The following is a 535,023-nucleotide window of genomic DNA, read 5'->3' on the forward strand; positions in this document are numbered from 1 at the left end:
GGCAATTTAGTAGAAGGATGTTCTGCAGCTTTTGCTGTTTAAAAGATCAGTCTGATGTGAAAACATGTCGATTGGTGTGTTGAAAGGCATATCATTTATTTTCTGAAAATTCATTCCTATAGATTTTTTTGATGTCATTTCTAATATACTAGATACTACTAGCGCTCTGAGAGAGAAGAAGCGGCGCCATAAACTCTCATAGCACTCTTTTTTTGCGCTCTTTTTAATGAAATATTGTACTGTCATTGCTATTGCTATCAAATAATAATAATCTAGTCCCAGGCTCACCGGTCACTTAGATATTCAGCTGTGGTGTAGTAGGATTTACGACAGTGAAATTTTTAAATAAAATATTTAAAATTGATAGATAATGCCTGAACAGTGGCTAGGACTTTATAATAAAAGTGTATACATTTACCCTTAAAGCTATTTTGTATCTTATGAAGCCTACTAGTTTTGCGTACTTCCATAGCATTATGTCATATTATGTTTGTTATTGTGTGGAAATGTTGTTTATTGAAGGCGCAAAACTTTTTAATAGTCTACCTTCATCTGTTAAAAGATTAAACTCGTTTGAAACATAAATGTATGTTATCACACTACATTATTTCAAAGATTTTATAAAAACATGTTTTAAATAGGTAGTTTCTGATACGACAGAAAATGTGTATACTTAATTATAAATTTTCTGAAGAAGAATATTCTAAGTACCTAGATAAGTGTGAACTTGAGTTATGTAAAGAACAGAGAACAAATTATTACATCATATTAAGTTCCCATGTAAGTGACGATATGTTTTTGAAGAGAAAGTAGATATATTAAAACCTAAATGTTGCAGATGTTCATAGTATTTTTGTGCTCAAAAAGAGGGCTATTAAATCAATTTATAATTTGGGTTTTAAATTTTGCGCTTCGGAAAAAAATTAAGTTGATGATTAACATCCTAACTCTTCACTGTCCTATTATATTATGTTAGAAAAAACATAACTATATTCAAGAAAAAATCTAATTGATTTTTTCTATTATATATATTTTTTATATTCAAGAAGAAATAATAAACTACGTGCCATGTACCAGGTGAGCTAGGGTTAGGGGTCTTTCATAGGTGTTGGTATTCATTCAACTTTTCAATAAAATACGAAATAAGATTAGGAAATATATTATTTAAGGTACTTTGCTTAATAAGGCCGACTATAACATAGGAGATATTATATAGAAGGCACTACCTCTTGTTTTAACTATTCAGGATTGACGTGAGCCATACAATGAGAAAGCAAACGGAAACATCTATTGTAAAGCGCCATCTAGTAAAAATTGCAGTAACTCTTAATTTGAAAGTAGAGTACTGCTCTTACATTCTAAAAGATGGCGCTGTAATTAAGTATTTTTTAAGCTTCCGTTTTTGAAATTACAAAATAATATTATGGTAATATTTCTGCCGTTAAAACATAGTTTTTGGATATAGGTAGGAATAGTACCTACAGGTACCTATTAAAAAAACCCTTATTACTATTACATATTATGGTAGGTACTTGAAATTAATACATACATAAAATCACGCCTCTTTCCCGTAGGGGTAGGCAGAGACCACTTCTTTCCACTTGCTACGATCCTTACATAGTTCTTTCGCTTCGTCCACTCTCATTATTCCTTTCATACATGCTCTCCGGTTTAGGGTACTCTTGACCTGGCCTTTTTTCAAGACGTCTCTGATTTAATCTTGAAACGTCCGCCTAGGTCTACCCCTTCCAACACTTTCATTCACACTGGCCTTATACACTTTCTTCGTCAATCGTTCTTCATTCATTCTCTCGACATGTCCAAACCATCTCAGCATACCTATCTCAATTTTTGTTACAACATCTTCTTTCAGACCACAACGTTGCCTTATCTCACTATTTTTTATCCTGTCACTTGGTTTAACTCCTATCATACTTCTCAACGCTCTCATCTCAACTGCATTTATTCTGCTTTCATGTTTCTTCTGCCATACCCAACTTTCACTTCCGTACATGAGTGTTGGTACCAACACCCCCTCATGCACAGCCAAGCGAGCCTTATTAGTCACCTTCTGACTGTTCATAAAGAAGTGCAAAGCTCCATTCACCATGTTTCCTGCATTCACTCTTCTTTCAATATCACTCTCATACTTTCCATCTCTTGTAAATTTAGAACCCAGATACACAAACTCATTCACCTGTTCAATTTTTTCATCTCCAATCACGATATTGCAGTCTGTCACTACCTCATCTCTTTCAAGCACCATCACTTTCGTCTTCTTTACATTCATCTTCATTCCCTTTCTACCAAAAGCTCCATTCATAGCAGTTATCATCTCTTGCAACTCCTCGGCTGAAGATGCAAGTAATACTTGGTCATCAGCATAGAGAAAACATTTGACGAGTAACTCATTCATTCTCAACCCACTGTCATTCTCTTTTAAACCTGTCAAGCAATTGTTCATGAACAGATTAAACAGCCACGGTGACGCTACACATCCCTGTCTAACACCTTTTTCGATATTAAACCAATCAGTGTATGCCCCGTTTATCCTTACACAAGCACTAGAATCTCTATAAAGAGATTGCAATGCTCGTATGAGGTCACTGCTCACACCGCTTGCGGACAATGCTGACCACAATTCATTCCTCACCACTCTATCATAGGCCTTTTCTAGATCCACGAACGTGCAATTGACCTTTAATAGTGCCTTTTTGTTTTTAGCCAAAAACTTTTCGGCTATGCAAGGAAAAGACCTGATCCGTACATCCCATTCCCTTTCTAAATCCCGCTTGTGCATCCCATACCTTTTCGTCTGTTTCATTCACAATTCTTTCAATCAACACTTTTGCATACAATTTATCGACGACGCTGAGAAGGCTTATACCGCGGTAATTTCTGCAGTCTTGTCGTGACCCATTTCCTTTATACAATGGCACGATTACAGCTTTGCACCAGTCTCCTGGTACTTGCCCATTTCGCCAGCACAAAAGCATACTTCAAGCAGGCTTTTCCCATTTTCATTCACTCTCTCGTCCCCAAACGTACCCAGAACTCCTTCATACCCATCACGCTTTACTCCAACCCACCCATTAAAATCCACTAACATCACGATCCGTTCATTTTCTCCGCATTTATTCAAGACCTCTCTCATGCTGTCCCAAAATTCCTCTCTCTCTTTTTTGGCTTTTAATGACCCACCTCCGAACAGATCCTTCGGTGCATAGACCCCAAGGATAAACAAGCGAGTGAGTCCGACTTTTAACCTAATCCAGAGGAGTCTTGGGCTAACACATTCATGCTCTATCACACATTCTACTATTCGATCGGAAAGAATCACACCAACTCCCTGACAGCCTCGGCTGGTTTGGGGGACTCCGGACCAGTATGCCGTGTAGGGACCATGAACCGTGGTGTCACATCCTTTCCTCTTCGTTTCATTCACGCACAGAATATCTATGGATCATTCATCCATCATCTGACATACTTCATCTACCTTATCATCCACTCCTACTATTACATTCAACGTAGCAAAGCGGCTCTCCATGGGCCGCTTTTCGCCCCCGCGAGAAACGAGACGTGATGGGTGGCGAACCACATCGCCGCCATTTTGGTGAATTAACCTATTTTATTAGTCTCCATTGCGTTCCCACGAAAAGCAAGGGAAAGGTTTGTCCACCCCAGTAGAGCCCCGCATGCCAGGGTAAGGCTAGCCTGATTCTGGGTCGCCCGGTCCCAGGGCAGTGTGGCACGCAAACGACTAGGCTTGCCCCTAGCCATGCATCCATCCGCGCGGCAGATGTTGGATTGGCGGAGAGGGTAGGAATAGAGAATGGGAAAGATAGGTGGTGTGAAAGGAAGATTGGTAAGTTAAAGTGGGATATAGGAAATGTAGGATATTACCGCCCAGGAGGGCAAGAATTAGGACAGTAATAGCTAGGGGAGCCGGGGTCGCATACCCGTATACTATACCACAACTTCCAGACAGGTAAGTTGGGATGAGTATCCCATGACTCATGACTTGAAATTAACTATAGTCTATATATTTGATACCTATGGTCGTTAAATTAAAATACTTACATCGAAATAGCAATGAAAACACTCAATTAATTATCTAGGTATCTACTTATTTTCTTGGATTAATTTAAATGTAGTGGAGATTAGAAATTAAATGAAAAGTCAAGAAGGCACTACTTATTATACTTATCATCAAGGGCAATCCAGAACAGTGCAGCAGTTATGAAACAGATAAGTACAACTCCGAGATAATATTTTATTTGTAGCCTGATATAAACACGGAAATATCTAATATTTTTTAATTACAGTAATTACGAATGCACGACTGCCGTTTGAACGCAGTCCATAAGGTGACCCATTTCTGGGCTACCGTTACTGAGGTCCCTACTCTCAGAATTCCCGACACGGTCGGCGACAGCACATATCCTCCCTAACAATTACAGATACCCCGGAATGAGGCCAAAATGATGCTCAAAAGAGATTGACCAAATTTGTACGGCCATTGGACCAAGTTTTGTCCAACATTGAATCATAGTGCTTAATGTTCCTTACACAAATACTAGATGTAACCCAAAGCGATTTAGAATCTATCCGAGAAGAATTGAGAAAAAAATATATTCTGCATAGGTTTTACATTAAACGTAAAATCGTAATGAATGTAGAGGAAGCGCGTGAGGTTTGTAAGGATAGAAGCAAATGGCATTCTATTGTCTCTGCCTACCCCGACGGGAACAAGGCGTGAGTATGTGTGTGTGTGTGTAAAATCGTAACCATTAGCTTAATTATAATAAAAGACGGTATATCGTGAACAATAGTTTATATTATTATAGCAACACTTAGTTACGGATAATCATTTATTTGTTACATAGGTTTACAACATAATCAATGTTCCTGTATGTTAGACCTCATGTAAACATTATAATAATCGTCATCCTTATCCCATGATGGTTCTCGTCAATTAAAATATAGCAATGATACACTTTTGCCGATGTATGTCTGTTCTTAAGGCGACACTTAATGCCAGCGGCAGCTGCCGGCCCGCCATCTATGTAACAAAGTCAATATTTTCAAAATTCTTGGTTGGAAAACAGTTTATATGCTTACAATCCTCGTTATTCACTACTAATCTGAATAAATGAACCTACACAAAAAAGTACAAGCTATAAGAATAACTTTTCTGAGAGAGGTACCAAAAAAATGCGTCATGCCAAAAAACTTGTTTAACTTCAAAGAAAAGTGGTAGTTCAAAAAGGCTCGGCAGTGTTAACTGTAACCAACAGCAAGCATTAGAAACCTACAAATAAGACTTAAGGATACGTGTAACAGGATTAAGTAGTTTTCATAGCTCCAAATGCTATACTTTCACCACAAAACTTGTCTAAAAACACCATGTTTGCGTGTTTTCTGCTTACTCTTCGCCTTAATGTGTGCTCAAATTAATTGCACATTGTTGGTTGGCATCGAAAAATCGCAAGAGTCGATAAGGCAACCGTTTTAGTCTTGAAATATAAATGTGTCCTTGCGTATATGCTCGCTGTAATATCTAGGCGCAAGTTTTATTTGGTTTCTACTGCAAAACTCCTCAGGTGTCAACATGGGAAATGAAGTAACATTATTATTATTATTAGTATTATGGATGTTTATATATATTTATGTATGTTTAAGTAAGTATGTTGTATTAAATATATCGTTGTCTTGCAACCCATAACACAGGCTATATATGCCTAATTTGGGGCAAGATAATTTGTGTAAAAATACGTTTTTTTTTATGGAATAGGAGGACAAACGAGCGTACGGGTCACCTGGTGTTAAGTGATCACCTATGCAATTTTTTTTTCTTTTTCTTCTTGGTCCATTACCTCTGCGCGCTGATTTTTTTGTCAAATAAGCATAGTAATTGACATAAAATAAATAAAAAAGTGACAAATTTTGGTCGTATTCTGAGGAGGCCACCGAATCGTACGAGTACATTTCCGAAGATAAACGAGGCATTAACACTACAGCACCCGCCTTCACGATTAATGTGGACTTTTGCGGTAGTAGTATCTAGTATATTAGAAATGACATCAAAAAGAATTCTAAAGAAATCAATTTTAAGAAAATAAATGCCTTTTATGCAACAATAGGGGAATCCATTCCAATTTAAACGCGTGTTGTTTTTCCCTACAGAGACGCAAATATCTCACCTAGCGACTCAGCATATTTAACATACCGCGGGTACAAAAGACATTGACCGATCTGGACCAAATGCTGCCCAGGCATAGGAATAATTTTATTTTACTTACACGAAGAGATGTTTAAAAAAAACATGCGCGGGTTTATTTAGTACCTACCTTATTATCTTACTATTCTTCCTCCCTAGTCCGAAGCTGAACCGACTAGTCTCGCTCGAAGCAATTTTATTCTAAAAATGACAGCTTATTGCTGCCTCTATTTTCAATTCGAATATAAAGATTCCTGTTGCTGTGGTAAAGAGATGACTGAATAGTGATAAACCCTCTTTTAATACTATAATATCATTGAATTAAACGAGATTTAAAGATTTTCGTCAGGAATACTGTATGTAATCTTGCCATGAGCCATATACAGACTTTCGGATCGCTGCAGCGATAACTAATGCCTTCCATGTTGATATTATAGACAATGCCAATGCACTTGAAGCGAATGTGCAATATTGTCAGAGAGCGGCTGATTGTTGCCAATCACTTAGCTGAGTATATTGATGAAATAAAGCTAAACCGAACAGAGCTAACTTCGAAAATATTTCAGTCGGTGGCAATAAGACACACGTTTTTATGGCATTGTGTGTCTTTTACCGCATTTATCACGGGGAGTGTTCTAAAGAGCTGTTTAACCTGATTCCTGCCGCCGAATCCCACCTTCGCACGACACGCCACAAGTTAGGATATCATCCCCACCATCTGGATGTGTGGCGGTCCTCCACAGTGCGGTTTTCAAGGAGCTTTCTTCCGCGTACTACAACGCTGTGGAATGACCTTCCTTGTGCGGTGTTTCCGGGACGATACGACATTGGTACATTCAAAAAAAGCGCGTACACCTACTTTAAAGGCCGGCAACGCTCTTGTGATTCCTCTGGTGTTGCAAGAGAATGTGGGCGGCGGTGATCACTTAACAACAGGTGACCCGTACGCTCGTTTGTCCTCCTATTCCATAAAAAAAAAACGTATTTCTCCACTTCAAACACATCTTGTACTTTTTGCTTTATATCAAATCTTTGTGGTATTTCCTTGTTATATTATTTACAGTCATTATATATAGAACGAATCACCCTAAAAAAATTGTCGCGATTTTTCGGTGACATGTCCTTAAATTTCTGCCACAGCAACGGGATCATGATACCTGACTGTCACGATGACAAAAAGTTATGAAACAAATTGGCACAGATATCTTGTTAGTAAATTGAATAAAATTAAAAAAAAAAGTCCTTATTTCATATAAGATGCGTAAAACTTTTTTTCCAATCGAACCTTTTACCACTTATAGATAATATTTTAAATTCAGTTGCATAACAAAGAATGAAATATTCTTAAGTGCTTAATAATATGCAGTGATTCAACAAAAAATGTTGGTAGGCCCCCCACAAGATGGACCGACGATCTGGTCAAGATCGCCAGAATACGTTGGACGAGGGTAGCGCAGGACCGATCGTCGTGGAATTTTTTGGGGGAGGCCTTTGTCCAGCAGTGGACGTTTTCCTCATCTGATGATTATGATGATTCAACAAAAAATTTTGAGTGTGAATTTGATTATACTAGAACAGAACATATTCACATTTCCTGGGGGCCGAATCCGTAGTTCCTGCTATTCTTCTTTCCTTTCTCATTCTATTCGACCATTAAACTCATCAGAATTATTAGTATTTACATCCTCGTTGATCAGAATTACTGTAATCCTCCGTCATCCTTAGGTACTAAATTGAATATAATACAAAAAGTACCTCAGTTTATTCTCAAGTTCTTGATTGTTATTCTTTAAGAAATTCGCACAATTATTCAATAAGCAGGTACCTACGTAATACGATAACAAGATTTATCGTTTCGTAATCACAATTAATTCCCTCAAGATGTCTGTATAAGACTTGTATTATAATTCCAGCTGTGCCCACGTGCTATTTCTCGTCATAAAATAAATACCTATAGAGGCTTTTGTATATGAAAATACACTTAAGGCGAAGAGTAAGCAGAAAACACGCAAACATGGAGTTTTTAGATAAGTTTTGTGGTGAAAGTATAGCATTTCGAGCTATGAACACTACTTAATCCTGTTACACATATCCTTAAGTCTTATTTGTAGGTTGCTAATGCTTACTGTTTGGTTATAGTTAACACTGCCGAGCCTTTTTGAACGACCACTTCTCTTTGAAGTTAAACAAGTTTTTTGGCATGGCGTGACGCATTTTTTTGGTACTTCTCTCAGAAAAGTTATTCTTATAGCTTGTACTTTTTTGTGTAGGTTCGTTTATTCAGATTAGTAGTGAATAATGAGGATTGTAAGCATATAAACTGTTTTCCACACAAGAATTTTGAAAATATTGGCTTTGTTACATAGATGGAGGGCCGGCAGCCGTGAACTCATATCGCTCAAGGTCGCTGGCATTTAGTGTCGTCTTAAGGCTAATAATATTACTGTATGCATGCAATGTTACTGTATGTCATGTTATATTGTAAAATTCACTTAGCCTTTTAGATTTTGAAGTTTTTAATCAAAGTAAAACTGAACGTAAGTTGCTAAAGAGTCCTAACACCAACCACAGATCACAGAAACTAAATCTCTATGATGACCAGCACACGTCGTTAAAATAGTTCGAGTCTTTTTTTCTGAATTACTTTACAAATGCCCATATTTAAGTATATCCATTAGCATGAGGAATATTTTAAGCTTCTAATGCTAGAATGCTCATGAATTTCGCTTGGCTTTTTTTACTATGGAGTTAAAAATAATTATTCGAGTATGACTTGATAATCCAGAGATAAACGCATTAAAAAAAATCTTGTGCTTCAATTAAACTTATTGAGAAAGGGAATGTAGAAGAAGGATATGTAGGTTCAATAATTAAAATACTTATTCAGATTTTTGTTTTTATTTGGCAACATTGATTTCTGTCCTATTATAAGTTTTAAGGAAAGTTTCCCTTGAAGATATCCTCCTATATACCTTCATTTTGATATATATGTAACATCGACAAGAAATTCAGTCCATAGTGTTATTGTGTATTGAACAATATTTCGTAGGACCATACTAACTAAACTAAGTAAAACCACTAGAAGAAAGAATGTGGAATTATTATTATTTTTACTATTACAATTATTGCAGGAGAATGTGGGCGGCGGTGATCACTTATGATCAAGTGACCCGTACGCTCGTTTTTCCTCCTCTTCTAAAAAAAACAATTAGCGGGATTTAAGTTAGCCGGGGCTGCTATAGATAGTAAAAATATTACCTCTTTGATCGCATACGTACAATGTAGTACAATAGACACAGAACAGTTTAAAGATTTTTTTTATCATAATACGGGACCAGACGAGCTGATGGTAATTGATACGCCCTGCCCATTACAATGCAGTGCCGCTTAGAATTCTCGAAAAACCCAAAAAGTCTGAGCGGCACTACAATTGCGCTCGTCACCTTGAGACATGTTAAGTCTCATTTGTCCAGTAATTTCACTAGCTACGGCGCCCTTGAGACCGATACACAGTAATGCTTACTCATTACTGCTTCATGGTAGAAATAGGCGCCGTTGTGGTACCCATAATCTAGCCGGCATCCTGTGCAGAGGAGCCTCCCACTGGTATCTGCGTTAATAGGCTTGTAGTGAATTTTGTTTTATGGTTCTCTCATGTTATCACTCCTCATTTGGCATTGTAACTAGAAATGTAAACAATCATTGTTGAATTATTTAATTCGTAATACATGCAGCATGTTACAATAATGTTTAAGCTTGCTGCACTTCTTTCACTATGCCAAATAACACGTCTTCTCCGTGCGAGTCGTGTAGGTAAGTACCTACTTACAAAGCGTAGCGTTTCCGTTAGATCCTAATAAAGTAGCAATCTAAATAAGTACCTACTCGTAAGTACACAAACGTTCAAAGCAGTCTTAGATTGGTCCCGCGGCGCAAGGGGAAACATTGATGGGTACAGTTGGGGAATGGAAATTGGAATGAAATAACATTTTTTTTAACCGATAAAAATTAAAGATATTTCATGTTTAATATTTTCTATTATCATATTTGATGCTTGACTGCGTCTCAGAAAGTGTCTTACAATTTACTATCATTTATTTTCAAATGATTTTTTTTTCAAATTTCGCTAAGATTTGTCTTTAACCACGAGTCTTAATCTTCTTAACCACTTTCAACACGAGTTTCGCCTCTACTCGAAGCTTCCTCAGGAGATGTCGACTCGCCGAACTCTGGAACGAGAGATAGCCATTGAACTTATCTAGTAATGACTTTGGAGATCTGTATCCATACTTCATTATACATAATAGAACTTTGCAACCGCAGTCTTAAGATTTTCTTGCGCACTCGTTTACTGCGCTATTACATTTGGACTACTAAAGAAGACCTCAGGGAACGAATAGAAGCTCTAGAATTGTGGGCATATAGATATATGTTGGTCATTAGTTGGACTCACAAGTTCACTAATGTGGAAGCTCTTCGCCGCGTCAATCAAAAACGCGAACTCATGCCTCAACCATCAAGATGAGTAGTGTCGCATATTTGGGGCACGTGCTTAGGCACGAGAGGTACGAATTCCTTCAACTCATTATGGGAAAAGTTGCCGGAAGAAGAGACGTAGGTTGCAGAAAAAAGTCTTGGCTGCGCAACATCCAACAGTGAACAGGAATCGCGAGTGAGGCAGAACTATTTCGCCTTGCGAAGACCAAAAAGTTGAATTTCCAAAGCTGACCGCAAACCTTTGGAGAAGCACGTCAAGAAAAAAAAGACTCTATAATAGAAGCATGTATTCTTGTAGAGTTCAGGCTTATTACAATTGCCACGAGACCGTACTCTAGGTACTAATAATAATAGTTGGTACTCTGATAGGCTAATCTGCAATAATAGCCACTTACTGTCCTATGTTTGTTTGGTTAGCGGATTTGCTCTCTTCAGTCATAATTGCAAGAGAGAATGATGTAGTGCGTTGGGATGAGCTGACAGCCTGGACTTGTAATTTGTTTAGTAGATCTTTAAAGAGCAGTAGTTCTATAAATTAATTCCCTTTCTTTACATTAATAGTATTGTCCCCTATTACAATGTCAGCTTGTTCGTGTTACTAGAAGGCTGTAGCAAAACTCGTAGATGATGTTAATTTGTGTGGATTTGATTTTAGTTTATCATTTGCCATATAAGTTAACTTAAAATTACAAAAATAAACTTTCTGTACAATACTTTAAGGTTGGTGGTAAATATTGCCTGAGACCAACATTCTATTGATAATAACATTACGTAATTAATATAAGTATATTGTCATAATTTTGAAATTTAGCTTGGCACCCACTTGAAATTACTGTATAGAAAATAAAAGGAAAACATCACATTTCCAATGGGAGGTTTCATTGCACAAGATGCCGGCTAGATTATGGGTACCAAAACGTGCTTTTTCTAATTGAAGGAGTAATTTTTAAGTATTATTGTGTTTCGGTCTGAAGGGCGCCGTAGTTAGTGAAATTATTGGGCAAGGAAAAGACTAAACAATAACATCTTATGTCTCAAAGTGACGAGCGCAATTGCAGTACCACTCAGAATTTTTGGGTTTTTCAAGAAACGTAATATATGCTATAGCTTTGTATTGAGCGATCGAGATGCCATTGGTTTGCTAAAGTAAGGGTAAGAATTCGCTTAAAGAAATTCGCAATATCTCTTACTTATTCTCTGAAGTTTCTTTAGTCTATAAAAATTTTTTGAACTTTAAGACTTCTAGTCTTAATACTTCAGAGTAGGTAGTGTTTATTTATTTACTTACCTAACGGTTAACACCAATTACACTAATTACAGACAATTCATTATTAATTCAGACTTTCGTTTCGCTCACAGCACTTCAGGCATCCTGACATTATTCCCGTCCATTCATCCGCGAACAAGTCACACTCAGGGTTTGCGTTCAGAAGAGCGTTGAGTGCGGTGAGGGTGCGGGTAGGTGACTGTGCATGCGCTACTTTGCTCCGCACCTCTGCGGAACCGCAAACAGTGTTGTGGTAAGGTTGTCAATACCTGAGGTGCTAATTGAGACAATTGGTTTGTATTTTTAAGAGAAAAAGAGATCAAACATCATCTCCGATTCTGATCAGATTTAGAGTTGTTCTAACCTCTATAGGTAATGCTGGCTGGTTGGAGTATTTTAACAAAAATAAATGACTAAGTGAAGAAACATCAATTTCTTCGTATTGAAATGGGTCTGATACTGTTTGATAATAATATATACTTCACTCAAATAAACCCACTTAAATACCCACTTAAATCAAATAATTCATTCACATTTGTTATAAGGGGGCGTCTATAAATTACGTGAGGTGTTTTTTTGAATTGTCTGTCCGTCACCCCGCCATGGTGAGATGTCGTGAGATTTTATTCAACCCCCTCCCCTATCCCCCAATCTCACGTGAGATTATTCAAAATGTGGGTTTCTTAAATAAACGCGTTGGATTGTTATTGTAAAGATGTATAACGTCGAAGTATGAACGAAATTTTCTTTCGAACGAATTAGTGAATGATCTTAATCGTATTACGATTACGCTTAAGCATGTACAATCTGGATTAAATGGACAAAAATAGTATAATTTTTTTTTGTTTCATTCAGAAAAATAATTGCGTGATAATTGCCGAGACCCCCCCTCTCTCCAACATAAGATTAGACGAGATTTGACTCGACCCCTCCCCCCCTAAACATCTCACATAATTTATGGACGCCCCCTAAGTAGCTAGTTGGAAACATAATGTCTAAGAATCTATGATAATTAATATGTAAACTACATAATTATATTTATAGCTGATAATTCGACTAATTTTAAATTTATTATTGTAATAATTAATAATGAACAGAATCAAACATTATTGATTATATTTTAATATAACAAGGGTTTTATGCAAAGCTTATAAATATTTCTTTTAAAAAAAACCGTTAAAAGACTGGGAGTGATTCCAGTGGCGTTCCTAGTTTTACCTTCTTGACAAAGCGCCATTTTGATATCGTTTTCTCTGGGGTTGCAATAGAATGTGGGCGTTGAAGATAACCGTACGCTCGTTCTTTTTCTTTTAAAATCACTTTAAGGGAATAAATAATTCTAATATCTTATATTAAAAGAATAAGTAACGGTTAATAAAGACTATCTAACAGTTTCAATATCTTAAGAGATACCTGCTTTCTGAATCGATCGTTATGAAAATACCTAAAACCTGAATCTCTGAAACTCTACTTACACCTCCCGATTTAATACATACCATATATACAGGATGTAATCGTTAAGACCAGGCAATTATTATTCCGTAACTATTACAGATATCAAAAAACTTATATAAAAAGTACGTTACCTAATCAGTAAAATGACGTATCATGTATGTGCATGAGTGTGAGCATGTGTTTATGTCCGTACACAGAAAAAATCTTTTAGAGAAAGATATTTCCAGTGGAAGTGGTTCAATTTCTCCGCAGCAAGTTGCTTTTTTAGTAGAGCAAAACGGTATTTTTTTAAAGGACTCGATACTCATTTGTTTCTTTAGAGGAGGAGGTAAGTCATTCCATATTTTTGCTGCAGATAATCTGAAAGATCCCCTAAACCGAGCTGTTTTGTGCTTAGGGATTATAAGCCCGAGTTGTCTGTTAGCACGCAAGTTGTGTTGTACGTTGAAATCTTTAACCCAACGGAGCTTTTCAAATAAATATTCAGGCTTCTTGTTCCAAATAACCTTTTGAGTTAAACAAGCATAGTGAAGTTGTCTTCTTGCACTCATGTTCAGGATGCCCTTGCTATTCAAGTAGGGAAAGGGTTTTGCCCTGTACTTTCTCCGGGGCGTAAAAAGAATAGGGGAGTCCCAGGCCCGTGGGTGTCGTAAGAGGCGACTAAGGGCTTTTTAGAAGTGGGAGAGTCACGCTGCCGTCTTATGACGTCAGCACAATCGGGCCAGACTCGTCCGGGTTAATTACCACACTCGCACAGAATACCGGCGTGAAGTAGCGGCCTAGTGCCGCTATGTTTCGCATAGGTTAGTGTCGAGGACCGGAGGCCATCCCTTCCCCCCCCCCCCACACAAATTATGAGAGCGGTCCGTAAAAAGATATTACCCCAGGAGGGTACCAGCTCTACCAGAGCCGGAGAATCCCTCCCCGAGCACTCTCGCTCGGGCCGCCCTTCGTATTCTGGGGTGGGCACAGAACCGCGCATGACCGAGGACAAACGAGGCAGTAACACCACGGCACCCCGCTCCACGCTCAACGTGGACTTTTGCAATATCAGGGGAATTCACTCCAATTTAATCGCCGTCCACCACCACCTTGAGACGGCGCAGCCGGCCTTGTGTTTCCTTACGGAGACGCAGATATCTCGACCTAGCGATACGTCATATTTAACGTACCCCGGGTACAAAATTGAGCACAACTTTTTGCCTCATGCCGGGGTATGTGTGTACGTTAGGGAGGATATCTGCTGTCGCCGTCTCGGCAATTTTGAGGGTAGGGACCTGTCTACTCTCTGGCTCCGCGTAGATTTAGACGACCGCGTCCGTATCTATGCGTGTGTCTACAGGTCCCATAGTGGTAACGCAGAAACCGATCATCTCATGGGCTGCGTTCAAGCTGCAATTGACGTCGTGCTTGCACAGATCCCCTCCGCTGAAATCGTGGTCTTGGGTGATTTCAACGGGCACAATGCCGAATGGCTTGGATCACGTACCACAGACTACGCAGGGCGATCTGTGCATAATTTTGCATTGGCGTATGGTCTGTCCCAATTGGTTGAGTCGCCAACGCGGCTCCCGGATGTGGATAGCCACATGCCGTCCTTATTAGATCTTCTGCTGACTACACATCCCGATGGTTACCAGGTCTTTGTCGACGCCCCTCTTGGAACGTCCGACCATTGCCTGGTCAGGAGTGTAGTGCCTATCCGACGCCAACGTCGCAGACCACCAGCGACCCGCCGCGTTTGGCACTACAAGTCAGCAGATTGGGATAGGATGCGTTACTTTTTTGCATCCTACCCTTGGGGCAAGGTTTGTTTCTCTTCGGGTGATCCTAGTGCCTGCGCCATTGCAGTAGGCGATGTGATACTGCAGGGCATGGATATTTTTATACCAAGCTCTGTAGTACCGATCGGTGGCAGATCACAGCCCTGGTTCGATGCGTCAGTTAAAGCAGCATCTGACTGCAAAAAACAGGCGTATCGAACTTGGGTTGCGGCGCTGGGCACAAAGGATCCAAACTGCAAAGTTCTTAAGAGGAAATATAACCGTGCCTCCAGATTTTTTAAGCGGCAAATCGCCCGTGCGAAGTCTAAGCACGTCGTCAAAATCGGCGAGCAGCTTTCCAGTTACCCGACCGGAACACGCAAGTTCTGGTCGTTGTCGAAAGCTGCTCTTGGTAACTTCAACCAGCCGTCCATGCCGCCGTTGCACATGAGGAATGACACCCTGGCCCATACGGCAAAAGAGAAAGCCGAGCTCCTGTGCGCTCTTTTCGCCTCCAACTCGACTCTTGACGACAACGGAAAAACACCGCCGACCATCCCGCGGTGTCAGAGCTCTATGCCTGAAGTACAGTTCAGACAGAAAACTGTTAGGCGAGCTCTGTTTTCGTTGGACGTCAGGAAGTCGAGCGGGCCGGATGGCATTTCTCCAATCGTGCTTAGAACGTGTGCCCCTGAGTTGACGCCGGTGCTAACGCGCTTATTCCGTCACTCTTATTCCAAAGGCGTAGTCCCTGACTCATGGAAGTCAGCCCTTGTCCATCCGATCCAAAAAAAAGGAGACAGTTCGGATCCGGCGAACTACAGGCCTATTGCTATCACCTCCCTGCTCTCCAAAATCATGGAGAGCATAATTAGCCACCAGCTTTTAGTATACCTAGAGGGTCACCAGTTGATTAACGACCGACAGTACGGGTTTCGCCATGGACGGTCGGCAGGTGATCTTCTGGTATACCTAACACATAGATGGGCGGCGGCTATTGAAAGCAAGGGGGAAGGCCTGGCAGTTAGCCTGGATATAGCGAAGGCCTTTGATCGTGTATGGCACAAGGCGCTCCTCTCAAAACTTCCATCATTTGGGCTTCCCGAGAGCTTGTGCAAGTGGACCTCCAGCTTCCTCACTGGGCGTAGCATACAGGTCGTTGTCGACGGATATTGCTCGAACCCGAAGCCCGTGAATGCTGGAGTGCCCCAAGGCTGTGTGCTATCTCCTACGTTGTTTCTTCTGCATATCAATGATATGTTGGACACCTCCAACATGCATTGCTATGCAGATGACAGCACTGGTGATGCCGTATACACGGGCCATGCAGGTCTCTCTCGGGAAATCGTCGACCAGTGCCGGGAGAAACTTGTGTCTTCTATCGAGTCCTCTCTCGAGAAGGTCGCGGAATGGGGTAAATTGAACCTTGTCCAATTTAACCCCCAGAAGACTCAAGTTTGCGCGTTTACCACTAAAAAAACCCCATTTGTCGTATCACCGCTCTTCGAGAACACTTCTCTTAAAGCCGCGCCTAGTATCGGAATACTGGGTCTCGAAATCTCGAGCGATTGCCAATTCCGTGGCCATCTGGAGGGCAAAGCCAAATTGGCTTCGAAGAAGCTGGGCGTCATCAATAGAGCACGGCAATACTTCAAGCCGGCCCACATTCTAGCGCTCTACAAAGCGCAGGTCCGGCCACACATGGAGTATTGCTGTCATCTCTGGTCTGGTGCACCCCAGTATCTGCTCGATCCATTTGACCGCGTGCAACGTAGAGCAGCTCGAATTGTCGGGGACTCAGTGCTCTGTGAACGGCTGGATCACTTGGCGTTGCGTAGAGACGTCGCTTCATTGTGTGTCTTCTACCGCATTTATCACGGGGAGTGTTCCGAAGAGCTGTTTAACCTGATTCCTGCCGCCGAATTTCACCATCGCACGACACGCCACAAGTTAGGATATCATCCCCACCATCTGGATGTGTGGCGGTCCTCCACAGTGCGGTTTTCAAGAAGCTTTCTCCCTCGTACTACAAAGCTGTGGAATGAGCTTCCTTGTGCGGTGTTTCGGGGACGATACGACATGGGTACCTTCAAAAAAAGCGCGTACACCTTCCTTAAAGGCCGGCAACGCTCTTGTGATTCCTCTGGTGTTGCAAGAGAATGTGGGCGGCGGTGATCACTTAACACCAGGTGACCCGTACGCTCGTTTGTCCTCCTATTCCATAAAAAAAAAAAAAAAAAAAAGGGAGTTATATATGCTTTCCTGGGTATATTGAAACAAAAGCGTACACATGAGTTTTGCACTCTCTGTATTGCCCTCTCTGCGCTAGCGGTCAACCTCGGCCCATAGACGGAGCTACAGTAAATGAACTGCGACAGTACCACAGTCTCGCACAGAAGTAAACGCAAATCTTCTTTAAGATAGTTTCTAATTTGATACAAGGTCTTTAATTTAAAAAAAAGCTGTTCTAATTTTAGTATTCACGTGTTCCACAAACTTTTGTTCACCATCCAGTAGAACTCCAAGGTTACGTGCGGACGTTACCCGTTCTAAGACCACGTTGTCAATTTTTATGTCCAGACTACTTTCCAACACTGCATTAATTTGGGTTTTCGTTCCTAGGACTATCATTTGCAATTTTGTTGGATTTAGGACCAGGCTGTTATTCTCGACCACGTGTAGATATTTCTAAGATCGTCGTTAATTTTATTAATAGACTCTATTGTATCTTTTTTATCAAAAGAGTAGTACAATTGTGTATCGTCTGCATAAAGATGGTATTTGCAATGTTTAATATTATTGTGTAAGTCAGCTGTAAATATGGTAAATAAAATAGGGCTTAGTAGGGAGCCCTGCGGCACGCCTCTTTCCAGCGGTTTTAAGGTTGAGAAACTCTTATCACCATTTTTTCCTTCAATTACCACCATTTGCTGTCTATCTGTAAGAAATGTTCTAAACCACTTACACGTGTTCCTTGAAAAACCGTATCGATGCAGTTTAGCTAAAAGTAACTCCGGGTGCAAACAGTCAAATGCACGAGAATAATCTAACAGCACCATGATACTACTCATCCCCATGTCCGAAGCTTCCGTCAGGTCGTCCGTGAAATTTAGGAGGGCAGATTCAGTGCTGTGACCTCTCCTGAAGCCGGATTGATATTTGGGGATTATATTATGCCTCTCGACAAACTGCAAAACTTGATTTAGTACTTTTTCCAGGACTTTAGACAGCACGGGCAGAATTGAAATTGGGCGGAGATCTATCCGTTCAGTAACACAGTTCTTCTTCGGACATGGTCTTACGATCGCTTTCTTCCAGCAAGATGGAAATGTGCTGGTTTCGATGGACTTATTAATTATTCTTGTTATAATAGGAAGGGTCACATCAAGAGTTAGTTTTAGCATTTCTATATTTAGGCAATCAATACCTGACGCGTTTGACTTTATATTCATAATAATTTTCTTGATCTCTATTTCTGTCGTTGGTTTCAAATTGAGGGTGTCATTGATGGGTGTGCCATTACTAATTCTGATATCTGCGTATGTTTTAATATTGGCTGGTAGGATCAGAAAATGCTCATTTATTTTGTTTGGATCGTTAAGATGATCAGGAACTATATTTTCTTGTGCGCTACTAAGCTGAATAGTATTTTTTATATTTTTCCACAATAGGGCAGGCTTGGTTAGGTTATTGTTAATACAGTGATTAAAATACGCCATTTTTTCTCGTTCTATTCTTGCAGTTACCAAGTTTAGGTATATTAGAACTTTAGGTATATTGGGACAGCTTCAGATTATTGACAGCTAATTACTGACAGTAGAAGGTAGTAATTTATCTCTATCTAGATAGTATAGATAGTATATTGGGAACGGCCGTTAGACTACTACAGGCCGATAGGCGGCCATTATGAGAATTGTCATCGTCTGTGACAGATCAGTTTGCGTCTCTATAAAATATTTTAAAAATGCCGTCGTGCGTTGTGTAAAAGTGTAAAAACGATACTGTTTAAGTATTTGTGACCATATATGATTATTTAAGGGAGAAAAAATTGTGTAACTAGTATCACCGCACACACACTAGCATAACGGTGCTTCACTTGCTAATATCACAGCGCGGGGTCCTTCTTTTTTTAACTAGTCTGCGCGTGAAGTATTAAAAGTTTTCGTACATTTAGTATGAGATTAGTAGAAAAGGCGTTGTATCGCACAACAAGGTCGTCACTTCGAATTCAAAATTTTGTACTTACTATGAAATAAATATTATTCAATTAAAAAGTCGTCGACACTCTGGCTCCTTCTCATGTCCAAGTTACGTCAGTTGGTGCTGGGGCTGCTGCTTCGACTGCCGAAGACGGCAAGCGTCGCAAATATGTTGGTCTCAGTGAGTCATACATCTTTGTGCCGTTTGGTGACACTTGGCCCGTGGGGCCCAGAGGCGCGGAGAATGTTCAAAATACTATCTTCGCGCCTCAATAAGGCTACTGGAAACCAAAGCGCTGGCAGCTATTTCGGTCAACGGATCAGCCTAGCTATCCAACGCGGTAATGCTGCCAGTATTCTTGGTACGCTTCCACGTAATGATAGTTTTAATTTTATGTAGTCATAGTATTGGAAATATAGTTATAAGATTTGTTTTATTCGAAATCTAATTAATACTTATTATGTAAGCCTAACTCGTTGCATATTTCTGGTATTGTTAAAGACTAGTCAAAGGGATTTAAATATTACAGTTGTCTCATATCAATTTGGTCGCAGGACCTACAAAAATTCATTTTTATATTATATTAAAAAGTAGTTTTATTACTTAGGTTAATAAACAGTTTCATTTAATATGAGTACCTACCTACTAAGCTAAAATAATGTTTAAAAAAAGGAAAATAAAACAGTTCTCCTAATCTCATGGCAATGTATGGCAGTGTTTAACATCAAAATTTTGAATATAAAAAATTGTTTGATTTTTAAAAAGTCAAATAAACTTAATTCAATTAGGCTTAAATTAAGCGCTTTTGAATCATCACTACAAATATTTTTTTAAATTACCGACTCTACCATATATGATTTGAAAAAAGTAGAGCTAGTGAGAAGAACATACAAGAAACTCAACGGCCACTCATTTCAATCAATAGAATACTTCACTCATTTAGATATTTTTCATGACAAGCAGTCCACATTTAAATCCCAGGTTATAAGTATATTAAGAAAAAAGCAAGAAGACGAATACAAAATTCACAGGCTCCTAAAATGTGTATATATGTATATATATATAGGTAAATGTGTATAATATAGATAGTAGGTATAATATATATTTTAGTGTATTATTATAATATGTACCTATAGGTATATATTATTATTATATATCTTTGATTATATTATTTTTATTTTATTTTTAAAATATTTTATATGTATATATGTCACTATTACTTATAAATATTATTTTTAATCTTAATTTTAAAGCATTAGTAGTATTAAGCGTAGATAACGCAATATTGTTAAAAATCAGCGGAACACGTGGTTTAGAATACATGTATTATAATTCTTATACTTTTGCGCCCATTCTTCTCAGGTCTGAGGCAGTCTCTTTTGAATGGGTGGTAGATTTTGACGTTCAATAAGTGATTATAAATCCTATTTTGAATAAAAATATTTGAATTTGAATTTGAATATAACTTATTTTCTGCACATGTATTTGTATATCTGTTTGTGTTTTTCTAATAAAATAAATAAATAAATAGAGTATTTTACAAAGGCTGTATTAAATCAAATTAGTTTGTAAGGTGCTGCATCCAATATATGAATTGTGTTAGTTAAAAGCGTTTTGAATACCAAATATCAAAAAAAAAAGTAGTAAAGAATAAACTGTATAAATATAAATTACCCTATATTGGATACATCAACCTCTAGAGTTTGAATTCAATGTTTGTGTGAGGATGCTTCGTGAACATGATGGTCGTGATTACTGTTATAATTACATCTAACAAATACACTGATTTTTCATGTATAACAGTCGGTCGACCGGGCACCACAAGCAGCATCCATTCACGAGTAGACGCATGGACCAGCCACCGTTCCCTTCGCACGTATTTGAGGCGGAAACGACCCGGCACACGACGACGCCGCAAGGAACGCCATCTTAGTGAGCATGTAGCATACACATGATAACAACAAGCCAACTAAGCGAATCTATATAATGCAAATTACAGTACATTTTGCATATTATTTCCGTACTACTTTATCCTCTGAATATTATTAATTAATCGTATAGTTGGCTTTTTGAGTAAGGCAAGTCTGAAAGTTATTGACGTCATTTCACTGAATAGGTGACAAGCACAATTGTAGTGCCGCTAAGATTTTTTGGGATTTTCAAGAATTCTGAACGGCACTCCAGACACTGTCACTCGTCTCGTCCCTTATTGTCATAAAAAAAAAACGTAACGTACTTTCTATATATAGGTACCTAGTGAATTTTTTTTGTTATTTGACATAGTTACGGAATAATCGCCTGATCACACTTAATGATTACAATCTGTATATCCAACACACCAATTTACATTTAAGCATATGCTATGTAGGTGCAAACGACCCACCCATTGTTACAATATTACACAATATTATGACTGATTAGGTAATTTGTGCTGACATAGTATTGATTGTGTGCACCAAATGTTTTAAGACTTAAGACGACGCGCGCCTCTCCAAATACTTGCGAGTATTTCTGTCCGACCCTCACAATTATAGAATAAACCCATTCCTCTGTTGTATCCAGAGTTGTGTTGTAATGAACGTTATGGCAATTAATCCTGTTCTACAATACACTTAAAGTTGCTTTTTCAGGTAAGCGAGTGGTAGATAGTGAGAGTGAATGTAATAAATTGAAATGCGTGACGCGAAATAGAGCTTCATCGACCATTCGGGCGAACGACCGAGCAATGCAGGGAAGGCCCACATGAATGAAATTAGCTGCGAGTCGCCCGGAACACGCTACGTCGTGAAGCAAGCACCAAGCTGCTCTCAGTTTACGAATAACTCATCGACGAGACGCATGTCGAATTTCGCGTTGTTGTGACCGTGAATTAAGTGTTGTGGTATAACATAACAGCAAATTGTTTTGTGCCGTGTTAGTGTAGTGCAACTGTGGCCGAGGCTTTCAAATCTGTTGTGATGCATTTAAGAATATACATATGGCTCTTTTGTGTGGCCCTCGCTGGAAATGTACGAGCTACAGAGGTAAGGGGACCGTCTTTAAACACGGCATTCCGGCTTTTTGTCGGCTTGTTACATGGTGAAGGACCGGTATTGTCATTAGTCTAGGAAGTAGGAACGTGCGATGGAAACACTCGAAAAATCTTGCGTAACTTTCCAATTTCAATGTCACACATGCACGAAGTTCATCAGTATGTAGATGTTATGTTTTTTGTACTTCCCTACCAAACAACCTTATGAAATTTTAATGCCATGTTACGCGCCAAACAACAATGAAACAGTATTATCGTACATGCAGTAATCGACAGGTAAACAAACCTTATCTGAGCCAGCGATTCCATCAGTATATTTTGTAATGTTTGTTATTTTTGCGGGCCCATCGTTCGCTCGATAGGTAATCGACTTTATGTAAATCGTGTTGCTATCACAATATTATACAATAAAATCTTCAAAAACTCAATTATTTACCAAGTTCGTCCGTTTTACGAGTGGTGCTAACAACCATAATAATATTACCTATGTGTCTATATACACATCTATATACAGGTATAAATAGTATAATAATAAACAGCTGTTGAAGTATATACACACTCCATATTAACGAAAACTAAGACAATGACTCTACTCAAATACAATAAACAGTAATATATTTATTTTTGTTATTAATTGTGTTTGAATATTTTGTGTAGTTTTTTGTTCTCTGTTACTTTTAGACATAATCTTAGAATGTAACAAAACAAATTATAGCCATCTGTTTGAATTATTTTATTCTTACAAATTCGAAAGGGCACATACCTTACTACCAAACACAGCATATATCGCAAATTCTGTAGTTAAATCTCAAATTTCCAAGTATTCGAACCCTACTTGACGGTATATTGGTAGTGGCATACGTAGCCGTCAATAATAAACTGGCAACATTATCGCGTACTTTTACATCGATAGAGCAACTGCTCAAGTTGTGAATGAGAACATGATGTGGGTCGCCCACGGGCCATAGTATAATCCGGTTGCGAGAAAGCGTTAAGTTCTGGATTTTGATTATAATTTAAAATACAAAAGTAAAGACACAGTATAAACACGCAAGTTTGTGGGTTCACCGCTAGTAGCCTTATCACATGATCGGATTTGGTACGGCGGAACCATTGGATGCGGTACGCTAGCGGACCATATTCGATGATATATCGCATTGTCTATTGCACAAAATTATTATTAGTATCATACGGACCATACTGAGAACTATGCCGGACCAATTGGTGCAAGGCACCTACCGGACCGTGTGAATCATGTGTTGGGCTTTAAAAAGTCCCCTTTTTCGTATATCCCTCCCGTTAGCGCGTATAGTCTCCCGATTTGAATCACATCTCTAACTGCCACCAGCTTGTATCGGCATACTCGGCGTCGATATATCGAGCGACGTTCAGTTTCGGGGTGACTTGGAAGAGAAGGCAGTACAACTTCAAGCCACCGCCTGCATCTATATAAGGCGAAAATTCGGCCTAACATGGAGTATTGTTGTCACCTCTAGGGGGGCGCTCCCCAGTACCAGCTTCTTCCATTTGACCGAATTCAACGAAGAGCGGCTTTAATCATCGACGATCAAGTCATTTGCCTTTATGCCTATTAAGCAAATTTAGATCATCGCGCGGCCAACCGTTCACAAATCACCTTTCAATAAGTGTTATCCCTATTTTGAATATAAATATTTGAATTCATATTGTACACCAAAATCGGTAAAAAATGTTTTAGAGAGTTCTTGCGTGATAATTTTGACAGTTCGTAGTAGCGCGGACTGTACCGTTCGATATAAATAATTATATGGAAATAAATCTGCTAATAACCGCTCTACCTTGGCCAATAATGGAAGTGCGTAGTGCACGTTTCGGGATCGTAATTCGGATGCTTGTGAATCTCCCCAGTACAATAAGTTTAAACTGAAACAGCGATGAATCGTATAAATGTTGTAATCACAGCTATGCATGTTCCATGCTGGCCGTTTACTTACAAAAAAAATATATCATGGATTTACGCACGGACGAAGTAAAAAAATAAGGACTCCGTATCACCTTACATAACAGTGAGGCACCAAAACAAGCCGGTAAACGTGTAAATACATAGCGCCGCGCATACACTTACACTAATATAAGCCGATCGGCCGCCATAATAAAATTTGCCATCGTCTGTGACAGATCAGTTTGCGTCGCAACAAAATATTTTAAAAATGCCGTCATGCGTTGTTAATGTGTAAAAACAATAATATAAAAGTATTTGTGGATATATGATTATTTACGGGAGAAAAAATTGTGTAACTGGTATACCTCGTAACCGCACACACACTAGCATAACGGTGCTTCACTTGCTAATATCATGGCGCGGAGTCCTTCTTTTTTTACTAGTCCATGGAATTTACGATGAAATTTTTTTTATAGAGAGAGATTTTTTTAGAGATATACCAGTGCGAGAAAGTATAATTTGGGGATATTAGAACTATACCTATGGCGTTACTCAAATCGTTTGCGAACTTGGTGGCATATACACATTCAAATAATCTGGTTTTACCCTTCACAATCGCACCTATTTAAGACTCTACCAGGTCGTAGAGTCTGGATAAATTGCGATCTGTACCAAATTAATGGAGTCTTCCGATCAATCTACGAGCATACCCTGAAGTATTACGGAATACGGCCTTAGTGCGCCCGATCCCAAAGTAAGGTGTACGCTCGGTAGCGTCCGAATACCGCCCTATTCAACAATTTTATTCAAAATAGGATTCAAAATCACTTATTGAACGCCAAAAAACCCATTCAAAATAGGCTGCCTCAGACCTGAGACGAACGGGCGCAAGAAACTCATCGGGCTATTTCATTCCATTTAGCTGTCTTATCTCCAAAGCTATGGAGTCGATATTGATCTATTTATTGTCTCCTTTTTTATAAAAATTCAAAGCAGAAGCATTATGTGGAATTTCATAAATTCTACGTTTGGTTTTCCAAATAATCACACAATTTATCCCCTTAGTTTTGAAATTACCAAATATCCCAACTTATTGCTCACTTACGTCATATAGAACCTTTATTCAAGAATAGTAGTTTGAAGCACCAATGTGGCTTTGCGTTAAAGAATCAGTTAGGAAAAGTAACAGCGTACTTTTATAAATTGTGAAAACATATTTATAATAATAATATAATTAAGGCTCATTTATTCCATCAAAAAAAGAGTTGTGGAATAAATGAGGCTTTTTATTAATGGACGAGGCCTTTACTGTAACGAGATCCACAACTCAAAGAAATAGAAGAAACACCAAACAATTAGAAATTTATCTTACCTACTAATACTACTAATAATTCACTTTGTGTAAAAAGAGAAAAATTATTTACGATAAAAAAATTATAATCGACATGTTGGTACATATCTGTAATGAACTATCATTTTGTGTATCTACAAAACAATTTTTCACAAAAAGTAATTTTAATATATTTAAATGTGTTGAAAACTCCAAATACTATCGTTCATCATTATGTAAATAGAGATTCTAAAACTGACCTAGTTACAGAACTACAAAGCAAGAGTGTAACGAAATTTGTCTAGTCGTGTTGGAAAAAATATGTTGAGAATGAATAAAAGTTGGTTGGAGTGTGCTGGACGCGGTATAGTAAGTAGTCGGTACTTATTTATTTATTTCGATGGTGAATTTTTGTCAGTCCGTTGGAGGCAGGTAGATAGATAGGTTGACGCTAGGGCCGAAACGTGCAATTTGTATATATTTTCGCTTTAAGAGCAATTGAGTATTAAACTCCAAGTCTTTGACTTTGCCATAAACATTCTAAGGTGTGTGATAATGATGCCGCATCCATATGCGGATCCAGTGTTGGATTTCTCCCTAGATTAATGGACTACCTAGGGAGAAATCGTTGTTGGTATCTTTACTAAAAGAGTTGCTGGCAGTAAACTGTAACCCTTTCGCAAACCAAAAAATGACCAGCATAACTAGTTTTAATATAAACAGACATTTGGATGCTATAGGATATTGCAGTCAACGCTTACTACAGAGCACATACTCTGTCATAGAAAGAAACCATCGTTCATACATCAGTGGAATGAACCCTTGATGCGAATCCGTAGAATATAGACTTCGTTCAGAGGAGGTGCCTTCTCTTTTTCTGCTTCTGGTCGGAGTTATTTTGGCTGTAGTAAGCCAAGATATTAAGTAAAATGTCCCCCCGTCCGTATTCGATAAATTTGTTTTCGACCGATATCAGAAACCATACAAAACCAATGGTTTGCGAAATTCAAAAGAATTGTAAGAAACGTTTATGTGGTAACAGTTACCTAATATAAAATAAATGACTTTCTAAATACACCTTGGGAATGGAAGGACAGTACCTAGGCTATATAGGCTAAATTTATTAAAAAAAGAGTCCTGCCGAGTTTCTTTTGTGGTTTCTTGCGTCTGTTCTTCCCAGTTCTTTTGGAATAAGTGGTATATACATATATAATTTGACGTTCAATCAGTGAATTTAAAATCCTGTTTTGAATTTATTTCAATGCACACAGACAGGCTGTGCCTTTGCTTAGCTTTTGGAGTGGTGGACTCATAGGTTTCCCTGGACAAGGTGAACCAAGCTGCTAAAGATCGCAAAAAGTAGTCCAAAATACCGGTCCTTGTGGCAAACTTAGGAGGAAGCCGGTGTCAATGGAGGACATTTTTCGGCCAATTAGGACATGATAAGATAGCGAATTTGCAGGAACTTTCTTCCACGTACAACGAAGCTGTGGAACGAGCATCCTTGTACGGTGTTTCCAGGATGATACGACATGGGTACTTTCAAAAAAATCGCGTACAATTTCTTTAAAGGCCGGCCACGATCCTGAGATTCCACTTGTGTTGCAGGAGAATGTGGGCGGCGGTGATCACTTAACATCAGGTGACCCGTACGCTCGTTTGTTTTCTTCTCTCTTAAATTATCTCTTCTATTCTTGATTTATTGAAAAAAAATTGCAGTAACTTTAAATTAATTATAAATAATAATCCCGTGTAGTTACTCTAGCGCGCCGCAGCCGCGCGGGCTCGGCCATAACGTATGAAGAGAGGAAGTAGCATTGTAGCCTCCGTTGTTTACTCTCTTGACCGAAACAAACAGCTCCAACCCACTCCTGAATGCTGTACAGTTTTTCTTATGCTCGTCATTTACAACTGGAACCATGTTCGGATTTCAAATAGAATTCGAGGACAAAATGTTATTTGCAATACCTATACCTATTTACAATAGTATTTTATTATTTACATCTACTGCACTGGTTACTCTTTTGAGTTTTTTTAAATTACTTAATCACTTATTTTTTTTACCTACACAAGTAAGTCAAATTACCTATTTGAGTTATTTTGTAGTATCACTTTAAATTCATGCATAAGATATAATGTAAAATACTGAAACTAAATATCTGGTAAATGTAGATTAAAAATAGTGGCAATGAGTTTCTTACCACTTCTTCTCATTAAAGCTTAACTTTTGTGAAGTGTCATTTTGATTTATTTATATATATATATATAACAAACGGTTCCCGTATAATTTCGTTAATGAACATAATACTGTATTGTGGTGAATGTTGTTATTTTTAAGTTACTATTTTTGGAATGTAATTAGTTAATTGAATTCCATTTAGTACTCGCTACTGATAAAAGATTCAAATTTAATCAAATTAATAGAGAAAATTGGTATTGCTCCACCATTTTGGGTAGAATATGACCGTTTTGTTACTACTTCGAGTATTCATTAGCTGAGGCCGAAACATGCAATGCGCTCTTCCTTCACGATCCATATGTTTGTGTTTTTTGTCCGGTGAGTCGTTGATTTGTCGGAATTTATTAATGGCACATTCCACCCGAAATACACAAACATTTCTTTTAAGTTTTTAATTTAATCGAGCGTCTAAAAAGTTATTGAAAAAAGTTTAATCACCTGTCACCTGGTGTTAAGTGATCACCGTCGCCCACATTCTCTTGCAACACCAGAGGAATCACAGGAACGTTGCCGGCCTTGTAATTGTAAATTGTAATAGTTACGAGTTAAAAATAAATGTTAATTTCTAAGAAATCATCATAATATCTAACTGAGAACGAATGTTATTGTACATACAAATGTTTTTCAATAAAAACTAAATTTAAAACGTTTTAAGTAAAAGTGATGTTACTTAGAAGTTGTTTAATGTAAGTTCTTCTTAAGTTGAGGGTGTAAGATACATAAGTGGTAACCGCGATGAAACCGGCTAACACTAATATCCTTCCGAGAACAAACCTAAATCATTTTAGTACACCATAATTTTGTCTTAGGCATTTATGTGAACATTTAGCTAAAACCGGTTTGACAATTTGGAAGTTTTCTTTAAGATTCTGTGAGAAATATCATTATAAACATCATCTACCAGTGGGAGGCTTCTTTGCACAGGATGCCGGCTAGCTAATGGGTACCACAACGGCGCCTATTTCTGTCGTGAAGTAGTAATGTGTAAGCATTAATGTGTTTCGGCCTGAAGGGCGCCGTAGCTAGTGATATTACTGGGCAAATGAGACTTAACGCATTTATCATGGGGAGTGTTCCGAAGAGCTGTTTAACCTGATTCCTGCCACCGAATTCCACCTTCGCACGACACGCCCCAAGTTAGGATATCATCCCCACCATTTGGATGTGTGGCGGTCCTCCACAATGCGGTTTTCAAGGAGCTTTCTTTCACGTACTACAAAGCTGTGGAATGACCTTCCTTGTGCGGTGTTTTCGGGACGATACGACATTGGTTCCTTCAAAAAAAGCGCGTACACCTTCCTTAAAGGCCGGCAACGCTCCGGAGATTCCTCTGGTGTTGCTAGAGAATGTGGGCGGCGGTGATCACTTAACACCAGGTGACCTTTCGCTTGTTTGTCTTTCTAATCCATAAAAAAAATACTAGACTGTCGCTATCACCGCCGGTCATCTTATTTTGTTAATACTGCACACTACCGCGCCATCACACCTTAAGCCGTAGTTACGTAGGTACTATGTTTTTAGGGTTCCGTATCCAAATGGCAAAAAACCCTTATGGATTCGTTATGTCTGTGTATATGTCCGTCCGTATGTCACAGCCACTTTTTTCCGAAACTATAAGAACTTGTTAAGTAGATGTATTCTGTGAACCGCTTTAAGAAGAATTTTCACACAAAAGTGGAAAAAAAATTGGAGGTTCCCCAGGAATTTCCCCAGGAGGAACACCATAGGTACTTAGAACTGAAACTCAAAATTTTTTTTTCATCAAACCTATACGTGTATCTATGGTTATATGAAAAATGATATAGAGGTTTCTAAATATATTTTTTTCTAAACTTAATAGTTTGCGCGAGACACACTTCCAAAGTTGTAAAATGTCCCCTCCCTGTTACTTCTAAAGAAGAAATAAGAGAATAATAACCCCCTTATTCATAATGGTCCGCTAACTTTAAACAGCCGCTAAGGAGTGTTTTTTCTCATTCTGATTTAGGTCAATAGAAGAAGACAGAGTGCGAATTAACAATGCTTTAAGTTAGCAGACTATTATGAATAAGGGGGTAAAACTAAAAAAAATATGAGATATATAACCATGCAAACTTCCACCGAAAATTAGCTTGAACGAGATCTAGTAAGTACTTTTTTTAGTATGTCATAAATCGTAAACCACAATTTTGCTGCTACTAAACCCTTCATGGGCGAGTCCGACTCAGAAGCCCGAAGAACGGCCCAGAGCGGCCGTTATTTTTTATCTTAGATTATGCCTTCTAAGAAAATGCATCACATTACAGTACCAACAAATTTCTAACTTATTAATATTTTTATTTCATGCTTAATATTCCCAGTTTGTTTTCATATCAAAATTAATTGCCAACGTTAAACCAATAACAATAACGATCTCAACACCAGCTATAAATAGGAAGTGAATTGAAAACACCGCCAAAGGGAACGCTTGCAAACATTTGAGCGTTTTGATGGAAAATAAATACACTGCCTTTGATGATGTTTAACTTTTAATTAATATAGGTACTAAATAGAAGTTAGAGAAATTTAAAAAGGGTGCTTTATTTATTGCCGAATCTTAATAATACGTAAAATTCGTGTTCCGACCTCATTTAGCTTATTGATAATGTTATTTAATTCCAGTCACAAATTAAATTTGTATATTTAGTCCCAGAACTGAGGGATATCGCTGAACTATTTAAATTTTTAAACGCGACATTCAATTTCTTAATATGCAATTATTGGGGTTGAGCAGGCTATCAACTGTAAAGTAGATCCTGTAGCCACAACACAAGAGTTGAACAAACATACTAAGTATGACTGAACATGCGGCATGCGGAAGGTTGGCTTAGTTGGAAGAGCGCTGGGACGTAACCCCGAGAGGCGCCGGTTGCGATGTACTTTAATCCATCCCTATATGACCAAACCACTCCAAAAATTTTTCATTTTTACATCGTCTTTTTTTTCTTTTTGCGCCCAGACAAAGGGAAAGGGCTACCCTCCGGGATAACGACGGGAGGGAGGTGGTGAATGCTCATGCATACCAACGCAGCCGAAGTCTGCGTTGGTTATGTGAGACTCACGTAAAGCCTATATGCCTACCCACTAAACACCACCTGACCTGACCTGTTGGCTTTGGGCAAGTGCCCTCTTAGCTTTCATCGAAGGCGACCTTCTCTTGTGGAGAGAGAGGCGTAAGCTCTCCCTATGGAGTATCAGCTTCCCGTCTTCGGCTACTGAATTTATTATTTATATTCTTGCTTGACGAACCTTAAATTTCTGTAGGTACCTCTGTCAGTAGCACTTCTTTTACTCGACATAGCTCTCCTACGTCACTGTACTGTTTGTTTACAATTGAGAAAGTTACTTAAGCAATTTAAAAAAAAAACTTGTAAATTTGTAAAATGAATGCACGATGCGGGACTAGCCGTTATAAAATATTACGTATCAGCCATACAGATCGACGTAGTACTGTTGATAATGTTTTAATTATCTTTTTTATTTGATCCTTTCTTTTTGGAAGACATGATGAGCAATGGTGACCACTATACACCAACTTATTCGTACCTCCGTTTGTCCTTCTATTCTTAAAAAAATACAACATCATAACATTGATGTACAATAAAGACCTAGACTTACAATTTCGTTTTCGTTCAGATGTGTTTAGACCGCGCTTTGAATACAACGCCACGCAATGACAAAGTGGTCAGTGAAAAACTATCCAAATAACAACATATCCAAACTTAAAAAGGATAGAGTGTCGTATTTCAGGTAAGTGCCCCTTTAAATTTAAAATACTGTGTAACTAACTTGAAGTTTTTAATAATTTTGCTAAATAATTACATTTCAATTACTAAAACAAAATATTTATGCCTCGTGTTCGCGTCCGGGCGTCCTAATGAGCGTATACAATAGACTTGGAACATTACTGCCACGAAATAAGGTGTTAATTTCAATGAATGATTTAATGTTATCTGTATAAATTTATGTATAAACCCGCTCGGAGATTTTTTTGACGATCTTTTAATAGGCGATCGGGTGTCTAGGTTACGTCAATGCATCATAATGATCAATTCTAACTAATGTTAATTATGTTAAGTATAATAAATATAATATAATTGATTAAGTATCCCTAACATTGTGTTTTTGTAGTTAATTATAAATCTCCCTGTATTTAAATAAATCTCTCAGAGCAGGCATAATTAAAATGCAGTGTAGTCTTGACAAAGTTCATACTTTCCGTTAAGTCTCCGGTGAAAGCTCTCAAATTAATTTTGCACGACTCCACCTGATTTAATATTCTTTAAGTTGTAACGCGATTTAATAAAATACCTATTCAGTACTTTGTAGCATACGTTACGATAAGTACAGAAGAAAAGATTTTACGATTACTTTACTTTAATTAATACTTTTGTACCAAATGAGTAAGTACCAAAATGAGTTTCAGTTTTTGGGAGATTCCAATTATATTGTGTGCCGTTTGGTGTCGAGACACTTGGCCCGTGGGGCCCAGAGACGCGGAGAATGTTGAAACTACTATCTTCGCGCCTCAATAAGGCTACTGTGGAAACCCAAGCGCTGGCAGCTATTTCGGTCAACGGATCAGCCTAGCTATCCAACGCGGTAATGCTGCCAGTATTCTTGTTACGCTTCCACGTAATGATAGTTTTAATTTTATGTAGTCGTAGTATTGTAAATATAGTTATAAGATTTGTTTTGTTTGAATAATAAAAAAATTCCAATTATATTTCAATAATGTCGCAGCACCGAGTTCAGAGGGTACATTTTGCTTGTTGTTCGTTCCTGATTTGAGAGATGTATTATAATATATTTCATTGTTTTCTAAACTTCCTTACAGGGGTCGATGGCGACTATATTGAATGAATGACATGAAAGCTTCGGTGTGAAACATTGCCATTAGTAATTGAATAGAATACAATAATAATATTAATTTATATAGGGAGTGACAATATCAATCTGGCCACTCTTCGTGATTTTTGGTTTGCTGTTATATTAATGTAAATTTATAACGTTTTAAATAAATATATTAAAAAATAACATAACATATTGCAACAACACTTAGTAAACGTCAAGAATCTACATCAGTTCCCAAGGGGGCTTTGACATGGGGAGAAGAACTGATAAGAAACTCCCAGCCCATCTTTTAAATCATATAACAACTTTGCCTATTTAACATCTAATATATAAAATTCTCGTGTCATGGTGTTAAACTTTGAACTCCTTCGAAACGGCTTGACCGATTCTCATGAAATTTTCAGTATATGCACGCATAGGTCTGAGAATCGGACAACATCTATTTTTCATCCCCCTAAATGTTAAGGGTGGTCCACACGAATTATTTTTTTTAATTTATTTACATTTTTTTTTAATTTGTTTGTTTCAAACTAACTAAACAAAATTTTATGAGAATCGGTCAAGCCGTTTCGAAGGAGTTTAACTACAAACACCGCGACATGGGTGGTCCACGCCATTTTTTTTTATTATTTTTTTATTTGTTTGATTATGAGTCAGCATTAAAAAATGCATACAACTTCAAATTTTCACCCATCTACGATCAACAGTTACTTTTGTATCGCGATTTTAATATCGGCAAATCAACGTTTGCTGGGTCAGCTAGTAATATTATATAATTTTAGATGGCATGCGCAGAACCAGACATGAACAATGAATTAGTATCCTCCATATAATCTACTATACTATAGTAAGCCTTCTTTGTCAAAGAAGCTTTAATATATTTCTTGAATTTTTTTCCGTGAGTCCAAGACCAATGAAAGAGCCCTTAACTCTAGTTAACACTACAAGAAACTTGTAAGTAATGTACTAAAAGAATATAAAAGCTGAGTTGTTTATTCTAAACGTTAAAGTAAGATAATTTTTCCATCTCATCCACCTTTGATAAGTCAGCTTCTAATCAAGAGACTCATATAAATTCGCTCTCATAGCCCTTCGCTTCTTTATTAGAAGAATATCAATTGGCGGTGAAATTGTCGTTTAGCTTAAAGAAATGTAAGGAAATACGTGCAATATTACAGTCTTGGGGACCTTTTCGCAATAAGCATTCCTTTTTTACGGTCTACAGTAAGCGTTATTTATGTCAAGGTATGTCCGTAATGAGCGCGGAATAAAAAAAAATATATTCGAGAAAAGCGTAGGGCATGAAGATACGTGCTTTTAAAGTACAAATGTTACTACATATTTGAAAGAAACTAATTTGATTTAGATTTGCTTTGTATTTAAATATTTCTTGTTATCCTATGAATATTAATATTGTAAAAAATAAATAACCTATAGATATATTTAATACTTATCTTATTAACTTTACAAATTAACTTTTTCTTTTTCTAATTAACCACGTCTCGCCACACGCCAACTGAAATTTGTTAAGCTTTATGAAACGTTTGATTTTCTCATTTATATGTGTACAATTTGTATTGTCAAACTTACTTAGTTCAACTTAGTTGAAGCTTTAACCAGAGGCGCTGTTAGTACCATTCCTGTTACTTCAGAGTTCACATAGTATAGTTTTGACAACTAATCGTAAGGTGCCCGGAAGGAACATTATTAAGTCTCCTAAATCAATAGGTATATAATCCATTAGTTGTGATTAAAAATGCGTTTTGAATCAGTAAATATACAAATAGGTAGGTATATATAGGTAACACAATCGCTATAAAATATTTAAAAAGTTGAAAAAATAATACAAATCGCTATCAGTCGAACCGTACCTTTATAATCTTGATGCTACCGAGTTTTGCTTATTGCTTCTTTAGTCTACAACGGAACATCTATACTGTGTTATGAACATTATGTTCATACTCTTAATATCGTATTTCATTTATCCGTCGACATCGACTGACGCAGACATATTTGAAGCCTTTAAATTGCTCATTTACAATTTAAAGGCTTCAAATTCAATTCGCTATTCTTACCGCTATGCGTCGTTCTATCTTAGATAGTAAAAAAAGTTTTAAATCTCAAAAGAATATATTTTGATCAGATGTCCCACTCTCCGTCAATTCTGGTTGTGGAGCGCTTTTGCGACCTAAATGTTAAAATGTTTCTGCATTTTTGATATTCACATCTGCTTTTTACATTGTTTTACACCACTTCTCATTAAAGTTGACACTTTTATATTTTCTTAAACCACATTTTGATGTCACACAAGGTCGAAAGACAAATACAATCTTGTCGCTATCAACTATAGATTAACAATATTGCACCATACAAATGATTTAAGTTTTCTTTAGTGTATATCCGCCAATATTTGTTTTTAAAAACAATTCGACACGTGTTTCGCCTCTACACGAGGCATCCTCAGGACGTGTTGTCTCGCCAAAATCTGGCACGAGACTGGATTGGATTTCCGCAAAGTAACGCCTAATTCAATAAACATTGCAATTACACCAAACAGCAACGGTCCTTATCACTTTATTCGTGTCAAAATACTAGGTTCCATATTAGTCACAATCGGTTTAAGAAAAATGTTTCTCTTAAGTAATTGTATTGGAGAAAGATGTAGTTGTTTTCTTAGATATATATAAAGTAGCGATGTCAAATTGTATATTATATGATATATTCGTTAAATTATTTATGTTAGGTAAACGTGATTATGATATAACAACGTTTTGGTTGCGATTGTCGCGCACCCAACAATATAAGAAACCATATTTACGTTCTTTAATTAGGGAGATGTTGACATGGGCTAGCCTTCACATAAACGTGACAATACACTCACCAAATTAGTCACGTGACCAGCTGTTTAACAGATGCAGGGTTATTGTTATGATTTATTGAAACGACATTCCATTGTGCTTAGGAATCTCTTTAAATAACGTTGAAAGATCCTTTTGTCTTTTATTACAAAAGCTGTTTTGTTGTGTTGTTTCGTGACAAGGAACAATTTGCGTTGGGATGATTATTTACCATACAGTGAACCCTACGTTACTCGGTAATAACAGGCTAGCATTCTACCATCATTGGCCAGATAATGATCACAGCATCTCATTGGTCAGGTAATATTCACAAGTCATCGCTACTGGCTACTAAGGATTTATCCTGTCCTGTCTGTCGGCTATCACCTTCAAAATAATATTGGGACTCCTCTCCAACCTATTTTTGACTGAGGCGATTCTTTTACGTATGATTTGGACTATTCCTCCGTAACGTACCTTCCCAGAAATCGATGTTAAAATAGACTGAATTTGATTTGATGGTGTGTGTGTTCCTCTACCATCAAATGCTGTTGAGGTTTGAATAGTTGAAAAAGATTTTTTATAAGATACATCACTCGAAAAATCTATACCGAAATTTTGTTCGAATTTTCTATTTGAAGGTTGCTAAAGGTTATATTTTAGTATATTTTTATGACAATAAGGGACGAGACGAACACGACGTTCAGCTGATGGTAATTGATACGCCCTGCCCATTAAAATGTAGAGCCGCTCAGGATTCTTGAAATACCCAAAAAATCCGAGCGACACTACAACTGTGCTCGTTCCTTGAGACATAAGATGTTAAGTCTCATTTGCCCAGTAATTTCACTAGCTACGGCGCAGTTCAGAACGAAACACAGTAACGCTTAAACATTACTGCTTCACGGCAGAAATAGGCACCGTTGTGGTACTTATAATATAGCCGTCATCCTGTGCAAAGGAGCCTCCCACTGATTCTAAAAATAAATTTTAAATTTTACAAAATCAGAGGTTTTTATTACATTATTGAATTAATTCGTCCTAAGTAGGGTAAGTGGAACAAGAGTAAATCTTTGGAAGGTATTGTCTCATTGAAATATTTTTTCTTTTCAGCGGCTCTATCCCGCTTTTGTTCGTTCAATTCGGATAGAAAGATAAGAGCATTTTGCATTCCACTTTTTTATTTCGTTCGGCGCGCGCTTTCGAATATGTATTTGGAAAGTGAACATTGCTTTATCTGCTCGGTACCTACTGCCAGTTTGCTTTTATATTGAAAAAGCCTAATATATGTTTTATCGATAGAAATAAAAAAGTGCTTTCGTATTCACTAGAGGATAAGTAAACGTTGTCACTTATACCGGACTAGAAGATATACGAGAATTTTAATCGCTTTATATTTAAAAGGTTTTTATACGAATGTGCGGCGATAGGGAGGTAACATTTTTATCAGTCTACGTAGGTATGGTGTGTCTATTCCTTGATGGGGCTCTACACACTATCGCGTGGGCCGTTTCCGGTGATTCCTTCATAAATCGAAGTGATGTCAAGTTTAATGAGAATTGAGTTTTTGTTTTCTTCTATTTTTATGGTTCCGTAGCCAAATGGCAAAAAACATTGAACACGGAACCCTTATAGATTCGTTATGTCTGTCTGTTCGCCCGAATGTCACAGCCACTTTTTTCCGAAACTATAAGAACTATACTGTTGCAACTTGGTAAGTAGATGTATTTTGTGAACCGCATTAAGATTCTCACACAAAAACATAATAAAAAACAATAAACTCCACCACTTAGAACTGAAACTCAAATAAATTTTTTCATCAAACCCATATGTATGCGGTATTTATGGACACTTATATAAAAGTAACGCCCACATTTGCTGTATCTAAAGATGCGTCTAAACTCTCCCCGAAGTACAAGTCTCTTTATAATTCTGGGTATAATTATAGCAATTTACATGACCTTCACAGTAAAAACGGTACACAACTAGTGTTAGTAGTTGTGGTACCTACATTTAGCTTAAGTGCTAAACAAACACCAACAAACGAAGGCATGGTTCGATTGTAAAAGACTTCAACGTGAAAGGAGACAAAAAAGCGTAGTAACTTTATTGACGACGTAATAGCCAAAACGGCAAAATATTTTCAAATAAATTACGAATTTATGTAAGTTGGAATTTTAAAAAACATACGTCATGCTGAAATTTTATGTCTTGTTAAGAATGTTTTCGAGCCCTGGGTAGTGTAAGTTTTGGCATATTGAAAGTTTACATAGAGGAAAAGTACAGAGTAAATAAATTGTAACATGCATTACAACAATCCAATCATCAACATGCAAGATATGTTAAGTTATATGTTAAGCAAGAGTCTTAATGTAATATAAATGACTGATGATAAAATTCAATGTTAAATAGTATACGAATACAAAACCTCATTAACGATACATTTTATTTTTTCTGTGAATCATGGACAAATTACAACCCATGTGCGACCTCTAGTTTTCAATTAGAACATTATTTGCACGTGTGAAACACCTATTACATTAAGGGTAATATTTCACCGGGACGCCAAGCTACCAAACTAGACACCATACAGACACCAGAGTCGTGACGCGTCTGAGCTGGTCGCGCCACCAAAATGGTTGCACAATCAAACGGATACCAGGTGATTAATAATAATAATTTTGACACACTTTTACACAAATTATCTTGCCCCAAATTAGGCATATAGCCTGTGTTATGGGTTGTAAGACAACGATATATTTAATACAATGTATCCAAGACTCGGAAGCAAACATCCATATTCATCATATAAATTCTTGCACCTACCGGGATTCGAACCCGAGACCTGTAGCTTAGTAGGTAGGATCGCTAACTACTCGGCTATACAGTATTTTTTTCGCGCCAGCGTGGTGGCTCGGCGAAAAATAGTACATGGAATTCAGATTCGAGAAATTTCATATAATGGTATTTTCTTTCTACCATATTTAAAGTCTAATATCAAAGTATATCACATAAAGTTGCACATACATCCCCTTTTTCTCTCTCTCTCTCTCTCTCATACACACACACACATACACACACACACATACACACACCCTCTCATGCATTTACCTCTATCCTTTGATTGTTACAGCTTTTTAGTCGCTGTGTAAAAGTGGAATCCTGGTGACCAGTAATACAGGTATTTTATTACTTACCACAGGCACCAGCGATCCACGACCAAAACTTTTGTATATTCTTTAAGCTTTCGCTGTATTGTAATTTTGGTTTATTATTATTTATATATTACAAGTTGACCCGACACACGTTGTTCTGTAGATAATAAAAAATAAACTGTTTTATAGGAATGCGCCAATAATATTTCAAAACATCAACAATTATTTCGTAAAAAATGCTCCCTGTCGTTATAATGAAATTGTTTCACAGCGGAACTGTCAAACCGTGCGTCACTCACTACACACTCTCATAGAAAATATGTCCATACAAAACAAATATTAAAAATAAAAATAATTATGGGTCCCAAATCGAAATAAAAACTATCCTATCTCTCAAGTTGGACCAAACTGCACTCTATGAAGTAAACCCCATTAAAATCCGTTCATTAGTATAGGAGTCCATCGCGGACAAACAACGTGTCACTTAATTTATATATATTAAGATTATATCTATCAAAGTATGAAATCAGTTCTACATAACCTACCTAAAATAATGAATACATATACAATATGATACAATGCGACAAGGACAATGCGCCACCTGTATCCTTTTGTCTACAATTCCCCACACTGTTGACCTGTTTTTGTGGACAAATATGATCTCTGCTGTGTGTATTGAATGGGACTAAGCTGTTACGCTCGGATAGTTACGTGCGTTTGGTTAACGTTGGCTAAAGTCGATTAAACGAGGGTGTAAAATTTCTTTAAGCACTCTTGACTTGGGAGATATTGTTGAATGGGCGACGAGAGCGTTACGAAAGAAAGCTGGCGTTACGCGAACGGTGATTTCTTGATTTTTTCGTTATCTAAACAATATGTTATGTTTTTAAAGTGATAACCCTCACTTCTAGGATTAATACACAAATAAAATTTGAAAAACAAAAGTTTATGAGCGATGCGGGATTCGAACCCACGACCTCCGGCGTTCCGTGCCGGTGCTCTAACCAACTGAGCTAACCGTTCGAGTACCGCCTCGTTACAAAATTCTGTTTGCTTTGTTCAACTCTCAGGTTGTGGCTTCATCTACAGGATCTACTTTACAGTTGATAACTTGCTCAACCCCAATATTTGCATATTAGGAAATTGACTTGAGATGTCGCTCTTGTAAATCTAAAAAATATGTTATGTTTTTATAGTGATAGCCCTCACTTCTAGGATTAAAACACAAATAAAATTTGAAAAACAAAATTTTATGAACGATTATTTCGTTGTTTCATTTTGTTATTGAACAATTTTATAAATTAATATTTTGTTTTACTTTAATCGTGTGGTCTAAAATGGGCTCGTTTTTTAAATATATTGTTATTTATATTATAACTTTATGAATAAAAACAGGTACATTGAACAAAGAATAGTTGTATTTCGTACTGTTAACTAGCTTAGATGAAGTTTTCGATTCTGTCGTTTGGTCTAAACACATGCCTCTTTTCTATTTCTTGCCTCGCACAGCCACTTTGTGGAATCAACTACCGGCAGCGGTCTTCCCGAACAGATACGACTTAGGGACCTTCAAGAAAAAGCATACTCCCACCTTAAAGGCCGGCAACGCATTTCTTGACACACCTGTTGTTGCGGATGTCCATGGGCGGTTGCCTCATCTCTCCCCATCCCGTGAGCCTCTTGCCCGTTTGCCCCCTCTCCTATAAAAAAAAAATGCCTTTTTTTAAATCTATTTCATAACTTTCTTGAGTACTTAACTGTATCGGTAATAAATTGCTTTTTTATAATATTGACCTAAGTACTTACATCCTCCAGTACTCCATGATTCGGAAACAAACATATTCATCATAATAAATGTTTGGACTTACCGGTATTCGAACTAAGAAGAAAAGTGTACTTACAAGTGTGCTTTAAGCACACTTTTTCCGTTCCTGTAACACACTGCGAATGAGATGTCTTTAAATGTGTATAGAATGTCATTGATTGCGTTGAATGAATATACCCAATGGTTATAAAGCCCGCACACGCAGAGAGCAAACAAGTAGGTTAACAATGAATCATTTGCTGAGATTTCGCAAGATTGTACAGTTTACAAGTGGGAACGAGTGGGCTTAGTTTAATGATTACTGTATGTAATATAAATGACGTAGGTTCTTACAGATTATATACTACTAAATGAAACAAGGTATCTAATTTTACTTATATCAATACTATAGGCTAAAGGGTCTCAACGTGGGCGATAACGCCCCCTTGTGGGCGTTTGAGACTTTCGGGGCGGCAGTAGAAGACCCAGAGAAAATTAGGGGGCATGAGATGGCGCAGATGGAACGTGGTTAGATTACAAAATATAGCCTAAAAAGGCAAAAAAATACACGAAAATTCTTTAGAAAAAACATATTCTCAAAGTGGGCGGTGAGCAAAATAAGGTTGAGAAACTATGCGATAGGCTATAATTAATGTGCTTTTAGAACCAACATTATTAGTAAAAGTCTTGCCCAAGTAGTAAATACTTATTTGGAATAAACGTCGCTGTATTATATTAAATTATTGCGTTTATAGCTCATCATCATCAGCCGGAAGACGTCCACTGCTGGCCACAGGCCTCCTCAAAAGATCTCCACGACGGTCGGTCCTGCGCTGCCCTCATCCAACGTATTCCGAGGATCTTGACCAGATCATAGGTCCATCTTATCTAGTTTTACTTTCTGAGCTGCGGCCAGATTGTAGCGATAAGGTGAACATTTGCAGTGTCTCAATACAATCATCTAGACAAACAAACGTATTCTATATTTAATACTTTTCCAGTTACTTTTTGCTATGCTTATCAGAAACACACATTTTAAGCTATTGCATAGCTTCTATCGTTGGCCTTGAGCGTGGAGACCGAATCCAGAAATTCCGTAACGAAAATAACCTAACACTTACTTACTAGATGTATATAGATATTTCGCCACGGTCATTTCAGTTGCCGTGGAACAGCGGTTATCACGTATGCCTTTTGTGCAGAAGGTCCCAGGTACGAGCCTGGGGTACGTCTTGATTTTTTTTTAAATCTTTATTTTTTTATCACGTTTTTTTATTTTTTATTATTATGACAAGCATTTTTATTTAATTTCACGTGTCCCGTTGTCTGTCTGTAATCAAATCTTGCGAGTTAAATTTTACTCAGTTCCCGTTTGTTTTTTTTTTAATTAATTTTATTAAAAAAATACTGCATAAATAAAATAAATAAATAATTATAATTGCATAAGTTGATAAAAAATGCTATGCAATAGCTTTACCGCGGCAGTCCCCGAGTGCCACACGTTTTTTTTTATTACCATTTTAATTTTTACACTATATAGTTGGGGCCCACCAACACTGCGTCTTCCGGTACGTGTTCGCCTTTCCAGGACTTTTCTGCCCCAACGGCCATCTTATTCGTCAGTTTATAGCTGACATAAAACAAAAACAAATTGTACACAGCATGGCTCGACAAGAGCACTGCTTGCTTTGGCATAACACAGTTCATAAGTGTCAGTTTCAAAACTTCTCAGCACCTGTGTGTATGTATCTGTTCACAGATCAGGTGACACGTAGTATGTACAATTGTAGTGTCAATGCAAATTGCTTGCCAGTGTAGATAGGCCACCAACTAGATACATCCTGCGTCTGGCTCGCCCGCAAGGGCAGCTCACTTTCAATGTGACTTGAGACCTAATTGCATTCTTGTTCCGTATCTCTGACGATTGGTTTCAATTAGTTGAATTGAAGAAGGAGTACTGGTTTCATTTTGAAATTACTAAAAGTAGTATTCGGAATAGTGTAAAAACTAAAATGATGATAAAAAAGATGTGCATTTTTGATAAGATTTGAAAAAAATTACTGCAAAAGTATTAAATATAGAAATGATATGAGATTTTGTTTGCCTAGATTGTGTTGCGAAATCGCAAATGTTCGCCTTATCGCTACAATCTGGCCGCAGCTCGGGAAGTTAAAACTATTTTTGATACAAATCTCTGTAGTAGGTACTGTTTTTTGTTTAGTTACTTATTACAATATATGGACAGCGTCACTTCTGTTTAAAAATCTCGAATACAGATATCACTTCTCATATACTATAGGGAGATTGATCGCTTTATTTGATGGTGTCACATTTTGTCGCGCGCATCGAAAAAAAACCACCGTAATAAATTTTACTTAAATGGGCCAACAGAAGTATAAAGAACATTTTCTTGAAAGTTACTGACTTCTACAGTCTACTAGTCAAATACATCCAATGCCTATAGCTAGAGTAAGATACAACCCCACAAACAGACCGACAGAATTATTTACAATCCAAACATCAGCTTACTGTTGACATTTTTAGACAAGAATAGGTTGAAAAGTTAAACCTAGTTAATAAGTTATTTAGTGTCAATGACTTGTGGTTGCCAACGCCAAACCATTTATCAGTTGTAGAAGTACGAGTAACATGTAAGGAGTAATTGTCTTTTTTTTACATCTAGGTCGTTTCAAATACGAAAGAATATTTGAATTTGGAGTGTACTGAATTCTTTTTTAATAATATTGTAATAATAATATTATAATATTATAATAATATTGTATAATAAAGAAAATAACATTTGCATCATTAAAAAAAATTAAGTAATTAAAGGAAATTCGATAAGCATGGTAAATATGACTGTACAGTTCATACTTTTCTTATGAAAATACGGGACGAGACGAGCAGGACGTTCAGCTGATGGTAATTGATACGCCCTGCCCATTACTCCGCTCAGGATTCTTGAATAGCCAAAAAAATCTGAGCGGCACTACATTTGCGCTCGTCCCCTTGAAAAGTAAGATGTTATGTCTCATTTGCCCAGTAATTTCACTACCTACAGCGCCCTTCAGACCGAAACACGGCAGAAATAGGTGCCGTAGTGGTACCCCTAATCCAGTCGGCATCCTGTGCAAAGGAGCCTCCCACTGGTTGAATATAATACTCTTAATAAATAATTAAAAAGTCATAATAATATTCTAGTATTCATTTTAGTATGAAAGGATTATAAATAGAATCTTCATACCGGTTTTCACCGCTTCTGAATGTCATTTGGAAACAACCTCAGTTTTAATTAAAATTCTAGCATCGTTTAGTGTTATCTTATCTCTTGTCTAAAGTCTTTATCATTTTAAAAACACCTCGAATCGCCATTGAAAGTGGGACACGGCATATAAAATATAGAAACATTTTGAAATCGCAAGAAAGATCTCATTCAGCGAAATTTTCTATTCATTTCAGTTAGAGAAAATTATCGCGATCTTACCATTTTTGTTCGAAATGTAGAGATTTTCTTATATTATTACGTCACGGAGTGAATACAATATTTTTTTTTTCACGTATTATGTCATTCATTCATGTATTAGTATTATTGTCAGTATTACTGTACTTTCTTTATTTAAATCGGCTTTAATTGTGTGTCTTCTACCGCATTTATCATGGGGAGTGTTCCGAAGAGCTGTTTAAGCTGATTCCTGCCGCCGAATACCAACTTCGCACGACACGCCACAAGTAAGCATATCATCCCCACCATCTGGATGTGTGGCGGTCCTCCACAGTACGGTTTTCAAGGAGCTTTCTTCCACGTACTACAAAACTGTGGAATGAACTTCCTAGTGCGGTGTTTCCGGGACGATACGACATGGGTACCTTCGAAAAAAACGCGTACACCTTCCTTAAAGGCCGGCAACGCTCCTGTGATTCCTCTGTTGTTGCAAGAGAATGTGGGCGGCGGTGATCACTTAACACCAGGTGACCCGTACGCTCGTTTGTCCTCCTATTCCAAAAAAAAAAAAAAGTAAACATATCATCCCCACCATCTGGATGTGTGGCGGTCCTCCACAGTGCGGTTTTCAAGGAGCTTTCTTCCACGTACTACAAAGCTGTGGAATGAACTTCCTTGTGCGGTGTTTCCGGGACGATACGACATGGGTACCTTCGAAAAAAACGCGTACACCTTCCTTAAAGGCCGGCAACGCTCCTGTGATTCCTCTGTTGTTGCAAGAGAATGTGGGCGGCGGTGATCACTTAACACCAGGTGACCCGTACGCTCGTTTGTCCTCCTATTCCATAAAAAAAAACTATAGTAATAGACTCATACTAGAGATTCGGCGATCTTGACCTTATCGTCGGAAATTATAAAGAAGAATAATTACTTTTATCTCCGTCATAATTTGTTTACATTATAGATATTAATTTCGTATTGGCTTATATAACAATATGCTGCTTTTATCAGCACACTGTTGCATTTGCTGATTACGGATCGTTATTGATGATACATTAAATGATTGTTTTACATTTCCAAGCAATGATATTCAAAATCTTTTATTAAACATACCTAATTAAAAGGAGATTTTGATGTGGGTTGGAAAAACAAGCTATCATATATGAAATCGCTTAGATGCGAGCTTTAATTTTTGTCTAGGTATCTGTTTGTTCAGAATTAACTTCCAATCGGTTTGCACAATTTGGACCGCACTTAAACTTGCATAGGTCTTGTTTAACAATTAACAAACGTGTGTGTAATTAACACACTCTCACGCCTTGTTCTCGTCGGGGTAGGCAGAGACAACAGAACGCCACTTGCTTCTATCCTTAAAAACCTCACGCGCTTCCTTTCACAATTCATTACACTTTTCATACTAGCACGGCGATTCTGGATGCTTAAAATTTTTTTTTTTAAAACGTCCTCAATTTGGTCGACGAATGTCCTATGAGGGCTGCCGCAACCGACTTGCCCACACACTTATATATTTGATTAGTCATTCTTTCTTCACTCATTCGCTCCACGTGTCCAAGAATTAACGAAGGACAGAAATTCTAAATATTTTTAAAGTGAACTTTTATTACATCGCCGTTTTTTTTGTCGCCCATCTATTGCACGTCGCATTACAATAGGCCGCGTAGTACCGGCCAGTTGTATCAATAATTTCAACTTCTGCTTTCGTGTCAGTTTGCCCGCTCGGACTAAGGTGCCAGATTTATGCTCTGGTTCCCGAGAGGGAGACGAACCCCACATTCCTGACCGAGGTTTTATTTACCACATTATATTTAAATTTGTATAAAGAATATCTTTATTTCGGTTATTATGCTGATATTAATATGTTATTTTGTAAAACAAAGTTTGGCTTGCACCGTGTTTTCATAAAATCACACAATAATTGCTTTTTTATATTTTTTAATATTACAAATCTAACTAACAAACTGAAACCAATCTAAATATAGTTTATTGGCAAGGTAGTTGGCTACTTTTCAGCTTCCTTCTATATTAATATTCACGTAAAGAGCTAAATGATGTGACAGAATATAGTTTTTTGTTTGTGAAATAATAAATCTCTAGGTCGGATGACGTGATCGGTGCGACACCAAGTTAGCCGTCAGCCGAGCAGGCCTTGACCAAGAAATTTTGATGGTCATCAATCATTTATTGAGTCCCACCCAGTGGTCTCTCTACAGAACAGAAAAAAACTAGTTTAATTCTTTCAAATAAAACACTTTTAATGGATTTTTTTATGAAAATAAGGGACGACACGAGCAGGACGTTCAGCTGATGGTAATATGCCCTGCCCTTTATAATACAGTGCCGTTCAGGACTCTTGAAAAACCCCAAACTTTCTGAGTGGCACTACTGCGCTCGTCACATTAAGACATAAGATGTTAAGTCTCATTTGCCCAATAATTTCACTAGCTACGGCTCCCTTCATACCGAAACACAGTAATGTTTACACATTACTGCTTCACGGCAGAAATAGGCCCCGTTGACCACAACGGGCCTCCTGTGAAGCCAAGCCGGCATCCTGTGAAAAGGAGCCTCCCACTGGTAAAATTAAAAAAATGATTAAAACGCGTGTAATTGTAACTGTGTTTATACATTAGATTTTTGCGTAAAAGTTACATATTAATTTATATTTTAGTTAACCCGACGTTTCAAGACCTTTCCAGATTTCGTTTTCTGGGGGACTGCTGTGCTAATGTAAAAACACAGTTACAAGTTACACGCGTTTTAATTCTTTAAAAGTTTTTTATTTGAATGTGTAACACTCGCGTTAATTAAAGAAAATAGGAGTTTCTTTTTTGTGGGTCTCTCGCATCAACTTCGTGTAACTTACTAACGCTGCTCTGACAAGAACTACATTTAGTTGGAGCTTAACTGGTTAACTAAACTTAACCCCAGAGGCGCGGAGAATGTTCAAAATACTATCTTCGCGCCTCAATAAGGCTTTTGGAAACCCAAGCGCTGGCAGCTATCTCGGTCAACGGATCAGCCTAGCCCACGCGGAAATGCTGCCAGTATTCTTGGTACGCTTCCACGTAATGATAGTTTTAATTTTATGTAGTCATAGTAAGACTAGTCAAAGGGATTTGAATATTACAGTTGTCTCATATCAATTTGGTCGCAGGACCTACAAAAATTCACAAAATTTGTTCAGTCTGTCTGTCAGCAAGTCTTTTTTGATGGAAGAGGAGAGCAATCGAGCATACGTACTTTCAACCTAATCAAAAGATACGGCAGGTCGTGGTCGTTATTGGTTATGGTGTGTATTTTGTTACTGTCTTCGTAATAAAAGATAAAAGGCTAGATTTTCAACTGCTTCACGTGTATTCCTGAAGGTGCACATGATCACGGATCAGTAGATTAGATCTTTGGTAAATCAAAAGGAATAGGAAACTTCCCAAAGATCTATAACCATGAGTAAATAGGATTCACATCGTAGGTAAGAGAAAGTCGAAAAATAGTTATTAAGTAGTTACTTACAGATATTGGAGTGTGAAACCTTAGTATTAATGGCAAGTATATCTTAAGACTTAAATTATAAGAAGAATTTATGTAAAAGGTAAATGCTAATTTCGATAGTGATTTAAAGTTTTCTACCAGTGGGTGGCTCCTTTGCACAGAATGCCAACTAGATTATGGGTACCACAACGGCGCCTATTTCTGCTGTGAAGCAGTAATGTATAAACGTTACTGTTTTTCGGTCTGCGGCGCCGTAGCTAGTGAAATTACTGGGCAAATGAAACTTAACATCCTATATCTCACGGTGATAAGCGCATTGTAGTGCTGCTCAGAATTTTTCAAGAATCCTGAGCGGCACTGCATTGTAATGGGCAGAGCGCATTAATTACCATCAGCTTAACGTCCGAGTCGCCTCGTCCCTTATTTTCGTTAAAAAAAAAGGATGACACTCGAAAAAAAAACGCTACGAAATGAAAATATGATACGAAAAATAATCAATGCAGTTACTTTACTTAATGCTAGAGACACCTTGTGATATCTGCGGTATATGGTCAAAACCTACACTTTCTAAAGCAAATTTCTAAGGCGTCGGTTCGAAGTGAACAATGTAAAAAGATTTTTGTCTTAATTTTTATTATTATGTCTATTTGTTATATCATTCAAATATCAATGTTTTGCACTCTATATCATAATACAAATTTGCATAGCAAAATAGCAAAAGTATCTAGATAGAAATAAAAAATAAAACTTAATATCACTAGCACTGCGTTATACAAACTTTGCTGATATTTTCCCTGTTCATAACTAGCCTATAAATTCATTCGTGCGTTAAAAGTTGTGTTCCCTTCTGACACTTATAAAGTAGATACAAATATTTAATTTCGACCCAACTCAAACATTGGCGCGAAGGTCGGTCATGTGTAAATACGTGTTGTATACGTACATAATGGACTCGTTCTGTAAACGTCCCAAATTAAAAAGCATCAATTATTATAACACATATAAAATCCTCTGCTTCAATACTTTAATAATATATTTTAATAATTTTGCTCTTAATAGTGATTGCCATTATTATAACACTAGAAATAAAGGGATTGTTTGTAACTATTTCTAGTGGGCTTCATAAGATACATAATAGCTTTAAGGGTAAATGTATACACTCCTATAATAAAGTCCCAGCCACTGTTCAGGCATTATCTATAAATAAATTTAAATGTTTTATAAAAAAATGGCTGTCGTAAATCCACTGCTGAATATCTAAATGATCGGATAGCCTGGGACTAGATTTTGATTATTTTATAGCGATAGAAATGACTGTAAAATATTTTATATTTTTTTTTATTTTGTATATTTTATTGAAAAGAGCGCAAAAAAAGAATGTTGGGAGAGTTTCTTGCGCCGCTTCTTCTCTCTCAGAGCGCCATTTGTTTCCGAAGCGGTAGTAGTATCTAGTAGTTATCAGAAATGACATCAAAAAGAATTCTAAAGGATTAAATTTTGAGAAAATAAATGCCTTTTATACCTTTTTATACAGAGGTTCGTGAAACTTCAGGTTATCAAAAACATTAATTGTTCCCTCAAAAATTGCTGAAGACTTATGCTTCCCTAGTCTGTTCAGCGCATGTTTAAATTTTTTTTTAATATTTCAGAAATCCGTTGTTTCTACGCGGTTTTTTTAAAGTAAAACTTTACGCACGCTTGACTTGCACGGGGTGTAAGCTGCTGGATGGATAACGAAAGCATTACGAAAAGTGTAATCAGGCAAGAGTTACGTGAACGGTGATTTCTTAATTATTACATAATGGTATAAAGTACACTCTTTTTAATTTGAAACTTCTAGATTGATCACACCATAAGAAAAATCAAATATAATGGGTATGTAGAAAGTATCATTTAATGTAATGAAACTGATGAAGAAGACCACAAATCGGTTGCGAAACTATTAAAACCAGCCAAATTGAAAGGGTTCTAATGAAAATAGATCCATTGGACCGATCTGGTGATGAAGATGAAAGGTATGCAGCTAGCAGAGATAGAGAAAGGAGCTGGAACTTCTTATTGTACCTACCTTACTCGGCTTGTGCTATTTTAGGAATGAAATTAAGGCGACACTAAATGCCAGCGACCTTGAGCGATGAGTTCACGGCTGCTGGTCCGCCATCTATGTAACAAAGCCAATATTTTCAAAATTCTTGCGTGGAAAACAGTTTATATGCTTACAATCCTCGTTATTCACTACTAATCTGAATAAATGAACCTACACAAAAAAGTACAAGCTATAAAAATAACTTTTCTGAGAGTAGTACCAAAAAAATTCGTCACGCCATGCCAAAAAACTTGTTTAACTTCAAAGAGAAGTGGTCGTTCAAAAAGGCTCGGCAGTGTTAACTATAACCAAACAGTAAGCATTAGCAACCTACAAATAAGACTTAAGGATATGTGTAACAGGATTAAGTAGTGTTCATAGCTCGAAAAGCTATACTTTCACGACAAACCTTGTCTAAAAACATCATGTTTGCGTGTTTTCTGCTTACTCTTCGCCTTAAATGAAAAAAAATGCCATCAGACTTCATCATCATCGTCACATCAGACAGCACTTCCCATATTCGTGACAAAAAATGAATGATTCATACTATTTAACTTTATACAGGGTTCTGTAATTTAAGGTTTTAAATTGTTAAAAGTTTCGTGAGACATTATAAGTTTATTAATACAACACGGCTTTACTCACGGTACCCACACCGATATAACGTGGGTAAAGGCGAGTTAAAAAATATACTTTGTGTATCTTGTCTCAAAATTTAAAGTCGGTGTTTTGTTTACATTTTAAGACCTTCGACCGTGTGGTCAATTATCTCAAATAATTTTCGATTTGTCTGTCCTTTGGTTTTAACAGCCCAGTATTAAAGTCCTAAGTTTAAGGAAAATGGAGAAGACAGGAGGAGTTTTACTAAGGATACTTATTATGTCTTATTCTTGACGCTGATATATGTCACAAGAAAGCATATTAAACTCTATCCGTTATATCATATCAATGACATTCTATACACATATAATGACCTATATCATTCGCAGTCTGATAGTGGATAAGTATGCTTAAAGACAATATATGCATACTTTTCTCCTTAGACGTGTGTCAACTGTTACTGTCCGAACCGAACCTAAACTGAATAAATGTTTAACTTACATTGCTGCTTATTGACCAATAATAATTTAAACAACTGGAGTAAATGCGGTTATGTATACGGATATAGCAGTCAAAGCTTCTTTTATGTAGTTTGTGGCATGCTCCATATTTCGGCTTTGTTTTTATACGACGTTATTTGTGTATATTTATAGAAAGTCATTGTATTATATAGATGTCCTTCACATAAATTCTTGTTAAGGGAGAATCAGGGTATATATATATATATATATATATTTATATCTATATAATTTAGACATATTATATAATTGACTTAAACAAATAACAAGATTTAATAGATTCTGAACACGTCTAATTAATTATCCAGCGACACTAAACAATTAATAACCCAAGGTCTAATGATGTTAGGCATCGCTGTTTGAATACGATGATTTGTGGTAAAAGCAGTTTAACAATTCAGTGTCTTGTTTATGTCGTGGATAGGTCAAATAATATTTGGACAGATCTGCTTCTTATATCTGGAATTTTTTGCATTTTTTTCTTAATTTTAATGATATCGACATAGTCCTCGAATGGCGACCACGTTGTGTTAGTCCCACCACAAAATGGACCGACAATTTGGTCATGATCGCCTGAATACGTTGGATGAGGGCAGCGCAGGACCGATCGTCGTGGCTATCTTTGGGGGAGGCCTTTGTCAACCAGTGGACGTCTTCAGGCTGATGATGATGATGACGATACCTAATAGGTAGTGTGTCAACTTCGTTACAATGTATCGCGTCGTAAAAGTCGCAAATTTGTGTGGGAACACATAAACCTGAGGTAGCTTTTACAATTACTTACACTTAATTTAATTCGACATCAAGAGTACGGTTTATTCTATTTTTAACCGACTTCAAAGGAGGAGGTTCTCAATTCGATTGGTATTTTTTAAATGTATGTACACCGATTACGCTGAGATTTATGATTAGATTTACGTGATTATTCTTTAGTTTTATGCGGAATAGTTGTGATTTGGTCCCATAAAAGTGTAACATGGTTTGGCCGATTAGTTTTAATTTACAATAAATTGATCGATACTCAAATCTTTAACATTATTTTTACTAGAAAATGTGATAAGACGAGCTAGACGTTTGTTTAATGGTAAATGAAACGACCTGTTAATTACAAACCAGTGCCTCTCCCGATTCTTGATAGAAATTAAACTTCTGCGGGGCATCGCAAGTGCGTTTTTTTTTTGGAATAGGAGGACAAACGAGCGTACTGGTCACCTGGTGTTAAGTGATCACCGCACACAATCTCTTGCAACACCAAAGGAATCACAGCTGCTGAGTAAACTAGAAAAGCTGTACAATTTTTTAACAATATCACTGTTTGATTTGTTTTTGAAGTGAATAACGTCGTTATCTTTTTGTAACGTAACGCGTTACGGCGCTAGTCTAGTCTGGTTTCCCTTTCTCTCAGTACGGCAGAGGTCGGCAGGCTCCTCCCCTCTCACTCTAACCAATTGATAGGATTAGATAATGATACTAATAATGTACATTCACAAAATTCAAATGAACTTATTCAAGAATCGTAACTAAGAATAAAATATATTTTACTAACTGACCCGACAGACGTTATTCTGTATATATGAAAAACAAAATGATGTTTTTTTAATGAATTTGTCAATAATATATCATAACGTCAGGAATTATTTCGTAAAATATCTTTCACCTTCACTTTATTGTGACTCTCAAACTTGTTACTTATCAGTCTATATAAAAATAATCTGATAAGTAGTTAACAACTGTAGTTAATAAACCAACTATAGTTAGCTAAAATTAAGTTCAAGTTATTTTTTACCTCCTGAGAAAGTTAGAAAGAAGTGTAAAAATTCTACTTAGATATTCATTTGAAACTATTCTTTCAATTTGTTTTCTGAACGACGGGGGCACATCAAAGGAAAAACAAATTTGTTGCTTTTATTTAATTCCGATCACTTTCATTATTTATTCACCTTCCCTGGACTTCCACAAATAATTCAAGACCAAAATTAGCGAAATCGGTCCAGCCGTTCTCGAGTTTTAGCGAGACTAACGAACAGCAATTCATTTTTATATATATAGATAGATAATCAATAAAAGATTTTATTAATAAATCACCTTTCCTTACATTATCATATTATATGTAGCTTGCCAGAGTAAGCAATATAACTTTATTGACAAAATTGTTAAATCAAATCACAGAATCGACACAAGATAATGTATTCGTCGACCCTAATCTGTATTCTGTATACGACGTCTCCATATGATTAATAAGCTCTATTCAATGCATTTACATTAACAGCACACGACTTTGCTAAAAGGCTAGGAGCTGAGATGTAAATGAATTATGTTTATCTTACGTATACACATACACGTAATATCTATACGTATTTTTTACTCAACGGTTTGTTTGTCAAATAGACCAGTACTTGTGTGGGTATTTCTTTCTGTTTAATATGGATTTTTTTTAGGTTTTATCACTCTCTTATTTTAGAAATTACAGAGGGAGCGGGGGACATAGTTTACCACTTTGGAAGTGTCTCGCGTGTCATCATTTTTGAAGACCTTTCCACGTTTCCTGTGGACTGCGGTTGAAATGAGTTGTATGTTTCATAGTTGTCATTATAAACTTTAGTGCCAAGTTTTTTTTCGGCAAAATATAAAAATATTAGCAAATTTAAAAAAAATAAGTACCCATATATTGTCAATACTCGAAACACTACTTTGGCTCCGAAAAATTGCATGCTATGTATCGTAAAAAATAAATTAATATCTAAGGCCTATAAAGTAAAAGATTATTTGAATGATAAAGATAGAACTAATGTTTGTAAATTTATTGTTATTAATATATATTAAATATACTCATTTGAAAATTTTTAAGTAATGTTTGCACTTCATCCTGACTTGCACTAAATAACTTATAAAGTTTTACAGTTTTTTGGATTTGAATTTAAATAGAGGTTGCTTTAAAATTTCGAGATAAATTCTTTGCTCCAACTTGCCTAAAATTGTGTCAATAAAAATGAACATTTATCCGTTAAAGTAGTATAGACAGACAGATTTAAAGCTAAGTCACGCTTGCCCGGCGTATTATCTACCAACTGCTTCAGAATGTCAAATTCTTCAACGAATTTGGACATTAATTAACATAAATCAAATGAATCTATTAGTTAAGATGTGATAAATATGTCAACAAATTTGGGTTATTAATCATCACCAAATTCGTAATTAATCATACGACCAACCATTATGAATAATGGTTAATTAGCAATTTCAGCGTAATACGTACCTAATTGCGTTTTCCCGTCTATTGAAATAGGAAAGTTTATATCGTGCTCCCAAGGGAACTTCGAAATTTCGGGATAGCATGTTTTACCTTTACAATAACAGTAATTCAGTCGTAACAGTCAATCAAACACACTCAAATTCTCATTGATAATATTTAACAAGTCATAGTCAAATAAACTTTATTCAATTACGCTTAAACTAAGCGCTTAAGAATCTTCACTACAAATATTTCTTTTAAATGACTGAATTTACCATATTCTATTCGTAAATAGTTGAGCTCATGAGAAGAACATATCAGAAACTCATCGCCCACTCTTTTCAATCAAATAGAGTATTTTTCAATGGCTGTCATATACATAACAAATTAGTTTGTGAGGTGCTCCATCCAACATATGAGTCGTGTTTGAATAATATAAACTATCTATATATATAAAAATGAATTGCTGTTCGTTAGTCTCGCTAAAACTCGAGAACGGCTGGACCGATTTGGCTAATATTGGTCTTGAATTATTTGTGGAAGTCCAGAGAAGGTTTAAAAGGTGAATAAATAGGAAAATGCTGCTAAATTAAATAAAAACAACAAATTTGGTTTTCCTTTGATGTGTCCATACATAATTTCTATGAGAGAATTTATTGACGCACGGTTTGACAGTTCTGCTGTGAAACAATTTCATTACGACTGCAGGGTGCATATTTTACGAAGTAATTTTTGATGTTATGATATATTATTGACAAATTCATATAAAAACATTATTTTATTTATTATATACAGAACAACGTCTGTCGGGTCAGCTAGTTTATAAATAAATATAAATTATTGTATTTTAGATGCATAATCCTCTAGAGCTTGAATTCATTGTTTGTGTAAGGATACTTCGTGATCATGATATATCAATCTATCAACTTCAACTGTTTTCATGGCATGGGGTTATAAGTTTATTAAATTAATTATATTTTATATTTAATTAAGTATATTGATGATAAAGAAGTTAATCGTAATCAACTAAAAAAACATTATCTGTCCTCTATTTGATAGAATCTATCTGTATGTGTTGTATCCATCAACATAATTCAACAATTCTGAAATGTTAATTTTTGTTTCTACTATTTACTTACGTATTATTTTACTTTCTTATATATTTATCTATATTTTAGTATAGTATATATTATGTGTGTCTATATTTTTGACACTTATCTTACCCTTTTAATGTACTGCCTTCTCCTTTATTGTATTACAAATGGTTGCCTGGAAGAGATCACTATATTGTGATAAAGCCGCCATTTGCATCATATTATGTTATTATGTATGTTAGTAGTTAAGTTATATTTTGTTAATCTGAGGTCAAAAAAGTTTAATAAATAAATAAATAAAATAAATCGTACCTTTTCGTTTTCCATATCGCGAAAGTAGCATACTACTTACTTAATATACTTTTTGACGTTTTTGCTCACTTGTTTTTTCAAACATTTTATGATTATTAATAAATGAATAATTGTTATATTATAATATTAATTATAATATAACAATTTAAAAATCTATAACAAAAAATGTTTTTTTCATATGTTATGACCTATCAGATCCGATATATTTTATTACGGTTAAACCATGACCGTTTTTAATCAAGTTATAAAATTTCCGATTACATTTTCCACCAATCTGACACCTATCTAATAAGTCTCACGCTTTTCCATTAACGGGTTAGTCAAATTGCGTGTCAATATATTTTTTTTTTCACGGACAGTTTCGTGCCCTGACGCTACAAATACGTAACGTAACGCTACCGGTAAAAGTTAAAAATCTATCGCATTTTAATCGGGTTTCACTTGCGTACATCACACCAATTTAGAAAGCCAGCGGCTCATGTAAAGCAATTGATTAGACACGTTCGTTACATATTTACATGGATAAATGGAATTATTTCATATTGTAAAGATACGTATATATAGACAGAACACTGGTCATGATAACAATCATATTTTGGTTTAGTCAGTAGGGGAATGTGGGGGGGGACACCGGATAGTTAAGACAAAGACGCCATAAATTGGTATCTATATTATTTATTTATATTTTTAACATCATAAGTCTTTAAGTATATAGTTAACAATAATTTGATATACAAAAAATTAACATCAATCTTAATGGATAGGAAATACAACAGATTTATAAAAAACAAATATTTCCAATTTCACCCAATACCTATGGGTCAAACCGGATAGGTCATTTATATTAAAGGGGCGAATACAGATACCATCAATAATATAAAATATTTAAATTATTCGCAATCCTTGCCTTCGTGAGCCCATTTAAGACAAGCAGGACAAAATTTTAATAACTATCACTTTATGTTTTGCTTACACCAATAATAGTTACGGTTTTAAAGCCTATTGAGCATAAGTGCTTTAAAAAAATTGCTGCATAATGGCTACATGGCTGAACAGAATGATTATTCGTAGAAAAAATGGAAAAAATAGATTACAAACCTTTATTTTAAATTTTAAGGCATAGACGCACGCGCTGCTGTTTTACCATCGCCGCCATTTGTAACCGCACTGAGTAAGCGATCGCGAGTATTGTTCCACAAGCCAAAATGTGACAGCTTTACGTGTAGTAGAAAAATACCAACTGTCCGGATTTACCCGCTATCCGGTTTCCCCCCACATTCCCCTACATGTCTATTATTGTTAAAAAAAATATGTCAGCAATGACAAGGAAGATGTGACGTAATTATTGCATGTTTATACAAAAATTTCGCATCATGCCTCAAAAATCAAATAACCCGTACCTAATATATAATTCAAACGACATGAGGATGATTACTAAGCCGTGACGTTACTCACTCTGAGTGGCTTTCATTCAATTGATGAATTTCATAATTAATGTTAATGTTTATAACAAAGTAGTAGTACTTTATAATTAACCGTAATCGGCAGTAAAATTTAACCGGTTTTATATATATCTATACTGAGGTAAATTAATTTTCGGTATTGTTCGATGTTACGGTTTTTGGTTTATTAAATAGCCGTGTCTTTCGACAGCGCAAAGTTTTAATTCTAGACATATTTCTCTGGATGGGTATATATATACAGTCCACCATATTTTTTTATTGAATAAAAATAATACATTCATCCAGTACCAGTTTACGAGTGGGAGGCTCCTTTGCACAGGAAGCCAGCTAGATTATGGGTACCACAACGACGCCTATTTCTGCCGTGAACCAGAAATGTGTAAACATTACTTTGTTTCGGTCTGAAGGGCACCGTAACTAGTGAAATTACCTACTGGGCAAATGAGACTTAACATCTTATATCTCAAGGTGACGAGCGAAATTGTAGAGCCGCTCAGAATTTTTGGGTTTTTCAAGAATCCTGAGCGGCACTGCATTGTAATGGGTAGGGCGTACCAATTACCATCAGCTATTTAAATTTATACTAAATTTATTAAAAAACATTGCAATACAATGGTGCATATTGAATGTTCTAATCGCAAAATTTTGTGCGTGTACATGTTGATAGAGCTAGGCTTAAAGAAATTTTCTTAGTTTACACATCTGACATCTAATAATTACTGAAATGGATCTGACCGTTTTATACTCTTTCAAAAATCAGGAAAAAGTTATAATAAATCAAACTGCTTTCAGACAGTTGAACAGATGACGATTGCACTGAGAAATTTAAACAGTTGTATGTAATTGTACATTAAAGTGCGTTTAAATTGTAAACGACAATTAAGTTATTGAGTTTAAGTAACATTAACAGTAGGCGGGAGTGCGGAAGATCTATTAATATTGCAGACTGGAGCTTCCGATCGATGCCGACAGATTGCTGAGTTAAACAGATTATGTAACCCTCTTTCGAGTTCATTTCCGTGCCCTTAAATATTTAATCCGACCGGATTTAGTGCTTTGAACTTTTCATATGGAAGAAACGTGGACGTTGGTTGTTTATTTTTAATGAGTTTTGCTCTTAATTTTGCCCTTTCAATCATTCATAGTTCACTACAGGTTGAGACTTTTTTAGCTTTGAGTTACCACTAGTTTGGTACCACCTGGATCAAAGTCGCAATCGTAATGAGATAAATGCAAATAAAGAAAATGCAATGATACTTATCCTCAAATGGAAATGTAAATATAAGTCTATAAGTGGGACAAATTCGCGATAATTAGGCGACACAAGTGGCAAGAAGCGGTGCAGTGGAGGCAGATGAAGCAATTACCGGCGATCACTACGTGCGTGCCGGCAGAGCAGTCAGGGTTAGCACTTCTGATTTATTAAATGATAATCAGTAATAAAATAATTTTGTTTCAATGTGCCGACGTTTTTTTTTTCAAATAGATAAATAAATTTCAACTTTATTTTTAAATGTTATTGTTTTATTAAGTAAAAGTAAAAATTTTATCGGTAGGTTAGAAGTTTATGTTTGATGTTAGCGAAGCTACGAACAAAATCGATCCATGGAAGATTTGCTAGTAAATGCGATGGTGACATCCCTACACGCGAGTCGCGGTAAACGTGCGTGAATTAACGCTAGTAGGGAAAATGATTCTTGCCTTGGAATCCTTTCCAAACAAATATCGAGGCAACCACTAGACTTGAACTCTCAAGAAAAAACTGAAATCGGAAAGATCTGGAGGGAAATTAGCAGTATTGCTCTGACACGTTTTAGTTTAGTGATTTACTACCACCGAACTAACAATTAATTACATTAAATTGAAACTATGATTACGGAGAAATGTACCAAGAATACTGGCAGCGATGCCGCGTTGGATAGCTAGGCTGATCCGTTGACCGCTAGCTATAATAAATATAAGCTTAATAGCTGCCAGCCCTTGGGTTTCCAGTAGCCCTATTGAGGAGATAAGATAGTACTTCGTACATTCACCGCGCCTCTGCGCGCCATGGGCTAAGTGCTAAGGGCCAAGCCCCAGTAGCAAGTGACGTAACTTGGACATGAGAAGGAACTAGATTTGTTTTGTTTGAATAAATACCCTTAGATCAATTTTAATAATTCGAACAAATATTCCAGGTAGTAAGTGGGAACATTGTTCTAAGTACTTCATTGTCTGCTTGTAATTATCGTGTAGGTATCATTGGCCGAGGCCGTATAATTCAATAATTCCGTGACTGTTGTAAGTATTTGTCACCATGCGATACTATTTAATTACTTACTGGGAAACACTAGCTTTTGATCTCGACTTTGTCTACATGGACAGTTACATCAATAAGTATTAACATCAATATATTTTAAAGTTTGAATTCATTATTTGTGTAAAAAATCTTTGCCTGAATTTTATATCTTTACACGAGCAATTCTTGTATATGTTGGTAGGTACATATAATCTGAATCTCGGAAACGCCTCCAACGATTTTAATGAAATTTAGTGTACAGGTAGTTTCGGAGGCGAGATATCGATCTAGCTAGATTTAAATTTTAAAAAAATGTAGTTTAATCCGTGTTTTAATGTGGTACAGCTACAATAACATTAGAATACAAAGGTAAATTTCGCTACTATATACAAGACTATAATAGCTTAGATGGGACATTGGGTGATCTGGAAAGCAGAAGATCCCGGTTCGAATGATGTCCTATTAGTTTTTTTTTGTTCAAGTTTTGTACATTCTTAAAAATCCGAGCAAGCCTCGGTCGTCTGGATATTATATTAATAAACATTCCATTATTAGTTACATTCTTTTTGTATGAAAGAAAAGGATAAATGACCATATGTGTCAGCTCATGGTAAGTAATCACTTTTGTTTACACCTTTGTATTACGCGCCTTTTTCCTTGTCAATGTCAATTTAATCCAAATAATTAAAGCCCATTTAGATATTAGCAAATAAAGGTTACAAAAATATTAAATTATGTAAGACTAATTTAAATTTGTAAGATATATTTAGCGTTTCATTAATTTATCCTACGACTCGTATGTCATTTTAAAATTACCAAAAAATCTGACTTACCACAGTCTATCGGCCGTTTTCAATTACCTATGTATAACTAGTTTAACTTACTTGAGGTAGATAAATCTATCCTTTTATGCTTACTTACATTTCAATAACCTATTGACAGATAGCATTGGACAAGTTCATTTTTGTTCAAGTTTTGTACATTCTTAATTACCGAGCAAAGTCCGGTCGTCCAGATATTGTAAATTAAAACGAAGGTTGATAATCTTTACAAAGTTGAGGAGATGCAATATTTTTGTTACCCACGTTAAGGATTTATTAACATGTAATATCTAAAACTTATATTATATTATTCTATAAAAATGCTATTGAGTAACATGAACAAAATGCAGTTCTATATTTGAATCGCAGATATTTTATCTTAAAATAGAAAATATTCAAACGTTTGTTGGCTGGGTCCAAGCTATCGTTAGTTTAGACCAAAAAAGGTGCCTAACAGTATTGGATCCGCTCCAGTTTTTGTGGCTGCAGGGCTGTGATCAACGAGAGATCACATCTTACAAATAGTGCCATTTTACTGACTGAGTGCATATTAATTACAAGGCCAATTACTTGAGCTTTTATTTGATGGTTATATGATGATCAACTTTCTTTATCCTTTATTTTTAAATTTTAAATTTCCACACAAATCCTCGGCAACTTCTGCCACATTATCATACAAATAATAAATTCAAGCTGTGTGATACATTTTTATATTGATTTTAACCCTTTGAAATTTACGCGTGCAAATTTTCATAAATTTTTCAGCAGAAAATAGTAAGTAGGCAGCCCTATCGAGCGCGGCAAGAGTGCGTAGACATAACGTGCTCGCTTTATAGTCTAACTTGTATGATATTGGAGCACGGGTTGGCAGCGTGCACATTTTAATAAAGCGAATGTTTATGGTTCAATCCTTGTAGATAATTCTCATCCAGAAACCCGGTGTTATATGCACATTTACTACCAATATGTTATTTTATATTGGGCCTTAAAAATCCTTCAGAGATAAGGCTATGAAATATAATGACAATTATATAAGACTAGCTGTTCCGGCAAACGTTGTTTTGCCATATAAATTATTTTTTGAGTCGGACCGTTTCTTGGACATTGCAACATTACTTTATTTTTCTAAAATAAAAGAATTTTTCTAAAATAAATGTAGCCTAAGTTACTCCTTATTACATCAGCTACCTGCTAATAAAAGTCCTGTCAAAATCGGTCAACCCATTTCAGAGATTAGCCGGAACAAACAGACAAATAGACAAAAATTGTAAAAAATTTTATTTTGGTGTATATATATCATCATCATAGACATGTAGTAAAAAACGGCTTTTTCAATATTACAAACAGTCACTCCAATTTTATTTATATGTATAGATTTCTAATGATAAAGTGAATTAATGCTTAGCGCAAACGTCCTTAACCCAAGATATTTAATAAATAAGAATAGTCATTGCAGATTGTTCACATTTCAAACATCAAAGAAACTTATTGCCATACGTGATGGCAATTACAACTCATATAATGTAACTTAAAATATAACAGTTATTTGTTTTAGTTTTTCATTTTATGGGAAAGGAGGACAAACGAGCGTACGACTACGAGTCATCTTGTGTTAAGTGATCGCCGCCGCCCACATTCTCTTGCAACACCAGAGGAATCAACGCTTTGATGAAGATAGAGGAATCACGCATGGTAAACGCTTTTTTTGAAGGTACCCATGTCGTGTCGTCCCGGAAACACCGCACATAGGAAGATCATTAGACAGCTTTGTAGTACGTGGAAGAAAATTCCTTGAAAACCACACATCCAGATGGTGGGGATGATATCGTAATTTGTGGCGTGGATTTTGGAGGCAGGAATCAGGCGAAACAGCTCTACTGAACACTCCCGTGATAAATGCGGTAGAAGACACTCAATGAAGCGACGTCTCTAAGCAACGCCAAGTTATCCAGCCCTTCACAGAGTACTAGGTTTACGAAAATTCGAGTTGCGTTCAAATGGACCGAGCTATTATTTTTCCATGGATCGTAATTTATATATTGTTGACAATATTCCAAGTATAAACCTACCTACACGGTTAATTCTGTTCAATCATCAAATTATATGAATCATGACTGCAGCTTCCAGCTCGATGACATCACAATATTAATGCCATTGTTATCAATTGTAAATCGCATTAACATTCAAACAATTACGCACACATTATATTCTATTAACAGTGTGTTTAACAGATGTGTTCTTTAATATCATCCATAAAATGATTTAAACTTTTAAATTCAATGTGGTCTTAAAATCAATTTAATTATCATGTGCGAAGAAGATAAACATTTATAAGTGTTACTATTATTATCTTAATATATATAAATTACGTGACACGTTGTTTGTCCGCGATGGACTCCTAAACTAATGAACGGATTTTAATGGTGATTACTTCATAGAGTGCAGTTTAGTCCAACTTGAGAGATAGGATAGTTTTTATTTCGATTTGGGACCCATAATTATTTTAATTTCCAATATTTGTTTTGTATGGACATATTTTCCATGAGATAATTTAGTGACGCACGTTTTGACAGTTCCGCTGTGAAACAATTTCATTATAACAACAGGGAGCATTTTTTACGAAATAATTCTTGATGTTTTGAAATATTATTGGCAATTTCCTATAAAACAGTATTTTTTTTACCATCTACAGATCAACGTCTGTCGCTTCAGCTAGTATTAATATAAATTTAAGTTATTAAAGGTATTGTTATGGGATTCAGTTGCTACATTATATTGTTTTCTAATATTATATAATATTATTCCTGTATCTTACGCGAAAAACACTTTTCCCTGATTCTGGTTAATGTTTTTATAAGCTTAAACTTGCCGCAAACTGACTCACTCGAAAATAGGTCAGTTAATTTTTGTTTGTAACATTCTGAATTTAAATTTTATTCAGATAATTTGTATATATATATATATTAATTTTTGCGGAAACTCAACAATCGCAAACTACTACATAAACTGTTGATAAATTCGGGTTGCACTCCGGGAGTGCCGGCAGAAGTGAAAACATGTGAGAGAGAAGTGTCAACATTAACGTTGTGCATTTTTGAATATTTTGGAATGGTTAGGAAATAATTTATCAGTATAAAAGTACTTACTAGCATTTAAGTGGTTAAATACATTACAAATATATTCATGTATTGCGCTATCGTATACAAAAATGTCAATTTCTATCACCTACATAAAAAATTAAACACATCAGAATTTTTACAATTACTTTACATTAAAAAGTGAATCTCTCAATTGAACTTTCACCCATATTAAAAATATATCATGACTGAGATATAAATCCATAATTTCAACGATGGTCTTACGAATTTTCGGTCAGGCCACGTGTCCATCCCAAGAAATCCAATCCCAATGCTCAGCCGTTATGTTTTCACTTCAAAAAAAAAAAAAAAATTCTTTAATCTTTCTTACTATATAATATAACAAGGGTTACATTAGTTAATAATGTTCGTGAAAATGTTAATAGAACTAAAATGTAATAAATGTAAAAAAAAATGTAATTTTTTTGTAATTGTAATTTGTAATATAAAAGTATTTATATTATAACTATGATTATAATCATATTCCATTATAAATCTATTATTACATTAAACCTATATATACTTTAATACTAATTTAGCATTCATTATTTCGAGTTAGTTTAAATCGCAATGTACTGCTCTTGCAAACGATTTTGTCTCTATTTTATACTCACGTAGTACATATCACTGCTGTCTATCGTGTGGCCAATTAAAAATTGTACTCGGAATCTAACCCGCGGACTGTTATCTAGTCCAGATGAAATTCCACTTTTAACTCGATAACTATGCATAATTGTTTTGCGTTTGATATATTTTTTAGATGACTATATTTTTATAGTTTTTCTTATACTCTAGAGATATAATACAAAAGACCCATGCCTACTATGGAAAGGAGTATCTTTTAAGAGGCATTTAAATAAATTTCTTTGTTTTCAATATTCTTAGTCGCCTCTTACGACCTGGTCCTGGGACTTCTCTATTCTTTTTATGCTCCGGGGAAGCAGCACAGGGAAGATGTGGAGTCAGTTTCTCTTAGAATTTTTCGTTTTAATTCTATTCTCCGTGAGGCTTGATAGTTGACTGTGAGCGATTCTGTCATTTGAAAGAGAGATGAGCGGTGCGTGGCCTGATACCTCATAAACCAGGTACTGACGGTAGACCGCCGAAGAGAGCGAGTGATGTAGAGCGTTTTTCACAGTGCTGCACAAAAGAACTTTTCGCTCTTAATAGTGATGTTCATTATTATAACACTAGAAATGAGGGATTGTTTGTTACTAATTCTAGTAGACTTCATAAGATAAGCTACGATATAGCTCTCAGGGTAAATGTATACATTTTTATAACAAAGTCCCAGCCACAGACATTATGTATAAATAAATTTCAATGTTTTATTAAAAAATTGGCTCTGTCGTAAATCCTATTACTCCACTGCTGAATATCTAAGTGATACTATACCCTGGGTCTAGTTAATGATTATTTTATAGCAATAGCAATGACAGTACAATATTGAATATTTCATTAAAAAGAGCGCAAAAAATTAATGCTGGGAAAGTTTCTTGCGCCGCTCCTTTCTCAAAGAGCGCCATTTCGGAAGCGTTAGTAGTATCTAATATATTAGAAATGACACCAAAAAGAATTCTAAACAAATCAATTTTGAGAAAATAAATGCCTTTACTGCCTTTAAGAAAGAGTTGCTTACACTGGCGGTGTTTGGACGGTTTGGGGAAGCTTTGATTTTGTGTCTGGACTTGTAAATGTTGCACGGAAGAGAATTTGGAGCTTCGTGTTGTACTCTACCCACATTTTTTTTAAATAAAATCAGTTATAAATTGTTCTTTAAGGGCAACAACATAACAGACGAACTAAACACGATAGTAAAGTATTTTAATAATAATTAATATTCGTTTAAAGATAACTTATAATAGCCTCAATTAACTGGTGTTTTTTTAATATTATTGTATTAGCATAAAATTCATTCAAAACCAAAACTTCGGAAATGTTTAGATTTTTTATATAAAAAGTGTATTTCCTCAGCTTAATTTCTTTAAAAAAGAGTAAGTTTTGTTTGTAGTTGCTTTGTTACCTTTCATTTAATGAGTGAAAAGTAACAAATATAGTTTTGAGTGTGAATTTGCAGTTTGATGCTTAAAGACTAGTTTTAATTCCAGTATCTGGTAATAATGGTGCTCTGTGAACGGCTGGATCACTTGGCGTTGCGTAGAGACGTCGCTTCATTGTATGTCTTCTACCGCATTTATCACGGGGAGTGTTCCTAAGAGCTGTTTAACCTGATTCCTGGATATCATCCCCACCATCTGGATGTGTGGCGGTCCTTCACAGTGCGGTTTTCAAGGAGCTTCCTTCCACGTACTACAAAGCTGTGGAATGAGCTTCCTTTTGCGGTGTTTCCGGGTCGATACGACATGGGTACCTTCCAAAAAAGCGCGTACACCTTCCTTAAAAGCCGGCAACGCTGCTGTGAGTCCTCTAGTGTTGCAAGAGATTGTGGGCGGCGGTGATCACTTAACAACAGGTGACCCGTACGCTCGTTTGGCCTCCTATTCTATAAAAAAAAATTAGTGTTAGCAAAATACCACGGGTAACAAACACCCATATATATTTCCATTATTCTTGTACCAGGACATCATAAGTTCTCGACTCTAGTCTTTCATCGAACTGAATGCTTACAAGTACTTATATCCATGTGCGTGTGTATATAAAGAGACCTTGTTGTTAGTGTGTTTACAAGATTGCGAACTGCGGAGGAAGCAGTTTATGGCTTCATGTGATTTGTTATTTTAATGACAGAACTTTGAGTGGGCATGAGTTAAGTGTAGAAAACTATAAAAAAGAGGAAAGTTTGAGACACATTATGTGTTCTTTTGGCAATATAAGAATTATGTCTTTATAGAAATACTAGCTGACCCAGCAAACGTTGTGTTGCCGATATTAAAATCGCGATACAAAAGTAACTGTTGATCGTAGATGGGTGACAATTAGAAGTTGTATGTATTTTTAATGCTGCCTCACAATCAAACAAATTTAAAAGAAATTGTCAAAATTATTAAAAAAAAAATATTTGGCGTGGACCACTTTTAACATTTAGGGGGATGAAAAATAGATGTTTTCCGATTCTCAGACCCACCCAATATGCACTCAAAATTTCATGAGAATCGGTCAAGCCGTTTCGAATTTTATATATTAGATACGACTGTCCGTAAAACGTTACTTATAATGGTTTACGTACAGATTGATTAAAGAATATTGACTGCACATTTAGCACATGTATCAAAGCGGATACCGTAGTAGCAGTAAAGTGCAAGTATTATTCTGTTTCGGTTTGAATCAAATCAAATCAAATCAGGGCCGGATACCGTAGTAGCAGTAATCAAATCAGGGCAGGATTCCGTAGTAGCAGTAATCAAATCAGGGCAGGATACCGTAGTAGCAGTAAAGTGCAAGTATTATTCTGTTTCGGTTTGAATCAAATCAAATCAAATCAGGGCCGGATACCGTAGTAGCAGTAATCAAATCAGGGCAGGATACCGTAGTAGCAGTAAAGTGCAAGTATTATTCTGTTTCGGTTTGAATCAAATCAAATCAAATCAGGGCCGGATACCGTAGTAACAGTAATCAAATCAGGGCAGGATACCGTAGTAGCAGTAATCAAATCAGGGCAGGATACCGTAGTAGCAGTAAAGTGCAAGTATTATTCTGTTTCGGTTTGAATCAAATTAAATCAAATCAGGGCCGGATACCGTAGTAGCAGTAATCAAATCAGGGAGGATACCGTAGTAGCAGTAAAGTGCAAGTATTATTCTGTTTCGGTTTGAATCAAATCAAATCAAATCAGGGCCGGATACCGTAGTAGTAGTAATCAAATCAGGGCAGGATACCGTAGTAGCAGTAAAGTGCAAGTATTATTCTGTTTCGGTTTGAATCAAATCAAATGAAGGGCGTAGTAGCTATTGAAACTAATGGGATTTAGCATCGCATGACTCAAAGTGACGAGCACAATTACGTTGTAACAGAACAGTAGCGTAACGCCGCGATCTCCTTGAAATTTATACCTACATCTGATCCGAGCGCTAGGGTTGGCACTTACAAAAAGATTGATGGCGCGCACAGCGACCAGACTCGGCGGCGTACGGCGTGGTTTTTTTTTTATGGAATAGGACCTAAACGAGCGTACCTGTTGTTAAGTGATCACCGCCGCCCACAATCTCTTACAACACCAGAGGAATCACAGGAGCGTTGCCGGCTTTTAAGGAAGGTGTACGCGCTTTTTTTGAAGGTACCCATGTCGTATCGTCCCGGAAACACCGCACAAGGAAGTTCATTCCACAGCTTTGTAGTACGTAGAATAAAGCTCCTTAAAAACCGCACTGTGGAAGACCGCCACACATCGAGATGGTGGGGATGATATCCTAACTTGTGGCGTGTCGTGTAATAAACTTCATAGTTTTGTCTTCCCAAGATTGCTTAGTGGCCATTCAAATCGTGTGTATGCGTGCGTGCGTTTATTACTGTATAGTGCGATATAATCTGAACGATCTAGGCGTACATTTGATAATGATTTTGGAGATGTGTGCCTAAAAATATTTAGCTTGCATGTTATCGTTAAAACGATGTTCATTCTCTGCCTTTACCTTTGAGATACAACCCAAGAAAAATTATTGTTTTTACTTGGTGTGAAACTTTTAGGCAAAAAAAATAACCGCCATTGACCCTATTGTAAAACTATTTTTTTTTTGTTCTGCTGCTCAAGCAAAACGTCAATTAATATTAGCTTCCTATATTATGAAAACAAAGTTCGTAACAAGCAATACATCAATTTCACTTTCGTGTATTACGAGTGGGCATGTCATGCTATTATTGCATGTATCCTTTATACTAAGAGCTAGAGAATATATTTCACTCGTTCGTTGCTATTTCTTTAAGATGTTATCTAATTTACTTTGACAAAAGAATAGATATGATTGTACCTAATGTGTATTGAATTGAGAGGAGGTCAGAAATGTGGAATAAAAACCGCCTCATTTCACGATTGATATAAATCAAACGAAAAACGTAATGTGAATAAATGTTCGATAACAGTAACGATGTATCAAATATTTGAATTCAAATGTAAACTATTGTCCCTACGAAACGTATTATTAGTTAAAATTAGAAACGTTTTTTGGGAAATATCTCGATTATCATATATTATATATACCTAATATAATATTCGGTATTTTATTTTGTGTAACATACTTAATACAAATTAAATAAGAAATGTATTTCTTTTTCTATTATTTAAAGTAAACATTTATGTTGCTATTACATTTGTAAGTTCATTAAAAAGTTTACAAATATAAGAAGAGTCTCAAGTCATGCCAAATGCAAAGCCGGTGCGGGCTAATATAGTTCTACAAAATGATTCAACTTCTTTGTCACTAGCTCTTCGACTAGGTGACTGAGCATTGCATAGTCTACAAACTGCGTGAATATTTTACTGCATGTTGTATGTATCATGTCATATTGAGCACGCAATCTGTGAGCCCGCCAACGCAGCTGTCACATAAGTTACTTTTTAATTTTATGGATGGAAAGGTTGGCGCCCGTAACCATAGATTAAATATGATTTCACAATTTTGTATCTCTACAATATTTTTGACAACTTTTATGGACAACTAGCTGATCCAGCAAACGTTGTATTGTCGATATTAAAATCGCGATACAAAAGTAACTGTTGACCGTAGATGGGTGTAAATTTGAAGTTGTATGTATATTTTAATGCTGACTAATAATCAAACAAATTAAAAAAAAAATGTCAAAAAAATTAAAAAAAAAAATTGGTGAGGACCACCCTTAACATTTAGGGGGATGAAAAATAGATGTTGTCCGATTCTCGGACCTACCCAATATGCACTCAAAATTTTATGAGAATCGGTCAAGCCGTTTCGAAGGAGTTTAACTATACACACCGCGACTTGAGAATTTTATATATTAGATGTCTGTTTGCCGTGAGTAATGGCTAATGCCATATTGTAGTGTTTAATAATTACTAGTTTCTAGAAGTAATTAGATGTTATTCTAATGCTCGTCAATGCAAACTTAATTCTTCATTCGTATTCCGAAGTACTTTATAAAAATGACGGTTCAGTTAATCTTGCAAAAACACGTCTTCAACAAACGGTATATGGAAATTCAATATCTTATCAAATTTAGCTATAAACAGCATAAAGAAATACTGTTTATTTTACACGCGTTTTTTGACGATTGATAATAGCTACTGGTTAGTGACTTTGACTAGTCTATCTAGAATCTAGAATAGACTATCTAGAATCCCGGTAGGTGCAAATGTTTGTTACCAAGTCATGTTTATTTATATAATTATGTATCTTCTAATATATTAAAATCTCATGTCGCGGTGTTTTTAGTTAAACTCCTTCGAAACGGCTTGACCGATTCTCACGAAATTGTGAGTGCATATTGGGTAAGCCTGAGAATCGGACAACATCTATTTTTCATCCCCCTAAATGTTAGGGGTTTTGCGCCAAATTTTTTTTTGACATTTCTTTTTTTTAATTTGTTTGATGATGAGTCAGCATTAAAAATACATACAACTTCAAATTTTCACCCACTTTACTTTTGTATTGCGATTTTAATATCGGCAATACAACGTTTGCTGGGTCAGCTAGTCTTAATATATATATTATATTTCTTTTGTGCGTTTGTTCTAACTGAACTCTTCCTAAACGGCTGGACCGATTTTAATGAAACTTTCTGTGTGTCATCAGGTGGATTCGAGAATGGATTATATTCACAATTGAACTACCTCCCAAACGGCTGGACCGATTTCGATGATTTTTTTTGTGTGTGTGCTGTGAAAACGTTGAAAAAAATGGAATTTAGTACTAACATATATTATGAGCAATGCACGCACACTAACACAAACTTTCATACAGGTCGCGAGTGTAAGACGTAGCTTGTCACGCACACTAAACTAATATTTCTGGCCTGTTGTGTAACCGCAAGAGACTCTTCTCTTGCGGTAGATAGATAGAGATCGATAGAGATCAGTTATAGATAGAGATCTATACGTATAAATGCGTACAATAGTGTACTATTGAACGCCAAACTGATGAGATATTAATATTGTTGAGATGACAGATAATTTATTTCAACTTATATTATTTTTATGGAAAAGGAGGACAAACGAGCGTACGGGTCACCTGGTGTTAAGTGATCACGGCCGCCCACATTCTCTTGCAACACCAGATTAATCACAGGAGCGTTTCCGGCCTTTAAGGAAGGTGTACGCGCTAAACACCGCACAAGGAAGTTCATTCCACAGCTTTGTAGTACGTGGAAGAAAGCTCTTTGAAAACCGCACTGTTGAGGACCGCCACACTAGATATGTAATTCTAATTAAATTTGTTTAATAAAATACGATATATAACAATTACCAACGAGTAGAAACAAAAGTAATTCCTATTTAAGCAACTTGCACAGCGAATATCAGAAGTTTAATATAAGGATATCGCAACAGATGTTCACAACTCGCTACCACTAACATCTCCGAGCTTCTTCAGCGCGCAATATCAATTTACATTTCTGTTTTATATCTATACATGTTATGTGTACGTAGTAAGGACTGTGCTTTGTACTACGAATGTCGCTTATTAGTATAATGTCGTAATATTTTACGTAAATGACAGGGAGGGTGAAGTAAGCATTCATTACGCAATTTGTGCAGTCGGAAGTTAAACTTTTCCTGTTTTCTTGGCTTTTATTATTAACTTCCTTTGGGTTGACTTGTTTCGTTACAATATCCTTACCACTTCATCTATTTCTATAGATTATAGGTTCTCAACGTGGGCGACAACGCCCCATTGTGGACGTTTGAGTCTTTCGGGGGGGGAGGTAGAAGACCCAGAGAAAATTAGGGGGCATTGAGATGGCGCAAATGGGGCGTGGGTAGATTCAAAAATATAGTCTAAAATGGCAAAAACATACACGAAAATACTCTAGAAAAAAACATATTCTCAATGTGGGCGGTGAGCAAAATAAGGTTGAGAAACTATGCATAGAAGAACAAGATGCTGAGTCATAATTCCAGATACTTCCTTCCATGACCAGACTTTGTGTTTAGAATACAATAATTATTTTATATAGGTCTTGCAATATAAATGTAATTTCTGCAGTTACTCCTACATGGGATAAGTTGAACTTTAAAAAAATTGTGGCTGAAATCTGAACATAATAAACTACTAATTTAAATCTTATTATTTATATGGAGAAATTTCTTCAAGCTGTTTTACTCTGGTTTGCTTATCAGCCAAATGCTGATTGCTGGCTATAAGCTGCGAGTAACCAGTGTAGGCATGGTAAGCTATTATTTGTTAACATCGGCAACAGACAGCCTCGAATGTTAACATGTTTCCTCTCTGGCCCTTAAAATTTGATTGGTAGAATTTGCCGTAAGGTCATTGAAAGCAAAGAAAATCTCATATCGCTTAGCAGAAGTTGGGGCGTTAAAGTTATTAAAGCTGGTGGTACAATTTAATGCATAAGTATTTTGAGAAATTTATAAAAAATGTTTTCTTATATGTAAGTGGCACAATTTGACGTTTCAACTTTTGATATAATGTTAGAAATATTTACGCGAGTTTCAAACGAAGTAGAAATAAGTTTAATCAGGCCAAGCTATTTAGAACCAACGACTTGACGGTAGTTCGATATTTCGGCGGAAATTTCCATAAAACAAACATCAGTTCAAACGATAATTTTTACAGTAATTGTTATCGTTGCCAAATTGTTTGGGGAAAATGTAAAGGAAAACAATAAGAAATTATAAAGTAGAGTTACATGTTCGTTTGATTAAAGGCAGAAGGCAATACGAAGAATCCAATCATTGTAAATGTGTTTACATCATAAATTGTAATTAATGAACCGCGCTGAATGTCCACTTGGTGCGAAGTGTCAATAAAATGGCGATATTTGCCAACTGCCACATTCTGTTTGTCTCCATCATGGCACTGTGACGTCATTCGGGACTTGTAGAGCTATAAGCCGAGCGTAGTAAAGCATATTATTGTTTGTGGTAACACCAGCTTACTACTACATGATCTATACGAACTTAGTGCATAAGTCTACTTTGCTACAATGCGGTTTAAACCAGATCAACCAGATTTGTAGAGGAAATTTTACTCCAATAATGTTCAATTTCGGAGTAGGGTTATTCCTGTTTTGGGTATTATGACACTGGTGTACCTACTGAATATGTTTTTGTGATATATTTTGAAATCAAGTGGCTTAATAGGCGTCAACCGCTGTTAGTTAAATTATAAAATATAAACCAGGAACAGCGAATCTACTAAGTGTCTGGTTCTAACGTTGACGTTGATTTTTTTATGGAAGAGGGGGACAAACGAGCGTAGGTACTTAGCGTAGGTCACCCGATGTTCAGTGATCACCGCCATCCAAACTCTCCTGCAAGACCAGATAATTCAGAGGAGCGTTGCTGGCCTTTGAGGAATGTCGTATCGTCCCAGACACGCCCGACTATCTTGAAAACCGCACTGTTGAGGAACGCCGCACATCCCGATGTTGGGGATATTATTTTAATTTGTGGCGTGTCGTGCGAAGGTGGAATTTGGTGACCGGAGTCAGGTCAAACAGCTCTTCGGAACACTCCCCGTGATAGATGCGGCAGATGACGCAAAATAAAGCGACATTTCTATGCAACGACAAGTGATCTAGCCGTTCATAGAGCACTGGATACTCGACAATTCGAGCAGCTTCTCGTTGCACGCGGTCAAATGGTTCGAGCTGATACTGGGGTGCGCCAGACCAGAGATAACAGCAATACTCCATGTGTGGTTGGACCTGCGCTTTGTAGAGCGTAGAGAATGTTGGCTGGCTTGCTAACGGAAACTAATAATCTAAGTAACCATTGTTCACAAATTTGTGATGAATTTGTAATTCTATTTGAATTTTGAAATAAAATACGAACATTCAATCGGTTAAGCATCTCTTACTAACTGACGGAAAATTAATATTTTTATATTCTTTCGTAATCATTGTTTATCACACAGTATGGACTCGTGTAGATGTAGTTTACGGTTTGACCTTCACGGTCAAAGATTATCATGAATGAGCACAAATAGTTGGAGTATACAACTAATTTTATTCGCCTTCTGTGTTAAAAAGGCATAAAAGGCATTTATTTTCTCAAAATTGATTCCTTTAGAATTCTTTTTGATGTCATTTCTAATAACTACTAGATACTACCTACTACCGCTTCGGAAACAAATGGCGCTCTGAGAGAGAAGAAGCGGCGCAAGAAACTCTCCCAGCATTCTTTTTTTGCGCTCTTTTCAATAAAAATATACAATATTGTACAGTCATTTCTATCGCTATAAAATAATCACAATCTAGTCCCAGGCTGTCCGATCATTTAGATATTCAGCAGTGGAGTAATAGGATTTACGACAGAGCCTTTTTTTATAAAACATTTAAATTTATTTATAGATAATGCCTGAACAGTGGCTGGGACTTTATTATAGAAGTGTATACATTTACCCTTAAAGCTATTATTACTACTATTACGCTCGTTTGTCCTCCTATTCCATAAAAAAAAATATTATGTATCTTATAAAGCCTACTAGAATTAGTTACAAGCAATCCCTTATTTATATTGTTATAATAATGAAAATCACTATTAAGAGCAAAAAGGTGACGATTTTTGTGAACGTATATTAAATTTTCATAAATGTACTGAGAATGAACAGTCATAATATTTATTTCTTTAAATTTTTCTTTGAGAGACTGTCTATAACCAAGCTGATATATCGTACGAACAGTTAGATTTGTTACAATATGCTCTTCATGATAGATGTATTATCAAATCCGAGCGAATCTCAAGAAACTTGTCATCTTTGTGTCATTTGCCGGCTGCAATTTTCCCTATCTGATTCAACGACCTCTAGACCATCATCTTAAAATTATGATTCGTACTTGTGTTTCTTTGAAAAGGCATGGTGAATGTTTTGGATACCATTAATGTCCCGAATCCATACGACTTCTGGACTTGTGGGGCATACTCCCAACTTAGAAGTTAAGCAACGAATTTTTTGACCCCTGATGTTGCTAATGTCCATGGGCGGATTAATCACCACTTCCTTATACTCCACGTGAGTCTCTGGCACATTTGCCCAAAAAATAGGAAAGATTGTGTTGCTTTGAGCTCTTGCAGCTTTGAAAAATTATTTCAAAAAAACACATATGTGTTTTTGTATATATAAAAAAAATGTTTTTGTTCTTTATTATAGGATTATTTTAAATATTCCGGTCCGAATCGGTATGAATTGTTTTCAAATTCTGAGTTTGGTCAAGTCCTTTTGAATGGTGCCAACTGCAATGAAATCGGTCGAGCCGTTCAAAAGCTATAAGAGGTGTAAAAATGTATGTAAATACATTCATACACACACATACACGCACACACAAACACACATATGCATATAGACGTACGAACACCATCGCGGCAATAGTTAGGGAAGCATCCAAGGACCATTAAACGTCGAAATCTGATGAAATCTCGATTTTCGAAAATTGACAATTTTCTTAGCGGGATGTTAAAAATAAAACCTGTGCCCGTCACTATAAATATACGTACAGAATTTGTATGCGGAGTGTTCATGACCACTGCAGGTTTTAAGGAACTTTATTATAAACACGTACTGTACTATAGATGAGGGGCGTGCATTGGTGTTCTAGTAAGCACTTTAGACTAGTCGTAGTTGCGATTTAGTCCTTTAGAACTTGTATATCGAATATGCATTCTGGAGACTGCCTACCTTAGATTTAAGTATAAGATATAGATTATAGTATTTAAGATTTAGCGTTAGGAAAGATTTTATGAGTGGGTGTTCAATAGTTTGGTAATAAATTATGGAAACAAATTAAACTAAATCTGATCTGTTATTTCCCTATTAATACTTCTATACCTCTATCTACTCAAATGTATTGATTATTTTTTTTAATGTATAAAAGCAGAGTCTCAGGGTTTCTATCTCGATAGCATAATATAGGTATTATTATAATAATATCCTTTCATGACCGAACTATAAATAAATATCTTGACTTGACTTGACGTAACTAATAACTTGACGACCCAGATAGCGGAATGGTTAGTGACCCTGACTACTAAGCTAGAAGTCCCGGGTTCGAATACTGGTGGGTGCAAACAATTATATGACAAATATAGATGTTTGTTTCCGAGTCATGGATGTTTATATCTATTTATATAAGTTAAATTAAGTATATTGTATTAAATATATCGTTGTCTTGTACCTCATAGTTGAGGCTATGCCTAGTTTGGGGCAAGATAATCTGTGTAAAAATATATGTCAATATTATTATTATAGTCACACGGAGAGCGGAGAACATAATGTTATCTTTCTCAGCTGATTTTCTTCTAATAATATCGTATCTGCTATCTTATTGTGACATATTATAATAAAACTATTCATTGTTATAATAAACTCATTTTATCAAATTTATGCAAATGTTAACCAATTTTATTTCTGCAACGAAAACCAAACCTCGTTAGGTTCGCTTTACGTTGAATGATTACATTTGGCAGTTATTGTAAAAGTAAGCGATGAATTAAAAGCTATATTTGTTAAAATAGATTAAAAAGATATTCGAACTTAACTAATAGCGAAATTTTTGTTACAGGTAAGGCGCTAGATTACTCAGATGTGCGCACCAATAGTCCAGTAAAAAACTGTATGTGGGTTCATAGCTTGTCTATAGCAATTAGTAAAATAAACAACTAAATTAACTTTTTCTTTGAGAAAACGCTCACTAAACTATGTTGAAATATGTCACGTGATACAACACGGGTGTGTCGGTTATTGCAAACTCGTGACATTAAAAACCAGTTCCAGTGGGAGGTACCTTTGCACAGGGTACCGGCTAGATTTTGGGTACCACAACGGCGCCTATTTCTGCCATGAAGCAGTAATGTGTAAACATTATTGTGTTTCGGTCTGAAGGGCGCCGTAGCTAGTGAAATTACTGGGCAAATGTGGCTTAACATCATATGTCTCAAGATGACAAGGGCAATTGTAGTGCCGCTCAGAATTTTTGGGTATTTCAATAATCATGAGTGGCACTGCATTGTAATGGGGAGGGCGTACCATCAGCTGATCATCCTGCTCGTCTCGTCCCTTATTTTAATTTAAAAAAAAGTTAAAAACTCTCGACTTCGACTTGTGCTTGTTAATAGTAATTAGGTTGCAATAGCTTACTTTCCACCCTTGTATCGCAATGTTCTATTATGTAAATTTAATGTTTCGTAATATTACTTGCATGTTGGTCACTTCACTAAGTAACTCAATCACTACATATGTAGCACATATTTTATAAATATTATATAATTTTTCATACAAAAACATGTTAATTATCACGCAGCGACCACATCTAATCATTTCGGTTCACCGGTTTTTTTACTTGAATGCGTCCGAAGCTTGATTCTTGTATCGTCTTCGATAAATCTTTCACGTCGGTTTGAGTCACCTTAATAAACTCTAATACCACGATTTTCACTTGGCTACGTTTGTTTGAATTATGATTTACCATCGTATGCTTCTGTTATACAAAAATACAAATAGTTTATTTTATCTCAAAAAAACTTATTCTACAACAAAACCATGTAGATACTACATACTTATAATACCTACTACAAAACATATATCACAACCACTATATTAAAAGAAGTCTACATACTTAAGATTGGTAAGTGCATATAGGGAAGTAGTACGAAGCTAGGACTTCATGTAGAATAATAAACAAGGCACATACAGGCAGTAGTTTTATGTGAAACAGATATAAAAGTTGGTGCCATATTCCACAAATAGCTGTTTTGTTGGAAAAAACCGGACTTTACGTCAATCACCCGCATCACGTTGACGTCTGGTATTCCACAACCGCGCGTTTTGCAGGAAATTTCTTACCATGTACAGCCACTTTTTAGAATCAATTACCAGCTGCTGTTTTCCCAAACCGAAACGACTTAGGGACCTTCAAGAAAATAGCATACTCCCACCTTAAAGGCCGGCAACGCATCTCTTCACATCTGTTGTTGCGGATGTGCATGGGCAGTTGCCTCACCACTCCCCATCCCGTAAGCCTCTTGCCTGTTTGCTTCCTCTTATATAAAAAAAGAAGGTATGTAGTCTGCATTGTGAAAACAATGCTGTCTGAGCTCTAACTCCTTAGTTTCCCTGTGCTTAGGATATTGGTACTCCCCGTGCATCTTTGAACTATCGCATAGTTCTAAAAATGTGTTGCAAAAATAGGTTTTTAATAGAAAAAGTAGGTATAGCACATAAGAACTATTTATTAGGGGTTAAAGTATGAAATTGCCGATTTGTACTGAAAAATTGAAATTAGTTTTCATTTTAATTTAACATGTTCATTTCATCAAAATGATTACCATTATTATCTATACATTGCTGCCATCTAATAGGAAGATCATTACGGACAAAGCTGAATTAAAAAAGACAACTGAAAGCCTATAATGTAATGTTGCACATTTTTTTAAAAGAAGAACTACATAGGTACCACGTGAAAAGGGTTTCATTCAAAAATCTCAAACCATGAAGGTTCTATATAAATTCGAAGTACCTATTACAATAAAACGGCAATTTCATACTTTAACCCCTTTTATAAGCTTTTAGTTTCAGTATTTGTTTATATATTCAATTAAAACCAGGCAGGTTAGGCGCAGATAAAAAAAACTGTTATAGTAATAATGATTAGTAATGTGAAAAGAAAGTTGTATTCAAAGGAAGAAATCTTACCAAATTGAGCCTGTAACGAAATTATTGATGACGCATTCAAAGTTGCGAAGAACTTCATATTACAAAGTTCACCTACGAGTTCCAATTTGTGACGGCACTGGAAACTTTCCCTTTGATACCTTACGCCCGCGCATCGACGGCGTTGGTACGGACCAATAGCAGTTTTCCAATTTAAATTGCATATATTTAAATTGAGCGAGCATGTATGAAAAGAGTAATGAATGTAGAGGAAGCGCGTGAGGTTTGTAAGGATAGAAGAAAACGGCATTCTATTGTCTCTGACTATCCCGACGGGAACAAGGCGTGAGTGTGTATGTATATTTAAATTAAACAGTTCGTTCGGTTCGAGATCGTTAGGCATAAGAATGATTGTAGAATTGAGATTCAAGTTTTATGTGTTTACGAGATGGATTTCACCCTAATGCAATTGGAGCTTACCTTTAACTTCTTCCTTTAAAAGCGCGTACACCTTCCTTAAAGGCCGGCAACGCTCCTGTGATTCCTCTGGTGTTGCAAGAGATTGTGGGCGGCGGTGATCACTTAATAACAGGTGACCCGTATGCTCGTTTGTCCTCCTATTCCATAAAAAAAACTTCATTAGCATTATTGATACTATGTTAAGAAGGTATAGGTCAGTTCTTAAATGTATACAGTACTTTATTCCTACTACCACTTTTTTTTAATGGAAATAAGAGACGAGACGAGTAGGACGTTCAGCTGATGGTAATTGATACGCCCTGCCCATTACAATGCAGTGCCGCTCAGGATTCTTGAAAAACCCCAAAAAATCTGAGCGGCACTACAACTGCGCTCGTCACCTTAAAACATTAGGTGTCTAAAGTCTCATTTGCCCAGTAATTTGACTAGATACCGCGCCCTTCAGACCGAAACACAGCAATGCTTGCACATTACTGCTTCACGGCAGAAATATGCGCTATTGTGGTACCCATAATCTAGCCGGCATCCTGTGCAAAGGAGCACTGGTAAACTTACGCATTTGGTTATGTTTATGATAACGTTACGCAGTTATGCAAGCTTTCTAGTATGAATGAAAGTTAAAGATCTCTTATCACATTAACTATAAATTTCATGCCTTAAACATACTTCTTCTTCGGCGTTACACTCTTGTCAGAGTGGTCGTGGTCGTCACGTCGTGGTTAGTGGCCTGTTTCACAATGCGACGCCACTCGTCGCGAACTGCCGCTCTTCTCGTGCATTCATGCAGAGTACCGTCGACAGCTTGCCTCACTTGGTCCGTCCACCTCATCGGGGACCTGCCTCGTGGTCTAGTGCCCTCCACTTTACCCTGCACTATTAAGCGTTCTATGGAGTCGCTTCCACGTCGCGATACATGCCCGAAGAAAGTGAGAATGCCTTAAATATAATTTTCATGATATAGTTATGAATAATAAAATAAACATACTTTAAAATAATAGCTTCGTAAAAAAATAACTAAAACTATCAATAATTATAATCAATAATGTTATGGTATTCACGGATCAATTCTAAAACGAGGGCTGCACTAAAAGTATCGGGAATGGAATATTTCCATTGTTCCTGTCATATTAAAATCTTTTTAATTGAAAACTCCTCGGTTTTAAAAATCGAATACAATTTATTTATTTAAAAAGAATGAATGAATAAAAATAAATGATTTCTATACTTTCCCTAAAATAAAGAAAAAATTGCATGGTCAGAGATTTTCATCACCTGAAGAAGCTGTGGACGCCTACAAAACGGCCATTTTGGAGACTCCAACTTCCGAATGGAATGGTTCCTTCAATGATTGGTTCCATCGTATGGAAAAATTTGTCAAATTTCGCGGAGAATATTTTTAAATAGTAATGTTGTGTCACTTCCATGATTCCCGAAATTTTCAGTGCCGCCCTCGTAAATGGATCTAGAGACTTTAGTAAAATTCACAATCTTTTAATGTTGGTAATCTGCAGGTTTACATATCTGTATCTTAAATTTTTCAGATAAAATAAAAAAAATGTCTATTGATAACAGTCATATATAAACTTATCCGGTTAGTCTATTTTTTATCTTGTGGAATCGCTTTTGTTCGAGTTTATATTTATACTTTTGCAAATTCAGTCTCTTGATATACAAAAATAAAAATCTATTAAATTTTTCATCACATTCATTCACAAAATTCTCAAAATATTTCATGTCAACTATTATATGATTTGTTTTTAATTAATAATTTTTTTTTTATTTTTACGGCTGTATAGGTCAACATCTAATACCAAATTTTTTATTACAATTCCGTATTTTAGCAACTATATGTAGATACTGTTCGTATTTAGCGGTATTCTTTGTCTGTGTCGTATTAAAAATGGTTTTCTTGTAAAATAAGTAGTTGTTCATTTGATTGTTGTTTTGTGGTGAGGTTGATATATATATATTTATGAAAATAAGGGACAAGAAGAGCAGATTGTTCAGCTGATGGTAATTGATACGCTCTACCCATTACAATGCAGTGCTGCTCAGGATTATTGAAAAACCCAAACATTCTGAGCGGCACTACAATTGCGCTCGTCACCTTGAGACATAAGATGTTAAGTCTCATTTGCCCAGTAAGTTCACTAGGTACGGCGCCCTTCAGACCGAAACACAGCAAGCTTACACATAACTGCTTCACGGCAGAAATAGGCGCCGTTGTGGTACCCATAATCTAGCCGGCTTCCTGTGCAAAGGAGCCTCACACTGGTATATAAGTTTATGTCGTATGTTGATAGTCGAATTCGACAGAGATCGGATCAAACAGCTTTTCGGAACACTATCCGTGATAAATGAATATAATCTAGATTGAATGAAATAACATCGGTTTGTGGTTTGGTCGGCGTCGATACTGTAACCATTATTATTGCTTAATTGTTTAGTGGATTACACTCAACGCGTAAATTAATATGGCTTTAACTCTAAATTATTAATAGAATTATATTTAAGCTTGTAACACATTTTGATTTTAATTATGCCGCTGGAAATTATAAATACGATGTGTATGCTGAAATTGCTACTTAATACACTAGGCATAAAAAAGGCATTTATTTTCTCAAAATTGATTCCTTTAGAATTCTTTTTGATGTCATTTCTACCTAATAACAACTACTAGATACTACTACCGCTTCGGAAACAAACGGCGCTCTGAGAGAGATGAAGCGGCGCAAGAAACTCTCCCAGCATTCTTTTTTTGCGCTCTTTTCAATAAAAATATACAATATTGAACAGTCGTTTCTATCGTTATAAAATAATCACAATCTTGTCCCAGGCTGTCCGATCATTTAGATATTCAGCAGTGGAGTAATAGGATTTACGACAGAGCGATTTTTTTATAAACCTACTACTATGTTAGGTACCTTCGCAGAACCAGTCAAGAACAATGTATTGTTATCTTCGATATAATCTGGTATACTATAGTAAACCTTATTAGTCAAAGAAGCTTTAATGTATATTTTAGTTATATTTGAGCTCATTGAGTCCTGTTACACTGTGTGGTAGGTACTTTATTGTTAAATTGAATACGTCAAAGGCCGGCAACGCTCAAGTGATTCCTCTGGTGTTGCAAGAGAATGTTACGGCGGTGATCACTTAACATCAGGTGACCCGTACGCTCGTTTGTCCTCCTATTCCATAAAAAAACCCAAGACCTATGAAGGAGCCCTTAACATGTATGTATGTACAGTATGGAACAGGCATGTACAGTTCAATTTTTTCTTCTTCAATTGAATTTATTCAAATCACAATTTTCGTTTGATTCAAAATTCGAAAAAGCATCAAATGAAAATGGGCCATTTATGTCTTAATCATACTCGAGATCGAGATCATGTTTCTGAGAACCAAAAATATTTTAAAGTTATATAAAATTATCATGACGCACATGTTAATATAAATATGCGTAAAAATAGCAGTTGTAGAGACTGCCGATGTGACAACTTAGAACTTTAGTATTAAAATTTGAAATTTCATAATGTTTCAAAACAATAAAATTATTCATTTCAATTTATTTTTAAAACTTAATTTCAATAATATATTAATCAAATAAAAAGAAAAATATTTAGAACTACAGATATACTGCTATAAGCATTTCGATGACTAACGATATATCACACATCTATACTATATATTTATATATATTTTTTTATCGCGTGCGCCAGTCATAAGCATGTCGGTGATGCGACCACATAAGAATTATTCCTACCAAATAGTGCCCAACGCGGCTAATAAAGTTTTCACTTCAAAAACAACATTGCATATGATAGCCGATAAACAATAAAAAATTGCAACAAAACCAATCAAAATTCTAACCTGTACAAGTAATGTTCACTGCAGACTCGGTAAATAGAATAACTAAGGACTCAACAGTAGCAAATATTTGTCATGATACCGGAGCACAAAAGTCCAGGTATCATCATAAAAATGCTGGAATGAAAACTCCGTCATTCCACGTTTTCCATTCAGTTAATAGCGAACAAACAATACCCTGGATTTATGCTGACCTATTTAAATATATTGTTTGACGGATATTTTTCAACAAAATGGGCCCATTGCTAAAATTAACATTTAAACTTAATGTATTTAGTGTCCTTTGAAACAAAATATTTGTTATAAGAGGACATTGCTACAATAACGTGACAAGAATACTTTAAAAGTTTAATAAAAATGATTTGCTTTTTTATTTCACTTCAGCATCGATTTAGATGGCACAAGGATATTTGTGGGAGCCTTGATTTGCGAAGCTGTCATGCGATTTTGAAATTTAATCGGAACACATAAAATTCTATTGTAAATTATTTTCATATATTTTAATAACACTCGATTACTTATTGCAATGGTATTACAAGATTACATTTGCGAGTAATCTATATATATACAATGAAAATGGTCTTTGTTTAAGGCTCCTTCACGCCTAAACCACTGATTGTATCGACATGAAACTACCAGCATTCGATGCGAAATTTATCCTAGATGATTTATGGCTAGTTTATTGTTTAATTTATTTCCATTTAAAAGTCGCCCAGCGAAGCGGGTGGGAACGGCTAGCTCTATATATAACTTATTAAATTATTCCTATCCGAATGCTATTTTCTTCCATAAATCTTCATCAAATGAAATGATTGAAACACAAAGCTTATTACGTGCATAGATGAATGAGACTTACTGTGCGTCCGTTTAGGGTTTGGGTGCCAAATTCAGTTTTTGCTATCAAATCATCTAGTTTTCATTTATTATTTATAGGCATAAAAAGTTTACTGTAATATCTTATAGAAATATTACGTTTTTGTCTTTGTAATGTAAATATCTTTCTTTATGAAAATTTATTGAAGTAGGCGTTACTTTGCGGAAATCCATAATTATACAAATGATTTAAGTTTTCTTTAGTGTTAATTCCGCCAATATTTGTTTTTAAACAATTCGTATTTCGCCTCTACACGAGGCATCCTCAGGACGTGTTGTCTCGCCAAAATCTGGCACGAGACTGAGTAGTGTAGAGAAACTTAAATCATTTGTATCTTTCTTTAATCAAATTTTTGCGTACAATTACTTATATCGCCGTCGTTGGCAAGTCTTTAGAAACTATCTTATATTATATAATAAAACCCATATTATGCCACATAATATTATACCTAATCATTTATTATTTCGCACTTGACCTTAACATGAACTGTATAGCCTTAATCAGACCTCTGTGATAAATTGTTTTGCAAATTGTAATAACCACAGCTATATCTATTTTATACTCACGCAGTATATGTTATGCTCGCACGTACTTACTGAGCATCATTGAGGGGGGTAGGGGTGGTAAGATTTAAGCAAAGTTTATGGACTCGCTATTATGGGAATTGCCTCCCGCTGCGGAACAAAGCCGCGTTGAATAATGATCCACCAACAATGTTCGCTCAAATCATTGATCTACTTGATTTACAATTTCCGTACGAAAAGCAGCTAGGGTGAACAAACACGGTAGACTATCATCCTGCGATAATAGTCGGATACTTATATTAAGTTTTTTACGTAGAAAATTTCTTAGGCGGGAGGAGCTGTTTTAAGTTTATCAGTACTGAATGGTCGACTTAAGTTGCATAAAAAGGCGCGATCAGAAAGGAAAAAAATTACCAGAGTTATTTAAATACAATACATTTTATATTATATAGCTAGCTGGCACGGCAAATATTGTCTTGCCATATTTTCAGACGCAATCCTCCAAATTACTTTGCAAATTTGACTACCACGAAAAAGTCTTTTCATTTGTCGGGTTAATATTATATAGCCTATGACAGTCACAAATAGTGTGGCTTTCTATTTTTAACAAAATTTTCCAAATTAGTTCATTAGATCCAGAGATTACCTCCAACAACCTCACAAACTTTACCTCTTTATAATATTAGTAGTAGGTATAGATATTCGGGCATGTAGATAAAATTTTTGTATTTTTTATTAATAAACTCGTATTAATGGAGTCTTCACTTCTGATGTGTGGTTTAAGGCAGCCTAACGAAATTCTCTAAGAAACAAGCAATTCACTCGATGGACGGCTATAATCTTGAAAAAATCGGAGATAGCCGAAATCCACTACGTTTTATGCAACTATTCGCTTTCAAACTTAGCCGGATTATACTTTGTCAACAATCGCCTGTATTCATTACTATTTCAAACTTCTTCACATTTCATATTTAACTAAATTTCAATTTTTACTCAGGCAGTCCAGCCTTTTATTACGTAGTATTTACATCCTCTTTGATCTAAAGCACATATGGTTTTTTAGTTAAAAACTTGCTTATTGATATTAAGTTTAAGTGGTCAGTAGATGGTTTCATTAACAGGCGCTGCATACGATCAAAACTGCCAGATCATTTCAACAAAAGAAACAATTGGAACCAGAACATAATGGGCTAATTAATAACTATATAAATCACAATGACCTACTTTTGATATCATAACGAATACTGCAAAAACATGTCGCGCTTCCTTTACAAGGAATTCTTTTAAAGAAAAAAACACAGAATCAGGATAAATCTCTTGGTTTCGTGCAAAAGCCAATCTTAGTCCGTTAAAGTAAGGTAGCTAATCGAGCGCATCATAATATTTCAGCTTCGGGCTCAATGCCAAGTAAATGTTGGGGACGCACATTTTCGTCTGTTTTTCACAGAAATGCACATTTCAATGGGCTGATATTTTCCTTCTCGCAATACTTTAAGAGCCATTTGTCGGTAATTGTTCTAAATATTTAAATATGAATACTAAAGAAATATGTCGTTGACTTTCTTGAACTGCGTCTAATCGTTAAGTCAATTTACTCACGCCCTAGAAACTAATCATAATATTTATGACACGACCACAGACTTTAGTGTATATGTCGTAGGTATATTATTATCAAAGCAGTGATATTATAGTTTCGCTGGTGATATTATAATTTCACGGTAGATTCTCAATCGACTTCATTTCTTATAACTTAATGGTTTTAATGACATTGCAATCACGGGTACACAATAGGGATATTATAATAAACTAGGTACTACAAACATAAGATACATAATAGCTTTAAGGGTAAATGTATACACTTCTACAATAAAGTACCAGCCACTGTTCAGGCATTATCTATAAATAAATTTAAATGTTTTATAAAAAAATGGCTCTGTCGTAAATCCTATTACTCCACTGCTGAATATCTAAATAATCGGATAGCCTGGGACTAGATTGTGATTATTTTATAGCGATAGAAATGACTGTACAATATTGTATATTTTTATTGAAAAGAGCGCAAAAAAAAGAATGCTGGGAGAGTTTCTTGTGCCACTTCTTCTCTCTCATAGCGCTATTTGTTTCCGAAGCGGTAGTAGTATCTAGTAGTATAAGAAATGACATCAAAAAGAATTCTAAAGGAATCAATTTTGAGAAAATAAATGCCTTTTTAAACTAGCTGACCCGACAGACGTTGTTCTATTCATAATAAATAAACTCTTGCGGATCGAATTTTGGAAAATCCGTTCTTAGCTGACCTCTTCTCGGTGAAAAGAATATTCCTACCACATTTCAATGTTTTAGCTCTAATGGTTCCAGAGATATCGTGATGAGTGACTATATACGTGGAAATCTCTTATGTATATAGATGAAGTAAGCAGTGTGAGACATCAAGCGTTCTGATTGGTCAATTGTTTTTCATACGCAATTAGCAAAATAATAATAATAAACATTGAAGCGTGTATACATTTATGTTTATAGCATCACTTTACATATTATATTGTAATTTAAATGATTTGTAAAACGATGAAAATGTAAATCATGATTTAAAAGAGTGGCAATGAGTTTCTTGCTACTTTTCATTAGCTGAACCCTTTACAAAGTAGCAGTAGATTCAATAAGAAAAAAAAAAATATTTGACATTTATAAGTGTCATTTCCGTGACCTACATGAATAAAGTGATTTTGATTTGATTTAACTTGATTTATATAGACGGTGGCAGGGACGGGGTACTAAGATGTAAGCGGGTAGCGGGTGACGGCAGTCTCACGCATTGCCCTTCCCCCCACCACCAACCTTTACAGTATATGCTTAATTTTGAAGTTTAAATAATATACAATACATATAAAACATGTTACTTATGGCAACATTTTCCCTGCTTGAAATTTATATGAAGGTAAAAACCGTACCTATCGTTAAACGTTTTTATGTCCGTCGTTCCAGAGATTGTATTTTCTACCGCCCCACGTGTGTGTAATGTTTGGGCGGAATATTTTCAAGCTTAATATATTCTGCGGCTTGGCACAATAGTAGAAATATTTAATAGATTACCACAACATTTTGGCAACTAGTCAATTGGTGGTAAAGCTCATTTGTGGTAATATGATACTGGTTTGCTAGTTGGAAATATTAATATCAGATATTTTTATTTCCACTTTACGTATTAATTTACCGCGTTTCCCTAACTAAGCAAACATAAGATAAATAAATATATAAAAAAATAGTAAAAACAGAGTCGGTGGGGTAATAAAACCATTCACTTTCACCACGGAGACCCTTGTTCAATCCTAGCCCGCCACGTACCAACGGAGTTTTCGGTTTTCTAATTCATATGTACGTTTATTCGACGTTTTATAAGATTGACAGCGCTCCTGTGTTTCCTCTGGTGTTACAAGAAAGTCTGGGCTGCGGTGATCACTTACCACCAGGTGATCCGTGAGGTCAGGTGAGGTATATCGCGATTATCCCCCTGGACTCCTTATTCCTTTTTTAGGGATAAGGGCGCAATGCTTTCTATTAACGGCGCTACGGTTACTATGGCTTTGCTGGCGGTATATCTGTCTGTAAGCTGACAATATCTTATAAACCGCAATGCCATTGCCGCTATAACATCGAAATAAAAACAAAGATGTTGATTAATACATTTTTACAGGTTGGTATAGTCTTATATCTCTTGTTTCTTTCATCAAAGTAAAAGAAAGTAGGATTATTTATGTTGTACGGTGGTACGAAAGCCTTCTAGTGCCAGTCCATCTCGAGTTGATCCCCATGCAAGTAGCTTAAATAGCTTTTCGGCGCCAACAGGCTTGGCAAAGGTGGCCTAAAAGACGGTTCACAGCCGTGGAAAATCATCAGACCGGACACGGACCGGCTGTGTACTGGGCAGAATAGGAATTAGCCCCACTAACAGCTCTAACCATTTGAGCGCGTTCGTCTGAGCAGCTCGAATTATATATATAGCATTGGCGTGGCTTCATTGTGATTCTTCTACTTTTATCAGGAAGAGTGTGCCGAAGCTGTTTGATCTTATTCCTGCCACCGAATCCTTCCTTCGCACGTCTTAAATTTCTCCCACTTGTTTCCAGGCCGATTGGACATGTTTACCTTCAAAGAAAAAACGGGTACTTAGGAGAACCGCAAGTTCGTTTGTACCCGTCTTTCATAAAAACCGATTCTTAGATCTTTTGTCTTTTTTTAACATAATTTTCGTAGTAGTTCATTAAGCGGGCTTGTAGTAGTTGAAGTGTTGTATAGTGATTTATTATCATGTTGCTTGTTGCTAGTCTCCTGGTAAAACATTAGTGGTATTGATAAATGATCGTCTGTTAAATAATTCGTACATAGAGCTTTATTTCAAACTGTCTGTGCTAATCTATGAAGTTATATTATTACCACAACCTTACAAAATACTAGCGTATAGGCAACAAAGCTTGTGGGAGAGAAGAACATTATTAATGGAGATGCAGTAAGATAGAAAAGGTAATACACAAAATAAAATTTGAAAACAAAATTTTATGAACGATGCGGGGCTCGAACCCACGACCTCTCGCGTTCCGTGCGAGTGATGATTCGGCCCAGCACACAGCCGGTCTATGAAGCCGCAACCTGAGAGTTGAACAAATCATACAAGATTTTATGGTGATATGTCATTCGAACGGTTAACTCAGTTGGCAGAGCACTCGCACGGAACGCGAGAGGTCGAGGGTTCGAATACCGCATCGTTCATGAAATTTTGTTTATTTTTTTTAATACTACAAGTGAGGGTCACTTTAAAAACATAAGAAATTGTTTAGAAAAGGTAAGTGACTCAATTGTTCTGTGACCGATTTTGATTGACAAGTCGTAAACAGTCAGCCACGCTTGGCATTAACTCCTTAGTGTTTTGAATATCAAACCACTAGCTAAAATTGACGAATCAAAATTGGTCACGTATTGTCGTCTGTACGCTAGTATATTGTAAGAGAGCTTTCGCACTACGTCCGACCAGATCCGTCTGCGTGAAAACACGGTCCGGAGTTGTAGAACTATTTCTATGGTAATTTACGCACTGGATCCGGCTTCCGTCATCCGATTTATTTCCAATACTACTTAATAAGAGGCGAGACTGCCTTAGTAAAAATTTAAATTTAGTTTAGTATGAAACGAGCAGTGATTTAACATAAATTTGAAAAAGTAGTAATCACAGTATGGCGAACGGCAACGAAGGTAATCCGGTTAAGCTTGAAATCGAACAGTTGCTTAAAACGTAGTGGATTTCGGCTATCTCCGTTTTTTACAAGATTATAGCCGTCATCTGTCAATCTATCAATGACTGCACGTTTCATACAATCGAGTGAATCCCTTTTTATTTAGCGGACATCGCCTTTTACAGACGTCTTCACCCTGTCCACCTGTCACTGTAAACAATGAATACTATATAAACCAGACCGATTTTTATATTCAGACATTAGCGAGTTCAAAGTAAAACTTATCAGAATTATAACATTAGTAATGTTATAAGCTTGTAAGATAGTAAAACGGAAAATATCATAAACATACAGACATAACCCAATTATTTATATATAGATGTTATTATACGAGAAGAAACAATCTTGACCCATTTATGTAACGCTGTGATAAATTGTGATTATCACGCGCTGTTTGTGTTTTAAATAAACCAGTGTTATGTGCGTATGTAATCTGGGTTTATCAATGTTTTTAACATTTCATTACAACCATCGAATGAGTGCAAATATAATTATTTCTGTAGACGTTTTTTGGTTCTTCTTATAATAGTCATCACTTTTTCCTATGGCGATCACTTGTTCTAAACCCTATATATACATATAATGTACCTTATTTATATAGAACAGAATGTATGTTTTTTATTTATGACATTAAGGGACGACACGATCAAGACGTTCGGTTGATCGTAATTGATACGCCCTGCCCATTAAAATGCAGTGTCGCTCATGATTCTTGAAAAGCTCAAAAATTCTCAGCGGCACCATACACCTTGAGACATAAGATGTTATTTGCCCAGTAATTTCACTAGCTACGGCGCTCTTCAGACCGAAACACAACAATGCTTACACATTACTGCTTCACAGCAGAAAAGGCGGTTTCACTAAAATTTTGAGAACCGTTAGCCATTTTAAATGAAACTGCACACAAATAGCGGCCGAAATGAGCACTGCGAGGGACATAGTTAAGTTAGTACTGTGTGACTAGCACTGATGACAGTTATTTATCTTTTGAACCATAGATCAAATTGATATGAAATTTTGTATACATACATGCATATGGCAGAATTGGAATTGAGTACAACATCGTGGCCGAACAACGGGCACTCTCTAATCTCTAGTATCGCTCCCGGATGCCTGCATCAGTCTGAAAAGGCTGCTATCTTTCTAGGACGGTCTGGGCTGGTTGGAGTAAGAAGATTAACTGACGCGCACAATGGCCCATTTAAGAGGCTAAGTGTGCAAACAGCCCAGTCAAACTAACTAACTACTAACTGTGGCAGAATTGGAACACATTGGTAGGTTTTTTTATGGCAAGACAAGCGCACCGGGCACAAGATAGTTAATTATCTATTTAAATAAAATGATAGAGGTTTTCATCTGCGCAACACGGAAAATTAAGTCTTCCAAATTTTATTTCTTATACACTTGGCCCTTATCTAAAAAAATATTGCGATATTTTCACATAATATTAACCAGTTTTAAGAAACAATGATTTTACAAGCACTTCGAGCTCAGCCATGTGTGCACGCGGATGAAGTCGCGGGTATCGGGTAGTACATTCATAATTATTATTGTTATAAGTGGTCGTCAAGACACAGTAGACATACGTCAAATTATTATTATTATTTTTTTACTAGCCAATACAGAACAAATACATATATTTTTATGAAATAAGTACCACGAAAACCTCACGGGTTTATCTGGGTACCTAGAGCCATTCAATTCTTTTTTCCAAAATCTATTCTTTTTCAGGAAGTATCTTTTAAAGCGAGTTTTGATTTTCGTGGTATTTATGTACACTTCTTGCAGCTCTTTGGGCAGTTCGTTAATGTAATGTAATTCCACTCAATTTTAACATTAAATCTTAGAACATTTAGACAGGCGTTTAAAATCTAGGCAGATAGACTGTGACAGCTGTGCAAATGTCAAAAACCGTCTGTGTTTGAGGTTGACAGTGACATACAAATCGCGAGTGTTAAACGTACCTTGTTACGCACACTAAAGTAATAAACCTGGCCTGTTTTAATCGGTCGTCTAGCAGCAAGAGGCTCTATCTAAAGTATAATAATAACCTAAGCATTAAATATTATATTTTTATCATCAGGAGTTTTGAAATTATTTTGAAATAATCAGTTCGTGTCTCCTTCTTCAATGTTAACAGTCAGTACGAAAGTAAACCTTAAACGAAACTATAAAAAATATGACAACATTTGAGCTGAGAACTAATAAAGTAGGTAAACAGTGTACGTAATTAATCCCGAGGGTAGATATAGTCAAAGCCGCTTATTGGCTATAAAACTGGAGTTAACTACGAACTAGTTAAAGTAGTTAAACGGGTTACCCACTTCTGTCAACTTGGCTTCAGTTTGCGTTTCATTTAAACTCACCCCTAATGAAAGCGAAAAGGCTAATGCAATATTTGAACGCTGTGTAAGTTATGGAACATTTTTGCTATATTATGTTCTCATTAATTAGATGTAAAGAGAATACACTTCTCTTCGTTATAAGTCAGTGTCAATGACACTGACAAATGTCAGTGGGACATGGTGATCATGTTTAAATTCTCTTTGATGTTGATTAGAAATATAAACACACATCATTGTGAATATTGTGAAATAAAATTATTATAAACTAGCTGACCCGACAGACGTTGTTCTGTATATTATAAATAAAATAATGTTTTTATATGAATTTGACAATAATATATCGTAACATCAAAAATTACTTCGTAAAATATGCACCCTGCTGTCGTAATGAAATTGTTTCACAGCAGAACTGTCAAACCGTGCGTCAATAAATTCTCTCATAGAAATTATGTATGGACACATCAAAGGAAAAACTTTCTCTGAACTTCCACAAATAATTCAAGACCTAAATTTGCCAAATCGGTCCAGCCGTTCTCGAGTTTTAGCGAGACTAACGAACAGCAATTCATTTTTATATATATAGATATGGAGATAAATCTAGATAGATACATACAGAATGGACATCGGCTATACACTAACGTTAAGTGTTGTTTCTTTTAATTAAAGGTAATTTGCTATTTAACTTGAATCTAATATTTTGTGTACCTAGAATTATTTAACCTAAGTAGTAAAGTAAAACTTTTAATTACAGAGAAACACAACTTGTTCTTGTTAGACTGTTAAGAATGTTATTTACCTTTTGTTTCTCCATTGAGAGAGAATCTTGTCTTATTTCTCCTTCATTTGCCAGTTGTTTGATTGGCAGTGCTTCGTTTGAATTAAATTTTTAACTAAAATTAATAAACGATGCGCGACTCGAACCCGCGACCTCTCGGGTTCCGTCTGAGTGCTCTCTCAACTAAGCCAACCGTTCAAGTGACGTATGGTTCATAAATCTTGGTTTATCTTGCTCAAATCTCAGGTTGTGGCTCCATCTACAGTGATCTTTTCAGTTGATAACTAGCTCAACCCCAGCAATTGCATATTAGAAGCGTTCATAAACTTTGGTTAGAAATTTAATTTAATTAATCCCAGAAGTGCGAGATGACATCTCACATAAAAAATAAGAAAGTACTTTATTTGTCGTTCAGAGTTTTCGCATTATTCGATTTTAATGGAGTAAATGTTGTTTCTGAGTCAATTATGTTACAAGAATACATAAACCTTTTTGACTGAATGCAACTTCTATTCTATTATTCTTTGATTTAGAGATTAAGTAGAATGTCGGTACGATTTCTTTCAGTGGCTAATGTTAAATCATCTACTTGCATTTGTTGTTTACTTGAAATAAAGAAAGAAAAAACAAAATGTTTATTTGAATCTTATTGTACACGTAAATACAAAATACTTAAATGTAAGAAAGATAGAGATATATTATTTATATAAGTACGTTACAAAGTGGTTCCAACTCAGCATGTTTATTTGTTTGAAAACCAGCACTGGTCTGCCATTAAAGTAATTATATATAATTATATATAATTTATTACATAAAATCACGCCTCTTTCCCGTAGGGTAGTCTTGACCTGGCCTTTTTTCAAGACGTCCCTGATTTGATCTTGAAACGTCCGCCTAGGTCTACCCCTTCCAACACTTTCATTCACACTGGCCTTATACACTTTCTTCGTCAATCGTTCTTCATTCATTCTTTCGACATGTCCAAACCATCTCAGCATACCTTTCTCAATTTTTGTCACAACATCTTCTTTCAGACCACAACGTTTCCTTATCTCACTATTTTTATCCTATCACTCAGTTTAACTACTATCATACTTCTCAACGCTCTCATCTTAACTGCATTTATTCTGCTTTCATGTTTCTTCTGCCATACCCAACTTTCACTTCCGTACATGAGTGTTGGAACCAACGCCCCCTCATGCACAGCCAAACGAGCCTTATTAGACACCTTCTGCCTGTTCATAAAGGAGTGCAAAGCTCCAGTCACCATGTTTCCTGCATTCACTCTTCTTTCAATATCACTCTCATTCTTTCCATCTCTTGTAAATTTAGAACCCAGATACACAAACTCATTTAACTGTTAAATTTTTTCATCTCCTATTGCAGTCTGTCACTGCCTCATCTCTTTCAAGCACCATCACTTTCGTCTTCTTTACATTCATCTTCATTCCCTTTCTACCAAAAGCTCCATTCATAGCAGTTACCATCTCCTGCAACTCCTCGGCCGAAGATGCAAGTTTTTATATAATAATATAATTTAATTAAATAAGTTTTTTTTCAAGGAGACCGCTGAGTTATTACTTGTATTGTGCTCGAACGCTCGTTTGTAATATATAACAAATATTTACTCGTTAAACTCCGCATTTTGGAAAAAAAACACTGTACTTAGCGAAGCCATTACTCACCTACACAATTGGAATTTTTGCAATGCTTTCATGATATTTCACGTCCTTAGCAACTCACCAGTTTGAGGTTAATTTGCACAGAATGCTGGCTATATTATGGGTACCACAACGGCGCCTATTTCCGTCGTAAAGTAAGTAAAGTTAATATTATTGTGTTTCGGTCTGATGGGCGCCGTAGCTAGTGAAATTACTGGGCAAATGAGACTTAACATCTTTTTTGTCTCAAGATGACGAGCGCAACAGTAGCGCCGCTCAGGATTTTTGGGTTTTTCAAGAGCGGCACTGCATTGTAATGGGCAGGGCGTATCAGCTGAACGTCCTGCTCGTCTCGTCCTTTATTGTCATAAAAAAACATTATTAAACAATTTCACATGCTATTTATTATAGGTTTAATACATTTTAAACATCAAAATACAATGGCTTATCTACAATTCTAAACAGCAAATGGAGCATAACAATTTATTTCGATCGCTGATACAATTCAAATAACTAAAGTGTTGTTACAATCTGATTCTAATTAGTAATGTAAAGCAAGTCTGTTATCCTGGGCTCTCTCTTGCAGCGACACATCAGCAACGCTTCAGAATTAATTAGTGGCTGTGTTTAGCATTTCCTTTACTCAGCAAACTATCATTTATACTCCATGATACGGAAGGAACAGAATACATGATGCTTAGTTAACCGTTTATTTTGTCATGTTCAGGGTTTCCTTCGTATTCTATATTTAATGCAACTAAATCTGAAATTGTATTTCGTAAAGCTTATACGTACATTTCACTAACAATTAACTGCAAAAAAGATTATAGATAGTTTGACCCATTGACTTTATAGTCTTATAGTAATAGCATTCGATTTTTTGTCTTTTCATCCTTTAGGAAAAAAACCTAAGCTTTCATGATCAGTTGATCAAAGAAATAATTTCTTAGAACAACCAAGACCTAGTACTTTGTGCAGTCTCCGCACCTTTGGGCCCCACGGACACCAAACGGCACAAAAATGAAAGACTTGCAAGGACCGACACATTACACACTTCGTCCCACACCAACGCCCTTCCCCGTGGAAGTCGTTAGCGTCATTGCCATTGCGACAAGCAATAACCATTTGACTCTAAAACAGCTGACATAGGCACCCATTAAGAGCGGCAAACGCGCTACGGATCACTTCATTGACGCTGCATGACTCTTGTTTCAGGCAGCATAGACCGTGACATCCTAGAGCATCTAGCATTAGTATAACATTTTTAATTATGTATAATAAACAACTTCACTTTTCACCACCAATTTTACCACAATTCACCGAAGGAGGCTCCTTTGCACAGGATGCCGGCTAGATTATGGAGGGCGCCTATTTCTGCCGTGAAGCAGTAATGTGTAAGCATTATTGTGTTTCGGTCTGAAGGGCGCCGTAGCTAGTGATTACTGCAAAGAAGACTTAACATCTTATGTATCAAGGTGACGATCGTAATTGTAGTGCCGTTCAGAATTTTTGGGTTTTTCAATAATCCTGAGCGATACTGCATGGTAATGGGCAGGGCGAATCAATACCAATCAACGCCATGCTCGTCTCGTCCCTTATTTTTATAAAAAAAAGAACTGAAACAGTTAGTATTTCCACAGACGATCACTGTACATATTTTGTTAGTTAGATTTAAACTAATACATAATACCCAACTTTAGGTTGTAATCGTTTACCAGGCGATTATTCCATAACCGTTACAGATTTTAAAAATCTTTAATCTGATATCGATTGGTTACCTAATCATTAAAATGAGATCAATAACATTTTTTTAAATCAAACGAAAGGTATTCAATATTTTGATATTAAACACTCCCATTTGGTATGAGATTAGTTGAAAGGTCATTGTATAACACAAGAAGGACGTTACTAACGGCCGTTTTCAATAACCTGTCTATACTGAGTTTAACTTACTAGAGGTAGAAAAATCTATCCTCTTACGCTTAAATTTCAATAACTTATCGTACATTTCAATAACATAAAGTATTGGACTATAACTATATTGGCCATAACTATGGATAGATACGATCTTGTCATTAAACGGTGATAGTAATTTATCCGTAACTAGAGATACGTTATTGAAAACGGCAGTTAGACCATCTTCTCTGAATACTTAATTTTGTACTTACTAAGAAATAAATATTATTCATTCAAAAGATTCTTTTTCAGTTTCCTTTAATATCAGTAGTAAGCTAAAATTACCTTTTAAGGTAAGGATACTAAAACCTTTCTAATGATCTAGTAATTTATTTCGCTATGGTAAGAAGTTTATTATTGACACTAACTGCAGATTAAACAATTTCCTATCGCATACAGAACGTCGATCACGTTCTGTTTCGTTTGATGTATGCCAACAATCAGCACGCAAGTTTACCAGACTTGTTTGTTTAGCAGCACCTATGCTGCTATATCCATTAGTAGCAATTAAACATGACTCTTATATGTTACTGGAGCTAAAATATTTGATTTCATTTAGTGTTTGAAAACAACATTTTATGAACGATGCGTGATTCAAACCCACGACCTCTTGCGTTCCGTACGACTGCTCTCCTAACTGAGCTAACCGTTCGAGTGACGTATCGTCATAAAATCTTGAATGCTTTGTTCAACTCTCAGGTTGTTGCTTCATCTACAGGATCTACTTTACGGTTGATAACCTGCTCAACCCCAGTATTTGCATATTGGGAAATTGACTTGAGATGTCGCTCTTGCAAATCTACACAGTTTTTTATGTTTTTAAAGTATGTATAACCCTCATTTCACCTCTCGAGTTCGTCGTAGGTCGTCGGTTCGAGTCCCGCATCGTCCATAAAATTTTGTTTTCAAATTTTATTTTTCTATTATTCCTAGAAGTGTTATAACTTTAAAAACATAACAAATTGTTCATTGTTTGCTGGAAGATGTAACATAATCGTAAACAATAACAATACCAGCGAATTAGGATAATAGAAAAAACTATTTAAAATTTTTGACCATTACTGATCTACGTAGTTAAGTTATAATAAACGGCGTACTTCCTAGAGGAACACTGTGGATAAATGATATACATCCAGATGTTGAGAATGATATTACAGTGTTTGTTTTGCAATAACTTGGTCAAATCTTTTCGGAGAATTTCCCGTTTTAGAAGACAGTTCGGCAGAAGCCGCAATGGTGCAACGCAACTACAAAGAATCAAGCAGTTCATAGACAACTGGTCAAATGGCTCAACCAGATACCGGATGGACCAGACCAATAATGAAACCAATACTTCATTATGGCTGGTGTTGCCTCTGATAGAATGCTAGTCTGTGAGCCGGCCAGAAGTAGAGTCTCGCTCTATTCATATCCTCGTCTGAGAAAACAAATTTTTGCAAAATTACAACTGCTATGTCGCAAAAACAATGCAAAATCGAAGATTCCAACATATTATCATTACATAAATAAGGAGACGAATTACCTTGGAGATAACAAAAATGTTATAATTAAAATTATCTGGCTAAGGTTTAAGAATGAAAGAAAGCGTGTTTGCGGGTTTGAAAACCAGCGCTGCTCTTCCGTTGTGCCATTTTGTAACGTCGCCTCAATGATAATATAAAATAAAATAAAAACTAATATAGGTAACTACCCGAAATCTGTTCAAAAAAAAAGAAAGAAAAAAAAAGGTTTAGTCACAAAGAACTCCTTGTACTTACCTGTTGCAAGTGTAGAAAAAATAATCGAAGTGGGAACCTACAAAATAATTTTAAGTAAAATAAATTTCTAGTTGTTTATAATTTAAATTATAAAAGGGGTATTTCCACAATACCAACACACTCAAAGTGAACGTAATTTCATTCTTAACTCGGTTCGTAGAACAAGCTTCTTGGTGCAGAATTCTTAGTTAGTTCTTAATTAATTCCCTTAACTTAATTAAATGCAAATCTGGATATTTCAAGTTTTACTAGTAGTGTTGCGTGGAATTACTCTGGTTTCATATTTAATGTGGATTACAACTAATTATAGTATACACTTTACTGTACAGACAGTAGGGCTGCAACTTCAACAAATTCTACTTAATCTTATATCTTTAAACGAGTATTCCTGTATACATGTATATATAACCTGAATCTCGGAAACGGATCCAACGATTTTCATAAAATTTAGTATACAGGGGATTTCGGGGCGATAAATCGATCTAGCTAGGCTTCAATTAAAAAATCTAATTTTATCCGTGTTTTAATCAGGAACAGCTATAATGAGATTACAACGCAAAGGTAAATTTCGCAACTATATACAAGACTGTAATAGCTCAGATTGGACATTGGGTGATCCGGAAAGCAGAAGACCCCTGTTTGAATCCAGATGTCCTATAAGTTTTTTTATTCAAGTTTTGTACATTCTTAAAAATCCGAGCAAGGCTCGGTCGTCCGGATATTGGTGTGTAACTAGCGTTAAAGAAAGGTATATTGTTATATCTATTCCTTAAACTAATGTTACACAAAGTGGTCCACAGTCGCCATAATGCAGTATTGGAATAGTACATAATTTCATATTATTAGTGCCCGAATCGACGCACGCACACATACAGACGATTTACACGGTCGCTAAGCAATCTTGGGAAGACAAAACGATTAGTGCCACGCCGTACGTCCCCGAGACTGGTCGCTGTCCGAGTTAAATTAGCTACACCGCGCCGTGTGCGTCGTCAATCTTTTTGTATGTACAAACCCTAGCGCTCGGCCTAGACGTAGGTATAAATTTCAAGGAGACTGCTGAGTTACGCTACTGTTCTATTCTTGAATTGTGTCATGGGCCCTTTGTTTTGCGACGACAGGGTAACATGGCAGAAAAAAAACATTTGGAGGATAAAGTATATATTGGTATTCTATAGTATTAAATGTAATATTAATGGCATTCAGTAATAAATAGATTGTTTAAATCTGTATACCAAGCTAACTAAAGCGTGTTATTATCTTGCGTGGGAGTCGGACTCGCCCATGAATGGTTCCATAGCAGCAAGTTCTTGTAGTTTGTTGTAACTTTTTTTAGTTTTATCCTTCTCTTTTTAGAAGTTACAGAGGGGGAGACACCAAATACCAATTATAAAGTGTCTCTCGAGCAAACTATTCAGATTAGAAAAAAATTATATTAGAAACGTCAATATCATTTTTGAAGACCTATGCATAGAAAAAAAATTTGGGTTTCAGTTATAAGTATGGGGTACCCCCAAAATTTGTTGTTTTTTTTTGTGTGAAAATCTTAATGCGTTTCACAGAATACATCTACTTACCAAGTTTCAACAGTATAGTTCTTATAGTTTCGGAAAAAAGTGGCTGTGACATACGAACGTAAAGAAAGACAGACATGACGAATCCATAACCCACAAAAAGCAGAATTATTCGGATAATGTGCTATGAAAGTTGATACTACAAAAACAAGTAAATTTAATAATTAATATCCATAAAAACTTAGAACAAACGTAATATTAATAATTCTTTAGACAGAAACTGGCCTCAGCAGAAAAAAGCAACAGGCTCGAAGTTGGACTGCTAGCTTACTTTAGTTCTACGGAGACAAGAATGCGTAATAAGTCGCGAAGCTACTTCACGTTTTCCGTGAAATTATACTAGCAATTCAAGGCTTTACATAACGGTAGGTTAAAAATAAAAAATTGTTGATACATATTTTATTTATAATTATTTGCTGTACATCAGGCCATCAAATGATTTTATGAAAAAGAAGTTTTCAATCAACGAGGTAAAAATTGAATTGAGTTTATTTTCCAAATAGTAAATATTAAAATTCAATTATGATTATAAACGTGAGCTTATTTAAAAAAAATATATTGGCTTTACAGAACGAATATTTTCTGCAAACTGAATAAATACCGATTGAAATATTATAATACTTAACAGAACCTTTATAAATTATTCTTAAAAGTATAAAAAGTTGCAGAAGGTTCACTCCGCAAAGTCAATTAAAGAAATAGGGACTCTTAGTCTAATACAATTAGGTGCAATTCAGCTCGCACAGCCCTAATAAAGTAACCTTAGGCTGACCTAGGGAATCCTAGATACAAATAAAATTGACTGTTACTACCTACATTCAAATAAAATTTGTGTTTTAAGTACCTATTAAGAGACATTTATAATGACAAAAATAAAACGTACCTATTAGTAGATATAAATATCCACTTTGTCACACCTATTGAACTGCGTAGTAAGTACTGCTACCTAGTATACGGTCACATATAAAATCAGTTTTGGTTTGGTCTATAATATAAATAGTTATATTATCTTAATTTTAATCAATATTCTTTCGTTGTCAAACCTATATGTGCAGATAGTAATTAGGTATGCGTTTGAAGATCACGACATAGTCAATTGTCAAATTTTAGTCAACCCGACGTTTCAAGACCTTTCCAGATCTTTTTACAGGGGGACTGTGTCCCCCTGCTTGTTATTACTATCTAGCAAATAAAAATGTAACTTTTACGCAACAATCTAATGTAAAAACAGTTACAATTACACGCGTTTTAATTCTTTAAAGGTGTTTTATTTAAGTAGTCAATATAGATCATATTATCTTGCAAAAGGTAAGTAACTACACTGGCCTGCAAAAGTAAGTATCACACTTTTCAAATTAATTTTTTTTCTTAGCTATAGAGATTTAAGATTAAAAACGTTTTGTTGCAAATTTTATAGGCTTTAATTCTTAGAAACTAAAATTATACATTAGTTACATTTTTAACTTAAAAAAGATAAAACAATGAAAATAGACATTTTTAGTTTAGTGTAAAAACATTCAACTAAAATGTATTACATGTTATTTAATTTTTAATAACTGGTATTGCCTCCTCGAGCTCTGATTACAGCTTCGAGCCGGTTTGGCATACTGAACACTAAGTTTCGGAGCCGATGTTGGGGAATATTCTCCCATTCTTCTACCAGGGCCTGTTTTAGTGCCCTGAGGGTAGTAGGTGGTGGTCTGCGATTTCTGACTAGCCTCCCAAGCTCATCCCAGGCGTGTTCAATCGGGTTCAGATCAGGACTTCTTGATGGCCAAGCCATCACGCTGATACCGACCTCCTGAATATACTCTTGTACGATATGAGCCGTGTGTGGCCGGGCATTATCATGCATCAGCATCGATCCATCACCCATATTTGCTAAATACGGCCCTGCATACTCATTGAGAATCTCTTGAGCATATCGTTGCCCAGTGAGGGTGCCATTTTCTATGGCAACTAGCTCTGTGCGACCTTCTGAAGATATGCCAGCCCATACATGTACACTGCCTCCACCGTATTGGACTCTTTCTGAGATGCAGGCTTGAAGGTATCGCTCACCAGGTCGCCTGTAAACACTTCGCCTTCCATCAGAAGTGTAAAGGGAGAATCGAGACTCAACTGCAAAAATTCTTCTTCATCCCACTGCATGTGTTCACGGGCGTATTGCAGCCTCGCTACTCGATGCTGTTTAAAAAAAAATTTAAAACAGAAAGAAAAATGTGAATGGTAAAATTGTAATTCGGAAATGTCCACTTTGAAAAAGGAATGGTTTTGTTTTTGAAGTTTTTTTTCAGCCAATTCTTAAAAGAAGGTTACCGACTATAAAGTTTTTATGTAAAAATTAAATTCTCTTTGGAGTCCTTTTTATTTCGAAAGTATATCTTGTGAACTTAAAACGTTATCCCAATTTTAAAAGTGTGATACTTACTTTTGAAGGCCTGTGTATTTTATATTTATAATAAAGGTATTTTCAGTACCTAAATCGAAAAGCAAACGATGTTTTCTGCTACGGTAGCGATATTTTACTGTAACTACTGCAAATGAACACACACATAGATTGAAACTTGTTAAAAATGAATATAAATTGTTCACATTGTTAAATGTTAACATTTTCCGTAGTCACACTAATGAAACAATAAACTATTTTGAATAAACATTAATTGAATCGAACTGTTAATATTCATAAAGTTAACACGAATATGAATGATTGTATTTATACAATCAAGACAGGTGGAATTTCAACAGTACCAAGGTAAACATCACCCTTTGTTGCGGCTAAATTAATTTAGTTGAGTCGAGTCAACAGCATTGAAGAGCTGAATGCAAACGTTGACAGGAAACTACAAATATTCACGCGACGTGGCATTGTTACTAATGATAAATTGTGAATTGTATTCATTAACAGGAACCGTGGCATGCGGTTTGCTTTGCGAAAGTGAACGCTCACGAAGGGGCAAATTCAAGCGATGCAACTCGAATTTCATTTCAACTCATTCAATTGAGGTAATTAAAGGCAACGGGATCGACATAAGACTTAAGGTGGGAGTATGCTGTTTTCTTGAAGGTCCCTAAGTCGTATCTGTTCGGGAAGACCGCTGCCGGTAGTTGATTCCACAAAGTGGCTGTGCGATGCAAGAAATTTCGGACAAAACGCGCGGTTGTGGAATGCCAGACGTCTACGTGATGCGGATGGTACTTTCCACGTAATGTCCGGTGGTGGAATTCGGCCGCTGGAATCAACCCGAACAGCTCCTCTGAGCACTCCCCGTGATAAATGCGGTAGAAGATTCAGAGAGAACCCGAGAGACTGATTCTAAATTCTAAATATTAATCTATTTTCGGAAGTAGGAGTGTCTGCGACTGAATTCCGCCATAGCTATAACATTAACATTCCATCGTTTAATTTTATCGAAAACTATCTTAAAATATGACTGCATAATGTAGTTTTATCATTATCTAATACTGATAGAAGTACTTATTCAGCACTTCTCGGTGTGGTGAGAAGTAAATATAAGATTCCATTACTGGAGTTATGTTCCGTAGGTAGTGGACACAAAGCATTCGACACGCGTTGGTGTGCAAATAGGGTTACCATTAACTAATTTGAAAAGTCCTGACAAAAAGCCTGACATTTCAATAAAGACCCGACTTTTAAGTTGATCTCGTTTATATTTCGTTTCTCGTATAGATTAAATACTTATTTAGATATTAGTTAATATGTAGTTGTAGTATTACTATATTCCAATTAGTTAAAAATAAAATTCGGAAAAGTTAGAGTGCCGGACAAAATCCGGACTACCCTCTAATAGTCCGGACTCCGGATTAATCCGGATGGAGGGTAACCCTACGTGCAGGTGCAATACTGTGTGTATATCGATGTGTAAGTATCTCTACTCTATGTATAAATATATCGGCAAAAATTTTACTTTCTGCTCCTTTTTGCCGTATATGGAGATCAACATTCGATGATTCAATCAAATCCTAATGATAATCCATCCATCTCATTGTTGATTTGGTACTTATTTATAATAATGTTGTGGTGTGGTCCAGAATATCGTGTTTTATATGTACGATAGTTACAGCGAATTGTAGACATACCACAAATTTTATGGCATAAAAAACGAAATTGAAATAAAATTAGAATCCAAAATACTTGTGCCCTATAATCATTCATGCAAAATTCGGCACCCTAATGCGGTAAACATACCGATTTATCCATTACTAAACACAAAATAAAACAATGTCGAAAATTATCAAAAGAAATAGCAAATCATAGACAAAATTTCAATGACTGTGCTTGTGTGCGCTCGTACAATTCACAATCTTATTCAGAAATCGCTACTCGAGGCAAACTTCACATTTTTTTTTTATACACTTATTAGAGCAGATAAATATGTAATTACTCCCTTATATTCTAGTAGGATAAAACAGAGTATTTTAGGATCCCATCACTATTCAAAATCCGATTTTTTTTAGAAGTTAAAAACTACTGGTGTTATGATTTTCGGTAATGAACATGACCTATCATGTTTTGGTTTTTATGTGTACTTTTTCTGATAAGTATTAAAGACCGAGTTCTGCTCGTTGTATGTAAACTGTACCTGGGATTGCTGCTATAAAAAAGGTTTACCAAAAACAGTATAAGGGATGAAGCTTCAGTTTAAGAAAGAGAGAGAGAGATACGTGGAGAATACGGTTGTTACCTACCCATTTTCCCAGAGATCACCTGGATTTATCTTGTTTTATCTGGTTTTTGGCCCCAAAAATCCGCTTGTAAATATATAAAAAAAAATCGACCCACTTTGGTGAAACATAAAAAATATTAACAAGAATTGCTTGTTTTATTATTATACGATGGGATCATGTTATACTATAAGTTTTTTAAAGAAAAGCTTACATAGCACTTTGAAAGCACTTCGCTGAGTTTTCGTAAAGTAAAAACTAATACAAAATTCATATTTATTTTTCCACTTTGTGTCGTCGCTAAAGATGGAACTTACTAGCTTTATGAGAATTTCAAACTGGCTTGGATTCATAATTTTTACCACATGTATTTTTTAATTAATGTATTGAACGCTTAAGTTTTGGGTTTTAAATTCATACAAGCAGGAATTCTCCCATTTTACAGCAAACTCTAAAATATCACTAACGCTTCATATTATACCATGATACCAAATTCCTGCAATTAAAATAACTTACAGATGTAATATAAAAAAAGCTACATTTTATATTTATTTGCCTCGATGAAGGACAAAGTCTGCAGCTTCTAGTAAGTAACAAAACAAAAGCATTCATTCATTTTTGTTACTTTATAGAATCCAGTGTTAAATGTTAAGATTTCGTCTTCGAAAGCCGGTCAAGAGGTTCGTTTTGTGTTCGCAGGAAACTGCGTGCTCTTGCATAAATATTTTAAAAAGTATACAAAAGCACTTATACTCTTACTTACTTTTATTTTTCGGTTTTTAACGGCTATTTCATTTTTTAATTTAGAGATTTAATTCGCGCGGATTTAGCATCATAATTTCTACATTCTTAATTATTTATTTAAATCATTGTTTGCTCTCTCTTTCCACAAATAGATTAAAAAGAAATCGTTTTGTGAATCCTGAATGGTGTTATCTGCATCTAAAAAAGTTGATATTAAGGTAAGATTTGATTTTTATTTGATGTGACTTTAAGTAAAAGGGAAATATGCATTATGCATAGCAAAATAATCATTAATGCTGCCCAACATTACTCTGCGACATAAAAATCCTGCTAAAGATGACTCGATTCTCCTTGGTTTTTAATCATAGATCAAAATTATTTTAAATAAGATCAATAATATTTTGATCATTATCTGTGTCCCTCCCTCTGTTTTGCTTTTTTTGATATTTTTTAGAGTAGATACTTCAAAATTACTCAGTTCGACACTGAATATTTCCTTCCCAGTTTCCAAAATTTCGATATTTTTGGTTAATTTTGGGAAAGGAAATTAACTAGCTAAGAACGAAACTCTATTTTTTTAACTTATTATTTTAGTCGGCGCTGCAGCTGTCTTATTATCACACTGATGATGTTTCGCCCGTGTTAACGCGACGGTATGTTCTTTTAGAATTCGTAAATCTGTAACCTCAGCTAATGGTTCCCCTTAAGCGACGTACAATCAGTGGGAGGCTCCTTTGCACAAAATGCCGGTTAGCTTTTGGGTACCTATTTCTGCCGTGAAGCAGTAATGTGAAGCAGTACTGTGTTTCGGTCTAAAGGGCGCCGTAGCTAGTGAAATTACTGGGCAATTGAGACTTGACATTTTATGTCTCAAGGTGACGAGTGCAATTGTAGTGTCGCTCAGACTTTTTGGTTTTTTCAAGAATCCTGAGCGGCGCTGCATTGTAATGGGCAGGGCGTATCAATTAATACAAGCTGAACGTCCTGCTCCTCTCGGCCATTATTTTCATAAAAGAGAAAAGGTCGAAATTGGCTTGAACATAAATTATATAAAAGGGCATAAAAGGGATAACAGCCATTTATTTTCTCAAAATTGATTCCTTTAGAATTCTTTTTGATGTCATTTCTAATATACTAGGTACTACTACGGCCTCGGCAAAAAATGGCGCTCTGAGAGAGAAGAAGCAGCGCGAGAAACTCTCCAAGCATTTTTTTTGAGCTCTTTTTAATAATAAGTAACTATTATCATACATGTGAGTATAGTGAACCAATATAAAACATGAAAGCAGTCTTGTCATACTATCTACCGTTAATTATTTGCGTCAAAAATTCATACAATACAAAATACTATCACTCCATACGAGGGCGGCACTGAAAATTTCGGGAATCAAGGAAGTGACACAACATTACTATTTAAATCCATTCGGAAGTTGGGGTCTCCAAAATGGCCGTTTTGTAGGCGTCCACAGGTGACGAAAATCTCTGACCACGCAATTTATTCTTAATTTAAGGGAAAGTATAGAATTCATTAGGGCTTAAGTCGGGGCTGTACGGCGGATGGTCTAATAATTCTATGTTTTCTTGCTCTAAAAAGACTTTTGTTCTGTGCGCGGTGTGATTACTCGCATTATCGTGATGGAGGATGATGTGGCGGTTGCAGTGCTCTTTACGGAGTTCAGAAACGACCTGTGGCAAACAAATGCTAGCATACCATTCTGCATTAACCGTTCTTTGTCCCTCAAGAGGAATAGTCGCAACATGGCCGGTTTTGGAGACAAACGTGGCCACCATTTTTTTTGCAACACTCCGTGAACGAACAATTTTTATTGGCCTTAACTCATTTTGGAACACCCAAACTCGTGACTGGTTTTTTGTTTCGGTTCGTACGCGTATATCCAGGATTCGTCACCTGATGCGATGTTGTATACAGCATTTGAGGATCCTGCGTGGAATCTTTCGAGAGTTCTGACGCACCAAGTAACGCGAGCCGCTTTTTGCTCTACACAGAGCAAATGCGTTATCCATCGGGAAAACAACTTTTTTACACCTAATTGTTCATGCAAGATTATTTGTATTTGACTCATGCCAATGTCTAAAGTTGCCTGAATTTCGCGGTATGTCACATGTCGATCTTCCTCAATCAGCTTACGCACAGCATCAACGTTTTCTTTGGTGACTGCAGTTTTTGGACGACCTTGACGGGGATCATCACTGAGCTTGACACGTCCACGTTGAAATACAGCAAACCAGTGATACATTGTGGTTTTGGATGGGGCTTCATCACCAAATGCAGAAATCATCCGGTCAATACAGTGTTTTTGTGTTAAACCACTTCGAAAGTCATAATAAATCATCGCTCTAGAATTTTCTCGAGTCAATTCCATTTTCTCAACGACTAAACAAGTTTGACAAGACCTTGTGATAAGACCGAGAATCTTTTTTTAAATAAATAAATGGTATTCCATTTTTAAGACCAAGGTGTTTTCAATTAAAAAGATTTTAATATGACAGGAACAGTGAAAATATTCCATTCCCGATACTTTTAGTGCAGCCCATGTAAGAAGAGATTGTATTACGTTAATTTATTATTAATAAAATAATAGTTCTTATTAATTATGAGGTGAATAATCTATCTAGTATTTAAAAAAAACTCATTCTGGATTTTTTTACATCAAATTTAAATTTATTACCCATAATTGATATCATTTTTATTATTTTTACAGGTACGTAGAGCTTCTGCAACAGTACGGTTCGATAGTAAGGTAACATATTTATTTAAACTGTGGTCTGAACGTCCGAATCACAGTAACTTTATTATAAGATTAAATCTGTTTTATAATATTGTTACGTTTCAGAACTACGGGATTCGGAAAACACCAGTATAATTATGAAAATGATCTATTATACGTAGCTGCAGTCATCAATATCACACAAATTCAAATTCAAATATTTTTATTCAAAATAGGATGTGACATTACTTATTGAAAGTCAAAAAACTACCACCCATTCCAAAATGAATGCCTCAGACCTGAGAAGAATGGGCGCAACAAACTCAGCGGGCTTTTTTTTCATCGAATAAATATGTTAACAAAGTAATATTGTACAATTAAACTTATTATTTAATAGCCTGAGGGCGGTCACTCCATTCCCAATCGGTGGTATCATTAAGAAAGTCATTTATGTTATAGTAACCTGTACCACACAAACGTTTTTTAACAATTCTTTTGAATAACGTAATACTTTTGTTTTGAACATTTTCTGGGATCTTGTTGTAAAAGCATATATATCGCCCCACAAAAGACTTACTAACTCGACTTACCCGAGTAGTAGGCATCATCAGTTTATGTCTGTTCCTGGTGTTAACACTAGACATTAACAAGTATAGCTTTAAAATTTATCGTACAATTAAATTATTAAAACTTTCTCGAGTTATAATTAAATTATTTATTAATACCGGTTTACTCAAGTCTCGTCGGAGACGTACCGTACCTGTAAGCCGTATTAATTATCGTACAATTAATATTTCTGAATGAATCAGTGAATAATACGTGCTCCTTTATGTAACAGTAAATACCATTCTAGAATGATGTCGATCACATTGTACATGCAGAATACAAGTAATAACAGTAGCGTAACTCAGCAGTCTTTTTGAAATTTATACCTACGTCTGGTCGGAGCGTTAGGGTTGGTACTTTCAAAAATATTGATGACGCGGAAGGGGAGTCACATCCTTTTTAACTTGGACATCAACCAGTGCGGCGTGACACTCAATAGTTGTCTTCCTAAGATTACTTTGCGGCCGTGTAAATCGTGTGAATGTGTGCGTACGTCGATTTGGCCCTCTAGTATGAAGTTAAAGTACTGTTCTATTACTGTATTGTAGTATGTAGTAACAAGAAAACGACAACAAGAAACTTGTTTTTGTAAACAAATGCAAGTCGAGGTTTATTTACCTGTAAGTACCTTTTTTTATGAAACTTAAGGACGAGAAGAGCAAGACGTTCAGCTGATGGTAATTGATACGCCCTGCCCATTACAATGCAGTGCCGCTCAATATTATTGAAAAACGCAAAAATTCGGAGCGGCACTACAACTGCGCTCGTCACCTTGAGCCATAAGATGTCAAGTCTCATTTGCCCAGTAATTTCACTAGCTACGTCGACCTGTCGGCCGGTTGTGGTACACCTAATCTAGCCGGCATCCGGTGCAAAGGAGCCTCCCACTGGTATACGCCTATAGAACTCTCGAAATCTTTACCAGAATAATTATATGTGGTACTGTTTATAGTAACTTCAGAAACAATAATAATATTGCTTACATATAAATCAATCAATTTGCTATACGATCTAATATTGGACGAAATGTTATCACAGAGTTAGTGATTGGGACATTTATTTGTACGGATATGAACGAACTTTTCTAATATTACGATTATCAATATTGAAAATAGTTTTTGGTTTATTATATTTCATCAATTCCTTTTTGATTCCTAATGGAGAATAGAGAAAATGTGTATTAAAAGGTTTGATAAGGTCCATCGCTTTTTGATGTACTTGTTTGTACAGAACTATTGATTTTATTTTTTTTTTCTAAAAATCACAATTAGGTAAATACTAAAAAAATTTGTTTTGATTCGAAACCGCGCCTCTCAGGACTCTTACCAACGAAGCATTTTCATATTCGATTGGTTTGCTTAGTTGGTAACAGGTTTGGGGCGTATCCCGATAAATGCGTATTGGAACCTAACACCATCCTTAAATTTTGATACAAATCAAATTTGTTTATTTAATCACAGATGTGAGGGAATCACTGAAGTATACTAACAAATTCTAAAATTTTATTTCATTTAAAAAATAACACTGATATTTAAATTTTATGTTAACTGTTATTAATATATATATTTTTGTGAAATTAAGGGACGAGACGAGCAGGAAGTTCAGTTGATTTGATGGTATTTGATACGCGCTGCCCATTACAATGCATTGCAGCCCAGGATTCTTGAAAAACAAAAAAATTCTGAGCGGCAAACAATAACGCTCGTCACCTCGAGCCATAAGATGTTAAATCTCATTTGCCCAGTAATTTCACTAGTTACGGCGCCCTTCAGAGCGAAACACAATAATGCTTGTGCACATTGCTGCCTCACGGCAGAAATTTGTTGCCGTTTTGGTACACATAATCTAGCCGGAATCCTGTGCAAAGGAAAAGGCCTCCCACTGGCAAATTAATTAACAATGTTATTTTTAATTGAATGTTATTTCCCGTATATTTATATTTTACTAATGTTTACGTATTACGTTATTTTTGCTCTCTGGCTTACTATCTTGCTAATTAAATAAAATAAATGTTCAGTGATCCAACTAATCATAAACTCGTCTGATAATCCAGCCATTCGTTTGTCAATTCGGCACAAAATCCTTTGATATCGACGTTTTGACAACTCGCTTGAGGCGCTCACAATTTCCCCGATTTATTATCATGTCGACCCAATCATTCCGAATTTCGTTCGAGGAAAATTAATTCCTAGATACAGGAAGGTATTTTTTCGTAACGTTGGAATTGATCAGTTTACCGAAATCGTGTTTGTTTGGTTTTTAATTACTAATTTGAAGTGTTATAAATGTTATTTTATCTGAAGCAAATATATTTGACCTTAATACAATCCTAGGCTGACTAATTAACACAAATCTACATTACGTAGTGGATACTATTAACCACGTTTTTCTTTTTCATGCCAAATGCATATGGCGAAGTTTTGCCTCGTTTTTTAGAACTAAATTTATTTATATGTCAATATTTATATAAATAATGTTTTTAGTACTAGTTAGTTCTAAAACATTATTTATATAATATTAGTTATACTAAAAAAGAAGTTTAGTTTTAAATAGGTATATCAAAAAAAACCCGTACAAGTCGGTATCGACGAAAAGAGAATTTAAACACTACGTTAAGTATCGCCCACCGACGGCTCCGAAGTGAATGTTTGACACATTTGAAACAAGATGGCAAATTCCAAGATAGCTGCCAATCACATGTTTCCAGGACGATGTAACATGGTTACCCTGTCATTCCTCTGGTGTTGCAAGAGAATGTGGGCGGCGGTGATCACTTAACACCAGGTGACACGTACGCTCGTTTGTTCTCCGTTGTATATGGCATGGAACCCTTCCTGTGTCAGTTCGACATGTACTTTATATAAATGACAGGCATTTTAAAATTATATCGTAATTTATAACTCCGTGTTATTTAACTGGCTCAGTAACATTATAATATAAATTGGTTTATATTTCTTCCAAAACGCAATTAAATGCAATGTTTTTGTGTACAATTAACGATATTATGCTGTTCATTATTATGTTATATAATGCAACAGTAGTTCTCACTACCCTTATACGTCTGTTGGCGTGTTCACAAGTGAAACTGAACAAACAATATTGAAATGCCGATGTGGCGTGAAAGCCTGCAATATATACCAAGTGAAGTTAATTCATATTCGATTCAAACAAATCGTAAATGAAATATATGAATTTCGCATTGTGTTAAGTAAATAAAAAAAATGCTGCACACGACACTTGTGGAAACTTTATTAAAGCGAGGTTACTAAATAATATACAAACATTTTTGAATGATGAGGGTGAAATTTTAAGATGTGCGCGCAACACTGTAACACAAAAGTAACAGGTTGAAGTTGGTTCCTAAAATTTACTGACTTTTGCGACATTCATTACTTTTTTGGTTATTATATAGGCAATTATTAATATAGGCAAAAGGGTTCAAGCCCGTACAACCGTATTCGTTATTTAATAATTAATTGTCAACGCCATCGTTGCAAGATTTTTACAATATTGGTCTTTCTGCAAACGCAGAAGAGCATGAGGAATAAATAATTTTAAGAATTTTTGCTTCGTTAGGCCAAAGAAGTATAACTTCTTGCTTGCATACATATGTACACATACACATATACATTAATTTATTAAAGTATTTTGAATATTTGGGTATAATTTTTATAATAAATATATTATCATACTAGATTTAACAATATTAGAATTACTCAGAAGTTAAAAAAATATTGATTACAAACGTCTGTAGTACTGTCAAGTCTTCTAAACCTTCATAGAAGCGTCTTAACTAAGTATGAAGCCCTGGTACATATCGTTAGAATGACACGTGATTACCATCGCTATTATCGTAAGTATCCCTACTCTGTGCTTTTATCAAACACTTCACTACTATGGTCACCTGGTAACTATTAAGAATACGTCAGTCAAGAGCTACTATATTATACAAACAGATTTCCATCACTTCATCACCTATGATCGCCTGGTACTCAATCAAAACAGTCAAAGACTAATCTCTCATCCAACTAATTTATCCACTAAATAAATAAGATGGCAAGCGCGCATATAGAAGTTCAGGTTTATAAAAATATTGCTTGTTTCTAGCATTATTTGATATAGTTGTTCTTAATTCTCAATCTGCATTTCCGATAACACTAATTCCATTTCACGCAACACTTTGCGTTAGTGCTTATAAATAATTCTATCAAATTCATGTATTCTAACAGATTTATAATATAACATAAAAAACTATTCTATTTTCACCTCAAACATTCATCTATTTACAATTTTAATTAAGTCTATACCAAAACCCCTTCGATAGCCATAAACTTGAATCGATTACATATTTTGAATAACCAATATTGCATTCCGAGCGCTCCGGAACCGCAGACTGTACTGAGCTGACGCGTGTGGAATCCTAACCAATTTCAATAAATTCTCGGTGTATATAACGTGAGGAAAGCTAGAAATACGTAGACTTCAATAAAATTATTAATTAGACTGTCAATTCGACATTTAAAAAAAAAAGCCGGGAACGCTCTTGTCTTCACAAAAGGAATCCTTTATTGTAAACAAAAAAGCATGATCGTTAGTGATTAGTGATCACATTTCAAATGTGATCCTGCGGTATTGATATTCCTCCAGGTTTAAAATTGATATAATTTCGCAGTCATTTGATTAGAATTAGATTAAGAATGCCTTCAGATGAAATAATTAGTCATATTAATGTATCGAATCGTTTAAATATGCAACGTAACCTTCGGTACCAATATTGGAAGTATGACAATATAATTTCGACGTCCAAATTTCTATATATGAAAAAAGTCTCTACGGTGGTCGCTAATATGCGTTAAACAGGTTAAATGGTTGATTGCCCCAACAATATAATAATTGCTTTTGTTCAGACACAGTCAATTTACAATAATTTGCATTAATTATGTTCACAACTCTGGTGTGTCGAAAACATCGACAACTTGGCCTTTTTGTTCAACTTTGGCAAAGCCCTACACCATTTCTGTCCAGCGCTTTCCTAGTCCTATTATTTCCTGGTATGGCCTTTATTTCGTCCTTCCATCGTTCCTCCTTCATCTTCACACCCTCTAAAGTGTCTACTTCGTTTTCTTTTTCCATTTCTGGGGTACTAAATGGGTAATTTTTTTTATCGAATTTATTTATGTTCATCATGCTCCTTTCCATAACTGTTTGGCACAGTTTTAGTTTCAGCCACTGATTCTTCTGGGATGATTTCCCGTTAGTATTTTCAAAGAGCGCAAAATACATCTCACCCAGATTAATTAGTCAATTCTATCATAAAGCATAGTTCCCCACTCGCCACCCCACATTTGCCTGAATGTAATAAACTCAAAAAGTACCACTAGATTTTACTGCCGCATCGGTGTGATCCACGAGAACTGTTTTAATATACATTTTATTGTTTATAAATCGCTAATTTTGTATAGGAATTGGAGCGTTTTACGTTCCTGTAGACAGTTTTCCGGCAACCGGTTTCACAAAATATCTACCCGACTTTCGAATTTATTACCCACATCTTTACTTTGTTTATACATTTCCAATGGTTTCTGAAAAATTCACAAAATCACCACACATTAGTTTTTATTTGTTCAGATTAATGTCTGCAGGATTAGATAGTCAATTAATAAAGCAGAACATTCGCAAGTCGAAGGCAACCAAGCGTTAAATAACTTTCAAATTATGTGCATAATAATATGTCTAGAAAATTGGACTTTCTTGTATATAGAACTCATTTATACTTTTACATGTCTCATATGTCATATATATCATCTGGATTTCTACAGGGTTTAAGGATTTAGTTTGGCGATTGAGTGATAATGATATATTTTGCTTATACCCCCACGCCCCTTCGTGCATACCATATAGGCAATTAGGCAGTGCATACCTTGCGATGTACCAGTAACCTTTACCAGTAGGAGGCTCCTTCGCACAGGATGCCGGCTAAATTGTGGGTACCGCAACGGCGCCTATTTCTGCCGTGAAGCAGTAATGTGTAAGCATTACTGTGTTTCGGTCTGAAGGGCGCCGTAGCTAGTGAAATTACTGAGCAAATGTGACGTAGCATCTTATGTCTCAAGGTGACGAGCGAACTGGTAGTGCCGCTCAGAATTTTTGGGTTTTTCAAAAATCCTGAGCGGCACTGAACGTCCTGCTCGTCTCGTCCCTTATTTTTATAAAAAAAGAGGTAGGTACTATATAAATATAGCACTAGTGTTAAAATTGATTTAGTTAAATTTGGTTCCGTTATTCTAAAACCAAACTTCGACAAACACCCACTAATTAAATATTTCCTTACGCTAGATACTAAATACCTACGGTAGGCTGTCTCCAGAATGTATATTCGGTATGCAACTTCAATAATAAGACCTCGAAACCTAGTACTGTCGTACTAAAGCGCAATTACGGCTAGTTAGATCCACAGTTGCTAGAAAACTAATACACGTCCCTGGGCATCCTCCTGCATATCCTGGCTGGCATCATAGCATAGCCTTATTTGTTCATTAACATATTATAAAGATAAATTCTCTGTCAGCATTATACTTTTTTATGATTTCTTCCATGTGTTCCATATTAAGGTAACTAGGTACATTTCCTTTACGAAATGGCGCATCGCACCGCCTATAAAATGTAGATACATAAAATATTTACAAAGTTTCCCTTTGTGGCACATAAACCTGAACCGCTGACATAACCCGCCGAGCGCCCCGGGCAACCTCTATTACAATTATTTTGCTAATTGAATCCAACGAATTTAAATGACATTATTTTACGCGAAACAAAATGGCGCCCTGCCTGCTCATTTTGTACGAAGTCAAAAATTACACGATTATACGTAATAATTCTATTGGTCCATTATATATCTAGCTAGCTATTTGCTACAGGCCGTCTTATAATTCCTATAACAGAAGTAACCACAATAGTAAACTTAAGACTCACGTCATGATAGTTCCTTAGACAAATTTTTAGGCATTCATTTTGAACGTGTTTGACAGATCTTACAAATATCGTAGGTAACTGCCCTCGCTGTTTTTTTAGTTTGTCTCTACACAAGCAGAATTCGTACCAAAGTCTGTCTTTATGACGTTGACGAATTTCAGCACATTTAACTGTTGCGTACTTTGTGTGTGAGTACCACTATTGGCGTGAGTTACTATAGTGGTAAAGCTTACTAATCTCATCATATAATGCAAAGTTAATCAGAAAGTCATAGTTGCTGATGAAAAGTTCGTATAAGAGATACATGAAAGATCTAGAGTGTAAGAAAATATATACGATTATGACGAGATGGAAAGAGGAAGCAGGGCAGACAAGTCATGAGATGGGAAGATGATATAAAGAAAACTACTGCTGTTTAGACTAGAACAGCAAAGGACAAGAATATATGGATGAAACTGGAGAGGCACGACTGTGAAGTCCTCCAAATTTACGCTCCATCGTCGAGTCGAGACGACTTTACCAACCGAGTGTTATGTAGCCCAGCGTGTCTTATTATCGCCGCTATCAGCACACAAAATGAAATGCTTAACAAGCCTAAGAACTTTCCATTTCAAATAAATGAAAGACAGAATGATTATTTTCTAAAACAACGAGCGTAAATGTCACCTAATGTTAAGTGACCATCGCCGCCATTACAACGCCAGAGAAATCACAGGAGCGTTGCCGGTTTAGAAAGGTGTACGATTCTTGGTGATTTCCTGATATTTCTATGGGGTAGAAAGGGGTGATGCATGGTCAGACAAGCGTAAAGGTAAACATCAAATAAAGTCGTGCATACAATGTCATTCGGATCGATTAGAAACTGAACAAACATATTTGACTGCATAATATTCACGAACCTAAATAGATCGTTGACCCGTCCGCTCATATGTTGCGTGCCATTGTCAATGCCACTAACTTTTCGTACGCAAAAACGTGCGCAATGAAATGGAAAACGGATTGTTGAATCATAATGCGCGGGCGCAGCGCACGCGACACTTGTATCTGTTATGTGCTTGACTGACAGCTATAAGGGTTTGGTCACACTTTTCGCGTTCGATTCTGATCATTATTTTTTATTACATCTGATATATAAAATATAAAATAATTTGAAGAATACACTTACCAGTATACTTATATACCTTGGGTGCCTCAGGACGGGGAAAGACGTTGAGGCAGACCCTGAAACGATAGCGTGACGATATGGATGCCTATAAAGGATAAAAGGATAAATAAAATATGAATAAAGTGGGGGAGGCCTTTGTCTAGCAGTGAGATCCGATAGGCTAATAAAAAAAACAAAAGATTTTAAAATACCTAATTTATATTGCTAAACCTACTCCCATTAAAATTACTCCAGTAAGGTTTACCTCTGCACTTTGATTCACCAAGCAAACTAAAATTGCTATATATTATTTCGAAAATTGCCACATTTTGAGAGTTAACATGTATGTAATTACTTATTTAACAAGTTTAAAATAAAAATATATGTAGATGATAAAAAGAAATAACAAGAAGAGACAAATCAGGCACCCCTGCGTACATTTTCTATGGAATATATCTTTAAAATAATGAATATAGATAGAAATTTCGCATGGTTGATATAAAAGAGCGCGAAAATAAACGCGGCTATGTAGAGCGACATGTCGCAGGGTTTCTCATTTATTCATAAACGTGCGATCCTTCACGCTCGGTATAATGCGATTTATTTCAGTAGACCCCGAAGACCCCATGCATGTTTCATGTAAATTGCTCCAGTACATCCAGCCGGATTATACGCTCTGTTACGTATTAGTTATAATAATGGGTTTCTTTCAATTAAATAGAGTGGAAATGTGATGTAGAATAAACATTTTTCGGGGGCAAACATTCGTGGCTAGCTTAAATATTTTAAAATATCAAAAGTAAAAAGGTGCCGAGTGAAACGAGGGCTACACTTAGAGTTTATAAAAAATAAAAATAACGATAAGTGCTTAACGACTGAAAGTGAAAATATTATAAGCCCCTTTGCAAGAAAAACGGGCACGGGCATTCTGATTTATTCGAATACTTTTAGAATTAACTGTTATAAAAGGATTTTGAAACAAAATAAAATAAATATTACTTACTGATATATAAACACTTTAGTTTGGTAATTAAGTTTCTCTGAATTTGTCTTATTTTGATTTTTAGGAAATTAATTATTTTGATAAAAAGTAAGGTAACTTAAATTGACTGACTCCTTTATTTACTAAAAGTTACAAACAATTAAATAAATAATAAAACTGGTGCAAATCTTCGTGGCATGCTTTGGTTGTGGTCTCCCATTCGGTTGTAATAATAATTTTAAGTTCTCGGCTGTTTTGTGGGTTCTTTGCAAATGGGTTTAGTATATTAGTCCAAGACACCGATTGAGACGATTCGGACGTTATGACATCATGTTTATACAACCAAGGTGATCTTACGCTACCCGCACAAATTTTAAAATTAGTTCAAGTGTTTCTGGGAGATAACTTTGACGTGAAAAAAGTTGCCATGTTGTTATTCGATTGATTTTTTAACTCACACATAAGGGAGTCGGCTGACTGCTAGATTTTACTTCCAAGTTACGCTTATAGATATTTCACATCAAAAATTCATAAATTCATCTTAAACTCTATGTCTTGTTATTTCATCAGTATGGAACCCTCGGGGTGCGGCTAAAAATCAAAATAATCCACATTTTTACAGAGAGAGTTTATGAGTTATAAGATTGTGTGATTGATAAGCTTCTTCTTAATGCGAGTAATTTATTCAATATTTTTTATACGCAGAGATAAAATATAGGTCTGTCCACAATACACGAGCATGGGACTCTAATGTTCTGTACATTATAAGCTTGCGACGCCATCGCTGGCGACATGCCAAGTGGAAATTAAGCTGGCGCGAGCTACAAAAACAGCCAATAAGCCGGAATGGTCAGAGCGTGTTGCAATGCTGTTCACTACATAGTAAAACAATAAAAACTTGTGGAATCCTTTTTATACGGACTTGGCTAATGTTTGGGTACATTTTGTCCCACTTGCAAACCAAATATTATTTGACCGGATTTAGACCAAACATCAAATTCAAATAGTTTATTTCTCAAAATAGGATAACTGCATCAGTTTTTGAAGCCAAGAAAATATACTAATAATAGAATACGTAAATACGGACTGTATTAAAACTTAACTGTATTAAAACATTACTGCTTATAAATTAAAATAGTATGCAGGCCTTAAAATTATTTACATTGCTTTAATCCCATGCACTTTTATCTGTTAAATAATGTTTAACTGTATAATAAGCTTTTTTTAAAAGTTTCTGTTTAACAAATATTTTAAACTTTTTTAATTGTAGATTGGAAATTTCTTCAGGGATTTTATTATAAAAACGGACACATTGTCCCTTGAATGATTTGTCTATTTTCGTTAGCCTTGTGTGAATCAGAGCAAGATTATGTTATTAAAACGATCTATATCATCATCATGTTTTCACGTTCACTTTTACGATCATCTTTTGTCACGTTTTTAGTTTTAATCTTTCAATATTCGATACAAAATTTCTTTTTTTGGCGTAAAAACGGTAGTGTTCAAGTATTACTGTATTTTTGTTAGAAAGGTGCCGTAACTTGTAAAGTTACTAGACCTATGCAATGACGTTCTATACATATATATAAGAATAAAATAGCCATAGCAGCTTATCACTGAATACTTTGTCATTGCATGGCGTTGTATTCAAAGCGCGGTCGAGACACAACTGAACGAAAACTCTGCCTAATTGACGCGTAGGCACAGTTTTGCTTCAGACAATTTTTGAGCGTGATTATTTATCCGGTTGTTTATTGTACGTCAGTGAAATCATCCTGAAATTCTAAACAAACTGAAACGACAAGACATATATCTACAGAAATATTATTTATTCTAATCCGAATTTGTATTGTAGGTAGGCGAAGAAAACATGAGAAATGTATTTTATTACCTGCTTCAATAAGGATTTAAGAGCTAATCTTTACTATAGCGGTCTCTTGGTTCCCATTCACAGGCTTACGAGTCGAATACGTTATATTATTGAAATGTCAATTTTTCTATTAAGTCTCTCCTTAGGTTTCATGTATTTGCCGAAATAATTTCTGCCAAGCATTACGTAGATACTTGACATATTGTTAAGGTTTTGAAATTGAATTTAACTAGTTAGTACATAATAAACTTTTTCTATATTCGATATATGTAAGTCATTAAATAAAATACAACGCTCACATTTTTATTTTTTATTTTTAGTCCATTTCGATACACGTGCGGAAAAAAATTAATTTCTTCGTCAATCCCGGTTTACCCGCGCCTTCAGCTTGCGATAACAAAAGGTACGATTCGAAATATCAATTTCGGACGAGCATCGAACGGAAGAAACAATTTAATAAAAAAAAAATCAGTTAAATCTTTGGAAAAGTAATAATAACAATTCGAACAATTGTTGAGGTAAAAGTAAAAAAAAACACTAATTTTATCAAACAAAACGCTCTAGTGCGGAAAAGGCTAACTTTCCGCACTCTGAACATACATTTTTGAGAAATTGTATTGAAAATTAAACAGTAGATCCGAAGTGTAGCTGTAAAAATAAACCTGAAAAAATTCTGTGGAGCAACAAACGAAATGAAAACCATTTCCTGAATAATATTTATGAACTGAATGTGTATTTAAGTTAATAATCCAAACGCATTTCCCAATTTTGAATCTCTCTCTTACATCTATACCTACATATAAATAAAATTGGAGTGTCTGTTTGTAATATAAAAATAACCGTTTTTTACTACATGTATATTCGTATACCTGCATACGAATATATATAAGGTACATAAACCAAAATAACATTTTTTTACAATTTTTGTCTGTCTGTTTGTTCCGGCTAATCTCTAAAATGGCTGGACCGATTTTGACTCATGTAATAAGGAGTAACTGGCTACGTTTACTTTAGAAAAATTGTTTTATATTAGAAAAATAAATTAACATTGCAATGTCCAAGAAACGGTCTTACTCTAAAAATAATTTATATGGCAAAATACCGTTTGCCGGGTCAGCTAGTAAAAAATATATCTTGCTATATTTTTTTGCTAGTCGATATTAATAAAGTGCCGTAAACCTCTGCATCCTATAGATAAAAGTACCCTTAGTTATCAAAAGGCGCGTTATTAAAGTACCCGCATACCGCTACCCAATAAGGAAAGACGCGATATCTTCGCCAGCATGGGTCATGAATCAGGATCTGTAAATTTATGTGAACCTTCCAGATGTTTCCCATATCGGGAACGGTGCCGTTATATCAACCGTGATATTGGGTATGGAATAAGATTAGATTGCACCCGCTGATGTTATCTTCAATTATTATATGATCGGGTCGCTCAAATATTCATCGCACCGTAATGGCAGTTAAAATAAGTAAAAACAAATACAAAGAAAAAAAAATTATGAATGGAGCACAAAAAACTACCAAATTTTGTATAAATATTCAAAATATTAAGTTTTATTTAATACTAGCTGACCCAGCAAACGTCGTATTGCCATATAACATATTAAACAAAATCAATAATTAAAAATTTTGATGCAGCCGATTCTCAGACTTACCAAATATATCGTACTACAATTATTATTGTATCTTGCAACCCTATATCGGTTTGGTGGATGGAATAGAATAATATAAAAATCGTAAAAAATAGTTGTTGATCGTAGAAGGGCGAAAATTTAATATTGTATGTATTTTTCAATGTTGAATCATAATAAAATAAAAATAAAAAAAATTGTCAAAAAATTAAAATAAAAAATAATGAGGTGAACTACCCTTAAAATTTAGGGGGATGAAAAATAGATAGTAGCCGATTCTCAGACCTACTGTATATGCATATAAAATTTGGTAAAAATCAGTAAAGCTGTTTCGGAGGAGTAAGGTAACTAACATTGTGACACGAGAATTTTATATATAAGATATTAATTAATACTAATATTATAAAGAGGTAAGATTTGATTGTTTGTTTGTTTGCATTGAATAGGCTTCGAAACTACTGGACGGATTTGAACAATTCTTTCACTCTTGGGAGGTACACTATCCCCGGGCGACATAGGCTTTATTTTTATTTTCAAAAAAATTAGGGATCGTTAGTAAAATTCCAATAAGGTGACCCAAGATGTAAAAAAATTATAAGTGTATTGAAAATTTAATTGAAATATCTATCTTGCTCAGTCCTGTATGTACGCGGATGAAGTCGCGGGGTATCAGCTAGTCTAATAATGGGGAAAAAACCACGGCAACCGGCCTATTTAAATGACGTCACATCTCAGTTATTATCAGCGCGTTGCTAGAAGTATAGATTGTTGCTATGCGTGATCATTGATTTCTGAGGCGTGACGTCATAATCCGCAACCATGTACGTTTTTGAACAGTTAGAAGTATCTAGATTTACGTGTACCGACATTATTGATGAGAAATCCAAAATCTGTCATCATTACATTCCTCAATGGTGTTTTTTTGTCGGAACGCCATAACAATTCTTCTTCATTAATGAAATTAAAAATTAAAAGTTACAATAATTGAAAGAATCAACCACCATTTTGAAAGCAATTGATGTTTTAAAACTATAGATGGTCCAAAAATGTTGAATTATTGTTAGTGCAATATGATGGAAGTAGTAATATATTATTATTATGGTTATTCAATTAATTTATTGTATTGTGAATGTTCCCCAAACGTGTGATCAGGAGACATATAGACCGTTGGAGTTTGAGTATATTTTTCTGATGAAATTTGTAGTTTGGTAGAAAACTCTTTTCAACTACCAAATTTTACAAAAAATAATTTGATTGTTATGTCAACCAGATCAACAACGTAGTTTTTTCTCTGATTTTGCACATTCGCATCGATAATTCGCTATTTAATAAAGCCCCTATCCGTTTCGTAAAACTTTTGTTCTAGGACTCCCTTTAAGGTTTAGGCTAAGAGCACATTTAAAAACTAGTAGTATTCCAGATCATATCCACGGGCTTTGACCACTGTTGATTGTTCGGTCCAAATATTTTATCCACACGGAAACATAAGCGCAATCCTGTGGCTATTTGAATATAGTATTTTACGCACCTAGGGAGAAAAGTAGGTCATTCTCACCCGCGGTAAATTGAGACAAGAGACAATCGCGGGTGGCATATACGTTCCCACCTAGATGAAAAAGCTCGCTTTTAGTCCCTGATACATGGAACAAAAGTCGCCTTGCCGGAAGAGAATCGGCCACTTTTCTACCTCGTACCAGAGACTAAAAGTTTTTCATCGAGTTGGGGAAAAAAAAAGATTTTTTACCAAGAGTCAAACAATACTTTCTAGGCGCAGTGAAAGATAATCAAACTCAGTAATGAAAATTTTTATTAGCGTTTAAGGTTAATTAAATTGAGTACTACTGTGTGCCGTGGTATCGCGAAGTGTTTGTCGAACGGCAGTCGGCCGGGAGATGCACTTAGCGTGAACAGCCTCATTCACTCTCGCCTTGATCTAGATATAAAAGAGCAATTTGTGCTCTAGTGTTTCTCTTATTCCCAACTTAACGTCTAGCTTTTTAACCACTTTAGTTACTTTTGTGAATATTCAGTACTAGTCTACTAATTAGCTGGTAGGCTCTTTGTATTATCTTTACATAATTTGTGATAAGTTTTTTTATATAGATATTTACCTACCAATTAATGTAATCTAAACTTAAAATTGTAGATGCTTTTTAGTAAAGTTATATTTTTTTATGTTAGTAAGAAATGAGACAATGCAGTGCCGCTCAGGATTCTTGAAAAACCTAAAAATTCTGAGCGGCACTACAATTTCGTTCGTCACCATGAGACCTAAGATGTTAAATCTCATTTTCCCAATAATTCCAATAGCCGCGGCGCCCTTCTGATCGAAAGACAATTATGCTTACACATTACTGCACTGCCGTGGCACCCATAATCTAGCCGGCATCCAGTGCAAAGGAGCCTCCCACTGTTAACTGAGAATGTTGGATTTTGTCGAATTTTCATAGCCTAAACACATGATGGGATTTGGTACAGCCGAACCTTCGGTCTGGTAGCGGATGTAATTCGATGGTATTCTGCATTGTCCGTCGCACAAAATTATTATTATTTTCCACCGAACTGTCCGATATTGCGGCCGTACCAAATCCGACCATGTGTTTGGGCTATTAGAATAGGAAGACGAACGTAAGGGCCTTCCAAACTCTACTGCCAGTGGTGTACTGTATATTTAAAGGTCTGAGTAGAGAGAGAGTAACTCTACGTAATATCTGCGACACCGAGCTATGACTATAATATACTCCATAATATCTCTGTTCTTCACTCCGTGTTAAAGGTAGGTGATCTCCCCGCCAACAACAACAATTCTGTGCTGCTATCTATACTAATATTATAAAGCTGCAGTGTTTATTTGTTTGTTTGTTTGAACGCGCTAATCTCTGGTACTACTGGTCCGATTTGAATGATTCTTTCAGTGTTGGGTAGTCTATTTATCGAGGAAGGCTATGTTTTTTTTTCAAAATTAGGGATCCGTTATAAAATTGCTATTTTGTAACACAAGGTGTAAAATCGAAAACCTATTTTTGCGTGCGCTGCAAAAACTATTGACAATAGAACAAAATGATGTACAGGCTATAATATAGGCAATATTTTACTACTTATAAAACTATCGCGTGAATTATACTTTATATACTACTACTAGCTGACCCGGCAAAACAACGTTTGCCGGGTCAGCTAGTTTTATATAAAACCGGGGCAAACAGGTTCACGTGATGGAAAGTGGTGTAGGAACCACTTATGGCCATCCGGTATACTAGAGTTTAAGAGATGTATTGCCGGCCTTTAAGTTGGGAGTAAGCTCTATTCTTGAAGTTCTTTAACGGCCGTTCCAAGTTTACTATCTACAGATATAGGTAAATTACTACCTTCTACTGTCAGTAATTAGCTGTTAATATTCTGAAGCTTTCCCAATATACCCGATAAATCATTCTTATCGCCTTATTTTGGGACGCGTGAATTGCAATTTCCATACAAATTTCTATCGCTGGCTGGAAAGCTATACGTCGTCCCATTGACAGACAGCGTGCATGGATAAGGTGAGCTATCGTCGATAAGTGTATAGGGACAAAAAAGGCAACGATAGTTACTATTTTTATCACAAGTAAGAGATATTGGGAACGGCCGTAAATCGTATCGTTACGGAAAACTGCACCCGTAATTGATTCGACAAAGTGGCTGTGCGAGGCAAGAAATTTTTCAATGATATGATTTTATATAAATTGATCGACTTTATTTTAACATCGGGCAATGGAGATTTAAAAAATCGAGACGGTGTTGCACTTTTCACGACTTAAATTGCTATAATATTACTGGACAATAGAGCGCGCCGAAACAATACGAAAATTTCATTGTTGAATTTGCAAATTTATATTTTCATTGTACTTAATATCATTGGCTCGCAAAATGTAGTGTAAGCTCTAGATATTTCTACATTTCTATTAATAATGAGCTTAAATGTAAAAGTTACCTTTTATTTTATCACAAATACAAGTATATTGAGTTAAGATAATTATACGTCTAGAAAGAGTCTCTTGCTGTTAGAAAACCGACAAAAACAGGCCACGATTATTAGTTTAGTGTGCGTGACAAGCTACGTATTACACTCGCGATTTGTATGACACTTTGTGTTAGTGTGCGTGAATATCTCAACATAGACACAATAGACACATGTCTACTGTGACACAGAGATCAGTTCGTAAGTCAAATTTATCGACGCTTTCACAGCTGTCATAGTCTATCTAGACGTATAAATGATCTATGGCGTAAGTACGAACTCAGTGCGTGTCTGCGGTAATGGAGTAACCCCGTTACATTTGTATTTAAATTTAATGAGAAACAGTGTATTTTCTATAAGATGTCTAACAAAATATGCTTGCTCTAAATTTATTCAAAGGATAATGCTTGCATATGTGAAAACGAAGCTGGTTTGAAAACAAAGGAAATAAGAAAAGTTATTCCGCTCCTCTCGCCTGTAAACAAAATGGTTAACATACGATATACTAGTGTTACCACGCTTTATATGCTTCACGGGATAGTGTCATAAAGTCCCGTGTTGGTTGAGTACAGGAAAACACGTAAAATTTTGTGTAAAATGAGATATTTATAAGTCAGCACAATGGATACTATTTTTGAAGGTAACAAGAATTTATATTGGAAACATGTAGCGATCTGTGCGGGAAAACAATTTGAAATACTGAAATCTGTTTCATATGAAATGTGAAATTTTTGTACGTAACATGTTTTTGTAACTAAAACTAAAGCATTGTAAATTAGGTGTTTCATGTTTCGACATTCGAAGGTGGGAAGAGACCTTTTTATTGTTATATTTCACAGTATCCACACTATAAACAGCCAACGCTAAGTCGATTCTTTCTCAATTCACATTTAAATATTTTTATACAAAATTGGACAAAACTTGCTCTTACCTGCGACTTCTTGCGCGTGCCACAGTTACTTTGGGCAGCATTTTTTATTTTTTAAAATACACACTTTGCAAATAATATACTACAAACTACTGTGGTTAATACTTTTTTATAAGCTACCAACTGTAGAACTTTGACCCCCTTTTTCACCGCACACATGTCTAAATTTTGAAAACGCATATATATATTTATTTCTTATCAAGTGCCTAAATACAAATTTTCATGGTGTTACGTTATGACGAACTTTCATACAAATTTCCAGCCCCTATTTCAACCCCGTCAAGCCTTTTATTCGCGATAAAAGGTAGCCTTTCCCAAGCTCTTGTCTATCTCTGTAATAACTTTCATCAAAATCGGTTCAGTGGTTCAGGCGTGAAAGCGTAACAAACAAGCTTACATACACATTTATAATATTAATATAGATTTGATAGTATTGGGATAGCCTGTGTGGTAGGTTCCATTCCCAGTGGTATCATTAAGAAAAAAGCATTACCTAAATATTAGCTTCGTATTATTAAAAGGCAATTAGGTCCCATAAATGTGTTAAAGTATAGTCAGACTAAAGAGCCAGAGAGTGTTCCAAACACGCTGGTACCGTGGAGAGTCAGTATACACGGAGCAACATATATTCTTGTTCGTGAATATGAAATCAAAACATAATACAGGATATTATCTATGCATTCATTCGAGATGCGATAACTTTGGATCTCTTTGTATTTTCTTTGATTAACTTGAGTGTTACACAATAAAATACTTTTTATCGGATTAAAACAATTATAATTGGAACTATATTGTTGCAAAATATTTCCCACTGAAAACATCACGAAACAGGTTAAATGAAATATAAAATGTAAATTTTACGCAATTTAAATCTAATTTAAAATTAGTGCATCAAAACAAAATGATAAAATGTAACACGAATTATAAATGTGGACAAATGAATATACTAATTAAAATAATTTTGTCATCCTTATAGTACAAGCAAGAGCCAAAATCTATACGAATAAATGGAGAATCATTTTTCCTTCGGATATACTGCGAATACTGCTGAATCGATTGGAATAATACTTTACACCATAAGATGTGGCGTATTGCGCGGAGGTTTTAGTATATGATATACAAAAAAAAAATACAAAATCATTTATTTCGCACTTTTCATATACAAATTAACATTTTATACTGACCCCCACACTAGGCGTTGCCTGTCTCGTGGGGGAAATAGTAGAATTAACAGAAAATAAAGATATACAAGCGGCTAGTGACAACAAGCTGATTACTAAAATTTTACCAATCATATAAAGAAATAAAGTAACAGTAATAACTATACAAGTATTAATTGTGTGTATATGTGTTGTGTGTATGAAAGTGTGTGTATTGTGTATATGTATTGTGTGTATTTTTTAGGATTGTACCTTAAGAAGATTTTCAGTTTCCATATAGGATAGTTGTATTAAATATTTTGATAGAAGCTCTTTAGCCTTGAAGATGGAGTGTTCTTTAAATTTACATAGCTGGACCAGTTTATTATAAATCCGGGGGTACAAAAAGGTTGGAAAGCGACATGCAAGTGCAGTTTTGACATTAGTAACAGGCAATTTGTAAACTCGGTTTTTAAGCAATGTGTTGTATTCTTTTGAGTTCAGAGCTGTTTTGTGGACATGCATCGCCACTCTTATCAGGTACAGCTTTCGAACACTGAGTACCTGAGCGTCGCTGTACAAATCATTCGTTGGGTATCTAATCGGTTTCCTCAAAGCGACTTTTAACACAGCTCTTTGCGCTCTTTCCAATTTTATGAGGTTGGTGGAATTTGTACCTCCCCAGGCTAGAATGCAGTAATTTATGATTGATTGTCCGAGGGCTAAATAGATGCTTTTTAATAATGAAAGCTCAGCGGACTCTCGAAGCAATTTAATGGTGTATACCAATTTTCGTAAACGAGTTGAGACAGCAGCAACGTGATCTCTGAAACTTAATGTTTCGTCTACGACTATTCCAAGATATCTCATTGCGTTAACTCTTTTAATGTGGTCACAAGTGCACTTTTGAGCTGGACGTCTTGTACAGTTTGTACTGTGAATCGTTAAGATTTTGCTGTTGGCTTGGTGATGAAGCAGAAGTCTTATAAAAGCATTGAAATCTAGTTTTAGAAGAATTTAAAGTTAGAATATTTTGTTTCAGCCAGTATGATACCAGTGACATACCTTGCTCGACATATTCGTAAACGGTATCCCAAGAGAGTCCGTGAAAAACAATAGCTGTGTCATCAGCGTAACACAGGATCTCAGCATTTTGTAATGGATAAACATTATGTCATTAATATATAATAAAAACAGAGTAGGACCTAAAATGCTGCCCTGTGGTACCCCGAAGGATATTGGTCTCAGATCACTAAGTTTATCACCAACTTTAACACATTGGCTTCTATCCGTCAAATAGCTGGTAAACCAATCCAGTATAATTCCTCGGAACCCGTATGCTTCGAGTTTTCGCAGTAGGATGGGAATTGAAACTGTATCAAAGGCTTTCGATAAATCTAGGAAAACTCCTACACAGGCCCTTCCTTCGTCTAAATGGGCGGCAACAACTTTTGTGAGAAGAGTCACTGCATCTTCTGTTGACTTGCCCCTTCTAAATCCAAACTGCCGATTCGCTATAAGGGAGTTAGATTCAAGGTAAGCGACTACTCTTTTGTTCACAATGCGCTCCAATAGTTTTGAGACAGACCCTAATAGTGATATCGGCCTGTAATTACTGGGTTCCATCTTTGATTGACCTTTATGGATCGGTACAACTGCCGCAACTTTCCATGCCTTAGGGAATGTACCACTTTCGATGCTTTGATTAAAAATCGCCGCTAGCGGTTCAGCAATTGCAGGGCCCATTGACTTTAGGACTTTATTATTCAGGTAATCAAGACCTGGGGAGCTATAAGGGTCTAATTTCTGAATGAGACCGAGAACTTCATGTTTATCTGTAGGCGCTATAAATATTGAGCTTAGTGCTGATGAGTTAATTTTGACCTTGGCTGCAAGCGATTCTTCGGTTTCATTTTCTTGACCAAGTATTGTATTTGCAAGGTTTTGACCAGCTGAAGTAAAATACTCATTACAAATGTTTAAGGCCTCTGTCTGATTGTTTCTTATGTATTTTAAATCTTGCGCCGGAGGAGCTGTGCAATTGCGATGTGTTATTTTATTGATTGTTTGCCAGAGCTTTCTTGGATCTTTTTTGTGAGCAACTAGTTCCTTTTTTTCGTGTTCAGCTTTAATATTTCTTAAGAGTTTAATGTAGAAGTTACGATATCTTGAATAGATTAGTTTTTTAGTTTCATCATGAGGAAATTTTTTTAATATTTGGTGGAGTTTATCTCTTTGTTTGGAGCACCTAATGAGGCCAGGAGTCATCCAGGGGTGGATGCAAAATTTTGAACGACTTACCTTAATAGTTTTGGTGTTTTTAGCTATCGCAGCTGATACAGCAGTCGTGAAAATAGACACCGCATCGTCAACAGAGTTTGCTTGAATAACTGAAGACCAGTCAAGCAGTTCTAGCTCTTTATTAAGATCATCGTAGTTTACTTTCAGTTTTGATCTCACCTGAGTTGTGATTTTCTGCTGTTCTGTTTTGATACCAACCATGATTAGAGCATGATCAGTAAGATCGGTGGTACACACAATCGATTCGGCTTGAAGGTTACATGGGACGAATATGTGATCGATGCAGGTTTTACTGTGTGTAGGTTTGTTGATAGACGACAGTAGCCCATGTGAAGCAAGTACTTCCAAGTAACTTGATGTTTGCTCAGTAGTTATTTCTTCTATAATGTTAATATTCACGTCACCTGACAGTATGAGACAAGAGTGTCGGTTAACTGACTTGAGCAGCTGGTCCAAGGACTGAATAAAGTTGTCAGTGTTAGGGAACGACGGAGAACGGTAAATACCTAGAACTGTGAAAACTTTGCATACACTTATCTTCAAACAGTTTGCTTCGGCTATATCAGGTTCGGAAACTTCCGCAGACCATTTGTTATTTACGTAAGCGATGACCCCACCTGATTTGTTGATGTACTTTTTTGTGCTGTGTGCTATATAACCATTTATTTGCTTAATTGTGGTGTAATCATTTATCCAACATTCGCTGAGAATAATAACGTCAAACGGTATATCGATTCTAGCTAAAGTCAATAAGAAATTATCAAAGTTCCGCTGCATGCTTCTGATATTTACTTGAAGAATTTTAAGTGTATATTTTGTTATAATGGGATAACATACTTCCGGGCTAGAAATAATGTGGCATTTAATGTCAAAAGAATTATCAATTTCAGTCATAAGATCTAAAGCAGCCATAGAAAATGGATAATTATAAAATAAATTTGTTTTCTAAGTAATAAATACCACGATGTAAAAGCGCCCATACAAGTAAGAGGACGTGCACGTACATTGGGGTTTGTTTTAAAGGTAAGTGTTTGTTTAAGATTTTTTCTTTCAAATATTGTAGTATGTGTGACTGTTTGGGTGTGTGTTGAGTTAAGTTGAGTGAGAGTGTTAAAATTCAAAAGAAATATTTTGAACGAAGTTAAATACAAAATTTCTAAAGATAAAAAAACAAAATACATATATGTTTTACTAAAGTTTGGGTCCAGCAGTATTTAAATCCATTCTCCTTAATCCAAGCCCGGGCATCACGAAATAACCGCCGGCTAGTACTGGTCAGGCGCTCATTTACAAACAGTTTCATTTCGGGTCCAGCTGGTACTATGTCCTTGGTGGTTAGGGCCGAGCGCCGCATTTTCGCATTTTTGAAAAACTCTTCGCGCTTCGCCCTCCGAACAAAGGATACTACCAAGGGACGAGGTCGACTGTCATTTTTACCGCTGGAATGGCGTGAGCCTGCTCGGGATGCAAAGTTCACATCAGCTTCTTCTAGCTTCATCCCAATCTTTGTGGCTGTAGTTAGAACCATGTGAAATGGGTTTTCGTTGGGAGTTTCAGGGAGACCTATTATTTCTAGCTCTGAGTTAAGAGATAGCTGGGCCTGTTGGTTTAGCTGGCGTTTGAGCTCAGAAACTTCTATTTTCAGTTGAGAATTCTCCTTTTCTTGCTCTTCTAGCTTAAGAATACGTGTATTGTAGTTCTGAAGTTTTTCTGATAAAGTCTCGAAGTGGCTTGTGAATTCAGTTTGAAGCTTTGCCATACCTTCTCTCAATAAGCGGATTTCTGAAACCAGTGATTGCATTTCGTCCGGCCGGTTTCGTTGCAAATTGTTCTTTTGGAGGGTGACATTTCCTGATGTCCGTACCTGGTTGTGTATATTGTCGCCGTCCATTTTATGTTGTCGCAACGTGGTAGGGGGATGAGCGCGGTTTTGTTATATATTAGATAGGTTTATTATAGATAGATTTATTAGGTGAGATTTTAAAAGTTCAATGCACACCTAGCCTGAATTGAAGATACTTAATATTTTTAAATTTATTTCAATTTATAAATTAAAATTATAAAATATTTTATTATAATAAATTATATAAAAAAAAAAATTATAATAATTAAAGAAAGACACAAAAAAAAAAAAAAAAAGAATATGAGTTTACTGAGATCAGAACTAGTGACCTAGGAGCTGACTCAGTGTAACACACTGTTAATGATTAGGCCATTCACGATGTTTAGTTAAGATTGAAATTTTACATTCAATTGATGGCAAGCGATAAATTATTGCTGATGTTGTCACTACTTGTCACTATTGTTGTGGATTCCGTCAGCTGATTAGTATTTTGTTAGTACCCACTTTCTTTCACTTTATACACAACAGATTTTATTTATGTTGTATTTTTAGACACTAATATTCTATTGTAATCTGCTAATAATTACATTGTAAGCTGTGCGTGATAATTATGTTTATTATTGTGGAAATCTGTGGATATATTGTTAAGGATAATTTGAGCACTATCACAGAATTTAATATGTTTGCTTCACTACTAACACACAGTGTCACAGTATAAATTGGATATTTTTACGTTTTACTATAACTATTAGTGAATAATAATAATTGATGCACTACGGTGACTGTACTACCGATTAAAATGTAAGGTAAGACTTTCCAATGAGTATTTTAATTTAAATATTTATCTTTACGTTAACTAAGCAGGTACTTGTTGACACCGCGCGCGTATTCTCTAATCGAATTGTTGGTAATATTTATCTAGAATCTTTAATTTTTTACTTAAAATATATTTGCCATAGAAATAATTCAGTCAATCACATTTCATTACATATGACAATTCATACAATGGGCGCTAATTTAACATTTTTAAGACGAAATGTCTTAGAATATATTCTAAAATGATCGTATTATTATGTCGTCATATCTTCTCTCTTAATTCTTCAATTATCAATCTCTTTAATTCTTCAAATAAAAATCAGGCAATGTTCCTTTACTAAAATATTTGGGAACATATTTGACAATTTTACTATATCAAAAACAAATACCTTTTAGAATTTGTTCATGTACCTTATTTCAGTCTAAATATATGTGCAGGTGAACATGAAAAGTTTCATCCTTAAAATAATTTCCTTGCTTTCCTTTTGATCCTCAGAAGTTTTAAGCTAGTAAATGACTATCTTCTGATAAAATCTGTGCATCTTATGAAAGCTCGATTACTCTACTTTGCGCATGTTCAATTTCGGATGCCTGAATTTATAATGAGCGAGAGTTGACTCGATTCGGTTCTTGTGAGTTATTTAGTGCCCCCTCGCGTGGAGTGGCGGAGTCAACCAACAAATTTACATTTGGGAAGACATTTCAGAAGTGCTTTATTTTAAATAACGTTCCCTACATTATCATGTGGAGGTATAAAAATAAAATACTCACACGCTCTCAAACGAAATTGCTATGTTATAAGTTTGCTTAATTCAAATACAGTATAATTTCACTCTGAAATTCAGCAGGTCTACGACTACTAAAATTTAAATTTTTATTTATATTTGCCGGGACTTTTCAAATCAATTATATACTTCTTCAAATCTTGATAGCATTAACACTATCTTGCCGTTTAATTTTTAATATAACCTAATTTCTTTATGACAGTAAGGGACGAGACGAGCATGACGTGGAGCTGAAGGTTATTGATACGCCCTGCAATGCAGTTCTGGATGATTCTTGAACAACCCATAGATTCTGAGCGGCATTACAATATTGCACTCGTCACCTTGAGACATAAGATGTAATTTCTCATTTGCGCAGTAATTTCACTAGCTACGGCGCCCTTTAGACCGAACACAATAATGCTTACACATTACTGCTTGCTGTTGTGGTACCCATAATTTAGCCGCCATCCTGTGCAAAGGAGCCGCTCACTGGTAGAAACGCCAGTGGTAAAATATTTGTAGTTCACTCAAAATTCAGTCCTGTATAACTTTATGTTCAAAGACAACTCGCTCTGCTAAGGTTGTTTCATTATATGGAACACTCGCAACGATAAACTTTCTCATACGCTCAGTTTACACATTACTCATTCAAGACAGTATCTACATTAAGTTATATCTTACAGCTTAACACCTCGGAAACTGTTAAGCTCCTTTTGCTTAGCTGGCCTAAGTTTTACTGTTCATTTTCATCATATAACGAATAATTTAGTAACGTATTTATAATTATGTTTCTAATTTTATCGTTAAGTTCCATATTGTCAACCTTTCCCTTTTGTTCAAACGGTCTTTTCAATTTGCTCAGTGGACTTTTTTCTTTTATACTTTTTCTATTGAAAACTGGTTTTATTGTTTCATTTCAAACCAATAACATTACCAAAAATTCTACAAATTGTGAAGTCTTTGTAAGTTTTTTTGAAACTTTCAAGTAAGTTGTGATTTTTGAAGCAGCAAATGATAATCGTCTTATTTGTAATCTATATTCAGTTTGGAAGTAGTTTTTACCACCTTCTAATTCAATTTCATTAGTTTACACAACAACATCATTTTAACTGTTAAATTGATTAAAATTGTCTGAAGGCCGCTTTTCCAATAAATCGAAAATATCTAATAATTGAAACCATTTCATAACGGTAAACCGTTAGGTAGCTGTAGAAAGCTTTTATTTTGATACAAAAAATAATTATATGTCTACAGAGTATGAGTAGAAAATTCATTTTCATTTCTATCTATAATAGACATTGAGAAAAAAATCACCAAAGTACCTCTAACTTCTACAGTTGGAGTTGTGTTAATCATTTGAATAGACTAAAATTGACTTTTTGATCTAGACAAAAATTGTATGAAAAATTATTTTTAGTTTTTTTTATGGAATAGGAGGACAAACGATCGTACGGGTCACCTGGTGTTAAGTGATCACCGCCGCCCACATTCTCTTGCAACACCAGAGGCATCACAAGAGCGTTGCCGGCCTTTAAGGAAGGTGTACGCGCTTTTTTTTGAAGGTACCCATGTCGTATCGTCCCGGAAACACCGCACAAGGAAGCTCATTTCACAGCTTCGTAGTACGAGGAAGAAAGCTCCTTGAAAACCGCACTGTGGAGGACCGCCACACATCCAGATGGTGGGGATGATATCCTAACTTGTGGTTTGTCGTGCGAAGGTTTTAAGGTTAGATTTGTTATTTTTGTAAAGAGAATTGTATTATGTTTGTAATAAATTAAAAATGCTTCTAATTATGAATTAAAACTATCGAAATCTTGTGCGAGAGGTAGGTAACCTAGCTCCGCTTAATTTCTCAAGGTCATTGGTTCGGTGCCCAGCCTTAATACTGGTACTTGTATTTAAAAAAATATTATGAAAACTTGCCTTAAAAACCTTTTAAGTAGATAGTTTCAGTTTCTGTTAAACACCCGTGAATGTTAATGTTTGTGTGAGTCTTGTTTTTCTGGAAACAGGAATTTCCCTTGAGAATAACAGGCGAACCTTTCTTCCTTCGCGGGTATATCATCGCATAAAAGAAACTAATATCGTGTCATGCTCAGGCAAGGGTTGAACAAGTTGTTTGCAAGATAAACAGTCGATACTAAATAACCTGTCTAAGCCTACATTCATGAAGGTTTTTACTTGTTTTTCTTTTTAAATTGTCATCTATTACTGAAACACTTTCGGTGTTATAACAAAAAAAATATTTAAACATGGCTTTCACACGTATTTTGTTATACAGTGACCTAACTATAACAACGTCAGTGACTCTAACAATAACGACGTGATAAAATGTAGTTTATCATTTTCTATTACAACAACAGTGTTTAGCCTGTGTTTAACTGAAACGTTGTTAAACACAACATAAACTGAAGTGTACAGGAACAGAACGCAATTTTTGTCAGCTGTCATCTATCTGTCATGATAATATAATCTAAATCTTCGATACGAATATGATCTATTCGTTAGACACACCTTCGACTCGTGTTTAAATATAAGCAATGTCTTAATATGTTAAACGCTGAACAACAGAAAGACACAGATTTGTAATGAACTTATTTTGAAACACTTTTTTCACTTTTTTGTAATAACACAGCTTATTGTTAAAAAAAAATTGGGGTATAAAAATAGATGCAACCGATTCTCAGACCAACCAAATATATCGTACTATAATTATTGTATTCGATTGCCATCTTGCAACCCTATAGCGGATTTGTGGATGGAACAGAATAATATAAAAATCGCGATACAAAAATTGTAGATCGTAGAAGGGCAAAAATTTGAAGTTTTATGTATATTTTAATCTGAATCATAATGAATTAAAAAAAATGTCTAACAAATAAAAAGATCAAATAAAAATTTCATACAAATCGGTTCAGCCGTTTCGGAGGAGTTTAGTAACAACCACCGCGACACGAGAATTTTATATATTAGATGTACAGAATAACGTATGTTGGGTCAGCTAGAATAATATAATAACATAATTAAATAATATATACATCACGTTAGGTGTATATTAGGCGTTTACAATTTAATTACGAAAATACTTAAAAATAAAAACCCAAATTTCAATTATCACGTATTTTTCTAGAGTGCTAAGTATAACATCACTAATTTCAGACTTTACTGTCTACCCTCAAATATATAGGGAGATGTGAAACTTGTATGTGCCTGAGAAAACATTCTAGGAACACATTAAGAGAGTCAAAAATAGATTTCCCTACTTTATATTGTTCAACTGCATCTTCTGATTTTGCAAATAATAAATGTGTGCTGTATTTTCGCAGTTCACAACCTCCATCGTAAACATTGTCTGAGAGAGCTGATATCTTATGCAAAAATCCTCTTAAACATTGAGATAGGGAGATAGCTGTTAGTATAATGAATCTTCATAAAATCTTCTGTATAATGGTAGGTACGTATAATTTAAAGGGTTTTGTATGCAAATTACTAAGGAGCGATGGACCCAAACGGTTTAACTTGATCTATCTAGCTGAGTGCCCGCACGTATTAGAACTGTAGAAATATTTGTCCAATTTTATACTTTAGGCATTAAAAAGGCATTTATTTTCTCAAAATTGATTCTTTTAGATGTAATTTAACTACTAGATAATAGACTAATAACTACTAGATACTACTATCGCTTCGAAAACAAGTGGCGCTCTGAGAGAGAAGAAGCGGCGTAAGAAACTCTCCCAGCATTCTTTTTTTGCGCTCTTTTGAATGAAAATATACAATATTGTACAGTCATTTCTATCGCTATAAAATAATCACAATCTAGTCCCAGGCTGTCCGATCATTTAGATATTCAGCAGTGGAGTAATAGGATTTACGACGGAGCCATTTTTTTATAAAACATTTAAATTTATTTATAGATAATGCCTGAACAGTGACTGGGACTTTATTATACAAGTGTATACATTACCCTTAAAGCTATTATGTATCTTATGATTATGTCAGTATTTTGATAAAAATGAACACTGCGTAGGAACACACCTACTTTTAATAATGACTTCATTACTTGGCGTATTATTTAGATACTTAGATATTGATTGATGTATTTGGTATTGAAAAAAGGATGTATACAATTTCACTGTATTTTTTTGTATGTATACTAGTTCGTGTCTCGGCCGTTTAAGGACTAATTTGGAAAAGTTTATATTAATTTATTTTCATAATTTTTAATGAAAATACTTTTAATATACCATAATATACATACAAAACACACAGCAGTAAGAATAGAATACTAACTTTTAGAAAAGTTGAACTTAATGAAAAAATGTGGCAACTCACTCTTTAAAATTAATATTTACAGTTTCATAATCCTATAAATTATTTAATTTCACGACTAACACAATGAAATATAAAAAAAAACACGAGTTACACAGGTTCAGTAAGACCCCTTGACGCCGCTACCAGAACTCAAGTAATAAGTATTATATAAATACTTATGAAGCTTTTAAAGTCGAAATTTAATTTTAATTTTAATGACTTTACTAATACAAAAAATAAATCTATAAAGGATGAAAAGCAGAGGAATTGCAAAAAGCTATGTTTAAAATTCCAATTAATGTATCTGTCCAATAGAAATATGTACCGTTACTGTTAGAAATTTTCTCCTACGAATCATTAACTCGAAGCTCGACGTAAACATTTTCTATATTTCAATAACTGAGACGTCTTCTTATTACATTTTCATTTAACATCAGACTTGCTTATTTATTATAAACATTTTATACAAATGATTTAAGTTTTCTTTAGTGTTAATTCCGCCAATATTTGTTTTTACACAATTCGACACGTGTTTTGCCTCTACACGAGGCATCCTCAGGACGTGTTGTCTCGCCAAAATTCAGTCTCGTGCCAGATTTTGAGATGCCTCGTGTAGAGGCGAAACACGAGTCGAATTGTTTAAAAACAAATATTGGCGGAATTAACACTAAAGAAAACTTAAATCATTTGTATAATTATGGATTTCCTCAAAGTAACACCTGCTTTAATAAATTTTCATAAACATTTTACATTTATTAGATGTTTAATGAACACTTCAAATGGACCTAAATATTTAACTAGTTTTATTTGCATCATTACTTAAACAGATGCAAAGTATCCTACAATCTTTTCGAAAGGTTTTCTTCTTAGTATTAATAAAGGCATAAAATTGAGGCATTTGTTTTCGCAAAATTGATTCCTTTTAAATTATTTTTGATGTCAGTTCAAACACTAACACCGCTTCGGAAACAAATGGCGCTCTGAGAGAGAAGAAACGGCACAAAAAACTCTACTAACATTCTTTTTTGCGCTCTTTTTAATAAATTGAAATATACAATATTGTACTGTCATTCTTATTGTTATAGAATAATCATAATCTAGTCCTAGGCTGTCCGATCGCTTAGATTTTCAGCTTTGGAGTAGTATTTACGACAAAGCCATTTTTTATATAACATTTAAATTTATTTATTGATAATGCCTGAACAGCGACTGCGACTTTATTATAAAAGTGTATACATTTACCCTTAAAGCTATTCTGTGGTTATTATGTATCTTACTTATGAAGCCTACTAGAAATAGTTACAAGCTTTCCCTTATTTCTAGTGTTAGATATAATAACAAAATCACTATACTGAAAACAGTCATAATATTTATTTCCTTAAATTTTTATTATGCTTAATGTTGATTGCTTAATTTGGATTTTATTCTAAGGACACATTTATACGTTTTATTAACAAAATCAATATAATTACAAAAAAGGATAACTAGGAAGTCAAATAAAAACACCATATTTGAAGTGAAACCGAAAATAGGTGAAGAGGTTAATACTTTAAAAAAATGCTTACCTAAAGAAACATATTATATATAATAAGAATACTAAGTCTTAATCAGTGTCGGTATCTATGAATACAGCTCTTAAATCGTGAACTGTAAAATATATTTCTTTTTACTAACTACCTGCTCTACACTATCTATCTTTCATTCCTGTTGTACATATTGTTCTTTCTTTGCTTCTATTCATTGTTAACTCATTGTTTCTTAGACTCAGTATTAGTATTGTGTCTTAACGTGTTTGTTTTTTTTTTTATGAAAGTAAGGGTCGTGGCGAGCAGGAAGTTCAGCTGTTGGTAATTGATACGCGTTGCCCATTACAATGCAGTGCTGCTCAGGATTCTTGAAATTACCAATAATTCTGAGCGGCACTACAACTGCGCTCGTCACCTTGAGACAAAAGATGTCAAGTCTCATTTGCCCAGTAATTTCACTAGCTACGGCATCCTTCAAACACAGTAATGCTTACTCATAGGCGCCGTTGTGGTACCCATAATCTATCTGGCATCCTGTGCAAAGGAGCCTCCCATTGGTGATAATGGTTATACTTTTACATTCACAGTATATTAGCATACATTATCCAAGTTAAATTTTTCCCAAAATCCCTATTGCCTATTAGGGTGGATACCAACATTGCCTAAGGGGCCCTTTTTATTAATATAAAATAATATTACAATTTGTATTCCGTCACCTACTTCCATCTCATACAATGTCCCAAACCCATTAAAACGATAACGGTGTACTTACAGACCAGTGTGGGGGAGTTGTGATACTCGACAAAATCAATGTCATTGCGTAATTACTAATTAATGAATACATTGTTGTTGAATGAAAACAAAGGCTCATTAGCTCTCGTTCTATTTATCCGTTTTAAGTCGAGGCTTCGTATGTACTTGAGACTATGAAGTAATCCGGTAAATCAAATAAGTAGGTTATTGGTTATACCATATTTATTAGGTATATTTAATACTATATATTTTCTAAACCGCAGTAAACATTATAACCAGAAGAAACATAATCATTGATCAAATTATTTAATTTTATAATATCTTCTAAAATTCCTCAAATTGATTAATTTTATCACAGGAATAGACCTCAATAAATTCCTTTCAATTGATTGCTGCCGTCGAATTCCTCCTTCGCACGACACGCCACAAATTAGGATATCATCCCCACTATCTGGATGTGTGGCGGTCCTCCACAGTGCGGTTTTCAAGGAGCTTTCTTCCACGTACTACAAAGCTGTGGAATGAGCTTCCTTGTGCGGTGTTTCCGCGACGATACGACTTGGGTACTTTATAAAAAGTGCATACACCTTCCTAAAAGGCCGGCAATGCTCCTGTGATTCCTCTGTGTGTTGCAACAGAATGTGGGCGGCGTTGATCACTTAATACCAGCCGACCCGTTCGCTTGTTTGTCCTCCTTTTTCCAAAACAAAAAAAAGGTAGCTGTAGAGACCCCAATCGTTGAATAATTTGAGAACTGCTCCGAAACAATGTATAAAAAATATTTTCCAAATGTAATCCAAAGGGACTCTTACATAGGAGGCACGGCAAACTTTTGGGATCGGACGACAGACGTGTGCCGGATTGCGGAGGGTGTGGTGAGAAGTTGGCACCCGCAAGCTGTGGGCTACAACACTCTAGTTTTGGCAAATCATCAAAACTTATCACTATTTTATCGAGCCGTGCTTGTTTCGTACAAGCTTCATACATGTAATGCATATACCGTGCAAAATTGAATGTAATAAAATAATCAGCTCTAGATTTACACACATAAATCACAATTTGATACAAATTTAAATAAGAGAGAAGAATAACGATAATAATAATATTGACACACTTTTTACAGAAATTATCTTGCCCCAAATTAACAATTATATAGCCTGTGTTGCAAGACAACGATATATTTAATACAATATACTTACTTAAACATACATAAATACATTTAAACATCCATGACTCGGAAACAAAAACATCCATATTCATCATAATATAAATGATTGCACCTACCGGGATTCGAACCCGGGACCTCTAGCTTAGTAGGTAGGATCGCTAACCACTCGGCTATACAAGTCGTCTACTATAACGGAGATACAGCAAGGTAGAAATGGAAAGCGAATATATCGTTACTGTAACCGATTTTCATTGACGAGTCGTAAGTCCACACTTGACAATAGCTCCTTAATATTTTGAATATTAAACCACTAGTTAACGCACACATCCAAACAACTTTTATTTTTAAGTGATATCTCGATCCCCCGCCTCTCGGGTTCCGTCCGTGTGCTCTTACCAACTTAGCCAACCGTCCCAGTGATGCATCGAACGTAATTTTGTTATGTTGTATGGAATGATATGTTTACTATGTAATTGTTGTATTTAAAGTCTCCCCCACACAGGCTACTCGATAGGTCGATAATATTGCATGCGTTGTGGAGATATCTGTTTTCAGTATATTTTGTATTAGGATGGCCATAGAGTCACACACTGCTGCGATAATAACGCAGTAATTGAAGTAGGACATTGCGTTTCTCCAAGCAGATCGTCGGTCTATTTTTGTGGGGGCCAGCACTACGTCTTCCGCTACGTGTTTGCTATTTGAGGACCATACTGCCCCAACGGCCATCTGTCCGTCGAACTATGTCACCTGCCTACTGCCACTTCAGTTTCGCAATAATTTGGGCTGTGTCGGTGACTTTGGTTCTCCTACGGATCTCTTATTATTGATTCACTTATCTCATTGAAATTGTTTCAGTCACCGCGCCGGCTTTTCACATAAATTGTGTCGACATGTCAACAAGATATTCGCAGTCGTTTCGAACATCTGACAACCGCAGGCAATGGAAAGTATCAACTTTCAACTCTCAATCAAATCCATTCGGCGACATCAATATTCTCCGCAACCCCATTTTGTGCTTTTTATTACAAAAGATTTTATATTATTTTGTTACTGTATATTTTACAGTAAAGTACAGGACAGTATGAATTTTTAATGAGTTTTAAGTGACGATACAAGCATACGTTCACCTGATAAGAAATAAATACAAGATTCCGGATTTAACCCACAAATCTGAGCATCATCGCACTTTGAGACATAAGATATTGAGACTCATTAGCCTAGTTATTTCAAGCTACGGCTCGCTTTAAACCTCGAAACCAGCGGCCGAATTCCACCACCATTACATCAAAATGCTAAATACCGCCCGCATCACGTTGACGTCAGCATTCCAAAACCGTGCCTTTTGCAAGTAATTTCTTGCCTCGCACAACCGCTTTGTGAAATCAATTACCGGCTACTGTTTTCCCAAATCTATACGACTTAAGGAGCATACTCCCGTACCATACCACCTTAAAGGCCGGCAACGCATCTCTTCACAACTGTGGTTGCGGATGTCTTTGGGTGGTTCCCTCACCAATCCCCATCACGTGAGCCTCTTGCCCGTTTGCCCCCTCTAATATGAAAAGAAACCACAATAATGCTTGCGCTCTACCGCATTCATGGATCAAAATAGCATCACTGTGATAAAAGTTCTAGTTAAATTAAAATTGTTATTTCAATTCGTAATTTATTTCTTTGGTCACTTCTTTTAATATTTTTATACAAGAGATTCATATATAAAGTATTTGATACTAATTATTAATCGTGTAGGTTATCACCTCGATATTTAAGAAATATATTCCGCTTCTATAGTCTAGTTAATATGTTACTCGGAACCTTGTGAACTGTCAAGATCGTCAAATCCTATATCTTATCTATATATATAAAAATGAATTGCTGTTCGTTAGTCTCGCTAAAACTCGAGAACGGCTGGACCGATTTGGCAAATTTAGGTCTTGAATTATTTGTGGAAGTCCAGAGAAGGTTTAAAGGTGAATAAATAGGAAAATGCTGCTAAATTGCTGGTAAGCTATACGTCCTCCTAACGACAGACAGCGTGTACGGATATTATCCGTACACGCTGTCTGTCGGTACGGAACAACAAAAACTTTATTGGGACAGAAAAGTCAACGATAGTTACGATTTTTATCTCAAGTAGGCCACAACTGCAGATAGACCGAATATTGGGAACCGTTAGTAACCGAGTATCCATCCCTACACTGTGGTAAAACAAAGGTTGTCTTTAATGTTAACTCATATCTTGATTCTAGTCTAATCAAACTAATCTCTTAGTAAATATTAAATTAACCTAAGTTATTACATAATAATACAATGGTCTAGGCGGTGTTGTAATAAAGTTAACACTTTTAATTAATTTTATATTTTGCAGCTTACTTATGATTGTTCATTCCACTGTATGAAAGCTTAGCAATATTTCGAATATGTACATAATGTATGTAGTTTAATTTCAATGCGTTGGCGCTGTGTTGTCAGCTGCCTTTGCTGTCAAATTTCATGATTGATTTCATATATTATATGCCGGTTTAAAATGTCCACCGGACTGCAATTGTGCTATCCCACGTATAATTGCTATCGATTTATCTTTTCCATTGGAACATTTCCTTTTCTCTAGTTAGTATTTAGATATTTCAATGACTACTTTGTGATTGTGTTCATCTGTATTGGTGCAATATTTCAAAGCTTCTACTGTTTTAGTAATTTGTGAGTTTGTAGGGAATAATCTCTGGATCTACTGAACCTATTTTGGAATTACCAATCGAAAGCCACGATCTTTGTGCATGTCATAAACTATATGTTAACCCGACAAATGAAAAGACTTTTTACACGCTTTTTATTCTGACTTATTTGGGAGAGATTTTGACCAACTTTAAATGGCCAGATTTCGTAGACTTATTAAGGACCGATGGCAATACATTAATTTGATAAACTTATTCCATTTTTGCAAAATAAGATTTTTGTTAATTTATATATTTCTCATCTATAAGGCAGGAATTGATGTAAATTTTAAATTTCAACCATTATCTTTAACCGATTTATCTAATATTAAGAAATTTTCGAATATTAAGGAGAACTTTTAATTTAAGAATACAAATTATAGTATAAAAAACACGCTTTTATAAATAAACCAAACTAAAAAGTAGGAAATATTTTCTATTTTTTAGTACGGTTTTCTTAAAAAGCGTCTTTTTTAGTTTTTTTTTTAAACTACTATTTATTCATGATAGTAGGATTGGCAAAGTAAGTCGGAGAAGAAACGGTCGAATGAAAACGTTTCTTGCGAACGTTGCCTTAACGATGAGAGATATGTGATGATTGTTTTGTATATATGCGTGTGATTTGAACACCAACTTATAAGGTTACACTGGAAAATACGGATGAAGTCGCAGGTAACAGCTAGTTATATAATATATACCTAGGTCAAACGGGGCCGTGCTATTGTTAAAATTTGGCAGCATTGAAATGTCAACTAATATAGTCACATTGGTACGTGCGACCAAACCGTAACCCCGTAACGGGTTAAATTTCATAAATAATAATAATTTGACATTGTGTAGATCCTCTGTACACGCCTCTCGCTCATTAATATTGAATAGCACATCCATCTAGTTCAGGCAAAAAGCTGCACGACTAGCCCTATTTACCTTAACCGTTTATAGAAGGCCGGATGGCATTTCTCCAATAGTGCTACGAACTGGGGCCCTTTGAATGGTTTCCTGTGTCTGTTGCTTTGTCTTAGCACTTTGGGATACATCTGAACTCCTAGACACTTTTTTCCTATTTACTAATTAAAATTTACTATTTACCAGTGGGAGGATCCTATGCACAGGATGTCGGATAGATTATGAGTATCACAACGGCGCCTTTTACTGCCGTGAAGCATTAATGTGCAATCAAGACTATGATCAATGTTAATCTTTTTTTTTTTAAATATGTGATTGATACGTCAGAAATTAAAATTTAATATTTCTATATCTCTTGACTCTGTTTCATTTAATTTTACTTGAACTGATTTCTTTTGAAAATTTATCGTGTATTTTATATATAAGGTTCTGTCCGCGACTTTGTACCGCCCACCCTGTTTTAATATTTTGTGATAAAATGTACCCTATACCTTTTTTGTATCCCTGACAAAATGTTTGGAAATTTTTATGATTATTGATTACATAGTCAAAGCTTAGATCATTTATCCGTCTAGACTTTAGATAGACTATGACAGCTGCGAAAACGTTGTAAAAAAAAATAAGTTTAGAGTCATCCTCTATTTTAAGCAATGCACGCACACTAACACAAAGTGTCATACAAACCGCGAGTGTAAGACGCAGCTTGTCACACACACTAAAGATTTAAACCTGGCCTGTTTATATCGGTTGTCTAACAGCAAGAGACTCCATCTGCCTACGTATAAATTATCTAAACAAACTTACTTTCTTATGCTTATATTATACGTCGAAATCTACTTAATATACCTACATCATTCGAAATACTGTGTTTTCATAAGTACAAAAACCGTCTTGTAATAATACTTTTATTCTATGAAGTTATCAACAAACAAAAGGTGCAGTGAAACTTGGTCTATCATTCATAAAGTTATGCTTTTATGATGATAAAGTATATCTCTAAATCTAGTTGCGGAAGATGTGGGGGGGGGGGGGGGGGGGGGGAAATCTATCTATTATAATATTGTTTGCGGCGAGCACAAATGAATGGCGCTAACATTTAGCGTTTGTGTTTAGGGAAATTATTTGAGATATATAAAATTCTCTTCTCATGTCGCGGTGTTTGTAGTTAATCTCCTTCGAAACGTTTTGACCGATTCTCATGAAATTTTGAGTGCATATTGGGTAGGTCTGAGAATCGGACAACATCTATTTTTCATCCCCCTAAATGTTAAGGGTGGTCCATGCCAATTTTTTTTTGTTAATTTTATTGACATTTTTTTTTAAATTTGTTTGATTATGAGTCAGCATAAAAAAATACATACAACTTCAAATTTTCACCCATCTACGATCAACAGTTAGTTTTGTATCGCGATTTTAATATCGGCAATACAACGTTTGCTGGGTCAGCTAGTCTTATATATAAAATTCTCGTGTTCCGGTGTTTGTCACCAAACTCCTCCGAAACAGCCAAACCATTTTATTTGAAAATTTGTGTGTATGTCGGGTAGGTCTGAGAATTGGCCAAAACCAATATTTCATACCCCTAAATGAGAAATATATTATAGAGAAAATAAACAATATTTTTAATACATTTGATCAAAATCTATCCATGTGTTTAGCGTGTGCATACTATTTTCCGCAGATCACAAGCTTTTTGGTTTAATTGAATTTGTGTCTGTGTTTTTTAACGATTCCTCAATAATTGTTCAAATTGTAATTATTACTTTTGCAAGGATTAAACTGTTTTGCATTGATTTTCTATCGCTTGTTTTAAAATTACTTCGATGCATTTGAGGAAATACACACATTTCGCTATGACTCAATTTTCAAGTGTGATCAACAACCGTTATGTAAAACCACTAATCGAAGAGTTCCGTCTTCTCCAATGACAATTTTATTTATCCCATTTTCAGCCAGTAAATGAGTTCTTCTGAGTATACAAATGATTTAAGTTTTCTTTAGTGTTAATTCCGCCAATATTTGTTTTTAAACAATTCGACACGTGTCTCGCCAAAATCTGGCACGAGACTCGTGCGACGAGACTTAGTCTCGTGCCAGATTTTGGCGAGACAAGACGTCCTGAGGATGCCTCGTGTAGAAGCGAAACACGTGTCGAATTGTTTAAAACAAATATTAGCGGAATTAACCCTAAAGAAAACTTAAATCATTTGTATAATTATGGATTTCCGCAAAGTAACGCCTACTTCAATAAATTTTCTTCTGAGGAGTTTTTTATTTTCGGTTCGCTTTTGGCAGGGCTGACGAGTTAAAAACGAGTCTACTCAAGCCAATGGCGAGGTTCTGTAAAAAAAGGGATTTTTTTTATAAAATCGTATAATATCTTAATTTAATTCTATTAAACGTGTTTGGACATTATTTAACAGTTCACGTTCCAGTCGCTTCCAAAAAAGCGTCAGTATTGACCAACGCGAAAATAAGTGAAATATTGCAGGCCAAAATGGACGACGCATGCTATTGGATAGCGGCCAGTGAATAATATATTGTGCCTCCATAAGGCAAGCCCATCTATATTTACTACTCTGTTATATTTTCAATAGTAAAGTGCAAACTGTCCATTGCAAGCGACACTTGTATTCATTTCAAAGCCTTTACCTTTCACATGGCTTTTACAGTATTTACAAAGTTGTCGGAATGATATAATTTCTTTAAAAGGTTAAGTGGTGAATGCTGGAGTGCTCCAAGGCTGTGTGCTATCTCCTACGCTGTTTATTCTGCATATCAATGATATGTTGGACACCTCCAACATTCATTGCTAAGCAGACGACAGCACTGGTGATGCCGTATACATGGGCCATGCAGGTCTCTCTCGGGAAATCGTCGACCAGTGCCGGGAGAAACTTGTGTCTTCTATCGAGTCCTCTCTTGAGAAGGTCGCGGAATGGGGTAAATTGAACCTTGTCCAATTTAACCCCCAGAGTACTCAAGTTTGCGCGTTTACCACTAAAAAACCCCATTTGTCGTATCACCGCTCTTCGACAACACTTCCCTAAAAGCCTCGCCTAGTATCGGAATACTAGGTCTCGAAATCTCGAGCGATTGCCGATTCCGTGGCCATCTGGAGGGCAAAGCCAAATTGGCTTCAAAGAAACTGGGCGTCATTAATAGAGCACGGCAATACTTCAAGCCGGCCCACATTCTAGCGCTGTACAAAGCGCAGGTCCGGCCACAAATGGAGTATTGCTGTCATCTCTGGTCTGGCGCACCCCAGTATCAGCTCGAATTGTCGGGGACCCAGTGCTCTGTGAACAGCTGGATCACTTGGCGTTGCGTAGAGACGTCGCTTCATTGTGTGTCTTCTACCGCATTTATCACGGGGAGTGTTCTGAAGAGCTGTTTAACCTAATTCCTGCCGCCGAATTCCACCTTCGCACGACACGCCACAAGTTAGGATATCATCCCCACCATCTGGATGTGTGGCGGTCCTCCACAGTGCGGTTTACAAGGAGCTTTCTTCCACGTACCACAAAGCCGTGGAATGAACTTCCTTGTGCGGTGTTTCCGGGACGATACGACATGGGTACCTTCACACAAAGCGCGTACACCTTCCTTAAAGGCCGGCAACCCTCCTGTGATTCCTCTGGTGTTGCAAGAGATTGTGGGTAGCGGTGTTCACTTAACAACAGGTGACCCGTACGCTCGTTTGTCCTCCTATTCCATAAAAAAAAAAGTTTTGCAATTTCTTCGGAAATTAGGTCTGATCAGATTAAAATTTTAATAAAAATGTAGGGCAGGTGGCGTATATGCAGAATGATTTCGTTGAAGGCATGATTTTTATATAAAAAACATGCCTGGATGAACAAAATCTTAAGTAGGTATACCCAAGACCCGAGATTTTTTTTACCTTTACAGTTGAATTGTGGCCTGTGTGTAATCAATTCCAATATTTTGATCTTACAGAGATCCGCAGAATGACTTAATGAATTATGCATAGAGAGTCAATTGCGTATTAGGAAATAAAGATAAAAGCCTTTGTATTATTATATTGCAACATACAGAAATTTCGATCAAATTCTCGAAGTTCGCATCAAGAGAATTTATCATAACTTCTTAATGTTACGATTATATTGAGCAACCAACGTTTGCTAAATTCAATGAAATAATAATTTACAATATTATAGGCATAAAAGACATTTAGTTTCTCAAAATTGATTCCTTTAGAATTCTTTTTGATGTCATTTCTAATATACTAGACACTAATTCCGATTCGGAAAGAAATGGCGCTCTGAGAGAGAAGAAGCGGCGCAAGAAACTCTCCTAGCATTAATGTGAAATACAATTTGTATTTATTACGTTCTTACCTGTGAATTGGATAAACCTGGCATGGGAATTTGACAGACACTGAAGTGTGCTATGATACAAGCCTTGGCTTAGTCTAGACAACAGTTTCTTGCAAATTACTTGTGTATTAGAATAATACTCGTGTTGTAATGTACCATTGTGTAATTGTCTCGAGTAAATAGAATCGTCATTATTATAAGATTTTGATAATTTTTACGGGTAAGTTATCGGAGAGAAATATTATTAAACCAAAATTAAAATTATAACGCCTGATAGAAATTTACCGGCGTTATTAATTGTTCACAAAAGCACTTATAATAAGGAGGAGTCACTTTTTATATTTTTTCTACTAATCTACTTTTATCTGTCATTTATTATCCACAATCATTAATATAAGTATAAACTTTATCGAGTCTTTGAAACAGTCTATACTCTACGGCCTATAACAAGCATTATACCACATACAACTAAATCTGGGTTAGGTATGGTAGGGCCATAGATATATTAGGTAAATACGTAGTACATACTATATTACACACATAATATTTCCATGTTTAAATCATTTGACTAAAATTTTTAATGTCAACTTAAGAAAATAAACTTGACAATATAATTTGCCAAGATGCTGCAAGGTATATTCTGTAATATAACAATTCCCGCGTTGGTAGGTTGGTAGGATAGGTGGTGTTCCTTTGCCATTCAATGAAGTAAAAATAAAGCCACTTACTAGTGACATATCCTTAGTATACAATACATTTCCCGCCCATTTAAGCGGCATCTCGAAAACTTTTGGTATTTGTTTGTATATTAATAAATTAAATTACTTAGTCGTAGAAAAATTATTATATGCGTCAGTGTATGGTCAGAAAACGTTCGTGGCATCAACCCACGCCACTCACGTTTTTTGGCACTTCTTATAGAACTATTGCATAAAATACTGTTGACAGTGACAGGTGGACAGGGTGAAGATGTCTACAAAAGGCGATGTCTCCCTGGCGTTGACACATTTCCGCTGCAATCGCTGACGAGTTAGGGCGTCACTCTGCCCAAATTCTGTTCGAATATTAGTCATTGTGTTATTTTTTTTATAGAATAGGAGGACAACCGAGCGTACGGTTCACCTGGTGTTAAGTAATGACCGCCGCCCACATTATCTTGCAACACCAGAGGAATCACAAGAGCGTTGCCGGCCTTTAAGGAAGGTGTACACGCTTTTTTTGAAGGTACCCATGTCGTATCGTCCCGGAAACCGCACAAGGAAGCTCATTTTACAGCTTTGTAGTACGGGGAAGAAAGCTCCTTGAAAACCGCACTGTGCAGGACCGCCACACATCCCACGCAATACCCGTTGTTAATTGAAATTTATTCTTAGAAGCTTGACAAACAGATCTTTTTCATTTAAAAGTTAATTATGTTAGCTTGTTTGTGATTTTTTTGTAGGTGGTATTAATTTGTTAAGCGTTGTAAAAAAACCCTTTTGATTTTATTTATTAGAATACTATTATAGAAGTGTAGTTCTAAACACGCGTGGAACTTCAGGTAGGATTCGTACACTACTAAAGAGCATATCTAATGCAGAATTATGTATATAAAGCTCGGATTTTCGCTGTGAATCCTGTGTGTTTAATCCGTGTTGCTTGATGAAATGGTAAAACAGTTTGCGTTCTCCTAACACTTATGTTGATCTCTCGTTTGTTCGTTTACACTCTCAATGGGGCGGAGCGTGGTTTGATTTAATATTGTGTTAAACCAGATACTATTGAATTAAATTAAGCTCCTATGTTTGTCATTAAATACATCACATTGTAACTCTACATTTGTTGTAAATCTTACTTTTAAAGATACGAGTATAGTTTGGTTTTTAATTGAGTATAATTTTAGAAATATCTTATATATATGTACTAGCTGGTGAGTGGTACACTTGGTTTCAACTAAACAAATTTTGTTTTAAATTAATCCCAAAAGTTATGGTTCACTTTAAAATATAACAAATTGTTATGATATATCAACCAGTTCATCTTCAAGTTTCAACATTGTAAAGGAATGGGATGTGATCGTGAACTCAGAGAACATTTTGTTATGCGTTATTACTCAATTAAAATTGTTACTAGTGTTGTTATAGGGTTTGCTTCGTGTGCCACAGTGAATACCTCACCAATGCTGGCTAATGGTCGATATAATATCTAGTCACAAGTCTTCAGATCCTCTTTATCGAATAGTTTTACTAACAGATCGTCAAAATGTTTTATATAAACTTTCACTACACATTATTTTAAGACTGAAGAGTTTGCGATGCTTCAAGGAGTATTTATTACATAATACAAGCTTATTGAAGCAGCTAAGCCGAATCTCACATCCGACGGCGGGCAGAAGCTTCTCAATCTCGTAACAGCTCTACAATTTAATTTACCGTGAAATTCAACTAAATCCCCCGGCACTCTGAGCGAACTAGACTGTATCCGAACAAAATAAAGCAAATCTGACTCTAAGTTTGATTAAAAAATTGGCAGTTGTAGAGACTGTGGATAGAAGTAAAAACTTGGAACTTTTAATATCAAAATTTGAAATTTCAATACAAAATCAAAACAGGATTTTAACAATGTACAGTATCATAGCCGACTATTACTACCCACCTATTATAATAAATCACTTAACTAACGGCCGTTCCCAATATACTATCTACGGATAGAGATAAATTACTACCTTCTACTGGCAGTCATTAGCTGCCAAGAATCTGAAGCTGTCCCAATACGGGTATAAGTCATTCTTATCACCAGTTCACTGTTGCAATTTCCATACAAACTTCTATCGCTGGTAAGCTATACGTGGTCCCATTGACAGACAGCGTGTACGGATAAGATAAGTTTATTGGGACAGATAAGTCAACGATAGTTACGATTTTTTATCTCAAGTAGGCCACAACCGGAGATAGACTGAATATTGGGAATGGCCGTAAGACGTAGGTATTTTTCATTAAAATTTATTGATGCGTTTTATTTAGCAAATTTCTGGTTTACTTTGTCGAAAACATAAACAATAACACTAACAAATAATTGGAGTTCCATATTGTTTTAATTATTATAAAAATATCGCATTTCGTACATTTCTATCAAAGTATAAAGACTTGGCTCTGACAAACCAATGCCGACGTATTGCTCGGGGCAATACAACGCCGCAATCGGAAAATATGAACACATTTGTATAAACATCAACTTCAGGGCTGTTTTTACCGTAAAACAATAATATCATAACAAATGGTTACACTCCGGGATTGCCGGCAGAAGTGAAAACTTAAACATTGACGTTGTGTATTTTTAATATTAATGTTTTTAATTAAAATATTTGAAATTAAATTAAAATTATTCAATTAAATTAAAACTTCAAACATTAACTTTTTTCTTTTCATTTTAAAAATATATCACGGCTGAGATTGATTACGATCCCTCCCTCGACGTCGCGGTGTTTCGGCTTCGCAATCACAATGACCACAACCACTGGTCCGGTCCAATGACCGTATGATCAATAAGTTGAAATAGCCGAACTATAATTAGTTAGAAGTATAAATCTTTCATCCATAATTTCAACGACTGTCTTACGAATTTTCGGTCAGGCCACGTGTCCTGACGCGAGTTTAACATTTTATACCCATCCCAAGACACTGTGCTCATCGCCGCTAAAGAAGTTTTCACTTCAAAAAGGGAAACGGAAGGCTACGAAGAAATGACATGATAAGCTGAATGTTATGTGACGCGATGGTGAGAGTTGCTGATGATGAAACCCTCTTCAATAAATTGTTGATAGATTCTTTCAACCTAAACAGTCTCAGTTTTTTTTATAGAAGAGGGAGGACAGACGAGCGTACGGGTCACCTGATGCTAAGTAATCACCGCCGCCCACAGTCTCTTGCAACACCAGAGGGATCACTGGAGCATTGCCGACCTTTTATCAAACTGTACCCGCTTTATAATTGTATTGAAAGAGGTCTATCTTAATAATTTTAGGTGCAGTTCTAGCTACTTCGCTGGTAAATCAAAACCTGTGGGCTACTTCTCGCAGTACAAGCTTATGGAAAATCAGAGAATCGTTAATTTTTAAAACTACTGAAAAGATTTTTGTAACATGATGAGCAAGATTGCTTTAAAGCTTAGAACATTAATTATTGAATTAGGCGTTACTTTGCGGAAATCCATAATTATACAAATGATTTAAGTTTTTTTTAGTGTTAATTCCGCCAATATTTGTTTCGTGCCAGATTTTGGCGAGACAACACGTCCTTAGGATACCTCGTGTAGAGGCGAAACACGTGTCGAATTGTTTTAAAAACAAATATTGGCAGAATTAACACTAAAGAAAACTTAATTCATTTGTTTAGCTTAGAACATTTAAATACGTCTAGAAAGACTGCGACAGCTGTGAAAACGTAGAATTAAATTGAGGTTAACCTCTATTTTTAGCAATACGGGCACACTAACACAAAGGGACGTAGAAATCGCGTGTAAGACATAACTTGTCACGCACACTAAATTAATATGGCCTGTTTTCATCGGTTGTCCAACAGCAAGAGGCACTATCTAGACGTGTATAAATCTAAGCTTTTAAGTTTTCTTTCTTGTTATTTGAAAACTTGACGAAAACTCCATTCTTGCCTTTTTTCTTTAAACTATCATACATAGCTGCAAACGTCAAATTATGCCATGGTCGCATGTTGTGTAAACGCTGTGAGATATTGATTTCTGTTAGTATAACGTAGGTATGGCTTCTGTGTGATGGATTTAACTATTAAGGTCACACTGGTCGGTTCCAATAGCTTTAATTTGATTCGTAGCATTTTGATGTGTAGATTAAAATTTAACGTTACCGTCTATATCATCAAATAATATCTTAATATATATAAATTACGTGACACCTTGTTTGTCCGCGATGGACTAATAAAATAATGAACGGATTTTAATGGTGATCACTTCATGGAGTGCAGTTTGGTCCAACTTGAGAGATAGGATAGTTTTTATTTCGATTTGGGACCCATAATTATTTTTATTTTTAATATTTGTTTTGTATGGACATATTTTCAATGAGAGAATTTAGTGACGCACGGTTTGACAGTTCCGCTGTGAAACAATTACATTACAACAACAGGGAGCTTTGTATACGAAATAATTATTGATGTTTTGAAATATTATTGGCAAATTCCTATAAAATAGTATTTTTTTATAATCTACAGAACAACGTCTGTCGGGTCAGCTAGTAATATATAACATTCAGCGTTTAATAATGTAGAAGGGGTTGGTAATTTAAACGAACATATTAAAACTGTTACATCTGAATTTTAAGTTTCCACTTAGAATTACAATAATCATTTATTATTAAAAATTAAAAGACAATAAGGGCAATGTGTCCCCTTACTATTCACAATACGTAATGCCTACTCGTTTTTTTTTTATTGCGCCCAAACAAGGGTAAGGGCTACCCTCCGGGATAACGACGGGAGGGAGGTGGTGAATGCTCATGCATACCAACACAGCCTAAGTCTGCGTTGGTTATGTGGGACTCACGTGAAAACCTATGTGCGTACCCACTAAACACCACCTGCAGTTGGCTTTGGGCAGGTGCCCATTAAGCCTACATCGAAGGCGACCTCCTCTTGGGGAGAGAGGCGCAAGCGGCACTCTCTATGGAGTTTCCGCTGGGATGCCTACTCGAACTAAGCGCTCTGGCAGATGTTACCAACTGTTAGTTGGCACTGCTGTAGTGCCAACTATAAGTATATTTTTTTTTTATTAAATTTTGTCGTCACTCATGCGAAGCTTAAGGGTTTTGGTGATGAGATCTATTGCGTGATGAATCGGTTCAATAATAGTTTTACAAATATTTTCCATGGACTTTTTTTAGGGTTCCGTAGCCAAATGGCAAAAACGGATATTGCATTAGGGCAATTAGCTTTAATTCTCATTTGGACTTCGCTTCGAACCCAAAAACTTTTACTAGTGGGAGGATCCTTTTCACAGGATGCCGGATTGATTATGAGTACCACAACAGCGCCTATTTCTACATTGAAGCAGTAATGTTTAAGAATTACTGTGCTTCGGTCTGAAGGGTGTTCGCTCAGAATTTTTGGGTATTTCAAGTATCAATTACCACCAGCTGATCGTCCTGCTCGTCTCGTCCCTTATTTTCATAAAAAAAAAGAAATTAATTGAAACTATATTGCTAAAACCAAAAACAAAGAATAGTTAAAAAAATAACAGTCATTGAAATGTATAAAGGATCAATCAAATGATATCAACAGCGTATAAAAAAAAACATACCGACGAATTGAGAACCTCCTCCTTTTTGTGAAGTCGGTTAAAAACGCCAGAACTGAACACCACTCGATCAACAATATTGCCGAGTATTATATTATGTCTCTTTATTTTAGGCGCAAACTTATATCCGAGCTCCTTTACAAAGATACACATAAGAAAGTAATTATAAACTTGCCTCGAATATATTAAACACAAACTCATACGAAGCGCATTTCGGCGTGGAGTTCTGTTTTTCTTCACATCTTCGTTAGTTTATCAGAGTGCACTCACGGAGACTAGAAGTTTTGTTCCTTTAGTGCAGCCCCGCCTCTCGACTCACGCAAACGGTTTTATGCTATTTGTGATGTCGCGTCACGGCTATCTTATTGCGTTGTATTAAGGCTTTTAGTTACCTAGATAGAAGAAAAATGCAATTTTCTCAGTAAATTGAAATTGCGTTTATCAATTTTTTTTATGACAATAAGGGACGAGACGAACAGGACGTTCAGCTGATGTTTATTGATATGCCCTGCCCAAAACAATGCAGCTCAGAATGCTTGAAAAACTCCAAAAATTATGAGCGGCACTACAACTGCGCTGGTCACCTTGACACATAAGATATTAAGTCTCATTTGCCCAGTATTTTCACTAGCTGCGGCGCCCTTCAGGCTAATGCTTACACATTACTGCTTCACGGCAGAAATAAGCGCCGTTGTGGTACCCATAATCTACTCCCACTGGTAATCAATGTTTTCATATATTTTTATCTACTACAATTCTTATTTATCTTTTAAGTTTTTGTTGAGTATTTGTACTTTAGTGGATTAGAAATTTTAGGGGTTTATTTATGGTATATGGAGAGCAAACGATCACAAGTTATCACTAGTTACCATGTTCTTTCGCTGGACAAGAGAGATCAAAAATACTTTTTAAACGCGTGTAATTAAAACTGTATATTTTACATAAGGTATTAATATGTTGTATTTTTTATAATTTATTTATTTATCCTGATCTTTTCAAGTTCCCCTTTAAACGTATAATGTAAATTACGTAAAATACCTTCTGTTTTAAAATTACTTTTCCCTGTCATGTAATACTGTAGTGACAAGGGTAAGATAGAGACTTGAAATAACTTTACTTCGCGATAATTAATAACATACTAATGTATTACTGGTTACATAGTAAGTAAGTCTTTCGCAGGACAACAGAGAACATCAAAAACGAGCTTTGCCATTTTTGAGGTGGCTTTGCGATAATCTCTGAAGGTTCATTGGAAATCTAATTGAATGTGGAGTAAATTTCGTTGCATATTTAGATTGGAAGTAAGCTACTTGAGAAACTTAACTAGCCCATTTGTATCATACTTCAGCTACCAAGCTTCTTATAAGTCATAAGTCTATTGAACCACAATCACTGGACGAGTATTAAGTAAATTGCATTAAATTGAGGAATATTTTTTTAGGATGTTTATTTTCTTACGTCAAGGTCAAGTTAGTCAACTAACTTCTTGCTTTTATTATTCATATATGCGGCCTTTAGTGTGGTCCTGAAACTCGTCGCTAGAAATCAGATGAAGCAGCTCTTCACAATATTCTTCACACAGCTCTCCGGTGGAAGGCTCCTTTGCACAGGATGCCGTCTACATTTTGGGTACCACAACGGCGCCTATTTCTGCCGTCAAGCAGTAATGTGTAAGCATTATTGTGTGTAGGTCTGAAGGGCGCCGTAGCTAGTGAAATTACTGGGCAAATGAGACTTAGCATCATATGTCTAAAGCGATACCCCGGGCATACGGATTCATGGAGATACAGACAGTCAGACGGATATGTGTGCCAAATGTATTAGTGTTCCGTGTATTTGATTCTATGTGAATATAAACTGTGGAGTAGACACATTTAAATTGTAGAAAGTTAATTTTGCTATTCAACTTCAAAAGGCGCTTCATAAACTCGACATAACAGGTTCGGCCTTTGAACAACGATAATTACATGTGAAGCTGATAAGACAACTAGTCTAGTAAGGTTAAAATTAATAATATTTTGAATTTGATTGTTATAATTAGACTTAACATCTTATGTCTCAGGTGACGAGCGCAGTTGTTTTGCCGCTCAAATTTTTTTGGGTTTTTTAAGATTCATAAGTGGCACTTCATTGTAATGGGTAGGGCGTATCGATTACCATCAGCTGAACGTCTTGCTCGTTTCGTCCCTAATTTTCATAAAAAAAATATGCAGATTGATGCTATTAGTAACGATTTCTAGGTTCACTTAATTGGATATATTTTTTGGCAAGATTGCAAAGTTTCGAAAGGATAATTGTCTTTTGAGACAATGCAATGACTATTTTTGCAGGAAACCAATAGTAAATACTTATTATACTGTAATAAAAACTATTTAGAAAGGCACGCTGTATATATTATTATATTGCCGCAAACTTCATGTTAATTCTCAGCGATAATTTATCACATGAAATTATTAATCCATTGATTATACTAATCACGAGTTATATTATTAAATAACAGATGTTTCAAATACATTTTAATCACCTACATCCGAAACTGTTTGAATTAATTGTATAAGTGTTATTTGTTTAATTAGGCCATCAGTACTTTTTGTAATAATAATATTGACACACTTTTACACAAATTGCCCCAAACAAGGCATTGCCTGTACTATGGGTACAAGACAACGATATATTTAATACAATATACTTACTTAAACATACATAAATACATATAAACATCCATGACTCGGAAAAAAACATCCATATTCATCAAATAAATGAATGCACCTACCGGGATTCGAACCCGGGACGTCTAGCTTAGTAGTCAGGGTCACTAACCACTTATTCAGGTGATAGTATTTTCTTTAATTAACATGAGGTATTAATAAGTTGTATTTTTCATAATTTATTTATTTAAACTGACATTTTGTGACCTTTTCAGGTTCCCCTTTAAACGTTTTACGCAAATACCTTCTGTCTTTTTATTAAACGCAATCTAAAGTTAGTCCAATTTTAAAATTACTTCTCCCTGTCATGTAATTCTGTAGTAACAATGGTAAGATAAAAACGAAAAGTTTTAAGCTTGGAATAACATTACTTCGCGATAGTTAATAACACTTCTTATGTATAATATAGAAAATACAGTAACAGTTAAAAGTATTTAATTTAAATTCAGGTGATCGTTTACTGGTAGATGGTCCTTTTCGATTAGCGGCCGTTTTCTATAACGTTACCCTAGTAACATATACATTACTATCACCGTTTAATGACAAGATCTTATCTATCCATAGTTATGTCCAATATAGTTATATTATTAGTTATAAGAAAATTTATTGAAGTAGGCGTTACTTTGCGGAAATCCGTAATTATACAAATGATTTGAGTTTTCTTTAGTGTTAATTCCGCCAATATTTGTCTCAAAAACAATTCGACACGTGCTTCGCCACTACACGTGGCATCCTCAGGACGTGTTGTCTCGCCAAAATCTGGCACGAGACTCAAATATAAATACTATCTGTCGATAGGATATTGAAATGTAAGTAAGCGTAAGATGATAAATTTGTATAACTCTAGTAAGTTAAACTAAAGATCTATAGGTTCTATAAAACGGCCGTAAATCTAGAGTCAATTCCCGTCCGGCGTTGACGATTCTATAGCTCAAGAAGTTGTCTCATGTAGAGGCGACATGCGTGTATTGATTTTAAAAAAACTTATATGAACTAACACTAAATTGAATCGGCTCAAGCTGACTAGAGGAAACTCGCTCAGTGAGAATAGTTGTATAACGTAGTCTTAACCTCGCCTTGATGATAAACTTTTCACTTATGTCGTCTTTTTTTATGAAAATAAGGGATGCAGCTGATGGTAATTGATACGCCCTGCCCATTACAATGCAGTGCCGCTCAGGATTCTTGAAAAACCCAAAAAGTTCTGAGTGGCACTACAATTACGCTCGTCACCTTCAGACATAAGATGTTAAGTCTCATTTGCAAATAATTTCACTAGCTACGACGCCTTTCAGACTGAAACACAGTAATGTGTAAACAATACTGTTTCACGGCAGAAATCTAGCCGGCATCCTGTGCAAAGGAGCCTCCCACTGGTCCTCCTAAGCACCCCCGTTTTTTTTTAATGATGATTGAATATTTGCGGAGGACTTAGGCTGAATTTGGTGACATAAAAGGTAAATGAACAATGCAACGTCTCACTCTTTTTAACAGAAAAGTGTTGCAAATAAACATTCGTTATTTTTATAATTTCAATAAATATTACTTAAATAATTATTTAGTAATGATAACAACTCAATTATTATAATTAAAACAATATTAAAAAGTAGTCTAGAAATCAGAATGTGTGCGTGCTTTGCTCAAAATAGGGGTTAGCTATCGTCCTCATTCTTTATTCGACATTTTCACAGCTGTTACAGTCGATCTTAGCGTATTTAAATCATTTAAGAACTTAATGTCCATATAAAAAACATTTTGATGCCACAAAGTCGAAAGTGCCAAACGTATTGATATAAATTCTTCTAACCTCAACGATTAAATTTAGTATCTTAACGTAAGTCACAAGAGTTTGTTACGTCCATAAAGCTACTGTATATGGGTCAATAACTGCGTGATAAATTCGGTAGGGTCCATAAAACGAGTACATTAATAGTCCCGCCGTGGTGCGAAAGCCAGGAAGCCCTTCCTCTTCCGACATGTCCTTATCGTAATGCGGGTATGTGGGTTCCACTGCAGATATGACTAGACTGCGTCACTGTACTATAACTAACTCACAAGTTTTTCACAACATAAAAGTCACTTAATTTCTCAGAATTGATTCTTTTAGAATTCTTTATGATATCACTTTAAACACTAACACCGCTACGGATACTAATGGCGGGCTGAGAGAGAAGAAGCGGCGCAAGAAACTCTCCAAGCATTCTTTTTTTGCGTTCTTTTTAATAAAATACCTATACAATATTGTACTGTCATTGTTATTGCTATAAAATAATCATAATGTAGTCCCAAGCCTATCACTTAGATACGCAGCTGTAGAGTAGTAGGATTTATGACAGAGACATTTTTCAACAAAACATTTAAATTTATTTATAGATAATGTCTGAACAGTGGCTTTAGAACCTTATGATATTATTACGAGTATTCTCTCAGAGCGCTATTTCTTTCCGATGCGGTGGTAGTGTTAGAAATGACGTCAAAAATAATTCAAACGGAATCAATATTTAGAAAATAAATATTTTTTATGTCTTTATTCAGCATTATATAGCCAAGTATCTTCTCAGTCTCATTTAAAACCCACAATAAGGTGTTCGATCGAAGAAGTTTTCGCTTCAAATATAATTCTGTGTCATATGATTTTTTGGCTATCGAAACCAAGACTGATCTTCACGCCTAAGGACCACGGGCTTCATAAAATTGACTCTTATTACGGTGTGATAAAGATAATATTATGTTGTTCACACTTATTCTGTATTCAAATTAGCAATTACTCGACTTTGGTTAAGTATTTGGAGGTAATATCATTGAGGATAGGCGTAGACTAAATTTAAAATTACCCACTACGTCGGAAAGCCCATCATTAATGTATATTTATGAGTAGGGTGAAAAATCTCGACACACCGTCATTAGTAAGGCATTACTTATTGTATGCTCCAAGTTAGTAAGAAGTGCGTTTTAGATTTTATCCAGAATTAGGATACGCTTTTATAGACTGACGACTATTCAATCTTTTAAACAACTCGAACAATTAGAATAACCGAATATTTTTTTTAGTTTCTATTTTAATTCATACTTTACTACTAAATTAGCAAAGTACGCATAAGAACTTAATGTCCATACAAAAAAAAAAAAATGATGCCACAAAGTCCAAAGTATAAGTGCCAAACGTATTGATATAAATTCTTCTGCTGACTGAAATGCTGTCGTCGGAAAGGCATTCCTCTTCGTCGCTTCTACCTCTTCTTCCATTTTCAGTCGTTTCGCTATTGGCTGGTTCTTCTTAGTCTGTGCTTGCTGGAACTGTACTCGCTGTACTAGGAGTTTTAAATTAAGTTTCCCTTGTTTTACTTTATAAGTTGCAAGGCATAAAATATATTTTTATTTGCATCCCTAACTTAGATAGCTTCTATCGCATTTGAATGATGGCATCATCAGACGAGTGATTGATATTATTGATGCAACAACATTTTTACGCTCGTGCGAAAAAGTTTGGTTCCAGTCGGCTAGGTGAGAGTCTGGGTAAAGTTGACCAGAGTAATATATAAACAATTACTCTTATATATTGTAAATGTTATTACTTTCTAAAACGGCTTTCAAAATATTAGTTTGTATTTCCTCTCATTAACCTCGCCCTGCAGAAGTTTTCACTTTTGTCATGGCACATACAGATTTTCCGTTCAAAAGCAGTTCACCCAGTTTTATATTATGTAAAAAAAAATATGCATTATTTTATATTATTTGATTATTTATGAAGTCAAGCAACATGTTGATTGACAAGCATATCTACATAACTACTACTTGACCAAAGCGCTGTCGCTTATAACTTAGGGCAAGCTATATCTTAGCCGGGCGCGGGCGCGTAATGGGCGCGTGCTTTTGACGGGGGCACGCCCTACCGAGCTCACTTTGTTGTAAATGTATTGGATATTGTGCTTTCCTTGTATTAACACCGTTTTCCGAGTCATTTGCTCTGTGGCGTAAATAATCTTAATAGATCATTAGCGTTTGTTAATGTCCTTTGTTTTAAGTTTACTACAATAGTTGTGTGGCTTGATTGATGACATAAAGTTTCCTATTAAAGCTTCTTAGTATTGGTAAACGCTAAGCGAAACGGTCGGTTCGTTGCAGTACTGTAGTTGTTTGAAGTTAATCAACTAATGTAAACTTAGTCTGTGTTATTAATAAACGCGAAGTAAAGTTATGCCTGTTAATAAACCAAGCATATGCAAAATGTTGACTAACGGCCGTTCCCAATATACTATCTACAGATAGAGATAAACTTCTACTGTCAGTATTTTGCTGTCAATAATCTGAAGCTGTCCCAATATACCCGATAAGGAATTCTTATCGCCAGTTCACTATTGCAATTTCCATACAAACTTCTATCGCTGGTAAGCTATACGTCGTCCCATTGTCAGACAGCGCGTACGGATAAGATGAGTTACCGTCGATAAGTTTATTGGGACAGAAAAGTCAACGATAGGTACGATTTCTTATCTCAAGTAGGCCACAACCGGTCAAAGACTGAATATTGGGAATGGCCGTATATCGCTGACAACACTGTCAACGAAATGATAATTCTTTTGATAATTCTGAAGTATTTCGAATGACAAGCAGCCTTGCAAATAGGCACGATAAAGTTTATCAAAATGTCTTGCAAACATTTTGCATATTCTTGGTTTATTAGCAGGTATAACTTTATGCCAATTTTATTTATAACGTTACGACCTACGGGTCTTTATCCTACCTTTGTCAATACAGAATTACATGACAGTGGGAAGTAATTTTAAACTTGGAGTAACTTTTCATTGCGTTTATTAAGACAGAGTAGATATGGTACTGAAAATGACTATAATTCCTGTATGATATTTATAATATAATGCGAACGCATAATATATCTCTTGTAATCATTTGAATTAATCTCTAAAATTATCCTTTAAATGTGACCTTATTTGTTTCAGGTAAGGCTGATTACAAAAGCGAGTTTCTTTTAGATCATTATTACCGAAGAACAGGACGATACTAAGTATTTCATATTAACACAAATGGATACTTTTTGTTTCATTCTGATTATTTAGATTTTTATATATTATTAGCTATATAAACTGTGCTAATAAATTGTCAGAATTTAATCAATATGAAATTAATTATAAAGTTATAGATTTATGACATATTAATTTATTAATGCGTCAGATATAAAATATTTTATTTTTGCTTTGCTTTTCTTTTTAAGCTGCTTATCTTCGCCTGTGAGTAATTATCAAATTACAGCGAACAGTAAAAGAAGTTTCATTTAAATATGATTTTAACTTCACAAAGAAGAAGAGCTAATCTTGTGGGAGATATAAAATGCAAGCTATTAGGTGTGGAATAAATAGGAAGATACAGGTAAGGGGTGGCGTAGAGGGCGCGACTGTCGATGAGCGTTTTTATCGAGATTCCGCTCCGTCGCTCAGGTACCTAGGATTTTGTGTGCGGCTTACCCAGGGCTGTCACACGCAGCTTTGAGTAAATATCTCTCCAAAGAACTACTTATTTACACTTATATTTGAAGGAAACTATAATCAAAGTTGAGGTCCCCTATTTTTTCAAGCAATAGTGTCTTACGGATTGATGAAAGCTGTAGTGCTAGTGAAGTTTATGTCCTACTGAGTAAAAATCAACAAAGTGAGTCTGCATGATAGTTGGCAGGGCGTATTACTTACTAACGGTCTCATCACATATCCTAAAGTAATTCCACGTAATGATAGTTTTAATTTTATGTAGTCATAGTATTGTAAATAAATCGTATATTTTTTTATTTATATATTGTAAAGAGTGTGGCTAGTTTCTTGTACACACATGTTCATCTCACAGGCCTGATTTCTTCGTATCTCTTTTAGACGCGCTGAGCAAATTATTGTGTGCGTATTCAATAAGACTCACCTATCACGCTATGTAACGTTTGTTTAGGTAAATTGGGCTCGAGCTGACTAAGAGAGCGCGACCAGTCATAGCAGAATTTACTAGAGCAATTTATATACATAGAGTATTATTTATATAGTCTTGCATCTATCCTTACAAACCTCATGCGCTTCCTCTACATTCATTACTCGTTTCATACATGCTCGCCGTTTCCGGGTGCTTCAGACCTTTCCTGTTTTCATTACGTCCCCAATTTGGTCAACGAATGTTCTACGAGGTCTCCCGCGGCCGACTAGCTCACACACACTTGCCTTATATATTTGATAAGTCATTCTTTCTTCACTCATTCGCTCCACGTATCGAAACCATTCCAGCATTCCTTTCTCAATTCTTGTCACGACATCTTCTTTCAGACCACAGCATTCGAAATTATATCAATCAGTCTCATCCCACACATGCTACGCAATGATCACATCTCAACTGTGTTATTTCTTTTATGCTTCTTCTGCCATACCCAACTCTCACTTCCTTACATCGGCATAGCGACAAGCACTCTATTAGGTATGAACTGCCAGTCGCACCTCTTTTGGCACAGTCTGGCCGTTCATAAAGACATGCAGCGCTTGATTCACACTCACACGTTTTCCCGCACTCACTCCTTTCAATATCTCCTTCACATCTTCCGTCTCTTGTAAACATGTCTCTGCCTACCTTGACGGAAAAAAGGCGTGAGTGTGTGTGTGTGTGTAAATTTAATGACTTAATCAATATAGAACACTAAGTTTTTCATATTTCTTATAACAAGCCTCGCCTTTATGATGTTTTCATTTCTATAGTATAATCTTAAGCACATATGTTTTTTTGTAAGTAATTGAGTTTCATGTGATAGAAGTCACTTTAATAAGTTACTTAAACATTATATTGTGGTTTTCTGAAGCGTGCCAACCCTGGTTGCACTTTGTAGCGGCAGCGGGTCGCATTTACTTGAGATATAGTAGCGCTCAAGGTTCGTATTTAAAGGAAATTGTACTATTACTTTCCAAGTTCGATTTGTCACAGCACTGCACTGAACTCAGAGCACTGTATTAACAATACAGATACAAAGATGCCTCGTCTATTTATATTCAAGCTCGTATTCGTGAATGCATTAATAAGTCGTTTTCGATCAAATTGCATGGAATAATGTTTGATGTTGACGTCTTTTTCACCTGATTCTCACTACTACTAACGGAAGAGCAGAGCAGCCTCGCGAAACTTTTAAGAAAATAGCGATTAACTCGATTGTATGAAACGTGCAGTCATTGATAGATTGACAGATGACGGCTATTTTCAATAACATATCTCTAGTTACGTATGGATTGCTAACACCGTTTAATGACAAGATCTTATGTATCCATAGTTATGTCCAATATAGTTTGTTATTAGTTATAGTCCAATGCTATCTGTCGATAGGTTATTGAAATGTAAGTAAGCGTAAAAGGATAGATTTGTCTACCTCTAGTAAGTTAAACTAAGGATAGATAGGTTATTGAAAACGGCTGATAATCTTGTCAAAAAAGGAGATAACCGAAATCCACTATGTGTTTTAAACAACTGTTCGCTTTCAAACTTAGCCAGATTATACTTCGTGGCCAATTGCCATACAGTTATAACCACTATTTCAAACTTTACTGTACTAATAACTACTATTTCAAACTTATGTCAATTGACTGCACGTTTCATACTAAGCTAAATTTCAATTTTTACTTAGGCAGTTCCGCCTCTTATTACGTAGTATTTACATCCTCTTTGGAACTGAGGCCAATTTTTGACGTAACGCCGATACACTGCGCCCATTACAATACAGTCCCGTTCACCATTCTTGATTAAACCCAAAACTCTGGCGTTTTCCCAATTGCGCTTGTCACTATGAGACATAAGCCGCCTAATTACAAAAAAAAGTCTGCGTCTTGGGATGCCCGACAGAAGTTATAACTTAAACTAATCTGAGTTGAACTATTTAATATTGAAATTGTTAAGCTTGAGTCATAACTTAAATTTTATGTATATCAACATGATAAAACGTAAAGAAAACTTATTTCTTGATAAAATTCCTGAATATATACATTATAATTTTCTGTATATAGGTACCTTATTAGTATCATTATTTAATACTATAAAAGTAACAATTGGTTAGAATGAGAAGTTATCACTTCAAAAACAATATTAGTACGAGCTTAAACCAGTACTAAATAAACCAACTTTATTACGGTACCAAAACTGGTACCAGGTTTAAATCATGTGGTTATTACAAGACCATATATACCAGGGACCAATTAGTACCACATGTTTAATACACAGATTAAAAATAAAATAGTAATGAACAAAAATTGCAAGAGAGAAAAAGTACAGTTCACTCTTTCAATCATTTTCTCTTGCTAATTTGTATTTCAGTTTGTTTTAGTGTGCGTGCGTTGCTGGAAATAGAGGTTAACAGTTCGTTGCTATTTTTTTCGATGTGTTCACAGCTGTCACAGTCTATCTAGACATAAATTATCTAAGATAATACGTATATAATACCACTTTCGCAACTTCTTACATTATCGCAACTTTTAGAAGAAGTGCAGGCTAAAATGAGTAAAGCAATGAACTTTAATAATAATACTAACGATCGAGCAGTATTGTCTGTAGAGACGTAATATGAGCTTATTGGAGCTTATTGGGAGCCATAAATTATTCCCGATATAAACGGCGTTTAGGCACATTATGCGCGTACGAACGCCAAACGAAACCAATTTCCCGTATCGCTCGCATAAAGTATTTACTGGTATCAGATACGCGCATCACGTCTCTGATAGCCCGTGCCATCGGTATTGCGGTCTCGTGACTGCCTGTTATTGATCTCCTATCACCTCATGTCCTCCTGGTATGTTGAATATAAATTCAAAGAGGTAATTCCGTATTTCGTCGTGTTTTCCAAGACATTTTATACTTATATTGTAAAGAGGAATGTTTGTAAGTCTGTAGGCTAGATAATTGATATGTCTAGACTGACTATAACAGCTGTGAAAACGTCGAAAAAAATAGACTTTAGATCTCACCTCTGTTTTGAACAATTCACGCACACTAACATAAAATGCGATACAAAGACGTGGCTTGCGTGGGAATATATATTTCAGTTTGTTGCATCACTTTACATATATTGTTATTGAAATGATTTGTAAAACGATGAAAATGTAAATTTCGATTTAAAAGAGTGGTAATGAGTTTCTTGTCACTAGTTCTCATTAGCTCAACCCTTTACGAAGTAGTGGTAAATTCTATAAGGAAAAGAAAATATTTTTTTTTTTGACATTCATAATTGTCATTTCCGCGACCTACATGAACAAAGTTATTTTGATTTGATTTGATTTGATTTGCAAAACAGCAAGCCGAGAGGATAACTCGCCAGATTCCAAATTAAATTCGAACCCCAGACCTGACAATTTTTTTGTTACATGTTATTTTTATTTTATGAATAAGTAAAAACATATTCTTTTTTTTTTTTTCAAAAAAGTTTCACTTGCATCGTGGAGTCATAAAACCACACAATTGCTTTATTTCTTTGTTACGATTTTGTATATATATGTATTGATAAGTTCACTTCACTGTGGTATTACAAAACAATAATTTAAAGAAGGCTTAGACACGTGATATGTTAGACAGTTATCTAAATATAACAACGTCAGTGACCTAATAATAACGTCTAAAATTGAATTTATGTTTTTCTATTATTACTCATTACAAAAACAGTGTTTAGTTTGAGGAACAATTAAAGGAACGGAACGCAATTTTTTTGACAACTGTTATCTGTCATCATATAATCTAAATCTTCCTTATGACTATGATCTATACGTTAGGCACACCTTAGACAAGCTTTGATGCGTGTTTAAATATAACGAATGTCTAAAGAATGTTGATCGCTAAACATCAGAAAGACACAGATTTGTAAAAAAACTCTTTTAGAACAAGTGTTCAACACATGTTTAACTTTGTTTAGCAATAACACAGTCAGTGGTTAGATATAATACGAGCGCGGTGTGTTTTCCGCACAGGCAGCGAGTCGTTGTCATTCAAGTCACGATACGTTCGATATTGGGATCGAGACACATATAATATTGCTTCTGATATATTCTATGTCCGTAGCAGCGCTCAGTACAGAGATATCTAAAATTTTCGAGCTACTATCTACTATAAGTATGAAACTGGATATGCACTTCAGCGACAATATAAATATCTGTGCTGGTTACGTGAAATTACAATTTTATCGTTCAGTTTGTTTTAAAGCAATCGTGTGTGTTGAATGTCGGGGCACTATTTATAATGCCCGGGAAATATAAATAGGTAGTTTGTTTATTTTTAACTCTCTTTAAAATAATAAATTATTTAGATTTGAAAGAGCGACATCTCAAGTTAATTTCATAATTTGCAATTATTAGGGTTAAGTAAGTTATCAATTGTAAAGTAGATCTTGAAGATGGAGCCACAACCTGAGAGTAAAACAACATATACCAAAACTTACGACCCATGTGTACTCGAACGGTAAAAGCGCTCGGACGGAACCCAAGAGGTCGCGGGTTTCATGCACTATAACATGAATTTTGGTTTCAAATTTAATTTGTTTAATATAAATAGGTATAAAACAAGTTAATTACTAACTTCTATAAAAAATATATTTTATGTTTAAATTTTCAATTTTTTTAATTAACGTTGCTTCATGTAATTGTATGTAAACTTAATGTAATATTTCATATAAAATATTTCTATTCAATTATTAAAATAATTTTTATTATTTTGGACAATGTTCAAACTGTATGGTCAGTATAAATAACGTCCTATTAACCAACTACAACTCATAATATATAACATACCTATACTAATCGTATCTCTCCAAACATTCTATGGAGAATAAACGACCATTCATTTCATTCATAAAGAAAGATATGGCGTTACCATTCTGGTTTTATTACTTTTGATGAATTTTGAAAAAATTCAACTGATTTAAGTTATGTCTTATGGCGGCCTATATTTCAATATATATATATATGACATAAGATTTCGTAAACACTAAAACACTATCGGCCTTACAAATAAAATTGGCATAAAGTTCTAACTAAGCATAAACCAAGAATATGTAAAATGTTTACACATATACATTTTGCTTACGAATGATTTGTTCGGACATATAACGTTTCCCGCGTTTATTTGCAAGGCAGCTCGTCTTTCGGAAAACTTCAGAATTATCATTGTATTGACAGTGGTGTCAACGATATTGTAAACATTTTGCATTTTCTTTGTTTATCACCAGTTATAACTTTATACCAAGTTTATTTGTAAGGACGTGTCTGTCCACTGTTTGAGGTATTAGTGGAGACTGTTTAAATTGGTTAAAAGTACTTATATTTTATTTATATCAACATTTATGAACTTTAAGTAACTCGATCGGTTGGCTTGGAAGAGCATTCGCACGGAACGCGAGAGGTCGCGGGTTCGAGTTCCGCATTATTCATAAATTTTGTTTTTAAATTTTATTTGTGTAAAAGTATATTGTCAAACAATACTGAAATTTCCAAACAAATAGAATAAACTTATCACCATGAAGACAATATTATTACTATAAGGTACGATGTAAAACAGACATTGATATGTTAGTTCTAGGAATTTCCGCAGTGAATACGGCGATAGTTAATTATGTTTTTACAAAAAGCGTCTGCGTCGGACGATTAAAAATGATATATGACGTAGAAATAAATCTTCATAACTAATTATTTCTATAAACCCACCGCAATCCCCCATTTCGTCTCACAATAGCAATCTTCGTGTATTTCGTAAAAATCAGATCTTCGGAAGCAAGTCCATTGTGAGGCGGAACGGACGCACGTGACCGGTGTACTGAGCAGTGCCGTGTGCCGAATACATCCACTGGCTAAACTTGGACAATTTGTTAGATTAAATGAATTTGCCACTTTATTGTAAATACGGCAACTCTGCCTTGAATTATTTATTGGATTTGAATTTTGTGTGAAGTGGGTTCATTAGTTGGTTGTATTTTTATTTTTTATCTAGGATGGTTCAATATAGAGCATTGCTCAACGGTGTACTTTGATTTATTAAAATAAGTCTAGTTATGCCCTCTACTTCATCAACTTGGACTTGTAGAAATATCGTCCGCGTATAGAAATTTTTTATTATTTGTAACGTGTATGTCATTGATATAAAACAAAAATATAATAGGCCCCAGGACACTTCCTTGAGGTACACCACACTGATTAAATGTATATTCAGATTTGTATGTATCTATCTCGGCCTTATGAAAATAGCACACTGTTCGGCACAAGGCTATTCTGTCACAACTTTTTTCTTTTATATTTAGATAGAAGTAAAATTAAGGGATTGAAAGTATTTAAACCATCTTTTTGCTACTCTTACTGACACTATATTAGGGCTATAAACGTCACAAACTTTTCTCGCGGCTTGTGTTGTAACTGTTTGTATTATAATTTTAAAATGAAATGAATTTCTTCATTATATTCACTCATTTTGATTAAATAAAATACAGAATTTAACTAATTTGTTTCTTTTTTTGAAATTTCACCTATTTTAATGTCATCTATACCAGCCGGATAAGAATAGAACTGCCAGATATAAATGAATACCTTTTCCCCTACCTATTATAAAATTCAAAGAAACTTTGTCTCAAACATATTAGAAATCTGTGACTATAAACATGTATTAAAAAATACTTTTCGAAACGTTCCGAAAATACTCATATCATTAATTCAAATGACATAAAGTCGAAATCAATTGAAAGGAGCCATTGAAGGGACAGGTTACGTGGGAATAAATCACAATGACATTAATGGACCCGTGTCAAACAGAATTAATTGACGTAACATCGACGGACATCAGATCTGCCACAGAGTATATATATTTGATATAAAAGCCAGGGTTGCTAGGCTTCGATATTTATAATTGGACACAATATCTTGCGACATACTGATCGATTTTTTGTACGTCTTTCTGTTATATCAGGCTATTAATTGTATTCGAACATAATCCGGTTGGTACAAGTAAAGCATTTATTAACAGAAGTTAAAATTACTCATTTGGTTTTGAAAATTTGTATGCTTGTGAAAGAAAAATCCTCTATGCTTTTATCATGAAAACATTTGGACGCCATTTGCTGAATACATATACCTGCAAAACTACAAATACGAAAAAATACGAATTAGGTAACTACTAAAAATATTAAAACTACGTAATTGTTTTGAAATTGTAATCAAACTAGCCGTAGTTTAATATAGCAACATAGATTGCAGAACAAAGTCTCCAGCTTTGGCATACGAGACACCAGCCGCAGCGATGACATAAAAGCAATTAAGGCGAAATGGAAAACCTTGTTGGCAATTGACATTTGACGTTGCTTTAAGATGCGGAATGCTACATGCTAGCGTGAAAGAATAATCTTTAGTTATTATTGTGTCAGTTTCCTGATTAAAATAGTTCTGTTATTCAAACATTTCACATTAATTAGAAATGAAGAAAGCATGAAGTTTTGCGTATTAAATGAAAATATTCAATATCTTCACATGTTTATTTTTCTTAAAATCATCGTCTACGTAGATCATCAAGAATGTATTCAGTAACGAGATACTTAACGTAGGAAGACGCGACAAAATCAACGTGAGAGAAATCGTCCTTAGCAACTCTGCGGACTCTTGCATTAGGCATAGCATTCGCCATGGAAATTACATCTCTTTCATCAAGCAGATCATCTCCAATGGTGTAGTGCATGATGGTGTTGACGGTAACTTTGCTGAGGTCGTATTCTGGCGGGACAGATCTGCCGTACACAATTAGATTTGTGAGTGGCGAATAGTACCATCTCCTGAATTTTCTGTCGTTTATATTTTGTCCATAGTGTGCGAATTGTTTCACAGACGATCCAGCTATTAAATCTGCATCACTAACTAGTTCCTCCTGTAAAAAGTAATGTTATGATCATGGGCTATGTTTGATGCTCAGTGGGAGGCTCCATTGCACAGGATGCCGGCTAGATTATAGGAACCACAACGGCGCCTATTTCATCGTGAAGCAGTAATGTGTAAAAATTATCGTGTTTCAACCTGAAGAGCGCCGTAGCCTCAAGGTGACGAGCGGAATTGTAGAGCCGCTCAGAATTTTTGGATCTTTCAAGAATCCTGAACGGCACTGCATTGTAATGGACAAAATTTTCACGGATCTTTAGGTTATTATTACACTCGATCATTAGTAAAACATAGTAGTATTAGTAGAACTAACGATAATATATGCAGTGTTCATACGGGCTGTACTGCTATTACTGCTGCAAAATAGGAGCAAAGAGTTTGCTGTGTCGCAATTTGTCGGAGTAATTACAGGCACATGAGATATTCATGGCCATCTCTAATTCTACTACTCTTTTAGTGCTCTGTGATCATATTGTCACTCGTATTGGCTGCTGCTGTCAAGCTACTTACAATAATATCTTCCAATGATTCTCTAGCAGTCTGGCCATTGTCAGCTTTACTCATTGCAGCGCTGGAGCGGCTTTCATCCCAGTCTGGTCCATAAATCTCTACGATACCACTTGTTCTTGCAAGAGTCTGGAAATTTCGATTAGTTTATTAGTATCGGGCGACAAAATTGATCAAGAAAGTGTATTATTGTGGCGTAAAAGACATCACAAAAAATTTGGCTGTAAAACAAAGCTCATTTATATAAAGGATATATTTTGAGATTCAGAAACGAATATTGTGTACGTATATTATTAATTTAAAACCAAACAGGAAGCAATAAAAGACTGAATTACTTGTCACACTAATAACAAGAATAAATATGAACTAGAGAACTTTGAGAATCACTTTTTCGAAAAAGCATACTAAATAGAAAGCTTAATATATATTCAGTATATATAACACAAAGGGTATTTTTTTCCATAAAATGTAGCCCGGTACGTGTTTCAACAGATTTTGATCAGCTTTGTGAAGACAGGCAAGTTATCTAATAAGCTTATTTGTAGGTACTTAGGCAATTAGGAAGTCTTAGTTTATATGTAGATTAACATTTATCATGCTAGCATTACTGTTCGTTTTATCTATTTCTATTTATTTCCTCCTCAAAAAATGATCTTAAAACTAAAACTGAACATTAGCGTTACATTGTCAAAAAAATTTTTTTTTTTTAGTGAATTGTCCAAATAATCACAGATTTGCCCACTTTACAAATAATATAGCTCTAATTGAAATGTTCTTCAAAAGTTACTTACATAGATAGTGTTAGTGAAATAAGCCGCGCGTTTCAGCGATGAGTTTGGGAAGTAATTCATATATCCAATACCAGCCAGTAGATGGGCAGCGATAAACTTATCATTGTATTCTGGTTTCATGGAGTTGAGAACTAAAAATGCAGTACCACCCTGCGAGTGGCCAATGTAATGGATCTTGCTTTGTCCGGTGTGATTCAAGGCAAAGTCAATCATTGCTGGTAGATCCTTGAGACCAATATCTTCATAAGTGAATTCAAAGAAGTCGTATTTGTCGATTCTATTGTCGGGGTTCAAAGAAATGTGACGGCGGGAGTTTCCAACACCTCTTGCATTACCAATCCACACGTCATAGCCGGCATCCGCAAAGTTGAAACCTAATTAACAAATAGGTAACTAATTATTTTTAAAAATAAATATACGAGCAACCTTCCGTGATTTTATCTGCATAGTTTTAACTTTTATTTACAATTTTATTGTTTTACTTAAAACCGTATAATACTCGTTTTCTTAAATGGAAGCAACATAAGTTACTCCCATTAGGTAATAACATACGAGAAAGTGACATAGTAGGATGTGTCAGACATACAAAAATTATAGTGTACCTTTATACAATTGCTGTGATAGCTTAGAAGTATTTCGCGTTCTTTTTTTGCCGTGAAAATATAATAAATAATGTCAAAAGCAATAACTGGAAACAATTTGTCTCATATATTATTTCAGGTATTTCACCTGCTTAATAGTGAATTCCTTTTAAAGGAATTCCCAAAAATAAAGGGGAAATTTATTTTTTCATACTTAATTGTACTTTTATATTTTTGTGAAGTGATACCTGTATTCAACATATTTATTTAGCCAGTGACAATAAGTAAGTAAGAACAATAATAAGTAATAATAAGTAAAATTAGCTGACTTATGTAAAAAAAGGTCAGAGGACTACAGAGGAGTAGTTTTAAGTTATGGTGCGGCCATACATACGCTTAGCCAGAGTTTTGTCATTCAATTAATGTAGCTATATAAAGAATTTGAAGTTATGTTGGCTTTGCTATCCCAAAGAAATATAATTTCTTTCGTACTTACAACTTAATGTAATTACGAATACACATTTTTAATAACTTAATCCCTGCATTAGTCCTTCACCTAGCCAATTATAAACTTACCTAAAGCATATTTAGGGCCCAACTCTACGAATGAATTAGAACAGCCCGTCAGACCGTGCATCATGAACACGATAGGCCTGTCTCGTTGAGGACCCTGGTTTTTACCATGGGGTATCCTGTTCACTTCCAAAATATACCCGTCTGAGGTAATTGCATCATAGCGCTCGGCTGGGTATCCAAATTCTAGGATTTTCTCATGCTGGAAAATGTTTAAAAAAAACTACGTTAGTCTGCCATGAATGATGGGTAACCTAAGACCCAATTTTCGCCCAACGGGTGAATAATAATAATATATAATCAAACTAAATGAAAACTTCTAAAAAGCAGTACACAAACTATACTAACATCATCCACGTAAACAAAAATATTCAAGAAAATGTTCATAAAATAGAAACTACTGGGGCAATAGTTCCGAATCAAACTAAAGAAGAACCACGAAAAAAATCCGTTTATATTTGGTTCCGAAGTGGTTTAGTATTTAGTTTAGTTTATAAAAGGTCTTTATTTACCACAAAAAGTAGATAGTAGCAGTAGATTATTATCAGAGTGTGACCGTTTCTTGGACATTGCAACATTACTTTATGTTTCTTAAAATAAAATATTTTTTCTAAAATAAACGTAGCCTAAGTTACTCCTTATTACATCAGCTACCGGCCAATAAAATTTCCATCCAAATCGGTCCAGCCATTTCAGAGATTAACCGGAACAAACAGACAGACAGACAAAAATTCCAAAAAATTGTTATTTTGTTGTAAGTGTAAGTGTACATGTAGTAAAAAACAGTTATTTCAATATTATAAACAGACACTCCAATTTTATTTATGTGTATAGATGTATACATAAGCCCTAATACAATGGATACTGTACATAATCATTTAAAAGCAATTATTTTAATTACGTCTTGGTTAAATATTTCGACTTAAAACAATATAAGCTTATTAAACAAGAGAATGAAATAGGTAGATAGTAAAATACATATATATCTCGCTGACTTTATGGTCATACAAGTTTTAAAGTATGTAGTTAATTTATTTTTAAAAGGTTTAACAATATTATTTGACAATAAGTAATATTGTGACATTTATTATGAATTAAAAAATCTATGACTTCCGAAGATTGGTAGTGTTTTAATTGACATCAAATTCAATTTTTCGAAAAAAAAAAAGTCCTTTAACGTCTTTTACTTACAGTGCCACATCCGGCCACTCCTGATTTTCTTACTTTATCGGACCAAGCCGACGCACAAAGTACAAACAACACAGACACTCTGATCAACATTGTTTAGGAAATGATATTCAGTGTTCATTATGATTTCCTTATATTTATATTCGCTACTTTTATCTAAATCTTAATTTATGACTTTGTGTCTTTGTTTACGCCTGGTTAAGCTGTAGGCATGGCGTGGCAATGAAATTAAGCATAGTCTACAATTTTCTATCTGTAGTGTACTAATAAAAAAAAGATAAAAAAAACTAATAGACACTTTTATAGAAAACCGAATAAAAAAATATAAAAAGGAATTTAAAATTAACAACAATGCCTGCCTTAAAGGCAATAACAAAAATCTTATTTTGCAAATTGAAAAATGCAATAATTTTAACAAATTAATGTATTGTCATCGGTCCTCTATAGATCTACGAAGTTCGAACGAAATCTGGCCGTTTAAAGTGGGTTAAAATCGCGCCAAAATGGGTCGGCTACAAGCAAACATATATACAGTTGAAGCTAACGAAAAGCTTCTAAAAAAGTTTTATTTTTAACTATAAAAACCAAATTATTTGCACTTCTCTCTTTTTTTTCTCTCCCTTTCGATATAACAAAAAAATAATATAATTTAATACTTATTATAAAAACTCAATTTATTCTAATAATGTAAAATGGGTGTAACATATTTTGTTATTGCCCTATAAAAGGTTTTAGTAATGGAAATATTGTATTGTCTTCAGTGTATGTTATATGTTATTTTCAAGTAATTCAGATTTACCTGATCGATCTGATCTGATCCTTGATGTCGTTTAAACTCACGTCAAAGATTTCGATACATACGTAGATAAAAGTAAAATGACAAGCAACTGTATCGACTCAATCAAAAGATAAAACCACTTAAGCCGGTGGGAGGCTCCTTTGCACAGGATGCTGGCTAGATTATGGGTACCACAACGGCGCCTATTTCTGCCGTGAAGTAGAAATGTGTAAGCGTTACTGTGTTTCGGTCTGAAGGGCGCCGTAGCTAGTGAAATGCTGAGCAAATGAGACTTAACATCTTATCTCTCAAGGTGTCCTCACCTGAGCTCCTGCTCAGATGTAGTGCCCCTCAGAATTTTTGGGGTTTTTCAAGAATCCTAAGCGGCACTGCATTGTAATGGGCAGAACGTTCTTCTCGTCTCGTCTCTTATTTTCCAAAAAGAAAAACCATTTAAGCCTGACATATTTGCAGTCAAATCTAAACGATACTTTCCATTGTTCTGAAACGAATTTAATGTTCGTATGTTCACACACACCTTTTTGAAAATTCGTTTCGTATGATAAAATAAAACTTGAGAAGAATTAACGATAGAAGCCATCACACCACCAAAGTTTTTTTTAGGTGAACTTCCTTAATTGGACCGTCACGCTCGGCTATCTAACGCTAGTTCGGGTAAAATCGGCTTGAGTCCGCTAAGGCAGCCCGAGAAGTATCACTCCTGCCTTTATTACTTATAATCCCGCCAATCTAATTTATTGCAGTGAAAACTAGTTTATACCCGGGTTGCGTCATATAGTATAATAATAGTATATCTATGAACTATAAACAAAAGGAGTTTCCCTTGACTATGAGAAAAAAATATTTATTTATTATAATTTAATTTACAAATAAATATAAATAATAAATAAATATTGACACACTTTTACACAAATTATCTTGCCCCAAACTAGGCATAGCCTGTACTATGGGTACAAGACAATGATATATTTAATACAATATACTTACTTAAACATACATAAATACACATAAACATCCATGACTCGGAAACAAACACCTATATTCATCATATAAATGATTGCACATACCGGGATTAGAACCCGGGACCTCTAGCTTAGTAGTCAGGGTCACTAACCATTCGGCTATATGGGTCGTCAAATTAAAAAAACAAATTAGGAAGTTTTACTTTTTGGAATGTAGTTCTAATAATTAAAACATTCAAACAAATTATTGTTAACCTTCAAGTTTTCACGTACATTTTCAGTTTAAATCTTTTTGTTTTCCTGACGACAGGAAAAAACAAAAACGAAGTACTAAATATCATTAAAAAGTAAATATTAAGATAAAACATATAACATTTTTATTACGTCCTTGTTTTTTCTCTTGAAATAAATAACCTCAGTAATTTTAGTATGTTGATTCATTATATGTTTGCGACATATCAACGGCCTTAAGGCTCAGTACCTAAGCGCTTATAGTTGAATTACCAACATTAATTATTCAACTGATAAGTTTATTTGTACTATTCCTGATAATATCTCATTGATTAACAGCAGGTCACTCTTATCATACATCAATTTCAAGATATTATATTGAATGAGAAAATCGATAAACTTTCATTTCATTATTTGAATGTGTTTTACGTATGATATGATACAACAATATTACGAAATTTGAGATAATTATTAAAGAACTATAACTTTTAAAATGACTTTCTTAATGATGTACCACAGATTGGAAATAGAGCGACTGGCTCAGGCTATTAAATAATAAATTAAACATTGTAATCATATTTTAACAAAAAAAAAAAGCCCGATGAGTTTCTTGCGCCCGTTCTTCTCAGGTATGAGGCATACTCTTTCGAATGGCTGGTAGTTTTTTAATTTGTATAAATGATGCTATATCCTATTTTGTATAAAAATATTTGAATTTGAATAAAGCTGCATAGGTAAGGGAGTCTCCATTTTTTACGAAAGGGGCTACTCCGGGATCGGAAAAAATCATGATATCAGAAAGGTGAAGAAGTTTAATAGGATAATAAGTGTTTTGTTTTTTTTTTTAATTTATATCAGACGCAATATTCATGTTCGTAACAAAATAAGTTTTAAAAAAAACTTTATTTTTTAAACATAAGCATAATGTATATGTTTGTAAATGAGTACACCTTTCCTTTATTATTATTAATATGTGTTTTTATGAAAATAAGGGACGATACGAGCACGACGTTCAGTAATTGATACGCCCTACCCATTACAATGCAGTAACGCTCAGGATTTTTTGTTTGGTTGTGGTAGCCATTATTTAGCCGGTATCCTGTGCAAAGGAGCCTCCTGACTTACTGACGTTAGAATAAATCAAAATCAAATTATTTATGAACGTCAAAGATGACAGGAGATGATGACACTTATGAATGTCAAAAGTTTTCTTTTCTTTTGAAGAAGAAGAAGAAGTGGCAAGAAACTCAATGCCACTCCAAGCCAAATTGGCTTCGAAGAAGCTGGGCGTCATCAATAGAGCACGGCAATTCATGAAGTCGGCCCACATTCTAGCGCTCTACAAAGCGCAGGTCCGGACACACATGGAGTATTATTGCTGTCATCTCTGGTCTGGCGCATCCCAGTATCAGCTCGATCCATTTAAAAATCGTACTTTGAATAAAAATGTTTTGAAGTTTTGAATTTAAATATATCATGGGTTTCGATATTTCAGCCCTTCTGCAAGAGGCATGAACGCGGGATGAGCGTGAGATTAGAAATTAAGAGGCATAACCGAAGGAACCAACTTATTAATTAAGTTAATGTAATATCTTATTTAAAAGGAGCAGCAATTCATGTGAAATATTACATAAATTTAACGCTGTATCCCAACAAAATTGGATAACATTTTGTGTTGAGAAAAGGCATTGCTTTTTATGTTTAGACGAGGTAACCCGGCAACAATCTTTTTGGAATTTTTAAGGTAGAAAAAAATAACTAACATATTGTATGTGTGTGGATGTCTATATATTAATGAAAGAGGTATGGAGCGCTGTGAACGATGAAGGAATATAAAAATTACAAAACACCAAACATTTTTTCTTTATTTACTATAATTTATTCCTAAATATTTCATTTATCATTGGTGAAAATATTTGAATTTGATTTTGATGACAATAAACAAATATCAATCAACATAGATATAACATAGTTAAATCTTGGCATCCCACTTAAAGTGCTGACACAGCTCTACATGAAGGTCCCGTAATCTAACAGAGGCGCTAGGTCAGCGCTCTTAGAATAAGATCGTTTGTAATTCATTGTTAACTATCCATTAATACTACACTGTGTAACTTATTTTTTGTTAGCGTATCTTAAGCTAACACATAAACAAACTAAATGGGTTGCCCACTCCAGAGAGAGAGAGATAGCCCACTTTGTATCTTAGTATTTACACATGTGTCATGGAAAAAGATTAAATAAAAAATATGTTTGTTTGAAGAGTAGTTTTTTTTTTTGTTATTTCAATGCAACGAGAAAAAAAGTGTACCCTATCTTGAAGTTCATAATTAATCTGTACTTTATAATACATGTCATTTATCAATTTATTAAAGAAATTAATTAATTGCTCCGAAATAAATGTATAACTTTAAGTCTTCACGGTCTCTCAGATATTGAATATTTAAAAGAGATACTATTTTAATAAATTTTTATTCAATATAAATTATTAATATAAAAAAGCTCTAACCTAAATGATACGAACAGGAATAGCGTCTTAATTGCTTCTTTCTACTTATTATGATACTTAATAAAATTATTATTTGAATATAACAAGTATCTCATAAAAGTTCAAACAGACGGCATTAAGTAAAATTATCCTCAAAAGAAATTAGGACATTAAATTCACAAGAAAACGATGAGCGAGTAAAGGGAATGCGAAGGTTAAGTTATACTTTAAGGGGCTGTTACCGAGCCTTGTTTTATTTTCAAATTGCTTTATTAATTCAAATTCATAAAGTAAATAGCCTTCGTTGGAAACTTATAATTTTGACGCAGTAAACTTGAGTATTGAATTTATTTTCGTTACTTACTTTTGATAGTTTGAATATTTTATATCAATGTGAAGATATTGACTATGATTTAAAATTATTCATTCAAATTCAAATATTTTACTATATAGTTCCATTTTTAAATAGCTTCTTTAAAATAATTATATTTACTTATATAATTCTTGAGAGTAATTAATATGCTTTAGAGCTGAGATTTTTTTTAAATGAATTTGCATTACAATTAAATTCATTAACCAAATGAACTGGTATTAGTTTTCATGTTATTTTTTTATAACTCACCTTAATTGTTCTCTTGTGGCTACGTATTCGGATGCATTCTGCGACCGGGTAAAATTATCATAAATTCTAAAACTAATAGTTTAGTATAGCTCCATAATCCAAAAGGAGGATTAATATCTTCCTTGATCTTATCTCAAAATATCCTAATAAATTTACTTTTGCTTTGAGGACTGCTAATGCATTAAGTTTAACAGAAAATATAGTGCATGTTTTGCGTAGAGCTACGTAGTCTGTAGCTGGGAACATCGAGTTTATTTACGTAGCATTGGATTTTAAATGTAGCAAAAAATTTCGCTACGCAATTTCGATCTTAGCTCACTGCTACGAGTGAGCTAAGATCGAAATTGCGTAGTAATTCGTAGTATGTGCACGTACTGATCTAAATATACTATTATTTAATAAAAAAACTATTCACTATCTTCACTGCCACTGTTTTTGACAGACGTGAACATTTTCGCGTGTTTCAATACACTAACTTCGATTGCACTATAATATGTGCGACGACTGAACCGAGTTTTCTTCAACCTTTACTTATAACATTTGATATAATAAGTATTTATCGCGATGCATTATTACTTTCGTTTTCCCCCGCGCGGCTCTATTGCTATAACTCTAAGGCAGCTTATTGTTTGGCAATGTGCAAATTTGTTTATTAGTTTATGATTTCCCAATATATTTATTTATTGCACGTTGTTAAGATTTCGTCTTAGGCCATTGTATTTGCTATCGGGTATAAGGCCACGACAAGTTTTTATTATTGCGGGTATAATAATGACTGATATGACATAATTTATAAATTTTGGTTACAAATTTAATTTATACGGAAAAATAATTTATATAATTAATCTCAGAAGTAAGGGTATCACTTTAATATAAGAAATTGTTTAGATTTGAAGAGCGACATTTCAAGTCAATTTGAGCAGGTTGCAGGCAGGCAGACTGTAATGTAGATCCTGTAGAAGGAGCTGCAACCTGAGAGTTGAACAACATATACTAAACTTTACGACCCATGCGCACTCAAACGGCTTGGTTGGTTGGAAAGAGCGCTCGGACGGAATCCGACAAGTCGCGAGTCCCAGTCCCGCATCGCTCATTAATATTGGTTACAAATTAAATTTTTATAATTTTCCCAGAAGTGAGGGTTATCAGTTTGTTTTTGATATTGTCATCAGCTAATCACGTATTCCATAAATATTAGAGGTATAGTTCCTTTAGGGTTCAACAATCATTTCTCTAACGTCAGATAAAAAAATAATGTTGATGAATTAAGCTAGCATCACAATATGACTGGATTATCATCATCAGCCGGAAGACGTCCACTGCTGGACAAAGGCCTCCCCCAAAGATTTCCACGACGATCGGTCCTGCGCTGCCCTCATCCAATGTATTCTGGCGATCTTGACCATATTGTGGGCGGCCTAGCAACACTGTGTCTTCCGGTACGTGGTCGCTATTCAAAGACTTCACTCAAGTACCGGAAGACGCAGTGTTGTAAGGTATTTCAAGTTTAAAGGAAAATGAGGTACAAATACAAAGGTACAGATCCCAACTTGGTTAACTTATACATATGTGTGCGATTACCTAATAAATATTGATAAATAATAATCTGTGACTTTTATAAGTCGACAAAGCTTTTGATTTACAATACGTCGATAAATAATATGTAACTGTAGTGATAAATATTTATAACGGATTAAATTGTGAGCAGTGAAAACAATTTTGTTGATCGTATTATCAGCTTTAGAACGGAATACGAAATTTAACATTGTGTTCGAATTCAAGAACAGGTCTTATGTAATTTTCAATATTATTTTAATGATTTTGCGTATATTAATAATAAATGCCTTTGCGTTTCGAAAATTCTCTTCCTAAAGTACTTAATTCTTTTTGTTTCAATAATATTGGATTATATTTATTAAAAATTTTCATATATCCATGCGCGTTTACACTTTTTCTGTGACTCCCTAGATCAGGGTGGTGGTTAGTTGTTCTGCTGTTAGTCAGTATTTGGGCATTGCAGCACTCATTATTTAAAGGCTTTGCACTCAGTAATTATTTCTTACTTGTTTAATGAAATGTGATAAAAGTAAAAAAAAAATCTAACATACTTAGTAGTTCATTAAAATATCATTAAAAATATTTATTATAAGTATTGTTGTCAATACAGTATTTATTTGGCTTGAACATTTGAATCAAGAATGTCAACTCGTTATGACTTTTAGCTTTTCGTATTCTCCTTAGAAGATTTGAGTGTAAAAATTATATTTGGTACTATTTTGTCAAAAATACGCTTTTTATTCTGCTCTACTTTATGACATGTAGGACCAAAATCTTTAGCTTTAATCATTTTCAATGTAGTGTCGAAACCTGAACGCTTTAGTTCTTTTCAGTAACACTTTAAAGAAATTATTGACTGCTCCTCGTTTGCTACAATGCTACGGCATCTTAACAGCCACCTATATTGGCGGCATAATCTTCGTAGGTTAAGTTAACCTAAAATGTCTTTCTCATTTTCATAGCTTTCTAAAACCCAAACAGCAATGATATGCTTTTACACGTACGCGGTGTTCCGATGTGATTCTACATTTTACTATACGAAAATCACCTGCTCTTTTAACTTGCACGTAACCAATGGCATCACTGCTAATCGCTAGATTGTTATGACTTATTCAATGAGTCTCGATGTCTTCTTGAAACGCACGTACGTCACACTCTGGCGTCTCGATTGGCGATCCTTGATGGTATGGTCAAGGCAGCCATATAATAGCGAAAATTAAAGTGTAAACAGAACTGCATGCGAATATTACATACATATTTGTATATTAGCTTACAGTTGTCGCAGACGGTAACGTTCATAGCTTAACTAAGGCTGGGTTGTACCAACTAGCTTTAGCAATAATAATTAATAGCAATGCTAAAATACCGGTTGAGCAAAAAATATGTAGCACCTTTCTACAATTTTTAGATGACGTCATAACTTTAACTGTTTACCGTAACAATCCAATCTTCAGCGACATGTCAAAAGTTTCAGATAAATATTCGGTACTGACCTGATATTTAATTTTAACTATGTAAAGGAATTTGATGGTGCACGACATTCCGCAGTCTATGTTAAAGTTAGCGTTACTGTTAAATTTGAATTTGACTTAAAACTTAACTATAACAGCTAATACGATGCAACCTAGCCTTACATTACTAACAGATAGATAAGGTTATCAATAACATTAAATGCAATTAATGCTAGAGTAGCCCATTCGAAATCAAGCTACTAATTAGTCTTTACCACAGGTCGTGGATCGCTACATAATTGTCACATGCATTGTACTTTGAACTTGCACAAATAGAATAGAACATAGTATTATTATATCGGTAAGATCATATTATTGCAATATATCGTACAAATAGTAGTATCTTATGCAGACTCACTTGAAAAATACAATATTCTTAGCTTAGTTAGTCGTCGTAAATTCATCGATATTATGTTTATCAATAAAATTCTAAATAATAATTTGACTGTCCTTATCTACTTTGAAAAATATCATTAACATCACGTGCCAAACTTCCTACCCACTCCGTAATTTAAATATTTTTGTTCCACCACGTTATACAAAAAAATATACTTTGAATAGCTTTATACCACGAGCACTTAATTCCTATAACAAATAGATGTTTTTAGGTTACCTTATTAAAATAAATTAATTTCTCAATCTTATGTAATCTTGTTACGAATCGGGAATTAAATATTTAAAGTTATTGTATTGTACACGTTTGTTGTTAATGTTAACTCTATATTATACAAATGATTTAAGTTTTCTTTAGTGTTAATTCTGCCAATATTTGTTTTTAAACAATTCGACACGTGTTTCGCCTCTACACGAGGCATCCTCAGGACGTGTTGTCTCGCCAAAATTTGCCACGAGATTGAAATCAATCTCGTGCCAGGTTGCCTCGTGTAGAGGCGAAACACGTGTCGAATTGTTTAAAAACAAGTATAGGAATTAAACCATAATTAATAGTCTATACATTGTGTTAAAATAAACGATAATTTAAACACCACATTATTAATTGAATGACTTATTTAATTATAAGAAATTTTATAATTATTTTGTAATAAAACTATTAAAGAAAATAAAACCAGATTCTGTTTGTTGTTAATTTGACAAAATGGATTCCTTTAAAACATTCATTTTAATCAAAATATAAACATTGTTGTCACAAAGGGCATTAAAAAGTTCACGGAATATCAAAACCGCGGAACTTTGGTGTTCGCTAAGTCAAGTTATTATTGGACTGAATTCTGAGACTTGAACTCAAATAAATATTTTAATTTATTTCAAGCATATTATCGTCACTTCTCAACTTCATCGGACGCAAAATTCTGCATTCTGAAATATTATTTCGTAGAACTATTTTATTTACTGTAATTATTTAGGTTGTCTGGCCACGTGTGTCTATTCGCTTGCCATTTTATGAAAATAAGAGACGAGACGAGCAAGATGTCCAGCTGATGATAATTGATATTCTTGAAAATCCCAAAAATTCTGAGCGGCACTACAATTGCGCTCATTTGCCCAGTAATTTCACTTCTACGGCGCCCTTCAGGCCGAAACACAGTAATGTTTACACTTTACTGCTTCACGGCAGATATAGGCGCCGTTGTGGTACCCATAATCTAGCCCGAATCCTCCGAAGGGAGCCTCCCACTGTTAAAAATCCATGTCTAATTGTGATTTTTCTATGTATGTATGTGAAAAGGCACTTAAGCTTCGTATTACTCATCGATAGTTCCCCGTGGAAGAGTCACAATGGATCTTTGCACAAGGCCCTAGTTGCTACAAATAATATTCTGTACCAATGTCATTGCTAATAACTCCCATTGATTTCAGAATGGCCACTTGTACCGTCGCGTCTTATTATTTTTAATTAATTTGGACACAAGCCAGAACCTCGTTAGCAATATAAATCAGCCCAAATGCAAACACTTAAATGTTTACACGAAGCATAATTAATGAACTATTTGGACGTCACATCTCATTTTCAGGCGTGTAATTTGTGGTCCGCTATAGCTTGCACAAATGCTCGATAACAATTCGAAATCGATTGCACCTAACTATGCTATCGAGCTTTGAAAGTGGACTCAACCTTTATATCCCTGTTGTTAATATTATGACAGATACACTTCATTTACTTTAGGCTTATGCTTTGTCAGACAATTTGCGCAAAGTAAATATAATATTATAATCTACATGGCACAAAACAGGATAAGTTTCGCTAAGATAGATACTTCCTATAAGGTGTTATGTTATGTTAATGTAATGTTTTTCACACAACAATTATTATTTAAAAAAAATCAATGCACAGTTATTACTTTATTAAGATTTTACTAATTGTGAATATATCTTTAATGTTAGTGTATTGATGAATTATAAAATACCTATAAGGTCTCATGTTTTCCTTTTCATTAAGCAATCGAATAAAGCTCAAACTCAATGTAGGCATTTTTTTCTTTTTAAATTTAACGATACAATTACTACTTATTAAATACTGAAATAAACTTTGCAAACGCATAAAAAGCGCTTGTCAAAACAACCTTAAAAGAGCCATAACTCATGTGTACATTTTGGATGACAATTGACCCAATTGCGAGCTCCAAAACCTGAATAAAAAACAATTCTTCATATTTTTGTAGCCGAAGTCGACAACATGAATGTTGAAGGTCACTCGACAGTGAAATCGTGATTTGTGGACATGTATGTAATAATTTTAGGCCAGACGCTATACTTCTTTAAATATTTTGCTATTAAAAGATACACGACCAAAGAAATTTTGTGGATATGAAAATCGGCTCCTATCAAAACATTGCCAATCCTTACTAATATGCGAAACGCTAATGTGAGTCTGTTTGTTTTGTTTACCACACACGTTTTCAGGCGTACAGAAAAGTAGATAGGGTATTTACTCTTAGCCCGAAATTTGAGGAAGCGCGATATACATCTTACCTCGGGTTCATATGTAATAAAATGACAGTGAAAGACAGCTCGAGAAACGAAGGAGAATCATTACCAAGTTTCTCGGAATGGCCTTAGATCGAATTGGATTATTTGTGAAATCCAAGATTGTCGCCATGTATAGCTATAGTTATCAGAGTATGGAATAGATTTCGTTTCCATTGTTCTTGGGGTAGCTGAGATTGAATTAAAACATCTATATTAACGATTTTGCGCAACCTACTTTTTAAGATTTCGCATATCTCAATGAAATAATAAGTTCCCGAGGGAGCTCGCAAGTAAATGCTAGTTTATCAATAAATCTTTTAACATAATAACTGTGCCTGTATTTAATATCTTATGGAAAAACTTTTTATATTTTTTTTTTCTTGGGTTAGATATTTAGCCTTTAGATCAAACAACGCGAAAGGAAATACTGATGAAAACGAAGCGGCGACAAAGTTCACTGTTAGGATGTCTTCCCCTTATGAAACGTAAGCGATTCGCAAATAATAAAGCAACATCTACGCACATCACGCAATACTCAGTGAAATATTGGATACTTTGAGTTAAATGTTAGTTCGTTTACAGAAGCCGTATCCCTTTGGAGCACTTTCAGGGTCGAATTATACGTGACCTGAATTGTAACAGGAAAAATATTTGTGTAGACCTGCGTCAAATTGATTTATTCCACTGTCTATTTGGGGTCTTAAGTTTTACTTCTGTTGTCGTCAAGTGATGACACAGCTCTCATGGACTTACGATTCTTTTACTGGGGAAAATTATACTTCAAAAATTAGACAAAACTTAATAATAATCCTAAACTTATAACGGGTTTTTGGGCTACTAAATAACAACTTTGAGGCTTAGGGTACAGTAGGTATATGTATTTCAGAGTAACCTCTATTGAAATACAAGGATGCTGATTAATAACACATATAATTTTATTACTGTATAACACGTTACCAATTGACCTGGAAAAATCAAATGAAGCGCCTTCCATTTTGTTGGTATATTTAAATTTCTGGGGTGTGATACGAAAATGGAATGTGACGGCGGGAATCAAACAGCTATTTAGAACAATCCATGTGATAAATGTGGTCGAATACATACAATAAAATGATGTCTAAACGTAATGTCATTCGAGCTGTTCTGTGACTACTGGATCCCCGAAGGTATGACACTTTGCAATCCATATGGTCAAATAGTAAAGCAAAGAATCTCAGCCATGTTTGATTTTGATGGTAAGCCTGGTCTAGTTCTTATGTTTCTTACATAAAATCTTTAAAAATTATAAACCACACACCTTCCGGTCTCTTTATTTCTATCCAAAAAGCTAAAACCATTTTTTACAGTGCAGTGAATTTAACCTCTGATTTTAATTTAATAAAAACGATACAACCTTTCTTAATTCCTAAGATAAATGTATAATATCAGTTTTATCGAACTACGTAGTTCCTAATTTACTTTTTTATTACATTTACATTGAGATTTTTCATCAGGATGACTATAGACTTTATATTTGGATAAGTTATAGTTTTGTTGGCTAGAAAAAGAAATTAATCGTTTGACTGCATGAAAATAATGCATGATTTATTGTTTTACAAGTTATTCGATAAGAGTTGTTCAATTATAAAATCCACAACTAGCTCTTTGGAGTCATCGGCGATCACAAAATCTGCATGAGTGAATGTTTCTCGTGGAATTTTTCTTGCAACTGCTTTCGGTATATCTTTGACCATAGCAAGCACATCTTGTTCGTCCAGTAACTTATCATTCACTGTGTAGTGCATGGTCATTTCAACTGTTATTTTGGATAGATCGTATTCAGGTGGTGCAATTCGTCCGTACCTGAAAATGTTAAACACTCCGTAGTTCCATCTACGAAACTTCCTGTCTCGTATGTTTTGACCGTAGTGGACAAATTGTTTTAATGCAGCGCCCGGCAATAAGTCTTTTGAATTAAATATGGAGTCCTGGAAAAAATGTTATCTAATTGATATCTACACAGAGGTACTAGTTAATAATGACGTCGTCGTATTTACTAAAGTTTTAGCTGAATTTCAAATACACATTGAAAATAAGAAAACCGATTTTGAATTACTAACTTTAATAATTTGTGTTTTTACAGTGATGATCCTCACTTCTAGGATTAATCTCTACATATATATTAATAAAATTGGAGTGTCTGTTTGTAATATGTAAATAACCGTTTTTTACAACATGTATATGAATATATATACGGTACATACACTAAAATAACATTTCTTTCAATTTTTGTCTGTCTATCAGTCTGTTTGTTCCGGCTAATCTCTGAAATGACTGGACCGATTTAGACGGGAGTGTTACTAGCAGGTAGCTGATGTAATAAGGAGTAACTTAGGTTACGTTTATTTTAGAAAAACTCTTTGATTTTAGAAAAAATAAATTAATGTTGCAATGGCCAAGAAACGGTTTAACTCTAAAAATAATTTATATGGCAAAACAACGTTTACCGGGTCAGCTAGTACACAAATAAAATTGTAAAATAAAAAAATTGTGTATTAATCCTAGAAGTAAGGGTTATCGCTTTAAAAACATAACAAATTGTTTAGATTTACAAGAGCGACATCTCAATCAATTTCCTAATATGCAAATATTTGAGGTTGAGCAGGTTATCAACTGTAAAGTACATCCTGGACATGAAGCCACAACCTAAGAGTTGAACAAAGCATACAAGATTTTATGACGATACGTCACTCTAACGGTTAGCTCAGTTGGTATCGTTCATAAAATTTTGTTTCTCAAATTTTATTTGTGTATTTCTAACTTTGTATAGATATTGATTCAATCACTTTGTTACTTGTGTGTTTTGTGCTTAGAAGTCATAAAATAATAATAATTACGTAAAATTTTCATCTAAATACTGTTTCTGAGAATATTTTTTTAAACAAAATAAATATTCAAAATATTTTTTTATCACAATGAGTTCACATTATATTTAATATGAATTATCAATTATATCATTAATATAATTTTTTACTACATTCTCCTCTTCTATAAAAAATAACCAGACAATATAATCATTATCAAACTAAAGTGATCATTCTTCTCTAATTATATGAAGAAAATTTTTATATCGTCATTAATTTTCTTGTTCAAATCTTTATTTTCCTTCTAATAAGCCTATCCTCTGATAAAATTTAAGAATATGTTGAAATTGATACTATAATACTTACTATAATATGTCCGATGTTAGATCGCGAACAATTATTACCATTTCCATTAACTCCGTTACGTGCATTATAAGCTGCGAAATCCTCCAACTGTTTAATCCAGTTTGGACCCAATATTTCTACTTTACCAGCGGATTTAGTTACAGTCTATAAATATTAATACATAGATTATTGAAAACTAGTTTATCGCAAAAAGCATTGCGCCCTACAATATAAAATTCATAGAAATCAACTTACATAAATCAAATCAATGCATATTCCTAACGTTCTTATCGCTAGATTCGGGAAATTGTTCATGTAACCCACTCCTGCTAGAAGATGAGCTGAAATGAATTTATCGTTATATTCTGGTCTCATTGAATTAAGCACCAAAAATACTGTGCCTCCTTGTGAATGGCCGATATAGTGAAGTTTCTCTTGATTTGTTTTTTCTAGTATGAAGTCAATCATTGCAGGCATATCAACAACACCGATATCCTCCCAAGTGATGTCGAAGAATTCAAATTTTTCCTGTTCATTATCTGGATCCAATGATATATGTCGTCTAGAATTAGCAACACCGCGGGCGTTGCCGAGCCAGACATCGAAACCTTTATCTGCCAAATTGTATGCTGAAAAATAACTTTTGGTTTTATTAAGGGAAATCATATCACAGAGGGCTTATATATCATTTTCAATATTTTATTTATTACTTACTAGCTAACCCGACAGACAGTTTCACAGCAGAACTGTCAAACCGTGCGTCAATAAACTCACTCATAGAAATTGGTATGGACACGTCAAAGGAAAACAAATTTGTTGTTTTTATTTAATTTAGCAGCATTTTCCTATTTATTCACCCTTTAAACCTTCTTTGGACTTTCACAAATAATTCAAGACCAAAATTAGCCAAATCGGACCAGCCGTTCGCGAGACTAACGAACAGCAATTCATTTTTATATGGTATTAGTAGTATTATAGTATATATAGATAGAATTAATTAATTACCAAAACTTTTTTCTGGTCCAAGTTGAAAATATGCTATGGCAGAGTCTGATAATCCATGCATCAGTAGAACGGGAGATTTTGGCAAGCTGCTGTTACCGTTCTTGCCATATGGGATCCTTATTAATTCGAGAATGTATCCATCGTTTGTGACAATATCATAGGTCTCAACGGAATAACCTGCGTCTTTGATGATTTCGTCCTAAAATAAATGAGATTGTGATTCCTGTAGACAAAACAAAAATATTCAAATAATTTCACTAGCTGTGGCGGCTTTTAAACTGGAACACAATAACACAGTGTTTGCACATTACTCACACCTTCGTGGCAGAAAAATGCTCAGGTCTTATACCCACCTAGCCCGCATCCTGTACAAAAAAGACTCCCACTAGTTAAACATAAAATATAATCAACTGTTGTGGAAAGTTAAGCAAAATTTCTGAGTAAATATGATTGAGACTTAGCGATTTACTCTTAACTCTGGTCGAGTTTAGTATCAGCTCGAATCAATTGAACGCGTGCAACATATAAAAGTTCGAATCGAGAATATAAGATAAAAATGTCGAGATTCCAGTGACGTGTTCCTCCCTAGTTTTTGAAACACATACAAAGGCTTGATCGCCTGGTGTTACGGAGCGACTTCGCTTCATCGTGGGAGTGTTCTGAAGAACCACTAACTAAAATATCATCCTCATTATCTGGATGTGTTGAGTTCCTCCACAGTGCGGTTTTCAAGGAACTTTCTCTGACTTACATAGTAACTGTGGAATAAACTTGCACCGTGCTTCCAGGTCGATAGGGCGCTTGTTACTTCAAAAAAAAATATTCATATTCCTACCACACCTTAAAGGCCACTATTGTTGTTGTGGAATTCCATTTCATGACGATTATGTATGATTCTTTCTATTCCTTTTCCCTAAAAAGTGAAAATTTAACGGTTATATTGTGCTACCTTTTTGTGTCAGCTTGTAAGGTTTCTTGTTAATTACCAAGGTAAATATATGATAGCTTACATATTTATAAAGCTTCTTAGAAGCGGATCCCACTTCAACAGGGATAGCTTGCGAAAATGCCAACAAAACGATAAACAGCAACACACGAAACATTTTATCCTGACTGATGGTTAATATTCTTAGCTGCAGCACTGCTATAATTACAATCACGAGAGATGATCTGATTACTTATAGTATTATTTTTGTAATCAACGTTCTTTTAATAGAATTCTGCAAAAACAGGCCTCATAAAAAACTGAGTCGTCGGTAAAACTTCCTCGACAAATATATTGACCGGCCTCCGACAAAGGACCACTCGAGACGAAGGATCCATCATTTGTGATAAAATAACAAAACCTAGAGTTATTTATCATTTCATTGTCAAGGTGACAACGGTATCAGTGCGATTATAAGCGTCTTTTATACGTAGTCTCTTATCTTAAACGGCAATTGAAAGTAATGTTCAACCATAGTGCACGAGCACTGCACATATAATTGACTCTAATGCTACTAAATTGTCACGTTTCCTATCGATTGCAAGCCGTCATATTTTTCATACAAACGCTCGAACGTGATAATGGCGTTATGACGCATCTTTTAAAAAAAATGTTAATAGTTACAAATACAAATTTCAAGAAACAATTTTTTCCTTTGGCCGTTAATAATGAACTCATAAATTGTAAAAGTAAAAAATATTGCGCATCTAATGTACATTCTATAATAAATACTTTTATTTTACAGATTTGTAAGGATTACTCAAATACACGTATTTCCTAGAAATGGTTTATGGAATTTCTGCACACTATTTTTCGTTCCAATGTTTTGCTTGTTTGCTTTATCTTTCTTGTCGTCAACAGGCGGTATGCATTGAATGAAACAAAATGCTTTGCGACCATGTTCTCGTTAACTATTCAAAATTTAAGTAAATAATAGATATTTAAAAATGAACAGATTATACTAGTATCTTTAATAAAAATTTAATCACCTTTACGTAGGCTCTACTCACCTACGAGTTTTGAACGGCTACGGCCCGGTGTGGGACAATTAGGTGTCAGTACTAGTACGGTAGCGCCTGGCTCCTAGCATACTTACCGACATTTTCAATAACCTATCTATCCTTAGTTAACTTACGGATACATTGCTGTCACCGTTTAATGACAACATCTTATCTATCCATAGTTATGTCCAATATAGTTATAGTCCAATGCTATCTGTCAATAGATTATTGAAATGTAAGTAAGCTTAAAAGGATAGATTTGTCTACGTCTAGTAAGTTAAACTAATGATAGATAGGTTATTGAAAACGGCCGTTATATAATAATCCTATATGATATTATGTTAAGTTGATTTATGAGGTGAATTTTGTTTATTTTATTTTCTTTAGAGTTAAGTAGCTCTTCCCGTACGTTCTTTTAATATGGTATTGCTGCTCCACACTGTATATTTACAGCTGACACAAATCAGTATGGGGTATTATTTATTAGGAATGAGAAAATTTTCTTATTTTGATCACTATGATTGTAAAAACCACCACTGGTGGTAAAATTTTAGGTATACTGCATTAATTACGAAGAGATTAACAATTCTATAATAATTGTAGTAACAAAATTATCGACATGAGCTGAGAATGTCTGGCACTGACAAAGCAACTTGTTTTTTGACTGTCCATCTCGTGGTTCATGTATTTATTACCTTATGTACAAGTGTAAAATTTTCTATTTTATAACATTTCTATTTATCTAATCGTAGGCATGTTTAAGATATACGCGTTATAATTTATTGCTAGATCAATGAGAATTAGGATTAGTTGCAAAACATTAAAAACACAATGAATAAATGGCGACTTAGATTGTTTTGCCTAGGATTTCTTATCACAGAGTTTATCGTCACGTAATTATAAGTTATTACTCCCTTCTTAGATTCCCTTCTCCTGCAATCTTTTCTTATATTAAAGATAATATCATTATTTATTATTTGATATTTCTACGTTTTGTTGGATTATTGTCTTATTAATGCTACAACAAAACTATAAGTATGAAAACGAGACACAAGCTCATTGTTAAGAATATGATGGTTGATCACTGACTCAAGAATTGACGTGTTAGTGGGAGCCAAGGTCTGTTGATACTCCTGATTTTTTTTAATAAAAAATGCACTTTTCTGGTCTTTCTGCAATAACATTGTGTGTGATTAAAATTAGCTGTGCAGTTCAGGCGTGAAAATGTACCAAACAAACAAACAAGGTCAAAATATTTCCATAAAATTCGACTATTATTTTATTATACCGAACTGTATTTATACACGTATATATTATAGAGGTATATATAAACCCGAAATACTAATAGACTTTTCGTGGTAGTCGGATTCGCAAAAGTTAATCGGAGAAAAAGCGGTCGAAAGCAAACGTTTCTTACCAATGCTGCCTGAATTTTTTGGTGCTGTTTTGTATATATGCATGTGGCAACACTTGAACACCAACTAAAATGGTAACACTGAATAATGCTGAAGAAATAGCTTGTAACAGTAATAAATAACGAAATAAAACATTAAGATAACTTCTATACTTTAATACCTTTATAATTTTGAGGTTCATCGTTTATGAGGGCTTCTAAATGAAACACATTATTATTTTTAGATGCTGCATTTATTTTATGACTTTAGTTATTATTGATGTAATTAGACAATCTTTCTACAATATAGTCGACTACTAATTGTTTCGCATCAGGTGCCGCAATGAAATCAGTATGAGAAAATGTTTCACGGGCAATTTTTCTTGCGACTGCATTAGGGATTACATCAACCATATCCAGAACGTCCTGCTCATGTAGTAAGTTGTCACTGACTGTGTAGTGCATTGTCATGTTGACGGTTATTTTAGATAGGTCGTATTCAGGCGGGGTTGTTGAACCGTATTTGGCTTGATTTGAGGAGCTTCCGTGGTTATATCTGCGGAACTTTTTGTCTCTTATATTTTGTCCGTAGTGTGCGAATTGCTTCAGAGAAGCTCCTGCTGCTAACTCTTCCAATTCACTCACAGAATCCTGTCATAAAAATATTAATCTGTTATAGGTTTTCTACTATAATTATAGAATTTATTTCTCAAAAATATTTCAGTTTAGTTCGATGTGTTACTTTTTGTACTCTGGATATCTTTTTAAAATCATAAATAAGGAGAATACTTACAAAGACGTCCTCAATACTGAATCTTCCACAAATATCTCCATCAACGTCACTGCTCTCACATTGGCTAAGGGCTGCTAGTTCAATCATGCGATTATTTTGACTTGGACCGTTAACTTCAATATTACCCGAAATTCTAGCTACAGTCTAAAATAAAAACAAATAATGAGTAAATAGAAATTAAATTATAAAAGTAACACTATTAAATTGTTTGAAACTTACGTAAATCATATCTGTAGTTCTAGCTAGAAGTCTTATTGATGCATCGGGAAAATAATTTTGGTACCCAACTCCAGCCAGCAAGTGAGCTGATATGAATTTGTCGTTATATTCTGGTCTCAATGAATTAAGAACCAAGAACACTGTTCCACCTTGAGAATGGCCGACATAATGAAGCTTCTCTTCATTAGTTTTTTCAAGGATGTAGTCAACCATGGCTGCTACATCAATTATGGCGATTTCTTCCCACGTAAAGTCAAAAAATTCCAACTTGTCTCGAGAGTTATCAGGATTGAGTGAAATGTGACGCCTTGAATTAGCAACACCTCGAGCATTACCCAGCCAAACATCCAATCCTTCGTTCACAAGGTTGTATGCTGCGAAAATAAATTACTTATATTATTTTTACCGGAAGACACTGTGTTGCCGAAATAGGTTGGATAAGGGCAGCGCAGGACTGATCGTCCTGGAGATCTTTGGAGAGATGATGATTATGTTAAAGCTTTATAGTTTAATATTTAACCAAAACAAAATTAAGCTCAAAACAATATTTACATTACTTCATATGAAATTAGAAGTAGCACCACGAGGAAGTGTACCAAGAATGACATTATTTCCGCGGTGGATAGCTAGGCTGTACTTTGTACATTCTCTGTGACACTGAGCACCACGGGACCAAGTGCCTCGATACCAAACTGCCCAAAGATGTAAGACTAACTGAGACACTTATATTTAAGTTTCTGTTATAAATTGACTTGAAAATATATCATATAAATAAAAGTTTCGATGATATTAATTTATGCCAAGGAATACTTTAAAATCTATCTTACCTAGACCTTCCTCAGGCCCAAGGTGCGTATAAGCGTTTGCAGATGCTGTTAATCCATGCATCATCAACACTGGAGGTCTTCGTACATTTTCATTACCATTTCTTCCAAATGGAATTCTGATCAATTCCAGAATGTAGCCGTCTTTAGTGACGATATCGTGGCTTTCGACATGAAAGCCCGCTTTTACTATTGTTTCATGCTGAAATAGTATATTAAACTTAAATATGAACTTTACAAGTCACTTGTAGAAGGCGATATAGGCTACTCGGCCAACCTTACTTGAAACAGTCGTTGAAATTAATGATCCAACTTTACCCCTACTCCGCAGACGGCTGTTATGCGACATGCGATAGATGGACGAAAAAATGCAACGCGGTGTAACAAAGCTTTAATGGAACAACCTCATGTCGCCTATATTTTGAAGGGGTTTGGTTTTTTTCTAACCGAATAATAATTTTAATTTAAAAAGAAATCGGAAAAACCCTACCTCAGTAGTAGAAAATGGAAATTTTAATTATTTTAAATGAATGATTGCTATAAATATACAAACGAATAAATTTCTTAATGTATGACGTACCACATCGTAAACCTTGTCCCTAGCTGAACTAAACTCAGCTGGTAAAGCTTGGGAGCAAGCTACGAAGAATACCAATGGTAGCACAACAAACATATTCTTCTGACTGATGTGTATCGCTGGCTGTCCCATTCTTTTTATAACAACGACGACTTACAGAATATCAATCTTTCCAGATTGCATATCTTAACATCAATAAACTCATATACGAGGAGTTTATTTCGATAATTTCTTAATTGCGGTCTATTTGCTACTGTTTTGGTTATCATAACAAAGCAATAAAATTTTTGCGTACAGCTCAGAAATTAGATATGAAAGTATACTAATAATAATTCACAGCGAACAGAGTCAGATATTATATAATTTATTTAGGAGTTGTGTGTGTTTGTTTTTAGAAATATTGACCAGATAAGCAGAAATAAATCTAAATTCAACTAATGCTCTACCCATTAAAATGCAGTATCGCTCAGGGTTCTTGTTTGACTGACAATAATTGTAAGCTTTACATAAGATGTTACATTTCATCAGCCTATTAATTTCACAGAAAATGCTGCCGCTGTCAGCGCCTGTTCATTTCATTCGCCGCAATGAGACCAAACTACTATGTATATATTTGTTTGAATTTGTGAACTTTTCATCTAACTTCTATATATATCTAACTTTGAATTCTGTTAAACCAATTCAGTTATTCGTAAATATTTGTTATCTTTAAGTGATCGCCCTCATAGGGATCGCCTAATGGCGCCACAACCCAAGAGTTGAACATACAAATTTTTACAGATCATGCGTCATTCGGACGCGTGGTAACAAATCCCACATCATCTCTAAATTTTGGTACAAATTAAATTTCTATAGTTATTAGTTATTCATTTTCAATATTTTTTGTATATCTACTAGGATATTAATGAAAATTGGGTTTCCTTTGCCGCATTTTTTTAACCTCAATAGTGCCTATGAGTTTCAAAGCTGGCGGATGCCAAATTAAAGCAGAAAATATTTTTATCTTAAATTTTTTTTTATTCCCTTACCATTAATCAATATTTACTATATATTTTAATTTATTACGTTCAAAAGTATTATACACCATTTTTTTAATTAAATTATTACATAATATTATGTATTATTCAACCCCAAACCTTAATTAAAAAAAACATGTTCTGTCTGTCTGTCAATAATTTCCTGTAAATATTAGTTTTACTTTTATTACTTTGTATAAATATAAAACTTCCTTTACATATATAGGTAAACCTACACTTTTCACAAAAAAATGTTTATGTTATTAAACGGACAAGATCACATATAGCGCCATAAAGAATTATTGTAGGGATTACTTATACTATGCTAATTTAATTATGGATTATTTGGATAATGCACTGGATATTTACGCGTTATGATTACATGGTGACTCAGTAGCTACATTCACGGTGTTATCTTTGATAGTATGACTTATAGTGGGTACTATTTGATATGTTATACTTTCTTAAATTCTTTTATTGATCAACAAGGTAAGTGCTTTTGAAACGTTGGTGGTTATAATTTGATCAGATCATCATCGTCATCAGCCGGAAGACGACAACTGCTGGACAAAGGCCTTCCCCAAAGATTTCCACGACGATCGGTCCTGAGCTGCCCTCATCCAACGTATTCCGACGAACTTAACCAGATCATCGTTCCATCTTGTACTTGGTCTACCAACACTGCGTCTTCCGTCTTTCTTTACATATTATATGGTACATGTAAAAAAGAAACAAAACTTTTGATATTCATAAGTATCATTTCTGATCAAGAATATTTGCTTTGTGTTCTTTAAACAATAGTGAATCCAAAAAATACTTTGCAGATTTTTTGTTTGTTTGACCGTTTTTCTGAATGTATGTCCTGGTAAACGCATAAACTCCTGTAAAGATTTATTTCGAATATTAACAAGAGACGCATTTCTTGACACACCTGTTGTTGCGAATGTCCATGGGCGGTTGCCTCACCTCTCCCCATCCCGTGAGCCTCTTGCCCGTTTGCCCACTCTTATATAAAAAAAAAGTTTGGTACAACAGGTAGATTTAGGATTTATTTTTGCTGCTTTATGGCGTCTACACAGACGGGGTCGCGGGGAGCAGCTAGTACATACGTAGATGAAGAGAAAGCCACTAAAACTGTAGTTTTAAAAGTTTCAATTGAGCCATAATATCTCACTGTTATTTTAAAATGTATAAAACAGTACTTACAATATAGATACAGTCGTGGGTGTCTTTTATTACGGCCTATATAAAATTAGATACTAATTGAAATATTTATGAATGAAGATTTATTATAAAACTTACGTAGATTAAGTATTGGTTTATTCAACGGAAATGTGCGATTTAGATTTCTTTATTGGTAACAAAAAAAACCCTTATCAGGAATCAAATGCCGTTTATTATGAGTCACCGACCGTTATTTCGCACGTGTCAGGCTCTATGTCCACCAGATATATAAGACGATGCGTATCGAGAGGTGTGTTTGTTAGGAACCAATGCAATCACTAAGTTTATTACAGCGGGCGAAGTTTTTTTTATATACAAAACAAGGAATAGAATTCTCGCACTTCTCAGCTACATCGCACATCTCTATTAACAACAGTAACATCTGTCCACAGCGTCGCTACGAATCCTCGCGCCGCTGAGCTTCCTTGAAGATCTCTAGTGGATACATTCAAATCGTTCCACAGCGTCGCTACGCATCCTTGCACCGCTCAGCTACATCGCACATCTCTATTAACAACAGTAACATCGTTCCACAGCGTCGCTACGAATCCTCGCGCCGCTGAGCTACCTTGAAGATCTCTAGTGGAAACATTCAAATCGTTCCACAGCGTCGCTACGCATCCTTGCACCGCTCAGCTACATCGCACATTTCTATTAGCAACAGTAACATCGTTCCACAGCGTCGCTACGAATCCTCGCGCCGCTAAGCTTTCTTGAACATCTCTATTTGAAACATTCAAATCTTTCCACAGCGTCGCTTCGCATCCTTGCACCGCTCAGCTACATCGCACATCTCTATTAGCAACAGTAACATCGTTCCACAGCGTCGCTACGAATCCTCGCGCCGCTAAGCTTCCTTGAACATCTCTATTTGAAACATTCAAATCGTTTCACAGCGTCGCTACGCATCCTTGCACCGCTCAGCAACATCGCACATCTCTATTAGCAACAGTAACGTCGTTCCACAGCGTCGCTACGCATCCTTGCACCGCTCAGCTACATCGCACATCTCTATTACCAACAGAAACATCGTTTTACAGCGTCGCTACGAATCCTCGCGCCGCTAAGCTTCCTTGAACATCTCTATTTGAAACATTCAAATCGTTCCACAGCGTCGCTACGCATCCTTGCACCGCTCAGCTACATCGCACATCTCTATTAGGAACAGTAACATCGTTCCACAGCGTCGCTACGCATCCTTGCACCGCTCAGCTACATCGCACATCTCTATTAGCAACAGTAACATCGTTCCACAGCGTCGCTACGCATCCTTGCACCGCTCAGCTACATCGCACATCTCTATTAGAAACAGTAACATCGTACCACAGCATCGCTACGCATCCTTGCACCGCTCAGCTACATCGCACATCTCTATTAGAAACAGTAACATCGTTCCACAGCGTCGCTACGCATCCTTGCACCGCTCAGCTACATCGCTCATCTCTATTAGCAACAGTAACATCGTTCCACAGCGTCGCTTTGCATCCTTGCACCGCTCAGCTACATCGCACATCTCTATTAGCAACAGTAACATCGTTCCACAGCGTCGCTACGCATCCTTGCACCGCTCAGCTACATCGCACATCTCTATTAGCAACAGTAACATCGTTCCACAGCGTCGCTACGCATCCTTGCACCGCTCAGCTACATCGCACATCTCTATTAGCAACAGTAACATCGTTCCACAGCGTCGCTACGCATCCTTGCACCGCTCAGTTACATCGCACATCTCTATTAACAACAGTAACATCGTTCCACAGCGTCGCTACGAATCCTCGCGCCGCTAAGCTTCCTTGAACATCTCTATTTGAAACATTCAAATCGATCCACAGTCGCGCTAAGCGACAGCGCTAAGCTACTTCGCACATGTCTAGTGAAATCAAACACATCGTTCCATAACGTTACTACGCATTCTCGCAGCGCTAAGATACCTCGAACAGCTCTAGTGGTAACACTCAAATCGCTCCACAAGGTCGCTACGCACACTCGGGTTGCTCAGTTACCTCGCACATTAAGTTTAAAACTAAATTAGTTTGAATGCGTGGAAAACTGAACTTTGAAGAGCATCTTGCTCACGATTTTGTACGTAGTATTTTTTTCGCAGGACTCTTGAGCTTTCCCTTCAATATGAGCTATCTGCTAGTAACAGTCACATTACAATTTTTCCAACTGTTACTGAGATTAACCGGAACAGACAGACAGACCTTATAAACGTATTAAATTTTAAGCAAAAATCTGGTTATATCGCAGATATTGAAATTTTATTATTATGCTTTCGACTCTGTGTATATTTTATGTAGGTATTCGTCTTTCTGATGGAAGCTATGAATGTTTTTGTCACGTACTTCAATACATTTACTAACATTTAGTTTTACTTTGTTTACATTGTGGCCTACTAAAAAATTTAAATTGCAGTAAAATATGTGCATAAAAGTCTGAAGTATGAAGTCAAACAAGAATTTCCTCATCACACGATATCTACCAGATATCTACTAATTAATTTGTATTTAATCGTTCATATAAGATAACCAGGGTATAATAAATCAAACAATAAAAAAAATGTCACTATCAAAAGTCATTAGACGACATAATATAGGAGGCGTCTACATTAAGTGGACAATGGCAAGGGCACGTATCGTATTCGAAGTGAGGTCATGTACATCGGTTGTTTTGATTGTATTCCCTGTAACGTTTCTTTTTAAATGTTATCAATAAACTGACGACGAAAGTTGAGGACCCATATAGCCCAGTGGTTACCCGACCTACTAAACTACACGTCGCGGTTTTGAATCCCAGTAGGTGCAAACATTTATATTATCAATATGGATGTTTGTGTACGTGTTTAGGTTATAGGTTATCACGGGCTATTATCCGCAACTCGACGACTACAGCGCGCCTATTTTGCGTGGTGAGGTGCGCGGCTAATCCTGCCAACCCAGCTCCTCAAGGTATTGTATCAAACCTCTGATGTCACCCATGACCTCGGGGAGAGTCGTCGGTGACCCCAGGTGTTTGGCCCGGTACGTAGCCACACTCCTACGCTCTAGAATGATGTGTGCGGCTGTTTCATCTGCATCCATGCAGGCTCTGCACAGTGGACTGTCTGGTGACACCTATATAAAACAGATGCTGGTTAAAACTGGCACTCTTATTCAAAAGGCGTAGTCCCTGATTCATGGAAGTCAGCCCTTGTCCATCCGATCCCAAAAAAAGGAGACAGTTCGGATCCGGCAAACTACAGGCCTATTGCTATTACCTCCCTACTCTCCAAAATCATGGAGAGCATAATTAACCGCCAGCTCTTGGTATACCTTGAGGGTCACCAGTTGATCAACGACCGGCAGTACGGCTTTCGCCATGGTCGGTCGACTGGCGATCTTCTGGTATACCTAACACATAGATGGGGATATTGAAAGCAAGGGGGAAGGCCTGACAATTGGTCTGGATATAGCGAAGGCCTTTGATCGTGTATGGCACAAGGCGCTCCTCGCAAAACTTCCATCATTTGGGCTTCCCGAGAGCTTATGCAAGTGGACCTCCAGCTTCCTCACTGGGCACAGCATACAGGTCGTTATCGACGGTTATTGCTCGAATCCCAAGCCCGTGAACGCTGGAGTGCCCCAAGGCTGTGTGCTATCTCCCACGCTGTTTCTTCTGCATATCAATGATATGTTAAACACCGCCAACATGCATTGCTATACAGACGACAGCACTGGTGATGCCGTATACACGGGCCATGCAGGTCTCTCTCGGGAAAACGTCGACCAGTGCCGGGAGAAACTTGTGTCTTCTATCGAGTCCTCTCTCGAGAAGGTCTCGGAATGGGGTAAGTTGAACCTTGTCCAATTTAACCCCCAGAAGACTCAAGTTTGCGCGTTTACCACTAAAAAACCCCATTTGCCGTATCACCGCTCTTCGAGAACACTCTTAAAGCCGCGGACCTAGTATCGGAATACTGGGTCTCGAAATCTCGAGCAATTGCCAATTCCGTGGCCATCTGGAGGGCAAAGCCAAACTGGCTTCAAAGAAACTGGGCGTCACAAATAGAGCACGGCAATACTTCAAGCCGGCCTACATTCTAGCGCTCTACAAAGCGCAGGTCCGGCCTCACATGGAGTATTGCTGTCATCTCTGGTCTGGCGCACCCCAGTATCAGCTCGATCCATTTGACCGCGTGCAACGCAGAGCAGCTCGAATTGTCGGGGACCCAGTACTCTGTGAACGGCTGGATCACTTGGCGTTGCGTAGAGACGTCGCTTCATTGTGTGTCTTCTACCGCATTTATCACGGGGAGTGTTCCGAAGAGCTGTTCAACCTGATTCCTGCCGCCGAATTTCACCTTCGCACGACACGCCACAAGTTACGATATCATCCCCACCATCTGGATGTGTGGCGGTCCTCCACAGTGCGGTTTTCAAGGAGCTTTCTTCCTCGTACCACGAAGCTGTGGAATGAGCTTCCTTGTGCGGTGTTTCCGGGACGATACGACATGGGTACCTTCAAGAAAAGCGCGTACACCTTCCTTAAAGGCCGGCAACGCTCTTGTGATTCCTCTGGTGTTGCAGGAGAGTGTGGGCGGCGATGATCACTTAACACCAGGTGTAACGCCCGTACGCTCGTTTGTCCTCCTATTCCATAAAAAAAAAATAAAGGGCCGTGACCCGTTGGTACATGAGTTATTTTTCGTAACCTACTTGTACTATGTTTTGTCCGTGTTATGGATGTATATATATATATATATATATATTTATGTATGTTTATGTATTGTATATTGTATTAAATATAACGTTGTCTGGTTTTATTAGAAGAAATAGAGTATATCTCATTTCAAAAGAGGTAAATAAAACGTACGGACTTCAAAAAAGAGCTACATTTATTTTATATTTTTTTAAAAGGTATTTGATTCTGCATGGCATTGATATAATTTAGCATTAGTGGCTGTGTTCAAAAACGTCCGATTGTGGCTTGGGTAATCAGGGATACCAACATATTAATAGTAAGTAGTCGACTAAGTTTATATAATATTTTATGACTGGCACTAGTTTAGTAAACATTGATAGATTAAAGAGTATACCTACAAGATATCTTCGATCAATCATTCAATCGTACTATAAAATAGAGTACAAAACTCTATTTTATAGTACGATTGGCACCCCTACCCATAGTAAAAGCGTGGGTGCTCTACCCAAGCTATGCCTACTTTGGGGCAAAATAATTTGTAGAATAGTGTTCCAATGTTCATTAAAAAAAATAATCTATCTCACACCAAAATATATTATTTTTTCACTTTTTATTTTTCGGTATTTTTATAATTCGGTCATTGTTTATACTAGATTTTAGTCTTTTAAGTTACTTTAATATGGTATATCCAAATTGTCGTTTATTCTTTGAGCGTTATAGATGAATATAAGCAGAACATCTTATGTATCTGACACCTAATTTTTTACTTTTAACAGATTGCAGATTTTTTTAATTAAAATACTACCTGACATTTGCTTGAACTGTTTCATGTTAGCTTAAACTTGGCTGTAGAGCTCAGACGGGCCAAGTTGTACCAAGTAGGTACTAGCAAAAGCTCTACTGGAATGGTTACCGAAGATTTGATTGTTACCTTAGGGACTACACGACAGCTTTACCATTCCTCGATAATGTTGCCACTATTCTTGCTACATATACTAACCACTAGAGATACTTTTTTGTACATGAATTACGTTAAGGGGAGAAGCTATTGTAAACTGTAATTACAACATTATTAAAAACTTATTTACAACATTATTAAAAACTTTGCTTACTAAATGACTTTTAAAGAAAATGTCTCCGATTTCGAACATCAATTCTTCTTTCTCTTTGTCGTAAGGAATGCGGTTGCCTCTGCTTCCTCTTTCTTTGCCATTTAGGAAAATTATGTGAATTAATACACAGTCCTAACCGCTGCACCATTCTCGGCTGTCATTTTTCTAGCAGTAAGTATTGACTAGTATGATATGTAAATATATGATAATTGTATGTAGGTATAATATGTTCCTTTACAAGTTACTGGAATTGCCCCTCAGTGTATCTAAGACTCCATATCCTTTTGAGTGACATGCTCAAATTGGACGGATTCGAATAGTTTGTTTTTCAACGGCTTATTCTATTGAACAGTTACGAAGGCACTTTTGTATCTTAACAGTTGTATTTGAGGAATGAACAATTGCATGTTAATTTATTTAGGAGTTTCAGTTATTATATTCGATATAATGATTTGATGGTAGCTTTTCTTGAATAATTACTACATCCATCTTTCCAAAGTGGTCTATTAACAGCACATACAATATTTATAACTCTGCTGCATACGCGATTAAACAACATAAGAGAACTAACCGACATAGACACGCTCACTTCAAAATACTTATATTATTTTCAGCCGATGTATAAACTATTTTTATGCTACATAAATCTTATATCTTTTAACCAGTGGAGGCTCCATTGCACAGGATGCCGGGTAGACTATGGGTACCACAACGGCGCCTATTTCTGCCGTGAAGCAGTAATGTGTAAGCATTACTGTGTTTAGGTCTGAAGGGCGCCGTAGCTAGTGAAATTACTGTGCAAATGAGACCTAACAACTTATGTATTAAGGTTACGAGCTCAGTTGTAGTGCCGCTCAGAATTTTTGGGTCTTTCAAGAATCCTGAGCAGCACTGCATTGTAATGGGCAGGGCGTATCAATTACCATCAGCTGAACGTCCGGCTCGTCTCGACCCTAATTTTCATAAAAAATCTTTAAACGAGCAATTCTTGTAATATATATATATAGTATTTCAAGTTTTGTACTTTCTTAAAAATCCGAGAAAGGCTCGGTCGCCCGGATATTGGTTAGATTATTAGGTTATAAGACTTTAGAAGAGTAGATAATAACTTGTTAGGTTAGGTAAGGTTAGGTTGGACCGTTGACTCTCACCACGGAGCCCCCGGTTTGATCCTCGCCCGCCATGTACCAATGTGTTTTCAGTTTTCATAGTCCAATTCATTTGAAGTTTATTCGACGCCTTATAAGGTCAGCAACGCTCTTGTCATTCCTCTGGTGTTACAAGAGAGTCTGGGCTGAGGTGATCACCTCTGTTTTAGTCCATTGTTCTGGAAGATAGCCCCAGGCAAAGCTTACCCGGTATATCTTGACTAGTAGCGGTACTAGGATATCCGAGCCCTGTTGAAGAAGCGGTGGAAAAATGTTGTCTAGACCGCTTGACTTATAGGGTTTAAGAGTTTTGATGGCCCACCTTATGTCCCGGGGTCTGATTATCTTTGCCGCTCTACGCCAGTCCTCGACAAGAGGCCGTTGTGTAGGCTTTGCTATAGATGGTTGATGAGTAGCCCCCGGAAAGTGGTGGGCCATCAGTACTCTTACGTTTTCTATCTCGTTGGCTGTAAAAGATCCGTCTGGTCTCTTAAGCAGGCCGATTTGGCTAGCAGTTTGTGTATTCGGGCTCCTTGAGGAGTTTTTGATAAATCCTCTCAGAAGCTCTGTATGCTCGTTTGTCCTCTTCAATTTTTGACATTCATAAGTGTCATTTCCATGACCTACGTGAATAAACTGATTTTGATTTGATTGATTTTAATTTGACAAATCAAACTGCCTATTTCGAAAACTAAATCTACATTATCATACCGAACCCCACTCACACAAGGTGTTACTTGTCCCTTGGATGAAAAAGATTAACCGCTCAGGTTAGTGACACTAATGCAGATAAACTATAGATAATTCAAACTTAAGTATTTATTATTATGAGGATAACTTAAGACTTACGAAAACAAGTAAATGTTTAAAAAATTATAATAAATCAATAAAATCTTGAAGATAATAGGATCATCGTAAATGTTTGTTTATTAGAAAAATTTGGAGGATTTCTTTCTATTGCATCAATGCAATTTCGATAAAAAATTTTTGCCCCTTTTTTTGTAGATGAAGATCCTTTAAATTTACATGCACTAAATAGTTTGTTGCAAATCTGAGGGTTTAGGGAAGGTTTAGTTTTAACGTTACTTTGACATTTCTAACTATGATACTGTACTTTGACGGGTTCTATGTTTACAAGTACCGTAGTTTGTAGTTCTCACCGCTCTATACAATTTTCGGAGAATATTGGGGAAGCGATATTATTGACGTCTTGCTCTAGATTGCCATAAATTGATTGCCCTCCCAACCACCATGCCTAGATCACGAGACTTTTGTGGAGTGTGAGGTTCTGCTATTGATGGTAAAAATAATACACACTGTTCTTTTTAGACATCTACTGTGCTATTAATAGAAGCGCAGTAAAGTTATTCCATATTTAAATCTTTTTGTCCTTGTCCTTTATCAATACAGAATTACATGACAGGGAGAAGTAATTTTAAACTTGTAGTAACTTTACATTGCGTTTATAAATAAGACAGCTAGAGGCGTAGCATGTACAACATTCGTTGTTTTTAATAGGATATTTAGCGCCATCTTTTGCCACGCAGGTGGTATTATTTTGTAAATAAGGGGAGACTATGTGCAATTAATTGATATATTCCCAGAATAAGTGAGACATTATTTAAATTAGATTTAATTTTGATTAAATGACATAAACAACAACGTAAAACTATTATATTTGATCCATAGGGATCAAATATAATTTTAATATTCACAATACAGAACTTATACTAAGATTTAAATAAAAAGTCTAAATATATTGATTCGCTTCATTTATTATCTTCAAACCTTAAGCCTTAGTATTTTATTGGTTCCTTCTAGCCAAGTCATTCAGGATATATTCCGTTACTAGCTCTCTAGAATCGTTTGCTACTACAAAATCTGTGTGCGAGAAATTACGTCTGGCAACACGTCGGATTTTGCAGTTTGGAATAGACAAAGACATGCCGATGACATCAAGTTCATGCAGAAGATTATCGCCTAGGGTGTAGTGCATGGTGATATCTACGGTTATCCTTCTTAGATTGTATTGTGGTGGGTCGACCCATCCGTATTTCAAAAGGTTGCCCCATTTTCCATAATCCCAACGTCTGAACTTCTTATCCCTGATATTTTGGCCGTAGTGTGCATATTGCTTCACTGCTGCTCCACCCACCATTGCCTTGGACCGTGATAATTCTTCCTGGAAATATATAACTTGCAATTAGTTACTGAATTCTTCTAGGTTCTAGGTAACTATAAATTGATCCTGTATGTGAAGCCATATCCTGAGAGTTGAACAAAGCAGACAAGATTTTATGAAGATACGTCACTCGAACGGTTAGCTCAGTTGAAAGAGCACTCGCACGGAACGCGAGAAGCCGTGGGTTCGAGTCCCGCATCGTTCATAAAATTTTGTTCTCAAATTTAATTTGGGAATTCTTCTGTTAAATAAAATTGTATTTGTAATGTTAATCCTTACCAAGGCTTCTTTGAATAAATTGAGGATTGCATCAACCAATCCATATGATTGAATTTCCTGTTCATTTGTCAAAGCGTCAATAGTGTCGGGAGCTACTCCATCAGAAAATAATCCTGGTCCAAGTAATTCTACGAATCCTAATGCTCTCGTAACGAACTGTAAAGATAACATTCCTATTAAATACGATGAATTAATGTAACAAAAAAAGCGGATAATTGCTAGTCTGTTTGAGGTTCTGTTCTAATGAAAGAAAGAAAATAAGCACATACTTTATAAACGATACCTAATCCATAGAAACCTACAATGTACCAACATTAAACATTTTTTTTTGTTTTCCTCTTCACTGTGTTCTTATTTGTCTACTGATTTGACAAACTTACAGTTACTTACAGTTAATTCCTTGTAATAAACTATTTAACCGCGTTACGTGTAATTCTCAATTCTCAGCTAGGAAGTACTATCCTTAGACGTTTTGAGTTATCTGGGAAGGTTTATTCTAAGTATTACGTTTTCTCATTAGGTTGATTAAGAAATTTGATTTTTTTGCAGCTTCAAAGTATTATTTGATTTTAATTTCAACACGATTCAACGTGCTCCTGAGAAAAAGTGTTCTTACAGACTGAGAAAGATAGACAGCGAAGTGTTCCATTTAAGTTTTAGATGTAAGGAAACCAAACTAATTGATCTACATCTGGTCAAATGAAGTCATTTTGTGAGAACGGATCAAACTTATCAAATTGTAATACAATTATTGTATACGCCATATATGCAGAAATGTAAAATCGGCTTTATTTTAGTTTTAAGTTCAGTTCGATCAATCATTAAGATCATTTTATTATTTATTTGGATTTTATACCCAGGATCCAAAAGTACTCATATTTTATTTGCAACAAATATTAAATAATCGTTTGAGAAAAAAGCCCAGCTTCCAAATTTCACACGTGCAAATTTCTGCTTAGCAGAACATAATGTTACAAAGCAATGGTGCTGTCTTAATTTTAGTTAAGAAATATAAAAGTGCTTATATTTTAAATAAATCTACTCACCAGGATTTCATCAACCTTTTGAGCAGCTTTCGTAAGAATCCGATTAGGGAAGAATCGTTTATAGCCAACTCCTGCCAGTAAGTGTGCAGATTTGAATTTCTCGTTATATTCGGGTTTCATAGAGTTGAGTACAAGGAACACAGTGCCTCCCTGAGAGTGACCGACGTAGTGAAGTTTTTCTTGGCCTGTCTTGCTTAGAATAAAATCAATCATAGCAGGGAGATCATTAAGTGCAATTTCCTCCCATGTGAAATCCCAGAATTTGCGCTTTTGTAAAATACTGTCTGGATCCAGGGACACGTGACGTCTGGACCTCTCGACACCTCTAGCATTTCCTAGCCATACATCAAAGCCATAGTTTGCAAGTATGTAAGCTGGAAAGTGATAAATACATCGTTTTATTTTTAATTTACTCGCGGTTTGTCGGAGTTGGTACAGAATAAAATCAATGACGTCAATAAACTCAAACTTAGTTTGAGACAGGACATCACCGCGAACTCACTACACTCAACCTGATGAAGGACCTCCGAATGGTCTGAAACTAGTCGGTACCAACTCCGACAAACCATAGAAAAGCCGTTTTAGACAAATCGAAGTTTTGTATAAGTTGTAAATTAAAATAGCGTCAATGGAACGAGAATCAAGGGAATCTATAAAAATGTTAATGTCACTTTTACTATATGGCACTCGAACGGTTACCTCAGTTGGGAGAGCACTCGCACGGAACGCGAGAGGTCGTGGGTTCGAGTCCTGCATCGTTCATAAAATTTTGCTTTAAAATTTTATTATAGGTTTGTGTATAAATATTAATTTTAGGTATACGCTTTAGACGCTGTCAGCCTAAATTCTGCAGTGTACAACTTTAGTACAAAAATAATTATCAATAATAACTATCTAATAATTGGAATACGTACATTGAAAACTGAGAATAACATCTGTTCCTACTCTAAACATCACCCATATTTCGCCTTAGTAGCATTTACTGAGACTATTGATACATACCCATACTGTTTTCTGGACCAAGCTCAATGTATGCATTAGCAGAGCCTTGTAAGCCATGCATCATAAATACAACCGGCCTAGGGCGACCGTTGTTTAAATCTTTCCGTCCCCGAGGGATTCTGTTCACCTCCAGAATGTAGCCATCCTCTGTTGTCACATCGTAAGACTCTGCTGGATACCCATCGCTTAAAATACGTTGATGCTGAAATGATAATTTTACCGGTCAAAAAATTAATGTCGCAAATGCTTGGAAAACTAACAACATCAGTTATTGCAGAAATGTGCGCAATTGGTTACAAAAGGAATTTGTTTTTATTATTATACGTTTTTGTATTTATGATAGTATGGCAACGCTAATTATCATACACAATTTATTACAAACTATTATTGTTTTAGACCCAATAGCTGGTATATGTAAAAATTTTAAGTTCTTAAATACAATTGACGTTTTATCGAGTCCTATAATTGGCATTTTGGAATTCCAAATTATATTCTTTAAAAGTTTTATCACTAAGTGGAAAACTTTGACTTTTAAACGAATACGAGATTTACCTTGGCAGTAACCAGAAGCTAATCAAAAGAAAACACTGTGGTGTTTTGGCTCCAAAATTCTGTTAAATTTGACCTAAAGAACAAACGTGGGCTTTGGAGACCTGGTTGATAACTAAGAATCAACAATCATCGATCGATCCATCACAAACACGTCAGAGTTTTCGATAGGATTAGGTGTGTCTGTTAATTTAGTAGTTTAGTTAACGCACAAATAAATTGAAAAAGTAAACAATAAAAAATAATACGTACCATGTGATTTAAATGAGGCACATACAAACACACACTGATTGCTGCATAACATTACTAATTGAATACTATACTATACATTATTAATTGAATCCATATGAACCAGCTAAGGGCAGAATGCCCCAAGAAAAAAAATATATATAGAAATATGGCTCAGAAAAAGCTACTGATTGTGTTGTTGTGAAGTCAACAATTGCAAGTCAAATGTAAGTAGCTATACAACCGACTTTTTCTCTAAAGACCTTCCAATGCTGCTTCTGCTGAAGGACTTCGCTAGACCATACACCAAACGATAAACGATTCCTAATTCTCAAATTAGAAAATTAAATCCGTGTTGCGTCATTGACCTGATGTGCAGCAATCGCAAATCGCTTAGTCGGAATTTGATAAAAAAAAATATAATCACATCATTATAATAGATAAAATTGAATTCGCGTAGATAGGCTCTGTGGTCGTAATAAGTTCAATGTTAAACGGGATTAAGGCTTATGTGTCATTATTTAATTTTTACGAACTAGTTTCTCCCTGCGGTTTCGTCTGCGAAGATTTTAACTATAAAGCAGTTTAATGTACACTAGCCGTTGAATTTGATTTTGTTGTTATTTTATGGGTTTTTAATTATTTCCGAGATTATTGTTATAACCTAAAGTTAGTAATAACTATCTGCTAGTGAAATTCCTGGCAAAATGTTTATTTTTTCTATTAGCTTGTCAATTGCGTTATTTTCGAATAGTTTGAACATATCTGTATAGTTTTGATTTAGAGTTTTGTTTTTTTTTTGTAACATAAAATCAAAAATTATAAGGTGCTGTTAATATAATATTATTTTTTTGAATTAAAATTATATTTAATTAGATATCGTGTTATGTCAGGTATGATTATACCCTTAAAGAATATTTTGGATAATGTTAGAATCAAAAACGTAAACAAATATTAAGAAATGCTTATACATTATCGCGTATGTCCTTCACGGATTCGATGGCATGGAATCACCGTGCGGGTTTTTCATGGCATGGATGAAAACGCTGACTGTGCCCTGAATTTAGCAAACCCCACGACACTGGTGATTTACATCGGCGAGCCATACTTGATGAGAAAAAAAAAACTTTTGAAAGGATGAAATAGTATACTTATATATATATACTTATATATCTACCAAAGTGAGTGACAAAAACGTAACATATTGCAATAACACTTGGTAAACGTCATGGTTATCACTGTCATCAGCTACATCAGATGGTGAAGGGACTTTGACATGGGGAGAAGATAAGAAACACCCAGACCATCTTTAAATCAAACAAGAACCATGCATCATTATCCTCTACATAATCCACTTACTATAGTAAGCCTTCTTGCTCAAACAAGCTTTAATATATATTTCTTGAATTTGTCAGTTTTAGTCAGTTTTAGTTTACTGTTTGGTATTTAATTTTAAAACTTAACACAAAGACCTATGAAGGAGCCCTTATCTAACTAGTTAATTTACTAAACGGCACATACGGGTTATTCTTTCTTCTTGAATTAAATGAATTAAAATCAGAATTTTTCTTGATTTTAACTAATATACTTTCATATATATATATATATATGTATTCTGAGGAAAGGGTAAGGATGTTTATTAACTTGAATGACTCCTGAAGCAAGTCTCTTGGTCGCATATTATAAATTGCTCTATTAGCCCTCTTTTGGAGCACTAAAATACTATATGACCATCCGCAGCATTATTTCCCCACGTAACAGACTGTAGTTAATAATCACGGTCTAATTGCAAATAATGTGATTTGATGTAGAAATTCCAAAAGAATTAACGTTGACAACAAGCTCTATAATTATTTATGGAATGAGAATTCGAAAACTTAAATTCAAATTCAAATTTGGAAGTGTAGAACACAATTGTTTAGACTAAACTGTCAGCTATTTATTAGCGTTATCTTTTAATGACATCAATCCTTCTCTTACTTTAATCGCCGCCCTAAAAGTACTTTCAGTACCGATTCGACTTTATTGATGAGAAGTTTATATTTTCAGAAGAGAGGTAAAAATAAGTGTGTGCGTGTAATCTTTACGCGCGATTGAAGTAAAACTTAATTATAATTTACTTTAGGAATAATTAACAGATACATTATTATTTTTTTGCTTATCTGAAAGCTCATAGACAAAATATGTTATTTTCGTTTGCGATTGTTTGTACCATCTATTGTAGCACATCCAGTATATAATTATAATTCCTAAAAAATTTAAAAACAAGAAGATTTAATTTATACCATTAAATATATACTTACATTAATTAAGGCCGTGTTATTAATAAATTATTGAATAAAAATATTAATATTACACATATCAATATAACGTTGTTATTGAATATTACTATTACTATTAATATTACTGCCGGAAGCACTAACGTTACTTCCGTCAGAAAAATATTCTGTTACCCCCAAGTCACGCCTAAATAAGTTTTACTTCAAAAATAAACTTTTTAATTACTTACTGTTGTGAGTTGGGGTCTGGGAACTGTCCCATTGGGTATGAGTGCCTGAGCACTAACAGCAAATGTCACCAAGGACAATACAAACAGCATAGCTATATCCGTACTGCCAGATCTTCCCAAATAATTATTCTTTTATGCTTTACCTTATCTCCATCCACGATAAATCATAGTTTCTTGTCTTTTTCATTTATCATATATCAATTAGCTGATATGTTTTCTGTAATCACAGAGATTTGATTATTAGGAAACAGATTTATTCATACTGTGTGATTTCCAGGTGTTCATAATCTTATTAAATCATTTAACTTTTTTATAATATCGCTTAGAATTTCATCAATTGTTTTCAGATTGTAAGTTGGTGAAACGTTTAGATAATTTAATCTATTTGCTATAGATATTAAAAAAATAAGATAGGAAATAGGATAGCAAATAGATGGGTTAGAACTTCGGCACGGAACGCCGGAGGTCGTGGGTTCGAGTCCCGCATCGTTCATAAAATTTTGCTTTTCAAATTTTGTTTGTGTAAAATAGCAAATTCTAAGCTTAAGAGTCGCCAACCCGTCACATTATTCATAAAAACGGTCGCACGTAATAATGGCATTTTAATGGATCATTCTTAAAAAAAAATAATGATAAGTATCTTATGTATTGTATGCAGGTTTCTATCAAAGCAGAAATAAACAAATTTCAAGAAACAAATTCAGTATGACCCTCCAAATGTCTGCCGTTTTGCGTATATTTTACCTAAGCTTATTTCCTGAAAGAAGTTTTATGGAATTTCTGCACAGGAACAGGCGGTATGCTTTGGATGAAACAACAGACAGGACCGGGAAAGGTCCACTTAAGATGCACTTAATCTCTATTTATCAATTTAATTTATTAATTGATCATTTAATAACATCATTTTAACACGTCAGTAAATTATACTCCAAATAAGCAACAGGAGACACTGATAAACAATAATATTAGCAATTTGGCCTGTTAATTATATCACTACCTTATTATAATTCTCGTAGGCTAAGTCGTAATCTTGTAATCTCGTAATTTTAAGAAACGTATGAGCCTTGGGTATTATAAAAAATATAATGCGAAAACCAATTAATTCTTTTGAAAGTACAGTTAATACGATGACATTGGTAAATAATGCTCGGTAAGCAAAACTGATCCCAATACAAACTAAGTATGGCATTTAATGCGCTTTAAATTAAATTATTAAACATTAAATTAATATAGGTAAAATTTACATATATATTTACATACTATCCCTAACTAAGTATCTATCACTATCTGTTTGTCTATTGACAAAGGCCTCTTCCAACTTCTTCCACTCTTTTTGCATTGCATCTTTCTTAGTTTGTCTGACCATAAAAGGCATAAAAGGCATTTATTTTCTCAAAATTGATTCCTTATAATTCTTTTTGATGTCATTTCTAATATACTATATACTACTACCGCTTCGGAAACAAATGGCGCTCTGAGAGAGAAGAAGTGGCGCAAGAAACTCTTCTAGCATTATTTTATTGCCCTCTTTATAATAAAAGTATACAATATTGTGCTGTCATATCCTGTATTGTCCCCCCTTTATTTCCTGTTCCTTCAAAATATACCTATATGCGATTTTTTTTAACTTCCGAAGTATTTGGGATAGTATTAATCAGGACCCGAACATTGTATTAGCTTTCAATGATTGAAGGAAGCAGGAAGTGTTAATTATTTACCATTATTTCTATGTTGTCTGGTGTACGTGACACAAAAGTTCTATTCTATTCTATTATTTCTAGTGGCTTCTGTGGAAGGGGCACCACAACTCGCCAATGTCACGTTTCGGTAGACCAACAAACTTAGAGTTATTACATTTATTCATATTACTACTATTACTAAAAAGAAAATTAAACTACCCACAGTGAAATCTCTGTTGTGTTGTTAAAAATACCCTTGTTTAAAATAGCGATAGAAATGATTGTACAATATTGTATATTATTATTGAAAAGAGCGCAAAAAAAAATTCTGGGAGAAATTCTTGCGCCGCTTCTTCTCTCTCAGAGCGCCATTTGTTCCGAAGCGGTAGTAGTATCTAGTTTATTGGAAATGACATCAAAAAGAATTCTAAAGGAATCAATTTCGAGAAAATAAGTGCCTTTTCTGCCTTTATGCCTTTTTATGTCATAGCCAATATCAAAGCAGATTCTTCTACTAGATTGTTCTATTATTTTGTTGGTTTTTTCAAGGATATCTTTTATTATATTCGTTATAGATAAATTGTTGTTAATCGTTTTATCTCATTCGTACATAGATTAAACACTTGTTACGAATTAGATTAGAAGTAAATAGAATCATTCGATTTACGGAAAATTAATAAAGGAACAATTATTATGTGAGTTTGAGTGTTTGCTGATAATTATAAAACCAATACAAAACGTTAGAGTATTCCCCAATATTAGGCATAAATGGCATTTATTTTCTGAAACCTTAAGAATTCTTTTTGATGTCATTTCTAATATACTAGATACTACTACCGCTTCGGAGAGAAATGGAGCTCTGAGAGAGAAAAAGCGGCGCAAATAACTCTCCCAGCATTACTATAGTTAGATACTTTACTACCTATAAAATTAAGTTGTAACGAAAAACAATTTGTACTTTAAAATAGGCTTGACACAAAGTAAATGATAATAGCAAGGACATATTTTGTGTCGGACTCTTTTGTTTTTTTTTTTAATGTTATCGATCTAGGGTTTGCAGCCAATGAAAAAAGAGTCGAGAACGTTCTTATGGAAAATGGCAAATAATGTTTCTTTTTAATCGTGAGGTTATTCTTTAGGCTATTCGTTATTATTTTCCTCTCGTTGTTCCAGTTGAATAGTTAAGTTTAATATTTATATCATTCAAAATAGCACAAAAAAGAAAAGAATAAAATTGGAAGGGACATATCCTAAGCAGTTTCTTCTCTCCTAGAGCGCCATTTGTTTCCGAAGCGGTAGTAATTAAATTTAATTGGCATCAAAAAGAATTGGAGTCATGGAACCTTTGAAAAACTACATAGTTTTACTTTAAGTCTTTGTTGCATCAAATTAACTGTTATAGTTAAGATTTAAGTCAAATTTTACGTTAACATTAACGCTGTCTTTAAAATAGACTGCGGAATGTGTTTAACCATCGTATTCCTTAAAGCTAAAGTTAATAATTTTAATATAATTATAAAAAAGTTAGTTGATTCATCCCAGCCTTTCTGTTATTGATCCCATTATTACACATTCATCGAATAACTCATCTAAATTCAAAATTTGATTAAAATTAATGAATTTAATTCGTTTTACAATGAATATTGTACTAATCAAAACATTGTTACAAGAGGCGAGAGCTCAGCAATGAACAGGCCCGTTGTATAACGCACCTAAATGAATTAAAACTTTTAATGGCTATCCAAAAGTGTTAAGTTAAGCTTGGTACAAACAAGTGCCTGTTACAATATGCACAGAAGTTTGCTTATTGCTGCGCCCCGCAAAACTTTGTTTTACTTAAAATTGTTTATTTATTCAGCGAATCCAATTTGCCATTTTATATCTTTGCATTGCGTTTTATTTCCGAGTGAGAATGCTTTTATTTATAACTTGCGAAGATTTTTGGCAAATGCGTATAGTCAATTTCAATTTATTTATTAAGAGATTATTAAAATACAAAATAAGAATAATAATACAAGTTTTACTTAAAAGCTAGTTAGCACTGTGCTTGAACTAGGTTAACCTGTGTTTCAGGCGTAAAGAGCTTATATTAAAACTAAATAATCACAAAAAAAAGAAACTTAATAAAGTAAAAAGATATAAATTAATCTACACGTTAAGTATAAGTAAACAATGTCTTCAAAGTAATGACTATTAACTAATACAAATAAAATATAGATAATGTTTATTTGAACACTATTAGTAATTGTTTTTGCGTATAGTTAGTACAGCGAGCATCCTTAATTTTTGCGGTATCCAATTCTAATATTTTTATTCAAAATAAGATTTAAAATCACTTATTGAACGTTACAAACTAAAACCCATTCGAAGTAGTATGCCTTACACCTGAGAAGAACGGGCGTATTAAACTCTTTACATTGCGGAACAAATTACAGGTACTAGCGATATTATGTGATTTAAAATGTTTAACGGCCAATAGCTATTGGCACTGCCCAGTGAGCTAGAAGTCCCGGGTTTCAACCCTGGTAAATCAATCATTTATATGATGAGTACGGTTGTTTGTTTCTATGGATATGTATTTATCTTATATCTTTAAACGAGCATTTCTTGTGTATATGTATATATAATCGGAATCTCGGAAACAGCTCCAACGATTTTAATGAATTTAGTATACAGGTAGTTTCGGGGCCGGGAAATCTATCTAGGTTTCAATTTAAAAAAAATGTAGTTTTTATCCGTGTTTTAATGAGAAACTGCTACAGTAAAATTAGAATACAAAGGTAAATTTCGCCACTATATACAAGACTTTAATAGCTCAGATGGGACATTGGGTGATTCGCAAAGCAGAAGACCCGGGTTCGAATCCAGATGTCCTATTAGTTTTTTCAAGTTTTGTAAATTCTTAAAAATCCGAGCAACTCTCTGTCGTCCGGATATTGTATGTTTATGTAAGAATATTGTGTTAAATAATATATCGTTGTTTTGCGTATAGACGCAAACTATAGAGTTTGGGGAAGATTGTTTATACTACTGGTAGGCTTTTGTACAAGATGCCGGCTAAAAACACGTTTTCTAAAAGTTTGGCAACGCTCCTGTGGTTCCTCTGGTGATGCAGGTGACCTGTGCGCTCGGTGCGTGGTTTCCTATTATTTATAAAAAGGTGTATGATTCGCTTTCAAGTAAACGTCTCATCACTTAAAGAAATATTTTGTGTCTACAAGTGTGTCAATATTATTCCATTATTTAATCTATTAATATTTAGATCCAATTGCACGATTCATAAATATCGACTTTAAACAAATTATTATATAATGTTGTTAGTAATAATAACGTTTTAAAATTATTGTGCAATTCATGATCACAGAAGCTGCACTAATTAATACGTATTTGTTGAGTTTCAGTTAAATCTGGCTTAATTACGCAGCGCATGTTTCGTTTAAGACGGCCTTAATTACGTTGTCAATGCATTTCATAACGTAATCGAATGTATTGACTGAGATATATTGCAGTGTATTTTTGGCTTTTATTTGCTTTTATTTACTTTCATGTGAATCAAAGAGGGTTTGACTGGATTAGAAGCAAATACCTCCTGTAGTGTGGATCTGAGCTGATTAAGCCCTAAAAATACAGTCCACTACAGATATCTCAATATAGTATAACTTTATCCCTGATGATTCACACAATTATTTTTTGAAGTTCTTTAGGCGCGTTATGAAAAAATTATGAAAGTGAAACTTTAAATGCGCGCGCATCACTATAACCCAATAGTAACAGGGTGAAGTCGGTTCCGAAAATTTTCTGACGTTTGCGATATTCGTTATTTATTTTTTTATTGGTTTCTTCGTCCATTATTAGGATAGGCAAAGAGTTCAAGCCCGTTCAACCGTACCTATTCGTTATTTAATAATCAATTTTCAAAGCCATCGTTGCAAGATTTTTTTACAATATTCTTCTTTCTACAAACGTAGAATAGCACGAGGAATAAATTTTAGAGGTTTTTGCTTTGTTAGGCCAAAGAAGTATAACTTCTTGCGTGCATACATAAGTACATACACATTTTTTTTGTATTACTGTCAGTTCAGTATATATTATTACTCCCGTATCAGTATTATTGTTGCCTCTTGGTAGTTTTGCATGAATTGGCCGAACCAACATCGCCTGTTAGGAATTGTGCAGATGTTTATTTATTCAGATAATTACATAAACACGAAGTCATTATCTAATTGTAATTAGTGTACATGAGAGATTGTACGATATGACATGCCTATACAGGTGTTAACAACATTTACAAGTGTGATAATCATAACAATGAAAGATAAAGAATTATAAATAAAAGGATAAAGAAATGACTACTTGTTAAACGATGTTAAGGAGAAACATGAGACAAGACAACATGAAAAGATAATTTTTATGGAAGAGTTAAGTGATCACCGCCGTCCACATTCTCTTGAAACACCAGAGGAATCGCAGGAGCGTCCGAGTTTGTGTTACTACTATCTCATTACTGTTGTATGATCAATAATAAAAACTAAGAAAGGAAATTAAAAATGCCCGCATTTATTTTCTACCAGTGGGAGGCACACAGGATGCCGGCTAGATTATAGGTACCACAACGGCGCCTATTTCTGCCGTGAAGCAGTAATGTGTTAGCATTATTGTGTTTCGGTCTGAGGAGCGCCGTAGCTAGTGACATTACTGGGCAAATGAGACTTAACATCTTATGTCTCAAGGCGACGAGCGCAATTGTAGTGCCGCGCAGAATTTTTGGGATTTTCAAGAATCCTGAGCAGCACTGCATTCTAATGGGCAGGGCGTATCAATTGCCATCAGGTGAACGTCCTGTTCGTCTCGTCCCTTATTGTCATAAAAAAAAATAATGTGAAAAAAAACATTGAGGACTACCGATAGATTCTTAAGTTTATTATTTTTGATTTTTTTTTTTATTAAATGTACACCGATACTATATATATAATGTATACTAATAAAGCACGGAGGTACCTATATCTATGTCCATATATACACACTATACATATAATAATAATAATATAATAATAATATTGACACACTTTTTTACACAAATTATCTTTCCCCCAAATTAGGCATATATAGCCTGTGTTATGGGTTGTAAGACAACGATATATTTAATACAATATACTTACTTAAACATATATAAATACATATAAACATACACATAAACATACATAAATACATATAAACATTGATGACTCGGAAACAAACATCCATATTCATCATATAAATGCTTCGACTCGGACTCTAGCTTAGTAGGTAGGATCGCTAACCACTCGGCTATACAGGTCGCCATATAGCTCATGGAAAGCGTGCGGAGACGATAACGCGAGTTCCATGATTTTTGTTCACCCAGAAATTGCTCAACGCGTGCTCAAGTGCTCAAGTATTAACTTTAAATTTCGTTCAAAAAACGTGTATCTTGTATCATCGTATGGACCCCTTCGTATGAGACCCTTTTATTAGAGGAATGAAACACATACAACGATACAATGCAGAGTTATTGAAAATAAAAATGAATGTTTTTATCAATTAATTTTGTTTTATTATTGATTGCTGTAACAAATAAAATAAATTATTAATTTCTATTTTCTTTGCAGGTATGTCTACATTTCTCTCGTATTAAGTTGAAGCTGAGTAAGTGCATATGTTTTTTTTTATAATTTTCATTTCAATGTTTGACACTTATCATAAGATACATAATAACTTATATCATAAAGTCCTAGCCACTTTTCAGGCATTCTCTATAAATAAATTTAAATGTTTTATAAAAAAATGGCTCTGTTGTAAATCCTAAGTAAAGTACTCCACAGCTGAATATGTAAGTGATCCGACAGCTTAGGACTAGATGATTATTTTATAATATAGCAATAGCAATGACAGTACAATATTGTATATTTTTATTAAAAAGAGCGCAACAAAAAGACTGCTAGAGAAAAAGAGTTTCTTGCGCCGCTTCTTCTGTCTCAGAGCGCTATTTCTTTCTGAAGCGGTAGTAGTGTCTAGTATATTAGAAATTACATCAAAATAATTCTAAAGGAATCAATTTTGAGAAAATAAATTCCTTTTATGCCTATTACTTATTCAAAGATATGAACACGAGCGAAGCCGCAGGTTAACCCTATTACATATACATATAAGACTCTAAGCATAGAGCATTCAATACCACGTTACAGATGCTGCACGCGATGTTATTCGCGGCGCGGCGATACGAATACATCTATTAGTAGAATCAGTCCGCATATTAAAGCTTCAAATAAATTGCAATAGTTTTGTTTTTTTTTTAACGACTTCAAAAAAGGAGGACGTTCTCAATTCGTCGGTATGTCTTTGTTTGTTCATCACCTCAGAACTTTCGACTGGGTGAACCGATTTTGATAATTCTTTTTTTATTTGAAAGCTGGTGCTTCCCGTGTGCTCCCAGATCTGTGTAAATTTGAGTGCAAGTTGCTTTTTGCGCTTATAACTACTATGCGCACGTTACTGGAACTTCGACTTTTAAATATACAGAGAAGTCTCATTGGAGATTATAGAGGCATACTAGTATTCTTATCGACTTTACGCATGCTCAATTAACAACCACCAAAACAGTTGATTTTTTTTATGATCATAAGGGACGAGACGAGCAGGACGTTCAGCTGATGGTAATGAATACGCCATGCCCATTACAACGCAGTGCCGTTCAGGATTCTCAAAAAACCCAAGAATTCTGAGCGGCACTACAATTGTACTCGTCACCTTGAGACATAAGATGTTAAGCCTCATTTGCCCAGTAATTTCACTAGCTACAGCGCCCTTCAGACCGAAACACAGTAATGCTTACACATTTCTGCTTCACGGCAGAAATAGGCGCCGTTGTGGTACTCATAATCTAGTAATCTAGCCGGCTTCCTGTGCAAAGGAGCCTCCCACTGGATAAACTGTCATTCGAGTACTAACAGATAAGCAAAGGCATCGTATTATGTTATACTGACATACCAATAAATATTCATGTCCACGCTGTCATAGTAGCAGGCAGTTATTTAAATTATAATTATTGTGTATTTTGGTAGTTTTTGTAGGTCGATTCGAGCCGACTTTTTCCTATCATAACCACCATCTGCAAGTGTGGCGTTCGCCTACAGAGCGGTTTTCTAGGAACTTTCTTCTACGTACAACTAAGCTGTGGAACGGGCTTCCTTGTGCGGTGTTTCCGGGACGATACGACATGGGTACTATTAAAAAATGCACAACAACCTTTCCAAATGGCCGATAACGCTTTTATGATTCTTCTGGTGTTACAAGAGACTGTAGGCGACACTGGTTACTTAACATCGCGTTTTTCGTCCTCTCCCATAAGAATAATAATAATATTAAGCGCATACTCCCACTATAAAGGCCGGTAACGCATCTTTTGACACCTGTTGTTGTGGATGTCCATGGTCAGTTGCCTAACCACTCTCCATCATGAACAAGAGGCTCATGCTTTTTGCTCTCTCTTATATAAGCCATCCGTGACGGCTTAATCTCATTCATAACCCACTACAGCACAGTGCGCTGAATAAGTTTTTACTCCAAAAATGTAATATGTAATAAACATACTTTCAAGCGCACAGCTCGTTACGTGCACTGTATAAAATTGTCAAATTTACAATTCATGTTCGTTTTCACTTCAAAGTGATCACGCTTCAGCGCCGAGGACAACGTGAAACTCTTCCAATATTTAATTCAATTTTGATACGGCACGCGATCGCTGGTGAAAGTGTTATGTATGCTACATTATTTCCTTGCTCATATATGTAGAAGGGGTTGGTAATTTAAACACACACAATACTTAAAATTACTGTATTTGGCCAGAGTTTTACTTAGAATTCACAAAAAGTAATTAATACTCGAACTTAGCACTCTAGCTTATATTGGCACGACCGTCAACCGTGGTAATGCTACCAACTGTTAGTAGTGTGCGGTAGTGCCAACTAACTTACGCGAATCAATTTAATTTATATATGTTACTATAGTCATTTCTAATTATAGTGATAATTATATTAAATAACATACTTGAGATAAAAATCGAAACTATCGTTGACTTTTCTGCCCCAATATACTTATCGACGGTAACTCACCTTATCCGTACACGCTGTCTATCAATGGGACGACGTATAGTTTACCAGCGATAGAAGTTTGTATGGAAATTGCAATTCCCGCGTCCCAATATAAGGCGATAAGAATGACTTATCGGGTATATTGGAACAGCTTCAGATTATTGACAGCTAATTACTAACAGTAGAAAGTAGTAATTTATCTCTATCTGTAGATAGTATATTGGGAACGGCCGTAAGACAGTATTGAATAACAGTAGTAAAATAAATGTGACTATTAATTTGGATATCTTATGGCTCCATGACGTTGGTAGCGCTTGTTTACACATTCACTAATTAATAAAATAATAGTTACTTACATAGCCAAGTTTGATAAAACGTGAACTGTAAAGTCTGAGCAAAGTCTAAGTACGCTCTATCTATAGATCTCAGCCTTAGTCTAATAAAAATATGCACAACCTGTCATACTTCGCCGACAGATAAATAGTTCCATTAGCATGTCGGTGACGCAACATTGAATGTTCCGTCCCAAAAGTAACCAACGCGCTTTTAACAGTTGTTACATTTAACTCAATAGTACATAGGCTGCACTAAAAGTATCGGGAATGGAATATTTCCACTGTTCCTCTCATATTACAATCTTTTTAATTGAAAACTCCTTGGTTTTAAAAATCGAATACCATTTATTTATTTAAAAAAAGATTCTCGGTCTCGTTACAAGGTCTTGTCAAACTTGTTTAGTCGTTGAGGAAATGAAATTGACTCGAGATAATTCTAGAGCGATGATTTATTATGACTTTCGAAGTGGTTTAACACAAAAACAGTGTGTTGACCGGATAATTTCTGCAGTTGGTGATGAAGCCCCATCCAAAACCACAATTTATCGCTGGTTTGCTGAATTTCAACGTGGACGTGTCAAGCTCAGTGATGATCCCCGTCAAGGTCATCCAAAAACTGCAGTCACCAAAGAAAACGTTGATGCTGTGCGTAAGCTGATTGAGGAAAATCGACATGTACATACCGCGAAATTCAGGCAACTTTAGACATTGGCATGAGTCAAATACAAATAATCTTGCATGAACAATTAGGTGTAAAAAGTTGTTTTCCCGATGGATACCGCATTTGCTCTGAAGAGCAAAAAGCGGCTCGCGTTACGCGTCAGAACTCTCGAAAGATTCCACGCAGGATCCTCAAATGCTGTATACAACATCGTATCAGGTGACGAATCCTGTATATACGCGTACAGTCACAAGTTTGGGTGTTCGAAAATGAGTTAGAGCCAACAAAAATTGTTCGTTCACGGAGTGTTGCAATAAAAATGGTGGCCAGGTTTGTCTCCAAAACCGGCCATGTTGCGACTATTCCTCTTGAGGGACAAAGAACAGTTAATGCAGAATGGTATGCTAGCATTTGTTTGCCACAGGTCGTTTCTGAACTCCGTAAAGAGAACTGCAACCGCCGCATCATCCTCCATCACGACAATACGAGTTCTCACACCGCACACAGAACAAAAGAGTTTTTAGAGCAAGAAAACATAGAATTATTAGACCATCCGCCTTACAGTCCCGACCTAAGCCCTAATGATTTCTATACTTTTCCTAAAATATAGAATAAATTGCGTGGTCAGAGATTTTCCTCACCTGAAGAAGCTGTGGACGCCTACAAAACGGCCATTTTGGAGACCCCAACTTCCGAATGTAATGGTTGCTTCAATGATTGGTTCCATCGTATGGAAAAATGTGTCAAATTTCGCGGAGAATACTTCGAAAATCAAAATACATTTCGAAATAGTAATGTTGTGTCCCTTCCTTGAATCCCGAAATTTTCAGTGCCGCCCTCGTATGTATAATAAACGCTGTGACGCTGAAATCATTTAGATATGTTAAAATAACACGACGGCACAGTTTGAATACATCATTGTATACCTACCCGAAGCGAATCCTCTTTGGAATTGGCCGTACTCACCGCCAGATAATCTCTTAAGCCGCGCTTGTAAGCGGGCCGTGTCCTCATTACAATAATGCATGCTTTTGTCATGCCTTATATACTTGCGAAATGTTTGCACCATATCCTTCAGTGAATTGAGACGGTATTATAATTGTGGGAATATTACTGTTAAGTGAATGTTTTAATTCAGATCTCATTCCTTATTAATTACTTCTTAACAGTAAAAATGCCGAGGTATTGTAGCGCGTCGCACATGTTCGCCGACGCTTGGGTCCCGGACTACTACGCTGTTATGCGGAATAGAATAGTGGGTTTCAGGGAAACCGTCCGCAATTCTAATAATAAGATGATTAAAGTCGTCGCTCAGGCATCCCCTGACAATGTCTTTTACACATACTGGCTAAGATTACTAACGTAAAATGACTATTAATTTTTTTAAGTGACCACAATTTAATATTAATTAATTAATTATCTTTATACATATTTTGCGGACGTCTTCCAGCTGATGATGATAATGATGATACATATTTTATTTTTTTATAATTTCTAAATATTTTGACAATCTACTTATATGTAAACATGTTTTATATGACCTGCAATAAAATGATTTTATTATTACACAAACTAACCAACTGAGCTAAACGTTAGATATTCTGTACCTACCTGTTTATTTTGTTTAAAATTATAAATCTGCCGTTACGTAACTCATTTATCGCACGTATTAGATTATTAAAGTAATCTCTAGCTAGATTAAAGCAAAACTGACTAACAATAACTAATTAGGTATTGTAATTTTTACTTGCGACCTCCAACATTAAATCTCTAATATTTTTGAATACTTATACTGGGCTGCGTAGAACATTCAGACTTAACTAGCTTAGCTTAGCTACTGAGACGGTCTGCCTACAGCGCTTAGTGCGATACTTGGGCCATGTTGCACGCAGAGAAGCCGACAACCTTGAGCGTTTGATGGTGACGGGGAAAATAGAGGGAAAAAGACCTAGAGGCCGTAGTCCTGAACGATGGTCGGAGCAACTCGCCGAAAATCTGAAGATCCCCCATAAGCACCGCAAAAGGCGATGAACCGAAACCGATGGGAATAGCAGCAGTGAGGGAACGACTGCGATGGATAAACACATAAAACAGTGATATACACACATTCATTCACAATACATACACATTCGTCAGAACTATTATTTTTCTTTTAAATTTGTAATTGCTATGTGTAATGTTACGAATTCGTGATTCATAAAAAAAGTATTTTTTTTTGTTTGACATTGAAAGTAGAGTATTGTAGAGTATTTACATAATTTCAAAATGTGTTTAAGTTACTTTTCAGAATGAGGTTTTTTTAAATGGACGTAAGCGTCCATAAATTACGTGAGATGTTTAAGGGGGGAGGGGATCGAGTCAATTCTGATCTAATCTTAAGTTAGAGAGACGGGGGGTCTCGGCAAATATCACGCAATTTTTTTCTGATTAAAACAAAAAAAATATACTATTTTGATTCATTTAATCATATGAACAAGTTGGTTCCAATAGTCTCACTTGAGACCGCGCATAAATCTCCATGGACTGAATTAGAGTAGATATTCTTTTTTCAATCACAGGAGCTACGATTTAATTTAATTTACTTCACTTATAACTCTTAAGTAATCGTAAATAAAAGCACGGAGCATTTTTTTTTCTTTTCACGTAAGAAGCCCACATTTTGAAAAATCTCACGTGAGACTGGGGGATGGGGGAGGGGGTTGAATAAAATCTCACGACATCTCACCAGGGGGGAAGGGAGGGACAAAAAATTCAAAAAAACACCTCACGTAATTTATGGACGTTACCTGTTTATTAGGCACACAAGCGAGCTTACATCACATAAGTAATACAATAGGTATGTACACGTCATAGTAATGAAGTTAAGAGTTATTTCTATGTCGCTAACAATTGGGCCCAACCCTGTGAAAAAATTAAAGCTATGTATCTAATACTAAATTTAGAATTCCGAAGATAAATCCCCTTTAAGGACATCGCAGCACTTATTTTGGCACATCACTAATGCAGACATGTTTATAAGATGGGAGATTGATGGAAGCCTCGACAGGTTAATGTGTATGATATATGCGCCGTCGAGATTGCCGCTAATAGCGTTCAGATGATAGATATACTCACTATCATGTTTAACATAACTAAAGCATTTACTCACCAAATATATTACAATAAAATTATTAAAATAAGTAAAATAATAATTGAAGTAAATTATTTTATGTACGAAATAAAATATTACGGTCTTTATGTACTTGCTGTCACTACAATAACTTTTTTTTAAATATACTAAAATAATTATTGGATTAATTATGATTGGAAATAAGTTGAAGGTTGAATATTTGAAACTATGAACTTTTAGTTATTAAATTACCGGCTGTTAAAATGTCGATAATAATAGCGATGAACTGTTAACCTTAATTTTCAGCAACGCACGAACACTAAAACAAAGTGACATACTATCGCATGTGTGACGCAGCTTCAGTGTCAACCACACTAAAGTAATAAACGGTTTTCATGAGTTTGCTAACAGGCTTACCTAAAATAGATAAACTTTGTCGCGCGACCAATTTCGATTTGTCAATGTGTATGTTAGCTAACTGACATATTATGGAACACAGACGTAGTCACTAAATTATGGGAAAGCTCATGGTCGCTCAGAGGGAAATGGAAAGGGTTGCTCGGAGTTACCCTGCGAGATCAAATCAGAAATGAGATGATCCGTAGGAATACCAAAGTCACTGACATAGCCCTGATAGTTGCGAAACTGAAGTGGCAGTGGGCAGGGCACATAGCTCGAAGGCAAAATGGCCATTGGGCCGGTAAAGTCCTTTAATGGTTCACACGTATCGGTAGACCTAGTGTTGTTAGGCACAAGACTGGCCGATGATCTGATCAAGATCGCCAGAATAGATTGGATGAGGGCAGCCCAGGAATGATCGTCATGGAGATCTACCGGCTGAAATGCTGATGATGTGTTAGCTACTGGTTCAGTATTCAAAATACTAAGGAGCTAATGCACAGTGTGGCTGACTCTTTACGACTTCCCAATCAAAACAGTTAACAGCAGATAGTATATGTTAAGTTTATAGTAAAAACTACTTTAAAAACGCGTAGTTTCCTCTTTCTATTTTTTCTATACCGTAATTATATCATCTGCTCTATGCCTTTATATTATACTCTGGGGTATTCTTGATATATGTCATTTGATATAATATTGTATTAAATAAAACCATAATTAAATATTTTTATCAGCAACAAAACTGAAATATAGCATGACTATCATCATAGAAGATTCAAATGAATTTCCGTGTTCGAATTGCATCGAGGTTCGCAGGATATTCCTAATTACCGCCGCATCTGCAGTGCTACCAATACTCTTCTTCACAGCAATACTCCTTCTTTTAGCTGCTGAGAAGACTCACTTCGAACGCCAAACCACCACCATTGTGAAATTTATATTTGTCTTACTATGTGTAAATCTTTCTGGAGGAACTTTACTGATATGTTTAAACTATGTTAATCGTAAACGGCCTTTGAGAAGGTATCAAACTGTTAGCTTCATGTTTCATAGCATTTGTATTTCGTTGTTTTTTATTTCGTCGTCTATTTTAACGATAGTCAACGAGTCTTATATGCTATTGTCTCTATTGTTAGTTATATTTTGTATTTATTGTACACTTTTGTATTATGGCTTTAGATATTATAAGAATGAGGTACGCAGGCGTGTATGATTAAGTAGATAGACAATATGCTATAGTGTAGGTAACAAGCGCAGTTGTAGTGTCGCTCAGAATTTTTTCGGTTTTTCTGGAAGCCTGAGCGGCACTGCATTGTAATGGACAGGGCGTATCAATTAAATGAACGTCCTGCTCGTCTTGTCCCTTATTTTCATTTAAAAAAATATGCGTAGAAAATAAATGCTTTTAGTTGAGGCTGTGATTTTAATTCGCTTCGATGTCTGATAGTGCGATCCCGTCCAAAAACACTCATCAAAATCGTAACTATAGGGCAAACTTTTATTTTTTACAAGTAATTGCCCTTACTTTCTTATTGGGCTAATGAGACTTAAGCTCTTATGTCTAATTGCGATGCCGCTGAGAATTTTGTTAGTGTTAGGTGTATCATCTGCCATTACATTTGCCTTGTCAATATTTCTCAAAAAAAATATATATAAAACAGCAAATATATTATATATAAACAAAAATAAATATAAGTCATCGTTAAAAAAGCACTTTTTAAAAAATCCTTCATTTATATAATTTTATCTGCGGTAAGCTAAGTAGACAACTTATTTGTAATTACTAACATTTAGTTGATAATTATTTTTTATTTTGTATTTTATTGATTTCTATACTACTTTGTTTAAATTAAGATCTTGTAATAACTGTATTAATTGAAAATAATTGTTCTTTTCTTTTTAAATATTATGTAATTAAATTTTAAGTGGCTTCACACAGAGATAAGCTTCCTAAAGTTTAAGTTTGTGTTATTATATTGTAAGCTATAACTACATTGTATTTTAAATAAATATTATAAAAAAAAACCATTAAAATTATACCAAATCAGTTGTGATACACCATAATCTACCGATAACATAATTACGTACCTACATCAACAATAATATCGCGAATCTGTTTAATTGTACATAGTCTAGACAATTTTGTAAACAGATAAGCTAAGTCTCTTGAAAAAAAAAACAAAATCAAACAAAGAAAACTAACGAGATGTTTTGATTGCCATTTGCTACACTTCATATAAAATTCAAGGCATTGTGGTGGATGTATTAACAAAATGAATAATACCTTTACTTACGGCCGTTTTCAATAACGTATCTCTAGTTACGGATACATTGCTGTCACCGTTTAATGACAAGATCTTATCTATCCATAATTATATCCAGTAAAGTTATAGTCCAATACTTAAGTCGATAGGTTATTGAAATGTAAGTAGGCGTAAAAGGATAGATTTCATTTACCTCTAATAAGTTAAACAAAGGAGATAGGTTATTGAAAACGGCCGTTAATTGACTTTGACTTGTTATGTCGCCAAACTCCACCGCTTTAAAATAGCCTTATGGTTATGTGGTGTCCCAAGGAGTCTTATTAAATCAATCCTTGATACAACATGTTGACAAGAGTGTAATAAACTCTGGAGCAAGACTTTCGTGTTTAAACTTTTCCAAAACTCTAATCCAAGCCTTCAACGAAAAGACAAAAGTGTATGAGGCACTAGAGCTAAGTAGGGAAAATTTGCACATTCTAACTAGGACACGAACGGTAGACTAAACAAACACCTCCCAATCTTAGGCCTGAAATATTGCAGAGTGTGTAGTTTCTTTATAGCGCAGATGAAACCCCGTTGTAATTTAATGCGTAAATGTAGCATCTCTTTGCGAAGACCTATTCTTCAAACAGCTTACATACATCAGCTCACAGCAAAACATATAATAAGATTCAAAAGAAGAGTAAATCTTAGCAGAGAGCTATTGGCTATCAGACAAAATATCACATTGCTACCTTGAACTACAAGAACTAAAGCTTCTATACCAATCATAACCACAATAGCCTTCACTTTTCTGTTGATAAGTCTTATTAGCAGTATGACTATCTGCATGTAGTGTTCGTCCCGGGCATAACTGCCACCAAGCCTACCGCAATATAACGGCATACAGTTTTAAGTTTGAACAAAGAACATTATAAATCGATTGCTTTATTAGAAAGAAAATTTTAACCTTCTTTGAAAAAAGTACATTTAATAAAGATTGTTTACTTAAACCTTGGCTTAATAAAGTAGCCGATTCCCAAGAGACACTGCTGGACAGAAAAACTGTTCATTGTATAAAGTTCGCCGTATCTTTTATGTAATAATTATACAACACACCACAATCTAAATTAAAAGCATTGTTACAATGACGTTCTTGAAGAGAAATAATAACCTAACAAATTGAAATATGGCTGAATTTCTGTCGGTTACGATTACTAATAATTTGTGCTTCATTTTCATCAAGAGTGGAAAAAAGTATTTTTTCTCATCTGTGGTCTTTTCTTTTATCTACCTACCTACTGAGAGGCAGACGCTTCTTTCAATATGTCCGAATTAATACTACATTACTTTCGTAGTGCATGTTAATAAAGACACCGGAAAGTTTTGGTTTAACCTTTGTATGGCAAAGGTTAAACCAAAAATTTCCGTGGAGAGTGTTTAAACACGAGCCTCCATTTAGCCAAACAGCAACATTAACTAAATATGAGAGCTTACTCTAATACTAATATAATAATCTATAATTATCTAAATCACGAAATTGGTGATGAACTAAGGGAGTGTCTATTCATCCGATTTTCGGATGATTATTTTTTTAAATCATACGATTATCGTACGAATAACTTATTTATTTGTCCGATAATTTTTAAAATAAATACATTCAAAATTTATTTACGTGTTTTACCCGTTTAGATGTTAAAATTTTTTTCTTTATCTTCTTGAAAACTGCATAACCTCGTAAAAAGATTATTAGCACTTTTATTGTGGACCAAAGCCCTATCAACTACAATTTATAAAAATTGGTTAGGATAGGTTAAGTTAGAACAGTAAAACAACACACGAGCCGAGCGTAGCGTGCCGCGGTAGTGGCCGGCGAGTGCCAGAAACGAATTGTAGGCGTTTCCCTTTCCTTTCTCCCCATAAAAATGTCCCAATCTTTAGAAATGTCATAATTTGAGGTTAGATTATAATGCTTTTTTCTAATAATAATAAATAATAATATACCTAATAATGTATTACCTTGTAATAAGAGTGGTAGTACTATAATTGTGGACTAAATCAATTACAATATATTTTACTTCATATTGGTGTTAAGATTTAACCTTAAAATTTTCGGACAAATAATTATATACTATTCATACGACAATCGTATGACTAGCAACAGCGAATAACTAAATACAGACTCTGATTTATTATTATAGTGACCAAAAATATAATAATACAAGGATCATTGTTCAAGAATGGATACAAAGCAAGAATAAAGCTGATAAGTAAAATAGTCAATATCACAGGTGTAAGTTACTCTTATACTATAAATATATTCTAAAATTAAATAGACGATTTGCCCAAAACATAGTACCCGAAAGGAGGAATGCTCGTTTTCCTTCTATGTATTACCACATAATATGTAGCAATTGAAACAGACTTCTTTCTCCATTTATTAAATATCGTAATTAGAAGCCGGCACATTCGATTGGGTTCCTCGGCAATCAATACGACAAGTTAGCCAGTCCAAGCGCAATAACGAGACATATCGTTAAAGCAATTATTCCTGCATAACACTACAGCAAAAGTCGATATCCCATCTGCATGAATATTCATTGTCGTTGATTTTCAGAGCAGTAAAAATAATTTTATTGTGCCGAACTCCGAGCGGATACGGCTGTTGCTCGGATTATAATGAAACATATAGCCGTAGGACATGGATTACTTATATCGGAGATTTTAATTAAATGTGTTTTAAAACTTGTTGATTGTTGCGTTTTGTTTTCTTCTTGTCTGGCGAATTTTTTACTATGTTTTATTATGATTAATTGATACGCCCTCCCCATTATTGTAGTGGAATTCATTGCAAATTGAAAATCCCAAAAATTCTCAGCAGCACTATAATATTTGCGATCGTCACCTTGAGACATAAGATGTTATTTTATTCTCATTTGCCCAGTAAATTCACTAGCTACGGCGCCCTTCACACCGAAAAACAATAATGCTTACACAGGAATCGTTGTGGTACCCATAATCTAGTCGGCATCCTGTGCAACAGAGTCACAACCCTGTTTAAATTATGGTAGTATTTTTGATATAACATTTTCAAGTTGTTTTCAGGACACGGAGGTGTGGCATAAATTTTTTCAAAATAAATTTATTCGTATGAAAAAGAGCATTAACGCTTATGGAGAATATTTTACATAATGTTCATACTACTTTTTACTTTAACTAATTGTGCTCCCACGTACCTATACTAAGAATCAGGTTTCCATCAACTAGCATTATTACTACAATGATGATTGCCAGCTCATTTCCCAAGATATCCTCAATTAATATTACGCAGATCAATCGGCAGTGAAGGCTACATAGGCTACCTATACAAAGGCTGCGTTAACAATACATGAATCAACGAGCCGCTTCCGTTGATCGATGACGTCACGTCCGATTACAGACAGCTCGTGCGGGCCCGGCTATGCTTGATATATCATCTATCTATCGTTGCTAATTGCTAATACCTTACAATAGCCACATAATTACATTTGGGGGGAAAATTTGGGTATGATGAATACAAACGTTTTCGGAAATTTCGATAAACTTTATTTTTTTAATGAAAATAAGGGACGAGACAAGCAGGACGTTCAGCGTTTGCGTCTAGTCTGTTGAGATGACAAGTTTTTTGTGTTTTTTAATAAAAGAAAATAAAGAGCACGAATATGGAACACAAAAAATCATTCGTGAACAATAAATTCGATAACCATGCCGACGTCTATTGAGAAATTGGCCGTGTACTTTCTGACTCACTTAGCATGTGCTCTGTCGTACTACAACTTAGTTCTAACCCGATCAAGCCGTACAAATTCTCTAGAGCTTAATATGTATGTATATATAGGTAATGTGCGTAGGTCTCTATAAAGTTTCTGTTGCAAATCTTTTTTATTAGAAAACACACTCAGTTGTTTTTAGAAATAATCATTACTGGAGAAATATAGATGCAGGTAACAGGTCGTCAGTGACACAATACAGTAATAGAATAGTACTTAAACTCGTACTAGTAACTAGAGCACCCGAGTCGACGCACACACACATACACACGATTTAAACGGCCGCTAAGCAATCTTGGGAAGGAAAATGTATTGAGTGCCATGCCGTACGCTGCCGCGACTTGTCACTGTTAATCGTTAATCTTTTTAACCGACTTCAAAAAGGAGGAGGTTCTCAATCGGATCGGTATTTTTTTTGTGTGTGTACTTGCATCGTTTAGTCTGAGATTTATGATCCGATTTACGTAATTCTTCTTTAGTTCGATGCGGAATAGATGCCATTTGGTTTAACATAGTTTGGCCCATTACTTTTCATTTTAAGAACATTTTTATGAAAATTTTAGTCTACGTAGATGATATAATTATTTTTTTGTGTACGGCTTTTTTAGGAGTTTTTATTAAGTTTGATTATATATTATTATTATTTACTGACACTAAAAAATTAAAAAATAAGAATAAATCCGTGTAATAAAACGACTTCAATAACTGAAAATTATCAAATAACTAAAAATTTAATTTAATACACCTCTAACGCAAACCTTTACCTTTAATATCAATAGAATACTATTATTTATATTATGTGCTACCTATTGACAGATTTTAATTTGATGCCAAGCCAAATGTAACATTAGGAACCTACCACCACCACTTTTCAGATTTTGAAGTCGGCTTTTTTATTTTTTTTTTTTATTTTATGTATCAACCCTAGCGCCCCGCCTAGACGTATGTATAAATTTCAAGGAGACTGCTGAGTAACACTACTGTTTTTTTGGATTGTGTCAGACGCGAAACGACAATTTTAGATGGCTATCAATACTGTTGTATTATTGGATTTGCCATAATCCACATGATTGATGAATGCAATTGCTTACAGCTAATTACATCCAATACCAATAATTATCAATGTTTTAACTATTTCGATTTTATATCACGGAGCGCAAACGAAATTTAACCTTATGCTATTGAAATAATGTGCACTTTTAAATTTTTTGGATATAATTATTTATGTGTTTTCTGTAAGCCCTGCTCTATTTACACTTTCGAACGACTTTATCAGATTCTTCATCAATTTTTATCAGCATGACTCATCTAATTAGGAATACCAACATTTTCAAGAAAAAAATTAATTTTGTATCTTTGTCGATTGTTATTGCCGGAAAATGTATTATTGACAGTTCATTTATTATTTGAAAATAAAAAAAAATAATACTCAAAAATTGTTAAATTTGAAAAAATCGCCGGCCATATTCTCCTGTAGGACCAGAGGAATCACAGAAGCGTTTCCGGCCTTTTAGAAAAATGTACGCCTTTTTTTAAACTAATCTAGCTGATATGTATAGTTCAAAAATCCGTTTCTTTATCATGACTGATCCCCTCATACTTAACACGTACATCTTCCACATATCTGACAACCAGTTACCCTTGGATACTGTAATCATGTCATGCCGAGAACCAATCACGTAAATCGCGTTGGGCGCATGACAAAGCATATTCTAATATCGATCTAGATTCAACATCATTAACACTCTTTATTCTATGCAGTGATAGTTTACTGTATTGTGACTTACGGCCGTTCCCAATATACTATCTACAGATGGAGATAAATTACTACCTTCTACTGTCAGTAATTAGCTGTCAATAATCTGACGCTGTCCCAATATATCCGATACGTCATTCTTATCGCCTTGTATTGGGACGGGTGAATTGCAATTTCCATAAAAACTTCTATCGCTGGTATGCTATACGTCGTCCCATTGACAGACAGCGTGTACGGATAAGGTGAGTTACCGTCGATAAGTTTATTGGGACAGAAAAGTCAACGATTCTTACGATTTTTATATCAAGTAAGAGATAGACTGAATATTGGGAACGGCCGTTAATTGGGTGTATTTTCAGTGCTAGTAATCAACGGTAGATATTATGAAAATATCCAAGTTTTTTTATGCGTTCACTGGATAACAGTTACGTTCAAGTATACATTGTATGTTCAAGCGAATTTCGACCTAGTAGGAAAATGTCATTTAGGTGGGTCACGATTCAATTTTGTCGATAGTGCAAGAATTATTGTGTATTGGTTTGAGGGGCGCCAAAGTTACTGAAACTACTGGGCTATTGAGACTAATTGGGCTAATTTTCATTTTCAATCAAGAATCCTAAGCGACACTGCGTTAGTAATGGTCATGGTGTATGGTGTACCATCAGTTAAGATGCAGAGTTGCAGATTTTGCCTTGAGGCTGATGAAACGCATTTTCAACGCACATTCATCTACTCTGCGATTGCGGCCCACTAATGCATAAGCGTAATACAATCTTTGGTGACTACACCTTGCCATTAGATTGTGTTTGCAACACTCGCAAAATTAAATTAATGTTAAATTTTGAACGCGGTGTTACTAGGGATCTTTCGTACTAGATAATAGCCACCCTCTTCAAATAATAATAATAATAATACCATCAGTTGGATGTCTTGTTCTTCTTGTCAAGTTAGGACATAAAAAAGACGTGTGGCACTCAGGGACTGCCGCGGTAAAGCTATTGCATAGCATTTTTTATCAACTTATGCAATTATAATTATTTATTTATTTTATTTATGCAGTATTTTTTTTGATAAAATTAATTTTAAAAAAAGCAAACGGGAAGTGAGTAAAATTTAACTTGCAAGATTTGATTACAGACAGACAACGGGACAGATGAAACTAAATAAAAATGCTTATCATAATAATAAAAAATAAAAAAAAACGTGATCAAAAAATAAAGAAATTAAAAAAAATCAAGATGTACCCCAGGCTCGAACCTGGGACCTTCTGCACAAAAAGCATACCTGATAACCGCTGTTCCACGGCAACTGTAATGACTGTGCCGAAATATCTGTATACATCTAGTAAGTAAGTGTTAGGTTATTTTCGTTACGGAATTTCTGGATTCGGTCTCCACGCTCAAGGCCCGCGATAGAAGCTATGCAATAGCTTAAAAGAAACCCAAATTCTTCCATCTCCAATGAATTTAATTTACTTCACTTATCAAGTATTAACTTATCTTCATCTTATATATTTTTTAATCCATGCAAAAACATGTTCTATTACAAGGATTACATTATTAAAAGTGTTATCGTTTTTCGATTATTTTTATTTTATTAATACGATTTTATATCAAGATAATACTGATAATGTCGTAATATATTTTGTATCATACAATGATTGATCATTTCACGTTGTGTATGTTTTGTAAAGTTATTCTCTATAAACACATAATATTGTGTTTTTGCTGACGTCATTTTTTTTTTTATGAAAACAAGGGACAAGACGAGCAGGACGTTCAGCTGATACGCCCTGCCCATTACAATGCAGTGCCGCTCAGGATTCTTGAAACCCCCAAAAATTCTTGTCATAATAATTAGTGAGGCACAAATAATCATAGTTTTAAAATGATAATAAATCCTTGTTCTCGCTATTTAATTATAATTGTTTGAAATTACTGAAGTAATTTTTTCCCTAATTATATATAGTTAGTCTGGCCAACAAAATATAACATTTATAATATTGACACACTTTTACACAAATTATTTTGCCCCACACTAGACATAGCCTGTACTATGGTTGCAAGACAACAATATATTTAATACACCCGGGACCTCTAGCTTAGTAGTCAGGGTCACTAACCATTCGGCTATATGGGTCGTCAATTTCAATTTGGTATATGGAAGACTAGCCGTCGTCTAGTCCCGATATTAATCCGCTGAATTATGATTAATGGTCAGTTTTAGAGAGTACGGCTTGCTCTAAATTCATGATAATTTGGAGTCCCTAAAACAATCCGTATAATTGGCAGTGAAGAATTTTCCCATGGAAAGAGTGCGTGCTTCTATTGATAACTGGCCTCTACGTTTAAAGGACTGTATTGTATCCAATGCAGACCACTTCGAATAAGCTCTTTATATTTTAAATTGTTTTATATTTATGTATTAAACTGACACACTGTAATAGTAATAAATGTTATTTGCGATAAAAATTTTTTTCTTTGTTTCAGTATTTATGGCAAGTCTAGGTAGTGCACCAGAGCCCATTATTATTGTGTTATTACAAAATTAAATTATTTTATTTAAAAAAAAACCTCATAAAATAGTAAAACTCGGAAAACAAATGAAAATACTTGTTATAAATTCTGATTACTTAATTATTATTATTATTAGAATTACGAGGACGTAAGAACGCGTTTTACGGGAATACCCCTATAACGCGGAACCACACTACCGCGTTATAGAATGATTACCTGTACTTTTATCCATCATTGGATTTTAGAAATAACTTATTGAACCAACTATTAAAGTAACTGAAAAGTAACACCTGTTCTAAAATTTATGCCTCAGACCTGAGAAGAGCGGTCGCAAGAAACTCTCCCTTTTTTTAAATTATACTTCCTCATAATATAACTTCGTACAATAATTATTTTTATTATGATTAGCCTGAGGGTGGTCGCTCCATTCCCACTTTTCATCTGTGATCATGTGATCATTAAGAAAATTGTTAACGTTATAGTAACCTTTATCAAATTAATGTTTAAAATTCGTAACACATTTGTTTTGTACATTTTCTGACATCATGTTCTAAAAGTATATACATTGAGAGCCTTGAAACTCGCACTGTGGAGGAATTTCAAATATCCAAAAGCTGAGGTTAATATTTAAACTTAATACATACAGAATATATTCCTGAAATAGGTATCAAACTTATGCATAGGGGAGGGCTGCTGAGCGGAGACTGTAAACTAATAACAAATATTTACCAAATGTTCACAACTGATGGCTGAGTTGCAAGTTTCGAGCGGGTTCATTAATCTGCCGTGTTTACGTTATTTGCCAAATTATATCGTTTGCTTTCGGCAAATTGTCCTCTAACTGTTTATCATTATTTTCCTGTATAAGCTTCGCTTGGAAGGTAAACCTAATTACAAGCTTTATGGTAACAAATTGGATTCACTCGCGGCAAGTCTACGATTGAGGCTGATATCCGGTTTGCTAGAGAACTTTTTTGATACCTGGGAGCAGTCATATGACTCTTATGGTGTTTTCGTGACTAGGAGAAAGGCTTGGCTTTTGATTGCGTACAACATCAGACCCTACTGAAACACTACACCATATCGGAAACAGTGCTATGGCTCTGAATTTAATCACATTCTGTCTATGTGATAGAATTCAGAGAATTGATATCAAAGGTAAATTGTCACCTAGATCACTTGTAACAATGGGGATGCCTAAGGGCCCAATTTTAGGGCCATTTCTCTTACGTATGTATATTAACCTTATTTTGTGGGAAATCAACATGAAGTAGTTCTGTTAGCAGATGACACTTCTTTGAACTTTAAAGTTAAATGTAGACAAGTATTTGTTGGCGATGTCGTCCGTCCTGCTTCTTAAGTTGTCTAATGGTTTAATCCCAACATTTTATAATTTATTGTAAAAAAATGGCATCAAAAATATAACTTAATATAAAAAACCAAGTCTCGGAACTCAGTTTTTCATCCGTAAAATGTTGTGAGATTCATTTAATACCAATTCAGTCCCAACTAAACGGTCTTTCATAAGTTAATAAGCTTATCTAGCAACATCTTATAGTTACCATTATTATGGATGATGTGTGACCATATCAATTTTAAAAATCCTTTATGTTTCAAATAAATTAGATTAACTTGGCCCTCGAGTTACCGAGGCGTTTTTACCCGAACACGCATAACAAAGTCGAGTGTAACAGCTCAGTGTCACTCATCCACAAAAGAAAGTACTCAGCGCGATTAAGGATGTTTTCACTTCAAAATACTTTTTAAACGAGTAAAAAGCCGTATCAAATATTTATGACATAATTTTATTATTTTTTAACATGAAAACAGCCAATTCAAACATTTTCTATTTAAACTTTATGCATATACTGTCGTGTGTGAGAAGCTGACCTAAATCATGTACAGAGCGGCAAAGTATCCTTTTGAAACTGTCAAAGTGCTTGCCAATCGGATCTGTGCCGGTATAAGTCAAAGCGTGTTTTGTTTCTCTGAAGATTATCGACGCTGTGCACCGGAAATAAACTCCTTTTACGTCTACCACGAATTATCTTCAAACAACTTGTTGAAATAAATCAACTAAGCCCTGTTAGATAAATAGACTAGTAAACTAGTTTTTATTTTATTTCAATCGTTTTTACGAATATCTGATCATGTTTCGAAAACCGAGCAGTGTGCAATCGTTTAGAAACACAAAATTTTATGTATAAAAGTGATCATGACCTCAATGCTATTAATAATACTTTTGGTACTTATGCTATATGTTAATTGAATTTTATTCATTCATCTTTATCAGGCAACGGATGGTGGCTTCGAGTCCGCTGGAATTAAATAGACATAAAGACTAAATTACAATAATCATAAATTCATAAGAACATTGACCAAGTAAAAATTAATATTTTAATACTGCATATTTTAAAAGGAATTAAATTAAACAATCAAAAAATAAGTAGCCATAAATAATCTAGGATAAAATTCGCATCGAGTTGAGGTGTGAAAGAGCCTCAAACAAAGACCATTTATATATATATATATAGATAATAAATTAATTAAGATAAATAACATTTTTCCTTTCAAATATATCTGTCATATGCCAAAGCTATTATATCACTCTGTGGAGTGTGAATTCATGAAAAGAAAAGAAAACTTGACATTCATAAGTATCATTTCCTTGATCTACGTGAATAAAGTGATTTTGATTTGGTTTGATTTATTTCAAATGCTCCTGTGATACTTCTGGACTCCTTGCAACAGCAAGAGAATTTTTGGTTGTGGTTTCATATCAAGTGATGCGTTTGCTAGTTTACCCTCCTCATCCAAAAACATTTTGGGCTGTCACTTTTCAAGTGAGAACACAAGTGAAACATTGATGTTTATTACCTAATAGCCTATCCTCCTTATTCATAAAAAGTGGTTAAAAATATGAAATACATTTTTACCCAAGGTCCTTTTATAAAAGGCGTTTTATATTTTACGCAAATTAAAGTCAATCCAATGAGCAATTCATTTTCTTTGCAAGAGTATACGATAAGCCTCTTCGGAATTAATTAAAACAACTTGGAACATTTTTTCCGGGGTTGGATTTTAAAGCTGTTCTTAATATTCGTAATGTTATGCGAGATTGCTGCTTGAATGGATTTATTGTATGGCTACAGATATGTATCGAATTGGATGCTTGATGGAATAGCTTATACTAGTGTAGAAGGGGTTGGTAATTTAAACGTACTTAAAATGGATATATCTTTATTTTACAGTTTCCACTAATAATAATTATTGTTATAATAACTGACTCAATACAATTAGGGCAGCGTTACCCCTTAGAATTCACAATAAGTAATAGCTTACCGCTCTGGCTTATATAGGGCACGACCGTCCACCGTGACAATGCTACCAACTGTTATTTGGCACTGCTGCAGTGTCAACTAACTTCACGAATTAAGTTAACTAAAGATCTGAATATTATATGCTATAATAGTTAACAGTAAGTAGTTAAGTAAATGCAATTATTATTTGGGACATCTTATGGCAGTTCATGACGTTGGTAGCCCTTGTTAACACATCAAGCTGAAACTAGCATGTTTTACCTGCCTATCTATAAGTATAATATCATTGAAAAACAATTTCTTATTTTTAAAGTGATACCACTCACTTCTGGTGTCAATTATACAAATTCTTGTAACCAAAATTTCTAAAGCACTCGGGACTCGAACCCCCGATCTTTCGGGTTCCATCCCAGCGCTTTTACCAACTGAGCTAACTGTTCTAGTGACACATGGTTTATAATGTAGATGGAGCTAGAAGCTGTGAGTTAAACAACTAAGATTTACGTACCATGTGATTCAATTTTAATTTGTATATTCATTCAAAAAGTTTTCACCGACATAATATCACATCAAATGATCACGTCTTTTTATTATGTATCTGTTTGGAATATAAAAAGAATAGTTTGAGACCGTTATCTAATGAAAGGTTTTTCATTGCTGCCGTTGAATCTGCTGATGATTTGCGAATTTGAAGGAGTGCGAATCATGTTTCAAAGTTATCTTAAAGTTCTATTTAATTAAATTACATTCGCATTTTCATGTGAAAGAGTCCTCTGTGCCAACAAGAAACAGTTTAGCTTAAACAATATTAAAAATAAAGGATTCGTTTTCTTAAAATATCGATAGTTTCGTAAATGAAAATACAAGCTTTAAAAAGATCTTATTGATTCCGCGTTTGTAGTTAATGTCCTTAACTCTGACAATTTAATCATGTTTCTTCATGCTCTTTGACCCAAACAGTATTCGATGGGTATAAAGTATGTATCAAAAATAGAGTTGATTATTTAATCCTTTGCCTGACAAATTTCGATATAAAGCGCTTCTGTTTAGTGGGGTCTCGCAGCAATAGTCGCTCTTTATTTCAATTGGAAATTTCATTACTTTGGCCCAATCCGAGCTGCTAATCCGGCCGGGCTAAGCAGAATTATTGGATTGATTTTAAACCAAACTCAAATCTTTACCCACAATATAAAGTATTTTTTAAAGTTTGAATCGAGAGCAAAATCGTAATCGACTCTTACAGCCAATTACCCATTTGACTGATCATCGATATATTCCGCACCCCTAGAGGAATAGCTACAGCTAGGGCTGCCACATATTAGTAATTAATAAATAAATTACAATACCTGGTTAAGATGATCATTATCTACTAAAATTCATGGTAGTCTTTTTTAAATTATTCAAAATAAAAGGTAGATAATATATCATTAGTTGATCTTCTTCATTGCCACGCCCTTCTAGACTTGACATTGTCATATTATAATTATTGGACCTAGAGTAGATGCGATGCTCTCTCTCTCTTCTACAGCATCTTCTCGTGTCATGTCAATCCTATTTTTTCAAATAATATTTACTGCTATTGTAAGTGTGTTTGTTAAACTTTCACGCCTTAACTATCGCACCGACCATTGTAACACATGTTTTCAGGAGTTCGGAATATTGGATTATCCCAAATTTTTCTAATTCCTTTAAGATCGCGATACGCATTTAACGCGGTTGAACGGGCAAAAACCATGAAAGTATAAAATACCAATGTTCCAGGTATATAAAAAAGTACTAGTGACAGCCCTATTTACAACACTCGCACTTGATTGCAATTGGAAACTTAATTCGTTCGGCCGCAATTCGGGCCTCTGGTCGCAGAACTATTGTAATTTGTGGCGCGCTTAATGGAACTATCCGGTTCTAACGTTTAGGGCCACTTTATTGTTTGTCGATACTGTTGGACGCTGGATCAGGCTTATATTGATTAGATAACACTCCTAGCATTTGAGATAATTGTGGATAGGCTCACAATGATAGAAGGAAATGCGGAATTCGATATTAAACATGCATTTAAGTGTCAATAGCGTAGTAAAATTTACGTCGCGATTTTTGCAAAATAATGTTATTACATAAATATATGGAAGAGGGAATTCAATATGGCCAAAGAGTGTAGTGCAAATATGATTTATGTGATGTAACTACAATAAAATATGTATTGAGCGAGAATGAAAATGCAATACTTTGATTTTTTAAACATACTGTGAAAGGTAAATGTGAATATAGTACTGTAAAAAAAGAAGGAATGATAGGAGCATCTTCAATAATATTCTGAGTAACCTCAAGAAGCGATATTTTTTATTCATAGGAGGGGGCAAACGGGCAATAGACTCACGTGATGGGTAGTGGTGGGGCAACAGCTCATGGACATCTGCAACACCAGGGTTCAGAAGTTGAGTTGCCGGCCTTATACTTCGGAGTATGCTTTTTATATCATAATACATTTCAATATACGACCATGAACAGATGGAAAGAAAGACACACACACACACACATATACTCACGCCTTGTTCCCGTCGGGGTTGGCAGAGACAATAGAATGCCACTTGCTTCTATCCTTACAAACCTCACGCGCTTCCTCTACATTCATTTCTCTTTTCATACATGCTCGCCGGTTCCAGATCTTTCCGTTTCTTAATCGATCGACTTGCCGAAAGAAAGACACTTAACATAATTGTACATTTTGGCTTTATAATTGAGTATCTAAGTAAAACAAACCCCCGAGTTCGGTATCGCCTACAATCAAAGAGTTATGTTTCATTAATTACCATATTAATGACTTTGAAAATATTTTTCAAAGTTTACTAAAAATATAATTATAGTTCAATGATTTATCGTTTCATACTAATAGAAAACGATAGATTAGAGACTATTATTTATTTACAAAACACATATATGTGAAATAAAACGTAGACAATGAATGAAACCCATATTACTAGAGGCTTCTGTAATCAGTCAGTAATCCTAGAGATTGACCTTAATTCTTGCCAGTTCATGGAAAGCCGCAGATCTGATTAAATCTTGATTGTATTGAGATGTTAATCTGAAGGAATAATAAATCTTCTGCCGAATTCATTCTCTGCGAAACCTTTAAGCAGCAGATGTTATTATCAGTGACCAATGAACTACAACCAATCTTGTATTGCTAATAAATACTCTATTCAACGTTGGTTAGGTATACAATAAACAATAAAAAGTGATAAAAAATATATCAGCTCAAGTGGATATAGATAAATCAAATGATGCGAAGCACACAGGACAAGTGGTGGTAATTGGTGACAGAATGGCACCCCAGAGATGTTTTATTTATTTGCTTGAATCATGGTTACATACTTCTTCAAATTTGTAGATGCACAGCACAATTTGCCAATTAATCTAAAACAAAATATTTAATTGTCAATATTTTATTTAATATATTTTTGCGTTATTAACACACATCATAAAATAGTAAATACGTTTAAATATTAACATTTGTGGCAATAGAATCCTTTTAAACTATAAAAGCATTAATCTAATAGCCATAATTTTAAATTTTTACGCATTTAAGTTTAAGGCAACTCTCTTAATATCTTTTGAGAGAAGATAAAATAACTTTAGACGCAAGATAACTTATAATATGAGATTGTAAAAGAAGAAGAGGTCAGCAGCAAAAATGGTGGCATAACGAGCTGAGACTCACAGTTGGTCGAAGTGGAGATGAGTTGCGATAGGGTTCAATGGAAACTGTTGGAGGTAGTCTTTGGACGTTGAATGAGGGTAGCGCAAGACCGATCATCGAGGAGATCTTTGGAGGAGACCTTTGTCAAGTAGCGGACGTCTTCCGGCTAATATTTCAAATATATACATCATATAATATGTATAGGTACTTCAATTAGAGGCAGAAAAACGTAATATGATTTCAAACAATCCTTGTCGACGTCATTAGAGAACCAGTAAATTCCGGCCGAATTTATTTAAACCCGAATTTCACATTTCAATAGCAAATCGAGTAATCAAAAAAGTTTGTCGAATTTCTCAAACGTGAAGAACCCTCGTAGTCACTCGAAGTTTTTCGGTAGCTCCGGCTTAATCGAACTTAAATTGCGAGGGAAGTTTTGGATTGATTTTGATTAGCCGCCGACCTAGTAGAACTCGGATTAGATTGATTTTCTTATTGACGGCTCGGTGCTATAAAATACGAGTCGTAGGTCTTTTTTGTCGAAATTTGCATGGATTGTAAGACTTTATTAAAAAATACAAAACTAAAATTACTATATGTTGTGTATATTTTGATATAACTATATAACTCATTTTATAAATATTAAAATTTAATATAGTTTTAAATATTTGCAATAATTTCTGGATGTTTTAATTATTAACGATAGTTTTTATATAATGTAATCATAGTATTATAAATATGGTTATGAAAAGTTATTTAAACCAAGAATTTAAAATTTACCAACGGCAAATGAATTTTCCACGTGCAGTTTATGCAGTAGTTAAATTTAGATTGAGTGTAAAATGTTTTCAACATTTGGCATGAGATTGTGTTAAATTTTTTTGGTACGACAACTTTTATGCGAATAACTTTTTTTTACTCTATTAGTGAACTATCAGACAATGTCACGTAACGAAAAAGCGTTATGCCCCCCATGCCGGTTATCGTCGTCAAACGCCAGCCGTCATTATTTTTTTTTTTAATAATAATAATAATAAAAAATAAAAATTGGAACGAAGTTCCTTACGGCAGGCTTGGAGGGGATAGGGATTTTGCTGCGCGACCGAACTGAAAAAAATGTGATAGTAAAACCGTAAGAAAAAATCCGTGGAAAAAAGTGCGTGGAAAAGTGCGTGGAATAAAACCGTTAAATGAGACGTGCGCAGGCGCGACAGTCGCATACACAAGCGAGTAGTGTATAATACCTTTCTCTTTCTCCCTCTTTTTGTCGATTCTACATTAGCCGAAGGAATTTCGTTCCTACCTGGTGTCCCACGACACCACATCATTTTTTTAATATTTGTATTGGTTTTTTGTTTGTTGTAATTTATAATTCAAAATTAAATAACTAGATTTTAATTATTAATATTTCTCACTAAACATTATTAAAATCTTTGATATTAGTCGTGAGTTTGCTTTATTAAGAGGCCTCTCCCGGTCCTGTCTATCGTCAACGCGAACATGGTCGAAAAGTATTTTGTTTGATCCAACTCATTCCGCCTGCTGACAACAAGCAAGAAAAAGCAATAATATTGAACGCAAAAGAGTGTGCAGATATTCCATTAACTTCTTCCAGGAAATACGAGTTGTTGAGTAATCCTTACAAATTTGCGAAATATATGTCGATCGTATAGAATCTTCATTACACGCTCGAGCTTTCTATTTTAATGTTAATTATGGAAGGCCAAAGCTTAGGTAAAAGTTGGCAAAAAAGCAGATACTTGGAGGGTTATATTGAATTTGTGTCTTGAAATTTGTATTTTTTACTCCCATAGAAAGAAACCTAGATGGTAAAAATATTTGGAAGAAAGAGAAGTTAAGACGCCATAATCGTGTATGAGCGTTACGTATGAAAATATGAGGGGTTGGCCGCTCTTTAACTTAAACAGAGAAAGAACGTTTATATAGGACATAACGCTAATCGTGTTTCGGTTAGATGATGAGTTGTGTGACAGGCTTCCCGCTTATTCCTACATAGCCACATTTAAAAAAATATATATATACACAATCAAATAGAATAACCATATCAAATCATATTCCGTCCAAGTCCGTTCCTAAATGGCTCCCCATCGATATTTTTTTAAATCAAATTTTGTCAGTGCATGTAAATAGCAAAACTAAAAAAAAAGTAATAATAATCGTTTTAGAAATGCAATGAGATAAATTTTTAAATATATATCTAATCGAATACCCATATTCACCTTAACATTTAGTTCAACATTCCTGTACAAAACATGCCGAAAAATGTACCAAAACTTTGAATTTGCACTTCACTGTTAAGGCAGTACTGTAATGAATGGCTCTTGCAAATCAGACTAAAAAAACCAATTGAACGGGTATCGACCAGAATTCTTCCCATAGCATGATGCACATATCTGCATAGTGTGTGTACATCAGACATTCAGCGCACGTCCCGACGTGGACAGTCGGCCGTACTGACGGCGACAGCGAGAGCAAGTAACTGCACAAAAACGAGCACAATCTATCTATCCATGTTGGTTACAATAAAAAGGATGTGAATAGCTCTCTATGTGTTGGAGGTATTTTGTTAGGGAGCTGTCGCGAGATCTATCGAAGCAATTTGTCATATTTTTTGTATTTTTGTTTTACAATTTATGGGTGTTTAAATATGCGTCATGCGAAATCTATAATATCGTCATTACTAAAAGAAAGTTTAATAAATCGGTCATCGTCTCATCATCTTAAAGGAGGCTCCAATCATGAATATTGGTTCATGTACATACTTGATAAAGAAAATAAATATTTTGTATTTGTATCTTACCTACCAACACTGCGTCTTTCTTTATGGAATAGGAGGAAAAACGAGCGTACGGGTCACCTTGTGTTAAGTGATCACCACCGCCCACATTCTCTTGCAACACCAGATAAATCACTAGAGCGTTGCCGGCCTTTAAGGAAGGTGTACGCGCTTTTTTGAAGGTACCCATGTCGTATCGTCCCGGAAACACCGCACAAGGAAGCTCATTCCACAGTTTTGTAGTATGAGGAAGAAAGCTCCTTGGAAACCGCACTGTGGAGGACCGCCACTCATCCAGATGGTGGGGATGATATCCTAACTTGTGGCGTGTCGTGCGAAGGTGGAATTCGGCGGCAGGAATCAGGTTAAACAGCTCTTCGGAACACTCCCCGTGATAAATGCGGTAGAAGACAAGCTTTTTCTCATTATTATTAACTATTTAAGGTACAAATTATAAGCTTAGCTTCCATATATTCAATTTTTCTTTTTCATTATGATAGGGAACCCCATAATCTTTTTGTTTTTGTTAATGCAGAAACCTAGGACATTCTGAAACCAAATTGATTAGAAAGAGAAACCTTCAAAACATGTTTAAGGTTTTAAATGAAAAACTTTTCTAAAAATTGCAACTAGGGATTTCCCAAAAATAAAAGGTCTTTTTCACCTCGGACTCTCTACAACATTCCTATGCTATCAATGCGCCATATTTCATGGCGCCATCCAACATATATGCCGGCCGACGATCCATCATTCCTGTCCGTCTCCAGATTCTAAAAAATGCGCGATCGATTCCACGCGTTTTTGTCCCAGTTAATTGCTCTGGAATTATCAACTTGGCTGTTCGAAGCGTGTGCAGAATTACTAATAGAAAATATAGGATATCATTTAGCTGAGTACCTATTCAAGAAACCAACAGTGCAAGGGGGGTTTCTTCTAATAACGCGTATTAAAAGAAATATTTTAAATAGTTTTGGTATGCGGTAGGTACTGATCCCGTTGCTAATTCTTTTAAAAAATAAAAAAATAAATGAAAATCTATCGAAATAAACTTACCACACTATTTGTAATTTAATATGTTATACTTATTTATTATCTAAAACTCAAAACATTTGGATAATTATGGATTCCCGCAAAGTAACGCCTACTTCAATAAATTAAATATGTTTTTGATCAGTAGAGATATAATCATAGTATTTTATCAAACCCAAAACCGAACTTCTTTTATTTTTTGGTAAATGCACTTTCTATTCTAAATCTTTTCGAAAATTTTCCTTTATAAATATATATACGTAAAATTAGTAACGTGAAGTTAACACACTTAGAAGGATTATCCTAATAATATTTTTAAAAGTATTTTATTTCCATCAATAAAATAATTACCTTGGTTACATAGATATAGATCTATTCACTGCAATAAGGAATTTTGGAATTGAAAAAGTTTATCCTCATTTTCCGTTACAAATTCGCATCACAAACAAACCCTTATCCTTTGTTGACCACGAGTCTCCGAACATTTCTCTGTATTGTATGTACAAAACATTATTATCCTCTCTTTTGGGGACTTTTACGATGTATCACGCTGTAATCCCTAATTTTCTTTAGACTTAGGAACTCTCCTTTGGTGGCTTTACTGTATTATGAGCTGTAATCTTTATGTAATTTTGCGGATTTTTGCCTACGGGCTATATTTTCGAAACAAACATGAATTTCGCCATAACCGTGCGCCTACCATGCACTTTTATTGCGATCCAATTGACGACCTAAAATGAACTGCTTTGCTATTTCATACCACGACGTCATTAGAGCTAATCTAGGTTGACGTCAAATTAAGTCGGAAATTGAATCGCAAACTGTTTTAGTTCGTTCATTCATTCGTACTATAACGTAATATTTCAACCTTAACTGGATAGCTTATGTGTCAAAGTGAGCGATTCAAAAAAAGTTGCTACTTTCTTAGCGTGAAGTGAATCGTGTTGTTAATAACTTAAAAAATAGGGAAAACATGCAGAAAAGGAAAATTTAATTGATGAAAGATGAGATGAGAATACTTTATTGTATTTTTTTTTAAACAAAATACTGAAAATAAATACCGAAAATGAAAATACTTATAAAAATATTTATTTAAAAGTTGATGGTAGATCTTCTGGGACACAATGTAGGGGGTTTTTGTAGAAATTATTTGTAATTTAATTTGTGTTTGAATAATAGAAAAATAATCGTAATATTTCATCAAAACCAAAACCAAACTTTACCATATTAAAATCCTCGTTTTCCGTTTCAATTTTGTATTCTGATAAATGTACTTTTTATTCTAAAACTATTTCTAATAATTAAAATTTAAGAATTTCGTCGTTCGTGGGGCTCAATTTAATGGGTATTTGTAGACATTTTAGTGGGAAAACTTTATAAATTTTGTGTATTTGATTTGTATTCATATAAAGAAGGATAGAAAAGATAATTGTTGTAATTTTAAAATCGTAAGTTCCCATGTCATACTGAAGTTTCAAAATAAAATTGCCATTTGATATCAAATAACTAAGATATGCTTGATGTGAAAACTCGAAGAACGCATTTTTGAGGCGAGTTTTTATGGTGGTATTTTATCGCCCCTTAAAGCTAGCCCTATGTTTATAAATCTAACTTTAGCTAACAGTCTGTGTAATTGCTACCTTACAAAAAGATCAAATGCGACTCTGTTGGAATGGTTTAGCACTATTGTGCATTTTTTGTTATTTGCATGGCTGCCAATTTAGTATTTGACATTCTTCGTTATTATTATCTATTTGTTATTAAAACGGCAATATTTTAACATATCCATTTAAAAAACCGTCCGACTATTGCGATTACAAAATAATTTTTTGTTATTAAGTATTTTTATTTGTGGCATCAGTAACTATTAACTTTATCCTAGATTCTCAAGATAGTGCAATCCAATGTCGCAAGATTTTATACTCCCGTATGGAGAAAACATTTCTAGCGTCAAGTTATAAAAGTTTAACGTGTGTTTTACGATTTTATAGAATTATTGCAACTGGTGCGAATCAGAAACAGAATTATGTCTTGAGTATCATTTCAGTGTCTCAGATTTCCTCATTTCCTTGATTTTATTCTAATATCGCACTTTAATGATTGTTTAAACGTAATCTTCATCAACTTTGAGACATCCAAACACTTGAAGATTTGCTCACGTAGCAATGATCAACATTACAATATTTTCATAACTACTAGGATCTAATCGACACTAGTAAGTACTTTTGAGACTAAGAAGAAATTTAAATTTAATTATAGTTTAAATAACTAAAAGAACGCTTCAATATCAACCTGAAATAAATAATAGAAAGTAATTTTTAAATAAGTAGAGTTAAGACATACAACAATAATAATATTTTTTATATTTAGTTTCTGAGTATGATGATGAACGTGAATGTTTTTCAGATACATTTAATTTTTTACTTTTCAAAGAAGAAAGAAAGGCTCCTTTGCACAGGATGCCGGCTATTATTATGGGTACCTTGTGGTACCTATTTCTGCGGTGAAGCGCGGCAGCACGTATCAATAAACATTAGCTGAATGTCCTGCTCGTCTCGTCCCTTATTATCATAAAGAAGAAAACATCAAAATATTTCTAATTACAATTTTTTTATTTTCAGGTATGTTCGTTGTTTCCTGATATTAATCTTTCGGCGCAGGGTAAGATGAAGGCCCGGTATTGCCACAATAATTAAAGATATATACTATACTATATAAACATTAGGTTATTTTAATGTTGAGCGCAACAGCTTTTTTCTACTGTTATATGGGACACTTATAGTGGAAGTTGAATAATTGAAAACGGAATGAATAGACATTGACTCCAACACCTTATAAACTCTATGGCGATTTTGTCGAGAATCCATGCTTTCATGATGTAAATATGCAAGCTGTAAACAAACTAATCCAATTACTATAGTATGGAGGTATTTTTGTTTAGACACGTTTCGCAAATCAACGAATGGAGAGCAAAGTTCAGCAAATTCCATTCGATCTTAAGTAATTTCGTTAATGGGGCCTTATCAGGTTTCTATCGTCTGCTCCTGATTAGGCACGTCTACTAATATTACTCCACGAAAAAGCACTTAACGAATGGCAGTTTCGTTAAATATATTTTCCCTTGATCCTTTGAAGTGGTAAAGCTTCGGGCTTAAAATTTAAAACTAGAACCAACAAAACCTTGTTAGATTTATGATACTATCTGAAATTATTTCTGTCTAAATCAGTGTTTTTCAATTTGTGGGTCCCGTTGCAAAGCCTTAGAAGGAAAAAGGCAAGGTATACTTTAATTTTTGAAAATTTGTCAAATTCAATTATTTTTATTCAAAATAGGATGTGACATCACTTATTGGAAGTCAAAAAAAAACTACCAGCCATTCCAAAATGAAACCTTCAGGCCTGAGAAGAATGGGTGCAACAAACTCAACGGGCTTTATTTTTACATCAAAAAATATGTTTACAAAATAATATAATTTAAATATTTAATAGCCTGAGGGCGGTCGCTCCATTCCCAATCTGTGGTATCACTAAGAAAGTCATTTATGTTATAGTAAGTAACCTTTACCACACAAACGTTTTTAACAATTCTTTTGAATAACGTAATACTTGTGTTTTTTGGGATCTTGTTGTAAAAGCATATACATCGCCCCACAAAAGTCTTACTAACTCGACTTAGCCGAGTAGTAAGCATTGTCAAATCGTCAAGCTATTTTGAAATTTTAAAAATTAAATCATTCTAATTGAAGTCTTATTCTCTTTTTAGTTTTGATCACCATTGACGAGAATCTCAGATCACACAGGTATAAAGTGGCGAATGCTACTAATAAGTTTGAGCTTCTCTTGTAAGCTCTTGTAAGTTTTCTTTTCATTCAAAACACGTCGTCGACACTTGGTGCATAAAATGATTATGGTAGTCTTTTAAAATGTAACTTTAAATTATTTATTTCACTGACAAGGGGGTCGCCACAATTTTGGTCGCGAAGTAAATAACATTGAAAAAAACTGGTCAAAATCATAGACGTACAATAAACTAATGTATAGACAAACAGCAAGATAGAAAGGGAAAGCGAATCTATTATTACTGTAACTGATTTAGCCCGCTAGTTGAATATAAAACTAGCTAACGCACACATTGACAAATTAATACCAGTGGGAGGTTCCTTTGCACAGGATGCCGGCTAGATTATGGGTAGCACGGCGCCTATTTCTGCCGTGAAGCAGTAATGTGTCAGTATTACTGTGTTTCGGTCTTAAGGGCGCCGTAGCTAGTGAAATTACTGGGTAAATGAGACTTAACAACTTATGTTTCAAGGTGACGAGCACAGTTTTAGTGCCGCTCAGAATTTTTGGGTCTTTCAAGAATCCTGAGCGGCACTGCATTGTAATGGGCAGGGCGTATCAATTACCATCAGCTGAACGTCCTGCTCATCTCGTCCCTTATTTTTATAAAAAAAAAATCAATATAACACGTATTTTCAGACTTTAAGTTTATAGGTACGTTACGATACTACGATATTTAAAGTATCGCCTGAGCATGGTTATAGTTTGAAAAATCAAAAACTGCTATATAGCTACACCCAGCAAATAGCAGATATCAATGTTATATGGACATTTCTATCCGTTGGAGAGATCACACAAATAATTTAAATTGTGACTAGTTGGAATACATATTATATAAAACACACTTGTTGGTTACCAACTGGTGTCAATTTCAATTGTGCTCCCTCTACAGTTAACCTTTAAGCCAGTGGATATGTTGCGACAGGTCAATCGTAAATCGACGCGTGAACGGATCGTCGGGTACGGTTTTCGCAATAAATATTTCGGAATTCCAAATGTAGGAAATTCAGGTAGATTTTAGTTCATTATTTTATCAAACGCATCCATCGCGTCTGTGATTCTGACCAAAACATCGCTGGTGCAAACCTATAATATAATTTACCTAATTTAGTTTGCAATATGAACTGCAGATTACTATTTTGAGTTTAGAACACTGAGTAGAGTAGGAATAACTCAAAAAAAGATATAAGATTTAAAATATTAGGTTTAAAAAGGTGATTCTTCTCCAAAGTAAATTTAGCAGGATATAAGCTACAGCTTTGTACAGTTTTTCAACTCGCTTCTTGCACGTGTTCTTCTGAAGAAGTCCATATATCAACATGTTAGCGATTTCCAGTTATCTCTCTTTTTACCATTATAATTTTCTTTCTTTCACTCTTCTGGGCTAAGAATTTTATGTAACAGCAAACCAATTAAACCCTTTACATATACCGAGCAGACTTCGGTCATCCAGATTCTTCTCTTTAAATATTGTCATGGTGAATCCTTATACTTCAATATAACTTTATTTGGCTTTTCCTTATCAATACTAATATAGTAAAAAGGTAAAGTTTGTAAGATTTTAGGTGATAATCTATATATCTACTGAACCGATTTTGAAAATTCTGTTACCAATAGAAAGCCTATATATTAACCTGAAAAATTATTTGACTTTGTCGTGGTAGTCGGATAGTAAGTCAGAGAAAAAACGGTCGAACGCAAACGTTTCTTACAAAAGCTGCCATAACAATGAGAGATATATTACGATTGTTTTTGTACATATATATGTCTGTAGCAACATTGGAACAGAAACGAATATGGTAACACTAGTGAATGCGGCCGAAGTCACGGGTAACATCTAGATATTTATATTTCGTGCAGCGTATAGACATAATCCTCTATGCTTCACTGACTTCCGATTGTATTCCAAAGAGTTGTTTAGTTGTAAGCTGAATGCCTTGAAGCATAATGCCTACTTAGAGACTTCGATTCTCAAATAACAGCCACTCGTAGTTATCTTTATCTTCAGCTTGTTAAAGTAGCATTTATTGAGATCTTTAAAATACGTTATCTGTTCTTTATTATTTGTTAGATCCAGAGTATTAAACTGTGATATAGTCTGCATGTTTCAGAATACAAAAGGACCGGCAGCATCCCAATATAAATAGAGATACTTCTTTTCTTACTCCGCACTTGAGGACCCGTGGAACCATAGTTTCTTCAGGCTTCAAATCTTTTCCTGTATCTACAAAAATAACTGCGGAGTTATAGGGATCGAAAAAAAAAACTCTAAGCTCGCCAATTTCAGCTGTATTTTTTTAAGTCCTAAAATCAAACATAATTAACCTCAATAGTATTTGTTAGCTGAACATACACTCTTTTTATACTAAAGCATGTCTGTATGAAATTGGAACTGATAATGCTCAAATGATTATTGCAATTTTATAGGAGAAACTTCGAATCTGAGCAAATCGCAAACAAAGCATTGGGAGAAAATCTAATTAACGTGATACGTTTGTTCGTAATTTAATTCTAACTTGAATCGAATCGGGTCGGGATGATATAAGTTTAATTGGATTAGAAACAATTTATCATTCGGCCAACTTCAATGTGCAGTCGAGTATTTTATAATGCTTACTTACTATTGTGTGTTTCACGAGCTGTTGATTGCATTCGATTCGCGACTTTGTCCAGATATTTTATAAATAGTGAAAATATAGTTGAAATAGATTCTTTATTTCATTTTGTGTTTTATTTAAATACTAAATTTGAGTTTCTCATTTCTTAAATTATTGATCGATTGAGGAACGTAAATCGATCGATCCGCGGTTCGTAGAGACACCTTATTGTGTGTTTTCTTGCATTTATCCGAAGAGCTGATTCCAGCTCCCGATTTCCGCCATGCATTTTTTATAGAACATTCGTCTCCGTTCAACTAAACTGTAGAATGAACTTCCCTGTTCCTGTTTATCCCATGTTCCCAGACTGATGCTACATGTGTTCCTTAAAAAACAAGTACGCTGGTTTCATCCAGTTTCATAAAAAAGAAAAGAAATATAGACACATACCAATAATGACATTTAATTTTTTATTCTTCAACCGTTATTTGAAAATCCAACAACGTTGTATTTTATAGTGTCACAATCTGTTACCTACAGTCACTATTTGTCAGTCTACATTCAGACCTTTGAGGTACTATAAGAAAATACTTTTTTGTACAAGCAAAATGGAACTATAAACTTCCAATAAATGTATTCACAGCAGAACTGTGAATTATGAAGAGAACGAACGAATAAACGATCTTTGAAAAGCAAAATAAAATGACATTGAGAGAAATATGAAAATGATTGGATGCGAGCGCAGCCGTGTCATTAAGCGAATTTATATTTCAAGAGTGCAGTGTTCTCGAACGTTTGAACGGGACTAAGTGCCGTTAAGTATTGTCGACTTTGTGACAGTTCCGACTCACACTCTGTAAACGTTAGCACCAGATTTTAGTTTACATACTTTGTACAATGCAGTGTTTTCAAACGTGCGAACGTTTGTTTTTGTTGTCTTGTGATAACCGATTTATTCTCAGATTGCCCACATTCCCAATTCTTAGTATTAAATAATTTTAAGTATCGCTAAGTTTTTATCGATATTGGTGTGGTTTTTCCGGGTTTGGCTTGCATGTCAATATCATAAACCCTCGTCATAAATAATAAATGCGTTTTTTGAATGTTGGATCGAAATTGACTCGTTCTAGCATGACCTTAGTAACTCTTATGCAATTGAGTTTTTGGAGAAAATTTATTCGGACTAGCGGAGCGGTAAGATGATTCATACCAAAGAAATTATTTAAAATATTACGGATAGGCTTATGAGACACAGAAAGTTTAGCGGAATCTCTCTCAAACCTGAATAAGGATTCTCATTCACTATTTAATTCTATTTTACGAACCGTGAGGTTTTGACATTGAAATTTAATATCTTATTTACCTTTTTCCGTATTTCTTTATTGTTTGGAATAAATATAATAATTGGCTTCTTTTTAGTTGTACACTGAAGCACTATACAGAACTTGTGTAGTGCTTTCACTAATTCCAATTCGTTTTTAATATCTGCAAATATACGAGTATAATAATATCACTCACGATTTACAAAAACATGTTAAAGCGTTACCCGCGGTGAACTGATTGTCAATGACAGGAATGACAGGAATGTTTAGTACAATGCATTGACAGCTTGATAAACCAATGAGAGAATCTCCGCTCTCTGGTCGCGGGGTTTCCTATGATTGGCGCGAATTTGAAACGAAACTCAACAAATATAATTTGGAGACGAAAATGTATATATATAAGATTTATCTTTCTGTGTTAAGTAGATTTTTTTTTGATTTACTTAACGAAGTCTACTTGTAGTCAAAACTCAAAACTGAACTTCATCAGGTACATTACAGAACGTAAATATGTTAACATTTTTCGAATATACCAAAACAAATTTAATTAATTTCAGTCTGAAATGCTGATTGCACCAGTGGTTATTCAATTTTCAAGTATTCTTTCATTACGCGATCCAAATTAATCATGTATTTAGTGAAATGGGCATTGAAACGATATGTTTAATTAAAGTTATCGATCATGGCCGAGGTATTACTTCTTTTGGTGCAGGTATCATTGTATACCTGATGTATTTGAAAATCTGGATAAATTCTTATAGTAATAGTAGAGTAAATAGATGAGGATTATTCCAATTCCAAAAGTTATGTCATAAAAAATACTTTATCACGGATTCATTTTTCCTAACAAAAAGACAATGGTTATAAAATTCAAAAGGAGCCGCAGATGTTATTGTTTTCAAAGTAATTGTTCCTACTCTTGAATATAAAACGAAAATTTTTATTTAGGGTTGTATTATTGCGTGTATTCGAACTCTCACAGTAACAGCTAAATGTCACGTTACCTTTACATATAAATTCGTCCGATTACTTCCCATTTGTGCTCCGTGTATGTTCTGTGTTCGCCGTTTCTTTTATCTCTTTATTTGCTTCTGCTATATGTGTTACAGTTAAATATGTTTGCACAACCTTTTCATGCGAAATGGCTTTTTTAACATTGTTTAGATGATTCGCTCTATTTACTTTTGTATACTTTACAGTATTAGGTACATATTAGTTTTCTTCTTTTTACACTGATAGTTATCAATCTTAATTATTTTCTTCATTATTTTGAAATTCTTCTTGTAATAGTAGTAATAAGTAATACATCAATGATGCACAGTGAAATTCATGGACGATGCGGGACTTGATCATATGGAACCCGGGCGTCTCTCGGCTTCCGTATGATCGATCTTACCAACTGAGAGAAAGTTAAACTTCTCTAGCAAAACAAAAATCTTAATATATTCTATATAATCTAATCTCTTAATATAATCGATATAAAGAAGGTTTTAAATAAAACCAATGAAATTATTATTACCACATAATTAAGTTAAATAACGATTATTTAAATATCATTTAGTTATTTTTATACAATTAGAAAAAAATAATTTATATTTTATAAGTTTATACATAATGTTGAAATTTATTTAATTCTCGACCATTGGTGGTTCAGTAGACATATGAATTATAAGAGGCTTTTCGTAGCTGAAGTATGATACAAATGGTCTACTTGACCAGCTAACGTCAGGGTGTTGAATTTGCGTATTGCGCCCGCGTAACGTATAAATTCACTCTAATAGTTATTCGCTTCCCCGCGGCAAAAAAATATAACCTCAAAAATTCACTAATATGCTTATAATAACTTGAATTATATATGTCCTATACTAGCATTTTGATATTTAAAAAGGATGAAGATTTTAAGTGCGGCAATAAATAGGTAGGTAAATATTTAAGATATCTGAATGCTATCGAATAACATTACTTAAAAGGGTTTTGGGATCCACCTTCGTGTTTATCCGTCCATACGGAACGAGGGGTGACGTGAATATGATATCGATATAATATTATCCTCCGATAAATTCAAATGTTCCATTAATCGACCTTTACCATCAACAAAATTTTTGCTGCCAAAGTATCGACATTAAATTATTAAAGGTGTGCCATCACGCAAATTATTACAACGAAATTGTTTGGTGTTATCGTAGGGTTTGATTTTGTTTGAAAATGTTGTTATTTTTCGATCAGACGAAATGGATTTATTCCAATTATATCTGAAACGAAGTAGTATGAGTGATTATTGATTAGAAAATTATTTGTATGTATTTTTATCACACCAGAAATAATTTTATCTCCCTTTATTTGTTAGAACATGTGTCTTACAATTTAACAATCACGGTCTTAAATATTTATTCATTAATACTAGTGAACTGTACTGAAAAAAAAACAAATACAATTTTCTAATGCTTCTAAGATAAAGTAAAGTGTTATAATTCACACGCATAAAATAATACTGTGACAGTGTCTATCGGAGAGAACGCCGTAAGTATCTAAAACGAACGTGTTAGAATAGTACATTTCGATACAAGTGCGGAAAATATGCGAAAGTAGCAATTCCGCACTTGCATTGCAAGTTTGTGAAAAATATAAAACAACGAAAAGAAAACAATGAAATACAGTTTTTAATCCTTAGATAAAGAATTATTACAGTTTGAACAATTTTTGAGAATGATATGAAACATACTATTAAAGGTTTGATTTAGACTATTGCTTACGTCACACAGCGTTGTCTGGTATACTTTTGGTTTTTAAGTGTGAGTTATATTATTCAGATGAAGGTGGACCTAGGTTCATGCTATATAGATACGAAGATACATTCGGCGTGAAGGTAAACAAAAAGCACTAGTGCGGAAAATATTAACAATCTGCACACTTTACATACATGGAAAGGCTGCTTTTTGGGCAATTGTGTGTATAAATACCACAGTGTCTGAAGACGAAGGTTTTTAACCAATGAGTGTTGCCAGTGATGACATACGGAACACTGACGTGGTCGGTAACTATGGGCCTTATCAGGAAGCTCACTGTTGCTCAGCGGGCAATAGAGAGGGCTATGCTCGGAATATCCTTGCGAGATCGAATCAGAAATGAGGAGATCCGTAGGAGAACCAAAGTCACTGACATAGCCCAAACATAGCTCGGCGGGCAGTAAGGTCCTCGAATGGCGACCACGTACCGGAAGGCGTAGTGTTGGGAGGCCCCCCACAAGATGGACCGACGATCTGGTCAAGATCGCCAGAATAGGATGGATGAGGGCAGCGCAGGACCGATCGTCATGGCGATATTTGGTGGAGGCCTTTGTACAGCATTGGACGTCTTCCGGCTGAAATGATGATGATGATGTATGTATAAATAAATTACATTTATCAAAATAGGATAATAAACCTTCTCAAAGTAATCGAAAAAAAAATATTTGCTCTCGAGCCAAGCCGAGTAGCGTTGGCAAGGAAGTTCTTAAACATTCAAAGAAAGCAAGCGAGTAATTATTTGTGAGTTCAAAATAAAAATATACTTGTATTAATTAATTCCACTCTACGAGTTGTGTTGAGTTCATAATTATGTAGGTGCTATTTATTATCTTAGTCAAATATTAAGCCGGTTCTTTAATTGAATTCAAACGATTCTTAGTTTTAGTATTTAAGTAGGTTGTCTATATTAAATCAAGAAGACGAGAAATGTGAATTTTCAATTTAAAACTCAACCCAGAAATTGTAAAAGATTAAACAAAGTTCATAAACACTAATTTGTACTGAACAAAGAGTTTCCAATAAATTGTAAGTAAAGCCATAAATCTTAAGAACAGTAAATGAGAAACTAGAAAATAGGGTGTGTCTAGAGTGTGGGCGATCAGGTGCGAGCCGGGAAGCCTTCATTCCGGTCCAATTAATGCGGCGCGGGGCGGGCATTGCAACCGGGATAAATAGAGCTCGCTAGCTCCTGTGGCAGGTATTTTTAATTACAGCATGCCTCGTTGGTCGCTTATCACTTCTTAATATACCACAAAACGTAAGAAAGCGATTATTGTTATTGAGTCGTTTTTAATTCCGTCGACGCTACATACCTAATCCCCTACTAATCTTATTTATCAAAATTCATGTGTCCGATTGTCTGTGTATTTGTCAGTATTATATTGTTAGTATTTTTTGTCTAAATGTTAAAACAATACGAGTGTCTTCATTATAAATCCAATATAGCGGAATACAAAGAGCGTGTTTTTTCATTTTTTTTCTATTAAAAAAAATCGCTAGCAGTTATACCAACCCAGGTTAAGCTACTGCGGAAAAAGATTATTATATATATTTTTTTTCTACTCCTCTTCTTTAATCTGACATTTATACAGCACCAGTAATATAAGTATATGCTTTATTGAGTCTTTGAAAAAGTCTATACTCTATGGACGAAAAAAACATTGTTTACCGTAGTGTAATGTCACCAAAAAAGCACAGTTGTTATGGTGCCACATACAACTAAATCTAGGCTAGGTATGGTAGGTTCATAAAGATGTTAGGTATTACGTAGACTATATTAGATACATAATATTTCCGTGTTTAAATAATTAGTCTTTTAATGTGAAATTTAGAAAGAAACTTTTTTGACATAATTCGCCAAAATACTTTTTTTACATTTCGCCCCCATTTAGGTGGCAATTCGAAAACTTGTGGTATTTATTTTTTCATTAATAAATTTAAAAATGTCGTAGAAAAAATATTGTATGTCCAGTGCGATGTGAAAACTGTTGCATTAAATACTATTTTATATGTTATCTAAATAACTTGCGAATATACACAGATGTTTTAATTAGATCATAATGTAGTCTGTAGTATAACTGTTCATTGATTCGTTTGTATAATATTCATATTAAAGAAACTAAAATTTATAAAAACTTCTCCTTCCTTGATAAATCCAAAATACTATGTCTGATAGGTATGTCATATTTATGTTTATTTTGAATAATATAGAGCACAGTTGACAATCGTATTAAATGTATGTCCAATAACGTAAAAATAACAAATTTCAACGTTATTAGTAATGGTTCAATATTTATGATTTAACTGAACGTAATAGCATTTAGGCGCTTGAATTTAAACTTTATATCTGTAAAAGAACATATTCTGGGACTGTTGAAACCGTTTCAACTTCCTTAATGTCTCATATATCTGCGGTAAATCTGTGTTGCGAGGACAGGTGAGAAATAAACGCTTCGCTCGTGCAATAAAACCGCACCCCGCGAAGTACTCACAACTTGATGCGATAAACTTTTATTTCCGAAGATATTCTGATAACATTCAATAATTCCAGAAGTGTATAGTAAGCTAGGATCGTTTACCGGCAGAATTGGAATTCACTTGGAACTTTGAGTCACGGACTTTTGAAGTTTTCATTCTAGTTCAGAAATACTTTTGTGTTTAATGGATTTTGTACTTCGCATAACTCGAAGTCTCTATAAAATGAAAATAATTGTTATAAGATTTGAACAACTTGCTCACTCAAATTTATCAAGTGCATGTTTAGCATGGAAACTTTAGTTCACTTTTTCGAATTTATATGCACATATACGTACTTCGTGCACGTACATATTTTTCTGCGAGAAGAAAAGTTATCAAACTCTCCGTAGGGCATATTTTCATACAGCTGGTATATACCAACCATAAACGTAGTATACTAGTGTAATAGAAAAGGACTCTCCTCATTACGGTGAGACGAGATTGGACGTAACTACACAGTCTAACACAGAACACGACGATTTAATTAATAACTGTTAAAACACAGCACAATGACGATAAAAACACTAAAATTAAAACGCGGTCCCATTTGACAGGAGACTAAAGGACACTAAATTGTTTCAAAACGGTTTCATGGTCCTCATCTTTTCGGTCTCTTTCTCACACCTTGGTTTTTATGTATGTATAGTTATCTCCACTTTCACACAGGGTTCGTCTATTACGGTAGTAAACTTAGTTTATGATACAAACGTACTGGAAAACCTTTTGCTTTTGTCCATATCGGAAAATCTAATCGGAAAATGTTTGTGTGTGGTTGCGCTTAAAAGAATAGGTCAGCCTAGAAGAGCAAGCTATGCGTGATGTTTGCACGTTGGACTTAAATTTAGTTTACTTTAGTTATGTTGACAGTATTATATTGCTAGTAATATATGCAGTCCATATTAATACTGTATTTGTTCTGAAGAAGACCTAGGTCCTAAAAATTATACAAATAAAACTTTAAAGAAATTATCACATGCTAACTGTTGCCTTTCAATATTATCTTGATGATTAAATAAATTTACAAAAGCATTCCAACGACTGTGGTATTCATAATATTATCACCAAGAACAAACATAAACTTGTTATGCGTACTACTTGGTTCAGTCGAGTTTGTAAATCCTTTGCTGGATGTAAAAAATGCTTTTAAAACATGATCCTAGAAAATGTACCCACTGAGTTTCTTGCACCCGTTCTTCTCAAGTCTCAAGCATGTATTATCGAATGGGTGGTTGCTTTTAGAGGTTTTATAAGTGATTTAAAATCCTGATTTATAAATATGTGAATTAGATTTTGTTAAAAAATATATTTTTACTATTTATGTGATTGTTTGTGTACGCTTGTATCTAAAATAGCTAACCGATTTGAGTTTGGTTTTGACTCAGGTGTATTTAATATTTAAAGTTAGCTTAATTAACATTAACGGGGATTCATGGGTAAAGTACGGTGCCATCATCTTAAAAAATCCATAAAATTCCCACAAACTTCTAAAAAGAAAATCAACTGTTAGAATGCCAGTCACACGTTGTTCATAAGTAATATGGCTCTGACATCGACCTTTATAAACCAAGAGTGTCTTATATTTTACCGAATCAACATAAAGAACGTTAAAAACGGCCTACTGTCAAACGCAAAGTATATAAAGTCAATACACATTAGCTTGAGAGATGACTTAAGAGCCTTACATCACAAACATTTTATTATCTGACACACAATAAACTTGCGATAAATAAGAACAGGCAACGCTTTCAAAGTAATGAAACTGAAGGCAATTGAAATTCCTAACGGCTCACAACTTTGGACAGGCCATCATTAATAATAAATAACTTTAGTTAGGTTGACTACACCTTCAACTTTGTTGTTAAAGCGATTTTGTCGCTGTAGCGTCAGAGTAAATGACCAAAAATTGAGAGTGACGCATTTTGTATTGGTTCCTTTTGCATTGATTTGTTTTACGAGTGTGTTACTTATTTGTAGGTAATTGCACCATTTAATTCTTACACCTAGCATTGTAAACATTCCTTACTGAAATTTCGAAGACTATATAGTTGGGATATGAATCGCGATATTGGAGATTTTTTAAAAGCTCTTGACAGAGTGATCATTGTTGTCAAGAAGTTTTAAAGGGACAGATCTAATGCGCCACAGAGTGGTTTGGCATCTCTCACTGATAGATGTCTTTCAAGTTGATTTGACAGCAGATTTGATTTGGTCGGTCCATCCCATGTGTGATCTTCCAATTTACCCTGGACGACAAGGCGTTCTATGAACTGGCTGTCTCGCCTCGATACGTGACCAAAGAAGGCGAGTGACCGGGACTGCGTTATGTCAGATAAACACAGGTTGATGTCTATCTAGTTTCTAGAGTATGGAAACGTTTGTGAACCATTTTCAGAGAGTTTATTTTCCTCTTTTCGATCTTGTGTCCTACAAATGTCCACGCAGAAGACAAAAATATGTGTAGCCACTAATGATTATTTTTCTGTTTCTTCATATTTTGCTCAATTTCTGCAAAAGAGAAGAGATAGACATTCGCAACAAGAATATCTTATGGTTGCTAGGACGCATTAGGAAATTGTATATTGACAACAAATTGCTTATATATAGAGTGATACTGAAGCCTGTCTTTCTGGATGCCATACAAATATGGGAAGTGCCAGTAAATCCAATCTTCAATTCAGATGGTGATTAGACATGAATAAAAATAAAACCATCTAATCATATTAACCTTCCGAAATGGGCCAGTGCCCCAGGGCACTAGATTTTTTTGAATACACGATAGTCGAAAGTGCCGTACGGCACACTATTCCCTCGCCAAATTCTGACCTTTATTTTGTTTATAAGATGGTTTATTTAGCATGGTCTTATAGCTTGTTTCAATAGCTTTCAGATACATTCACTCAAATCATCCTTATTATAAGCAATATTTTTACACAAAAACAGTGTGTTGACCGGATGATTTCTGCATTTGGTGATGAAGCTCCATGCAAAACCACAATTTATCGCTGGTTTGCTGAATTTCAACGTGGACGTGTGAAGCTCAGTGATGATCCCCGTCAAGGTTGTCCAAAAACTGCAGTCACCAAAGAAAACGTTGATGCTGTGCGTAAGCTGAATTAGGAAGATCGACATGTGACATACCGCGAAATTCAGGCAACTTTAGACATTGGCATGAGTCAAATACAAATAATCTTGCATGAAATATTAGGTATAAAAAATACACGTAAAATAATACGCTTTGACAGAACGCTGCGCGCACGCCAATATCACGCCGATCTGAGGCATACCGCGGTGCGGGGGCACTTGCCTGTTTTGGAAGATTCCTTTAAGTGTGGGTATTTGGATAGATAATATGTTCAGTTGTAACCAATGATAATATTTCATGAGTTAAGCACGAAATACAAGCATTCTGCTGTATAAACGAAAGTAATCAGCCATGATTTCGAAGTGGTTGCCTTCCGCTCTCTTGAGCTGCTACATTTACGTTTCATAATGATGATAGTGTACCGCAGCAGCGAAGCTAAAGCGATAATCTATTTTTAGCCTATTTAGACGCGTAAGCGTTGTATAAGACCCGTTAAGAATCACAGAAATATAATCCGCCTTAAACCAGATTTGTTAACATTATAATTACAAATATTTTAAAAGAGCGATTGAATAAAAAGATTATTTTACACCACCACTTGTTGTATTGTAATAGCAGAGCAATAAAACCTATATAACGAGTTAGTTTTTCGCCTAACTAACTATATTATCACAATCAGCTAATAAAGCGGCTAGGAACTGAAGTAGAGATTGACTTTGAGCAATATTCCAGTAACATAGATGTCACTTTATAGTATAAATGTAAATATCGATCTTATAGTTTAATATAATATTTAGTTTTACTCATATTTCATATAAAGCTTAGCCCTTGCAGTGTTAGAACAGTATTCGTAGGCTCTCCGTTAATACCGTAGCACTACGAGTGTGTCGTAGCGTGTAGACCAATTAACAACCTCCGCAGTTTGACGGTTTCTAAAATTATACACTCTGTGTTAAATTATGTTAATTTCACATTTAATATAAAGTATTTTCTTGTTATTGTTTGCTTAGAAACTAGTTTCTATTCGTCTACTTTGTCAATAGGAAATAAACACTGACTAGAAAGAAAAATACCTGAATGTTTCCTCGCACAGCCGCTGTGTGAGACCATAATATTATGCTGGCTGCTATATTCCCCAACTGATACTGCCTAGATACCTAAAAGCCTGGAGTGTACTCCCTTCTCAAATGATGGCAGCGCCTTTTTTTCTTTCCAGCAAATGAGCCAAAAGCACGTTTGCCCACCCTAAAAAAACCAGATAGTAAACATATACTGTAAAACCGATAATGTTGTTCTTGTCTTAAAACATAAAATGTAATTAACTATATATTATGGTATTCATGATTAATCATACAAATAAATGGTTCACAAATCTTGGTATGTCTTGTGTAACTCTCTGGTTGTGGCTCCATCTACAGGATCTACTTTACAGTTGATAACCTGCTCAACCCCAATAATTGCATATTAGGATATTGACTTGAGATGTCGCTCTTTCAAATTTAAACAATAAGAGGAACAAGACCCACCAAGATTTACCCTTGGCTTAGTTGATAAGATGGATGTTTATAAATTACGATTACAATTTTTTTTTGTATAAGCAACTCAAGTGGCAGTGGGCGAGTGAGGGCAGCGCAGAACCGGTTGGCATGGAAGTCTTCGGGGGAGGCCTTTGTCCAGCAGTGGACGTCCTCCGGCTGATGATTATGATGATGATGAAACACATGATCTATCGAATGTTAAGCTTTACCTACCCAAATTTGATTAAAATATTAGTATGGATAAGCCTAAACTATATGGATAATCCTTTCAGCCCTCGTCGTTCTATAAACATAGAATATTCATTTTATCAAAGTAATATAATGATAAAATGAATAGAAAGTATTGAAACTGTCCCAATACTTCGTGTCCGTGTTAATATTTTCATTTTCATATAAACGCATAGAATAATTAATGTTTGTCGGAGTTCGCTCCAATTATCGAGATATTGACAGCGCTTGACCAAGTTTAAATAGAGTAACACGAAGTTAGGCTGTCGAGGAGTGATGTTCGGTAATTATTCGTGTATAGCAGGCCTCACTGTCGATATTCCAAGCCTAAACTATTCGCAGAAATTAAAGAGGTTACACAGTAATTTCGTGCTCAATGTATAAAATAAAAAACTAATTTGATATTACTATACTTTATTAATGCCAGACAAGCGTGTTATTTATTTCTTGAAGGTATACACAGTTTTCGATCACGAAAATTAAAAAAAATGATTTGGGAAGTGATTACCCCGAAATCGAGGGTGTGACGATCTAGACGGAGCTCCGGGATCCGATAGGCTAATAAAAAAAATTGAAAATAAATAAAAAGAAAACATATGTTTGATAGTCTGTGACAGCTGTGAATACGTTGAAAAATAGCGGCTAACTGTTAACCTCTATTTTCATATAAATTGACATATTGAAATGTATAATTTATATAATTGATTTCATACATATTGGTATATAAATTGTATAAGAATACAATAGTATTGACATTTAATATGTTAGTGTAGAAACAATTGTTTATGTGTAGTGAAATAGATAAAAAATAAAAGGACTAATAAAAAAGAATATTTCGAAAAAAAAAAAAACTAAGAAGTAATCATGTTAAACAATATATTCCCACGTAACAATTCGAATACCATTAAGTACTTAGAGGGCTCTTTTAAATTAGACTTCGCTGTGTTTTTGCTCAACGTTTTTATGTCGGAACGGGAGGTTTTGTAGCAAATACAATTCCACGTGTAAAGTTTTAATGTGAAAACTTGTGCAAATTACTGATTACTATTGATACTGTAGAGTTATGAGCTTGTTTGATTGAATGTCGGGGCATTGAAAACTTAAAATTATACGATTATTATTTATTTATTCAAAAGACCAACAATATTACAATAGGTCTTAATTATTTGCGTGGGTATTAACGGCTTATTATAGGTCTATTTAAGTAAAAAAATGAATGTGAATATTCAACTTAACTTACTTTAACATAATATATTATGTGGTTATAAAACACACATAAGAACCATAGGTATTATGCGTATCCATGCGAATGTAATGTATGTCTATGAGGACAATGAGAGGAGATTCATGGAATGTAGGATATATAGAGGTGTACCTCTCAACAAGTCTTAATGATTGTTTTCGTAAAGTAAATCAGAAGAAAACAGCTACTGAATAACAACAAATATATAATAATATTCTAGGAAATAAGTTCAAATGGGAATTTTTATAACAGATTTTAGTAAAATTTATTAACAATAAATTGTGAATTATAACACTGATGAATATTTAAACAGCAATCGGACAGAGTAACGCACTAACTCGTCAAAGGTCGAAGTAGAAATGTGTCGACGCTTTTTTTCCCGCACGCTCAGCAGCATTCCCACACGCTCTTGTCAACGTGTGAGAAAGTGGTACTTTGCGAACGCAAATGCATGCGCAAAATCGAACTTTGCGCACGATAATAGGAAAATACATTTACGTATTGAAGAACCCGGAACGGGACCCATATATCGGACTCGGGTGTCGCCCCCTACTGGCTTAAAACCTCCTCTATGCTATCAGCCCTGAAGGCTTTTACAGCGACATAGGACGTGGACCGTGGAGTTCGCAAAGACTACGCAACAACAGTTACGGGCGTCTCGTAAGAAGACTAGAACCTCGGACTGGCTGTGTGCTTGTGGGAAGGAGAGAAGATGAAGATGAAATGAATATAAAATGGTAAGAAGAAAACACTCGCCGGCGAGTGCGGTGATGTATTGTGTTTGTGTATGTAAATCAGTGTATATGCTTGTGAGCATATATTTACGTGTTTGTGTTTGTTTGTGAAGTCTGTCCGTGTGTGAGTGTGAGTGAAACGAAAACAGGACGACCACTAACGTCTTGTCGGGTATTAAAACAATGTGTGTGCTTGTTTGTATCTAATTTGCAGGCCACTGGCCATCGTCAGAGTCACGAGTGACAGCGGTTTGCTGGGATTGACCGGGCCTACGCGCGCCTGCGAAGGCGGTGTGTGTGTGTGTCGGTGTTTGTGTAGTGTGCTGACGCCAGAGAGACATAGCCTTTTATAGACATATTCACCCTCTGCTCCTGTCTATTGTACAAAATAGTAAGAGACCTGGAAAAATATGCTATGTTCACAGTGGGAATTGAACCTGCTACTCATCAGTTAGACACGTGTATCTACCAATAGACCTTCAAGTCTTTCTCGTATTTCACAACTCTCGTATTTTACCAGTGGGAGGCTCCTTTGCATAGGATGTCGGCTAGATTATGGGTACCACAACAGCGCCTTTTTCTGCCGTGAAGCAGTAGTAATGTGTAAGCATTAATGTGTTTCGGTCTGAGCTAGTGAAATTACTAGGCAAATACGACTTAACATCTTATGTTTCAAGGTGACGAGCGCAATTGTAGTGCCGCTCAGAATTTTGAATGTTTCAAGAATCCTAAGCGGCACTGCATTGTAATGGGCAGGCGGTATCAATAACCATCAGCTGAACAACCTCGTCTCGTCCCTTATTGTCATTAAAAAACAGGAGTTGTACGGTCGGTTTGATATATAAATAAGTTTATATTGTAGATGCGTTATAAATTTCGCGGCAATGCGACAAACTGACAGAGTGTGATATATTTATGTGAATATTTTATATAACCTGCCGTTATGAACTGTGTCATCCTGAATTTGAATACGTTTTTACATTCGTTGTTATAAATACAAATCAAATGTGAACGTTTTCCATTTAATATTTCATTGCAGCGGCGAAATAAAACAAATTTCGATTAAACAAACAGAATGATTTTATATAAGTCAATTTGGTGAAATTATAGAATTATGTACTCGGTTTAATTTTATTCTATCATTTTCGAAACACAGACTGTAAGTAGTGTAGTAGTGCAAGTTTTTTGATCTGACTCCAACGACTTCTAAAAATTAAGAATTTAATAAGAATCCTATTTCTTAAGTTCATTATAGTTTCATTCCAATGTTACTATAATTCTGAAAGCTTTTAAAAGGCAAGTGACAATGGTCGTTGCAAAGAGTAAAGAAGACTTTAAGGCGGCACTTAGCCCCTTAGACTTAACCGTTAATTGCTGGCAACTTCGACCATTTGCTATCTCGCGCTTTTAAGAACTTTTCTAAGTTTACCTTTTGAAATTTTTATCTTAGTTGATATTTCGTTTAGCTGCTAGTGAATAAAGAAACGTCTTTTATATATATCTTTTAGTCCATCATCATTATCATCATCTCAGCCAGGACAAAGGCCTCCCCCAATCATCGCCATGACGATCGGTCCTGCGCTGCCCTCACCTATTCCGGCAATCTTGACCAGATCATCCGTCCTTCTTGTGGGGGGCCAACCAACACTACGACTTCCGGTACGTGGTGGCCATTCGAGGACTTTACTGCCCCAACGGCCTTCTGTCCCTCCAGCTTTGTGTCCACTGCCACTTATAGTGAATATCCTGGTTGATTGATGTTTTAAATCAGATCTGAGAAATTAGTAAAGTTTTACTTATTCTTAGTCTTGATTTATTTTATACTAATTTGACGACCTGTATAGCCGAGTGGTTAGCGATCCTACTTACTAAGCTAGAGGTCCCGGGTTCGAATTCCGGTAGGTGCAAGCATTTATATGATGAATATGGATGTTTGTTTCCGAGTCATGGATTTTAAATGTATTTATGTATGTTTATATGAATTAATGTATGTTTAAGCAAGTATATTGTATTAAATATATCATTGTCTTGTAACCCATAACACAGGCTATATATGCTTAACTTGGGGCAAGATAATTTGTGTAAAAAGTGTGTCAATATTATTTTATACTAAAGTATATAAAAACAGTAACAACAACCTAAAACATATGTGGGCAAAAATATATACAAATACGACTTAGCGATTTACAGAGCAAGAAATTGTAGGATTCTCAATGGAATAAAATCTGTTCCAAGTAAATCGAAGCGAAACGGTAATCTTTCTATCATTCTTAATTATGAAATCCTATTATTCCATTTACGCTTAGATAATTTATTCTTCTAGAAAGGGCCTCTGGCTGTTCGCAACGTATTAACAGGTTTATTACTTTAGTGTGCATGACAGCGTTAAATAGATATAAATAGAGGCTAGCAGTTCGCCTTATTCGATGTATTCACAAACAGCTATCATAGTATATCGTGACATAAATTATCCAAGCATTTACGTTTCAAAGTCAAAGTCAAAACAACTTTATTCAATTAGGCTTAAACTAAGCGCTTTCGAATCATCACTATAAATATTTCTTTTAAATTACTGAATCTACCAAATGTTCGGAAAAAGTAGAGCTCGTGAGAAGAACATACAAGGAACTCAACGGCCACTGTTTTCAATCAATAAAGTATTTTAGGTCGACCTAGCACCGGAACCAATACCCGTTCACGATTTGACGCATGGACCAATCATCGTTCCCTTTGCACATATTTGAGAAAAAGAAATGACCTGGCACACGACTCCGGCGCCATTTTAGTGAACATGACGAACCGTGCTATACGTACATATATGAACATGGTTGAGTATAACATAACTGAAATATCCACTCCTGTGTCGACAGATACATAATATGCACATCGTACACACATGCTATTTGTGACATTTGAATACTGAAAAAAATATGTTTTATAAAATATGCTCCTAAATAGTACAAACTGTTAAAACATAAATCGTATTTTGAACTAATAACAATACCTAATAAAACTCCACTTCAGAGCAACAAAAATGTTGGAACAAAACAATTATGTCCCCAACTTAATGATTGATGACGTCAACTTTGGTGAATCCTCATAAATCCAAACTCTCAGTATGTTTTGAGGATTGTTTAATTATATTGAACATAATTATAATATTATAATGTTGTTTTGTGAAATTTTTGCTAGTTAAGTATTTATATAGGCACTGCAGATCTAACTAGTCGTAGTTGAGCTTTGGAATATACGATCTGGAGAAAGCTTACCGTAGATATTTAGTATCTAGCATAAGGTAAATAAGGAATTTTTATTAGTAGGTGTTCAAAAGATCTTTGGTTATAAAATAAGATGACATAATTAAACTAAATTAATTTTAACACTATATTCATTTAGGTTCATAGCGAGGTAATATATATATATATAAATGAATTGCTGTTCGTTAGTCTCGCTAAAGCTGGAGAACGGCTGGACCGATTTGGCTAATTTTGGTCTCGAATTATTTGTGGAAGTACAGAGAAGGGTTAAAAGGTAAAAACAACAATTTCATTTTTCCTTTGATGTGATGATCCCCCGTTGTTCAGCAATCAAATTGAAAGAATAGTTTAAAATGAATAACTAATTACAATTTCTATATCATTCCAACTTTCTCAGGAGGTAAAAAAGAAACATAATTTTAGCTAACTATAGTAACTAAATATAGATAAAATATGGTGATATCTTCATTTAATATAAAGGTTAAGTTTTAAGAAATAAAGATTTTTATAAGTACTACGTACGGACGAAGTCGCGGGTATCAGCTAGTAATAAAATAAATATATCACACATCTGTTAAGTTTTTTTAGTTGAGTTCTCGTGACAGGGCTTGTCAAAGGTTTGAGTAATTTTGGTGCATCCCTGTACAAATTCATGTAGATGAATATATGTCATGCAGATGAGTATCTACCCCTCCTCAAATATGTTTATTCAAAATAGGATGTGACATCACGTAATGATAGTTAAAAACTACCACTCATTCCAAAAGAATGCCTCAGACCTGTTAGAGACGGGCGCAACAAACTCAGCGGGCTTTTTTTTTTTTCAAAAAAAAATATGTTTACAAAGAAATCGGCAAAAAAAAAGGGCGATCGCTACATCCCTAATCAGTGTTATCTATCATAAAGAAAGTCTTTTATGATATAGTAACTTTAACAGCACAAACGTTTCTTAACAATTCTTTTGAATATCGTAATACATTTGCTTTGAAAATTTTCTGGGATCTTGTTGTAAAAGCATATACAAGGCCCCACAAAAAACTTAATAACTAGTCAAATTCGTTAATTTTTCACTCTGTTCGTATAGAAAAGAAATATCTTTATTTACCATAAGAAGCAACAATAACATAACATATTGCAACAACACTTGGTAAACGTCATGAAGCTACATCAGGGGCTTTGCCTTTTACGAACATGGGAAGAAGAAGTGATAAAAACCTCGCAGCTCATCTTTTAAATCATATAGCAATTTAAGGTAGCTTTAGGTTAATGTATATATGTATAATTAATACCTCTTCTATAGTTTATATAAGTTTACACATTTACGCAAACTAATGGTTAGCACTTTGCCGGAATTGTTTCAGCTAATCCTCAAAATTCGAAATATTACCGTACAAAGACTAATTAATTAAACATAATGCTTGAAAATGCAGAGCTGTTATAGAACTTTCTGGAGTATTACGTAGTTGCTCCTGTTGATTTACAGCAAGTTTACACACGGCTGCGAACCTGTAGCAGGTTGTGTGTTCTCTAGTTAAGATCAAAGCTGTTATCGCTGAGTTAAGATCAATACAAGCCAACAGCTTGCTGCAGGTTTTGATGTAATTTACATAGATGTGTTGCGAATATTCTAGATTTTTTATATAAAATAACTTTCTTTAATCGATGTCTTATGTACTATGGAAAATTCCATTTATTTCAATAAAATAATTCTCTTATATTTCTTTAGATTAAAAACTTTTTAAGGCGTGATAAGCAATTTTAGAATGAGACTAAGCTGTCACACTCGGATATATAACGCTCGTTGAGGTAAAGTCGACCCGAGCCGGGGATCGCGATTAGTCAGAGTAATTAATTTTACCAGAGTGAGAGAAAAATTAATATACTATTAATATGAATATATATATTGCCTTGATAAAGTTCTGTCTTTCTTTCTTTCTTGTATCTTCTTCTCATGAGCTCTACTTTTTGCGAACATATGGTAGATTTAGTATTTAAAAGACTTATAATAATTGAATAAGAATAATATTTGACTTTGATTTTGTCGTGTGTCTTGAGCATACCCTATGTTATTTTAAATTATGAATAAACATTAACCTAATGACACAATAATAACAATCTTAGAAGGAAGAAACATCTAGTAACGATTCCGATAGGTAAGCCAAGGCAGGTCTTAGGTACTTACACAATTTTTTCTAAAAGAGTTTTGATACTACCTGCCGGCTTCCGACCAATATATACCAACCCTTTAGAATTAATTTAAATAAAATCATATTATAAATTCTATGATAGCAAATATAAAATATGAATATGTAAAGTTTAAACAGAACTTAGTATCTAGACCAGTTTTAATTACAACACAGACAAAATAAAAAAAAAAAAAAAACAAAGAAGTCAAAAAGTATGTTTCCGCCCGGGATCGAACCGGGGGCCTTCTGCGTGTTAGGCAGATGTGATAACCGCTACACCACGGAAACGATATGTGGTGAGTTGAAAATATACTACAGAACTTAACATATTGATATCGTTTAATAATATTCATATTAATTTATTATTCAGATATGATAATTAGTAATTACATAACTACAGTGTCTATAGACAGACACCTACGCGCGACGCCTAACCAAAAACAGAAGACGATATACGTTAACTAATACATATTTATAAATCTGTGTAATACATTCTAAGGCAACAATCCCAAGCATAACAGCTTTGAGAATTGAGAGATTTAACTGCGGTTTCAATTGTTAAATTAAATTACTCTGACGTTTAAGTGGTTTCCTCTGGGATGCTTCTCATACGACCACAATCAAAACGCTATCTCTGCAATGACCCGTGTGTGCGCTTGGGTACTTTGATCACATATTATGAGCTATTTGATACAGTTATGCTTTTGAAGTGACAACTATAATAGGCGTGTTGGAAATTTTTTTGAGATGGAAAAAACCCATAGAACTCGTGACACTGCTACCGTTACCATTTCCTAAAACTCTTCAATTTAAAATATTTCTTGACCATTCAAAAAATACGCACGTAATTTTTCAAGGTTTCTCTTGTGTCGGCCTATGTTTTTTATTTCTTAATTTTCAGCACCTACCTACTGGGAAGGTTATAAAATTATGTCTCAAAACGTGCAGTATCCACTTCAAAACTATTATTTATATTTTTATAACAGTAAGAGACTAGATGAGCAGGAAGTTCAGCTGATTAGTAATTGATATGCCCTGCCCATTACAATGCAGTGCCGCTCAGTCAATTGCGCTCGTCTCCTTGAGACATAAGATGTCAAGTCTTATTTGCCCAGTAATTTCACCATTTACAGCGCTCTTCAAACCGAAACACAGTAATGCTTACACATTACTGCTTCACGTTAGAAATAGGCGCCGTTGTGGTACTCTAAAGGAGAATCCCACTGGTCACTCCCACTATTCATAAAATAATCCTGTAATAAGTTGAAAGCCTCGATTGACATTGTTACTAACAACCGTCTCCAGTATGACGTAATAAAAACAAAATTACTTGAATTAAAAAATGCAAAAAAAATCTAAAACCTCTTTTAAAATAACATTGAAACTGTATGCAAAATTTACGAGTACAATTAATATGTTGTGCAAAGATAAAACGCAAAAAATAAATTTTCATCTCGCAAAATGAACTTTCCCGCGTAGGTTTAACTACGGGTTACTTTATATAGAAATTTATAGCTTTTATAGAACCAAGTTAATTCCACTCAACGTTATATTCATAACTCAATTTAGGTTTAACTAGTTATAATTCTCTTAAGAAGCTTGAATGTTTATTTAAAGAAAATAGTATTTCAATATTTTAATGCAGTTAATGAAAGCTTATTTTGTGAGTACTGAATAAGATTAGACTTCTGAAGAGCTGTTTGACTCGATTCCTGCCGCCGAATTCCACCTTCGTACGACACGCTATAAATTACAATATCATTCCCACCGTCTCTTCCACCACAGTGCGGTTTTCAAGGAACTTTCTTCCACGTACAACCAAGTTGTGGAATGAGCTTACTTGTGCGGTGTTTCCAGGACACACGATGCCTTTCAAATAGCGCGTACACCTTTCTCTCTTGTAATTCCTCTGGTGTTGCAAGAGACTGTGTGCGGCGGTGATCACTTAACATCAGGTGACCCGTACGCTCGTTTCTCGTCCTCTTCCATAAAAAAACTGAGCTGTCAAGCTCGGCTATGTAACGGTCGTTCAGGTGAATTCGGTTCGAGTCGAAAAAGGGAGTGGGATCAGTCAGAGCAGACTTAGAATCATCATCATCAGCCAGAAGACGTCCACTGCTGTACGAAGGCCTCCACCAAAGATTTCCACGACGATCGGTCCTGCGCTGCCCTCATCCAACGTCTAGACCAGAACTTCGGTCCATGTTGTGGGGGGCCTACCAACACTGCGTCGTTTGTGGTAGCCGCTGCCGCACCCGGGGATTCTTACCAAACCCCTGCCCTGTCGCTTATGTTGCTGCTACCGCGGCCACCACGAGCGGGGGCCTTATAGTATCTTGTCATATTTTGGGGGGCTTTTGCCATAGTCGCCACGCTTGCAGGCGAGTTGGCGATCGTAGTCCCGTTGTTTGTCTCCCTTAGTCGCCACGGGAGGAGATGAGGTGGTGCTATTCTGTTCCGACAACATACGCACATTATATGCGCTATGCGATCATTCGTTACCAATTTTAATTTGTCAATGTGTGCGTTGGCTAGTGGTATAATATTCAAAATACTAAGGAGCTAATGCCAAACGTAGCTGAATGTTTACGACTTGTCCATCATATTCGATCAATCAAACGAATCAATCGATTCGCTTTCCTTTTCATATAAAATTGTTTTTTTATATAAAAGCACATTTTATTTTCATTAGTCCAAGGTATAAGTACACGAGGAAAAAATGAAAGATATTCCTGTAATAAATAAATGACTAAGTTACTTTTACTACAACCATATATAACCAAAGTGAACCGTAGAAATATCTCAAATTAAAATGATAACTGGCGTGTGCATTTTTTTAAAATATAATTAAAGTTTTTCTGGGACCATACGCTAAGTAGAGCTAAAAGCTTTGCGGGGGTTAAGATTTTTTAGTTGTATTACCGAGTTGAGTGAAGTAAATAATTATGATCTTTCTTCCCGCCCGCCGCCGCTTGAAAAATTGTTAAGTGATGTATATAATTTCAAGCCTTTGTACAAATACATTAAGAGCTGTACTCTTACTTACTCTTAAATAACATTTAAAAGTTAGTGAACAGTCGTGAAGCGAAAGTGACCGAAAAAAGACATGGCTTAAAGGTCTCGTTACCAGGCCATAAAATCCAAAAAAAAAAAGTTGTGTTACCGGTAAGTATCCACTTGAAGGGTAAAACGTAATCGGTATCGCCAAGTATGCAGTAAGCATAACTAGAAAGTACTGAGACGCTTGACAAGTTAGTTCCAACTGATAGAACCTACTGCCAACTTTACAAACACCGCTGCACAAGTTTCTCGACAAATTGTTTTAGAGTTGTTATCGACACGCTCCAAACCAATTCATTCGCGTGATTTTCAAATTTATATGCTATCTGTACCTCGTGGATCGTACCGCGTATACTAATTTTAATTCATGAAATAAGTATTGCAGCATGTTATTTAAGAATAAGTAAATACCAAATGGTATCGCGAACTTTTTTTTTATATTTTTATTAGGCTCAATATTCACTGCTACCTCTTGTCTTCAAGAGAATTCGAGCCACGGCGATCACATGCTCATATATAAAACAATGAGGTTAGCTTGTAATGGGCAGGGCGTATCAAATACCATCAGCTGAACGTCCTGCTTCTCTCGTCCCTTATTTTCACATAAATAAGCTTAGAGGGGTGGCCTTATTAATGCTAGTTAGCCTATATTGTTCTTCATGAGACTTTCTATCATATAAAAAAATATTTTTTCATATCCGACCGGTTGATAAAATAATAATATATAAGAAATCGCATTCTAAAACATCAAGTTTTTATTATGAGTACAGATTTTATTATCGGCGTGATATATTCTAATAATCCAACAGACCGCATATATATTTATATATATCTTTAATTTTTTTCTTTCTTTATTCTTTAATGTTGGTTTTTCTACGTATAAGGTATTTGGGTAGGTTTTCAGTTTTAAGTAAGTAGGTGTTATGCTGTAAGTATTTAAAAATTTTCAAACGTTTCTAAACCACAGCGCGAGTTTGTCTCGTAATGGGCTACGCTGAAAACCAGCGCTGTAGCATTTGCTACAGCATACGCTGAGCGGTGTCCATTTTCGCATCATTCTTGATTCTATTGTAAATTATATAATTATGTTCACAAATATTATTTAACTTTAAGCGATATTGTTATGTTTTACTTTAAGGTGTATAATAAAACTTTGTAAATTAAATTGTGTGATGATGATGTCAAATAAAATATGTCTATGTCTATATTAAATTGTCATAACAAAGAGGGGTTTTTGAAATTATCACCACTTTCTATTTAAAGATAGAAGAAAAGAAGAATTCATTTATTGCTGTTTTTTGTTGTTTTGTTTACTAAGATTTTGCTCAGACTACGTAACTTAGGTAAAACTTTGCCGAGTATGATAGAACGCGAACATAACTTTTACTGAGCAAAGTCTAAATCCGCTCTATCGATGTCAGCCCCGAAAAGAAAAAAGGATTGTGTGGTTTTATGAAACCACGGTAAAAGTGATAATTGTTTTTTACATTATAGACATTTAACTAAAAATTTTTGGAATAATATTCCATTAAGGGTATAAAAATCGCTTTATCAACCTTAATTTTATACTTAGAAAATTGGAATGATAATGGGAAATAATAAAAGTAGACTAAGTCTCAAACTAATATTTTTATTGAACTCTGTGTCTTAGCCCTGATTAAAAATATTGATTGAAAAGGATTAAAAATGATGAAATTTTAATACTTTTGAATACTTTCAATTATTTTTCATGTATATATAGATATACAGTTTACGTGGGGTGACTGCTTCCCAATACTTTTCAATCAATATTTTTAATCGGGGAGAGTACGACATACATAATACTTAACAATTATTTAGAATTTAGAGTATATACTCATATTAAAAAACTGAAAACAATATTTTATAAGGGTTTCATTCAATAGTCTATATACTACACGGTCAGCTGCTGCGAACTATAGGCGCCGCCCGACCGTCACGCGACATGTAACACACAGACGAAAAAGTTTGAGACGATCACTTTAAAAATGAACAAACACTGCATAAATCTAAATTGTTGCATGATTCCGATTTGTTAATGCCGCAATTATTAAAGTAGTATTTACAGTAGTGCACCATTTGAAAGAAAGATTACTGAAAATGAATTTCATCCATTGAGCGATTAACAAAAATGTTTCGATACGAACTGAACAATAAACAACGTTTTATTATTGTATTTATAATACTGTTCGTAACTCCCTAAGTTGTGTGAAATATCACTCTTACGCATTCAAACTACAATTTGCTTTTATTATAACGCTCTGCATAACTTTGTCCAGGTGTGGATCGCGCTTTTGATTAGATCCTTATTTTTTTTTATTAAAATAAGGGACGAACCGAGCAGCACGTTCATCAGATGGTAATTGATACGCCCTGCCCATTACAATGCAGTCCCGCTCAGGATTCTTGAAATACCCAAAAGTCTGAGCGGCACTACAATTGCGCTAGTCACCTCGAGACGTAAGATATTAAGTCGTATTTGCCCAGTATTTTCACTAGCTACGGCGCCCTTCGAAACACAGAAATGTTTACACTTTACTACTTCATGGTTGAAATAGGCGCCGTTTTGGTACCCATAATCTAGCCGGCATTCTGTGCAAAGGAGATAATTTTTTAATCAATTTAGTTCATCACCAGAGTTAGCTCTCATTATGAAGACACAAGGACTATTTCAAACATAAAGATGTATTTATATTTCTTTCTATATATATCTTAGTAATAATTATTATTGTGTTGAACAAGAAAGTATTTTGAAGTATATTTAAATTGGAAATGGCGACACCACGCCCCAATTCTCGACCATATTTTAACTTAATGATATTTGTTTTATAAACATTTATACATCTTTTTCTGTATATTGTCGAGAACTAATCCAAATATAGTTTTTTGAAGTAAAACTTCTTTACACACACTTGACTTGGGTTATAAGTGAGAGCGTTAGAAATGAACGCTACCGTTACGCGAACGGTGATTTCTTGATTATTTTGGAATTTAATTTCTTTCTTCAACAATTATATTATTTAATATTTTATTTTACTTCAGTCGTGGGGTCTAAAGCACACTCGTTTTTTATAGTTATAGGTACAAAGTTGTTATTGACTGCAGAAAAAAGTTGTTATTGGGCAATAATAAATAACTACCTCTTTTGAATGGGTGATAGTTTTTGACGTTCAATAAGTGATTTTAAATCCTATTTTGAATAAAAATATTTGAATTTCAATAATAATTAATTAATTGATTCGGTTACGTCAGTTGGTACTGGGGCTGCTACTTCGACTGTCGAAGACGGCAAGCGTCGTAAATATGTTGTCTCAGTGAGTCATACATCTTTGTGCCATTTGGTGTCGAGACACTTGGCCCTTGGGGCCCCGAGGTGCGGAGAATGTACAAAGCACTACCTTCGCACCTCAATAAGGCTACTGGAAACCCAAGCGCTGGCAGCTATTTCGGTCAACGTATCAGCCTACCTATCCGACGCGGAAATGCTGCCAGTATTATTGGTACGCTTCCACGTAATGATAGTTTTAATTTTATGTGGTCATAGTATTGTAAATATAGTTATAAGATTTGTTTTATTCGAATTATAATTGTTTAATCATTTGGGAACCGCCGGCCCTGTATTCAGCCTCTAGTACATAGTAGCACAACTATATAATTGAATCAACGTACTCGCTCGTTCGCGTCGCCGGGAACCACTGACGCCGCAATTTTAAAATTTGCCTGAGATTTTACAGCTTCACTTAAAACCGCTACAGCTTTATATAATTGTGTGATATTTAAAATGGTTTCTGAAACGTTAATGCCATTTATCGTTTGTAAAATATCGCAATATGTTGACGAGTGTGTGCACAGACAAACAATTAATCAATCATCACACAAGATGAGAGTTTTATTTGAGAATTTATCATGTGTATTGGAAATGCAAACGGCCAGATCACGCGATAGTATTACTACTACCTTCCTACTTTTTAGCTTCTTATTATGGATATAGATATATACCACTGGGAAACTTCTTATACCAGTAGGTAGCTTCTTATACCTGTGGGTAGCTTCTTATACCAGTGGGAAGTTTCTTATACCAATGGTAGGATTTTAATACCAGTGGGAAGCTTCTTATACCAGTGGGAAGCTTCATATACCAATGGGAGGCTTCATATACCAGTGGGTAGCTTCATATACCAGTGGGTAGCTTCATGTACCAGTGGGAGGCTTCTTATACCAGTGGAAAGCTTCTATGCACACCATGCCGGTTAGGTGGGTACTATAGTGCACAGCGCCTTTTTCTGCCATGGAGCAGTAGTTGTGTTTCAGTTTGACGGGTGTCGTAGCAAATGAACTTACTGGGCTTAATTACACAATCTTAAATCGACAAACGCAATTGCGTTGCCATTTTGTATTTTGGGTTCCATCAAGAATCTTGCAGATACTATCTTGCTTGTCTCGTCACTTTTATTCATAAAAAAGGACTTGCCACGGTCTACCAACGCCAGGCCGTTCTTACCACGAAGCCCCCGGTTCGATCCTTGCTCGCCACGTACCATAGTATTTTTATTGGTTTTAGAAGTGGTGATCACATACCTCAGGCTAGCCGTAAGCTCGTTTCTCCTCTTTTTCCATTAAAAAAAACAGTCCACTACTAAATAATACTCTACACAAATCGTCCAAAAAATATACATAATATAACAAAGATCCATTTAAGCCAACCCTTGGCTCACTAAACTTTACAAATAACACTTTATTTACAACACGACTTCGCTTTAACAAACAAGTGACATTTTCCTTAAATCGCGACTCGGTTCTTTCAAAGTTTTTATAGTTAATGAGTTTTTGATGGCAGAGTGCAAACTATGAACGTAATAATATGCCTCGCAGTTTGCCTCTACACGACAACTCCATTTTAATATTAAAACACGCTGTGGTTAAATCACATTTTAAATTTACTTTAAACTTTTAGTATAAAATATAATGATATCAGAGCGGCGTGGACTTAAAATAGAGGCAGTGATATTTATTGAGATGGAATAGTTTATTGTGATATAGCGGCGGAAAGTAGGTTCTTGCAAACGAGGTGTCATTAACAGGCCGGAGCTCAGGACGAGGGTATTTAAAGTCACACCCGTGTATTAATACAGTTGTGGGAAATAGTTCTTATTAGAACATACTTTCAGAATCCAAATGTTGTGATTATTATCTAGTGTAAATTTCGGCAAATGCTGGCGAGTCAACGTCTCCTGAGGATGTCTCGTAGGTGAAACACGTGTCGAATTAATTGAAGATAAAACTAAGCGGAATTTTCACTCATTAAAAATCATCACATTTTGGTAATTATTGATTGAAAATTTATTGAAGTAGGCGTAGTACTTTGCGGTAATCCATAATTGTACAAATGATTTTATATTGAATATATTTGAAATGACTTATATTTGAAATGAACGAGACTCGAGTCTCGTGCCAAATTTGGCGAGACAACACGTCCTGAGGATGCCTCGTGTGAAAACACGTGTCGAATTGTTTAAAAAAAAATATTGGCGGAATTAACACTAAAGAAAACTTAAATAATTTGTATAATTATTGATTGATATACATAGTAATACAAATTATAATTATCCCGATATATGTACATTTATATAACAACAATTTTGCCGTAGTTACACAACTTCTTTAAACCTCTATAAATATTGTTCACATCTGCTGAGCAATATGAACCTTTTTTACTTTTGTTCTAGAAGATGTCTTCTTCAAACATAGATTTTATGTGCGTATATTCGGGGGCACAGGACTATACCTTTTATGTTCATCTCCTCTGTGCTCAATGAGTCCATATTTCTTATTTAATTCAAGAGAATTGTTCTAAACGTCGTGGAATTAAACCCACCTAATATCTCATCCATCTTTATTACCCAAGCTTGCATTTACTGACTTTTAATGACTTCTATGCCTTTTTGTATGTACCCAATAAATACCAACGTTAAACTATCATGAGATACAAAACAAAGAGACGAGAACAAATAGAATCCGAGCGAACAAACTATTGGATTTCTCGGACTATTGGCGGAGATCTGTCGCTAATCGCTACAACAAACCAAATCTACGGGAATTTTTGCTTGTTAGGGCAAACTAAATCCACAATATAAATGGCATTACGACTGCGCAATAAATTTCTTTTCTTCTGTGTTCCTCAAATAAATCTTGAGACTGTTGTGGATTTTGTGTGGCGATCTGTTGTTCTATATATAGATAGATGCGAATTATACGTATTGTATTCCTGCGCTCTTAAAAGCGATTTTCATTATTATAACACTAGAAATAAGGGATTGCTTGTAACTAATTCTAGTAGGCTTCATAAGATACATAATAGCTTTAGAGGTAATACACTTCTATAATAAAGACCCAGTCACTGTTCAGGCATTATCTATAAATAAATTTAAATATTTTTTTTTAAAAAATGGCTGTCGTAAATCCTATTACTCCACTGCTGAATATCTAAATGATCGGACTGCCTGGGACTAGATTGTGATTATTTTATAGCGATAGAAATGACTGTACAATATTGTATATTTTTATTGAAAAGAGCGCAAAACAAAGAATGCTGGGAGAGTTTCTTGCGCCGCTTCTTCTATCTCAGAGCGCCATTTGTTTCCGAAGCGGTAGTAGTATCTAGTATATTAGAAATGACATCAAAAATAATTCTAAAGGAATCAATTTTGAGAAAATAAATGCCTTTTATGCGTATTATTTTATACTTACTTTTTCGTACACTACCTCTGTAAATTTTAACTACGCTGGCCTCGCTTTGAATCCCTCGTGTGTACATATTTACTTATTAAAATGTTTATTTTATTGTTTCAGGTATGATATGACAACTGGCATAACTTCGCGGCCTATCGTAAGGACTTACTTAACAGTGCTGAATCACGGACGAGTAAAAAAAGAAGGACTCCGCGCCGTGTGATATCAGCAAGTGAAGCACCTTTATGCTAGTGTGTGTGAGGTTACGGGGGATACTAGTTACACAATTTTTTCTCCCTTAAATAATCATATACTTGTATGGCCACAAATACTTTTATAGTATCGCTTTAACACTTTTTCACAACGCAGGACGGTATTTTAAAAATATTTTAATGCGACACAAACTGATCTGTCACAGACGATGGCAAATCTGTTAATGGCGGCCGATCGGCTTGTATTCGTGTAAGTGTGTGCGTGAGGCTATGTATTTACTCCTTTACCGGCTTGTTTTGGTGCTTCACTGTTACGGTGACACGGAGTCCTTCTTTTTTTACTCTTTCGTGTGCTGAATATTTTCATTGTTGCCACGATATTTAATATCATAGCAATCTATACAACTAGCAAGGTACTTGAAGCGCGTGGCATCGAGTAAGTAGAACATCATACTTACTACTACTAACTTCTAGCACGCGTTTAGGGATGTTGACAAAATGTATGTTCTACAATATACATTTTGTCAGCCTTAAAAGAAACTAAAAAAAATATATTTTAATGACTCCATCATGTTCAGGCCTTCAAAATGTCTAAGGGATTTTTTTTCATTGAAGAGGAGGACAAACGAGCTACCTGCAGATGGTATGTTATCACTGCAGCCCAGCCTTGTTATTATGACATGTAACACCAAAGGAATCACAAGATCGATTTTGACCTTATAAGGCATCGAATCAACATATGAATTCGAAAACCGAATACATGTTGGTACGTTTTACTAGTCGGAGGCTCCTTTGCACAGGAAGCCGGCTAGGTTATGGATACCACAACGGCGCCTAGTCCTGCCGTGAAGCAGTAATGTGTTAACATTACTGTGTTTCGTTGTGAAGGGCGTCGTAGCTAGTGAAATTACTGGGCAAATGAGAGTTAACATCTGTAGTTAGTCTCAAGGTGCGCAATTGTAGTGCTACTCAGAATTTTTGGATTTTTCAAGAATCGTGAGCGGCACTGCGTTGTAATGGGTAGGGCGTATCAATTACTATCTGATGAACTTCCTGCTCGTCTCGTCCCTTATTTTCATAATAAAAAACGTGGCGGGTGAGGATCGAACCGGGGCCGTCATAGTGTGTGTCAACTGTTCAACCTATTGCACCACCGACACTTAAGTATCTAAAACACTGAGAAAAGAAGAGGACTCCTCCATGTGTGAGATTACACTTAGGACAACAAACTCAAACAGTTTCCACACTACAATTATGCGGGTACATTGTAAACATCCTCAATGAATTTGTCGGTTCACAGGGGAGTTACTATATTTGGTTTGTATGTTAATTACAGTGATCCCTACATTTATATTGGCACTGAGTCAGTAAGATCTCTATTCTAACATAACAATATGGTATCCACAAAGGGACAGGATAGTACTATGTAGTGTACAGAAATGGCCGATACACGATTAATTACGAGGGCTTAGATTAAGGATTGGTCTCCGCTGCGCTAGCTAGATACCGCACTAAGAACAATAGCTTTTTTATTACGGCAACTATTAGATGCTTGTGTGCGTGGCATCTTGACACTCAATGGCCTCATTCAATTTTTGTAACACCACTTCGTGTTATTTAAAAGTCAATGTCACACATTGTTGTAAACTGGCTCGAGTTATTGGGTGTAGTATTAGTTACCGTACTTTGCAGCTACGTCTGCGGTATCTAGTTGGAGCTCAGCGGAGACTAATGCTTAATCTAAGTACGAGGGTCATACTGAAAGCTTTTATGAGTATATTGCTCGAGTATTATTATACTATTAAAGTCTAGATTCAAAATTCATTATCAACATCACATTATTAATTATTATTAAAATACGCTACTTATTGCCATTTCGACCGCATATGCGTGACATTTATTTGCAAATAAATAGATGTTGAACAATTTGTTATTTTTTAAAGTTATGATAACCCTCACTGCTGGGCTTGATTACGCAAATTAAATTTATATAAACAAAATTAGCACGGAACCCGCGACCTCACGTGTTCCTTGCAAGTGCTCTTCCACTGAGTCAACCGTTCGATTGACGCATGCTTCGTAAATCATGGTATACATTGTTCAACTCTCAGGTTGTGGCTCAGCCTCAATAATTGCGTATTAGGAACATGACTTGAGATGTCAATCTTTCTAGGTCTCAAATTTAATTTGTATAATTTTAAGAATGTCTTGGACGGCCTCTTTTATTCAAACAACTCTTAATTACTTCTATCAACAGCAAACATACATACAAGACACCTCAATTTATCTTAAACTGTTTGCTTCCTTCCGTTATGTCATCAACAACAAACGGATACAACACTAGAAGTTCCCAGAGTGAACTCAACTAACACGTTTGCAAAGCGCTGAACCGATCATTGTTCTAACATACAAAGGCGCAGGTATTCCATCCGCCTTTGTAAGACCTCTATCCGGCACTTATCCGGCTACCAGCTCTGTCCGGACTTTGTTGCCGGATCGAACGTTAGTGGATTAAGTTTGTTTAAGATTTTTATTTTGTTTTTTCATCCTGCAGATGGAAAATGTTTTATGTGTGCCCCCGTGAAATGTTAACATAGCAAAAAATAGGTACAGTAAGTTTTACTTTTATACGTTTGTGTGAGAGAGTTTTTTTTTTCTAAAGCTTCATCATGGAAAACTGGTGTTAAGTATTAAGAAGAATGATATAGTTAATGCACTTTTCTTGCAATTTCACAGAAAATCAATTTCTACGCTAGACACTCACGTTTAAACAGTGTGGGAAAGGTTACTATAGAATAAACGATTTTCTTAATGATACCACAGATTGGGAAGCGAACACCCTCAGGCTTTTTAATTATAAATGTTTATTGTACGATATCACATTGTAATCCAAATTTTTTTTTAAAAAATCCCGCTGAGTTTCTTGCGCCCGTTCTTCTCAGGTCCCTTCGATTCTGCCGAATGATATAATATGTAATTTCTGAAATTTTTATAGTGAGATAAACTTACGAGGCGATAAACACGATACCGGATATGCTATATGAGTCTCATAAGCCCAGTAGTTTCACTAGCGCTCTTCAAACTCAAGCAGAAAATACTGTTTCATGGCAGAAAAAGGTGTAGCTGTGGTACAGATAGTACAGTGGATAGAACAGCCCATAGTACAGTCGGTAGCAGCCGTTAGTACAGTCGTCATCGTGTGCCATGAAGTCTGCCACTGGTAAAAGTAGATTGCCGAATTATTCGCATTTTTAGGCTGTAACTGTAGAAGCGCAGTTATTTTTCCGAATTCAGTAGGAATTCACTCCTGCGACATGACTGAACCTTCAACAACTTCCTGTACAGTTGTAGTATATTTTAAAAGGGAAAAGGCATTTATTTTCTCAAAATTGATTCATTTAGAATTATTTTTGATGTCATTTCTAATATACCTACTATATACTACTATATTTTATGGTTCATCCTTGTATTGTTTTAGTGGATAACATTATTTTAAAAATATGTATAGGTTTAAACTATTGTGTAATTAACATGTATCTAGGTCGTATTTTTTGTGATTGACGTTGACGAGCAGTTTTTTGATTTTACGTATGTCAATAAAATATTTTTGTCTTTGACTTTATTAGTATAGTGAACAATCAATTTACTATGTAGAGTTTATGAAAAATATAACGGAGTAATAAGTTATGAAACAATTAGGCGAGTTCTCAAGTGATTTATTGCCAACAATAAGAAGCATCGCTTTTAATTTTCTTAGGTTTTTTAATCTGCCAGTTTCGCCCTGAATACATTTTAGATAGGGGTTGAGTTGAATGCTCCACATTTTTCTAACAAAGGCTGTCAGGAATTTTTATTGTTTCGCAATTTCCGTAATTACAATATCATGGAAATGTACATCAATTTTAAAATATTGCATTTTTGTTCGCAAAGCTCTTATATACCTAATTATTAGTTATTAGTTAGTCATTATTAGTTTAGTTAATTTCATAGTATTATGTAATATGATATATTGTTATGGGGCAGTGCGGCCGTTATTAATACCATCTTTATGCTGCAGAAGAGGGCTATTTATAACCTAGGTCCTAAAGAATCATTAAGAGAAAAATTTAAAGAAATAAACATTTTGACTGTTGCTTCTCAATACATTTTTGATAATGTTCTGTATGTTCATAAGCACATTGAGGAATTCTCTGGAAACTGTGATATTCATAATGTTAACACGAGGAACAAACATAAACTTGTTATGCCTACTACACGGTTGGGTCGAGTTAGTAAGGCTTTTGTTGGGCGATGTATATGCTTCTACAATATGATCCCAGAAAATGTACAAAACAAATGTGTTACGAAATTTAAAAGAATTGTTAAAAATCGTTTGTGTGGGAAAGGTTATTATAGCATAAACGATTTTCTTAATGACACCACGGACTGGGAATAAAGCGAACACCCTCAGGCTCTTTAATTATAAATGTTTATTGTACGATAACACATTGTAATCCATATTTTATATTAAAAAAAAAAGCCCGCTGAGTTTCTTGCGCCCATTCTTCTCAGGTCTGAGGCAGTCTCTTTTGAATGGGTGGTAGTTTTTGACGTGGTGATTTTAAATCCTATTTTGAATAAAAATATTTGAATTTGAATTTAGTGTATAAAATTCTGACTCACTTAAAGGATCTTGATACATTTATTAATAAACTAGCTAACCCGACATACGCTGTTCTGTTAATAGAAAAAAAATATGTAAGAATTATTAATTATAATGTAGTCTAAAGCCGTTATAAAAATCGCAAAGTATTAAAATGGATATAGTATGTTATCCTTAGGCAATTTATTATATATTTCAATACGAGTAGATATGAGATAACAATTTCTACTAAAAGATGCAGTGCTGCAGAAGGATATTATGAGTTTATTCGGATAACTTGTGTTCAAAACCTTTTGGCTTTTGGTGTATAGAAATCAGACATATGCTTTTGAACAAATAGGCTTATCTGATAAATGTATAGGCTTGGCAACGCGAGAATTTTCAATTTTTTAAAGAGAGGTTGACAAGAATCTGGGAAGCCGGCTCCACAAACCGCCCTGATACACTTCTTTTGCCCTATGCTCACCGAGTTGCCTCATATGACCAATCCATATCGTAAAGCATGATAAACCACGAATGCATGATATGCCATTAGCGCTGTTTTCTCACCTATTGTTTTTTATACGCGTCTGAGGACAAATACATGTTGGTTAATTTTTTTGCTAATTTTATCAACATGTGACTTGAAGGACAATTTGCTGTCTAAAGTAATACCAAGAAAATTGACAAGTTGTGCTTCTTTAATGTTTTCATTATGATAATTGACATTAAGAAAAAGGCATAAAAGGCATTTATTTTCTCAAAATTAATTCCTTTACAATTCTTTTTGATGTCATTTCTAATATACCAGATACTACTACTGCTTCGGAAACAAATGGCTTTCTGAAAGAGAAGAAGCGGTGCAACAAAATCTCCCGGCATTCTATTTTTGCGCTCTTTTTAGTAAAAATATACAATATTGTACTGTAATTGCTATTGCTATAAAATAATCATAATCTAGTCCCAGGCTTTCGGATCACTTAGATATTCAGCTGTGGTGTAAAGGCTGCCTGAACAGTGGCTGGGACTTTATTATAAAAGTGTATACATTTACCCTTAAAGCTATTATGTATCTTATGAAGCCTACTAGAATCTGTTACAAGCAAACCCTTATTTCTAGTGTTATAATAATTAAAATCACTATTAAGAGCAAAAAGGTCCGATAATATATAAGAATATCTTTCCCTTTCCCATTTGTTATGTAAAATGCAGTGAAAGTAATTTCATTCAATTCGTATTCGTTTCTTTGTTACACATTTTTTTTATTATTGCTCCTAAATCCGTTTCCCTTTAATAGACATCTTTAATATGAAACTATCCGCTAGCCCTAAATGTAAGGGCGTATCAAGAAAACTCTCTGAGCCCACAACAAATTATTGTCTTTATGGCCACTATAACACTAACAAATGTCCCTCACATTTGGTAAATTAATAAGCCGTAACGATTCTACTCTATTCTTGTAAGAAAACATCTCGAAAGTTCTCGAAGTATTAATGGACTCCATTGTCAATGTACAAAAAGTTGAAAGCATGTGTGGGAAAGATGTTATGCTCGGAAGTTGTTTTTCATCGTTTCTTAAACGTTTGGGCTTCTGTTTATTCAATTCGAGTGCCTATATTTCGTTGAATTCGCCGTGTTCAAGTACTCATTGGTCAACTATAGACTCATTTGCTCATTGTAACTACAACGATATTAGTTCTACACGTGACTTCGTCCGCTTGGGATACGTTTACGGTTCATGTTTTCACAATGTTCATTCCATTATGACTATTTCTATAAATTTTTTCATTTGTATTATTATTACACACATAAAACTGGAAACAAAATGAACGATGCGGGACTCGAACTCGAACCCTCTCGCGTTCCCTGCGAGCGCTCTTACCAAATGAGCCAACCGTTCGAGTGATTTGTCGTTTATAAAATATTGTATGCTTTATTCAACTCTCGGGTAGTGGCTTAATCTACAGGATCTACTTTACAGTTTATAACCTGTTCAACCCCAATATTTGCATATTAGGAAATTGACTTGAGATGTCGCTCTGGCAAATCTAAACAACTTTTTTTAACTATGCGGGACTCGACCCCGCGACCTCTCGAGTTCCGTGAGAGTGCTCTTACCAACTGAGCCAACCGTTCGAGTAACGCATAGATCGTAAATCTTGGTATGTCTTGTTCAACTCTCAAATTAAATTTGTTTAATTAATCCTAGAAGTGAGGATATCACTTTAAATTACATATTTATCTTATATACCTACAAACTTTAAAAAAATATATAAATTTAATACTTATAACTTTTAGGTTTTAGGTTTTACTTATTGTAACAAATTTAAGTACATAGTTAAATTGGTAAATATCTGTTTATTAAAAGAAAATTAAAGTTTAAAATTTATTTGGCCATCTCTTGTACAGAGCATGGGAATATTCTATACCTTATTCTAAAATTAAGCGTTACTGCAAAAATAATCGTACTTATAAATACCAGGGCTCTTAAGAGTGAAGACGTCTCGAGTGGCAAACAGTGACGAGGGCTCCAAGTGCTGATCTTGACAAGACAGCCTCTATACCTACTAGCTAGTGTATACTGTGTGAAAGCCAGTCTTGCAGAAGTTGCGCGGCAAGAAAAGCGAAATTTAGCTTAGATTTAGCTTCTAGCCTCATTAATTGATGTACTTTAATACGAGTTATCTTTGCAAATATTAATATTATATCTTTTTAATCAATTATAGTTAATTGCGGGAATTTTTCATCTGTACTCCCTCTGAAAACGAGATCGGGAAAGGTCTTGACACGTTGGGTTAACTAAAATAATAATAAAAATGTAACTTTTACGCAAAAAAAAATAACTAAATAAAAAATGCCAAAATTAATGTAATAACAAAATTATAATAACACCCGTTTTAATCCTTTAATAAGTGTTTTATTTAAATGTGTAAATACTTGAGTAAATTGAAGAAAAATCTTAAACTAGGCATAGTGTCCTATGGGTGTCCATACCACGATATATTAATGACGGTTTTTGTATGTTTTAAAAAGAACACATTTTCAGACACAAATAATTGTGAAAATAAAAAGAGTATACTTTAATTTTCACAACATTATAAGTCCAGAGAAGGTTTAATAGGTGAATAAATATGAAAGTGTTCGGAATTAAATAAAGTCCCCCGTCGTCCGATATTAAATGTTTTGTATGGACATATTTTCTATGAGAGAATTTATTTACGCACGGTTTGACAGTTCTGCTGTGATACAATTTCATTACAACAACAGGGAGCATATTTTACGAAATAATTCTTGATGTTATGATATATTATTGACAAATTAATAAAAAACATTATTTTTTATATACAGGGTCACGTCTGTAGGGTCAACTAGTCATCAATATTTATGGATATTGTAATCAGCCTATGTCATTTCTAAATGTTTCATTACGTCAAAATCGGGTGAGTATTATTTAATTTACTGTTTTATTACCTATTTGAACCGAACAGAATAAAACAGTAAAATTATTATCGGTTGCCTGCTTAAATTATTTTTACATTAGTTATTTTTATCTTTTTTTTATCTCTTTAAATAACTACGGCATGACACGGTAAGTAATAGATATTTAATATACAAATATCCCAAAATTTGTTTTGACTATTCAGATGATGGTGGTAAGACTTGGGATGGAAGGTGCTTTCACACTCTTTCACTTACAGAGAGGTACAAATACAAAATGTTTATTTTATTTACGAAGTATGTATTTAAATCAATATTCATTATTAGAGCCTTCTTTTAAACTCTATAGCGCCTGTGTTAGAAGACTCCGCTCTTCTATAGCTTATTAATATAACATTATTTACAGACAATTATAATAATATTCTAATTACTAAGAAGTATGTGTACTATGAGATAAGATATATGTGTGTGTTGGGTGTGTGTTAGTGATTAGTAAGGTGGAAGAGGTATAATGAGGTGAGGCATCAAATGAATGACTCTTTCATATGTGTGTTCTTTGGACGATGTAAATACATTTATGGCTTCACATCTGCTGAGCGTTCCTTAAGGACTATTTATTTTATGAACTATTGGGAACATAAAAAAATAACTAAATAAAAAATGCCACAACGTACGTCCGAATTGTTAAGAAGAATAACTCTAAAAGAGAAACGTAGGCCATTGGAAATGAGATAAAAGCATGACGTCGTACATGAAGTTTTAATTAAAAAAGGTTTGATCGAGGTCACCGTAGAAATGAGCATGGCTTCAAATAAGAATGATGTAAAAGTATTCCGTCCCGCGACGCGGATGTTCTCTTTTGTCCGAAGAATGCTTTCATCGCAAATTGCTTCAGAGCCGGAAACTTGTATTCAAACCATTTTCGAGAACTCTGATATTCGCTCGTGCACATTCCTTCCGTGGATTGCTCTCTATACGTGATTAACTCGCTTCGGAGTTGAAGTGCAAGAAATTGAAAACTACGAAAAACACATTTTCCCAGAGATGGGACAAAGTTTTTCACTTACAAATCCCTTGTGTAGTAAATAAAGAAATCCAAACAACATGCTCCGACTTCGATTAATGAAAGATATAGATGAAAAAATATACGATATATCTCCAGCTATGTAATGTGTTTTGAATAGGTCAAGAATCGAGGTGCCGCCCCTCATGGTTAGTAATCACCATTACCCACAGTCTACTGTAAAACCAGAAAAAATCAACCAGGAGGCCGTTTCAAAAGTTTAATCTGAAGAAGAGTCTTCATCAGAAAAAAGTGCGTGTTTTCTTTAAGAACGACAACGCTCCTGTAATTCCTCTGATATTGCAGGAGAATTCGGGTGGCAGTAGTTACTTAACACCTGGGGGCCCGTACGCTCGTTTGACCTCGTTTTCCATTTAACAAATATCAGCTAGGTACATAACTAAATGCAGTAGTCCCTAAGGATTTGCTGATAAAATTAGTAATATTTCATTATAAAGGTACTTTAACTTACTTAATTAAAAAAATCTGGGTAAGGGCTCTTTCAAAGTGTTATATCTGAAAAATTCCTACAATTATTTAAAACAAATTATAACAGACTTTTAATGTAATATACGCAAACAAAACTTTTAAAATATGTAACTAAAATCTACTAGAAACTTTTTCAGATCATAAATGAAGCGTACACTGTAAATTATAGAGTTAGTATGGCACGGAAAATACAGCAAATATAACTTGAAATCTGTATTGCAATCAAATGAACTAGCCAGTACTCGAGGAGTGCTCAATTTAAAGAATATTGAAAACAATTTGAACATCTGCGCTACTATGTACGGGAAATAAATGTACGCGGATTCAAATCGGCTTTTATTTGCTAGAATTATTATAACTGAAGTATTATCGCTTTGGAAGGAAGTTTATTTACATTTTCACGAAGTGTTTTTTTATGAAAATAAGGGACGAGACGAGCAGGGCGTTCATCTGATTAAAATTAATTGAATAAAAACGCCCTGCCCATTACAATGCAGTGCCGTTCAGGATTCTTGAAAAACCGCAAAAATTCTGAGCGGCACTACAGTTGCGCTCGCCACCTTGAGATGATGTTAAGTCTCATTTGCCCAGTAATTACACTAGCTACGGCGCACTTCAGACCGAAACACAGTAAAGTTTTTACATTACTGTTTCACGGCGGATATAGGCGCTGTTGTTGTACCCAAATCTAGCCGGCATCCTGTGCAAAGGAGCCTCCCACTGGTATAAGTGTCACAACTAAATAGATATATGAACTGTTTCCTTAATTTTACTTGATAATTCATCTTTTAACGTTATTAATATTTCATCTTAAGTCACAGTTTCTTCATTGGAGTTTAGTTATACCGTTATACATAATTATATGTTATTCCTTTTCAGTCTTAAAGTAATATCCATACACTCTACTATTTATTGATTTTAATAATCTAAGAACAATAAATAGTTTAGAAGGTCAGTTTCTTTATCTAATAATTATAAAAACTGTCTTATTATATTATACTTATAAGGAAATAATATTATAAACTCAATTAATATTCACATAATTTTTAACCACTTGCTTAGCTTCATTTCCTTTCGTAGATAGTTATCTACTTATTTTCTGTATTTCATTGTTTGTATTAACTATTCGAAACTTTGTAATGTCAAAATGTAAAATTAGCCCAGCATTTTGTTGACGTCTAGCCTTCTTCAACAGTGATAAACTTTTCCCTCGCTTTTCCTAGTTTTGGAATCAATCACCGATTGCAGAATTCCTGAACGATACTACACTGGCCTGCAAAATTAAGTATCACACTTTTCAAATTAATTCTTTTTCTTAACTATAGAAGGTAGAGATTTAAGATTAAAAACGTTTTGTAGCAAATTTTATAGGCTTTAATTCTTAGAAACTAAAATTATACATTAGTAACATTTTTAACTTAAAAAAGATAAAAACATGAAAATAGACATTTTTAGTTTAGAGTAAAAAAATTCAACTAGTATTACATGTTATTTAATTTTTAATAACTGGTATTGCCTCCTCGAGCTCTGATTACAGCTTCGAGCCGGTTTGGCATACTGAACACTAGGTTTCGGAGCCGATGTTGGGGAATATTCTCCCATTCTTCTACCAGGGCCTGCTTTAGTGCCCTGAGGGTAGTAGGTGGTGGTCTGCGATTTCTGACTAGCCTCCCAAGCTCATCCCAGGCTTGTTCAATCGGGTTGAGATCAGGACTTCTTGATGGCCAAGCCATCACGCTGATACCGACCTCCTGAATATACTCTTGTACGATATGAGCCGTGTGTGGCCGGACATTATCATGCATCAGCATCGATCCATCACCCATATCAGCTAAATACGGCCCTGCATACTCATTGAGAATCTCTTGAGCATATCTTTGCCCAGTGAGGGTGCCATTTTCTATGGCTACTAGCTCTGTGCGACCTTCTGAAGATATGCCAGCCCATACATGTACACTGCTTCCACCGTATTGGTCTCTTTCTGAGATGCAGGCTTGAAGGTATCGCTCAGCAGGTCGCCTGTAAACACTTCGCCTTCTATCAGAAGTGTAAAGGGAGAATCGAGACTCATCTGCAAACAAAACTCTTGACCATTCTTCTTCATCCCACTGCATGTGTTCACGGGCGTATGGCAGTCTCGCTACTCGATGCTGTCTCTCGAGTTTTGGGCCACTCGCTGGTCTTTGGGGTTTCAAATTTGCTTCAGCAAGTCTTCTTCTCACTGTACTGTCACTAATGTAGTCCCTCCGGGTCTGAAGTAGCTGTTGCTGGACTTCAACTGCATTTTGGTGGCGATTTCTTAACACAGTGGATATAATCTAACGATCTTCTAGGGCACTGATACACCTGGGTCTGCCATTACAAGGTCTCCTCAGATGGTGTCCAGTCTCTTCGTACCTTCGCTTTACCTTCTGGACCGTTCGTACCGTCACACCCACCATTCTTGCAGTGCGACGCATACTGATGCCTAGTTTCAGAAAAGCCATGATCCTAGCACATTCTTCAACTGAAAGAGGCATGATAAATAAATGTTATGTGCTTTTTAGCATAAATTTTTAAAACAAGACCCATCGATCTTGGAAAAAATTTAAAACAGAAAGAAAAATGTGAATGGTAAAATTGTAATTCGGAAACGTCCACTTTGAAAAAGGAATGGTTTTGTTTTTGAAGTTTTTTTTCAGCCAATTCTTAAAAGAAGGTTACCGACTATAAAGTTATTATGTACAAAATTAAATTCTCTTTGGAGTCCTTTTTATTTCTAAAGTATATCTTGTGAACTTAAAAAGTTATCCCAATTTTAAAAGTGTGATACTTACTTTTGAAGGCCAGTGTATTAAGAGTCTTGACTCGAATTAGAAGCTTTAAGCTCAAAACAAACGTATCTCTTCACCTACTATGTCGGATGTCCATGAGCTGGTTGCTTCATCACGTCAATCCCCACTTCCTGAACATGTTAAAGTTGAAACAGTAATAACACGTATTTTCTGTTCAGATTTCTATAGTAATTTTCAATAAAATCAAGCGAAGCCGTCGATTTATTATTATCTTCACTTATTTACGGATAGAATTAAATAAATCACAAAGAATAACGCGATCGCTCGTGATCCCGGTTTACGTAAAGTATTCTACCGCGCCACCTGAGTACAAACTGATCCTGTATTCACAAACTGGCAAACAATGTTATCGAAACATTCAGAGGCAACTTCTGTTTTCAATGATAAAATCACATAAATGTTATCCTCGTTGCATTATCGCTTTTGTTATTACATAGTATTATCATACTTAGTTGTTTGCCTATTTGAGTTCCTGTTGTGGTCTTATAAATGGTTCTTTTTACTTTTATTTCGATTATAACGAGTATTATCAACAAAGCTGCGTCGAACTTTGAATTTGTCCGTTTGTTGACGAACATAAAGTCTGGCTACGGATAATTGTTCATATTAAACTCATGCAGCTAACGGCCATTTTCAATAACGTATCTCTAGTTATGGATACATTGCTCTCACCGTTTAATGACAAGATCTTATCTTTCCATAGTTATGTCCAATATAGATAGTTATAGTCCAATGCTTTATGTCGATAGATTTTTGAAATATAAGTAAGCGTAAAAAGATAGATTTGTCTACGTCTAGTAAGTTAAACTTAGTATAGATAGTTTATTGAAAACGGCCGTAAGACGTTCCTAAAACTCATAATTACGTTATGGTTCGAATGCTAGGCGGCATCTAATAAACCTTTACAAGCATTTTTATGCAGTTAAATAGCAATCAGTGTAGGTCGAATTTTGTTTATTTTTTCTTTAAATTTCGATTTGGAATTAAATCAACCTTCAGATGGCCGTCAGTCCCAATCCTCAATGTAACAAAAAACCTAATTGCATTATACAATCGACTCCAAGTAACCCCGGTAGGGCTATTGGACGCAGCTTTTTATAAATTCGTTCGGATCTTTTTGATATGCAAATCAGTGCCTTAAAAACAGTCCTGGCTCTTTGATGTGTTAATTTCGGGACCGCGAACCTTCTGCATATATTAAAGTATTTTCCTTGTTAATAATATTATTTTGGTTACGGTGTCGTTTCCAAAATAGTGCGGGAGGTATTGAAATGGAACGTACAATAAACATCTAGACTCCAAATCGCCTCCAAATATTGAAAGGTCGACAAAAGTGTCCGAGCGGCTTTGTATAAATGTATATATTACCTTTCACGTATTAATACATTCATTCAAATTAACACCTTATTTCGTGGCAGTCATGTTGAATATCTATTGTATACGCTCATAAGAAGTAGTAATACTACGTGATTCGCGAGACGGACGCGAACACGTTGCAAGAACATTTTATTTTAGCAAAGGTAATGTATTTTTTAGCTAAATAATTAAAAACGTGAAGCTAGTTACACAATTTGGCACTTACCTGAAATACGATACTCCATCTTTTTTAAGTTTGGATATACTGTTATTTGGGCAGGTTTTCACTGAACACTTTGTCATTGCGTGGCGTTGTATTCAAAGCGCGGTCGAAACATAACTGAATGAAAACTCTTAACTTAATAAACGCGTACGCAGAGTTGTACCCCTGCCGTATCGTCCTGGTAATACCACATAAGGAAGTTCATTCCACAGCTTTGTAGTACGTGGAAGAAAGTTCTTTGAAAACCGCACTGTGGAGAACCGCCACACATCCAGATGGTGGAGATGAAATTCCAATTTGTGGCGTGTCGAGCGAAGGTGGAATTCGGCGGCAGGAATCAGGTCAAACAGCTCTTCAGAACACTCCCCGTGATAAATGCAGTAGAAGATATATCAATCCGGACATCGTCCCATTTTAACAACGTTAGCAACGTCAGAAAATAGTCATTTAAAGTTAATAGCAAAGTTCAATTGAGTCAGGTTTTCTCAACTTGAACTCTCTTTAGTTGTTTTCTATAAATATTCGCTTAGCCCCTAAGTGTATAGTCGTGTAAAGTTTGTTGGCACACTGCTCTCTGCAAACCAGCAATTGTAATGAAAGCTCGCGTCTCGCCTCTTTTATGACTCTACCGTTCAGAATAATCTTTTAATGTGTTTAGTTCGCACATTAGTTGGTAAACTCAGAACGTAGATGGCGATATAATCAACTCTTGTTTATGTGTTTCAATTATTTAATTTAGTTCATGCAGAGTATGAAGAAGAACGTTTTATCATAATTATGCTCTTGTTTTTAAAGACAGTGATTTAAGGCACGTGGATTACAACAACATTGTGTTTAATGTTGATATTATTGGTCTACGATATAACTATATTCAAAAAGTAAGTATGCTATAGTCCGACAACTATGTGCGCGCCCGTCCCACAGGGTGTCAGACGGTGGCGGGGACGGGGTACTAAGATGTAAGCGGGTAGCGGGTTACGGCAGTTTCACCCCCCGCTACCCACTGACATTTTTAATGTATCATGTATTACGACCTGTATAACCGAGTGGTTAACGATCCTACCTACTAAGCTAGAGGTCCCAGGTTCGAACCCTGGTAGGTGCAAGCATTTATATGATGAATATGGATGTTTGTTTCCGAGTCATGGATGTCTTAATGTATTTATGTATGTTTATATGAATTTATGTATGTTTAAGTAAGTATATTGTATTAAATATATTATTGTCTTGTAACCCATAACACAGGCTATATATGCTTAATTTGGGGCAAGATAATTTGTGTAAAGTGTGTCAATATTATTATCGTAGTATGTAAAAATGTGGTCCATTCATAGACTTACGATATACTAAAGTATCACATATAGGATATACTAAACATCTCGAACGGAGATACAGCAAGATAGAATCAAATCAAAAGTTACTGTAACCAATTTTGATTGATAAGTCGTAAACAGTCAGTCACGCCTGGAATGAGCTCTGGCACTAGCTAAGGCACACATTAACAAATCAACTTGTTTTACGCAGTATCAGCTGTCACTGACTGACACGCTAGTATATTCTATATCTATGGGTCCAATCGATCCTCTATAAATACCCAATACTTGTTCTTCAGAAACTTAATGAAAAGTTTGAAAGACAGACAAATCTAAATTTGTCCCGATATAATGAGTTTAAAAGATTTTGCAACAGAACATTTGTTGTTCATATATAATACAAAATAACATAAAGATGGTGGAAAATATAATATATTTAAATTCGTAATTCAGGAGCATGCTTTAATATGTGGATCAATTCGTTTCAAATACCTTACGAGGTGCATGTGATAATTTAGTACTTCAATTTTGTTTACTGACTAAGCCCCATATAACTCAATTAAAATAAATAAAGATACCTGATCATCTGACAATTTAAACCTACCTGTGAATACGTACAAAGCCTGCAGAATAGGTAGAAATTAAAGATATAAATAATGAAACTGGAAATTAAGTTTGAATGGTTAATCCTGTTTATTGTATCGTGCTCTAAATAGTAAGGGGTTAAATTGAACCCTTCTTCGAACATAGACAAAGGTAAATCATTAACTTAATTATGTTCGTAAATAATTTAAATTCTAATTTACTAAATTTGCTAATACCTAAACTTTTGTTATTTGATATGGGAGATGATCATATGAAAAATTCAAATTAACAATAATTGTTTAAATGAGTCAATTACAGCAGAACACACGAATGAAATGTCTTTTGAAATAACCTATCTATCCTTAGTTTAACTTACTAGAGTTAGACAAATATTTCCTTTAACGCTTACTTCCATTTCAATAACCTATCGACAGATAGTATTGGACTATAACTATGTTGGATATAACTATGGATAGATCTTGTCATTAAACGGTGACAGCAATATATCCGTAACTAGAGATACGTTATTGAAAACAGCCGTAAATCTATAATGCTATCTATATATTTGCTAAATATATAAATGCAAAATCATTGTATTTGTTGGATGCAATTACTAATTGTGACAGTAATCACGACCATCATGTTCTCGAAGCATCATTACTTAAACAATGATTACAACTTTATCTCTCTAGATGCATCCAATATACGATCATTTATATTTATAGAGTTCATTATTTATTACTTTTTATGAAATAGTTTATATTATTTTAACACGACTCATATATTTGATGCAGCACCTTACAAACTAATTTCTTATGTATATTACAGCCATTGTAAAATACTCCATTTGATTGAAAAGAGTGGCCGTTGAGTTTCTTGTATGTTCTTCTCGCGAGCTCAACTTTTTACGAACATAGTATGGTAAATTGAGTTATTTTAAAGAAATATTTTTAGTGACGATTCAGAAGCGCTCAATTTAAGCCTAATTGAAAAAAGTTTATTAAGAATAGAATAGAAACACTTTATTAACAATATAAACAAACAAAGTTAAATAAACTGTGCGGCGCGTGATTCCCTGCTAAAAGGAGCTGACTCAGTATATTGTTGTGTCAGTGCAGAAGGCACCAACACAACACTGGTTTTCAGCAGCCCCTCGTGACAATTGTAGTAAACAGCTGTTGTAGTCTTCCCCTTGGTATTTATATATATATATATACTAGCGGACCCAGCAAGCGTTATATTGCCGATATTAAAATCGCGATACAAAAGTAACTGTTGATCGTAGATTGGTGAAAATTTGAAGTTGTATGTATTCTTTAATGCTGACTCATAATCAAACAAATTTAAAAGTAAAATGGCAAATAAATTAAAAAAAATCGTGTGGACCACCCTTAACATTTAGGGGGATGAAAAATAGATGTTGTCCGATTCTCAGACCTATCCAATATGCACTCAAAATTTCATGAGAATCGACTTGCCGTTTCGGAGGAGTTCAAAGTTTGACACCATGACACGAGAATTTTATATATTAGATATGTATATATTTGACTTTCACTTAGACTATAATAATTAATAAAATTTCGCCATATAAGTTTTATATTAATAAGAGATATATCATAAGAGTTATATTCTACGTACAGTTTCCAAATTTTCATAATGGATGACACAGCTATTAGTGTAGTAAAAGTCAGTTATAATGTTCAGAATGTGTCGATTCTATTTAAACTTAGAAATGTTTCGATCGTAAACATTACTTGATCCGAGCTAAGCAGCTCAGCGCGCAATGTTTGCTGGGTTTTTATAGCCATAAGTCCTTCTATGTACTACAACTCCAATTAGGTTTGCAACAAACTTTATAAAGTATGTTTCCGTGTCAGATATATATTTATTGATTTCAGTATAACAGCGCCTGATAGAACTGAAAATCTAATATATAAAATTCTTGTATCGCGGTGTTTGTTACAGTCCTCCGAAACGGTTGAAGCAATTGGTAGGAAATGTTCGGAACGAAAGAACGAATCGGCCAACATAAATGTTTTTTTGCCCTAATTTTTTTTTTATATTAGTTTGCATGGCAATACAACGTTTGCTGAGTCAGCTAGTATACTATAAATAATTAAACCTAAGACATAATAAGGTAACAATTATTAGCAACGAAGCCACAGAATATAGAGTACTGGTTCAGAAGTGTCACTTACTTAAATATTTTAATGAAAATCTACTTTAGCTGCCTATTAATAAGGTGCTTTTCTCGCAGCTGCGATTGACATTTAACATATTGATAAATTATATGATTGACAATACGATATGCAAGTGTCCACCCCTACTCTGTGCTACGATCTACTCATACGTACTATTGACGCCTTAAAAAAAGCAGGCACCATTTTCACGTTCAGATTTACTAGTTATTTACCCAGTTCCTCATTACCTACCGTGTGTGTAATTCATTACTACTAAACAAGTAAGGTTACCAGTAGGAGGCTCCTTTGCACAGGAAGCTGGCTAAATTATGGGTACCACAATGGCGCCTATTTCTGCCGCGAAGCAGTAATGTGTAAATATTACTGTGTTTCGATCTGTAAGGCGCTGCAGCTAGTGAAATTACTGGGCAAATGAGACTTAACATCTTATGTCTCAAGGTGACGAGCGCAGTTGTAGTACCGCTCACAAAATTTGAGTTTTCAAGAATCCTGAGCGGCAGTGCATTGTAATGGGCAGAGCGTATCTATTACCATCCGCTGAACGTCTTGCTCGTCTCGACCCTTATTTTTATAAAAAAAGAGTAATAAGGACTAGGGATATCTATCCCTAGTCCTTATTTAATTATTATTCAAAGTATCTACTTTGGTATAAAGTAGTTATAATAATGGTACTGAAATAAAAACGACACGCACGTCGAATTGAGCAGTTGACAACCGACCAAGGATTCCACGCGCCCGAAGGTATGTGTGTATATGAGCACCAGAAGCGTGGAGTGACACACTCCTGACGAAGCCCATTGTATGTTTTCGAAGTATGTTTAAGGCAACTAACACTGCACCCTGAGAAACATGTGTTATTTTACGGCCGTTCCCAATATACTATCTACTGATGGAGATAAATTACTACCTTCCACTGTCAGTAATTAGCTGTCAATAATCTGAAGCTGTCCCAATATACCCGTCATTCTTATCGCCTTATATTGGGATGCGTGAATTGAAATTTCCATACAAACTTTCATCGCTGGTAAGCTATACTTCGTCCTATTGACAGACAGAATGTACCGATAAGGTAATTTACCGTTGATATGTTTACTGGGACAGAAAAGTCAACGATAGTTACCTTCTGTGTGTGACTTCGTTCGTATTAAGCCTTATTCACATCCATAGACCAACGGCGAAGTAAAGCTAGATAAAAATATCGCTTCTCCGGAAAAAAAGACGGACTTTTTTCCCTTGCTGCACATACTCTTCCAAGCTCAGTTCATAGCTTCCTTTTTGTCGTTCATTATATTATGTGCTCCCGACCTAAGATTCTTATTGCGTTCCCTCGAGATTTCTGTAAAAAATTGTGGATACAATTTTATTTAATTTCCATTTCTATATCCCTGGCAGCGTGTGTGAATTTTCATTAAGATCGGTTGAGCAGTTAAGAAATGAAAGCTTAACAAACATTCCCATTATAAATAATTAGGTTTGTTTGTATTGGGTGTGTTACCTATTCAATTAATAAAAAAATAAGGTTTCCAACATCTTTGTGAGTTTAGATGAGCTCTAGTTATTTCTGTTCTGTTGCGAGAACCATCATCATAAATCATTATCAGCCAGAAGGCGTCCCCCAAAGATCTTCTCAACGATCGGTCTTGCACTGCCCTCATCCAACGTATTACAGCGATCTTGACCATTCGAGAACTTTTCTGCCCCACCGGCCATCTGTCGGTGACTTTGGTTCTCCTACGGATCTCCTCATTTCTGATTCGATCTCGCAGGGAAACTCCGAGCATAGCCATCTTCATTACCCTCTGAGCCACCATGTACTTCCTCATCACAGGCAACTCACGCTATTGAAAACCTTCGTCTTCAGACACTGCGATATTTGGGACGCCGCGCTGATGTGAGAACCAACCCGCAATAAATTGTTTTGAATTATTGTGAAAGCAAAAAAAAACCCCACGAAAGGGAAGAAAGACAATTTCAATGATTCTTCTAGAAAGTGTCGCGCGATCTGGTTCTGTTTACGCTCTTTGTGCTATAATGTTTTATTTATTTTTCTAGTGGCTTCTGACTACTCACTTATTTTCATATATTTTTGTCATATTATAACTAAATAATTTTATTTTATTACTGTAAAGTAGTTGATATTATGAAATGTATGGCTAATAGGTGGGCTATTAGATACTAGTGAACACATTTGTTACTTATGCGTTTTTTACTTTGAAGATATTTTAAGTCTTCTCAGTAATTGAAATGTGAATTCTTATGAGAAATAAATATTCATAAACCATTAAATTCTTTCTATTTCAATTGGCATGCCATAACAAATATTAAATTTAATTGTTCAGCTCAGCATTGCAGAAGTGCAATAGAATCTTCAGTTAACACGTCCGTACCATAACTTGAGTCGAGTCACGGTGTTTAACTGCTAATGTGAACACGCTTAAATGACTTAAATCACCTGCATGGCCACACGTGCGCGACAAATGACGTCATAATTTCAACAAAGCTTTCATTTCAGCCCGCTTCTAGAGAATATGGCTTTTGGATAAGGTAGGAATTTAATTATGGCAAACTTTATACTGCAATAACTCATTTGTGTAAATGGAGGAGAGATTTAAAAGTTACATGGTTACATACAGAATTGACCAACAAATTAATTTATGTTATTCCTAGAACAGCCCATATCTGAGGACTGTGTAATCGTAAACTTTTTGCAACTGGTAAATTTCGTACTAATGCAGGAATAAGATCACCTCTGCATCAATTCGTTGACAATTACAACAACGAATTCGGTAGTGTTGATATTTTGCATTTATCCGAGAGCCAGTTCAAGTGCCAAATTAAAAAAAATACTGGATAATATTTGATTTATTTACATACATACTTTTAAATACCTACTGAACATCATAAGTACTTTAGGTTAATACTTTAAATATAGACATAATTTAGTGTACATTTGTAATGATTATATGTCTATTATATTATCGACACAAGTCGATAATTATTTCTTTTTGTGTTTATTGTTTGATTTTTATTAATTTAATTTACTCCAACTAGCCATAATGTTAAGAACATTGATTATTTCTCTTTAGTTTCAGTTAGTATTGCATAAACTTTTTTTTGTACCTAACATTGAATATCTACCTCAAAGTTTTACATAGTAAGATGTGGATAGCGTATCTCACTACAATTTTATTAGACTTTTATGTTATTTCTTTATGTACCTACTTTGTAGTTATTGCTTTTCCTAATAATAAAAAAAAATGTCATGGAAATTTTATCGCACCTTCAACACGGTTTTGAACGTGGTAAATGGTAAAAGGTATGACTTTTGGCATTCGTACTCGTAAGTGTCATTTATTTGACCTAAATTAATAAAGTGATTTTGATTTGATTTACGAAAGAAAAAAATTGATTAAAAGAGTAAAAGGATTTCCAATAATTTATCTACATATACATAAAAATAATTACTAATTTTATTCCATTATGTTCATATATGTAATGGAATAGAAAAGGGGTTATAAATAATATCGGTACCGTACAATCCCCGCACTAATGTATATCGATAAAAAACCTAATGTAAAAAGGGCCGTGACATAGGAAAATGGCAATCCCCTTCGACCCTTTAGAATTCACTTCACGCCCGGGTCTACGAGATTTCGAAACTATTTGTATTATTCAAATAATATACGTGGGTCCGACTTTTATATGATTTTTCTATAAAGGGTCCGAGGAAAATAGTTCACAATCTGTTGGCAGTCTTTGTGCTTGAATCACGGTTGAATGGTCTGCGAAAACAGGATTCCCAAAAAATACTTTTACTGTAGCTGCCGTTAGTACAGAAACCACAAGTACTTGTGCGAAGAAACTTTTAGTACATCTATCAAGTATACTTCGAATAGCATTTTTATTAGTATCCCTTAATAGTACAACAGTGCAACGGCCAGCAATAAAGGCTATTGATGGAAATATGGTCGAGGGAGGCGATGGCTGGTCCATGCGTCATGCTCGTGAACGGGTGCTACTCGTGGGGGCTGGATGATCTTGTTACCGGGAGGTCTGCTTGATGTGTTTTTTTTATTATTATTATTTCCTTTAAAGTTAAATTTATTATATATTTTATTTTATGAAATGCTCACATAATGCCTCTATTTATTCACGGTATGTGTGGATTGATGCATCTACTATACTCAATAACTCTTGTGTTTATAAGTATTAATTTACTTTTTTTTTCTTTTTTTGACTTACTCATGTAAGCCTTTCAGTTTTTGACTTTTGAGTATTTTTGTTGCGTCACTTTGCATATATTGTAATTGAAATGATTTGTAAAACAACTAAAATGTAAATCTTGACTTAAAAGAGTGGCAATGAGTTTCTTGCTACTTCCTCTCATTAGCTCAACCCTTTACGAAGTAGCGGTAAATTCAATAAGAAACAATATTTATATATATTTTTTGACATTCATAAGTGTCATTTTTGTGACCTACATGAATAAAGTGTTTTTGAATTTGAATTTGATGGACGAATGTGCAACACATATTATTATGTAAGTCTTTCGATGCCTAGTTGTGGCCAATTGACTTTATATTTTAACATATTGTATGTTTAAAAATTCATGAATTGAGCTTATTTGTATCACGATAACATGATAATTAAATATACAAGATTTTTTTGTGTGGGACCAGTGGCAGGCTCCTTTGCAGTGGATGCAAATGAGACCTAACATCTTATGTCTCAAGATGACGAGCGTAATTGTGGAGCCGCTCAGAATTTTTGGACTTTTCAAGAATCCTGTGTATCAATTACCATCAGCTGAACGTCCTGCTCGTCTCGTCCCTTATAAACCTAAAAAAAATGTATTTGCCGAATTTCACATAGTAAAGTAATCTCCAAGTCTTTTAGAGTTTTGTTTAGATTGTCATCAAAACAAATCCATTGTGTGCTTTTAATCCCATAAAAATACGAGGGTAGAACGAGAACCATTAACAAAAAAAAGTGAAATTTATCAACAAAGACACCCTACAGCATCATTTAAGGTCACAGAATCCGACACCATTATTATTCCACTTTTGCCCGCCGCCGGCGAAATTTGCGTAATCTCACCTCTGTTTTGTTCGCCACTTCTCCCGCCGCTGAATCTACCGGTCCGGTGTTCGTGTGCTTTTAATCATTTTTAAAGAAACCTTTGTTACTAGTAACAAAAATATTATTATGTTTACTTTCCATCACAAAATACAATTGTTGTAAAAATTGAATATTTACTTCGTTAATACGAAAGAAATTAAAAAGCATTTATCATGGATGATAGGTTAACTAGTACCTTTATTAATTATGAGATGTACAATATTTTTAAGATAATATTCAATTTAATATAATTTACCAGGATTTGGAAATAATTTAGGCGTTCATCACCTTTTAGCTAGATTTTGCATGTCCTAGAATAACTTTAATACCGCTAAATACATTAAATGATTAAACCATACTTAGATATATTTGCTGACTCTCATATGCTATGAAAAGGAGCTTATTTTGAACGAGATTGAGATGAGACTAGCAGGACGTTAGACAGGTACCTAATTGATACGCCCTGCCCATTATAATGTACAAGTATCGCTCAGGATTCTTGAAAAACCCAAAAATTCTGAGCGGCACCACAATTGCGCTCGTCATTTTGAGACATAAGATGTCAAGTTTCATTTGCCAATTTCACTAGCTATGGCGCCCTTCAGACCGAAACACAGTAATTTTCACACATTGCTGCTTCACGGCAGAAATAGGCGCCGTTGTGGTACCCGTAATCTAGCCGGCACCCTGTGCAAAGGAGCCTCCCACTGGTAAAATGCAGCCTCCTACTGGTAAAATGCAGCCTCCTACTGGTCTCCTTCGTGATTTAATTTAGTTAATAACATTGCAGTAATTCTGTATTATTATTGTTACGTTTCAGGACTACTGGGTTGGGAAAACATAAAAATGTTTACATATAGACATTTTCCATATGATTGGTTTATTCCGACGTACGTTTATTCATAAAACTTCAAAGTTATCATTGTACTAGCTGATGCCCGCGACTACGTCCGCGTAGACAAAGGATTTTACAAAATAATAAGCAAGTTTAGAATTGATGATTACCTCATGTCCTATTCCAGTTCCGGTTCCCGTTTTCGCTCCCGTTCCCAACATAATATATGAATCTTATTTCGAGTAAGATTGCTATGGCAAACTAAATCTATTATTGGTATCGTTATAGCTCATCGAGGTGAATTTCAGTTCAACTATGGATTTTTCCGGGATAAAATGTAGCCTATGTCCTTTCCCAAGCTCCGGTCTATCGCTGGACCAAATTTCATCAAATCGGTTGATTTTGATGAAATTTGTTCGCCGGAGCTACTGGGTTCAGTAGCTCCGGCGTAAAAGCGTAACAAACAAACTTACATTCACATTTATAATATTAGTAGGTATTGACACTGTTGTCAGCGATATAGTCAATATTTTGCTTAAACTTGGTTTATTCTCAGTTATACCTTTATACCAAGTTTATAACATAATTCCGTAAGTGATGTTCTATGTAATTGGCCGAAGAGAAAATCCTTAAAGTAGTGCTGGGCAAAGATAAGTCCGAGATGTCGCCTCTGGTCCGCAGAATACTCTTACTGATGGGATAAACTGTCATTACAGCTGAGCTCCTGTGATTTATACGTTACTATTGCTCGTAAATCAAATCAAGGTAATTAAGGCTTAAGCGCTTTTGTTCGTCGGATTAATTGCTACTTTTGGAAGCGGGTTTGTTTGACATTTAGTGTACTCTACGTTTTTGGGTCTTATTCAAGGTACTTATAATTCTTGTCAACAGAAACAAGCGCATTTATTTTTGATTGTTTACAAAATAAATTTTTATTATGGCTTGAATTTCATCATTCTTGAAACAGCATCAATGTAATTAATCTCGTTATTATTAAATTAATTATTCTCAATGGAGACTTATTATCTAATCTTATCTCATAATAACATTGCAAGCAATATACGGTTTTAATAACCTCTTGATTACTGCGTAATTAATAGAGATTCTTCTTCTTTTAATGTAAAACTTATGAAATAACCCGTATGGATATTGCAGTAGGCGTTTAGTACCGCTTATGTTATTTCTTTTTGTAATGTAATCATTTATCCCCTTATTCATAATGGTCTGCTAACTTATAACAGCCGCTAAGGAGTGTTCTTTCTCATTCTGACTTAGGTCAATAGAAGAAGACAGAGTGAGAATTAGCAATGCTTTATGTTAGCAGACTATTACGAATAAGGGGGTTAGTGTGTAATTTTTTTTATGTCCCAATTAAAATGAAACGTCTGTTTTGCGAAATTATTTCACTATTTTTGAACGTTGGTTCAATAATAATAACGGAACACTTTCAATCCTTCGTAGATTAAACTACAGTTTTATTAATTGCATGGCGGTATTTCAAGCCATAAGCGATCAAGAGTTAGATAATATTAAGAATTAATGAGACATCAATTCCACATACCTGTATCAAAGTACTTAGCGCGGCCCTAGTAAGTAGAACATATTCCTTATTAGCGTTGATTCACACAAGTGTAGTGCTAGACTTATTTTTTTTTTATTTATTATAAAGACGTACTAACTAGATATACAATTACAAAATATTATGGGTTCAAAAGCGTATTTTTTAAAATTGCCAAATGTATTAATATTTATATCTCCTACTATTAGTATGGAATTTATTGATATATAATTATGAAATAAGTTGGATAGGTGAATTTGAGCCATAATTGTTTCTGAAAAATCGTACATGTACTGTCAGATATGTACTAATACGACAATTATGAGGTGGTACACATAATCCAATCATGGATAGAAGTAATGGACAGTCTAATTGATTAGTTAATAATCAACTTATGTAGGGATGTCAACATCGGATCTTCTTGAAACATAAAATTTAAAAGACGCATTAAACTTCTGTAACGTTTTGGATACCTTCTCATTCTTTAAAAAGTTATTGTTATGAATCTTTTGTAAATTTATATGCAGCTTGCATCACCATCCGCCCACAAGGCATAGACATTACAGAGGGGTTAAACGCGGCCTGTACTGAAGAATCGGATCCCGCTGAATTCTCGATAGAACCAGTGGATTAGTTGTTAATGTGAAACCTTGATAAATTTTGACACATGATTCTCCTCAACGCGAGGCATCCTTAGGAGTGATATTATCGTTCCACCGAAATTTGATATTTGACTTACCTATTTGGAAATAATTAATGAACTGAAATGAAATGATTTATTTGTATGAATCGTGGTAACATAGTTGTTAACAATTAATTGGTGTACAGCACAATTCGCCAATATATCGGCATACAAATATTTATTGTCAATATTGGAATTTTTAAATTTATACGTCATTAAAACACATTACATAGCTTTAATTCAGTAATATAATATAAAATAAACATTAGTTTGTAGGTGCCTCTCAAAAAATTACATTTAAATACTATTATTTTGGCTAAAGAATTCTTTTAAACTATAAAAGCATTTATCTATTAGCCATAATTTAAATTTTTTCTGCATTAATGTTTTAGGCATCTCTCTTATATTCTTTGGAAGGTGGTTAAAGACCCTAATACACATAACATTTGCGTTATTTTGATGAAGCGCTGTTCTACAGTAAGGCATCAGAAGGCGAGTTGGATCTCTTAATCCTAATATGGAATAGTCCTTTGCTGGTTTAAAAGTTTACCATGTTTTTTAATGAACATACAAATTTATAATATATATAGACCAGTAAGCGTTAACAGACGTTGCTTTTTGAATAATGGTCTACACGATTCTAGAGGACTGACATTGCATAAAGCTCTTATACATTTTAATAATTGGCAGATTGAAAAAAAAATATTTTCCTATTAAATTTTTCTGAATCGATAACTCAGAAGTGCTAAGGACACTCCTCTCCCCCCCTCCCAGCACAGCATCTTCCCATTTCTGGCGCCTTATCGCGAAGACGTTCTACTTATAGATATTTTATTTTCTTTGCCTATATAGTATAAAAACATAAATAACAAAAAGCCTATATACTATTAAAATAAATTACTAAAAGAAAATGCAATATAAGTACATAGAATGATAGTACATTTGTTTTGTAAAACAACGGAACCTTATAAATCATAGCAGAATCAAAATATAACAAAGTTGCATGTTTAAATAAAGACCTTTTTCTTTTGTAGAAGCCAATATCGAAAGTTTAAATACTTTGCCAGTTCAGTTTATCCGGGCAAGGAGCACAAAGAGTTAGAACTTTGTAAATATATTCGCGTCATGATTGTCTTTCCAGTTTCTGACAACTCCTTTATTGTGTGCGCAAGTTTTGACAACCACGTGTCAGTGTACTGGTGGCGAAACAAAATAGAACTCTCCGTTAAGCCAATTCTAAAGCCGCGTCCGCTGCGTCGTGTTCTCGTGTTTGTTCACACAAAAACATGTTTTATAAACAGATTAGGGACGTGGCTTAACAGTTTTGTTAACATGTTTACCGCGAGAAACGAATAACTTAAAGGGAGGGAAATTAACGCATAATTTGTAAGCGTTTACTGAATGAAGACGTATTTATCATTCGTAGTTAGCGATAATTCTATTTGGTTTGTTTGTGATGGAGTGGAATTAAGAAAATACTTTGTTTTTTATACAACTGATAACAGAATGGATGGTACTTTGGGATGTTACATTGGTAGATCATAAAAATAAATACAAAAAGCTAGATGCACTTCGTCGGAACTCATTTTTGAAATGAAACAAAAACAGATGCAGCGGCCGGGCTGTTATGTTATCATATTTTTTTAACATGTTTTGTTAAAAAAATGGTGCACGCGACCCGGTTTAACGCATCCTACTGTGATCTGAATCTGTGTGACTTCTTTTATAAATGTTTCTTTACATTCTTGATTCTATGCATATTTTTTCATGAGTGAGGAACTGAGGATTACGATTAAAAATCGCCTTGTTTCCGAAACATTTAATCTCTTTTCACACCTGAAAACATTGTTCTGCAAAGACAACAAAATATCGCGTCAAATAAAAAAGGAATTATCACCAGTCAATCAATGAAGTTCATCATAATATATGCAAATTCAAATATTTTTATTCAAAATAGGATTTAAAATCACTTATTGAACACCAAAAATTACCACCCATTCAAAATAGTGTGCCTCAGACCTGAGAAGAACGTGCGCAAGAAACTCGAAGGGCTCTTATTTATAAAAATATGAATAACAATGTAAATCGTACAATAAAAATTTATTATTAAAGGGCCTGAGGGTGGTCGATTCATTCCCTAACACCCATATTCTAAGTCGTTACCTCGAAAGTCCCTCGACTCGAACTCAGTCGAGGAGGCCTCAAGGAATGACTTGAAAGGAACTCAAGTTTGGTATTCATAGTTGTCAGTTTGAGGAATTCATGAGGTTCCTCGAATGAGTGTGAGTCGAGGTAAAACTCATGAATTACGTCATCGTTTGGAGGAATGCTAACCTTATTATTGACGATTTTTTATCTGTGGCTTTCAACTTCTTGTGTCAAGTGATTAGTGAAGTGTCAAATGAAAGCGAACACATAAATAAACAAATATTAACGCAGCGTAATTCGAATTCCTTAAATGCACTTGAAAACAAAACCCATGTTTTGCGCAAAAAATACTGTGATATTTGTGAAGTGGGTGGCTTGGAGAAGAAAATATTTTGTTCGCTTCGCAGTATACAAGTGAATTCAATCGTGTGTTGTTCTTATTGAGCAATTATTTAAAATGACTGCAACTGGAAGACAGCTTTTCAATGAAGCCGAAAAGATTTGTCTGCAGGAGTTAGTGATAAAATACAAATTAAATTCAATAGCCACTATGGGGAGCGCAGTGGCTAAAAAAAATCCCTGGCTTAGCCTAACAGAGGAGTACAATGCCATAGAAACGAATTCAAAAGTAAGTACTTACTGTAGTTGAAAATATATTTTATTCTATTATATTCACTTAAGGCAAACTTTACGAAACATTTGAGCAATTATTTCTTTATCACTTTATTTTTAGAGGACTGAAGCTCAACTTAAAAAATGTTGGGACCAGGCGTAAAAATATATTGGCCTTAGAGAAAAGGGAAAGGATGAGGACCGGTGGTGGTTCCTCTAATGCTTACATACCTAGTACCTGTACTGGAGGATGCTCTCGCTGAACAGACAGATGTGGAGTTGGCAGATGTAATCGACAGTGATAACATACCTTGTAGTGCAGGTAAATAACATTAAAGTACTTCTGGTACTTACTGCTTTAAGTTTATTGCCATTTGTGATTTTTTATGACTGTTTTTCTGTTTGGCAGTAATCCAAATTGATAATGTGATGTTGTTAGACATGTCATCTCAAGTACCAGCAGTTGAACATGTGTCAGAAAGAGGTAAAATAACCAACCTTTTTAAAATTATAAAAAATAATATTATGTTATTATATATTATGTTTATTGTTAAGTATTAATGTTATACGTAATTTTACAGAAAACATTATAAACACTCCTCCACATTTGACAGAGTCCCGGTTGACTGATTATAGTGCAGCTCCATCACATGGTAGTTATAAAAATATTTTGTCAAAGTTTAAAATGAATGTACATTCAATTAAATAAAAAAAATGTTATACCTGAACACATTATGATAGGCAAAATAGTTGCCATAATCAACCACTTAATTAATGTCTGACTGTTCATCACTGGTGTCTTTTCTTATTATTTGAAGATAGGGGATATAGAGCCTCAACTCGCCATGCTGATTAAATACTGGTTGATGGGCTTAGATAACTTATTGCAACTCTTTACATTTATTATCAGTTGTTAGTGGTAGTGACTGGGTCGACAGTTTAACTTGTTCTCTATTGATGGTATGGTTAGAGAGACGGAGACCACAGGCCTATTGTTATTATTTAAAAAAAAATCAATAAATGTCTGAAATTGTTGTTTTACATTTACAATATAGGTCTTATTATATGATTTACATTTCAGAGTCAAGAAATATACGGACCAGAGTGATTCAAGAAGAATTTCATATCCGTCAACAAACATATGGAAAATCTCAGAAAAGGGAAGAGGAGATTTTTCTCAAAGCCAAAACTGAGAGAGAAGCTGCAGAGGAACTTCTCCTCTGCAATAGAGCCAAAAGAGAAGAGGCTGAATTAAGTTTAAGAATATTTAAAAATAAAAATTTTGAAAATTAATTTAGTATTAGGTTGTATGTATATGTTTATTTCAATTCTATTGTGTAATAAAAAACTTTATTGCTTAGTATTCATTCATTTATAAATCATTAAAAATTTAGTTGTGAACAGTATTTAACAAACTTATTAATAGAACAATAATAGTAAAGATTAATATTTTAATTTTCCTTAAAGTAACGTTTAAAAAAATAAACATATAAAAAAATGTATATATAAAAACATAATAAGATGTAGGTGTTAACTAAAATGTCTTGCTATAAATGCAGCCCTTATAACACTACCTCATGCTGTATCACCAGTGTGAGGTACTGGAACTACAGCAAGATTGGTTAAGGGTTCAATCATTTCTTGATTGGTCTCAATACTAATATTATGTAGCACAGCACATGCCACTATAATATTACATGTATTTGACAGATTATTTTGCAGTTTTCTATTCAAACATGCAAATTTTCTTTTCCATACACCATTAAACCTTTCTATAATATTTCTAGTACTGATATGGGCCCTATTATATTTGAATTCAGGTTGTGATTGTGGATTATGGACTGGTGTATACATGTATGGTGACTGTGCATAACCACTATCACCAATCAGTAAACCTGCAATTTCCCCTTCTTCAAATCTCATATAACACCTGCTATTATTAAATATTCTAGAGTCATGGACAGATCCAGGCCAGCGTGCTACGATATCATATATTTCCATCCGAGGGCCACATACTATTTGCACATTAATTGAAAACCAACTTTTACGATTGCGAAATACTTCGCCGTTTTGTCGGTTTGGATTTTTTATTGGAATATGGGTACAATCAATGCATCCAATAACCCCAGGAAATCCAGCAACACGATGAAATTGAATGTTCACATTAGCTCGCTCAGGGACGTCAGGAAATTTAATGAAGCGCCTTATTTTTAAAGTTAAAGCTTTCGATACATTGGCCACAATCTTTGAAACGACTGATTGACTTATTTGGTGGAAGTCGCCGCAAACAATCTGTAAAAATACCGATTAAAGTAAAAATGTATACATACAAAGCTTTGTATTGCAATTTTATGAATGTAGACAAGTTATAAGAATACTTACTTGAAAGTTTCCAGTTGCGTAAAATCGTAAGGCTGCTGCCTTGCTAAAATGCTATTTGGATCACGGGTGGAATCGGCAATCCACGATTGCTGTCTCCAGTATTTTGGAAGAGCAGGGGTAACAAAAAGCTTGCCACAATATTTTTGGTGAAGCGGAATCTTATTCGAAATTCATTTTCATCATAAATTTCCATCGGATTTTCTGCATCTCGTAAATATCGTCGCGATAAGTAGTCGTAAGGACTATCGTACATATATTCAATAAAACTTTCGAAAGACATTATAAAAAATTAATGAAATAATGTCTTTTGTAGCTAACAATTACTTATAAACTTCCTCAAGGTAGATGGCGATCAACCTTACATTTGACAGTTGGTTCCTCGACTCAAACTCACCTCGAGTGAGGAAGGTGTTTGAGGTAAGGACAAAAATTACAACTGTGAATATGAAAACCCCTCAGTGAGGTTGAGTCGAGTCGAGGAAATCATGAGTTTACGACTTAGAATATGGGTGTAAGTGTGGTATCACTAAGAAAGTCATTTATTTATGGAACCTTTACCACAAAAACGTTTTTTAACAATTCTTTTGAATTTCGTAACATTTGTTTTGTATATTTTCTGGGATAATGTTGTAAAAGCAACACACCCTAGTCCCTAGTAGTTGTCCCTATCGCCCGATAAAAGTTGCTAACTCGAATAGTAACAATAACAGTATTTTAATTCTGAAAATATTAAAAATTACCTGCATTACATAATTTTTGGATATTTTCTTTATTATATACTATATTTTTTACTTTTAGGATTGTTTTTGATGCTAGTATTAACTTTGTGATTATCACAGATTCACTTATGCACATACATAACATTATCAAGAATATATTCTAATGCTAAAGTTAAAATCTTTATTTCTTTAAATTTTTCTCGACGAAATTTAAACCTCGGTTATAAATAGCGCGAATAGCCTTCTTCTGCAGCACAAAGATGGTATTGATATCGGCTGCAATGACCCGTAACAATAATATAAACAGACAGGGGTTTCCTCTCAAGTATCGTTATGGAGGAAATGATTTGGAAAATTATTGTCAATAGAAATAAATTAATTTATCAAAATGGAGAGGCCATTATTCGTAGTCATTCCATTATGCTTAATTTTACACTTCATTGGAAATCAATTGCTGCCGTTACCGTTCAGTCGGTGGGGCGAGCGTCTTAATTAAGTTCCCGTGTCGATTCATGATAATTACCATACCTACTGTACTTTATACTTTCATTCGCATTGTAAAGGGCAAATTTTTTAGTAAAATTTTTATTTGAAACACAAGTTTATGAGAATATACAACGGATTCAAATTAAATTTGAAACGGCAAACTATAGATATTAAGAGTGGCAATTAGTTTCTCGCCACTTCTTCTCAATAAAGCTTAACCCTTTCCCAAGTCGCGGCAAATATAAAAAGAAAAGAACACTTTTGACATTGTCATTTCCTTGACCTACATGAATAAAGTGATTTTGATTTGATTCGATTTATGTCCATAGATTATACAGGATTTAACCTGACAACCTCCGAATACCCGGTTCCGTAGAATTATCTATAACTGGATCATTTCTTTATTCAATTTCTATAAGTAGGTTTTTTTTATAAATATTTTAAAAAAGCTTTTTTAAATAATATAATTTATTAGATAGCTATGGTTGACAAATGGACTACATTGTATTTTAATTCTGAAAACATTTAAAATAACCGGCAACATAATTTTTTGATATTTTCAGTGCCAATCATGGTCTAATTGCAATCCCCCACTTTTTAGATGTAGTTGTTTTATATATAGTTATTTTTTATTCATTAGAGCAAATTGTCGTATATGACAATTTGAATTCGTGCTTCAGCTAACAGAGCTCTATTTTTTAGTCAAGTAAAACGTTCAACTCTGCGGTCTTCACGTTGAACCGCAATATTTTGAACATAACTCTCCGTGTCAGTTTCCGTGATTGCCATACGGATCGAAGCCGTGCAGTGGTTGCTCGTGGTTAGGCGATCCGTTAAGTGATATCCTTTTCAGATTCCCACGTCTCTTTGACTGTCTGATGCGATTTTACAAAGCATTGTAATCCCTTCTGTCCCTTGTCATACAATGTCACATTTAGCGCTTTACTCCCTCCCACCTTCCTAACGTTATTTATACCAAGGTGTCGACGCCAGATTTCCTAATATTACTCTAATATTACTCCGTTTACCCACTCTGTCACTCATACTTCATCAACTACTTGCCTCCTTCCCTTTCCCAAGATCCCCCTCGCCACACCCCTCTTATATTTATATATTATATATATATATATGTATACATATCTATGTATTTATTTACCTTAGTTTTTAAGTTAGTTTTAAGTTCTAGTCATTAGTCTTGAGTTAGGTTAAGTGATAGGTTACGAGTAATATTACGTTATATCAATAGCAAATAGCCAGGTTTTCCTAGTTTCCTGGATCCCCCCCCCCCCCCCCCCCCCACAAACCTCATGTATTAGTTATTTTAGGCATAATAAAGTTTTTATCCCTCAATACGTAGATAGGGTTGTAGAAATAAGTTTTCTGACACCTACATATATAAGGCTTAATTGTAAATTGCTTTAATAAGTAGATTTCAGTAATTTTGTATATATACTTTAAGATCAAATATAGAAATTTGGAATTTGATTTTTTTTTTTCAACTACTTGCACACGACACCTGAAGTACACAAGAAACTATAATTGTATCTAATCTTGTTAAGACAGACGAAATATACATATATACATATCGCGAACACAGAGGCCAATTATACCAGTGAGCTATATTTTTTAAATTAAGTTGTTAGAAATTATAATATTTATTGAGATATTTCAAATCTCTCATACACAAAATGACATACCGAGGAGGCGCTATACGGGAGAAGAAGAGAAGAGTGATGCTTGTAAATAATAAATAATATTTGTTTACTGCATTGGGACCGTTTTACGCAAACGTATTGAAACGAAACGTATTACCCGAATAAGGAAAATCACTATTTATTACGTTTTTGCTCAATCACTCGGTGCCCTGTGAACGGGATTGAATGTGAACAAGGTTTAATTTAATCATGTAAATAAACAAACAAAATATGAGGAGGATGTATTGAATTAATTGTAACAAACAAAATTAATTCCAAAGGTTATATGTAATAATATTGTAAGTACTGCTTAAATATTTGTATCGTTAATAAAACTTTCTTTACTTAGCAGAAAACACGCAAACAAGGTGTTTTTATACAAGTTTTGTGGTGAAAATATAGCATTCGGAGCTATGAACACTAGTTAAACCTGTTTCACATATCCTTAAGTCTGATTTGTAGGTTGCCAATACTTGCTGTGGGTTATAGTTATTATGAACTATCATTTACAGTTTAACAAGTTTTTTCACGGCATAAAGCATTTGTTTAGTACGAAACTCCGAAAAGTTATTCTTATATCTTGTACTTTTTTTGTGTAGGTAAATTTATTCCGTATATCCGTCTATTAATTAATTTTATTAGCAAATGGCCGTGCACAAATATGTACATGTCCACCTCAACTCAAGTATTATTCAATTAGATTATAATACAATAAATTAATCTTATTAAAATTTTTTTGATTCGTCAATATTTTTAAATACTTCCGGTGTACTTAACGCTGCTTTTGTTGAGAAGAATTGGCAATGAACTCAACAATTGCCCATTACAACTAAAAATACTAAAAGATGGCGTCGCATTACCAGTTCTGGTGAGGCAGTTGCGGGTTGGTTAAGAGCTTGGTGTTTGTTCTAGTCTTCAGTTACAAACTATAACAAATATTGGATCTCCTAATGCCTCGACGCACTACACAAATTATCTTGGCCCCATACTGGCATGGTTATGGTTTGTACGATATACTTACTTAAACTTATATAAACATCAATAACTCGAATAAAACATCTATATTCATCATATAAATGTTTGCACCTACCGGGATTCGTACCTGGGACCTCAAGCTAAATTGGGAACCTGTCTCTAACTACTGGGCTATATGGATCTCATTATATGGAGATCATTTATACATCTTGATAGACTGTGACAGCTGTCGAAACGTCGAAAAAATTGAGGTTGACAGTAAACCTCTTTTTTGACCAGTGTACGTGACACTAACACAAATTAAGCTACCAATCGCGAGTGTAAGCCGTAGCTTGTCACGCACACTAAAATAATAAACCTGGCCTGTTGTCGTCGGTAATCTAGAAGTAAGAGACTCTATCTAGACGTATAAATTATCTAAGTTTATAATATTAAAATTATAAGAAATCTTACCGATCACAGTATCTTCCGGCTGCACTGATATTTAGAAGTATTATTTATTCTAGGAACTGGTCCCTATCAGATACTTCAATAACTCATTGACAACAATAGCTTCAACGCTATATTTTTCCAGAAATCTTTAAACATTTTCTTCATCCAGACGTCCTATAAAGCTCAGTGGTTAGTGACCCTACCTGTTGAGCCAGAGGTGCCGACATTTATATGATGAAAATGGATGTTTATTTCCGAGTCATGGATGGTTATATGTATTTATGTATGTTTAAGTAAGTATATTGTATTAAATATATCGTTTTCTATGCCTAGTTTGGGGTAAGATACTTTGTATAAAAGTGTGTCAATATTATTATTATCCCTCATCGGAACCTTTGTGTAAGATTCGCTCTCGCATCCCCTCTATAAATCCACAAATAGATGTAAAAATGACTTGAGAATTCCTTTGTTCATTGTTGGCCCTACATTAAGAATTCAGTGAAGAATTATAATATGAAATTGTACCTTATTATTAGGACGTTCAATTTGATTTTCATTGGGCTTGTTCTATTTGAGAATGGCGGCAGAATAGGTGATTTTAATATATAACTCGCAAAACGTAACTTTTATTGACATAAAACACAGCCTTAAAATTGTTTATTTTTTATGGTAGAGACAAAAGAACTTCGTGTCTGATGAGTAGTCAATCACAGACGTTCTCCTGTAACAGCTTTCACATCGTTTAAAGTCATTACGAGTATAAGCTCCATTATTAAATTTATTTCATGTATTAAGTAATTTGTTCAAGGTCTATAAAGTAACGCTAATTGTAAATTTGTGTCGAATAAGTTAAATTAGAGATACTTATTTATATAAAAAATATCATTTAGCGTTCGGGAAGCTTCGTAAATTCTTCTCGTCCCAAATACCACAGTGTCTGAAGACGACGGTTTTCAACGCTGATGACTTAGGGTACGCAGACGTGGTCGCTAAGTATGGGCCTTATGAGAAAGCTCATGGTCTCTCAGAGGGCAATGGAGAGGGCTATGCTCGGAGTTTCCGTGCGAGATCGAATCAGAAATGAGGAGAACCAAAGTCACCGACATAGCCCAAATGATTGCGAAACTGAAGTTGCAGTTGGCAGGGCAAATAGTTCGACGGACAGATGGCCGTTGGGGCAGCAAAGTCCTCGAATGGCGACCACGTACCGGAAGACGTAGTGTTGGTAAGCCCCACACAAGATGGACCGACGATCTGGTCAAGATCGCTGGAATACGTTGAATGAGGGCAGACCGATCGTCGTGGAAATCTTTGGGGGAGGCCTTTGTCCAGCAGTAGACGTCTACCGGCTGATGATGATGATACTAAGGTTCAATTTCACCAATGGTACGAGATAAGTATTCCAGGTATAAAATTATACGCTGCATTTACTCCCAGAATGACTCATAGTACGTTTCACCCAGTGAACGCTTATGTTTAATATCGCATCTTTCACCACTTTGTAAAGACAAAAAGTTACTCCTAGAATAACTATTAAATTAATTATTGTAAATGCATACAAATTAAATAGGTTTATCATTGTCTCGGTACAGTATAGCATAACAGGACATTTTTAATGTAGTCATCACTTTGTACCTGCGTCATTTTTTCAATCGAATCCTTTTTATCGCAGTTGTAATAATGCTCATTCTTTCTTTGGAGCACCTTGGATATGTCATCGCTTTCACTGTAGGATTACATTATTTTTGTAAATGCTGCGTTTTTAATAATATTTTATCTTAAACGCAATTCAATGTGTAGAAGTAGGAATCAATGATCGCTCAGTTATATTAAGCATCGGTCTCCACTGCGCTCCAAATAGATACCTCATTACCTAAGACTAATAGCATTTTAATTCAGGCAACTATTAGATGATTGTGTGCGTCGCATCATGACACTCGATGGCATCTTTAAAATTTCGTAACATACGCTCCGTGTTATTTTACATTGAAAATAATAAAATTCAAAATACTTACTGAGTATATGTTATCCTAATGTCTTTCTTATTTCTTGTAGTATTATTTTTACAAAGTCTTACTACGGAACTCGGCATTTTAGTTTCAATTATTAGCAAATCTTAACAGATCATGTAGCACGTCAATGTCACACATTGTTCGAGACTGGCTCGAGTGTATACACTTGGGCGTAGTATTAGTTGCCGTACTTTGCGACTACGCTTCCGGTATCTAGTTGGAGCAGCGAAGTCCAATCCATAATCTAAGGCCGGTCGCTCAGTTATAATGTACTCTGTGCACTCAGCTAACATAAAAATTTGACGCCATTTTGATTTTATCTGAAGAATAAGCCAGTTATTCCTTAAAAATTGGTGGTATAAGAGTAACTCCTGTATAACTTTGTTATTCTCAGGATAAGTAGTTTGTAAAATGAAGACATGGTTATCTAGGTGTAAATAACAGCTTTATCCTAGGAATAGAACTTATCTAACTCTTCTTCTCTCTAAGAGCGCCATTTGTTTCCGAAGCGTTAGTAGTATCTAGAAAAAAGTACTCCCACCTTAAAGGCCGGCAACTCATTTTTTGACACACCTGTTGTTGCGGATGTCCATGGGCGGTTGCCTCACCTCTCCCCATCCCGTGAGCCTCTTGCCCGTTTGCCCCCTCTTATATAAAAAAAAAATAGTATATTACAAATGACATCAAAAAGAATTGTAAAGGAATAAATTTTGTGAAAATAAGTACCTTTTATGCCTTTTTTTATTCACAGAAGCAAAACAAACAAATCGAGTATTTCCCCCTCAACGCTACATCAGTTCAATCATAGATAATTTTTTTGAGTAGAACCACGAAAGTACACGATACAAAGACATTACCGCTTCACGCAAACAACGTATTAATGATTCTAGAACTGAGATAAACACAAATAATTGTGAATTAGGTTAATGATTCTCCAAACTCAAGTAAGTTTCATTTTATTTCGTCGGAATCGCTCCTAAGTTTAAGTGGAAAGCTTTGAGGTTTAACAGAGGGATAGTCTGGAGTTTATACCTTATTTCCAATTGGGTTGGATAAAAGAAGGCATCAGAATGAGCTATTATTATATCATTAGACACGTTAGAACTCAAAAATGGTTTGATTATTATAAAATTTTGCTAATGTTGTAAATAATTAAAAGCATAACACTATTATACCAAAAGGCTACTTGGCAAAGGATGCCGCTAGATTATGAGTACCTCAACGGCGCGTATTTCTGCCGTGAAGCAGTAATGTGTAAACATTATTGTGGTTCGGTACGAAGGGTGCCGTAGCTAGTGAAATTACTGGGCAAATGAGACTTAACATCTTATGAATCAAGGTGACTGGCGAAATTGTAGTATCGCTCAGAATTAAGGAGATTTTCAAGAATCCTGAACGGCACTGCATTGTTATGGGAAGGGCGTATCAAATACCATCAGCTGAACGTCCTGCTCGTCTCGTCCCTTATTTTATTAAAAAAAATCCAACAAAATACTTACTAACTCGAGTAGTAGGCATTATAATTTTATGTCTGTTCCTGGTGTTAACATTATGGTTATCACAGTTTCTAGCAAATTTACTTATGTGCATAGGCACATATATGGTCATAGGACCACACATTACATTATTTGGTTTGTAGCAGAAAAGATGTTTATTATGATATTTATATAATAATTAAAATTGATACATACCAGGCTCTCATAATAGTTATATGACAGCATGACTTGGGATTTAATTTGAAAACAAGTAATAATTGTATTTCCAATAAAGAGAAACAAGTAAACGAGTCATTAAACGAAGAAATAATATCTCGGGAAACAGCGGAGTGTCTCGAAACCGGAAAATAATTTATTCCGCTCCCTGAAGACTTGGCGAATTAAAATCGAGAATCTCTTGTTGTCATTGCGTTGATAATGCCCAACCTACTTTCTGTTCGTTTCAATTGGTTTTATATTATTTATTCAGCTTTTGATTTGCCACTCATTCTGGGTAAATATTGTCCGCCATGGATAGTAAAATTCCTAACGTCACTCCATATACATAATATACACATAAATATCGGAAATTCGGTTAGTTGAAAAGATCATACGTTATTTAATTCTTTGTTTCGTGCTTGTGATATTATTTTTTGTTTTTTAAAGGACGAGACGAGCAGGACGTTCAGCTGATGGTAATAGTGCAGTACCGCTCAGGATTCTTGAAAAATCTATAACTTCTGAGCGACACTACAATTGCGCTCGTCATCTTGAGATGTAAGATGTTAAGTCTCATTTGCAGAGTAATTTCACTAATAAAATATTGAGAAAAGAAAAGGGAATCTTTAGGTACTCACTAATTAAGGCGGACACGTGAATCTCGTTATTCCATAAAACCAGACGGATGCGAGTCGTATTTGTACTGGAAGGATAACATACGTGATACGTATTATATCGTGAAAACTTTGCACAGAATTCCGGGTAGATTATGGGTACCACGACGTCGCCTATTTCTGCCGTGAAGCAGTAATGTATAAGCATTACTGTGTTTCGGTCTGAAGGGCGCCGTAGCTAGTGAAATTACTGGGCAAATAAGACTAACATCTTATGTCCCAAGGTAACGCGGGCAGTTGTAGTACCGCTCAGAATTTTTAGGTATTTCAATTACTATCAGCTGAACGTCCGGCTCGTCTCGTCCCTTATTTTCATAAAAAAATATAAAAAACCCTTTGGGTGCATGCTGTCGTGATGCAAATGGATACCAACAAAATACTTTAAACTATATCATCATGTTATATTTTAAAAGAACAAACACGAAACAAAAACTTAATAACTTAATTGAAATCTATCCATTTGCTTTTTTTTTGTTATATGGAATCGGAGGACAAACGAGCGCACGGGTCACCCTGTTGTTAAGTGATCACCGCCGCCCACAATCTCTTGCAACACCAGAGCAATCACAAGAGCGTTGCCGGCCTTAAAGGAAGGTGTACGCGCTTTTTTGAAGGTACCCATGTTGTATCGTCACGGAAGCACGTCACGCACAAGGAAGTTCTTTCCACAGCTTTGTAGTACGTGGAAGAAAGCTCCTTGAAAACCGCACTGTGGAGGACCGCCACACATCCAGATGGTGGTGATGATATCCTAACTTGTGGCGTGTCGCGCGAAGGTGGAATAGCTTTTCTGTGATCCGCGCGCAAGTGAAAATTGCTATCATTCATTGTATTTATAAATAATTAATGAAAATCCAAGCCATCAAAAACATAACTTGTAAAAAAATCAAGTCTCGTAATAACATCAAAAAACAATTTGATAATAAAGCCAGTGTAATTTGTACAGATATAAATATAACAAACCGCTAATTAATAAAAGCTCAAATTAATTAATAACCGGGGCGGGCTTGTAAGCTGTCCGTCAGAGAGCCTCCAATTTTTCCGCACAATTTTTCTTACTCCAGACCGGGGTTCTTGTGATTTATAGCATAATGTTTAAACAATAAATCAAGTGCTTACTTTTTATAGTCTGGCTTCGAATAGATAGCCGGCTGATTAATATTGTGGCGAAATATATTTATGAAAAAGTTTCTTAACAATTGATTATAAAGTCTCTATTTGATTGTAATTAGAGGGTTTAAGAGAGACATATTACGTTATGGTGAGATTCTTGCGCCGTTTCTTCTCTTATCGTACAATTTATTTTCGGAGCAGTGGCTTTAATCGACTTCGAAATATCCCCTTTCCAATAAGGAACCTCCAATATAAACTAGGTTTTCGCAGTAAACTTAAAGTGTTCCTTAATACTCATCAAAAAGTACAGGAAACTCTTTTACTTGACACCAGTGCTATTTAAAAATAAATTATACGACCTGTTATTGTTATGATTTCTTTTAAGTGAGATTCTTATTAATATCAGCAGAATTAGCACTCATTCAATCACATTATTTTTTGCTTTTAGTGTTCTTAATTATATCACTAATTATTGAATTAGGTCAGGTCATGAAATTTTATGTAATTTTTGTTTTGTTGGTATTACTTTTTTATTGTGATATTATTATTTTAGAATGGTAACCCTTCATATAATATGTATAACCTTTAAGTAGTTTGACAATCCGCTAGACCACCTGGGGTTCTTCGGAAGACCAGCGCTGATCATATCACCTGTGGGTATGATCAGTATTATGCTGAGGTGAACTCCAATTCTGCATGTTGATGTAAATTAATAATTAAGTTTACTTGTATACTTAAGTTTTAAGTTGCAGAATAAATGATTATTTTCTTTCTTTCTTTCAAAAGAATACTTAATTTAATAAATTTTGATAGAATCAATACATATTGTCAAAATTGACGCTGTTAATTGAGTAATTATATTAAAACAGAAAAGGTATTTAACTACTTAAAACTATAAGTGAATATAAAATTAAACAATAAATATCTTCTTATAAAATACATTATAACCACACACACATTAAAATCCCCACGATGAAGGTTATATATTTGAAGTACCTCTTTCAAATTATTAATTAAAAGCAATATATAAAGCCAGTGAATACTTCATTCAGGTGCCGAAACACGGTTCGCTTGCCTTTAATTATCAGCACTAAATCAATAAGTGGCAACTTCCAAACAAGTTACCATAAAGACCGGGGGCTTGTGTCGGCGACGTCATTATCTTCTTAATATTCCAACGGGACGAATTTCCATTAAACTTTGTACATTTTAAACAGTTGCCTCTACCGCCTGTTTCAAAATTCATCGCCATATTAAAGGTTCCGCAAAGTGTTTTGTTTAAGTTGAACAGTCGCTGCTTGGCCGGTGACTGTGTGACATTCTTATCATTTATTCTAACTAGGAATTTTCATTAAGTGGCCAATTATTTTTGTTGAGCCTTTACCTTGTAGGCTTTTGGCGAGCTTATGGTATTTCGGTCACTCCGAATAAAATAGCTTCTATGTTTTTTCACTCTTTTAAATTATGTTTTTCGGCATATGCATTTTGTTTATCCGATAAACACGAAAAATATATATATAAATTTTTCGGATTAAGAAATATGCTTTATGATACTCACTTATAATGAGGCTTTCTATTGGTAACAGAATGTTCTGAATCGATTCAGTAGATACAGATAATACAACCTCACAAACTTTACTTTTTTGTAATATTAGTATAGGTAAATGTAGATTGAGCCACGACCTTAGAATTGAACAAAACATACAATGATTTACGATCCATGCGTCACTCGGACGCGTTCGCTCAACTGAACAACCAACTAATTTTACCAAAAACCAAACCAAAAATTTACCAACCGATAAGAGCGCTCGGACGTAACCCGAGAAGCGCGAGTTCAAGTCACGCATCGTTCATAAATTTTGGTTGCAAATTTAATTTTTATAGGTAGGTAAACTCTTTATTTATATAGCAAATACATATCTGGAATCAATTTGAAAGCTATACGAAAGGTGAGGATGAAATGTATTGTTTTAATAGAACCAAACATGCTTGTGGTGCGAAAGGATGATATAATTTTGGGCAGTATGACTGGTGAGATGGTTACTATACTCGAGGTCATGATATTATGCGATCATATTATATAAAGAAGAAAATATAATTTTTTCCTTTAGTGGCATTACTTTGACCACTAATTATTTAGCGTAAGGAAAATTAGTTTATGAGAAAACACCAAAATCGTAGACGTGCTCCGGAACAACACACCTCGCTATAAAAATAATCTTTTTCAAACTAAATCTAAATTAACATTACACAGTTCCGGTCACTACCCACTGTCAGTTAAAATTTATAATAAGTTACCACAACACTTAAAAGCTCAAATATATTAAAAAATTCATGAGCTCTTTGAAAAAGTTACCTAAAAGTAACTAGTTTACTAAAAGTTACTATTCTATTTATTAATAAATACTTAGACGAAAAATATTAGAATGTCTGCCCCTCTGTTGTTCATAATGCCTTACGAGGTGCATGCATGTGATAATTATTTGATAAATACTACAATTTTGTTAAGTAACTAAGTAACGCAATTTAAATAAATATTTACTGAACAGATGCTTAATTGAAGCTTGGTCATACAATAACAGAACCAAATTAAACGTAACACTAGCCGGTATATTTATGTAGTTTCTTATTAAGGTAGGCACTGCATAATTGCCGCATATATACGGTAAGCGTGCCCCCATACATACCTAGGTACATAAAATGCATAAAAGGCATTTATTTTCTCAAAATTGATTCCTTTTGAATTATTTTTGATGTTATTTCTAATATACTAGATACTACTACCGCTTCGTAAACAAATGGCGCTGTGAGAGAGAAGAAGCGGCGCTAGAAACTCTCCCAGCATTCTTTTTTAGCGCTCTTATCAATAAAAATTTACAATATTGTACACTCATTTCTATCGCTATAAAATAATCACAATCTAGTCGCAGGCTGTCCGATCAATTCAGCTGTGGAGTAATAGTACTTACGACAGAGCCTTTTTTTTATAAAATTTTAATTTATTTATAGATAATGCCTGAACAGTGGCTTGGACTTCATTATAAAAGTGTATATATTTACCCTTAAAGCTATTATGGATCCTATGAAGCCTACTAGAATTACTTACAAGCAATCCCTTATTTCTAGTGTTATAATAATATCCATACCTAGCTCACTTCCGGTGCGAAGAAGCTTTCCACTGGTGAAGGCTGTTCGTAAAGTAATTGTTAAGTTTTTTTTATCATCTATATATATATAATGAAAATGGTTTCCTAATTCCAACGTTCCTTCTTTTTCAAATTCGCCCAGCGAAGCGGGCGGGAACGGCTGCTATATATATATAATGAAATTGGTCTTTGTTTGAGGCTCCTTCACGCCTAAACCACTGATCGTATCGACATGAAACTACCACCATTCGATGCGAAATTTATCCAAGATGCTTTACGGCTACTTTTTTTTGTTTAATTTATTTCCTTTTAAAATTCGCCAAGCGATGCGGGCGGGAATGGCTAGTGAAATTATGAAAAGAAACATAAAAAAGTCAGCTGACATATTCTTTTATAACTTTAGTAATTTAAACAATATATAATAAAATTCAAACAAAGCAGTTATCATAATAAAGTAAGGAAGTAAAGGGGCCCCCACACAGGGTTTAATTAAGATAAACTCGATAGGAAAATCTCATTAGACTATACAGTGCCGCGACATTAATTATTGCGAAACTTTGATAAAATATTATATCATAACTAACTTGGAAACGAGGCTTTGTTCACCTGCAGTCATAAAAATGATAATTTTAGCACAACTGCAGTATATGAACATACATTAAATTTAAAAGTAGATATGTGTTCTACTCTGTTAAGATACTTTGTTTCATGCACTATGAAACATAATCCAAATTCAAATATTTTTATTTAAAATAGGCTTTAAAATCACTTTTCTTAAGTCAAAAACTACCACCCGTTCTAAAATTTATGCCTCAGACCTGAGGAGAACGGGCGCAAGAAACTCAGCAAGCGTCTTCTTTTTAAAATAATTTTTCGTCCCAAATAAAATATACTATCGTACAATAAAATTTATTAGTAAATGTCCTGGGGGAGATCGCTCCATTCCCAATCTGTGGTATCATTAAGAAGGTCATTTACGTTATAGTAACCTTACGCTCTACCACATAAAAGATCTTAAAAAATCTTTTGAATTTCGAAATTTAATTACTTAATCTTTTTAATTTTTTAAATTTATATTAAAACAGAACATAAAAATTTTATCAAACAATTTCAGTATAATCGTCCAACTATCTGCTTTTGTGCCGTTCTTAATGTACTCATAAATTGTAATTAATGTAATAACAGTAGGATAGAAACCTCGCGCATATAATGAAGATTCCATATGAAAAACATTTATTTCACAAATTTGTAAGATTTACTCAAAAACATGTATTTCCTAGAAGAAGTTTTATGGAATTTCTGCACACTATTCTTGTCGTCAACACGCGGTATGCGTTGGATGAAACAACATGTTTTTCGTCCATTTCGTCCATTGACGATAAACAGGACCGAAAAGGGCTCTCATAATGGATAAATTCTTATATATGCTCATGACATGTACTTTTCTGCCGTGAAGCAGTAATGTGTAAACATTACTGTGTTACGGTCTGAAGGGCGCTGTAGCTAGTGAAATTACTGGGCAAATTAGACCTGAAATCTTATGTCTTAAAGTGACGAGCGCAATTGTAGTGCCGTTCAGAGTTTTTGGGCTTTTCAAGAATCCTGAGCGTTACTTTATTGTAATGGGCAGGGCGTATCAATTACCATCAGTCGAACGTCCTGCTCGTCTCGTCCCTTATTGTCATAAAAAAAATCTAAAAATTTTGGTTTTCGCGCACCAACTCACCCAATATTCCACCAATTTTAAATTTAATACATAAATATTTTTGTTACAATGTAAATTCCGAATAAATCCACAGAATATCCAGCTTAAATCCTCCCTTTGTGCATGCATTTTAAATTCGCTGAAGCAGGAACCAATAAAATATGAGGCGTTATTAGGGTCACGTCACACAGGTAGCGGGATAATAAACGCTGCATTACGGTTGCGAGTTTATCTGAGCGCGATAAATTATATTTCTCATTACTGTTTGCGCTCGCATTGCGATTAAACTTGCTGTTACAGCGATACTTGCATAACGGAAATTGTATTGTTAATGTCCTTTGCAATTTACTTATTTATCATTTTACTCAAGCGGCTAATTAAGACAAAGTCTTCGCTGGTTGTGTATATGTCATATATCTCACTATCATTATCACAGAGACATACACCAAAGCAAATGTTAATATTATCATTAATCACATTACAAGATCACAAAAATATCAAGCGCATTTATCACGGGGAGTGTTCCGAAGAGCTGTTTATCCTTTGTTCCTGCCGCCGAATTCCACCTTCGCACGACACGCCACAAGTTAGGATATCATCCTCACAATCTGGATGTGTGGCGGTCCTCCACAGTGCGGTTTTCAAGGAGCTTTCTTCCACGTACTACAAAGCTGTGGAATGAGCTTACTTGTGCGGTGTTTTCGGGACCATACAACATGGGTACCTTCAAAAAAAGCGCGTACACCTTCCTTAAAGGCCGGCAACGCTCCTGTGATTACTCTGGTGTTGCGGGAGATTGAGGGCGGCGGTGATCACTTAACAACAGGTGACCCGTACGCTCGAACCCGAGCCTTCAAACTTGCTTGCAAGCATTCGCTACCGCTACGTCAATTGCGCAGTCGTAACATTACATGATTTGTGAAAATATCTCACACCAAGAACCGTTAGAATAAATTATATTGTTATAATGAATACTACAGTGTATGAAGACGAAAGTTTTCAACCAGTGTGTGTTGCAAGAAATGAGTTTCGGTACGCAGACGTAGTCGCTAACTAGGGATGAGAAAGCTCATGGTCGCTCATAGGGCAATGGAGAGGGCTATGCTCGGAGTTGCCCTGCGAGTTCGAATCAGAAATCAGGAGATGGGTAGACACCGACATAGTCCAAATGATTTCGAAACTGAAATGGCAGTGGGCAGGGCACATAGTTCGACGGGCAGATTGGGACAGTAAAGTCCTCGAATGGCGACCAAATACCAGAAGTTGCAGTGTTGGTAGGCCCCCCACAAGATGGACCGACGATCTGGGCGAGATCGCCGTAATACGTTTGATGAGGGCAGCGCAGGACCGATCGTCGTGGAAATCTGTGGGGGAGGTCTTTGTCCAGCAGTGGACGTCTTCCGGTTGATGATGAATGAATACTATATTATCATAGAGAAAAGATCACACTTAGCGTATAGGACCTTTACATGTACTTCGATATTAATTTATTAAAGGAGAAAGTTTGTGTGTGTCTGTCTGGTGTCCCAAACGTATATAAACGTATATATATATATATATATATATATGTACAATCAAGTAAATCTAAGATTAAGGATTGGTCTCCGCTGCGCTCCAACTACTTAGATACCGTATTACCCAAGAACAAATAGCACTGTAGGTGATTACTTGCCGACCTTTTAGTTAGGTTTTCTGTGTCTTCCCCAGAATACGACAGGCAGCCTGAACGAGTAGGCTAAGGGAGGAATTCTCCAACTCTGACGACCCGGACCCATCCTGGATTTAATAAATCTAATTATAAATGTATTCTATTAATTACTTAGTCTCAGTAATGATTAGAGGTAGTAGATTAAAAAGGTTGCCATTTGTAGGACAGGGTCCCTCCTTGATTCCCTTTTTCCCATTCACTGCCAATGGAGAGAAAAGGTTCTAGTTAATCAATGGACCAAAAACTAAAATAGGCATACATTTGTTTCCGTGAACCCAACATAAATAAACTGCACTTATTGTAAAAAATTGTGTAATTTCACTTAATTTTATAACTGTTCAACGAATTTAAAACTATAATTAGTGATTTCTGTAAGTCATTCCTTTTTTTTGTAAATGCTGATTTTCGAATTAATCTTATATATAAAATTCTCGTGTCACAATGTTCGTTCCCGTACTCCTCCGAAACGGCTTGACCGAATCTCATGAAGTTTTGAGTGCATATTTGGTAGGTCTGAGAATCGGACAACATCTATTTTTCATCCCCGTAAATTTTAAGGGTGGTCCACGCCAATTTTTTTTTTTTAAATTTGATTTGATTATGAGTCAACATTAAAAAATATTCATATAATAACTTAAAATTTTCACCCATCTACGATCAGCAGTTACTTTTATATCGCGATTTTACTATCGGCAATACAACGTTTGCTGGGTCAGCTAGTATTTGTATAATATGTAGTTTATTAGAAATTTACTCAGTCTGTAATTGAAATCTCCTCTCTAAGATTTTCGATTCTGATGTAAGCCTATTCTATTGTGGCTTGAATTTTGCTTTACATTTCATTGTTAAAAAAATTCAACTAATTAATCCATCCAACTGTAATTAGTTTTGCTGAATGAATTCTTGCAATAATGCAAAAAACTGGTTGTACGAAAGCATCTGATATTTTTATATCTGCAGATGTAATATAGACATAGATTTAACATTGACTAAAATAATTATTAATATCTTAACGAAAAACACAATGAATCACTTTTAGCCAAAATGCCTCCTATCATATATTATCGGAACCACGAGCCTTACTACAGCGCCCTCTCGCGTAAACAACGTGATTCACCATTCCTCGAAAGCCTTCAGACATCCCGTCCTCTGCTGACGTTTGTCGGGAACGTGCAACCTCGTCCCCCCTTCCTCCCACATAGCCCCGGCTGTTATCGATCCTCCTCACAAGTGTTAACCAAAAGCTCTGCCCGACTTTGTTACGGTGCAAATAAGGCCTAATTACAAATTAAATCCTATAACATCGCTGTGTTATTCAGGTGGGTTAACTGTTATATAGAAACCTGTGTTTACAACGTGCATTTTGTAAACTTAATAATAAATAATTATTGTGCGTGTTAGCTTTCAAATGTGTTATTTGCCTATTGTTTTCATTGTGTAAACCACTCGAAGTCGATATTTCTGGTCTTATAATATGTGTAATCATTAATTTTTTTGTGTTGTGTGTAATTCTGTTGTTTTACGTTAATTATGTGAAGGTTCTGGAAGTAGGTCGCGTCTGTAGATGCTATAATATGCACTATGCAGTTAGTACGCAAACCCTTTCGACCAATTACGTAGCTTGCGGGTTAAAAATGTAATAATGCTGCATATGTATGACGTTAAATAAACTATTGTCACTTTATAAATATATAATATAGTTAATTTAAATTATGACGCAATGTAATGTATTGTTTTTGAAAATTATTTTGTGACGATCACTTATTAAAAGTCAAAAATTACAACCCATTCCAAAAAAGTATACCTCAGACCTGAGAGGAACGCAAGAAACTCAGTGGGCTTCTTTTTTTTATAAAAATATTGTTTTAATGTAAAATCGTATAAAAACAAATATTGTTCTATAGCCTGAGGACGGTCGCTCCATTCCAAATCTGTGGTATCATTAAGAAATTCATTTATGTTATAGTAACCTTAACAATAGAAGCGTTTTTTAACATTTTTTTTTGAATTTCGTAATACATTTTCTGGGACTTTTTTGTAAAAGAATATACAACGCCTTACTAATAAGATTTAGCAAAGTAGTAGGCATTAAAACTATATGTTTGTTCCTGGTGTTAACATAATGATTATGACAGTTTCTAGCAAATGCAAAAGTTTACCTAATATCTAATTAAAGTTGAAGGTTTTTAAGTTAGTAAACTTAACTCTAGTTAATGATACATACATACACCTAAATAAGATATTCCTGTGTTGCCTGTTATAAATCCTTTGCATTTCAATTTCCAGGACGTTGCAGCCGTCGTTCATCCAACGGAGATCGAAGTCCACATACAGCACGACGGTCCTCTCGCTTCTGACAAGGACCTGTTCATCGATGATGACGGCTCCGGCTTAGAAGTCGACGAGAGCTCGGGTTCCGGTTTCGGACCCGGTCCTGACGACGAGGACGGGCGTGGTTCAGGTGACGCTCCCTACGCGCCTGAAGATGACGAGGATTACGCACGCCCACGCACTTCAACCACAACAGAGGCTCCGAAATTCGACGGAGAATATCCAGTCCCGGATATATACAGTCCGATTTCGACACCCGAGCCTGTTTACCCACAACCAGTAGACAAGCTGTTCGATATAGTCAGTCGTGAGTAGTGGCCGTGCATGCCAGTTTTGTTGCATTATTATTTTTTAGTTTTATAACGTGAACTCATTCAACAGAGGTTGCAGAGTCGTATGTCTATTTTTGTCGACTAGTTACTATCTTTCCAGTCATAATGACTAAGGCGAAATATAAATGATTTGTAGCATAATATTTTTTTCTTGTCAAGCCTATAATTGCATATTCGATATGCTCAGTAAATTATTCTCTTTGATTTTTCTAAACTACTTTAGATGCATTAGTAATAATTATTCATCTGTTATTTACCTAAGAATGATTTCACGTTTCTATTTTGGTAATTTTTTTAAATTAGTAAATCTGTACCCGGCATATAGTTCTAAAGGTTTATATTTATTTATTATAATACAAAACGGTTGTGTTTATTAAAAGAAACCAAAATATGTACAAATAATTTCTTGAGTGATCAGTATTTTGGTAGATATATTAAATATAAAATCTTTAATGTTATCCTCAGAGATTGCAATGAATACAGAAAACTCTGCAAAATTTATTATTCTATGAGTAATTTGAATGCGATTAACCTAAAAAATTATAATTATTGCGTAGTTTAGCCTTGAATATTGCTAATACACAGCTCCCAGAGACTTTATCAAAACTAATTCCTGCATTAGTTTCCTTCTGACTAATCATCTAACTGGTCATATCCGTTCTCATTATATTTACAAAACATATAATAATTCTGATCTATAAAGTGTTAATTGAATTTTGTAAACTTTGAGAATTCCCCAGGAATTTGGTAAGTCCAAAATGCTTGCTTCATCCAAGGAAGTTCATTAATATCATCGCATGATTCATAATCACATCAAATACTTCAAACCTCATCATGTTTTCCAATTATTTCGCATGTAATTGAGTATTTACCTCGTTTTATTGTGCAATTGTCATATTTACTCTCTCGATGTAAGCTAGCCCATTTCTGTTCATATTTATATTTACGTAGATTGAATTTTCTTAGTGTTATTCATTACTTGTTTTTAATTGTTCCGCTATCTACGCTTAACTAAATACATCATCAAAATAAGATCCTAGTTCTAAATTTTATTGTTTTTATTTCAATTGTCTAGATCTACTACATAAAATGAATTATTTGATTTCAGTTTTTGTGTTAAAATACTAATATTTGGCCTACCAGGAAAGATTTTCTGGTTTTGTAGATGCTAAAATCGAATATAATTTGGCTAAATTTGGAGCTTTTGTAAATTTTGGTACTGATTTGCTTGTTTTGTGATTTCAGCGAGGATATTGTTTGGCGGCCCAGGAGAAGTAGACCCACGCGGTGCTGGCGTGGATCTTCCCTCGCATCCAGATTCTGGAGATATCAATTTATCTGGAGATATTATTGTAAGTCTAAGTCTACGTTTCAGATTGTTATTGATTTGTAGAATTATATAGTTATTTGTTGTTGATATAATTAACACTATCTGTTGACCATAATCTAGATATCACACCGCTGTGATAAGGGTTTGAATCGTTCACAATCCAACGAAAGTTATTTCGATGGTGTGACCTGATCGGTTTATATGAGATTCTATAAAAAGGCATTTTTCTTCAAATTGATTCCTTTAGAATACTTACTGTATTATTGTATTCATTTGAATTCATTCAATTCATAAATAAAAAATAAACTGTACGTACGTGGATAGGCCTCCACAGAACCCAAATTCAAAAAATATATTAAAGCTTCATTGATAAAGAAGGCTCGGAATATCAATGTTGCGTTTGGAGAGGAGACTGCTAATGAACCGTGCTATTTTGGCTTAAACGCTTTCGTAATGGAAACTTTGATTTGAAGAACGAACCACGTGGAAGACCACACAGGTGAATAACAATGAATTGAAAGAGATAGTGGAAGCCGATCCGAGCCAAACTACCCAGGAATTAGCGGCTTGGTTTAACGTTACCTTACCAATGATATTGATTCGTTGCGTCGTATCAATAAAATAAAAATATATGAAAAATAGGTGCCTCATGATCTGCAGAAAGAAACGCGTGTTGAAACTTGTGTTGCTTTATTGAATCGATACAGAAATGAAGAAATATTGGATCGAACTGTAACGTGCGATGAAAAGTGGATACTTTTCGATAACCGAAAGCGAAAAATTCGAGCTGAGCTCAGGTAGAACGCCGCAACAGTGTCCTTGAGCAAAGCTTACCAATAAAAAGTTAATGGTAACTGTTTGGCGGTTTCAGTGTGGTGTTATTCATTATAGCTTTCTGCGATCTGGTCAAGCAAGAACTCTCAACAATGATAGCAAAACTAGCAGTGAAAAAGCCCTGACTTATGAATCGATCTTCACCATAATATCTCCATGATAACACTAGACCTCATACAGCACGAGAAACCGTTTGAATTTTACCGGAATTGCAAATAGAAACCATTCACTCTCCATATTCGCCAGACCTTGCTCCTACGGAGTTACATTTTTTTCGTGATTTAGACAATTTCTCTGGAGGCAGTACAAAATGCTTTCACACAGTTTGTCGAATCTAGATCACAATTGCAAAGGTATAAATGACCTTTCTATTAGGTGGCAGGAATGTATAGATTATGATAGTAATTATTTTGATTAAATAAATATGTTAAATTAAAAAAAAAAACAATTTCAATTTTTCACACAAATCTGCAATTTCATACCAACTTTAAGCCCTATTATTATATACATTATTAAATTTCTCTTTCTTTATTATTTCTATAGTTCTAATGATGTTTAGATATGCCTTTATAAATTATCCAAGGTTAAATGATTGACTTTCATGAGTAACATTTGTTGACGCTTCTTCCAGGATCAGAGTCCAGAGGGCTCGAACCTGGAGCCTCAGCAGCGCCCGGCTGACAACGGCGTGCTCATCATGGACCCGGCTCACGAAGATCGCGCGGCAAGTTTTTTCTCGCAGCCCGGCATACTTGCCGGTGAGTATGACTCAATCTATTTCCTACTGGCGATGGGGAAAATCGTTATTTTACTGTCACCGTGACTTTCGATCCAGTTCCATTTATGACTTTTAAGTCACCGTGACTTTGCCACTTAGATTCCAATGACTTCATAGTTCCGTACAGTTATTTAATAAAGTAAAATTTAGTTTACGACAAACTCACAAAACATTACGAGCGTACAGGTAACCTGATGTTAAGTGATCACCGCCGATCACATTATCTTGAAACACCAGAGGAATTACAAAAGGGTTGCCGGCCGGTTGGTTGATATATTATGACACCGTAACATTGACAGTGACTTTAAGAACGCTGTGTCTTTGGCACGTTGTTAGTTTGGGATAGATCACTGTGACATTTCAGAACAGCTACCCACCTCTATATATTACTAGATGGTGATGCGCTTCGCTTTACAAATGCATTTATACAAAATATCATATCGAAATATAAAACCTGTTTTGTTAATTACGAAATTTGCAGAAGTTCAATGATAACAATAATAATTTCCTTTTTCACTGTTCTTGTAAAACGTGATTTGTGATAGATTTGTGCTGTGATATCGCCGCTCTTACAGACTTGTACGATAAATTGTGACTATTTTGCTTAACAAGTCAATATAAAAATACTGCAATTCTTTGTATTATTTTTAGTATAGTGGACACGTTATAATATGATCTAACGATAACTTTAAAAACATTTTTTTTTTTTCTTTAAAAAATTTCACATTTTAATGTTCCCGTTGTAAGGTCAAAAAATATGGCCGCCGCCAGCTAAATTCAAATAGTTAAATATTAATATATTTTGTCTTCAAAAGCGTTCCGTTTTCTTTTAATGTGTGCAATTAATAATACACTCGGTAAAAAATTCTCTCTGGAATTTTTGTCTAGGGATACGTAGAGATTGGTAAATTTTTGACAGCTGCCTTGCCGTGTACACTTGTACACGAGAGCTTATGAGAGTAGCTTATAATGTCACAGCAGAGCTGTCAAACTGTGCGTCAAAAATTCATCTTTAGAATTATTGATACAGAGATGAAATTAAAAAATATTAAGGGTCACGAGTTAAAATTAAAAACTAAAAAAAATCTGTTATTTTGACAGTTTTTCACTGAAAACTTTGTCATTGCGTGGCGTTGTATTCAAAGCGCGGTCAAAACACAACTGAACGAGAACTTTGCCTAATAGACTCGTAGGCAGAATTTTGCTTCAGACATTTTTTGAGTCAATAAATGTAGCATATTATATTTTCTGATTTCAGCGGTTATCGGTGGAGCAGTGGTGGGACTCCTCTGCGCTATACTAGTAGTAATGTTTATAGTCTACCGCATGAGAAAGAAGGACGAGGGCTCGTATGCTCTGGATGAGCCCAAGAGGAGTCCAGCGGCCGCCTCGTACGGAAAGGGTCACAACAACCGCGAATTCTACGCGTGAGAAGACACAGAACAAACGATGCCACCATTACAAATGTCAGACACTCAAAATGGCCTCACGTCATTTTGATACAATATTTAGTTTCGACTCTGATGAGATCCGTTATACGATTATTTTTCGAACGTGGCTAAATTTGTTCTGTGTAAACACTATATTTGTACTCATTGTACTTGTGTGTACAGTCATTGTACATTCATTTGTTGTTTGTCGAATCAATGTTTTAAGTAAATTATTGTTTCATAAGACCAATTCGGTAAACGCGTATTTCGCCTTGAGACCAATGTTTTTGGAGTGTAATTGAATCTGAATGGAAACACTTGTACTATTTCTAAGAATGTGCCATTCTCTTACCATTCTATTGTACATTTCCTACTCGTAGTTCTCTCTATAGTCTACGTCCATATCCCATTTTAAATAAATAAACTAAATATCAATCTATGTATATAAATATTAGATCTTAATGTGTATCTGTTTAAAATCCTAGTAAATGCTTTATGAAATAATTATTGATACCTACTCATATGATAAATTAGTAAATGTAATATGATATCAATTAAACTAACTCTATAACTAACATTGAATTTACTTTTTTTTATATTTGTGTAAGTAGAACTCCTAAAAGTTGTTTCGCTTAAAGAAACTTATATAGAGTTTGCATCGAAGCTTTTCATTTTTATACATAAACGGTTTATTCTTATATAATTATTTCGCTTGAATGCTCCTCTAGTGTAATTATATTTTATTAATACTTTTATGTATTGACAGGTTTTCTCATAAATTGACTCTTCTTCATATGTCACTAGCTAAATATAAAATTGGTAGTGTTTTGTTTTAGTGTATGTAAAAGGGCCTACATCGCTTAGTATAAAGTTTTGTATGGCAGGAGGTACACTCAATATATGGATTTTAATGGATAGGTCGGTCGGATCAAATGATTATTAATATCAAAATTCAAACAGATGCAACTTGATTGTATAAAAAAGAAAATTGCTAAGTCTCTTTTATCATAACTTGTCAAATTGCTATGTGTTAAAAAATTTAAAGTTGAATAAATTATGAATGTTTTTTTAAGATTTCTAAATGTACCTACAATATTTACATTTTATTAAAATAAAAGTATGAAGTATAACATACTCAGACATGGCCCCCTATTCAGCCTTTGACCCTAATATATTCTAAATTCTCTTTACATCTAGTTTTTTACGATATTTTACGTTTTTTTTTTTAGTTTTAAGAATAACAATTATGTTAACTTTGGCTATGATTTATTGAATATTGTTTAAGAATTTTATATTTCGCCTTATTTTTAATGATTTACAAAAAATTTTTAAAACAATTTTTACCTTTAAATGAATTCCTTTCAGGTTCTGATTTGAATACTGTTTAAGCATATTATTATGTAAAAATATTTGGTTTCATAAATAAGGCATCTGTTGTATTATAATGATTATTATATTTAATAAACATCAGGTTGTGCGTTCCAGTCTAATCTATACCTTGTGCCATCTCACAATAAAGCCTATTTTTGCTTCGATTTCTAATTGAATTTCGGCAGCCAGTTTTAAGTCAATTAATTTATTGTGAATATTTAATTTACTGTAAGCAGTTCTATATTTATTTGTCTAGTGGATATTTTACGAGAAAATATTATAGGATCTACTAGCATTATAGGAATAAAGTTTATCTAATTATAATTCACGCAGCACGACTAACATATTGAATTTATTCAGTAATGATTTCATCTGGGTTCAAGTTAGGTAACATATTTGGCTGAGCTAAGTGACTTACTATACACAAACATATTATACTTATCATGCAAAGGAATGAAAGTTGATAAGTTTCTAAATATTGAAGTGAAAACTTTCTTTAGCGGCGTTGAGCACTTTTCTTGAGATGGGTATAAAATGTTAAACTCGCGTCAGGACACGTGGCCTGATCGAAAATTCGTAAGGCGGAGGGACTCGAGTCTTTTCTGACAATTATAAACTATATATAATATAATTACGAAAATATATTTTGGAAGCTGAATTATGTAATATAAATTTTTACTTTTGTGTAGGAATATAAATGAATATTGTATTTAACCACAAAAATGCTAGTACTTTTATTCTGATAAATAAAACAATTCGTGCGAAATTATTCCCTAATCATTCCAAAATATTCAAAAATGCACAACGTTAATGATCAAGTTTTCACTTGCAATGCAACGCGTTAATTTTTTTTTTTTTCAACAAGATGTTTGAAATAATTGATTTTGTGAAGCTCTATAGCCTATATTTAATTATAAATTCAATCGATTATTGATGTATAATAAATTTGACCCAAAATGAAACCAATATTTGAGTAAAACAATAGGAATACATTCCCTCGAATCAGTAAAAGATTTACAACGCTCACTTAGAATAAGAAGTGTATATTGTAATTGTAAAGTCTTTTAGAACTAATGAAGTTATTTATAAATAGTCGTAAATATCAACCAAATAAATATACTAAAGGTTAATCTCTCTTTCATTGTAGTTATTATCTTGAGGTGGGTACTATAGTCAGCCCTGAATTAGCTTAAAACCACAGTACAGAAAAATGATTCGACTCTCGATACATTGCCAGCATATTCGGCCTATCTCATGCTACATTGAAAATAATAATGACGTCATTTAATAGTAAGATTTTAATTTCTAGTACTCACCTTTTTACCTAGTTGTATTTTTGTAAATTTGAATCAAATATTCATCTCTTTAATGATTCATTTATATAAATAAAATTAGGAATTCTACATAATATATGTATCTTAGATCGAAATAATATAATATATGTGGTTTTATCGAAGTACTATATTCTTAAGTCATATATTGTATTAAATAAAATTACTTCCTTTATCTTTTAAATAAATAATAAAGTTTAAGTTTTTTTTTGCATAATCTAATCCGTTTTAAATATTATACATTGTCAACTTGTCTAAAAATTACAACGGTCTAAGTACCTACATTATATTTTTCGAAACGACATTTAGACCTATTTTCGTTTTTAAGCCACTTAGATATTTATTGGTATATAAATATTTGGCAATGTTTTCATTTATTACTCTGAAATCAGGCTCTCGTGGCCTCATTAAGTTACACTTTGCTTAATTAAAACGATATGTTTACTTCTAATACTTGCCAACGAAATAATTTCAAACGATGCAGCTCCGCGTAGCTAATTAAAAATATTAAGACCATTTGCTAGTTTTCATAAGGAAAAATACAATATGCGTCTTACATTTGTAAAATCCTTATTTCATTTAAAAACTGATTTTTTTAATAAAACAAGATATATTTATATGCCTTTTTATGTAATCATTAGGTACTGTTCAGACGTCTTTGAACAACAAATAAGTGTTTAAGTCTTGTTTAGAACTCTGAGAGAGAAACATTCACTTTTTGTTGAAATATTTTAGAGGATCTTTGAAAGTTTTTTACTATCTATATTGAAATATATATAAACATTCTTTATTATTTCATTCTATAAGTCATAACACAGTTATTGAACATTGTCACTACTGACAGATATTACGTAGAAAGGCATATTCTTATAATCTTAGACTAATTGTTTGCTATAGTTACTCTCTAAGCCTAGTTAAGTTATCGTTTATTGTTCCAATGTCCACCTTGTAAATACACTCCTTTACACTTAGGTTATTATACAGGTGAATTATAGAATGAGCAGTTTTATTTCTTTATACCCTCATAGACGGCTCATAAGATACCTTCGAAAAGCCTTAAATGCTCCTTTGATGCGGCGGTGATCACTTATTAGCTTTAACTCCCGTACCTACTCAAAAGCATATAGTTTTAATTGAGTAGAAAATGAGACTAATGAATTTCAAATTTATTAATTTACCTACTACCCTCCAGTGGGAAGCTGCCTTGCACCGCATGCCGGCTAGATTATGGGTACCAAAACGGCGCCTATTTCTGCCGTGAAGCAGTAATGTGTAAGCATTTGGTCTGAAGGGCGCCGAAAATAAATAGTAAAATAGTAACATTAATGGGCAAATAAGACTTGACATCTTATGTCTCAAAGTGACGAGCGCACTTGTAGTGCCGCTCAGAATTTTTGGGCTTTTTCAATAATCTTGAGCGGTACTGCATTGTAATGGGCAGAGCGTTTCAATTACCATCAGCTGAACGTCCTGCTCGTCTCGTACCTTATTTTCGTAAAAAAAACATTCCACCATTTCAAACAACTTTGAAAAAGTTGATATTTAATGGGAAAAAAGTTTCAGCATCTTACCTAATATTTACAGAACATCGTCTCTTCGATTTATCTACTTGTGTAAGTAATTAAATAATAAGTTAACTCAAGAGTTATGAGTGGAGAACTTGCGAACTGGCACAATACTTTACCTTATTGTAGTATTAATACGCGCGGTGGCCACGCCAGTGTGGCTGTCCAGTAGGGACTCACGAGCGAGCAGTGATGCACGTTTTCTTCGTCATCTACTTCAGCGATCAGACAGATATTTTGAAAATGGAGAAACATACAAATAAACAAAAATAAAAAAGGGCATTGCGATCCTAATTTAAATTTTTTAAGCTTCCTAAAGACGCTGAAACAATCTTAGTAAAGTGCTTATTAACCCAGCACTATTATTATGAAATTACCATTCATGATAGGTACCTACTTACCTATATCAAGTACTTAGGGTCAATGGTTGTTTCGTTAATCGTACTTACACAAGGTAGGTATAATTTTTGGTGAAAAGGACAACCCTAACGTCGTCAGAAAAGGTAAGAGTCAAGCGTTAGAAAGGGAGGCAACTTCTACTTGAGTAAAAGTTTAGGTTAATAGCGCTGCGCGATCTGAATTGCATCTTATTGTATGTATGCCCAAGAGTCCCTTGTATTATTATATGATAAAAGGTATATATTCTTATAATCTAATAATATATACCTATATAAGATATAAAATATTATCAGAAAACATACTCAATAATATTGTAAAGAATCAAGCGTAATACAATATTCAAGTATTAGATAGTAGTATACAACGCCATCTAGTGAAACAAATAAAAACTATTTGCAATGAAACATAACTATGTAGCCTACACAATATGTAACGAAAACAAAACTGGTATAGAAGAATTGTGTTAACGCGACCGCGATAGATGGCGGAGCTTGCATACCGATTGATAATCTAAAAGTAAACGATAAGAAGGTAACAAAGTAAAAAGTTATGCATTATATAGGTTGTTGGAAGTAGAACGGCCAAGTACACATACTTTTATTTTCATTTTTAAAAATAAAAGCATTTTGTTGATCTGGTCTACATTTGAGCAAACCCAACTCACAGTGGCCAACGTTCTTATGAAACCAGTTCGTAAGTCCATAGATTGGTTGACAGAAAGATCACTCACCAGTAGGTGAACGTTTTGCTCGTCTCGTTGAACTTTTTCTCATAAAAAAACACTATACAGCACTATTACAATGCTGGTGATCTATATTTAAGAGTTATGCGCCATCTATAATTACTCTAGCATCTACTCAACTGTTTTATCAAAATGACTGCTGATAGCTTTGTTTATATTAAATTTCTAATCTTCCGTCGTGTACCGGCAAACATATTAAACGGAATAACTGAAAATTAAATTAAATTTCTATACTGTATCAAATAAAATATAAGGATCAATATTTTCGTAACTATCGACACAGGCAGCGTGGCCGAGTGGTCTAAGGCGCTGGTTTTAGGCACCAGTCCGAAAGGGCGTGGGTTCGAATCCCACCGCTGTCAAACTTTTTTTTCGTCTTCAATTCATTCGATGATAGATTTTTGAACTATTAGAATTAGTTTTCATCTATAGAACCCTTGCCTCTTAGCCGTGTTTAATTTCAAATTTAATCAACCTTATTATAATTTAAAAAATCGGAAGTTAGACTCCACTTTCAAATAGATACAAAAAACAGGCGGAAAACGAGTTCCGTTTAATACTTGCGGTCATCAATCACGGCTTCGTAGTTCACAGCCGACTTGCGAATACCAGTTACCACAGGAATTAATTATTGATGTCAGGACAACATAGCAACACAATCACCAAATATTGACATAAAAATACCAAGAGTTGTTTTAAGTTTTATAACTTTATTTACAAAGTAATACTTATTCAATTGAATACATAAATTTTTATGCGTTTTTGTTAAATTTTCATTTATAATATGCATATTTGAATTATCGACATGGTTATAACCACGAGAAACCACGCTGGGTTTTGACAAGACAAGTATATAGGTAGATCCTCTTACGATAATACATTTTTATAGTTTATATTTGTTTCACTAGATGGCGTCGTGTAATACTATTTAAAATTTAATATTGTATTACGCTTGATTCCTTAAATAATATTATTATAATTTATAATATTATTGTTTACCATACCCTTTTTAAGATCTCTCCAGTTAAGTCAAAAACTGGCAGGATACAAGTCCCCAGCGGCTTATTAAAAAATATAGTTAGGAGACAAAAAACTTCTAACTATGTAACGGAAAACCCGTAAGCCCTTTTTATGGTAAGAAGAGATCTATGCATGTGTCTATTTAGATACTATTATGATAGGTACAGCTGTTTTGGAGTGATAATAGAAACATTCAAATAGACCAACTCTCACATTTATATATTATACCTATTTATTATTTCTGCGAATGTGAGTTTGGCTGTCTGATAAACGTTTAAAGTTATGATTGTTTGATAATGTTCAAATACATGGCAATTTCGAATTTTGTATGGATAATAAATATATACAGTTCAATATGTAGTCCATAGTGCATCTTGTCTTATCATAAATCGATGAACGCCGGCTGCACTCACGAAACATGAATTAGAAAGAATAAATAAAATTGAGATCCGTGACTTTAAAACGTTACGGTCAAGGGAAAAGCCTTGTTAATACATAGATATGATGGATCGACAAAGTATATATCTAATATATAAAATTCTCGTGTCACGGTGTGCTGGACCGAACTCCTCCGAAACGGCTTGACCCATTCTCATGAAATTTTGAGTGCATATTGGGTAGGTCTGAGAATCGGACAACATCCTTTTTTCATCCCCCTAAATGTTAAGGGTGGTCCACGCCAAATTATTTTGTTAATCTTTTTGAAATTTTGTGTGTGTGAGTCAGCATTAAAAATACATGCAGCTTCAAATTTTCATCCATCTACGATCAACAGTTACTTTTGTATCGCGTTTTTAATATCGGCAATACAACGTTTGCTGGGTCAGCTAGTATTTTAAATAAGTCAATGCGGATGAAATCGCGATTGCCAATGAATGAATAAAATGACTATGAAGTTATAGAAGTTGTTGAGAAGCGAATGATGGGATGGCTTGGTAATAGAGCATGGCAATACTTCAAGCCGGCCCACATTCTAGCGCTCTACAAAGCGCAGGTCCGGCCACACATGGAGTATTGCTGTCATCTTTGGTCTGGCGCACCCCAGTATCAGCTCGATCCAATTTACTGCGTGCAACGCAAACCCAGTGTTCTTTATACGGCTCGATCATCTGGCGTTGCTTAAAGACGTCGCTTCTGTGTCTCTAGTGTTCCAAAAAGCTGTTTCACTTGATTCCTGCCGCCGAATTCCACTTTCACGCGACACACACACACAAATTAGGAAATCATCCCGACAATTTGGATGTGTGGCGGTCCTCCACAGTGCAGTTTTCAAGTACTAACTTGCACGTAGTACAAAGCTGTGGAATGAGCTTCCTTGTGCGGTGTTTCCAGGACGATACGACATGGGTAACTTAAAAAAAGTGTACACCTTAAAGGCTAGCAGTCCTGTAATTTCTATGGTGTTGTAAGAGAATGTGGGCAGCGGTGATCACTTAACAACAGGTGACCCGTACGCTCGTTTCTGCTTATGTTCCATAAAAAAACATGAATGCATGCATGAAATTATCGAAACTTTCACTCATACGTTCACCAGACCTAAAATTCGTAACGCGATTAAGTTTTAGGTTTCAGAGCAAAGTATATGAAGGGTACTAAATGTGTGAAAGCGTGACAAACAAACAGACGTAAAGTAAGGATTGATAAGAATTTAAGTGAAGTCAGCTTTGTAAAGTCAGCTTGTTGATGACTAAGAGTAATTAAATTACTTATCAACAATATTCGTAAATAATGATTTTACACCGTCTTTGGCTTCCTGAATCACCCCATGCAATTGGCGCGATTAATTCTATTATTCGTGTTAAGTTTTTTTTTTCCATTGACCAGTGACATTTGACACCGATGACTTGAAAGTTATAAGTAATAAAATAGAAACTTTATAGTTGCCTACTCGCAGAAGAAAGCTTTAATTAATCGATGCCCATTACGGAAAAATGTATATCTACTTATATCTTACGCGAAAAATTAAAAATAAAAAAAAAATACCAAAACAAGTTTTAATCATCTATATATTTATACGTAATGCGAAAACTTTGTCACATATTTTAACAAATAGCGTGCTTATACAAATGATTTAAGTTTTCTTTAGTGCTAGTATTTGTTTTTAAACAAAACAAATATTGGCGGAATTAACACTAAAGAAAACTTAAATCATTTGTATAATTATGGATTTCCGCAAGGTAACGCCTAATTCAATAAATTTTCTTCAATAGCGTGCTATTCGTGAATGGATGAACGTGAAACTTAAACACAGTTAAAGTTTATAATATGGTGCAGAAGTGCATAAATTTATTTTTCTTATATAAAATGCCTCAAAAATACATTAAAATATATATAACACATGCTACTTGAATGACGAATAACACATATATAACGAATAACAATTATAGATGGATATATGTTTTTAAACTTTTATCATCGCGGAACTTTAACATTGTAATTATTATGACGGGTACTCACGATTCAGTTCCGCCGTGACCACGATTCATGGAATTGGATCGAAATATCGTCATCAAATATATAAAATATATATTGTGAGTACCCGTCATAATAATTACAATATAGAGGTATAGTCTTTGATAAATAAACCCTAATAAGGTTCAAACTTAGATTTAGGATTGGTCTCCCCTGCGCTCCAACAAGATACCGCCGGCGTAGTCGCAAAGTGCGGCAACTAATACTACGCCCAAGTGGGCGTACTCGAGCCAGTCTCAAAGAATGTGTGACGTTTACGTGCCACATGTCTTACTAATAATAGAAACTAAAATGCTGGGTTGCGTAGTGAAATTTTCTAAAAATAATACTACAAGTAATAAGAATACTTGTTGTATTATTACGAATACGTCACACGAACGGTTAGCTCAGTTGGAAGAGCACTCACACGGAACTCGAGAGGTCGTGGGTTCGTCTCCCGCGTCGTTCATAAAATTTTGTTTTCAATTTTTATTTGTACAATAATTCACTACAAGTGTTTTTTGTTGTTCCAGTATTTCGTGGAAGGAATAATTTTTTTTATATTGTAGTTGACCTACACAGGTATGAAGACTAAAATATGTAGTTTGAAAATAAAAAAGCACACTAAGTTACTCTAACTATCATAATTATAGCCAGATATTTAAGTATTAACATTAATATCTTTTTTATCCTTTTTTACAACTGATTATTTTTATAATCGAGAAAATAGCTAACGTCATCATCGTGAACCACAAATACTAGATTTAGATTAGCCAGTGATCGATAAGAATGGAAATGTATCAAGGAAAGGCATTGTCCAGCAAAGACGAAAATATCATCGGTGTCTATTCGCTATGGTTGTAGTAAATGGATATTATGATTGTACTATTATGATATTATGCAATTATATTATACTATATACTATTATGATAGTACATGAATGGGTGGCGTTCCTCCACAGTCCGCTTTTCAAGGAACTTTCTTCCAAATACCACAAAGCTGTGGAATGAGCCTCCTTGTACGGTGTTTCCGGGACGATTCGAAATGGGTACGAAAAAAAAGCGCGTACACCTTCCTTAAGAACCAGTAACACTTCTGTGATTCCTCTGGTGTTGCAAGAGATTGTGGGCGACGGTGATCACTTAACACCAGGTGACCCGTAAGGTCATTTGTCCTCCTTTTCCATAAAAAAATGTTAATTTAAGTGTATTATGTAACTTTCTGACCGAATTAAAAGTAAAGTACGCTGTTTTATTGTACTTGCTTTTAATTATTTCAAAAATACGTCTCTTCTACTTATAATTATGTCTTTTGAGTCTTATTATGATTTATTTACTTTTTAATTACTTAAGTAAATTAAAATATTGTAGCATTTTCTTTGCATCACCTTGCTTCAATAATAAAACGACTCGTAAATATTAATTTAACAATCCTCCCATTAAAGCTCAACTTCTTCTAGGTATTTGTAATAATTATTAAAAGGTATAATTTTGATTCCTGTTTTGACTTTTTATGAAAATGTTTATAAATTACACTTGATAAGTAGTAATTTATAAACATTTGTTCGAGCATTTTTGAAAATTTGACCTACATGGGAATTAGATGAGATATTAAAGTCCGTAGGGAAATACTATTAAAGAGACTGTCTACAATGACAAGGGATATGTGCTGTAGCGCCACCAGCAGCGGAAAGAGAAGTTTGTATGTATTATTTGCAAAGTATCCTAAAAAAATAAAATACTGCCCAAAGTAACTATTCCACGCGTAAGCAAACAAGCGTAGTGGACGATACAACGATTAAAGATAGAATCTCATGTCTTTATTGAAACTCTCCACATTCTTCTAACCGGAACACATTGCCGAAAGTGCACCAATTTATTGCAGCAAAAAAACTGCTGGCAAACCGCATGCTGATTAGTGGTGTCGTTAGGTTATAGCTAGACCACACAGAACAGTAATGTTGTCAAGATCAGACACGCCGGCTGCACTTAGTAGTACTTAGAACCGATTTATCGATGACTTCTATAGTCAATACCGCTAGCCGTGATTGTTTGGACCAGTAATCGTTATAACCGTAGCCGATATTCTAATCTAGTTTTTTTGTTTAACAAGGAGCACACACATTATCGAGTATCGCGGTTCTGTTATCTGTGTACGTAATGCAAACAAAATAAAAATGCATCTGAATTAGGACTATTTGCCCTAAAAGATGTATTATTTTATTTATAGAATAGAAATATATGTATAGAAAATTCGAGTCATAAAGTGATTGTCATTCTAAATCTTATGTCTGTAAAAATTTTAATACTTCAATATTCAACTTATATACTTTGCGAAATTTATATTAGAAAAATTATTCTTAGAAACAGTAAGAAACTTATTATTATTATGAAAATAATTATTAAGATGGTGTAATCAATAAAACAAACCTTATAACTATATTCACAATATGATTTCTTAAATAAAAACTATCATTACGGGGAAGTGTACCCAGAGTACTGGCAGCATTTCCACGTTGGATAGCAAGGCTGATCCGTTGAACGAAATTTTACTGCTGGCGTTTGGGTTTCCAGTAGCCCTTTTGAGTCGCCTAGATGTACATTCTCCCAGCCATTGGGTCCCCTGGTACTTACTGAGATATTTGAGAAGTTTGCCATTTTCGGTAGTCGAAGCAGCAGCCCCAGCACCAACTAACGTAATTTGGACATGAGAAGGAGCAAGAGTGTCGACGCAAGTCGCCTTCCCCGTGCCCAAGCCACCAGCGTCATTCCATCAGGACGCTTCATATCGCGGCGGGTACATTTGGCATCTAAAACAGCTGGTAAATGGCCTGCCAATTGCCAATTTATCAGCAGATAATAATGAGATAAACAGACAAATTTATACAAAAAACTCACTGCTCACGAATAAATGCTGTACTTTAACATTAGTGCCTCTTTATTTGACCTCAGAAAATGGATAACACAAAATTTATTACGAAAATCAAAGGAATTGTTAAAAAACGTCTGGGTGGTAAATGCTACTATGATATTATGAAAGACCATTTTAATACACCCAGGCTACTTAATTAGGTATTAATATTATTGTAATATTAGAGTAAAAGTGTAATATGCACGGAGTTACCCTGCGAGATCGAATCAGAAATGAGGAGATCAGTAGGAGAACCAAAGTCACCGATATAGCTCAAATGATAGCGAAACTGAAGTAGCAGTGAGCAGAGCACATGGACGGACATGGCCGGTGCGGCAGAAAAGTCCTCAAATGGCGACCATGTACCGAAAGACGTTGCGTTGGTAGGCCTCCCACAAGATGGACCGTCGATGGGATACGTTAGATGACGGCAGCGCCGGACCGGTCATCGTGGAGGGCTTTGTCGAGCAGTGGATGTCTTCCGGCTGATGATGATTCGAGTAGGTGTAGATTTTAGTATTCATTATAATTGTAAAAGTAATTGAAAATCCTATTTTAATTATATAAGTTTGGAAGCGCTTTAAGACACTAACTAAACTTGGTTAGTTTCTTTATAATATAAATATTAGCTAGTCGCTATAATATCAATCATGGAATTACAATAAACTATCGTATAGAAGACCTGACAGCCCGTTATTGCTTGACCAAATTTGATTTGTAATGTGAGTATTAGCTAGTGGTTTAGTATTCAAAATACTATGGAGGTAACGCCATGCGTGGCTGTCTACGACTTGTCAATAAAAACAATCCTTTTTTATCTTTGCACGCATTGTTTGTCTTTACGCTAGTATATTGTAAGTCTATCATATCAATCAACAGAAGTCAATAAGATTGTATTGAATTAATGATGTTCTAAAATATTAGCACCCTTTTGATTATTAGTAACACTTTCGATATTGACGAAATAAAATATGTTTAAAAACTTAAAAATAGGTCCGCGATCTCACGAATAGGTCATTGTACTTACACTGATCTAGTTATGTATCGAATCTTGTTGCTAGAGACGTCGAGCTGTCATAAAATCTTGCCAAAATCTTGATACGGAGCCAGTTCATTAATCTACCGTAATATGTCGGCAAAATTTACGACTATTGAATTTTATCTAGGTGAAGTTCGTGGTCGTTTGTATGTTACGTGATGGGGAGTGGTGGACTTCTTGTATATAAACGCGGAGAAATGCTTTCTCCGCATCCACTCGGACATCTGCATTTGTATGAAATATTTCAAGATGGCTGCCAAGCTTGCTGTAGTCTTGGCGCTTGTAGCCCTTGGCAACTCCAGTCCAGCCGTCCTAAAAGGTACGTAAATTATATCATTATAATATTGTTGTGAAAGCTTCTCTAGGGGCGCTGAGCTCCTTAATCAAACTGAGCTGACACGCTCAGGTATGTAACGATCGTTTGGTTAAGTTGGCTCGAATCGAGCTTAAGAGCTGAGCTAAGGGCAGTGTGTTCAGTCAGAGCACAATTTACTATAGTAATATATCATCATCATCAGCCGGAAGACGTTCACTGCTGGACAAAGGCCTCCCCCAAAGATTTCTACGACGATTTTTTTCTGCGCTGCCCTCATCCAACCTATTCCGGCGATCTTGACCAGATCGTCGGTCCATCTTGTGCGGGGGCTACCAAGACTGCGTCTTCCGGTACTATATGTTTGAACATCCGATCTGGCATTGGGGAATAAACAAATTCATATGACGCATTGATGTATACATCATACTGGCTGTATAAATTAAGTGGGTCAGCACAATATCATTGTATTTTGGTAGTAAATATTGTGTTTTTTCAATCTATACTAAACGTCATCATTATCATCAGCTAAGTCATCGATCAGCACTACGTTACTCAAGGAATCCCACTTTTGTTTCAGGCTATTTATTGCGAGATGGACGAGGCTTTGCTAGTGGCCAAGGCTTTACAAATGGTGGTGGAACTTCAAGTGGATCAGCAACAATCAGTGGAGGTACAATGCATGCTGAAGGATCCGCGTCGTCAGATGGAAGCCAATTCATCAGAAACATTGGCTTCGGTGAAGCTATGCCTGGCCAAGTGGTAGCAAACGCACAGGTTTCTGATTCACCTCAACTTTCATCATACGAAATGGCTAAAGCAATTGCAGATGCTCAAAATCAACAAATGTATTACCCAATTCCGCCTCCAGCTACCATTGTTTCTTATGAACAGAACTATGCAATTCCTCAACAAATAAGATATGAAATTCCTGTCGGTCTGACAAAGGCTGAATCATCGGCTGTTCTTAACGGTGCTGCTAATGGTTTGACTTCTTCAGTAGCTAGTGACGCATCTGGCTCTGCTGAATCATCAGCCCAGACTCAAGGCGTTGGACAATATGGACTGACCTCATCAAACGCAAAAACTTTCGGTGGAGTTGGCTCTGCTTCAGCTAATGCAAATAATGCTTATGGATCTACTATTACTTCAGCTAAGACACAAGGTATTGATTATTCTGGCCTGAGATATCAAGACGGTCTTAGAGTGTCATCTGCGAATTCACAAGTGAATGGTGGATATGGTACTGCCTCTTCAAGTGTCAATAATGCCGCTGATTCTCCAGTTGCAACAGCTAATGCTCAAGGATACGGCGCTGTATCTTCAAACGCTGATATTAACAACTCTTTGGCCGCTACTAAAAATTACGGACACAATGCAATTAGCTGGAGGTTCGGAACACTATACGGTACACCATCTCACCTACAACAAGCTGTACTACCTCAAGCTGTAGCTACCAGCCAGGCGAGCGGTGGTACTGCCAAGTCTACTGCGCAATCTAATGGTCTGGAATCTTCACAATCCTCTGCTGATGCTCAAGGCCAAGGTTTTGTCAACGCCATTGCTAACTTAAACGATGGTTCTTATACCCAATACATGGCAAACAATTATGCCTTTGAAAGTGGTGTAGCAAAAACAGCTGCCAACACCAACGGATACGGTACAGCTAACTCAGTAGCTAACACTGGCTTAGGATCTGTTCAATCAACTGCAAACTCAAACGGAGGATACGGAACAGCCAATGCCAATTCTGATATTAACGGACTTGGAGGATTGAGATCAACTGCCAACACTAACGGGTTTGGAACTGCCTCATCTTCGGCAAACGGACCTGTAATGAGTGTTTTCAGGAATGTTTATGTTCCTTACACTGGATCACGTTCAGCCACGAATGCACAGACTTCTGGCAACGGTTCTGCTGCATCATCTGTTGATGGATACAGAATCAACTCGTCAGCTAATACCGCCGGTTATGGAACTGCTCAGGCTAATGCACAAACACTCTGATCTAATGAGCTCACAGCAACAACATTAAGACGACTCCAGTAACTTGTCTTGGTGTCTTTGCATTCATTGTAATTTTAAGTATTTAATTTAATATTTATTTTGTCACCCGTCATAAAAAACAAACTCATTGATTCATTAAAATTGTCAAGTTCTAAATATGTGCTTTTATTAAGTAAGTGTCATTTATTCCCTGTAGTTAAAATATTTTTAGCAATACTTACTGTATGAATTATATTTAGCTAAAGGCGAGTCAGTGAATTTTTAAAACACTGTTAAAACTTTATAACCTACAGACATAGGTACTAGCGTATACACGCCCTGATAGTCCTGTCAATTTTTATTTGTCAATGTGTCCATGTTGTGGTTGTGTGTGTGTTGTAGTAGTTATTTTAATATTCAATATACTAAAAGCTTATTACAAGAATAGCAGCCTGTTTGCGCCTTGTCAATTAAAATGTGTTTTCTGTCTTGCTGTATCTACGTTAGGGATGTTCATCTCTCTTGCAATTTGTATGTCTGTATAATTTACCTAATTTTTTTTTATTAATTTTCCAAAAATTAAAACAGATGCTCAAGGTATACGTATAAGTTACGTTAAGTGATCACCTCAGTCATAGGCGAAAATATATAACTGAGCCAAAAAAGAAAATAAAAGTTCTACATCTATAGATGAATTTATATAGGTTAACACAAAATACTTAGTCTGGCCATAAGTACTGTTACAATTTAAAATATTACATTTGAATTTGGAATCTGTAAATTTTTTATAATTTGAGTCATTGTCATTGAGTTTTCTCATTTTGGCGCCAATACATTTTACAATATTTTGCGATATTAAAATGGAGTGGGGTGATAAAGAGAACCGAATCGCTGTGATTGCATTACACAAAGTAGGTATAGAGGCAAATGCAATTTTTAAAACTCTCCATGCGCTTGGTATTAGTAAAATGTTTGTGTACCGGGCCATTAATGAGACTTCCTCTGTTTGTGACAGAAAAAGATCTGGCCGTCCACGTAGTGTTCGCACGAAAACGCTGGTCAAAGTAGTAAGGGTAAGAATTCGAAGAAATCCTGTCCTAAAGCAAAAGATTTTATCTCGGGAGATGAAGATAGCACCTAGAACCATATCGCGTATTTTAAAAGATGACTTAGGACTTGCAGTCTATAGGAGACGTACTGGTCATTTCTTAACTGATAATTTAAAAAAAGAATTGGGTGGTAAAATTGAAACAACTACTGAAGCGGTACACAGAGAGAGGTCACAGAAAAATTTTGATTACGGATGAGAATTTTTTTACAACTAAGCAACATTTTAACAAACAAAATGACCGTATTTATGCTCAAAGCTCTAAGGAAGCTTACCAATTAGTCGATAGAGTGCAACAAGGGCACTATCCGACTTCAGTTATGGTTTGGTGGAGTATTAGCTGTGGAGGAGTGACTGAGCCATACTTTTGTGAAAAACATCGGCACAAGTGTATCAAGATACCATTCTTGAGAAGGTAGTGAAGCCCCTTACCAACACCATGTTCGATAACCAAGAATGGTCTTTCCAACAAGACTCGGCGCCGGGTAATAAAGCTCAGTCTACGCAGATTTGGTTGGAAACGAACGTACAAGTATAAAGAACGTACGAAACGACGAAGACCTGAAGACTGGCCGTCGTCTAGTCCCGATCTTAATCCACTGTATTATGATTTATGATCAGTTTTAGAGGGTACGGCTTGCTCTAAACGCCATGATAATTTGGAGTCCCTAAAACAATCCGTACGATTGGCAGTGATGAATTTTCCGATGGAAAGAGTGCGTGCTTCTATTGATAACTGGCCTCAACGTTTAAAGGACTATTGCAGCCAATGGAAACCACTTTGAATAAGCTTTTTATATTTTTAATTGTTTTATATTTATGTATTAAACTAACACACTGTAAAAGTAATAAATGTTATTTGCAATAGAATTTTTTTATTTTTCTTTGTTTCAGTATTTATGGCAGACTAGGTATAGATTGAGTTTATCCTACCCTTGAAAGAACTACATTTAATATTTATTTTTTTCAAAATTGCTTAAGTAGCGATCTCATAAGTCAACACGATCATGTTATCTGTTATATTCCCTGGTAATATTCTTCAAGTGAGAGTACTAAATACCTGCATAATTTCAAAGAAAAGGATTATATTTCATACTATCTCTTTCACGGGCATATTCTCTGTATTTGTTAATAGTGGTATGTTGGGATGTGGGGTTGTATAATAAACTAATATAATAAATATTAATATAATATAAATAATAAAATATTAATATCAACCAACCACCTTCTATTCGGCCACCGGGTTGACTTGACTTCACGTGATTCTGGTCAGTATAAGCTAACCACATCTATACATATAATATAAAAATCAACATTAAAAATACTCTCTCCTCACGTTCTAAGCTTACATTTTAAACCAGTCACTGCAAAACGAATTATGCTTTAATTCCTGTCTAAGTCGTGCCAAGCGGAACTTCAATATATTTGGTAATGATCTTGATACATTTCACCTCTCTTTGCAAAGTTATAAAAATAATTTAAGTGAAAGACTGCTCTGTACATATACCTTGGTATTGTAAAAAAAAATGTATTAGCCACTGGTATTAATTAGCCCTCGATTCTTTAAATAGCTTTCTTTGTCTTAGTGTGATTTTAATATTTAAATTTGTAACCCCTTCGGCATAGTAACCCGTTTTAGCGAGCTTTCCCATATTTATATGTTCTGAGAAGCTATAGGTATAAACCTATAATATGAATATAATATTACTTTTATAAGTAATATTATACTTTGTATAATCGATAAATGTATAACTGTATGTTTTCCTGAATAAAAAAAAATCTTAACGTCGAGTATCAGTCCAATTTCAATACATTATAGTTATTAGACACACAAGTCTAAGAAACGCAGTGGCTTGGCGTGCCTCGGCGGAACCCATAAAATTTGCTTGGGGCCCTTATGAAGGATAAAGATTTCTCACAAAAGAAAATAATATTTGCATAAAATTAAAAGAAATTTTTAGTCATCATAATTATCTATGTGCCACTTTTTCCAAAATTTTTACATATAATTGAAATTAAATAAACAATCTCCTTGCCTTTTCTTCGACAAGCAGCAAATAAAAGGTTTTTATTGATTTATGCTTACGCACGTAGTGGGCTCGCGTAGTCAGGGGGCCCCGTATAATTATACTAATAAACGGAGAGTCGGTTTAGCTTCGGTTATACTGCAAAAACTACTGAACCGATTGGAATAATTCTTATAACAGAAGATGAGGTGTGTTTCGGAAAAGGTTTTAGTCTTATATATCTTTAGATGTATCTTTTTTTATGACAATAAGGACGAAACGAGTAGGACGTTCAATTCAGTGCCGCTGACGATTTTTGAAAAACCCAAAATTTCCGAGCAGCACCACAATTGCTCTCGTCTCCTTGAGACATTAGATGTTAAGTCTCATTTGGCCAGTAATTTCACTAGCTACGGCGCCCTTCAGACCGAAACAAGTCTCAAGGTGACGAGCGCAGTTGTAGTGCCGCTCAGAATTTTTGGGGTTTTTTAAGAATCCTCAGCGGCACTACACTGTAATGGGCAAGGCGTATCAATTACCATCAGCTGAACGCACTGATCGTCTCTTTTTCTAATTGTCATAAAAAAGCAAATTCAGTTGTATTATATTTGAAGTAACGTCTACTTACTTACTTAGTGTGCGTGACAAGCTACAACACTCGCTATTTGTATGTCACTTTGTGTTAGTGTGCGTGCATTACTCATAATAGAGGCCAACCTAAATTGATTTCGACGTTTTCATAGCTGTCAAAGTCTATCTAATATATGTACAGTATAAATGAACTTAAATTTAGTATGTGTTTATTGGTGATTACTTATCCAGAACCTATATTTTTTTGACGTAGAAATACCTTTATATTCCCAATACAATTAATTCAGCCAATGACATTTCATTACGTATGACAATTCATACAATGAGCGGGCGCGGGGTATTTAATTCATTTGGAAAATTAAATCTGAATTAGTAGACAGATTACCAATGCCATCATTTCATTGAACGCTATCTATGTGAACTGATCAACCCGTAGATCGTTAAATGATTCAATGGATGTCTACGTCATCGGTAGTAATTGATAAGATCTGTCACAGCTGGGCTTGTTCAACGACTCTTTCGGTCAGTAGGTCCCCTCAATTGTTTGTCGCCAAAGTTTCCAGGTGACTGCGGATCACGACAATCTATAACTGTCATTGAAAGTGAGAGGTACACCTAATAATAATAATATGTTTAACTTTCATTGCCGGCCTAATACACGTTTCAGAATGTATCTAACGGAATACTTTTAGCATAATATATATAAGACTTTGTAAATAAATTAGTTTAATTGTGTTCCCAAAACACAATTAATTTCAATAGTCGAAAATGCAAGTCTTATTTTGAGTGACTATATTACATTGGCGTATTATACTATAAGTAACACATCAAAGTTACTCTAAACCATGTAGATATAATCTGGAAACTCCGTAGAATGAATTTTTTAGGAGGTTTTACCAGTGGGAGGCTCCTTTGCACAGGATGCCGGCTAGATTAGGTACCACGACGGCTCCTTTTTCTGCCGTGAAGCAGAAATGTGTGAGCATTATTGTGTTTCAGCCTGAAGGACTCCGTAGCTAGTGAGATTAGTGCGTAAATGAGACTTAACATCTTATGTCTCAAGGTGACGAGCGCAGTTGAAGTGCCGCTCAGAATTTTTGGGTTTTTCAAGAATGCTGAGCGGCACTGCATTGTAATGGGCAAGGTGTATCAATTACCATCAGCTGAACGTCCTGATCGTCTCATCCCTACTTGTCTTAAAAAATGCAAATTCATTTGTCTTATTTTTGAAGTAACGTCTACTTTCTTTCTTTCTATATCTATCTATTTCTACTAATCTTATACTAAATGTATGGGAGTGTTTATTACCAAAATTTTGGAAACTTATTGTTTGATTTTTAAAAAGTAATTGACGTCATTGTATAGATAGGGTAACGTATTCATCTCCTACTTATTGTTTTCGATATCAGTTTAAAGTTTTCTATTATATCTGTTCGTTACCGTATAGTTACCGAATAATCGCTTTTTAACACTTAACGATTTCAACCTGTATAGTGAGCTATATACTGAAGCCCTTATTCATAATGGTCCGCTAACTTTAAACAGCCGCTTAGGAGTGTTTTTTCTCATTCTGACTTAGGTCAATAGAAGAAGACAGAGTGAGAATTAGCAATGCTTTAAGTTAGCAGACTATTATGAAGAAGGGGGTGAATGTTCTTCCTACTGTGGCGTCGCTCTATTTATGTAGGTATGTTTCGATTTGAAGGCCGCCGTAGATAGTGAGTCAAGTAACATGTTATCTGTAAAATGAAGTATTAATTAATATATGAAGTATAATTAACTAATTATATAATACAAGCTGATACCTGATACGCGACTTCGTCCGCGTACACACAGAACTTAGTGACACTTCAAACGTATCGCAAGTGTAAAACGTAGCTTATCACGTAAATTAAAGTAATAAGCCTAGCCTATTGTCATGCGTTGCCTTACAGGAAGTGTATTTCAGTTATTTTCACAGCATCATGACGTATGGTATTTACTGTGGTTTCATGCTGTTGACATTGATAAAGTGTTTGCTCTGCAAAATGGAGCTGTTCGTGCTATATATCAGCTTGGTTATAGACAGTCTGTCAAAGAAAAATTTAAAGAAATTAATATTATGACTGTTCATTGTCAATACATTTATGAGAATTTAATATACGTTCACAAAAATCGTCTCTTTTTTTGCTCTTAATTGTGATTTTTATTATTATAACACTAGACATAAGGGATTGCTTGTAACTAGAATTAGTATGCTCCATAAATGAATAGCTTTAAGGGTAAAAGTATACACTTTTATAATAAAGTCCCAGCCACTGTTCAGGCATTATCTATAAATAAACTTAGATGTTTTATTAAAAAATGTCTCTGTCGGGAATCGTATTACTCCACAGCTGAATATCTAAGTGATCGGACAGCCTGGGACTAGATTATGATTATTTCATAGTAGCAATGACAGTACAATATACTAAAAGTATATTTTATTAAAAAGAGCGCAATAATTTAATGCTGGGAGAGTTTCTTGCGTCGCTTCTTCTCTCCGGAGCGCCATTTGTGTCCGAGGCGGTAGTAGTATCTAGTATATTAGAAATGACATCAAAAATAATTCTATAGGAATCAATTTTGAGAAAATAAATGCCTTTGATTATGTGACAGTGACAGTGACACCGCACTGTTACGGTCAGGGCCAATCACTTGAATGTCTTGCTTACCTCGTATTTCTTTTATAATTAGCAAGAAGACAAACCAGCATACTACTCACCTAAAGTTCAGTTATGGGTTGTTAGTCTATGGTTGTTCGTTGTTCTGTTGTCACTTAATACGTATTTTATAATTGACAACCCTTAGATTAAGGATTCTCGTGTGATTCCTCTGGTGTTGCTAGAGAATATAGGCGGCGGTGATCACTTAACATCAGGTCGCCTTTACGCTCTGTCCTCCTATTCCATAAAACAATGAACGATGCTAGACTCGAACCCACGGCCTCTCGGGTTCGTCCGAGCGCTCTTTCCAACTGAGCCAACAGTTCGAGTCTATTATACAAAGAACTTAACAAATTATTAAAATTAATCCCTGAAGTGAGGGATATCGCTTTAAAATAACAAATTGTTTAGATTTGAAAGAGCGACATCTCAAGTCAATTTAATAATATGTAGTTATTGGGGTTGAGCAGGTTGTGAACTGTAAAGTAGATCCTGTAGATGGAGCCACAACCTGAGAGTTAAGCATGACATACCAAGATTTACGGTAAACTCGGATGAGGCCTTTGTTCAGCAGTGGACGTCTTCCGGCTGATGATGAGATTAAGGATTGGTCTCCGCTGCGCTCCAATTAGATACCGTATTACCTAAGAACAAAACCTTTTTTATTACGGCAACTTTATATTGTATATTTGGTATTTGTAAAGTTGCTTGTGTGTGTGGCATCTTGACACTTAATGGCATCTTAAAAATTTTGTAACATACGCTCCGTGTTATTTTACATTGAAATTAATACTGATGATATGTGATCCCAGTGTCTTTCTTATTTCTTGTAGTATTCTTTCAACAAAGTTTTATTACGCAACCCGGCATTTTAGTTTCAATTATTAGCAAAGTTTAACAGAACATGTGGCACGTCAACGTCATACATTGTTCGAGACTGGCTTGAGTACGCCCACTAAGGCTTAATATTAGTTGAAGCACTTTGCGACTACGCTTGCGGTATCTAGTTGGAGCGGAGACTAATCCTCAAACTTAAACAAATCAATACTTGTCATGATCATTCTGATGTAAGTTCATCTATACGAATGTATCCTAAGTCACTTTAAGCTTTTAAATTTTTCTGCGACAACAAGTTCTATCTAACATAAAAAAATCAGTCCGTGAGTTGGTGAAACAATTAATTATTTAAAATAATCGGCATAGACTATTAAAGGAGGAATATTTATTACTTGGTAATTTATTAGTTTAAAATTTACGACCGTCGAAATTTATGCAGGAGTTTGCGGCTATTAAGATACTTCGTGGGGATTGGTGGACTCTAGTATATAAGCTCGGAGAAATGCTCTCTCTATATTCACTTCGACATCAGATCTTATACGCTACATTTTAATAACAAAATGGCCGCTAAGTTTATTGTAACCTTGACATTGGTTGCGCTTTGCAACTCTAGTCCAACTGTTCTAAAAGGTATGTGGATTAATTTACTTATTTTAATTATTATTTTATTACCAATGGGAGGCTCCATTGCACAGGATGACGGCTAGATAATGGGTACCACAACGGCGCCTATTTCTACCGTGAAGAGCGCCGTAGCTAGTGAAATTACTGGGCAAATGAGACTTGACAACTTGTGTCTCAAGGTGACGAGCGCAATTGTAGTCCACTCAGAATTCTTGGGTTTTTCAATAATCCTGAGCGGCACTGCATTCTAATGGGCAGGGCGTATCAATTACCATCAGCTGAACGTCCTGCTCGAGTCGTCCTTTATTTTAATTTAAAAAAAATGCGGGCTAGATAAATATATAAAGATGAGGCTGAAAATATATTGAATTAGGCGTTACTTTGCGGAAATCCATAATTATACAAGTGATTTGAGTTTCCTTTAGCGTTAACTCAGACTGAGACTGAGTCTCGCGCCAGATTCTTGCGAGACAACACGTCCTGAGGATGCCTCGTGTAGAGGCGAAACACGTGTCGAATTGTTTAAAGACAAATATTGGCGGAATTAACACTAAAGGAAACTCAAATCATTTGTATATAGTATAAGGCTGCTAAAGTTTGTCTTTTTGCCTCACACAGCTACTTGGTGGAATTAATTACCGGATGCAGTTTTCCTAAATCTATACGACTTCTATGTCCATGCTGGTTGTCCAGGTTGTCTCACCACTTACCATCACATCAGTGGGAGGCTCCTTTGCACAGGGTGCCGGCTAGATTATGGATACCACAACGGCGCCTATTTCTGCCGTGAAGTAATAATGTGCATAATATTGTGTTTCGATGTGAAGGTCGCCGTAGCTAGTGATATTAGTGCGTAAATGAGTGACGGGCGCAATTGCAGTGCCGCTCAGAATTTTTGGGTATTTCAATAATCCTGAGTGGCGTTGCATTGTAATGGGCAGGGCGTATCAATTACCACCAACTGACCGTCCTGCTCGTCTCGTTCCTTATTTTCAGTAACATTTAAGTGTTACTGATATTGGGTGTGTGATTTTACACCTGACTTTGAATCATTCCTATATTCGTAATGTTAACAGATTCACGTCAAATCAAAATCACCTTATTCATGAATGTCAAGGAAAATATATTTTTTTTTCATACTATTTCGGAAAATGTTCAGCTTTAATGAGAAGAAGTGGCATGTAACTAATTGTTTTAAATCAACATTTACATCTTCATCGTTTTACAAATCATTTCGATCACAAAATAATAAATGCAAAGCGATGCAACAAAAATACTCAAACGTCATATACTATAATAAATTATTAAGAAAAAACGTAGAGTCATTGAGTACAATAGATGCATGAATCCACACACATCCTATATAAATGATGGCATTATGCGAGCATTTTATTAGCGAATATAAATAAATATAATAACTTTGATATACAAAAGAAATCAACCAGACTACCTGGTAACAGGATCATCTAGCCACCACAAGAAGCGCCCGTTCACGTAAAAATTACAAGAGCAATCACTGCGTAAAATATTTATTTCAATCTTTTCCTGCATATAGTTTTAACTTCTTAATGTGTGATTCCTCCTTAAATAGTTCCTATTGTTTTAGGCTACATAGTTCGGGATGGACGCGGCTTTTCGATTGGTCAAGGATATTCTGACGGCGGTCAAGCTAGTGGATCAGCAACAATCAATGGTGGTACCCTACATGCTGAAGGGTCAGCAACATCAGATGGAATCCAATTCATCAGAAACGTTGGTACTGGTGAACTCATACCAGGTCAAGTAGTAGCTAACGCTCAGGTTTCTGATTCACCTCAAGTTTCGTCATATGAATTAGCTAAAGCTATTGCTAATGCTCAAAACCAACAAGTTTACTATCACAACTATGAAATCCCTCAACAAATAAGATACGAAGTACCAAAGTATACTGGACGCAAAGGAATCAGCTGGCGATTTGGAACCCTATACAACACTCCATCTTACCTTCCAGGACAAGCTTTAGCTTCTAGCCAAGCAAGCGGTGGTACTGCCAAGTCTACTGCACAATCTAACGGTCTAGGTTCTTCACAATCATCTGCTGATGCTCAAGGCCAAGGCATCGTGAACGCCGTTGCTAACTTAAACGATGGTTCTTATACCCGCTACGTGGCAAACAATTATGGTTTTGCAAATGGTGTAGCAAAAACAGCTGCGAACACCAACGGATATGGTACAGCTAACTCAGTAGCTAACACTGGCTTAGGATCTGTTCAATCAACTGCAAACTCAAATGGAGGATACGGAACAGCCAATGCCAATTCTGATATTAACGGACTTGGGGGATTGAGATCAACTGCCAACACTAACGGTTTTGGAACAGCTTCATCATCGGCAAACGGACCTGCAATGGGTGTTTGGAGGAATGCTTATGTTCCTTACACTGGATCACGTTCAGCTACGAATGCCCAGACTTCTGGCAACGGTTCTGCTGCATCATCTGTTGATGGGTACAGAATCAACTCATCAGCTAACTCCTCTGGTTATGGAACCGCTAAAGCTAACGCACAAGCGCTCTAAACTAAATAGCTCACAGCAACAACATTAAGACGACTCCAGTTACTTGTCTTGATGTCTTTGCACCTGCAGTATCTTTAAGTATTTAATTTATTATTTATTTTGTATCACTATTCATGCCCAACATTGAAGCAATAAAATAGTCAAGTTCTGAACATGTGGTTTAATTACTTTCACTTCAAACGGAAATTAATAAAACTCAGTTTTACTGAAACTAGTTCAAATGCCAGTCTTGACCTCGATTGAAGATAAAGCGAATTTATTTTAAGCGCGTTCATAAAAACCGTTTTGACAACTGAAAAGAAATCATAATATATTATATGAAATAGCTGCCAAAACTGTCATAGATAAGTATTACGAAAATAAAAATTGTTAAAAATCTTTCCATTACGATAAAGACAGTAAAGTTCTTGACCGCGATCAAATAATATTTAAACTTCCAGTGGGAGGCTCCTATGCTAGATTATGGGGTACCACAACGGCGCCTATTTCTTGCCGTAAAGCAGTATTGTGTAAACATTACTGTGTTTCGGTCTGAAGAGCGCCGTAGCTAGTAATGTTTCTGGGCAAATGAGACATAACATCTTTTGTCTCAAGGTGACGAGCGCAATTGTAGCGCCGCTCAGATTATTTTTTTTAATCCTGAGCGTCATTGCATTGTAATGGGCAGGGCTTAACAATCACCATCAAATGAACTTCATGCTCGTCTCGTCCCTTATTTTCATAAAAATAACTTCTAAGATTTGGCGGCCAGCATTTAAACGCATTAAGGCTTTATCCGTGTTAAATTAATCAAAGATTTTGCTACGAGAATGTGGGCGGCGGTGATCATTTGATATCAGGTGACCCATACGCTCGTTTGTCCTCCTCTTCCTTAAAATCACAGCAAATATTTTCCGTCCTGACAGGACGGAAGTAAGGAGTAAGTAAGTAAAGGAAGTATCCTTTGTTTATTTCATTTCGTCTTATTTCATCCATCACATTAATATTATTCATATAATTCGCATAGATTGTGCGAGTTTTAATGGCAGGCGTCAACAGAAACTAGAGATTTTTAGACTCATAGCGAAAAAAATATCAAAAATCTCAAATCAACTCAGATCCTCACATTGAAAGTCGATTTATGACGTATTATTTATTTATTGTTTGTTTTTTTCTATTTTTGTGTAAAAATCTTAATGCGGTTTACAGGATACATCTACTTACCAAGTTTCAACAGTATAGATCTTATAGTTTCGGACAAAAAGGCTCAATTAAAAAAAAATCAAGACAGCGTACACGAATCATCTTTGAAAGTTACAATACCATTATTATATTTACCTGGGAAGCAATACACGCATAAAACATAGTTTTTTTTAAGTATTCATCGTTATTCTGTATAAACACAGAGGCCAGTAAGACATGAGATTTTATAAGCCGTACTGCGATACGTAAAGCGCGTGCGGAAAGAAAAATTTCCAAAACAAGCAGTAACGAATGATTAATAAAAAGAGAAGCTAATAAGTAGAGATGAAGTATTAACAATCTTGTTAGTCTTACGATATATGATATCTTATATTACGAGACAATTAAAACTATTAATTTGAATTCATCGTAGTCTCTCTTGTGCACAATTACCACAACCATATTATAACATTTTGCTTACTTACACCCTTATCGCATGATGCATGGAAAAGGGCTAGAATACAATTTATAAAGATAAAATTAATTTCGCTAAAATTATATCGATATGATACATGCAAGCACTTATTATTTAATTACATTACACACTAATTATTCTAACATAAGTTACATCAATTAAACGTAAAGGTAAATGACCCATACCTCGTAATGTTGTGGATCATTTTTAATTGTATATTTTGCACAACACATAAATAATATTAATTGTATTTAAATCGGAAAATTATGACTTCCGATTATAAGATATCCCTTCGTTGGACATATTTTTATTGCGGCTATGATTTCTACAGTCTAAAATGGCACAATAAGGAATATTTGTATTCTCTTAAAAGATAATTATGCTTCACTTGACACTAAATGATTGGTCTCACTTGAGCCTCGAGTAGGTACATTTGTACACAATAGTGGCGACAGGGTAACACCCACATGCCACTTCCACTAGTTTTTTCTGTTCCGTACCTGAGAATAAACCAAGAATGCAAAATGTTTACTATATGATTGGTTTATTCGGACATATAACGGTTCCCGCGTTTATTTGCTGTCTGACATTCGGAAAACTTCAAAATTTTCATTTTATTGACAGTGTTGTCGATATAGTCAATATTTTGCATATTCTTGTCTTATTCTCACGTATAACTTTATACCAAGCTTATTTTTAAGGCCGATATCAGTTCCGCTTCTTTTGATAAGTATATCATAGATAGATATAAATTATGTCAAAGACAAAGTCAAAGTCAAAAAATCTTTATTCACTGTAAAACTTTATAAGTTATTTAGTGCAAGTCAGGATGAAGTACAAAAGTTACAATAGCATTCAAATGAGTATAACAATATTCATTAACAAAATATAGAACATTAATTCCAATTATCTTTATCATTCAAATAATCTTTCACATTATAATAGGCCTTAGATGTTAATTTATTTTTTACGATACATTTAAATTTTTTAAGACGTAACATTTTAATTTCATTTGGGAGTTTATTATAAAATATAACACAATCCACTTTAAAAGATTTAGCAATTTTACGGAGCCTAGTAGATGGAATGGAGCGAGTTTATGTTTGTTTCGAGTATTGACACTGTGTACATCACTATTCTTTTTAAATTGGCTAATATTTTTATGGGCGTATAGGAGGTTCTCGTATATGTACTGGCAGTGTACTGTCATAATATTTATTTCACTAAAATTTTCTCTCAATGAATCCCTTGAACGCATTTTATAGACTGCTCGAATTGCTCTTTTCTGTAGCACAAATATGTTTTCTATATCTGCAGCCCTACCCCACAATATACTTCCGTAAGACATGACACTATGAAAGTAGCTGAAATATACAAGTCTAGCCGTTTCAACATCTGTCAGCTGCCTAATTTTTTTTATCGCAAATACTGCAGAGCTAAGTCGATTACATAAGTTTTTTATGTGAGCACCCCATTGTAGCTTAAAGTCTAATGTAATGCATAGGAATGTTGTCGTTTCTACTACATCAAGTTTGTTATTATTAATTTTTATAGGTGATGGTTGGTGCTTTATATTTGGAAGTGTTTACACATTTTGTTTTCCTTTCGTTTAAAAGTAAGTTATTAACATTAAACCAATTTACTACTTCAGCAATGTCGTCGTCAACCTGACAGAAAGTTTTTTGCTGGTGTTTTATTTTAAATAACAAAGATGTATCGTCAGCAAACAGTATAATATCATGTTTATTTTGAATAAGGTATGGTAAATCATTGACGTAAACCAGGAACAAAAAAGTACCCAAGATTGAGCCCTGCGGTACACCCATCGATATGATAGAGCCAGTTGATCTTTTTCCATTAATGTCTACTCTTTGAATCCTATTACACAAGTATGATTTTATTAAATCTAGTGAAACATCTCTAACCCCATAGTGGTGAAATTTTTGAAGTAAGGTTTCATGATGGACGCAGTCGAATGCCTTGGATAAATCACAAAACACTCCTAACGCATCACGTGAATCCTCGCAAGCATCCAAAATATTTCTTATTAACTCGATACTAGCATCTGTGGTTGAAAGACCTTTAGTAAAACCATATTGTTTATTATGCATGAGGTTATTATTGTAAAAATGGTTAATTAATTGCGTTAACATATTTTTTTCGAAAATCTTGCTAAAGGTTACTGATATGGGTCTAAAATTGGTGGGGTCAGCTTTATCTCCCGACTTAAATAGAGGAGTGATCGTGCTCTGTTTCATTTGGTTTGGAAATATACCGCAATCTACACATTTATTGAAAATATAAGCTAAGTCTTTGCCTACAATTTCTATTACAGATTTCACTACGTTAACAGAGATTCCCCAGAGATCTTTAGTTTTCTTAACGCTAATTAGTCTAAACGTTTTAATAATCTCTATGTGATCAACATGCTTAAATTTAAAGTTTGTATTACATAAAGATACGTTTTTCTGTAGCAGTTTCATTGCAGATATAGGTGAGGAATTTAGATATTTTGTCGTAGAGACCGGTATATCAGTAAAAAACTTTTCAAATGTATCTGCAATTTCAGAATCTGTTTTTATGTTTTTGTTAGCAATCTTTAATTTGAATTCAATATTTCTCTTATTACTTTTACCGATCTCCTCATTTATAATTTTCCAAGTTGTTTTTATTTTGTCATTGCTATTTTTAATCTTTAAACTTATGTTGTGAGACTTAGCTAATTTACAATCGTTCTTGAATTCTTTAGAATATAACCTTACATAATTTTTAAATTTTGCACTTGTATTAAATCGCCTCTCTTCATATAAGTTATACAATGTTTGTCTACGTTTGTGTAAATCGACGGAAGCCCAGTCATTAAAAAATAAAGTATTCTTTAGAATAAATGATTGTGAAATGAAAATAGAGTTAAACAGTTTAGTAAATGATTCAAAAAATATGTTGTACATTGCATTGGCATCTAAGTTAAGTTGAGGTAGGAATAGAAGAATTGTAACTGAGGCAATTTTTCAATTGATTTAAGCGATAATTTGTTACAGGAGTACATTTAACTTGTTACCACATACAACTAATTTCTTTTTCGATTGAAATAGTTTCAATAACACATTTTCCATAGTTTTTTCAAATATTTCAAAATTTACACATATTTTTTTTTTATCTCTATTGCAGATATTTCCACTACACGCTCAACAGATAATGCTTCGATATCTTTACGATTTTTGCACTGAAATTGTTTGTTGACTATAATCAAGGAACCACCATGAATAAAGTTGGTTTTACTAAACGAGCTTCCAACTATGTGATTGCTAAAATTAAACATTTGCTCATAATCTCTTAGCCAATGTTCAGTAATACATTAAAAATCAATACCATTGCTGTTCAAAAAATAATTCTACTTCTAAATCTTTGCCTCTTAAACACTGGATGTTTTGATGTACTAAAGTTATTATTCCTCTTTCTTTGCTACTTCTAATATTACATAAATTGTTATTTGTTTTGATGTTGCTAGAGGATAATTCCGTTGTCTTAAATAATTTATTTTGTAGCTTATTAATGCTAGAGACATCAACTAATTTAAATTACTTGGAATAGCTTCCAATGTGAGATTGTCACGAATCACTTCAGAACAAATAGTGTGCATTTTCTGGTTAGCCAAATTCCTGGCTGTTATACTAAAGTAGTAAGACAGTGACACAGCTACTTGTCGTTTATAAAAGTCTGAGAGGTCGTAACTACCTTTTCTCAAATATAAATTATTTTTAACATAATTGTTGGTGTCGATCAGGTGAATTAGTTTATTATTATTTAGAATAGTATGTAATGTTAAATTTAAATTATATCTAAGTTCGTTTTCAGCTTGTGGTAGGCTTTTGCTGAACGGGAATGTAAACATTACAATTTTATTAATATTTAGTGGACATAGTGTCTCAACATATTTGATAAGGTCACGTCTGTTCATGTCTCCTCTATTTCCAAACCATATTATTAAGTTTGTTACATGTGTTAAATTTGAACTTAATATTTTTGGAATAATATCATGAAAACTGGTGTTTGGGAAGCAGTTATTTATTACTGTGTGTTCTATTTTACTGTGCAGAAGCCTAAATTTTTCCCTATTTCATAACAAAATATTACAGTTTTATAATTGTTTTTTTTTACGCATAGTTGTAGTGTTGGATCCGATGTTAATTTCATTAGGTTAAGGGGAGAGCTGCTCTATCTGGTTTTAAATTCGCAGAATTTTGGCGGTCACACAAATAATTGGTCATCAAGGAATCGAATCGTTCCTGGTTTCTTTGAGATAATTTAAGTAGCTCATCCATATTCACAGAGTACTCCCGAATCGTCTCTTGAAATTTGTCATAAAGACTAGTAATTGACCTCAAACTACCTTCAACACGGGCTAGTTCAGACTCGAGATGATGTATGTCATTTTCATATTTTATTCTGTTATTTTTTAATTCTTCTGTACAAATTTTTAGTTTGTCTAAGTAATCTAATTTATTCTTATTATTATTACTCTTGTTGAGACTTTTCTTATTTTTTAATATCTTTGATGTTGTGGAGTTTCTGTGTTTTTTTATTTTACCATATACTTTTGATGTCTTTTTGTTGCATACAGAATTAATTCCCACCACTGTGTTATCATGAGTCAAGTCAATCACGGAGCTGGCTACATCATTGCTTGAAACGGAAACTTGCTTAACTACGCTATTCGCTGATAGTAATTCGTTAAATAAGCTCTGAGTTTCTTGTGCGGCTGAAAAACGAGACTCCTCTTCCATTTGTGCTATTTGTTTGTGGGCATCACACAGTTCTCGTTCCAGGATAGAGTTTCGCTTTAAGGTATTCTCATACTCTGCACCACACTGATCAAAACCATCATAATCATTTGTAGCTTATTTCGTTCTTCGATGATACAGTCATATTGTAAGTGTAAAGCAGACAACTCACTTTTTAACTTAGTATTATTTTCTAGGGCTTCTAACAATATTTTCTCGTTCTCTTCACGTTCACTAGTCAATTGGTTACACAATTCTTTAGATAGCTTTAATTCTTGTAAAGCCACTTTTAGTTGTTGGGAATCTGCTTGGCGAGACATTTTGCGTGTCACAATCACATTATTGTCCATTTTGAGAGACCTTACTTACTAAATTTAAAAACTATTATTATTATTCAAATAAAATGCCAATGAAATAAACAACAATAAAATTAAAATTGGCCAAGACATATAAATAAAAAACACGTTACATGTATAATAAAAAAAAATCCTCATAAGATTCGAACCGTAATCACCAACTCGTTAGTCCAATGTCAAACGATAAAGCTATTCAGTAATTAATGAGCGGTTTGAAATGTGTGAATCTATGTTAACAAGCCCACGTCAAATATAGGCTCAGACGTCATAAGCATTAAGCACGGATTTTGAAGTACCGTCGCAAGTTATTTTACACCAACACAAATTTACTTAATGTCTTTGAGCGCAAAATCACAATGGTTTAATTTAGTTGAATAATACCGTTACTGTTGGTTCCACCTTGTAATGAATAGCCCTTGTATTTGTTTAATTATTACGATAGTTATCTAATGATAACAATCATAATCACCCTGTTGTAACAGCAATAAATGAAACGTCGAAGAGTGCACTCGGAATTCAAAGGTATTTAGTGCAGGATGAGCGGTTAATTTCTGTTGAGTAACGCCTGTATTTGAAGCATCGATACTAAACTTTCTTATAAAACTAATGTAAAACAGACTTAATTTATAATTTCTACTTATCATTTGACTTCAACTTTTACGGAGGCAACCGCTCACTGACACCATGACACTCGAAAGTCGAAACACAATATTGAAATATTAATACTAATATTACTCGATGAAATAAGGATTCTATAAACTGGATTGTCACACACTTTAAATTATCTTTCAAAATTTAGTATTTTACACCGTAAACATCCTCACACTATTCAAAATACTTAAATACAATTAAAATGTTAGGGAGCACTCAAGAAACACGTCATGACGTCGTACACGTCATTCGCAATTCAACCAATGAGATTTATTCGTTCGAGACGTTGCTGAAATGTCATTCGAATGTTTTTTGAATTTTTTTTTTATGAAGTTAGTGCATTTTTTATTACAACATTTTTTCGGAACATTATATCTGAAAGTACTCAAACAAAAACGAATACAGCGTGAGATATTGAGCAATGATTTTGGCAGTTAAAACTGCATCAATCATACTTTCAAATTTTATATAATAATTTCTAAACTAAAACCCAAAACTACACATACCAAAAAAGAAGAGGCTATTGTCATTAAATTTTGCCAAAAACTACAGCAAATACCTCCGAGCCAATAAATGGCGCTAAATTTTAATGATAACCATGACAAATACTACCTTTGACTCATTTCATCTGCAGTCCCCCTGAAAACGAGATCTTTAAACGTTGGTAAATTCTCTTTGCGTCGGGATAACTAAAATAATAATAAAAATGTAACTTTTACGCAAAAATCCGATCCTTTGAAAGTGTTATATTTGAAAGATACAATCGCTAAAGACCCATAAATAACACAGCGTGTCTCTGCAACGCTTTTAATTCATACTCATTTTGAGCAATGCACACTGTCGTAAAGTGACATACAAATCGCAGGTGTACGACGTCACGCACAATAAAGTATTAAACCTGGGCTGTTTTAATTTTACCAGTGGGAGGCTCCTTTAAACAGGATGCCGGCTAGATTATGGGTACCACAACAGTGCCTATTTCTGCCGTGAAGCAGTAACGTGTCCTAAATATTAATGTGTTTCGGTCTGAAGGGCGCCGTAGCTAGTGAAATTACTGGGCAAATCAGACTTATCATTTTAGATCTTAAGGAGACGGTTTCCCAGTTAATATAATAATGGTATTGTAACTTTCCAATGTCTTGTCTTGATTTTATTTGAATTGAGCTAAATATTGTCCATCCTTTTAAATAAAACTATACATATGAAAAAATATTGGCTTAGCTTACGATGTAGGTAAGTATCGGTAATATACTATATCAATCCTGATTACATAATAATTTCTAGTTTTCACCAACTTATCGATAAGTCTATTCATTTTCGTACAACACTAGGTATTTTGACAGAAGTCAAATCTATGGTTACAGAGTTCCTATTACTTCATGTTTTTATATGTTATTGTTCTTAATTTAAGAAATACTTCTGAGGTTGTCATAATCACTTTAAGAAAGAATCAGATTAGCGTAATTGTCTTAAGTTCGAAATTGATGTAAATATATTTGTAGTTATGTCTTTCCGTGATTGTGAATTTAGACTATCAAACATATATTATAATAAAGCCGTAATTAAATGTGTCGATTACACGTAGTGTATTAAATTCTCTTTGTGTATTTATAATTCTCTTTGTATATTGAATAGATAAATGTGTGAGTTTGGCGACATCGGTTTCCATAGTAAAATGACATGATGCCACTTCTACTAGTTTTTTCTGTTCTGTGTTCTCAGGTCATTTATACCAAGTTTATTTGTAAGGCCGATATGATGTATCGTCCTACCTAAACTGTACAATATGTTAGTTAAGTTATTGTAAATTACCCAATTAGAAGATCATTTAACGGCTATCAATGTCAGTTATTTACAATTTTTTGTGAATCGTCCAATGACCCGGAACCACCTAACAGAACCGAGACCTTTCTGTCAAGGTTAATGTTACACTGGTCTATTATTTGATGCTCATAAAACGTTTCGAGATAATATTTAGATATCGTGATGTAGGTAGATATTGTGCGAATGACCTAGAGAATTATCTTGATCAGTATCTTTGTACCGTTGTATATAAATAATAGTAGCGGTTCTATTTATGGTTTTTATGAATAGGCAACTAGTTTTTCTTTCTTTCTTCTATTTGTCGTAATTACCCTTCAAGAATACTTCTAATCCTAGTAGACCACTAAATTACTTGCAGTTGGCAGGACTGCAGATCGTCAAGATCTTTATGAGGCCTGTGCTTCCTGGGGCATAAAAATAATAAGGAAGTCCCAGGCCCAATGGTGTCGTAAGAGGCAACTAAGGGCATTTACCAGTGGGAGACTCACAGCTGCACATGTGCCGGCTAGGCCACAATATGCCTTTTTCTGCCGTGAAGAAAATAATTATTGTGCATCAGGCTGAAGGGCGCCGTAGCGAGTGAAATTACATGGCAAATGAGACTTAACGTCTTATGTCTCGAGATGACGAGCGCAAGTGTAGTGCTGCTCAGAATTTTTGGGTTTTTTCAAGAATCCTAAGCGGCACTGCATTGTAATGGGCAAGGCATTTCAATTACCATCCGCTGAACGTCCTGCTAGTCTCGTCCCTTATTCAGTCCTATTTTACTCAGAATTATGGGAAATACAAGATTATGAGTGGTACCGCGATTTGCTAATGAGCAGATCATCTTGAAAACCATAAGAATTACAAGATCGTTGAAATATTGCATATTTGAACGAAGAGTTTTTAACCTGATCAGCACCATATGCTATATGACAAACAGCAGTATATTACTTTCATTGATATAGTATTTCATTATCTAAGGAATTTTAAAGCATCGCTAACCAATTAACTTCTTTGGATGCATCCACTCTGAAGCATGGTATACGATGTAATTCCCGGAGTATTACCTATTTAGTTCAGAATGTGGTCGATCTATTACCATGATAAAATGTTATAAACATACATACAGTCATACCTGTCTCACTAATTATTGTGGATGACCATAATTAAGAGTGTGTCGATAAATTTAAACAATGCTTCAAGTTTTCCACTTTACAATATAATCAACTGATGATTTTAACCTTATCATTAAATCTCAAATTTTTGTTATGTCTTTCTTCAACACACATAAACAGACAGTGATTTGTTTTGTTTTCACAAGCGTGTTGTCAATTTATACGACATGAAAACCTTAAAAAACAGCGCGTACTTCCTAGAAGGCCGGCGAAGCTCCTATAATTATTCTGGTGTTGCAAGAGAATGTGGGCTTATCGCCCAGTTGACCTGTATGATCATTTGTCCGCTTCCATAACATAACCTATTCCAAAACCCTAGTCTTCAACAAAAAGGCTGAAGTATGGCTAAGTAGAGAAGACTTACGCATTCTTACCGGGACCCAAACGGGGCACTGCAGATTAAACAAAGAAGACTAATTCTTCAGTCACTTGAGATACCTCAGCTCACTTCGGAAGATATAATAAGATTCATGATTAATATTATCAATATTAGCAATGAGGCCGACGGTCAAAGCTGATCGTAGATAGCACTATTATAGCTTGTTCCCTGTCATTTTGTTTGAAGATTTGAAGTCGAAACTTCAAGTTGTTGGAGTGTAAAATAGTACCATTTCATCATCTGCCAGCAACATTTCTGTAGAAAACAACCGAACATTTGATGTTTGGCTCACAATTGAATTAGGCACTGCCTCTATTGCTCCTGCAGATCTATCTAATTTAGTTGAAATTGTTTTTATTTTTACCTCAGGAGAATGGTCTTCTTCTTTGTCACCAATAGGTAGAATATCTTTTTCCCTCTGAGAGGAAATTGATAGCTGGTCTTGAAATAAACATTTCCGGGGATTTCGAGTTAGCAATCTCTTTAATATATCTTCTGCTTGTTTCGCGGGCTCTTTTTATTCAAGAAAATACAGATGTAATTGCTATTTTCTTACGATATTTGTTCCACACCAGGAAAATAATAATTATGATAGGGAACTGAGGGTATGGATCGGTGCGATCTGTGTATTTGTATATCTGCTTTGATGTTCATAGTCTTTTAATAAAATGTCCACGACATAGCTTCGAATACTTTGTCGGCGCAAATTTTGGACGATGATTTTAGCCAAAGTTTTTTGATTTTTATGTCTTTGGAAAAAAAATGGTGTCCCACTCCACTACAATGAAGAACTGCACAACGAGTCATTTCACTATAAATTCAATAAATGCGCTATTTTGACAGTTGCCGACCCCATTTACAGTGACTATCGATTATATTACATTGGTTGCAGTGAAATAGGATCATTATGAACTATAATAAAGCCGCCTTACCAACCTAACCTTAACATACCCCTCATTTTACTCAACCTCCGCAGTTTTTTAATCTTTCTCTAATACAACTACACAAAGCGAAAAAACTTTGCAGACCATACACTCACAATATTTACAAGAAATTAAAGTGATTTAAATCTTATTTAACAGTATAAATTCGGCATTATAGGATTCCCCTTTTATAAATTGTTTATTTGAAATTTTTATGGCTGTATTACCATAATATAACGTCGTATTTTAAAATATACAATTCATAATTAAATACTGCAAACAGTTTTGGATATAAAAATGATTTAGCAGTTCTGCTTGTCGAGTTTCTATTTTATAAAACCGCTTTTACAGTTACAAAATAAATCGCGAACCAACATTAGTGTCATAAATTAATTATAATATAAAAACGTGCTCATTAGAACGGATGTTATTTTTTTGCTTTTAACTTTAATATATCTTGATATTTATATAAATCTAGTGTACTGATGTTTGTTTCCAGTCATCTCCTAAACTAATGAACGCATTTAAATTGACGGATTACTACATTGTGTGCAGTTTAGTTCAACTTTAGAGATAGGATAGCTTTTATTTCGAATTGGGACCCACAATTATTTTTATTTCCAATATTTGTTTCGTATGGACATATTTTCTATGAGAGGATTTATTGACGTACGGTTTGGCAGTTCTGCTGTGAAAGAATTTCATTATAACAACAGGGAGCATATCTTCAAAAATATAGGAACAAACTCATATAAAACAGTATTTTTAACCGACTTAAAAAAAGGAGGTTCTCAATTCGTCGGTATGTTTTCTTTTATGTTTGCTACCTCAAAACTTTCGACTGGGTGAACCGATTTTGATAATTCTTTTTTTATTTGAAAGCTGGTGCTTCCCGTGTGGTCCCATTGTAATTTTATGATGACAATGGCGTCCATGAGAAAACAATAAAAGCCATAAATTTGTTACACGTATGAGGATGATATACCAACCAACCGATTTCGATGATTCTTTTTTTATTGAAACGGATGTACTTTAAAGATAGTTTGCTGAGAGTTAGTTGGGTTCTGATTACGGAATATGTGACAAAGTAACAGAACTCTTCAATTCTTAGGAGCAAATTAACGATACGAGGCCAAATCTTTTTTATGCTATTAGGATATTTAAGTCATCTACCATAACTTAGTTATGGTCAAGTAATTGTCGTAGTCGAATATGATGATCAATGGGACTCCTTAACGACTTACAGTAAGGGTGCGATCTGTGGCAGAATTTCTAACTGTCTAATCAAATAGCAAAGCGCTTAAAATCATTGCTGTATTGAAAAATTAGTGCACTTCAAATTCACTAAAAATCATAAAATAAAAAAAAAATAACAAAATAACAACCGACTTCAAAAACACTATTGAAAAACAATAGATATAAAATGCACTAAAAAGTATAAAAATAATTGCGTATTTTTATACAATCTAATTAATTAATCTAATTCTAGCTACGATTATTGTAATTTTTGGAGTCGGTGTCATCCAATGTAGGTTTGTAACTACATACATAGTTATAGGTGAGATGTGCTTGAGTCGTGAGGAGGCGAGAGCGGGGCTGCGGCGGGAGGACACTGTTCGATTTTTAGGCAAATTTTTCAGTCAGTGTTTTTGAGTCAGTGTAAATGAAACTTAACCTAGTGTGGCGGTTAGGACAGAGAGGAGGTTCAACTGAATCTCATCCAATCTCACGAGGGGAGTGGGCTCCAAATTAAAGTAAATTGTGAAAAGACTCAAATAAAAAAAATCCATCCAATTAAAATTGTAAGTGAAGACATCCAACGCTATTAAGTACAAGCAAACTTACTTAAGTATATTTAAAACACGCAGTTTGAATAATTTGATCTAAGATTGGGGGTAGGTGAGGGGGTTGAGCAAAATCTAGACAGGACGAAATATAGACAAAATCTAAGTTGAAGCTGTGCTACCTCATGCCTACCTATCCTACCTTTACAGATACCTTATACAGGTAGGAATAAATGAGTTATAATTATATGAGTAAATATCAGTCCAGAGATGGACTCTGGACTTAAACCAAATAGAAAAGCATCAACTCTTGTTTCAAAAAAAAATACCTAGTCTTGCCATAAATACTGAAACAAAGAAAAAAAAATTCTATTGCAAATAACATTTATTACTTTTACAGGTGTTAGTTTAATACATACATAACAAAACCCATTAGCAATACAGTACTTTAAACTTTGAGGCCAGTTACCAATAGAAGCACACACTCTCTCCATGGGAAAATTCTTCACTGCCAATCGTACGGATTGTTTTAGGGATTCCAAATTATCATGACGTTTAGAGTAAGTTGGACTCTCTAAAACTGACCATTAGTCAAAAACCAGCGGACTAGACGACGGCCAGTCTTCATCTCTGCTGAAGTCCGAAACGTTCGTTTCCAACCAAGACTGCGTAGACCGCTGCTGGAAGGAACATTCTTGGTTATTAGACATGGTGTTAAGTGACCATTAGTCATAATCCAGTGGACTAGATGACGGCCAGTCTTCATCTCTGATGAAGTCCGAAACATTCGTTTCCAACCAAGACTGCGTAGACCGCTGCTGGAAGGACCATTCTTGGTTATTAGACATGGTGTTAACTGACCATTAGTCATAATTCAGTGGACTAGACGACGGCCAGTCTTCATCTCTGATGAAGTCCGAAACGTTCGTTTCCAACCAAGACTGCGTAGACCGCTGCTGGAAGGACCATTCTTGGTTATTAGACATGGTGTTAACTGACCATTAGTCATAATTCAGTGGACTAGACGACGGCCAGGCTTCATCTCTGATGAAGTCCGAAACGTTCGTTTCCAACCAAAACTGCGTAGACCGCTGCTGGAAGGAACATTCTTGGTTATTAGACATGGTGTTAAGTGACCATTAGTCATAATCCAGTGGACTAGATGACGGCCAGTCTTCATCTCTGATGAAGTCCGAAACATTCGTTTCCAACCAAGACTGCGTAGACCGCTGCTGGAAGGACCATTCTTGGTTATTAGACATGGTGTTAACTGACCATTAGTCATAATTCAGTGGACTAGACGACGGCCAGTCTTCATCTCTGATGAAGTCCGAAACGTTCGTTTCCAACCAAGACTGCGTAGACCGCTGCTGGAAGGACCATTCTTGGTTATTAGACATGGTGTTAACTGACCATTAGTCATAATTCAGCGGACTAGACGACGGCCAGTCTTCATCTCTGCTGAAGTCCGAAACGTTCGTTTCCAACCAAGACTGCGTAGACCGCTGTTGGTAGGACCATTCTTGGTTATTAGACATGGTGTTAACTGACCATTAGTCATAATCCAGTGGACTAGACGACGGCCAGTCTTCATCTCTGATGAAGTCCGAAACGTTCGTTTCCAACCAAGACTGCGTAGACCGGTGCTGGAAGGACCGTTCTTGGTTTTTGAACATGGTGTTGTTAAGGCGCTTTACTAAATTCTCAAGAATGATATCTTGATACACTTGTGCCGATGTTTTATTACCATTATCTTTTGATATGGCTCAGTCACTCCTTCATAGCTAATACCCCACCAAACCATCACTGAAGTTGGATAATGCCTACGTTGCACTCTGTAGACTAATTGGGAAGCTTCCTTAGAGCTTTGATCATAAAAACGGTCATTTTGTTTGATAAAATGTTGCTCAGTTGTAAAAAAATTCTCATCTGTAAACAAAATTTTTCTGCTACCTCTCTTTATGTACCGCTTCAGTAGTTGTTTCGATTTTACCATTCTATACTTTTTTAAATTACCGGATTTCTTCGAATTCTTTCCCTTACTGCTTTGACCTCCTTTTTCGTACGAACACTACGTGGACGGCCCGATCTTTTTCTCTCACAAACAGAGGCACTCAAACATTTTACTAATACCAAGAGTATGCAGAGTTTTAAAAATTGCCTTTGGCTCAAAGCCTACTTTGTATAATGCAATCACAGCGATTCGGTTCTCTTTATCACCCCACTCCATTTCAATATTGCAAAATATTGTACAATGTATTGGCGCCAAAATGAAAAAACGCAATGAACAATCATATAAAAAATGACAGGTTCCAAATTCCAATGTAATATTTTGTTTATTTTTTATTGTAACTGTTATTATGGCCAGACGAGTCATTGAAAAGGCGAATGATAGATAGATGTTATAAATTGTGTAGGTGTTTTCATTGAAAAATAATCTTTATTTCATAAGTATATTCAAATTCAAATATTTTTATTCAAAATATGATTCACAATCACGTATTGAACGTCAAACCAATTCAAAATAAACTGCTCCAGACCTGAGATGAATTGGCGCAAGAAACTCAGCGGGCTTTTTTTATTTAATTAATAATATTTTATTATAGCGAACAATAAACAATTATAATTGAAGAGCCTGAGGGTGTCCGCTTCATTCACAGTTATAAAATCGTTTTAATATCATTAAGAAAATTTTTTAACAATTCTTTTAAATTTCGTATCACATTTGTTTTGTACATTTTCTGGGATTTTCTTGTAAAAGCACATACATCACCCAATAAAATACTTACATACTCGAATTAACCGAGTCGTAGGCATAACAAGTTATGTTTGTTATTTGTGTTAACAGTCATTATGATGAGTCGCAGTTTCTAGCAAATTCCGTAATGTGCTTATGAACATATAGAACATTATCAACAATATATTGGAGATGCAACAGTAAAAATGTTTATTTCTTTAAATTTTTCTCTTAGTTTTAATATCAGGTCCTATTAAGTTGTGTGATTCCTCTGGTATTATATATGAGAATGGGCGGGAGTCATCCTCCCCCTCTTTCATACCTCACAAGAATTATCACCAAAATTTCCTATTTTATATTATTTTCTAAATAAAAAGAATCGTATAAATTTTTAGATGGCGTGTTATTCTAGAATTAATACCAACTGATTAAATAATACATTAATAAAAGCAACGCCGAACAACTATTTTAAAGACGTTAAAACACACATGTTTCCACTTGATTAGCATAAATACAAGAAATTATAACATCTGGCTATAAATTTATGTGATAAACTGCTGATCAAATATACAGTGCTCGGCAGGATACATTTATGAGAAGCGATGATAATATATTAGTTTTATAATGATATGTTTGGTTGGTTGAACTAGATTAAGAGCAATCAGTTATTGTACTGTTAGTCGATTTGATATCGTTAAACACATCTCATCGTATATATCGTATAACTGTTTCAATTTCCAATTCCTGATTGAACAATTTTACGATTTCAAGCGCTCATGTTAAACGTTATATTTTTAAAGTAATTTAAGTAATTTCCAACGATCATCTTTAGCAACGCTGTCAATAAGTCCCAGTCGACCAACAGATAAAACGCCGCACATGAAGCTGGATAGGCCACACACTCCCGAGGGATCCCAGCCATATACCGAGGCGAGCCCTAGATTGGAACCATCAAGGAAAACGCAAACGTTTTAGACAGCTAGCAAACCTGGTGGCGCACTGTCATTGACGAAGCGAAAGACAGTGCGCCACCAGGTTTGCTGAAATCAAGAGAGATGTTTACAGCAGATCGCGATGGAGATGCACTGTGGATACCCATTGCCCCAGCTAGGGAAACACGAAACTTAAGTAAATACTAACAGGTTTTCAAAAACATATTATAACCTTATTCAAATTTTCTTAACGTCAATAAAAGTTTTGAATAGTATTATTAAACGAGTTGAACGCCATTATGTATTACAGCGAACGAAAAAAAAAATATCTACTGACTCCATAAGAATAATTTGAAAGATACAAAAAGTTATGAGGTTTTTTTTAAATTTAATTTCAAACTTCATTAAAATATTTCTGCGAATATTATTTATTTGTATACGAATAGCGATTAAAGTTAATTATCATAATGACAATATGGTTGTATAGTATCAGCTGTCTTCAAGCTCTATTTAGAAAAAAAATATATCAAATGGCTGCCCAAAGACCGAAAGTTTTGGCATGTCTCGGGCGCAAAATATGAATTATAACTAAAGAAAACTTAATTATACTGACATTTACATTACATGGCTTCCCACATAAAATTAATGAAGAGATTTAAAAAAAGGTTGAGATTAAAATTGATATTTTCAGAATTTATCGTGTTAAAATAATCCACAAAAACGATTTTTTTTAATGTAAAAATAGAAATAAACCTATTTTAAAAATAATAATAACTTCACAAATCACTTATCTCTGTGACGATGCTTATTATAGTCATTCATAATATGTACAATTTGTTATATACGACTTAATGCGACAAAACGTTCGAATTTTGCATTTTAAGCCCTAATAGAACATAAATAGTTAGGCGCTTCGCGCAGATATACAATACCAATAAAAACCCAAACTGTGAAGATTTACGGGTATGTTACTGTGATATACATATATTACTGACAAGATGGTCCCTGTAACTACACCCCTCATAGGTATAGTAGGACCATTATATGAAAAGGTCGAAAAAAATGTTTAAATATTATCGCCCAATAACAATTCTATGCAGCACAAAAATATATTTGTGATAAGATATTTAATTTCCTAATCACCTCAGGATTCTTGAAAAACCCAAAAATTCTAAGCAGCACTACAACTGTGCTCGTCACCTTGAGAAATAAGATGTAAAGTTTCATCTGCCCTGTAATTTCACTAGCCTAATTCGTATGTATACATAGTAATAACAGATCACATAACTATAGTATTTTTTCTTACACTCAAAAATTATAAAGGTATAGTAAATACGTGGGTAACACTGAAAATGTTTAGAACTGGCCAGTTAGAATCATTGCTAATGAAAACTTTTTTTGAATTTCGATTTTAGAACTCTTTTAGTAACCGAATGTAGTATATTGCATTCATTTGACATTTGTTTTTGTGAATTGGCGGCAAATCTAAAATCTTGTTACACATGAAAAAGAACCTAACGCGTGAAAATTTTCGGTGAATGATTTATTATGACTTTCGTTGTGGGCTTACTCAACAACAAAGCTATAGGCTGTGATTAGCATTTCTTAATGAAGTTCTTCAAGAAGCCACTATTTACAATTGGTTTAACGAGTTTAAGCGTGGACGTAGCAATCTCAATGATGATCCGCGTGATGGACGTCCATTAAAAGCGACTACTGAAGATAACATCAGTGCTGTGCGACGCATTATAGAGGAAGATAAGAGAGTGACCTATCAGCAGATACGGGCAAGCCTAGGCATTGGTATGGGTCAAGTTCAAAAAATATTACACGAACATTAAGCGTCAGGAAGCTTTGTACCAGATGGATTCCCGACGACCAGAAACTACATTCGCATGGACTGGTATCGCCCAATGTTAGATAAGTTCAATGGCGGTGACTCATATGCTGTTTTTGATATAGTCACAGTTGATGAAAGCAGTATATATGGTTACGAACCCGAAACCAAAATACAATCAGCTCAGTGGGTGTTTCCTTTCGAGGATTCCTTAGTTGGCCTAAGCTAAAGAAAGGGAGAAGTAAAGAAAAAAAGATGATTGCCTCATTCTTTGGTCGGAAAGGTCATGTCGCCACAGTTATGCTAGAAGATGGAAGGACAGTTACTGCAGACTGGTATGTCAATCGCTGTTTGCCTTTTGTCTTCACCACCACAATGCTGAAGCGCACTCCGCATAACATCACTGACCCCTAAGGAAGAATTGGCCCACTGCTTTTCTCAGTGGTTCCATTGAATGCGACGATGTGTAGAGAGGAACTGAGATTACTTCGAAAAACAATAAAAGTATTGGCAACTTTCTACATTAAGCCGTTTTTCATTTTCTAAATATTTTCAGTGTTACCTAGGTAAATAGAAGTGTGTGTTGATTGATAAAAGAATACTTACATCATCCATCCTTAACATAATTAATTATTATGTCTGCAACCAGTTATTAAATTTACTCATATATTATGGGTAATGTGAACCACATCAACATCTTTTAACAATTATTTTAAATTTCGTAACAGATTTGTTTTGAACATTTTCTCGGACCATGTTGTAAAGGCATATACACATCGTCCCACAAAAGAGTTACTAACCCGAGTTAGCCAAGTAGTAGGCATTACAAGTGTACCTGCTGTCAACATTTTGATTATGAGTCAGTTTTTAGAAAATTCACTTATGTATCCTTGTGCATATATAACATTATCAAGAATTTATTAAGAGGCAACAGTTAAAATGTATATTTTATTAATTTTTCTCTTCCTTTAAGACCTCTCTTCCTGGGTTATAACTAGCGCGAATCGTCTTCTTCTGCAGCACAAAGATGGTATTGATATTGACTGCACTGCCCCATAACAATATACCATAGGATATAAAACTATGAAAATAAATAATCTAACTGGCCACGCCGTTTCATTGTCAAATATTCTCACTTGTCCATTTCCTTAGCACTTCTTCCATTGCAGTAGAACCACTTGAGGTGGCTGAGGTATTGAATACAGTAAATACATTGAAGTGTCAATTTCAACAGACCTATTTCTTGGTATTCAACCTTCACTAATAATACCAAAATCTTATTTCCTTCATTATTATATTTATTTTCATTTGTAAACATTTCTCCATAAAATGTTCTTATTTTTATTTTTCGAAATTACATATAATGTAAAATTAATATACTAACCCCCTTATTCATAATGGTCCGCTAACTTTAAACAGCCGCTAAGGAGTGTTTTTTCTCATTCTGACTTAGGTCAATAGAAGAAGACAGAGTGAGAATTAGCAATGCTATAGTTAGCAGACTATTATGAATAAGGGGGTAATAGTATAAGCCTAGTATAATAATATAATATAGTATAAGCTAAGCTTTAAATAGCAATAATAAAGACCGTTGGTTTATCGTGAAAGAGAATAAAAAGCAAGAATAAATATTTATTATAAAAAATATGTATAAAGAAACAAACAACAATTAACTATATCAAAATAATCACAGTTTGCCCTTCATCAAAGGCTTCATGTATTTTTCAAAACTTTGGTTCACTGGTTCAGCATTGAGGGGACTCTTCATAGCCTCTTCCATCAGACGTTCGTAGGCAAACCCGTCATACGAGCCTAGTGTCGAACTTAAAACCTGAAAATACATTCATTAATCCATAAAAAGAAGAACTTCTGAAGAAGGCGAAACTTCTAAACAAATGTTTTCAATCTTCAGTTATTTCAAATAGAAAAAAGAAACATAGAAAATAATTTATTCTGCAACTTAAAGTATACAAGTAGACTTATTTATTAATTTATATTAACATACAGAATTGGATTGACCTAAGCATATGATCAGCGCTGGTCTTCCGGAGAACCCCAGGTGGTCTTTGAATGTGACTACTACCTCCCAATTTCACTTTTCTATTTATCATTAGGTCGAAAATAGGAGTAAATGGACCATAAATCCTATTATTTTATAACGATGGCGTAACTTTGGTCTTTTACTCATTAACTACAAGTTTTTTAAGCTACAAACCTCTTCAATCGTGTAGTTTTGAATTGTTTTGTCTGCCATTCTTTTAACCGACATTCCGGGGGCTTACGTGTCGGGAAGTGTCAACCACCTATGGACATCCGAAGCAGCTGAGGTCAAGAGATGCATACCGGCCTTTCAATCACGAAAGCGATGCAGATGGAATTTTGCCGTCAACAACTCCTCTAAACACTCCCCGTGATATTAGCGGTAAAAGATGCAGAGAGAACCCACATTTCTATTCAACGCCAAAGCTTTAAGCCGAACGGAGATGACTTTATCGTCGATAATTCGAGCCGCTCTTCGTTGTATGCGATCAAATGTAAAAAGCTGGTACTGGGGAGCACCAGCGCAAAGGCTAGTACAGTTTATGTGAGGACGAATATGCGCTTTGAAGTATACATAATTACTTGCAGGCAGTGGCTTGAAGTGAAGTACTGTCTCGCCTTAGTAAGTGCCTCAAGCTTTTTGGAGAAACAAGAACATTATCAGAGGCAAGTAAAGATAACAATTTTGTTTGTCATTTACTTCTCTAGAAGGAAATAAAAAACTGGTATTATTACCTCGTCCCTAAAATCAAAAGCGTCAACTAATCCTACAGCATTCGGTCGCAACAATTCCAACAGCTCTTCATATCTTCTCTGTAATACAGTTACATCTGCTTCGGTAAGGTTTCCATACTGAAAAATATTTAACATTTTTTATAAGCCCAGCTAATTTGCTGCTTATCGCATTGATTTAGACTTTGTAAATAATGGCAAATTTAATTCAAAGTTATAGCTTACAATCACTTATCGAAAGTCGATGGTTTTTGTATATTTGTAGAACCCTGTAGAAAATATACATGTTTATGTATATTCTTCCAATATATCAACAAAATCCATTTTATAATTCGGGGTAACAGAGTAGTTTACTGAGTTGAAACATATGTTACTAATATTGAGAATATCATGTACCTACATCACAATTTCTGGCAAATTCATCGATCATTGCGTACGTTGAATTATTAAATGAGTTTGTGCATATGGTTGTTCACCAAACCTTCATTATTTGCTTTACGTATTTTTTAAATATAAGATATCCTAAGATAAAGTAGATAGACGTTTTCCATGTCGCTTAAGCAGCTTAACTATGTGTTTGACGAACCATTTTTAAGCGACATCCAAAAGAAAGAGGTTATCAATTCGATTGGTATTTTTTTTTTATGTATGTACACCGATTACTCTGAGATTTATGATCCAATTTACGTAATTCTTCTTTTGTTCGATGCAAAATAGATGCCATTTGGTCTCATAAAAAATTTACATAGTTTGGCCCAGTAGTTTTCACTTTATGAACATTTATATGAAAATGTTTGTCTACCTGGATGACATAACCGTTTTCTGTGTACGGCTTTTTTTGGAGTTTTCATGCAGGTTAATTATATATTATTATTAACTGACACTAAAACGTAAAAAAATTAAAAAAAAAAACTACGTTTAATAAAACCGACTCCAAAAATTTAAACTAAAGTATCAAATAACTAAAAATTTAATTTAACACACCTCTTATGCAAACCTTTACCTTTAATATTAATAAAATACTATTATTCATATGTGCTACATATTGTTAGCTTTGAAGTCGGTGTCAAGCCAAATCTAATAAAGGTACCTACACTCGTCACGTGTGACCTTGAGCGGGATGGCTTCGTCTAGAACCAAGCGGAGAGACAACCTAAATAATTACAGTAAGGAGTCTACAAAAATAATATTATGCTCTTATTAATCTGTCTTGTATATTATATTTATATGCTTACCAATAGCATGTCTCCCATTTTTTGCAATACCATATAGATAGCATACAGCTCTACTAATTGGTAGAGGACAGTCTTCAGTCCGGTGGATACAGTCGATGCGTATTTGTCTATCTCAGACTTATACACCGACATAACTACCGCACGTCCGTGTGCCTGTAAATATTAACAATTGATAAAACAATTACAAGTTATACACGTGGAACATTTTCTGCCAAAGTTCTATTTAGTGTAATACGCTAAAGCGTTGTCGATTGTTCATATGCGATGAATTGGCGTATTTGTAGAGAAATAGCAATTTCCAGTTCTATCAAGAAGCGTGCTATTAAAAAAAAATTACATCTCCGTTTCACTAAAACTCGAGTATCTATCAAAAACTCAATTTTTGGAAAAATTTGTAACTCCTTTTTGCTATTACCTATTTTATTCTGATCTACTGTCACAAGAAAAAGGCCATGACAGGGATTGAGATATTTAATACTAAAATAAGTGTTCAATAATATTTTATCAAATGAATTTATTTATTTTCGCTCCCACATTTCTCAAAATACATATATAGATCCTACCATCCCCGGGATTTAACCTAAATATACAACTGATGGTTTAGAACGGGTGAATATGATTTCGGTACGCGCTTTCTTTTCATTAAAACTAAGAATGGACGGCCATGGGCGTAGACGACTACTCCATTATTACTATTAAGAAGAGTAGGACCTTTTTAAGTTATTTACGCTTAGTAAACTACACCCCGCTAAAACTAGCGCCCTACCTCAGCTGCTGAAATTAGTTGTACAGAGCTCTTATTCCATGCGTCTTCTGGAGAAAGGCCACTCCTCTCATATTGCTTCAGACTGGAGACAGCAGCCCTTAGTTTTCTAAAGAAAAGAAAACCTTAATTATTTATATCTAGTATTAATGCAACGCTTTATTAAGCATCATTATAAGGTAATAAATACCACAGAACAATTTAGGGAGATTACCTGTTCTGTGGGCAATACATAGTAATAAGATGCAAAAGAATATAGTTTTAATGGGCATAAATAGCATAATTTATAGCATATAATATAGCATTAAAGGAGGATGGCGAGAATGGATGTATTTTGGGATCCACTGAAAGAAGTGGCGTACTTCATGGAAAATTATTAATAATTGTAGAACGTACCAAAACTAAGGAAAAAGCAAATCGTAAGTAAGTCTAAAAAAGTGGGAGATAAAAGATAAACCTAAAAGTATTAATCAATATTTAATATTCAATCAATAATTTATATCTTATGTCTTTGCCTGATTACTGTCTGCTAAAATATAATTAAATAATATATATTATGTGGAAGATTGGCCAGCAGCTAATAATTGAGGATTCACAATTCATTATTTTTTCAAGCAGGTATCAAATCTTTTAAAGACTTTTATTTACCTACTAATTTTAGTATCAAAAAACGATAATAATCATATTGAATTTTATTGTTAAACTGAATTACTGATTTGAGTAGGTATAGATAGGTTGATCGTGTCGGAACATCCATTTAAAAAATTACTGTCATGTCAAAAAATGTAGATGTCAATTGCGCATAACGTTGCGTAAGTGCAAGATGACTTATTTTTTAATAAATTATAATAATTTATTTCTTTTGACTCCCATTTTTTTTTATGGAATAGGAGGACAAACTAGCGTACGGGTCACCTGTTGTTAAGTGATCACCACCGCCCACAATCTTTTGCAACACCAGAGGAATCACAGGAGCGTTGCCGGCCTTTAAGGAAGGTGTACGCGCTTTTTTGAAGGTACCCATGTCGTATCGTCCCGGAAACACCGCACAAGGAAGTTCATTCCACAGCTTTGTAGTACGTGGAAGAAAGCTCCTTGAATACCGCACTGTGGAGGACCGCCACACATCCAGATGGTGAGGATGATAACCTAACTTGTGGCGTGTCGTGCGAAGGTGGTCTTGGCGCCTCAATTTTTTTTGTATAAACATCGTATAAACTTAAGTTTATAATCAATATAAACTAGTACTTGCACGGTGCTGCTTTATTTTTAAACTATGTGGGTCCATTCTCACCATCTTCCTTTACTCGAGGCATGATTTCTCTGAATGATTGGGCAGCATATAATTTTTTCAGCCCCTGCTATCGCTGGTGTTTCAAAGCAAGTGGTGTTTCAATACTTGGAAGAAATGAAGATATTTTATTTTTACATACCCTATTGAGACCTTCTGGAAACTTTTCACGATGCCGTCAACCGAATTCTCCCATTTTGTTGTCACTGATCTTTCTCCGAGGTACGCCATTGTCGGACTTAGAGGTTTACCCTTCGTTGCTTGATCCAACGCTTTTACCATTGACCTGTTAATTTCAATATTTCAAACAAAACTGTTTCATTTCTATTACAATAATTAGTAAAGACAAAATTGAATATGGTTATAATATTTTTGAGAGATTTTTTGTTCTTCTTTTATTATATTATTACCTTTGTGGATTCAAATAAGTACCTACTGTTACAATAAATTGATAATGTCTTTGTATGTTCTTGGGAGTAAAAAGTTTTTTTATGGAAGAGGTGGACAAACGAGCATGATATGGATTGTATGATCGTATGTGATAACCGCGGCCCATACTAAAAATCATACAAATTCGAAAACCGAAAACACCGTGGGAGAGGATCGATTGGGGCACCGTGGTGAGAGTCATCAGTTCTACCAATTGCACCAAAGGTTTTATGTTACTTTTGAATACGTAATCACAATGAAAACATACGAGTAAATTATTTTCTTACAATGTATGTACCTATTGTTAAACACTTTTCAATTTCAGTTATTTAAGATTAGTTTATAGGTACATAAGTTTAATAAATTTTCACTTGTCGACATTGGCGTACAATAAACAACTATTATCATACTCAAAAACTGTTTGAAGCAAAACTCTGCCTTGGCGTTTGTTAGGCAGAGTTTTCGTTCAGTTGTGTTTCGACCGCGTTTTGAATACAACGCCATGCAATGACAATAGTGTACAGTGTAAAACTGTCCTAATAACAGTGAAAATTAAATCTAAAATGAATTAAATGCATTCTTTTTCATATTCTTTAATTTAATTAAGTAGCTATTCGAAATGACAAACATTATTTCAATACAACAATGAACTCGTTCAGGGTACGATTTCATTATTGCGTTCTCTATCTTTAGGTGATTTTGTGTTCAAAACTGCCTCTATGGCTACTCTTAGATCTTCAATCGTATGCTGTAGATTGTTTTCTACACTTCATTAAACGTAATGCCACAATTAATAATCTAGTTTAAATTGGATGACTTGCGGGACATTTGATATAGCCGTTTGATTTCCGAATTGAGTATTATTTTTTTTAATTCTGACAATAGAATACAGTTTTTCTTGTCAATAAAATCGATGAAGTGTGTTATAATTAAGTTTTCTATTTAGATGATAGATAAGTAACGACTAACAGCTTCAAAATAAATTTAAATACGTAATTCACGTAAAGAAAATAGCGATGCTAGTAAATGTGACCATTAATTTTTAGGACCAGAAACCAAAGGCTTCGGCTAACGAATGAAAAGCATTTGGGCCCAAGTTAGTATTAAATGTGATAAGTCTCCTTTACACATTTCATACTCACAACCAGAGACGTGCATATCATATAGGCAATTAGGCAGTGCCTACCTCGTTATGAACCTAAATAAATATAGAACTAGTGTTAAAGTGAATTTAGTTTCATTTGTTTCCGTTATTTTATTATCAAACTTCTATTGAACACTCACTCATAAAAATTTTTCTTACTCTAGATACTAAATTCCTACGGTAAGCAATCTTTGCTAATTCAAAGCTCAACTACGATTAATTGGATTCACAGTGCCTACTTTGCTAGAAAACCAATGCACGCCCCTGCTCACAACAGACATCTTAAATTTATTTATTTATATACCTTGCAGTTTGCAACAGTAACACGGTATTCTCTCCCTCGTAGGTGCAAGCAGCAGTAGCTAGTCCGTATATCTGTGGCAAGCTCGACGACATCATGAAGCCGTGACCACCGCAAGACATACGGCATTGTTCAACCAGTCGGGTGCAGTCTTTTGAACTGACCACCTTCAGGACACAAGTCAGCGAATGTAACTGCGGAAGAAATGTTCAATCAGTTCAGTATATTGCGGACATCAGATACATAACCTGCAGTAACAGTGACACATGAGATCGCTATATTCGAAGTTTAAACCTGAAATGGTTTACAAATTGATTTCGGCATTTAGTAATCTGAGATTGTTTAAAGCAGTAGAACTAATTGTGTGAGCCAAGTTCCAACAGGATTGCAATCACATTAGTTTCTGCCACAAAATGTATTCAACCCTAATACTGCAAAATATTCACCGACTTATAAATAAATGACATTTCAAAATAAAATTATTTAGTGCATAAGCATTACCTCGGGTAATCTATCCAAGTTGCCTGACTCCAAATCCTTTTTGAAACTGGTGTAGATATCCCACAGCCAGTATGCTAGCAAGGTGTACGCGTGGCTGGTGGCAATACCAATAAACAGTTTGTGTTGCTGCGTGGCGTAGTCCAAGATCTGGGGTTCTGGTTCACTGGAACATAATTGGACGAGTCTATTCGATGAGTAAGTTCAGTCTTCGCTGTGACAAAAACGTTTGTATATTTGTATTGTTATTCGGTGCGGTGCTATATATTGACGCTAGACGCCTAGTGTCCTCCGAAATGTTACCGGAGGGGTCTGAGTGGAAGGACTGATTAAATGTTAAGACGTTAGGCCAAACCTTATTGAACTACTTCGCGACATTTTCGAATGACATTCTTATTGTTAAAGCTCTGAAGTGCGAGCGTCATTGCAAATCTGTGCGCAGTTTAAATGGACTGAATCGTTGACGTATTCCTGCAGTTTATTTATACTTAAAAAAATTCAGTGAACTTTATACATCTATGTTTCGTTTCCTTCAAGCTATAATTAACGTTAAATGAATTGGGAGGAATATGGCATGAAAATAAATGGAGAATACCTAAACTATCTACGCTTCGCAGACGATTTGATACTATTATCTGAAAATTATAAAAAAATTGGGATTATGCTTCAGCAATTAGCAGAAGAAAGCGTTAAGAGCTAGGCTCTCTATGAACACCGAAAACAGGAAAATAATGAAAAATTCTGATAAAATTACAATAACGAACCCATAGAATATGTAGAAGAGTATATTTATCTCGGACAAGTGATAGCTACTAAGAATTCAACGGAAAATAATTCAACAGAAGGGTTACAAAAGGTTAAAATGGACTAGAGCAATAACTGAATGGTACCCCAGAGGAGATAAGAGGAATAGAGGAAGACAGTTCGTACGATGGGAGAATAAACTGAAACAGATAAGAGGACCACTATGGACTAGAATAACAAGGAACCGGAAAGAATGGAAGACCTTCGAGTAGGCTTTTGTCGAAGGACAAACAGTTAACAGAAAGAGGACACAGACTGATTAAAACTGTAATTACTGCATATAATTGATAATAAAGTTCATAATTATATTTAAATTATATAAGTTATGCTAATTAATTAAAATGTTTATTATATTGTGTGTATTAGTTAGTAAATATTATGTTTTGTTAACTGTAATAAAGGCTTTATTACTATTATAATTAAGCTATAATGTATGTAACAAAAGGGATGCTGGAAATGTCGTTTCTGTACAAACTTGGGTTTTGGCCGGGATTGTCGCCTGACTGCTGAATACCGAACCGCGATGGTGACAGCCCTTGCGAGCTGCGTGGCAGCTCCGAACACGATGGTTACCCGAACGTACACCATGGTCCCGTACGTTAACTTGCTGTTTGGATTTGATTTGAACGTGCCATCCTGAAACATAAAACACATTTTAACTATACAGAGATATATTATGGGAGATCTTCATAGGTGACCTATAACACTATCTCAGTCCTCTTGTGTCAACTCGGTGTTCACGGATTAATTTGGGCAATGACCACGTAACATATAATTGTTCGTTAAAACCATTCTCCTGAACGTCGACAAACTTATTTTGATTCTAATTAAGGGTCTCGTATAACGATTTGCGAATTCGATACGCTGAAACTTACTAACCAGGAAACTTACATCCTATGGTTTGGTATAGAGTTTTCTACTAGAACCAGGCCTTCTATAACATAGCAAATAGCCAGATTTTCCCAGTTTCCTGGATTTTCCCCCACAAACCATATGTACTAGTTTTTTAAGCATAATAAAGTTTTATCCCTCAACACGTAGATAGGGTTGTAGAAATAAGTTTTCTGATACCTACATATATAAGGCTTAATTGTAAATTACTTTAATAAGTAGATTATAAGTAATTTCGATATATATTTTTACTATCAAATACAGAAATTTGGAATTTGAAATTTTTTTTAGGCCTTCTATAAATAGAGTCAGTGTCGCTTACGGAGAGAAGTTTATCGCAGTGTTAACGCTTATAAGAAGCAGTGCAAAATATTATAGTATATTATGCTAGCTGACCCGACAGACGTTCTGTAGATAATAAAAAAAATACTGTTTTTTTTTTATGTATTTGTCAATAATTTTTCATAACATCAAGAATTATTTCGTAACATATGCTCCTTGTTGTTATAATGAAATTCTTTCATAGCACAGTTCTGCTGTGAAACAAACCGTGCGTCAATAAATTCTCTCACAGAAAATATGTCCATACAAAATAAATATTGAAAATAAAAATAATAATGGGTCCCAAATCGAAATAAAAATAACAGAGATAGGATATCTCTCAAAGTTGGACTAAACTGCACTCCATGAAGTAATCCCGATTAAAATCCGTTCATTAGTTTAGGAGTCCATCGCGGACAAAAAAACTTGACACGTAATTTAAATATATTAAGATATATTGCAAATGTATTGAAACAAGTTCGATGACTCATTGTTTACATTTTTTAAATATTGACAATGTTTAGAGTAGAGCGCGCAGAGATTGTCCCAAAGATTTTTCAAATTTCAGCTGACGGTATCAAAGTTACAATTTAAAACGAGTATTCGATATACCCTCTCAAAGTATCTCGAATAAGTCACACTATCTTGACGTAAAAATATTTTTGACAGCACTTATTCGGGCTAGTAAAACATATATAAAAGAATTAAAGAAAAGGATATTTGTGGTACTTCTAGTTGTTTTATATCAATTCATTGGTGCCTTTATCGACCAACAGGGATGTTATTGTCAGGAGTTGATGTCACCTTTTAAAATATAATAATAAAAACAGCTTCTTATATCTTATCAAAATATTTAATTTAATCTCAAATACATCAATATTATTGATATTTAATCATAAATATAAAAAGACTTATCAAAGCTGTTTCAATTGTTTACTCATTGTTTGCGCCTCTTATCATATGCTAACGTAAAACAGTGATACCAGCATTACTTCGATATAAGTGGACTGCATATACGAAAATGTATAAGTGTTAAGGTATTTAATAAAGTCTATAACTAAGCTAAATTTTCAACGTGGCTTTGCCTTACTACGCCTCCGCTACGTGATGTGAACAGATAGAAACAAAGACAATAATTGTTAATTTGTTAGCCAGAACTTACTACACAGTAACAACCACATCGAAATCAGTTGAGCCGTCTCTGAAACTAGCGGGAACAACGCACAAACAAGAATTGTTTAAAAATTACCACGAAATATTTTTCTCAATCCTTTTAATATCGTATATCCATAATTCTGTTACATTTTTTTGTTACACGCTCTGTGAACGGCTGGCTCACATGGCGTTGCGTAGAGACGTCGCTTCATTGTGTGTATTCTACCGCATTTATCACGGGGAGTGTTCCGAAGAGCTGTTCAACCTGATTCCTGCCGCCGAATTTCACCTTCGCACGACACGCCACAAGTTACGATATCATCCCCACCATCTGGATATGTGGCGGTCCTCCACAGTGCGGTTTTCAAGGAGCTTTCTTCCTCGCACTACGAAGCTGTGGAATGAGCTTCCTAGTGCGGTGTTTCCAGGACGATGCGACATGGGTACCTTCAAGAAAAGCGCTCACACCTTCCTTAAAGGCCGGCAATGATCTTGTGATTCCTCTGGTGTTGCAAGAGAGTGTGGGCGGCGGTGATCACTTAACACCAGGTGACCCGTACGTTCGTTTGTCCTCCTATTCCATAAAAAAAAATAAGACTGAAGAAGAAAGGTTTTTTATTGATGAATACTGACCACAGATCACAAAAAGAGAACGACCGAGTTATATTTTATATTACTGTTTCGGGTGGCTTGTACCACATAGCTATTCTAGGGTTGGTAGTTGTCTTCTAGGGTTACTATTAGCTTGCCCGACGAGTGTTCGATACAGATTACCTGTGGGAGGATCCTTTGCACAGGGTACCACAACGGCGCCTATTTCTGCCGTGAAGCATTAATGTGTAAACATTACTGTGTTTCGGTCTGAAGGGCGCCGTAGCTAGTGAAATTACAGTGCAAATGAGATTGAACATTTTACTGCTCAATGTAACGAGCGAAATTTGAGAATCTGGGTAATTTGGGTTTTTGAAGAATCCTGAGCGGCACTGCGTTTTTATGGGCAGGTCGTTTCAATTACCATCAGATGAACGTCCTTTTCGTCTCATCCCTTATTTTAATAAAAAAAAGTCTCCAATAACTCCAACATTGTTTCTAGTATCAATTCAATATATACAAGGACTAAATTAGAACTCTCCTTTGCCTACGGTTTTCTATTTTATCTTATTTCTTATTGAGATTAGCTCCAAAATAAATGGAAATATTAAATTTCTCGAGTGGAAAGGATTTTCTTTATTTTCTATATTAGTCATGTGAACATGCCATTTAAGTTTATGTCAATATATTTATAAAACTATGATAATAATTGTTAGGGGAAAGTGTACCAAGAATACTGGCAGCATTTCCGCGTTGGATAATTAGTTGGCCGAAATATCTGCCAGCGCTTGGGTTTTCAGTAGCACTATTGAGGCGCGTAGATAGTACTTTGTACTTTTTCCGCGTCTCTGGTTCCCTTTTGCGAACTGTATCAACCAAAACGGTTGTCTCACTGAGACCAACATATTTGCGTCGTTTGCTGTCTTCGGCAGTCGAAGCGGCAGCCCCAGTACCAACTGACGTAACTGGGACATGAGAAGGAGCCAGACTTTTGTGTAAAGTTGAATCCCACACCAGCGTCCTTTCCCGTACCCAAGCCACCAGGGTCACTCCATCAGGACGCTTACCATCGTGGCAGGTAAATACAATTTGGCTCTAAAACATCTGGTATATTAAGAGCGGCAAATGCCCTGCGGATGACTTCATTATATTATGTGTTTTTAGTAAATCTAAGCATGTTTTTCTGTTAACGTACCTTAAGTACTTGGTTGTATTTCATTAGCATGTTCTCCCGGGGTATCCTCACGTGCTCAAACCCCAAGAAACCATTGTTGACTCCGCTGAATGTAAGTTTGGGACCAATCTCTCCCACTTTGATTCCTGGCAGTGGCATGTGTGTCTCCTCATCCCTGATCTGAACGATGAAGGGCTGCATACCGTGGTTTTTGCCCTTAATTATCAGTTGAGCCATGACAATACAATAGTTCGCTGTATGAGCCACTGAAACAAACAAATCGTTGTATGTCTAGAACTAAACTAGTAGAAAACCTCGACACGAAGTAATGTGTCATCGAACCCTTTGTAAGTCGAAGTAATTACTCATTTCTAACAAGCCAATTTAACGCATATACTTATGTTATGTTGAATCAGATTACAATTTGCAACAATCATATCATAATCCTCATTCTGCACCAAGATTTAATATCATATGCCATTTATGAGACCATAGACGCGTATACCCCATAGATGCTTAGTAAATAGCGAACGCTTTGAGATAAAATAATGGCACAATAACAATTGTTAACGAAATGTTGTGATTATTACCTGAACAATGAGCATTCGGTATTCCGCGTTTGCTCACCTCAGTTGGTTAACTGAATTGTTTACAATGAGTACATACAGATATTCACCGCCGCCCAATATCTCTTGCCTGGCCTTTTAAAAAAAGTACGCGCTTTTTTTGAAGGACCTATGTCGTATCGTCCTGGAAAGACCACACAGGGAAGTTCATTTCACAGCTTGGTCGTAAGTGGAAGAAAGTTCCTTAAAAACCGCACTGTGAAGGAACGCCAGACATCCAGAAGGTGGGGATGATATCCTCATCTGTCGCAAGTCGTGCGAAGGTGGAATTTGGCGGCAGGAATCAGGTCAAACAACTCTTCTTAAACATTAAAATCTACTATTACCCAATAAAGTGCGAATTAACAAATATGCAATCGGAGAAGAAATTAGAAATAGCTCAAATACAACGGCAAATAACCTTTTCAGACATTCTTGGCAGTTTATGAACGCTACACATGATTCATTTCAAGACCAAAGAAGAAGAGGTTTGCGTTAATTACCACAAATTATAAAATATAAATAAATGCTTACATCCTCCGGGCCACCATTTGTATGCAGTTAGTGTAGGACTGTGCAATATAAATTCTTCAGTCTTTTCATCATAAATTGCCTGCGTTTCCAATCCCCGAATGAAAGTGCCATGACCAAGTTCCGTCTAGAAAACAAAATTAACTGTTTTACGCCAACACAAACATACTCGAAATAATTTCATATAAGGCGTGCTCATAAAACTATTAGTTATAGCCCACATAAGATAGAACTTTCAGTGGTTCAACAGTATAAGTGCCATGTCAAAGAATATATTATAATAGTCCAAGTACGGAACTCTCACTCCGCAAAATCAATTAAAGATATAATAGGACTCTTGCGGTCATATAATAAGGTGTAACTCAGATCGCACAGCGTTACTAACCTACATTTGTATTCACCTAGATGTTGCCTCTCTTTCTATCGCGTGAATCTTACCTCTTCTGACGACTACGACTTGTTTACCTAAAACTGTACCTGCCTATTATAAAGTCATCTTATAAAAATAACTCAGTTTTTTCTATTATATAAATAGGTATGATATCGTAATTTTAATTAATATTCTGTCGTTGTCAAACCTACATTAGTTGCAGATAGTAATGTATGCTTTGGTAGACCACGACATAGTCAAACCTACATAAATTAAGTACAGTAAATAAATAGGTAGCTATCATGAATGGTTATTTCAGTATAATAATAATCACTTTAAATTAAATTGTTTCAGCGTCTTTTGGAAGCTTAAAAATTTAAATGTGGATGGCAATGACCTTTAATATGCTTTATTTTTTTATCTCCATTTTTAAAATATCGGTCAGACCTGTGAATAAGTGACAACAAAGCTCGCGCGTGCGTCACAACTCGCTCGTGAGTCCCTATTTGCTGGCCTACTTTGTAGAGGCCCCCGCAAGTACTTACGATATCGATACCTTTACGGGGAGTGAGACAGATCGACCATGTTAAGATTTATGTTACTTGACTTAAGGTCCTGTGCCCCTAAAAGGGAGTAAAAAGAGGAGAGATCGTTCACAGTGCTCTTCCACTTCACACCAAGTACTCTTAATACTGTTCTCTTCTGCTAAATGACCGCTCATAGCTATGTATTTTTTTATTAAATAAGGGACGAGACGAGCATGACGTTTAGGTGATGGTAATTGATACGCCCTACCCATTACAATGCAGTGCCGTTCAGGATTCTTGAAAAACCCGAAAATTCTGAGCGGCACTACAATTGCGCTCGTCACCTTGAGACATGTTATGTCTCATTTTCCCAGTAATTTCACTACCTACGACGCCCTTCAGATCGAAACACAGCAATGTTAACACATTACTGCTTCACGGCAGAAATAGGCGCCGCGGCCGTTGTCGTACCCATTATCTAGCCGGCTTCGTGTGCAAAGGAGCCCCCCACTGATAAAATGTCTGCTCAGCGGCGGTCATTTTCACGTTTAATTTGTGGATTCCAATCTCGGGCTGACTTTTCAACAAAGGAAAATTTGTGATATTTCAAATATGAACGGTAGCCAAATCTTAATACGTATAACAAATATATACAGTACGCGTACGCGAGCGGTATTGAGGATCAAATAATAATATGGACGAATATAATTATATCTTAGATAGTTACATCTAGATATACTTTGACAGATATGAAAACGTCGAAATAATTGAGGTTGACAGTAAACCTTTATTTTGAGCAATGCACGCATCTAACACAAAGTGACATACAAATCGAGTGTAAAACGAAGCTTGTCACGGGCACTAAATAATAAACTTGGCCTATTTTCATCGGTTATCTAAGAGGCTCTATCTAAACATATAAATACACATAAATACAACAACATAACTACATATTTTGAAAGAATAACAGCATGATAAAAAAAATATATAAATTTTCTTTGCAACATAAGCTTATTACCGTGGGAAGACTAAACGAAGACGACACGAGGGGCTGCGTAAACTGTAAATGTGTGGATATACATTTTTTGCTAGTAAAGTATTATTAACTATTATATTTAAATACAATTGCCACCTTCACCTTGCAACATTGTAGCCGTCATACAATATTTACGTTGGAGACAACCAACTGTGAATGGGGCGTTACCATCATAGCCACAATACATGGGGCACACTAAAAGTTTTGCAATTCTAGCTAATCGGAACTATTTGAATTTCGAATGTTATAATTTTTGACACGTTGCAACCTTCTTAGTAATAAAAAAAAAACAATTGGCGGGAAATCATTTGTCAATTTATTTTTATCACACATCAAAGTTCTACGTACGCAATGAAAATAGAATTAAGTCTGATTAAGTCGAAAAGATTTAAGAGCGATGATTTTTTATGATTTTAAAAGTTCTCTCTCTCCGCAAGACTGTGACGCTCGTTTTGTTGTAAATGTTTTTGGGAAAGAAGCACCTTGCTTGAGTACCGTGAGGCGATGGTTTGCTGAATTTGAGAGAGGTCGGGTTTCTTTACATGACGAATTTTGGAAATGGCGGCCTTCAACAATGCCTTCAACTGCCGTCAACGAAAATAATGTGGCTGCTGTTAAGCGGCTAATTGAAGCAAACGCGTGGATTACCTATGAGACAATTCGAGGACTATTGGGGATTGTTATGAGCCAAAATTTTACACGGAGAATTGAAAGTTCGGAGCAAGCTGTCAGTTCATGAGGGATCCAACGAGAAAGCTTTGTTCTCGTTGGATCCCTCATGAACTGACAGCGAAGTAGAAGCGGGCTCGCGTGGAATGGTGCTCAAAGATGCTAATGAAGTAAGACCATGGACATTCTAATGCTGTTTATGACATTGTCGCAGGACGACGAAGCGTTGATTTATTGTTTTTAGCCCGATAAAAAGCAGCAATCTTGTGAATGGGTGGTGGAAAATGAGAACAGACCAACAAAAGTGAAGCAGGCGAGAAACTTTGGTAAAAAAATGATCGCATTTTTTTCCATCTGCACAATTATACTTGAAGATCAAAAGAGTGTTAATGCCAAGTGGTATTCTACCATTTGTTTAGTTAGGGTGTTAAAAAATGTTCGCGAAAGACGACCAAAAAGCCGCGTTCTCCTACATCATTAGAACGCTTCTTCACACACGGCCAACAAAACTAAGTCATTTTTAGCTTCTGAAAAAGTACAACTCTTCAACCATTCTATACATAGCCCCGGCCTAGCACCCTGTGATTTCTGTATTTTCAGAGAGGTTTCACTTTTACTAATTCCGAAGAGGCAGTGATAGCGTTCAATCAGCACGTAGAAAACATACCTTCAGATCTATGGTCCTTCTGTTTTAAGAAATGATTCGATCGCATGAAAAAATGTTTAAAATGTAAAGGAGAGTATTTTGACAAGTAATAAACATAATATTTTGGTTATAACATGTTGCTTTTTTAAGTTACGCAAAACTTTTAGTGTGACCTACGGACAAGTAAAAGATCAGTAGCGAGACTAAGCAGTCTCGTTGAAATTTAGACCTACGTCTGGGCGGAGCGCTAGGGTTGGTACATACAAAAAGATTGACGAAGAGTTAACGGACGGCGCGGCACTCCATAGTTTTGTCTCCCCAAGATTGGTTAGCCGCCGTGTAAATTACCCTTATAGATTCGTCATGTCTGCCTGTCTATACGTGTATGTCACAGCCACTTTCCAAAACTATAAGAACTAACATATTCAAACAAAAAAAGAAATAAAGCATGGGTGTTCCCCATACTTAGAACTGAAACTCAAAATTTTTTTTCATCAAACCCACGCGACGGCGAGACAAGACCGCGACGCGATGTCGTACGCCCTGTGAATGGTTGTTTGCGTTTGGGAGAGCATTTGTAGGAAAGTGTACAATAACTTAAAAGAATACATCTTGTCGCTCGACGCTCATACATATGAATCATAACACAATATATTAACGATATTAAATAGTTAATTTAACAAAAGTAAACACACCTGTGCATACGTGCCAATTATTTCAAAATTCATGGCTCTGTTGAGCCAACGTCGCTTCTGTTCTTCATCGGCCATTCCTTGCAGAGTCGGAATAAACATTGAATATTGCAACATAAACGGCGATCCATCTTTAAATATGCCAGTGTGGATTGACTCACGGAAGGATGATCTGTAATGAGACTGATGATGATATGACTTTTCTTAAATTAACACGAAAAATTCCAAATGCACCAGCGCCATATTCTAACAAAATTTCAATTTGTGATATAAATCAAGTATAATAGACAGTACAAATCTAGCAAAATCACTTTTTTCTACAATCAGTCGCTTTAACTTTAAATTGTCCAAAACGGTTGAGATTTCCAAATTTGAGATTAAGAGGGGACCCGGGTCATGCGTAAGTGTAAAACGTAAAAACCCATAGAATCTGGGTGATGCACTTTATATTATGTGCATAACTCATCATTTAAACTACGGACTGGCCAACCAACGCCCCTCACCTCCAGCATTGCCCCGAAGAGTGCGATAGGGACGATAGCGAAATGCAGCTCAGACTGATTTTACCTACAAAATTTTGACTCAATAGAGGTTTCGTATTCTCTTGTTTTCCCCTAGAATATCGAACCTACCTAAAAAATTTTTGATACAATATTTTCAGGAAGAACGAGTCTATGTCTGTACGTTTTCCTTTTTTCTTAATAACCTTTTAAAATTGTTACGTATTCATCTGAACAGGGCTGTATAATAATGGCATTTTCTACGATGTTTGAAGAGTAATATTTCTGATATCATTAGTTGATTGAAAAAAACATAACGTACAGACATAGCTTTAGCATATCTAGATTTTGTGACAAAAAAATCTCCACTCTAAAAGCATTATCCAGGCAGAAAAAGTGGGAAATATGTTTGTATGGAATAACTCTGTTAGCGTGACCTCTTAAAGACACTGCAAGTCTAGCAAAATAACTTTTTTCTACATTCATTTGCTTTATCTGTTATGTGTCCAAAACGGTTGAGATTTTGACTTGATAACTAATTTTTATAAGAAAAAATGATGAATACCGGCTGCAGGCATATAAAAGCATGACTCAATGGCACGTTCTCCTGAGCCCAGAGTTGCACTCTGCGAGACCACGGAACAAGCGATAGAGACACGCAAGTGCGAATAAACGGTAATTTATCGAATAAATTGTAACTCGTTCTTTTTATTATACAAAATAATTATAATTCAGTGATAATAATTCAATTCATTACAGTATGCAATTTTTCATCAACGTTTTCGAATTACGTTATCATACGTAAGCCGACTCTACAGACAATTTTTTTTTGTACAATGAGTCGCTGTAACTTTAAATTTTCCTAAACGGTTGATATTTCCAGATGATGTAAATTAAGAAAAGGTCCTATTCTAAACAGTACTTCATCATTCTTTTATGTAAACGACTGATGTTTCTTATGAATAAAAAAAATGAATGTGTGCCTCTTTTACTGTTTAATGTATACCAGGCCGCTGATACGACCCTAAAGAATATTGTTTTGAGCTCAATGAAAGCACATCGTCGGACTTCCTGGCTACCGACCACAGATGAATACTGTAAGTATAGGTCAGTTTTATTATTGCACAATATACTCTCAGCTTATTGCTTCATTATAAGGCAGACTATCTCACCGGCAACCTTAAGTTTATTTTTTTGCACTTTTTTTTTCAAGTTGGGAACTCGCAGTTAGATCGACAGTTCAGCCATCAATTCTCTCTTCGCTTTTGAGCATTGTTGCTGCGCTTGACCTAAAGTCAGCCATTACTATTTCCACTTGCGAATATTGTATAGAATCCACTGTTGACGATTCATAAGCGCTTCGACTTATTAGACTTAAATCTATTTGAATCACAATTCACCCACACCCAGCTTCATTTCTGTCGCGGTTCAACATGATAAGGCAATCTTCAACGCATGCACTCTTTGTAGGTGGGTAAAATCATAGGGCAATGATTTTTCCAGCTTTTATTTTACCGATCTAACGCATATCGGTCAATATTGAGGCTATGCTAACATCAAACCATTCTGCTAATACTTTGGTAGTCTCATGCAATCGCATTAAGTTTACCTTAGTGGCAAGCCTTCCTCGTGGTTCATTCTTCTAGTTAAATTTTTCCCTACGAAAGCGGTTAGCAAAAAACGGACGATGCGTTCATTAGCCTTATCCTCTCCAAATATAGCATTTTGTGGGCAGTTTCAGCTGTGTTAGCCTAGTCATACTTATTTCCTATTATAATTACAGTTTGAATAGCAGTATTATCTAATAAATAACATTACGCAACACCTTGTCAAGATAACAACGCAATAAACATGAAAATATTATCTAAATTATCATTTGATTATAATAAAAACTTTTGTATTGACAACACCTACAATTACTGTAGCAATAAAATAAATTCTTATTTATTCGTAATTAGTTTTCATCAGTATGGTTTATCAGCTCATTGATATTTGAATTTATCATGAATTTATAAGTAACAACACTACCACAAAATTGTCAATATTATTATTAAGCGTGGGATTTTTATCATAGGCAATGGTGTCGGAGCTCTTGTTACCGCAATTACACCCCTTATTTGGGTTCGTTTTGCTTTGCAGTGTTACCCAGTTACTTCAACCAGCCCAGCTCATTTCAGAAGTTCAATACATTCCTGGGATGTTCGCAGGTTTTTGCTCGTCGTGGCCACTCCTGTACAGTCCAGGATTATAATATTAGTGAACGTTTCATCAACGAGACATCCTCTGCACTAATGACTCTCTATTTTGCCGATTATGAAAAAATACTTAGTGGTGTGAGTCCATCAGGGTTCCCACCATTATAAGCATATGATGATGTTTGTGCAGATAACTCGACGTGTCAAGTTGGGCAATAGTGCACTGACACTTTGAAACACTTTTGTCAATTTAGGTATTTATTTGATGAACTTATTAGACAGATTACTTCGTACAAAGACAAATAACTATATTTTCCGATTGTTTCAATGTAGTGTAGAGCAAACAGACTTTAAGTATGCTTTTTGTAAAACAAATATTATTCGGCAATTAAGTTTTTACATTTCCAGATATTCTAGTCAATAAATTTCTACTGATAACAAAAAAATGTATACTTAGTTAGCCTTACTTATGTACGTCTTCAAAATTTCTGCTGTATCCAATCTTCTTCAGTGCCTTCAACAAAAGGACTGCTTTTCGCAGGGCATTCTCATACTTTTCTTTGTGGCTTAAATACTCATCGGGAATTTCATCTTTGAGTTCCTTTATGCTGAATATTTTATTTTCTGTTGATTAAGGAATAAATATTAATTAATTTAGCAAAACTTTTTTTTCTACACGCAACAAGAATGTAGGGGATGTAGTTTAAGCTACTTCAATGATGTATTTTATTGGGATATCATCATTATCATTTCAGCCGGAAGACGTCCACTGCTAGGCCTATCCCACAGATCGCCATGACGATTGGTCTTGCGCTGCCCTCATTCCACCTATCAAGGCGATCTTGACCAAGATCGTCGGTCCATCTTGTGGAGGGCCTACCAAAACTACGTCTTCCGCTACTTGGTCGCTGTTCGAGATATGGATATATATTTATAAAAAGGCATAAAAGGATAGAGGCAAAGCTCTGAGTGGCATCGTTATTGTGCTCGTTTCATTGAGACATAATGTGTTATTTGACTTGCGCTCAAAAACCCGACAAAAAAGAGAGCGGTGGGCACGAAGAGGAGCATAATGTCCATCATGACGAGTAATGTTGCCATACTGCCTACGTTTCTACCTCCACGCTACTTCTCATGCCACTCGTCGAGTGTGTGGCAGGCCAGAGTTAAGGCTAATTTCACTAGCTACAGCGCCTTACAAACCAAAACACAATCCCCCTTATTCACAATAGTCTGCTAACTTACAGCATTGCTAATTGTCACTCTGTCTTCTTCTATTGACCTAAGTCAGAATGAGAAAAAACACTCCTAAGCGGCTGTTTAAAGTTAGCGGACCATTATGAATAAGGGTGAATAAGTTTAGCACTTCACGGCTGAAAAAGGCGCCGGTACCAGTGCTAATTCTCACTGGTAAAACTAGTTGGAAGCAGAAATGTGTTTTGTAAAGATTGCTAGCCTTATAATGATGGCGTTATGTTATATTATACGTTACCGGCCAAACCCGATTATAGAACAAACTAATTTTTCCTATGCCACATTAGTTCATTCTTTAGGCATAATCGGTACAGACTAGGTAAAGTAATTTCGCCTATCCACCTTAGGACCAACCCATTTAGTCTAAGCTAAACTAGTTGAGTCTAATATGAATATAAATCAGGATTGTTAACGCCATAATATATCTGTTATGCCCTCTCTTTCCCCCCTTCACTGCTTCTTCTTTAGACGAGAAAGAACTAGTATAGACTGGGCCAAACCAGTTTATCCTGAACTGTACTTATTTATATTCTGTCTTATTAATAAACGCATTGAAAAAATACTCTTTTCAATGCGTTTAAGCTTTTTTTACGCTTAAAATATTTCTCCCTGTAAAGACAAAGGTAAGGTAAGTAACAAAGATAATGTTAAATATTTTTAAGTTTGGAATTTAGCAGTGGGAGGCTGCTTTGCACAGGATATCGGCTGGGTACCACAGCGGCGCCTATTTCTTCCATGAAGCAGTAATGTGTAAGCATTACTGTGTTTAGGTCTGAAGGGCGCCGTAGGTAGTGAAATAACTGGGCAAATGAGACATAACATCTTATGCCTCAAGGTGACGAGCGCAATTGTAGTGCCGCCGCTCAGAATTTTTGGGTCTTTCAAGAATCCTGAGCGGCATTGCATTGTAATCGGCAGGGTGTATCAATTACCATCAGCTGAACGTCCTGCTCGTCTCGTCCCTTATTTTCATAAAAAAAGAATTACTTTTCTTCGCGTTTAGTCATAACACAGATTAGGCGCAACTAGACCAGTCTAGGCTAAACTGGTTTGGAAAGTCGGGTACGCAGATAGTATATACATGTATTTATCTACGTATTAAAGTTTACATATCACTCGATAACAATATATGCAATCTTACAAGCTATAAGAAAAGAATATGAAATATCAAGTCACAGAAGATTGTTTATTTTAATAATAATGTCATCACAATGAGAACTTGACACAGAATATGTATTTATATAATGAAAACAGGTTACCTACCCAGCTCGCGCCTCTTTCGTGTGTATTTATCACCAGCATCAAAAAAATTTGTCAGCTCCTCGGTGTTAAAAGTACACGAATCCCGCTCCTTTTGTAAGTCCGGATTTATTTTAACTGACGTCATGTTCACTTGAATGTCACTGGCACAACTGATATAAAACACAGAATAAGCTAATATTGAATAATCGAGACAGCGTACGATGATTAGATAATACTTACCGCTTTTGTACGTGTTACGATTACAAATACGATTCTGTTTGAATCTTGCGTTTGTTATTCGAAGATAAATATATATTGAGGGCAAAGTGCATTGTTTCTGACAATTATTAGAGAATATAGCTAGTCTAATATATCATTATTAATATATATATTTTGAGCGCATATTGGGTAGGGCTGAGAATCGGATAACATCTATTTTTCATCCCCCTAAATGTTAAGGGTGGTCCACGCCAATTTTTTTTTTAATTTTTTTACATTTTTTTAAATTTGTTTGATTATGAGTCAGCATAAAAAAATACATACAACTTCAAATTTTCACCCATCTACGATCAACAGTTACTTTTGTATCGCGATTTCAATATCGGCAATACAACGTTTTCTGGGTCAGCTAGTAAATATATAAAGTAAAAATAGCATGCAAAAAAGAGTACCATAAGTTATTTTATATATGTGAAATACTACCGATAGAACAGAAAGTAGAATATTTAATAGGCGTAGAATACTACTATAGTGAAAAGTATAAAGAGACTCTGCATAATAAATATAATACTAGAAGGGCTAGGGAACAAAACTAATTAATAATAAAATATCAAATTATTACGGTAAACGTACAGATAGATATACGGTAACTTATCTATTTAATAATTTAGACATATTAAGACAGACCCCCAAGATAAAGATTGGATTACTTAAGAAAAAGCTTAAGTATGTATTACTAGCTGACCCAACAGACGTTGTTCATAATAAAAAAAAACTCGGATGGAATTATGGAAAATTTCTTAGCTGACCTCTACTCGGTGAAAAGAATATTCCTACCAAATTTCAAGTCTTTAGCTCTAATGGTTCCAGAGATATCGTGATGAGTGATTATATACGTGGAAATCTCTTACATATATATATAGAATAGATAATATTAGGTAATAAGTATATAAATATATCATCTCGCCTATCGCCGATAAACGTAACGTTTGGTGAGTAAATAAATGTAAGTAGATATATGTAAATAAATAAATAAAAAAAAAGCTAATATAAGTATTTCACATTAGCTATGTTTTAATCGTTAATATAGACATGTGACGATTTACTGTGGTATCTGTACCGTATATAAATAATGATTATTTACATCCTCCTTAGCCGTTTATTCATGGCCATACGGTTGTCCTTTCCTAGCCTGAACTCATGGTCGGATTAGTACAGTCGGTGGGCGCTTCGCCCTGGCGAGTAATAGCCTATACACATGGTCGGATTTGGTCCGTCCGAACCATCGGATGCGGTATGGTACCGTACAAATTGCTTAAAATTATTATTATTACCGTCTGGACTATACCGAGTACGATGACAGACCAATTGGTGCGACGCGTCCACCCACGCCAACCGGACCGATGGTCCGGCCGAACCAAATATTTAGGCAAACAAATTTAGAAAAAAAAGGTACTTAAATGTAAGTTATTAAGTATAATAACAAGAGTTATTGAAGACAGTAGACTTATCAATCAATACACACCATAAAAAAATAAAAAAATATGGACGATGCGGGCCGTCACTCGGACGGTTGTCTCAGTTGGTAAGAGCGCTCGGACGAAACCCGAGAGACTCGGGTTAGGGTCCCGCATAGTTCGTAAATTATGATACAAATTAAATTTGTATACTTTTAATCCCAGAAGTGAATACTTCAAAAATTAAAAATATACAAACCAACTAGAATAATGCAGTATTGTGGACATAATTCATCTGAAAATTTATTGAATTAGGCGTTACTTTGCGGAAATCCATAATTATATAAATGATTTAAGTTTTCTTTAGTTTTCATTCCGCCAACATTTGTTTTTAAAACAATTCGACACGTGTTTCGCCTCTACACGAGGCATTCTCAGGACGTGTTGTCTCGCCAAAATCTGGCACGAGACGATGAAAAGAAAACTTAAATCATTTGTATAATAATTCATCTGTGCAGTTATATACTCTATACTTCATTGTTACTAATCATTCAATTTGCGGACAACAAAATAAAAGTAAAAATTCAACCACATTATTTATTTATAACAACACCGTTAATACAAAATTTATGGATGTCCATCTTGGATTACAGGAACTATGTAAAATCTAAAAGTTACATAATTATTAAATAATCATTGCATTTATATAACTTAGGTACTTTTAAAACTAGTTTTCCGATATGAAATGATATATAAAACATATACAAAAAGTGGTTCACAAACAAATTATTATTAATATATATTTATACTAGTTATTATAATACGGGTTAAAGTATCAAATTTTCGATTTATTGTAATAGGTACTTCTAATTGTCATAGAACCTTCATGGTTTGAGATTTTTGAGTGAAAATTTACCACATGGTACCGATGTTTTTTTCTCTTATAAAATGTGCAACATTATTGGCTTTCAGTTGTTTTTATTCAGCTAAGAGAAGAAAGTTGTATACTTCGAAAATTCGTGTGATTTTTGAATACGAGTTCCGACGCGGAACTAACGCGGCAGAAACAGCTCGCAATATCAATGTTGCGTTTGGAGAGGGGACTGCTAATGAACGCACCGCGTGACTTTGATTTAAAAGCTTTCGTGATGGAAAATTTTATTTGAAGAACGAACCACGTGGAAGTCCGCCCACACAGGTGGATAACAATGAATTGTAAGAGATGGTGGATCCGATCCGATTGATACTTTAACCCCTAATATTATTTAAGTTAACAATATAAAAGTGAAGGTAGCTTTGCCTATCTGTTACTCTTTCACGTCTAAACTGCCCAATGATTTTAAATGAAATTTAATTTAGTAGGTCCATATGAGTATATTATTTTAAGCGAAGCCACGGCAGAAGTCTTGTATTGTTTATAATAATCGAAATTATCACAATTTCCCCTGCATGTATGGCTTAATATATTTATGAAAGCTCTGATTAACCGTTTCAGCGTTGAGCGGTGTCTTCATAGCTTCTTCTACTAGCCTCTCGTAAACCCTACCATCGTAAGCACCCAGTGTTGATTGTAAGATCTGTCAAAACGTCAAATTTAAAAAAATAAAAAATGAACTTTAAGGGCTGCTAAAAAATATTATAGATTTGCTATTGATATACAATAAAAAACTAGTCTCACAATCACGCTCAAAGATTGTCTGAAGCAAAACTCTGCCTACGCTGAGCTTTCGTTCAGTTGTGTTTCGACCGCGCTTTGAATACAACGCCACGCAGTTACAAAGTGTTCAGCAAAAAACTGTCAAAATAACAGCATATCCAAACTTAAAATGGATGGAATAAATACGACACGTATTTCAGAAATTCCAATTTATGTTACTAACTTGTTGTTTTTTATCATTTTGCAAGATAATAACGTTTCAATTTTTAAAACAAATTTTGGTTTAGCAATTACATCGCCATCGCTCCATACCTAGTCAATGAGCTTCTTATGAGCGTATATAATAATAGACTATGAACATTACTGCCACGAAATAAGGTTTTAAATTGATTGAATGTTTTAATGTTATCTTTTAAGTTAATGCATACATATATACAAGGCCACACTGACATATTTGACGACCTTTTATTAGGCGATAGGAGTCTATTTGTTTATAGTATGTCAATGCGATTTGCAGATAAAAGAAGATATAAATACCTCGTCACGAATGTCAAAAGCGTCCACCAAACCAACAGCATTTGGTCGAATGGCAGTCAGTAGATCTTCATAACGCTGTTGTAGTACACTTATGTCCTTTTCAGATATTGAAGAGTACTGCAATATTCAGAGACTATTTCATTTACATCTACTCTTAATTTTTTTTCTTACTCTACATTTTTTTTATGAAAATAAGGGTCGAGACGAGCAGGACGTTCAGCTGATGGTGACTGATACGCCCTGCCCATTAAAATGCAGCGCCGCTCAAGATTGTAACCCAAACATTCTGAGCGGCATTACAACTGCGCACCTTGAGACGTAAGATGTCAAGTCACATTTTCCCAGTAATTTCACTAGCTACGGCGACCTTCAGAGTGAAACACTGTAAACATTACTGCTTCACGGCAGAAAAAGGCGCCGTTTTCGTACCCATAATCTAGCCGGCATCCTATGCAAAGGAGCCTCCCACTCCTCCCACATTTATACAACTACGCCTGTTTTCCGTAGAGGTAGGTAAAAAAACATCCAAATGCCACGGTTCTGTTACAAATAACTTGGCTCGCTAATTCTTCTTCTTCCGAAATCTATAGAGCGTACTTAGACTTTGCTCAGACTTTACTAACGCTTTTGTAACCTAAGCATAGCTGAGTGTAATCTTAGCATAATCTTTGGTTTCATTTTTATGGTCATTTGACAGCTGTAAATTATACTGAGCATAAGGTAAGACAGCCCAATGTAAAAGTCTAATTCGCGCTATATCACACTCAGCAAAGTTTTACATAAGTAAAGTGTGAGCAAAATCTAAGTACGATCTATAGTTCTAAGTCTTAGTACTATTGGCCTGTAAGGTAAGTACCATTGGGTAACACCATTTCGAGTCTCAAAAGCGGATTTAGCGCTGAGATGATCAAATTCGTGTGAAGACGACTATAATAGTAGCGCCACACGTTCTTTTGCGGAAATGATATGAACTACTTCTCCGAGATCAAACAATCAAACATTTGAATAGAGAATGCGAAGCTTTATAGAATGTATATAGAAACTCACAATCTATATATATAAAAATGAATTGCTGTTCGTTAGCCTCGCTAAAATTTGTTTTTCGTTCGTTCGTTCGTTTTGGTCTTGAATTATTTGTGGAAGTCCAGAGAAGGTTTAAAAGGTGAATAAATATGAAAATTCTCGGACACCGATCCTGTTATTTCTCTGTTATTGCAAGAGAATGAGGGCGACGGTGATCACTTAACGCCAGGTGACCCGTCCGCTCGTTTGTCCTCCTTTTCCATAAAAAAGGCTAGTCGACATTCCCTAAGCATATTTTAATCTATATCACTCACCAACAACAAGTCGCCAGTTCGTTGCAGACACCAGTACGTCAGATACAACATGACCAGTTGGTTCACGACTCGCTTCACTCCGTCGCTCGAGTCTGTCGTCAGCCGCCGTGACTCTTGGAAGTAGACTCTGAGCAGAACTGCTCTACAGTGCGCCTGTGCATACATTTGAAAGAGTAAGTTACGCCAGAACCTTCAAAAAATCTATATAATAATAATATTAAAATTAAATCTCATCAAATTATCTTGCTCCAAATTAGGCATAGCCTGTACTATGGGTACAAGACAACGATATATTTAATACAATAAACTTACTTAAACATACATAAATACATATAAACATCCATGACTCGGAGACAAACATCCATATTCATTATATAAATGATTGCAATGGGATTCAAACCCGGGACCTCTAGCTTAGTAGTTAGCGTCACTAACCATCCGGCTATATGGGTCGTCAATAATTAAAAAATACATAATTAATAGGTTTTCTATCAATAATAATTTTTATGAATAAAATTGAAAGTAAATATTTTTTGTTACTGTTTGCAAGACCAGGTGTTCCTTATGCCCAATTATACAATTCTTATGTTAAGTGTTTCAGATACAAATATTCAAAAGGCAAGCTAATTTACATGAAGACTATATTTACCGATACGGTATATAATTAGAAACTGTACGGCCTTGTGATATTCATTCGAACGCGAATATTGATGTTTAAGTAACTATTATATTACATTTACAATTATTGCTGTTCACAGGCTGTTGCTTCTGAGATACATCATATACTATAAATTGAGTAAATTGTATTTAGGCTACAGCAACAGTCAACTCCAAGTGTACGGGAGCTGCTGAAAACCTGTGTTGATGTCTTCTGCACTAACACATCAATGTACTGAGTCAGCTCCTTTTAGCAGGGAATCACACGCCGCACAGTTCTTTTTATATTTTTTTCATGAAGAATTGGTCAAGCCGTTTCGGAGGAGTTTAACTACAAACACCGCGACACGAGAATTTTATCTATTAGATAATTTTAGTTACCTATCTCATATAATTTATTATTGTAAGATTGAAATTAATATTGTAAAAATGTGTGTGTTTTTATTTTCAATAAAGTTTTCGTTCGCTTAACCCAAAAAGGACTTGATCCATTTTATAGGGTTCCCTAGCCAAATGGCAAAAAGCGAACCCTTATAGATTCGTCATGTCTGCCTGCCTGTCTGTTCGTACGTATGTCACAGCCATATTTTTCCGAAACTATAAGAACTGTTGAAACTTGGTAAGTAGATGTCTTCTGTAAGCCGCGTTAATATTTTCATACAAAAATAGAAAAAAAAAACAATAAATTTTGGGGGTTCCCCATACTTAGAACTGAAAATCATTTTTGTTTTATCAAAACCATACATGGACCATTTATGGATCTTCTTCGGCGTTACACTCTTGTCGAGGTTAGTGACCTGTTTCACAATGGGACGCCACTCGTCGCAAACTGCCGCTCTTCTCGTGCATTCATGCAGAGCACGGAACAGAAAAAGTTTTTTCTGTTCTGTGATGCAGAGTACCGTCGACACCTTGCCTCACTTGGTCCGTCTACCTCATCGGGGACCTGCCTCGTGGTCTAGTGCCCTCGACTTTATCCTGCACAATTTTAATCGATGTATGGAGTCGCTTCCACGTCGCGATACATGCCCGAAGAAAGTGAGAATGCGAGCTTGTACGGTAGTAGACAGCCTCTGTTTGATGACGAGCTCCCGAAGAATGGACTCATTGGTTCGGAATTCCGTCCACGATATACCGAGAATTCTCCTCCAGCACCACATCTCAAGAGCGTTGATCTTTTTCTTCTCACTTTCTCGTAGTGTTCATGTCTCAGCAGCATAGAGGAATATGGGGAATATGAGAGCCCTTACAAGTTGTATTTTGGTGGTTCTAGTGATATTGCGATCCTTCCATATTTTCCTCAATTTATCCATAGCCGCTCTGGAGATTGCCATGCGTCGTTTGATTTCGTCTATGCAGCCGCCATTATTTGAAATCAGTGCCCCCGAGTATATGTAAGGAGGCACTACCTCGCAATTTGCTACTATCTTAACCTCTGGCGAGTTATTCTTAGCACGGTCGACAATCATCACTTTAGTCTTGCTGCGATTTATTCTGAGGCCAAATCTAGAGTAACGTTTTCCATCCTGTCTAATAGCTCTTCCATATGAGGGAAGAGCTATTAGACAGGACTTGCGAAGAGAGTATCTTGATATATGGGATTTATGGGACAATTTATGGATAGGCCTTTAAAAATGATATTGAGTTTTCTAATATCATTTTTTTCTTAACTGAATAGTTTGCGCGAGAGACACTTCCAAAGTGGTAAAATGTCCCCCCCCTGTTACTTCTAAAATAAGGGTATGATTAAACTTAAAAAATATATATGATGTACATTACCATGCAAACTTCCGCTGAAAATTGGTTTGAACGAGATCTAGTAAGTAGTTTTTTTTTAATACTTATAAATGATGAGAGCTCATTTGCACTGTATGATTTTGAGCATTCCATTTAAATTATTTAATATCATTTTCCTTTCAATATAACTTTTATATTATGTTACTTGCTTACCCTTCATGGACGAGTCACATCGCTTTTTTATATAATTCACTAGAATGGGGTTTTTGAAAATATGTGTTTTTCTATGTTTCACACAGAGCAGGGCTGAGTGCGATTTTTGTTGTTTGTGGAAGAGTATATTATCATAAACTTATAAATTATTAATTCTTCTAATAAATACTTTAGTAACTATGTTATTTTGTTGTGTTTTTGTTTTTTATACAAGAGAAAATCATGGTTATATATAATATTTTAAGTTAAGGTAAAGGTTAAAATATTATTGTTTTCAAATTTTATTTGTATATCAAATGATATTTACAATATTATGGCCATCTCTCTGTCTATAAACACTATTTTTCATACTTGGAATCAAGTTTAAAATAACTTCATCATAAAGCCAATTAAAACATTTATTTTAACATTTAAGTCTTATGGAAGTCTTAGAAAGTGAGTCAGTCTTGCACTGACTCACGATTTGGCTGTGTCAGTTGGACATTCAGATTTTTATTGCAATGGAAGATGTAAACGTACGAGTCACGTGATGTTAAGTGATCACCGCTGCCCACATCCTCTTGCAAAACCAGAGAAATCACAGGAGCTGGCCTTTTTTTATACTGATTATATAGGTTTATCATAACCAAAATACAAAACAAAGAGTTCAGTTCCCCATGTGAAGTTCCAAACGTGAATGAATGAATGAAATTTTCACTTCAATAGCCTGTTACCTCAGCTGCAGCAGTAAGCTGAATAGTTGTCTGAATCCATGCATCCTCGTAACCGACACCTGACTTCACTTTTTGTCTGATCACCTCGACGCAATTTTTAATTCTCCTAAAATCAAATATTTTATTAAATATATTAATGTAAGTAAAAATAATGAACTGCAGCCTAGTAACAAAACAAGAATAGAATCGAAGCGACCTTAAGGACGCGTTTACGAATCCGACAAAAATAAGATATTTTTCGGTAGAGTTTGTGATGAAATGAAACTAAATCTAACACAACTAAAAATAGCCACAAATAGATTACTTCTTTATCTCCAATTAGCGGGAAATATTTGCTTTAAAATTTTGATATTGTATGTCGTAAAAACGACTATCCGTTAACCTCTTCACACAAAATTGACGAAATGGGGCTTCATTCAGGATCAGTTTTCTGCTACTACTTACATAATTTTTTCTCTTAAAAATTACGCAAGGGTAACAGATATAATAATTTCAAAAACACGGGAAATAAATTAATGAATATGTTATAAATAATCTCAGGAAAAAACAAAAATGAATCGTCTAAAATTCATATATTTTTCTGATAAGCATGAGCTTTAAAGTGTAGTATTAAGGGTTATTTTATTTTGTCCCTCCGTACGCATTGCACAGAGAGATCTATCGAAACAACGTCAGTCCGCGCTCGGCCGCCGTCGTGGATAGATACCGTGCCGGTTGTAAGCAGCAGCTCGTACTCGGAAAGATCGCTGTACGAACATGAATATTTTTTATAAGCTCTACAATACTGTGTTTGATACTTTACATATTTTGAACGCAGTCAGATTTTCAAAAAATTATGTTTCTGTATTTTTATGAAGAATTAGTGATTTATTATTCATCTCTAAATATAAGGTCTATATTAAATCGAAATCCAAGATGGCGCCTATGAAATCTACAAAATTTTCTTCATGGGTGTCATTTATTTATTTTTTTGCGCGGCAGCCATCTTGTATTTCAAAAATGATCCCAAAATCGTTCTCTGCACCCTCGAGAACCTCGGATACGATACCCATATTGTGGAAATCATATTTTTGCGCGGCGGCCATCTTGGATTTCAAAAATGATCCCAAAATCGTTCTCTGCACCCTCGAGCACCTCGGATACGATACCCATATTTTTGAAATCATAATTTTGTGCGGCGGCCATCTTGGATTTAAAAAAAACTGCGTTTACTACACACGACGTTATGCGACAGAATTGCCATCTAAAGTTCTAATATTTAACTACTAAACGAATACACCAAACAATTATCAAAAATACATAGGTATTAAAAAAAAAACAAAATTCAAACTTGCTAAAGTATCAAATTCATTTCATTACTGCAACTAACTTTAAGTACGTGTATGTGTTTGAGCGGTGTCAGTGTAGTGGTGCGATTCGATACCTCTCTGTTTTGAGAACGCGTCCTTAAGTGAAATTTCGTATTCTTGTAAAACAAATTGATGGTTCAGTTCCGATTTAGGGGAATCTTCAATTCAAATTAAACTGAATTTATAAATATAGTTTCATTTATACGCATTTTAATACAATTTTTTCATTGATTTCTATAATACTCGCGTCAATAATAGATAAATGTGTATGTGATGTAGATGGAGTGAGCGTAGGCTTGGGACGGATGATGATGATGATCATCATCATCATCAGCCGGAAGACGTCCACTCCTGGACAAAGGCCTACTCTAAAGATTACCAAGACGATCGGTCCTGCGCTGCCCGCTCAACCAACGTATTCCGGCGATCTTGACGAGATGGTCGGTCCATCTTGTGCCGCGTCTTACGGTACGTGGTCGCCATTCGAGGACTTTACTGCCCCAACGGCCAACTGTCCGTCAAACTATGTGCCCTGCCTACCGCCACTTCAGTTTCGCAATCATTTGGGCTGTGTCGGTAACTTTGGTTCTCCTACGGATCTCCTTATTTTTGGGAAATCTATGTAATGCGTATTCTCGTAACAAGATTAAACGTTAATTGTTGGGAGACACAAACCCAAATATCTGTTAACTTACCTGGCAGATATAACTTCGAACGCTCGAATGATTCCCTCAGCACTATTGTCCCAACCGTTTGTTCCTCCATTAACTGCTAGATTCAAATAAGTAATTGTTGGTGTAGTGGCATTTCCGGATTCAGTTTGCTCCCATGCTTTGACAAGGAATCTGCAAATCCAAATTTACAACGCTATGACAAAACATATGTAAACAACTCATGGTCCCTAATTTAGGCCAGAATTTTTGACTGAAGCACTATTTATAACACAATACTTTAAACAAAACAAATCTTATAACAATATTTACAATACAATGATTACATAAAATTAAAACTATCACTACGGGGAAACGTACCAAGAATACTGGCTGCATTCTTACGTTGGATAGCTAGGCTGATCCGTTGACCGAAATAGCTTCCAGCGCTTGGGTTGCCAGTAGCCCTATTGAGGCGAGAAGATAGTACTGTGTACATTCTCCACGCCTCTGGGCCCCACGGGCCAAGTGTCTCGATGACGTCACAAAGATGTATGACTCACTGAGACGAACATATTTGCGACGCTTGCTGTCTTCGGCAGTCGGAGCAGCAGCCCGAGCACCAATTAACTTGGACATGGGAAGGAGTATAATATAATAATACTTTGATGTCCCATAAGCCTGTACTTACATCGGCACCAGATAATTCGAACCAGAATAAAACAATTCCATGCTGTACAAATTTAATTTGTGCTAAAATCCTGGACGATGCGGGACTCGAACCGGCTCCCCTCGGATTCCGTCCAAGTACTCTTACTAACAGAGCCAATCGTCATGCCATGCTGATTTACGGAATAAATATGTGTGGTGGCAGATTTGCACTGGTCGACACTGAACATACAAAAAGTTCTACTACTACTAATTCCTTGCACCTATTCCTCTTTTAATGAATGACATAAATTGCATACTCATCTTACCTAGCCGTCTGCAATAGAAGAACGGTGTAGTCACCCTCATAAGTTCGTGTGGCCACAACGTAGGAGTAAATATGAGGCAGTCGCGAGGAGTGCATATACCCATGGCCTCCACAAGCGAAGCGACACTCCTCTATATATGCTGCAGCATCTGATGTACTAACGGCTTTGAGACAACTGGCCAAAGCGTGGAGCTATAAAATAAATCATGCCAAATAAATAAAGTTACATAGTCAAGGTCTTTCAATTGTTCAATTACATTCTCAAATTGATTTCTATATTCTCTTCGTAACGTTGTCTCTGTCAGCCCTGCGGGCCTACCATGAACTCTTATTGCGATTCAATTGACAACCTAAAATGAACTGCTTTGCTATTTCGTACCACGACGTGATTAGAGCTATCTAATTTAGGTTGACGTCAAATCAAGTGATATCGCAATGATGTCAATTGAATGTCAAAATTGATATCAATTGTATCGCAAACTGATATAGTTCCTTCATTCATTCGTACCATGAGGTAATATTTCAACCTAAACTAAACGGATAGCTTATGTGTCAAAGTGAGCGGTTCGAAAAAAGTTGCTACTTCCTTAGAGGAAAGTGAATCGTGTTGTTTGTCTTTTAAATAATAGTGAAAACATACAGAAAAAGAAAATTTTATTGATGAAATATGAGATGAGAATAAAACTAAAGACGAGGCACTAAGGGCCCAGGCTATAGCCTGTTCGCAAGAACGAATTATATGCTTCGAGTAAGAGAGACAGACTTACGCAACGACTGTAGAGCGTCATCTCTTTCTCACACCGCGGATCATCGATAAATTTATTTCGTTCATTCTTCATAAGCGATCCAAACGCCAGTCAGTAAAAGGCACATGGTACGAATTTTAGTGATTCAGTTTAGGTACCTAAACTGACCTGCATCGGAATCGCATCGCTTATTAAAAGTTGATGGTAGGCCCTCTGTACTTCTCCGGGTCGTAAAATGAATAGGGGGTGTCCCCGGCCCGAAATGTGTCTTAAGAGATGACTAAAGACCTTAGGGTCAATGTGAAAGCGACCATTGATTCATAATTCTACACATTGAATTGCAATTCAGAGAAAATTTAATAAAAATGTAGCGTTTGAGACGAATATTATCGGATATTGAACGCGATAGTGAATTCAATGAAGGAAAGAATTTAATTTCGTGACGTCCAAGGTGGATTAAAGAAATAAATGAACATTTTTACAACTAAGATGAAAAGGATTTTAATTTGTTTGAAAAAATATCACTTGAACGAGGTGACGACTAAATAAAAGTTTACTGAGACAATGACCAGCCAATTTAATTTGTCTGCATTTTAACTTATCAAGAATACCCGGAGAACCTTTTGCCGTTACAAAGTGGTGAAATGTAATATAACTAATACTGAGAGTAAATGCAGCGAATAATTTTTTACCTGGCGTAATTATTCTTATAAAATGACACAATTGATGAAATTGGTCATTAAAAGGTTAAAGGTGCTTGAAATAAAATACACTTTTAATTATTATAACGCATGTACTTGACTTTTTTCATTCAATTCAAATTAAACTGAATTTATAAATATAAATAGTTTCATTAATATGCATTTTAATACAAAATATTTTATTTATTTCCACAATACTCGCGTCAATTATAGATAAATGTTTATCATCATCCTCATCAGCCGGAAGACGTCCACTGCTGGTCAAAGGCCTCCCCTAAAGATTTCCACGACGATCGGTGCCGCACTGCCCTCATCCAACGTATTCCGGCAATCTTGACCAAATCGTCGGTCCATCTTGTGGGGGCCTACCAACACTGCGTCTTCCGGTACGTGGTCGCCATTCGGGACTTTCTGTCCCAATGGCTATCTGTTGTCCCTCGAACTATGTGAATAACCGTGTGATGAGCATGACCTGTTTCTATTACAATTATCTATCAAAAATTATATCATCTATTAATGACGATATGATCCGAGTTAAAACATAAACACAAAACAAACAAAAAGCTTAAAAAACGTATTGCAATGATATTCCGATCACTTTGCTCTTGGCATCGTAATATTTTGTATTATTTCCCTGCAAATCTGTCTGCTTTTATTTTTTACATTGATAATCTGTAAGGCGTTAAGTTCTACGTGAAAAGAAACATAGTTGTGCGTATGACAAAGTAAACAGTTCTCTATCTGACAATGTCAACTGGTTTAGTGCCAATGAATGTAACCTGTAATTTTTAAATAGCAAGAAAACTTAAAATATTTGAAAGATGCAAAAGTGAATGCCTCATAATTTTATCTTCCACTATATTCTAAAGAAAAAAAATACTATAATAAAATGTATAGATAAATATAAAAAACACAGTTGAATCTTAGTTTGTTTTATTAATTATTAAAGGGCAGTGAATTTCAGAAAGTCCGCAGGGTGTTACTTTATTAAAAAAAGATTTTCCGGTGCGATATTTTTTAAACTAATTTCCCTACCACATACACACACTTATCCATAAACAGAGACACACGGACGCCCAGAAAAGATTACATTTAATATTAGATATTATTAACGATGTAAATCCGAATAATTGTTATTAAAATATATTTTATATTCCTCATAGATTATTTGACTTGAAATAAGTGCACTCATATTAACGTGTAAGAATCTCTGAAAACAATTTAATATTCTTTCATTAAGCCAGCGACGAAGTTTAATTGAATTAGTCACTCTAAGAAAAATATGTACGAGTGAAATTATATCCTCAGAATTACTTCATCTAATCGATTTTCATATACCAGCCCGTGCTATACGCTCTAAAAATTTATTTCATCTCTCAAACAACAGGACAAATACTGGTATACGTATGCCACTGCACAGAATGTTTGCTCTCCATAACTCTATATTTAATGATGTAGATATGTTTTCGTGTTCCTCTAAAACTTACAAACTCAGAATAAAACATATCCTGGCACAAACACAGTAAGTTATAAATCACGAAATTTCTTCTAAATTGTAACAACGTCTACAACTGCATGTTAGATTTATTTATTAACTGGTTGTCTGCTACTAAGTGTAATTTAAGTGTAAATTTAAATATTAAGTGTACTTAGTGAAACTGTTTAAGGAGACATCCTTGTGTCCATATTTCTATTTTTACTTTATCTACTTTCCCCCTTATTCATAATGGTCCGCTAACTTTAAACAGCCGCTAAGGAGTGTTTTTTCTCATTCTGACTTAGGTCAATAGAAGAAGACGTGACGAAGAGTGAGAATCAGCAATTGTTTAAGTTAGCAGACTATTATGAATAAGGGGGTTTATGTATAAGGATGTATCTGTATTTGTTTACAAATAAATAAATAAGCGAGTGTTGTGTTGTTTAAGTAGCCGTATCTCTTGATTGAGTAAATTTATTCCGAATGAATATTTTGACTGTATATTTTGATGTTATTGTCGACTTGATATTCCACGAGTTCGTGATACAAAGGGTGTTGCTAGACGAAATGACGTGCAATGAAGTAAACCTATTGCAATTCCCTTTATGTTAAAGGTACAGAACCCAAAAACTCTTACCTCCGGTAGGGTATCCGTGTTACCACTAATCATGTCAGCCTGGACTTTAGTGAAAGTGGCCCAAAGCCAGTTCGCGGTGAACTGCATTGCCTGTGCTGTTGCTATGCTGATGAACAATTTGTGCTGTTGTGTTGGATAGTCCAGAACTTGGGGCTCTGGCTCTCTGAAATTTGGAAATCATGAGGATAAACTGACGGAAGTAATAAAAAATTAAGGGAACAAAAAATGTGACTATAATTCGTTCTAGAGTCTCGTTGATAATTGTAGTGATTAAGGGCATAAGCTTTATGGGGTAGAGTCAGGCTGCTGGCTAGACTATACCGGATTAGCTCCTCAATCACACAGATCCGTCGTGAAGTCGGCCTAATGCCGCCATGTTCACAAAAACAATCACCTTTTTGCTCTCATTTTCATTATTATAACACTAGGAATAAGGAATCCCTAACGTTACAAGCAATCGCTTGTAACCTAAACTAATGGGCTTCATAAGATACATAATAGCTTTAAGGGTAAATGTATACACTTTAATAATAAAATCTCAGCCACTGTTCAGGCATTATCTATAAATAAATTTAAATGTTTTATTAAAAAATGGCTCTGTCGTAAATCCTACTGTTCCACAGCTGAATGTATTAGTGATTGGCCAACCTGGGACTAGATTATTATTATTTTATAGCAATAGTAATGACAGTACAATATTGTATATTTTATTTAAAAAACGCACAAAAAAGAATACTGTCAGAGTTTCGTGGACCGTTTCTTCTCTCTCATAATGGCGCTCATATGTTTCCGAAGCGGTAGATGTATAAAGTATATTAGAAATGAGATCAAACAGAATTGTAATGGGATCAATTTTGAGAAAATAAATGCCTTTTATGCCTTTTATGTTTTGTGTTAAGAAGAGAAATGGGTGTTGGCCATTTATCGTCCCATCCCTCAACCGTAAAATGACAGTGGTCCTCAAATAGTTATTGATTCCACTGCCAAGTAGTGACTGCTAGCTTGTGAAAAGTGTTAAAATGGCTTAGTACATGTGGCATACAATTATTTTTCTACGACTATGAAATAATTAAAAATCTATGTATCTAGATGCGTGTTTACTCCTTAACTTGAACACGTCTATTCCTTATAGTTTAGTTTCTGGTTTGGAATATGTTCCAAATTATTTAAACTAGTCAATAAGACAATAGGGGACTCCTCTAGCAATATAAATACACAATGTACAAGTAATAGTAAACATATTAATTGTAAAGTTATAAACCTGATGCACCAAAATATGCAAGGATTGTTAGGTAAAGAACTGGAACTGGAGTTACTAATGAACCATGAAAATATTGATATCTTATGTCTTACTGAACACTGGCTTAGAAAATATGAGCTCATTTTTAACTCCAGTGGTCATCGGGTGGCAAGTGTGTTTAGCAGAGAAAAGGCAACACGTGGCGGCTCTCTTATACTTATAAGTAAATCATTTAAATTCAAAGACCGTAAAGATATTGTGGGCCTCTCTGTTGAACGTACCATTGAAATAGCCTGTGCAGAGCTTGAGTGTGCCATTGTTGTAAGTATATACAGACCCCCCGATGCATTATATGAGTTATTTGAGAGTGTATTGGAGGAGGTTCTATCAAAATTATCAGAATCTAAGAAATATATTATGATTTGTGGTGACTTTAATATTAACTTATTAGAAAAATCCACCACAAGTATTACATTCAAATCTTTGTTTAAATCATATAATTTATCAAATATTTTCTTAGAACCTACTAGAGTAACCAACACCTCTAAAAGCTGTATTGATAATATTTTATCTAATTATAAACCTATTTCTCAATCAATAATTAGTAAACTGAGCTCAGACCACTTTGGTCAATTAGCCTCTTTTAATATTGCAGGGAACAAATGTACTTCAACTATAAAGTTTATGTTTGTTCCGGTAAACAATAGGCGAATGGAGAAATATAGAGGCAATGTTTCAGAAAAACTCTTAAACTTGTATTTGAATTATAACAGTACTCCAAATGAGATGTATGGTAAGTTATTTAAAAAAATTAAAACAGAGTTTGCTTCTATATTTACTTCAAAGACAATCAACTCGGGTGGTCTCTTGTCATTTAACAACTGGGCAACAGCTGGTATTCATAGGAGCAGACAACGGTTATATGAGCTATATAGTGAGAGATCATCATGTAATCATGATGCATCTTTCCTTGTATATGTGAAAAATTATTCAAAATTATTTAAGAAAGTATGCTATATTGCTAAGTCAATGCATATTAGAGAAATAATTAAAAATGCTTCAAATAAAATAAAAATGACTTGGAAAGTTAGTAACTGGGAATCTGAAAGACTGCAAGTTTGAATATAATCTAATAATAAACAATACAAAAATCCACTCTGAGCAGGAAGTAGCTTCTGCTTTTGAGAAATTTTTTTCTGACATTCCAGTTTCCATCTCAAGCACCCTTGTCTCTTCCACCAGTGTTGGCGAGTCACTTCTTTTGGAAAATGTTAAGGAATGTAAACAAAATTTCAAATTCAGTGTTGTTAGCCCAGCAGAAATAATTAAAACTTTCAGATCCTTAGAAATGAAAAAAACTGCTGATATATGGGGCATATCTGTAAAAATAATAAGTTCTGTTATTGACGTCATAGCACCATATCTAGCACTAGTTTTTAATAGCTGTATTGAACATGGCGTGTTTCCTGAACTTCTGAAGTATAGTAAAATTACACCAATATTTAAATCGGGACTCACTTCTGACCCGAATAACTATCGCCCTGTTTCGGTGTTGCCAACCCTTAGTAAAATTTTTGAAAGAATTATTTTAAGCCAAATGCTTACTCACTTTAACACTTATAAGTTACTTCATATAAAACAATTTGGCTTTACTAGGGGACGCTCGACTACGGATGCAGGTGTTGAACTCATCAGGAATATTTTTGAGGCCTTGGAGGAATCACAGAATGCACTTGGTATCTTCTGTGATTTATCTAAGGCTTTTGATTGTGTTCAACATTCAACGCTGGTCAGGAAGCTATGCCACTATGGTATAAGAGGATCTGCACTCGATCTTCTGATCTCATATTTAAATAATAGGATTCAGAGGGTCGAGGTGAATGGCAGGAGATCTCCTGGGACTCCTCTCGGTATGGGGGTACCACAAGGGTCTATTCTTGGACCCTTCCTCTTCCTAATTTATATAAATGATCTACCTAACCTTGTAGAAAAAAAACACAAGGTGGTATTGCTTACGGATGACACTTCACTTATATTCAAAGTGAAACGAAGCCAAGTTTTATATGACGAAGTAAACAATGCTCTATCTGACATCGTGTACTGGTTTAGCGCCAATAACTTATTGTTAAATAATCATAAAACCAAATATATTAAATTCACCGCGCCAAATGTAAAAAATGTGGTAAAACCAGTGGAATCTGCTATATTTCTTGGCATTACTCTTGATTCCAAATTGCAGTGGGGCCCCCATATTGAAGGATTGGCGAATAGGCTTAGTTCTGCAGCATATGCGGTTAAGAAAATCAGACGGTTAACTGACATAGATACGGCGAGATTAGTATACTTTAGTTATTTTCATAGTATTATGTCCTATGGTATATTGTTATGGGGCAGTGCGGCCGATATTAATACTATCTTTGTGCTGCAGAAGAGGGCTATTCACGCGATTTATAACCTAGGTCCTAAAGAATCATTAAGAGAAAAATTTAAAGAAATAAACATTTTGACTGTTGCTTCTCAATACATTTTTGATAATGTTTTGTATGTTCATAAGCACATTGAGGAATTTTCTAGAAACTGTGACATTCATAATGTTAACACGAGGAACAAACATAAACTTGTTATGCCTACTACTCGGTTGGGTCGAGTTGGTAAGTCTTTTGTTGGGCGATGTATATGCTTCTACAATATGATCCCAGAAAATGTACAAAACAAATGTGTTACGAAATTTAAAAGAATTGTTAAAAAACGTTTGTGTGGGAAAGGTTATTATAGCATAAACGATTTTCTTAATGACACCACGGACTGGGATTAAAGCGAACACCCTCAGGCTCTTTAATTATTAATGTTTATTGTACAATATTACATTGTAATCCATATTTTATATAAAAAAAAAAGCCCGCTGAGTTTCTTGCGCCCATTCTTCTCAGGTCTAAGGCAGTCTCTTTTGAATGGGTGGTAGATTTTGACATTCAATAAGTGATTATAAATCCTATTTTGAATAAAAATATTTGAATTTTGAATTTGAATATTCTAGACAACGCTTAAACGGGTCTTGCTGCGTCGCAGCATACGGTCGTGGCCCCTATCTGCCTCGTCTACCCTGCCTTGAAAAATCTCTCTCTCCATCCAGCCTAGTGTACAGGCGGAAGTTCGAGCCTCCTTCCAAAACGCCCCGCGCCTGTGAGCTAAATTTTCGGCCTCCAAGGCCCCCGCCCGGCTTCGCTGTATAAGCCTTTAGGGCCATCAGCACAGAGAAGGTTTTTAGTCGGTAGGGAGTGTTTTTACCCGAGCCCGACATATGGGCACCGTTCCTGGGGTCTTCAATACATTATCATGCGCCACCTGCGTCGTCAGCATACGCTTAACCTCATTCCTGGCGGGTAGAGCACCTCCAGACGATAGTATCGTAAGCTTAGCAGCTTAATTTTGAATACATACAACATATCATTGATATGCAGGAGTAATAAAAACTAAAATTACACTTGCAAAGTCGCAGACCGGATGGTTCTTAATTTTAAAAAAATGTATAAGAATAATTTCAAACATGTGACGTTCCGAATCGCGCCATAAATATTCAAAATTCGTATAATTTTCAGCATCAGATGATAGCGCAGTATTCATAGTTGTCTTTTTGATACCTTTTTTATGTTATTTTTGTTTGAAATATATAGATTTTTTATGATAATAAGGTAAGAAACCAGCAGGACGTTCAGCTGATGGTAATTGATACGCTCTGCCCATTACAATGCAGTGCCGCTTAGGATTCTCGAAAACCCAAAAATTCTGCGGCACTACAATTGCGCTCGTCACCTCGAGTCATAAGATGTTAGGTCTTATTTGCCCAGTAATTTCACTATACTGCGCCCTGCAGACTGAAACACAGTAATGCTTGCACATAACTGCTTCATGGCAGAAATAGGCGCCGTTGTGGTACCCATAATCTATCCGACATCCTGTGCAAAGGAGCCTCCCACTGTTGTTAATAATATAGCATTGTCTTTGTTGTTATATTTAATATGTTATGTCTTACCCTGGTCTTATTTCAGATTGTCGTCTAATAGCGGAGTATCGGACAGCTATCGTTGCTGCTTTTGCTAAATTGAACGCGGAATCACTAACGAGAGTGACCCGTACGAACACCATGGTTCCGTATGCTAGTTTACCATGCTTGGATGATTTCTTGTACGTGCCGTCCTGAAAATGACAATTTCAAATTAATTATCTAAGTATTTAATTATACATAATAATAAAGGGGATTAATATTTTAAGGGCCTGAATTTTTAAGCAATCAACACATAGTGAAACACCATGATTGTATTTGGATAGAGGGTATTGAGTATAATGGTCAGTAAAATTATAAATTGTTAAGCCTATAAGAACTGTTGCCATTGAATGGCAACAGTTCTTATAGGCTTTTAGCAATTTGCTGCCAGGTTGTCAATGGTACGAGGACGTACTTTTTATTCAGGAAGGCCGACTGTCGGCAATACTATTAAGCTATGCAAGCGTGGAGACCGAATCCAGAAATTCCGTAACGAAAATAACCTAACACTTACTTACTAGAAATATCTATATTTTATCACGGTCATTACAGTTGCCGTGGAACAGCGGTTATCACGTATGCTTTTTGTGCAGAAGGTCCCAGGTACATCCTTGGGTACATCTTGATTTTTTTTAATTTTTTTATTTTTTTTACCACATTTTTTTAATTTTTATTATTATGCCAAGCATTTTTATTTAGTTTCACCTGTCACGTTGTCTGTTTGTAATCAAATTTTGCAAGTTAAATTTTACTCACTTCCCGTTTGCTTTTTTTATAATTAATTTTATCAAAAAAATAAATACTGCATAAATAAAATAAATAATTAATTATAATTGCATAATTTGATAAAAAATGCTATGCAATAGCTTTACCGCGGCAGTCCCCGAATGCCACACGTCTTTTTATTATATTGATTAATTGGTTAATGTGTAAATAAGCGTTACCAACGTCATGTAGCCATAAAATATCCCAATTAATAATTACATTTATTTAACAACTCTTATTCATTACTGTTTCAGTAATGTTGTTTTATAAAATTATCACTATGATTAGAAATAACTATAACGATACGACATGGGTACCTTCAAAAAAAGCGCGTACACCTTCCTTAAAGGCCGGCAACGCTCCTGTGATTCCTCTGGTGTTGCAAGAGAGTGTGGGCGGCGGTGATCACTTAACAACAGGTGACCCGTACGCTCGTTTGTCCTCCTATTCCATAAAAAAAATAACTATAATTGTTAATGTTAGTTGGCACTACATGATGTGTCAACTAACAGTTGGTAGCATTACTTACCACTATTAGCGGTCGTGCCCTATATACGCTGGAGTGCTAAGTTCGTATATATTCCAGCGGATATTCCATAGGGAGTGCCGCTTGCGTCTCTCTCCCCAAGAGAAGGTCGCCTTCGATGAAGGCTGGTTGGCTTTGGCCAACCTAAGGTGGTGTTTAGTGGGTAGGCACTTAGGTTTTACGTGAGTCCCACATAATCAACACACATTTAGGCTGCGTTGGTATGCATGAGCATTTACCACCTCCCTCCCCGTCCCGTCGTTATCCCGCCGGGTATTCGAGTATTCATTACTTATTGTGTATCCCTATCCCTTATCCCAGGCCCATGGGTGTCGTAAGAGGCGACTAAGGGCTTTTTAGAAGTGGTAGAGTCACGCTGCCGTCTTATGACGTCAGCACAATCGGGCCAGACTCGTCCGGGTTAATTACCACACTCGCACAGAATACTGGCGTGAAGTAGCGGCCTAGTGCCGCTATGTTTCGCATAGGTTAGTGTCGAGGACCGGAGGCCATTCTATAGATATGGCAAGAGTTGGCAGTTAATTACGCACTTCATGATATTGGAGCGCAGAGAGGTAATAGCTATAGGCCGGTAGTTAGTCGGATCCGAATTGTCTCCATTTTTACCGTTAGTGCCGAAATAAACGCGTTACCACCGATGTCAACTCAGGGGCACACGTTCTAAGCACGATTGGAGAAATGCCATCCGGCCCGCTCGACTTCCTGACGTCCAACGAAAACAGAGCTCGCCTAAGAGTTTTCTGTTTGAACTGTACTTGAGGCATAGAGCTCTGACACTGCAGTGTATTTCCGATGTCGTCAAGTGTCGAGTGGGAAGTAAAAAGAGAGCAGAGAAGATCGGCTTTCTCTTTTGCCGTTTGGGGCCGCTGATTGAAGTTACCAGAGCAGCTTTCGACAACGACCAGAACTTGCGTGTTCCATTCGGGTAACTAGGAAGCTGCTCGCCGATTGACGACGTGCTTACATTGCACGGTTACATTTCCTCTTTAGAACTTTGCAGTTCGAATCGTTTGAGTCCAGCGCCACAACTCAAGTTCGATACGCCTGTTTTTTGGAGTTAGATGCTGCTTTAAATGACGCATCGAACCAGGGCTGTGATCTGTCACCGATCGATACTACAGAGCTTGGTATAAAAATATCCATGCCCTGTAGCATCACATCGGCTACTACAAAGGTGCTGGCACTGGGATCATCTGAGGAGAAACAAACCTTGCCCCAAGAGTAGGATAGAAAAAAGGAACAGATCCTGTCCCAATCTGCTGACATGTAGTGCCAAACGCGGCGAGTCGCTGGTGTTCTGCGACAAGGCGTCGGATAAGCACTACACTCCTAACCAGGCAATGGGTGGACGTTCCAAGAGGGGCGTTGACAGAGACATGGAAACTATCTCTACTACTATCTCTAAATCTACACGGAGCCAGAGCGTAGACAGGTCTCTACCCTCAAAATTACCGAGAAGGCGACAGTAAATATTCTACCTAACATACACACATGAGGCAAAAAATTATGCTCAATTTTGTAACCGGGGTACGTGAAGTATCGCTAGGTCGAGATACGGAGACGCAGAGTCTCCGTAAGGAACACAAGGCCATCTGCGCCGTCTCAAGGTGGTGGTGGAGATTCAGATTTTTAAAGTCGAATAAAAACCACTGTAATAATCGGCATCGGTAAGTTATTCGCCAACCATAGTTCCACCGGTACAATTGAATATAATTGTTTACTAGCTAATACCCGCGTCTTTGTCCGCGTACACACATGACAAAACTTAACATTTATCGTTCATATTTTTTTTTAATTAAGTTTATTTTTACCTGCTGAGAAAGTTGGAAAGATATAAAAATTCTTATTAGTTATTAATTTTAAACTATTCTTTCTGATTTCTGAACGACACATCAAAGGAAAAACAAAATTGTTATTTTACTTTAATTCCGATCATTTTCATGTTTATTCACCCTTTAAACCTTCTCTGGACTTCCACAAATAATTCAAGACCAAAATTTCCCAAATCGGTCCAGCCGTTCTCGAGTTTTAGCGAGACTAACGAACAGCAATTCATTTTTATATATATAGATCGAAGAAAGATAAAACGCTACAAAATAATATTTAAAAACATACCTTCAAAACTTGTGCATTTTTCATCAGCAAGTTCTCTCGCGGTATTCGATAATGGTCAAGTATCAGGAACCCATTGTCAGCTGTGTTGAATCCCATTTTAGGCCCTATTTCTCCAACTTTGATTCCGGGCAGTGGCTCGTGAGTTTCCAGATCTCTGATTTGTACGATAAATGGGTGAACGCCATAGCATTTGCCTTGAGTATAAAGCTGGGCAACAACTATACAGTGATTCACAGTCTTGCCCACTGAAATGAGATTGACAAAAACAAATTAATATTATAATAAAACCAGACGTGAGATACATCACTTTAAAATAACAAATTATTTGGATTTTAAACAGCGACATCTCTTTTTTTTACTTTATAATATGGCAATACAATGTCTGCTGGTTCAGCTAGAAATAAGGGCGTCGTAGCTAGTGAAATTACTGGGCAAATGAGACTTAACATCTCATGTCTCAAGGTGACGAGCGATATTGTAGTGCCGCTCAGAATATTTTTTATTACCAAACGTCCTGCTCGTCTCGTCCCTTATTGTCATTAAAAATAAAGGTCTTACGATCTGGATTTTTACCCACTGATTTCTATCTTACTAAAGAGAGGGTTATGGAGCAACGCTCTTGTGATTCCTCTGGTGTTGCAAGAGAATGTAGGCGGCGGTGATCACCACAGTCTTCCGAAAAATAAAACTATGAACATTAATATCACAGACACTAAATTGTTAGTTATATTTAAACGAGTTTGAAATTATAAGCCACGCGCATTTACTCATAAATATACATTTATTTTAATAATTTTTTTGCTATTGATAATAATTATACCTAAATAACCTCGTATGAATAAGGTTTTAACATTGTACTATAAAAATTCTCCAAGGTAAATGAGCAATGCGTGTGTCTCTTGAAAGATAACGTGATTTTATTATCGAATAAAGTACCATTTTATTACAAAAAGTGAAATATAATAATCCATAAACTGTAGTAAAGTCATAATATTATAATTCAATAACAGGAAACCGAAATTAACTGGAAACCTAATCCTCATAAATGACCAGAGATTGGAACTTGTGGACACTACGGTCTTCTTGGGTATTACGTTGGATAAAAAGCTTCAGTGGGGTCCACATATTGCCCAACTAACAGATAGACTCAACTCTGCGGCATACAGATTTTCATTCTTATAATGCTAGAAATAAGGGATTGCTTGTAACTAATTCTAGTAGGCTTCATAAGAAAAATAATAGTTTTAAGGGTAAATGTATACACTTTTATAATAAACTCCCAGCCACTGTTCAGGCATAATCTATAAATAAATTTAAATGTTTTATTTAAGAATATACAGCTGAATTTCTAAGTGATTATATAATGATAAGTGAAGCCGAATTATATTGTGGGGTAGGGCCGCAGATATTGAGAACATATTTGTGCTGCAGAAAAGGGCAATTCGAGCAGTCCATAAAATGCGTTCAAGTGATTCATTGAGAGAAAAGTTTAGTGAAATTAATATTATGACAGTACACTGCCAGTACATACATGAGAACCTCATATACGCTCATAAACAAATTAGCCAATTTAGAAAGAATTGTGATGATAAATAATGTCAATACTCGAAACAAACATAAACTTTAACGTAGTGTTTAAATTCTCTTTGCATAAACACGCAATTCCATCTACTAGGCTCCATAAAATGTGAAAGATTATGTGAATGATAAGGATAGTTGTAATTAATGTTTCTAAATTTATTGTTAATGAATATTGTAACACTTATTTGAATGCTGTTGTAAAATTAGTACTTCATCCTGACTTGCATTAAATCTAATATATAAAATTTTCGTGTCATGGTGTTAAACATTGAACTCCTCCGAAACGGCTTGACCGATTCTCATGAAATTTTGAGTGCATATTGGGTAGGTCTGAGAATTGGACAACATCTATTTTTCATCCCCCTAATGTTCACACGAATTTTTTTTTTAATTTATTTGATTATGAGTCAGCATTAAAAATCACATACAAATTCAAATTTTCACCCATCTACGATCAACAGTTACTTTTGTATCGCGATTTTAATGTCAGGGTCAGGGTCAGCTAGTTTCTTATAAAGTTTAACAGTAAATAAAGAATTTTTGAATTGAATTAAATTGAATATTTCGTTTATGATGTTATTGCTTTCCTTGTTTTAAGAATTTTATAACACCTACCGCTCGCTAATTACCCTGTTGAATGTTATAGCTTAATCATTGTACTTTATTTATTCTCTTGCATTGTTTTTAACGACATGTGGGAAGTTTATTATGGTTTTGCTTATATAAACTGTATTTTGATTGTCTTTGCCTCATTTTTTATTAATGATGAATACTAAAGGCGTCACTAAATGCCAGCGACCTTGAGCGATATGAGTTCACGGCTGTCGGCCCGCCATCTATGTAACAAAACCAATATTTTCAAAATTCTTGCGTGGAAAACAGTTTATAAGAGTGGTAGTGCCATGTTGGGTCCTCACGAACACCACCGAATTGGGCGGGCACGCCCGGAGAAATACCACTCCCCCACTTGAAACTGGCGTGAAATAGCGGCTATGCCGCTGTGTTTCGTCCGGTGAGTGGGGTATCCGGAGGCCTACACCCCCCCTCCCAAATACAAATGGCAGCACAGACTAAAACGAGACTACTCCAGGACGGTACCAGGCTATGCAGCCCTGGAGAATCCGTCCCTGGGCGTCCACAATTAGGGCCTGTACCTAACAGTGGTTGCCCAGGCTGCCCCGCGTATTCTGGAGGGGGCAAATCTGCGCTGACTCGGGGCAAACAGAGCAGGAGGCTCAAACCACCCTCCTCCACACTCGCTGTGGACTTTTGCAACATCAGGGGGCTTCGCTCAAATTTAAATGCCGTCCACTTTCACCTGGAGACGGCGAAGCCAGCCCTGCTCTTTTTAACCGAGACACAGATATCCTCCCTAGCTGATTCATCTTACCTTTCCTACCCGGGGTATAATTTGGAACACTCCTTTATACCACGGGCTGGCGTGTGCGTTTACGTCAGGGAGGATGTCTGTTCTTGACCCCTGAGTTTTCTTGAAGGACAGGACCTATCCATCATCTGGCTGCGTGTAGACTGCGATGACCATGCGCGAATCTACGCATGCCTGTATAGGTCCCATAGCGGTAACGCAGAGACTGACCGGCTCCTCGAACACATCCAAATGGTTACAGATTCCGTGTTGGAGCAGATCCCCACTGCAGAGATCGTGTTTCTTGGCGATTTTAACGCCCACCACGCCGAATGGCTAGGCTCACGTACCACCGATCATGCAGGGAGATCTGTTCACGACTTCGCCTTAGCATATGGTCTGACGCAACTGGTTATTGCGCCAACGCGAATCCCAGATGTGCAAGATCATACACCTTCACTGTTGGACCTTCTGTTGACCTCACATCCGGACGGCTACCTAGTTTCCGTTGACCCTTCTCTGGGGTCATCGGACCACTGCCTGATCCGGAGCACCGTGCCGATCACGCGCCCAACACGGCCCAACTTCTTAGGCTGTAGCCGCGTGTGGCACTATAGGTCAGCAGAGTGGGACGAGATGCGGTGCTTTTTTGCATCCTACCCGTGGAGGCAGATCTGTTTTTCGCTGGGAGATCCAAATGCCGCTGCTGATGCTGTTGCTGATGTGGTACTGCAAGGTATGGCTCTTCATTCCATCCTCCTCTGTGCCTATCGGTGGCAGGTCCCAACCATGGTTTGACCGCTCCTGCAAAATGGCCTCTCGCCGAAAGCAGGAGTGCTATCAGGCTTGGGTCAATGCGGTGGTATCTATTGATGTGTGGATGTGAATTCCAGCGAACTTAAAAAACACTTTAATCATGCCTCCAGGTCCTTCAAAAGAGTTATTGCTGACGCAAAGTCGAAGCACATTGGCAGAATTGGCGAGAGACTTGCACGCCTTCCCTCGGGAACTCGTGCGTTCTGGTCGCTCGCCAAGGCTGTCCAAGGAAACTTCTGCCAGCCAGCCATTCCACCACTGCACAGGCATGATGACTCGCTGGCCCATGACGTGAAAGAGAAAGCTGATCTCCTGGGCTCCCTCTTCGCGTCCAACTCGACTCTGGATGACCAAGGTGCACCACCACCGCATATTCCTTGGTGCGATTCATATATGCCGGAGGTAAAAATCCGGCATGGTGCCGTGCTTAAGGCGCTTCTCACCTTGGACATTCACAAATCGAGCGGGCCCGATGGCATTCCCCCGATAGTGCTGCGGACATGTGCTCCGGAACTGGCGCCGATCTAAGGACCCGTCTTTTCCGGCTCTCCTACTCATCAGGCGTAGTCCCGAAATTATGGAAGGCGGCTTTAGTGCACCCGATCCCTAAGAAAGGTGTACGCTCAGATCCGTCCAACTACCGCCCCATTGCCATTACCTCCATTTTCTCCAAAGTAATGGAGTCGATCATCAACCGCCAGCTCTTGGGATACCTAGAGGGGCACCAGCTGATCAGCGACTGCCAGTACGGTTTCCGTCAGGGTCGCTCAGCTGGTGATCTTCTTGCGTACCTCACCCATAAATGGGCGCAAGCGGTTGAGTCGAAGGGAGAGGCGTTGGCGGTGAGTTTGGACATAGCGAAGGCCTTTGATCGGGTGTGGCATAAAGCGCTGATAGCGAAACTGCCATCCTATGGGCTTCCCGAGAAGTTGTGCAAATGGGTCACTAGCTTTTTGGCTGATCGGAGCAACAAGGTTGTTATCAAGGGTGCATGCTCCGACTTAAAACCCATAAACTCTGGTGTCCCGCAAGGCTGTGTGCTATCCCCTACGCTGTTTCTTCTGCATATCAATGATATGCTGCAAATCAGCAATATTAATTGCTATGCAGACGACAGCACGGGGTATGCTTCCTACACCGGCCGTGCCAACATGTCCCGGGATAGCGTCGACGAGAACCGGATCAAACTTGTGTCTGAAATCGAGACTATGCTTTGCAAAGTTTCGGAATGGGGCCGACAAAATTTAGTCCAATTCAACCCCAAGAAGACACAAGTTTGTGCATTCACCACTAAAAAGTCTCCCTTTGTCGTATCCCCTCGATTCGAGATCACTCTTCTAACTGCCACAGCCTGTATTGGCATACTTGGCGTCGATATATCGAGCAACGTTCAGTTCCGTGGTCACTTGGAAGAGAAGGCCAAACTGGCCTCTAAAAAGCTTGGTGTACTCAGTAAGGCAAGACAGTACTTCACTAAAAGCCACCGCCTGCAACTTTATAAGTCGCAAATTCGGCCTCACATGGAGTACTGTTCTCACCTCTGGGCGGGTGCTCCCCAGTACCAGCTTCTTCCATTCGACGACCAAGTCATCTCCGATCGGCTTGATTCTCTAGCAGTGCGTAGAGATGTGGGTTCTCTCTGCATCTTCTACCGCATTTATCACGGGGAGTGCTCAGAGGAGCTGTTCGGGTTGATTCCAGCGGCCGAATTCCACCATCGGACATTACGTGCAAAGTACCATTCGCATCACGTAGACGTCTGGCATTCCACAACCACGCGTTTTCTTCGAAATTTCTTGCCTCGCACAGCCACTTTGTGGAATCAACTACCGGCAGCGGTCTTCCCGAACAGATACGACTTAGGGACCTTCAAGAAAAAAGCATACTCCCACCTTAAAGGCCGGCAACGCATTTCTTGACACACCTGTTGTTGCGGATGTCCATGGGCGGTTGCCTCACCTCTCCCCATCCCGTGAGCCTCTTGCCCGTTTGCCCCCTCTCATATATAAAAAAAAAGTTTATATGCTTACAATCCTCGTTATTCACTACTAATCTGAATAAATGAACCTACACAAAAAAGTACAAGCTATAAGAATAACTTTTCTGAGAGAAGTACCAAAAAAATGCGTCACGTCATGGCCAAAAAACATGTTTAACTTCAAAGAAATGTGGTAGCAAGCATTAGCAACCTACAAATAAGACTTAAGGATATGTGTAACAGGATTAAGTAGTGTTCGTAGCTCGAAATGCTATACTTTCACCACAAAACTTGTCTAAAAACAACATGTTTGCGTGTTTTCTGCTTACTCTTCGCCAAAAGTAATAGTTAAAGACGTGTTGAACAACATGTCTATCTATTATCAAAACGCAAGGGATTTACGGACTAATTAATAACCCTTATATGAATATTTTTTTTAATTAAGATAAATTTCTGTACTTACATCCTCCAGCCCACCATTTGTACGATGACAGAGTGGGGCTGTGTAGCACAAACTCTTCTGAGTTCGGATCGTACGTCGCTGTCGTCTCCAGCCCACGAATGAATGTACCATGTCCCAATTCTGTCTGAAATCAAAAGTATATATAACACATTATTTTATTAACACGTCATTATTATGGATTAGTTAAATTATTTCAAGCAATAACGCTCTCTCTTAGGGCCAAAATATTGAAAAAAGTGAATAGTATTGTATATTTATATAAATAAAATACTTTTTAAAGAATTCAAACACGACTATAACTTCTTTTTACGATAGGGTTTTGCGTTCAAGTTTCTTTTTTTAAATTATTTAAGTGACCCGTAACCTTTCTTGAACTTTCCAATATCACGGACTGAATAACTACTGGTTAAACAACAATCACCTAATGAAAATGTAGCTTTTACACAAAGCCCTAATGTAAAAGTACAGTTACAATACGCGTTTTAATTCTTTAATTAATAAAAGTGGGAGGATCCTTTACACGAGATGCCAGCTAGATTATGGGTACCACAGCAGTGTAAACATTACTGTGTTTCGGTCTGAAGGGTGCCGTAGCTAGTGAATTTACTGGCCAAATGAGACTTAACACCTTTTGTCTCAGCGCAATTGTAGTGCCACTCAAAGTTTTTAGATTTTTCAAGAATCCTGACCGGCACTGCATTGGACAGGGCGTATCAATTATGTCTCGTCCCTTATTATCATTGTAGTTACTATTAGCACTCGCTAACATAACGAACTTTCATATAATCCTCCCTGTTACTAAAATTTTAGTGATGATACCCTGATAGTTTGGTTTGGCGATGATCACTTGCCATAAGGAGACCCCGGTAACTTGTTCGTTCATTTATTCCTCAAAATAGAACAGTGCCAGAACAATAAACATCGTAATGTGACCTGATTTGAACTCAATTCGTTAATACAATGACAATCGAATATTCATGAATACTTTCATACATTTCTAGAAAGTTTAGTAATTTATATGTTTTTGTTTGATTGGTATAAGTTGTTGAATTGCCAACAACACAATCTTGTGGTTAAATAACTTTGTATGATGATGCAGTAAAATACTAAAAAATATCTAGTTGAGTAATATAATTTTAGCTTGATTTATATCAATGGTGGTATGTTAAATAAACATATTTATCTTATATATAAAATTCTCGTGTCACAATGTTAGTCACCTTACTCCTCCGAAACGGCTTTACTGATTTTTACCAAATTTTATATGCATATTCAGTAGGTCTATGAATCGGCTACTATCTATTTTCCATCCCCCTAAAGGTTAAGAGTAGTCCACCCCATTTTTATTTTTATTTTTTGACATTTTTTTTGTTTTTTATTATCATTCAGCATTGAAAAATATATACAAATTAAAATTTTCTTCTTGATCTACAACTATTTTTTTATCACGACTTTTATTTTTTTCTGTTCCATCCACCAAACCGATATAGGGTTGCAAGATGGCAATCGAATACAATAATTGTAGTACGATATATTTGGTAGGTCTGAGAATCGGTTGCATCAAAATTTTAATAATTGATTTTTTTTAATATGTTATATGGCAATACGATGTTTGCTGGGTCAACTAGTTACATTTATAATATGGTATTTGTTGTATGCAATGACAGTGACAGAGATCTTTGGGGGTGGACTTTGTTAAGCAGGGGACATCTTTCGGCTGAAGTGATGAACTACTGCGGTCCAAGATGCTACTGAGAAACAGACGGAGGGATAGACATTGGAGTCTTAGTACTTTTTTATAAAAATACGGGACGAGACGAGCATGACGTTCAGCTGATGGTAATTGATACGCCCTGCCAATTACAATGCAGTTTAATGGATTATTGAAAAGCCCAAAAATTCTGAACGGCACTACAATTGCGCTCGTCACCTTGAGACATAAGATGTTAAGACTCATTTGCCCAGTAATTTTCACTAGCTACCGCGACCTTCAGACATCCTGTGTAAAAGAGCCTCCCACTGGTCTTAGTAATACAGAACCCTAAATACCAGCACACTATCAACTGATAAACTTAGACCACTTTCGAGGTACTTCCGACATAAATGAAATCTACACTGAATGGAATTTTCGTAACCGTAAACCCATTATTAGATGTACCATCATCATCATCAGCCGGAAGACGTCCACTGCTGGACAAAGCCCCCCAAAGATTCCATGACGATTAGGTGTATGCTTCTATATAATGTTTTTGTTACACGTTTAAAGTACATTTTGCACTTAAGTCTAAACATATTCTGGCCTTGATAAGATTATTGATGTAATTATAAAATCTAATTTGATTATGGAACTTGATAATCAACGTTTTTGCTTCACGCCTGGCTCGTGAACATTACACATTAATATTAGTATATTTTTTTGTAATTAATAATTAGTTTTTAAATTAGTTCCAAATTAACATCATTTTCGGAAAGATTATCTATTTGAAAGGGGGGCTAATGGGCAAGAGGGCCTGGCTAGTTGGAGAGCTATGGGAGGTGAAATACCATACAACTATGGGTATCCACAATACCAGGGATCACGAGATTTTGGGAGTAGGAATGCTCTAATTCAAATTCAAATATTTTTATTCAAAATAGGATGTGACATCACTTATTGAAAGTGAAAAACTATCATCCATTCCAAAACGAATGCCTCAGACCTGAGAAGAATGGGCGGAACAAACTTATTTTTTTAAATAGGTTTACAAAGTAATATTGTACAATTAAACTTATTATTTAATAGCTGGAGGGCGGTCGCTCCATTCCCAATCTATGTTATCGTTAGGAAAGTCATTTATGTTATAGTAACTAATACCACACAAACGTTTTTTAACAATTCTTTTGAATAGCGTAATACTTTAGTTTTGAACATTTTCTGGGATCTTGTTGTATTAGCATATACATCGCCCCACAATAGACTTAGTAACACGACTTAGCCGAGTAGTAGGCATTTAAGTTTATATCTGTTCCTGGTGTTAACATTATGGTTATGACAGTCTCTAGCAAATTCACTTATGTGCGTATGAACATACATTACATTATCAAGAATATATTGAGAAGCAACAGTCAAGTTTTTTTTTAATTTTGCTCTCAATTATTCTAACCTTAAAGGTCCCTAAGTGGTACCGGTTTGGCTTGCAGCTTATTCCACAAAGTGATTGTCCGTAACCAATGTCATGTAATGTCAATTCAACAACCGTGTTTCTTGCAAAACACGGTTGTTGAATTGACATTGACAAGATGCGGGTAAAATTTCTGATTTTGACGGGATTTTCGATGGTGAAATAAAAAAAAATGGTACGCAGCTGTCCAAAATATTTATTTTTGTTAAGTTAGTAGTTGGCATAAAAAAGTAATGTAATATTCCTAGGTACCATACCTACGACATGACGAGCAGGACGTTCAGCTCAAGGTAATTGATACGCTCTGTCCATTACAATGCAGTGCCGCTCAGGATTCTTGAAAAATCCAAAAATTCTGAGTGGCACTACAATAATTTCTCCTTGAGACATAAGATGTTAAGTCTCATTTGCCCAGTAATTTCACTAGCTACGGCGCCCTTCTGACCGAAACACAATAATGTTTACACATTACTGCTTCACGGCAGAAATAGGCGCCGTTGTGGTACCCATAATCTAGCCGGCATCCTGTGCAAAGGAACCTCCCATTGATACTTTGTAGTAAGTACATTTAAAACTCCAGGATACCACATAACTTTTTCTTTTAGGTATTGGTTTATACAGCGTGGTGCCACAATAGCGACATTAAATGAACACACGGGTAAAGCTACTTAACCTTAAACATAAAAAAATAAATCCAAAAATAAAAAATATATAAAATACACCTAAATAAACCAATTTATATAACATCATTTTGGAACAGCCTGTACATAATCTAGTAGCCGCGAGATAGCTTATGCACTGACACTTCTCCCACCCGGCGCCCACGTGAGAGTGATTAAAAATTTTGTTTTCTAAATGTACAATTACTTTGTTTGAAAATTTCAAAACTTCAATTATTTACCATATTTTTTTTTATGATTACGGCTGATTTGCTCTCCTGTCACGCTGTATGACAAACCATTTTCATTTGAAGATGAAAGCGCTGGGTGCAGACTCTTTCATAATACAATATTCATAGTTGTTTCATACCTGTGCGTATGTACCGATGACTTGAAAACTAAGTGCTTTTGGTAACCACTCTGCCTGTTGCTCCGGGCTACCCTGGCCTATTATCGTTGGTATAAACATTCCCATGTGTAGAAGGAACGGAGATATCTCCTTAAAGTATGCATCAGCCAATCTTCTGATCGTTGGGGTCCTACAACCAAACATGAATTATAATTTTAATTACTGAGATAATTAAGGTTCCAATTCCTATGGTAAATTTATAACTAACACAGACTAATGTAACTAATCAGTTTCTATTGGGTAACACACCGACCTGTATAAATCCCACTGGACAGGTTGTTCCATATGTTTGACAGCAAATTTTTTGTGCCTATTTGAAGCGCCACTCGCAAGCGTCCAGAAAACTAATTTTGACGTATATACTAATGGCTGCGAAGGAACGTACAATTCATTCGTTTTCCTTGTTATTTATACTTCAAGAATCAACGTAAGTAGACATTTTTTTTTATAAATACCACCATCTATCGATGTTTGCTGAGGTTGATATCCCTAGTTTTAGTTATGCAGACTCTCACTACATGGCCAACAGCGCCAAAGTGGCGAATATCAAACAGGCACAAAAGCACTTTGAGAGCCGCCAGTCCAGTGGTGTATAGTAGAGGTCAGTGGCGTAACTAGATGACAATGTTAACTCATACACTGAGCGTTGATTTTGAGGACCACGTCAACAATTATTATGCGTGAATTGCATCACATTGACACTACATTCGTAGATTGATACGATCCAGTCAGTATTGTATCTTTTGTTGACAGCTCATCCAAAGATACTACTTAGGTCTCACTTTATGCTCTTCTTGCTGCGTCCAACCAATACCTGGTCAGAAGTGCCTATCTGACGTCTACTTCGCAGAACCAGCGACCCGCAAAATCTTAGGTTAGATTCGATCTTTTTGTTTATCTTACAAGTCTCATAGCACAATGTGCTGGCAAAAAAAGAGACCACAGAACCTTTTTCTGCCGACATGTACTGCATGTTGGCGAAAATGGCATGCAAGCATTATTTGTGTTTCGGTTCAAAGGAAGCAGTTGCTATTGATATTACTGGGCTATTTGGCTGTCCAAATCCTAGTATGAACTAGTTCAGGAGAAGCAAAACAAACTTATTTTAGTGCCATTTTAAAATGTATGAAATTTGGTGAACTATGTGTTCGTGATTATTTGGTGATCGATTATTCTTAGACTTAACATTTTATGTCTCAATGAAACAAGAGCAAAGCTCTTTCTAAAGTTTTGATTTTTTCAAGAACACTGAGCGGCAATGCATCGGGCAGGGCGTATCACCATCAGATGTACATCATTCTACTGGGGGCTCCTTTGCACAGGAAGCCGGCTAGATTATGGGTACCAGAACGGCGTATACTTCGGCCGTGAAGTAGTAATTTGTAAACATAACTGTGTTTCGGTCTGAAGGGCGCCGTAGTTAGTAAAATTATTGTAGTGCCACTCAGAATTTTTGGGGTTTTCAAGAATCCTGAGTGGCACTGCATTGTAATGGGTAGGACGTATCAATAACCATCAGCTGAAAGTCCTGCTCGTCTCGAGCCTTATCTTCATTAAAAAAAGTAAAGTTAATGATGATCTAAAAATACTGATAACGTACCCAAAACTATCGAGGCCTCTCATCTTAAGCAACTTCGGCCTAAGCATGGATCCATATAAACAAGACTTCTTCACCGCATTTTCATATCGTTCCTTTATGCTCAGACATTCATCGGGAACTTCGTCCTTATGTGCATCACCACTGAGTACAAAGTCCTCTATAATCATTATAACAAATTAATTCAATTCAATTCAGTATCCAATAAGGTCAAAGAACTGATTAATGTTAACGTTATACATTTTATTTACCACCACTTCGGAAAAAATAAGTTTTAATGAGAAGATGTGACAAGAAATCCGTGTCACACTTTTTTGCATTTCACAAAATCATTATTTAAATTAAAAAAGGTTTATGTAACTATATTAATTACAATACTATGATTACATTAAATTAAAACTATAATTACGGGGAAGCGTACTAATAATACCGGTAGCATTTCCACGTAGGATAGCTAGGCTGATCCGTTGACCGAAATAACTGCCAGCGCTTGGGTTGCCACAAGCTGTATTGAGGCGAGAAGATAGTAGTACTTTGTACATTCTCAGCGCCTCTGGGCGCCACGGGCCGAGTGTCGCGACACAAAACGGCACAACAATGTAAGACTCACTGAGACCGACATATTTGCGACTTTTGCTGTCTTCGGCAGTCGAAGCAGTAGCCCCAGCACCACTGACGTAACTTGGAAATGAGAAGGGGCCATAGTGTCGACACAAGTCATTTCCCACACCAGCACCCAACAGGTGTAGTCACAGAATTGTGGAAGTAGGCTTTAGTACACGCGATCCCTTCCGAAAGGTGTACGCTCGAATTCGTCCAACTTTCACTGTTACCGATTAGCAGTATGGTTTCTCTTATCTTCCTGTATATCTCACTAATAGATGAAGCGAAAACTTGTGAGTCGTAGGGAGTGGAGTTAGTGGTTAGACTGGTCGCAGACCTAGCGAAAGTTTTCGACTGAGTGTGGCATAAAGTGCTCCTACCAACCTGCCTACTGAAAACTCATGTGATGGGAAGCGGTGGGATAACTGCCCGTGGACATCCACAAAGCCAACGACCACCAAAGGGCCACCAGGATTAGAGCATACCAGACCTTAAAAGCCGGTGACGCGTTGTTCGACCTCTGGTATTATGTTGTACATGTTTGGGTGGAATTCACTTTCCGTCAGGTTTGCACAAAAACAGGAGAATAATCTCAAGAATAGTCAAAAGAGTTACGACTAGATTAGATGAAACTGCACACATCTTCCTTATATGTAAGAGATAATTTATTGACCCACGGTTTGACAGTTCTGCTGTAAAATGATTTCATTATAACAACAGCGGGCCTACTATGAACTCTTATTGCGATTCAACTGACAACCTAAAATGAACTGCTTTGCTATTTCGTACCACGACGTGATTAGAGCTATTTAATTTAGATTGACGTCAAATCAAGTCTAAAAGTAAATCGCAAACTGTTTTAGTTCGTTAATTCATTCGTACCATGAACTAATATTTCAACCTAAACTGGATAGCTTAAGTGTCAAAATGTGCGTTTCGAAAAAAGTTGCTACTTCCTGAGAGGAAAGTGAATCGTGTTGTTTATAACTTTTCAGAATATTGAAAACATACAGAAAAGAAAAATTTTATTGATGAAAGATGAGATGAGAATACTTTATTAGACTTTTTTGTAAAACAAAATACTGAAAATAAATACCGAAAATGAAAATACTAAGGACGAGGTCGTAAGGGCCCGGGTTATAGCCTGTTCGCAAGAACGAATTAAAAAAAATGTACTCCGTGCTCCTGTCATATCAAACATCAATGGAGGTGCGTTCATAACTCGTTATTTTTACGAAAGCACATAAGCAAACATTTAATTTGTAATTCAAAGAACTATATATATTTATATCACTATTATTTAATAAGTACAAAAAAAGGCTTAGTGGTTTATAATTTGACGCTATAAAGCGCAATTTTAAAATGTATTTCAGTAATTTCTACGCAAAAAAAAACTGCAAAAATCATATAATTTTAGGTTTCGAAACGGAAAGCATATGGTTCGAGTAAGAGAGACAAACTTATGCAAAGACTGTAGAGCGTCATCTCTTTCTCACACCGCGGACCACAGACAAATGTATTTCGTTCATTCTTCATAAGCGATCCAAACACCATTCAGTAAAAGGCACTTCATGGTACGTATTCTAGCGATTCAATTAAGGTACCTAAACTGAACTGCATCGGAAGCGCATCGCTTATTAAAAGTTGATGGTAGGCCTTCATATTTTACGAAATAATTCTTGATGTTATGAAATATTATTGAAAAATCATAAAAAAAACAGTTTTTTAATTATTATTTACAGAACAACGTCTGTCGGTTTAACTAGTTGTATATAAATAAAGTTATGAGAACAATATCTTAAAAAATACTTTAACTATTTTATTAGTATCATTACAGGTCATTGCTCGCTTAAAATATTGGTAATATAATCGAAAATCAGTATTCTATTATGTATTACGGTTGCAAGTTGATACGTTTATAAATAAGTATTTTATTGAGTCAATTGTTTTCCATTTGGTTCGGTTTTTAGTACAATGAAAGGTGCAAGTTGTCTGTCAAAATCTTGTAAAGTATAATAATAAAAAAATTAAAACTGCAGCTGTTATTGCAAAGCTGCAAAATGTTGATACCATTGATTGGTGGTACATGGAAGATAATACTGTGTTTTTTTAAAGTGATATTCCTCACTTCTGGGATTTATTATTGTACAAATTAAGTAAAATCCCAGATAATAAGAGAAACATCGAAGATAGTTCGAACAAGGTACTGGATCATCGCAGTTTTGAGCAGCCCCAAGTTCTGCACTAGTTTGGGCTGTACTGAGGTCGCTAGACCGGGATAAAAGTAATACTCCTTCTGTGTTTTTAGTCGCCCATGTATGCGTTAGATATCAAACAATAATAGAAGGAAGACTCATCGTCAAAGATTTCCATGACGATCGGTCCCGCGCACTCATCCAATGAATTCCCGTGATCTTGACCAGATCGTTGGTCCATCGGACTTTACTGTCCCAACGCCCGTTAACGAAGACTAGATTTTTTTTTATGGAATAGGAGGACAAACGAGCGTACGGGTCACCTGGTGTTAAGTGATCACCGCCGCCCACACTCTCCTGCAACACCAGAGGAATCACAAGAGCGTTGCCGGCCTTTAAGGAAGGTGTACGCGCTTTTCTTGAAGGTACCCATGTCGTATCGTCCCGGAAACACCGCACACGGAAGCTCATTCCACAGCTTCGTGGTACGAGGAAGAAAGCTCCTTGAAAACCGCACTGTGGAGGACCGCCACACATCCAGATGGTGGGGATGAAATCCTAACTTGTGGCGTGTCGTGCGAAGGTGGAATTCGGCGGCAGGAATCAGGTTGAATCAGATTAAGAGCAAAATTTAAAGATATCAACATTTTAACTGTTGCCTAGGCATGCGGACTCCAGGAACAAACATAAACTTGTTAGGCCTACTACTCGGTTAAGAGATGGTAAGTCTTTTGTGAGGTGATGTATTTAACATGAAGCTTTTACAACATGATCCCAGAAAACGTTCAAAACAAATGTATTACTTAACTCAAAAGAATTGTTAATAGTGTTTTATTGTGATCTTCATGATTTTGAAGAGCAATGAGGTTACACTAATAGAGATGCTCCTTTCCTTGGTGTTGCAAGAGAATGTGGAACCAGTGGGAGGCTCGTATGCACAGGGTGCCTGCTAGATTATAGGTACCACAACGGCACCTATTTCTGCCGTGAAGCAGTAATGTGTAAACATTACTGTGGTACGGTCTGAAGGTTGCCGTAGTTAGTGAATTTACTGGGCAAATCAGACTTAACATCTTATGTCTCAAGGAACAATTGTAGTGCCACTCAGAATTTTTGGGATATTCAAGAATCCTGAGCGGCATTGCATTGTAATGTGCAGGGCGTCCATCAAGGAAGTTACATTTTGGCATACCCTAGTAGGTATATTATACTACATGCGTAAGTTATCACACGCAGAATACTGTGTATGCTGGCTACACACAAGTATATATACACACACACACACACACACAACTGAAAAGTGAAAGGGGCGCGAGAATTGATGCGCACCAAAAACGTTACTATCCCATTTGATTAGTAGGTTTTACTCTCCATATTATTCTCATACCGGGCGCCTTATAATCGATTCTTAAGGAGTAAACTCCAAAACTAACAATTAACATTAATTAGTTAAAAACTAGGGGCAATTGTTTCCCATTATGACTATCGCCTGTGTTAGGAGGCACCGCTAAGCAGGATAAAATAATAAATAAAAATATTTTAGCGTTGTCAAACTTGTATGTACCACATTAATTATATAATATGATTCATGTTAGCCATCACAGTCCCGTAAAATGTACTAATACATTATATTATAAATAGGATTAAAAAAACTAAAAGCACACGCTTTTTATAGAAAACCAAACTAAAAAATTTAAAACTAATTTTTAAATATCAATTCCCGCCTTATAGACGATTGATGAAAATTATATAAATAAACAAAAATCTCATTTTGCAAATTGAAAAATAGAATGATTTTATCAAATTAATGTATTGTCATCGATCCTCGATATATCTACGAAGTTTGAACGAAATCTGGCCGTGGGTCGAAATCGCGCTCAAATGAGTCGGTTACAAATAAATATGCATTTAGGTGAAGCTAATAAAAAGCGTGTAAAAACACAAAAATAGTACAAATATAAAAACAGTTTCTATTGGACCAAAATCCAGAGTTTAAGTTTTAAAATTATATGAAAATCTATATTACCTACAAGTGTTTCTTTCTATTACTTATCACTATGGTTCTATCAGCAAATTTTACTCAAAATCCCTATTAAGTTTCATAAGACTACTTTTCCCTTTAAAACCACCTATCTGCCAGTGAAGATTCCATCAAAATTAGTCCAGCGGTTTCGATAATATCAACGAGTTTTAAATAATATACTTGCGATACTTAAGTCCACTTTGCTCAATGCAATACATAATATTATATGGATTAGTTACATTTTATAATATAATTAAATACTTACTTAAAGGCAAAAAACGAAGAGAATTAAAAATATAATAGAGGTCAATGTAATGTAATTGGAAAATTAATATAAGCTGCCATTTGTTTAAAGGTTTCATAATATGATATTGCAGAATGTATCGCGGCTTTAGTTTGAGAATTTAATCAGTTATACAAAAAAAATAATTGAATAAAAAACATAATAGAAAAAAGATCTCGTAAAAACAATTCATACCCATTTTTTTTCGTCTCAAAGTTTGTCTCTTTCCGCCATCCAAAACATTAGTTAGCTCTTGAATGTCAAACTGACATCTTGATCTCTCTTTTAGAAGATCCTTGTTCACTTCAGTTTTGCTCAAACTCATTTTTTGGTATTACTATCAACGCGTTTCAATTATTTCAAACCGTTCGGCGCAAGCACTTCTGTGTGAATAAATAAGACACTACACATTGAAAGTCAAATGAATTTTCGGTTAATTAAGGTTAAAATGCACTGACTTAATTCTTGCTTCCGTTTATTTTATTTTATTGTTCACTATAACTGCTATACACAGATAATAATATAGGTACATCTTAAGAATCTTGAGATGAAATATGAAATGGAACCATTTAAGTTTATTTATTGAAATAAGTTGTTTATTCCGAACATAATTTCATACAACATCATAACTAATTTTTCAAATTGTGTATAAATTATTTAATCGCAGAACCACTATCGTACAAACGTTGATGCAAAAAGCAACATAAGAAATAGTGGCGATACGGATTTCAAAACAAATTGCAGTTAGGGTTGTCAAGAATTTTATAATACAATTTATATGCAATTTGCATTTTATATAATTTTTTTATTGCAAATGAAGACGCTGCCCACATTCTCTTGCAACAGCAAACATAACAGGGGCGTTGCCATTAAGGAAAGTGTACGCGCTTTTTTTAAGGTACCCATGTCGTATCGTCCCAAGTAAGGAAACAAGGAAGCCCATTCCATAGCCTTTTTGTACGTGGAAAATAGGTCCTTGAACCACACTGTGGTGGAACGCCACACGTCCAGATGGTGGGGATGACAGGTGTGCGAACGTGGAATTCGGCGGCAGGAATCAGGTGAAACAGCTTTATGGAACACTCCCCGTGATAAATGCGGTAGAAGACACACAATGAAGCGACGTCTCTACGCAACGCCAAGTGATCGAGCCGTTCACAGAGCAAGCAATGGTTCGAGGTGATACTGGGGTGCGCCAGACCAGAGGTGAAAGCAATACTCCATATGTGGCCGGACCTGCGCAGCTGCGCTTTTTAAGTTAGTTTATTTGTTTATAAGTTTGTTTATAATTTTTACCATTATATTTTATATGATTTGATAAAAAAAAGCTTGAATAAAGAAAGAAAGAAGAAAGATAAACATTTATTTCACAAAACACTCACAGGTTACACTTAATACTAAAAGATAAAAGTACAAGCCAATCCAAAAAAGAACGTAATTAAATAGTAATTGATTTTACATTAGAGAGTTCCTGTGCAGTGCAGGAAATGGGTAACCGATTCAGGTTTACCTGTGACACGGCCGTGGCTATGAAACAACACTGATTTTCAGCGGTGCCCGTTTGACTTTGGAGATACGCGCTCGACATATAATAAATAATTTACTTATATTCATAATTCAATAAGACATTAATAATAATATATTTATATATCTCAATACAAAAAAGTCTATAATAATATAATTAGATGTTTTAAAATAAAAAAGTAACATTCAAAGAAACATATAGCAAGAAGCATATAATACTGACTGGACTACACCTATATTTTCACCACCAATGCAACCAAAGCTAATCTGTTTTTGTCGTTCTAAGAATCGTGACTTACATTTCCGACTCAAATTTTAGACGGTTCGTTTATTCACGAAGAGAGGAGGTGGAAAGAAAAATTTCTAAGTTTTATCTACTTTAAAACAAAGTAAGGCGCTAAGTTTATGACCTGGTTGTTATTCCTTATCAATCAAATGCGTTAGCATGGGCCGAGGCGCGGTGCACCCGGTTATCCCGAGAGATGTTCGTATGACCCGTGTAAGAGGCATACCCTGTGCTGTCGTCTGCATAGCAATAAATATTACTGCATTTGCAGCATATCATCGATATGCCGAAGAAAAAGTGTAGGGGGTAGCACGCAGCCTTGCGGGACACCAGCGGATATAGCTTGTAAGTCGGAGAATGCACCGTTGATAACAACCTTGATGCGCCGATCCGCTAAATCACTAGTGACCCTATTGCACAACCTCTCGTGAAGCCCATAGATTGCAGATTCACTATAACCGCTTTGTGATACACTCAATCAAAGGTATTCGCTATGTCTGAACTCACTGCCAACGCCTCTCTCTTTGACTCAACCACTTGAACTCATTTATGGGTAAGAAATGCAAGAAGATCTACACCAGCGTGGCCCTGACGGAATCACTGATTAGTGACTGCTAGTACGAATTAGCTGGTACTCCTCTAGGTATCCCAAGAGCTGGGGGTTGATAATTGACTCCATACTTTTGGAGAATATGTAGGTAATGGCAATGGGGCGGTAGTTGGACGCATCCGAGCGAACACCTTCTCAGGAGTCGGGTGCAGTAAAGCCGCCTTACACAATAAATGCAAAATGCTTTAAGCACGGAGCCATGCCTGAATATTACCTCCGGCATGTATGAGTTGCACCACGAAATCTAATGAATCGATAATTTTCGTATGCTTGCATCATCAGCCGGAAGACGTTGCTGGAAAAGGCCTCCCCCAAAGATTTCCACGACGATCAGTTCTGCGCTGCCCTCATCCAACGTATTCCGGCGATCTTGACCAGATCGTCGGTCCATCTTGTGGGGGCCTACCAACACAGCGTCTTCCGGTACGTGGTCGACATTCGAGGACTTAACTGCCTCAACGCCCATCTGTCCGTCGAACTATGTGCCCTGCCCACTGCCACTTCAGTTTCGCAATCATTTGGGTTATGTCGGTAACTTTGGTTCTCCTACGGATCTCCTCCCTGATTCGATCTCGCAGGGAAACTCCGAGCATAACCCTCTCCATTGCCCTCTGAGCGACCATGCTTGACTCGACGACTCATATCCACCATGTGCTTGCATATAACAGATAAATTTAAAAACGATTAGAAAAAAAATAGTTCAAACAGTTGATCTTACATAGCCACTTTTTCTCATAAAAAAATCCAATGCTTAGAACAATGCGTTGTTTTTCACTTATTCCGGCCTGCCCTGTCGGCACGCTAGTGATGTCGTCAACGATAGCCTTACTCAGACACTCTCTATTATTTAATAAAACATAAAATAAATCATAAAAAAACGTGTTAATGCCGAAAGGCAAAACTACACTTGCAAGTAGTAAAATAACTATTTATTACATATTGTTTCGATATAGATCGTCGTGTATGTACTTAACGTTTTATGTGTCGGCTAATTCACGAACTAATAATTCATGTACCTCATTGGTTATATTAATATACAGTATAAGTATCAATATTATTCACATGCTACAACCCTCAGTTATCGGCAAAAACGTAAATTTTATCTTAAGTCTGATTAATTCAATTTTATTACGAGAAGACGTTTTGATGGATGCTTATTCTCAAGATGGCGTCATACCACCGCTTACTGCTGCACAATAATCACTGTGGGAAATCGTATATTTTTGAAATAATTATAAATAAAAAAAAAACGATAATATTACACTAAATCATTATCCTTTTTACATTTATAAAAAGATTTGATTAATTGTAATTCATATTTTTGCTGCTACGAAATAACAAGTATGTGAATTCTTTATGAATTGCCTTTTGATGGACTTAAATTTTCCGATCATTAGTATATTTTTTTCACACCAACAAAAAGTAAAGATTTCAACGAACAAAAAACCAGCCAACTTTTTTGAAAAAGCTGATATTTTGTCAGTAGAAGTTTTGGTTGAAAATAAGGGTTCTTTTTCGATATTTGAATCAAAATAAGGTGAAAAATAGATATTTCAAATAAAATGAAAATACAGTTTATTTGAGATATTGAACATTAACTTTTCATCAAATTTCGTGGAAAAAATTATTTTGTAAAAGATAAAAATAAAAACTTGGCTATTTGTATTTTTCACAAAAATTATGAGGTTATGTGAAAAAAGTGTGAAAACATCAAAGCAAAGTTGTAAATCTTTTTATTACCTACAACTTAGCCATTTGACTTTTTTTCCATAGGACTTGTTGTTTTGCCGGAAATCGAGATAAACTGTTTTTTACCCTTTTCCACTTCCCGACCTCAGATCGTCCGTAATTTATTTTGCCTTTAATTTTTGTTATATTCTCTTTCATTTCCAATGGGTTTCATCCTACTATTATTTTTTTTGGTTTTAAAAAATTATCAAACCCTGTTCTAATTTTATACTACCTTAGATTAAGGATTGGTCTCCACTGCGCTCCATCTAGGTACTGCAGGCGTAGTCGCAAAGTGCGCGTTAGTGTGGGCGTTATAACACACAACACATTATATATTACAATATATTTTTACAACACATTATAAAATTTGCCACTACACTGTTATAATCCTCCCCCAAAGACTTACCCCCTTAATCATAATGGTCCGCTAACCTTAAACAGCCGCCAAGGAGTGTTTTTTTCTCATTCTGTCTTAGGTCAATAGAAGAAGACAGAGTGAGAATTAGGAATGCTTTAAGTTAGCAGTTCATAATAATGAATAAAGGGGTTACTGTTAAACTTTGCTAATAATTGAAACTAAAATGGGCCGGGTTGCTTAATAAAACTTTGTAAAAATTATACTTCAAGAAATAAGAAAAACACTGGGATCACATATATTAATTTCAATGTAAAATAACACGAAGTGTTAGAGAGTGAATAGATATCGTACACATAAACAATACAGATCTATCGATTAATCTTAAATATTTTTTTAAGTTGGTAAAAAGGTAACTGAAGACATTTGACAAGTGGCAACCCTGCCGACATTGATTCAAGTACAATGTAAACTGTATTTTAGCTCTAACGCTCGGAAAGAGTGGTACAGTGTTGCAAATATTTCGTACCGACCTAACGTGTTTCATGAGTCTAGTAGGTCGGGAGAATTAGATTTTGTTTTTTATAATCACAAGATCAGCAAGTTCTATATGACATTTTTTATGGGTGTGGAGGACAAACGAGTGTAACACCAGATGAATCACAAGAGCGTTGGCGGCTAGTTAGGTGGTGTTGGCACATTTTTGAAGTAAAAACTTCTTTATGTTTGTCTTGGGTATTAAGCTGGTAAATGTATGACGCAAATGAGAGCGTTACAAACAAACGTTACACGAACGGTGATTTCTTGACTTGGGGAGTAAGCTGGTTTTTTTAATGAAAAATAGGGACAATCAGGACGTTCAGCTCATGGTAATTGATAAGACCTACCTATTACAATGCAGTGCCGCTCAGGATTCTTGAAAAACTTAAAAATTCTGAGCGACACTACAATTGCGTTCATCACCTTGAGACATAAGATGTTAAGTCTCATTTGCCTAGTAATTTCATTAGCTACGGCGCCCTTCAGACCGAAATACAGTAATGTTTACACATTACTGCTTCACGGCAGAAATAGGCGCCGTTGTGGTACCCATCATCTAGCCGGCTTCCTGTGCAAAGGAGCCTCCCACTAGTAAGGTGAATGAGTGACGCGAGCGTTACGAACGAACGTATTTTTCGGACTGCTTTTAATTTTTAGTGCATAGGAAACGTCAACCCCAGCTTACCAGTTCATCAATGAGAGAAAAACTTTACTATTCTTGAGGTCAGATGTCATTGTTAAACACGTTATATGTTAATAACTAATAAAATAATAGCTGAGTGATATTGCATTCTTCTATTATTTGATATAACATGCATTATTAGATTCCACCATCGCACGACACGCCACAAGTTAGGATATCATCCCCACCATCTGGATGTGTGGCGGTCCTCCACAGTGCGGTTTTCATTCCTTGAAAACTCTCCTCCTCCTCACTCCTCCTTTCTTCCTCGTACTACAAAGCTGTGGAATGAGCTTCCTTGTGCGGTGTTTCCGGGACGATACGACATGGGTACCTTCAAAAAAAGCGCTTACACCTTCCTTAAAGGCCGGCAACGCTCTTGTGATTCCTCTGGTGTTGCAAGAGAATGTGGGCGGCGGTGATCACTTAACACCAGGTGACCCGAACGCTCGTTTACGGTGACGGTGACGATATTGTCGAAGATGGTTAGTCGTAAATCGTTAATTATTATTTCATATGACATGCATTAGCATAAGATTGGATTTTCTTAACTTATTAGCCCTTTCGCTAGTGCTATTCCAATTACAAAGACTGTTGTATGCAGTCAATTACCAAGAGAGTTACGGCTGGTTATAAAGAGAGTTCGGGTGACTATTGACGACCTCTATAGCCGAGTGGTTAGCGATCCTACCTACTAAGTTAGAGGTCCCGGGTTCGAATCCCGGTAGGTGCAAGCATTTATGTGATGAATATAGATGTTTCTTTCCGAGTCATGTATGTTTAAATGTATTAATGTATGTTTATATGAATATATGTATGTTTAAGTAAGTATATTGTATTAAATATATCATTGTCTTGTAACCCATAACACAGGCTATATATGCTTAACTTGGGGTAAGATAATTTGTGTAAAAAGTGTGTCAATATTATTAATTATTATTATATTATGGTCGAAGAAGGTTGATTGTCGTTATTAGTGAATCGTTAGTCGTTATTCGTTATACGTCTACTTCTTCTTCTTCTACTTCTCTACTTATACTGTACATCTACACTACTAGATCTACTTGTAGGCATTCAACCTACTACCACTACTAATATACTTGTTATGGGTACTATAAAAATGAACGACAGTCAATCCTGGCTGGTTTCAGGTAGCTGTCAATAAAAAAGCATTTCTATATTTTGTACAAACTTTATTATAAACTCAAAAGAAAGTTTACAATACACCGAGTGTAAATAGTACGTTATTTGTCCATCAGACGGTAAAATACAACTAAATACATGATTCTTTTGGTAATCCCATTACATTTATCATACTTTTAACTTTTTTTTTTCTACCCGCACTTCAATTAAATAAAAATATTTGGTTATCTTTATAAATTACTTACAACTCCCCCGCGAGCTAACTTAGCGTTCACCTAGTATTCGGATATGTAATTTACTATAAACTTAAATTTACACTTTTACAGAGATCCCTAACTAAATCGAGTAGCCCATTTTATCTTATGCTTTAAGCGGAGTCAAAAATCGGTCGAGTGGTTGCGCAGATACGCCACACATACGGGTATACTACAGGAAAATCTGGCCATAAGTCAATTTTACAAATCTTATGACACAGCTAGCCTTTGTTCCGGAATAACAAAAGGACACCCTAGCGCATATAAAACCGGTTAAACAATGCCGCTAACACGCTACCTGCACCGGCCCTTTGAGTCGGAACTCATCTGTTGTGCTAATTACACGTTTGCTATCTCGAATTTTTGATAATGTTTTGTATGTTCATAAGCACATTGAGGAATTTTCTAGAAACTGTGACATTCATAATGTTAACACGAGGAACAAACATAAACTTGTTATGCCTACTACTCGGTTGGGTCGAGTTAGTAAGTCTTTTGTTGGGCGATGTATATGCTTCTACAATATGATCCCAGAAAATGTACAAAACAAATGTATTACGAAATTTAAAAGAATTGTTAAAAAACGTTTGTGTGGGAAAGGTTATTATAGCATAAACGATTTTCTTAATGACACCACGGACTGGGATTAAAGCGAACACCCTCAGGCTCTTTAATTATTAATGTTTATTGTACGATATTACATTGTAATCCATATTTTATATAAAAAAAAAGCCCGCTGAGTTTCTTGCGCCCATTCTTCTCAGGTCTGAGGCAGTCTCTTTTGAATGGGTGGTAGATTTTGACGTTCAATAAGTGATTATAAATCCTATTTTGAATAAAAATATTTGAATTTGAATTTGAAGCTAATTGTTTTTAAATACTTTTCTGTGCTGTTTAAATCTATTCTGCTTAGTGCAAATTCAAAATATTTTCATGGATTCTTCAGGCATGGGTACGTACATAATTTTGAATGCATAACTTGACCATTAAGAGTCACTTTTTCATTTATTTAGTATCAAAAACAGCCATAACCATTTTTCAGTCAAATAATTCCCTTTAAAAATATTATTGAGCACTTTTGTTATAGAGATAAATAGAGTTAAGCTATTTTAGCTGATTGGTAGTATTCTGTGAACATTTTACTTGAATTATCAAGAGAAAAACCTTCCGCTACTTTCCGCCTCCCCATTTAATGGCCTTACATTAAAAAAAGGTTCAAAAAGCAAATATGTCAAGTATTTGAGGTGAGTTTAGAAAAATTGCTGTTATCTTTTTTTGGCAGGTTCCAATGTTGAGTACTCGATGACTATTGCAAGAGAAGATATGTTCAACATAATTATGTAGCGGCGCGCCGTAGTAACGAGACGAGAAAGGCAAAAATTCAAAAAAAAAATTTTCCAGTATAAACGACGTTTTAACATTTATATAAATTTAAATGTACAAAAGTCAAATTCAAATAATCTTTATTCAAACAGGGTTAAACTAAGCGCGCGATCATTGTAAATATTTGGTGAATTATATATAGTCAATCTAGTGATGACCTTCTGAACCCTCGCGTGTCTCCTGTACATATATTCAAATATTACTATTATTCCATTACTATATTACTATTTCTACTACAAAACGGGATAAGGCGAAATGGACTTATGTTGCCCAACTCTGCGCCGACAACAAGGTGCAATACACCTTAAATATAGGTGAGACGATAAAAGGCATAAAAAGGCATTTATTTTCTCAAAATTGATTCCTTCAGAATTCTTTTTGATGTCATTTCTAATAACTACTAGATACTACTACCACTTCAGAAACAAATGGCGCTCTGAGAGATAAGAAGCGGCGCAAGAAACTCTCCCAGCATTCTTTTTTTGCGCTCTTTTCAATAAAAAATATACAATATTGTACAGTCATTTCATTCATAAAATAATCACAATCTAGTCCCAGGCTGTTCGATCATTTAGATATTCAGTAGTGGAGTAATAGGATTTACGACAGAGCCATTTTTTTATAAAACATTTAAATTTATTTATTGAAAATGCCTGAACAGTGGCTGGGAGGAGTTTACGATACGCGTGGTCGTCCTGACTACAGACTACTTTCGGAGACTCACCCATCTCCTTACACATAAAGGGCTTCACACACGGCAGCTATAATGTATATTAAGGTACATTACTTTCCGGGATGTGTAGCTTAAAATTATCTTAATGTATATCACACACACAACAGGTAATATAATCGACGACCTATATAGCCGAATGTTTAGTGACCATGACTACTAAGGTCCCGGGTTCGAATCCCGGTAGGTGCAATCATTTATATGGTGAATATGGATGTTTGTTTTCGAGTCATGGATGTTTATATGTATTTATGTATGTTTAAGTAAGTATATTGTATTATATATATTGTTGTCTTGTACCCATAGTATACAGGATATGCCTAGTTTGTGGCAAGATAATTTTTGTAATAGTGTGTCAATATTATTAAAAAATATATATTTTATTATAATGAATCCTTCTCTTCATTGTATTCGTATACGACCCGATTTTGTATTGAGATTTTTAAGGATGTATCGAAATATAAATGTATATTTTCGTATCGCTCTGTATCTTAAAATATGAAGATGTGAAAATGTGAAAATGTACACTAAAGCTGTTGTGTGTGGTCTTCTGTTGATGTCTATGGAAAGATGTAATGAGATGTATCGTACAATGATGTAGATATTTATATTATAGCTGTCGTGTGTGAAGAGCCTAAGAGTGCCTAAGAGTGTGAATATAATAAGGGTACTATATTAGTATTATTCCACTACTATGTTACTATAATATTAAATTTTAACAACTTTGACAAAACAATTTGATCCAAGAGGCCATTGTTGGCACGTTCTACCAATATAATTTTCAAAGTAAGAAACGCTATGGGAAATGATTTAACCTGAATAGCTTTTGACACCTAATCTGAATAACTAATCAGTTAAGATTTTCTCATCAAGACTATATAGTCTTATATGCAGCTAATGCTCTCTATAACACAGAAATGTGGGGTAAACGCGTTATAGACCTCTATCCCTACAACGCGTTTATACGAGCTCGTAATTCGTAACAATAAAAATTAATCACAATTCGTAACAAGTATTTCCGATTGTTTGCCTAGTCTTACTATACTATTAAGGTTTTTAATACACAAATTTAATAATATAATTTAATTTTGAAATAACACAATTGACACGTACGCGAAGCTAATTATGAACGGTGCAAATCATTATAAATTTCACAGTACAGAAATATGTATATGGGAAATGTACGCGTTATAGGAAATAATTCCCGTGTTATACAGCATATTGAAATCGCGTTATATAAAACGCCCTCTTTTGGATTTATATAACATATACATTTGCGATATCATTGCAACCACTTCTTTATATTTCCAATGCCATTGAATAAATAATTACTGTAACGCTTAAAGGCTTACTGCAGATTATAATTTCCCCATCATAAAAGGTTTTAGATATGTGTGGTAGGTTTTGTTGACGGGTTCAGCGTTTACTGGATTCTTCAGAGCTTCTTCCATTAGTCGTTCGTAGACACGGCCATCGTACGCGCCTATTGTTGACCGTAATATCTGTAAATGATAATAATATAAAAATTCGCCTTTTTGAGAGAGATTCATGTGTATTTTTTTTAAATGATTTTTGAAATGATTTTAAGCTTCTATCATCGCGGAACTTTAAGATAGTACCTAATTATTATGTCGGGTACCCACGATATATATTTTATTAATTTGTTGCCGATATTTGGATCAAATTGCACGAATCGTGGTCGCGGCGGAACTGCGGAGGCGGCGAGAGACGCTTGACACATTGACAGTTGACACTAATAGTACATCAATCTGTCCACGTGGCATCAAATCAAACGACGTCCATATATAATTTATACACGTAAGTACACGACATAATAATTACAATTTTTTTTATGACTTTGAGGGACGAGAGGAGTAGGACGATCAGCTGATGGTAATTGATAAGCCCTGCCCATTACAATGCAGTGCCGCTCCATTCAAGCCAATCCTTCTTGTAAAACCCAAAAATTGAGACATAAGATGTTAAGTCTCATTTATTTTCGTAAATTTTTTTTATATTCGTTCGTTCGGATTCCTTCCAGTTTGCTTCACAGTGCCTTGAAGGAACACATTTTTGTATTATTACCAAGAAATAACTTATTTGCATATGCGAAGACCTGTATAGCCGAGTGGTTAGCGATCCCACCTACTAAGCTAGAGGTCCCGGGTTCGAATCCCGGTAGGTGCAAGCATTTATATGATGAATATGGATGGTTGATTCCGAGTCATAGATGTTTAAATTTATTTATATATGTATGTTTATATGAATTTATGTATGTTTAAGTAAGTATATTGTATTAAATATATCGTTGTCTTGTAACCCATAACACAGGCTATATATGACTAACTTGGGGCAAGATAATTTGTGTAAAAAGTGTGTCAATACTATCGTATACTATTATATTACTTGGTGATAATAGTTAGAAATGTTGATTCTCGCCACGTTCCAATATGTTTTCGGTTTTCGAAGTCATTTGCAGGTTTATTGAATGCTTAAAGGTCGCAGTTATCAAATACCATCAGGTATCGTTTGACGTATTCTTGACAGTTCATAAATGGAACTGATGAAGGCATGCTTAAAGGTCGCAGTTATCAAATACCATCAGGTATGGTTTGTCCTCTTCTTGAAAGTTCATAAAAGGACCTGATGAAGACCACAGAATGGCGCAGAGACAGGTATTATAACAAGGAGTTGTTATTCGCACGTAAGAACTCATTATTTAGTTTGGCCGTAAAGCTTAACCCCCTTATTCATAATAGTCTGCTAACATAAAGCATTGCTAATTCTCACTCTGTCTTCTTCTATTGACCTAAGTCAGAATGAGAAATAACACTCTGTAGCCACGGACTAGTAAAAAAAGAAGGACTCCACGCCGTGATATTAGCAAGTGAAGCACCTTTATTCTAGTGTGTGTGAGGTTACGGGGTAAACCAGTTACACAATTTTTTCTCCCTTATATAATCACTCCCTTATATATCCACAAATACTTTTATATTATTGTTTTTACACTTTTTCACAACGCACAACGGCATTTTTAACATATTTTATTGCGACGCAAACTGATCTGTCACAGACGATGGCAAATCTCATAATGGCGGCCGATAGGCTTGTATTAGTGTAAGTGTATGCGCGTCTATATTTACACGTTCACCGGCTTGTTATGTTATCACTGTTATGTAAGGTGACACGGAGTCCTTATTTTTTTACTCATCCGTGTCTGTAGCAGCTATTTTAAGTTAGCGGACCATTATGAATAAGGGGGTAAGAATATAATTTAAAATTAGATTTAAATTGACACGATTGAAAAACAATAAATAGAGATCATGAAGTGAGGCTTAGATAATTTATAGGTTTTTTTTATGGAAAAAGAAGGACAAACGAGCGTACGGGTCACCTGGTTTAAAATGGTCACCGCCGCTCACATTCTCTTGCAACACCAGAGGAATCACAGGAGCGCGCTTTTTTTGAAAGCACCCATCTCGTATCGTTCCGGAATCACCGCACAAGGAAGTGCATTCCACAACTTTGTAGTACGCGGAAGAAAGCTCCTTAAAAACCGCACTATGGAGGACCGCCACACGTCCGGATGGTGGGGATGAAATCCTAATTTGTGGCGTGTCGTGCGAAAGGTGGAATTCGGCGGCAGAAATCAGATGAAACAGCTCTTCGGAACACTCCCCGCGATAAATGCGGCAGAGGACACACAATGAAGCGATGTCTCTACGCAACGCCAAGTGATCCAGCCGTTCACAGAGCACTGGGTCCCCGACAATTCGAGCTGCTCTGCGTTGCACGCGGTCAAATGGATCGAGCTGATACTGGTGTTCGCCAGACCAGAGATGACAGCAATACTCCATATGTGACCAGACCTGTGCTTTGTAGAGCGCTAGAATGTGGGCCGGCTTGAAGTATTGCCGTGCTCGATTTATGACGCCCAGTTTGTTCGAAGCCAATTTGGTCTATCTAGACGTATAAATGATCTAGGAAGTGAGGTAAGAACGGTCGGCCTGCGACCTAATATTTCATATTGCGTAAAATATTGTATAAAAGTTTTATTTAGTAGAATAAATTAAAATAAATAGCTACCAGAGAAGAAAATTGTTTGATTCTACAACGATACAAAGAAGTGATTTATGTTTCTCTTACTTTCAAAACATTTTTTTTCAATTTTAGGGTAATAAGGTTACACAAATTAAATTTGATAAGATAATTTAAAAATCAATAAATAAAACAAAATTCAATACTAAATCAATTTTGTTTTCAAATTTAATTAATCCCAAAAGTTAGGGTTATCACTTTAAAAAAATAACAAATTGGTAATAAGGTTGTGATGAAATAGGACTCAACTGATGATGAGCCTGGAAGGTATTTGTTTAATGTATGAATAAACACTTACTTCATCCCTTAAATCGAAAGCATCGACCAGGCCTACAGCATTTGGACGCAGCTTCTCCAATAACTGTTCGTACCATAATTTTAATCCTTCAATGTCTTTCTGGCTTATAGGCACCCACTAAAAATAAAAAATATATACAAACTAGAGAAAACGTAATAAAAATAGAGAGATTCTTGCGCCGCTTCTTCTCTCTCAGAGCGCCATTTGTTACCGAAGCAGATTTCTGGTAAATTACATCAAAAATAAGTCAAAAGGACTTAATTTTGAGAAAATAAATGCATTTCATGCCTTTTAATAATAAATAATAAGCGCGTACACCTTCCTTACAGGCCGGCAACGCTCCTGTGATTCCTCGTGTGTTACAAGAGAATGCGGGTGGTTGGAACCCTGAGATACTCCACTTGAGCAGGATATTGTCATTTGTCATGGTTAAGAAAAAAACAATAAAAAAATGGGCTAACATGTCATGTTGAAATGAAGTCACAGAAATTATTTATTTCAATCACAATTTTCAATTTTCTTTTGTCGTTAATTAACTACCACCGTTTCGGGAACAGCGAAAGAAACTCTTTAAACTCCACAATTGTTTGAATTTGAATGAGTCGAATGAGTCAATGACATTATTATTATGTCAAATACCGCCCATTAAGTGGACAGTTTATCATTCAAATTCAAATATTTTTATTCAAAATAGGATGTGAAATCATTTATTGAAAGTAAAAAAAAACTACCACCCATTCCAAAATGCAGCTTATGTCTGTTCCTGGTGTTAACATTATGGTTATGACAGTTTCTAGCAAATTCACTTATGTGCCTATGAACATACATTACAAATGATAAATAAACTGAGAAGCAACAGTCAAGATGTTAATTTCTTTGAATTTTGCTCTCAATGATTCTTTAGGACCTAGGTTATAAATAGCGCGAATAGCCCTCTTCTGCAGCACAAATATTGTATTCATATCGGCATAGCAATATACCATAGGACTTAATACTATGGAAATAACTAAAGTATAGTAGTCGCGCCGTATCTATGTCAGTTAATTATCTAATTTTTTTAACCGCATTAGTAAACATCACTTTTTCTCCATCTCTGCGTGTCCGGTTGCCAGTCGGCAAAGGCTTCCTCCAATACTCAAGGACATGCAATAGAATAAATTCTAAATGGTCTGAATGTTAATTACCTGCAGTAGATCCCCAAGTTTTTCAAGAGCCCAGTAGACAGTATAAAGCTCGACTAATTGGTTCAAAACCCGTTTCAACTCAGGTGATGAGGTTGTCTGAACTCTATTTAAGTTCTCGTAAAATGATGACAATATGATAACTCTGCAATGCGCCTAAAACATTAAATATTTTTACAATTATTATTTATACAAATTATTTAAGTTTTCTTTAGTGTTAATTCCGCCAATATTTGTCTTTAAAACAATTCGACACGTGTTTCGCCTCTACACGGCAAAATCTGGCACGAGACTCAGTCTCGTGCCAGATTTTGGCGAGACAACACGTCCTGAGGATGCCTCGTGTAGAGGCGAAACACGTGTCGAATTGTTTTAAAGACAAATATTGGCGGAATTAACACTAAAGAAAACTTAAATAATTTGTATAATTATGGATTTCCGCAAAGTAACGCCTTATTCAATAAATTATTATTTACTAACAATTCACCCGTACGTTTTCCTATACCTGGATTAATTTGACTCTAAGCATTGGATAACTCACGTCAGTTCAGTTCATTGGGTAACCAACTGCTATCATTTGGATTTCCCGAGAGATGCATGTGGATTACCAGCTTCTTCATTGGTTGCAGTATACAGGTCGCTGTCGACGGATATTGCTTGAACTCGAAGCCCGTGAACGATGGAGTTCCCCAAGGCTGTCTACTATGCCCTACACTGTTTCTTCTTCATATTAATATGTTGCAGGTATCGTACAGTGCTGAAGATGCTGATGAGAGACATCTATGGTGAAATCGTCATCTAGTGCCCGAAGAAACTTGTATCTATCAAGTCCTCTCTTGAGAAAGTCATAAGAATAGGATAAACTTACCAAGGGCCCACATTCAAGCGCCCTAAAAAGCGCAGTTCCAGTCCATAGACTTAGAATATACTAACGAGTACACGATCTGACAGCCCGATAATGAGTGACCAATTTTGAATTAGATGTGTGCGTTATAGTTAAATAATATTCAAAATACTAAGGAGGTAGTTCCAAGCGTCCTAAAGTGTCCTAAAAAATAAATTACCCCAGGGGGGTACCAGCTCTTGTAGAGCCGGAGAATCCCTCCCCGAGCATTCGCGCTCGGGCTGCCCCTCGTATTCTGGGGAGGGCACAGTACCGCGTATGCCACAGGACAAACAGGGCAGCAACACCACGGCACCCCGCTCCACGCTTAATGTGGACTTTTGTAACATCCGGGGAATTCACTCCAACTTAAACGCCGTCCACCACCACCTTGAGACGGCGCAGCCGGCCTTGTGTTTCCTTACGGAGACGCAGATATCTCGACCTAGCGATACGTCATATTTAACGTACCCCGGGTACAAAATTGAGCATAATTTCATGCCTCATGCCGGGGTATGTGTGTACGTTAGGGAGGATATCTGCTGTCGCCGTCTCGGCAATTTTGAGGGTAGGGGCCTGTCTACTCTCTGGCTCCGCGTAGATTTAGAGGACCGCGTCCGCATCTATGCGTGTGTCTACAGGTCCCATAGTGGTAACGCAGAAACGGATCACCTCATGGGCTGCGTTCAAGCGGCATTTGATGACGTGCTTGCTCAGATCCCCTCCACTGAAATCGTAGTCTTGGGTGATTTACAACAAACGGGCACAATGCCGAATGGCTTGGATCACGTACCACAGACTACGCAGGGCGATCTGTGCATAATTTTGCATTGGCGTATGGTCTGTCCCAATTGGTTGAGTCGCCGACGCGGCTCCCGGATGTGGATAGCCACATGCCATCCTTATTAGATCTTCTGCTGACTACACATCCCGATGGTTACCAGGTCTCTGTCGACGCCCCTCTCGGAACGTCCGACCATTGCCTGGTCAGGACTGTAGTGCCTATCCGACGCCAACGTCGCAGATCACCAGCGACCCGCCGCGTTTGGCACTACAAGTCAGCAGATTGGGATAGGATGCGTTCCTTTTTTGCATCCTACCCTTGGGGCAGGGTTTGTTTCCTTTCAGATGATCCTAGTGCCTGCGCCGTTGCAGTAGCCGATGTGATACTGCAGAAGACTCAAGTTTGCGCGTTTACCACTAAAAAAACCCCATTTGCCGTATCACCGCTCTTCGAGAACACTTCCCTTAAAGCCTCGCCTAGTATCGGAATACTGGGTCTCGAAATCTCGAGCAATTGCCAATTCCGTGGCCACCTGGAGGGCAAAGCCAAACTGGCTTCAAAGAAACTGGGCGTCATAAATAGAGCACGGCAATACTTCAAGCCGGCCCACATTCTAGCACTCTATAAAGCGCAGGTCCGGCCTCACATGGAGTATTGCTGTCATCTCTGGTCTGGCGCACCCCAGTATCAGCTCGATCCATTTGACCGCGTGCAACGCAGAGCAGCTCGAATTGTCGGGGACCCAGTACTCTGTGAACGGCTGGATCACTTGGCGTTGCGTAGAGACGTCGCTTCATTGTGTGTCTTCTACCGCATTTATCACGGGGAGTGTTCCGAAGAGCTGTTCAACCTGATTCCTGCCGCCGAATTTCACCTTCGCACGACACGCCACAAGTTACGATATCATCCCCACCATCTGGATGTGTGGCGGTCCTCCACAGTGCGGTTTTCAAGGAACTTTCTTCCCCGTACCACGAAGCTGTGGAATGAGCTTCCTTGTGCGGTGTTTCCGGGACGATACGACATGGGTACCTTCAAGAAAAGCGCGTACACCTTCCTTAAAGGCCGGCAACGCTCTTGTGATTCCTCTGGTGTTGCAGGAGAGTGTGGGCGGCGGTGATCACTTAACACCAGGTGACCCGTACGCTCGTTTGTCCTCCTATTCCATAAAAAAAAAAAAAAAAAAAAAGCGTGACTGACTGTTTACGACTTGTCAATCAAAATCAGTTACAGTAACAAAAGATTAGTTTTCCTTTATTCTTCTACCGCATTTATCATGGAGAGTTGTCTAACCTGATTCCTGCCACCGAATTCCACCTTCAAACTACACGTCACATACTGAGATATCCACAGACATACATCCAAGTAGATAACGCAAATCACTCCGTCTGTATGAAAACCAAGCGTGCCCTTTTTTTGTACATACTGTGACGTCGTTAAAAATGCCAGTGCATCGAGCCTAACGTTTAGCCACTCACCTCATCATTAGTTGACGTTTTCAGTACATCAATAGACGGTATTGCTTATTACTACAATCGGCAATGTATTATAAATCATAATAAAAAATAAAATAAAATCGTCAAAGGAAGCATTGCTTCTCTTTTTGTCGTCTTTTTGACACGCAAAAAATACACTCGCGGCATCTATTTGGATCCATGTCTGTGGAGATATCTTCCTACACGGGTACTACTTAAAGTATTCCAATTCAAGGAGGTACTAAAGAACTTGTTGACCTTCAATTGTTTTGCTCTTTCTGACCTATAGACTTATGTTGGCAGAGGAATAGTAAGAGATTCACCTCCGCAGCAGCCACCAACTGTAATGAAGTCATGTTCCATGCGTCCTCCATCGGTATGCCTGATAACACGCGGTGCTCCAGCATCTCCACACTTGTCTGAATCTTCCTATAAAGATAGATAACCAACATATAAATAATACATTTTTATTCCCTTTGGATCGGAGATGATGAGTATTTCACGTGACAACGACATATAAATCGATGAACGCCGGCTGCACTGAAGATCCAACTTGCCCTTAGATAAGACTCGAAGACTTACTCTTCATACTTCAATAAATACAATGTTTCTTCAAAACTGTACTGCACATGCAGTGGCATTCCAAGTTTGATTCGGGGCTTAAATTTGGTGCTAAGTATCGATTTTTGGTTAAAAATTGCACCTAGTACTTTGGAACGAGTAAAGTTCGTGCAATAATAGACGACCTTGGCAGTTTTGTGAGTCGAGGTCGAAGGTTGTAAACCTTATTCATAATTGTAAATTAAATACATTAAACATACATAAGCTTATGAAAAATGACCTTGTACTATCAGTCGAATAATTAAACTCGTTTAGTTAAAGTTTACTACCGAAAACACTCGCAACATAATCTGCTTATGAGACTTATATTATAATATTATTATAATCTATATGTGTATGATTAGCGACTGCTTTATATAATACTAATAGTTGCCCGTTGCATTCGCAACTAAAGGTTTCTCAATAAAATGTTTAAGTATGGATAACAGAGAGAGTTGTCAAACTGAAACATGCAGGGCAAGCCTGTCAGCCATTAAGTTGGCATAGCAACATCCGATTCTGCACGGACGCACGCCAAGACAGGGGAGATATTATCTAACTCTACATCATCTTGAAGCCGGCATTCCGAAACCGCGCGTTTTTCAGGAAATTCGCACAGCCACTTTGTGGATTCAACTAACGGCTGCTTTTTCCCGAACCGAAACGACTGAGGGACCTATAAGAAAAGAACATACTCACGCCTTAAAGGCTGGCAACGCATTTCTTTTTTTGTCGTTGCGGATGATGAGTTGAATGTGGTGGTAGAAGTCGAGTCGCATTATATTACTACAAAATTAGCGGCATGGTTAGACGTAAGCCTACTCACAATATTGACCCATTTGAATCAAATCTGAAAAGTGAAACAGCTTGTTAATAGCCCTATTTCATAATTTAACTGACCTACAGATAGAAGCACGCGTCATTCCAAATCTACAGGACTTGCAAGACCTCCGACATCCTCTGTAATTGCAAGACCATTTTTTGCATTGTATAAAATTAGGAGTCCAGGTGTCCAGATTTTTACCGCAAAGGCATTAATGACATTCCCGTGAGATGGTAGAAATTTAAAGATAACTGTGGTAAATACTTTGATTAAATAAAAATATTTCACCTTACAAAAGATGTTTGGCATTTTCAGTATAAAATGTGAACTTCATACTTAAACCCCTAATACATAATTGGTGTTTTTGTGTCGACCATGAACTTTTGAACCATGAAATATTTGGCCGTAATTTATTTAGTTACCATTCTTGTACTATTATATTGTTAATTTATACCCCAAATGCTTTGCCTAGTTTGGGGCAAGATTATGTGTGTCTGTCAATATTATTTTATTATACATGGGTATAACTTATATATATAATAACACGGGAATTCATTCTCGTATTAAGGAAATTTTAAGAATCTTACCTCATCGCCACAACCTGCATTCCCCGTATAATACACTCGATGGTATTCTCCCATTTATTGAGAAAACCTTTTTCTCTGGTATTTCTCAAATAAGCTACGGTTGGCGTCAATTTCACCGCATCTAAGCTTTGCCAGGTTTTTGCTAAAAACCTAAAAACATATTACACATGACATAATTAATATTCCATATATTTAAATTTTTCTGATATCAAAATTTTTAATTATGGGTCACTTCAACCGAAATACATCAATTGCTGGAAGAAGTCCTCCCTCAAAGATCTCCACGACATTATTAAAAAATAAATTCCCAAACAGTGTATTTTAGTATGTAATAAACATTTTTTTCTCTTCACTTACTTCTTTTAAAATTATAGTTTTAAAAATGACATTTCTTTTGAGACACCTTGTATTAAATAAAATTCTAATATTAAATAATTATTCTCTTCTGTCAGAATTGTTGGTTGTTCCCTACTCTTCACTACTAAATACTACATACATTACTTCACAGAATTTGATCCTTTTATACCAAACCATTCTATTTTACGTTAAAAATTATTTTCCTGGCATACCAAATCATACAAAAAACCACGGCAAACGAAAGCCAGACAAATTTCTCCCTTCTCTTTTTTTCCTTCTTTTTTTTTAAGATCAGCAGTTGCAGCGTCACAAAATGGCGTAAAAGCATGATGTCTATCTAACTCTACCTTGCCGTCTGCAGCAGTAACACGGTGTTGTCTCCCTCGTAGGTGCAAGCGGCTGTGGCCTGGCCGTATGTGAGAGGCAGGTTGGAGGACAGCATGTAGCCGTGACCTCCACAGGCCAGTCGACACCGCTCTATCAGCGTTGTGGAGTCCGACGTACACACCGCCTTCAAGCAACAAGCTAGCGCGTGCAACTGAAAATATTTAGAGTTTCATTTATTATTTTTATTGATGTGAATCTGCCTGAATCTGTTGGCGAATCCTTACATTCCTTCAGATTTTGTACCCTCCTTACATCATACTAAAACCTACCTTCAAGTTAGCATTCCCTTACGTTAGGTAGGCACTTTAAATATAATATGTTTTTACCAGTGAGAGGCTCTTTTGCTCAGGATGCCGGCTAGATTATGGGTACCACAACGGTCCCTATTTCTGCCGTGAAGCAGTAATGTGTAAGCATTATTGTGTTTCGGTCTGAAGAGCGCCGTAGCTAGTGAAATTACTAGGCAAATGAGACTTAGCATCATAAAGTCTCAAAGTGATAAGCGCAATTATAGTGCCACTCAGATTTTTTGGGTTCTTCAAGAATCCTGAGCCGCACTGCATTATAATGGGCAGGGCGTATCTCGTCCGTTATTATTATAAAAAAAATGTTTGATGCACCAGCATCACTTCCTAAGATATTTACAGCATTATTATTTTTGACGCTTTGAATTTATTTAGCCAGCAGAAGTGAACTTATTGTAATTAATCACCACCAAACAAGCTTTCAACACCAATGGTATCACAGAAAAGTTTTGAGCCACTAGTAACCATGTCATATACATTTAGAATCACTGCGTTACTGTTCAATCCAGTTTGGTTGGAAATTATATGCAAGTAAGGAAAATTGAACTTATGGAATGCTACAATTCCAGATAATAAGGATGGCATTTCATTTTCTGGTGTGATGCTAGAATTCTACGTTTAAGATCGAATGGAATGGTTCTCCAAAATACCCTTCCCTTTGCAGAACGCAACACCGTAAATCATAGACCGCCAATAAATTTATGCTTTTCTGTTGATGTCCCTATTCGTAGGTTTAATTTAATCTGCGTATTAATTTTTTTCTGACAAGACACCCTTCAAATGATAAATAGCAACTGTTAGTGGAAGGTCGCCACTTATTACCAACATCATGAATAATGCGTCGCAAACTTTGTATTCCGCAGAGATTTGCAAACTGCCTCTGCAAATGCTACATCGGCATTCAATAATACTTCATTCACAGTACCCGTTACAGCCAATTTCTCTACTCAATAGTATAGGTCAGGGGTGCTCAAGCTTGAACTGCTGGCGATCTACCTCAAAATTCGATCGATCGGCTCTGAGAGGCTTCAAGTACGTGTGATGATGCATTGTCGTCTAGGTAGAGTGACATAGATATTAGTTTTGCGTAAAATATGAATTTTTTTAGTCAAGGTAAGTGTAGGTCTGCTCTTAAATGTCAATGAAAAAACAAATATTATTCAAAATTGCGAGTTTTTTGGTTCTTACAAAACAAACGCGTTCTAAATTTCTAAGCTTAACTAAAGAATACTTTGGATGTTGAAGCGTGACACTGCATGCCCTGAGCATACTTTTCATAAGATGGTACGTAATTACTGATTTTAGTTAATTATACCGGATTTTCTTCTCGAGATCGACTCAAAAAGCACTCGCGATCGACCGTTTGAGCAGTATAGGTAGTTTTATCTAGCTTTTTGTATTTCAATAAGCCATCTATGGATGATTTTCCTCATTTATTTTTCCAATCCATAAGTGACGTGACGTATTGTTATTTGTATGACTGGAATTCATACATAAGCGTACTCTATGTTTATATGGGTTTCAAAACGAAGCTATATTCAAAGTCAAACAAACTTTATTCAATTAGGATTAAATTAAGCGCTTTCAAATCGTCACTTTAAATATTTCTTTTAAATTAGTGAATCAACCATATATTCGGAAAAAGTATAGCTCGTGAGAAAAAAGAAACAAAGGTGTAGAATATTTTACAATGCCTGTAATATATATAACAAATAAGTATGTAAGGATCCATTTGAAATAATATTAAATATTTCCTAAAAAGTAATAAAGAATAAACTGTATAAATAAAAATTATCGTATTATTATTATTGTATTACCTATATTAAAATGCAGATTCAAGATTGATTGATGACAATTTAAGAGGACGGCTATATACTTACTTCGGGCAGTTTCTCCAGGCTTCCGGCTTCGAGTTCTTCGTTGAAAGCGTTGTAGGTTTCCCAGAGCTTGTTCGCCGAGATTCTGATCGCGTGGCATGTCGCTATCGCAATAAACAACTTATGCTGTTGAGTGAAGTAATCCAATATCTGACATTCCGGCTCCCTGTACGACATATAATAAAATAATTATTGTATCAAATATTATAGTACCATGCTTGAATACGGCCACCCACTTTCTGGCAATTATGTCATTTCATCATTCTCATCATTTCAGCCGTTAAACGTCCAATCAACGGAAAAGACTGGACAAAGGCCTCCCCCAAAGATCTCCATGACGATCGGTCCTGCGCTGCCCATATCCAACGTATTCTTGCAACCATGACCAGATCTTATGAGGGGCCTACCAACACTACGTCTTCCCATACGTATCCCATCTGTCCGATCGACCTATGTACCCTGCCCACTGCCACTTCAGTTTCGCATCCATCTGTGCTATGTTGGTTACTTTGGTTCTCCTACGTCCTCATTTCTGATTCGATCTCGCAGGGAAACTCCGAGCATAGTCTCTCCATTGCCGTCTCAGCGACAATGAGTTGACAATGACAATGAGTGATTACCTCATAAGGCCCATAGTTAGCGACCACGTCTGCATTCCGTATGTCATCAGTTATGCATAAATAGCGACTATGTATTATAACTAAATAAATACTTGTTATGTTTGCATAAGAATAATAAATCATGTTTAAAAACCTAAGATTTGGCTGACCTAGCCGCATATGAAAACTCGAAAAAAGGGAGCTAAAACATATTTTTTGTTAGGTTTTTCACCCCCAAAACCACATGTGGTAAATTTCATCTAAATCATTAATCCGAAGCTGATTCCGAGATATATATTAATAGATTTATTACGAGTTTTTGGGGATCCACCTGGGGATCGAAAGATGTACGAGTTAATGCGCTGTAACGGCAGCTGTAGCCGCGAGAAAACCTTTTATATAGAAAGTCAGTGATATGCTTATTCAATACACTATTTACGAGCAACTATTTTCAGAGATTTATTTATATTATGTGACCAAAAACATACGGAAGATGATTTTAATAATATAAAGAAGGATAATCTTCTAATACAAATATTAATTATAATAAAAATAAACTGTATATTATAAGATGGTTTAAATCTTATCATTATAGGATTCGAATATTGCAATTATGACTTAAGAGGAAAATCACATGGTCAATGTGATTTTGTTTTTGCAGGAATTAATTTTTTCTTCGAGATTTGTTGTGCTGTAATATCTACGTTTAAGAATTGTTAATTAGATACTTACGTCTATTTTTAGATAAACAAGTATTTAGTTGTATTACATAATATAGACAACGAATGTAGCGACGTCTCTACGTAACGCCAAGAGATTTGGCTTTTTACAGAACACTCGATCCCGGACAGTTCGAACAGCTCTGCGTTGCACGCAAACAAATGGTTCGAGCTGATACTAGGATGCGCCAGTAGAGAGATGACAGTAATACTCCATTTGAGGCCGGACCTGCGCTTTGTAGAGCGCCAGAATGTGCTTGCCATAGATATTGTCGCGCCCAGCTTGTTCGAAGCCTATAGCCACGTTGCTTGCATATTTTGAAAAATCTCAGAAGAGTTAATAAATACACTACTATATAAATATTTAAATGAATTACGAATCTGCTGAATGAAACCGTCTCTGTTCCCAATCTTACTTATAAAGAACTGGGAATAAAATGTGCTTCAAAAGAGATGATATTTATAGAACAATAATAAATTTATTACGATTGTAAAAAAAGCAATTACAAGATGATTACAAGGTATCAAATTTTGAATAGACCATATGATTATGGAATCTCCAAAGAAAATATAATTATGGACATTAATTGTTGATATAAAAATCAAAATCAGCCAAAGTTGCAAATGTAAAAAGTTTCTTAATAACAATAATATTAGTGTACGTTTGTCAAATAACTTACCCACTTTTTAACTGACACTGTCGCCTCACAGCCGAAAACCTTACAGCAATTGTAACAGCTCTTGATAAAAAGTTCGCCGTGTCACGGACTATAACTGTCCTTACAAACATCATAGCACCGTAGTTCAATTTACTATTTTTGGATTTGACATACGTCCCGTCTTCCAAAACTTGAGCGTGTTTCATCAGCATATGACTCCTAGGTATTCTGACATTGTCTAGTCCTAGATATCCGTTGTCAACGGAATTTAATCCTAATTTGGAACCAATGTCACCAACTTTGATTCCAGATAGAGGATGGTGAGTTTCCTCGTCTCTAACTTGCACGATAAATGAATGGACGCCATGGCATTTGCCTTTTGTGTACAGTTGTGCTATGACGATGCAATAGTTGGCTGTACGACCCACTGAAACAGAGGACTTCGTTTATGGGAAGAAGTGACAAGAGGAAAAACATTCGACTGATGATAAATGGTGTTTATTCTCTACTTTATTCTCTACTTCTTTGGAACAAATTGCAAGGCAACGCAATATAGAAATTATTGGAATCCCAGAACATATAATCGCATACAAATACAAAAAAATGTCGAATAACTCTGTAGCGTAGTTTGGTTTAACCTGTTAATATCAAAGGTTATTAATGTCATTTTACTGATTGGGTAACGTAATTTTGATATGATAGTCAGCTTAAAGTTTTTTGATATCTTTAATAGTTACGAAGTAATCGCCTGGTCACAAATTCAAATTCAAATATTTTATTCAAAATAGGATGTGAAATCACTTATTGAAAGTCAAAAAACTACCACACATTCCAAAATGAATGCCTCAGACCTGAGAAGAATGGAGGCAAAAAACTCAGCGGGCTTTTTTTTTCATCGAATAAATATGTTTACAAAGTAATATTGTACAATTAAACTTATTATTTAATAGCCTGAGGGCGGTCACTCCATTCCCAATCTGTGGTATCATTAAGAAAGTCATTTATGTTATAGTAACCTTTACCACACAAACGTTTTTTAACAATTCTTTTGAATAACGTAATACTTTTGTTTTGAACATTAACGATAATTGAATTTGAACAATTGAAACACACTTAACGATATATCTAAATATTATATTTATACGTGGATCGTGGGAACAGCTAGTTATCAATATTATATTACTTACATCCTCCAGGCCACCACTTGTACGAGGTCAATGTGGGAGTGTTCAATACGAACTCCTGGGTAGTCGGATCGTACGTCGCTGTCGCCTCCAGCCCGCGAATAAATGTACCGTGTCCCAACTCGGTCTGTGAAAATATAATACAACTAAAATAACCTGCTTCCACTATGCTTTTGTAATCAAATTAAAATAAAGCCTAAATCATGTCAAAGGCTTGCACAGGCAAATTTTTGACAACTTGAGTTATATTTACATAGTAATTTTGATATGCCTCCTGCTAATTACACAGCTGGTGTCTTCAAAAAAAATATGATTTGCCTAAATTTGTTTGTTTGTTTTTCTGTATGCTTATAATTATTTAAAAACATTCTTTACCCATAATTTTTAAAAACATTCTTTACCCATAATTTTTATGGGTAAAGAATGTTTTTAAATAATTATAAGCATACAGAAAAACAAACAAACAAATTTAGGCAAATCATATTTTTTTTAAATAATTTTGTCATTTTAAGTTAACTAGTGGACCCGACAGACGTTGTCCTGTACACACGTCTTAAATTTGAAAAATCAGTCCAGCCGTTAGGAGGAGTTCACTAAGATACACATGAGCAGGAGAATTATATTATATGGACGGAATTGAGAATCCAAACCAATCTCAAATTCACTGGAACACACAAAAAAAACATCAAAATCGGTCCAGCCGTTTAGGAGGTAGGTCAGTTGTGAATCTAAACCATTCTCGAATCCACCTGAAGACACATAGAAAGTTTCATTAAAATCGGTCCGGCCGTTTAGGAGGAGTTCATTTATAACAGACGCACAAAAGAAATATATATTATACTAGCTGACCCAGCACACGTTGTATTGCCGCTATTAAAATCGCGATACAAAAGTAACTGTTGATCGTAGATGGGTGAAAATTTGAAGTTGTTTGTATTTTTTAATGCTGACTCATAATCAAACAAATTTAAAAAAAATATAAAAAAAAATTGGCGTGGACCATCCTTAACATTTAGAGGTATGAAAAATAGATGTTGGCCGATTCTCAGACCTACCCAATATGCATTCAAAATTTCATGAGAATCGGTCAAGCCGTTTCGAAGGAGTTTAACTACAAACACCCCAACATGAGTATTTTATATTTATATATTTCGCTACATTCAAGGTTATATTTGCTATTTGAATACTACATACTTGGGCGTAAGCACCGATAATGCTACACGACCACGCCCTCGGTAGCCAATACTTCTGCTGCTCGCTGGTGCCCAGGGAGAGGATGGCCGGCATAAACATAATGTAGTGCACGCCTAATGGTGATCCATCCCGCATTGTGGAAGACCCGAGCAATGACGTCAACACATCTCTAAAATATTACATTATCTTTGATGGTAGCACTTCACATGGCTATTTGTGTTCGCTATTGGGTGTTTGTTGTATTTGGCAAAATATATGACGTTCAGGCAAACATGCAAATAAAGGCAAATACAACCATCCACACATGGCAGTCAAATATCAAACACACAGACACTCTCTCACTCACAACACAGACACAAAAGCACGTCCGGACTAGTACACGGTGCGTGCGCTTCTAAATATGGCCATTGTGTGGACGGTTTATTTGCTTATTTGCCTGTTTGACTCCTTTGATGTGCCTCGAAAAACTGACAAGCGCACGGTAACGCATATTTGGTATTGGCCTTATTTGTCAAATAGGCAAATAAGGCCAACACTTTGTCAAATAAACTGTCCATACATGGGAATTATTTGCCAAATATAACAAATACACAAATACAAATAGCCATGTGAAGTGCCACCTTTAAATACTTAGGTACCTTCGCTCCATTGTTCTGATACAAGAATAACTCTCCAAAAACAGGCAGGACTTTCATAATATAGATAAATATTTTCACACGAATTTAACTACTTTTAAAGAATAGTAAGATCTGAGTTAATTGTTAAGATGAAGATAAGATCAGAGTTAAAAGTTACGATGAGGATAAGATCTGAGTTAAGAGTTTCGATGGGGTTAAGATCTGAGGTAAAATTTAAGATGAGGATAAGATCTGAGTTAATAGTTACGATGAGGATAAGATCTGAGTTAAGAGTTACGATGAGGATAAGCTCTGAGTTAAGAGTTTCGATGGGGTTAAGATCTGAGGTAAAATTTAAGATGAGGATAAGATCTGAGTTAATAGTTACGATGAGGATAAGATCTGAGTTAAGAGTTACGATGAGGATAAGACCTGAGTTAAGAGTTACGATGAGGATAAGATCTGAGGTAAAATTTAAGATGAGGATAAGATCTGAGTTAATAGTTACGATGAGGATAAGATCTGAGTTAAGAGTTACGATGAGGATAAGATCTGAGTTAAGAGTTACGATGAGGATAAGATCTGAGGTAAAATTTAAGATGAGGATAAGATCTGAGTTAATAGTTACGATGAGGATAAGATCTGAGTTAAGAGTTACGATGAGGATAAGATCTGAGTTAAGAGTTTCGATGGGGTTAAGATCTGAGGTAAAATTTAAGATGAGGATAAGATCTGAGTTGATAGTTACGTTGAGGATAAGATCTGAGTTAAAAGTTACGATGGGGCTAAGATCTGAGTTAAGAGTTTCGATGGGGTTAAGATCTGAGGTAAAATTTAAGATGAGGATAAGATCTGAGTTAATAGTTACGATGAGGATAAGATCTGAGTTAAGAGTTACGATGAGGATAAGCTCTGAGTTAAGAGTTTCGATGGGGTTAAGATCTGAGGTAAAATTTAAGATGAGGATAAGATCTGAGTTAATAGTTACGATGAGGATAAGATCTGAGTTAAGAGTTACGATGAGGATAAGATCTGAGTTAAGAGTTTCGATGAGGATAAGATCTGAGGTAAAATTTAAGATGAGGATAAGATCTGAGTTAATAGTTACGATGAGGATAAGATCTGAGTTAAGAGTTACGATGAGGATAAGATCTGAGTTAAGAGTTTCGATGGGGTTAAGATCTGAGGTAAAATTTAAGATGAGGATAAGATCTGAGTTGATAGTTACGTTGAGGATAAGATCTGAGTTAAAAGTTACGATGGGGCTAAGATCTGAGTTAAGAGTTACGATGAGGTTAAGATCTGAGTTAATAGTTACGATGAGGATAAGATCTGAGTTAAGAGTTACGATGAGGATAAGATCTGAGTTAAGAGTTTCGATGGGGTTAAGATCTGAGGTAAAATTTAAGATGAGGATAAAAGATCTGAGTTAAGAGTTACGACGAGGATAAGATCTGAGTTAAAAGTTACGATGAGGGTAAGATTTTAAGTAATTTGAAGTAAGGTTTTAAGAAGTTCTCTTAAAATCTTACTTCTTAAAATCTTAAGGGGGGAGGGATGCTTTGATAAACCAATCGAGCAAGGCTAAAAATCATACTTACCGATAATCATCATCCGTGATAGAAAAATTTCTCTCATTTTGGAATTTTCGAAGTAAACTAAAAAGTTCCACTGATTGTTTGATAGCGAGCTCGTACTTCTCTGTGTGACTTAGATAATCTTGCGACGAATCATTGCAGAATTCAGGTTTAGACAGGACGGCCTCTGAGAGAAAAAAAACGTACCTTACTGTTAAGTGCAATCAAATGTAAAAGGTGCTCTACATAAAATGTTAGATAAACATATTCTGTCTAATCAATAAACGTGTAAAGTTACTCAAAGTTTACAATTACTTCGCCCTGTCACGTGATTCTGCAGTGACAAAGGTAAGATAAAGAGAAAAAGTTGTAAACTTGGAATAACTTTACTTCGTGTTTATTAATAACACGGAGTTTTAAAGTTTTTTTTTATGGAATAGGTGGACAAACGAGCGTACGGGTCACCTGGCATTAAGTGATCACAGCCGCCCACATTCTCTTGCAACATTAGAGGACTCATAAGAGCGTTGCCGGCCTTTAAGGAAGGTGTACGCGCTTTTTTTGAAGGTACCCATGTCGTATCGTCCCGGAAACACCGCACAAGGAAGCCCATTCCACAGTTTTGTAGTACGTGGAAGAAAGCTCCTTGAAAACCGCACTGTGGAGGACCGCCACACATCCAGATGGTGGGGATGATATCCTAACTTGTGGCGTGTCGTGCGAAAGTGTGTGAATAGTATTCGTGTTCTTCGTGTTTTTAGAGAACTTTTAGTTCGCAGTCAAAGTAACAACGCCGTCTATAAAGCTTTGCCTGCTATGTGTATAATATGGTGCTGGCCAAATCACTCGAGAGGAATACCTTGTGCAATATACGACGAAAGACTTCAAATTCAAATTTCATATTCATTCCATCCAACTGCCAATGTCTCCCTTACTTACAAGGCATACCATAAAGTTGCCAGCCAATGACAGTTATCGAGCAATGGAGATCATCTAGGTATACCCAGAGCTGACGTGTATAAACCTCTCCACGTTTTTCCAGAACAGGAACATGTAAATATATCTTTAGTTAGCTAGAGCTGAGATGTGGTCCGAGCGAAATCGGCTAGGTATCCCTTTTTTAGAATTTCGCTCCTGTCTCCTTGAGAGGGAGGCAGTGATTATGGACTTCCTGGCATACCTGCCTGACTTTTTTCACTCGCATCAATCCAATCATACACTCAAAATTAGTTAGTGTATTTGAAGGATATTATGCTCATTTATTAGCGCCACATAAAAAACATTTTTTTACTTCATTAGATCATCATTACTTCATCAAGTACCGTACTGCCTTAAAGGAGAATCTTGTGCACTTGACCTCCGCCCCTCATTAATAAAAATACTTAAGTGCTATTGTATACACTGTATAATGTAAAACTACTGTTTTAACTGTTAGCCGTAAGAATCTAAAGTTATTTTACACAATCATTGTTCGATATATCAAAGTTCCGTTATAAAGTAGAAAGTCGATTCAGTTGAAATTATTATACGCGTTATTCACAAAAAATTGTGCAAAGACTTAAGTAAATTTTTCGCTAAGGACTTCAATATTATTTGAATGAAACGTATTGCAAAATATTTAATACTTGCAAAATAGTAGGTATAATCGAATTGCCAAAAAGACTAAAATACCAAAGCAGTAAAAGACAAACCTACTAAAATTACTGGAAGTAGAGAGCTACTATTAATTTCTCCTAAGAACATCCTGAGTAATATATTGTTTTAAATTTTCCCGCTAAATCCAAAGTAGGATTTTGTACGTACAATTTATACAAACATGTCATTGATGTAATTTTGCCACATACAGTTTATCCGCTAAGAGATTTATTCATAGGATCTAATTATTAAGCAAGTAAAAGTTTTCTTTTACCTACCTGTTTCTCGCCTTTTCTTTGTATTCTCTTGGCCACCATCGATATAAGATGTCATTTCTTCGATATTAAACGTGCATTTCTCACGTTCTCTTTGTAAGTCTTTATTTATTTCCATTTTCTTATCGGAACGTGTCATTGGCACGGAATCTAAAACGCAACTGTGTCTGTACTCTGTACTGTAAGTACTGGGTGCCTAGTAGGTATTAACTATTAATATTAAATAAACCCAGTCTTGAATCTTGATTGTGTGTGAATGTTTAATTCATACGCTTTGCTATATTGTCGCAAAATGCAAACAGCTCAAATTTTAAATTTAACATTGTTAAATAAAAGTTGCGTGATTCATAACAAAACACAACACTACACTATCCGATGCTAAACCTGTTTGGTCACTCTGCCTGCAATCATTATCATACACTTAATTACACACACATTGACAATAATTCGTAGTCATGCTGATATTAATTCAAACGCTGTGCTAAATTTACGTAAAATGCAGTCAGTTAAAACTTAATTTTATTAAAAAATACAAGTTGCACGATTATTATCAAAACACACAACACTATTCGGGCACTAAAACTGTGGTCACTATGTAATCATTATCAGTTAAAGTACCTAGCAAGAGGTTGAGAAATCACTTGCGTGTATTATAGAGTTGAATACGTATACTTAAGACGTAATCTATCAGCTATCGCCTGACGCGATTTCTTTTTCTGGCTACGAGTAACAAACACAGTTTTTAGTGTCTAATATCAATGAATAAGGCTAGTTAAAATTAACATTTGATCTAGAATGGAACAATATCTTGCCGTCCAGTACACCTTACATTCTTTCAAAATGTTGCTTTTCAACAACTATTTCAAATGTATAACAGATATTATTATGTAAGTGCCAGTACTTCTATGTACTTAGGCAATTGAAATTATTTTTAGGTTAATTTAATATGTAGCATAATATTATTTTGTGTTTATTTATGTACCCTATAGATACATAAGTACCCCACCCATTTATGAATTTATTTTATTTATGTTTAAAAATTTATATTACATATAAAAAATAATATTTATATTTGGTTACATTTATTTCAAGATACCTGCTTCTTATAAATTGTCTGCTGTGTCCAGTATATTTTTGGTTTATCTGGAAGAGAGCGATATGACCGTCCAACGCGTATCTATGGCTAATTTAGCTTAAAATCTTTTTATAAATTTTTATTGTATTAAGTGTAATATTTGTATTTGTATATTACATAAAGGTACTTTTTTTATCAAAATAAGGGACGAGACGAGGAGGTCGTTCAGCTGATGTTAATTTATTCGCCCTGCCCATTACTATGCAGTGCCAATCAGGATTCTTGAAATACCCAAAAATTCTGAGCGGCACTACAATTGCGCTCGTCACCTTGAGACAAGATGTTAAGTCTCAATTGCCAAGTAATTTCACTAGCTACGGCGCCCTTCAGACCGAAATACAGTAATCTTAACACATTACTGCTTCACGGCATAAATATATCCGGAGCAAAGGAGCCTCCTACTGGTATTACTACTATGGTGGTACTTATTACATAAGCGAAGTAGCACCGAAGCAATTAATAAACACCGAAAAATTGTACCTGTGCTGGGATCTTACCAAGGTAAATTTGTATCAGGTGATAACTTACTATCCCTAGACTTGTAGTAATATGTTAAGAAAAAAAAAACATTTATCGTATCACGGCTCTTCGTCAACGCTTCCCTTAATGCCTCGTCTAGTATCGGAATACTTGGTCTCGAAATCTGGAACGGTTGCCAATTCCAAGGTCATCTAGAAGTGAAAGCTAAATTGGCTTCGAAGAAGCTGGGCGTTATAAATAGGGCACGGCAATACTTCAAGCCGGCCCCTTAGACTTCTAGAGCTCTACAAATCGCAGGTCTGGCCACATGGAGTATTGCTATCATCTCTGGTATGGCATATCCTAGCATTATCTCGAACTATTAGACCTGCTCGAATTGTCGTGGATCCAGTGCTCTGTGAATGGCTTGATCACTTGGCGTTGCCTAGACACGTCGCTTTATTACGTGACTACCGCATTTATCATGGGGTGTTCCGAATAGATGTTTGACTTTATTTCTTTTGTTGAATTCCACCTTGGCATACCACGCCACAAATTATGATATCATCCCCCACCATCTAGATAATATGTGGCGTTCCTCCACAATACGGTTTGAAAGGAACTTTCTTCCACGTACAACGAACCTGTGGAATGAGCTTACTTGCGCGGTGTTTACGAGACAATACAACATGGCTACCTTGAAAAAAGGCGTGTACACTACGAAAAGGCCGGCAACGTTCCTGTAATTCCTATCTCCTCTTCCATAAAAAATGTACCTACATACAAAGAGTTTTTAGGCAAGGCAGCATTTTAGGTCCGTTCATGTCTTATAATTATTGCAACTTCTAGGAAGATATATCTAAGTAGGTATATGGTATGACACTGTTGTTTTATGCAGTTGGCACTCACAAACAGGTGGTATGTGCTAATAACAATGATTTTAAAACTGTCGAACATGTCAATTTCTGTTTGAAAAATAATAAAATAATTCATCGATTTCGAAACTGTTGTAACTTAACACTTTAACAGTAAGCAAGAATCAACTTCCAGTTGGACTATAGCCTACTTTGACTAGGTATCGAATGGTTAGTTATAACTTTAATAATATTGTTATTATAATATTTAAAAATTAAATAGAGCACAACTAATTTTCTTTTTTACCAATCTGAATTTAGTCACTTCATTGTGTCTTCTACCTCATCACTGGGTGGGAGTGTTCCAAAGAGCTGTTTGACCAGATTCCTGCCACCAAATTACACCTCTGGTTTTTAAATCTAAATAGTTCACATGAGCACCAAAGGCCCACACAATTACAGCACCTAACTAGTCAAATAGTAAATGTTTGAAGGAAACCAAAAATTTGAGTTTAATAATTATATTCAATACTGTATTCTAATTCTATATGTATAATATTAATATAACTCCTCAATAATTATTTGTTTGCTTTGTACAAAAAGAAGTACCTCAGGCAGCTAAACTACTACAGATTATTAAATATTGTCAAGTTGTAATTCAAAATAAATTATAAGACACATACAAATTATAGGAATGGTGAGGAGTTTCTTTAGAAATTCACAATATTAAAAATAAAACAAGATGTCGACCCAAAGTATTTATTGGATCATTTTATAACAAGTTACTTCTTAGCGGTAATAGCGGCTTCATCTTCCCTCGCAAATGTTTGTAATAGCTCTTCCTTCTTAGCAGCAATACGTTCTTCACGCCGCTTACGTGCTTCCTTAACCTTGTTACGACGAGCTTCCGCTTGGTCACTGTTGATAATAATGAATATAAATAATATAATAAACTAAAAATAGTAAAGTTTGAAAATGAAAATTTTGATGATTGGCATAATAAATTATTTATCAAACTGGTAACAATTAATGACATCAGCTCAAATGACTGGTCACACAATTAAAGGGAAATTATGCTACATCCGTGGTCATGAAATAAAAATTTGTACAACACAATTATTGTCAATTTACAACACTATTCAAAGTGTTTAAAAAATTACACTGCTCAGGAAGATATCAAGCTATGTCAATGATTATATCATATCATAACATTACAGAAGTTAAACCTACATTGGTCGACATACAAAAATAACAAATACCTCAACATCTTGGTTCTAGCTTTCTCGGCCTTCTTCCTGTGGATATACTCCATCAGTACTCTCTTGTTCTTGAAAACATTACCCTTTGCCTTCATGTACAGCGAGTGGTAAAGATGTCTGTCAATCTTTTTAGCTGATCTGTACTTGAGCAATAACTTACGGAGTACCCTTTGCCTTTGAACCCATAGTTCCTAAAAGTGGCAAGTAATAGTAAAACATGTTGCACATAAACAAAAATTAATTATTTATTTATTTTCTATTGTGTTTTATTAGAGCCTTTCATGGGAAAGCGACATGTATTTTCTGGCCTTTTATGGCTATCTACAGGCAGATTGTATTGGAATAACAAAAGTAGCATAAGACTTGATGGCAGATGGATACTTCAAGTGCTACAAAGCAATAATATATATATTTTTTAATATAATATTGACACAATTTTTACACAATTTATCTTGCCCCAAGTTAAGCATGTATAGCCTGTGTTATGGGTTACAAGACAATGATATATTTAATACAATATACTTACTTAAACATACATAAATTCATATAAACATACATAAATACATTTAAACATCCATGACTCGGAAACAAACATCCATATTCATCATATAAATGCTTGCACCTACCGGGATTCGAAACCGGGACCTCTAGCTTAGTAGGTAGGATCGCTAACCATAACATCTATCCTTAAACTGGAATATCACAACACACTCAATGCATTGAACAGATTAAAGCAATAAATCAACGGACAACAATTATCTGGGTAATGCTTCTGCAGACAAATCAAAAAGGGATCAGACACCTGTACCAGCCTGAAGAGGCTGCTAACTATTTGGGACAGCCTGGGCAAGTTGGGATAAAAAACATAAACTGACTAAAGCTAAATTTCTATTACCTTTAAGAAAAAAAAGTTGTCAAAAAAAAGCCTGCATGCAGATGCACCGGGAAAATTCTTGTAAGAAAATGCTTTAGAAAATCATTTTCCACAGGTATTGCAATAGTTTTAGGTGTATATAATTAAGTATGTTGATAAAAAATAAAAACTACACAATACATGTTGTAGGTCAAGGTGTTGTAGTAGCAGGTGTTTTTTTTTAATTTATGATTGATGGTATAACTTACCTTTTGCGGCATACGCGCATTTGCTGTACCTCTTCTTTTACCAAAGCCACAGTGGCGACCTTTTCTACGTGCCTCTGTGTTCTTACGAACACGAGCGCGGGAGTGAACGGCTACTGGTTTCTTAATGACAAGACCATCCTTGATCATCTTACGGATGTTCTGTCCTGTAAACATTATCATACATAAAGTAGAACCCCTGCTACATTATACCGAATTACAAACATAAGAAAATTTAGGCAAACATAATGTATAAATAAAATAATTATTATGGTAACAAGATTCCACTGCTAAAAAATTTTACTCACGGGAATTAGTGTTCGCAATTTCGTTGATCTCATTTGGATCTAGCCACACTTTCTTTTTACCACATCTCATAACAGAGGCTGCAAGCCTCTTCTGTAATTTGAGGGAACTGAAAAATTAAAATAAATGATGAACCACATGGCTTTGTTGGCCGACAGTATTCACAAATCATATTTTCGTTATATAATATTCCGAATAGAACGAATATTATATTATGAGTTGATTTAACGCAAGTAGATTCAATTGATTGTATTTTCTTCGATAAATTAACAGTAAAATTAAATATTTAAGTAAATCTAACCTCATCCTGATTCGGTGAGATCCAACGCACACAAGAAAGAAATATGGCGCACACCAATTTTGGCATATGGTTAAAAATTGCCATATACAAAATAAGCAAACTAATTTATTGTAATATCTATTTTATTACCATTCGTTTTATCGAAATATAAATCATCATATAAATTAAAATTAGATAGTACCTACTAATAATTTGTGAATATTAATTTTGCATATTATTTATAAACGAGCTGTGAAAAGAAATTCCTATGTACAAAATAATGTGCTGCCATTTATTGAAATTTGCGTCTCGAATTTGGTTAGCCTAGTTTGGTCATATTCATCGTTGCCTTTTGAAACGACAACCCCACAGAGATGCGTCCTTTTTTCTTATTAATGTTATGCAACGGAAAGCCATTTTGATGTCATATGATTTTTTTTTTTAAACAACACAAGTAGCCCCCCATCGGTTGGCAATGATTTGGAATGAGGGACGAGTTTCACCTGAACGATACCTGGGTAGCTTTGCCTTACAATGATGAATAGGGGCTGGTTAGGTTCCGGCACTTATTTATTTATTTATTTATTAATACGGAACTTCAACATCATGTTATATTTAACAAACAATGAGTCTTACTTTATAAAGGAACAAACACTGATACACATGACTATAATAGATAAACACATCACTCAGTTTAGTTCATAAGTAAAATCTAAATCCAAAAACATATAACTAAATAACAATAATGGTTATGAGATCAACTTAAGTATTTAATTTTGATTTTCAAAAAAAAATTTTTTAAGGTTATAAGGCTACACATTATCACATTTTGTTTTCTTTTTAAAAGGAGTAATAAAGAAATAATAAGGAGTAATAAATGAATAAAAGCGCATCTTAAAGATTAGAGCTAACAGTTAAAACAAACACTTAGGAATTGAATGGTGACAATTTCTTGTTTTTAAACTTATTTGCTGATTCATAAGAAATGTCTACATGTAATTTAGTGCTACATTCGTTATACTGTTTACATATTCTAACAATAAGAGAGTTAAGCCCAATATTAGTTCTATAGTAGGGGGTATGGAAAATGTTATTCATCGGTTGTCTAGGAATATTGTATGGAACTGAAAGAGATATTTCATTTTGTCATATTTCAATGCAGTTAATTTTCCCATTCATCATTTTGTAAAGAAATAATAAGTTGCGATTTTTGCGACGGACCTAAGGGATTGCATTCCGAAAATGCGTAACCGTTGCTCATAAGCATGCCTATATGATATTCCCTCAGAAACAAATGCAAGATGGCGTGTAAAGGATCGTTGGAGTGATTCTATTCGCTGTGAATATTCACTGTAAAACGGGTTCCAAATTACACTAGCGTACTCTAAATGGCTCCTCACCAGCGAATTATATAGTACTGTTTTAGTTTTAATAGATCGAAAATCTCTGGTATTGCGCTTCATAAAGTCAAGCATTTTTGCTGATTTATTAACAATAGCATCTACATGTTGTTTGAAAGTCAATTTACTTTCTAGAATTACATCCAAGTCGCGTACTTCAATAACTTCCTGAAGCGCAATGCCATTCAATTTGTATATATATATGTTAAAGTATTCTTTTTGCGGGAGAACCTGGTATGATAGCACTTATTTATATTGAATGATATATTATTCGATTCACACCATTGGTGAATATTGTTAAGGTCTGATTGAAGGAGATTACAGTTAGATGGAGAGGCAACAATATATAATTTTAGATCATCTGTAAAAAGGGAGTATTTTGAATTATGAATGTTATTGCAAATATCATTAATAAATAGCAAAAATAATATCGGACCTAGATGAGAGCCCTGTGGAACGCCTGATTTCGCATAATATCTGTGTGACTTGAAACCGTTTGTTATTACTATCAGTGGCCTGTTACTTAAGTATGATTCTAACCAGTGCAATATTGACCTAAGAACTGCAACTGATTTAAGGTTTCTTAAAAGTAACATAAAGCACTTTTAAAGTCGGTGTAAATGGCATGCACTTCGCCGCCTTTGTCTAGAATGCTCGAAATGTCAGAAATATACACCGCTAAATTTGTTTCAACAGATTGATTTGTTGTAATTAAGTTTTTGATCTTATTTGAGTAATTAATAAATTTATAGGAAAATGAAATCGTTGCAAAAAAGTAAACAAATATCCGTGAAACCAAGGATTAGTAATTAACCAAATATTTTAATTCAAAATAGGATTTAAAATCATTATCTTTTTTCATAAAAATATCGTCACAATGTAATATCGAATCGTAATATCGAGAATAAAATTTATTATATAGGTTATTATATAATAAACATATTCGCCTAAAATAAAAATTCGCGTAAAAATAAACTATAAGATATTCCGATTCCCGATTTTCTTCCCATTAAGAAAGTCATTTATTCTAGTATAGTAACTTTATTTTTTTAAGAATTTTTTTTTATTTTTTACGAGGATTTACCTGCCTTAGCTATACAACAACTGTGATCTTATGTTTTACGAAAATATCTAACTCGATGTTTTTTAATTCATTTGTTAATCAAAATTTATATAATATTTTTCTCTCTAAATGCATCCTACACAACACACAAATTAACAGACGTAGCGTCTTATTGCTTATTTTTAAACGTTATCTGCTAACATAAACTAAATACAAAACAATTTTTACTTTAATTTTGAAACTATTTGTACCGGTAACAAATTTTCGTGGGCTACGTACAAGCGATCTTAAATTTAACATATTGTGTAATGACTATGAAATTATAATTGCTACCGACTAACTGGCATACAGATGGTTTTCATTATGAAGAATCATGTGATGACCATAGATGTATTATACTGAAAGATTGGCTAAACAAAAGAGTTAGCTTATAGTATAAGAGTGTGTTAGAGCGAGATAGACATAAAAGACCATTTCAGTACACGATATTGACCTGTAACGGTCTGATGTTTGTTGTTAGCGATACAAATCTCGCTTTTGTGGGAAAACTCCGTAGTAGAAGTAGATTAACCAGAAGTGGTTGGAAATGGTTACGTGTTCTGTACCTGGATTTAACTCATCCAAGAAAGAAGATCTTCAGAATTACTTTCACACGTAAGTATGACTTCAAATATATATAGAGTGGCTAATGAAAGCTGAACCCAGCCATTTAGAGGAATGGCAATATTAAATAAAACATCATTATCACAATGTCAATCAATCTGTTGTATGTAGTTCACATCGGAGTCTGCTTACATCGAGTTTCTTTAATATTTCCAAGCGAACATGGGTATAACGATAAATAGTGGCGTGCGGCGGGTGTTATTTATTATGTTGAGTAAATTTAAGCAAGAACAAGGAGAGAAGGAAGCCATGTTGTGGCAAAAAAATAAATGTTTAGACATCTTGACTGAATTCGTATGTTAGTACGGTGTAAAGAGTTTGATACTTGATTTAAGATAATAGTTAAAAATTTTATGTTGCTTGTGTTTCACATAGTTCACCTACTATTATCACAGTATTGTTTCTGTGAAATGTTCATTTCTGTTGGTAACTGCACCTACAAAAAATAACATCAATTAATATAAATGTCTGATGTCTAACCTGTAACGTAATACCTTCATAGCATTATAGATCGTAGAAATATAAATCGTGCATATTAGCTGTAATAGCGTATGCCGAAAGATTAGTTTTAAAAATAACATATTATTTTATAGACCGTAATATTAGCTCTGATAAAAGAACCATTTAATAATGCTGTACATCAAGTCCTAGAATCATGCAGATCACCAGTAGTCAGCTCATCGAAGTACAAGCATCATCACGTTCTCTCGAAGACCGCAGATATACTCACGTGACCAGTCATATGCTCCGCGTTACGCAACCTCACAGCAAGGCCGAGTGTACTCTACTTAAGTGCGTAGTTTTCTATTTATTCAATTTTAATCAATGAGGCACAGCAGTGAGTGATCATTGACACCTGTGATCGAGCATCGACGCGAGTTTACACAGCGCCCGCTGTCCGGCTTACTTACGATAGCATTAGTTTTAGAGCGAGATAGAACACATAATATTATTCTCAATTCTAATTGAATGAAACGTCTATTGGTCAAAATGTAAGCTTTAGTATTGGTGTGATATTTCTAGACTTGTAAATATTTTTTTAATAACAATTGTAATTCGTTAACTAGTTTTAAGGATTTTGTATATATATCGTGTAACTGAAATAAATTATATATTCCTCACATTCCTTATACTACTCAAGCAGTTGTTTTATTCAACCTCCAAACGCTCAGTCTCTAAACGTTCATTAGTTTTCTTCACTAGAAAGTATTGAATATTATATTGTATTTCAGATAATCTTGACGATAGTTGCGATCAAGACAAATAATATACCTAGACGATACATACATTTCAGTAGCTCAAACAGTCATAAAAGATGCTTTTGAAAGTATAATAACAGAACATTGAAAGACAATGACAGAGCATATTCTTCATGTTGAAGTTCAGAACAAAACGTGGGATGGAATAATGGAAAACGTGGGATGGAAAGAAGAGCTAGAACCATTGATCAGGAGTGTGCAGGATGATAGTTCCAGTAGTAGTTCAGACGAATCTATGGAAATAGAAATTTTAAAATCAGCTTTTGATTATAATGTATAATGTCTATTTATCTTCCTTTATGGCTTTTATTTTCATGCTCATCCCAGCTGTTTTCATTAAATATTGTTCTTGAAGTGTAGGCATCCTCAGGACGGGATGTCTCGCCAAAATCTGGCACGAGACATGATATAGCGGCCATATCTTGTTAACTTCTTACACACGCCACTTCTGCATCTACTACTGTTTTTTGGTTAAGACCCGGTCTGATATTGTTGTTAAGGCCTTTTTTTAGTAATTGTCATTTCGGGGGGGAAAGTTGTGCTGTTGAAAGATTTTTGACGCGCGTATAGAATTGGTGGACCGTGTTTGGTGCTTCATCGCGATAGGAGTTATCATTTTGACTATTACCTAATAGCTGTGCCAATTTCCTAGACTGTATTTGATATTTTTCTTGAACTAGTCTATTAGCTAATTCCCTTCCTTTATTGTCTAAAATGTCAAACTCGATATTATGTAATTTGAATATCAATTTGGAATATAACACTCTCAAGTGAAGCTTGTGATTGTCTCTAACTGAAAACCAATATCGGCATTCTTCGTTTAACCATATTTGTTTACATTTATTTACGGCTATAGTGCTTGCGCGTGAATGTGTGTTAGATCGGATGTAGATGAAATTAGGGATCACTTTTAGATGTTTACAATGTTGATTGAACCAAACGTTTTGGGCTGCCAGACGCTGAAGTTTGGTCAACTTGATGTATAATTTCACCTATACCTGTTGATTTAAGAAAATTTATTGAAGTAGGCGTTACTTTGCGGAAATCCATAATTATCTAAATGATTTGAGTTTTCTTTAGTGTTAATTTCGCCAATATTTGTGTGTAAAAAATTCGACACGTGTTTCACCTCTACACGAGGCATCTTCAGGCGTGTTGTCTCGCTAAAATCTGTCATGAGACTATTATCCTAACTATTGTCTATTGACAAATATTGGTGGAATTAACACTAAAGAAAACTCAAATAATTTGTCCTAGTTATGGAAAAAGAAATTAAAAAAAAATCCAAAGACTTGGCTGTATGGGTTTAAGCCTTTTGCTGTCCTAGTTATGGAAAGAGAAATAAAAAAAAAATCAGACTGTCAGATAGCAGACAAATACAATAGATATCAGTCGGCCTATGTACTTGCATCCCGTGCCACAAAATAAATTAAAAAAAAATAGACATCAGTCATCACATCAGTAACGGTTGAAAATTGAAGTATTCATGAAGTATTGATAGGTAATTTGATAAATGATATTGTTTCCTATTCAATACAGTAAACATTAATGATATATTCTGTATTATTGTTCTGAGCTCACTGTTTCGGGCTACTTAGTTTTTGCGAAACCCTCAGCTGAGGCTGTTGTGTTGATTTATATTGCTCGTAAAATGTCACTACTAAATAAAGTAAATGCTGATTTGCAACGAGAAAGAGATAATTGTACATTTAGTGTTACTGAATTAACAAATTTAATAGATGGAGATGCTCAAAAAACAGAAGAAAGGAAACAAAGAGGTAAAGTTCATATTATATCTTCAAAAATATGGGTTATGCAATAAACTAGTGTATAGGTACTAGGTATTTACTTTGCATGAAGCTAGAAAGCCTGTAAATAGGCTATACTTTTCACGGATTTTGAAAGGCTGATGAAATTGATATGAAGGTGGACAGACAGCAACATAATATAATAACATTGCACTGGAACCTCTGACTTACACCAGTTAAATCCAATTGTTTTTGTAATATCTAGATCCAATGTCTCCTATTATATATATGAATGAAAATATATCAAATGATGAGTTACAGTCTAATTTAGTTAGTCTTTCGGACATAACACTGCAGTCACCAGCTTATTATGTTGATATAGAATATGCCTTACTTTAGATTTTTTTGGTTCTTGATGTATATTAGTTTTAATTAGATCGTAATTATTTTTCAAATACTGTTCATATTATTTTTTATTATATTTTGTAAATGTTCACCTGTATTTATAATGTTTGTTCCAAATAAGTATATACTTACTTTCCTAATATTTACCTGTTTTAGTGGTCATAATCATAACAATTTTTCATGCATGTCTGATTGCCTGTAAGTAGAAACTCAGTTATCATTTTTTTTCAGTATGATTAAGTGGAATGTATGTGGTAGTTTCTGTAGGTAATCTTAAATAAACTATTATAGAAGTTATTTAAAATATTATAAATGTTTTGGTATTCAGAGGAGATGGTCCTAAAAGAGGGCATACATTTGGAACCAGTACCTGCTGTATATTTAAGCCATAAAGAAAAATATGAGCTTGCTGTAAAAAAATCATGTGCCCTGTTCAAAATGATAAAACGTCTTCAAGAAGAAGAAAACGCTGGAATGGAAAATTATATGTAAGTTTTCTCACAATATCTAATATGCTTATGTTTTATTATAAAATACTTAATTTTTTATTTTATTTTTATTTATTTATAGCTTTATTTTCTTACATCTATGCATTAAGATATTTACTTATAAATTGTATTTGTTAGTATGTGTTAGTAATTCACAATTTTAAATAAAAAAATACCAATTTTGTTAGTATAATTAGCTATTAATTTCGACATAAGGGACCACCTTTACCGGTAAGAGCCTCCTCCATTGATTTCCACTTGTTCCTGTCTCTTGCAATTCTTGTCCACATTTTTCCTGCTGTTTCTACATGTCATCGCTCCATCTCTTATTGAACTTTATTTATACTTTATTATAAAATACTTAATTAACTTTATTTATTAACTCACATTTTGTCAGTAGTGATACCAACTAGTTTGAAACAGGATGTCACCATGAACTTAATACACTCACCCTGATGACGGACCTCCAAATGCTCCGAAACTAGTCGGCACTAGCACTGACAAACAATGAGTAAAGATTTTTAAATAAATATAGTTAATTATGTCTCACAGAAGTTTTATTAATTTAAATATTTAATAGAGCACTATTGTACTGTATAAGTGCATCATAAAGTTTCACTATCAGTAATTGATAGTAACATTTTATTTTTAGTATAATAATTATCTATTTGTTAAATAATGAAATAGCGAATGCAAAAATTGTGTGAGGCTTGCATAATGAAATTTATATTGAATAATTTTTATTACACAAATTAAATTTTAAAACAGAATTTATGAACACGAGCCCTCTTCCAGTGAGACAACCGTTCGAGTGACGTAATGTACATAAATCTTGATATAATAAAAATTAAGAAATTGTTTAGATTTGAAACAGCGACATCTCAAGTCAGTTTCCTTATATACAAATATTGGGGTTGAGCATGTTATCAACTGTAAACTGGATCCTGTAGATGTAACCACAACCTGAGAGTTGAATAAGACATACCAGCCGCTGAAGGGTGCACTAATACATGAGTGTCACCAAAGCCTGGAACAAGTTGCCTCTTATAACCGGGTAACTCTGCAATGGATCAAGGGACATAGCGGTTAATTGGGAAATGATGCAGCGTATGAGCTTGCAAGGCGGGCATCGGCAAATCTAGTGACTGGTCCATTGCCACTTCTGCCACTGGCCTTCAGCCAAATGCGCTCATGGATACGCTCTCTCACAAACGACCTACTCAACACCCGATGGATGAATTTCTCAAGCTGTAGACAGTCGAAGGAGGCGATACCTGCACTGTCGCCCAAACTGACACGTAGACTTATCAGCCTCAACAGACATGACATCCATATAATGGTGGGCACCCTAACGGGTCACACATCACTAAACAAACACCTTTTCACAATCAGCGTAACAGACAGTCCTAAGTGCAGAGGCTGTCTGGCCGAAGACGAAACGGTCGCTCACGAATGTGCGGGGGTGGCCAACCAACGGGCAAAAACCTTAACCAATACGCTCCAGGAAGTCTGCGAACACCCCAGGAATGTTCTGAACTTCTGGAAGGAGCTGGACTGGTTGGAGTAACTGGCCATTACTGCACGCAAAATGGACCCATGCTAGTGGTCTAATTGCGGAAACAGGAGCCCCTATACCATACCAAGACATACTAGCATTTACGAATAATAAATCACTAGAACGGTTGGGTTAATGGAATATGGCTCTGATGGAACCTGAGAGGTCTTGGGTTTGAGTCCTGCATCATTCATAAATGTTGTTTACAAATTTTATCTTTAAAGTACTATGTCAATAAATTATTGAATTTTCGGTCCTTGATGAGTGTGCAAAGTTTCTAATTAATCCGACGTTTTGAAGGGGTTGAAAGTCATATTCAAATATTTGTGGTTCATACAAACAGAGTGAACAGACATACAAGCTAACAAAACTAAGACAATTTAAATTATATTATATACAAATGTATTGAAAAGCATATGAAGAGTGTGCATTTATAAGACCATTCTCTGTTCCCCCACTCGCCTTATAATTCCACCTTATATAAATATTTGTATTTTTAACAGGGCTGTGCTTGGTGGGTCCCTTGGATCAGCAATTCTAGGCGATGGCAACCCTATAACCTTGCATTATGTGATGTTCATCCCTACAATTATGGGACAAGGAACTGTTGAACAACAAGCATATTGGATTGGCAGGGCATTCAATCTAAACATAATTGGAACATATGCACAGGTACACAACATTAACAATATTAGCTGTTTCTTTAAAAAATATATACAAAAACACAACCGACTTCAAAACAATAGATATAATATGCACTAAAAAGTATAAAAATAATTGCCTATTTTTATACAATATAATTAATTTATCTAATTCTAGTAACGATTATTGTCATTTTTGGAATCGGTGTTGGATTCCGCCGCGACTATCTCTCGCCTCATCACAACTCAAGCACCTACAACTATGTATGTAGTTACAAACCTATCTTGGATGACACCGACTCCAAAAATTACAATAATCGTAACTAGAATTAGATTGTATAAAATAACGCAATTATTTAAATACTTTAAAAAAAAACATACCGACGAATTAAGAACCTCCTCCTTTTTTGAAGTCGGTTACAAAGCACAAAGTTCAGTTTTTTATGGCAATAACTGATGCTTCAAGCAGATAACCCGTCAGCTAATGTTCGGCAGCATAATGCTCACTATAATTACAATATTAAGATCTTTGTTGTATTTCGTAACGCATCAACAACAAGGCGTGGCGTAACGCGATACGACCTCTATCTCATATGATTTTAATTATTTTTTATGCCAAGCTCTATATATTGGGTTTTTGTACATGAATTTTACTTTACACTTATGTAAGCGTTTACGTCGACGGCTCAAGCATTGTCGTCCATAAATACAACAGCACTTCCTGTAACAGTTAACGCTGTATGTACATGAGCAATTTAATTCATTTTTCATTTCAAAATTCTTTATTAATAAATGATAATACAACGGAAATGTACAGCGATTTACGTTTCAATATTAAACATGAGAATGGCTAAACAACATTGAGGCTAGGAAAAAGAAGGAACGCCTATTAAAGTTTTTACAAACATAATAATATAAATCTCGTTAAGACAATGTATAACTGCTACAATTACTAAAATAAATTGCGACAATAACATCCAATACGTATTATTTGAAAATAATTACGCTTGTTACAATATATATTCACAAATCTTATCACTAATTATGTCCATCACAATGTACAACCCAATACATGAGCAATTAAAATTTTCCGAGATGTACTGTTGTGCAATTTCTACGAAAACTAACTCTGTACAAACTTCAAAAGTTATGACAGCCCAATGTCAGAGCCCCCACCGTACGGCGTAATTTCTTCAAAACATACCTCTGGATAATACTCTCCTGGTATTTTTAGCAGATTCTGGCTTCATGGGAATATAAAACCTTGCTCCATCATACATCAATTCTTAACCTTGCAATATGGTGCCTACTGAGTTATTTACGACACCTAGTCAGTCTTTAACTGTGTATATCGACTTCTAGAAGTCTCCTCCTGACAGTATTGACACTCACATTTCTTACATCTTCAAGGATGTTCATTATTTTATTGTTGGTAGACTTCCAATGGTTTATATTGATTGTCCCTGGGCTCACTTAAATTGTTTTCTTCCTGATCCCAGTCTTTTTTTCCATGAACCATTGAACCATAGAACCAAAGTAGGACAAACCAGCATATGGGCCGCCCACATTCTCAAAGTCAAAGTTCTTTATTTGCCAGTAAAGTTGTTACAAATTTAGGAGCAGGCACATGTTTCAACTTGACAGACATGCAAATATTTTTGTGGTTTCACTTCACGATATTATAAACATAACACAATCAGTAATTACAGCCTATTAAAAGACCCTACAATACACATTTACAATAATAAATGAAATGCTAAGAGATAATGTAGTAAAAATAATCACAACAAAATATAACATTATTGGTAAAAATAGTACCTATTGGTGCCGGTTACTACTTCGTTTGATAATATTTTTTTAATAGTGTGAATAATTTAAATATAAATCTATTTAACACTGTCTCCTTTCTTATTTCTTTTGGTAACTTATTAAATATTTCTACACACATAGCATGACAGTTTTTTCTCTGACAACACCAGAGCAGGAATCACAGGAGCGTTGCCGGCCTTTAAAGTTTAAAGTTTCTTTAAACCTAGTACAGGTCATCTGTATTGTGGGACGGCTGACACCAAACCGTTCGGACACATAAAATTAAATACAGCCTTCTTGAGTTGCTATATTACCACCGGTAATATGGCGACAAAACAACTAGCATTAAAAATAAAACGATTGTAGATATTTTTATTCCGAATAAAGTGTTTTTTTTTATATTCGCGCAGACAGAGTTGGGACACGGCACATTTATCCGCGGGCTGGAGACGACGGCCACGTACGACCCATCTACGAAGGAGTTCGTGTTGAATAGCCCAACGCTTACCTCATACAAGTGGTGGCCCGGGGGATGTGAGTATATCCGACCAAACTAAATTTAAATGAATGAACAAAGCAGCGATATTGGACCGTTAGCTCTTATATTATTTATACGTCTAGAAAGATGGTGGCAGCTGTGAAAACGTCGAAAAAATTTACAGTTAACCTATATTTTGAGCATTGCACACATAATAACACAAAGTGACTTACTAATCGAGAGTGTAAGACGTAGCTTGTCATGCACACTAAAGTATTAAACCTGGCCTATTTTCATCGGTTGTCTAGCAGCAAGAGGCTCTATGTAGACAGATAAACGGAAATATAGATGCACATTGCAAAACCTTCAAGCTGGAACTCACCAAGTACAAGTGTCTCGACATCATTATACATCTGTTACTGTAAAAGCCCATATATTGGTATTTCTTAAGATTTATCAACATGGGTTGGTAAATGTATGGACATTTGTCTATGTCACTTACTTTAAATCTTTTTTGCCAATTTTGATGTTTGGATATTTGTTACCTGAAGGTTTCCTTTTTTCAGCCTGGTTCTCCAAATTCAGTTTTGCATTTTTGCTTATTGTCAGGATAGATTTGATATTTTTCGAAATTGTCACTATCGTATCAATTACTTCTTAATGAATATATTGCGTTTTCTGGTTTGTATCGATGTACTTCTTCGGTTATTTCCTTTTCCTCCATTTTCTCGATAATTATCATTTCGTTTTCATGTGTTTTATTAGTCTGTACTCTTCCAACTCATTACAAATCATAAATAGTACATCAATCTGCACACCGCAGTTTATAATTACAATTCTTGAATCTACTATAGATATAGCCTACCTCAATCACATCTTTAGGAATTGCTGATTTTGTCATGTCCATTTCGTAAACAAAAATAAATTTATAATTTCAAACAAACAATACCTGATTTTACCTCTTATTTTATCGGCGCAATTAACTTCTCACAAGTCATAACGTTTTATTCGGCTGTAAGGGACCGATATCGAGATAAAAGTTATTATCCTACTTCCTTGCCGCAAACTTGCCTTTGTGTTTACCGAATGATCGGCTAAGGCGACCGGAGGCGGGGCACGGGTAGCGGAGGCTTGCTGCACAAGTCTTAAATATCCGGAGCGTTGCATACGTGCGTAGCAATGTTTTGGATGTAAGTATATACAGTCCACTGTCGTGCCGCAAGGAATTAGCAGTTATAACATTTATATGTAAGCTTATTATTTACATTTCATTCGCTACGGCATATGTGAGTGTGAAGTGGTGTCATACGTCATATGGCGGGGACCCAGTGCTCTATGAGCGAGTGTATCACTTGCCGTTGCGTAGAGACGTTGCGTCATTGTGTGTCTTCTACCGCATTGTTCCGAAGAGCTGTTTCAACTGATTCCTGCTTTCCACCTTCGCACGTTACGCCACAAGTTAGAATATCATCCACACCATCAGGATGTGTGGCGGTCCTCCACAGTGCGATTTTCAAGGAGTTTTCTTTCTCGTACTACAAAGCTGTGGAATTATCTTACTTGTGCGGTGTTTACAGGACGATACGACATGGGTACCTTCAAAAAAAGTGTGTACACGTTTCTTAAAGGCCGGCAACGCTCCTGTCATTACTCTGGTGTTGTGTTAGAATGTCGGCGGCGATGATCACTTTACACCAGGCCCATAAAAAAATACTGTTAAATTTGCAGCACATAAGATACCTAACAGAAAGTCATGTAGCAGATTTTTACAAATCAAATCATTAACACTAAATCGTAAGTATTAGATTAAGTATCTGAAGCCATGCGAAGGGCATTACCTACTTAAAGGCTGATAAGATAAGGACTGAAAAGAAAAACAATGTGTAATATTACTAAATCACTGATTAATGCGAGCTATCATAACAAATTATTAACAAATAATACTTAAGCAGATCGTATAAGTACTAGCACAGATCTCAAGCGAAGTCACTGAATGTTCAGGAGTAAAAAAAGGTTTGACTGGCGGAGAACGCGGAAGGGTGAAGGTATCATTGTGCATACCTCACGCAATTAGCGTTAGTCTACAGAGCATTTTATCAAAAATTGGTTTAATGTGTTTCGCTAACTGTTAATATAAACATAATTGAACGTAGTGTTTAAATTCTCTTTGAACATAATAAATGTACCGTACCATAAACAATCCTATGTAATCATCAACATATTTTATATAATCCAATATATAAAATTCTCATGTCGCGGTGTTTGTAGTTAAACTCCTTCGAAACGGCTTCACTGATTCTCATGAAATTTTGAGTGCATATTGGGTAGGTCTGAGAATCGGACAACATCTATTTTTCATCCCCCTAAATGTTAAGGGTGGTCCACGCCAATTTTATTTTTTTGACATTTTTTTTTTAAATTTGTTTGATTATGAGACAGCATTAAAAAATACATACACCTTCACATTTTCACCCATCTACGATCAACAGTTTTTTTTGTATCGCGATTTTAATATCGGCAATACAACGTTTGCTGGGTCAGCTAGTACTTATATAAAAAAAGTTGTACCTGTATTATGCTATGTGTTATTAGAATAAATATGCGAAAACTTTTAAATGCTGTAAAATGTTAACACTATTGTATAGTAGGTACTTAAGTTATTGTAACACTAAAGTTTTCCAAATTATAAAAAAAAAACGCGACTGTACACTTGTGCATTAGTTCTCACCAGTGGCGTGCATTCTTTATAGGCATTCAGGCAATGCCTACCTTAATAAGAGCCTAAACTTAGATATGCCACTAGTGTTAGGTAATATTTTAGTTCTATAATTCTATAACAAAATTTCTATTGAACATCCACCCAGTAAGTTTTAGCTTACTTATTTATAAATTATATTATTAAGATATTAATGCAATATTTAAATATTATATTATTAAGATAGTTACTTGTATCTACATTGCCTACCTTGCTAGAGAAGCAATGCACGCCCCTGGGTCTCACTTTGTTCGGGCTCAGGAATAATATCTGGGACTGTATTAAGGTTTCCTATAGTCGCCGGTTTTGGCTCTTAAAAATAAATGAATTTATGTAAGCACTTGCAATCAACCAAGGAATCATGAGGAAAGAGGTAAATGCAATCCACTAACCTTTGAACACTCCCACGTCACTCAGGTGGCGGCGGCGCAGCAGCCCCAGCGGTCCTGACTCCGGTATTCCAGGTGAACGTCACTGGCGATCGCAAGCTTGCAAAGTTTTATATGTAGACACTAGTATTGAACGTCAACACTAGACTTGATGATCACTGGTTACTCAGGGTAAACACGGTTTACATATGTAGTGCTATCGACCACGCCCGAGCAAAGATCAATTGTCTCTGCGCGCTTGTCAACCCAAGCGCGACTTGTGTCATCGGATAGTGGAGCACGTACAACTACCCTCATGATTCCTAATAAAATCAGCAAGTACCGTACACACTTACTGCACAAGATCTGTGTAACCGTAACAATTTATTGCATTAATAACTTGATTTACTTAGTCGTATTACCATTTTATCTGGCGTCTGATGTAAGACGTACGAGATGTTCATCTGGGATTTCATTAAAGGCTTTAAATAATTTAAAATAACTTAAACGAGAATTATTAGCGTCGTATGCTGGATAGTCTCCATTCCTCAAATATTTGCGAAGGCTAGTCCATGCGTCAACTCGTGAACGGATGCTGCTTGTGTGCAGGTCGACCTGTTATAGTTATAAAAATCAGTGTAATGGTTGGATGCGATTACTAATTATTATGGTAATCACGACCATCATCTTAACGAAGCAACCTTACACAAACAATGAATTCAAGGTCTAAAGGTCCAATATAGGAAAACTTATATTTATACCGTTTATTCTTTATTACTTTTTATTAAATATTTAGTATTTAAAACTCTTTTATCTACACCCATGCTTTAAGTCCTCTGTTAAAGATTCTGAAACAGTTAGCTTATTGCCAACATTAAAACACCCAATGTTCTAATAACCATTAATCCAAACGAATGTTGTAATGTTGTATTGAATTTCATAACAACACTCCTATGTTTTTTTCGATCCCTTCATGCGCAAAGAGTTTCAACATACAGCCACATTCTTATTGCTCGTTGCGTGGTATCTGTATGAATTTCAAAAAAAGAACATTTTCGTTTACGCGCGTTCCACACTGCCAGAACGTCGCCCGCCGTAAAAAATGTAGGTTATTCGAATCCCCGCCATTTTTCTTCGATATTTTTATTGTTTTGTTTGCAAAAAATGAGTGATTCATTTTAAACGCTGCAAAAGAACATTATATTCGAGTGAATTTTAATTATTGCACTATACAAAATGTAAATTACTACTAAAATAAATAATTGTTTCATTAATACTTAGTTTATTTGTATGATTATATACAAAGTAATGAATGATATTAGGTTACTACTAGGACGTGTTTTAATGTTAGCAGTAAGCTAACTGTTCCAGAATCTTTTAGAGGATTCATATTCTGGGTGTAGATAAAGTCTTGTATGCAACTGTTGATGATTAGGTATTAAAACACTCATGTGATAATAGTTCGTGTTTTAATACCCCTTATTACACAACAGTTGCATAAATAACTATTACTTAACACAATTCATTTATTGTATGTAACACCTTACAAACTATTTTTTTTGTATATTACAACCATTGTAAAATACTCTATGATGAAAATAGTGGTCGTTGAGTTTCTTGGATGTTATTCGCACGAGCACGTGACGATTTAAAAGCGCAATTTTGTTTTTGAAAAATCTTTGACATCTTATGTGTAACAGAACATTAGCGCAAGGGAAATAAACTCATATTTATATTCAATTATGACGATATAAACACCATCTTTGTGCTGCCGAAGAGGGCTATTCGCGCTATTTATAACCTAGGTCCTTAAGAATCATTGAGAGAAAATTTTTAAGAAATTAACATCTTGACTCTTGCCTCTCAATATATTCTTGATAATGCTATGTATGTACATAGGCACATAAGTGAATTTGCTAAAAACTGTTATAACCATAATGTTTACGCCAGGAACAAACATAAATTTAATATGCCTACTACTCGGCTAATTCGAGTTAGTAAGTCTGTATGATACCACAAATTGGGTATGGCCACCCACAGGCTGTTAAATGATGAATTTTATTGTACGATTTTACATTGTTACCATATTAAAAAAAAAAGAAGCCCGCTGAGTTTATTGCGCCCGTTCTTCTCAGTTCCGAGGCATATATTTACGAACGGATGTATAATTTTTTGACGTTCGATAAGTGTTACAGAGAGCTTTAGTAAGAATTTTACGGAGAGAAACTCAATCTAATAAAACTGGCTCATTATTGTACATCAGTGCAGATCTACTGTTAGAAACTGTGTCACATTAGTTACTTACTAAAACGGTCAGCCTTTTGCCGTCAATCCTGTTTGTAAATACAGACTGTATCACTCTAAAGTTGCATAAATAACTATTACCCAACACCTGCTCGGAAAGTGAACCGGTATTAATGTAAACTGCCTTTTTTATTAATACAAGGCAGAAAAATTCAATGAAAAAAAATTTGTATGAAAATCTACTACTAAATAATTGTTTTTCATTTGTTTTTGTTTACCTTTTGAATACAATGTATAAAAATACAATTTTAGTGACACATGACAACCCTTAAAATTTTTTTCAAGGCTATCAAAAATACTTCGAAGTAGCTCTAGCCAGGGTTGCCTGTTATAAGTTTTTCTGGAAGACGTAGAGTATTTCTGATTTCAGAGAGGGCAAATAAAAGAGTATTAATGCAACAGAGTATCATATATATATTTTTTTTAATAATGATATGTAAAAACCTCCAACAACTTGACACATCGACATTATATTTGACATGACACCCGAGTTCTGCGGCTGTGAATATCAACTTCTATATTTAGTTCAGAAAAGGCAAATCTTTTTGTTTCACTAATAAGCACGTGCTAAAAAAGTTAGTTTTTTTTATGGAATAAGAGGACAAACGAGCGTACGGGTCACCTGGTGTTAAGTGATCACCGCCGCCCACATTCTCTTGCTACACCAGAGGAATCACAAGAGCGTTGCCGGCCTTTAAGGAAGGTGTACGCGCTTTTTTTGGAGGTACCCATAGGTACCCTTGTGCGGTGTTTCCGGGACGATAGGACATGTCCTATCGTCCCGGAAACACCGCACAAGGAAGCTCATTCCACAGCGTTGTAGTACGCGGAAGAAAGCTCCTTGAAAACCGCACTGTGGAGGACCGCCACACATCCAGATGGTGAGGATGATATCCTAACTTGTGGCGTGTCGTGCGAAGGTGGAATTTTTATTAGAAGAGTATTTCAGCGTGTTCTATTTAGTGACAAGTTTAATTGCGATGCCGATTATAATTTTGGGTTCAATCAAATCCCAAGCAGCACTGATATGAATTGTGCAGGCCGTATTCTTAGATAATTTATACGTCTAGATAGAGTCTCTTCCTGTTAGATTATCGATAAAAAAGGCCAAAAACATTAATTTAGAGTGCGTGCCAAGCTTTGTCTTACACTCGCGATTTTAATGACACTTTGTGTTAGTGTGCGTGAATTGCACAAAATAGAGGTTAGTTCGAAAGTTTATTGTTTTCGACGTTTTCACAGCTGTAGTCTATCTAGTCGTTTATATGATCTAAGGCCGTATGATTTGCTCTTATAAACAAAAACATCATTGATGTAAAAGTGGGAGGCTCCTTTGCAACGGATGCCGGCTAGATTATGGGTACAACAACGGCGCCTATTTCTGCCGTGAAGCGTCTAAGCATTACTGTGTTTCGGTCTGAAGGGCGCCGTAGCTAGTGAAACTACTGGGCACATGAGACTTGACATCTTATGTCTCAAGGTGACGAGCGAAGTTGTAGTGCCGCTAAAATTTTTGGATTTTTCAATAATATTGAGCGGCACTGCATTGTAATGGGCAGGGCGTATCAATTACCACCCGACCTGAACGCCCTGCTCGTGTCGTCCCTTATTTTAATAAAATAAAAAATGTCTAATGTATGTTGTTTTTGACGCGTTTCCAGTCTACGGATTACGCGTTTGTGGAATTCGATCTGAGCATAGTATAGATATAAATCTCGGATTATCATTTTAATACTAATAACAATTTGTTATTGTAATGATAATAATACTAGAATACTGTATAAGTATCGTTTATCAGAATGAACTTTGTACAATAAGTCAATGATTTAGTGCTGGCTCGGTCACCATCTACCTAAATAGCTTTTGTCTCCTTTGACAAACGAAAAAATATGTTGTTGCGACTTCACGGATACATATCAATGTGGCAATAATCATTTATAATCATAAAATGTTTATAAAGCGGAAGAAATATAAGATTTTTCAACTGCAACTCAAAGTTACCATAGTAATAGGATATACAGGATGTCCCACGGTTATGCCACATCGAAAGGAAGTACGTTAAATATTTTAGATGTAACATTTTACTGAAAGAAGACTTTATTTCAATTTATTAGTAATTCATTGTCAGTACATTTATGAAAATTTAATATACGTTCACAAAAATCGTCACCTTTTTGCTCTTAATAGTGATTTTTATTATTATAACACTAGAAATAAGGGATTGCTTGTAACTAATTCTAGTTGGCTTCATAAGATACATAATAGTTTTAAGGGTAAATGTATACACTTCTATAATAAAGTCCCAGCCACTGTTCAGGCATTATCTATGAATAAATTTAAATGTTTTATAATGAAACAAATGGCTCTGTCGTAAATCCTATTACTCGACTGCTGAATATCTAAATGATCGGACAGCCTGGGACTAGATTATGATTATTTTATAGCGATAGAAATGACTACAATTTTGTATATTTTTATTGAAAAGAGCGCAAAAAAAAAAAAGAATGCTGGGAGAGTTTCTTGCGCCGCTTCTTCTCTCTCAGAGCGCCATTTGTTTCGGAAGCGGTAGTAGTAGGTATCTAGTAGTTATTAAAAATGACACCAAAAAGAATTCTAAAGGAATCAATTTTGAGAAAATAAATGCCTTTTATGCCTTATACTGCTTTCATAGTTTTTTAAATAATTGCCTGATTGAGTGTATCTAGGTCTAGTATATCTAGATCGGACATCCTTTTTTTTTATGGAATAGGAGGACAAACGAGCGTACGGGTCACCTGTTGTTAAGTGATCACCGCCGCCCACAATCTCTTGCAACACCAGAGGAATCACAGGAGCGTTGCCGGCCTTTAAGGAAGGTGTACGCGCTTTTTTTGAAGGTACCCATCCTGCGATTAGATTACGATTATTTTATAGCAATAACAATATTGCATATTTTATTAAAAAGAGCGCAAAAAAGAAGGCTGGGGGAGTTTCTTGCGCAGCTTCTTCGACCGCCATTTGTTTCCGCAGCGGTGGTAGTGTTAGAAGAGACATCGCAAAAAGAATGATTACGGAATAATTTTTATGAAAATAAATAATACCTTTATGTGGTATAGCCGTGGGGTGCCCTGTTTATACATATAGAAACACGTCTTATATTGTGACTTATTCTATTAATCTACGATTTAGAAGAACATACGAAATTTGTAGGGTAGTAGCACCGCGCCGATTTACTGTATAGTAAAAAATTTTAAATAATAAAATAGAATTGTCTCTGACACGTCTATAAATGTAGTTATTAACACACAAATAAAATTTGAAAAACAAAATTTTATGAACGATGCGTGATTCGAACCCAAGACCTCCGGCGTTCCGTGCCGGTGCTCTAACCAAGTGAGCTAACCGTTCGAGTACCTCCTCGTTATAAAATTCTGTTTGCTTTGTTCAACTCTCAGGTTGTGGCTTCATCTACAGGATCTACTTTACAGTTGATAACCTGCTCAATCCCAATATTTGCATATTAGGAAATTGACATGAGATGCCGCTCTTGTAAATCTAAACAATTTGTTATGTTTTTAAAGTGATAACCCTCACTTCTAGGATTTATGTATTAAAAATTACTATGTAGGTATGTATAAAATTTTATGAACGATGCGGGATTCGAACCTTTGTTTTTCAAATTTTATTTGTGTATTAATCCTAGAAGTGAGGGTTATCACTTTAAAAACATAACATATTGTTTAGGTATTAACAGTTAGGTTGCTAATGTAATTACAGTTTGTTTGTTCTATTGAACTTTGTAATGAGATAAGAATGACTTAACGACCTAAATGTATGTGCGACATGTATATCGATTTGATTTGATATCGAAACAATTTTCAATATATCTCAGAATACCAAATATACAAAGTTTATCGCGCCTAATGCTATAAGAGACCCCGCAAACTGCAGACTTTCGATCGGCCGATAGTTTGGTTGAGTTCGGCTGTTAAGTGCGCACACTGGCCCGACTAAAGAGTTAGGTCTGTGATGAGTGCGCACAATAGACAACTATCGGCCGACAGTTTTAGGGACGATTCGCTATTAGTTTTAAATCGGCTATTGACGAGTCTGGCCGACTAAACAATCGGTGGTGTGCGCGCCTAGAAGAGCGCTGTACTGATTTAACAGTCGGCCGATAGTTTGCTGACGGTTCAGTTCGAACGCAATCGTGTAGCCCATCAAAGTTTTTTGTCGGCCAATACCGAATCGTTATAATGTGCGCACACTCATACATCATCGTACCTACTGATTAAGAAACCAACCAAACAATCGGCCTATCAAAAGTATGCAGTTTGCGGGGTCTCTAAATGTAGAGGAGAGTGTTTTATTAATTGGAGAGGAGATAAATCGGTGGATTCTGCTATCTTTCTTAGCATTTCTCTTGATTGAGGATTGGCTAATAGACTTAGGCCGTTTTCAATAACCTATCTATCCTTAGTTTAACTAACTAGAGGTAGACAAATCTATCATTGTACGCTTACTTGCTATTCAATAACCTATCGACAGATAGCATTGGACTATAACTAATAATATTACTATATTGAACATAACTATGGTAGATAAGATCGTGTCATTCAACGGTGATAGGAATATATCCGTAACTGGAGATACTTTATTGAATTGCCGTAAGTTATGCAGCAAGGTTAGATAGACAATTAACTGACAGATATGGCTCGTCTAATTGACTTAAGTTATAGTATTATGAAGAAATTAACATATTATTATAAACTGTTGCCTCTCAATAAATTCTTGATAATACAATGTATGTACAGAATTTTCTAGAACCTGTGATAATCATTTTGTCAACACTGGTGTTCCTGGGAACAAACGTTATCTTGTTATTTCTACTACTCGGTTAAGTCGAGTTAGTAACGGTACAAAAAATAATTTAAACATGGCTTAGACACGTGTTTTGTTAGACAGTGACCTAACAATAACGACGTCTCAAATATAGTTTATCCTTTTCTATTAAAAAACATTATTTAGCTTGTGTTTAACTAAAACGCCGATAAGCACAACATAAACTGAAGTGTACAGTTTGTAAAAAACTTTTCAACACATGTTTTAAATTTTTTGTAATAAGACCATAAGTGTTTTGTTGGGCGATGTACATACTTAAACATATTAATAATAATAATTAAATTTTTATTACCAAAATTAAGATACATGCAAAGTAATTAAAGTTAACGCAATACAGTTTAACATAATTGTGAATATACATTGTTTTATTAATTACTGTGCTAAAAAAATTAATGTGTTAAGAAATTAAAAATAATTATTAGGTAAGAAACCTTTGTGTGTATTAGTGATAGTACCTTGGGAGTGGAGCGACAGCTTCCAGCCTATTAATTAATAAATATGATTGCAATTAAAATTTATTGAGAAAAAAAAAACGTTGATTTTGACATTAATCGACTTTAAATCAAAGCTTCTTTTGAACATAATCGCTAAAAGCTTGTGAACTGATGCTTTCCATTTGTCAATGTATAGACCGTTTAGAATCCCCTTAACTTAGGGAAAAATGGTGAAAGACCTAAAGTTGAGGTATTTTTGATTCGGAATATGTTAATTTCACCGTCCAGTGAAATTTTATCATTACCGTTTGTTAGATCACCACTGTGTTGAAACGAACTCACATTTGCACTTACATAAAAATATTTACAAAGGCTAAGGTCAAAACTCAGTGTAAAAGTACAATGTACAGTAATTAGTCATATACACGAATAAATAATGTGTTGTTAAACATATATTAACTCTATTGAAATTGAGTTGGAAATGTTTGGCGAATTGGTCGAATGGAATATCGACCATCAGGTAAAGGGGCCATATTAAAGCGTAACGTCTAAAGTCGCCCCTTAAGGCGACACTAAATGCCGGCGACCTTGAGCGATATGAGTTCACGGCTCATATGTAACAAAGCCAATATTTTCAAAACTCTTGAGTCGAAATTTAACATTTTAACAGGCGCAAACTGCTTAATAGCTTACAATCCTCATTGTTGATTACTAATCTTAATAAATGTACCTACATAAAAAAGTAAAATCTATAAGAACAACTTTTATGATAGTAGTATACTAAACAAATGCATGATGCCGAGAAAAAAACTTGTTTAACTGCAAAGAAAACTGGTAGTTCATAATAGCTCTGGAGTGCTAACTTTAACCAACAATAAGCATTAGCAACCTACAAGACCTAAGGGTATGTGTAACAGGATAATGTAGTGTTCATAGCTCCAAATCCTATATTTTCACCACAAAACTTGTCTAAAAACACCTTGTTTGCATGTTTTCTCGTTTACCCTTCGCCTTAACGAAGGGCATGAAAAGCGAAGGACTGCATTTGTTTTTATGACAGTAAGGGACGAGACGAGCAGGACGTTCAACTGATGGTAATTGATACGCCCTTCCCATAACAATGCAGTTCGGCTCGGGATTCTTGAGAAACCTAATAATTCTGAGCGGCACTACAAATGTGCTCGTCACCTTGAAACATAAGAAAACACAATAATGAGTACACATTACTGCTTCACGGCAAAAATAGGCGCCGTTGTGGTACATATAATCTAGCCGGCATCCTGTGCAAAGGTGCCTCCCACTGTAATTAATTAAAGTGTTATACACCGCTACGTACGGCACATAGTATTTTTATGTGTCCATAATTTTATGTACTATTTTTGAAAAGTTTTATGTGTAGGTAATAATTCTTTTACTATCCAGTACAAAAGAAAATTTACTCCATAGTTAACGATCTTATCTTTTCTATCCGAACGTTTTTTTGTTATTAAAAACTAGTAGACAGTACTTTAGAGAATTTATAACAGTGTCGTGTTTTATGACGGGGAAATATTCGGCAGTGGAGAGTGTCTATACTAAAGGAGACGGGGATTTCTGGGCCAAAATGTAATAAGTTGAGATATGGTTTAAAAAAAATTGTCTAACTTTTCTATTTCAAAATATACAAAATTAGCCTAATTCACAATCTAGAAAACGAGAAATCAAAAAATTAAGTTTTCATTATCTTAAAATTGACGATTAAAATGGGATATCGATTACTATAATCGATTAATGTGAATGAGTTTATACAATTCAACCCAAAACACTTGCACCAGATGATTGATTCAATAAAAGTACCTTAGTAAAAATACATTATAATTAACATAACATAATGACTTTTGTTAAAAATAAATAAATATCAACTAAATATTATAAAGAAATCGATCGAAGAAAAGTCGATTCTGAATCTTGTTTTGTATTTTTTATCTGTGCTGACACTGACAGCCACAGAATTGTCTAGAACGTCAATTGTCAATCACTTGTTTCATAACTACGCGATTTGTCATTTGAGTGTTTCCCGTTGTTTTATTGATATTTTGCTTCGTTCTATTTGGCTTCTGATATTGCAAAACTTGTAGAATCATTATCATAAAACAAAATAACCATCACATTTCAAAAATCAGCTGTTTTAATATAGGTTTTTGCCCATATATTACATAACCTCAATTTTACAAAACCTCCTATAACTCAGCTCTCAGATTGCCAAAAATCCTCAAATTTTCAGTGATGCTTTTTTAATTTATAAACTTATTTAATTTATTGATTCTAATTTCATCCTTTTACATCTTGGCCCAATAATGTATGAAAGGGTATCCGTCTCCTTTACTAGATGAATTTTTTGGCACTACACTATACTTACATATTATTGTAGGCGCTAAAGTGCTGTATAAAAAACCTACATTATATATAAAGTATAATTTTTATTTTACGATTTAAAAATCACCTTAGTTACTTACTTAAATTTTGAACATCCTGTTTGATTCTGACGCGCTAACAGGTCATTGACATACGGTAGATAACCACTATTCGCATTATATCTACATCAAAAACAGCCGGTCGAGCAAGCGGCGAACTGCGTTGAAAAATTATTTCCTCACCTGTTTAATATGGACATTAATCAACAGGGACATTATCGCTTTTAAATCAACGTAGTTAAGCATTATGTTGCCCCAGCATAACTCGACCTCGCGGTGTTTCGGCTTCGCAATCAAATGATTCAACCACTGGTCCAATGGCCGTATGATCATTAACTTTAAATAGGCGAACTATAATTAGTTAGAAGTATAAATCTTTCATAAATAATTTCAACGACTGTCTTACGAATTTTCGAGCAGGTCACGTGTCCTGACGGGAATTCAACATTTTATACCCATCCCAAAAAAATGCTCAACGCAACCTTGACGCAACAAAAAATTCTAAAACTTATTATTCTTCGTGCCATTTTACGTTTGTAGAAACAACAATATTGTGATAATACAACCAAGATATCAAATACAGCCAATGAAAATACTATTGTACCGCATAATTTGGTTTAATAACGCTTATTTAAATATCATTTAATTATTGTTATACAATTAGATTTTTTTACAACTTATATATTGAAATTTATTTACCTAATTCTCGTCCATTACTTTTGGTTCAGTACATATATGAGTTGCAAGAGGTTTATGGATAGCTGAAATAACCAAGCGGTCTAGTTGACTAACTACTGTCAGAATGTCGAATTTCGGTGTATCATAAAAATTCAAACTGAAAATTTTTCCTTAATGCGCCAAAGAAAGTATAACTTCGAAAATAATAATTTGTAATTCCGGTACCTAATCATATAGATTTAATAAAAGTTCTTACTTCCAAATAACTTCTCTTATGTCCGACTAGAAATATCTTCATAATACTTATTATTCCTTGTATTAACCCCCAATCATCTTGTTATAGTGGCACACACAGCCAACTACTGCATCGTCATGGCCCAGCTGTATACACAAGGCAAATGCCACGGCATCCACCCGTTCATAGTGCAGCTACGAGACGAGGAAAGCCACATGCCCCTGCGTGGCATCAAGGTCGGGGAGATTGGGGCCAAACTTGGCATGAACGGCACCAACAACGGCTTCTTGGGCTTTGAGAATGTCAGGATACCAAGGGATCACATGCTGATGAAGAATTCGAAGGTTTTAGAGGTGAGTGCAGTTTCTCTTAAATTATCTCTAACTACTTGCGATGATGTTTTTATGGGAAGTGATTCGAGTACCACTTGGGATTCTGAGTCAAAAAATTCAGATTTAAAAAATATTTTGCTGAAACAAAGGAATCTTTAAACTTTGTTGTTTTAAACCCAATAAAATTATGACTTATTCAGCTTAAAATTCGGCTGTTTCTTGGCGCCTAATTACAGGCGCCTAACGCCTTGTCGGCCAGGGAAAAGAGGAAAGAATTTGACCGTGTGGAAGTTCTGAATTTGAGAGGTCAATCTGCTGTGGGTGGCCCCATGCATGAGCGCACTCGAAGGATCTCTAACACAGAGATGGCGAGAAATTTTTAGGCGTCTGCAACATCTGCCCGTCTATTGAAATTTCTTAACAACCACGACCGATCTATTAAGAGCTTATCAGCCGAGAAGAAATATTACAGGGTAAAACTATGTAGCCTATGTTCATTCATCCCTAACCTCAGATATTGTCCATACTTTGTAAAAGAGCGCAAAAAATCATGCTGGGATAGTCTCTTACGTCGTTTCTTCTCCCTCAGTGTGCCATTTGTTTCCGAAGCGGTGGTCTGAAGTGATATCAAAAAGAATTCCAAAGGAATAAATGCCTTTTATGCCTTTTACTATAATTTGATTGTTTTCGCAGGATGGTACATACGTCAACGCGCCAAACTCCAAGCTTACTTACGGGACAATGATGTTTGTCCGCGTGATGATCGTCAATGACATGTGTAACTACATCGCCAAGGCCGTCACCATCGCCACCCGGTACTCCGCTATTAGGAGACAGTCGAAGATGAAGCCAGAGTAAGTGTTACGTCCGTCGTTTTAACTTTTATCTACACCCATGCTTTAAATCCTCTATTAAAGATTCTGAAACAGTTACTTATTGCCAATATTAGAACACCCAATGTCCTAATAATCCTTAGGACATTAACCAGTACAAATTTACATCATCCAAACGGATGATGTAATGTTGTATGCTGAATTTCATAATAACACTCCTTTTTAATACGCTTTTATTAGCTTCATACGTATGTAAGTATGTAACGGAATCTTTGAACATGATTTTGACCCCCTTCAAAACGGATTAACTAGAAATTTGGCATACTCATTGAGGGCCGATGGCATAAAGGCATAAAAGGTATTTATTTTCTCAAAATTGATTCCTATAGAATTCTTTTTGATGTCATTTCTTATACTACTAGATACTTCTACCGCTTCGGAAACAAATGGCGCTCTGAGAGAGAAGAAGCGGCGCAAGAAACTCTCCCAGCATTCTTTTTTTTTTGCGCTCTTTTCAATAAAAATATACAATATTGTACAGTCGCTATAAAATAATCACAATCTAGTCCCAGGCTGTCCGATCATTTAGATATTCAGCATTAGAGTAATAGGATTTACGACAGAGCCATTTTTTTTATAAAACATTTAAATTTATTTATAGATAATGCCTGAACAGTGGCTGGGAAGGCAATTCAATATACCAAAAAAAATTAAAAAAAATAATAGTTTAAAAAAAAAACTAATGAAAATCCCACTACAAAAATAGAAAAAAAAATCTTAATAAATTTGAATTGAAAATAGTGTAAGAAAAAATGATTTTATTGTAAAAAAAAAGCGTGGCGTGCTTTTCAGGATATTATCAAAATAAACCTTCTGCTCATATCTGTTCATAAAATATTTATAACTATTGATAGTATGCACTCCGCGCTTTTTTGTACAATAAAATCATTTTTTTTTCTTACGCTATTTTTAATTCAAATTTATTAAGATTTATATTCTATTTTTTTGTGGGATTTTATATAAAAGTGTATTTTTATAATCAAACAACCATAAACTTTTTTTATGCCTAGTACTCGGTTAAGTCGAGTTAGTAAGTATTTTATTGGGCGATGTATATGCTTCTACAATATGATCCCAGAAAGTGTGCAAAACAAATGTGTTACGAAATTTTAAAGAATTGTTAAAAAACGTTTGTATGGGAAAGGATACTATAGCATAAACGATTTTATCAATGATACCACAGACTTGGAATGAAGCGAACACCCTCAGGCTCTTAATTATAAATATTTATTGTACGATATTACATTGCAATCCATATTTTAAAAAAAGGCCGCTGAGTTTCTTGCGCCCGTTCCTCTCATATCTGAGGCAGTCTATTTTGAATGGTAGTTTTTGATGTTCAAAGTGATTTTCAATAAAAGTATTTGAATTTAAATTTGAATCTGAATATCCTTGTCACCTCAGTGAACCGGAGCCGCAGATCATAGACTTCCTGACGCAACGCCACAAGTTGTTCATCGGCATAGCGTCGGTACACGCGTTCAAATTGAGCTCCGAGTGGATCTGGAATATGTACAACAACGTCACCGCCGAGCTGGAGAGTGGCGATCTGGAGAGACTCCCTGAGGTAATAAAAAAAAAGTGTGTGTACTTATGTATGCACGCAAAATCTTATAGAACTTCATCCTTACTAGCGTTGGATTGTGCAGGTTTCGCGCGTGCCAGCGAGTAAGTAGAACATCTGTTAATTTCTAATATTGACAAAAAACATTTTTGGTTATGAGAGCAAATTAAGATGATTAATATAAACGGTTCTCCACAGTGCGGTTTTCAAGGAGCTTTCTTCCAGGTACTACAAAGCTGTGGAATGAACTTCCTTGTGCGGTGTTTCCGGGACGATACGACATGTGTACCTTCAAAAAATGCGCGTACACCTTCCTTAAAGAGATTGTGGGCGGCGGTGATCACTTAACAACAGGTGACCCGTACGCTCGTTTGTCCTAATATTCCAAAAAAAAACGAGATTAAAAAATTAGTTTTCCAAAGAAGTTTCACTTCTGACGTGTGTACTTTGTACGCTCGCCATTTTTTAAATAAAACTTCGTTACAATATAATATCATAAAATAAAAAGATTAAATAGCCGGCGGTCGCTCTATTCCTAATCTGTAATCTAAGAAAGTCTTAAACAGTAGGTTTGACACAGATGATCTTCAATCCTTTCAAATATTTCAAAGACGCATACTTATATAGCCATCATACAATGTAGGGCCTCCAATCCCGCAATACCGAGATCCCGCGCCATATTCTAATCCCGCGAAACGCGGGATTACGGGCGCGGGATCCGCGGGAATTGCGGGACTGAAAAAAAGCGTGCATGCGATGCAAAATAGGTTAATCTGAATGAAATATTATTCTTAATAACTCAAGTTAGTAACTGAGTTTAATGGTATATCCTTTTAAGGGTTTGTACCACAAGTGTGGAAGCAGAAAGGGCATTTTCTGCTGCAGGCTATATCGCATCTGAAATACGTAGTAGTTTGGCAGACGACAGTTTGTACATGTGTTTCCTTTGCAAACATTTTCAGTTAAGCTTAAAAGCTGACAAACTTCATAATTTATCAGTTTAAAATGTGTTTTTTTTTTGGTTGATTTTTTTAATTTTGCTTTGTATATTTTTTGAAAATGATTTGTTTTGTTTTGATTTGCTTTTTATTATTGTTTTTTTTTTGAAAAAAATAGTATAATTTGATTGATCTCATTTTAATAGTAATATGTACGTAAATAGATGTGGAGATGATAAATTCACTGTTTTAAAATGTGCATATTTACAATATGCGGGATCCCGCAAATACCGAGATCCCGCGGTATTGAAAATTCGTAGTCCCGCAAATGCCGAGATTGAATACAGGCCGCGGGATTGGAAGCCCTAATACAATGTAATAATATGATTTAACAATGATTTTATTGTTCGTCGTTGATATTACGGCATTTCAAAAGAATGAAAAAGTGGATCCCCTTGACTTGGAGTTCAAGGTCGTTTGGTTATGTTGTATTGTGTAGAACAAGTATTACAATATCGTTCCTCTCTGCAGATGGTTAAAGAATAAATTAACAGTTAATTTTTTTGTTTGATAAATTTTTTAGAGTTCCCTTTGTCTCAATAAAAGCGCTTAGTGTGACTTTGTTGTTATATAATGAGATGATACTTCTAAATTTATTTTAATCAATAAATGTGTGTTGACCGAAATTACGTCGAATAAATAAAACTATATTTTATTCAAGACGAAATAGTAGACGAAGACCCTCGAAACTAAAAAAAAAAAGAATTTTGATCTAAATTAAACCAATCAATTAGGTGTATCCCGCAGATATATCAATACCGAGCGGTTATTTCTCATTGTCCTATTATCATCAAATTGGGCTAAAGACAGGGTGTTACATAGATTTGCCAACTTTTTCTAGAAGAAATAGAGTCAATCAAGAGTATCTACAGATTAAGTAAAAATCACAAATTTGACAATGTTTTTTGTCTCAAAAAACTGATCACTCAAATAGTTCGAGCTGCTACTAGGGTGTGCCATATATAAAGAATGCCATCAAAAACATAACTTGTAAAAAAAACCAAGTCTCGCAATTCAGTTCTTCTACCGTAAAAAGTTGTGAGATCCATGTAATACCGAGTCGGTTAATTAATTCAGGCCCTACTTAAGGGTCCTTCTGTCTTAAGTTATTACGTAATTAGCAAACCTAACACCTTATAGTGACTATATAAATATTAAAACTATTTTATTTTTGAAATAAATAGATCATAACTTGGCCCGCGCATTACATGTATTTTTTTTTATTAAAATATGTAATGTATTTTAATAACTCATAAGTAATTTAAAAGCTTTTACAACAAGATCCCAGAAAATGTACAAACCAAATATGTTACCATACTCAAAATAATATTGTTATAAAACGTTCGTGTGGTAATAGTTATTTATGCAACTGTTGTGTAATAAGGGGTATTAAAACAAGAATGTGGGTTCTAATCGGTGGGTTTTCTCTCATGGTATACTCCGCGTGTGATAATATTATCACATGAGTGTTTTAATACCTAATTATTAACAGTTGCATACGAGACTTTATCTACACCCAGAATTTGAATCCTCTAAAAGATTCTAAAACAGTTGGCTTACTGCTAACAATAAAATAGCCAGTCTTTGTAGTAACTTAATATCATCCATCCCTATGTAATGTTGTATTATATACAAATAAACTATATATTAATGAAATAATTATTTAGTACTAATTTACATTTTGTATAGTGCAACTATTAAAATTCACTTGAATATTGTTTTTTTTGCAGCGTTTAAATATCTGGTGGTGTGCTGTCAAATCTTGAATCGCCCTTTTTTTTGTAAACAAAACTATATAAATATTGAAGAAAAATGGCGGGGATTCGAATAAACTACTTTTATTTTCGGCGCGCGACGTTCTGGTAGCTTGCATCGCGCGTAAACGAAAATGTTCTTTTTTTGAAATTCATACAGATAGCACGCATTGAGCAATAAGAATGTGGCTGTATGTTGAAACTCTTTGCGCATGAAGGGATCGAAAAAAAAACAAAGGAGTGTTGTTATGAAATTCATTACAATATGACAACACTCGTTTGGATGATGTAATGGTTATTAGGACATTAGGTGTTAATTAATTTAATGTTGGCAATAAGCTAACTGTTTCAGAATATTTAATAGAGGATTTATAGCATGGTTGTAGATAAAGGTTATTATAACATAAATGATTTTTTTACTTTAATTATAATTATTTATTCGATACGATTACATTGTAATCAATATTTTTATAAAAAGAAGCCCGCAGAGTCACTTGCGCCCGATCTTCTCAGGTCTGAGGCAGTTTATTTTGAATGGGAGGTAGTTTTTGACGTTCAATAAGTGATCATCGTTCAATCCTGAGCGGCACTGCATTGTGATGGGCTGAACGTCCCGTTCGTCTCGTCCCTTATTATCGTAAGAATAATTGAATTTGAATTCAGATTTCGCAATTTTGATTGATTGTTGAATATTGAATTTCAGTTGCACGCATTGTCGTGTTGCCTGAAGGCGGTGAGCACGGCGGACGCGGCCGAGTGCGTGGAGCGATGTCGGCTGGCGTGCGGAGGACACGGGTACATGTTGAGCTCCAACCTGCCGCTGATGTACGGGCTGGTCACCGCCGCCTGCACCTACGAGGGAGAGAACACCGTCATGCTGCTGCAGACTGCCAGGTACCACCTTCAGACAGCACCAACAGTACCCTACAACTCGTGCCACCAGTTCACCAGTGGAAGGCTTGCACAGGATTCCGGCTAGATCATGGGCACCACAACGGCGCCTATTTCTGCCGTGAAGCAGTTTTCGGTTTCAGTTTCGGTCTGAAGGGCGCTGTAGCTAGTGAAATTACTGGGCAAATGAGACTTAACATCTTATGTTTCAAGGTGACGGACGCAATTGTAGTGCCGCTCAGAATTATTGGGTTTTTCAAGAATCCTGAGCGGCACTGTATTGTAAATAGGTAGGGCGTATCAATTACCATTAGCTTAACGTTCTGCTCGTCTCGTCCCTAATTTACATTAAAAAAAATGTGTGTGTACTTATGTATGCACGCAAAAAGTTATACTTTTTTGGCCTAACAAAACAATAGTAGATTTTACAACGAGTGCACAAAACGAACCATTTTTATCCGAGACTTTTAGCTGATAGTAATATCGAGGATAAAATGGTTTTGTGGACGAGATACAAACTCTGCTTTTCATTTCGATTGCGAGGAAATAAAACAGTTGTACAACATTGACATTTTTAACAATTTTAGCAAATTTGACGATATTAATAAACGCACGAAAAAACAAGACCTGTTTCCCGCCGCTTTTTTTTTAATCTTACGACAATGATATTAGGCTTGCGCTCCAGACCCATCCAGAGCTCTTTTGAATAATCATTATAAATATTTCTTTTTAATTACTGAATCTACCATATTATGTTCGGAAAAATTTGAACACATAACTCGAGATTGAGTTCGTAATCATGATGGTCGTGATTACTGTCATAATTAGTAATCGCATCCAACAAATACAATGATTTATTAACTATAACAGGTCGACCTGGCACCACAAGTTGAACTTCGGGTGCCCATGTCGTATTCTAAATGCCATCTTGGAATATATATTATGGCAGACCATCTGCCGAAACTTGACAATATGAGTCGTAAGGATATCGCAAAAGACCGCAGCACGACTCCGTTTCGCCAACTTGTTGCCAATAAAAAAAAAACAATTTAAAGTTTATATAATATACAATAATATATACTTAGCTGTATTATTTTTAAATTATCTAATATTTAATAATAATTATAAACTTTATTTCACAAAAACAGAGGTTCACAACACTTAAATATATATGTACTACGTCTTAAAAATTAATTTATCTTAAATAAAATACAGTGTTGAATTGAAACTCTGATACCCATGATAAGATCTTACTTGTGTTATGGGTACGAGTGTTTGTGTAAATCAATTTATATTGGTTTAAGATAATAATAACATTAAAATGAAGAAGCACACATACATCTCATCTAAACAACATTTTACAATAATTCATAATATGTGTAAAATATTCCATATTTTTTAGTTTTATAAGTTACATATCTTGAGGAGATCTTCAGTTTCTGTGTATGTTTTTGATAGGAGAGTGTTCTATGCAATGAGTTTGCGGGTAAGAAGCCAACTAGTTTTAAATGCAACTGCACAATTAAAATGTTAATAATATATTTATTTATTTAACTCACTTGTCATAATAACATTAATACAAGTATTTGTAATATAATATATAGTATAATCTTAATATATATAAATTACGTGACAAGTTGTTTGTCCGCGATGGACTCCTAAACTAATGAACGGATTTAAATGGGGATTACTTCATAGAGTGCAGTTTAGTCCAACTTGAGAGATAGGATAGTTTTTATTACGATTTGGGACCAATAAATATTTTAATTTCCAATATTTGTTTTGTATGGACATATTTTCTATGAGAGAATTTATTGACGCACAGTTGGACAGTTCTGCTGTGAAACAATTTCATTATAGTTAACAACAGTATTTTATTTATTATGCACAGAACAACGTCTGTCGGGTCAGCTAGTAGTAGTATATAATATAGTAAGTATTTATATATAGTAAAATTAAGTGAATTATACATTATAAGTTAATACGTTTTAACTTATTACCTAACTATTCTCTTCAATACTAGTTTTGTTGTACTACTGTACTAGTTGTTAACCTGTTAGAACCCATTTAACTAAGATTTATTAATACTGCAGAACTACCGAAACTGTCTCATTATATTTACTTTTTAATAATTAATAATCAAAGTTTATTCAAATTCAAATATTATTATTCTAAATAGTATATGATATCACTTTTTGAAAGTCAAAAACTACTACCCATTCGAAAAGTATGCCTCAGACATTCGAAAAATATGGTTACAATGTAATATCGTACAATAAATCTTATTATTTAACAACCTGCGGGCGGTCGCTCCATTCCCAATCTGTGGTATCATTAATAAAGTCATTTATGTTATAGTAACATTTACCATACAAGTTTTATAAAATTCTTTTAAATTTCGGAATAATTTTTTTTCATGGATAAAGGAGGACAAACGAGCGTACGGATTACCTGATGATAAGTGATCACCGCCGCCCACATTCTCTTGCAACACCGAGAGGAATCACAGGTGCGTTGCCGGCCCTTAAGGAAGGTGGACGCGCTTTTTTTGAAGGTACCCATGTCGTATCGTCCCGGAAACACCGCACAAGGAAGTTCATTCCACAGCGTTGTAGTACGTGGAAGAAAGCTCCTTGAAAACCGCACTGTGGAGGACACACATCCAGTTGGTGGGGATGATATCCTAACTTGTGGCCTTTCGGCGGCAGGAATCAGGTGGAACAGCTCTTTTGAACACTCCCCGTGATAAATGCGGTAGAAGACGCACAATGAAGCGACGTCTCTACGCAACGCCAAGTGATCCCCCCATATTGAAGGATTGGCGAATAGGCTTAGTTCTGCAGCATATGCGGTTAAGAAAATTAGACGGTTAACTGACATAGATACGGCGAGATTAGTATATTTTAGTTATTTTCATAGTATTATGTCCTATGGTATATTGGTATGGGGCAGTGCGGCCGATATTAATACTATATTTGTGCTGCAGAAGAGGGCTATTCGCGCGATTTATAACCTAGGTCCTAAAGAATCATTAAGAGAAAAATTTAAAGAAATAAACATTTTGACTGTCGCTTCTCAATACATTTTTGATAATGTTTTGTATGTTCATAAGCACATTGAGGAATTTTCTAGAAACTGTGACATTCATAATGTTAACACGAGGAACAAACATAAACTTGTTATGCCTACTACTCGGTTGGGTCAAGTTAGTAAGTCTTTTGTTGGGTGATGTATATGCTTCTACAATATGATATTCCAGAAAATGTACAAAAAAAATGTGTTACGAAATTTAAAAGAATTGTTAAAAAACGTTTGTGTGGGAAAGGTTATTATAGCATAAACGATTTTCTTAATGACACCACGGACTGGGAATAAAGCGAACACCCTCAGGCTCTTTAATTATAAAAGTTTATTGTACGATATCACATCCATATATTTATATTAAAAAAAAGCCCGCAGAGTTTCTTGCGCCCATTCTTCTCAGGTCTGAGGCAGTCTCTTTTGAATGGGTGATAGATTTTGACGTTCAATAAGTGATTTTAAATCCTATTATGAATAAAAATATTTGAATTTGAACTTGAATTTGATCCAGCCTTTCACAGAGCTATTGTTTTGAACATTGACGAAGATAAATAATAATAATATTTTTTTATGTGTCAGGTATCTGGTCAAGTCATGGCACCAGGCCCGTCAGGACAGCGGCACGTTAACACCGACCGTGTCATACATCGGGCGCGTGGCCAGTGGACGTCGCATGCCGCCATGGGACAACACCATCGAGGGCATCATAGAGGGCTTCCACGTGGTCGCCGCTGGGTGAGATTCAAACACACACACACACCACCAGTTATCAGAGGGAGGCTTCTTTGTACAGGATGCCGGCTAGATTATGGGAACCACAACGGCGCCTATTTCTGCCGTGAAGCAGTAATGTGTAAATATTCCTGTGTTTCAGTCCGAAGGGTGCCGTAGCTAGTGAAATTACTGGGCAAATGAGACTTAACATCTTTTGTCTCAAGGTGACGAGCGCAATTGTAGTGCCGCTCAGTATTTTTGGGTTTTTTAAGAACCCTGAGCGGCACTGCATTGTAATGGGTAAGGCGTATAAATTACCATCAGCTGAACGTCCTGCTCGTCTCGTCCCTTATTTTCATAAAAAAATGACTTTTCTTAGTCGTTTCTCTCTCTCTCTCTCTCTCTCTCTCTCTCGTCCTCTTTCGCTTGTACGTGGTTCCGGCCGTAGAAATTTATTAGCCCTTGAGCATTGAATAATTGTATGTTTTGTTACACAGGAAGATTGGCGTTTGTGTGAATCAAATAGAAAAGCGACAAAAAGCAGGTCTATGTTACGAGGATGCTTGGAATATGACCTCCGTTCAGCTGGCGTCAGCCTCTGAGGTAAGTTAGCAAATTAATTAAAACCATTGATAATAATAATATAATATAATAATATTGACACACTTTTTACACAAATTATCTTGCCCCAAGTTAAGCATATATAGCCTGTGTTATGGGTTACAAGACAATGATATATTTAATACAATATACTTACTTAAACATACATAAATTCATATAAACATACATATACATATACACATACATAAATACATTTAAACATCCATTACTCGGAAACAAACATCCATATTCATCATATAAATGCTCGCACCTACCGGGATTTGAACCCGGGACCTCTAGCTTAGTAGGTAGGATCGCTAACCACTCGGCTATACAGGTCGCCATTGATGGTTCACCAAATTGTAGGATTTTTTTTACACTTGTACACAAATTATCTTGCCCCAAATTAGGCATAGCCTGTACTATGGGTACAAGACCGCGATATTATATTTAGTAGACATAACATAAATTAACTGAACACCAGGCCGTTACCGATATTTATTTATTTAGGTTTACCAACTAGATAAATAATATAACATGTTCGAATAAGATAACATTTATAAGTTTTACTATTTATATAACTAAATTAAAGGTATGCACAACGTTACTAAACTTAGGAAATAATGCTTAAACCAATTTAGAAAAATAATAATAATAAATCATTTATTTTCAGGCATTACCTATAGATATACAAACAATCTTAACTTAAATTAATAATTAATAAATGAGTTTACTACTTATTTCTATTTTACCAGTGGGAGGCTCCTTTGCAGCGGACGCCGGCTAGATTATGTATTATACCACAACGGCACCAATTCTGCCGTGAAGCAGTAATGCGTAAGCATTACTGTGTTTCGCCTGAAGGGCGCTGTAGCTACTGAAATTACCGGGCAATTGAGACTTGACATCTTATGTCTCAAGGTGACGAGCGCAGTTGTAGTGCCGCTCAGAAATTTTGGGTGTTTCAAGAGTCCTGAGCGGCGCTGCATTGTTGGGCAGGGCGTATCAATTTCCATCAGCTGACCGTCCTGCTCGTCTCGTTCCTTATTTTCATTTAAAAAAAATGTTCGAAGTGACGACTTTGTTGCTATACAATTACCTTTCTACTAATCTCATACTAAATGTATGGGAGTGATTAAAATCAAAATTTGGATACTTCTCGTTTGATTTTTTAAAAAGTTTTTGATGTCGCCGTTTTTTGATATCTAAATTAGTTACGGAATAATCGCCTGGTCATACTTAACAATTACATCCTGTATATGAGTTTTTGTGTTTTCCAGGCCCACTGCCGCGCCATCATACTGGCGACGTACTTCAAAGAGACGCAGATCCGCGTGGACTCTGCTTCTCCCGCGCTCAAGCAGGTGTTGCTGCAGCTGGTTGACCTGTACGTGGTGTACTGGGCGCTGGCACGACTCGGTGACCTGCTGCGGGTGAGGGGACCTTCAGACACAGTACTTCCACTTACAATCAACACTTTTTATACAAGCTCATTCATATAAGCAAAATTTTAAAAGTGATATGACCCGCGACCTTTCGGGTACCGTCTGAGCGCTCTTTCCAACTGAGCCCACCATTCGAGTACACATGGCTCGTCAAGTTTGGTATATCTAGTTTAGAGCTGATAACCTGCTCAACCCCAATAATTGCATATCAGGAAATTGACTTGAGATACACAAATAAAATTTGAAAACAAAATTTAATGAACGATTCGGGACTCGAATGCACATCCTTTCGCGTTCCGTGCGAGTGCTCTTCCAACTGAGCTAACCGTTCGGGTGACGTATCGTCATAAAAGCGTTGTTTGGTTGTGGCTTCATCTACAGGATCTACTTTACATTTGATAACCTGCTCAACCCCAGGAAATTGACTTAAGATTTTGCTCTTGCAAATCTAAACAATTTGTTATGATGTTAAACCCTCACTTCTAGGATTAATACACAAACAAAATTTGAAAATAAAATTCTTTCTTCATTCATTCATTCGTGAAGTCACAACCTGAGAGTTGAACAAAGCATACAAGATTTTATGTCACTCGAACGGTTAGCTCAGTTGGAAGAGCACTCGCACAGAACACGACAGGTCGCGGGTTCGAGTCCCGCATCGTTCATAAATTTTGGTTACCCAATTTAATTTGTATAGCTCATTCATTAATTGTAATGGAAATCCTGTAGATGCAGCTATAACTGGAGATTTGAATAAACGAATCAAGACTTATGGTGTTGTATCGGACAGTTGGCTTATTGGTTCACACTTGAGTTAAGAGCGATGGAGTCGTGGGTACATACATTTTGGTTATGTACCTAAATAACTTAAAAACAACAAATTGTTTATCTCCTTTATTTTTAGGACTTTTACCCGGGCCACAGAATAAATAAATAGTACAGAAGTTGATTCAATCACACAGAGAGCTTCTTTAGATTTCTGCTATTAAGATTCATTATACGCTTTATATTAGCTTCACCTGTATGTTTGTATGTTTGTAACCGACTTCTTTGGGCGCGATTTTGACCCACTTTAAACGTCCAGATTTCGTTCAAACTTTGTAGATTTATCGAGGACCAATGACATTACAATAATTTGATAAAATTATTAAATATTTCAATTTGCAAAATATGATTTTTGTTAATTTATATAATTTTCATCTATAGTCGATAAGGCAGGAATTGATTTTAAAGTACTTAATAGTTTTAAAAATACGCTTTTATAGAAAATTTAAGTAAAAAATGAAAAATAAATAATAGTTAAAGAAAACCTAAAAAAAATATATTTTATTGTAAAAAAAGCGTGGGGTGCTTTTTAAGATATTATTAAAATAATAATTCTTCTACACCCAACGCTTTTTTTTGCAATAAAATATATTTTTTTTACAGTATTTTCAATTTAAATTTATTTATATTTTTTAATTGAATTTTATATAAAGCGTGCTTTTTAGTTTTTTTTTAAATAGTATAATATATTTTTAAAGTCGTAGCTGCATTGGATTTTTAACACATATAGATGATAAATGAGATTTTCTACACCCATGCTATAAATCCTCTATTAAAGATTCTGAAACAGTTAGCTTATTGCCAACATTAAAACACACAATGTTCTAATAACCATTACATCACCCGAAAGAGTGTTGTAATATTGTACTGAATTTCATAACAACACTCCTATTTTTTTTTCATTCCCTTCATGCTCAAAGAGTTTTAACAGACAGTCACATTCTTATTGCTCGACGCATGGCATCTGTATGAATTTCAAAAAAAGAACATTTTGGTTTACGCGCGTTCCACACCACCAGAACGTCGCGCGCCGTAAAAAAAGTATGTTATTCGAATCCCCGACATTTTTCTTCGATATTTTTATTGTTTTGTTTACAAAAAATGAGCGATTAATTTCCAAAAGAACATAATATTCAAATGAATTTTAATTATTGCACTATACAAAATGTAAATTACTACTAAAGTAAATAATTTTTTCATTAATACTTAGTTTATTTGTATATAATCAGTAATGAATGATATTAGGTTACTACTAGGACTGGCTGTTTTATTGTCAGCAGTAAGCTAATTGTTTCAGAATCTTTTAGAGGGTTCATATTTTGGGAGTAGATAAAGTCTTGTATGCAACTATTGATAATTAGGTATTAAAACACTCATGTGATACTATTATCATACTCGGCTTCGCCTCGTGAGATAAATCCACATTCGTGTTTTAATACCCCTTATTACACAACAGTTGCATAAATAACTATTACGCACACTAAGATCGATATACCCATACTTACTGATTGGTTCCCTACTGAGGGCTGATGATTTCACGCGCCATTTCATTATACATATACGCTTAATACTATTGAAACATAAGGTTGCAGCCACCAGCTTGTTGTAAGCAAAAAAAACTTAGTTTAAATAATCGCACCGAAAACCGTTATTTTTTACTTTTTAGTGTCATTAATCAGGTATTATATAGTAATTTTTTTTAGTAGGCTATGGGTAGGCCTACGAAAGGTTCCGCGTGCCTTAAGCTCCTATTTCGCGTGAGCCACTGAGACCCACTTATCGGCAAACGGGTTAATAATAAGAATAAATAATCAATTTAAATGAAAACTCAAAAAAGCAGTACACAAACTTTAATAACATCATCCACGTAAACAAAAATATTCATAAAATTAAAACTATTAGGCCAAACTATGACAAATTTTTATGGGACCAAATGGCAAACATTCCGCATCAAATAAAAAAAAAGCCCGCTGAGTCTCTTTTGAATGGGTGCTAGATTTTGACGTTCAATAAGTGATTTTAAATCCTATTTTGAATAAAAATATTTGAATTTGAATTCATCAAACTAAAGAATTACGAAAATTGGATCATAAATCTCAGCGTAATTGGTGTACATACATTAAAAAAATCATAAAATGGAGTTGAAAACCCCCTTCCTTTCGAAGTCTGTTAAAGATTACTGGTTCAGTCCACTCTCGGAACGCTTATGCACGTCAGAGTATGTATGTGTTGTTCATATTGAGTATTACAACGTTATAGTTTACATCGATATCAGAGCGCGACGTAGAGCAGCTGCAGAGCTGGTACGAGGATCTGCTGAACAAGCTGCGAGTCAACGCCGTGGGGCTAGTGGACGGCTTCGACATCAGAGATGAGGTGAGTCCCTCATGCCATCACCACCATGAGTTAGCTTTATGATACCGGGTAGGAGGTTGGTCGGGGAAAGGCAGGGGCCGTTGCTTCTCATCCGAGTTTTTGTTAACAGTTAATTTATGATTTCTGAATTAATTTATACGTTTATTCGACGCTCCCACTGTGCTAAATTGCAACTGCGAAGCATTGACGTGCAATAAACAACTCGACTCCTTATCGCCTATTAAAAGGTCATAAAAAATGTCCGAGTGGCGTTGTATATACGTTAAGTTATACCTACAGATAACAGTAAAACATTAATTAAAATTAACACCTTAGTACCGAAGGAATTCAAAAAAATGTGTGTGAAGTTAAACTCGCGCTGTGTCGTGTTAGTCGAGAACTTTAGGTTACTGTTAGGTTGAAGGTTTGACACCAGGGCCGTTTGCACGCAAAATACAGTCGACATCGAGTGGAAATAACCAATGAATATATACCTGCCTACCTACGATACCGGTTAAACTACCTTTTTCTATCGCCAACTAGGTATTGTTGTTCTTACACTGTTTGAGTTTCGGTTTGAATAAAGATTTGGCTTAAAATAAAAAGTGTGTATGTACAAAAATCCTTAAATTATTTATTCCTCGTGCTATCTATATCTACGTTTGTAGAAAGAACAATATTGTAAAATTTTTGCAAAGATGGCTTTGACAATTAATTATTGAATATTAACGAATGAGGCTGTATGGGCTTGAACCCTTTGCCTGTCCTAATAATGGACGAAGAAACCAAAAATAAATAAACGAATTTCTGAAAACTTTTATTTTTACATGTCGTTGTGCGCGCGCAACGTAATAACAGCCTAGAGAAACTCTAAGAAAAAAGTAATACACGCGATTGTATGAAACGTGCAGTCATTGAGAGATTGATAGATGACGGCTATAATCTTGTAAAAAACGGATATAGCCGAAATCCACTACGTTTTAAGCAACTGTTCACTTTCAAACTTAGCGACATTATACTTCGTGGCCAATCGGCAATCGCCATACTGTAAAAACTATTATTTCAAACTTAAATCAATACACTGCTGCATGTTTCATACTAAACTAAATTTTTATTTTTACTTAGGCAGTCCCAACTCTTATTACGTAGTACTTACATCCTTAAGAGGATAATAATATAAGAGCGTAATAGTTTAAAAGACAGACGCTTATAAATATATTAGCCAATTTAAAAAGAATAGTGATGTACATAATGTCAATACTCGAAACAGACATAAACTCGCAATTCCATCTACTAGACACCGTAAAATTGCTAAATCTTTTAAAGTGGATTGTGTTATATTTTATAATAAACTCTCAAATCACATTAAAATAATACCAATTAAAATTTTTAAATTTATCGTAAAAAATAAATTAACATCTAAGGCCTATAATTATAATGTGAAAGATTATTTCAATGATAAAGATAGTTGGAATTAATGTTTCTAAATTTTGTTAATGAATATTGTTATACTCATTTGAATATTATTGTAACTTTAGTACTTCATTCTGACTTGCTCTAAATAACTTATAAAGTTTTAATTTGAACTTTTGAATTTGACATGTTTTAGGAACCAACTTCAACCTGTTACTTTTGTGTTACTTCAATGATATATTCGTAGATACTTAACTCGGCGCTGGGTGCGTTTGACGGTCGAGCGTACGAGCGACTGATGGAGGAAGCTATGAAGAGTCCGCTGAACGCAGAGCCGGTCAACAAGTCCTTCCACGACTATCTCAAGCCCCTGATGCAGGGCAAGCTTTGAATGGTCACAACAACTATGGTATGTTGATTTTATATCTTTTGGGCGTTGGTTTTATCCTTACATCATTTATTGGTCTAGATAGTCTCTTGCTGTTTTTTTTATGGAAAAGGAGGACAGACGAGCGTACGGATCACATGGTGTGTTAAGTGATCACTGCCGCCTACATTCTCTTGCAACACCAAAGGAATCTCAGAGGCGTTGCCGGCCTTTAAGGATACGCGCTTTTTTGAGGGTGTCTATGTCGTAGCGTCCCGGAAACACCGCACAAGAAAGCTCATTCCATAGCTTGGTTGTACGTGGAAGAAAGTTCCTTGAAAACCGCACTGTTGAGATGGTGGGAATGATTTCCTAAATTGTGGGGTGTCGTGCGAAGGTGGAATTCAGTAATCGCAGGAATCAGGTCAAACAGTTCTTCGGAACAGTCCCCGTGATAAATAATGTGGTAGAAGACACACAATTAAGTGACGTCTGCACGCAACGCCAGGGTTCCCGACAATTCGAGCAGGCATCTTACACTAAGATGTCTCCAACTTATCACTATATTTTTATTTATATATATTTTAAAAGTTCAAAACTTTTGAGGTTTTTTTTTAATTCAAATTGGGAAGGCTTTACTTTATAATCTTCGGTTGCTCTAACTGCTTAGTTCCCCATGGAAACAATGTACATAAATGATAGTGCAGGCCACTTTGAACAAATTTCAATAGTGAGGTCTATGAAATGTTAAAAGAATTTTTCATTTGTAACAGAAAAACATAATCTAAATGTAAGCACATAATTTTTAAATAGTAATAAAGAAAATCTTAGATCATTTAAATGTCTAGGAAGACTGTGACACCTGTGAAAACGTCGAAAAAATTGAGTTTAGAACTAAGCTCTATTTTGAGTCTCAAATCGCGAGTGTAAGACTTAAGTTGTCACGCACACGAATAATAAACTAATATTCCCGGCCTGTTTTTATCTTTTGTCTAACACTGGAATGAACTTCCTAGTGCGGTGTTTCCGGAACGATACGACATGGGTACCTTAAAAAAAAGCCGGCTTCCTTAAAGGCTGGCAACGCTCCTCTGATTCCTCTGGTCTTGCAGGAGACTGTGGGTTTCGGTGATCCCTTAACATCAGGTGACGCGTACTCTCATTTGCCCTCCTTTTCCATAAAAAAAGACTTAGCTATATGGGTACCACAGGCCTGGTGCCGCTCAGATTATTGGGTCCAATCATGAATCCTGAGCTGCACTGCATTGTAATGGGCAGTGCGTATTACTTACCACCAGGTGAACACATATCAACAAATTAAATGGCTCCCTGTGGATATTACTAATTTTTTTTTGTTCTCAGGTACATTTGACATTGACATTAGAGAAACCGTCCTTCATATATGGTGCAGGTGACATTAAGGAATAGGGGTACTTATAAGAATTTCTGGGACTGAAATTGATATTTTTTGTAGCTATAATATATTTTGAATAATATAATTATGTTTTTTGATGAAATGAATATTAAATTTTATTTCTACAACAACACTGTGCAATAAAAAGAAATTAAAAGTATTATATTTTCAGTTTTTGTATTGAATTTTGTAATTAACTATATTTTATACATTTAGATAGGAATAGGCATTCATTTTATGTATGAGCTAGAGATTATGTTCAATTAACTGTTAAATATTGAAAATGATAATAAAACAATTAATGCAATAATTGTCTAAGTACAATTTTATTTAATTATATATTATAATCGTTATACATAAATTGCATTTGTAATTATTAGAGTGATCGAAAATGATATTATTGAGATTAAATGGTGGTGGCTCAAATACCAACAACAAGCAAACATTCCGTACAGAGATTTAGTTTCTTAGTATTAAGTAATTAGTATCATGTACTAGCAATTGATGAGATTTGTATTTTTTTATAATTATAATGAAATAAAATTTTATATTTTGATTACTTTTTACTTCATCTCGTCCCATACATTAAGCTTTGTAAGTTAACTTGGTGACTTAACAGAAGGACTTATCTAATATTAAAATTCTCGTGTCACAATTATACATTTAATATGTACGGGTAGAGTTACCGATATACAAGAGGGTGTTTTCACGCATTTTATCTACAAATGTACAATAAGTACAAAACGCAGATATTTTAGTGCACCTACAACAATTAGTATAAAAGGTCTGTGGCCGTACTTTTAAAAGTAAAATAAATGTAATATTATTACAAACACAAGCGATCTTCTTTTTTATTATTGTTTTACGGCCTATTTCACTTTCCGACTTTTAAGGCCGGAACGCATTAGCGCGGCGCGGCACTAAGCGTCATATTATTTCAACCATTTTACCATTTTGTATGGAACATGTCGCACTAGAGAGGCGCTGCACTGCGCGTCGCGTCATAGTTGCCTCCGAGAGAATATTTTGACGCGCGGCGCCACAGTCGCGCCGCGGCAGCAAGCGGCGCGTCGCTTCAGTATGCATACTGTTAATTGTTAAATTAATAGAATTTTGTCTTATAATTTAATTAATTGTAATAACTTAATAAAAATAATTTTATTAGTTTAATTTAATAAATTAATAATTTTATTATATTCATTTATTTTGGATGAATACCCTTACCTACAAACTAATTTATTTTGTATATTACAGGCATTGTAAAATACTCTATTGATTCAAAAGAGTGGCCGTTGTGTTTCTTGTATGTTCTTTTCAAGAGCTTTATCGGAAACATTATGGTAGATTCGGTAGTTTAAAAGAAATATTTATAGTGACGATTCAAAAGCGCTTAGTTTAAGCCTAATTGAAAAAAGCTTATTTTACTTTGAAATCATATTTTTTTTTGTCATCGGTTAATAGGTTCTTCTTCTGCACACAATAAAGAAATAATGACCAAATTCTCGTCACTATCGCTCATCTTGTAATGTTGCTCGCACGAAGAATGCTACAGAAGTGACGCGAGCTGCCGCTTACTACAGTTGTAGTGCGATAACTACCGTCTAGCGAGGTGAAGCGACGCGCAGCAATATCAATTTTATATTACCTGTCAATTGATCCTGGATCTGAATTTCATTCATAATTTCCAAATCGATATTGTAGGAATAGAAAATGATTATTTGTCACATTCCTACAAATACCAATACTCACGTCATCCAATAGATAAATGAGACCAAAACGTTCCATAGATAGATTATTAAAATGCCAAAAGCAATGTAGTAAATTAAAATAACTGTCTCGTATCTTATAATAATAGTAATTATTCATTCAGTCCAGTGATCACCCTGACTACTGGACTAGGGTCCAGTTAATTTTAACGATATCCATGTTTCCGATTTATCGGCACATTACGGGTGTGATATAATATTACGTATTTGAGTATGATGAGAATGAAATGAGCCTACACAACGGCCTCTTGACGAGGACTGGCGTAGAGTGGCAAAGATAATCAGACCCCGGGATATAAGGTGCGCCATCAAGACTCTGAAACCCTACAAGTCAAGCGGTCTAGACAACATTTTTCCAGCGTTTCTTCAAAAAGGCTTGGATATCCTAGTACCGCTACTAGTCAAGATATACCGGGTAAGCTTTGCCTGGGGCTATCTTCCAGAACAATGGACTAGGGCTAATTATACCTATCCCAGGGCATGCCGGAATCATAGGCAATGAAATGGCCGATGAGCTCGCAAGAGCTGGGGCTAAAGCAGTCCGATATGGTCCGGAACCCATTTGTGGACTCCCCAAGAGCGCCATCCGACACACCCTGAGTAACCAATGTAAACAAGAAGCACTTAAACGCTGGAACAACTCTTCAGGTTTAAACCACTCTAAAGCACTGATAAGGGCATTCAACAGTAGCTATGCGAATGAAGCCCTATCATTGAACAGGAAAAATCTATGCATACTCACTAGGATGCTAACCGGGCACTGTCGCCTAAACAAGCACCTCAGTGTGGTCGGCATCAGAAGCGACAAAGCTTGCAGGTTCTGCCTGGAGGATGATGAAACACCTATTCATCTACTCTGCGACTGCGGCCCACTAATGCATAAGCGTAACACAATCTTTGGTAACTACTTCGTACCACCAGATAGTGTTTGCAACACTCGCGTCAGGGAACTACTGCGGTTCGTAAAGGCGGCAGGGCTTGACGATGAGCTTTAGTATGAGTGGCGAACACAATAGTCCAATTCTGGACGCGGTGTTACTAGGAACCTTTTAGGACCAGGAAATAGCCACCCTCTTCAAATAATAATAATAATAATGATGAGAATCTATAAACTTAACAGTAGGTATGACCTAATTACGCACGTCATGTAGATACGTATGCAAATATAAAACGGCCACGCTTGGACGCCTATATCGATGTTTTTATAATATGTCTCTGAAGTTTGAACGAAACTATTATACCGTAAACGATTGGCAATGTGAAAGAATTAGCATATCGACACCTAGTATAAGAGTATGTTAGAGCGAAATAGAAAGACGAGATCATTTCCGTACACGCTAGCGGTGTGTAACGGTCTGATGTTTGTCGTTAGCGAAAAAAATCTTGCTTTTGTGGAAATACTCCGCAGTAGTAGTAGATTAAGTACCTGGAAAAAGTTGGAAATGGTTAGGTATTTGTGCTGTACGTGGACGTACCAAAATCAGATTTTGGTCTCACTTGATGATTTGCATCACCAATCTACTAACCAGATAATCAAATACTTTAACATTTTATTTGAAACTAGCTGACCCGACAGACGTTGTTCTGTTTATAATAAAAAAAAATCTTGCGGGTGGAATTTCTTAAAATCCTCGGCGAAAGGAATATTCCTACCAAATTTCAAGTCTCTATGCCTTATGGTTCCAGAGATATCGCGATGAGTGACTATATACGTGGAAATCTCATATATATATACGAGAGCTGCACTAAAAGTATTGGGAATGGAATATTTCCACTGGTTCCTGTCATATTAAAATCTTTTTAATTGAAAACTCCTTGGTTTTAAATATCGAATGCCATTTATTTTTTTAAAAAAAGATTCTCGGTCTTGTCACAATGTCTTTTCAAACTTGTTTAGTCGCTGAGAAAATGGAATTGACTCGAGCAAATTCTAGAGCAATGATTTATTATGACTTTCGAATTGGTTTAACAGAATAACAGTGTGTTGACCGCCCCATCCAAAACCACAATTTATTGCTGGTTTGCTGAATTTCAACGTGGACGTGTCAAGCTCAGTGATGATCCCCGTCAAGGTCGTCCAAAAACTGCAGTCACCAAAGAAAACGTTGATGCTGTGCGTATGCTGATTGAGGAAGATCGACATGTGACATACCGCGAAATTCAGGCAACTTTAGACATTGGCATGAGTCAAATACAAATAATCTTGCATGAACATTTAGGTGTAATAAAGTTGGTTTCCCGATGGATACCGCATTTGCTCTGTGAAGAGCAAAAAGCGGTTCGCGTTACTTGGTGCGTCGGAACTCTCGTAAGATTCCACGCAGGATCTTCAAATGCTGTATACAACATCATATCAGGTGACGAATCCTGGATATACGCGTACTGTTAGACGGAATATTAAAAACGAACTTTTAAAAAAGAAATTTATTTAGAACTAGAAAATATAATTGAAATGTATGAGTGGCTCAGGATTCGGAAGGAGACTGACTGCCTTTATATTTAATTAAGTGACGCCTTGGTCTTAAAGTGCTGACGCTAATGTTATGTCTGCATTAAAGCATACATATGTGCATATATAACAACCCCCCCTTTAAGAGGAAACTTATCGGAAATAATAAAGATAAGTTTTCAGAATATTTTAACCAACTCTAAGTTGCGGTGGAGGTGGTGATGATTGAAACTCAATATCTATTTCTTCAGAATCCTTAGCCTTTACAAAATATTTTGAAAGTAGGATACATAATTTCTTACATATAAAAACTACGATAAAACATACAACTAGAAATAGTGAAATTATACTTATAACAGAATTATTTGAATTATCACTAAAGGTATCAACAGGATTTGCAATATATAGGTCATCACTGATATCTTTTATGTTAAATTTAAGATCTTTTAACTGATGTAGGTTAATATTACTAATTTCAGAAAAGTTAATTTTGGACATATTGAAGCGGTTAAGATTACAACATTTATCAGATATTATATTATAAGTAGGTTTTATGAGTGGAATATTAATTTCTGGATTGGATACCTTATTAAATTTAATATTCTTAAAATAAGCTGTACAATTATATGGAATGGTAAGTTTTCCTGTTCCTGAAATGGTTGTTTCAAATAATACATCCTGATTACATTCTATTGTTATTTTATTTAAATTTGATTCTACAAATATCCAATCAGCATTATTGAGTTTATGCCAAATATCTATATCACCATGTATAAATTTAGTTTGGCAGGTATTTGGAATACTGGATACAGCTTTTGTCATAATTTCTATTTCACAAGACGGATTACCAGGAACAGAGAATATGTTAGTTATTTGACATATGTGTACTTTGGGAGAAATAACTTTACACTCATTAAAATCCTTTAAATATGTAAATGTAGACTTATCAGTATTTATTGCCAGATATCGTTCTGTAGGTATAATGCAAACATATGAATAAGATGAATTAACTTCATGCGGAATAGGTAATGGAACAGTATCATAAACATTATAATCTAAGGCATTAACTAATGGAATCTTAACAATAAAAATCAGTTTACCATTATAATAATATGAAATTAAATCTGCTACATTTTTCAAAACATGAATATTACTTAAATCTAAATTAATAGGTAAGTCCCTATACTTAGGTATATTTTTATAGACATTTAATAAATCGTTATATAATTGCTTGGGTGTTAAGACAGATGGATGTAAAGTATTGCTTTTTATGAATAAAATAGAATTCAATAAGTCTTCAATTTTAAACGCAAGAGTAAACAAATGTGATTGAAGACAATTTAAAATGTTTATTAGTTTTAATTTGAAACTATCTATAGTAACTAAATTCGATATATTTCTCACATTTGTAGATAAATTATTAATGGCATCATTGAGTTTAAATTGATTCTCCAATATTTCATTGACAGATTGGTTAATATTAGAAATAGCAGATTTCGAAACTAGAATAGTTTTCTTTATCGAATTCTCTAACCGTTTATCATTATCATACAATGTTTCTATTGCTCTATTGTAATTTATCGCATCGTCTTCATCAAGGGTGCCAAATATATGCTTAAAAACTACACCGACGCCAGAGAACCATGCAGATCTTTTGGGTCTCTCGCTAGAGATGATATGAGATATGGAATTATAGTCACGAAGTATATCATTATAGAGTGAATCCAAGGGTTGCATTATATTTTGACAGACGGAAATATCTATCTCTATACTTTCCTGACACTGTAATTTAACAATGTTTAAAACATCCTGGGTGTACTTAATATTTTGATCAAAAGAAGTAACATCTATCGGAATAACTATATGAAGATAATCGTCTATGAGCTTCAGAGTGCCCACTGGGTCGAAGAGCAAGCCAGGACCTTCCTTGATGTATTTAATATACTCATTCTCGCTAGCGGCTATGGCGCAGTATGTATTAACCATTCTGTAATGACAAAACTAAACTAAACTATCATGCTTATGTAAATAAACCTATAACTTTGTATATGATAAAAATATAATATAGTAAAATATAGCTGTATAAAATGAAATAAGTATTAATAAACTTAACTTAATAATTAATAAAAGAAGAATTAGTTACGTATCCGCGTTGTATGCAGGTTTTACTTCATCATAATGATGTTTTACATATCTTCGGTTTATAAGAAGAGATAAGGTGTTATTGCCATGTATTTTGACGATCTTATATGGACCTTTCCATATAGGAGATAGCGCCTTCCGAAGTCTTACATGATTTTTAATATAGACATATTCACCGACTTTATACTGTACTGGACGAGTATGTTTATCATAATAATGTTTTGACTTTTCTTTTGAAGAGTTAATATTTTGTATGGCCTTTTCTCTAGACAGTTTAAGGCGATGGTGAAGCATCTTAATATATTCTGGGTATGTGACGTCAGATCGTAAATCAAAAACGGAATCGGGAATGTAGGGCTTGTGCCCGAAAATAAGTTCAAAAGGCGTAAATTGGGTAGTTGTATGGACGGTGCTATTATATGTCAGCATGGCAGTAAATACATATTTATGCCAATTAGTTTGGT

General features: G+C 35.3%; 10 protein-coding genes, 2 long non-coding RNA genes and 1 pseudogene across 16 annotated transcripts; 5 read left to right on the forward strand and 8 right to left on the reverse strand.

Moving 5' to 3' along the window:
* The first annotated feature begins 22,042 nt into the window (after positions 1 to 22,042).
* Positions 22,043 to 341,793, forward strand: LOC126976422 (syndecan). 2 transcript variants are annotated; one of them, XM_050824746.1, is made up of 5 exons: positions 22,043 to 22,425; positions 333,346 to 333,520; positions 334,968 to 335,074; positions 336,518 to 336,644; positions 337,923 to 341,793. In XM_050824746.1, the coding sequence occupies exons 1-5, from the start codon at positions 22,360 to 22,362 to the stop codon at positions 338,093 to 338,095; spliced, it is 648 nt and encodes a 215-aa protein (XP_050680703.1). In that variant the 5' UTR covers positions 22,043 to 22,359; the 3' UTR covers positions 338,096 to 341,793. The 2 variants fall into 2 exon arrangements, with proteins under 2 accessions (XP_050680703.1, XP_050680702.1); XM_050824745.1 differs by having other exon boundaries at positions 22,048 to 22,425; positions 333,346 to 333,697.
* Positions 170,328 to 179,720, reverse strand: LOC126976409 (lipase 3-like). 2 transcript variants are annotated; one of them, XM_050824727.1, is made up of 5 exons: positions 179,478 to 179,720; positions 173,191 to 173,389; positions 172,034 to 172,407; positions 171,246 to 171,371; positions 170,328 to 170,727 (listed from the first exon to the last, which is right to left on the reverse strand). In XM_050824727.1, exons 2-5 carry the CDS (start codon positions 173,252 to 173,254, stop codon positions 170,356 to 170,358), a joined length of 936 nt encoding a protein of 311 aa, XP_050680684.1. In that variant the 5' UTR covers positions 173,255 to 173,389; positions 179,478 to 179,720; the 3' UTR covers positions 170,328 to 170,355. The 2 variants fall into 2 exon arrangements, with proteins under 2 accessions (XP_050680684.1, XP_050680683.1); XM_050824726.1 differs by lacking the exon at positions 179,478 to 179,720 and adding an exon at positions 174,379 to 174,539.
* Positions 187,028 to 193,307, reverse strand: LOC126976408 (lipase 3-like). 3 transcript variants are annotated; one of them, XM_050824723.1, is made up of 6 exons: positions 191,662 to 193,307; positions 190,677 to 190,810; positions 189,667 to 189,865; positions 188,917 to 189,290; positions 188,683 to 188,826; positions 187,028 to 187,440 (listed from the first exon to the last, which is right to left on the reverse strand). In XM_050824723.1, exons 2-6 carry the CDS (start codon positions 190,767 to 190,769, stop codon positions 187,066 to 187,068), a joined length of 1,185 nt encoding a protein of 394 aa, XP_050680680.1. In that variant the 5' UTR covers positions 190,770 to 190,810; positions 191,662 to 193,307; the 3' UTR covers positions 187,028 to 187,065. The 3 variants fall into 3 exon arrangements, with proteins under 3 accessions (XP_050680680.1, XP_050680681.1, XP_050680682.1); XM_050824724.1 differs by lacking the exon at positions 191,662 to 193,307 and adding an exon at positions 190,507 to 190,579 and having other exon boundaries at positions 190,677 to 191,117; XM_050824725.1 differs by lacking the exon at positions 191,662 to 193,307 and having other exon boundaries at positions 187,143 to 187,315; positions 190,677 to 191,200.
* LOC126976407 (lipase 3-like) lies at positions 206,394 to 212,594 on the reverse strand. The gene is made up of 5 exons (XM_050824721.1): positions 212,434 to 212,594; positions 209,148 to 209,349; positions 208,146 to 208,519; positions 207,100 to 207,255; positions 206,394 to 206,820 (listed from the first exon to the last, which is right to left on the reverse strand). The coding sequence occupies exons 1-5, from the start codon at positions 212,521 to 212,523 to the stop codon at positions 206,443 to 206,445; spliced, it is 1,200 nt and encodes a 399-aa protein (XP_050680678.1). The 5' UTR covers positions 212,524 to 212,594; the 3' UTR covers positions 206,394 to 206,442.
* Positions 311,703 to 313,679, forward strand: LOC126976450 (uncharacterized). The gene is made up of 5 exons (XR_007731911.1): positions 311,703 to 312,335; positions 312,441 to 312,641; positions 312,729 to 312,803; positions 312,901 to 312,972; positions 313,401 to 313,679. It is a non-coding gene; the product is annotated as an uncharacterized LOC126976450 (long non-coding RNA).
* LOC126976413 (putative nuclease HARBI1) lies at positions 313,850 to 315,219 on the reverse strand (annotated as a pseudogene).
* Positions 341,794 to 351,119: 9,326 nt separating the features above from the next.
* Positions 351,120 to 353,398, forward strand: LOC126976397 (nuclear pore complex protein Nup214-like). The gene is made up of 2 exons (XM_050824708.1): positions 351,120 to 351,241; positions 351,816 to 353,398. The coding sequence occupies exons 1-2, from the start codon at positions 351,157 to 351,159 to the stop codon at positions 353,240 to 353,242; spliced, it is 1,512 nt and encodes a 503-aa protein (XP_050680665.1). The 5' UTR covers positions 351,120 to 351,156; the 3' UTR covers positions 353,243 to 353,398.
* Positions 353,399 to 384,244: 30,846 nt separating this feature from the next.
* On the reverse strand, positions 384,245 to 406,456 carry LOC126976390 (probable peroxisomal acyl-coenzyme A oxidase 1). The gene is made up of 13 exons (XM_050824698.1): positions 406,288 to 406,456; positions 404,238 to 404,394; positions 401,079 to 401,247; positions 397,139 to 397,262; positions 396,021 to 396,265; positions 392,343 to 392,503; positions 391,067 to 391,229; positions 390,569 to 390,759; positions 388,834 to 388,977; positions 387,404 to 387,509; positions 386,638 to 386,790; positions 385,406 to 385,522; positions 384,245 to 384,461 (listed from the first exon to the last, which is right to left on the reverse strand). Exons 1-13 carry the CDS (start codon positions 406,409 to 406,411, stop codon positions 384,318 to 384,320), a joined length of 1,998 nt encoding a protein of 665 aa, XP_050680655.1. The 5' UTR covers positions 406,412 to 406,456; the 3' UTR covers positions 384,245 to 384,317.
* A 2,069-nt stretch (positions 406,457 to 408,525) lies between these two features.
* LOC126976389 (probable peroxisomal acyl-coenzyme A oxidase 1) lies at positions 408,526 to 447,828 on the reverse strand. The gene is made up of 13 exons (XM_050824697.1): positions 447,371 to 447,828; positions 442,075 to 442,231; positions 440,436 to 440,604; positions 436,246 to 436,369; positions 430,042 to 430,286; positions 426,603 to 426,766; positions 421,330 to 421,492; positions 417,770 to 417,960; positions 416,838 to 416,987; positions 414,794 to 414,899; positions 411,474 to 411,626; positions 410,137 to 410,253; positions 408,526 to 409,519 (listed from the first exon to the last, which is right to left on the reverse strand). The coding sequence occupies exons 1-13, from the start codon at positions 447,498 to 447,500 to the stop codon at positions 409,376 to 409,378; spliced, it is 2,013 nt and encodes a 670-aa protein (XP_050680654.1). The 5' UTR covers positions 447,501 to 447,828; the 3' UTR covers positions 408,526 to 409,375.
* Positions 447,829 to 457,753: 9,925 nt separating this feature from the next.
* Positions 457,754 to 479,165, reverse strand: LOC126976387 (probable peroxisomal acyl-coenzyme A oxidase 1). Its single transcript, XM_050824694.1, has 12 exons — positions 478,531 to 479,165; positions 476,642 to 476,804; positions 474,424 to 474,592; positions 473,233 to 473,356; positions 472,067 to 472,472; positions 470,072 to 470,234; positions 467,847 to 468,037; positions 467,143 to 467,292; positions 465,456 to 465,561; positions 461,994 to 462,146; positions 460,810 to 460,926; positions 457,754 to 457,915 (listed from the first exon to the last, which is right to left on the reverse strand). The coding sequence occupies exons 1-12, from the start codon at positions 478,664 to 478,666 to the stop codon at positions 457,772 to 457,774; spliced, it is 2,022 nt and encodes a 673-aa protein (XP_050680651.1). The 5' UTR covers positions 478,667 to 479,165; the 3' UTR covers positions 457,754 to 457,771.
* Positions 479,166 to 481,720: 2,555 nt separating this feature from the next.
* LOC126976429 (60S ribosomal protein L19) lies at positions 481,721 to 484,059 on the reverse strand. The gene is made up of 5 exons (XM_050824759.1): positions 483,961 to 484,059; positions 483,662 to 483,768; positions 483,357 to 483,520; positions 482,235 to 482,425; positions 481,721 to 481,893 (listed from the first exon to the last, which is right to left on the reverse strand). Exons 1-5 carry the CDS (start codon positions 483,963 to 483,965, stop codon positions 481,758 to 481,760), a joined length of 603 nt encoding a protein of 200 aa, XP_050680716.1. The 5' UTR covers positions 483,966 to 484,059; the 3' UTR covers positions 481,721 to 481,757.
* A 2,857-nt stretch (positions 484,060 to 486,916) lies between these two features.
* Positions 486,917 to 488,619, forward strand: LOC126976451 (uncharacterized). The gene is made up of 2 exons (XR_007731912.1): positions 486,917 to 487,056; positions 488,298 to 488,619. It is a non-coding gene; the product is annotated as an uncharacterized LOC126976451 (long non-coding RNA).
* Positions 488,620 to 489,795: 1,176 nt separating this feature from the next.
* On the forward strand, positions 489,796 to 528,758 carry LOC126976388 (probable peroxisomal acyl-coenzyme A oxidase 1). The gene is made up of 14 exons (XM_050824695.1): positions 489,796 to 490,102; positions 490,806 to 490,965; positions 493,024 to 493,192; positions 495,381 to 495,504; positions 509,665 to 509,909; positions 510,582 to 510,742; positions 512,186 to 512,348; positions 515,801 to 515,991; positions 519,649 to 519,804; positions 520,281 to 520,386; positions 521,664 to 521,816; positions 524,913 to 525,029; positions 526,669 to 526,830; positions 528,151 to 528,758. The coding sequence occupies exons 1-13, from the start codon at positions 489,976 to 489,978 to the stop codon at positions 526,810 to 526,812; spliced, it is 2,016 nt and encodes a 671-aa protein (XP_050680652.1). The 5' UTR covers positions 489,796 to 489,975; the 3' UTR covers positions 526,813 to 526,830; positions 528,151 to 528,758.
* Positions 528,759 to 535,023: the final 6,265 nt, after the last annotated feature.

The sequence above is a fragment of the Leptidea sinapis genome, chromosome 40 (genome assembly GCF_905404315.1).
Source record: "Leptidea sinapis chromosome 40, ilLepSina1.1, whole genome shotgun sequence".
Classification (NCBI taxonomy): domain Eukaryota; kingdom Metazoa; phylum Arthropoda; class Insecta; order Lepidoptera; family Pieridae; genus Leptidea; species Leptidea sinapis.

Bases quoted from the DNA above. Each gene is read 5' to 3' on its own strand.
- LOC126976422 (XM_050824745.1), top strand. From the start codon at position 22,360: ATGCATTTAAGAATATACATATGGCTCTTTTGTGTGGCCCTCGCTGGA. The intron at 22,426-333,345 runs GTAAGGGGACCG...TTCAATTTCCAG, and splicing joins GAAATGTACGAGCTACAGAG to GACGTTGCAGCCGTCGTTCA. The intron at 335,075-336,517 runs GTAAGTCTAAGT...CGCTTCTTCCAG, and splicing joins ATTTATCTGGAGATATTATT to GATCAGAGTCCAGAGGGCTC.
- LOC126976409 (XM_050824726.1), bottom strand. From the start codon at position 174,468: ATGTTGATCAGAGTGTCTGTGTTGTTTGTACTTTGTGCGTCGGCTTGG. The intron at 172,408-173,190 runs GTAAGTTTATAA...TTTGTTAATTAG, and splicing joins GGGCCCTAAATATGCTTTAG to GTTTCAACTTTGCGGATGCC. The intron at 170,728-171,245 runs GTAAGTAGCTTG...TACTTTTTACAG, and splicing joins AATCATTGGAAGATATTATT to GAGGAACTAGTTAGTGATGC.
- LOC126976408 (XM_050824723.1), bottom strand. From the start codon at position 190,769: ATGTTTCGTGTGTTGCTGTTTATCGTTTTGTTGGCATTTTCGCAAGCT. The intron at 189,291-189,666 runs GTAATTAATTAA...GTTATTTTTCAG, and splicing joins TGGACCAGAAAAAAGTTTTG to CATACAATTTGGCAGATAAA. The intron at 187,441-188,682 runs GTAAGTATTATA...CATTTTTTCCAG, and splicing joins CTAACATCGGACATATTATA to GACTCCATATTTAATTCAAA.
- LOC126976407 (XM_050824721.1), bottom strand. From the start codon at position 212,523: ATGCTGTTTGTATTGTCCTTGGTGACATTTGCTGTTAGTGCTCAGGCA. The intron at 208,520-209,147 runs GTATGTATCAAT...ATCACTTTCCAG, and splicing joins TGGTCCAGAAAACAGTATGG to CTTACATACTTGCAAACTAT. The intron at 206,821-207,099 runs GTAAGGATTAAC...ATATATTTCCAG, and splicing joins ATTTATTCAAAGAAGCCTTG to GAAGAATTATCACGGTCCAA.
- LOC126976397 (XM_050824708.1), top strand. From the start codon at position 351,157: ATGAAATATTTCAAGATGGCTGCCAAGCTTGCTGTAGTCTTGGCGCTT. The intron at 351,242-351,815 runs GTACGTAAATTA...CTTTTGTTTCAG, and splicing joins CAGTCCAGCCGTCCTAAAAG to GCTATTTATTGCGAGATGGA.
- LOC126976390 (XM_050824698.1), bottom strand. From the start codon at position 406,411: ATGACGTCAGTTAAAATAAATCCGGACTTACAAAAGGAGCGGGATTCG. The intron at 387,510-388,833 runs GTATGTAAAAAT...TCTTTTCTTTAG, and splicing joins TTCCAGAAGGTCTCAATAGG to AAAACTAAGGGCTGCTGTCT. The intron at 384,462-385,405 runs GTAATAATACCA...ATGTATTTTCAG, and splicing joins CTTTTGATTTTAGGGACGAG to GTTTTAAGTTCGACACTAGG.
- LOC126976389 (XM_050824697.1), bottom strand. From the start codon at position 447,500: ATGAGTTTGAGCAAAACTGAAGTGAACAAGGATCTTCTAAAAGAGAGA. The intron at 436,370-440,435 runs GTATGAAACAAC...TTTTGATTTCAG, and splicing joins TCATCGGTACATACGCACAG to ACAGAATTGGGACATGGTAC. The intron at 414,900-416,837 runs GTAAGTTAACAG...ATTTGATTTTAG, and splicing joins TTCGAAGTTATATCTGCCAG to GAGAATTAAAAATTGCGTCG.
- LOC126976387 (XM_050824694.1), bottom strand. From the start codon at position 478,666: ATGACACGTTCCGATAAGAAAATGGAAATAAATAAAGACTTACAAAGA. The intron at 476,805-478,530 runs GTAGGTAAAAGA...TTTTTCTCTCAG, and splicing joins AAAGAAAAGGCGAGAAACAG to AGGCCGTCCTGTCTAAACCT. The intron at 457,916-460,809 runs GTAAGTGTTTAT...TATCATTTACAG, and splicing joins CTTTCGATTTAAGGGATGAA to ATATTACGGTCAACAATAGG.
- LOC126976429 (XM_050824759.1), bottom strand. The intron at 483,521-483,661 runs GTGAGTAAAATT...TAATGTTTACAG, and splicing joins AATTGCGAACACTAATTCCC to GACAGAACATCCGTAAGATG. The intron at 481,894-482,234 runs GTATTTGTTATT...TATTATCAACAG, and splicing joins GCTAGAACCAAGATGTTGAG to TGACCAAGCGGAAGCTCGTC.
- LOC126976388 (XM_050824695.1), top strand. From the start codon at position 489,976: ATGTCACTACTAAATAAAGTAAATGCTGATTTGCAACGAGAAAGAGAT. The intron at 490,103-490,805 runs GTAAAGTTCATA...TTTGGTATTCAG, and splicing joins AGAAGAAAGGAAACAAAGAG to AGGAGATGGTCCTAAAAGAG. The intron at 490,966-493,023 runs GTAAGTTTTCTC...TATTTTTAACAG, and splicing joins GCTGGAATGGAAAATTATAT to GGCTGTGCTTGGTGGGTCCC.